The sequence below is a fragment of the Aquarana catesbeiana genome, linkage group LG05 (assembly GCF_042186555.1).
Source record: "Aquarana catesbeiana isolate 2022-GZ linkage group LG05, ASM4218655v1, whole genome shotgun sequence".
In the NCBI taxonomy this organism is placed as follows: Eukaryota; Metazoa; Chordata; class Amphibia; order Anura; family Ranidae; genus Aquarana; species Aquarana catesbeiana.
The window spans coordinates 473,336,764-473,832,456 of NC_133328.1; the positions used below are offsets into that span (position 1 = coordinate 473,336,764).

Consider the following 495,693-nt stretch of genomic DNA (forward strand, 5'->3'; position numbering starts at 1 on the left):
CTAGGGAATTGGGATAGCCAAGTACTGTCCCTGCTCCTAACATGTTCAGAGTGAACTAAGCAATCACCTAGATTTCTGGCCCTCTTAGCCACCATTTTTGGGGCAGGACCCACTATTTGAGCCATGCCTGGGGTATTCGTGAGGATATCCCAGTGTTTAGTCAGTATGGATCTGACCGTGTCCCACTGGGTCCCAAACTCGGTGATAATTCTCACCGGGTCCGGAGCGGTGGGAGGAGGAGGAGCATATTGAGAACTTTTAGTTGTTTTTTTACCATCTAGAAGGGAGGGACGATCACGTCCTGCTGCCTTCCGCTTTGCTCTCCTTAATTGTTTATGGGAGTATCCGCATTCCCTGAAGCGTTGATATAAATCGTCGCTTTCGCGTCTATAGTCTTCTCTGCTGGAACAATTCCGCCTAATTCGGAGGAATTAGCCAACAGGGATGCTGTCCTTAAGCCATTTTGGGTGATAACTGTCTGCCCTCAACAATGTATTTGCGGAGGTCTCCTTCCGGAAAGTATGGGTCACCAGAGAGAAGTCCCCTCTGCCAATTGATAGGTCCAGAAAGGAAATTCTCTCTCGGTCCCATATGTAAGTCAGTTTAATGTTTCGATCGTTGAGGTTCAGATAGTCTATAAATAGCGCCAGTGAATCCTGATCCCCCTTCCAGACAACAAACACATCATGTACATACGTGGCTCAGGTACATCAGCGAGGTGTAGACCACGTCCTCCTCCCACAGCCCTAAGTGAAGGCAGGCGTATGCCGGAGCCCAGGGTGCCCCCATGGATGTACCGTTAATTTGCTGGTAATTAGTTGACAGAAATTGAAAGAAGTTATTTTTTAGGGCAAAAGTCAACAGGTCCACTAGGAATTCATTCTGTGGTCCGTAGTTAGGAAAATATCTTTCTAAAAAGATTTCAACCGCTCTAATCCCCCAGTCGTGTGGGATCGACGTGTACAAGGATTCCACGTCGATCCCCACTAGGAGGAGCTCTCCCTGTATGTCAATCTTAGAGATTTGTCTCAGGACATCACCCGTGTCCTTCACATAAGATTTCAGGTCTGTAACCATCTCTTTTAGTAAATTGTCTAAGTATTTCCCAACTCTCTCCAGGGGACCCTTTATCGCTGAAACGATAGGTCTCCCCGGGGGATTTTCCAATGACTTGTGTACTTTGGGGATGATATAGAATACAGGTACATTGTATTCATTGACTACAAGGTAATTTAATTCCCGTTTACTTAGTAGTCCTGCCTCCCCGGCTAGTTTAAGTTTACTGTTCAGGTTGGCGACGAGGTTAGGGAAGGGGTTATTGAGTAATTTTTTATAGGTTGTGGTATCGCCTAACAGGCGAAACACCTCCTTCTCATAATCTTTTTCATTAAGAAGCACTACATTCCCACCTTTGTCACTCCTCTTTACCACTAGCTGTGGGGCTTCTGACAGTTCACGAATAGCTTTACGTTCTTCTGGGGAGAGGTTATCCTCACTCTTTAAGTTCCAGTCTACTTTGGATAGGTCAGTCTGTACCATATCCAAAAATAGGCTCAACCATCTATTTTTATTGAGTGGGGGCATCTTGGTAGATCTAATGTTAAGTTTCGACTGCCTTTTATGGGGGCCATACTCCATTTCCTCTCTCCTCTTTGTTTGTCTGTATATGTTCAATGTTCCCTCTGTCTGTGTTATTGTATTGGTCGGTTTAATATCACCGATCAATTTTATCAGGGCCTATTGATTATCGGTCTACGCTCTTCTGTCCTCATGTAATATAGGTCACTGTACCCCAATAAACATTAGTTTGGATATAACTAACTGGTTCGCCTTTCCTTTGAGCCCCACTTTTCTTTGGTTCCCCCTCTGTTTGGGACATTTTGTATTATAGAGAGCTAGTCACCTGACTCCTGACATGCGAATTGTATGTGGACAAACCCACATTCCATTCGCAAAAAGTAGAAGAAAAGCCTTTGAAAGGCGATTGTTATTTTGGATTTCTTCCATTTGCGAATAATCGCTCCAACAGTTGTCTCCTCACTCAGCTTCTTGCTGAAGTTCTTGTAGCCTATTCCAGCTTTGTGCAGGTCTACAATCTTGTCCCTGACGTCCTTTGACCTTGTCCACGATTGTGGTTTGAATGGAAGAAAGATTCTGTGGACAGATGTCTTTTATACACATAACAGGTTGTCATTAGGAGCACCTTCTTAAATTGACTAATCTGTGTACCACATGAGCACATACTGTAGCCAGTCTGTGGGAGCCAGAATTTATTGTTGGTTGGTAGGGGATCAAATACTTATTTTTACTCACTGAACTGCAACTCCATTTGTATCATGTGTTTTTTCTGGATTTTGTGTTGATATTCGGTCTCTATAATTTAAAATACACATATGACAAAAATTATAGACCCTTAATTTCTTTGTAAGTGGTCCAACTTACGAAATCAGCAGGGGATCAAATTATTAATTTTCGCCACTGTACATCCTTAATGATTGTGGGAAAGGATTTGAATGCAAGGCTTTTCTTCTACTTTAGGCTGAGTTCACACTATTGCGAATTGAATGCGGGTTTGTCCATATCCAATTCGCATGTCAGGAGATTGTGACCGGCTCTCTATGGAGCCGGTTCACACATCTACAGAGTGCAATGCATGGGAGTCCTGTGCGTCTTCTGGTCCCTTTCAGCCAGACAAAAATTGGACCTGAACGGTGAACAAGGACGCACACCGGACCCCTGTTGTGAGCCACTCCATACGGCAGTGTGAACCCAGCCTTAATAAAGGATGTCAAAAGCTGGTCCGTAGATGCTATTTACAACAAATGTCCTGCAGTCCAGCATTTTAACCTTACAAATATGAACTGACATGAGACATGCCAGAAATGAAACAGGAGGCTTCTAGCAAACTGTCACAACTGAATTTTAACACTACAGCAATCTTTTCCATACATTCTATAAAGTGAGTGATCAACTTCTATAGCACTTGGATCTCAAGAGATTTTTATCAGTCTAAAATAGACTGATAAAAGTAAGGTCAGAGAAGAATTGGATAGGCAGCACCACCAGTGAGAACACAGCTCAAGAAAAGGCTTCCAACCACTTATCAGTTTGGTCCTTAAAGAGGAACTGCAGTCTGCTCACATAATTTGTATTAAAAACATCTTTGCCATTCTGAAGCTTCCCACCAACCACTTTGTATATTTTATACACACTGCGATTCTGTACTTGCCAAATATGCTGCAGAAATCTCCCTCCACCAAGTCTGGGTGCAACCATTTTAACTGTGGGCAGCCGAAGCTGCTGCCTGTTCACTTCCTGGATTTACAGACACACACCTCCAGCTCTGCAGCTCTCATTGGCCCTCTTATGACTTATCCCCCTCCCTTGCTGGCAAACTCTCAACAGAGTGAGAGAGCTATGCATGAGTTCATAAACCTAGGCTTTTTACCAGACAAGAAACGGGAAGTGGGCTGTATAAGGTATTTACTGGCACAAAAAAAAAATGTTTTACTATCAAAGTTAAAACAAGGGCAGAAGATTTACCAGATGGAAAGTTGAAAAAAAATGATTGAAAGTCCGCTTTAAATGCAAGTGCATGCCAGAATAGTAAGCACCCTTTGGACATAGGACACTGCATGAACGAACAAACAAAAAAAAAAAAAAAAAAAAAAAAAAAAAAAAAACCACACAACAAACACACACACCCCGACAACCTGCTAGCCAAAAGGTCATTTTTTTTTTTTAACACAGCAAAGTTGTAGAAAGGCATCCATCCTCCTAGCACTTTAGAAAAAAGACTGGTGCATGTTTGTATTGGGAGGGGTTATCCTGAGCTGTTTACATTTTTTTTCTTTGCAAGTGTTCGATCCTCCTGTAGGGGGCAGCATAATTCAAAGGTAAGATTTCCTGTGTCCCTCAATGGACAAGAAAGAAATTTTGTTTTATGTGTGAACTTTATATCCAATGACAAAGTAGCTAGTGACTACTGAACATTTTCAACTGTTATGTATTTAATTTCTGTTTAGCCAAAACATTCTGTATTTATAATGGTATGTAATGAGAGCCATGTTGCAGAGGAGGCCTGAATCTGATTCTTATTTGTGAACTTCACTTATTCACTAGATTCTTATTCACTAGAACAGGCAGAAAGTTATTCAAATAAAAAAAGGTAATTGGAGACAGGGGATTGATCATATTTTTATTCTGAAGTCACTGAGATGCCAGCAACAACCTGGACCAGAAAGTCAGCTGAGGCTGGACACAGATGCGAAGATGCGAGTGTGGCCACGTTGTCAGTCATGGGAAGCAGCACTGTTACAATGAGGCAACACATATCCTTTTCTCCTTCCTGGCAGTACTGTCAGATAGGGCAAGGATGGCAAGTACTGTGGTATAAACCATGCAACGGTAACAATGGATGAGTTGTAGGTGTGCAATAAATATTTTTTGGCCTCGGTTCCAGAGATTGACAGTAAAAAAAAAAAAAATTATATTGTTTTAGCACCACTGTGCAGTGGCAGGCCATTTGGCATAGTCAGATTCAAATTTAAAAAATTTTAAGACCTGGTAAGAAAATATTTTAACTTGACACAATTTACTCAGTAGAAATGATGTGGATTCTCAAGCTCTGCAGGACATGGTGAATTGAACTATACAATTCACATCTTTGTCTACAACAAAAAGTTCAGGGGCAGGAGATTCTAACTGTGGAACATTTATTTCACACCTAAAAAAAAAAAAAAATATAATAATAATGACTAAAACAGCAAAATGTCATTATTGTTCAGTGTCTTCAGAAGCTGCGATTCGTCGGGGTCCATAAAGTAGAACATAAGCTATATGCCAATCTCCACCTCCAGACAGCCTTAGTATATCTTCAGGAGAGACAATGCTCACTTTGTCATCATCAAACTTAATCCATTCATCTAAAAAGAGAGAAGCAAATACAGTGTGTAAGAGAAGCAACACAGCCTCTTCAAAATACGCAACACATAAATGACATTTCCGCAGGGTACACACACATTTCATTGAACTACTATCACAGCTCAGAAAGGTATTTTCTTTAACACTACAGACAAAGGCATCAATATACAGTGGAAGGAGCCTTGCATGTATTGTCATCTGAGGCTTGGTGCATACATTATCACTAAACAGGCTTTGTATAGCGCCAACAGTTTGCACAGCGCTTTACAACATGATGGCAGACAGTACAGTTAGAATACAGGAGGAATCAGAGGGACCTGCTCGTTAGAGCTTACAATCTAGGAGGAAGGGTCAAGAAATACAAAAAAAAAAAAAAGGTAATAACTGAGGGATGAGATGGAGAAAAATCAAAGTACAGTTGTTAGGTGGGGGCAGGATAGGCTTCTCTGATGAAGAATCAGGAATGGTCTAAAGCAGTGGTCATCAACCCTGTCCTCAGAGCCCACTAACAGGCCAGGTTTGCAAGATAACTGAAATACATCACAGGTGATATCATTTGCTGCTCAGTGATTGCAGTATTCTAGTCTGCATCTCCCCAAGGTAACACATAAAACCTGGCCTGTTAGTGGGCCCAGAGGACAGGGTTGCTGACCACTGATCTAAAAGAAAACAGAGTTGGAGATAAAATTGGACAGATTGGGGTAGGGAGTTCCATAGGATGGGAGAGGCTCTGGAAAAGTCCTGGAGGCGAGCATGGGAGGAGGTGACGAGGGAGCTAGAGAACAGGAGGTCTTGGGAGGAACGAAGAAAATTATTGGGTTGGCATTTTGAGACCAGGTTAGTGATGTAGCTGGGGGCCAAACTATGGATGGCTTTGTAAGTTATTAGTATTTTTAACTTAATTCGTTGGGTTAGTGGAAGCCAGTTGAGGGATTGACAGAAGGGTTGCAGACACGGAGTGGTTAGTAAGGTGGATGAGCCTGGCAGCAGCATTTATGATGGACTGAAGGGGGAAAAGACTATGTAGAGGTAAGGCAATGAGAAGAGAGTTGAAGTAGTTGAGGCAAGAAATGATCAGGAAGTAAACTAGGAGCTTTGTTGTGTCAATGGTTAGAAAGGGGCATATTTTGGAACTGTTGCGGAGGTTGAGGTGGCAAGATTTGGACAGTGATTGGATGTGGGGGCCTAAAGAATAGATCAGAGTCCAGGATAACATCTAGTGTGAAGGAATGTGATGTACATAATAATCTGAAAATGTCTATTTTCTTATGTGCATACATATTTTTCTCCTTACTCATTATATAAGTATTACAGGTTTGCTCTGTTCCTATATTTTCTCAAGATGGCGGGTACACCCTACATCCCACACATCAGAAGAACGCGGAACTGAAGATAAAACCAAGGACAGCCAAACCTCGACATGAAGATTCTCCATTTTCTTATCTATCATAACCAATGAGATGTACCTATTAGACTAACATAGCAATGACGTATTTTTGTGTATAAAACATTAGCACCGCCTTGAATAAATTAGAAGTGTAAGAAGTAATCCTGCTGTGAGCGTGTCTCAGTTTTACTTTTGTATGCATGGATATCCACACTTTCCAATTAGAGACAGGAGCAGATAAGGTTAAGAGCTTCAATCGAGCTCAAGGTTAACAGCTGGTGCCAAAACCTGGGAGCTTCAGGCTACAGTCGAAGCCAGACTGCGATAAGGATTCGAGCGGCTAAACTGATAAGATAGGAGAGGGGGTTTGCGCAGCCCTAACAGTACGGTAAGTTTTTAATATTCTTTTAATATTCTTACCACTGTACGACTTTGTCTCTTGGTTGACCGCTGGATTCTGACGATACGCTGAGACTGTCTTAGGAGGCAGGAATTATTACCTCACCTGGGGCTGTTTTATTGAACCTGCCGATGGGTTTCTGCTGACTGTATTATCTGTTCACTGTCTGCCGTTCTTTGGGCTACAAAACTCAGCAGTCTAAAAGTGCTGCATGTGTGTTCTCCTCTCCAGACAAGCTGTCGGTCTCTGGGATGAGATGTCTTCTTGCAGCAGACGGTTATAGACGGGTTACTCGAGGTTTGTAGGACCTCTGAAGGTTCTCAGCTGCTGGAGCTTCGCAGTCTGAAAGTGTTACAGATGTCTCACCCCCAGACGAGCTGTTGGCCTCTGGGGGGGGGGGGAGGTGTAACAAACGTCTATAAACTGTTTTTTTTTTTTTTTTTTTTTTTTTTTTTTTTTAGGGGAGTTGCCTGCCTCTGTGGTTTATCGTAGCCTGCTGAAACTTTGCGGTTCAAAGAGTAGCATGTGTAATGTCCTGTCCTGAGTGTATTTGTGGTTTACTGTTTGCTATACACGAGAGGGGTTGGGGACTGGTGAAAGTCAGAGAAGGAGGCTAACCGAAGGATCTGTTGGGTCACAAGCCGTTGCTCCCCACTACCCCTGACGTGCTTGTACTGAGATTAACCATACATTACAGGGTTATAGCAGACAGCAGCAGCGAGGAACAGCGTTATGTGCCCCCACCCAAGGAATTTGTTGATAAGGAGCAGTGAGAAAGAATATTAACCCATTAGTTGTACGTATTCTCCTCTCAAGCCGTTAGCCGAGAAACAGAAGAGAGAGAGAGAGAAAGGAATGTGAAGAATGTGATACTGTGAAGAGAAGAGAAGATGTTGAAATAGTTAACAAAGTTGAACGAAGTGGCGAAAAATCAAGTTAGACTTACCGGTAACTTGTTTTCCAGGAGTCTTTCAGGACAGCACCTTGAGAGCGTGGCTCCACCCACTTGACAGGAAACACACCTCCACCAAACTTTAAAAGGAGGCTCCTTCCCACTTATCATCAGTAGTAGTAGAGAACCTCCGGCCTAAGCTGGAACACATAATCAGAATATGGTTAGTCACAGCATAGTAATTTAATACAATAAGGGCGGGTTGCTGCTGTCCTGAAAGACTCCTGTAAAACAAGTTACCGGTAAGTCTAACTTGATTTTTCCCCTAACGTCTTTCAGGACAGCACCTTGAGAGGATAACAGAGACTTACCCACTTAGGGAGGGACCACAGCCTGCAAGACCTTTCTGCCAAAAGCCTGTTCACTGGCTGACAGAAGATCCAGCCTGTAATGACGGACAAACGTAAGGTAACTTGACCACGTAGCCGCCCTACAAATCTGATCTGGGGTGGCACCAGCCATTTCTGCCCATGTAGTGGCCTGAGCCCTGGTAGAATGCGCTTTAATTCCCAGCGGGGGAGAGAGCCCCGACTGAGAGTATGCTGCTAGAATAGCTGATTTTAAGCCATCTAGCTATAGACCCCTTAGAAGCTTGTTGGCCCTTCTTTTTACCCGAAAAAAGTATAAATAGAGAATCCGAGGATCTAAAGTTACTTGTTACCTCCAGATACTGTAATAAAGTCCTTCTTACATCCAAATTGTGGAATTTGCCTTCTTTTTCCCCCGAAGGGTTAGAGCAAAAGGTTGGCAGGATGATCTCCTGCGACCTATTGTGTGCTGACGCTACCTTTGGCAAAAAAACCCGGATCGGTTTTAAGTACAATCCTATCTGTGTAGATAGTTAAAAAGGGTCTCTTAACAGATAGGGCGTGCAGCTCACCAATTCTCCTTGCTGACGTTATTGCAACTAAGAACAAGGTCTTAAGCGTAAGATTCCTTAGAGAGATTCTTTGTAGTGGTTCAAAAGGTTCCTTTGTAAAGGCTTGCAGGACCACTGATAGATCCCAATTGGGAAAGTGCTTAGCCGGAGCTGGTCTAGATCTGGTAAGTGCCTTGAAAAATCTTATAACTAAGGGCTCAGAAGAGATTGGTCTTTCTAGAAATACTCCCAAAGCAGCTACTTGAACTTTAAGGGTGCTGACTGACAATCCCTTGTCTGCCCCCTCTTGAAGAAATTCCAAAATTGACACTAAATTTTTTACTTTTCTCTTAGTCAAATGACAAAAAGAGTTGAAGACCTTCCAATATTTAGCATAGATTTTTCTGGTCACTATTTTCCTACTGGAAAGTAAGGTAGTTACCAAGGGTTGTGACAGACCTTTGTTTCTTAACAACTGCTCCTCAGAAACCAGGCCGTGAGGCTTAGACTGGCCACTCCCGGATGCTGTATTGGACCCTGTAGGAGCAGGTCCTGCCGGAGAGGCAGCCGCCAAAATGGTTTGACTGCCATCTGTAGAATGGTGGAAAACCATGCCCTCTTTGGCCAAAATGGAGTAATTAGGATTACTGCCACCTTCTCCCTCTGTATCTTCCTTAACACCAACGGGATAAGTTGGAAAGGAGGAAATGCGTAACCCAAATGGAAGTTCCAGGGCTGGATTAACGCATCTGTCCCCTGGGCCTTGTCGTTTCTGTGAATAGAGAAAAATACTGGGAGCTGTGTATTTTCCTGTGACGCAAATAGGTCTATTTGCGGTTGACCCCAGGCCCTGGTAATCATTGCAAAGATATCCGGATTCAGGCTCCATTCTGACTCCTGAATCCGCCTTCTGCTTAGATAATCTGCCACTACATTTAGGGTGCCTTTGAGGTGGACTGCTGATAAGGACCGAACATGCTTTTCTGCCCAAACCAAGATCTTTGAAGCTAGAAACCGAAGTGTTTTGCTTCTTGTACCCCCCTGTTTGTTTAGGTAGGCTATGGTAGTGGCATTGTCTGAGAGGACCCGGACAGGAGAACCTTGAAGGATAAGAGAGAAGGCATCTAAAGCTAAGGCGACTGCCTTTAGTTCCCTCCAATTTGAGGACCTCTTTGCCTCTGTCCGAGACCACATTCCTTGTGCGAAGTCTTGGTCTAAGTGAGCTCCCCAACCCCATACACTGGCATCTGTCGTTACCACTTTTTCTATTGGAAATGACCAGAGCAGGCCTTCTGACAGATTCTCCTGTCTTCTCCACCACCAAAGTGATCTCTTGACTTTGGTGGGTATCTTTACCTTTGCTTCCAGAGATTCTGACCTGTGATTCCATATTCTCAGGAGAAAGCTCTGGAGAGGCCTGAAATGTAACCTTGCCCATTGAATGGCTGGTATGGTTGCGGTTAGGGTTCCTAGGGATGACAACACTTGTCGGACTGATAATTGCTGGCTTGCCTGCAAGGACGCTACCACCTTCAGGACTTTCCCCTTCTTCTCTTCCGGGAGAAAAATCTTTTGTTCCCTTGAACAGAGCTGATACCCCAGGAATAGTATTTTCTGGGATGGAACGAAATTTGACTTCTGCATATTTATGATCCAACCCAGGGTTTCTCGATGACCTCGGGTCTTTCCGAGGTTGTCTAGCAGTCTTTCCCTGGAGGGGGCAAAAAGGAGTAGGTCGTCCAAGTACGGAATTACCGCAATCCCCTGCATGCGAAGAGGTGCAAGCGCTTCTGCCATTATTTTTGTGAATATTCGTGGGGCAGAAGACAGGCCAAAGGGGAGGGCCCTGAATTGCAAGTTCAGAACCTCTTTTCCCAAATTTATCGCCAATCTTAGGAATCTTTGGGACTGCGGGGCTATAGGGATATGCAGATAGGCATCTCGAAGGTCTATTGATGCCATAAAGCATTCCCTCGTCAATAGATTCTTGACCGTGAAGATGGAGTCCATACGAAACCTTTTGTATTGGACTGATCTGTTCAGCGGTTTCAGGTTTAGGATTAACCGAAAATCTCCGGATGGTTTCTTTATCAGGAATATACGGGAATAAAACCCCCGATAAAGCTCCCCCTGTGGGACATAAGTCATAACCCCCTGATCTATCAGATCCTTTAATAGGCTCTTCATTGCCAGGGATTTTGTTACATCTCTTGGAAGGTTTGTCACCAAGTACCTTTCTAGGGGGAGATCTGAAAATTCTATATTGTAACCCTGGGCTAGCATATTCAGAATGTACTGGTTTTCTGTTATGCTTGCCCAATAGGGGAGAAAGTCTTGTAGTCTTCCCCCTACCTGTAACCGACTGTCATTGCGTCTTGCTGGCTGACGCAGGATGGAAAAGGACATTTCCTCTGTCCTTACCCCTCTGCCCTGACCAGCTTTTCTTTTTCTCGAGACTTGTTCTGTTCCCGAGCCCTTTGACGACGAAAAAACCGTTTGACTGGTTGTTTCTTCTTTTTGACAGGAAAAGATTTCTTTTTATCTGCAGTCCTGTCCAGAACTGAATCCAAATCAGGGCCGAACAGTAAGTCTCCTAGAAAAGGGACCCCGCATAATTTGTTTTTAGATGCTGTGTCCCCTTGCCAAGTCTTTAGCCATAAAGCCCGTCTAACCGAATTAGCAAGGGCTGCCGCCTTAGCTGTCATCCTGATAGACTCGGCTGAGGCATCAGAGACATAGGCTACGGCTGCTGAGAGGGTAGAAAAGGAGTCAAGGATTTCTTGCTTAGGGGAATTTGCTATTATATGAGCTTTAAGCTGATTTACCCAATACTCCAAGTTCCTGGAGAAGCAAGTAGTTGCCATTGCTGGCTTAAGGTTGCCCATAATGGATTGCCAAGTCCGCTTGAGCTGTTGATCCATTTTTTTATTCATGGGGTCTTTTAAGATCCCCGTGTCCTCAAATGCTAGATCAGTAGATCTTGACACTTGAGAAAAGGCTGCATCAAGTTTTGGAACCTTATTCCAAAGAGCTGCTGGGTCTTCATCAAAAGGGAACCTTCTCCTATGAGCCCTAGAGAAAAATGGTTTCCTGATTGTTTCAGAAATCACTGCATGGACTGGAAAAGTACGGGACTTAGACTCACTAAGCCCTGCATACATCTTGTCATGTAAAGACATCTCCTTATGCTCTTCCTCAAGGCCTAGAGTAGCATAAATAGCCTTTAAAAGGCCATCCACCTGATCCAAAGACAATTTATACTTGGAAGACATATTTTCCAGCTCATCACTATCCTCATTCGATTCATTAGAATGGGATGGGGAAAGCCCTTCCCGGTTCAGAGGACCCATTTCCGCCTCTACTGCCGGGACTAACAGTGAGCCTTGAGAGGACTGTGAGGTAGTGGGCTGACTTGCAGATGGATAGGTGAGTGAGGATCTGAAGGATTGAATGGTAGCATCCAATTCCTTTTTGGCAGATGCGATTAGATCACTGCATGCGGAAGTGGTTTCTTCCCTCACCAAGGAGTCAATACATGCTTGACATAAAGCCTTTTTCCAGCCTTCATTTAACTTAATTTTGCATGAAGGACATTTCTTTCTAATCCCAGGGTCAGAGCTCTTGGCCTGCCATGATAAGGGAAAAAAGAGAGAGAAAAAAGACAAACCATCTTTTAGAGTCAGCCTGATTACTCAAGGTTGCTCACCACAGGTGCACAGTGAGAAAAGCTATCAGACTCATGTGCCCTGACAGGCCCCTCCGCCACCAGGGGGAAAAAATACCCTCAAACTTCACTAACATTTAGAGAGAAGAGGGCTAGAGAGAGACCCCACAGTAAAGCTGAGCAGAAACTACAGTCTGCTCCTTACCTGGGCCTTGCTGGTGCCTGTGCCTGTTCCACTCGCTGCGGTTCCTGAATCCATGCTGAGGCAGCAGCGTGATGCCTGTGGCGAAAACGCCGGTTCCGGACTCCAATAGCACCTGTGCGCCGGACCGGAACCAGCAATAAATAGGCACCAGACCTATTCCTCCCTCCTCCCCCTGCGCTTCCGGCGGAAATGACGCCTGGCGCCTGCTCCATGGATGCCGCCCCACTTCCGGATACCTCACATCCGACGGATGCAGTCCTCTGACTGCCCTTCCCAAGATGGCGGCGGCGTCAGGGAAAAAACATGTGCAGGCAAGAAAAAAACAAACAGAAATGCCTGACATGCCTGACGCCTCTGCCTGGGAGCAGCAATACCCGGAGCAGTCCTGGCTCTCCCCGAGCACTGACGAGGGAGAAGGAGCCCATCCACCCGGCACCCGTAAGCCTGTGGAAAATGGGAGGAATCGGCTCTCCTGAGGTAGGTAAAAATAGTGGAGTAGGGAGCCTGTTCTCTCAGGACAGAACCTTGAGAGCTCCAAACTCCCACATGTGTTCCTGCCGGAGGAAACACATAAACTGATGATAAGTGGGAAGGAGCCTCCTTTTAAAGTTTGGTGGAGGTGTGTTTCCTGTCAAGTGGGTGGAGCCACGCTCTCAAGGTGCTGTCCTGAAAGACGTTAGGGGAAAGTTATGTTGCTAAAGAAACAGGGAGAAAATTCCTGTGTGATAAAGAAAATTGGATAAAGGAAGTTTAGAAAGATGGCGATTGTACTATAGTATGTATCACAGAGTTGATGATATGTGAACCACCGTGCTATGTTGGAACTTGAAACAAAAGGAGGGGAGGGACAGCACCGCCCTCCGCCTCACAACCACTCCCTTCTCACCACCCCGGCCCAAGCACAACCCACTGTGTCAACTCCGCCCGGCGGCCCTTAGTACACTCATGCCTTCACTTTCTACCCAGCCCAGTGCACTTCCTGCCGGCAGCCATCTTGGTACACCCAGTAGGCTCAAACACAGCCTATGCCCAGTCCTCTCTTTTTTAAACCAGGATGGTTCATACCACACACACCTGTCTTCCCCAATACAGGGGCATTACATTCACAGGCCGGATATGTTGATGAAGAAGCGTCTGAGTGGGAAGACCAACAACAGGCAGCAAGGCCACCCGCTGATTTAACCCCCAATCCGGCTCCGGACTCACAGTTCCAAAAGGATCTCAAAACACATGCTGGCAACCGTAAGGAACAGTGCCCCTTCCCAGCCCCCCGCCCCAACAACAGTCTCGATTACCAGAAGGGGCACCAGTGATGTATGTCGCTTTTACCCCATCACAAGCAGTGACCTTAGTGAAAAGTCTGCCTGACCCAGAGAAGCAGCAAATTCCCTTCTACCACAGGATAGTGCAGATACAAGAAACTTACTCAGCTGCCTGCAGAGACTTGATCAGCCTATGCCAAATCAAAGCAGGACATGTCTTTTGGAAAGTCATGCAGACGGCCTTCAATGATGCCTGCCTGACAGGTGCCACTTCCTACACCTCAGGCGTGGAGTTCTGTGCACAACTCCACAACTGGGCAAAGGAGAAATTGACGGATCAGACCATCACAGTCCAGGATATTACCCAAGATAAAGGGGAGTCTGTGAAGAAGTATCATGCTAGATTTATAAAGGCGCACACATACGTTATCAACTGCTTTTGTTTCAGGGCTCAGAGAGGATATCACAAAAGGCCTGATGGTGGCCCGCCCTGAATACCGTTCAATGTAAATGTCTGATTTATTGTTGGTGACCAGAGGTATAGAAAATCAAAACGGTAAAAAACCAACGTCCCTCATGGTAACCCATGACTCCGTCAGTGATGGGAATGGTCAGATCTGACACCAGAGGATGCAGGATTTGCACAGTGAAGATACATGTGATGAGTTCCCAGCTTACGGCTTCACTTCAGATATACTGTTTGACCGACCACCGCAGACGAGATCTAAGGCAGCTGCCCATCAGATATTCATCCAGGCGTGTCTGACCCCCTGTAATTAAGGGGTCCATCCTTTCGGTAAGCGTACCCATACGATTTTGTATATGACATCTGAGACGCAGGAAAAGGGGACCAGTCTTTTTGTGCTAAGAAGAATTTAATATATGTCTTACTAGAGGGACTTTTTATTTAATGCTTTTAACAGTTTGCGCTGCACTTTCATTTGTTTAGTTATCTCTTCCAATATGTTGATGACCTTTTCCTTTGTGCAGCTGACTTACCCCCTGTTGAAGTCACCTCAGAAAGCCTTTTGCGCTATCTTGCCAACCAGGGGTGCAAAGCCTCAAAATCCAAATTGCAGTGGTGCTCAACATCTGTCATTTTCCTTGGACACTGTTTGTCCCATGGGACAAGACACCTCACTGAAGACAGGGTGAAAGTAATCTCTGACATCCCACTGTCACAAGGCCAGAAGTCCCTTCATGCCTTCCTTGGACTAATTTCCTAGTGCGGAGCATGGATTCCAGAAGCCTTCCTACTGATGCTCTGCAATCAGACCCCTTCCAGATGTCTCCTGAAGAAATATCTAATTTTGAGGCCCTCAAGTGCGCCATCCCCCCGGCGCTAGGGCCCCCAGTTTATGAAAAAACGGTCAAGCTCTTTGTATCCGAATGTCTGGGACATGCTGCAGGTGTACTCACCCAATCACATGGTATTAGCCTACGCCCCATAGGATATTATTCCTGTCGGCTGGATGCGGTAGCAAGAGGAGTCCTATTATGTCTGTGAGCTGGCTTTGCTGCACAAGCCTTGCTTGACAAAACTTTGAACTTGGTCCTCGGACACTGCCTCGTTCTGCTTGCTCCCCATGACGTTGTTGCCATATTCAACCAAGATCCAGCCAAAACACTTGTCCACTACCAGACACTTGAGACTCCTGTGTTCCCTCCTACTGGACAGCATTACTCTATTAAGTTGTCAAAATACTGAACCCTACCACCCTTCTTCCACTTCTTGAGGGGGGAAAGGAGGAGGAATAGAGTCTTGACTTGTCACCCCATGACTGCATCGAACTAATGTGGCTGGAAACCACGCATCTCCCCCCTGTAAGTGAAATACCTCTGCAGAATTCAGACCTAACAATTTTTGTTTGCTGATGAACGTCGCAAATACCACACAGGACACGCAGTCACCACTGAAAACACAGTTCTACAAGCTAAAGCCTTACCACCGGTGATGTCTGCACAGGAGGCAGAGCTGCAAGCGTTTACTACAGCATGTAAATGCGCAGAGGGAAAAAGAGCCAACATTCATATGGACTCAAGATATGCTTTCAGCGTTGCCCATGATTATGGTGTTATCTAGAAGGACAGAGGATTCCTGACGGCTGCAGGAACACCTGTGAAAACTTGATGGATGCCTTGCTTCTCTGAACCCAAGTGACTATTCTGAGTAAAAGCACACGACAAACTGAACTCAAAGGAAGCTCGAGGCAATCATCTAGCCAATTCAGCTGCCAGACAGCTAGTGGTCCACGGGAAGTGGACAGCAGGGTGGTAGAAGACGACCACCCCATCCTTACAGACTCTCCCAGTGGACAGAGATTATCTAAAAGAATTACAGGAAACAGCAAGTCCGGATGAGAAGGAAAGCTGGAAACGGAGAGGAGCAACTCTCAGAGATAGACTATTCGAGTGCAACAAGAAGCCTTGTCTACCCAGGAGTATATACCCAGCCGTGGTGCAATGGGCACATGGAGCTGCCCACTTGACAAAGACTTTTATGAACTCTCTTATCAACAAGTGTTGCATCAAGAGTTACTCCACTGGCCAACAACCTCTGCAGATCATGCATTAACAGCACCAAATGAAACCCAGGTCGAACAGAAGAAGCACAGAAGAAGCACCTGGTAAAAGCTCTTTACCCCTTTCCAGAGGATACAAACTGATCATTCTCAAGTGCCAAGAAGTGGCAGATTCGAATACGCCCTAGTGGAAGTGGTCATGACTGCCAGGACCACAGCTAAGAAACTACTGAGTGAGATAGTATGTAGATTTGGGGTCCCAGAGGTGATATTGAGAGATCAGGGCCCAGCCTTAACAGCAACCCTTACAAAAAGAGATTTGGGCAGCACTGGGGGTTCAGTCGGCACTACACACCCCATACCACTCTCAAAGTAGCGGGAAGGTAGAAAGGAGGAATGGGACACTAAAAAACAGGATGTTAAAGATGGCCCAAGAGACTAACATGAGTTGGCCAGACAGTTTGCCCATTGCCCTGTTCAGTGTCAGACACACCCCCGGGGGAAACATGCCCTATCCCCTTATGAAATTTTGTTTGGTTCAGCTCCCAGACTTGATTGTTACTTTCCACAACAGTTACAGTTGCAGTCTGATGTGTTGACCAATTATGTAACCACATTATCACGAGAATTAACCTGAATGCATGTCCAGGTGTTTTCTTCCATTCCAGATCCTGAATTAGATACAGGGACACACCAACTACTGTCTTGAGATCCTTGAGACAAGATATGATGGCCCATTCCAAGTTTTGCTGACCACAGCCACCTCAGTCAAGTTGGCTGGGAAGAACACCTGAATGCATGCTTACCATTGCAGGAGAGCGTGTTTACGGGTGCTGCATATCCTTTTTCTGTTTGATCTAGGGGGGAGGGGCCCAGGAGGTGGACATCACAAAAACGATAACATAATTACATTTTGGTATAACTCTTCAGGTACACATGTGACCACCTTTACCTTAGATTACTGTGAGATAGTACCTTGTCCGTTTGACCCTTCATGGCAATGCCATTGGTACAGCGACATCACCGACGGTAAAGATATATATGTATGCCACACAGACAGTTACTGGGGACAGAGTTGTGGGGGGGGGACCAGACTGGGCGACCACAGAGTGCATTAGACAAGAAAGATGAAAATAGAAAGCCCCTGATAAGCAGAATGACTTTGTGGAAGACAGGTATTAAACCGGGTCCAGTCCCTTGGTAATGTGTATTGGATCTGGGGGAATTTGAAAATCAGAACCAGATTAGAGGGAATCTGGACGAGTGAATGTGTCCTTGCAAAGGTCATTATGCCCCCCCATATCCTAACCGAAGATACCCCTGATACATACACTGACCCAGCACACAGAGGAGGAAGCGAGCAGTTCTCTCCGGAAGCTTTGACCCTCATGTATACATAGATGTCATAGGGGTTCCAAGGGGGGTCCCTGATGAATTTAAAGCCAGGGACCAGGTAAAAGCTGGTTTTGAGTCTTTGATCCCCATAATAACTGTCAACAAGAATGTAGCTTGGATTAACTACATACAGTATACTATAACCAACAGAGATTCGTAAATTACACTAAAGATGCCCTCCAGGGAATTGCTGACCAGTTAGCCCCCACTTCCTACATGAAGTTCCACAACTGGATGGCCTTAGACATGGTGTTAGCTGAGAAAGGAGGCGTTTGTAAAATGATAGAAAAAACGGGAACCTGCTGCACCTACATTCCTGATAATACTGGCCCAAATGGTAAGGTTACTCTAGCTATAAAGAAATTAGAAGATCTGTCACTGGAGTTGAAGAAGAACTCGGGTATCACAGATCCGTGGGATCAATACTTTAGCTGGATGAGTTGGTGGCAGAAGGTGCTCGCCCAGATAGGGGTAACGGTATTAATAATCCTGGTTCTTTTAGCCCTGATTGTATGCTGTATTCTACCTTTCGTAAAAAGTTAATGAGCAAGGCTGTAGACAATAGCACACCTACATTTCTCCACCAAGAAGAAGAGGACCCCCTTATGATGGAAGATGACAAACCCTTCACTCCTCTACAGTCACTCCCTGTACAAAATTTCACAATCCTATAGGGTTATAGGGATAGATAGCGCCTGACTGCACCTCTCCAGCTGTATCGAGGAGGGAAGTGAACAGTTGCTGCCCAATTCTATATACAGCCTAAAAGAGTTGCTGAGGACAGGACAGAGTTGCTGAGGGCCAGGCGAAGTAGGACCTTTAGTATTAGGGACAGAAAAGAGAAAATAGCCATTTTAGGGGGGGCTGTCAAGAAATGTGATGTAGATAATAATCTGAAAATGTCTATTTTCTTATGTGCATACATATTTTTCTCCTTACTCATTATATAAGTATTACAGGTTTGCTCTATTCCTATATTTTCTCAAGATGGCGGGTACACCCTACATCCCACACATCAGAAGAACGCGGAACTGAAGATAAAACCAAGGACAGCCAAACCTCGACATGAAGATTCTCCATTTTCTTATCTATCATAACCAATGAGATGTACCTATTAGACTAACATAGCAATGACGTATTTTTGTGTATAAAACATTAGCACCGCCTTAAATAAATTAGAAGTGTAAGAAGTAATCCTGCTGTGAGCGTGTCTCAGAGAGTTTTACTTTGTGGATATGCATGCATACAACTTTCCAATTAGAGACAGCAGCAGATAAGGTTAAGAGCTTCAATCGAGCTCAAGGTTAACACTAGCATCTTGGCATATGTAGATGGGCTGATAGTTGTGCCATTGATTTTGACAGAAAGATCAAGGGAAGGGGCACGTGGGGGGAGGAAAGAATACAAGCTCAGTTTTGGATAGATTGAGTTTGAAGAAGTGGTGTGACATACAGACTGATATGTCCGTTCGTAAATTAGTGGTAAGTGAGGAGACTGAAGAAGTAAGCTGAGGGGTAGAGAGATCAATTTTTGTGTCGTCAGCAAAGAGATGGTCTTGGAAGCCATGGGAGGTGTAGATTTAAAATAGGAGAGGCTCAAGAACAGAACCTTGGGGGGGCCCAAACAAAGAAGAGGAGAGGAGGTAGTAGAATTGAAAGGAATGCTAAAGATGCAGTTGGAGAAGTAGGAAGAGAACCAGCAAAGAGTACAGTCACGGAGACCAAAGGCGTGGAGTTTATTGAGGAGGAGGGGTTGGTCAACCATATCAAAGGCAGCAGAAAGGTCCAGGAGTAGGCGTACAGAATAGTGTCCGTTAGTTTTGGCTGTTAGTAGATCGTTTGTTAGTTTGAGGTGGTCAGTTTCTGTGGAGTGTAGAGGGCAAAATCCAGACTGAAGGGGGATCAAGAAGGTTATTCTGGGTGATGTGGTCGCTCAGTCAGTTGTAGACCAGACGTTCAAGGAGTTTGGATAAAAAGGAGAGCAGGGAGGGGCATAAATTGTTAAAAAGCCCTCACTGGACCCCACCAATTTTAAGTATGGGGGTGACTAAAGCATGTTTTAGAGAATTGTGGAAGATTGAAGATGCAAGATAGAGAGTGTAGACTAGAGCCAGAGGGTGACCGTAGCATTTGAGAGGGAACAGGTGGTTAGCTGGATGCTAGAAATCTCATCTATAGTGGTGGGGTTGAATGAGGGAAGTAATGATTGTACCTGTGGGCATGGAGTGTTAAGTGGAGAAGGCATCTGTACAGAGGAGAACTCCTCACAAACGGTATCAATCTTATGTTTGACGCGATTAGCTATCTCCTGGGCAGTGAGTGAGTTAGTAGGTGGAGGCAGAGGAGGACAGAGTAGAGAGTTGAAGGTACATACATGTGCTCAAAGTGCTGGTCAGTGTGCTGTAAAAATGAATACAGACTGCAGTAAAAGTGGGAGATGCTGCTGTGATCCACATTCATTTGTATAGATTTCTTGAGACGTAAGAACAGATGGCAGACAGATTGCAAGGGTGCTACAAGTGCTCTTACATCCAGTATACAAAGCCCTTTAAAAGCTGCAATTAAGCCTTACCTTCAGTCTTGCACAGGCTCCTCTCCTGTACTGAAATGGCTTAGTCTGATTTCACTGAAAGCTTTTCAGAGTGTGCATTAGAAGCTGCAGAAAATCAGACAGCACCCACCTAATTTCCTGGTTGGAGGATGCCCTTTCCTCCCTAGCTGAATGGTCCATGACCCGCCTCTTTCATTCACTGGATGAAACGTAAATTGATTGAAAGAATTTCAATCATGGATCAGCATCACATGAGGGATTTACCTTGGGCAGTTTTGCATGCAAATGCAGTCTGCTCAGGAACTGAGCGATCATTGGTTTGATTGCTCAGTTCACAGGGTAGAGCCGGCGAGGGACAGCTGCAGCCAAGATCGGTGCTGCAGCCATCTAGGCGAGTATGTTTTTTTCTTTTGCTATTCCTGAACCTCTCTTTTAAATTCCATCCTTTAAGACATTGATATTTGCAGATGTGCCAGCCCACTGCGTGTAACAGGGCTGAGAAGTACTGAGGCAGGTGTTTTCAGGAACCCATGTACAGCACCCTGCTAGTGCCTTCCACCAGCCACAAGCTGCCTGCATTATATAGAGAAGCACAGAGATCAGACAAATAAGTCTAGGAAGCAAAATTTAAGCAGATTAAACATCATATTTAGGCCAGATCAACATAGTTTTTCATTGAGACAGCATGCTGCTACCAAAAACATACCTGATAAAGACACTGTATTTTTAGTGTGGATTACAATTATAAATGTGTGAAGATAACATGGCGACCAAACATAACATGAGTATGTACCCTAAAAAGAAGAGAGATTAGGCAGCTGCAGGAAAAGTTACCTTGTTTCCTTTTAACCCATGAAACATAGTGCCCTGATGAACTTGATCTTCCCTGGTGTGTAAGAACTGCCTGCAGTTCATAGTAACCACAATTATTAGACCCAACATCTACAAAACAGAAAGAAAGAAATATTTGATTTGTTACATTTATGCCCATTGTCCAAGAACATAAGTCACCAAGAACATTACAAATAGTGTAGCTGCTGACTTTTAATAAACATGCACTGGCCAGTTCAGGCATCCAGTGCTGCCCTCACCCAGGCCAGTGCTTCATGGATCTTGGGGTCCCTGGCACCATCATCGGATGTGGGAATTCAGCTGTGGCTTCTTGGTGCTTCCCCACCAGCTTCCTACTGTGAGTGTCACTGAGCTCCCTCAATTAACCTGCAGGAGATTGCGGGGGGGGGGGGGGTTGCTTCCCTTTTTAGGTGAAGTTCTGACTTAAGAACACAGAGCAGATTGTTTGCACCCCTTTTGTTAATGAACAGGATCTGCTTCTCAGTGTAGAAGAGTGGTGCAGATTTTATGCTTGCTCCACTGTTCTAAACCCCATTGAGTCTGAGCGGCCATCCCCAACTCGGAGAACCCCACAAGTATTCTTATATACAGCAGCTTATCTCCCAATGTTGCTACACTAATATTGCTTAGATTTAGCGTCTCTGACCTTTCCAAATCATACCTTGCTCATCAGTTGTTCCATTCGATGTATTTTGTAACTATACATTTTTTTCTTGGTAATGTAAGTCTCTGAATGCATTTTTTGCTAAAAGTTGCCATTATAAAAATGTTTGTCACGTCTAGCACCTCTGAAATATTAAAAAAAAGCCACTTTTCATCTAGTTTTGTTCTTGTAATGTTACCAAATTCTATTTGTAATAAGTTCTTACCTTCAGGAAAGGCAAACGGTTCATATTTAACTTCTTTTTGTGTCCCTTGATTAACCTACAATACACAAAGGACATTAAACAAAAAATATTGTCTAAATACAAGAAGCATGTGCACTCCTTTATTCTTGGTGCGCTTTGTAAATTTCTTCTACATCTGTACAGGACTTCTGTAATAAAGAGGTCACTGTTGTTCTCATTTTGCAGACACACTGGTCTTGTATGTTACTTTTCAGCAGGCAGTCTGTAGTGGGTGAACCTGCTGGGTCTGCAATCTACACAGGCTATGTGCATCTCATTGATTAGGTCACTACTTTTACAATGTGATATTTCAGTTCCCAATACAACGTGGTGCACACAAAAGCAGATTAATAGCTTTGTGGCTATTGCGGAATATATTTAAATATTGTGCCAGTAGTTCAGCTTTAATTTATATTAAAAGGATAACACCCTCCAAAATACTGGTATTTCAAGGTGGAGTGGTTAAATCCAATTTGAATCATACTCTAGCTAAACGTACACTAGACAATGTATAACAGACTTCTTCCACAAAACTGCCACAGCCATTACAAAGCTAAAAATGATTTACCACAGTCCTGAGGAATCATCTAATTTCAGCTTGAAGTGCCAGTTCACACTGCTGCGGCTTGTCATGCGACTTGAGTTCAAAGTCGCACCCCATTAACGGCAATGGAACCGGTCTAATCGGTGCGACTCAGAAAAAAGTTCCTGCACTACTTTTAAGCAACTTGCACTGCCTTCTGTTAATGAAGTCGCGCAGGAGGTTGGCTGTCAAAGCCAAGTAGATGTGGACCAACACTAGGAGCGAATGAAGACAACTACTGCAGTGAGATTCTGTTATTACAGTCTGTGAGCAATACTCAAACCAAACTTCGTACAACTAATCTTACGAAAATAGTTGATGACTAGACAAATGTTGTTCGAAAATACTTCAAAATTTTATTTGCTTTTAACATCCAATTTTGTAATGAATGGACTTTTCTGAAAAAAAAACACATTCAAATGTTGGAAATGAATTTGGTCAAGAAAAAATTTCCATTCAGCTTCCTCAAATTGCCTCATCACTGGTTGAAAATGAACATCGATTTGACCCCACTTACAATTAGAAAAAAATCAAACGTTTTTACAAATGAAACATTTCAAAACAAACCTACTAGCATATAGCCAGCTTAAAAAAGAACTTGAATAGTGAATAAACCTGTACAATAGCCCTCTATAATTAGTTAAGGAGGAGGCATCCCAGAAACCGTAACATCACTTCCCTTTAGCGTTTGTCACTACTTACTAAGACTACAAATCCCATCATTCCCTGGGATTTAGAGTTTAAATGTGTAGCAATGTTGGCAGGATTGTAGACCTGTGTGGGACAATTTAAACTCCTGGGTCCGATCACTGAAGCAAGAGGTGGTGGAATCACGTCATTGCTCGGTTTACCAAGAACTGCAATGGGGAATGTACAAGACCAATTGCCAAGGGAATAGAGGGCACAGCAATCTAATGAACACTATATAAGGGGATCAGAGGGTTTTCCACAGAACAAAGAAGGGTGGATTACTGACTGCTAAGGGGACTGTGCTCTGTAACACCAAGGAATTTGTTAAAAGGCATGGAAGCACCTGTATACATTATAGTATAACATTTCTGCCCGGAGTTCAGCTTTAAGACTGAAATATAGCATCATGCTACATTACTAGAAAGCACTAATGCCTGCATACAACTCTGGACACACAGCTTATCTCAAAATTATTCATACTTTATAAAAATTAAGACACTGAACACATTACTTGAATATGTATAAAAAGGGCAATGAATAAATGTACTTACTTTGGGTACCGGCCCAGGTACTTTGTCTTCCAATTCTTTAAATTTGGAGCGGAATGGGGCCATCTTTTCCTGAAGCTCTGGTGTGCACAGCTCGTATATATCCAACATTAGAGGAAATTTAACATCCTGCAAATTAGAAATGTACTTGTTTTTTAGGGTAGAGTGTCATTTGCACTAAAGACTCATTTTACATGGTCAAAAATTAACTGGTGAACCAACTGGCATCTTGCTGTGTAAAGCTCCAGGAGTTTATGTCTTTCTAATTGGTTGTACAATTCCAGGACAACCATATGTAAGGAGGATGACCATCTTAAGCAAAATATTGTCAGAAGCCAGACTTGATACCCAACAAATTAAATTATATAATTTATTATTATAATTTCATTCTCACTTCAGTTTAATTGCATCAAAAGCAAAAAGCTATTTTATTGGTGAATTTCAGATTTATAAATTGTATATCTAATATAAGTAGCCAGAACACTGCAATATGATAGATCAAATGGGAAGTAAATTACACTTACAGTAACCAATGGGATTAACAGCAAGACCGTAGAAGCTAACTCAACTAGAATGTTAAAGAGGAAGTAAACATCCTCTGCTAACATTTACCTATAGGTAGTGTAAATATCTCCTAATCATGTATTGTTTAGGAGAGATTTACATTACATGCAGCCAGCGACATCACTGGCGCACGCGCTCTGAAGGAATGGCCACCGGTGTCATTCCTTTCCAAGTCCAGCGGTATACAACCGCTTTAATGAATAGCAGGCATGCACATTTAAAAAGTGTACACCAATTTCCTATTATCGACAAATCTGCATAAATAAATGGCAGTAATGAAAACACAAACCTTAAGAACTTTGGCATTGACAGACTCCTTCTCTTTATAAAAGAATCGGACCATCTGGATAGTCATATAGGCAGGTAAACGGCTTATTCTGGACTACAATGGAAAAAGCACAAATGATTATCAGGTTCTGTTTACCATACAGCATCCAAAGCTTATTGGTTCAAGCTTGCACTGCAGTCACACAGCCTGCTATACAACAGCACATGAGAAAGCCACCTTAAGGCCCCTTTCACACTTATACGACTTGTCCCACGATTTTGTACTGCAAAATCGCATGACAAGTCATTCTCCATGATTTTCAATGACTACCATTCATATTGGCACGACTTTAAGTCGTGCCGACTTCAAAGTAGTCCCTGCACTACTTTGGTCCAACTTCCATGCGAGTTGATGTCCATAGACCTCAATGTTAAACCCTCAAGTAGCATGCAAATCGTACCTGAATAATATAAACACGATTTCAGTACGACTTTGTAAGCACAAGCTGAGAATGGTTAATGCCAAAGTTGTGGCAAAGTCGTACAAAGTAGTATTGCTCCCAAATCGCTGAAAAATCGCGCAAAATCGTGCTACTTTGAAGTCGCACAAGTGTGAAAGGGGCCTAAATTTCCCACTGTTATGAAAAAAAAAAAATTAAAAAAAAAAAAAAATTAAGGAACCATATCTTTTGTTATTAAGGCTAATGTAAAGCACTCATGTTTTTGTGCTAAATCGGCCCTGGATTTAAGATTTCGTAGAGGAATATAATTTATATTCCTCTTTGCAGGCAGTTTCCATAGTGGTTGTGGGCATGTGAAGCCCACAAGCACCATCTTCTGGGCTCTGGTGCAGCTGAGAGACCAGCATGCGCCGCCTGTTCTCACGCAAGTATGTATGGCGCAGTTCTGTACACTTCTGACGTTGCCATCAAAACAGGCGTCGTCGTCGGAAGTGTCCGCCCCCGTTGGGATGGCAACAAAGCCCTTGGCGCTGCTCAGTGACTCCTGGGAAATGATGACAAGCATCTCCCAGGAGCACTAGTGAGCACGGGCGCCAAGGGGAAATGACGTCAGGCGCCTTGGAGAGGAAGAGGCAGATTACTAGCAACAGACCCAAAAAGATGAGTAAAAAAAAAAAATGCTGCTGAATACTGAATTCGCAATTATAAAATCAAAATCCTTGTGATGGAATGCAAAGTTATTAATTCCACCTAAACCCTCCATGAAAGAAATTAGTGCTATTACTAATTTAGCAACCCAGATCCACTAACTCAAATTTCTTGTCAACTGGTTTTAGGAGTTGCTGTACATTGGTAAACAAGCCAACGTATTAAATTAAAAACAAATTTTACATGAAGAAAGCATGTTTTAATATGTTGGCTATATAAGACCAATATTCTAACTTGAATCAGCCTGTTCAGCTTTTAAAGTTTCGGTTCAATGCCATTGTGAGTGGCACCCTAATGCACTATACAGTAGCCGGCAAAGCAACTGCATTGCATCACACAGCATATGCCATATGTTGTGATGCACTTAGTTGAAAACAAGGTTATGTGCTTTTTAGGTGTGTTGGCAGCCCAATCACAACCAGTAGGCTGCTTAAACAGAACCCACATTAACATAAAAAAAAGATCTAGTGTTAAAAAGCATCTAAAAGCATACTACTATTGTCAAGACACTACCTTGGAGATTGTGTTCAATTTTGCATAGTCTAATAATCTTCCAAAACATAAAACACATTTTAAAGTAGGGTAATCTAATATTTGCACTCACAGTTTTGATATATAAAGCATTTCTTTGCAGTGATGGTGAATGTTTGGTGATTTCTTCTTGAAGGCGCTAGAAAAAGAAACATAATGCAGGTCAATGTCTGAACAGTTCTGCCATCTCCAAATTACTATTTGCTTAGTTCATTTGTCAAAAAAACCTGAGCAGGCAGACTCTATTGCAGAAGGGACATGCAATAAAATAAACCTACCTAGCATGCGGAAAGACATAATACGGTTTTGGAGCTTTTGATGGCTTGGTAATATTTTGTAGGGCATTCTAGATAGAAACGGTCACCATTTTGGAGCAATTGTGGCCCTTTCATCACCCGTTTTGGATGCTATCTGTAGATCGTTATATTTGCCATTGTATCCATAGTTTGTTTTTGTTTATCTGCAAAGACTGGTATCTCATACTTTTGCTCTGTTTAAGTGTATGCTGTATAACAAATAGTAAATTATTATAATCATGTCTTGTAGAATTCTCAATGAATGCCCTGTGAAATGTTCTTTGCTTGTTAACTTTGAATTTTTTTTTTTTTTAAATTGTTACTTATCAAAAATAAACCTACTTGCAGCCTTCATTAGCATATACACCAAGATGTGCATGTACAGCTCAGTTTACATTCTGGCCCAAATCCTGTCTGCCAGGATGACAAAGCATAATCCTGAACCAGTCAATGAAGACCTCCACATCCCACACATCAGCAAGGGATATTAAAGAAGGAGAGGCAAGTATTGTGGACTTTAGTCCCACTTTAAGTTAAAGTGTAGCTAAATGCAGTCTATATTCTGAATACTCTACTAGAGCAGTGTTTCTCAATGCCAGTCCTCAAGGCGCCCCAACAGGTCAGGTTTTCAGGATTTCTTTCAGATGAAAACGGCTGTGGTAATTACTAAGGCAGTGCCACTGATCAAATCCCCTGGGCAAAATAGGGGAAAGCCTGAAAACATGACCTGTTGGGGCACCTTGACGACTGGAGTTGACACATTGTACTAGAGTACGTGTGCAAAAGTATGTGCTGTCACACCGCTCCATTGAAAATATGCATTTTTTTATGCTTTTCCAGCATTTTCTTTTTTTTCCAAATACTTTTTAGAGCGTTTAAAAATTTTCTTACACATCTACAAACAAAAAGCAACTGTAACTCATAAAATGCACGCATTTGAAGCATTTTCCCATTTATTTCAATGGGGAGCTGCATTTTTAAAAAGCACACCAAAGATGCAGGACTTTTGCACTCCAAAATGCATTCCACCCGCATAGTCCCATAGGATTTAAAGGGAAATTTTTATTGTGTTTTTAGCAATGCAAAAACAGCAAAAACGCATGAGTGTGAAAGCAGCCTTACTCTCCTGCCTGGTCCCAAGCTGAGCTGTCAACGGCAGCCTAAGTGTGTGGGAGTGTGCAGGAGAGGTAGCATACAACGGAAGCCCCATAGTAACTCTGTTCTCTCCCACACACAGCATCCTCTGCTGGAAACTGGACTGGATTGGCTTCAGAAAAAGGTATGTATAGCGATTTTTTTAGTGAAAAAAAAAAACTGAACAAATTGCCCCCATCCACACATTTGAGGTGGATGGGGAAATCCTTCATGTTGCGCAATTGCATCCCAACATTGGGACTCATGTTACATAGTTGGTGAGGTTGAAAAAAGTCCATCAAGTCCAACCTATGTGCGTGATTATATGTCAGGATTACCTTGACCAGAATACACTGATCAGTGCTCCAGCTGACAGGCTGCATGAGCTGATTGGAAAAAAAATTGCCAATAGTCCTATTTGGGAGGAATTGCTCATCAGATCATCTCGAACAGGAACAGCCAACGATGGATCGAAATGTGTCCGGTCCCTGCTGAACTTGCCGAATGTTCGATCCATCTATGGCCAGCTTTAGTCTGCTGTGTGGTTTACATCCTAAAGACATTTGCTTGGAAAACATTCCCATAAAAGTCTATGAAGGCCCAGTGCTCAAAGTGCATATAAGCCAAATCATGGAGTTGGGAGGTAAAGATGGTACAGTAAATCACTATTTTTACATGGTTAGTGCTGGTAAACAGAGCATACATGCAACTTATGTTTTAATTACAATTTCATAGTAAAAAAAAAAAAAAAAAAATTATTTATATAATAATAATACAGGGATGAAATTGTTCTCACCAGCTTGAGTCCAGTAAAGAGATATTTTACTTCTTGGTTAATGAAACAGCTAAGCTGTAACTGGGTTTCTTTACTTTTTGTTACTTCTTCCTCTTCAGATTCAGTGCATTTCATGCTTTTGAAACCATTAAAGAAAACATTATTCACAAAAAAGGGTGATTAAACTAAAGAGGCTTGTGTAAACTCATTTGCTGTTATTTTACAAGGAGGAGGCAGCTGTTCATCTGTTTAAGGCCACATTTAGAGATGCGGTAGGAGGACGGCAAAAATGCTTGGCCGAGCTGTGTTTTTGCCACCCGCCTTATGCTGCAATAGGCAGTGGACGAGGGTTTTTTCGTGCCACGGCTGTGATGCTTCGCGCCTGCAGCACAGCGGCTCACTGAGAGGCTGAGCTGGGTGCCAGTCCAGGCATTTGGGTGGATCCTGACTTCATTGTCGCGATCTTGCCCGAGCCTGGACCAGCTTTGTGACGCCAGCCGACAGTGGACTTCAGCCTGCTGTCTGCTGAAAATGGGTCCCAGGAGTGCAGAACGAATTGCACTCCTGTGATCCACTGGAGAAGTACAGCCAAACGAGCCTTGGCTGTACTCCATTAAGTGGAGAGCCAGTTAACAGCCCTGCAAATCTGAGAAACAGTTGCCTAATGCTAAAAGCAGGGGTAGATATTGGCACACTAGAGAAGCATTAAAGTCAAATGAGGCTATCCTTAAAAGCATACTGAAACAGATCAAAAGTCCATAAAGGCATGTATAAAAATTTCTCTGGGTAGAAAATCCAAAGGGTGTCAACACTTTGAAGCAGCCAGTTCAAAACAAGCTAGAAGAGACTATAGGCAACAAGAGGAAAAGGGAACAGCACTTCCAAGTGTACCGGGATTAGACACTTTAATGGTTAAAAACTAGGCAAGTCACAAAAGGTAGGAGAAATCACGCTTTGTATAATCATGCAAGTTCTGTTGTGTTACGCAGTCCTGGGTGATCCCACTGGGCGTCTGTGTTCCAAGAGGTAGGCTGGCCGCTGTGCTGGTGAACTCCAGCGCTTCCTGTAGTGCTAGTGGAGGTCGAGAATGCTGGAGGTGTGTGTGTGTGTGTGTGGTGTCACTTCCAGGTTGTTGCCTAATGCTAAAAGTCCTGCAGATCTAGTAACCTGTGGTTTGACAGGCAAGGGTGGAACCTGATCCTTAAAACCATAAGCTTGGATGATAGGTGTGCCTGAGCCACCTAGAGATGGTGGAACAAGAAGCTGGTGTGCCATTATGGGGACCATCCAGGATGACAAAAAAATAAATAAAATAAAATCAGTCTTTCTGAACAAAGTAGTGACAGAGAGATAGACTTGGGAAGAGACGTCTGGATGGATGTGGTGAAAATCTCAGGAGCAGAGGAAAATGGGCTTCAGTCAATGGCCACATCAGTGGGCATGCTGCAAACAGCACCAAAGCTGTAAGTAGAGGGTGAGCTGGAGACTTGGTACAGTGGGTCTTCCCCACGTGTAGGGTAAGAAAACGTAAGACTCAGGGTATTGAGGCCTCATTTACTAAAAAAACCTAGATAGCTGTGGCAAGTAAGAGTCACAGGACAACAGGTGACCAAAGTCTCCGTAGGCGAGAAGCAGAAACAGATCAAAGATCAGTGTTTATTGTTGCTTTTTGCAAAGCAGCAGCAGGGAGATGCTTCTTTAATGCTATATGGTGGGAAATTGTCCTTTGTATCCCCCACTGTGAAAAATTGCTGGAAATAGGGAATTGTAAAAGGTAACCAGCAACTTATTGTAACCAAACTACAAAAGCACCTGTTGCTTGGCATGACAGGCCCATTCACAGGGACAGGGCAAGCGTTGAGGCAATGTCAGTAGCTCTAGAAAGTGATCAGCAGCTAAATTTATTTTATCCTAGCTGGGTCTGAAAAGCTTCCCAAGTTAAACTCAGTGCCCGAAGGTCACTTACAGGTTATCCCTGCAATGTCTATTCCAGCGGGGTCCTGATGCAGCACTCTAAAAGCCAGGCTGTCCCCAATAGCTGCGATTGGAGAGACCAGCTCTAGCAGGGATGTAGAGAAGCGTCTTGACTAAAGAAAAAAAAAAAAAAAATAGAAAAATATGTTGAACAGCAAGAACAAAATGGTGCTAGTAAAAACCAGTCAACCTTTTACACAGCAGAGCTGGAAAAAAAACCCCACTCCCCTAGGTCACTAGCAGAAAAACTGAGACATTCTGATAGTAGGAGGGGTTACCCTGGGCTAGCCTTTTTTTTGTTTGTTTACTAGTGTCCAACTTGTAGACATCAGTATAATCCAACGCTGAAAGACTTCCAGTGTCTCTGTACTTCACTGTAGATATATTTCAGCATACCTGTGATTAGGCAACACCCTTAGCCAATATACAGTTAGGTTCATATGTTTGGACACAGGCACAATTTTAGTTTTTTTTCAGTTATATCCCAAAATATATTATAGTTATAAAATGAATGTGAGCTGAAAGTGCTCAGTCTCAGGTTTAATTTGAGGGTATGTACATCCAAATCAGAGGAAGGGTTTAGGAATTGCAGCTCTTAAGAACAGCCATCCCCCCTTTTTCAAGGGACCAAAAGTAATTGGACAGTTGAATCAAAAGCGGTTTCATGGACAGGTGTGGGCTACTCCTTTGTTATTTCTTCAATTAAGCAGGTAAAAGGTTTGGAGATTATTCCAAGTGTAGTATTTGCATTTGGAACCTATTGCTGTGAACCTACATTCACGCGTTCAAAAGGAGATGTTCATGCAAGTGAAACAGGCCATTGTAAGGCTTCAAAAACTAAACAAATCCTTCAGAAAGCTAGCAGCAACATTAGGAGTGACCAAATCAACAGTTTGGTACATTCTGGAGAAAAGAACGCACTGGTGAGCTCAGCAACATAAAAAGGCCTGGACGTCCAGGGAAGACAACAGTGGTGAAGGATTGCAGGATCCTCTCTATGGTAAAGAAAAACCCATTCAGAACATCCAGACAAGTGAAGGACACTCTCCAGCAGGTAGGCGTAGCATTGTCAAAGTCTACAATCAAGAAAAGACTTCAAGAGAGCAAATACAGAGGGTTCACCACAAGGCGCAAACCATTCATAAGCCTGAAGAATAGAAAAGCCAGATTAGACTTTGCCAAAAAAACATCTAAAAAAGCCAGACCAGTTCTGGAAAAGCATACTTTGGACGGATAAAACTAAGATTTTGTACCAGAATGACGGGAGGAAAAAAAAAAAAGTGTGGAGAAGGCTTGGAACAGCTCATGATACAAAGCACACAACGTCATCTGTAAAACATGGTGGAGGCAGTGTGATGGCATGGGCTTGCGTAGCTTCCAGTGGCACTGGGTCATTGGTGTTTATTGATGTGACAGAAGCAGCCGGATGAATTCTGCAGTGTTAGAGATATACTGTCAGCCCAGATTCAACCAAATGCAGCAGAGTTGATTGGATGGTGCTTCACAATACAGATGGACAATGATCCAAAACACACTGCAAAAGCAACCCAGGAGCTTTTGAAGGTAAAGAAGTGCCATATTCTGCAATGGCTGAGTCAATCACCTGATCTCAACCCAATTAAGCATGCATTTCACTTTCGGAATGCAAAACTAAAGGCAGAAAGACCCACAAAGAACTGAAGACAGCTGCAGTTAGAGCCTGGCAAAGCATCAGAAAGGAGGAAACCCAGTGATTGGTAATGTCCATAGGTTCCAGATTTCAGACAGTCATTGCCAGTAAATGATTCTCAACAAAAATATTAAAAATGAACATTGTATTTATGATCATATACATTTTTCCAATTAGATTTGAGCCCCTGAAAATGGAGGGACTGCGTATAAAAATGGTTGCAGTTCCTAAAATTTGTACTTGTATTAAAGCTTAAAGTCTGCACTTGAGATTCATTTGGATTGTTTCCTTTTAAATTTTATTCTGGTGGCATACAGAGCCAAAAGTATGAAAAGTGTGCCTGTGTCCAAACATACATGGACCCAACTATTACCAAACTGCAGAAAACATAAAGGACAGTGCTGGAGATGCCTGACATTTTTGTCTCAAGCTCTTTGTGGAAAAAGCAGGAAGCCAGTAACACAAAAGCAGCAAATTAGAGCTGTGTATTCTCTTCCCAGTGTATAGAATGCCATTAGTCCATGCCTGAAAGTTGCACTTTCTACTAGTTTAAAAATGTCGAAATTGAAATAAAGTCTTTAATTAAATTACAAAAAGCTTGTATGGCAAATATATAGATCAATTATTTAGCAAAACTGGGGCTTTCCTCCATTAAAGTCATACTAACCTCAAATGTACTATGCTGACTTGAATATGGTCAATGAAGTAAGTTTGGATATCAATATTTGCACTGTCATTCTGTGCTCTTCTTTTTACAGACCAAAGCCCTCTAAGCCACACCCACAGTAATGTCTACCTATAATTATATTTAAAAAAATTGTGCTGTGTGATAAATCACATGCAACTCTCCTCTGTAGTCGCCGTTCAAAAGGTGTAAAACACCTATATAAAACATTTATATCATACCACAGCGCATACATGGTGTGTCCTACACCCGTCAAATAACACTAAAATTCAAAAAATATACCAGGTGAAAGATCAATCAGCCCCCCCCCCCCCCCAAAAAAAAAAAAAAAAAATCAATCAAAGCTGAGCACTTTATCCATGAATTATTGAGCACTTTTACAAAGAACGTTTACTATGGAATGAATTTTTTTTTGGGGGGACTGATTGCTTTTCACCTGCATTTTTTTAAATTTAGTTTTAATTTGATGGGTATTGGACACACCCTGTATGCGCTGTGGCATAAGAATCTAAATGCCTACGTATACTTACCTACACACCTTTGCATAGATCAGCGAATCAAACAATGTTTTCTATTTAACCCTTGAATCTACATAATAAAAAGGATACGTTGACTCGAATTCTATGCCAAAAAACTGGTCAATAAAGCTTTTCTTCTTTGGTGCAGCAGCTCCTGAGTTGGTCTAAGAGATAAAATTGGTTATCTAGTGCTAGTGCTTTCACTCATTGCTTTATTCATCACAAACCATAATTTACCAATAACCATAGGGTTAATTTACTAAAGTCAAACTGACCGTGCGCTTTGCAAGTGCAGTTGCACTAATTTTCCCCAGAGCTTAGTAAAATGTGGCAAAGCGGATTTCCATCATCCAATCATTTGAAAGCAAACGTGTTTTTTTTTTTTTTTCCTTGCACCTGACTGGGTATTCTTTACAAAGTAAAGCTTTACTATAATATATTTACTAAGTCTATTTTCCTTTAGTAAGTCAACCCCTATAGGTTTTATTAAAAGGTGCATATACACAGAGTACTGCAAAAATGACTAAACATACAATTTGGCAAGTTGTAACACACTGATTATTTGCCATAACTATTACTATTATCAGAAGTGAGAACATTTGTTTTGATAAATGTATTACAAATGATAGTTAAAGCTTGGTTAGCTGAGCTTTTAAAATACAATATTTTAGTTAACAGTTATGAAGCATTTTCTTCCTTGAGTATCATCTTAAAATTCCATTTCAGTTTTACTAGATAATAAAAGCATATGAGGAACTACCAAACATTTTGACAAAGCTACTTTAGTAGTTTAAATGTATTAGCATATTTAGATACAGTGCAAAATTGAAGCCAAAAAACTCTAGCTCACACTTTATAACCAGTTACAGCAAATCATTTTTTTCCCCCTTTTGGGATAAAGGGTTCTCATATGAATAAATAAAAAGATCATTTTAAAAATCACTCTTGCGAGTGTTAACGGGTTTGTGTTATCCATGTAAACCGATACATTCTACTGGAGAGCTTGTGCATATGACAAAAAACAAACTTGCTGAAAGCCTAAAAAAGGAAACGAATGCGGCCATCACATCTAAGAATGGGTAAGCTGCAATATAATAAAAGGTTTGCTTTTGGGTTTAATACTGCCTTAACATTTATTCAAATCAAAATGCTCAATTTGACTCCAATATTCTTTACCTGTTTCATAATAAAGTCTTTAACACCCCCCCCCCAAAAAAAAAAAAACAAAACAGTGTGCTTGTGCTGTGTAATCTGCACCCCCCCCCCCCATAAACTGTCAAAAACCTCCCCGAACCTGCCACTTCCTGTATCCCCCTCTCTGCATTGACCACAAAAATCAGGGCTGCTGATCCGTGGTCAGCGTACGTTCCTTCGTAAAATAAAAAATTCTAAATGATCCCTGCCAACCCCTCTATTATAGCCCGATATAGCACACTGTAGTAGTCTTATAAAAAGGGAGCCTTGTAAATACCGATTTAGTGTGATCTTCAGGCCTGTCACGTGACTCTCGACAGGTTTCCAGGGCTACAGCAGAGGGGCCGAGTGGCCATGTGATCTCCCCAGCTGATGTCAGAGGGAGATCTCTACAGAAGCCATATAGAGGTATACAGCGATCGCGAGTCATATGACCGGCCGGAAGATCGTTCTAAATAGGTATTTACAAGCTTAGTTTTTATTAAAGACTAATGCAGTGTACTATGCCAGGCTCTAATAGAGGGTCCGACAAGGTTTGTTATATATGGGTTAACAAACACTTTAACACCTGTTTAGATTGTCCTCTAAAAACAACCAGTGCACAAAAACAAAAGTGTAAACACAGGCATAGTCAAACTACTGTAAATTCTTCCAAGGATAAACTGTGCAGATCTCAATAGATCACAACTAGGGTGCCAAAGATTTCATTACAAGACTTCTGTCTGCTATTTAAGCAGAGACAAGGCAGAACTGTGTACAGTTTACATAATTTTCTGGTGGTAAAGATACCTTCTACTAATCTGGTGTATTACCATTTGCTTTCTTAGAATGACATATAGGGGTTAAAGAGATTGTAACGGTAAATATAAAAAAAAAAAAAACAAAAAAACACCCCCCCCCCCCCCCCCAAAACAAACATGTCTATACTTACATTAGAATCGCACAGATCAGGCAGGAACCTCCTCTTTTCGGGTCCCCAACCAGCGCTCCTGGCGCCTCCTCTCTGGCCAGTGCCCCCATGGGAAGCCGCTTCCCATGGGGGCACTCGTGCACGCTCGCACTTGAGTCCCTCTTCTGCGTCCATTGACATAGACAGCGGGACTCAGCCCCACCCCCCCGCCTTCCTCGTCACTGGCTTTGATTGACAGCACTGGGATCCAATGGCTCCTGGTGCCCCAGCAAAGCCAGCGAGACCCGGAAATGAAGGGAGAAAAGATCTGCAGAAGTACACTGGATCGAAGTATAGGGGGGCTGAGGGGTCAATGATTACACCTAAACGTTTTTTTACCTTTTTTTAAAAGGTAAAAAAACGTTTGGACTTTACAACCCCTTACAGTGACTGCAAATTGACAAGGATACAGGTAGTGGTCTACCTTTCAAGCTATCCCTTAGGCAACTGACAAATAAGAACTTCTCGTCAGTAATCATCATTAGAAGCTTGGGGTGTGTTTCCAGTACTTACCTCCATGTCAGTGTCGTCTTCTATGGGTTCTAACTTCTGTTGTAGCACCCTCATTACTTGTACCCAGCATTCATTGGCATCCTGAAAATTAAGATAAAAGAATGAAAACAATAAAGGAATTGTCACGTTTTTCACTCAGGTTGAGTTAAACTAGATAATTAATCCACTTAGCAAGAGAAATACACTTGCATGAGTTTAAAAACAATATAGTCATGAAAGCAAGATGATGAATCAACCTGTGTAGTGATTACATCACGTCCTCACCCTTCATCATTAATGTGCATACAATGATATGCTCAAAAAATCATAAAAGAATGGTGCATATAAACCAATTAAGTGAACATGTCTGTGCACATACAAATATAATGTGAAAATTATAACTAAGTGAGAGTCAATGTAAATTAACTTGCAAAGAATTGTATCTATAAAGTGTGTCCACAAACAATCCAAAAGTAAAATAGTCCAAAACAAAATCCGTGACGTGTTGTGGTGCAAATCTTCTACTTAAATGAATCTTCCACCGCAATCATATCCCCTGTGAGTGTGGGATAAAAGCTTGCTGGCCCTGACACGAGAGTGTGGGCGAAAAGAGCTGGTGAGTGTATTCGCCTAAGGGGAGTGGATTCACAGCCACAGAGGTGCGGTGGAAGATTCATTTAAGTAGAAGATTTGCACCACAACACGTCACGGATTTTGTTTTGGACTATTTTACTTTTGGATTGTTTGTGGACACACTTTATAGATACAATTCTTTGCGAGTTAATTTACATTGACTCTCACTTAGTTATAATTTTCACATTATATTTGTATGTGCACAGACATGTTATTCACTTAATTGGTTTATATGCACCATTCTTTTATGATTTTTTGAGCATATCATTGTATGCACATTAATGATGAAGGGTGAGGATGTGATGTAATCACTACACAGGTTGATTCATCAGCATATCACTCTTCACTACATTTCACTTTTTGATTAGGGATTGCTTTTAGCGCTGCTATTTTGAGTTCACTGGGAGCGAGTTTGTGGTGAATCAATTTTTCATTGTATACTTATTATTTAAGCAGCAGCTCAGATTTAGGTCTTTACCATCAGCGCAGCGTTTTTGGGTGTATGAGTGGGCGGATTTTTATACATCTGATTTTTTACATGAAAGCAAGATGACCTGAGCAGCATAGCCATGAATGTCACACATGAAACCCTTCCTCATGTCTGCCAAGGAAACATTTACCAGCTTGCTAGGCCACAACACTTCCAGCTCAATGGCTAAAATGTACTAAGAGTAGAGAAATGTTTGCTTCACATTCCATCATGGCAAAATAAAAGCTGTCAATGGTTTTGCTGGATTTAATCTCTATTAGGCAGCCCACAAGATAAAAGTGCTGGCTGTGTTGGCGTTTGCCACAAATAAAAAAGCCTTATGGCTGTATAAAATTCCTACTGAGGACTTTAGGAATACCACACACACCAGTCTAATGATTACCTGCTGCAGGTACTGCCCCTGGTCACCTTTCTCTGCAAACTGTGGGAAGGCCATGTGCAAGAACTGGAGGAGGATGATAGGAGGGATACTGGAAGAGGTCTTCTCCATAGATTCAAACAGATCTCTGAGGGCTGCAAAAACATGATGTACTTTAAAGTAACATGCAAGACTAGCAATTCAAACTTTACAGCCCTGGTACTGAAACATGAAGACTACAGAACAAAAGCCCACCACCACTAAAGAATGACATACAAGAGAATCAAAGCAAATTGGTTAATAAAAAATGCCTTTATATTTCAGGACAATCTTAAGCATGGTATACATGGACTGGAAATCATCCGTTTAAGCACAAACAGGGGAGTCTGCGCTTTCTGAATACAATAGCACGGTGATGGAGGGTTTTTTTTCGTTCAACCCATTGTTTGAATGAAAAAAAATAAAAATAAAAAAAATAAAAAAAAATAAAAGGGAGGGAGGGGAAAGGAAGGGAAAGGGAAGGGAAGGGAGGAAGGAAGGAGAGACAGTTTAAAAGCAAACAATTACTGCTGTGCTCTCTTGACAATGCTCTGTGATCCCAGTATCATGGGTGCATCCAGTATTAAATGCTCATTTTTAAAAATATTTTATATAAATAAAAGAATGCAAAGTGTTTTTTGACTGGACGAAGTGGGAAGGCGTGACAGCAACATCTCACACTCCACCTCGTCCAGAGAACACTTTGGAATCTTTCACAAAATATTCCCCGAATGGTGGCCGCACCAAGGAGTCAACTTCCTGAGTTCAAAATGCAGCAGGGAAGCCGTTCAGTACAGGATCTGAAAGCAAGTGGAGATCACTGGAGTAGCGGTGTCTGTCATTGATTTCCAACATCCAGGAGGATCAGCCATGCTTTCTATATGCATAGTTATATTGGTCAAAGTTGTATAAAATATTCATACCTGTAATCTATATCTCTAAAGAAAAGAAAAAAAAAAAAAAAAAAAAAAAAAAAAAAAAAAAAAAAAACCACACACAAATGGAAGAAGTTTACCGAAATCAACTGTAATTTCCCTTTAAATTATAAATGCACAAACCTGCAGTAATGTACTGAGCAGACGCCATTTCACCAGAAGCTCTCAAGGCACCTGCATAGCTGGGGGGAGAGAAAAAAAAAAAAAAAAAAAAAACACCCACACCATGTAAATATTATTGTAAATAAAACAAAAATGACCCAATAGAAGAATATTTTACCATCTACACCAAGTTTAGTAAAAAGCCAAAAGGATACCTCTGCTATATAATATAGCCTCGCAGCAAATAAATATCAGGCAACTAATTCAAACTCAGCAACCAAGAAGACTACCTAAGGCCCCTAGTGCGCTGGCAGGGCGGTGAAAAAACGCCCCTCTCCATTGAAATGAATGGAAAGCTCTTCAAAAGTGCTCAGTGTTTTACTGGCAGTTTAGAAGCGCCTCAGTGTGAAAGGGGCCTTATGGATGTTTCTCTGGTCACCCAAAATAAAAAAAAAAAAAATAAAAAAAAAAAAGACAAAAAAGGAGTGACTTACTAAAGGCAAAATCGACCGTGTACTCTGCAACATTATGCATTTTTTGAATTTCACACAAAAAAAAAAAAAAAAAAAAACAAACAAACAAACAAACAAACACACACACACACACACACACACACACACACACACACACACACTCTATGGTGGTACTTGCACAATTTTAGGTCACATGACCGTTTATCAAGCCCAAAATGTTAAAGTTACATTTATGGGCACTCAAATGCAATATACTACCCAAGTTTTTGGTAACATAAAAAAAAAAAACGACGAGGTTGTGCTGAGTAAATAGATAACATGTCAAGCCTTAAAGTAGAACTATAGGCAACACTTTTTTTCCCCCGTTTTTGGATAGAGTAAGGCAGTTTATTCTTTGCCATTTGGGTCCCATTGGGGAGATTTCCCTTCACTTCCTGTCCAATAGCCAAAACAGGAAGTAAGGAAATCCCTGCAAATTAAAACATTACCAAAAAACAAAGAAACACAAAACACACGCATGTTATACAACACAATGCTTGTGCTGTGTAATTGGGCCCCCTGTATCACCTGAAAATGCCTGGCTGATCCTGCTGGATTCTGCCCTCTACCCTGTAAACGGACCATGGTTTATCATGGCTGCTGAACCCCAACACTGTGATCATTTTAAGTGCCTTCGTCATCCACGGCTCTTCTGCCCCCTCCCTTCCTGCCTGTCAGCTCGTGACAGTGCCCGCCCCCATCTCCTGTTGCTGAAATAACTTTTAAAGGTTTCATACAGCGGGGGAAATTTGATCCCCATAAGATTTTGTAAGTTTGCCCACTTACAAAGAAATGAAGGGTCTATAATTTTTATCATAGGCGTTTTTTAAATGATAGACACAGAATATCAACCAAAAATCCAGAAAAAAAAAAAAAAAAAAAACACACAAAACAAATGCTATAAATGATGTTGCAGATAAATAAGTATTTGATCCCCAAGCAAAACATGACTTAGTACTTGGTGGAGAAACCCTTGTTGGCAAGCACAGAGGCGAGACATTTCTTGTAGTTGAAGGATTTTGGTCCACTCTTCTGTACAGATCTTCTCTAAATCCTTAAAGTTTCAGCTCCCTCCATAAATTTTCTATAGGATTAGGTCTGGAGACTGGCTAGGCCACTCCATCACCTTAAAGTGGTTGTAAACCCTTTACAATCACTTTTGCCTACAGGTAAGCCTATAATAAGGCTTACCTGTAGGTACTATGAATTTCTTCTTAACTTGCACAGTTTAGGAGATATTCACTGTATAGGCAAGTGAGTATGTCCGACCTCATCGGCACATGCACACTGAAGAAACGGCTCGTATGTGCCGTTTCTTCAGCTGCTGTGCAGTTACCGGAGGCTCCTGCACATATGTGCGAGAGTGAAGTCATCGCGGCTCTGGCCAATCACAGCGCCGGAGCCCGTGAACCGGGAATGAACATTCCGGAGACATGACGCCTGTCACAGTGGGGTACGGGGACCGCTGCAACAGCTTTGTTCTAAAGTAAGGATTCATAATGAGCCAGTATGCGATGCAACATGTACAGTCATGCCAATGAACATCTAAATGTTTCAGAGAAGGATTAGGAGAAAGTGCTGTGGTCAGATGAGACCAAAATTGAGCTCTTTGCATTAACTCAACTCGCCGTGTTTGGATTAACAAAAATGCTGACTATGACCCCAAGAACAGCATCCCTACAGTCAAGCACAGAGGTGGAAACATTATGCTTTGGGGCCGTTTCTCTGCTAAAGATACAGGCAGACTTTGCCGCATTAAGGGGTCATGTATTGTAAAATCTTCCTCCGACAGCCAGAACACTGAAGATGGGTCCTGGATGGGTCTTCCAGCATGACAATGACCCAAAACATACCGCCAAGGCAACAAAGGAGTGGCTCAAGAAGCAGCCCATTAAGGTCATGGAGTGGCCTAGTCAGCCTCCAGACCTTAATCCTATAGAAAATTTATGGAGGTAGCTGAAACTTTGAGCTGCCACGTGACAGTCAAAAAACCTTAAGGATTTAGAAAAGATCTGTAAAGAAGAGTGGATCAAAATCCCTCCTGAAAAGGTGTGCAAACCTGGTCACCAACTACAAGAAATGTCTTACTTTTGTGCTTGCCAAGAAGGGTTTCTCTACCAAGTCATGTTTTGTTTGGGGATCAAATACTTAATTTTACTCACTCAACTGCAACTCACTATCAAGTGTCTTTTTTCTGGATTTTTGGTTGATATTCTGCATCTATCATTTAACCACTAGCGACCAGCTCACGCAGATATCATGCGACAGGTCAGCTCTCCTGCACGAATCACTGTACCTGTACGCCGGCGCGCTCTCGCTCCACACTGTGGGAGCATGCCCGCGGGTCGGGTGGGCTCGATGTCCGCTGGCGACCCACGATCGCCTAGTAGAGAGGCAGATTGGGGATCTGCCAGTGTAAACAAGGCAGATACCTGTTCTGACAGGGGACATGTCAGAGATCTACTGTTCCCAGTGATCGGGAACAGTGATCTGTCATGTCCCCGTAAGTCCACCCCCCTACAGTAAGAACACACCTAGTGAACACACTTAACCCCTTGATTTCCCCCCTGGTGTTAACCCCTGCCAGTGTCATTTTTACATTGATCAGTGCTATAAAAATGCACTGATCAATTTAATAATGTCACTGGTCCCCAAAAAGTGTCATTTGGGGGTCAGATTTGTCCGCCGCAATCCCAAAAATAAATAGAATTTCGCAGATCGCCCCCCATTAGCAGTAAAAAAATAAATAAAATACAAGTCCCTAAATCTATCCCATAGTTTGTAGACGCGATAACTTCTGCGCAAACCAATCAATAAACGCCTATGGCGAACTTTTTACCAAAAATATGTAGAAGAATACATATCGGCCTAAACTGATGAATAAACTAGAGAGAGAGATAGAGCTCTATCTCTATAGATATAGATATCTATATATCTGCAACGAACGATTATTTTCATAATCGATTAGTTGGATGATTGTTTCGATTAATCACCTTTAAAAAAGTGTGGTGTATAATTTAGTTAATATGTTAAGTTTAAAAAAGAGGCAATGTATTCTTAAATATCTCTATACAGTGGTAAATACGGTATAAATAACCAACTATATGGTTAGAGAGCAAAATCTCTAATCCACTCTAAGAATAACAGACAGAAGAGATATACTAGAGGATGAATCTGGTAAATATCATCAGACTCAGAAGAAAAAAAAAAAAGACTGTTTTGCAGATTTTCAAACAGAACTGTAATATACTATATGCTGGCCATACAAAAACAATGTCTTCCTTCAAAAAAAATAAAATTTAATTTTAAAAATGTTAGTTCGATTTTTGAATCGTTAGTGGGGTCAAATCAAAGTTCGTTTTCAACCACAGTGACAGGAAAATTTAGAAATAATAGAAAACTGCTTGGTCAAAGAAATTTTCTGACAGTGTATGTGGTTTTCGTTCAGAAATTACATTCATTTTAAAAAAGAATGTTAAAAGCAAGTGAAAATTTCAAACAACATTCTTTCATTCAGCGAATGTATAAAGATTTTCCATTTGAATATTCTCATCTGAAAATGTATCCCTGTGGCCAGCATAAGGCTCGGTACACACCTATGCAGTTTGCTTTTGATCTATTTCTACATTGCTTTTTGCTGTGCATTAAGTACAGTATAGAGCGCCCCAATAGCAAGGTAAAGAAAACTTCTGCCTTTAGAACTACTCACTTCCTGCCCAGGACTACATGTCCCATGAGGCATTGCTCCTCAGACATTCACAAGTTCTCAGGCACTTACTGACATGTATGGATGGTGTACAGAGCTGTATGTATGCTGCACTGTATTTCCTGATATGTAAACAAATAATGCATTCTGTATGCAGGCCAACTAATCGGCTGGCCGATTAATCGATTATGAAAGTAGTAATCGATTCATTTCATAATCGATTAGTTGTCGATCGATTAGTTGTTTCAGCCCTATATATTTTGGATATGTATAGCACAAAATATAAAACCCGCAAAAGGTGATCAAATACCACCAAAAGAAAGCTCTATTTGTGGGGGGAAAAAAAAAAAAAAAAAAAAAAAAAAAAAAAAGGGACAATTTTGTTTGGGTACAGCGTCACGCGACCACACAATTGTCAGTTAAAGCAACGTAGTGCCGTAACGCAAAAAATGGCCTGGTCATGAAGGAGGCAAATCCTTCCGGGGCTGAAGTGGTTAAAATAAACCTATGATAAAAATTATAGACCCTTCATTCCTTTGGAAGTGGGCAAACTTACAATATCTGCATGGGATCAAATTGTTGTTATTTTCCCCACTGTATAATCCTCCGTTTCCTAATCCTGCGTGCCCCTGTCTATCTATATATAAAGAAAACAAAACAAAAACACAAAAAAACAAAACAAAAAACACACACCACACACACACACACACACACACACAGTCTATACCGCATTTCAGAGAGCTCACGACCGCCATCAGCGGGGTGATTTTTGGCGCCTCCCGTGCTGTCAAATGTGAAGAGGGGAGAAGCAGCCGGTCACGTGAGCACCGAGAGGCACTCTGAAAACAGGTATAAAAACCACACACACACACACACACACACACACACACACACACACACACACACACAGAGGATTATATGAAGATATGACAGTGGCTTAACAACCACTTTAAGGAAATCCCTTGGGGACCCCCAGGTCACCAGAACTGGTGTCCCATTTGGAAGATTTACCCTGTTACTTTTATGGGGACAGCCAAAAATTTGGGGTTTTATACAATTTTATAAGGGGTTATACCGCGCTAGATCGTGCAATAACCATATAAAAGCAGCAACAGGATATCTCCACAGTGCAAAAAAACGTATATAAATAAGCTGCGCTCATAAACATCGTGAGTGATCACAAAAAATGATTAAGTAAATGAAATAAAGTGCAAGTGCAACACAAATATAAGTCTAAAAGTAAAGACTCTGCATAAAAAAACAAAAAAAACAAACACACACACACACAATCATCATATTGAGTCCACACAAAAGATTCCACAGTGTGAGAGGGGGCGATGAACTCCAGGTCACTTCCCCCGTCACGAAGGAGATGGGGGTATCCTGAATAGAAAAAACCCACTCGATAAGTGGGGACTCTTACCGGAACTGGTGGACCCCCTAAAGAGCAAGGTCATTTACGCCACCAGACTTAGCCCTCTGCAGGGTCTATAGGTCCTCCTCGTCACTGGAGCTCTGACAGTGGCTGGAAGTCCTCCTCAACATTGGATGTTACAATTGTCGATGATAATAAGTGATAGTAATGCAAGATTAGCTGCTTTGTGATGTGGGGCAGAAGATTTCACGCTTAGAAAATACTATAGCGAGCTTTCATACATTGACAGATTGCTTGATCCACAATACTTAAGATATAATAACTGCCACATGGTAAAAACGTGCCCGCCCCCCCCCCCCCCCTCTTTTTGGACGTGATTTCCCATTTTCAAGTTGGATATTGAGGAGGACTTCCAGACACTGTCAGAGAGCTCCAGTGACCTATAAACCCTGCAGAGGGCCAAATCTGCTGGCATATATGACCTTGCTCTTTAGGGGGTCCACCAGTTCCGGTTAGAGTCCCCACGTATCGAGTGGGTTTTTTTTATTCAAGATACCCCCATCTCCTTGGTGACGGTGGAAGTGACCTGGAGTTCACCACCTCATTGGAATCACCCCCCTCTCACACTGTGGAATCCTTTGTGTGGGCTCAATATGTTTTTTCATTTCCTTTTATGCAGTGTTTACTTATAGACTTATATTTGTGTTGCACTTGATTTCATAATTTTTTGTGATCACTCACGCTGTATATAGGACAAATAGAGAGGGTGGAATCTCCCTAACTGGGGCACAGACGGCAATAAAAACTGACAGGGGTTGTAATGCCTCACCATTCTATCTAAAAAAAAAAAAAAAAAAAAAAGTTTTGTCTTTAGTTGTACTTTAAAACTACACATACCCGTGAAACAATGATAAACTTCAGTACCCTAAATTTTCCATAGATGTTTAAAAGCCACTACATTGCATCAGTTTAGAGTTGTGAAAAAAGGCCCTAGAAATATTATTCCGACTCCAGCGTCCACAGCCATAGATGACATGTGTACGCGCAATCAGTTTTGGCTAGGCATTCCCCACACCTGTGTTCATGTCTGAATGTACATGGGGTTTAAGGGGGGGGGGGAAATCGAATTTTATTTATTTATTTATTTATTTTTACACCCCCCTCTTTTTAACTTAACTTTATTCTATCAAATAGTGAACCAAATGTTCCCTATGTGATAGTATTACAGGTTCTCTTTATTGAGGCATCAGGCATCTATTAGACCTCTGTCTCACCAGCCTTCCACTGTAGTGAATCAAGCACAGATCACAAATTACCAGAGGACCATGGAAGCAATACGGTGGCTGTACAGTCGACAGATCTTTTCTACCTGAGAGCCGACTCAAATTAACACGTAAATCCTCCCCCTGCTGCAAATGTAGGATATAAATCAGTGGCAGCAAAAGGGTTAAATCGTCAAAGGATGCTCATCCTTCATTTCATTCATGTAAACTATAAATAAGCATACCGTTTAAGAGAGTCTTTAAGCTCTGGCACTGAGCGGATACACTGAACAGTGGCATTCATATAACAGGTGTTTCCCAAATTTGTTAAGCCACAGGGCAGTTCCATCTGCAAGACAGACAATATATAGATAAAATAGAATTTTTTTTTTTTTTTTCAGCAGTGTGCACAAGTAAATTAAAGCAAGATATAAAAGGAATACATTTATTTAAATTAAACAAAAGGTGAAAAGATGCTCAGTTTTGCAAAAGTAGCATATAACTATATCTGTGGAACTTTTCACAAAGCAAAGTATTATCTTAAAAGTATACACCATTTTAAAAACACTACAGTGGAAACTGAATCTAATGGGAGTGATTTCATGATCAATCAGCTGCCGCATTTGCAGGGCTCCAATGAGGAAAGTGGCAGGGCCTGCATCCCTTTAGACGTTATTTTTCTTTGGGAGTATCTCACCAAAAATTACATTTTTGTTGCAGGGGGTGCCCAAAATCTGACTTGTATCTTAGTGCAGACTTCTGAAAAATCAGTAAGCATACAAGCAGAAAATGACACAGTAGCTCACAAAAGTGAGTACACCCCTCACATTTTTGTAAATAGTTTATCTTTTCATGTGACACCACAAAAAAAAAAAAATATATGACTTTGCTACAACGTAAAGTAGTGAGTGTACAGCTTGTATAAAAGTTTAAATTTGCTGTCCCCTCAAAATAACTCAACACACAGCCATTAATGTCTAAACCACTGGCAACAAAAGTGAGTACACCTCTAAGTAAAAATGTCCACATTGGACCCAATTAGCCATTTTCCCTCCTCGGTGTCATGTGACAGTGTTACAAGGTCTCAGGTGCGAATAGGGAGCAGGTGTGTAAAATTTGGTGTTATCGCTCTCACTCTCTCATACTGGTCACTGGAGGGTTCAATATGGCACCTCATGGCAAAGAACTGAGGATCTAAAAAAAAAAAAAAAAAGAATTGTTGCTCTACATAAAGATGGCCTAGGCTATAAGGAGATTGCCAAGACCCCGAAACTGAGCTGCAGCACGGTGGCCAAGACCATACAGTGGTTGAACAGGACAGGTTCCACTCAGAACAGGCCTCGCCATGGTCAACCAAAGAAGTTGAGTGCACGTGCTCAGCGTCAAATCCAGAGGTTGTCTTTGGAAAATAGACGTATGAGTGCTGCCAGCATGGCTGCAGAGGTTGAAGGGGTGGGTAGGGGGTGAGCCTGTCAGTGCACAGACCATAGGTCGCACACTGTATCAAATTGGTCTGCATGGCTGTCATCCCAGAAGGAAGCCTCTTCTAAAGATGATGCACAAGAAAGCCCGCAAACAGTTTGCTGAAGACAAGCAGACTAAGGGCATGGATTACTGGAACCATGTCCTGTGGTCTGATGAGACCAAGATAAATTTACTTGGTTCAGATGGTGTCAAGCATATGTGGTGGTAACCAGGTGAGAAGTACAAATACAAGAGTGTCTTGCCTACAGTCAAGCATGGTGGTGGGATTGTCATGGTCTGGGGGTGCATGAGTGCTGCTGGCACTGGGGAGCTACAGTTCATTGGGGGAACTGTGACATACTGAAGCAGAGCATGATGCCCTCACTTAGGAGACTGGGCCACAGGGCAGTATTCCAACATGATAAAAACGCAAACACACCTCCAAGACGACCACTGCCTTGCTAAAGAAGCTGAGGGTAAAGGTGATAGACTGGCCAAGCATGTCTCCAGGCCTAAACCCTATTGAAGGTCTGTGGGGCACCCTCAAAACGGAAGTTGGAGGAGCGCAAGGTCTCTAACATCCACCAGCTTTGTGATATCGTCATGGAGTGGAAGAGGACTCCAGTGGCAACCTGTGACGCTCTGGTGAACTCCATGCCCAAGAGGGTTAAGGCAGTGCTGGAAAAATAATGGAGGGTACACAAAATATTGACACTTTGGGCCCAATTTGGACATTTTCACTCAGGGGTGTACTCCCTTTTGTTGCCAGTGGTTTAGACATTAGTGGCTGTGTGTTGAGTTCTTTTGAGAGGACAGCAAATTTACACTGTTATACAAGTTGTGCACTTACTACTTTACATTGTAACAAAGTGTCATTACATGAAAAGATAATAAATTTACAAAAATGTGAGGGGTGTACTCACTTTTGTGAGATACTGTATATGGGGGCCACCAGGTTGCCATATTGCATTTTACAGAAAATTGCAGCGCTGCCGATTGAAAAGGAAAGGTAGTTTTTATTAACATTCAAATTACAGCATGCCTTTTGTAGCATATGTATACGCTATATGTTTTTCATTTGCTATTTTTAGCCACAAAAGTGGAGTTAGCCTTTAAGCGAGAACCATAGGGTACTTTCTTTTTAAGCAACCACCAAATTATCCAATCACCTGATCTATAAGCCCCAGTAAAAACATTTAAAAAAGGTATAGGTAAACATGACAGCTAGACCCAAGAGCAAGAGGAGCTTTCTTAGCCCTCCACAAGCATTTCCCTTAAAAAAAAAAAAAAAAAAAAAAAACTAAAAAAACTAGAAAAGCACTTCAGGGCACTCTGGCAGGGGGGGGGGGTAGCCACTTTCCCAATTTACATACTCTCGCTGATATAACTGTTATGGCAGGGGTGTCCAATTTCATCCCGGGCTGCATCAGCATTATGGTTGCTCTTATAGGGCTGGTTGTATCTGTAGGACTATGTAAATTTATCCAGGGCTTTTTTTCCCCCCAGAGGATAGGTGCAGGAACTCAACCACGATGCCAGCCCCCCTTAACCGAACCGTGGGTATAGCCAAATGGCGATAAATACCAGGGGTGCGTTGTGTGTGGAGTTTCTCCAGCGGGGCTAATGTGCTACACGCAGAGTGCACAGTTTGGGGGTGCAATAACATACTGAGTGCAGGGTTCAGAATTGCGTGGTGTGCAGTGGGTGCAAATCATATGCGATGTCTGAGATTGCACTAGTCTGAACCTAGGCTAAATGTTAGCTTCAGAGAGAAACTCAGCATTCACATTTTTTTTTCATGTCTGGGGAGCAATTGGTTACCCCCACAAGTCTGATGCCTGAGTTCATCATGCAGAACATATGGTACTGCAGGCTGATTTTTTTTGTCTAATATCTGGCCAGGGCTCAGTAGTAGGTAGGGCACGGTACAGAGGTCAGTAGTAGGCAGTATACAGAGGCTTAGAGGGCCTTGTGATTGACACGTGTGTTATAGTAAAAGTAGAGGTGTGTAGTGTTTGTAGTGTAAACCACTATAGCTCTCTGTTTAACAGATAAGGAAAAAAAAAAAAAAAGAGTGCATTGTTTGCAATCAGTCTGCCAAAACAGACCATCACTCAAAGAAGGAGCAGTAAAGCACAGTTATTGTATAACACTAACACAGGAAGCATGGCTGGCTTATGTAATGAGCAAATATAGTGGGTATAGAAAAGAATACATTTTAAAATAATCACATTTTGTGATCACGCCACTCCTCAAGAAAGGCCACATGCAGTCTCGACTGAGCTTTGCGAAAACGCACCTTAAAGATCTGAGGCCACATGGAAAAAGGAGTTATAGTCAGATGAGACTAAAATTGAATTATTTGGCCTCAACACCAAATGAGATGTCTGGCGGAAATCCAATACAGCTCACCATCCCAATAACACACCATTACTACAGTAAAGCATGGAGGTGGTAATATCCTGTTATGGGGGTGTTTCTCTGCAGCAAGGACTGGAGCATTTGTCAGGATAGAGGGAAAAATGGATGGGGCAAAATACCGTCATGTTCTTGAGGACAATCTGCTGCCCTTTGCCAGAAAGTAGTCAATGGGAAGAAGGATTACCTTCCAACTGACAATGGCCCAAAGCACACAGCAAAAAATTACCACAGAGTAGTTGAAGGAGAACCCTGCATGGTTTAGTCAGAGCCCAGACTTAATCTGTGAAATGACTTGAAGACTGCAGTCCACATCAAAATTTAACTGAACTGTGAAGAAGAGTGTGCAAATATAGCAAAGTTTAGATGTGCAAAGTTAGTAGAGACATATCCCAACAGACTAAAGGCTGTAATTAAAGCAAAGGGTGGTTCAACAAAAAACTGCCAAGCGGGCGATTCCCTTTCCAACTCAGTGATGTTTATTTATTTATTTTTATTAAAAAAAATAAAGGAAATTCTCGCAGGTTGCGTTATATCTCTTTCACTTGGATGTTATAAGTTGCATTGAGTAAATACAGTGGATATAAAAAGTCTACACACCCCTGTTAAAATGTCAGGTTTCTGTGATGTAAAAAAATGAGACAAAGAAATCATTTCAGAACTTTTTCCACCTTTAAATGTGACCTATAAACTGTACAACTCAGTTGAACCACAAACTGAAATCTTTTTAGGTGAAAGGAAGTAAAAATAAAAAACTAAAATAATATGGTTGCATAAGTGTGCACACCCTGAAAGTAATACTTTGTTGAAGCACCTTTTGATTTTATTACAGCACTCAGTCTTTTTGGGTGTCAGTCTGTCAGCATGGCACATCTTGACTTGGCAATATTTGCCCACTCTTTGCAAAAACATTACAACTCTGTCAGATTGTGAGAACATCTGTGCATAGCCCACTTGAAATCACTCCACAGATTTTCAATCAGATTCAGGTCTGGGCTCTGGCTGGGCGCATCCAAAACTTTAATCTTCTTCTGTTGAAGCCATTCCTTTGTGGATTTGGATGTATGCTTTGGGTCATTGTCATGCTGAAAGATGAAGTTCCTCTTCATGTTGAGCTTTCTAGCAGAAGCCTGAAGGTTTTGTGCCAATATTGACTGGTATTTCAAACTGTTCATAATTCCCTCTACCTTCACTAAGGTCCCTGTTTCCAGCTGAAGAAAACAGCCCAAAAGCATGATGCTGCCAACTCCATGCTTCACGGTGGCTATGGTTTTCTTTTGGGGATGTGCAGTGTTTTTGCGCCAAACATATCTTTTGAAATTATGGCCAAAAAGTTCAACCTTGGTTTCATCAGACCATAACACATTTTCCTACATGCTTTTGGGAGACTTCAGATGCGTTTTTTGCAAAATTTAGCCGGGCTTGGATTTTTTTTTTTTTTTTTTAAACTAAGAAAAAAAAGGCTTCCATCTTGCCACTCTACCCCATAGCCCAGACATATGAATAATACAGGAGATTGTTGTCTGATGTACCACACAGCTACTACTTGCCAGATAGTCCTGCGGCTCCTTTAATGTTGCTGTAGGCCTCTTGGCAGCCTCCCTGACCAGTTTTCTTCTGGTCTTTTCATCAATTTTGGGGGGACGTCCAGTTCTTGGTAATGTCACTGTTGTGCCATATTTTCTCCACTTGATGACAACTGTCTTCACTGTGTTCCATGGTATATCTAATGCCTTGGAAATTCTTTTGTACCCTTCTCCTGACTGATACCTTTTAACAATGAGATCCCTCTGATGCTTTGGAAGCTCTCTGCGGACCATGGCTTTTGCTGAAGAATGCGACTAAGAAAATGTCAGAAAAGACCTACTAGAACAGCTGAACTTTATTTGGGGTTAATCGGGCACTTTAAAATGATGGCAGGTGTGTACTGACTCCTATTTAACATAAGTTTCAATGTGATTAATTCTGAATACAGCTACAGCCCCAATTATAAGAGGGTGTGCACACTTATGCAACCATATTAATTTTTTTATTTTTATTCCAACTAAAAGATTTCAGTTTGTTTTTCAATTGAGTTGTACAGTTTATAGGTCACATTAAAAAGGTGGAAAAAGTTCAGAAATGATTTATCTTTGTCTCTTTTTTACATCACAGAAACCTGACATTTTAACAAGGGTGTGTGTAGACTTTTTATATCCATTGTACGGCTGGATAAAACAAAAACTGTGCATCTTTATTTCAGGCTGCAAAGCAACAAAAAGTGATTTAAAAAAAGGGGGGGGCGATTCCTTTTTATACCCAGTGTATGCCTCCCCCCAATGTCGATATGTACTATACACAGTCTGCAGCCCTTCAGTCACGGCTGCTTCTACTACAGTCTAATGGTATAGATACACTATAAGTTAAAAAATGTTTTCGGACACCTAACCATCTCACCGATGAGCTTTTTGAAAAACAGATTCCCAAACCATGGGTTTGGGAAAACAAGAGGGGAAGAAGAGTTGCATTTGCCCACACCTGACAGCCTTCGCTCAATTGGGAAGGCTTTTCATAAGATTTTGCATTAAGTATGGTTGAGGTTAGGGCTCTGGGGCGCTGGGTGGAGTTCCTCCACACTGAATTAATCAAACCAAGTCTTTACAGACCTGTCTTTGTGCAAAGGGGTAGTCATGCTGGAAAAGAAAAGGGCCTTCCAAAACTATTGCCCCCAGGTTGAAGCTGAACAAATGTCTATAATGTCTCTGAATGTTGTAACATTATCAGGACCCCTCGCTGGAATCAACCTTTACAGTAGGCACTATTAAGTCCAGAAGGTAGGGTCCTCCAGACATACGCCAACCCAGATTCACCCAACTAAACTCAATGGTTCAATGCATTGAAGCCTGCTACTACCCAATTACTTTTACCACCCCCAGTTATAAAGCTTCAATGAACCCAAAAATAATAAATAAAAAAACTATTTGGGGAACAGTCTGGACCGCAAGTGATCCCTCTGGGTCGACAGTATCTCACAAAAGTTAGTACACCCCTCACATTTTTTGTAAATATTTTATTTTTTCATGTGACAACACTGAAGAAATGACACTTTGCTGCAATGTAAAGTAATGAGTAGGCTATAAAGAGGGTTGCCAAGACCCTGAATACTGATCTGCAGCACAGTGGCCAAGACTATACAGCGGTTGAACAGGACAGGTTCCACTCAGAACAGGCCTCGCTATGGTCGACCAAAGGAGTTGAGTGCACGTGCTCAGCGCCATATCCAGGTTTTTTTTTTTGGGGGGGGAAATAGACGTATGAGTGCTGCCAGAATTGCTGCAGAGGTTGATGGGGTGGGGGGGTCAGCCTGTCAGTGCTCAGACCATACGCAGCACACTCCATATAATTGCTCTGGCGAGACCAAGTTAAACTTAGCTGGTTCAGATGGTGTCTAGCGTGTGTGGCGGCAACCAGGTGAGGCGTACAAAGACAAGTGTGTCTTGCCTACAGTCAAGCATGGTGTTGGAAGTGTCATAGTTCGGGGCTGCATGAGTGCTGCTGGGGAACTACAGTTCGTTGAGGGAACCACGAATGCCAACATGTACTGCGACATACTGAAGCAGAGCATGATACTCTCCCTTCAGAGACTGGGCCGCAAGGCAGTATTCCAACATGATAACGACCCCTAACACACCTCCAAAATGACCACTGCCTTGCTAAAGAAGTTGAGGGTAAGGGTGATGGACTGGCTAAGCATGTCTCCAGACTTAAACCCTATTGAGCATCTGTGGGGCATCCTCAAAACGGAATGTGGAGGAGCGCAAGGTCTCTAACATCCACCAGCTCTGTGATGTCGTCATGAAGGAGTGGAAGAGGACTCCAGTGGCAACCTGTGAAGCTCTGGTGAACTCCATGCCCAAGAGGGTTAAGGCAGTGCTGGAAAATAATGGTGGCCACACACAATATTGACACTTTGGGCCCAATTTGGACATTTTCACTTAGGGGTGTACTCACTTTTGTTGCCAGCAGTTTAGACATGAATGGCTATGTTGAGTTATTTTAAGGGGACAGAAAATTTATACTGTTATACAAACTGTACACTCACTATTTTACATTGTAGCAACATGTCATTTCTTCAGTGTTGTCACACGAAATAAAAATATCTATCTAGATATAGAGAGAGAAAAATCAATCTCACTCACACACAATGTATTATAAAGAAAGGTAATACATAAGAAACAAAAACTTACAGCTGAGGCCAGTTGCTCCTCCGTCATGTCCTCTACAAAGACAGGTCTTACTGCTGGCTCTTCAGGAAGAGCCTCGGCTGATCCAACCATTAACAAGCTCATTCCCTGGAAACAAAATTAATAAAAGATAAGACTACTGCAAAACATATCTACCATTGCTCAAGATGAAAACAGAATGATCTGAACAAAACTTATAGCTCCTTTATGTGTGGGTGATCCCACAAGAAAAAAAAGATTGAACCATTTATGTCCTACAAAAAAAAAACTGAAGCACAATATATATTAACATACAGATGCATAAGCAAATACATTTACCCTTAAAGCCTAACTCCATGTTTTAGGGAACTTTAAATGGTTTGTTTGGGCCAAGCTGGGGCAAATGAATGATATCCTCCAAGAACACATGAAGCGGCTGTCAGTGCTATATAAAGCATCAGCTAAATACAGTGTTCTGGAAACAGGATGGGGACTCCCCATCCCCCTGCCTGAATAAAACTGAATTGGGCTGAGCGCTGCTCAGCCATTCATAGGAAGCTTATTTTCTTAATTAATTACAAGGCTTCCTCTGATGAGCATATGACATCATAATCTCAGCTTCAGCTAAATAGAGGAAGCCTTGTACTCATTCATAAAATACAAAGCATCCTGTGAATGGCTGAGCAGCGCTCAGCTTGATGCGAGGAATTCCCCGACCTGCTGCCGGAACACAGTGCTGTATACCATGTGTAGCCGATGCTACATACAGTTCATACAGAGCCGACAGCCACCACATGTGTTGCTGAAGGAAATTGTTTGGGCCAGCCTATGACACTACCTCAATCATGCAGATTAGAGTAGCTGCATAATTTGGCTGTGCTTGTTTTTGCTGATAGGTGCATCTCGAGCGTCAATATGATCCTTTTAAAACAAAGGAACTAAACTTCACTTGTTAAGGGACAGCAATCATGTTTGCTTGCCTCTGAGCTAAAGACTTTCAGCCATTTTATATGAAAACGTCAGAGAAACAATAGATTTTACTGGTGGTTAGAACAATGAATACATATCAACAAGTTTGTGGATACACTCTGGATGGCACATGCCTGTTTGTAATAAGATATGCACAGGCCAGCTATTCATAGAATAAAATGTGCCTTTTTGACATCTTCACACTATAGATAGGACTGGAAATTAATTAACAATTTTTAAACACAAAAAGGAACTGCAGTCTGCTCACATAGAGATTGTAATAAAAACAACTTTGCCATTCTGAAGCTTCCCTCCAACCACTTGACATATTATTTTATATATACACTCCGATTCTGTACTTGCCAAATCTGCTGCAGAAATCTCTCTGCAACCATTTTAACTGTGGGCAGCTGAAGCTGCTACCTATTCACTTCCTGGATTTACACACAGAGGCACACCTCCAGCTCTGATTGGCCCTCTTATGATTCCCCCCCCCCCTTCCTGGCACTCACGAGAGTGAGAGAGCTGTGCATGACGTCATAAGCCTAAGCTAATGAACAGACAAAAAACAGGAAGTTGGCTGTATAAAGTATTCACTGGCAGAAAAAAAAAAAAATATGTTTTACTATTCAAAGTTATAAACAACAAGGGCAGAAGATTTAGATTGAAAGTTGGGGAAAAAAAAAAAAAAGACTGAAGGTCTGCTTTAAGGAACAAGCCTATTTCTGACACTTTCGTTTTTTTAATTTTTTTGCTAGAAAATTACTTAGAACCCCCAGATGTACTTAAAATATTTTATTTCAACCACAAAAGGCAGGTTCAGGGTCACACAACAACCACATGTACCCATAAACCTTACAGATATAATAAGATGGTAGACAGTTATCTGGCTATTAAGTTAGGTCACACAACATACACAATGTACATTTGGTGAGTACTTTATACCCATATTGTAAACTACCAAGGAATAAACCTCAGCAATCACATCCTGAGTCACCTTTACCATTTTCTAAATTGTAGGAAATAAAGAAGAGGTAACATTAACTAGAACTTAAGCTGGCCATACACTATACAATTTTCCTGTTCAACTTTCCTTTAGATTTACCAAAACCATATAATATGAGGTCAAACCTAAACCCTTTCAATTTGTATGCAATCAGACAGGCCCTTGCACTACATAGTTGAAGGTAAATCTAAAGGAAATTGAATCAGAAAATTGTATAGTGTATGGCCAGCCTAAGTATAGAGATAAGAAAAGAGAAAGGGGGTAAGTCCTGGATAGACAATAAGTAAACAGCTAATTTCCCGTTATTAATTAATTGTAATTTTTATGCTCATCTATCAGATTTAAGTAGAGTCAGACCTTCTTCAGAGAAGATAAATATGTTCCAGTGTCCCCATAGGTCGGAATATACTTTGTGTTTAGTTTTGTGCAGACAACGTGAGATCTTCCATTTTTTTGATCTCTTCCACTTTATGGAGCCAATTACCAACAGTGGGGAGGGGGGGGGGGGTTGCGTGATGTGGTGTTTTTCCATTTCAGAGGGATGCACATTTTAGCGGCGTTCACCAGATGCCGCCATATGGATTTCTTATAACTGTCTAGCCGGAATAGTTGTAATATGGAGTAGAAAAAAGGCTGGATCTTCGGGTATGTTGTGGTCAGTGAATTTCAGCATAATGCTCGATTTGATTGTAGCCGTATTAGTGCAATTGTGACAGAGAAAATTGAGTACTGTCCGTGATGCTTTTTTTTATTTGCACTAACATACAATTTTTCAGGACAAGCTTTCGGGGTATGTCCCCTTCTTCAAGGTCCAAGCAGTACTGATTCACAAATTTTTAAGCAGAATGTTAAAGAAGAAGAAGAAAAAAAAAAAAAAAACCTCCAAAAGCTACACCAAGAGCAGACCTTTTGGATACAACCTAAACAACACAAAACAAAACACAACTTCTATAACTCCTGCTATCAGCAACTTGGAAGCCAATCCAGAATCCCAAGGTATCCCTTGTGTAAATGCGGACTTTACAGAAAATGTGGATATAAACAGAGGAACTCGAAATCATAAATTTGTCAAATCATCAACTTACTACACCAGAAACAACAGTCCTCTCCAAAGGCCTCACATTCTGCCCAACCACCAAATTGGATAAATTACAGGTATGGTCAGATATGGAGGAATTCTTTAGGAGACTAAGGCTCAAAGAATACTTTGACAGTAAGGAAAGGAATCCTAGGACAATAGGAGATTACAAAAGGAAAAAGAACAGCAACTTCACACCTCCACAAGGACGCAACCCCAAACTGGATACCTATATTGACAGCTTCAGGCTGCGAGTTACATCCCTGATATCCACCCAGCAAAAGAAAATATTATACAACCTTTCACCACTGGAGCGAAGAGCTGTACATGATCTGCGCAATAATCAGGCCATAACCATCAAACCAGCAGATAAAGGGGGAGCAGTCGTTGTGATGGATACAAATATATACAAGAGGGCCAGAGGCAGCTGGCAAATACTACTTACTACAAAAAACTGGATTATAATCCGACCCAGGATTTTACTCAGCAATTAAAAGGTCTCATTGCGACAATACCAAGCCACCAACATTCAGAACTTATCAATGCGATTCCGGATAATCCAGAAATTAGAGACTTCTACATGCTGCCCAAGATCCACAAGCCAGGAAATCCAGGCAGACCCATTATAACAGGTATGAATACACTTACCGAACATATCTCAGGCCTTGTAGAAAACATGTTAAAACCTTTAGTCATGAACACTGCAAGTTTCCTGCAAGACACCACTGATTTTCTGAACAAACTTAACAATATACAATTACCACCTAATACACTTCTAGTCACTATGGATGTAGAATCTCTGTACAGTAACATCCCTCACAAGGATGGGTTGGCGGCATGTCACAGATTCTTATCATCCTCACCAGACCACAAATACACTGCTGAGGATGTGACACGGCTCATTGAATTCATTCTTACACACAACTACTTCACTTTCAATAATGACATCTATCTCCAGTGTATGGGTACTGCTATGGGAAGCAAAATGGCACCCCAATATGCAAATTTATTTATGGCTGACCTGGAGGACAAATTTTTGAACAGCATACAACAAAAGCCATACAGATATTATCGCTATATTGATGATATATTCATGATATGGACTGAAGGTGAAGAAAATCTAAACCAGTTCTTCTCATTGATCAACACTTTTCACCCATCTATCAAACTAAAAATGGACTATTCGAACACACATGTCAACTTCCTGGACACTACAGTATACATCAGGGATGACAAGCTACACACGTCGATATACAGAAAACCGACTGACCGATGCAGCTATCTTCATAGTTCCAGTTTTCACCCCCAACACACCAAACGGGCCATCATACACAGCCAGGCCATCAGATACCACCGAATTTGTTCAGACCCAGAAGACAGAGATAAACATCTCAGAACACTGGCAGACTCCTTCTATAAGAAGGGTTACAAAGACAAAACCATCAACAACAGCATAAACACAGTCTTGAAAACCCGAAGAGAAAATCTCCTACAATACACAGAGAAAAAAAACAAATAACCGAGTACCTCTAGTCACCACATACAACCCAACACTTGAAGGGATCAAAAAGATAATCAAAGATTTACAACCCATTAAAACAGAGGATGAAACTCTGAAAGGAATATTCCAACAACCCCCATTATTGGCTTTCAGACAACCACCCAACCTCAGACACAAACTAATCAGCAGGAAACTTCACTCTGATTATGAAGTCACAAATAATGATGGCAAACCCTGCAATAAAAAACGCTGCAAACTATGCAACCAGATAAATCTATCCAAAAGTGTTACACACACAAATGGGACCTTCAATATCATGGGATCTTACAGCTGTACCTCCAGTAATGTGGTGTACCTCATCCAATGCAAAAGGTGCAACAAAGGATCTTATGTTGGTGAAACAGGACAGAAGTTGCAAGCGAGGATGAATTTGCACAGACATACCATCAAAGAACATAAAGAAGACAGTTTATGCACACCTGTGGGACATCATTTCTCACAATCGGACCACACTATAGAAGACCTCAATGTCTTAGTTCTTAAAGGGAATTTCAGAACTATCCAGGAAAGGAAAACGTTTGAACTAAGAATGATACTTCTTTTTGACATGAAGAATAATGGCCTGAATTTAGATATTGGTTTCCTTACACATTATGCTAAAGTTTTACGACCGCTCTGTGACTAGCATCCCCCCCTGCATTCCCCCCTAGCTCTCCCTCTGCCTTATCTCACTAACTCTGCTGCTATCTTTATTACCATTGATTTGTATGTGTTTGGTTTTCTCTTTTTTTTTTTTTTTTCTTCTTCTTTAACATTCTGCTTAAAAATTTGTGAATCAGTACTGCTTGGACCTTGAAGAAGGGGACATACCCCGAAAGCTTGTCCTGAAAAATTGTATGTTAGTGCAAATAAAAAAAGTATCATGGACAGTACTCAATTTTCTCTAGCATAATGCTCCATACTTCCCGCCAACATGGTATTTTTGGACAAGACCAGAAAATGTGTAGTATTGTACCCCTTTCCTCCTGGCATCTCCAACAGCGGTCTGGCATGTCAGGATAAAATTTATGTAGCATCTGCGGGGTATGGTACCATCGTGTCAGCATCTTATAATTAGTCTCTTGAATCTTAGTGCATATAGAGGACTTCAGCGAGAATCTAATCATATTTTGTTTTTGGCCCTCTGTGAACTTACAGTTCATCTCCCTCTCTCACTTCTCCATCCAAGGAAAGTGTGGTATCTCAGGGGGGCACTTAATAGACTATAAATCTTTGGAGAGAACTTGTGGTAATGTCCCGACTCCTAAGCAGTACTCTTCAAATGTGGACAGTTGTCTGCTGTACCTTTCTGGGGGCTGTAGAGAGTAAAGAAAGTGATGTAGTTGTAGGACACTCCAGAACGGCAGATGGCAAGGGCCCGTGTTCGCTACTAATACCGAAATAGACGGCCAGTAGCCTAGTAATAAGAAATCCAAAGCTTGAAAACGGTTGGTTTGTCTCAGGTCGGAAAAGTGACTCAGGCCTGGTAGGAATCCTGGGTTCCCCAGTATAGGCGTTAGGGGAGAATCTATTGATGAGAGAGGGGTTTTGTCAAACACCTGTGCTCAAATACCCACTGTAGGGCCTATCATTGGGTGTTTTTTTTTTTTTTTTTTTTTTTAGGTGGGATGGAAGACTACTTTCACCCAGAGTTTGCCGGATGAATGGCGGCACCAATCTATAAGTCTCTCTAGGTGTGTAGCCTGGTAGTATTTAAAGACGTCTGGGAGTGCGATACCTCCACTGTGTTTGGGTAGGGAGAGCTGGGATAGGGGAGTGTGTGGTCTTTTGTTCGCCTATATAAATTTTATGAATAAGGAGGGAACTTGTTTAAAGTACTGGGACGGTATCTTGATTGGTAAAGTTTGAAAGAGATAGAGATATTTAGGCAGGATACACATCTTTATAAGACTACATCTGCCAAACCACAAGTGCAATCCCCGATTATAAGTCTCCAAGTAGATAAGTGTTCTGGTTAGCAGGGGGGGGGAAGTTGAGTTTGAAGACTTGAGATAAATTAGAAGGGATATATGTGCCCAGGTACCACAGGGCCTTATCTGTCCACTTAAACCTGACGTTAGAGTGTAAGGTTCGAAGCATTTCAGTAGAAACCCCCACAGCTTCCGATTTACTGAAGTTGATTCATATGTTAGACAATCTGCCGTAGTGTTCAAATTTGCGTATTAGGTTGGGGAGTGATACTGCCGGGTTAGTGAGGGAGAAGAGCAAGTCGTCTGCATATGCAGAAATTTTATGTTGCTCATCTCCTATTATTCCAGAAGTGTCTGGGTTCAAGCAAATCGTACAGAGAAAGGGTTCTAGGGATAGGGCAAACAGCAATGGGGGCAATGGGCAGCCCTGTCTCGTCCCATTCGTAATAGGAAAGGGATCCGACAGAACTCCGTTGGCCTTTACTTGGGCCATCAGGGGGTGAGTGAATCTTAAAAGATCCAATGCAGCATCTGTTCTATTAGGCCTATGTGGCGTAAAACCGCAAACAAAGCTCCAGTTTACCCAATCAAATGCCCTTTTCGGCGCCTGTACCTATAAAAACGCGCGGGGTACACTTTTCCTGAGTGGAATGGATACGATTTAGTACTTTAAATTGTATTATCGCGAGCTTCTCTAGATGGAATGAAGCCCACTTGATCAAGATGGATCAGTTTTAAGTGTTGCGCAATTCGGGTGGTGATAATCTTAGTGAAAAAGTTAACATTGCAGTTCAGAACCAAAATAGGCCTATAGCTGCCACAGGAGGCGGGACCTTTCCCCTCTTTAGGGATAACCGTAACATGTGCAGCTAAGGTGTCTATGGGGAAGAGTGTTTCAGCACCTACTTTGTTAAATAGTTATACCATATGTGGGCCTAGGAGTGGGATGAATTTCTTATAATATTGCAGCGAGAAGCCATCGAGGCCTGGAGCTTTGTCTAATTTAGAGGCATTGAGGGCGTCTTGTAGTTTGCTGTGGGAGAGCAGAGGAGGCAAATGTAGTCTTCCATTTGAGTCTGGGATGTGGACTGATCTCGTAAGTTGTATAAGGAAGAATAAAAAAAAGTCTCTGAATCCCTGCGCAATTTGATTAGGGAGTGCTACTTTTTGGCCTTGAGGTGCAGTGATTTGGGGGATGTAGGAAGCTAATTTTTGTTTTTTAATTGATCGTGCTAACATCTTTCCGCATTTGTCTCCGGATTCGTAGCTAACTTTTTTGCATCTTTGTATGGCCGCTTTAGCTTAATAACTCATCAAATCTGTGACCTGTTTACGGAGGGAGAAGAGAGTTCGAGCGCGGAGCTCAGGGCGTGCTGGTGCCGAGCTTCTTTTTGGTGAATGTCGTGGAGGAGGGATGTGAGTTTCTCTGTTCGCTTTCGTTTCAAACGTGCACCATGTTTGATGAGAACCCCTCTTACAACTGCCTTGTGGGCCTAGAACCCCCAAATTTATACAGTATCTCACAAAAGTCAGTAAACCCCTCACATTTTTGTAAATATTTTCTTACATCTTTTCATGTGACAACACTGAAGAAACGACACTTTGCTACAATGTAAAGTAGCGAGTGTACAGCTTGTATAACAGTGTAAATTTGATGTCCCCTCAAAATAACTCAACACACAGCCATTAATGTCTAAACCGCTGGCAACAAAAGTGAGCACTCCCCTAAGTGAAGATGTCCAAATTGGGCACAAAGTGTCAATATTTTTTGTGGCCACCATTATTTTCCAGCACTGCCTTAACCCTCATGGGCATGGAGTTCACCAGAGCTTCACAGGTTGCCACTGGAGTCCTCTTCCGCTCCTCCATGACGACATCCAAGAGCTGGTGGATGTTAGAGACCTTGCGCTCTTCCACATTCCCCTTGAGGATGCCCCACAGATGCTCAATAGAGTTTAGGTCTAGAGACATGCTTGGCCAATCCATCACCTTTAATCCCAGCTTCTTTAGCAAGGCAGTGGTCGTATTGGAGGTGTGTTTGGGGTCGTTATGTTGGAATACTTCCCTGCGGCCCAGTCACTGAAGGGAGGGGATCATGCTCTGCTTCAGTATGTACATGTTGGCATTTATGGTTCCCTCAATGAACTGTAGCTCCCCAGTGCCTGCAGCACTCATGCAGCCCCAGACCATGACACCCCCACCACCATGCTTGACTGTAGGCAAGACACACTTGTCTTTGTACTCTTCACCTGGTTGCCGCCACACACGCGTGACACCATTTGAACCAAATAAGTTTATCTTAGTCTCATGAGACCACAGAACATGGTTCCAGTAATCCATGTCCTTTGTCTGCAGCAAACTGTTTGCGCCCTTTCTTGTGCATCATCTTTAGAAGAGGCTTCCTTCTGGGACGACAGCCATGCAGACCAGTTTGATGCAGTGTGCCGCATATGGTCTGAGCAGACAGGTTGACCCCCCCACCCCTTCAACCTCTGCAGCAATGCTGGCAGCACTCATACGTCTATTTCCCAAAGACAACCTCTGGATATGACGCTGAGCACGTGCACTTAACTTCTTTGGTCGACGATGGCGAGGCCTGTTCCGAGTGGAACCTGTCCTGTTAAACCGCTGTATGGTCTTGACCACCATGCTGCAGCTCAGTTTCAGATTCCTAGCAATCTTCTTATAGCCTAGACCTTCTTTATATAGAGCAACAATTCTTTTTTTCAGATCCTCAGAGTTCTTTGCCATGAGGTGCCATGTTGAACCTCCAGTGACCAGAGAGAGATGATAGAGAGATGATAGAGAGATGATAGAGAGATGATAGAGAGATGATAGAGAGATGATAGAGAGATGATAGAGAGATGATAGAGAGATGATAGAGAGATGATAGAGAGATGATAGAGAGATGATAGAGAGATGATAGAGAGATGATAGAGAGATGATAGAGAGAGGAGAGAGAGAGAGGAGAGAGAGAGGAGAGAGAGAGGAGAGAGAGAGAGGAGAGAGAGAGGAGAGAGAGAGGAGAGAGAGAGAGGAGAGAGAGAGGAGAGAGAGAGGAGAGAGAGAGAGGAGAGAGAGAGGAGAGAGAGAGGAGAGAGAGAGGAGAGAGAGAGGAGAGAGAGAGGAGAGAGAGAGGAGAGAGAGAGCGCCATAACACCAAATTGAACACACCTGCTCCCCATTGACACCTGAGACCTTGTAACATTAACAAGTCACATGACTCTGGTTAAGGAAAATGGCTAATTGTACCCAATTTGGACATTTTCACATAGGGGTGTACTCACTTTTGTTGCCAGCGGTTTAGACATTAATGGCTGTGTGTTGAGTTATTTTGAGGGAACAGCAAATTTACACTGTTATACAAGCTGTACACTCACTACTTTATATTGAAGCAAAGTGTCATTTCTTCAGTGTTGATGAAAAGGTATAATTAAATATTTACAAAAATGTGAGACACTGTGTGTGTAATATATATATATATATATATATATATATATATATATATATATATATATATATATATATATACATATACATATACATATACATACACACACACACACACACATATACATATATACATGCACACACTTTTTTTTTTTTTTTTTTTTTTTTTTTTTAGGAGAGACCCTAGAGAATAAAATGGAGATCATTGCACTACACAGCGATCTTACAAATGCAATTTTTTTGGAAAAAATACACTTTCAATTAAAAAAAAAAAAAAAAAAAAAAAAAAGAAAAAAAAAAAAACTGTAAAGTTAACCCAATTTTTTTTTTTTTTCTATAAATGTGAAAGACAATGTTACGCTAGGTAATTGATACACAACAAGTCATGCTTTAAAATTGCGCATGCAGAGAAGGTCTTGGGCTAGGTAATTGATACACAACATGTCATGCTTTAAAATTGCGCATGCAGAGAAGGTCTTGGGCTAGGTAATTGATACACAACATGTCATGCTTTAAAATTGCGCATGCAGAGAAGTTCTTGGGCTAGGTAATTGATACACAACATGTCATGCTTTAAAATTGCGCATGCAGAGAAGGTCTTGGGCTAGAATTATTGCTCCAACGATCGCAGCGATACCTCACATGTGTGGCTTGAACATGGTTTACATATGTGAGCGTGACTTGCATATGCGTTCGATTCTGCACGCGGGCTTGGAGGGACGAGGTGCTTAAAAAAAAAACAAAAGGGAAGATCACTTGATAATTTTTGTTCCTATTACAAGGAATGTACACATCCCTTGTAATAAGAATAAGCAGGAAAGGGCCTCTTTAATATGAGATCTGGGGTCAAAAAGACCTCAGATCTCACATTTACACTTAAAGCGGATGTAAACCCTCACATACTGTATACCCAGGGAAGTAAACAGCCTCAGGTGATACACAGGTATGAAACAAAATCTCCCTATATAATTTTTACATGTATATCTGCGGTCTTCAGCTTTATATACGGTTTAGAAAGTGCAAATTGTGTTAGGAGATTTTCTCTTCCTGGTTAGCACTGCATAGAAGCCTGGGCATACAGCCAAGAAAGCCGATTGGAGGAAAGGCACACACCCCCTCTCCACATAGGTAGACTTTCAGCTCTGTTTGTTGAATAGTTCAGGGCTCTGCTAATTTATAGCAGCCTCCACAACACAAAACTCAGGCTGCTTTTATCATATGTGATGGAGAACTTGTCAGGCTGATAACAGAAGAACGGAGCGGGAGACAGCTATGGGACATAGTGCTTTAAAGAGAGATAACACAAAACTCTGCAAATATGTGCCCAGCTCAAATTTCATGAATCGGGTTTACATCCACTTTAAAAAGCAATAAAAAGGCCCTTTAAGGCCGGAGGGCAGAAGTGACGTTTGACATTGCAGCGGCCCTCCAAGGGCATTGAGTCGAGTGGGGGCTATCTCGACTTCCTGCCTACCAGGCATTCGGATCAGATAGTTTCCACCACTACGACGGCTACGGTAAGCAGCGGAAATGACCAGGAAGCTGCAGAAGGGTAGGGGGCACCTCTCAGCCACCCAGAAAAGTGATCCTGTGGCAAATGCGCTGCTGGGACCACTTTTATGCTAAAGTGGACCGGCTACCATTTAAAAAAAAATATACCGCCCACCGTGTATATACGTTGCTGCTTTACAGATAGCTGCCATAACCCTGGTATTTAACGTTAAAATTGGCCACCTATATATGCAGTAGGCGGTCCGTAAGTGGTTTTGACCAAAATCTTCCTTTCTTGTTATTTGTTAGGAATCATGTTTGAACCTAGACCATGACACCTGTTTACACTTGTCAAATGATTTTGACAGTTATACAGAAATCCGATTATAGTCAGTACAGACCTTGGCACCAGATGTGTGCCTGCTGATGGTTTATGCTGAGCATAGGATATTACTGAACAGAATAAAAGGATTAAGTACTTACATTTTTTATTTTAAGGTTCCCCCAGTCATCGTCCTATAGAACAAAAAAAAAAAAAAAAAAAATTAAAAAAATTACACATTTCATAATTAATCACCCGCCAGGTCAGTAATGGGTACCATACGTTTTCACGTTCAGAACGTTGAAACCTACACATGATCCTCGTAAACCTTACCCCCACACCCCCTAAACTTCTTAATACATTTGACAGCAAGCAGACTTGGGAAATACTGCCCACTCAGGCTCCAGATATTTAATTGTGGGAGAAAGTAGGCTTCCCCCCCCCATAAAAAACTACCCCATAAAGATTTAAAAGGAAACTAAGTGCTGGAATAAGAAGGGCAGGGGCAGAGTTTGCACTTTTTAAAGCTGAAATCCAACCAAAAGAAACAGACTGACTGTGAAAGATGTGCCCTGCTCTTTTCTGCAGAAATGAACTGGGTGCCCAGCAATCTCTGCAGACCCCAGAAGTGACTGGCAACTGTACCAGTTACAAAGCATGATTAATACAAAATTAAACTTACTTTTAAAGTTCCTCCTTTAACCATGACTTTTTGCCTGTCCGGCTGCACACCAGTCAAGGCAAACAGTTGGGCCTTAAAAACCATTGGTGGCTCATCGGTGTTCAACTCCACATTATCAAACTTCTCCTTTCCCCACTTCACGTTCACTAGGAGAAAAAGAAAAATCACTTCTATTAGGTTTATATAAAATCAGTAAATAAACATACAAGGTTGATGACAAGAAGGATTATCAAATGAAATTAATCTCAAGCACTAATGACTGAGAAGGTCCCATATTGGTTATAAATGTGTTTTAGGCCGCATTTGACACATAAAAATCCATGTAGTGGTCTAGCAAAAATATGAATTTGAAAAATGCTGGGATCCCCATGACATTGTGCAAATTCCATGTTGGATCCTCAACACCTCCGTCACAGCAAAAAAACAAAACTTGTCCAAATAAGTCTCCACCGAGATGTACATGGACAATAACATGGTCCCTCCTTTGATACTTCAAGTGGTTCTAAAGGCGGATGTTTTTTTTTTTTTTTTATCTTAATGCATTCTATGCATTATGTAAAAAAAAAAAAAACCCTTTGTGTGGCAGCCCCCCTAATACTTACTGGAGCCCCATCTCGATCCAGTGAAGTTGCACGCGAGACTCGGCTGTCCAGGACTCTCCATCCAGATTGGCCGAGACACAGCAGCAGGCGCCATTGGCTCCTGCTGCGGTCAAAGTCAGTGAGCCAAAGAGGAGAGAAGGGGCGGGGCCGCTGCTCTGTGTGTCCATTCAGATGCCCCCATAGCAAGCTGCTTGCTGTGGGGGCAAGAGGAAGGGACTAGGAGTGCCGGCGAGGGACCCGAGAAGAGGAAGATTTTGGCTGCTCTGTGAAAAACCACTGCACAGAGCAGGTAAGTATAACATGTTTTTTTTTTGTTTTTTTGTTTTAACACTAAACACACAAGACTTTAGTATCAATTTAAGGCTGGGTGCACACTTGTGCGAATTGGATGCGGTTTCTCTGCATCCAATTTGCATGACAGGAGAGTGTGCATGGCTCACAATGGAGCTGGTTCACACAGCTCTGGGGCGGCTGCAGTCCGCATTTGGAAAGGGTCCTGTGCATCTTTGGTTCCAATTCAGGCAAAAAAAGTACTAGTTACTTACCGGTAACTGTCTTTCTGGGAAATCTTCCAGGACGGCACACCTGAGAGATGAGAGGCTCCTCCCCACAGGAAACACAATCAATCAACAGCTGTTTTAAGTCCACACCCTTCCCCCTGATCCTCAGTTTGTAGAGAAGTAACTCCTGAACCTGGTTCACAAGGGAAATCATTCCTCATAGGCACTCACCTTCTAGTGTTCTAAAATTTTCCCTCCTCCAACGGGTGGGAAGTAGGCCTGCCGTCCTGGAAGATTTCCCAGAAAGACAGTTACCGGTAAGTAACTAGTACTTTTCTCAAGTCATCTTCCAGGACGGCACACCTGAGAGAATAATCAAGTACCTCAGGCCTACCTTAGGGTGGGACCACTGCAAGACTCTTGGCGAACCTCGGTTCTGCAGTAAGCTTTACCTTTACTCCATATGCTTGATGAAGGTATCTTAGCTGGATCATGCGGCTGATCTGCCGGTCTACTCCACCGGTGTCCCTGCCTTCTCTGTTGTTTCGGATGCAGGATCTAGGTGGAGTGGGCTCTTAAAGATGGAATCAGAAAACATGTTAAACTTGTAGGTTATCAATGTTGCCTGTCACACATCTACCAACAATGGCCTATTCTGCCTATAGGTGCTGTTTAGAACCACTAAAAAGATTAATCGGAGACCTGTGTTGTAAGACAAGGACACTACATCGATCCATAAGGGGGCCTGTCTTAACACAACCCTGTCCAGGGAAATAAAACTGCCAAAAAAGGGGGGCCCCTGACAGACAACCCCTTTTTGTTCATTTTTAGCTTTACGTCAAAGACTGAAGGGAAACCTACTTAAAGGGGTTGTAAAGGTAAAAATTTTTTCACCTTAATGCATTCTATGCATTAAGGTGAAAAAACTTTTGACAGTACCCGCCGCCCCCAGGCCCCCCGTTTTACTTACCTGACGCCTCGAATCTTCGCTGCTCGTGCTCGTCATCTTCATTGCAGCTCAGCCTGGTCGCTGATTGGCTGCAGTGGATGGATTGAAAGCAGCGCAGCCATTGGCTCGCGCTGCTGTCAATCACATCCGATGACGCGGCGCGCCGGGGGGCGGGGCCGAGTGATACAGCGAGCGGCTATAGCCGCCGGCTGTAACACGGGAGCGTGCCCGCAAGCACTCACCACCGTGCGAGGGAGCTCGCATGAAGGTGGTATATGCTTGCGGGGAGGAGCTGAAACAGCCGCCGAGGGACCCCAGAAGACCAGGTTCGGGGCCACTCTGTGCAGAACGAGCTGCACAGTGAAGGTAAGTATAACATGTTTGTTATTTGGAAAAAAAAAAAAATAACTTTACAACCCCTTTAAGGGAAATAGATTAACAAAAACTTAATCCCTGGGTTTAAGGCATGCCCAATCTATAGTTTTACTTACGCCTGAGAGCCTACTCAGGAGATTAACATCTATAGCAGGAGAAGAACACTCATATTGCTACATCTAGTCTTGCTAGAAGGGCAAAATGAAGGCCATGCACCGAGCTGTAACCTATTTAGTCGGGTATACATGTTTATACTTCATCTTCAGGCCATAAAACTCCTCTGAACCGAACTTCCTAAGTTCTTATTAAACGGGGCGATTCATTATCGCCTTCCTCCAGTGACCCATAACTCTACTGGGCTTCAACCCTAGGAAATGGCTCTGGCATCCCTGAAAGTAAGGGGTCGAGGCTTTCTGACATGTGACATCTGCACCAGAACTCCTGGCCCTTTCACGGAAGAGAAGGCTGAAATACAAAAAGGTGATACATGTATTATTAATATCACAAATAAAAAAAATCATAGATTGTGGACATAGCACAATAGATTTAGACAGAAAGGACACAAGCATAGACATCAATGTTGTGTATCTGAGTGTGACTAGCTAAACCAAAATATCAAATATGGGAAGAGACCCAAATCTGAACCTCACAGTCTGGTTTTCTGATGTGCGGCCAATATGTAAGCATTAAGACACAAACACACCTTAAATGCTGCACATTTCTGAAGTGCAGCTAGCTAGGTCATAACTGGTAAATACAGAAAGGACGGGAACCCCCTTTTACAGTGGCATTTTACTGATGTACAGCAAAACAAGGCTATAAAGAGAAGACAGAAAGACCCAAACTTCTATGTTGCGTATTTATGACGAACCACCAAGTACAGTTATAAGACAATCCTTCCTGTTATGCAGTTCTGTAGTGCAGTTACATAGAACCAACAGAGAAAGAACACAAGCAACCTACAGCATTGTGTTTTTCTGAAGTGCCATAAGGTAAGGCAATATGAAACAGAAAGCACCAACAAGCTTCAATGTTGAGTACTTCTGCTGTGCAGCAACATAAAAACAAACAACAGACAGCCTTTACAGCTGCGATCTTTCTGGTCTACTGCAAAATAAGGCAATAACTCCACAATGAGTATTCCTGCAGCATTGCAAAACCTGAACCAGAAGGGACAGATAAGCTTAGGGTTCCCACACCCGTGCGACCCAACCTGCCACTTGGGACTGCAAGACGCATGAGAAGTCATACTATGGCTTCCAAAGGGTATCATTCGTGACTGTGCGACTCCAGGTCGCAGCGTATCCAGCAGTCCCTGCTTACGGAACCACAGACCTCAAGATTACACAGGTCGCAGGAAAAGCAGTTTTCAGGTCGAACAAACAAGGGGTCCCCATGCTGTGGCTCCCTGGAGGAGTGCAGCCAACAACCCCCTACTGTGTATACCTAAGAAACAGCAAGGAAGATCAATGAGAAACACCACTTACTGCTGTGCCTTTCTGATATACGGACGATAAGTCAGTAAATATAGGACATACAGGACACAAACAATGTTCAATCTTTGTGTATGTCTGATGTGTAGCATATACCAATACTGAGCAGAGATGTCATTACCCTCAATGTGTCTCCCTGCTGAGCAGCAAAAACAAATCAGAAAAAGACAAACAACCTTCACTGTTGTGTCCTTTCTGATATGCAGCCAATAAGGCAGTAAACCTTCAATTTTGTATGTGTCTGATGTGCAACAACAATCTTGAATAGAGATAGCACATCCATATTCAAGCGATTTGGCATGTGACTCAACATGTCAAATCGCATGCCTAAAATTGGCAGCCATTGCCATTAATAGCGCTGTCTGAATCAGCACGTCACTTTGTGGTGCTGCACCGATTACCAATGGCAGTATGTGTACTACCCATGGCACAGGTTCAATTTGTATTTTCCAACAAAATCAGGACCATCCATCTTCACTGCTACCTTTCTGATAAGCAACCAATGAGGCAGTAATACAGGACCCACAGACAAACTTCTATCGTGTATATCTCTAATGTGCAACAATCTAACAATTCTGAATAGAGATAGCACATCCATATTGAAGCGATTTGGCATGCAACTCACATGTCAAATCGCATGCCTAAAATCGGCAGCTATTGCCGTTAATAGCACTGTCTGAATCAGCACGACGCCACCTTGTGGTGCTGTACCGATTACCAAAGGCAGTATATGTACTACCCCTGCCATCAATCTTTCCTGCTGCCTTTCTGATAAGCAACCAATAAGGCAGTAATACAGGACACAAAAACCCCACAAAACAGACCCCAAACTTGTGTAGGTCTGATGTGCAGCAATATAACAATTATGAGCAGAAATGTCATCACCAGACTCAATGATGTGCGTTTCTGGCGTGCGGCACAAAACCAGAAAGTACAGACCACCTTCCCTGTTGTATTTTCTGATCTGTAGCCAAACAAAGCAGTACCTTTAGGATATAAAGGACACCCAACAAGCTTCAGCAGAGAGGTCACAAATCTCAATGTGTACTTTAGTTGTGCCACCAAACACAAACCTTCACTACTGAGGTCTACTGGTGAGCAGCCAAGAAGGAGTCATGGTGTATCCCTTTATGAAATAACCAAACAGGAGCAAATTATTTCATAGGCATAGCCTGGGCTGTAGATACTAATCCTTCACCACCAGTGAAGGAACCAATCCTAAAATGGTTGGACACCTTACTATAGTAGCTGTTGTCCTACCTTACCTCCGTAGATTGAGCAAACGCTAGCCAGCTCATACACGGGTGGGGCTGATCAGTAAGTCTCAATGAGCCCAGCCCTAGAGACCAATATAAGACCTCTAAAAAGGGTGGTTACCAATTTAGCCTGGAGGTAAATAGCCACCTGCAGCCCTTAAAGAAGCAATCATATAGCCATCTAGCTCTTGCATATGTTTGCACAGAAAATCCTTAATCAAAGGATATAGGAAAAACGATTTATGGTAAATCGCTTTTAGATCTGTCACTGAGTGGACTGTAGCCCAAACCAACAAAAAGGTTTTTCTTACCCCCTGCATTAAAATATAACCACAATGTAAGAGTGGAGTGGGAGGTTGGAGCTTATGAAAAGTTACCCATAGCAAGCAACCCCCAAAAGGAGGATCTGTCACAAGGGAACCCCTACTGTGCCACACAGAAGCTTGGTCCCTGCCACATTGTTGAAAGTTAGGTCAGCTTTTAAGCATCTTGGAGCAACTTTAAGCAGATTCCTGGCAGCTGGGCTAATAGGGCCAGATAACCTAGTGCACCTGCTGAGCAAGGGAGCTTACTCCTGAATCCTTCAACCATTGCACCATTAATAACTTGTTCAGTGGTATACCTGGCCAGTAAGGAACTCTTTGTTCTACCAGGTCACCCTCTTTGCTGTATTCACCCCTACTAATGTACCACAACTGGGTATGTAGGGAGAGGCTGGCAACCTACTGTTGTGATAACCACAGTGTCTCTGCTATAAGAGGAAGCTGTGGCTGGCGGTTTTCAGCAGTAGCTTCTGGGCTATTTTGTTATGCAGACCCCAGGTCCTGCACTGCACCACTCAGTAAATACAGGTGGAAGGGGAAAAAATGCCTTACCTACCTCTTTCCCATCTGAGGTGGTTTAGGCACACTCGCTCCTCTGCACCACTTGTCCACCATACAGCATCTCTGATGTAGGAGGGAGCTGTGGCTGGTGTATTTTTTTTTTAAATCAGATCTTTTTTTTATTAAAAATAAGATTCCATTGAATACAGTAAATCAAATTGTTACATTTCAGCACATAGTTTAAATTCAATGTCATAGTACATGGGAACAACCAATATTAATGTTACAAGACCAAATACATCATGACATTCCACATAAGGCACTTATCAATCGTTATCTCTGAGTTAGATACATTTGTGCGATGCATTTGTTATAATTATGATTTTTGCAGATCATTATTTATTCTATATAACTTCTATTAGTCATTTTCCAATTACTTTTTGTTTTGTTCCCTTTCCTTCTTTTACTTTCCGCTGGACCCAACGGGGTCAACAATACCTATTATTAGATTAGGCAAACTATGTACATATTGGCCTCTGCATTACCCATCTGCCACCCTACATTTGTTTCAGTTACAGACATCACATATACAATATAAGATTTTCCATCTCTAGATCAATATCATTGTATCCTGTTTCATATTATTATCTATGTTGGTGTTCCTACTGTATGGACTCTGCCACCCAAAATTCTATTATGGACCAAGCTCAATGGTGCTAGTCCAGGTGTGTCTAGCCAGGGATCCCATATATTTTCAAATTTGTTTGGACAGCCTCTATGCTTATATGTGAGTTGTTCTCTGATTAGAGCATCATTTACTGCCACAGTCCATTCCGTTACAGTAGGGCTCATTGTGGATAGCCATTTTCTGGCAATAAGCTTCCTAGCTATGAATAGTGTCCTCAAAATGGCAGTGTACGTATGAGGAGTGTACTGTTCTTCATCTAACCATCCTAGTAAACAAAGTTTAGGGTCATTTATAAGTTTGATATTCCATATACTGTTAATAGTGTTTATCACTGAGGCCCAATACCTCTGTAACTTCGGACATTTCCACAGCATATGAATAAGTGTACCGTTGTCAATAAGACAGCGAGGACATAGTGGATCATCTCTCCTGTGCCATTTATGTAGTTTTTCAGGTGTGTGATATGTACGGTGAATAATAAATAATTGAGTGAGCTTTTGAGAGGGGCACAGGGACACTTTAAGTACATTCTCTAGAATGTTACTCCATTCCTCATCTGAGATTTCCCCTATATCCTCTCTCCAGCCCCCTCTACAGCCCAAAGTCAGTGCCCTAGATACATGGTCAATAAGGGAACCATATATAGCGGAGATTTGTCCCTTCCGGGATGATGACGTAACTAGTTGTGTAAGCACCCCAGTTTTAACCAGTTCCCATTTGGATGTTTTGCTTTGTGCTGTTATGGCATGTCTAAGTTGTAAATACTGATAAAATGAGGTGTTTGGCAAATTAAATTCTGAGCGTATTGATTGGAAATCTCGTAAAACCCCCCTATAATACAATTGTGGAATGTATTGAACTCCCTTTTTCCCCCAGTTAGAGAAATTCTCCAACTTGCCAAGTTCCGGGTAATTACGATTATTCCATATTCGTGACCAGTTTGTATATCCGTCATATTGGAGATGTTGCTTTGTTTTGTTCCAAACTTTGTCAATGAGCATTAGCGTGGGGAGCTGTATCATCGCTCCCAATTCACCTGCCTCAATGCACTCCACAAGACCATCACAAGATAGTTGTGTACTCACAATGTTCCGAATAGGATCAGAAGACTCAGGGTGGAGCCAGCCCGTTAAATGTTGCAATTGAGCCGCTATAAAATAATAAAATGGGTTTGGGACCGCCAATCGTGGCTGGTGTATTTAGCAAAAGCTTCTGGGCTATTTGAATCCAGACCCCAGGGGAGATTATCTCAAATGCCCAGAAACCATCTGGCTGGGATTGGGGATTTTTGACTCACCGTTGTCGTCTTCCCCTTTTTCCACAGCCACCGGGCTTGCTTTTCCATCCTTATGGTCCACACGCAAGGAGGATAGCCGCCAAAGTGCCCCCCCCTCCAACTACTGTCCCTTTAGGGAGCTGCAAGGTTAGGCTGTGTCCTGCACTGTCCAGTCAGTATATACACATGGGGGGGGGGGGGCAATGCCGTACGTTCCTCATTCCCATGAGGTGGTTTAGGCAGACATTCACCATAGTAAACTGGTGCCTCCTCGAAAGGAGGATGTGGGCGCCTGCTCCTGCTGACTCTCAGCCTTCCCTTCTGGGTAAGAACGCGGGTCGTTCAGGCGGTGCCCTCTCCAGCAGCCCACGCCAGCTACCAGGGACCCAGGAGTCAGGGGATACGATCCCCCTGGAAAGAACCGACGGCCAGCACCCCCGTCTGAAAGGACTTCCGGACAGGTAAGGGGGGGAGACAGGATAAAGGCCCCTGAAGTTCTGGGGACACCACTGTACCCAGGGGCCTTCAGCTCTCAGGGGGGCTCTTCCAGTTTCTGCTGCCCCCCCTGAGGAAAGGATAGGGGAACCCCCCGGGAAGAATAAATATATCCCGCCAGACCCAGAGGCTTCCCAGGCATTTGGTCCGGCTCCCAGGGGGAGACCACCAGCCCCAGGCTTCGGTCATTTGGAAAAAAACAAACAGTTTCGCCGTGTAGGGAGAAACACAATCAAAAACTGAGGATCAGGGGGAAGGGTGTGGACTTAAAACAGCTGTTGATTGATTGTGTTTCCTGTGGGGAGGAGCCTCTCATCTCTCAGGTGTGCCGTCCTGGAAGATGACTTGAGAAAAATTCAGACCCGATTTGCACCTAAATCGGTGAACAAGGACGCACCAGATCCCCTGCTGTGAGCTGTGGCCGCAGCATGTGTGAACCCAACCTTAATAAAACTATAGACACATCGATAAGCAAAGATCACAATGTTAAGAAGTCATTTACTATACTCAATATACCATCTACAATGCAAAAATATACAGTGCATCCGGAAAGTATTCACAGTGCTTAACTTTTTCCACATTCTGTTATGTTACAGCCCTATTCCAAAATAGATTTAATTCATTATTTTTCTCAAAATTGTTCTAACAATACCCCATAATGACAACGTGAAAGAAGTTTGTTTCAAATCTTTGCAAAAGTATTAAAAATAATGAAAAAAAAAAAAATTATCACATGTATATAATAAGTATTCACACCCCAAAGCACCTTGTCCCCATGTTGATGAGGACAAAAGCCTCTTCCCGACAACCCTGGCCATTAGTTGTCGGGGTCTGCGGGCAGGGGGCTTATTGGAATCCGGGAGCCCCCTTTAATAAGGGGGGGCCACCCTATGTGGATGAGTATGGGGTACATCGTAACCCTACCCATTCACCTAGGAAAAAAAAGTGTCACCACAAAAAAACAAAACAAACACACTAGACGGGTTTTTAAAGTAATTTATTAGGCAGCTCCGGGGGTCTTCTTCCGACTTCGGGGGCCTCTTCCTTCGGCATTACAGTGGGAGAGGGGGTCGTGTCAACATCGGGGGAAGAAGATGGTGGAGAAGACCGGGCCAACCCTAGCAAAAGAGCAGAAGATAACGGAGGAGCCTGGCAGAAGGCACCGGAGAGCGGGAGGAGAACCGGAGAGCGCGTAGAAGAAGGAAGAGACCGCAGAGAAGAAGGAAAAGACCACCAAAGTCGGAAGGAGACCACCGGAGCTGCCTAATAAATTACTTTAAAAACCTGTCTAGTGTGTTTTTTTTTTTTAATTGACACTTTTTCCTAGGTGAATGGGTAGGGGTACGATGTACCCCATACTCATTCACATAGGGTGGGGGGCCGGGATCTGGGGGCCCCCTTATTAAAGGGGGCTCCCGGATTCCGATAAGCCCCCCCGCCTGCAGACCCCGACAACCATTGGCCAGGGTTGTCGGGAAGAGGGCCTTGTCCTCAACATGGGGACAAGGTGCTTTGGGGTGGGGGGGGCCGCTGCCCCAAAGCACCCACCCCCCATGTGAGGGCATGCGACCTGGTACGGTTCAGGGGGGGGGGGGGGGGGCGCTCGTTCATCCCCACCCCTTTTCCTGACCGGCCGGGCTGCGTGCTCGGATAAGGGTCTGCTATGAATTTGGGGGTGACCCCCACGCCAAATTTTTCGGCGTAGGGGGTTTCCCTTAAAATCCATACCAGACCCAAGGGCCTGGTATGCTCTTGGAGGAGGAACCCACGCCTTTTTTTATTTAAAATTTGGCTCGGAGTTCCCCCTTAAGATCAACTGAGCACAAGTCGCATGCCAAAGTCGAATCATGCAAGACGGCGATCCGACTTCAATGATAGTCAATGGGCTGAAGTAGGATCAAAGTCAGGCTGAAGTAGGATCAAAGTCGTACCAAAGTAGTACAGGGAGCATTTTCAAAGTCAGACCGACTTGTGTCGGACCTGTTAAGACGGCTCCCATAGGGAAACATTGATTTTCACACGTCATGCGATATGAGCTCCCAATATCGGAGCGTTTGTCGCACTAGTGTGAATCCGGCCTTATTCAGTTGATCGGACATGATTTGGAAAGGCACACGCCTGTCTATATAAGGTCCCACAGTTAAAGCGGTGTTCCAGCTGGAAAAAAAAAAACGAAAAAAAAAAATCTTTTTTAAAATCAGCAGCTACAAACACTGTAGCTGCTGACTTTTAATAAGGACACTTACCTGTCCCGGGAGCCCCTGATGTCGCGCCCCCCCCCCCCCAGGCCGATCTGTCCACCGCCATTCCAACTAAGGGAAACTGGCAGTGGAGCCTTGCGGCTTCACTGCCGGTTTCCAACTGCGCATGCACAAGTCCCGCGGCGCTTCATGAATGGCCAGCTTGTCTTCTGGGACCTGTGTGTGTCCCAGAAGACAACGGGGGTGCTAGTCGACGAAGAGGATGCGACGTCCTGGGCCGCAGCCGAATCAGAAGTACACTTGTACTTGCAAAATAGTACTATTGGAAAAAAAATAAAAATAAAGTCAATATCCAAAAACGAGGGGTGGAGAGGCGGACTTTCGTTTAAGACCACCTCTCAAAAGTGAGTGGAACTCCACTTTAACAGTGCATGTCAGAGCACAAACCAAGAAATGAAGTCCAAGGAATTATCTGTAGACCTCCAAGACAGGATTGTATGGAGGCACAGATCTGGGGAAGGGTACAGAAAAAATGCAAAAAAAGGTCACTGCCCCCACCTATAACAACTGGTCTTAACACTGGTCTTGCTGTGAGGACCAGTTATAGGTGGGGGCAGTGACTTTTTGTATTGTTGACATATTGGTCAGGCAACGCACTGACACCTTTGCTGCCATTGTGCAATGTGCTGGGTGCTCAGTGTGCTCCTGCGCCTTTAAGGAGGGTTGGGCTCCCTCCAGTCATCTGCCCCTCATCTATCCATTAGAATACATGTGCTCCCACTGTGAAGACTCTTTAAAGTTAGAGTTAGGGTCTGCAGGATACAGGGTGCCTTGCCGTGGCCTGCAGCTTATGCATGTATTTGCAAATGTGTGCAACTAAACCCGTTTTTAACGCATACTGTTAGGTAGGTAATTTGGTTGGTCGCAGGCTGGTTGGCAAGTTTAGCTTGGAAATTCTTTGGTTTTATTTTAGAAGGGTACAGAAACAGCTCTGTCCCATAGTGCACAGTGGTCTCTTAGAGCTGCACGATTCTGGCTAAAATGAGAATCACGATTATTTTGCTTAGAAGATAGATCACGATTCTCTCACGATTCTCGCGGCGTAACATCTTTCACATTAAAACAAAAAAAATTGGGTAACTTTACTGTTTAGTTTTTTTTTTTTTTTTTTTTTAATTCATTGAAGTGTATTTTTTCCCCAAAAAAATGCGTTTGAAAGACCGCTGGGCAAATACAGTGTGACATAAAATATTGCAGCAATTGACATTTTATTACCTAGGGTCTCTGCTAAAATATATATAATGTTTGGGAGTTTTCTAGCAAAAAATATTGATTTTAACTAAGTGGTTAAACTTCCTGCATTTACAGGCTGTTAAAAACTTGGCAGACTGCCTGTATTTTTTTTTCACACAGAAGTTTATCCCTTTGATCTAAGAAGGAAGAGTTAGTTACAATGTTTCATGTTAAAAGCTTGACAGACTGCCCTGAATCTGCAATAGAGATAGTCAGGGGTGTTGAATCGAGATCACAATTTTTTAACGAATAATTGTGTAGCTCTAGTCCCTATCATTCGTAAATGGAAGAAGTTTGGAACCACCAGGACTTTTCCTAGAGCGGGCCGCCTGGCCAAATGAGCGATTGAGAGAGAAGGGTCTTAGTCAGAGAGGTGACCAAGAACCCGATGGTCACTCTTACAGAGCTCCAGCGTTTCTCAGTGGTGAGAAGAGAACCTTCCAGAAGAACCACCATCTCTGCAGCACTCCACTAATCAGGTCTGTATGGTAGAGTGGCCAGACGGAAGCCACTCTTCAGTAAAAGGCACATGACAGCCCACCTGGAGTTTGCCAAAAGGCACCTGAAGCACTCTGACCACGAGAAACAAAATTCTCTGGTCTGATGAAACAAATATTGAACTCTTTGGCCTGAATGGTGAGCATCGTGTCTGGAGGAAACCAGGAACCGCTCATCACCTGGCCAATACCATTCATACAGTGAAGCATGGTGGTGGCAGCATCATGCTGTGGGGATGTTCATCAGTGGCAGGAACTGGGAGACTAGTCAGGATCGAGGGAAAGCTGAATGCAGCAAATGTACAGAGACATACTAAAGATATGAAAGAAAAAAAAAAAAAATTGCAAATACTCACTTTCCCCTAGCGCTCATAAATTCTAATTATTAGTGCACAGAAAGATCAAATGCACTGGAAGCAGCTGCTATTGAAATTGCACAATATAAAATGATATGCCTAAACTTCCCAACAGAGACAAAAGCATTAGCAGCGCTAATCAGGTGACACGCAGCTGGCATCGACTGGAGGGGTGAGGCCAAATCCTGGAAGAGTTGGTTGTCAGGCTATGCTAGGACAAGAGCCAAGTGGTACTGAATACCACTGATGAGAGGAGGATCATTACACTCAGCGAAGTCTGTTGGAAGAAGGCATTTGTGCTTAAAAGAAAGGTAGAGAGAAGTAGAGAGCGCTAGTCGGGATAACAAATGGAGTGCAGTTGGTATCACGCCACATGGGACAGAAGCCAGCACTATAGAAGAGGAATCGGATTATTCGGCTCTTCCTCCAATCCCTCTGCATTGCACTCTGATGCTATGGGATGGCAAGTTAGCAAGCTCAGGCCACAATCTACCAGTTACCCATCTGCGATCTACTGGTTGATAACCCCCAATCTAAAGTGAGGGGATCCCTGGTAGTCAGCAGAACGAGTGGCCTCATTGGAAGATATCCCCACTATTTCTGTTCTGGGGACAACCCAAAATTTGGGATTTTTATTTAATTCCACTTTTGAGGAGAATGGTAAACAGGACAAATAGAGAGAGGATGACTTTCCCTAACGGGGACACGGACAGCAATAAAAACCTGACGGATGTTAGAATCCCCCCCCCCCCCCCCCCCCCAAAAAAGTTGAAATACCCACCCAAAGAGCCCTTTCACACTGAGCCACGGGCAGCGTTAGCAGTAAAGCGCCACTAGTTTTACACCGATCCTCCACCACGCAAAAGATGCTGCTTGCAGGACTTTTTCTAACGTTCTGCAAGCGAACTGCCCCAGTGTGAAAGCACTCGGCTTTTACATTGGGGTGGCAGGGGAGGTGTTTTTCAGGTGCAATTTTTAGCCCTTTAGCACCTGAAAAACTCAGTGTGAAAGGGGTCAAAAAGTGTTTGAGCTCTCCCACATATCATGCACACTGCCCTAAGGTCAATAATTGTAGGGCCCTTATTCACAGTTCACTCTAAACTGATGACCAGCAGAGGCTTTGAAAGTGTCACCTATAGGGCACACAATTTTAACGTGTGACATGTTGGGTATCTATTTACTCGGTGCTAGAGCCGAATATTGGCATAAATCAATCAAAATAGTTAACTATTTTCAGAATCGATTAGTTGCTCAGCTGGTTAGTTGGCCTGCAAAACAGAATGCATTATTTGTTTACATGTCAGAAACTACAGTACAGCGCACACACACACAGCTCAGTACATCATCCATACATATCAGTATACACAGTGCAGCACACATACAGCTCAGTACATTGTTCATACATGTCAGTAAGTGCCTGAGAACTTGTGAATGTGTGAGGAGCAATGCCTCATGGGACATGTAGTCCTGGACAGGAGAAGGAAGTGAATGATTCTACAGGAAGACATTTTTTTTTACTTTGCTAAAGGGGCACTCAGTACTATATTTTTAATAGAATCTAACTATAGCTCACCTAAAAATATTCATATGCGACAGTGCTGCAATATATATATATATTCCAATGTAAGATATTGAATTGGTTAAGTCTAAAATTACATAAGAAAAAGTCCATTTAAGGTGCTCTTATGTGGATGAAAAGTGATTCACAAAACATCAGCGCTTCATATGGTGATCTCTTCCACACAAAAAGCTGTACCCCTCTTACCAGAAAGGCTGGATCCCAAACTAGAAGGATCTACGTGAATGTGAGTTACGGACATTAGATTGTAAGCTCCTTGAGGGTAGGGACCGATGTGAATGTACAATATATATGTAAAGCGCTGTGGAAATTGACAGCGCTATACAAGTACCCTAAATAATAATAATAATCGAACTCGCTCATGTCAATGTTGGCCAGCTGGGGTATTCCACTCCCAAGGCTCCTGTGAGAAAACTCCTTGGTAAGGTGTGTCAGCTTCACTCTGATACTATATAACTCTCAAATATGCCCGGCTCCACGAATCATCCTACTGCAGAGATTCTCCAGCATAGGGGGTTTAAGAAGGAAGAAACTTCACAGTGCAGTATGTAAAATTATCATTTAAAAGTAACCATTGCACTTACATGAAAACAAACGTTAGAAGGCAAAAAATAAAACACAGCCATGGACCTTGTCTGCATTCTGGTACGTGGTGACATCACATCAATCTGGCTCCACCCGACACGTTTCCCCATAAGAGGACTCTGCTCCCAGTCGATGCCTCTTACGGGGGGACATGCATCAGGTGCAGCCGAATTCTGTGACGTCACCATGTACCAGCCTGCAGACAAGGTCCATGGCTGCGTTTTATTTTCTGCTTTCCAACGTTTGTTTTCACGTAACTGCAATGGTTACTTTTAAATAAATGGTAATTTTACATACTGCACCATGAAGTTTCTTCCTTCTTAAACCACCTATGCTGGAGAATATCGGCAGTAGGATGATCCGTGGAGCCGGGGATATTTGAGAGATATATCGTGTCAGAGTAGAGCTGCACGATTAATCGTTAAGAATCGAGATCACGATTCTTCCCCCCTCGCGATCCTAACAAAGCATTTTCCCAATTATTTGCAGAATTCTCTGCTCAAAACGACAGCTGTCAAAAAAAAAAAAAAAAAACACACACGCACACCAGGCAGTCTGCCAAGTTTCTCAACATTACTCAGCTGCTAACTATAAACATTGTAACGCTTTGTTCTTCAAAGGAATGAACTTTGGTCTGAAATGAGGGAAGTTTAACTACTTTAAGACTAAACCTTTTTCTGACACCTGTTGAAAAAATACTTAGAAGCCCCAAATATATATATATATATATATATATATCTCTATCTCTTTTTCTCAAATAGGTGCTGGAACTCAACCACGACTCCCCAAAACCCCTCCCCCCACACACACCCTCCAAATCACATCAAATAGTGGGTATGGTCATATTTCACAAACAGTAGAAGGGTCTTAAAGGGGCATTAATCAGGATTGCATTACATACAGAGTGCAGAGTTAATGGGGGTTACACACAGAGTGCAGAGCTGTCACTTGTAAACACAGAAACCAGACTTCTGTGTTTACAAGTGATTGTGGTGAGCAGGCACCAAAGGGTCTGAGTCAGAGGTGGTAGAACTGAGTTCCACCAAGTTCCCCCTGAAAAAAAAAGAAAGAAAATATAAATATTATCTATCTATCTATATATATATCTATCTCTTTTTTTTTTTAAGCAGAGACCCTAGAGTGTTAAATGGCGGTTGTTGCAATATTTTATGTGACACTGTATTTGCGAAGCGGTCTTTCAAATACACTTAGATTTAAGAAAAAAATACAAACACTAAAAACAGTAAGTTACCCCAATTTTTTTGGTATAATGTGAAAGATGTTACGCCACAAGAATCGTGATCTTTATTCTAAGCAAAAACATTTGGATTCTCATTTTTCCCAGAATCGTGCAGCTCTATAACTGAGTGAAGCTGACCCCTTACCAAGAAGTGTTCTCACAGGAGCCTTGGGAGTGGAATACCTCAGGTGGTCGACATTGACACGAGCGAGTTAGATCCTTCTAATCTGGGATCCAGCTGTTCTGGTAAGAGGCGTACAGCTTTTTGTGTGGAAGAGATCACCATAGGTAACGCTGATGTTTTATGAATCACTTTTCATCCACATAAGAGCACCTTAAATGGACTTATTCTTATGATATCTTTTTGGACTTAACAATTTGTTGAATATCTTACATTGAAATATATTTAATGAAATTTTGTGGTTCATAAACTGTTGCGCTATTATTATGTGACTTAAAAATTGGAACTACCACTATTTTATTGTACAGGGCCTCTGCTTTCAGAAAATATATATATATATATACTACACGCACTACACGCAGAATTAGGCCCCGACTGCTACAACCCTGGCAAACAGATGACACCAGAAGTCTCAGAAAACGTAGCCGCGCTCTTGAGCGCCTGTGGCATAAGACTAAGACCCAGGAAGACTTCACACAATATAAATCTGCCCTCCTAAAATACTACTCCTGCCTTCACACTGCCAAACAGACCTACTTTATCACACTCATCAACACCTTCTCATCCAGTCCACGTCAACTCTTCTCTACCTTCAACACTCTACTCTGTCCTCCACTGCCTCCACCCACCAACTCACTCACTGCCCAGGAGATTGCCAATCACTTCAAAACTAAGATTGATACAATTCATGAGGAGATCGCCAATGCGCAAAAACCTCCCCCATGCAACACTCCATGTCCACAGATACAATCATTACTTCCCTCATTCAACCCTGCTACTACTACTGAGGTTGCTAAACTTTTATCTAGCACTCATCTAACCACTTGCCCCCTGGATCCTGTTCCCTCGCAAATGCTACGCTCACCCTCTGACTCGATTCTACGCTCTCTAACTCACATTTTCAACCTCTCCCTCTCTTGTGGCATCTTCCCAAACTCTCTAAAACATGCGCTAGTCACCCCCATACTAAAAAAGCCCTCACTGGATCCCACCAATCTCAACAACTTACGTCCCATCTCCTTACTCTCCTTCTCCTCCAAACTTCTTGAAAGACTGGTCTACAACCGATTAAGCGACCATCTGACCATGAATAAACTTCTTGATCCCCTTCAGTCCGGTTTTCGACCTCAACACTCCACGGAAACTGCTCTCCTTAAACTCTCAAATGACCTACTAATGGCTAAAGCCAATGGACACTATTCTGTACTACTTCTCCTGGACCTCTCTGCTGCCTTTGACACAGTGGACCACCCCCTCCTCCTCAAAAAACTCCACTCCTTTGGTCTCCGTGACTGTACTCTTCGCTGGTTCTCATCCTACCTATCCCACCGCTCCTTCAGTGTCACTTACAACTCTACTTCCTCTTCTCCTCTTCCTTTTTCCGTCGGGGTCCCCCAAGGTTCTGTTCTCGGACCTCTCCTTTTCTCAATCTACACCACCTCCCTGGGTCAATTGATTGCCTCCCACGGCTTTAAATATCATCTCTACGCTGATGACACCCAAATCTATCTCTCCACCCCCCAGCTCTCTCCATCTGTCTCCTCACGCATTACCAACTTATTAGCAGACATATCAGCCTGGATGTCACATCACTTTCTCAAACTCAACCTATCCAAAACCGAGCTCATGATATTTCCTCCCTCAGGTGCCACTTCCCCTGATCTCCCTGTCAAGATCAACGGCTCAACTATCAACCCATCTCCCCACGCCAAGGTCCTAGGTGTAATCCTGGACTCTGAACTAACCTTTCGACCCCACATTCTATCACTATCCAAAGCTTGCCGCCTCTGTCTTCGCAACATCTCCAAGATACGCCCCTTCCTAACCAATGACACCACAAAGCTTCTAATCCACTCCCTGGTCATCTCCCGCCTTGACTACTGCAACTCCCTCCTCATTGGTTTACCTCTAAATAGGCTATCCCCACTTCAGTCCATCATGAACGCTGCGGCCAGGCTCATCCACCACACAAACCGCTCAGCGTCTGCTACACCCCTCTGCCAATCCCTCCATTGGCTGCCACTCAGTCACCGAATTAAATTCAAGATACTAACTATAACTTACAAAGCCATCCACAACCTGGCCCCTAGCTACATCTCTAACCTAGTCACAAAATACCAACCTAATCGTTCTCTTCGCTCCTCCCAAGACCTCCTGCTCTCAAACTCCCTTGTCACCTCATCCCATGCTCGCCTTCAGGACTTCTCCAGAGCCTCCCCCATCCTCTGGAATGCTCTTCCCCAATCCGTCCGATTTTCTCCTACCTTATCCACTTTCAGACGATCCCTGAAAACTCATCTCTTCAGAGAAGCCTATCTGGCCCCCACCTAACAACTGTACATTTATCTTCTCAATCAGCACATCACCCACAGCTATTACCTCTTGTATCTCTTAACCTTCCCTCTTAGATTGTAAGCTCTAAGTGAGCAGGGCCCTCTGATTCCTACTGTATCAAATTGTATTGTATTTGTACTGTCTACCCTCAAGTTGTAAAGCGCTACGTAAACTGTTGGCGCTATATAAATATTGTATAATAATAATAATAATATATATACACTGTCTGGGGGGTTACGTAATTTTCAGACCTAGAATGATTTTTTTTAATGTGTGCAAAAAGAGGCTCTGATAGCTAGCTGGTGTTGGGTGGGTGGGGGGGGGGGGGGGGGGGGTGGGGTGGGGGGGGGGGAAATCACGCTCCACCTGTCCCGGGCCAGGGGGGTTACCTAGGAGACAGAGGTTGTTAGATGAGGGGGCGCATCTTCATAGAGCTGACATATACCACAGCCAGCAGGGATATGCAATTAGCGGACCTCCAGCTGTTGCAAAACTACAAGTCCCATCATGCCTCTGCCTCTGGGTGCCATGCTTGTGGCTGTCAGAGTCTTGCTATGCCTCATGGGACTTGTAGTTCTGCAACAGCTGGAGATCCGCTAATTGCATATCCCTGCGCATAGCGCTTCACCAGAATTCTGTCCATTTTATAACTAAAGACAAATTACACTTTGAAATGGAAACTTAGCCACAGGCACTCCTTTATACATTTTGCTTTACTTCTGTCATAACTATGAACTTTCCTGAGGCAGAACTCCCTCTGAAATAGACCTAGCGCTGTATGGAGGCTTTACAGCCCTCTGGTATAGGATAGCGCTACAGAGAAGGTACTAGTCGGTCTCCCCTGTGCCACCCAGCCCCCTCAGACCTGAGCAGCCCGTCCCCAGCCACGTGCCCCGGGGTCTCCGGTACCTGTATACAGGGGCATGATGGGTATTCGGGGCGTAGGATCGGCTCACGGGGCGCTCTCTCTCTCCCAGGTTCATTCAAACAGGGCCCCGCACAGCAGTGACGCTGCGAAATCACACGCTGCTCCGAGACATCAGCCAATCATACCGCACCGCCTGGTCACCTGAGCAATCACAGGTCCTTGCTGCCACACCCCGGCCAATCAGAAGCAGGCAAATTTGACTGCCGGTGTTTCGTCAGATTAACAGCTGTCCAATCACAGTATTGTCGCCTTTCCGGTGACCCGGAAGTAATTGTGTCGTCATTTCCCTGCGTCACATGGGTGTTAGGAGTCCGGGTGAAGAGGAAGCCGAGTCTGACAGACGCCCGGGAGATTCAAATGAGGTCGTCCTTTTCGTAATTAGACCTCAGCGGACAGAGGCCCTGTATAGTTTTGTTCCATAATTGGAGGGGGTTCTGGTTCTCTGAAGAAGTGCTATGGAACATGCGAAAAATCTGTGAGAATAGCACAATGTACTTGTGATGTCGTTAGTCCTTTATGGCACATTGGCACCTCACATGCCTAGTTGCCAACATTGTAAAAACATTTTAAGGGACACTTTTTTGGCTGTAGGCGGGGTCTTGTTATAATTAGGGGGCGGGACATGCATTTATGGGCGTGGCATAGGAAAAGTAAAAATGCTTTGCGGTTTACGAGAAATAGTGGGCATGTCTTAAATGGGCGTGGCTCAAAGGGGGTGTGATTAGTGTCTGAGATGAAAGAGGGATGGAGGGACAGCAGCCCTAGATCCTACACAACAATAGAAATATGTGTATTCTAGAAAGTTTAACAATCAGCAGATAAAGATACTCCAAATACCTGGTGTTAGCACTTCAATCATCCCGGCACCATGGTTGTTATGGTGTCAGGATTATTGAATTGCATTATTTCTATTATTACATTGAAATATAAAATGAAATCATTCAACTCACTATAATGCTGAATCAGTGGTATCCCTGAGCGTGTCACCTGACACGTCGCTTGCCCCCAGCAGAGTCCGTTCTTGCATCAGGTGCCCCCAGCAGAGTCCGTTCTTGCATCAGGTGCCCCCAGCAGAGTCCGTTCTTGCATCAGGTGCCCCCAGCAGAGTCCGTCCTTGCATCAGGAGCCCCCTTTACATCAGGTGACCTAAGCGGAGCTCCCCCTTACATCAGGTGTCCCGAGCAGAGCCCCCCTTACATCAGGTGTCCCCATTGGAGCCCCCCCCTTACATCACATGTCCCCAACGGAGCCCCCCTTACATCACATGTCCCCAACGGAGCCCCCCTCACATCAAGAGTCCCCAGCAGAGCCCCCCCTCACACCAGGAGTCCTCAGTAGAGCCCCCCTCACATCAGGAGTCCCCAGCGGAGCCCCCCTCACATCAGGAGTCCCCAGCGGAGCCCCCCCTCACACCAGGAGTCCTCAGCGGAGCCCCCCTAACACCAGGAGTCCCCAGCAGAGCCCCCCTCACACCAGGAGTCCCCAACAGAGCCCCCCTCACACCAGGAGTCCCCAGCGGAGGCCCCTCACACCAGGAGTCTCCAGCGGACCCCCCCCCCCACACCAGGAGTCCCCAGCGGAGCCCCCCTCACATCAGGAGTCCCCAGCGGAGCCCCCCCCTCACATCAGGAGTCCCCAGCGGAGCCCCCCTCACACCAGGAGTCCCCAGCGGAGCCCCCCTCACACCAGGAGTCCCCAGCGGAGCCCCCCCTCACACCAGGAGTCCCCAGCGGAGCCCCCCTCACATCAGGACTGTCTGCGCACCTCAAGTTTTGACCTATACATATATGTACAGTAGGTCAAACAGTGCTTGTTTCTTAAATATAAGACTGCTCCTCCTGTCTGAAGAGAACAGGATGTGGTTGCATAACATGGAGAGAACTTGTAGGAGTGGGGAATTAGGTAAGTTAAAGTCCTTTTTACTGGTACCCTAGGCATAAATAAGCATTTAACACTTGCAAGATGGGGGAGCCCCAATGAATCTGAGGATTTTTCTTTTCCCTGGATTTCAGCTTTAAGGCAGTCATATTCATTTAAATGGGCTGGTAATGCAACTTAACGTAATAAAAATCAGAAATGACTCAGATTTGACTTTTTTTATTGCAGTACACTACAAAACATAGCATGTGCTTTGTTGTGTGCTGAATTTGAGGTATATGCTTGCCATTATAACAGTGTAGTAAGGTGCCAAGCAAAAATCATGACTTTGCAGCAACATACTGTAAAGCATACATCGTAACTTGTGGTACTGTAACATAGCAATGTGAATGAGCCCTAAAATAATACCTGCAGAAGAAAAAGTATTGACTTCCCTTCACCCTTGATTTATGTAAGACACAAATGAATCGATAAGAAATTGCTTTCCTGACTGTATCCTAGGGATACTTGCAAAATGCTAATACTGGATAAACGTGCACTCTTGACTATTCAGGGAAAACAATTGAATTACCTATTTGGGTAATGTAGCGCCCTGCTCCTGTTGATCAGGTGCTTATATGTAAATTTAGTGGGATATCTGTTCTGTACATAGTTCAGATTTAATCTATGGCTAAATTAGCCTCTGTTCCAGCATTGGCTGTGTTGTGTGCAGTTTCACACTGTCGCCTGTAGGGGTCGTTGTCACCACAGGCTAGTGTTGAAAAGCAACAAGCTGAAATGTATTGAGTGCTCTTCTTTCTCAGAGGTAACACAGCAGAGGTGGTCCACTGCTATGCAATCTGGGAGAGAGTACTTAAAGGGGCAGACGCCATTTTTGGTTCTTTTTTCACCTGCTGGCCCTCCTGGCCTAAAGGTATGTGATGGCTTCCTTTCAGCCTCCGGACCATGCTGGCCCGAGGCTTCCTTACTATAAGTGGGCCCAGAGGTCTTCTGGGGCCGCTGGTTTAGAGGTGGTCCTGTGCTGTCTGTCCTGTGGGAAGAAGCCAAGCAATTGAGAAGATCCAGGGGAGGACTCATCTTGGAGAGGACCGTGCGGAAGCCTGGCGTCTCAAAAGGGGCCTGGTGACTCAATTGGAGGATGAATCCTAACCTAACGTACAGCACAGTACTGCTGGGTCGGCTTAAAGGTTCTGGTACTGTGTTGCTGTTCATCTAAAACCATTACGTCCTGTGGCAGAGGATCGTATAGCTATTTTGTTCCTTTAAAGTCTGTGGCAGAAACTTTTTGTTCGTGCTCCATTCCAGCTGCTAGGTTAGTGAGAGAGACCTATCCGGGTGGGCAAAGATCTTTGGACTGAAGGTATGTTCATCTCTAAGATCTTCAGTTCCTCAGTGATCTGAAAAAGGTATTTGAACCTCCCTTTCTACCTCTTCACTGCTACTTCTTTCAAGTTTTTCATTAAAGCATTGGAAAAATACTAAAGTGACTGGTGCATAGATTGTTGGATACAAAGCTCAACATGGACTCTAGGTTCCTGATGTGGTGAAATTACAGGTAAAGGGGGTGACGGTAACAACCCAATTTACTTCAGCAGCTCCTTCGGGGGTTAGTGCTACAGTAATATACATTTATATTACCCAAATAGGTAATTCAATAGTTTCCCAAACTTTAGGGTGTAGGAAAATAGATCTGAAAATAAAATGTAAAAAAAAAATTAAGTTCTGGTAACCTAAACGTCAAACTACATTGATGCTAGACACCGTTACTAATACAGCCTTGTTGTATGTTCAACTATCTAATTTATGGGAAACATTAGTGGGGTTTTTTTAATGAATAATGGTTATCTTCGTAATAATAACACTGACAGGTACACAGGGACAGGCACACATCCCCCAACGTGCGGGCTCTGCAATGTACTCACCCGGCAGCACACCCAATGTACAAAAATTTCATCTGACACACGGGGCGGCGGCAGATGATCACATCCTTGTGTTCAGTGGAGAGCGGGGAGGGGCCGCCAATCCCTGCAGCCAATAGGCTTCAGTGTACAATAGAATTTTCTATTTGTACACTGAAGAGAGAAGCCGATTGGCTGCCCCTCTCCTCTGCACTGAACACAAGGAAAAATAACACTCGTGGTGGCTGTGGCGGCCATGTTTGTGTAGCCGCTGCCGTTTTTTAGCAAAAACATTCCCGATTTTCTCGGGACAAACTCAAAACCCCAGGAAAATTATCAGGACAAGCTTAAATCAGGACGAGGGTCCCAAATTCGGTATTGTCCCCGGAAAATCGGGACTGTTGGCAACTATGCACATGTGGCCGGCAGATGCGGGTTATTGCGTGCTACAAACCACATGAAATTCAATGTCCAGAAAGCTGTGGAAGCTTCTTTGGCATGTTTGCCACACACATACTCACCGGCCACTTTATTAGGTACACCTGTTCAAGTTCATCTGAGCTTTTGCTGTGGCTTCCTTTTGCCTGGTTTCCACCATTGCTATGGCAAGGGAACTCTCCTGTGGCTCATTTACAGAGTAGAGTGAAGAGGGTAAGTGATAAAATGTTTTTTCTTTTTTTTTTACAGTAACAGGCAGACATTCAGGGTGAATCTTGCCCATCTATGTCCCAGGTCCCTATATATGGTCCTGGCTTCACTAGTCACGGTGGGTAGTACTCAGGAGTCTGGGTTTCATAGGGATGGACCATGACCCTGGACCCATATAGCACCCTGAGACTAAGTACATGCATTACACAAAGTGCAGCAGTTACTGCCCATTCAGGATCCAATGGCCAAAGCAACATGACGATGCATCCCCACTGCGTGGTACGGTTCCCAAGGTTAAACTTCCTGCATCATATGATGTCCACCCAGGATGGGAGAGCTCCTGCCTGGCTGTCATTTGTCTATAGGCCGGACAGGAGCTCTCCCATCTTGGGTGGACATCATATGACATCCTCCCAAGATTGGGCAGTGCGATCGTTCACACAGCAGATTACAGATCAGTGTATCAGGCCGCTGCCGATACAATGTGACCAACCACAGCAGATCACATGAAAATTGTACACAATGGATGGCTTCCATTCATACCTGTGTTCTGAATAGACAAGCTCCGTTCTGAGCTCTCCCTCACAACACAAATTTATCTTGCGTGTCAGAAAAACTTCTCAGAAGTGACTCATGCTTGATAGCAGAGCAACAAAGCACCAGAGAGGACTGACACTTAGAGCTTTGGAGAGAGATAAGTATTGCAGATGTATGTGCTAACACTGCAGATGTATGTTCTTTGCTCAGATTCCATGACTAGGTTTACAACCACTTTAATGATATTTTTGTGTAAATTGTACCACTTCAGGCAAAATCACATACCTGTACGTCATTTGCTTGAAGTGCCTATACCGTTTTTCAGAGCTGGCGGTCAGCTATCTCATGATAACAACCGATGCGGCTAATGAGCCGCTCGGCCGTTATCATAAGGATCAGGAGGGGAACCCCCCCGCAGTTCTGCCTCGATCTCCTGTCTGTTCCGGCTGTTTGGAGTCCCGAACGAAGCCGGAAACGGTTTTGATCGGGTCTCGTATGTAAAAACACGGAAGCAACTTCACTTCCGGTTTACTCGGCTGCCAACGGCGCCGATTTAGAAAAAAAAATTACAGTATTCTAAAATGCAGGTTTTGGCGTTTTGAATACTTTGAAGTACAAAGGAGGGATTTGGGGTATTTTAGACCCCCGATCCCTCCATAATGAGTACTTTTCACCGCCTATTACTGTCACAAGGGATGTTTACATTCCTTGTGACAGCAATAAAAGTGATCAGATTTTTTTTTTTTTTTTTTTTAAAGGGACAGTGTTCAATTAAAAAAAAAAAAAAATAGGAAAAAAATTTTTTTTATTTAAAGCGCAAGCTCACGCACCAAAGAAAATGCATAGGTAAGTCGCGCCCACAAATGTAAACAGTGTTCAAATCACACATGTGAAGTATCGCCGCGATCATTAGAGCAAGAGAAATAATTCTAGCAAAAGAGCTCTGTAACGCTAAACAGGTAACCGTTAACAATTTTTAAACGTCGCCTATGGAGATTTTTAAGTTCCATAGTTTGTCGCCATTCCACCAGTGGGTGCAATTTTTGCATGTTAGGTATCTATTTACTTGGCGTAACATCTTTCACTATATGCAAAAATATTTGGCTGTTTTCTTATTTTTTCCATTCAAAAAAGTGTATTTTTGAAGGACCTTGGCAAGCAGGAGTGTAAAGCTTATACGCAGTGCGTACAGAGCGAGGGGTTGTGAGCTTTTCTTAGTGTTGACTGCACACTTTACCAGGGCGGTGGCAGCTTCATGGGTGGCCTGTTCAAATGTGTTAATGGAGACCACCATCTGTAGGCATGACGGTCTTCCCAGAGTACCTTCCTAAGGCATTATAGAGTGGACCCTGGTGCATTGTCGTCCGTAGACTTTGGTAGAAGATCTATCCAATCTTCTGTCATGTTATAAATAAATTTCAAGCAGTACCCACCCTGTCAGCTAGTCTTTTATCACTAGCATGCTGCCATGTTGGCGTCAGGAAAACAGAAAATGTTATCAAATACTTACTGTAGTTTTCCTTTCCTGATGCCAAACCATGGCAGCATACAAGCCCACCCTGTATGTTTCGTTATGTGGCTTGTTACAAAGAATGGGGGGGGGGGGTAACTAACGACTCCCTTTTTTATGCTATTCACTGGTCCTGAGGGAGTGGTCAAGAGGCGGAGATCTATCACTAGAATGCTGCCATAGTTTGGCATCAGAAAGGAAAATTACAGTAAGTATTTGATACAATTTTCCATTTTATGATTATGGACAACATGTGGCATGCAAAGCCTCTTTTGCTCGCACTCGACTCCCTCCCCATCAGCAGAGCAGCACAGGGAAGTGTCAGTGAGACACTAATGCATTCCAATTTCAGAATTCCCCACACCTGCACTGAAGGGGAGCCACTGTGCCTCCACACATTGTAAAAGATGGGAAACATTGTTTGGTTCTCTAACTTTGCTGTAGCTGTGATCGCCAGCTTTTGTGATGGGGAAGAGATTGGGTGCAGTTCTGCTAAGGGGGGGGGGGGGTCCCTGTTTCCAGGTGGAGGAGGACTGTCTTGGCCACTGCTAAAGCCAATCACAGTCCTGCTAGCCCCTTCCACCATCTGGAGGAAGATGACTCACTTGGTTGCCACTACCAATCTCAGAAAGAAGGGATTTCACTGTGATTGAGAAAACCACAATCAGGTGACAGTTTGTGGAATTACTGTTGAGCTTCTGAGAACTTTGTTGAAATTATGCCTGAACCTTTGTGTCACTTACTACTGAACCCTTGCACTCTGTGTCCCTTTAAGCCACAGCCACTATTCAGCACAATGTAAATCACACCCAACTACTTTTTCTCAGCTGCGGGGGCCCAACTTATGATCCTGCACACAGGCTCACTGCTTTCAGAAAATGCCCCTGACCTGAGGTTATCATTGCGCATCCAATCCATATGCTTGTAGGTGACATCACCTACAAGCACGTGGGCTGGATGCGAGAGGTGGATCAGCAGGATGAGTGTGCCAGGACAGGTAGATGTGTCTCATCTCGGCTTCCTTTCACCACTCTGCATATCACGCATATCATTGGTGAGAAGAGGGTACAGTGGTGGAGCAGATGAGCAGCAGGGTACAGCGGTGGGGAAAATGAGCAGGAGGTGTTCAGAGGTGGAACAGAAGAGCAGGAGGGTACAGCGATGGGGCAGATGTGCAGGAAGTTACAGTGGTGGAAGAGATGAGAAGAGGGGTTCAGCAGTGGGACAGAAGAGCAGGGGGGGTACAGTGATGGGCCAGATGAGCAGGGGGTTCAGTGTTGAGCCAGATGAGAAGAGGGGGTTCAATGTTGGGGCAGAAAAGCAGGGGGGTAGAGCAGTGGGGCATATGTGAAAGAAGGTGTATTGGTGGGGCAGATGAGCAGGGGGTTACAGTGGTGGGGCAGAAGAGCAGGGGGTACAGAGGTGAGACAGATGTGCAGGGGGAACATTGGTGGGGCAGATGAGAAAGCAGGTTACAGTAGTGCAGCAGATGGGTTCAGTGTTAGGACAGATGAGAAGGTGATTCAGTAGTGAGACAAGAGCATGGGGATACGGTGGTGGAGCAGATGTGCAGGAAGGTACAGTGATGGGGAAGATGAGAAAAGGGGTACAGTGGTGGGGCAGATGAGCAGGAGGGTTACAGTGGTGGGACAGAAGAGCAAGGGGGTAGAGTGGTGGGACAGATGAGCAGGGAGGGTTCGGTGTTGGGCCAGATGAGAAGGGGGTTACAATGGTGGGAAAGATGAGCAGGGAGTTACAGCGGTGGGGCAGATTAGCAGGGGGTACAGAGGTGGGGCAGAGGAGAAAGGAGGTACATCAGTGCAACACATGAGCAGGGGGTTACAGTGGTGGGGCAGAAAAGCAGGGGGAACAGATGTGCAGGAGGTACAGTTGTGGGGAGGATGAAAAATGTTGTTACAGTGGTGGGGCAGATGACCAGATAAGTTCAGTTTTAGGACAGATGAGAAGGTGGAGCAGATGTGCATGAAGGTACAGTGGTAGGGCAGATGAGAAAGTGGGTTACAGTGGTGCAGCAGATGGGTTCAGTGTTAGGACAGATGAGAAGGTGATTCAGTAGTGAGACAGAAGAGCAGAGGGGTACAGTGGTGGGGGAGATGTGCAGGGTAGTACAGTGGTGGGGCAGATGTGCAGGGGGTTACAGTGGTGGGGCAGATGTGCAGGGGGGACAGTGATCTGAGGTGTGAAGGGGCATGAACTGGGGCTCATCTGAGGTGTGGAGTTGCAGGAATTGGGGCTCATCTGAGACGTGGAGTTGCAGGAATTGGGGCTCATCTGAGGCGTGAGAGTGTAGAATGTTAATTTCTCACTACTAAAGTAGTTTACAGCATTTACTTTATAAAAAATCCTTTTCGTGATTGAGAGTGTGAAGTTGACTTATTTTGTTATAAAGTCGGCACTCTTAACCACTTAAAGACCAGCCTCGTTTTGGATTTTAGGTGTTTACATGTTTAAAACAGGTTTTTTTGCTAGAAAATTACTTAGAACCCCCAAACATTATATATTGTTTTTTTTCTAACACCCTAGAGAATAAAATGGCGGTCATTGCAATACTTTTTTTTGCACCGTATTTGCGCAGCGGTCTTATAAGCGCACTTTTTTTGGAAAAAATTCACTTTTTTGAATAAAAAAATAAGACAACAGTAAAGTTAGCCCAATTTTTTTTTTATATTGTGAAAGATAATGTTACACCAAGTAAATTGATACCCAACATTTCACGCTTCAAAATTGCGCCCGCTCGTGGAATAGCGTCAAACTTTTACCCATAAAAATCTCCATAGGCGACATTTAAAAAAATTCTACAGGTTGCATGTTTTGTGTTACAGAGGAGGTCTAGGGCTAGAATTATTGCTCTCGCTCTACCGGTCGTGGCGATACCTCACATGTGTGGTTTGACCACCGTTTTCATATGCGGGCGCTACTCGCGTATGCGTTTGCTTCTGCGCGCGAGCTCGTCGGGACAGGGCGCTTTAAATTTTTTTTTTTTTTTTTTTATTTATTTTACTTTATTTTATTTATTTTTTCACTGTTTTAAAAAAAAAAAAAAATTGGATCTCTTTTATTCCTATTACAAGGAATGTAAACATCCCTTGTAATAGAAAAAAGCATGACAGGTCCTCTTAAATATGAGATCTGGGGTCAAAAAGTCCTCAGATCTCATATTTAGACTAAAATGCAAAAAAAAAAAAAAAAAAAAAGTCGTTTAAAAAAATGACACAAAAAAAATTGTGCCTTTAAGAGAAGTAGGCGGAGCCGACGTAATGACGTTGCTCCGGCCGTCACATGGTATAGAGACGGGTGGGGGCCATCTTGGCCTCACTCGTCTCAGTACCTAAGCGGTGACAGGTCCCGATCTCCTCCGCCGCTACCGACGGCTCCGGTAAGCGGCGGAGAGCACGGGAGAGCGGCGGAGGGGGGGGTGGCACCTCTCCCGCCGCCGATAACGGTGATCTCGCTGCGAACCCGCCGCAGAGACCACCATTATCGTGTACAGAAACGCCGGCCCTAAAGATGGATACCTCGGTTGTGGCAGCAGCTGCTGCCGTTACCGAGATTTCCATCTTTAAAAAAATGACGTATATATACAGTGGCCGGTCTTTCTTTGAGAACATTTTTTCAGCACACTGTGCTCAAAAGGTTGCCTGCCCCTGACATACACTCTATTCAAGTAACTCTTCTATATTTGCAAATAATTCAGAAACAACAAATGTTCATTTACTCTCCTAACTGGTCATTATTCTTAAAGCTGGGAAGAGCAGATAAAAAAAGTTTAACCACCTCAATGCAGGGCACTTTCACCCCCTTCCTGCCCAGGCCATTTTTCAGCTTTCAGCGCTGTCACACTTTGAATGATAATTGTGTAATCATGCTACACTGTAACCATGTGAATTTTTTTTATTATTTATCATCTTCACACAAATAGAGCTTTCTTTTGGTGGTATATAATCACTTCTGGGTTTTAAAAAGACTGAAAATTTTGAAGAAAATTTTTTTTTTTTTAGTTTCTGTTAGTAAATTTTTCTCCTTCACTAATGGGCGGTGATGAGGTGGCACTTATGGTCACTGATTAGGTGGCACTGATGAGGAGGCACAAATATGCTGCACTGATGGGTGCTACTGATGGGCACTGTATTGTAATCAGGGCACTGATGATTAGTGCCCTGATTACATCCCTACATGTCCTCTGTGAGGAGATGCCGCTGATTGGCTTTCCTCTCCTCACACTTTGTCAGTGTGAGGCGAGGAGCACTGATTACCGGCATCTCCTTTACATATCTTCTCCCCAGATGCAGTTGTGTGAAACAACTTAACGCGTAGGGATTGGCCGGATAGAGCCGCGACCGGAAGTGACGTGAGAAGGCGAGGAAAAACGCCTAATTTGTTCCCTGTATTTTTAAACTTTTCTTTGTGTAAGAGTATAAGCTTTTTAATAAATTGTTTTCTTAGTTCACCAAACATACTGCACTATCAGAGGTCCCTTCTTTTCTCTGTCCCCTCTCCATTGAGGTACTGCCCCACATTATATGAGTACAGATTACATTAATCGGAAAAGAAACAGAGCTGTAACATAATACACAGAGGAGGCACGATCATAACACAGCAAAACCAAAGGATCCTTCCAGTGGAGGCGGAGGGTACTGCATCTTACAACCAGCACTGAGGGAACAGAGCAGCATCATATACAAAGGAGGAATGACCACAATGCAGGAGAATTAAGAATCCACCCAGCGGTGACTGCGGGTACTGCATAGTATAGCCAGCGTTGAGGTAAGAGTCCCGTGAGACCTCACTACTAAAGGAACCACACTAAGAATATTGGGAACAACAAACGCACTCAACTTAATACGTATAGAACGTTTAATCTTCCATTTAACATAATTTCTTGGACCTTATATATTATTATTTCTCCATTTTTATTCACTATTTAAAGTTAATCTGTATCGAGTACAGCCACAAAAGCTCTCTTTTCCATTTATAGTCAACCTCGGTGCTGAGAGTTTGATGCCCTGCCATTGTGCCATTGATCCATCTGACACCGAGGCCCCCAATATCTCAACGTAGCGATATTATCTGGTTCCTTGATGGTGGTCCGGAGTAACCATTTTTAACAGCCTACCCAGACCCTCTGTAGCGGGGGGTCATGGGTCTCTGGTAAGCGGCCAGCATTTTCATTGGTGATGGTGGATCAGACACTTTATTTCTAATCAAGATTTTTCCACATCTTTATTAACACTTGGGTGACCATCTTATCAACTTCATGGACTTTTTAATACCCTATAATTTTGCACTGTTGCACATGAAAATGCACTTTTGTGTGTTCATTTAATGTATACGTCTAGTAATGTGTACTATATACTGTATATGTTTCATATACCTCTTACGAGGTTTTTTTCCTTTTTTTGATGATTAATTGTCATCTGCACAGTTTGTTTCATTAGCGCAGTTCCATTTTTTAAATTTTTAACTCCTTTACATATGACCAGCTGTGATTGGAGTGGTGGGCGTGGCTCTTTACAGAGATCATGGGCTCAATGTGTCCTAGCAACACGGCGCGGCCGCGATCTGCGTGCCCTGCGGGTGTGCAAGAGTGCCTGTTCTGGGACGCCGTATGGCCATACGGCGTCCCAGAACAAGAGCCACCCCGCTGTCATTTGATGGTGGGCTGGCGGCAAGTGGTTAAAGAAAAAACTTTCTGAAGCTGGTTTAATCCAGAGAGGGAGAAATAAGAGTCAGTTTGATTTGAAAGTGGAAGTTCAGCCAAAACCTAGCTAGTGCTAAACCTTATCTATGTAACCCTGTAAAGAAGAAATGGCAGCATTTTTATTGGACAGCTGGGGCTAATGGTACTTTACCATTGGTCCAAGACTCCAAGCTGTTCATTGAGCTCAGTAAATTTTTTTGAGCGCAGCCTTTAAGTCTGCTGCAAACAGAGTGTGCCAGCTTGTATTTAAACTGGCTGCTTTGTATGTAGCTTCTGACAGGCTGCGCAAGGAGTCCGTATCTCCGGAACCATAGGTCATAGGGAACCATAGGGTAGGACTTAGACTACCTACCCCCCAAATTTGGGGTCTCTGTGACCTCAGGTCGCAGAGCTACAACCCTCGCTCGATTTTATTTTATTTTTTTATGTTCATGGCTCTGCCTCCCCTGAATGCAGGTCCCTGCTTGAAAGTCTACATAGGATAAGTGGTATGTTGAGCAGAGAAATGTCTGGCAGCACAGACTTCAGGCCCACATGAGGAGCTTTCTTGAATCTGCCTTATGTTACTCAGAAGGTAAACTATGTGAAATGCGTGATATTAGCGTAGTTGCAGCATTTCCTGGGATGTACACAATGCATTAGAATTGCTCTTTACCGTAAAATGATTTTTGATTCAATAAACAGAGTTATAATGCATGTTATTTTCAGATCTTAATAGTGAGCAGAATAATCACTATAGCTTAGAGCAGTGTTTCTCAACTTCAGTCCTCAAGGCGCCCCAACAGGTCGTGCTTTCAGGATTTCCCTCAGATGAAACTGCTGTAGTAATTACTAAGGCAGTGAAACTGATCCAATCACCTGTGCAAAATAACGGAAGGCCTGAAAACATGACCTGTTGGGGCGCCTTGAGGACTGGAGTTGAGAAACACTGGCTTAGAGAACTGAGAATAATTTGTGTTTAACAAAAACATTTAGCCATTTATGTTGAATGGGCATCCACCTTTATTACATACGCAGGCTGTTTCTTGGTTTGTTGTTCTGCACAGCAAATGTGCATTCCTGTTGCTCAGTCTCATCGCAAGTTTATCGGTTGATCTTAGCTCATTATTTGCTCAGGCTTTTCTTTTGTAGCACTACACAGTTATTGTTATTAAGGCCCCATTCACCCCCTGTGTATTTTAGGTGAGGTACACAAAAAATAAATCCTGCTTGCTGCATCTTCGATGCGATTTCATGAAAACGCACCAAACAGATGTGAAGCGGCCCTTACTGTTGCCCACACTCTATGCAAGTCTCCCAGTCCTGCTTGAATACATTTCTCTGTCTAGGTATGATAGGTTCTATGCTAACTGTTATCTGCAAGTGTGATCATTGCATTCATATTACACACTTACAACCACTAGAGGGGAATCTACAATCTGTTCACATCATTTCTATATAACATACAATGATACAAATATTGTATTTGGTATTGTAGGTTTATAAGCGTAAAAGTCATATCAAAACTACTTTCAAGTATGTTTTCTAACAAACTAGAATGTGTTATGCCCCGTACACACGGTCGGATCTTCCGATGGAAAATGTCCGATCGGAGCCTGTTGTCGGAAATTCCGACCGTGTGTGGGCTCCATCGGATTTTCCGACACACAAAGTTTGAGAGCAGGCTATCAAATTTTCCGACAACAAAATCCGATCGCGTCAATTCCAACCGTGTGTGGCCTGTTCCGACGCACAAAGTGCCACGCATGCTCAGAAGAAATTCTGACATGGAACAGCTCGGTCTAGTAAACTTAGCGTTCGCAATGGATACAGCACTTTCGTCACGTTGCAATGTTAAAAATGGTTTAATACAGCGCACTCTCTTCTTCTTTATAATGTGAGAAGAATGAAGTAGTTTTGCTGCTCATATTCACACACACTTCTCACAAACTTCTTTCTTTATTATTTAGCGGGATTCCCTTAATATATTTTGATTTGTCACATCTGACAAAAATTATTTATTTTTATTTTTTTAAAGCCAGTTTTTTATGGATTTAATGTTTGTATTTTTTCAAAGGCTGATCTTTGTTTAATTTTATTTTTAGTTTTACTCCATAATATTTTTGTGTGTGTTTTGTGTGTCAAGTTACCACAACACCATTGATATCTTTTATTATTTAATCTCAAGGAGATTGCTTGGTGTTGGTGTCCCTTGTTAATTTCACATTGTATTTTTGAAATGTACCTGAATCCTCACAAACAAACTGTCCTTTTTGAAGGAAAACACACATAGGCAAGTATAATTCAAACCAAAATTCCTTTATTAAGGGCTCAGAACCAAACAAAGAGGGAGGCAACGCTGGAGAAACAGGAGAAATTAGCGAAGACTTGGACCCCCAGGGCAGTCATCAATTCTTGAACATCAAAATTGGTGGCCTGAGGAGTCCATATGTAAGGAAGTGCAGTCTGGTCCAGAAGTCCCAGAGATCCGGAAAGCAGCAGATGACATCTGTGTCCCCAGGCTGTGGTACCACAAGAGGCTGCATCTTTTGCCAGACCAGACTGAATCCAGGGTCCTCACTTTCTGGTCTTCCTTCCACGCTTCCTTCCTGGCTGTGGCTCTGCTGTTGGAGATGTGGCAGGAGGAGGAGGAGGACTAGTAGGACCTGGAGGAGGAGGAGGACCATGTGTGAGGTCACAAAGGTGGGTATCAGATGTTAGTTGGGCCCTCAACCCCTTATTGAGAGCCTCCAACATTAATGACTCACACATGAGTTGTTGCCCCTCCTCCATCCGCTGCATTTTACAGGCAATGATGGCAGCAAAGTCCTCCTTTCACAGTGTGTGGTGCTCCCAGGGCCTCTGTAGCCTTCCAAAAGAGGCCTATGGCAGCCTCCTCTAGGGCACTCCTCCTCCTGCCACTTTCTCTTTGCGGGTGTAGGGGAGGGCCCGGCATATCAGCCAGCCTGCTCGGCCCGGCCACCTCCTGGCTGAGACTTCCCTGTGTATGAAAAAGGGACATGGTTTAATGTTTTGCATCATCAATCACAATCATAAATTAGTACTCCAAACTAACATCTAGTTAACATCATTGATTGGACAACCTGAACTATTTAGAGGAATGCTATACCTGGCTCAGTCTGGGCTCCTCCACATGTTGCTGCCTGGAAGGCCCAGGTTGGGTGTCAGAAGCCTCAGCTGGAGGGGAAGGAAGCGTGGAAGGAAGACTGGAGAGTGATGACCCAGGTTCAGTCTGACCTGCCAGAAAATACAGCCTGTCATAGTACCACATCCTGGGGACATAGATGTCAACTGCTGCTCCGGATCTCTGCGAATCCTGGACTTTCTTGCGCTCCCTTATATATGTGCTACTCAGGCCACCAATTAGGATCTTCAAATATGTGACGTCTGCCGTGGGGATCACCTGCTTCACAATTTCCAACAATTGATCCAGCACTGCCTTCCTCTGTTTGGTTCCTATAATGTGGGTGGTTGATCTCCCACAGACAAGGTAGCTCCCTGAACATGTCAATGAATATTGCCATGAAGTCTGTATCATTCAAGATATCCATTTTCACTGCAAGACACAACACAAGACAAACCCTAATGTCAGCCAAAACTCTCCTAATCTTGTTACAATATAGGCCTCAATCTAGAAGCAGTATAGGCCCAAGTTTGTCTCTTACCTTCGTTATTATGATCGGTGCCTCCAATGCTCCTTCCTCCGCTCACAGATCGTACGTAATACGCACGCGTGTTACGTTTTATACACACTGCGCATGCGTGTAACTCTGCCCGCCCCTGACGTTCTTTCTAGTCTATTCCCCACCCCTTTTCGTTCGGCGCAGTGGGTGAAGAGCACATGGCGGAGTCAGAGCAGGTGCGTGCTAATTATAGCAACGAGGAGGAGGAAAGCCCGGATCCGGAAACGTCCCAATCCAGAAGGAGAAGATTTAAGGCCACAAATATGTCCTTTGGGTAGATGTTGGAGATGGTCGATATCCTGAAGAAGGCCGACTATGACGGAAAGTATGGGCCTTACCCCAAACCCAATATCAGAAAGGCCAAGATCATTGCGAAAGTGGTCAAGAGTCTGCACCGGAATTTCGGGGTATGTCAATCGAAAGATCAGCTCAGGAAGCGGTGGTCGGACCTGAAATTAAGAGAGCCCGAGCAGTACCGAAAGATCCGGAGAGTGCTGCAAAAAAGTAAGTAGTTGTGCTGTGTTCCTATTCTTTTTGTCTTTATTACGTTCGTGCTGCTCCATATGCTTTTCTTAAGTGTTGTACAGTTTAAAATGGCAACTTTAATATTCATGGGCCCATTATTCGTTCGTATCAAACATTTTTCTTTCGGCCTCTAAAACACCATTGTTTAGGCCATATGCATTTTCCAACATTTTTTAGGGCCTACTTGTATGAAAAATATTTGGTTGTGTAGATGGGTTTGTTACTAGAATAAAATGCAAACTAGATTCTGTGTAAGGAGAGGACACTCAGCAGCTGTTTTCACATCTGGACGCTGGAGCACTAGTGTGGGACACAAGAACACCCTTTTTATTAGGGGGCCCACACAGGTGCTCCAGTGTATACTATAGGGGTGTCTCCATCTGTGAAGCTTGTACAAGACAGGTAAAGTATTGAAGCTTGACAAAGGACAATGAAAATGCTACATCTTGGAACTCCCACTTCCAAGCAATGTTTCATCTTTATATTTCGGCCATCAAATATCTGTGTGCTAATTATACCATTTTTGTTTTACATAGGGGAGAAAAGACTTGGAGGACACTCCTCATCCGAGGAGACCAGAGACCCCCCACCTCTGGAAGAAGGGGAAATACCCCCAACCCAAGCTGAGCAGAAGGAGGAAGAAGATGTGGTGGAAATTGGCACCACAACAGGTGAGCGTCTGCGACCACAGACTCAGGTAAGAGATGGATGCCGGCAGATTTTTGATACCTGTTTTTGTTTGGTTTCTCTCTTTTTAGGTGATCGTGATGTTGTGGATTGAGATCCTTTCACATCAGAAAGTGCCCAGATCCTGATCGGGGAGATCATGGGGTGTAATTTAGAATTGGAAAACCTCAAGAAAAAAAATCAATGATGTTATTCAAAAAAATAATAACATCATTGATGTTTTGGGGCGAATTTAATACCCCACAAAATCACTTTGTTTTTTTGTGTGCTACAATCTTAAAAAATTTTTAGCGATGTTTTGAAAAGCCAAATTTGGAGGATGCACACAGTGTGCCAACATGTGCTATTTGCCATCACGGGAGATCAATGGACGCGTTTTGGGGGTGCAACCCCTTCCTCAATAATAAAGTAGCTGTGATGAAGGGGTTGCTCCCCCAAAACACGTCCCTTGATCCCCCGTGATGGCAGCTAGCACATGTTGACATTCGTAAATTGGTGTGCATCTTCCAAATTTGGCTTTTCAAGGGGTGACTTCACCCCATCTGAACGCAATATCAAACACAGTTCCTAAATACTCATGTCTGATATTGCCTTCAAGTTTTACCATATGTGAGCTTTGTAAGTTCAAGATTTTTGTCTTTCTTGTTGGTTTTACACATGCCTGTTTTACCTTAAATGGACATTTCTATTTTTGATAATGCTACCCAAAAAATTGTTATACAACAAACATGTTGGTTTGTTTTAAAAACCTTTTCTAAATGCACATGTGATTGTGCAGGTATTAAAAAGTTTGTTAATCAAGAATGTGTGGATTATTGTCTCAACACTACAACACTTTTGTGGTGATGTAATTGCTGTTTTCTGTGAAAATGGGGGTTATTTTCTAAGGGCAAATCCTCTTTGCACTACAAGTGCAGTTTCAAGTGCACTTGTAGTGCAAAGTGTCTACGCCTTTAGTAAATAACACCCAACAGTGCTTTGTATAAAAGGTTACACAATCACGCCATTTTCAGGACTCCCCACATTGCTGTTAGGGTCAGCTAAAACAAACACGAGCAGTAAATGTCACCAAAGATTAGCTTTTCTTTTTTAATTTGATAAAGGCTTCACAAATTGTCTGGCATATTGATGGCCCCCCTACCCGCAAAGAACTCAAGGTATCTTAACCGGACATCACGGGCACTCAGGGAGGGCAAGCCAGGACAGCCACTTTCAAGCGCCGTCGGGGTTGTATCATGTAGAATTCCGGCCTCAGGCCCAACTGAGCCAACATAGTTGGCAGAATGTTGGCGTAAAAAGTTATGTAGAACACAGCATGCCAGGATTATATAATTAAGTTTATACTCCGCCATATGGATGGGTGTCAGAAATAGGCGGAACCGGCTGGCCATGATTCCAAATGTGTTCTCCACCACTCTTCTGGCTCTGGCCAGCCGGTAATTAAAAACCCTCTGTTCCGGGGTGAGGGTCCTCATCGGGAATGGCCGCATAAGATGCAAACAAGATATTTGGGGGGCACACTCTAAAAGATGCATTAAAGATGGTGCAGCCATAAGACCATACAGTAGAAGAAAATATTACAGCGCACACATGCAAAAAAGACTTACCTCAAGCAAGGCTAGTTTAAAACACCTAAGCATTTTCAAAAAACATTATCAAAAAATATGGGGATTTGGTCACACCATATTGCTATATGGTGCTAAGCCCACTTACTGCGACAAAGTACCCCATAATCAGTGGGTCCTAAACTATCCATGGAGTGGGAGATCCTGCATCTCTGAACCATGAGAGCATTACACTCTTCTAAATGGGAGAATCATAAGGTCTCCACCCATGACACAAGTGGACACTAATGAGAGGTACTTATATGAAGGAGTGAGGGATTTGGTCAGAATCCATACAATATACAAACAAGATATTTGGGGGGCACACTCTAAAAGATGCATTAAAGATGGTGCAGCCATAAGACCATACAGTAGAAGAAAGATGGTCCCCCAGCGCAAATGCTTCATCCGCAATGAAGACGAATGGGAGTCCTTCCACATTGTCCTCTGGAGGTGGCAAGTCCAAGCTGCCATTCTGGAGACGCCTGTAGAACTCCGTCTGGGCGATGACTCCACCATCGGACATCCAGCCATTCTTCCCCACGTCCACATACAAGAAGTCGTAATTAGCCGACACCACCGCCAACATCACAATACTATTGAACCCCTTATAGTTGAAATAGTACGACCCCGAGTTGGGTGGTGGGATGATGTGGACATGTTTCCCATCAATTGCCCCTCCGCAGTTAGGAAAGTCCCACCGCTGGGCAAAGTGGGAGGCCACAGTCTGCCATTCCTGTGGCGTGGAAGGAAACTGTTGAGGAAAACAAAAAAAATTAGTATTTTTGCACATAAACATGGCAAGCAGATTAGACACAAACATTCTTGGCCAACCTCCAGATAGCATTTATTAAGGGTAATTTAACAACACCAAAGTATAAGGTACACCTATCATATCCCCCCCCCTCTCATGGGCCATTTCTAACATTATGGGGGGGGGGTCTTGGACAGGTAACCCTCTCCACTTCATTGAGAGATGAGTGCCTAAATACAGGGTATTACTTGGAACAGCCCCTCAGTTACACTATTGGCAGCCCACTGGACAGGTAAGAAGTGTCATAATACAAAGATATAAATACACACTGTACACATTTGAGGACATTTGGACATTCTGCTATTACCTGTCAAGATAATAATAGGATACAAAAACTTGAAACAGTACCATTTGAAAGTATACAGGCAGGCCCTTGCACTACATGCTTTGAGGAATTCATCCATAAATCTGACCACTAAAGAGATGGGTATAGTGTGTATGGGTTTGGCAAAGTCAGCAGTTAGATGATTGAGGATAGATAGAGAATTGGGATCAGCTGACTTAGCAGTTGGGGGGAGGGAGGGTTAATAAAAATGATTTGGGGGCACCACAAAAAAAATGCCTCTGGCACTCTGCCTGAATTTAAAGCACAAATCACATTTAAAAACATTTTAGGGGGTGTTTGGGGTAAAGCACTACTATGGAGCTGATAAAATACATTGTTAAGTGACTACATGAGGTGAATATAGGGCAGGAGAGCATGCTGGGGAGGTTATTGAAGGCAAATATGTATGAAGGACTAAAAAAATAATTACAGACAAATCCAGCATGCATGAGAACAAAGGGGACATTCACAGCATATTACAATCATGGTAATTAGGGAATGAGGAAAGAAATACAATATATTATCAAACATTAAATACAATAAAATGTGATATTAAAGGATAAAAATCTTACCTTCATATACTCCTTCTGCAGGACCTGGATGATGGCAGAACAGGACTCTGGGATAATGATTCCCAGAGCCTGGGGGGAGATGCCTGTCGAGAACTTGAGGTCCTGCAGGCTTCTCCCTGTCGCCAAGCGACGAGCCTCTGCTCAGGAGTGATGGTTTGCCTCATGCAGGTATCCTGCCTGCTGATATAGGGGGTCAGCAAAGCCAGCAGATGGTGAAATACGGGGTCCGTCATCCTGAGAAAGTTCCTGAAATCATCAGGATTATTCTCACGGATCTCACGGAGCAAAGGCATATGAGAGAACTGGTCACGCTGGAGCAACCAATTCTTGGTCCATGAACTCCTCCCCACCCTGTTCATGGACTGAACTTGTGTCAAGGTCAGGACCCCAACACCAAGCCCCCACACAGCACAAACTCTACGAGGAGTGCGTATACGCAACATGGCTAGAAAACGGTCGGCTGCTCAGAACGAAGTAACAGAACGCACTGAAGAACAGCAAGGTCTGTGAAGAGCGACCTGAAAAACAGTAACGAGCGGACAAGAACACAATGACTATAAGTCACGCGGAACTTGCTTGCACGCACTGAAGAGCAGATACAAACCCACAAGCACAAACTGAACCGCAGAAAACGATCTGAAAGCCACGAGTCTGAAAAAGCGCAAATCTCACCAAACTTTTACTAACACGAGATTAGCAAAAGGAGCCCAAAGGGTGCCGCGCTTGGTTCTGAACTGGCCTTTTCTAGTCTCGTCGTACGTGGTTGACGTCACCGCATTGTTGGCGATCGTAAATTCCGACAACTTTGTGCGACCGTGTGTACGCAAAACAAGTTTGAGCCAACATCCGTCGAAAAAAATCCTAGGATTTTGTTGTCGGAATGTCCGAACAAAGTCCGACCGTGTGTACAGGGCATTACAAGTTTCCTTATCAACATGTATGTTTGGGAATGTATTAAATAACCCTTTCACTGCCAGACCCTTCTTTGTTTGTTAAAAAAAAATAACTTTAGGCCTAAAGATTACCGGACCGCTCCCACCATACATATACTGCGGTCTGGCTGCGCAAAATCATGTACTTGTACGTGATCTTGTGCGTCGGAGCGCCGCTACCGCTGTGATTGGACACAGTGGGGGACAATCAGTGGGCCTGGCGGGCAAGATGGCTGCCGTGACCTGCCGATCGTTATGTGGAGAGACAGAGCAGCGGTGTGCCTATGTAAACAAGGCACACCGCTGATCTGTCAGGGAAAAGGGAGAGATCTTATGTTTCAGGTCCTTCAGGCAGAATCATGATCTCTCCTTTCCTTCTGTGCATCTGTCCCCCACACAGTTAGAAAGCACCACCCAGGGAACACATTTAACCCTTTGATCGCCTCTGGTGTTAACCCCTTCCCTGCCAGTGTAATTTATACAGTAATTGGTACATTTTTTTAGCACTGATCACTGATTTTGTCTCACTGGCCCACAAAAAGGTGTCACTTAGTGCCTAATTTATCTACCGCAGTCCCGCTAAATCCCTGATTGCCGTCATTACTAGGAAAAACAATAATAAATTAATAAAAAGTCTCTAAGTATATGCCATAGTTTGTAGATGCTATAACTTTTGCACAAACCAATCTATATACGCTTATTGTTTTTGTTTTTTTTTTTTACCAAAAATATGTAGCAGAATACATATTGGCCAACATTGATGAAGAAATTAGATTTAATGGGAATTTTTTATAGAAGAAAGTAAAAAATATTGTTTTTTATTAAAAATCGTCTGTCCTTTTTTGTTTATAGCGCAAATAGAAACCGCAGAGGTGATCCAATACCACCAAAAGAAAGCTCTATTTGTGGGAAAAAAAAGGATATCAATTTTATTTGGGTACAGCATGCACAGCCGCACAATTGTCAGTTAAAGCAATGCAGTGCAGTATTGCAAAAAATGGCTTGGTCAGGAAGTGGGTAAATCCTTCCAGGGCTGAAGTGGTTAAAAAATTATAGGCAATTTCATTTAATTTCATTTTGGATAGAGCAAGGGAGGGTAATAGCCCGTCAGATTTTTTTTCGCTATCTGTATCCCATTTCCTTCACTTCCTGTCCCAGAGGCGTAACTGGATCCTTCAGGGCCCCGATGCAAGAAACCATGAAGGACCCCCCTAACTCCCCCCCTTCCATCCAAGCCCTGGGCTTCCAGTTCTGGGAGGGCATCTATGGACATCCTCCCAGAACCCTGCCTCCAGTGTGCCTGATCACAGATCCCGGTAAAAGGCTGACCACAGCAGCCCTTAACCATGTGATCAGCTGATCACTTGTAAACAGACTTGCGGGTTATCGGCAGTTCTTTTCTTCTCACCATGTGTCTGTGTGAGGAATGGAGAGCCATTAACCAGCAAGACTGTCAGTACATTGTCTACACTGATAATCAGGGCTCTGATCATCAGTGCTGCCTCATCAGTGGCACTTATCAGTGCCCATCAGTGCTGTCTATCTGTGCCCATTAATGTCGTCTATCAGTGCTCAGCAATGCTGCCTATGCCCATCAGTGCTGCCTATCTGTGCTGCCTATCAGTGCTCATCAATGCCACTTATTTTTGCTTATCAATGCTGCCTATCAGTAACACATATCAGTGCTTATCAATGCCACCTACCAATACCCATCAGTGCTGCCTATCAGTGATGCCTCATAAGTGCCACCTATCAGTGCTCATCAATGCCGCCTATTATTGCTCATCAATGCTGCCTGTCAGTGCCACATATCAGTACTTATAAATGCCCCCTATCAGTGCCACTTATCATTCCTTATCAATGCCACCTATCAGTGCCCATCAGCAGGACTCTGAGCTGAGAGCATCTCTCTCAATATAATGAATATTCGCTATTGTCACACTTATCTTCCTGGCCAATCAGGAAGCAGATCCTGAGACCCGTTTCTCGATTGTCCGAAAAGAAGAAGCGAGCCCATTGGCCTAGGAGGAGGGTGGGGACGGTATTGCGATGGCCTCCTGCTGCTCTGTCCTTGGAGGATGTGTACAGCATGGCCAAGAGCCTGGGCTCGAAGCTGCAGAACCTCACTGAGCAGTACGGACTGGAGTGGTCCCGCAAGTGGTTCGGGTGCTGGAGAGTTTTGTGGCCACTGGGAGACAGCGGAGCTGTAGGGAGGAGGAGCTGCTGATCAGAGCTGTGCAGAGTATGGGCAGAGAGGAGCGACACGGTGTGTATACTGAGTCTGACCTGTACGAGCCTGACTACAAGTCCCAGGGACCACATCGTGCATCCGCAGGCACTGCAAGACCTCTCTAGATATGGCGCTGCAGTAGGCAGGCGTGCAGTACAATTTGCGGTGTTGACTGACCGACCCGGGGGAGGGGGGACCGGGGGGGGGGCTGTGGGTGCATTGTTTGCCACGCCCCCCCCACCCAAAAAAAAATAGGATTATTATAACAGCTTACCTGTAAAATCCTTTTCTTGGAGTACATCATGGGACACAGAGCCATAATAGTTACTATGTGGGTTATAGGCCACCTTCAGGTGATGGACACTGGCACACCCTAAGACAAGAAGTCCACTCCCTATATAACCCCTCCCACTACTGGGAGTACCCTAGTTTTTGTAGCAAAGCAATATACGTGTATTAGAAGAGGGGAGGGACCTCTGTGTCCCATGATGTACTCCAAGAAAAGGATTTTACAGGTAAGCTGTTATAAAAATCCTATTTTCTTAATCATACATCACGGGACACAGAGCCATAGTAGTTACTATGTGGGATGTCCCAGAGCAATGCCAACTGAGGGGAGGGAGACACAACAAAAGTAGGGGACCATGAGACCAGAGGACTTATACTGCTGCCTGCAGTGCACCAAATTACGGCCTTGCAGATTTGAGCCATGGAGGCTTGGTGATACACTGCCCACGAAGCACTAACAGCCATAGTGGAGTGCGCTTTGATTTGAGCGGGTGGAATCATTCTCTTCAAACCATAAGCTTGAACAATTACTTGCCGAATCCATTTAGAAATAGTAGATTTCGATGCTGCCTGTTCTCTTTTAGAACCTTCAGGCAACACAAACAAAACATCCGTTTTCCGAATCTGAGCAGACGCCTTCAAGTAGACTTTGACTGCTCTTACCACATCCAGAGAATGTAGTGATTTTTCTTCCGTAGAACAGGGTTCTGGAAAAAATGAAGGCAGAATAATATCCTGGTTTAAATGAAAACCTGACACTACCTTCGGTAGAAAATTAGGATGAGGATGTATTAATACTAGCTTATCCTTGTGAATAATTAAATATGGCTCCTTACAAGAAAGAGCAGCTAACTCTGCAGAAGATATGGCTACCAGAAAAGAATTAGTTTCCCTGTCAAAAGGACCAAGGGAATATGCCGAATTGGCTCAAAATGCTGTTTCTGCAATGCCGACAGAACTAAATTCAAGTCCCAAGGGTTCAGGGGTGACCTAACCGGAGGATTAAGCCGTGTTACCCCCTGAATAAAACTGCAAACCAAAGAATGCGAAGCAAGAGGTCGTTGAAACAATACCGATAAGGCCGAGACCTGGCCTTTAATAGTACTCAAGGCCAGCTTCATCTCTAACCCCATCTGCAGAAAGTCAAGGATTCTACCTATGACATACTTCCTGGGGTGCCAACCCCTGGATTCACACCAGGAGACATACAGTGGGGCAAAAAAGTATTTCGTCAGCCACCAATTGTGCAAGTTCTCCCACTTAAAAAGATGAGAGAGGCCTGTAATTGTCATCATAGGTATACCTCAACTATGAGAGACAAAATGTGGAAACAAATCCAGACAATCACATTGTCTGATTTTTGAAAGATTTTATTTGCAAATTATGGTGGAAAATAAGTATTTGGTCACCTACAAACAAGCAAGATTTCTGGCTCTCACAGACCTGTATCTTCTTTTTTAAGAGTCTCCTCTGTCCTCCACTCATTACCTGTATTAATGGCACCTGTTTGAACTTGTTATCAGTATAAAAGACACCTGTCCACAACCTCAAACAGTCACTCCAAACTCCACTATGGTGAAGACCAAAGAGCTGTCAAAGGACACCAGAAACAAAATTGTAGACCTGCACCAGGCTGGGAATCTGCAATAGGCAAGCAGCTTGGTGTGAAGAAATCAACTGTGGGAGCAATAATTAGAAAATGGAAGACATACAAGACCACTGATAATCTCCCTCGATCTGGGGTTCCACGCAAGATCTCACCCCGTGGGGTCAAAATGATCACAAGAACGGTGAGCAAAAATACCAGAACCACATGGGGGACCTAGTGAATGACCTGCAGAGAGCTGGGACCAACGTAACAAAGGCTACTATCAGTAACATCAAAAGGAAAAAGCTGCGCAACGTGAGATTTGAACAAGGAAAATAATTTTAAAAATCCTCATATAACTGTATAGATGGAAACTGGTTGCTCTCAATATAATGCTTAACATAAATCTATGAGAATAGAATCTTTGTGGGAAGAGGGGTGACATCTGGCTGGAGTATACAAAGACCCTGGCAGGGGTATCTGCCACAAGCGGATACGATCTCCTTAAAAAAGAGATCTAAGCAGCTGGTAAGCGGCAGCTATTTTCCAGGTGGAGGAATCCTTTTCTATCCCTGATCACTCCTTCTGAGGTGTTTTTCAGTTTGAAGTCACTAATAACCAGCAAATTGAAGACATCACACATCTGGGATTAATCATATTGCTCTTTATGAGGACTTTCTGTTAACCAGAACTACACTAAGGACATTTCAGAATTATATTGTGCAGCTTAATTTATAGCACATTTGTTCTGATCACATGACGCATATGGTTATCTCATAGATTTATGTTAAGCATTATATTGAGAGCAACCACACTTTCCATCTATACAGTTATATGAGGATTTTTTAAATTATTTTCCTTGTTTAAATCTCACGTTGCGCAGCTTTTTCCTTTTGATATTATTGCACTGTGTGTATCTCACATTCAAGCTGCAGCAGGATTTAACGTTTATGCTATTACTTTGAGCAGATTTGTTTATGAGACAGCGCTGTGTTTCCACCTTTTACTATCAGTAACATACTACGCCGTCAGGGACTTAGATCTTGCAGTGCCAGACGTGTCTCCCTGCTTAAGTCAGTACATGTCCGGGCCCATCTGAGGTTTGCTAGAGAGCATTTGGATGATCCAGAAGAGGATTGGGAGAATGTCATATAGTCAGATGAAACCAAAGTAGAACCGTTTGGTAGAAACACAACTCGTCGTGTTTGGAGGAGAGAGAATGCAACCAAAGAACACCATACCTACTGTGAAGCATGGGGGTGGCAACATCATGCTTTGGGACTGTTTCTCTGCAAAGGGAACAGGATGACTGATCCGTGTACATGAAAGAATGAATGGGGCCATGTATTGTGAGATTTTGAGTGCAAACCTCCTCCCATCAGCAAGGGCATTGAAGATGAAACGTGGCTGGGTCTGTCAGCATGACAATAATCCCAAACACACTGCCCGGGCAACGAAGGAGTAGCTTCGTAAGAAGCATTTCAAGGTCCTGGAGTGGCCTAGCCAGTCTCCAGATCTCAACCCCTTAGAAAACCTTTGGAGGGGGTTGAAAGTCTGTGTTGCCCAGCGACAGCCCCAAAACATCACTGCTCTAGAGGAGATCTGCATGGAGGAATGGGCCAACATACCAGCAACAGTGTGTGACAACCTTGTGAAGACTTACAGAAAACGTTTGACCTCTGACATGGCCAACAAAGGATATATAACAAAGTATTGAGATGAACTTTTGATATTGACCAAATACTTATTTTCCACCATAATTTGCACATAAATTCTTTCAAAAATCAGACAATGTGATTGTCTGGATTTCTTTCCACATTTTGACTCTCATAGTTGAGGTATACCTATGATGACAATTACAGGCCTCTCTCATCTATTTAAGTGGGAGAACTTGCACAATTGGTGGCTGACTAAATACTTTTTTGCCCCACTGTATGCCTTCCAGACTCTATAATATATGATTCTGGAGGCCGGTTTCCTTGCATTAATCAAGGTAGATACCGCAGAACCTGATAGCCCACGCTTCTTCAGAATGTGGGTCTCAATAGCCAAACCGTTAGATTTAGCGTTTGTAAGGTAGGATGGAATACCGGACCTTGCGAGAGAAGGTCTGGACATGGTGGTAGGGTCCATGGTTTCCTTACCACCATTGTTATGATCTCTGCATATCAGGATCACTGGGCCATGCTGGGGCCGCAAGAATCACCGACTTCCCTTCCTGCTTGACCCTGCGAAGAAATTGGGGAAGCAGCAGAATAGGAGGGAATGCATAAATCAGTGAGAACTGATTCCACGGGAACACCAAGGCATCTGTTCTGCATGCTAGCAGATCCCTTGTTCTTGACACAAAGTTGTCGATCTTTTTGTTGAACCTGGAAGCAAACAGATCTACGTCCGGGATCCCCCACCTCCGGCATATTGCCAGGAAGATATCAGGGTGAAGGTCCCATTCTCCCGGGAACAACTGCTGGTGACTCAAGTAGTCCACCTGCCAATTTTCTATTCCTGGAATGAAGACTGCCGATAGGCAAGCTATATTGTTTTCTGCCCAAGTTAAGATATGATTTACCTCTCTCTGGGCCGCACGACTTCTCGTGCCCCCTTGGTGATTGATATAGGCCACTGCTGTGGCATTGTCGGATTGGATCCTGACAGGACAATTCTGTAACCTGAGCATCCAGGCCCTCAGGGCCAAGCGTGCTGCCCGAATCTCTAGAATGTTGATGGGCAAGGTCATTTCCAATCTGGACCATTTCCCTTGAAGTCACCTCTTCCAGGACTGCTCCCCAACCTGAAAGGCTGGCATCTGTTGTTACCACCTTCCAGGTAACTGGTAGGAATGATTTTCCCTTCTGCAAATTCTTGGTCATTAACCACCAACTGAGGCTCCGGCGTGCCCTTGGAGGCAGACGCATTGGGAAATCTAGCGCTTGGACCTTCTTGTTCTCAGCCGATAGGATACTGTTTTGCAGCAGCCTTGAATGAAACTGAGCATAAGGAATGGCCTCAAACGAAGCCACCACCTTTCCCAACAGCCTCATACAGAGTCAAATGGAAGGATTCCTCTTTGCCTTGACCACCTGAATCAGTTCCTTTATGGCACTGATCTTTGCCTGGGGGCAAGAATACCTTTTTTGTGCTGTATCTATAATCAGACCCAAGGATTCTAATCTCCTTGATGGTTTCAAGGAGGATTTCTCTAGGTTGAGAATCCAACCTAGGTATTCCAGGTAGTTGACTGTGGTGATCATACTTTGGTCTTAGCGGGCTACCGACTAGTCTATCAAGAGTAGATTGTCTAGGAACGCTATAATCGTTATACCTTGGGCCCTTAATCTGGCTAGAAGAGGGGCCAGGACCTTTGTAAACACTCGAGGTGCAGTAGTTAGACGGAAAGGCAGAAACTGAAAATGGAGATTTTCTACCTCGAAGCGTAGATATCTCTGGTGAGCAGGGAAAATCACACATGGAGGTACGCATCCTTGAGCTTGTTTAAATGAAACATGTTTACTCCTCTTCCTAACTGGCAAAAGAGTACTCTTTCCACCAGAAATTCTTTGGATGTATTTATCCAAATCATCCCCAAACAGCCGTTCACAGTGAAAGGGAAAACTAGCCAGGAGCTTTTTGCATGGCGCCTCAGCTGACCAATTTTTCAACCCTAAGATTCTACGCATATGCACCAGCCCATGCGTAAGGCGCAAGGCCTCAAGAATAGAATCTCTCATAGCGTCTATTGCTGATCAGGAATAACCTTGAGCACCTGTTTAAACTGGTCTCTCAAGGATTGACATACACCAATTGCTGCAAGCGCACCCTGAGTCACTGAACCTGACAGAGAAAAAGTGTTTTTTTATAGGAATTCCAACTTTTTGTCCGTTGGATCCCTAAGCATTTGAGCATTGTCTAACAGACAAGTCAACCTTTATTTACAGAGGACATAGCAGCGTCAACTGCTGGTATTGCCATTTTTTTGTGAATTTCTCCTCCATTGGATAAAGTGTTGAAAACTTTTTAGGGGGAAAAAAATGCTTATCTGGGTGATCCCACTCAGAATACATAAGTTTTTCCAGCAATGAATGGACAGGAAAGGCATGCACAGCTTGGTGAGGCTTTAGCGAACCCAAACAAGAAGTGGGCTTATCAACTGATCCTGTTAAGGGTAGCAAAAATGTGGAACGGACCATCTCAGTAAGAGATTGCACCAACAATCTATCAGATTGTGAAGCTGATCCTTACGCATTTGACCCCTCAGAAGAGGAGTCATCAGCCTCTTCATGGTCCCCTGAGGGAAATTCATCTTCCCCCGCCCTGAGATCCTGAGTTTGAGGGTCCTGGGTAATGGTAGGGGACCTGTCGCATTTGTCCCACACTGGGATGCGATTAAAGCCGCTAACCTATCTTCCAAACCTATCATGATGCAGAAAAAACCTCTTCAGTAGTATAGACAGGGGCTGCAGTATTGGAAACAGTTGCAACATTTGACGGCCCTGATGGCTCACTCTGACCAGCCACCTCAGATCTCTCGGGAGGATGCCATTGCAGAGATGAGTTTAGGCTTTTTAGAGCTTCAAGTAATCCCTCTTGAGCCCTTTTTTGGGGTGTTTCTACCTCCCCTTCTGACCATAGCCCGATGCACAAATACAGAGGTACTACCAGAAGAAATTGCCCACACTGCTTGAGCAAATAGTCCAGCAACTGCCGCTATTAGTGCTCAGCCTGGTGCTTTAGTAAATGTGCCAAGGGAATACCTGTGTCACCCCCTTTTTGCTCTTGTGTCCCTCCGACAGTTTGCAAACAGCAAAATGGAGCTTTTTAACAGTACCCCTGCGCTGGACGTTGCTGCACGCCAATGCCACGCCCCCTCCGTATTCCCACCGCTCCCCTATCTCTTTTTTTTTTTAAAAAGAGCATTTCCCGCGTGAGTGCCTCTGATCCGGCGGGAATAGCTCGTGTGTGTGTGTGGGGGGGGGGGGGGGGGCAGGGGCGGCGAGGAGGCTGTGACAAACTGCCGTGCAGGCGGTGGAAAAATGGAGCGGCATCCGCCAATCATTTCCAACTTCCCCCTCTGTCCAGAGAGAGGGGGAGAGCTTCTGTCCAGGTGGGGGGTGTTTTAGGAAAAAAAATCCCCCCCCCAACACCTTACTGGAGACCTGGGACTACTCGCCGGAGGGAATTTCCTCAGATCAGAGTGATCTGAGGAAAGCATGAAAGGTACACGCTCTATACACCTCCCAGTGGTGACTTTCAGGCATGACAACATTTACTTTTTAAAGGAGACAATTCATAAGAGAATTTAAAATTCCTTGGAAATCTCCACTTACCTTTCCTGCCGCAGGGATTCTGTGGTAAAACCAACAGACCCAATCTTCACCCCTCACGGTGGGCTCCGTTAACAAACCTTCAGGAACCGGGCCCCTTTTTATCGGGGGATCCACACTCCTGGACCCGTAAAACACCCCGCCAGGAAAACTTTATGGGTGAAAAAACCAAAGTACTGGATCCCGGGGTCCAGCTCTCTAAAAGGAGAAGTGTTACGTGCTAAACCTAGTTTCTTCCGCCATGAGGCCCAGGTACCATTCAATTCGGCCTGAAAAGACGCTATGAATGGATTCGGTTGCATAGCCTGCCCCAGCAAGGAATATTCCAGTGGAGCTCAGCACATCACATCTTTACTCGTGACCAACACCTAAGACACTGGCGAAAAAACTGAGGTACTCCCAGTAGTGTGAGGGGTTATATAGGGAGTGGACTTCTTGTCTTAGGGTGTGCCAGTGTCCATCACCTGAAGGTGGCTTATAACCCACATAGTAACTACTATGGCTCTGTGTCCCGTGATGTACGATTAAGAAAATATACCACCAGCCGCCACTGGTGATATATACCTGGTTGATCCGGACTCACTGTGTAGAGAGCATACATCAGCAAAGTGGGGCAGCACAGTGGTGTAGTGGTTAGCACTTTTGCCTAGCAGCAAATAGGTTGCTGGTTCAAATCCCAACCACAACACTACCTTGCTTGTAGTTTGCATATTCTCCCTTTGCCTGTGTGGGTGTACTCTGGTTTCCTCCCACACTCTAAAGACATGCTGGTAGGTTAATTGGTTCCTCTCTAAATTGACCCTAGTATGTGAACTGTATATATGAATGTGAATTAGGGACCTTAGATTGTAAGCTCCTTGAGGGCAGGGACTGATGTGAATGTACAATATATATGTAAAGCGCTGTGTAAATTGACAATGCTATAGAAGTACCTGAAATAATAATAATAAAGTAATAGAACGCCTCTCTCAAGGATCTTTCCCTGCAGATGCCAAACAACAGGGAAATATCATATGACCACATAACAGTGCTGCAGGAAAGGGGTACTTGGGCTCCATTCACACTTGTGCAACTTTGGATGTGACCCACTGTTGCATGTAAAACATTCAGGTACGACTTTTGAGGGTTAACATTGAAGTCTATGGTCCTCAAGTTGTATGAAAGTCGGATCAAAGTAGTGCATGAACTATTTTAAGTTGCACATACTCTATATGAATGGTTATGATTGGAAAACATGGGGTGCGACTTTGATGTCCAAAGTCGTATGACAAGTTGCACAAGAGTAAATGGGGTGTAATAGGTTTAAAAAAAAAATCAGTGGCATATGATTTATGTGAATGGATTATGGCATTTACCACTTGTTTGGTATCACTTTAGCTTCCTTGAATTCTGTGACACATATTCACCTCGTTCTGTGAGTAGGCACTGTCACATAGCCTGCTTTCTGAACTGCAGAGGTACTGAGACAAGTCTCTGGAGGAAGAATCAGTACAGGAATCACATCTTGCAAGGCACTTTTATGGTGTCACACCCCAGTCATTTTTTCTTGTAATAGTTAGTGCTTTCTTCCCTTTAAATATATTACATTTCAAACACTCCTGTTAGAACACTCTCAGTGGCTGGGTAAAGAATTTAAGATATTTGAAATTTTAGAGCAGTGGTTTGGTCCCATGGGTGTAGTTCATCTGCAGGTACTGGAAGGCTGCCAAATTCCTAAGCAAAGAATTTCATGCAGATGGACTGACATTTCGATTACTTTTTTGGCCTAAAAATTAGTAGAAATATTTCAGCATCATTTGCTAGGTTGAAGAGTACATTACTTAATTTTATGCAAGAGAAACAACTTTGAAAAAATGAAAATAAACCTTCAAACATTATGATAGCCTCTTATATTATGCAGGAACTCCTTTGTGGTATGATGGTTTTTGTCATCCTATTGATACGCATATCAGATATTATCCTTGTTATAGTGACACAATTTTCCTGACCCCCGACAATTACGGGGTCAAAAACCTTCTTCTGAAGAATATCTGTCTAACAAACGTGTCTTGAATTTAAAGTATAACTAAAGGCAAATGTTTGTTTTCTAATTTTGGACAAAGTGGAGAGGCATTAGAACTTTTATCAGGTTTTTGATGCTGTCTGTGGGCCACCATTAGGGAGATTAACCCTCTCTGTCCTGTTTACTGTTATCATCGAAAGTGAAAGAAAATCCCAAATTTTGGGTTGACACCAGAATGGGAATAGAGAGGAAATCTTTCAAAGGGGGCACTAGTTCCAGTGATACTTCCGTTGATAGTTTTACTTGAAACAAATTAATTTTTAATATGAATAATACATTTGCACTTGTCCATACAGCTTATTAAAAAAACAAACAAAAAAAAATGTGCCTGGTTTGCAGATTACATATTGTTGATACTCTTCTCTCTGATCACATCCATCCCCAACTTTTATACCAATCTGCAATTCTTCTCCTCTATATTGGCATTCAGGGTTAACCATAACAAATCACAAGCCATGAATATTTCATTGGGACACCATACTCTCCAGCCCCACCAAAACACATTTCAATTTAAATGGAGAGCTGTTACCCTTCCTGTATTTCCAAGATTTATTGTATTCTGACCTCTACAGAGGAAAAGCTTCCCTACATTGAAAGATGGAGGACGACATTGCTGATATTTTTGATCTGGCAGAACGGCACCGGCTGGCACAAAATGCTGCCAAATCGATAATCAACACTACCTTAATAGAAGCCAATTACAAAGTGCTTTTAAGGTGGTATATGGTTCTGGCCAGGATGACCTTGTGGGTCCTTCCCCCTACTGTTTTGGAGGTTGCATTAAGGAGGGAACAGCATTTTACATTTGGTGGACGTGTCAGGAAGTCAGCAGAAGATTTTGGATCCGTATAATTTCACTCTCTCAGGGGCATCAACCTTATCAAATTACCACAACAGGCATTACTTTGCTGCCCAGTGGAGGGAGCTCCGAGCCCCACACAACAACTTTTAGCATTCGTTTTGTGGCTGGAGAATTACTATAGCCAGATGATAGACATCCCCTATGGTCCAATTTGACTTGTTAAAAGCTAAAATGTCTTAGATCATGATTAATGAACGTCTCTCTGCAATACTGCAGTATATAAGATGCCCCTTGTTGAAAAAAAATGTGGGACCCTTGGATTAAATACTTGATGGGTTTCACCAGTTAAACATAATCAGAAGCCTGCCGGGGTGGGCGGCGGTGCTCCCTGATACTTTCTTCCTCCCCCTATTATTTTTGTTTTTTACTCGACCTCCAAAATATCTGGGAGATTTCTACAGCCACCTTGTGTTTTACATCCTGTTTTGATAATTCTTGGGAACTATGTTAGATATTGGATAGTGTCACCATGGCGTAGGCAGACCTCCCATGGGTGACACCCTTTGCTTTCATGACTCTCAATTGCGTTACCCTATGCAGAACTCAGGGATTGTTACTACTGTTGTACTTCTCTTTGTTATGCAGTATCTGTTTGAATATGCCAAGTTTTGCATTTCTGTACTACTGACCGCATCGTGAAGTCACGTCTTGTGCTTGTGGCAGGCAGCAGCTTCTATCGGCGTCTTTTCCAGTGGTGGGGTTCTATTGGACGCCAGGTACCCTGCCCCATACAACATTATCTCCCTGGGTCACTATATGGCTGCACTGAGTGGTAAGCTTCTCTGGTATCATATACCGTTTGTATCCTTATATGCTTCAACAGTCTTGATAAGGTGTGATGTACTGATATATGTATGCTTTGTCCCCCATTCTAGGCCTTGGAGGTCTGGTGGGACATATGTAGTGTATCTTTCCTAATTCAACTTTACATGCATTGATCTTCTGCTTGAAGCTGTCCAACTGATACAAAGTTATCACTATCTGGCTGCTGCTTGATTTTTTGCATCCAGTATCTGTTGGTGATCATATACCTTCTTCTATGCAGCAATGTTTTTATTTTTTTTCTCACTGCAATCGATGCGTTCCCTGCAAATGTATATCCTTTTAATATCAAGTCACCTCTCTTAATATTATAGGCTTATTGTTTTATAAAATATTGCATAGCCAATTAACACAAAATTAATTTTCTGTATATAGGCATGCACTATATATCTATATGCCAGTTATCGCCCATTTGGGCCACCCATATATACCTTTAACATATACGTTATCTAGAAATAGGTTTTAAACATATGGCCCACAACACTGTTATGCATTAGTGTTCATTGGAGGTGACTCTATTTTACGATGGATTATGGTCACCCTTTTTTATTCTTTAGTTCTCTGATCGTATCAGACAACATGCAGCATACATTGCTCGGCCATTCCTGTTGCTCCGGTGCCTGCCCCAGAAGACTCTGTATGCATACGTATTCATATTCAGGCAAGGTGAATATAGATGCAATTGGACACACTATGTATGAAATATTTCCAATGTGTATATATATATTTTAATGTAACAATAGATATAATGTAATAGGATTTATTTTCTCAACTACACAGTGAGGCTTGTTTTTTTTGCTATACTTACCCCTTTGTGTGTCCTGAGGAAGCAGACCAGCGAAATGCGTACACGCACAGGAGCTTACCCAAGATCATGTAACATGAAGTATCCAGCCGTTGCTGGCCGATTGTGCACATATATTGAAAACGTTTTTAAATGAAATTTTGGTTTCTTTGTATACGTAAACTCTTTTTAGATTTATATTTTTAAATTTCCTATGTACAAATAAAATATGATTTTTTTTTTTTACATAAATATTGTGGTCCAATCTGCCTCTAAAGGCCGACCTATTGGTTTTCTTTTTGTTTTGGATTACTGTACCATTCTCACGCTGTCCAAACTTCAATAAAAATAATTGGAAACGAAAAACAAAAGCCTGCATGACAGGTTACTTGTCAAATAAATCCTGACGGGGCCATATGTCTATTTCCTTGGGCTGTTTCTAGGCAACACACATTTAAATTTCGATCAGTTATGGGCTCCCCCACTTGACAGAAGTTGATTGTTTAATGTGGAAGTGACTTTTTGGAAACTTTTTCATCGACCAGCGACTGCAGCCAACAAGCAGCAAGTGCCGCTGTCAGAATACAATGTACTGATGAAGGGAAGCATGGATTCCTCCATTTACATCATTAAAGTACGGCCAGCTTTAACGTGCATCTTGTTCACAGCAAAACGGGTTATACTCCCAGAATGCTGCTGAGACAGGGCCTATTCTTCAGTAACAGTGATACAACACATTAGCATTATTTTTAGTACAAATGTATAAATTTGCAGTCAAAAATGTAGTTATACTTTAAAGCGGTTGTAAACCCCAATCATGACATTTGAACTAAGCACATACAGTAGCTGTAGTGTTTGTCTATCTCCAAAGCTCCAAGTGTCGTTTTTCTCTGGTGCTTCGTTCCTCTGTTATCAGCATGAGTCACTTTTGAGACGTTTTCCTGACACATGAGATAAAATTTGTGACGATAAGAACACAGCTTGTCTTTTCAGAATGAAGCTCTGCATGTTCCTTTTTTCCTCTGCCTATGTAGAGGGATGTATGTTCCTTTCATCCAATCAGCTCTTACACAACTGCAATTCTCCATCCCATCCTCTGTACTCGTCACAGATGCATAAAGATTTGATCATAAATTTGCATTTTTGAAGGGTAGTGGACAAAAGAATACTGCAGATGAACAAGTAAAACTTCTGAAGGAGGATTTGTTTAATCTCTGTATATCATCTGAGGCTACTTGTTTCACTGGGTATATGTGAGGGTTTACAACCACTTTAATACTGCTAGAACTGTGTTAAATCAAACCCTGCTGCTAAAGAGCGATGTCAGGCAACAAATTAACCTCATTAGAAAGCTTCTAATGCACCCTAATTTAACTCTAGTCACCCACTCAAAAAAATTCATCACACTCTGTAATCCACTGCTGCAGAGTACCTCACGAGGTCAATAGTCAGTAAAAGTATTTACCAATGCCTCAGCTGTAAAAAAAAATTTAAAAAAAATCTCTCTGTGCTTCCCTCATCACCACTCACATTTTTACTGGGTAGATATGAATCTAATTAGTGGTTAGCATTAGCTTTTTTTTTTTTATCATCAAGCTTTCTGTATATGAGGGTAGCATGATATTGATGCCTCAGTTAATCTGCTATGTACATAATTCACCATATTGGATCCCACAAAAATATTTTCATAAATTCAGTAAGATTTTCCAAACGTTCATATGTGGAGTAAGATGCTGCTCAAAACCAACCCAGTGCTTCAGATGTGAATATGGTCGTTTATGGTTTCAGCCACGCCCTCTGACATGTTTAACCCCACCTACCGGAGCTTGGTCACACACCTCTGTGACCAAGCCCCCAGTAGGCAGGAGAAACATGTCAGGGGGCATGGCACGGAGCAGTGCTGGCTGAAGGTCATACACAGCCATATTCACATCTGAAGCACTGGGTTGGTTTTGAGCAGCGTCTTACCCCGCATGCAGTATGTCCACACTTCTGAATTAGTGCCTGACACCTGCTCTCACTTTCTGAATACCAGTAGGGACACCTGTTATCCTCCAGCTTAGAGCAGCACTCCAAGTCTACATGTGATCCAGCATCTCTCAGGTTGGGAAAGTGGTGGCTTAAACACATCATCTTATAATATACTTCTTTATTTCATAATGGTAATCCTTTGTTGGATTCTACTATTCCACCTTTCCACCAATTTCTCTATCCCACACTATATTTGTTATATAAGGGATGGCAATCCACTAAAAGAATACTGGATATCTCAGGGCATACTAGATTTTCACCATTATGGTTGAACAGGGCATTCCCCAAAATTTCACAACTGAAAGGATTCTCCCGATTGGAAGGTGCAGGGATTACTACTCTTATACAATTGTACACTGGTGGGGTCTTGAAAACGTACCAACAACTTTGTATTTACTACAACTTAGAGCAAAAATATTTTTTCAATATATACAATTAGGGCTTGCTTTGAAGACTCAAGGTGTGGCCCCCAACTTATTTTTTCTCTTCTGTCCCTTATCCTGGATAATATAGTTCAAGCAAATACTACTAAGGGCCTCATTACTAGGGTACATACATGACTTATCTGAAGTGCTTTCTAATTTTACTACTCCATGCAGATGAAGTTGGGAGACGGATGTTGATGTGTTCCTAGAGGACATATGGGATCAAATATTACAGAATGTAAAACTGGTCTCAAAATCTCCTACTCATAGGGTGACCCAACTTTTATTTTGTATAGGGCTTATTATACTCCGGTGCTGCTGCATAAGGTGAACAGGTGAGAAAATTCTAAATGTGTAAGATGTGCTCAATCGCCTAGCTCCTTTATGCATCTGACCAGGAGGTGCCCAAAATGATTTCAGTGTTGGCAGGAAGTGTTAGCTATGTTAAACTCTGTATATGATACAGTGTTGATTCCAGATCCCGTTCTATGCCTCTTGAGGTATGTGAATTCTAACAACCTGGATCACAACCAGGTAATGACCATTGTGAGATCACTTTTTATAGTTTTGAAATTTGATAGCTTCCAGCTGGGTTTCACCCAACCCATGTACCCTTGGGAACTGGATCCGGGAAATGAATAAACACATTGTTTGAAAAATATTCTTATGCTTAATACAGCGCCTCTCAGAAGTTTGAAAAAGTGTGTAAAAAATGTATAGATGCATCACGCTCCAAGTTCAACTTTAAAGCAACAATAAAGTGCAAAAATGCACAAAAACCCCTCATGGACTATAAGGCAGACTTGTTAAAAAAGAAATTTCAGTATGAAAATAGACACGAATACAATGTTGAGCAATTGTCAGTAAATTACATACAAATACTATACATACAAACCGTTTAAAACCAGAGGGCTACCCATATCCATTTCAGGTCAGCTCTCTTGAATACTTGTGGTAAAACCCAACGTGTTTCTGACATTTTTTCTGTCCTTCCTCAGGTGTGGGAGATTGGGTATTTTTCTTCTACAATGTGAATATATAATAGAACATTAGTAATCATGAATGCAATTACAGATAGAGCTATATGTTCGCATGCGATAGGTAATAAGTAGGGATGCACCGAAACATAATCGGCCGAAAATGGCCTTTTCGGCAATTGGCCGGAAGAGAAAAACGACCGATAATAGAGCCGGAAATGGGGCGGGGCTCCGCCCCCCACCCCTGGTGCCGCCCATTACGGGGGTGTCCTATAGCGCTGAAGAGAGGAGAGCCGCCCCCTGGTTGATTAGAGTGCCGGGAACATAACAGCTTTCATTTCAATAGCTGTGTGTTCCCCGCCACGTGCTGTCACATACAGCCCCCAGGATTGGACGGGTGATTTGTCTATCAAAGTGCCCGGACAAAGAGAAAGGGCTGTATGTGACGGCGCGCGGCGGGGAACACACAGCTATTAAAATAAAAGCAGTTATGTTCCTGGCGCTCTAATCATCCAGGCGGCGGCTCTCCTCTCTCTTCCCCTGCACAGGCTGGTTAGCTGGCTACACTGGGGACACAGGCTGGCTGGTTGGCTGGCTGCACTGAGGACACAGGCTAGCTGGCTGGCTGCACTGGGGACACAGGCTGGCTGCATCTGACGGGCACTGGTGAGGCTGCATTGATCTCCTGCGCCATATCCCCAGTCTCTAACCATCTCCTGCACCATGTCCCCAGTCTCTGACCAAATAAGTTTCGGCTGCACTGGGGACACAGGCAGGCTGCATCTGACAGGCACTGGTGAGGCTGCATTGATCTCCTGCACCATGTCCCCAGTCTCTGACCAAATAAGTTTTAGCTGCACTGGGGACACAGGCAGGCTGCATCTGACGGGCACTGGTGAGGCTGCATTGATCTCTTGTATCATGTCTGCAGTCTCTGACCATCTCCTGCACCATGTCCCCAGTCTCGGACCATCTCCTGCACCATGTCCCCAGTCTCGGACCATCTCCTGCACCATGTCCCCAGTCTCGGACCATCTCCTGCACCATGTCCCCAGTCTCGGACCATCTCCTGTATAAAAATATTTTTAAAAAAATAAGTTTCGGTATCGATCATTTTCGGTATTGGTTTTCGGCCTAGTGTATTTTTTCATTTTCAGTTTCGGCACCAAAAAACCCATTCAGTGCACCCCTAGATAAGCATATAAAGTCTGTTGAGGAGATGTGTGCCTAAGTCAGCATGGAGCCTCATAACAGCACGAGGGGTAACATGACAGTCACCCAGGCTTCACATACAGGTATAAAAGTATCTCACAACGTTGATATTCACAATCCATCATCCACTCCACACTCTCACCTTTATTCACAGAGCATTTTTTTTTTTGGACAAAATGCGAGGCAACTTACAAACACATCAGCAAAGTATACAAACATATGCTCAGCAAACACAAAAATCTCACCCACACAAACTTCGTTAAATATTAATCTTTCTACTCACAACCTATCACAAGATGACAAACTGCTGGCCAAAGTCCACATGTTCTGTCCTGTATCACATCTTGATAAATTTTAGGTGATCAAAGATGTGCATCTATTTATATGTAATTTACCATTAAAAAGTGTTCATGCTAAAAAACAGACCAATACTGAACATAGACATGCTCAAAAGGAATTGGAAGCAATAGATCATCTGATTGCGCTGTTAGAAGACAGCGATCCAGATGATCTCAGATTCTGTGGACACAGAAACATCACTGGCAGAAGTCGACAGCCTAACTTCTCCCTCTGCCATCACAATGCTACCCAATTCTCCCAAAAATAAATCCACAGCATACCCCCCACCTAGTTCTAATCCAAATGCAGCAGCCTTTTTAAAACTTGTTTCCAAAGATATTCAAAACCTAAAAAACTACTACTCTCACAATAACCTCAGTAGAAAGGAAACAGAGGCACTAAAATCCATGGCACATAACCATTCTAGTAGAATTAAAAAGAGGGTTTGGGACTTTAACCCTTTCATGACTAAGCCTATTTTTGACATTTGGTATTTACAAGTTAAAATCCGTATTTTTTGGTAGAAAATTACTTAAAGCCCCCAAACATTATATATATATATTTTTTAGCAGAGAATCTAGAGAATAAAATGGCGATTGTTGCAATATTTTTTATCACACGGTATTTGTGCAGCGGTGTTTTAAACGCAACTTTTTGGGAAAAAGGACACTTTCATGAATTTTCAAAAAATCAAACAGTAATATTTGCCCAATTTTTTTGTATAATGTGAAAGATGTTACGCCGAGTAAATCGATACCAAACATGTCATGCTTTATAATTGCACGCATTCGTGGAATGGCGACAAACTACGGTACCTAAAAATCTCCATAGGCGACGCTTTAAATTTTTTTACAGTTACCAGGTTAGTGTTACAGAGGAGGTCTAGTGCTAGAATTATTGCTCTCGCTCTGACGATCGCAGCGATACCTCACATGTGTGATTTGAACACCGTCTACATATGCAGGTGCGACTTCCGTATGTGTTTTCTTTGCTGCGCGAGCTTGCGGGGAAGGGGGGGGGCGCTTTAAAAAAAATTTTTTTTTCTTATTTTTTTTTTTTATATTTAGAAAATGTGTTTTAAAAAAAAAAAATTTGGATCGCTTTTATTGCTGTCACAAGGAATGTAAACATCCCTTGTGACAGTAATAGGTGGTGACAGGTACTCTTTATGGAGTGATCGGGGGGACCCCCAATCCCTCCTTTGCGCTTCACAGTATTCAGATCGCTGAAAACGGCGATTCTGAATACTGTGTATATTTTTTAAAACCGGCGCCATTGGCAGCCGAGTAAACGTGAAGTGACGTCATGACGTTGCTTCCGCATTTACAATTAGAAGGCTGGAACAAAGCCGCTCACGGCTTCGTTCCAGACTGTCAGCAGCCGCCAGAGGCGGCGGATTGGTGATCGGGCGGCCTGGTAAGAGTGGCGGGAGGAGGGGGGGGTCCCCTCCCGCTCCTCCGGTATAACAGCCGAGCGGCTTTTAGCCGCATCGGTTGTTCTACATGATAGCCGATCGCCCACTCTACAAAATGTATAACCCCCGAAAGCCGAGTACGCAAATCTGCATACGCTCGGCGGGAAGGGGTTAAATGAGGTAGATCTGAGTGCATGGCTACAATATGAATTAATGTAACAAGACATGTTTTATTCATTAAAAAACATGACATGGCAATATGAGTACATACATAGTAAATAAGCATAACAATCACATATTATTGACCAGATATTCATAAAAACAATCATAGCAACTTGGAGATGACATATCGAGGTATCGGATAATTGTCCATAGTAAAGAATCGCTTGAAACGAGTATATTCTAAAACTGTCCTAAAAAAAAAAGGCATATAAAACAGGCATCCATCACCATGGATGTCTTCTATTGACAGATGGGATATTTATACACAAACAAAACACAACACCCCAGTCAGTCCTCAGTCGCTGCTTGATGCATGCGGACCGTGGACACACGGTCCTTGTTGACCCGGAGGTATTTTTATGACTTTTGAATCATTAATATCGATACCTTCTTGTTTATATAGGTGGTGTTGTATATCTACCTGCCTCCTTTTACTATGTATAAAATCTTCTCAGACTTTTGTTTGTTGGAGGTAAACCTTTATATGCTTTTTACCCATCTCTACTATTTACTTTTATATCTATACCTGGGCTGTTTGGCACAGTCGGGGGGCTACATTGCCCCTATGGGGGTCCTTGTGTATGTGTGCCTAAATTGGCAGGTATCTCCCGACCTACTAACCGCAGGGCTCATTCGCATGAATACCACATCCAGCAGGAATTTATATGCTTTTATATACTATATGCAAATGTTTGTGCTTAACCTTTAAGTATTTACAACAGCTGATGTGAACGTATAGCTCTATCTAATAATTCATTTGTAATTTTTAACGGTCTATTATACATTCACATTATAGAAGAAAGACCCAATCTACAAACCCTGAGGAAGGACAAAAAAGTCTAAAACATGTTGGGTTTTACCATTCAAGAGCGCTGACCTGAAATGCATATGGGTAGGCCTCTGGATATAACCTTTTGTGTGTAGGGTATTTGTATGTAAATGTACTAAGAATTGCTCAACATTGTATTTACAGTCATGGCCGAAATTGTTGGCACCCCAGAAAATTTTCAAGAAAATCAAGCATTTCTCACAGAAAAGTACTGCAGTAACACATGTTTTGCTATACACATGTTTATGCCCTTTGTGTGTATTGGAACAAAACAAAAAAAAAAGGGAGGAAAAAAAGCAAATTGGACATAATGTCACACAAAATTCCAAAAATAGGCTGGTCAAAATTCTTGGCACCCTTTCAAAACTGTGGATAAATAAGATTGTTTCAAGCATGTGATGCTCCTTTAAAGCCCCAAACAAGTTCCAAAGAAATTCAAGCTTTCCTGCAGGCTCAGGGAGCATCAGTGTCAGCGCAAACTATCCGTTGACATTTAAATGAAACACTATGGCAGGAGACCCAGGAGGACCCCACTGCTGACACAGACATAAAAAGCAAGACTACAGTTTGCCAAAATGTACTTGAGTAAGCCAAAATCCTTCTGGGAAAACGTCTTGTGGACAGATGAGACCAAGATAGAGTTTTTTGGTAAAGCACATCATTCTACTGTTTACCGAAAACGGAATGAGGCCTACAAAGAAAAGAACACAGTACCTACAGTGAAATATGGTGGAGGCTCAATAATGTTTTGGGGTTGTTTTGCACTGGGTGCCTTGAATGTGTGCAAGGCATCATGAAATCTGAGGATTACCAAAGGATTTTGGGTCGCACTGTGGAGCCCAGTGTCAGAAAGCTGGGTTTGCATCCGAGATCTTGGGTCTTCCAGCAGGACAATGACCCCAAACATACATCAAAAAGCACCCAGAAATGGATGGCAACAAAGCGCTGGAGAATTCTAAAATGGCCAGCAATGAGTCCAGATCTAAATCCCATTGAACAGCTGTGGAGAGATCTTAAAATTGCTGTTGGGAAAAGGCGCCCTTCCAATAAGAGAGACCTGGAGCAGTTTGCAAAGGAAGAGTGGTCCAAAATTCCGGGTGAGAGGTGTAAGAAGTTTATTGATGGTTATAGGAAGCGACTTATTTCAGTTATTTTTTCCAAAGGGTGTGCAACCAAATATTAAGTTAAGGGTGCCAAGAATTTTGACCAGCCCATTTTTGGAGTTTTGTGTGACATTATGTCCAATTTGATTTTTTTCCTCCCTTTTTTTTGTTCCAATACACACAAAAGGAATAAACATATGTATAGCAAAACATGTGTTACTGCAATACTTTTCTGTGAGAAATTCTTGATTTTCTGGAAAAACGAGTCTGCCTTATAGTCCATCAGGGGTTTTTGTGCATATATGCACTTCGTTGCTTCAAAATTATTTAGGATCCTGGCAGACCAGTTTTATTGCACACCTCCACCTCATTTTAATTTAAATTCTTATCCAAGTTCAACTTAAATTCCAGGTTATATTAAAGATCGGGTATGTTCTTCGCTGTTAGTGGAGTAGGATGGCCTGTCACGGAAAAGTCTTTTTTATATTATCTGCTCTGGAATATGAATATTTTTTTAATATTTCTAAATATTTTAGAATATCTTTGAATCTGGATAACTAGATTAATAGGAACTAAATGTATGAATGCCAGTGGTTTCTTGTCTGAATGTTTTAGTTTTTCTTTTTGGTTCATCTGTTATTAAAACTTCAAAAAACAAAATCTGAAAAAAAAAATTAAAAAAAGGCTTACATGTAGATGTTTCAAAACAAACAATCTTTTGGAAACAGGATTTCTATAAATAGGTTTTATTTATTTTTTTCAAATGATCACACGGTCATTAGCATATTAATAACAGATATGTTTATTATGACATATCCATCAGTGCGGATTTCAATACCACTTGAAACATGCAAATTGCCTTCAGAAGAACCAGTTTTCCAGTGCTTTTTTTTCTATTTTTAATACATATAACTGCAAAGCCATTATAAATTACTGAAGAGGTATTTGGTAAAAAACAAAAAAACAAAAACAAAAATAAACCATTATTGCCCATACCTTAAATTTGTTTCTGCTATTAAGCAGAGACATTTATATTAGAATCCCTATATTATCAAGAATTTTTAAAAATGTGAACTTTTTTTTTTTTCCTTTTTACATTTTAATGCTTTAAACTGCACATATGCTCAGCATAATTTAAAACACAAACCTTAACAGGTAGTTTAGATCAGTGATTGTACAGAAATCACATGATACGTCTTAAAAACTTTTATTGGGGGAAAAAAATTGAAAAAAAAAAAGCAAAAAGTCTACAGAAGATCTCTTCCAAACAGTGGTTACATAACTAGTTAGAAATGGGCATTAGCATGTAACCAACAGAAGAAAAGAAAAGCCACCTGCCGTTGTCAGGCCTGATCAAGATCTACCTTCAGAGCTCTTTTGCCAGACAGATGTTAGAGCTAACTAGGGAACTTACAAAGCGCCAAAAGCCATATAAGTTTCTTGGATGACAAACCACCACCTGATGACTAAAACGCTAATGTGCTCCAATATGGAGCATATCAGCTGTTTAAAACCCTGGAACTTTTAGGGACACAAGGAATGTAAAACGGGCATCTGGAATATAGTTATTTCTTATGCATTTACAGTCACATGGGATGTTTGCCCACCGTGGCTAGTAAAGCCACTCTTAACTTCATGCAGAGAATACCTACAGTATCTTTTAGATAAAAAATTGGTGATTTTAATGTACTCCACAACACACCAAGCCAACCTCTAATAATTTATTTAGGCCAAGTGACCTGCAAGATTATGTTACAGTTGGAACATCTCTAGCTTGGATTTTTCTGTGCTGTCTCTGAATAGATCTATGCAGCCCTTATGCAAACCAGCAGATTGCAATATAGAAATTTCTTACAACCCACTGGTGATCACATGGATTGTACAAGCATGTATGTAATTCTCAGTGTTAGGGTTACTTTTTCCCTTTTTCTGGTTCTCCTTAAAATTGGTCTCCCAATCTCCCTCTTCTATAGTGGAAATGTAACGTGGAGGCAGCTAAAACCTGCATATAATAATGGTTTCACTTTCAGGAAACTACATTTTGTGCCCAGACCCTTTAAACATGGCAGTAAAACGACTGAAATAAGGCACTAAAAAGAACAAAGCCATATCCAATAAAAAAAAAGTGTTCTAACAATAATTTACAAGTTCACACAGTGCATACATATTTTATATGTCCGTTAACTTAACGTTCTTTAAAAACTGTAAGGCAATACAATACAAAATAAACACAAATGTAAAACTTGGTTTTGTACGGTTAGTTTCTAATGCCTCTATGTACTAACACAATTCAATATGGCTTGGCAAAACAAGATGAAATTAAAAAAAAATTAAAATAAAATGCATAGTTAAAACAAATATCTTGACCTTTCACCTTGAGGAATAACTAATATATTCTGCAAAGCATAGAACAGGATCTCTTTGCCCGTATCTGCTGTAAGGCTGCCACGAGCTGTAAAGTGAAGGCACTAGAGTTCAAGTGGTCACTTAGCTTCTCACAAGCTGGAACTGCAGTCTTCAGGAAGATGGAGATACTATCTACAGACATCTGTTCTCATTTTGAGACATATTCCTTTGCTTGTCCATTTTATACAAGGTGTAGTTGCTCCAATCCTCATATGTGCATAAGCTGCATTCCGTCATACCGACAGGCTTTCACAGATATCCAAAGAATATCTTTATATTGATTTGAATATAAATATATATATATATGAAAATAAACATTGCTAAGCTTTGTTTTACTTGCATTACATAGTAATAATTTGTCTAATCTTTCAGCAAACCCGCAATAGGAGACCCTTACAGCATGCTTTCTGCCTAAGCAGGGGGAAAACAGAAGCACACAAGAACCCTGACGCCTGCAACACTGGTATTGATGGAAATAGCAGCTCTCTGCACCAGACTATTCTAGGGAAGGCCAACTTCATGAACTCACACAGTGGCTCACAGTGATTAGCTGGAAGAGAAGAAGCAAGAGAAAAAGGGTTAGCACCGGCGTAAAGGTATACTACAGAGAAAATCCAACAACAACTGATTGGAAAATAGAATATCAAACTCATTGTAGTGTGCAACAAAGCTTGGTGGGTAAAAAAAAAAAAAAACACAACAACAACACACTTTAAAACACACTTTTTTTTAAACACAATTTAAAGTGAACCTGTCATCAAAGCAAGCATAGTAATATGTCTGTTTTCTTACATAAGTCACTTAAAGTGACTGTAAACCCATCATTTTTTAAATATAACAAACATGGTATACTTGGTATACAGCCCTGCTCCTCCTCTTCTCGGGTCCTGGCTCCTCCCCTTTCCAAGTGCCCACCATTGCAAGCTGCTTGCTATGGTAGCACTTATGTGGGCTCGCTCTGTCCTGAGCCACGCGCTGTGTCTCCACTAACACACAGAATGCTGCTTGGCCTCGCTCCTTCCTCACTGGCTGTGATTGACAGCAGCAGGATCCAATGGCTTCCCCTGCTGTGTCTGAGCCTATGAAGAGGGAGAGAGTTGAGACAACCATGTCTCTTTTGCACAGTGGTGGATCGAGATCAGGCATGTATTGGGGGGTAGGAATCTGCAGTTTTTTTTTTTCTTAACCTTAGAGCAGAGAACACATTAAGGTTAAAAAAAACCTTCAGACCTTAAAACAACGTTATTGGTCGTGCACATACATTAAAGCCCAGGTTCAGTTTGAGGAAGAGAGTTTAAAGAATCCTATGCAGTGCTTAAACATAAAAAAGTAGTTCTATTCACCAAACCTGGAGTTGGGCTTTTTTCGTTTATTAAAAAAAAAAAAAAAAAAATCCTCTTTCACCATTTTGATCCCACTAACTGCATTGAAAACTATACAGTAAGGTGGCATTAAAGTGCAGTAAAGTGGCATTTTCCAAATTTTAATGACACCCAAGCTTTCCTGGCCAACTCAAAAGGTAAAGTGGACTGTGCTGTCATTCAGACAATGCTGAACAGACACTCAAAGTGGAATTCCAGTTAAAATTAAAAATCTACCATTTATAACTTTTATTTTAAGCACCATTTGGATTGCTATATGTATCATTAGAAACAACGGTCTAATCTACACATTCAGCAACCCTCCTGTCTTTCTCAATGATTGCCCGGTGCAGCTGAACGTGGCTGCTCACAGGCACTTCCTGGTACCATTGTCGGATCCTTTTCAAACAGACACATCCAAATCCAGCCCCCCACGTCCAGACATCACAGGTTCTCGTATGAGTGGGTTTATAAAAAAAAAAAAAAAAAAAAAATTTTTTTTAACACACAGATGTTTAACTACTGAAATAACATTCTAAACAAAAAAAACAGACCAGTACCCGGTATTCAAGTTTGGCTACAGCTGAATGAGGCCCCTAAGAGTTTTTTAGGCATGTTCATAGTTTTAGCTAGGGAGCAGCACAGAGGGAGTCGGGGAAGCTGAACTTAAATACAGGGCAGAACCGGTCACCATGTCGGCTAAAATAATATGCTGTCAGGTTTCCTGCTCATTAAAGTATCTATTTGCAGTCTCATTCACTATAATGTTATCAGTAACAAACTAGGTTGCATCCAGAAGAAAATCATCCAATGATAAAATGCAAGAGCTTCTGTGTTTGTGCCTAGGTGTGAGATTATCTATGTGTGTTAGGAGCCCCAGTATGGGTCTGTATGCCAGTAGCTCTAGTGTCTATTCATGTGTGCCAGCAGAACTAGCATGTACCTTGTATCTTGCAAATATGGATCAGTGAGGTGCATAGCTAATAAATGTATGCAACTAAGGTCCTTGCATGGGTGAATGTCTGAGCACAAGACAATTGTTACTATGTGTTACATGTGTGAGCATGCAGTTGACACTAGGCATCAGTTACATGGGTGTGCGCACAAATGGGACACTATGGGGGAGATTTACTAACTGGTGCACTCAGAATTTGGTGCAGCTGTGTATAGTGGCCAGCTTCTAACGTCAACTGGTTCAATTGAACTTTGACAATAAAACCTGGTTTCATGTTTGTGTCCAAAGGGGACACTGCATCAGTTTCTGTGTGTATGCACAAAGGGGGCATTCAGTTACATATGTGTACATGCAGGGGACACTATGCTACAGTAACAGGGGTGTGCATGCAGGGGAAACTATGCTTCAATTACATGTGCACGCATGCAGGGGTCAATATGCTTCAGTTATTAAAGTGCGCATGCAGGGGTCACTATACTTCAGTTACATGGGAACGCATGCAGGGGTCACTATGCTACACTTAAATGGGTGTGCTTGCAGTGGTCACTATGCTTCACTTACATGGGTGCACATGCAGGGGTCAATATGCACCAGTTACACGCGTTTGTTACAAAAACACTATGCATCCGTTATGTCAGTGGCATATCATCCATGTATGCAATGTGGTACACATGGGTGGGTAGGGCCCATTTTGCTCTAACACATGTTACACACAGAGGAGCTGCTGCCATTCCACCTGTGCTCCAAAATGCCTCCTCCCTTTAAACACACTATGCAGGAAATATATATATATATATATATATATATATATATGAGAGAGTTTTTACAGTTGTTCGCTTACCTGGCTTTCCCTGACCCAGACTTAGGGGGCTTTCTGAAGGACTGGTTTGTTGACCTAGTAGACATTGTTCTTGGGGAAACACGGACGAAGTTTGTTGGTGGGTTTTTAGGTATCTTTTTTACTAAATGTGTCACCCATTTTTTCTGCTCATCCTGAGAGCATGCCAATAAAAGTAAATCCCTCGCAGATGTCACATCATAACTCACTGTCAAAAAAATAAATAAAAAACACAAAATTAGCAAGAGATCACCAACACTATTTTTTTGATTCAACATTATTTTCACTTTTTGCAATAAGCACAAAAGAATTATCTATACAAAAAACAGTTCAATAAAGACATAAAGACATGTTCAGCCTCCCCCCAGTTTCATTTAGGATCAATACATTTTCAAATGTGAACTTTCTAGAAATTCATAGTCTCAGACGTCAATCCTGAGGTTTCCATCAATGCTTAGCTTTTCAAATCTACTTTTACCTCCCCTTCTTCTATAGGCCAGTTTTTCTCTTATTATTGTGTTATTAACCATTCTCAGCCAATCAGTTATAGTTGGTGGTCCAATATCCAACCATTTCCAAGTGATCGTCTTTCTAGCTTGATATAAACATCTCAATATTTCTACTGGCTTGTCCCCACATTTCACACTCTGCTCCATATATCCCAATACGCACATAATCAGACTCAAGCATAAGTTTGTTCCGAAGACTAGGTTTATCTTCTCCAATACCTCCTTCCAATATCTATATAATTTGGAACACCTCCAGAGCATATGAATCATGTCTCCAACTGCACCCCGACATCTCGGAAAAGATGCATCTAGACATCCCCCAAATAATGACAGACAATCTTTTTGGTGTATAATATGCTTTATGAGCAATGTAGAAATGCGTGAGCTTCTGGGCTGAGGAAAGGGATCATTGGTCTATCAAGGTCACTATGCCTTTCCATTGCACATCTGTTAACTTCCCCACATCTACCTCCCATTTTACTCTACTTGACAACCGAGCATCCTTTTCCAATAAATTTAAGTGTATGTTTTGGTATACTTTCAAAATTAACCCCTTTAGGGAGATGGTCTCTACTAAAGTTTTCAGTAAAGGGAAAATATTCCCTTAAACTTATTCCCTTAAACTGTGTTGTCAATGCATGCCTTAACTGTAGGTACTGACAGAAGCTCTTGTTTGAAAATCCACATTCCTCCTTCAACTCCTGTAAAGTCCTCAGCACCCCTACAGTAAGTATATAGTTGTGATAATCTTAATACCGCTTTCAGTTTCCAATTACCAAAATTCTCCAATCTCTCAAGTTCAGGAAACTTTCCATTATCCCAAATGGGTGTATACTCAGTATATCCTGAGTACTTTAATACTAGTCGTGCCTTACGCCATACCTTCAACAGCAACTTCGCAGTTGGACATTGGTCCCTTATATTTATATCTATTTAAAACTCTCTACCACCTGTAGATGTCTAGCATTTTCTGGTAGTCCCTGTACTACTCCATCCACTGGGAGAAGAACCGATTTCTCCTAATTAATGGAGAGCCCGGAGAACAAACCAAACCTTTTTATAATCTCCATGGTCATTATCAGTGTATGTTCCATATCTCCCAAAAACAGGAGTTTGTCATCCGCGTATAGCAATATTTTTCCCTCCGCTCTCCCCCTTCTAAAGCTCTTTATATCTCCCGCTGTTCTTATTGCTATGGCTAATGGCTCCACCACCAGGGCAAAAAGCAGGGGCGATAATGGACACCCCTGCCCCATCCCCCGAGCTAATGGGAAATATTCGGAAATCCCCTCATTAATCCTCATTTTTGCCTTTGGGCCTGTATACAACTTAACCCATTGTATAAATACGGGGCCGAACTTAAATGCAGACATGGCTTTCTGCTTTGACAGCGTTGAGGGACAGCACAGCTCTTGCCCCCGTCTTCTGATGGAATTTGTAGGTTTAAAAATAATTGCCTCTTGTTTAATGATGTCGATCTACCGGGGATGAAGCCACATTGATCAGCGTGAATTACGGTATGGATTATTTTACTTAATCTATTGACCAATATTTTTGGCAATAATTTGACATCTGCACAAAGCAGAGAGATTGGTCTATATAATGCAGGTAGAGTTAGATCTTTCCCCTCTTTTGGAATTATTATAATTGTAGCCTCTGTCATAAATACTGGTAAGTCTCCCTTTTCCAGTGCCCCATTTAACACCTCTAAATCTGGCAAGATTATCTCCCCATAGATCTCATTTGGTAAACTGTTTGGTCCTGGTGTTTTATAATTAGCCGATTCCTGTATCGCTTTTTGTAGTTCAATAGGGATTGGTGCATCTAACGATACCCTATCTTCGGCATAGGGTATCGATGTAGATGTGCTTGTCCAAATCCAAAAGGTCAAAGCGTTTCGCACAGAGCATAGCTTCATCAGGACCGTGGGATATGAAGAAACCCGTATATACAATCAGTATGGCTGTACAGCAGGTGCTGTGCAATACATGTCTGTCCAATACATGGGGTGGGGGGAGACACAGGGGCCTCAAGGACTGGCCATCCCCAGGAAGGCCCACACACACACACACACATATATATATATATATATCTCTCCAAGAACTACAAATGCTCAATCTCTACTCAAAGAATTTCCACAAGCTGGATATAATGCATAATATATTGGGCCACTTAATTGGAAACCAGCCTGAACATGGAGACACAGAGTAAGAGTCCCCACAAAAAAAATTATACCACTTGGCAGAGGCTTGGTTGCTCTATAGTGAAGGAAGGTGGCATTTAGGTTTCACTCTCTATCTTAATTCCCATCTCTATAGAAGTTTGAGTGGAAGACAGCGCTGGACTGGGGCTGCCTAGCGGCAAGTTACTGTGTGGCAGGTGTAGAGGGAATTGCTTCCAATGGGTTGTAACCCAATTGTAGGTGGTAAATGATAGACTCAGTTGGGGTCTAGCACTGCTACCTCACTGATAATGACAATGGAGGCATTACCACGGCGCCCTATATCCAAAAAGAGAAAGGTCCCACTTTATGAACTGTATAGTTACTTATTGGAGATAAAAGTAAATGAGTAGAGGCAACGCGTTTCAGGGAATTGCACCTTGATGTCTCTGCTCCACAAGGCCAGCCTACTGCGGAGCTGCTGATTGAATTTACGCGTTGGCTCTACTCGTTTACTTTTATCTCCAATAAATAACTATAAAATTCATCAAGTGAGACCTTTCTCTTTTTTGACATCGGGCGCTCCTCTCCAATCACCCAAAGTGAACGCTATAGAAGATCCTGCTACACTTACCTCCTGCTCTCCTTTTGTTGATGGTATTATTTGGTGGGGACACTATATGATATTAATACTCTCAATCTCTGACCCATTACAAACATGCAGATAAAAACTTCTGACTCTTTGATGGGTGACAAAGTTAGAAAATATGTAAGCCAGTTGTGTAGCACAGCACCCAGGAAGCTAGCATTTTCAGACGCTAGTGTCAACAGAAGCAGCCCCCAATAATTCTCTCATGCTGTGATAGGCTATACTCTTATCTTTGAGCATTCTTTGAAATTTACTGGCCATATTAGGAACTTACCCAAATACATAGGTAGGTTTTAAAATACATAAATTCAGCTTACACATCCTAGTCTCCCTATACTAACCTTTACAAGGGGCTATAACTTCCTCCTTTTTATCCAAGTGGTCTTTATGGCACTTGACATGGCATCTCCGGCATTCCAATGCGGGCGGTGGCTTAAAAACATGCCACAAAGGCTTAGAACAAGCCTCACAATTTGCGGGGAAGTGGTAGAGTGTTGGGATGAACTCGTGTCCTTTATGGCTGAGGAAATTGGTCTTCTCAGCTTGTTGCACTGGTTCCAATTCCTGGTCTTTCCTGCATTCCCCTTCATTAGCATAGAGTATCTGCAGAAGAGGAAATGGCATTTACACCAACCAAAATATCTAGCAAGCAAACTTGTGTCTACCTTTTGCAACATTACTTTGTGACATTCATTAATGCTTACCTGAAATATCTTGGGGATCTCATCAGTATTTGCTCTGTAAACATCTCCTTGTGTAACAGGGCGGACATGAAAAAGCTTACTGAAAACATAAATAATGAAACATTTAGTTGGGAGTTTTTTTTTGTTTTTATTTTAAACTGAACTGAAAAACAAGGCAAAGACCTAAATACACAGTTGGTATGCATATAGCAGCTTTACCTGCAAAAGGATTTTCAATTCTAACTAGCCATTCTTCTGATACTTCACTGCCAGTCATGAGGTTTACATTGCTACTTTCTATTATGCTTTATGGCATCCAGGGCCAGCCTCTGCTAACTGGAGAGAGCTGATAATGTGAATGTATTCCCCAATAATAACTGCTGTCTAAGGTAGCTCTCCCCTCATTTTGGGAGATTTCCCTTAACTTCCTTTTACATCTCTGAAAAGAAATTTTCTGAGAATGCAAAAAAAAAAAAAAAAAAAAAAAAAAAAAAAAAAAAAACTGAAGAAAACATTTTAGCTATACATAATCTAATCAATCATTTTAGGATTTTAAAATGTATAGTTTTTTTAACAGAATAAAATTTATAGTTTAGCTGACAAGCTCTAAATACTCGATAATCTCGATAAGCAGACTTTAAAGCCAAGACATTTTTTACCTTTATGCATTCCCTGCATTAAGGTAACAAACGTCCCACTACTTGTATCGCCCCACACCTCCCTAAACAATTAGTCCTATCTTGATTCAGCGCTGTGGCCATCTGCAGGTGCAACGGTCTGTGTTCCTCAGAAATCACAGACGCAAGAGTGAAAGCCATTGGCTCCTGCTGCTGTCAATCAGATCCCGTGAGATGGAGCAGGGGGTGGGGCCAAGACACGCTGTGTGTATCTATGGATGCATTCAGCCCGGCTCTTAAGCGAGCCTGCATCTCTTGCCTCATAGCAAGCGGTTTGCTATGGAACGCAGACACCAAAGAGGAGCTGATGAGCGTGCCGGTGGGGGACCAATACCTTGCATGTAGAAAGTATGTTGTGTTTATTATTTAAATGAAAAAAAATGATTAAACTTTTACAACTGCTTAAAGCTTTATTACACATCTAAGTGAAATGAAAAAGAACAAAAAAACATAAGAAACTTACTCTATGTCTAGTACCATTGATGGGTTGGACTGTTCTTTATTCTGCTCATCTTCGTAAAACAGAACCTTTTTACTGCTAACCACCACATACTATAAAAAGAGAAATCCATTTTAAAATATGAAAGTAAACACAGGTAGGATATTAGGAAGCTGCACACGACAATCTACAACAGTTCTGGTTCCATGCTGCGATACTTATCCTTACTTCATGTACCCGGGTCGCCCAACAAGGACGTACTCTGAGAAATATCTGCGCTACACACACATTTCACTTTGATGATTTACCAAAGTAGTAAATCAATGATGACTCAGACCTGCAAACACAAGTCAGCAGTCACAACATCTATTTTTTTATCCTTATAAAAGGTCCCTTTTAAGCCTCAGTACTTAGTCAAGTTAAATGCTTCTGTTCAGGGTCATGTTTGCAAATGCAGGTGACTCAGCCAGATAAGTCAAATGACATACACACACATATATACACACCAATGCAGGGCAATCCAAAGGTTTTCTATAACCTCTCTGCAGGGGGGGGGGGGGGGGGGGGGGGGGGAATGTTTTGCAGTTATGAAAGTTCAGCAACTTTTCTATCAAAGCTCTCACTCCCAGAAAACTGCAGTGACACTGCTGCTTCCACATAGATAGCAGATAGCTATAGATAGATATAGATAGCAGTGGTCTCTCTTTGCACCCTGCTGTCCGTGCCCTGGATTTTAAGCTGGTGTAGGGAGTGCTTTAAGCCTGGTACATAATCTGTTTTCTTTTTCGTTTAACCCAGCAGGCTGAATGAAAAAAAAAACAAACTGAGGAGCTTGGGAGGTTGTCGCTGTACTAACTAGGTGATGTCAGTACAGCAATATCCCCTTCAGAACTATTGTGTTCTGATAAAGGAACTGCCCCCCACCAGCACACAACGTTCAGCACTTGGATGCCAATCGCATGCTGGTTTTCCATCATGCCCTTTGGGCCGAATGTTGGCCAGATTCTGTTGAACCAGCCACTATTCGGCCCGGGTGTACCAGGCTTTACAGCAAATCTCATAGTAAGACATTTACACACACCTTTTTCCCCCTCATCACCCACAATGTATCTATACAGCTTTAAATTAAACTGCAACTGGGCTTTAAAAAAGTATTCATTCAAAACAGTTATCAGCTTCGGGAGAACTTGTAATTTAAAGAATATGGAAATGGACATGTTGCTTCACATTTTTTTTTAGTATAGGCATTACCTTGACTATTTACGGATAATTAAAATTAATAGAGCAACCAATAAAATGGATACTTCCCTAAAGTGCCTAAAGCAAACAGAAAGCTTATTGGTTGCAACGAGTAACTGCACCTGGGCACTGCAATTCCTTAATAAATAGGCCTGTAAGGAAAACCTTCTGAAATACTTCACTGTTCACATACCTGTTTCTTCCATCCATGCCTTTTAATGTTCCCTCTGTTGGGTATAGAGAGCCAGCCTTCAATTCTTGATTCGGATTCTAAAAACAGATGATGGTTCTGTTTAGTGATTTGTACAAGCCACCATGCAGCCAGAGCTTTGTGCGGGATACTGGAACATGCAGATATGCAGCTTGGGAAGGCATGGCAGGAAAGATAGCAGAGATGTACACTGGGCTCTCAAACACTTCATGCCCACAAACAGATAAAGAACTTGCAGATAGTGGTTCAAGTTGAACATGGAGTGTTTAAAAAACCAAGACAATATATCAAAAGGCAAAAGTAAACAAAATACGAGCACAACTGAATCAAAGACCAGAAATCAAATCTGGAAGCAGAAAGTGCATTAAGCTGTCCGAAAAGCCAAGCCACTGGTAAAAGGCAGTTCCATTTACTCACAGAAGACAAGAATAGGAGAGAAAGAAATAAGGAATGCAGGTAGACGCGACTAAACGGAGAATAAGAGACAAACAGTTTATTTAGTGGGAAAAAGAGGTCCACTTCATATAAAATGTGTTCTATGTCAGAGCTAAGCATACTAGTTGTCTATCAGTTAACAACATGCCTAGTTCTGATAGTAACTGGGTCCCAGCTATATAAGGTAACTGTAACATCCCCTCACCCTACCCAAATAAGCACTGCAATGACACACACACACACACACACACACACCTACGAAATGATGGTCCAGCAACACCACTGAATGCTAACAAAATGAAAGAGAAGATACTAAAACATTTAGATGCGTTTTCAACACACAGATTTGTTTCCATTACTGATAAAATAAGCATTTATTATGGTTCATATATCATATTTAAAAGTTACTTTGTTCTAACAGTTAATGAAAAGGATGATTGTTAGTACATAAGATCTAAACCTCCAATGGTGTTGCTTTAAAACATTAGCAGTGACTGAATATATATTAAAACAAAACTACTCATTGGAAGATAATAGTGCCGACTGGTCGTTATGCCTGATGAACACAGACATATGGCAGTTGCAGTGTGCTGAAGGGTGAGATCCCCGACACTTTCCTGCACCCAGGTAGGCTCATGTGCTGCATACAACCCTTAAAATAAGTCAATGGCTCTAAACGCCCATGCTCAACTAAAGCCAATTGTCTCTGCATCCAAATTTACATGCGCAAGTGTTTATGGCATTTATCCCCAATTGTGAAAGTACCACCTTTGGGGAGACATGCAGCATGTGCAGGTAAATGCCCAAACAGGAGCAATCGGCATTCACCGGAGCATGACTGCGTACAGCCATTCATTAGTACTAGCAGCTGTATGTGGCACGTGTGGCTTTCTTAGAACATGAAAAAGCCAGGAGTTTACACTTCAGCAAACATGGAGCTGCTAAACGTCTATCTGCATTAAAGCATTTGTTAACCCAAAAAAAAAACAAACCCTGTTCCTTTAAAGCATGTTATAAAGCACAGTGCTTGTGCTGTGTATTTTGGCCCCCTGAAATACCTGGCTGATTCTGCCAGTTTCTACCCTCCCCTCTGTACGCCGACTCCGATAATATCAGGGCTGCCGAGCCCTGACACCGTTGTCCGCGTACATGCCTCAGTCATACGCTGCTATCGGCAGCTCTTCAGTCTCCCTCTGTCCTTCTCCTCCCCTCCCTCCCAGCCATCTCTCACTATTGCATATCTGCTCCTCTCCCACTGCTTCAAAACTAACTGATCTGTATATCACCCTCTCTGTCACATAAAAAGCTGCGTCCTAGTGCCTGTGCTTTATAAAAAATAAAAAACACACGATTTCTACCTGTTTTAACAGCGTCTTCCAGCGATCACATGACTCCAAGCTCTCTGCTCCTCTACTCCCTAGCTGACGTCAGCAGTAGAATGTCGGCCCCGCCCACTGGAGATATCATATGGGGAGAGCCTTATTGAGAGAGTCATCTTATCGCTGGAAGATGCTGTTAAAACAGGTAGAAATCTTTTTTTTTTTTTAATATAAAGCATAGGCACTAGGATGCAATTTTAACTGACAGAGGGGATGATATACAGATGAGATAGTGGCTTAACAACCACTTTAAGCTGCAGACAGGTGGAATCAATACTTAGCTAAGACACCTATTCCACCTCAGCAAAAGTGCTCTTTAAAGAAACCATATCACTTGTCAATCCACAGCAAAGTGGCAGCATCCATGTAAAGCCTTTTAGCTCACAAACTGATATATTCAAATATTAAAGAGGAAAGGATCGCCAATACTTCTGACCAGCCCAGGAGATTAAAAGATAAAGTATGGCCTCAGCCTACATGTCTCCACTAAACCATGTTCTCCCTGTGCTTGCGTGGGTCTCCCCTGGGTACTCTGGGTTAGTCAAGCTCACAGATTAACTGGCTTGAGTCAAAAAAATTGCCCTGTTATGTGTATGTATGAATGGGAGTTAAGGACTTTGAATTGTAAGCTCTTTGAGGGCAAGAACTGAGGCGACAATGAACAAAACTTCCATATAACTGCATTGGTATTTCAGTCTGGAAATGTTGACTCTTAAGCCATAATATACAGACATAATATATATTTCACCTGAAAAGGAAATCTGAGTCACTAATTAGTAACACTATTTCCACAAATATTGCACAATTTGGGTGTTACTTAAACCAGTCTCATCTAGGTCTTTTTAAACGACTGAAAAATCAAGAAATTAGTTATGAACATATGATAAATAAACCAAGCTTTAAAAATTATATTTCATGAAGGTAGCTGCTAACATTTTTAAGTTTGAACTCCAGCCAAAACTGGTCTCTGGCACAGGGAGTGAAGATAATGCAGACATCACATACCTGACAGAGGTGACAACATGTCAATATATACAGTGCCTTGAAAAAAATGCAAGTTAGACTTACCGGTAACTTGTTTTCTAATAGGCTTTCAGGACAGCACCCGAGAGATCATGGCTCCTCCTCCCACAGGAAACACCTCATCAATTAAAGTCTTTAATAGAAGGCCTCCACATTGCTTCCATCAGTTGTTTGTAGAGAACCTCCGGCCTCAGCTGCAATACATAAGCGACAGTTATATCATAGTATTACAGCAAAATAAAAAGGGCAGGTTACTGCTGTCCTGAAAGCCTATTGGAAAACAAGTTACCGGTAAGTCTAACTTGCATTTTTCCAAAACGTCTTTCAGGACAGCACCTGAGAGGATTATCGAGACTTACTCCATTTAGGGTGGGACAACAGCCTGTAAGACTTTCCTTCCGAAAGCCTGGACCCTAGCCGTCATGAAGTCTAACCTATAATGACGGGCAAAGGTAATCAGACTTGTCCAAGTAGCTGCCTTACAGATTTGTTCGGGGGTGGCACCAGCTTTTTCTGCCCAACTCACCGCCAAAGCTCTTGTAAAATGAGCCCGGATACTCACTGGACTCTCTTGGCCTGTAAGAGAATAGGCTTCTGAGATGGCCACTCTCAATCATCTTGCAATGGTTCCTCTGGAAGTTTGTCTTCCTTTTTTAACACCAGCAAATAAAATGAATAGTGCGTCTGAATGTCTAAAGTCTTTTGTGACTTCCAAGTAACTTAAGACTGCTCTTTTAACAGCCAGGATATGGAATTCTTCTTCCTTCTTACGATGGTTTATTACAAAATGTAGGAAGTATCTCCTGGGTTCGATTCTGGATCGAAGCGACCTTTGGTAAAAAATTAGGATCCGTCCTTAGAACAATTCGATCTGAAAAAATGGCTCCCTGATTGATAAGGCTTGTAGCTCACTGACTCTTCGAGGTCCCATACTGGTCAACTTTTAATCAACACGGGTCTAGACCGGGTGAGTGCTTTAAAGAATCTGATCACTAAGGGTTCTGATGAAATAGATTTTTCCAAAAATACCCCCAGTGCAGCAACTTGAACTTTGAGGGTACTGACTGCTGGGCCCTTGTCCGCTCCATCTTGCAGGGATTCCAGAATAGAAGAAATCTGTTTTAATGATTTGCCAGACGGATGCTGTACACCAGGAGTTGAAGACTTTCCAGACTTTGGAATATATTGCTCTGGTAAATTTCTTTCTGCTAGATAGGAGGGTAGCAACCAATCTATCCGAGAAACCTTTTCTCCTCAAGAGCTGCTCCTCAGAAGCCAAGCTGTGAGTTTTAGCTTTGCTACTTCCTGGTGAAGCAGGGAAACTTGTAACAGCAGGTCTTGTCTTAACGGAAGGTGCCAATACGGTTTTAGTTGCATCTGTAGAAGGGATAAAAACCAAGGCCCTTTGGGCCAGAAAGGAGTGATGAGGATTACGGTCGTATCCTCTTTCCGGATTTTTGTTATGACCTGAGGGATAACCTGAAACGGGGGGAATGTGTAACAGAGGTGAAATTTCCAACTCTGCTTCTGGTTCCCCCGTCTGTTTATGTAAGCCACTGCCGTGGCATTGTCTGACAGGATCTGAGTATGCTGTACCTGCATTTCTTCTGCAAAGGTCAGTAAGGCCATTTCTATCGCCTTTAGTTCCCTCCAGTTTGAGGACCTCAGTGCTTCTCTTGTGGACCACAAGCCCTGAGCCCACCAACCACTCATGTGAGCTCCCCAAACCCAGGAGCTGGCATCGGTTGTTAGCCTTACTCGGGCTGGGAAGGACCATAACAGGCATTCTGAATATCTTGTCTGGTTCTTCCACCACCAGAGACTCCTTTTTACACTGTTGGGGATCTTCACTAGTGAATCCGGTGAATCTTGCAGGTGATCCCAGGTTTTTAACAGAAAACTTTGCTGAGGTTTGAAATGGAGCTTTGCCCACTGAACTGCAGGTATGGAAGAGGTCAGGGTTCCCAAAGCTGACATGATCTTCCTGATGGACAGAAGCTGACTGGACTGTAACAGTAATACTGCTTCTACCAACCTTTTCTGTTTTTCTTCTGGAGGAAATATTTTTTGCTCCCAAGAGTTGATAAGGAAACCCAGGAATAACACTTCCTGTGAGGGAATCAGATTTGACTTTTGGAGGTTTAAGATCCACCCTATGAATTCAAGGTGAACATGGGCTCTGACCAACTTTTCCTGAAGATCTTCTCTGGTTTGAGCAAAAAACAGCAGGTCGTCCAGATAAGGAATCACTGAGATTCCTTCTAGGAGCAGAGGCGCCAATGCTTCGGCCATTATTTTTGTGAACACCCCTGGGGATGATGACAGACCGAATGGGAGTGCTCTGAATTGCAGATGTACTACCTTCTTCCCTTCTTTCAGTGCTAACCTCAGATATTTCTGGGACCTGGCGGCAGTAGGAAAGTGGAGGTAGGCATCTTATAAATCTATTGATGCCATGTAGCAACCTTGATTCAGGAGGTTTTTTTACTGAGAAAATGGAATCCATCTGAAATATTCTGTACTCTACTGATTTGTTCAGCATTTTGAGATTTAGGATGAGGCAGAACTTTCCTGAAGGTTTCTGAACAAGGAATACATGTGAGTAGAAACCCTGGAAGAACTCCCCTGTCGGGACCGGAACAATGACTCTCTGGGATTTCAGTTCCTGAATTAGGGACTTCATGGCGAAAGCCTTGACCGGATCTCTCAGAACGTTTGTCACCAAGAATCTTTTTGGAGGTTCTTCCGTGAATTCTATCACGTATCCCTGGGAGAGCATATTCACAATAAACTGGTTTGAAGTAATGGCTCTCCACTGAGGAAGAAACTCCTGGAGTCTTCCTCCGACCTTGAGGGGGAGTCACTGCTGTTTTCCTGTTTTTTCTTGACCGGAAATACCTTCTTTTTATCAGCCGTACGGTCAAGAATCGACTCTAGCTCCGAACCGAAAAGCAAATCTCCTGCAAAGGGAACGCTACACAATCTGTTTTTAGATGCAGCATCCCCTGGCCAAGTTTTCAGCCACAAAGCCCTCCTAGCAGAATTCGTTAAAGCTGCTGACCTGGCTGACATGCGAATCGATTCTGCTGAAGCGTCCGCAATGTATGATATTGCTGCAGACAAAGTTGTAAAGGAGTCCAGAATCTCCTGATTTGGGGAATCAGCCGTAACATGGGCCTTCAGCTGGTTTACCCAATGTTCTAATTTCCTTGCAACACAAGTTGTTGCCATTGCCAGTTTTAGATGGTTCATCACCGATTGCCAGGTTCTTTTAAGAAGCAGGTCCATCCTTTTATCCATGGGTTCCTTCAGAGTGCCCATATCCTCAAAGGCGAGGTCCGTAAACTTCGAGACCTGGGAAAAGGCAGAACCCAATTTTGGAACTTTGTTCCAGATAGAGTCAGGATTTTCCTCAAATGGAAATCTTGTCCTGTGAGCCCGGGAAAGAATGGCTTCTTCTCAGGTTCCAGACACTTTTTTTTAATCATATCTGTGATTATTGAATGTACTGGAAAAAAAACAGCCTCTTGAATCTCCTAGACCAGCGTACATGTGGTCATGCAGGGAGAGCTCCTTCTTTTCCTCTTTTATCCCCAAACTAGCATGGATTACTTTCAGGAGTCCTCCAACCTCTTCTAGCAACATTTTTTATTTAGAAGCGGCATCCGCTTCATTTTCCTCCTCCTCAGAATCTGTTTCATCTGGAGCGAGGGAAGCTGGTTCTTTGGGATATCGGACCCCCTAATCCTATTAGTATTTGAGAGCCTTGGGTTCTGAAAATGGCTGCAGAACCCCGGGATCCCCTGAAGGATCTGGTTCCTCTCTTAGGTTTGGCCTAAAAGCTTGAAAGGTGGCACGGAGCTCATCTTTAATGGTTGTAACTAAATCGCCACAAATGGATGGAGACTCCTCCCTGACTAGATTTGCAATGCAATCTGCACAAAGCGTTTTGGTCCAAACTTCGCTTAATTTCTATTTGCAGACAGGGCACCTTCTCTTGACTGGTTGAGCAGAACTTTTGGCCTGGACAAACAGAAAAAAGAGACAAGGAACCACGCTTAAAAGGCTGCTACACAGCACAAATAAGACACCCAGGTGCACTAGGAAAGACAACATCTTACTTCCGTGTGCCCAGCAAGCCACCACCACCAACTAAGGTCCCCTGTTGCTAGGCAGATATGCTAACACTAGCCACTGCAAAAAACATTCCCAGGGAGATGGGGGGTGGGGGGAGGGTGAGTAACCCTCCCACAGGAGAAAATGGCCCAGAGTAACAGAGGACACAGTCCCTTACCTTAGCCTTGCTGGTGCCTTGGCTTGCCCCCTTATCCGCTGCATCGCTATCCATAGCTGTCTGCGGACGCGTGGTGAAGAGAAAACGCCGGTTCCAGATTCAAAAACGCCGCTGCGCTGACCTGGAACCGGAACTTAAAGACACCGGGTGACACTGCCCTCTCCCCCTGTGCGGCTGGAAAGGATGCCAAACGCCAACCTGGATGTGCTGCCTCTTCCTATGCGGGACGTGGCCAAGGCACTCCTCGGCCACCAGAACCATGGCGGCCGCTCCTTCCCATCGCTTATCCCGCTATGCAGGCATCCAGCGGGTAACAGAGAACAACCGCCTGTCTGGAGAGTAAAAGAGAAGCAGCACTCCCGGGCGTACAGGCTCTCCCTGAGCACGGGAGAGGGAGCCCACGGGACCATCCAACAGGAGGTAAGTGGGAGGATCAAACTCCCAGCAAAAAAAAACAAAAACAAAAAAAAACTTAACAGTTGAGAACCTGTGTCTCCCAGGAATTCATGGCTCCCACCAGAGGTGTTCCTCCAGCTGGAGAAAACACAAAAAACTGATGGAAGCAACGTTGAGGCCTCCTATTTAAGACTTATTGATGGTGTTTCCTGTGGGAGGAGGAGCCATGATCTCTCAGGTGGTGTCCTGAAAGATGTTTTGAAAAGTATTCATACCCCTTGAAATTTTCCACATTTTGTCATGTTACAACCACAAAGATAAAAGTATTTTATGTGATAGACCAACACAAAGTGGCACATAATTGTGAAGTGGAAGGAAAATGATAAATGGTTTTCAAATTTTTTTACAAATAAATATCTGAAAAGTGTGGCGTGCATTTGTATTCAGCCCCCTTTACTCTGATACCCCTAACTAAAATTTAGTTAAACCAATTGCCTTCAGAAGTCACCTAATTAGTGTAGCACGGTTCCCTTGAGGACTGCTTAGATTTACCTGCTCATCTGCCCCGCCATGACCCTATGAACCTTCCAACCCACCTGACACTCTGGGTTCAGACATCTTTCACAAGCACCTTTAAATGACATGTCACACAAGTCAATATATTTGTATTATCTCAGATTTTACTGGAATAAGCAAAGTAGTATTACTTTACAAAAGGGAAGGGCAATAGATCAACCGAGTTCTGGATAACAGCCCAGACTCGGTAGAGGAATTCCCCCAAAAACAGCTTAAGAACAGTTTAACAGTGAGAGCATACAATACACACGTATGTACAATGAGATACCACCTAAAACATGACCTGTAAGACAATAAAGGTTTAAATGTTGAATGCAGTTAGTTACATTCTAAAGGGGAACCCCGGGCCGGCTTATTCAACCTTTGAATCCTAATGATAGATCAGACAGAATAAGGATAGTGTAGGGCCCTTTAAAATAGCAACAGAAATGTTCAAGGTGCAGGCCTGATAGTCTTCACCAGCATCTGGAGCTCATTAGATTATATCCAATAAGGCACAGTGTCGTTTAACAGACTGACTGGCTTAAACAGGCTAAGGGTACTCCTAGAAATGGTTGTAGGTAAAGGTGTCTATGTACAGAGTTCAAATAGAATTAGCAGTAAAGTGTTCCCAAGGTAAAAGGTGTCCTTTTCAACCCTTCTGCTCGCTGTTGACCAAAATTGAGAAATTTCTGGAATATTGGCAGATGGATATTCCATCTTTGGATAAGGAGGACTGAAGAACTGTCTAAAACAGGGTCCCAAACTGGTAATATCTTTCAAAGATAAGCTGATAAAAGCTGAATTCCTACATTGGGTCTATTATACCCCTGTTAGGTTGCAAAGAATCTTTCCCTATAAGAGATCCTGTTTGCGCCCGGGGTAAACTATGTCCTGGTTTCTATCTTCATATGTTCTGGGAATGCTCCTATGTTGCAAGATTCTGGGCTGAGGCCTTTGAGGTGTTAAACAGCAGGTTACAGCTGACTCTCCTGATCACTCCATCATTAGCACTGTTGGGTACCTCAGATGATGAACAGCGATCTCACAACACTAAGTTATTGATAGCATATCTCCTACTATTTGAAAAAAGAAATTTTGATGAAGTGGTCGTCCTCGTCCCCCCCAGGGTATTCTCCTGGGAGGCTATGGTAGATGCTGCCCTTCCTATGTACAAACTAACATATCAACTGGGGATATGTCCCTGGAAGTTTGATAACGTTTGCACCTCCCGTTAACTGGCCCGTGCGCAGAAGTGGGGTAGATGGCCTGGGTGTGGGGTTTGGGTTACATGTCATGTATGCTGAAAAAAGAAGATGTACCAAGCTGGTAGAGACATACTCAAAAAGACTTGCAGCTGTAATTTCAGCAAAAGGTGGTTCTACAAAGTACTGACTCAGGGAGGCCGAATACAAATGCATGCCACACTTTTCAGATATTTGTAAAAAAAAATTGAAAACCATTTATCATTTTCCTTCCACATCACAATTATGTTTCACTTTGTGTTGGTCTATCACATAAAATCCTAATAAAATACATTTACGGTTTTGGTTTTAACATGACAAAATTTGGAAAATTTCATGGGGTATGAATACTTTTTCAAGGCACTGTATCAAGACAATCTTTAGAAATCTTCACAAGTCTCACACTCTGAAGATCTAATCTCCATCCCCAACCCCAGACCAAGCTTCTAGTGCCTCACACTTAAATGAGGCCTCCATATTCAAGATGCAGTACAAGGAAAGGGTAATCATCCCCACCAATGCACTGATGGAGATAGGCAGCATGCGTTTAAAAGCTAACACTGAAGCTAAAAGATAAATCTGGCCTCCAATACATGACAAGTAATAGAGGGATATAGTCTAGTTCGGGTCTTGTGAAGCAGTAGAGACCAAGTATATTTAATTCCACCTAAAATATGCTCGATTTACAGTTCCCAATTTTGACACAATATTGGCCTTTACTTTTAGTCATGTGACAAAAAAGTTTAAATCTACTATTTGTCAGGTAGAGATAACTTTCTTTTTAAACATACACATATAACATACCATACTCGTACATATCAGAGAGATTGTTAGAAAAGCGTATTTCCAGCACTTACCCCCTATCATGCCATCTGCTTCATCTGGCTGCAAACTGGCAACACTTGTAGAGTCCATACGAAGCTGTAACTCTGCCAGTCTAGCACGTAGCTGTTCAATGTCACTTTCTTTGCTGTCTAGCTGCATCTGAAGCTCATTCTTGTAGTTGCTTTCCTCAGTAAGTTGCTACAAAATAGAAATCAATACTTAGGAAATGCTAATGTCCAAGTTAAAAGCTGTATAAAATTTACTTAAAGTTTTGGCTCTAGGCTACAATAAAGTGCAAGTAAATATTAAAACAAAAACAAAAAACAAACACACACACTTCTATTGCGATTACACAAAGGATTTCAACCACTAGGTAAATTCATCTTTAGGAAAATTAAAAAGATCCAGATTTCTTGGCCAAAATATGATTGGCACCTTTAAAACAGGTGGATTTTAGCAGGGTATGGATGAGAGGTGTCCTCACACCCTTCCTGTATTCCTCATATGGGACACTGGTGTCAAAATGACTGCTTTTGTATAACAGAGTATTTCATTTTCTTTTGCATCCTTTATTTATGAGTAGCGTTAATATTTACCATTCAGATCAAATAGGGGTCACATGTAACAATACAAGATAACAAGGTCGACAAATGTCTTATGACATAAGAGTATTCTATTTGCATACATAATGACATAACAAAAATCTGACGAGCAGGTACCCACATTGCATGGTTTGCTACATTTCTTACTATTTGGGTAGGGAAAAATATAGGGGAGAGAAAGGCATCGGAAAGTATTCTCTTAGGCCCCTTTCACACTGTGGCGGGATCGGTGGTAAAGCGCTGCTATTTTTAGCGGCACTTTACGTCACATTTGCGGGGGTATTCGGCCGCTAGCGGAGTGCTTTTAACCCCCGCTAGCGGCCGAAAAAGGGTTAAAACCACTTGCAAAGTGCTGCTGCAGCGCTATGCCGGCGGTATAGCCGCGCTGCCCATTGATTTCAATGGGCAGAAGCGGTATACAGACCGCTCCTTCACCGCTCCAAAGATGCTGCAGTGTGAAAGCCCTCTGGGCTTTCACACTGAAGAGACAGGAGCGGCTCTTTCAGGGCGCTTTGCAGGCGCTATTTTTAGCGCTGTATCGTCTGCAAAGCGCCCCAGTGTGAAAGGGGTCTTAGGGAAACCTCTTGAGAGCATCAATGTGGAGCAAACATGTATAGTTGAATTGATATGGAATGGGAAATTGGGAAGGGAAACATGGCAAGATTTAACCAAGCAGGGAGGGCTAGGCTCCCCACTATTATAGTAAGGGGCTTTTTATTTTTTTTAACTGGAAGATAAATTATGTAGAAGAAGAGAACAGTATCTAAAACCATGAATGGGAAAGAAGCACTAACTTGCACTGGTATATATAACATTGGCAATGGCATCTTTTGAGAAAGTCTACAAAAAAGACTGACTATACTACAAAAATAGGATCAGTGTCAAGAAAATGATACTTACAAGGCTGAGCGAATTTTGTCTGGTTCCTGAAAAACAGCCATAAGTGCTTTGTGGGTAGCACTGTTGGAGACATCCTTAAACTGAATATCAAAGGAGCTGGGCAGAATATTGTCGGCAAAACAGTAGCTGCCTCCAATTAGATACAGCCGGCGACTGGGTATTCTGATAGCTACTGGCTGTCCAAACACAATAATTGGCATTGCTGTTTTTTTTTTTTTGCTCATCCTGCAGTATATGGCCAGCTTAACCACTTCCATACCAGGCCTATTCTGACACTCCTCTCCTACATATAAAAAAATTGTATTTTTTTGCTAGAAAATTACTCAGAACCTCAAAACATATTTTTTTTAGCAGAAATGCTAGGGAATAAAATGGCGGTCGTTGCAACTTTTTACGTCACATGGTATTTGCACAGCAATTTTTCAAACGCATTTTTTTTTTTTTTTTTTTTTTGGAAATAAAAAAAAAAAAGGTTTAATGAATTAAAAAAACAAAACAAAACAGTAAATTTAGCCCAATTTTGGGGGAAAGTGTGAAAGATGATGTTACGCTGAGTAAATAGATACCCAACATGCCACACTTTAAAACTGCGCACACTTGTGAAATGGCGCCAAACTTTGGTACCTAAAAATCTCCATAGGTGATGCTTTACCATTTTTTACAGGTTACCTGTTTAGAGTTACAGAGGCAGTCTTGGGCTAGAATTGTTGCTCTAACGTATGCAGCGATAGCTCACATGTGCGATTTAAATGCTGTTTATATATGTGGGCGCGACTTACGAATGCGTTCGCTTCTGTGTGCAAGCACGCGGGGATGCTTTAAAAAAAAATACTTTTTATTGTTTCTTTTTCTTCATTTTTACATTTTCTCTTCAGATGTATTTATTTTTTATCACTTTTATTTCTATAACAGAGAATGTAAACATCCCTTGCAATAGAAATAGTGCGTGACAGGTACTCTTTATGAGAAATCTGAGGTCTATAAGACCCCTTGATCTCTCCTTCAGGCTGGAAAGACCGCGATAAAAAAATAAACAGTCTTGGCCTTTTTTAGCCACGTCCCCAGCTTTGTTTACTTCCAGCGGCCTGGACGTGACGTCATAAGGGTGTGACGTCATAACGTAGTGCCCGGGCCTCCGAGGGTCATAGAGATGACTGGGGACCATTTGGCAGCGGCCGATTCATTCTACGGGCAAGCCGGTAGAGGCACCGGAGGATGGCAGGAGGGGGTGTGTCCCCTCCCGCTACCTGTAAGAACAATCAAGCGGCTGAACCGGTGCTATGATTGTGCTTATGGTGCAGGGAATCGCTGGCAGAAAAAGACGATATCTGAATGATGCCTGTAGCTGCAGGCATCATTCAGATATCCCCAGTCAGTCAATGACGTCATATGACATCCTTGGGCTGGAAGTGGTTAAAGTACAACTAAAGGCAAAATGTTTTGCGTGGTTTTTTAGGCTTTGGATAGAGTGGAGAGGGATTAGAACACGTCAGGTTTTTATTGCTTGTCTGTGTCCTCATTATGGAGATTCACCCTATTTGTCCTGTTTACCATGATCACTGACAGTAAAAGTAAACAAAAACCCCAAATTTTGGGTTGTCCTCAGAAAATAGAGGAGAATCTTCCCATGGGGACACTAGTTATGGTGATCTGTGGGCCCCCTGGAGTTGGGAGGGATTTCCTTTCACTTACTGCTTTGGCTATGGGACAGGAAGTGAAGGGACTGTTCCCCAATGGGACACAAATGGCTAAAAATAAACTGACAGGGGTTATGAGTGTCCCCTACTCTATCCAAAATGAAAAAAAAGTTTTGCTTTAGTTCTACTGTAAGGTACATTTCTATATCAAAAGGCAACCTCAATATATTTACATTTTAAGATCCAATTATATCCCAATTCATCGTGACCATAGACTGTATTAATAAAAACTGCTAAATCTCAAGATCATCAACCCAATAAGATTATTTAACGATCTGACCTCAGCAGAGTTAATTGTGATTGGCTATGTTTAATTTGCGCACTCTTTCCAATAAGGAAGTATCTCTCTTAGGGCTTGTTCACACTTGACTAAATTACTGCTCCTATAGCGTTTGTATGGTATTAGTAAGGGGGTCAGACAGGCGTCAATGAGCTTTAAAATGGGGCGTTTTACCAGCATTAAACGCTCCCTAAACGCCCTATGCACGGTTTCATAGAGTTTGATGAGCATTAGAACTGCTCCACAATGGAAAGCGACTAATTTTAACACCCTGCAACCGCACCAATACCGCGCCAAAATTGCCTGCAAGATCGTTTTTGCGGAGCGTTACCATAGACTTGAATGGGAGGCGTTCAAAAGCTTCAAACGCTCCTGACTCGACATGAGGCTTCAATTTTGAAGCGACGGAATACTAACGTTTATTGTGAACAGCACAATGTGCTGTCTATTACATCCTGTGCATAAGCGTTTGAGGGGCGGTTTTAATGCCTTTCAAATGCCTGCTCTTAATGCCAGTGTGAACTACCTTCAGATAACAGCTCATAACATCCGGAAACGAAACAAAAAGGGATTACCATTAACGTCTCTTCTATCTCTTTTTGGAACTTTATAGCCATTTGACTGTACTTCTCCTTCTCCTGGTTAAGATCTAACTGCAGCTTCCGGTTTTCTTTCTCCTTCTTTCTCAAATCTTGCGTGTTCGCTTTCTTTCTATCCAGTTTGAAGTCTTTCCTATTCATAATTTCAGCCAGTTTATTTACAGCCTGAAAAATAATTAATATAGTCAAATGTCATTTGTAATTGATGCTAGTATTGTATACAAACATTTTGTGAACACTTAGTATACGAAAGAGATGTCTTATAAAGCAGTACAAGGCCTGTGCCAACAGGAGACAAAAGAGTTGCCATAGAAAAATCAGAAGAATGCTGTTCCATAGTGGCAAGAAAAGGAGCTGCAACAGGAGATCCAAGTAAAATAAGAGGTAGAATGCAAGATCAAAGGACAAGACGTGATAAGTGGTATAAAAAGGCAGGTAGGTTTCTGTAATGCAATATGAAGAAAGCTCAGGCAATGTACAGTATCTCACAAAAGTGAGTACACTCCTCACATTTTTGTAAATATTTTATTATATCTTTTCATGTGACAACACTGAAGAAATGACACTGCTACAATGTAAAGTAGTGAGTGGTCCCCTCCTTTCGGAGACTTGGCCGCAGGGCAGTATTCCAACGTAACGACCCCAAACACACCTCCAAGAGGACCAACTGCCTTGCTAAAGAAGCTGGGGGGAAAGGTGATGGACTAGCCAAGCATGTCTCCAGACCTAAACCCTACTGAGCATCTGTGGGGCATCCTAAATAGGAAGGTGAAGGAGCGCAAGGTCTCCAAGTATCCACCAACTCCATGATATGGTCATGGAGGAGTGGAAGAGGACTGCAGTTGTAACCAGTGGAGCTCTGGTCAACTCCATGCCCAAGAGGGTTAAGGCAGTGCTGGAAAATAATGGTGGCCACAAAAAATAGACATTTTGGGCCCAATTTGGACATTTTCACTTAGGGGTGTACTCACTTTTGTTGTCAGCGGTTGAGACATTAATGGCTATTTTGAGTTATTTTGAGGGGACAGCAAATATACACTGTTCTACAAGCTTTACACTCACTACTTTACATTGTAGCAAAGTGTAATTTCTTCAGTGTTGTCACATGAAAAGGTATAATAAAATATTTACAAAAATGTGAGGGGTGTACTCACTTCACGGTCCAGACTGTTCCCCAAATAGTTGCAATGTAACATAAGGCAAGTATATAGGCTGCAGGAACATGTAGTGAGGAAATCTGACACAGGCAACAAGTAGTAGTCCACAAAAGAAGAGCAGGCAGGGTTCAGCGCTCAAGGTGTACACCTTACAGGCCGAAGCCAGTCTTGGGAATGAACAGGGGTATTTAAGAACAGCGCTTTACTGCCCTTCCACCACACTCAGTCTAGCAGATTAAGCCGTAGAGTATTACCTTATCTCAACAGCACTGCTTAATATCAGTGAAGGCAGCCCGCTGTTTCTGCAGCTCCATCAAAAAAAATCAGGGAAAACAGATACCGTTATATTTTCATGGTGGATAGTATCTTTTTGGGTGCCTTGTGAAGAATCAAATCCTGGTCTTTACAGCTCAGAATACTGGCCAGCAGTGGCCTATAGGTGGTAGACCTGGTTTTGCAGGAACCCCGTGAGCCCTTTCCACTGCAAACGCCATGGCCCAGTGACAAAAAAATGTGTCAGGGAAAGTAGATTTCAGCAATCTTTTAACAAAGTTCCTCAGGTTCTGTCCCTCTGCTCTTTCAGGGAGGCCCACAAATCTTAGGTTGTTCCTTCACAAGTGGTTTTCTAATTCATCCACTTTCAGGTACCAGGAGATTATTTGTTCTGCCGAAATCTTGCTGGGGACTGAGGCAAATGCATCTTCAGAGAGGATATCTTGTTCTTAGATTCTGACACCCAAACTCAAATATTCTGCACATCCTGCCTCAATAGACCTAAAGTAAATCCACCTTAAAGCAGTATTAACCAAAAGCAAACCTATTGCAGCTTACAAATTCTTAGGTGTGATGGCTGCATTAGTTTTTTTTTTTTTTTTAGGCTTGCTTTCTTCTATTATCTTTTGGTGATCTGGCTAGCAAGTTTGTTGTTTTTCAGAGTACAAATTCTCCAGCAGAATGCATCAGTTTACATAGATGAGACAAACTTCTTAAAACTGACAGGGGTGTTTAACCACTTAAAGACCAGCCGCCGCAGGTGTACTGTGGCAGGTTGGCTCTCCTGGGCGAATCGGCGTCATTGTATGTCAGCCGCTTTAAGACCACTAGAGGGCTTTACGCTGGAGCAGAGCGCGTGTCCAGGATTGCTCCTGAGAGAGACAGAACAGGGATCTGTCAATGTAAACAGACAAATCCCCGTTCTGTCAGGGGAGAGGGAGAGGGAGAGGGAGAGAGAGAGAGGGACTGACTGTTCCTAGTGATTAGGAACAGTGAACCGTCTTCTCCTCCAGTCACTACACTCTCCCCCCAGTTAGAAACACCTCCCTAGGGAACACTTAACCCCTTGATTGCCCCTTGGTGTTAACCCCCTTCCCTGCCAGTGACATTTATACAGTAATCAGTGGCGATTTTTAGCTTTGATCGCTGTATAAAATGTCAATGGTACCAAAAAAGTGCCAAACGTGTCCGATCTGTCCATCACAATCCCACAAAAAAACAAAACAAAAAAAAACGCTGATCACCGCCATTACTAGTAAAAAAATAAATAATAAATATGCCACAAATCTATCCCCTATTTTGTAGACGCTATAACTTTTGTGCAAATAAACGCTTGTTGCGATTTTTTTTTACCAAAAATATGAAGAAGAATACATATCGGCCTAAACTGATGAAGAAATTTGTCTTTTTTACAATTTTTTGGGGGATATTTATTATAGCAAAAAGTTAAAAATATTGGGATTTTTTTCAAAATTGTCGATTTTTTGTTTATAGAGCAAAAAAAAAAACAAAACAAAACAAATAACTTACAGAGGTGACCAAATACCACCAAAAGAAAGCTCTATTTGAGGGGGAAAAAATACATTAATTTGGTTTGGGTACTGCATCGCACGACCGCGCAATTGTCAGTTAAAGCGACGCAGTTCCGTATCGCAAAAAATGGCCTGGTCATTAAGGGGGCAAATCCTTCCGGTTCTTACGTGGTTAAAATGGTCAGCTTTTAGTTATTCATGCAAAACCTTTAACCCAAAAGGAAAAAACAGTTTTCTGTAACGGATTTTAAAGTGTGAGCTGGAGTTTGGCTTTAATTTGTTAGTGCTTTTTAAATCTGCTAATACATTTAACACTACCCTTTCCCGCAGACTGACAATGCTGCTGTCTGCTGTGCCGCCTCTGCTCATTCCTCCAGAGTTGTCTCTTACCTAACACAGGAGGTGTGTTACTGGCCAGATCACCACCAATGATTGGAAAGCTTCACTATAATATAATTTTGGTTTTGGGTTTAATACCGCTTTAATTTCCTCCATCTTGCCTGTTAACATAGTGTTATATCAGTTGTGGCTGATAGCAAATCGGAAAATTTACCTGCTCCAGAATGAGTTTCTGCTGCCTACCTCCACCCTGCCTATTCTTAAAAAGAAACTTTTCTTAAAAATGAAGCTCTGCCCACAAGCAGAAGGCAAAGGAGTACTTTTGCCTGTGGTCTCCCTGCAAAAAGCAGCACAGAACTATCAGCACATCTCAATCTGGATCTCCAAAAGACCAGCAGCAGTGCCTTGACTCTCACACTAAAGCTATGAAGCTGTAAGCTCAGGAATGCCTAAGCACCCTACAAGCCAGGAAAGTGCATTGCTATTTAGAGGAGGAATTCTAGAATTGATGTCCATGCACAGAAAAAAAAAAAGCTGCTTCTCTATTCTCTTTTTTCTTGCTCTTTTTTGTTTTGTCTGTAGAAGCAGCTCACGGTTATCCTACGTGTCCGTGCACTATAGGACGTTTAGAGGCATATTTTAAGCTCAGCGTTTTTTGGCAGAAAAAATGGTGAATGCTTTGAAGCTCTCCTAAAAGCCTATACAAAATGCGCTATAAGAGCGTTTGTTTTTTTTCTGCCAAGAGAAGTGGGGTTTTTTCAAGCCCAGTGTGCATGGACTCCAATAGTAGATTTTTCAAGATTTTGCTTAATCACAATATATACACACACACATTAATATATATATATATATATATATATATATATATATATATATATATATATATATATATATATATATATATATATATACACTAGAGCACAAATTTCCTTTATAAGTTCAGGTCCACTTTACTAACTTTAATCCTTTTCATTGCCAGGTCCATATGCTGCACTGTCCAGACAGAGGGGGTTTTACACACACACGTCCGATGGCTGCAACAATCAGGAGTGTGTTCACCTGACAAGCCTACTTCTGGCTACCAGATGAAAGTAGTAGGAGTACTTCCACAAATCCCTGGTAAGGCCCCCCACCACCCACCCACCTTGTATCCCAGGCTCTGCTTGCCCATCTGGGGGCAAGGAACAGGCATGGCTGGTGGAGCCAGGTAGAGATGTACAAGCATCTGCTCCCTTCCCTGTTTTGTTGCTGTCCCGGAAACGACACGTATGTTGTCATTTCAGGGTTCCCCTGTCAGTTTTCCTGGCCAACAAAGAAAACAGAAAGTAGTGCATCCCAGTGTAAATGAGTGCATGCAGACACATCCTAACTTTTCTATTCTGTACATCAATTGTCTGTTATAGCTCTGTGCCTCCAAAACAATCACCTAAGGCTGCAGCCATAACATAGAAGTCAGATTTACCTGGGTCTTAAGTGTTCTTTCAGTGTTTAAATTCTTCTCATACATAATCTTCATGCTGACAATTTCCTCTTGTTTCTGCTTAAGCTCTAAAATACAAGAAATACATGTATTACAAGGGAGTTCTGACAAAAATCTAACGTATACAATAGTCCATTACAGTGGTTTCTGTGTTTTCTAAACATTAAAATACAATAGCATTCAAATTGCTTTGCAATGAGCACTCTGTACCAAGGTAAACAAACATCCTATTGGTTTGATAAACAGCTCAAATGTGATGTAATGAGCAGAATACGGTTATTAGAAAACTCTACGAAGACACCACATTATGAAGAGAATATAAAATACCTAAATGTAAAGTCCAAAATAAAAAATATGAACAAATTTACAATGCTTTCAGGACCCTTGCCTAACTGTCCATCAGTTTAACTAGTTCTGTTCAGCAAGCTCCCAACCCACTCATTCTTGACACAAGTGGGTGGACATAATTACCTATTCCCATTTTTATTGTAAATGGCAGATTGATCCTTCAGATGTACATAGGAGTAGTAAATACCACTACAGATCCACCACCATCAATAGCAACAGGTAACAATTTTAATGTCTGCTACGCATGTTAGAAATAATGGAAGATAATTAACTATGAATATGAAATGGTACTACATACTCAAAGGTAATTAGGTCTGCTCATATACATTCAGGGGGTTTTCTTGGTCCAGTCCCTCATGGCCTGGGAGGAAGCATTAGATCAGGTGTCTCTAAACTTTTCAAAGGGCCAGTTTACCATCCTTTAGGGGGCCCAGATTGTGGCTAGTAAGGGTAGAAAATGTCCAGGGCCCAGCATTAGTGAGAATAAATATTGCCTTAGGGTTAGTCAGTAGGAAAAGGAATAGTGCCCCCGGCATTGGTATTAGTGCCCCATTGTTGGCGTCAGTGGGAGGAATAGTGCCTTATATCACTGGAAGGGATAGTGCCCCAAGGGCTGGATAAAATCTAGCAAAGGGCCACATCCGGCCCTCGTACTGCAGTTTGAAGACCACTGCATTAGATGAAAAAAATGTGCATCAGTACTTGAATATGATTCAGGTAGAATGACACAGCATAGCTATTGATCCTATTAATTGCAGATAAAGGTAAATTCAGAAGATTTTCTCACATTCTAAAGCCTACGCCATGCTGAAATGGTACACTTCACATACAAAATAATTTTGCTAGTAAATCAAGTGGTTTATTTTGGAAGTGGTAAAAGACCAAAGATGACTACTGCAAAGTAACTCATAACTATCTATATATTACCTACCTTCTTCCAGTGCTTTAACCTTCTCTATCAGATCAGCATTTTCTTTTGTTAATGTCTGGACATCTTTGGTTAATGTGTTGTTTGTTTCTTCCAACTGTAAAGACAAGCTAAATTTGACATCTCTCATACATGTTCAAAAAATATTGCTATAAAATTTAGAATCCCCAAACAATATATAGGTTCTGAAAGTAGGGGGACTGAAAAAACAAATGGTGGTTGTTGTAATTTTTTTTACATTGCATATTTGTGCAGCCGATTATCAAACGCAAATTTTCAGGAAAAAAATAAACTTCATTGAATTTGAGTGCACACAAACAAAATAATACCTAACTGGTAAAATATACAAGATGATGCTGCTTCAAGTAAATGGATATCAAACATGTCGAGGTTTAAAACTGCGCACACTTGTGAAATGGCAACAAACTACAGTACCTAAAATTGTCCACAGGCAATTAAAAGTCTTTACAGGTACAGTTCCGGGTTTACTTTTACAGAAACAGTGAATAACCACAAAAAAAAAAAAAAAAAAAAAATTCAGTACCAGGATCACAGCTTCGGCCATGGATTCTGGTATAACCACTTGCTATCTAGGATGTATATAAATGTACGCTAGACAGCAAGTGTTAAAGGGACCTGTAAAAGTATCTGACCTTACACAAGGTTCTAGCCATCTGATTTTCAAAACTTTTTACTAGCTCCATGCAGGCAAATCACTATGTCCAAAGCTGCACAGCAGGAATGTGGGATGTTTGGATCCTAGCACAAACCTGCTTGAGCTATACTTTCTCATTATTAATCAGCTGATGCACTTAGTGTTCCAACAGGGGGAAGCTGTGATATCTGCATCCCTTTAGAAGTCATTAATCTTTTGGGAATCTCACACCAAAATTACATTTCTATTGCAGAAAATGCCCAAAATCTGACTTGTTTGTTTCCTAGTGCAGACATCTGGGTAATTCAGTGAGCCAATCACATAAACAGAAAATGGCATTTCTAGGGAAGTGCTTTACATAAACTGTGTGCAGAAGACATACAGGTTGTTATATTGCATTTAATTTAACAGAAAATTACAGCTGCTGCAAATTGAAAAGGATATTTTTAATAACGTTAAATTACAAATCAGGCTTGTGTAGCAAACATATACCCTATATTAATTTTTCTTTGCTATTCTGCTATTCTGATGATCACCACCCATGAATAGTATAAAAAAATTCCAGTATATATCCCATAGTTTGTAGACGCTATAACTTTTGCACAAACACGCGTATTGGGATTTTTTTTTGCCAAAAATATGCAGTAGAATACATATTGGCCTAAATTTATTAAGATAATACATTTTTTTTCAATTTTTTTTTAATTGGATATGTTTTATACCAGAAAGTAAAACATATTGTTTTTTTTTTTCAAAATTGTCTTTTTTTTGTTTATAGCGCAAAATATAAAAAACACAGTGGTTATCAAATAGTGCGGATAAAAAGGACATTTGGGTACAGCATTGCATGACGCGCAATTGCCAGTTAAAGTAATGCAGTGCCGTGTCGCAACAAATGGCCTGGTCATTTTTATACAGGATTCATATAGTGCCAACAGTTTGCGCAGCGTTTTACAACATTAATGGTCATGAAGGGGAGGTAAATCCTCTGGGGGTCAAGTGGTTATAGACATAGTACAAGTAAAAACTATTAAAAGATAACAGGGTTACCTTGCGGATAGTATGGTCCTTCTCTATGACATCTTGCCTGACTCTTGAAGAGAGCTTCTTATTCTCTTGAGACAGCTCAAAACATTGCTCTTCTAGAAGCCCCCGAGCAAGTTGCTCCGATTCTGCTTTGGTAACTGCCAGGTCCAGCTGTGCGGCAAGAGTTTCTCTGCAGAAGCAAGAGCAATGCTTACTTATTGTACAAAGGCTGTTGCTTTCAAATACTAGGCATCAAATACTAGGCATCCTGGACTACAAAACACAAAAAGGAAAATGGAAGTGTAGGTGTAAAAGTCAAGACAACCTTTTAAAGAACAAAAGTCCTCCTAGAGAGATAAAAGTCAACAGCAGGAGCTTTAACTCACTAGCAAGAATAGAATGTCAAAATAAAAAACGGACTTCACATGGAAAGAAAGATGTGATCATCATAAAAGGAGCAATCATGTGTCAAAACGTGCATTGTTCTGATAAACCAAAGACAAATGTTTAGGACAAAATAACTAAAAAAGACAAGCTACATGAAATCCATGTACTGGAGAAACACAAACTATATAAAACCTTTCCTACATCAATCTACTGTTTTAAGTGTTTCCTGTTTTTTGTAGCACCCAATTAAGAGCAAAAAGTTTTGATCGACCAATTATCTGCTAATTGTGCCACATCCTAAATTCAAATTTGAAGTAAAGGAGATTCCCCTAGTGGACTTTAAAGGCACTTTCAAGAAAACGTTTAGAAAAATATATGAAGTAGATAACAGTTTATTTATTACAAAAAATCATCGAGTGAATATCACACAATCACATAATTAAAAACAAGGAATGCAGTTCCATAGATACAAAACTAGTGATACCAATACATTAGTACCCGACGCGTTTCGGAGTTACTTATGCCTCCTTCTTCAGGGGTGATTGTAGGGTTTGCAATAGAATTATAATGGTATCTATAGGTATTGGTTTATGGATTCCAGAAAGGGTTTAAAAGAACGTAAATGTACTGACACATACTGCCCGTCAGACGCATTCCCTGGTCATAGTGTGTAGAGCTTTAGTAGAGTATAGCAAAAATATTCATATAGCCACTGTCGAGGTGGAAATGGATAGGTATGAATATACGAAGTAATTTATTCTTCCTTCCAATGGAAAGAGAGGCCCATTAGTCGAGGGTGTATAACAGTTTAGATCTGAGATCACACTGGGGCCGAATGTGTGTCCTGGTCCGCCTATAGTATGGAGGACAGTAGCTGATGGTGGGTGTGGATCAGGTAAGGCCCAGATCACGTATATCACAGCAGCTCACACCAATAGCGTCCTGTCATCTGCTGCAGACAGGACGCTATTGGTGTGAGCTGCTGTGATATACGTGATCTGGGCCTTACCTGATCCACACCCACCATCAGCTACTGTCCTCCATACTATAGGCGGACCAGGACACACATTCGGCCCCAGTGTGATCTCAGATCTAAACTGTTATACGCCCTCGACTAATGGGCCTCTCTTTCCATTGGAAGGAAGAATAAATTACTTCGTATATTCATACCTATCCATTTCCACCTCGACAGTGGCTATATGAATATTTTTGCTATACTCTACTAAAGCTCTACACACTATGACCAGGGAATGCGTCTGACGGGCAGTATGTGTCAGTACATTTACGTTCTTTTAAACCCTTTCTGGAATGCATAAACCAATACCTATAGATACCATTATAATTCTATTGCAAACCCTACAATCACCCCTGAAGAAGGAGGCATAAGTAACTCCGAAACGCGTCGGGTACTAATGTATTGGTATCACTAGTTTTGTATCTATGGAACTGCATTCCTTGTTTTTAATTATGTGATTGTGTGATATTCACTCGATGATTTTTTGTAATAAATAAACTGTTATCTACTTCATATATTTTTCTAAACGTTTTCTTGAAAGTGCCTTTAAAGTCCACTAGGGGAATCTCCTTTACTTCAAATTTGTAGCACCCAATGACCAAAACCATGGTGTCAGCCCTGAACCAGCATAACACAAGTACAAAGACACGTTTGATCACTTTGCACCCCAGGTTTAATCACTCTTGACAGAAACAACTGAAAAGTGGGAGACTGCTGTGGACAGTTTGGTTCTAAGCAATTCTTTTTCATGGACACAATGGCTGATGGAAAACTTCAACAATTAGCACAAAGTTGCCAAACGTATATCCAGCACACAAGCAGTGCCAGTACGAAACAGACCCCATTTTTCATGGGGCTGTGATTATGGTCCCCATGAGGATACTGTCAGTACCAACTTCTTGAATGAAGTATGCAGAAGCTCACATTGCAAGTGTTACCCTGCTTTGTTATCGGATTCATGGCTCTTTTAAACGTGTCATCACTCACATCCAGGTTCTCTTTTTTTTTCCCCCCTCTTAATCCATATAAGGGATTCAATTGTGCTTTTTGGCAATTTAAAGATATTAACTTTCAAATTTTTAAACTAGTAAATCAAACTAGGATTAAAAAAAAAAAAAAAAAAAAAATGAGATATGCATCTGGTATGTCGTCATTCTTCCTGTATTTCTACAGGATGAATTTTAGTAAATAATCTCAGTTAGAATTGCGCTGAATTTACCAAGGTAGCAGGAATTACTCTAAAAGCACAAAGGATATCAGGAATATTTAAGAAAACCTACTTCTCATTATAATATTCTAACACTTTCTTCTCTGAATCCTGACTTAGCTTTGTCTTTTCTTCAACCTCCTCCTTCAGTTCTTTCACCTGAGTTTTGTACAACGTCTGTAAGAAAACAAGTGGAGATGTCAAGTTAGATTTGTTTTCCTTGGTTAGACCTGCTACTAAAGTTGTACGTGAACTGACCCATTAACAAATCATGGCAGTAATAATTTTGCATGTTGAACCAGGAGAATATAAACGTAAGAGCAGGACGACACATATCAAATCCAGAGACAGAAAAACTGAACTATATTAGAGGACTAAAAGAAAAACTATACAATTGCACAGAATATAATTATACACAATATAGTACATTCTTTTGCAGCTTAAAGTAGAATTCCTAACAGCATAATTGATTATAAGCGATAATGAAAATAACTGTCAGCTATTTTTATTATCCATTTGGTCAGCCAATTAGTTTGGCTGCATACAGAATGCATTATTTGTCTATATGCCAGTACACAGTGCAGCACACAGAGCTCAAGACACCGTTTATACATTTCAGTATACACAGTGCAGCACACATCTAGCTCAGTTCACCACCCATACATGTCAGTAAGCCTTGTGAATGTGTGAGGAGCAATGCCTGGTAGGACATGTAGTCCTGTGCAGGAGAAGGAAGCGATTTTAAGTAAATGCAAAGGCAGAAGGGTTTTTACCTTAATGCATTCTATGCATTAAGGTATAAAAAAAAAATCTTCTGAAACCAGCTTCCCCAGTATACCTACCTAAACTAGCGCTGTGCCAAAGGACAGCAGCGCTGCGCTCTCTCTCTAAATTTCCTCAGCAGGGGAAGCCCTTGGCTTCAGCTATTGTGAATCACAGCTTGTAAGGAAGGAGCCACACTAAGTTTCAACAGAAGCAGAGTGCGGCTTGGGAGCAAGCATGCACAATTGCAAGCCGCTTGCTATGGGGGAACTCAGCAGGGGGGGAGGAACAAGAGGTGTGAGCAGGGGACCCGAGAAGAGGAGGAATGGAGCTATTCTGTGCAAAACACGACTTTAACCGCTTCCCGACTAGCCATCGTCATTATACTGCGGCAGGTCGGCCTTTAAGCAGGAATAGCAGTCGCGGGCACACCTGCTGCACTGCGGGGGAACAGATGCGCGTGGCCATCGGTCGCATTGATCGCGGGCAGGAGAGCCAGAACAGACAGATTGTGTGTTTCTACTAGCTAGAAACAACGATCTGTCTTCTCCTCTAGTCAGTTCCTTCCCCCTACAGTTAGAACACACTGAGGGAACACAGTTAACCCCTTGATCGCCCCCTAGTGTTAACCCCTTCACTGCCAGTGACATTTACACAGTAATCAGTGCATTTTTATAGCACCAATTGTTGTATAAATGTCAGTGGTCCCAAAAATGTGTCAAATGTGTCCGATCTGTCCCCCACAATGTTGCAGTCCTGATAAAAATCACAGATCACCGCCATTACTAGTTAACCACTTAAGGACCAGCCTCGTTTTGGATTTTAGGCGTTTACATGTTTAAAACAGGTTTTTCTGCTAGAAAATTACTTAGAACCCCCAAATATTATATATGGTTTTTCTTCTAACACCCTAGAGAATAAAATGGCGGTCATTGCAATACTTTTTTTTTGCACCGTATTTGCGCAGCGGTCTTAAAAAGCGCACTTTTTTTGGAAAAAATTCACTTTTTTGAATAAAAAAAATAAGAACAGTAAAGTTAGCCCAATTTTTTTTTATATTGTGAAATATAATGTTACGCCAAGTAAATTGATACCCAACATGTCACGCTTGAAAATTGCGCCCGCTCGTGGAATGGCGTCAAACTTTTACCCTCAAAAATCTCCATAGGCGACGTTTAAAAAATTCTACAGGTTGCATATTTTGCGGTACAGAGGTGGTCTAGGGCTAGAATTATTGCTCTCGCTCTACCGGTCGCAGCGATACCTCACATGTGTGGTTTGACCACCGTTTTCATATGCGGGCGCTACTCGCGTATGCGTTCGCTTCTGCGCGCGAGCTCGTCGGGACAGGGGGGTTTTAAAAATTTTTTTTAATTATTTTTATTATTTATTTTGCAATATTTTATTTATTTTTACACTGTTTAAAAAAAAAAAAAAAAATGGTGTCACTTTTATTCCTATTACAAGGAATGTAAAAATCCCTTGTAATAGAAAAAAGCATGACAGGACCTCTTAAATATGAGATCTGGGGTCAAAAAGACCTCAGATCTCATATTTACACTAAAATGCAATAAAAAAAAAAAAAAAAGTCATTTAGAAAAATGACATTTGAAAAAAATGTGCCTTTAAGAGGCGTGGACGGAAGTGACGTATTGACGTCGCTTCCGCCCAGCAGTGTATTGGAGACTAGTGAGCGCCATCTTGGCCTCACTTGTCTCCAGACACACCACAGGATAGGACGCGATCGCCTCCACCGCTACCGACGGCTCCGGTAAGCGGCGGAGGGCACCGGATCGCGGCGGGCCCTCTCCCGCCACCAATAAAAGTGATCTCGCGGCGAATCCGCCGCAGGGACCACTTTTATCTGAAAGCCGGCCGCCGCACGAAAACGGGGATACCGGGGTTATGGCAGCTAGCTGCTGCCGTAGCAACGATATCCCCGTTCAAACTTAGGACGTACATCGTCGTGCGGCGGTCTTGAAGTGGTTAAAAAAAAAAAAAATTATTATTAATATTAATAATAATACAAATGCCATAAATCTTTCCCATAGTTTGTAGACGCTATAACTTTTGCTCAAACCAATCAATATACACTTATTGCAATTTTTATTACCAAAAATATGTAGAATATATATTGACCAAAACTGATGAAGAAATTTGATTTTTAAAAACATTTTTGATGATATTTATTATAGCAAAAAGTACAAAATACTGTTGTTTTTTTTCAAAATTAACGCTATTTTTTGTTTATAGCGCAAAAAATAAAAACCAGAGGTGATCAAATACCACCAAAAGAAAGCTCTATTTGTGGGAAAAAAGGAAGTCAAACTGTGTTTGGGTATACCGTCGCACGACCGCACACTTGTCAGTTGCAGCGACACAGTGCTGTATCGCAAAAAAATGGCCTGGTCACGAAGGGGTTAAATTCTTCTGGAGCTCAAGTGGTTAAATTATATTGTAAAGTTGATCAAGTAAAAAGTTGACCAGTATTGTGCATTACATTTAAAGGATATGTAAAGTTTTGTTTTAAAAAAAACAAAAAAAAACAAAAATGTCATACTTAGCTCCTCTGTGCAGTTGGTTTTGCATAGAGTGGCCCTGATCCTCCTCTTCTGGGGTCCCTCAGCATTATGCATTAAGGTGAAAAGCCTTGAGGGTTTACAACCCCTTTAAAAATACTCCATGCAACAAATTCTCAGACTTTAGCGCTTCTTTATTATAAAATCAGCAGCTGTTGTAGAGAAGCGGAGGGATCCCTGACAACAGCTGGAAAATGGGAGCCTATGGGTGACGTCACAGCTCCCGGAATTCTCAGCCATTGTCAAGTGCCCTCTCTACTCCCTTTCAGCTGCAACTCACTGACAGAGGGTAAAATACAATCAGACCAAAACAGGCTTAAAAAACTAAGTATAAATTTGTTGCTCAAAACTGTAGTCTTATCGACATTTAAATTAACTATGTATGCTGCAATCCCAGGTTTTGGCTTGAGATAGATATATACACACACATGGGAATTCATAGTCTTGCTAATGAATTAGCAAGTATACAGCTACATCTTCTTTATTTTTTGTTTACTATTTTGGGCAAAGTTTGCTTTAATGAAACAAAATAAGGAGACATTCATTAACATTTACAAACAAAATGGTGGCACAATTTGTTGTAATAACAAGGTATATTTTATCTGGCAACACTGAGAAGTCACAAAAAAGCAAACACTTACTGAAAAATATTGCTCAGCTTCCAATTGATCCTGCAGTTCCCTCATTTGACCTTCATTTCCTCTATATTGCCTGGCAAAAAAAAAAAAAAAAATGATCTTACCATTTTGCAGCATTTTAATAAACTAAACAAATAGTTTTTCCAAAGAACAACATCAGATCATTTCAACACATCACCCAGTCATAGGATTTAACGGATCCAACCAAGCTATAAAACAATACATACATTTTCGACGTTACATATGCAGCATAGGTATTTTTCATACAGTTGGCAGGCAACTGACGTTTTAATCCATCCAGTTTGCAGATATTTATTTTCCATTTAATAGGAAAGAAAAAGAAAGAACTGCCCAGGCAAGCAGACCTCATTACAAAAACACAGGATCTTAGTCTTAATTATGCAATGTCCCAAAGCATCCCCAATTGAAGGGTGTGCAACAAACCCTGACAAGACAACGCAACAATGGGTCAATAATGGGTTGGACAGATCTCAGGGAGCAGCTTGAAGCACCATGCATCCGAAACTAGCATCAGAAGAGGCCTGAATTTCCACCTGGTAAAACTTAATGTGGTTGTAAACCCTTAACCTTACCCCGTAAAGTGACTGGCCTCAGGCAATGCACAGAGATTAAAAAAAAATTTAAAAAATACTCCTACATAAGTTGTACCTGTTTATCTGCAGTCTTCTCTCCACTACATCTGTTCAATGGCCAGAATCTACAGAGCTTGTCTGAACGTTCAAAAAAGGGGGCGTAGAGCTGAAGTTACATTCTGCAGATGAGTGCTCTCAGTGAGATCTCAGAGCTGATTGGAAGGAAGGAACACACCCCCCTTCACACAGCACACAGGGACAGAGCTTAGGTGGTCAATCAGCTGGAGACCCCTCCCCCTGTCACTTTTTTTTTCTCTTGGCATCAGGAAAACTTCTCAGAAGTGACTCATCCTGATAGCGAAACAAGGCAGCAGACAGAAATGAGACTTGGTGCTCTGGATTGAGACAAGTACACACTATAGAGGTCTATATGTTTGAACACTGTTTACATAGGCAGGCACGATTTACGTGTGTAATGTTATGAGGCGCTTTTTTTTTTTAATCATCACTTTTATTCCTATTACAAGGAATGTAACATCCATTGAAATAGAAATAAGCATGACCAGTCCTCTTTATTGAGAGATCTGGGATCAAAAAGACCGCCGATCTCTCATTTACCTTCAAAAGCAAGGAAGAAAAAAAAAAAAAGTAGTTTTGACTTTAAGAAAATAAGAATTCTGTAAATTTGCATGAGGACTAGAAGTCACTCCGGTCCTCCAGGGGGAATAAAGCCGAGTGGGGCTATCTTGCCCTCACTACGCTTCCTGCCTAACCATCAGCCACATCTGATCGGTTCCGAGTTTGCCAACGACTCCGTTAAGTTCGGAAGTGACCAGAAAGCGGCAGGGGGGCACCTCTCCAGCCGCCTATAAAAGTGATCTCACGGCGAATCTGGCAGGGAATCGGAGACCATTTATACCACTCAATTAATGGTAAACTTACTATCATTGGCCGGCACATAGGCCTTCACCATACATTGGACCCTCGGGCTGTTAAATTTCTAGTCCTGGAGGTGGTGCCCCCGGATGCCAGAGGGGGTGACCGTGACAGAGTACTCTTGCAGCGGGAAACCCTCTGGATTGGGAGGCTTAATGCCACCATTCTACCTAGCTTAAATGAAGGCAACTCTTATAGATCATTCTTGTAAATAATTTATCTGTCCCCTAGACTCTCTCCCCTGGGCTCCCTCAGGTCTTGCCTTAACTCTGAATGTATATCTACTTCTCTATGCACTCCTGTTGACAGAGGCACAGACAGGCACACATGGATTTCTTCAGAATAACAAACGTGATGGATGTTACAGTTGTCGATAATAAGTGATAGTAATAAAAGTTTAGCTGCTATGTGATGTGGGGCAGGAGATTTCATGCTTAGAAAATACTATAGCGAGTGCCCCCCCCCCCCCCCCCCTTTTTTAAACGTGATTTCCCATTTTCAAGCTGGATATTGAGGCGGACTTCCAGCCACTGTCTGAGAGCTCCAGTGACAAGGAGGACCTATAGACCCTGTAGAGGGCCAAGTCTGCTGGCGTATATGACCTTGCTCTTTAGGGGGTCCACCAGTCCCCAAGTATCGAGTGGGTTTTTTCTATTCAAGATACCCCATCTCCTTGGTGACGGTGGAAGTGACTTGGAGTTCATCACCTCATTGGAATCACCCCCCTCTCACACTGTGGAATCCTTTATGGACTCAATATGTTTTTTTTATTTCTTTGTAAGCAGAGTCTTTACTTATAGACTTATATTTGTGTTGCACTTGATTTAATCATTTTTTGTGATCACTCACGCTGTATAAGAGCGCAACTTTTTTATATATATATATCATATATATTTTGCACTGTGGAGATATCTGCTTTTGTTGCTGTTGTATATGTTTATATGTGTATATGTCCCTTGCGATCCACACCGGCACATTGGCGTTCCAGTTGTGTGTCCCTTGCGGCGGCTCGGTAGGCTCCCTGGTGGTTGGACAGGCCCCTCCGACGGGACTGCCAACCCCCCACTTGCACACGTCTTGGCTCGGGCTCCGCCCATTGGCCATAGGGCTAGTGCAAAGGTTTGCACATTGCGGGACCCTGTGACACTGCACGCCGGCTGCGACTGGCGCTGGTGAAACGTCACAGGGTTGGGGACTACAAGTAGAAGGCAGCAGCCTGCTCGTCCACTAGGCTAGATCTTGGACCCAGGAGTTGTTATCCAACAAACTTTTAAGTCCCTTACTTCTGTGATTCACACCATAGGCGTATTGCGGCTATTGTGTAGCCCTCCCTATTCAGGGGATATGATAATGGGCTTACTTATTTACTTACGTTGGGTACTGTGTCTTCCTTCACAGGATATCTGGGCGGGAGTGCTGTGCTTCCGTGCGCTGTCACTCTTCACCCTTTCTTTACAGTACCCCAGTCCATCGGTATACATCGGTAACCCCCCCTCCCCTTAGTGGGACCCGTTCTCCTGGGACCTCCAATTTGTTGTAATTTGAGAACTAGGTATATACCATGTTTCCCTCCCTAGACGTTCATTTTGATTCACCTTCTCTGGTTTAGCTTTACTTTTCTCCTCTCTCTTTGTCTGTCCCCCCCCCCCCACTTTATTCCAAACTTCTCTTCTTTTTCCTCCCCTTCTCCCCCTCCACCCTTTCCGTTCCTCTCCCCCCCACCCTCCTTCAACCTCTCCCCCTCCAACCCCCCTCTTCCTCCGTCATTCCCCCTCCCCCCCTCCCCTATTTTTCTCTCCTCTTTCGGTCTCCCCTTTTTTCTTTTCAAATTGCTCAATTGCTTTTTCTTTTCTCCTCCCTCACTCTGTTCACCATCTTTCAATCCTAACTTCACCTCCTACACTGCCTCACATGTTTTCTCACGGGTTTCCACCAATAATTAGGCTTTGATCCAGTTTCTTTTTTCACAAGTTTATCCACTGCCCTTCATTCCTCACACCTCACTGTAATTCCATCATTTCACTTGGAACTACATGCAACTTCATTTTAATTTACGATTTACCCTTTTCATGTACTTTATTTTTTCAGACTCTAGCCCATTGAATTGTTAGTCTCCCCCAGTTGCCGCGGGAGATCCCTTTACTGGTGACGCCCTATGTTTTGTGATTGCCGGGATTTGGGTAAGCAGTCTTGCATCTGTCCCTATGCAACATCAGCACATTGATATATTGCTTTAAATATTGCTTTTTCCCCCTGTATGTGATTAATTACATCGTTATTGATCATGTGTCAATCAAATTACAGATATCTACCTGATGAAGTGGCTCAGTCCGCAAAACTAGATGAGATGCTATCCGTGATCAACTATCCCACTTTGATCTTCTCCGCTTGGGGAGTATTACTTTGGTGATACACATCGATTGTTACCCATGTTTTTAATTTGCAACTGATTTTTCTGTTATGTATTAATAAACTTTTGTACTATTTTATACAATTGTTCATATATGTGAATTTATCCTCACTGCCCTATACTGACATAGTCCATTTGTCCCCGTTTTCTTCTTGGTAATACTGGGGTTATGGCAGCTAGCTGCTGCCATAACAATGGTATTTAACGTCAAAGTAATGATGTGCATTCCCAATTTAGCGGTCGGCAAGTGGTTAATTTACCTTATCCCTTCTCTCTATGTATATGAATGATGCCACTGTTCTTCCATAAAAATAACCGAAGGATCTTTTTTCCATAATCCGTATAAAGCTTTCATGTGATCCAGCTCAATCCCAGCCCATCTGTAAGGAAGCATCAGCGAGAGGAGCTCCTAGTCCTCTGTTGCTGGTCACATGTATTAACCCCCCCAAAAACAAAACAAACAAAAAAAAAAAAAAAAATTCTTCGAAATGCAAAGCAAAAAAAAAAAAAAAAAATCAAATAAATGTTTTAAATTGTCACACATATGCATTTGAACTTGAATCTTTATTATTTTTGTCCAAAAAAATAAATAAAACAGCTTAGAGGGGAACTGAAACTGGAGCATGCTCAGTAGATGCAGCAATAACTGGTTTACACAAGGCTGCAGTGGGGACACAGACAAGGAGGGAGGGACAGTGAACAGCAGGATTAACCAGGTTTTTTTTCAGACTACAGAAAACGAATCAAATTGTGACTGAGTTAGTATGAAGAGCATGTAACACAGCATGTACTGACATTTTTAATGATGTGAGTTGGATGACACTTTAACAGAAGAGGCTGGTGGTTCCCATCTGCAGTCTTTAAGTACCTTACAATACAAAAGCTGCCAAATACCAAGCCATTGACTTAAAGCATCTGTGTAATGTGTAGGAAACACAGAAGACCTGTCTGGGGTACTTGCTGACTGAGACTGGGAACCACTGCTTTAGACCATAGACTTTAAAAACAATCTGTCTAACCTAGAAATGTTGGAGAGAAGCAGGAAGCCACCTACAGGCACCTATGGGAAAGGCAAAGAGGGAATCCAAAAGCCAAAACGAGGCAGCAACCAAGAAATAGGCTTTCAAAGCACGTACCACATCAAGACAATGTAGAGAAATTTCCTTGGGATGTTTCAAAGCAGTACAAAAAAGGAGAGAAGAACAATGTCCTGCTTAAGACAGAAGGAAGAAAACACCTTAGTGAGAAAGGGTGCCTTAGGCCTCAGCATAACCTAATGGTTGTGTTAAACTAAGAAAAGGAGGGTAATTTTACAGAAGGGCTTGACAAATTTGCTTCAAATCTTGAAGCCAGCTAAATAAGTTGGGAGCTAGTTTTTGTTTAACTAACAAATCTTTATTTTCATGTCAAAACCCTTCTTTTATGTAGCCGAACAGCAATGGCTGAGTGTGCTGACCGCTATGTTCTGGGGCTGTCATACTGCAGTCCTGCCCCTCCAACTCCAGGGAGCTGGTCAAGCGCTGATAATATGATCCATGCCATGGCAAAGAGAAGGAGCGGAGAGATCTCAGAAGGTGCAGGTGGAGCCTTGGCACAGAACATCAGGCAGAAAAGGTGCCAGCACATGCTAATCACCTCCTCACCCCCCCAGATGGTATGAACTGGCACTCCTCTCCACTCCCCCCAATCAGATCTTTCCTGAGAGATGAGCTCCTTCTCCCCCTTCCTTCACATCAGCCTCCGCATTGACACTGCAGATGGAAAATTTTTCAGCATCACAATCTAACTCCTAATTGTCTCCAGACATTAGAGCTGAGGTGCCTCTCCTCTCTGCAGCTCTCTGCTCCTCAATGAGCAAACCTTTATAGAGGAGAGATGACAGTTGCATCCATGAGCTCTCCCCCTCCCTGGCTCCGATTATTCGGTGGCATGGTTGGTGGCGCCGCTCTTTTAGTAATGCATGACTTCTGGAATATTATCTTTTTTTCTGGACTAATTTTTCATTTGCTACTGACTACATTGAGAAACAAGCACCTTGCACTAGCACTTTAGAAACTTATCTTAGTTCTCCTTGGCACTGTTTTTTAAGTTTTAGGATACGGTTAACCATTTTGTAGGTTATACCTTTTTGATGTCATATGTTAAGTTATTAACACTGTTTGTGGTAGGGTAATAAAGGGAGCGGCGCTGCAGTGTTTTGTATAAATATATATATGAAAACTGTTAAATCCTAATGTACTGTTAGATTGCTGGGGAATGGACGGGAAGGGTAATTGAGCTAGCGTGGCCTCACAGGGTAAATTGCTTCCATTGGTGGATTTGGTTTGAATACTGGGAGAAGTACCAATGGCTATATAGAAATACCATCAACTGACAGACTTGTTCAATAAGTGGAAGCACCAGATAAGGCCAGCGAACCTGCTTACTACTTTTGAGGAATGGTGCGTTAACTTATCAGTGCCAGGTCATATGTTGTCTCAAATGTATAGGCTGGTTCTGAGCGCCCAAAATATGACAACTCTCGATTTCTTTTTAGAATGGGAAAGAGAACTGGGTTATAATTTTACATCAGAGCAAATTAAAAGGCTGATGGGAGCGACACACCATACTTCAATACGTTTCCATATACAGGAGATGTCTTATAAGTTCCTGACAAGATTAGCTCAGATATATCTGCGGCTTAACTGCTGGAGGGGATGTAACCAAAGGGGTTCATTTCTGCATTTATGGTGGCATTGCCCAAAGATTAGTGTGCTAAAGTGCTAGGTTTTATAAGAGAAGCGTTTCTCCCCAATTTGCTAAATGCAGCCAAAATATTGATACCTAGATTTTGGAAAAACAGTCCGGATGTCCCACTATAATAGATTGGAAAAGGGAGGTAGAAAAAAAATAAGAGCAGAGAGATAGCTACATATGGTTAAAGACCAACAGAATACATTTAAAGATACATGGGCAGGATGGCTGTATTACTCCTCAGATATAGGGGTGAATTTAATCCTTTTGGGGGCAATGCTGCGTTATGGATCAGATAGTCTGCGAGTGGTGTGGTGGTGGTGGTGGGAGGTTAGTGTGGTGTATGTTAATGGAAAGATTTATATAGATGTATTGTGCAGTGTGTTTTTCTATGTTGTATGTTGGAATTTGTCTTAATAATGAAAAAGTGATTATTAAAAAAAAAAAAAAAAAAAAAAATCCTAATGTACTGACTGCCTCTCTCTTAAGGGCCTATATCTTGAGGCCCTTAAAATGCCAGGACATTATGAATATGCCCTAAATCCTTAACTTTTTAGAAAGTAGACAGTCTGAGGTATTTAGTAAGAGGCATGATGTGTTTTTTGACATTGTAATTTTTTTGTCACAATTTTTGGGAAAAAGAAATAAAAAAAATGTTCACAATATTTTTTTTTCACTGTCACCAGCACAATACAGCATCACCATATGACTGGTGTGGCGGTGATTAGAGACACTGACTGGTGCAAATATGTTAAAAAAAAAAAAAAAAAAAAATGTAAAAAATGGGATGATCACAGATTTTAATTTTTTTTTAAGATTATTGTACCAGTAATGCTTTGAACTGTCATGAATGAGTTTCATTCATGACAGCTGTGATTACTAGTGATCTGTGATTAGTCCAGGTACCATGTGATAGCTGTACATTATACAAATTGATTGTATGAAGAACTTGAATAATGGACCATAATTTGAAAGAAAAAAGGTTTAGATATCCTCTTGCACTTAAAATAATAAAATGCAACTTAATTGTGCAATTTCCCTTTAGATTTAGTAAAAATACGAGGGACTACCTAAATAATTGCCTAAAGGAAGTCCCGCTAGATTATATGTTTGTTGGTAGATCTAAAGGAGATTATGCAATCAGACTGTAAAATGTGCAGTCATCCTAAAGACTGTACAATCATAGTCACAAGGTGTAATATGCATGGTTGGCTTAAAATTGAGAATGGCTGAAATTTTGCTTTTTAGCTCAATAACCGTAGCGGCAGTTAAAAGAACAGGGCACCTTAGGTGATATAACAGCACCCGAGGTTTCCATTTGTTCATTTAGTTTTAGTTACGAGTTTTAGTTGTGTAACCAATTACTTTAAAGGGTAGAGCATTGCAACACCGTCAGTACATAAGAGGATGAAGTGACTACACTTATTATAAGAACTACCTTTAACAAAAACACCTATAACTGATTCAACATTTCTGCTGTCTGTAAGAACATACTATGATATTATCCAAAACAATTAACAGGGATTACTCAACCTGTAGTTGGCGCCGCTTTTATTAAAGTGAGACTTGACTTAATTGGACAAAAGGAACAGATGGGATTAAAAAGAATGAAAAGTGAAAAAAAAAAAGGAAAAGGAAAAGCTGGCATATTTAATCTTTTGCCAAGAATGTCCATGTCTACTGAGGCAACGTCCAGGCATACATACTGCAATGTATGCCAAGAATGCAAGTCATTAACTGACTTGTACTGCTCTCCACTAGACTTCATGTCCCCAGCTATCAAAACACAGCACTGAAAAAGCCTCTAATTGTCAGCTAAATCTGCCAAGACCACATGATAGGTGGACAAGCCTTTCCTTCACCCATAAACCCTTTCATTTCTCAGCTTACACTTCCCAAAGAGCTCTATAGAAATTGCTACAGTATTCCATGGTCATGTAAAAAAGGCTAAATATATTTATAATATAGGAGTACAGTGTAATTACAAGAAAATATATAGATATAAAATATACATACTTGGTTAACTGAACAAGTTCAAATTCCAGCAACCGCTTCGCTTCCAACAATGTATTTATTTCCTGCTTCAACTGTTTCTCTGATCCCTTCAAATTATCAGCTTCAAACGCATGCACCTTCAGTTCATTCTGTGTCGTTAGCCTCCTCTTTGTCTCTTGCTCAAGTTGCAGTGTCAACTGCTTCACCTACAAAGAACAAACTCAAAGGGTAAGTTTTACCATACAATAAACAACATACATCCGCATAAGGAACAATTGTCCTTTTTCTGAAGCTGAACTATGGGCAAACCACTAATGCAAATTAAATACATATACTGTATTTTGCCAGCTGTTTTCCCGACCAAATAATTTTCAATTCTGGTTCTGGCATGCCAGTTTTGGAATTCAGAGAACCCTGGCAAACAGCTCTTCAGTATTTCAATGGCCGGAATAAATTACAGTTCTGGCCATTAAAAATAAATGCCCAAATGTGGCTGAACGCGTTTAAAAAAGCGGCTTAGGGGTGTTTTTAAACGCAGATTTTTTTCCTGTCAGGAGAAACAGCATTTAAACTAAACCAGCGTGCGTGAGGCCTAAGATTGACGTATTGCAAGGCTTGGGCATGAACATATAGCAACATGCCCCACTGGTTAGAGAGAACGGGATTTTTAGTTACGCACCGTAAAATCACTTCTCTAAGTTTGACAGAGGTAGCCCTTCTCATTCTTGACCATGGGGTTTTATAGCACCGCCAATAGGAGTAGTTTCTGGGCTGGTCAGGTTCTCCTCAGCTGCACCTTGCCGATGGCAGCGTTCACCGTCCAGCTAGGGAGTTGCGATGTACAAAAGGGTGGTCTTTTGATCTGCTGCTGTCCCCTTCTGTACTCCAGAGGGGCGGAGCCACCTATACATCAGCGCCATGTTTTCCACACCCACCAGCTGACTCCCACCTGGCGTCATCACGCCTGGGCTGTGTGGGTCATCTCGGGTGGTTGGGGTTCACTGTGCATCCCCATTGGCAGCAAGCTTTCCCCGCGCATGCGTGCCTCACCACTCGTACATGACGTTGGGGGCGGAGTATCTGGGCGCTTCCCATGGGTATAAGCTGGAGGCTTGACGTGGCTGGGATCTTTCATTCACAGCTCTTCTTCCTACAAAGCACCCTTATTTCCTTAAGGGGGAGCTCACATCCATTGGTTTTTCATCTCACTTAGGTAACAATTGTATATTTTTTTCTAGACTCCTATGCATACTCCAGAATGTTTTTTTTTTTCACATGTCTTTATTTACACAGCCCAGGTCCTTTCACTCCCATTGCACTTCATATATAACTTTTATAACTTTTTATATTGTTCATATTCCCTCCACTGTCCCTTAGTCACCCAGTCCATACCAGCTTTTGTACCATCCGGGTTCATGTACATTTATACACATACCCTTTATTGCATTAAGCTTATTCTGCTATTGCAGTGTCTTCTGACACATACTTACTCATATACATTTATAGTTTTTAGCTGTCATCTATAGTGGACAAGTTGAGACCTTGAGGGACACACTCACCCAAGATATGTTTGCCTTCCGGGTGTCCCCGTTGGGGCCACCTTTTGCTGCGCCTCCTCAGCTCACAAGCTGGATGTCTGTTGCTGCCGCCACATGATGACCCAGCGTTGGGTTACTTTTTCCAGCTCACTGGTGAGTATGAGGTCTTTTGTTTAGACCCTTCTGACCATTTACCCCAATGCCATTACTGTGTAATGCAATATATATCCACTTGGTTTATTATTTGTGTTGCAAATACATCACACATGCACCTACCCCTGAAGAAGCGATCGTGGTCTCGCAAAATGCGTAGGGTATAATTGGAGCTTGTATACTGCTCCTTATACTTTTATATACAACTGTATGTGGATTGTCATTTTTATACTGCATGCATACCTCATCGGTTCAGCAATTATTGTTGTTGCTTTCAAGCGCATGACATTTTGCAATAAATTTGTGATTCAACTTACTCTTGGCATGTTTATTAGCTAACCTTACTCACCTCATTTAAAGTCCCAGGGCGATTACTATGTTTTTATGTACTGTATTGGGATGGAGGTTAAGTAGGGGTGACACCAGACCTTTTATTATTTTCCCACCTACAGGAGTAGGACACTAGGCAGAAAAGAACATAGCACCACCTTTGGGCAGTTCTAACTGGTAGAACCCTCCTCTCTGCAAGCCTGGTAGCCCCAAAACCATACCAGAAAAAAAACAGAAGAATCAGAGGGGTGGGTGCTGTGCCAGTCAGAGAAAGGAATTTTACTGTAACAAAAAAAATTTGTTTTTCTTTTCCGTTCATTGACAGACACAGCTCTTCTTTTTCTTGACCATAGGGATGTCTCAAAGCAGTGCCTCAATAAGGGCTGGGCAAACAAAACAGAAGCAAACAGGCAAACATGCCAACCACCCAAACATGCTGCCCAAGGACAAGTAACCTCAAACCACAGCCTGCAAAACCTCGCGGCCAAAACAGGCATCTAAAGATGCAAACACATCAACTTCGTAAAATTTGGTAAAAGTGTGCAGAGGCGACCAGGTAACCACTTGCCAACGAACAGAGAATCTGACCTCCAGAAGGAAGCTGTAGTAGCCAGGTATACATGAAATGCCCTTACCATATCCAAGGAAGGAATGCTCCGTCAGGTGCAAAGGACAATCAGGGAAGGCAGGACAAAGTCTTCGTTCGGGTGAAAATGTGGAACCACCTTGGGAAGGAAAGAAGGAGGTACAGACCGAAAAACTACCTTATCCCTGTGAAAGACCAAATAGGGAGACTTCAAGGATAAGGCCACCAGCTCCGAAACACGCTATGCAAAAGTGATGACAACCAATAGGGCAACTTTCTGAGATAGAGCAAGTAGGGAAATATACCCAATACTCTCAAAGGGAGGCTCCTGGAGGACCGAAGGAACAAAGTTCAGGTCCTATGACAGAAATGGGGAATGCACAGTGGGTACCACATGGCAAACCTGGGTGAAGAAACCAATCAAGAATTGCTTGGCCAAGGGATGTTTTAAGAAGATCAACAGGGCAAAAACTTGCCCATTAATGATACTTAAAGCACGCTTTTGATCAACTCCCCATTGGAGAAAAGGCCAAAACCTGACCTGACCCACTGAGTAGCGTTGGACAGACACCCAGAGCCTTGCACCAGACTATCTTAGCCTTCCGAGAGGTAGACTTGCGGTGCCTGCCACATTGTAGGGATCATCGAACCAGACAAAATCCTGTCTTCTCAGAACCTGGCTTTCAATAACTATGCCATCAAAGCCAGAGATGGTACAGCAAGGAGTCGGCGAGGCCAGTCCCTTAGCTACCAAAATTACAGGAATCCCTTTCAGATAAAACTGACCCCACAACGCCAACAGCACGTCTGTTGAATCCACCAGGGGATCCCTCGCTCTTGATACAAACCTCAATGCTTTCCTGATGGGCCGGGACACCAGAAGATTCACATCCAGGGTGTCCCAGCATGGGCAAATCTGACAGAACACATCCAGATGTAGGGACCACTCTCCCTGATTCAGCGTCTGATGAGGTAGTCCAACAGGCAGTTCACAACAACTGGAATGTACATGGCAAAGAGGCAGCACGTGAAGCTCTACCAACTAAAAAATGCGTGAGGCCTTCAGTGCCACTGCCGCTCTCCCTGTGCCACCCTGGCTATTGACATAAGCCACCGCAGTAACTGACTGGGCACCCTTGGAGAAGGTCCATCCACTGCTCCAGACACAGCCTGATCACTCATAGCTCAAGGACACTGGTTGCAGGGAAAGGGGATACCAGAGGAACAGATTGGTGTCCTCTGACTGCAAGGTGATGTTAAAGACTATCCAGTAGCCTCAGATTAGGAAAGTAAGGAAGGCATGCATAGGAATATGGATGCCCTTTCCCAAGTAAATTACCATTGTGTGCGTTGTGTCCAGACCCCTGGCCTGAAAATGGGGGAGAGGAATATGTGGAGAGTCAGCCTGTGGCAGGTTTAAGAGGTGGTTAATAGTAGAGGGCAGATACTTCCTCTTTAGGCCTGCTTATTAAACATCTGCTCAGAGGCTGATTGATGGCAGTTTTGCTGTCTGTAGTGAGGAGACCCGGATGCTGCCTGGAAGTCTCCATAATCTGACTTTGACCTGCTGGGTAAGCTTGCCTTTAATAGAGACTTTGGAATACTGCATATACTGTCACTGGGACACTGAAAGCTATGCATGCAAGAGACTGTTGTATAGATGGGAAGATTTACCTGTTGTGTTTAAACTGAATCTGAAGACAAAGTCTGTTACTTTTCTGTTTAATGATAAATGAACCAGATTTAAAATGTATTGAACTGTCTGCAAAGAGCCTGTTTGCCCCTTGGATTCTGACAGTTGTAGCATGTTCCAAAACATGAACCTATTCTTTGAATTAGACCTGGAACATAAGTGGAGTTCTTAGTCATGACAACCAAATTCTATGATTGCTTGCTATGACCAGCAGCACCACTTTTACCCCTTTTTCATAAATCTGCTATGCTGTGTACAAATAAAAAGCCATATTCACCTCTTCCTCCAGCCTCTCCTTTTGCTGAACGAGGTGCTCTATTTTTTGACGTGCTTGTTTCAAATCAAAATCCAGCATTGAACACTGTTTCTCTATCTCCACTCTTCGGTTCTCCGCTTTCTCCTTCGCTGCCCTTTCTGCTTTCACTTTCATTTCCATCTCTAAAATGAGTCAAGAAAACATAAGTATTACTAAATGTGAAGATTGCTTTAGAGTAGTTCATTAAATAAAATAAAAAATTATCTCTACAATTCTTAATGGCTGCTTGCAATCTGTCAATGCCAAACACTAGAAAAAAAGAATCCACAAAGCAGAATTAAACTGATGGTTATGTTCAGCACCATGGCAACTGCAGATCCAAACAGAGGCTAAAGCTGGCCATATATTAGAAAATGTTCTTATTCAATTTCTTTTAGATTGACCTTAAAATAGGTAGTGAAAGGGTGTGCCTGACTGCATACAAGTTGAACGTGTTTAGGTTTGACCTATTATATGGTTCTGGTAAATCTAAAGGAAAATTGTACAATGAATTTGTATAATGTATGGCCAGCCAAAGATGGCACAGTCCTCAGCTATTAAGGACAGGACAACAGGTGTATAGGTACTGCAACCTCCCCTCATAACAGCTCCACCCAGTGCTCAGACCTCAAGGCTGCCCACACCTCCAATGTACCAGAATAAGGAAAGAGATGGTTGGCACTCAGGATGACATCCAAAAAATAGTATTCCTTTGAGAAGACCTGTTCAACGCTGTAAAAACGTCCTGCGCGTTTCGGACGTTAATCCTTAGCCATGACTAAGAACCGATGTCCAAAATGCGTAGGCTGTTTTTACAGTGTTGAACAGGTCTTCTCAATAAAGGAATACTATTTTTTGAAGGTCATCCTGAGTGCCAACCATCTCTTTCTATATTAAGGACTGGACAGTTTGGTTCCAAATTAAGCATACATTTAATTATATACAAGGTCTGCATTAGACCAGATTAAAAAAATTAGGTAAAAAAAAAAAAAAAAAAAAAAAAAAAGATGGTCAAGAAATTAAGAAAAAGCGGGTTCATTTCTGTATGCAATGCATGGTTATCGAGCAGAATTAAGAAGTCCTATCGTCTAGAAAATTTGAAATTGGAATACTAGATAGATTTGCTCTGGACCATCTTTAGTGTTACTTTAAAAAAACAGCCATGCCATACAGATGTACTCTTAATAAACCCAAGGAATGATGCTAAGAGCTAGTCAAGATTTTTTTCCAGAGTCATTGAGGATCCATATTACAGCTGGCCTAAAGCATATAGCTGAGCAATTTATGGGTTAACCACAGGGCCATCTTTAATATTGATTGGACCATGGACAAACATTTTCTTGTGCCTCTCCTCCATACAATTTCGCCCTCTACCTGCTCTGAGACATACATACAATAAGTAGCAGCTAGACTCAAAATCTGTTTACTGAATCAGATCAGGCAGCGATTGAGATTGGTTGTCAAAGTTTACAGTGTATCATTACCACTCACTGACTGGCTGCTAGAGGTTACAGCACACATTATGGCTCATTGAATATTTTATAGGTTACAGCACGACTTCTGCTTGTTAATTGGTTGCTAGATTACTGTACATCAATACTGCTCACTGATTGGTTGCTAGAGGTTACTGGACATCCTTACCACTTACTAATTGGTTAGAAGAGGTTAGTGCACATCATTGCTGCTCACTGATTGGTTTCTAAAAGTTATAGCACATTATCAGCTTACTGCCTACACCCCATGGACTGGTGATGATGCAGGACACATTAATAGAATAGACAGATCAGTGGCAATGCTGGGGGAGGGGGTGATCAGTGGCAATGCTGGGGGGTTGATGAGATCAGTGGCAGTGGTGAGGGGGGATGGGAATAGTTAGAAGGCAGTACACTGTGGCAAATTCTGAATCATGTAGAGCAAAGCTGGAAATCTTTGGCAAGTATATAGTGAGGGATTTACACTGACCACCAAAATGGGGGGGGATTTACACTGACCACCATGTACCAGGGGATTGTACACCACCCACAAATATAGAGGAATTTCTACACAGACACCAATGTAATAAGAGCATTTACACCAACAACCAGTGTAAGGAGGAACATACAATGACCTCCATATGTAAGGTGACTCTTCTACAATGATCGCAAATGTAAAGGGGGATTTACACTAACCACCAGTGTAAGGGCAATTCTGCACCTACCAGAAATATGAAGGGAAATGCACACTGATCACCAATTTTACAAACTAATAACCATGTAATGGGGGAATTTACATCAACAACCAATAAAGGGGGATTTCTATACTGGCCACCAATGTAAGGGGTGATTTACACACACCACCAACTTAAAGGGGGCTTCTACATGAACCACCAATGTAAGGGAGGCTTTGAAACTGACCACAAATGCAAGTTTGGATTTTTTTTTTACCGATTAGCAATATAAAGAGGAGTTTCTACACTGGCCACCAGTGTAATTGGGATGTACACTGACCACTAATGTAATAGGATCATTCACAGTAAGCACCAATGTAAGGAGATATTTACACTGACCAATGTAACTGAGATATTTAGCCTGCGTTCACATTTGTGTGTGTCGGGAACGCATGCAAAATCACTTTCCTGACACCACAGAAATGTGCTGCCCTTTAGCAGATACACAGCAGTGCCATTAATTGTTAATGACACTGTCACACATCTGCTGAGATGTTTGTATTCACATGCACCAAAATTCCCGATGCTGTGGCACCATGTTATTTTGAAAAAGGGTTCCACCTCCAATTTGCTTATCTTTGCAGATCAGGTTGATGTTAGGCTTAATAACCACAGGTCTAGGCAGGACTTTCAAGCGTGCCCCTTTACCTCCCCAGTGGGCAACATTCCGCAGAAGCGATGGTGGATATGACCTCAGGGGGGTATCTAGATATTAATGCTGCCTCTATTTACATATCAATGCAGCCGGTCCACGGCTATTTACATGTAAATACAGGGTCAGGTTAGTCATCTGTACATGACAATAGGGCAGCATTGGTAAACAGAACTTCACACTGAGATATCAGGACACAGAACTACAACTTTAAGGGGCAAGGGAATTTAAACTGGGATAGTTGGCAAATATGAAGAAGCTGCTTTGGGCCCCACAACAACGATGGGGCCCAGGGCAGCTGCCCCTTTTGCCCTGCCTTAAATACGGCCCTGGTTAACCGGCAAGAAAAGCTTATAACTCTAACAGAATTTAATCATTGGCATTTCGCCATAGAAAACTAGTGCACCACATCCAAATGTCTGCTAAATTCAGCGTAAAAAAGTATGAAAGTGTAGCAAAATGTAGTCACAAGCAATCCCCAAAGAGGGTCAAGCAGAACACTCAGATCAAGTCACTGTCGGCAAAATAAATCTACGGACATCCATAAGTCATAATTTAGACTTAAAGAGGAGAAGCAGCCTCTACAAAAAATAAATCAATAAATGTCAGCAGCTACAAATACCGTCTTTTAATATAAGGACACTTACTTGTCCAGGGATGCTGCGATGTCGCCACCCCAACCCTATATGTCCATCGGCTGTGGGTGCAGGCGCCGGTATCTTTATTAAGGGATTGCGGTTTTTGACAGGTATCCACTTTTATATTTGGGGCAGTTTTAAATAACTAAACATGGTGCACAATACTTCTTTTGGTGTGTGTTTCCAATGCTTTTAACCCTTTCACTGCCAGGTCTGTACGTCGTACGGACCTCATTTCTCCCTCTCCTATAAGTCATGGTCACTTCAATGACCATAAACTTAAAGCAGAATTGTTCAGCAGACTCTGCTGAACAATTCTATAACTCTGATCAGCGGATTACAACCCACTGATCAGAGTTATTAACCTCAAATGTGACCGCCCATCCATGCCGCTGCTTCCCTGCCCTCTGCTTCTCCGCCTCCCGCCGTTCCCTTCCCCCTAAAACGACTCCCCCCAGTCTCCTCTCCCCTTCACCCACCCCCCCCCCCAAACTGGATCTCCATAGCTACCATCATTAGCCAGCATCCCTCCTCTTCCACTCTCGCCGGCTTCAGGTGCGGCATGAGGCTTGGGAAGATCCAGATGTGTCCCCTCTGCTAGTCAGATCGCCCCCCAAACTGCCCCCGTACCCCCAATCTATCCCTGCTCCGAGTGGCATCCCTCCTTCCGCTTCTGCCTGCACTGAGCCATTGTGGTTTGTCGAGCTGAAGATTGCGGGGGGGCTGAAGTTGGGGCTTGGCAAACAAGCTGCCCCCTGTAGTACAGTGGACATAGGTAGCGATTGCTCCTATATCCACTGACAGCTGTCATTTTATGAATGAATGAGGAATCTTTATACAGATTACATATTCATTCAATTGCTGCAGAGTCCCCCTTTCTCTCTCTCAAAAAAAGAGGGGGGTCTGTTTAAACCTCTGATATTTTACCAAAGAAAATGGCTTGAAAAAAAAAAAAAAAAAAAAAAAAAAAAACTTATACAAACGTATGAGTTTGGCACCCTGCAGGGGGGAGTGGTGGGCAAGACCCCTTTCACATGGAGTGGACTCTGTCAAGCAGATCCGCCTGCTCAGCAGGGGATCTGTCTGCTGATCCCCGCTGAGCATGCAGATGACATCCAGCCACCTCATAGTGTGTCCACTCCGCTGATGCAGAGCAGACACAGCCCGCTGTTGGCTATGGGGCCTGTCCCTTTTCATCGGATACCATCCGATCTGCTAGGTGGATGGGGAATGAAACTCCCATCTCCCGTTTTTAGCAGACTGGATCGGATCCAGGCAGGTGTAAAACAGACACATGTCCATTTACATCAGCCTCTCCATAGAGAACAATGGGTGGTCCAATGGCTTTGTTCACACAGGGCATACACAGCATACCTTTACAGGGATGCACAGGTGTTCAATGCATCTCTGTGCAGGCAGTCCCATTGATGTCATTTGGGATGTAGCAACTGCATGAACAGAGCCGTTGCTCCCAAATTTACATTCATATAGGTCCGCATGCATGTCCCTGAGCTCACACTGTCAGGGTCATGTACCCACACAGATGGCAGATTGGGAACAGCAGCTATGCCTGTCAGCCATTGCATCCTGACATAAATGGGGCTGCCCGTATGGGGATGCACAGAAAACCTGTGCATCCCTGTGCAGGTACACCTGGCCCTCCATGGGCATATACTTTAGTATGCCACATGTAAACTATGCTTTAGTAGCAATTTAGCAGGAATTTTGTAAGTTATGTTTATGCGCACTATTAACCGCTTCAATACCGGGCCAATTCTGACACTTTGCTCCTACATGTAAAAATCATCATTTTTTTGCTAGAAAATAACATAGAACCCCCAAACATTATATATGTTTTTTTAGCAAAGACCCTAGAGAATACAATGGCGGTTGTTGCAACTTTTTATCTCACACAGTATTTGCGCAGGAATTTTTCGAACGCGTTTTTTTGGGGAAAAAAACTGTTTTGTGTTTAAAAAAAAAAACAAAACAGTAAAGTTAGCCCAATGTTTTTGCATTTTGTGAAAGATGAAGTTACGACAAGTAAATAGATACCTAACATGTCACGCTTCAAAATTGCACACGCTCGTGGAATGGCGCCAATGTTCGGTACTTAAAAATCCCCATAGGCGACGCATGAAATTTTTTTTACTGGTTACATGTTTTGAGTTACAGAGGAGGTCTAGGGCCAAAATTATTGCTCTCGCTCCAACGTTCGCAGCGATACCTCACATGTATGGTTTGAACACCGTTTTCATATGTGGGCGGGACTTACGTATGCGTTCGCTTCTGCGTGCGAGCACACGGGGACAGCGGCGCTTTAAAAAAATTTTTTTTTTTTTTATTGTTAATTATATTTTTTTTTTTTATTTTGACACTTTTTTGAAAAAAAAAAAAAAAAATTGATCACTTTTAATCCTATTACAAGGAATGTAAACATCCCTTGTAATAGCAATATAACATGACAGGTGCTCTCAATAGTGAGATATGGGGTCAATAAGACCCCATATCTCACCACTAGGCTGGGAAGCCTGAAATAAAAAAAAAAAATAAAACGATCGCCGCTTCCAAGCTGAAGCGGCGCCGTTTTTTTGAATGGAGAGGCCGGGCGTGACGTCATAACATCGCGCCCGGCCTCCGACGATCATAGAGACTCCGGGGACCATCTGGTCCGCCGGAAATCTCTATGATCTACATCCGGCGCCGGCGGATCCACTCTCCGCCTCACCGATCGTAACGGTGAGTCGGAGCAGGCACCGGAGGGCGGCGGGAGGGGGAGACGACGTCCCCTCTCGCCTCCCATAGGAATGATCAAGCGGCGGAACGGCCGCTACGATCGTTCCTATGGTGTAGAGATTCGCCGGCTGAAACCGGCAATATCTGAATGATGTTTGTAGCTACAGGCATCATTCAGATATACCTGCTCAAAGCCAAGGATGTCATATGACGTCCTTGGTATTGAAGTGGTTAATGATTTTAGTGTATTTTTTGTGAAAATAGAGATATGAACATTTGCGCAATTATTGCGGGGCCCAAAAAAATCAGTAGTACTTATTTTTATTCTACAGGTCATGTGCTTTCAGAAAATGTCTAGTTTGAGGGGGTCTTTTCAAATTCTGAAAGATGCAAGTTAAAAATGAGTAAGTTGTTTTTATTTACAGTTTTCACCATTTCACAAAAACATTTTAAAAATATTTGTTATTTAATAACTCAATACAGTTTTAGGCTCGGTTCACACATGGGCGGCACGACTTGCAGGTCGCCTCAGCGAGGCGACCTGCAAACGACTGCCGGGGCGACTTGCGAGACGACTTCTGCATAGAAGTCTATGCAAGTCGCCCCAAGTCGCCCCCAAAGTAATACAGGAACCTTTTTCTAAGTCGGAGCGACTTGCGTCGCTCCGATTAGAACGGTTCCATAGCACAGAACGGGAGGCGACTTGTCAGGCGACTAGGTCGCCTGACAAGTCGCCCCAGTGTGAACCGAGCCTTAACTTTTATATTTACATATACATACAGGTTAAGCTTTTATATTTTAGTAGGAGTTTAGTAAAATGTACTTGTGTTTTTATCTGCTTATAATGATTTTTAGGGGTGCACTGAATGGAAATTTTGGTGCTGAAGCCGAAAATTAAAGATGCACCGATACCGAAAATGACAATTTATATTTTTATCTACAATTGTATTATATTCGACTTAATTAATATCATCAATTTAAATTGATATGAATTTATTGTTGGCCATCATTGGCACCTTCAGTGCAAGAAAAGTTCAAGAAAAATGCAGTCGGCAGTCCCTAACGATTTATTGTATCATGTCTGCACACTGCTAATAGTATTAACAAAAATTTCCATTTGGTGCACCTCTAACAGACATGATACAGGAGATGGTCAGACTGCAGACATGATACAAGAGATCAATGCAGCCTTACCAGTGCCCATCATATTGCAGCAGGCAATATTTTCCTTTTTCAGTAGTTCTGGTCATGTGCTTTCAGAAAATATATGGTTTTGGTGGTCTTCAACAAACTCTGAAAACTGTAAAGGGAAAAATGAGTAAGCATGCTTTAAAAGGGCACTCCAGAGCACCTGTTGGGTGTACAAGGTGGTGAAGAATTGCCATTTAAAGCAGAACTTCATTATAAAAGGGAAGTTGTGCTTAAACACCTCCTTCCCCCCTCCTCTCCCACTGAGTTTTTATTTCTTTTATTTTGGAGGGGGTGGATGAGGTACCTAGTTTTAGCAGGTACCCGCTCCCACACCGAACGCCTATGCGATTGGAGCAAAAGTGCTCTCCACTCCCCTCCAGAACACATCAAAGAAGGCTGCGGGTCTATTCGCACATGCACAGTGGGAAGCCGGCTGGGTTGCCGCATCCCTTAGTAAACTTTCCGGTGCCAGGGACCCAGAGACCAGCAAAAGATCGGCTTGGGTGAGGATGGCGCTAGATCCTTGAAAACATAAGGTTTTTTTTTTAAATCAGCAGCTACAGTATTTGTAGCTGCTGACTTATTTTTTTTGTTAAGACTGAAGAACCGCTTTGTCACTTGGCAACAATAGGTGGGCAACTTCTGTCCATGGAGTGTTTTTGCACTTATTTATTGAATTGTATTTTCATTCCATTAGGTTTTGTTCTACTATAAGTTATCACTATTTTAGGTCACGATTTGGATTCCCCATTTTACTTTTATTACAGCATTTTGCACTTCATTAACTTCGGCATTTTTTAAATTGTGAATGTATTGAATACAACACACTAGCATATTTGTGTATATAGTGTATTTACATAAAGTTTGTATTTTGTATTATACCTCATTAGGTACTGCGGCTTTTTTTTTTTTTTACACCTACTAACATTCATGTTCATTCACGTTCAAGAGCTGCAGCTGGGACACACATATATGAATGTATGTATACAAGAACAAGCGTCCTCTATAAGGGGAGGGTGGGTTTTTTTATGAAAGAAGTGGAACTGCGACGGAAAGAAGTGGTACTGCGACAGAAAGAAGTGGAACTGCGACAGAAAGAAGTGGAACTGCGACAGAAAGAAGTGGAACTGCGACAGAAAGAAGTGGAACTGCGACAGAAAGAAGTGGAACTGCGACAGAAAGAAGTGGAACTGCGACAGAAAGAAGTGGAACTGCGACAGAAAGAAGTGGAACTGCGACAGAAAGAAGTGGAACTGCGACAGAAAGAAGTGGAACTGCGACAGAAAGAAGTGGAACTGCGACAGAAAGAAGTGGAACTGCGACAGAAAGAAGGGGAACTGCGGCAGAAAGAAGGGGAACTGCGGCAGAAAGAAGGGGAACTGCGGCAGAAAGAAGGGGAACTGCGGCAGAAAGAAGGGGAACTGCGACAGAAAGAAGGGGAACTGCGACAGAAAGAAGGGGAACTGCGACAGAAAGAAGGGGAACTGCGACAGAAAGAAGGGGAAATGCGACAGAAAGAAGGGGAACTGCGACAGAAAGAAGGGGAACTGCGACAGAAAGAAGGGGAACTGCGACAGAAAGAAGGGGAACTGCGACAGAAAGAAGGGGAACTGCGACAGAAAGAAGGGGAACTGCGACAGAAAGAAGGGGAACTGCGACAGAAAGAAGGGGAACTGCGACAGAAAGAAGGGGAACTGCGACAGAAAGAAGTGGAACTGCGACAGAAAGAAGTGGAACTGCGACAGAAAGCTCCGCCCCCATTTATTTTTGGGCATATACATTAAAACAAGTTTAACTTACTGCAATGTAATGAATATCACTGGGAGAGAAAGTGATGGAAAATGTTCCCAGCAGTGATAGAGAAAGCAGTGCAAAACTGAAGGGTGATTTCATTTTCTCATCCCCAAAGCCACAAAGGTTTTTCTGAAGTTCTACCTTAAAGTGTTACTAAGCCCAGTAATATGAAAATAGATCATCCACTCCACCCCTGCAGTGCCCACAGCTTAAAAATCATCTTTTTACATTAAAATACTGCCACTATATACCTTTTTCGGTGATCTGTATACCACGGTCATGTGCTTAACGGCAGGGTTTCACAGGGTGCTGAGTGTTTAGGTAGGAGGCGATTTCCACTATAGCCTGTGTCCTCATGCTGTTATGGGAGGCGAATCATCAATAAATCAAGATGTGACATGATTCCCACTGTGTTCTTTATTAGTTACTGAGCATGGAGGAGGGAGGGACTGGGCTGTTATTTAGGATCTGTATACACACCCAAATGCGTGATCTCAACATGTGACCTGAAAAGCTCAGCAAGGAACTGTTCTCTCCAAGCAATATAGAGACCAAACTGAGCATGTGTAGCTTTACTACCCTCACTGTGTCTTATCTGGCCTTGCCAAGAGAGACCCTGCAGGAGGGGGAGGATCTGTCCATACAGGATCAAATATCCTTTTTACACAATACAGAGGATTAACCCCCAAGTTCCACAGTGAGTATAACAAGCATGCTATCCTGCATATACAGATTTTACTGTTGTGGGTTTAGTAACACTAGGATTCGCTGTAGACTACAAAATTGTAGAACAATTAATGTATAGAAAACACAGTCATGGGCGAATTATTGTGGTCAACTAGCAGCCATAAAGACTCACCACACATAGCAACGGACTTCTCTTCAAATGACTGGTGCCTGTCACTCAGTCGAGCTTTTGTCACCTTATGTTCATTCACCTCCTGATCCAACTGTTGCTGCAAAGTTTTCAGTTGGTAATTCAATTCAATTTCTAAATTATTTTTTTCCTGTAGAAAAAGCAGACATATACAAGGTTACTTCTCACTTAGAAATTACCGAAATCCTGACCTTGAAGCAAAGAACTGGTCAGTTGAACAGTCTTCCTTGCTGCCATTTACAGCATGTACTGATAATGCAATGGGGAATAATATATTGCCTGCTGACATTGCATTCAAGATGGTGGTGCTAAGCAGAAGACTCAGTGCTTTTGGACGTCTACACAAGGAAGACTTTTATGCTGCGTACACACAAGCAGACTTGGTCCGGCGGACCAGACTCCGTCAGACAATTTCGATCGTGTGTGGGCTCCAGCGGACCTTTTTTTTCCCCCAAAAGTCTGACGGACCTAGAAATAAAACATGTTTCAAATCTTCAAGTCCAGTCAAAAAATCCGCTCGTCTGTATGCTAGTCCGACGGACTAAAACCGACACTAGGGCAGCTATTGGCTACTGGCTATCAACTTGCTTATTTTAGTCCAGTCTTATGTCATCACGTACGAATCCGTCGGACTTTGGTGTGATCATGTGTAGGCAAGTCCGTTCATTAGGAAAGTCCGTTGGAAGTCCACCGATAGTCCGTCGAACCAGTCCGGTCGAAAAGTCCACTTGTGTGTACGCAGGATTACAGGTAAACAACATGCCTAAAATATGTTAAATACAATTATAATTTTATATTACCATGATCTTTATAGTCAATCGTTTTATTGGTAATCTCTGATCTGTGTACCCCTTTATCTTTAGAAATCCTTTTATTATGTTTACATCAACAAAACTAACACAACTACAAAAAAAACACAATACAAGTTGAGCAGAATATTAATGCATCACTGAAACCCTCACGTGATGACATTTTCAATCTCCTAATATATAAATCAGCGGTCAGGATAAAAGGATAAAGATAATGACTAAGGGTCATAATGAGTCCTTTCGGTCACAGCAATGACCACCAACTCATATAGAGCAAACCCCCCGCCCCCCAAAAAAGGCAACTATAGCAGCTCGTATCAGCAACCATTCATGTAGTCTGTATAACAGTAGAAGTAACAGTATCAAAAGTTGGTGTGGGTATCCGAGGTTATAGGGCTCGGCCAGCCACTTAGCCCAGATTTTATCATACTTGCAGGGACAACCCCTGTTCACGTAGGTATTTCTATGTAATGGTAAGCTGTTATTGACCAGTTGTTTCCAATATAAAAGTGTGGACAGGGAAGGTTTTTTCCAATACAGGGCAACAGCTTTTCTGGCATAAAACAATGTAATATTGGCAAATGTATGCTCCGCCTCTGTAGGAAGAATATCCTCAACCAAACCCAACTGGAATACAGACATAGAAACCGGCAAAGGGGAAGATATAATGGAATTTAACAAAGCCACCACCTCCAGCCAAAAACCTACTATATGTGGAGAGGTCCAGAAGATGTGTGAGAAGTCCCCCGGAGCCACACCACATGGCCAACAATCGCAAGAGCACGTAGGATTCATCTTATGAAGTCGGTATGGCATAAAGTAGTATCAATTTAACCATCTCAATGAGACCAAGGATCAAAAGAGAAAGTCCCACACATCATCCCAGTCGCCATTGTTTAAATCGGGAATATCCCGCAACCATCTAGGCCTAAGGCCCTCTAACACCGGGAGAGAAACTGTGATAAAATGAGAATACAATATGGAAGTAGGTTTCTCCGAACAATCAGACCGAAGTACCATTTCCAAAATAGATTGTTTAATCATTAGATTAGCTTGTGAGAACTGGACATGAAGGCATGGGAAAGCTGGTAATATCTAAACAAATGGGAGCTGGGTAAATTAAAGGTTGAGGTAAGTAAAGAAAAAGAGGATAACTTCCGATTAGTGACAATCTGAGTTGCCCCAACTTAACATTCTATTTAGATAGACCCCTTTATCTTACCTGTTTGCAATGGAGGCGAGACGTTCACAAATTCACCCCTGCAGCCTGCATGGTGTCTCTCACTTACAGAAAGCATAACATATCAAATACTAATGCTAAAAATATTTGAAGAGCTACTGCTCAAATCAGCCATAACATGCTACGTATTTAGGGACATAAATAGACATACCTCACAAAGCAAGCAGTTTCAACTACCAGTGTTATGAGCTCTCTGGAATCTTATTTGGGTGGATTACATAGAACTCATATTCAGGCAGTTTGAGAGGACTTTAAGCAAAGCGGGTGTGCTTCTAGGACAACATGACAGACTGCATTTGTTGTATGTTGCTCAAAACAGTTTAACCACTTTGAGACCAGGCTTTTTTTCTGACACTTGCTTACATGTCAAAATCAGTATTTTTGCTAGAAAATTACTTTAAACCCACATATATCTCTCTCTCCCTGAATATATATCTATAGATATAGATATATATATGCACACACATCTATCCTAGTCATACACACACACATACAGTTGTGCTCATAAGTTTACATACCCTGGCAGAATTTATGATTTCTTGCCCATTTTTCAGAGAATATGAACGATAACACAAAAACTTTTCTTTCACTCATGGTTAGTGTTTGGCTGAAGCCATTATCAACTGTGTTTTTCTTTTTAAATCATAATTACAACAGAAATGACCCTGATAAAAAGTTTACATACCCCAGTTCTTAAAACCGTGTATTGCCCCATTTAACATCTATGACAGCTTGAAGTCTTTTGTGGTATTTGTGGATGAGGCTCTTTATCTTCTCAGATGGTAAAGCTGCCGATTCCTCTTGGTAAAAAGCCTCCAGTTCCTGTAAATTCTTGGGCTGTCTTGCACGAACTGCACGTTTGAGATCTCCCCAGAGTGGCTCAATGATACTGAGGTCAGGAGACTGAGATGGCCACTCCAGAACCTTTACTTTATTCTGCTGTAGCCAATGATGGGTCGACTTGGCCTTGTGTTTTGGATCATTGTCATGTTGGAATGTCCAAGTACGTCCCATGTGCAGCTTCTTAGCTGATGAATGCAAATGTTCCACCAGTATTTTTTTGATAACATACTGCATTGATCTTGCCAACAATTTTGACCAAATTTCCTGTGCCTTTGTAGCTCACACATCCCCAAAACATCAGCGATTCACTTCTGTACTTTTCATCATAGGCCTTGTTGACTTCTCTCCAAATGTAGCGTTTATGGTTGTGGCCAAAAAGCTCAATTTTGGTCTCATCACTCCAAATGACTTTGTGCCAGAAGGTTTGAGGCTTGTCTCGGGGCTGTTTGGCGTATAAAGGGAATACTTTGTGGCATTTGCGTAGTAATGTCTTTCTTCTGGCGACTCGACCATGTAGCCCATCTTTCTTCAAGTGCCTCCTTATTGTGCATCTTGAAACAGCCACACCACGTTTCAGAGAGTCCTGTATTTCACCTGAAGTTATCTGTGGGATTTTCTTTGTATCCTGAACAAATTTTCCTGACAGTTGTGCCTTAAATTTTAGTTGGTCTACCTGACCGTGGTTTGGTTTTAACAGAACCCTTCATTTTCCACTTCTTGATTAGAGTTTGAACACTGTTGATAGGCAATCTCAATTCCTAGGATATCTTTTTATATCCCTTTCCTGTTTTATACATTTCAATTACCTTTTCTGGCAGATCCATTGACAATTCTTAGACTTTCCCCAGGAGTCAGAATCCAGAAATGTCAGTGCAGCACTGGATTAAAGATTCAAGGGTCTGTCAAGAGTCCAGAAACGCATTGACCTTTTATACACACACACACACACACTAATTACAAACAACCAGATCACAGGTGAGAATGGTTACCTTTAGGCCTCATGCACACTGGACGTTTTTACAGCAGCTGTTTTTGGCTTCAGATGTTTTTTTCTAAAGTCAACAAATTCCCCATCATGTTATCCTATGTGTCCATGCACACATAGGCTTTTATCTGCAGTTTTTGGCTGGGGCGCTTTTTTAAAAAAAAAACAAAACTAGTGGGTTCTGAGAGGAGTTTTTCAGGTGCTTAACACCTAAAAACGCTAACGCAGATAAACTTTCAAAATGCAGCTCACCATTGTTTGACATTTTTGATCCATTGAAAAAGAGATTTTATATATATATATATATATAAATATAAATGCCAACGCAGAAAAACGCAAAAAAAATTTAAACGTGGATAAGCGCTAATAAACACGAATAAAAGCTAATAAACGTTATTACAAAAACGTTAAAAAAATTGAAAAAACTCACTGCAAAGCAACTGGTGTTTTTATATCGTTATTTTAACGTCCAGTGTGCATAAGGCCTTAATAGCCATTCAAACCCCTTTGTGTTAACTTGTGTGCATGTTATCAGGCCAAAATCACCAGGGTATGTAAACTTCTGATAAGGGTCATTTGGGTAGTTTCTGTTGCCATTATGATTTAAAAACAGTAGACTGATAATAAATGGCTTCAGCCAAACACTAACCATGAGTGAAAAAAAATGTTTTTGTGTTATCATTCATATCCTCTGAAAAATGGCCAAGAAATCAAATTCTGCCAGGGTATGTAAACTTATGAGTACCAACTGTGTGATAGATTTTTTTTTATATATATATATATATATATATATATATATATATATATATATATATATATATATATATATATATATATATATATATATATATATTTTTTTTTTTTTTTTTACAGCAGAGGCCCTAGGGAATAGAATGGTGGGTGTTGCAATTTTTTCTGGTTGCTCTTAGCTCATTGGTTGATGTTTTCATATTTTGTTATTTACAGATACCCCACTGCATCTGCCCCTGAAGAAGTGTTAATCACAGAAACGCGTCGGGCAATACGGATGCAGCTACTCTTGTTTTAATAGGATCTCATCCAGATCAATGTTTTTAGGAACCTATATATTTATACGTACCCTTTACATCATGCTGGCATGTACCTCCCAGTTCTGTATATATACTCCCTCTATGAAATCTGTTAATCTTGATTTGTTGCTCAGATGTCATGTTATTTTCTGTTTAAGCACATATTCATGCAGGTTTTGTTAGCGTGTATGCGCATACAACCCTCTATGTCCATACTGTGTGATGTATTTTTGGATGCCTATGCAATAAATTGACCTTTTTGATTTCAACTCCATCCTGTCAACTGCCTCATTTAAAGTCCCAATGTCTTCCCTGTTTATTTTCTGAACCCGGGATGGAGGTACTATCCTGTCCTCATTCAAAGTCCCACATTCCCTTTTTTCGCAATTTTTTATGTTACACGGTATTTGCGCAGCACTTTCTTAAATGCAATTTTTTTGGGGGAAAAAACACACTTTAATAAATTTAAAGCACATAAGCACAATACCGAATTGTTTGGTAAAATATAAAAGATGTTGCGCCTAATAAAGAGATACCAAACATGTCACTCTTTAAAATTGCACATGCCTGTGGAACAGCCACAAGCTACGTACATTATAGTATCCATAGGCAATGTTTTATGAGCCTTAACAGATTACCACTTTAGATTTACACATGAAGTCTAGTGCTAGAACGATTGCTCTCGATCTGCCATTCGCAGTGATAACTCCTGCGTATCGTGCGATTGCGGCTTATGCGTGCATCCGCCTTTGCTAGCCTTTCACTTTTTTCTATTTTTATACTGTACCTGTAAAACCAGTTATGGTTTGTTTTGTGGAAGGCAGCAGGGGGACCCCTCCCTTTCTTTGCAAAAAGCTATCCAGTGACTATTTACCCGCTAGGATTGCTTTTAGAAAAAATGCTTCACCAGCTCTAAAAAAAACTACAGGATGAGGCTAGCAGCTGCAGGCATCTTCAGGTTATAACATCTAAAAGTCCCGCGATGTACCAGTACATTGCTACATGGGAACTGGTTAACCACTTAAGCTCCGGGCCAAAGACCAGAGCACTTTTTGCGATTCGGCACTGCGTTGCTTTAACTGACAATTGTGCAGTCGTGCGATGTGGCTCCCAAACAAAACTGACATCCTTTTTTCCCCACAAATAGAGCTTTCTTTTGGTGGTACTTGATCACCTCTGCGGTTTTTATTTTTTGCGCTATAAACAAAAAAGGCGACAATTTTGAAAAAAAAAAACGCATTATTTTTTGCTATAATAAATATCCCCAAAAAATATATAAAAAAACATTTTTTTTCCCTCAGTTTAGGCCGATATGTATTCTTCTACGTATTTTTGGTTACAAAAAAAAAAAAAAACGCACTAAGCGTTTATTGATTGGTTTGCGCAAAAGTTATAGCGTCTACAAAATAGGGGATAGTTTTATGGCATTTTTATTAATTTTTTTTTTTTTTTTACTAGTAATGGCGGCGATCAGCGATTTTTAATCGTGGCTGCGACATTATAGCGGACAGATCGGACACTTTTGGCGCTATTTTGGGACCATTCACATCTATACAGCGATCAGTGCGATTAAAAATGCATTGATTACTGTGTAAATGTGACTGGCAGTGAAGGGGTTAACCAGGAGGGTGCGCTGCAGGGGTTAAGTGCGTCCTAGGGAGTGATTCTAACTGTAGGGGGGATGGGCTACACGTGACATGACACTGATCACGATCACAGGGAGTGGTGATCAGTGTCAGTGTCATTAGGCAGGACGGGGAAATGCTTGTTTACATCAGCATTTCCCCATTCTTCCTCTCCGTGAGAAGATCGCAGGTATCCCCGCGGACATAGAGTCCGTGGAACCCGTGATCACACTCACGGAGATTGCGGTGGCAAATTTAAAGGGAGGTACCTGTATGCCCATTTGCCTGTCCGTTACATTCTGCCGATGTAATTATCAACACACACACACACCTCACAGGAACAGAGGTGAGGCTGTCAATCTGCTGGAGGTGTCCCCCCTGTCACTTTTTTTCTCTTGGTGTCACGAAAACTTGTCAGAAGTGACTCATGCTGATAGCGTAACAAAGCAGCAGACAGTAATTACACTTCGTGCTATGGATAGAGACAAGTACACACAATAGAGGGATATGCACATCTTTTTAAACAGCTTACTTTTTCAGAACGGTTTAAGAGATCTAATGCCTCTTTCCTGTCCAATTCTGCCCTTTCAAGATTGTGTTTGAGATGTTTCAGTTCTTCTTGTAGCGATGTCATCCGAGCTGTTTCACAAGATGAAAATTGTTAAGTTACATAAAAGCGTCTTTTCAAACAACATTAAAAGCATACTTGTAAAAATTACTGTAATATTCCCTCATTATGGTCAGTATAGTAAACATTACTATATTATGATCACATGCCATTTAAAAAACCTGCCAGCACTGAAAATTAACATGAAAGAGCAAAGTTGTCAATCATTTAAACAATTTTCAGTTGCTTGTTTATGAGTTAAATGCTTTGACGTCTACCAACATGGAATTACAAAACTGTTTGTATATTTTGGTTCTCATGGCAACATATCAGAAAATCTGCACCAGTACACAATTTTACAAATTTCTCAGAGCTTACTAATGCTTCAGTTATTAGCCCACATACACTAATTAAACACCCCAGAATACCCTGTTTACTATGAAAAATAAGGCTTCACTTTTTTTTTCCCTTAACCACTTCAATACCAGACACTTTCGCCTTTTTCTGCCCAGGCCAATTTTCAGGTTTCAGTGCTGTTGCACTTTGAATAGCTGTTTCATGGTCATGCTACACTGTACCCAAACAAATTTTATCTCATTTTATTCTCACAAATAGAGCTTTCGTTTAGTGGTATCTGATCACTACTGGGGTTTTTATTTTTTGCTTAACAAATAAAAAAAAAAAAAAACGAAAATTTTGAAGAAAAATAAAAAAAAAGTTTTCCTTTGTTTCTGTTATAAAATTTTGTAAATAAGTAAGTTTTCTCCTTCACTGATGGGCACTGATGAGGCACTAATATGCAGCACTGATGGGCATTGATAAAAAAAACGCAGAGGTGATCAAATACCACCAAAAGAAAGCTCTATTTGTGGGGAAAAAAAGGGCATCAATTTTATTTGGGTACAGTGTCGCACACCTGCACAATTGTCGGTTAAAGTAACACAGGGCCGTATTGCCAAAAAATGGCCTGTCATTAAGGGGGTAAATCCTCCAAGGGCTGAAGTGGTTAAACCCTGTTAATCACATTTTTTAGCCTGAAATGAAGACAGTTTTTGTTTTATTCAATTTAACACCATCACAAAAAAAATAAAAACAAATCACTGAGCTGGAAAAAGGATTACCCCCTTGTGTCAGTATTTTGTTGAACCACCTTTTGCTTTAATTACAGCTTTTAGTATGTTGGGATAGGTCTCTACTAACTTTGTACATCTGTACTTTGCAATACTTGCCTACTCTTCTTTGCAGAACTGCTCAAGTTCAAATAAATTTGATAGTTACCGTTTGTGGACTGCAGTTTACAACTCATTCCACAGGTTTTCAATGGGGTTCAAGTCTGGGCTCTGACTAGGCAAGGACATTTACCCTTTTTTCCTTCAACCACTGTGGGGTAATTTTTGCTGTGTGCTTTGGGTTATTGCCATGCTGGAAGGTAAACCTTCCCATTGACATTTTTCTGGCAGAGGGCAGCAGATTTTCCTCAAGAATTTGATGGTATTTTGCTCCATCAATTTATCCTTCTACCCTGACAAGTGCTCCTGTCCCTCCTAAAAAACACCCCCATAACAGGATATTACCACCTGCATGCTATACTGTAAGAATTGTGTTATTTGGGTGGCGAGCTGTATTGGATTTCTGTCAGACATATCGTTTGGTGTTGAGGCCAAATCATTAAATTTTAGTCTCATCTGTATACAACAACTTTTCCATGTGGCCTCAGAATCTTCAAGGTGCGTTTTGCAATGCTTAGTCGCGACCTCATGTGACATTTAAGTGGTGGCTTTTTTCTTGCAACTCTCTCATAGAAGGAGAATTTGTGATATTGTTGTCACATGCACACAATGACTGCTCTTTGTCATAAATTTCTGCAACTGCTTTAGGGTTGCTGTAGGCCTCTTGGTAGCACCTGTGACCTGTTTCCTCCTGTCATTTTCATCCAGTTTGGAGCGGCGTCCTGATCCGGGGAGGGTCTGTGTTGTACCAAATAACATCCACCAATGATCGACTTCACTGTGCTTCTAGGCATTGATAAAGCCTTTGACTTTTTTTTTTATCCATCTACTGACTCTTTTCATGCTGAGCTAAACAAAACGATCACAGCTGATCACAGGAAAAGTCAAATGGCTTTGTGTGCCATTGAGAAGGTGATTAGCTACACCCGATTGAGTTTACAAGTCATTTTATGAGGGGGTGATCCTTTTTCCAACTCAGTGACATTGTTTTTATTGTTTTGGAAATGTACATTTTATTCCAACATGTTGGTGTTATAGGTTTCACTTGAATGTTAGACGTTGCACTGAGTAAATACAGATGGATAAAACAAAAACTGTGTCTTCATTTCAGGCTGAAAAGCAACAGAATGCGATTTGGGGGGGGGTGGTTATTTTCTATACACAATTTATACAGACAGACGTAAGCAGCGATGACACGGGTGGACATACTTGTTGTGTGAACTCTCTAGAACGTGTGGCGGCGCACTCTGTGACCACCAGACACAGCAAATCACGATTGTTGTACTGGGCCGCAATTAGTGGCCCTGGTACTATGATCGATGTGTTCAATCACAGCGATCAGTGTTACAGTAATAGACAAGACTGTCATTCATGATGCCTTGTTTAGTACTGTGTGATCTCGGCAATTGGTCACAGGGATTACACAGTACCAGGGCCAATCACAGTGGCTCTGTACCTTGTGTTAGCTGTGACCACTCACAAGATCACTGTAATAAACAAAGGTTTCATGAATAAAACCTTTGAACAGCCTTACAGATTGCTTGTACAGTGATCACCACTGTAATAAGCAGTAAGTGGGTAAAAAAACCCTGATCACTCAGAGTAGTAGTGTCACTATGGTGACATTAAACTGCTCTGGTGATAGCATGTCAAATGAAAAAAAACAAAAACACACCTCCCTGCCCCTGATCACTGCCACACCTGTCCCAATGTCACTGATCACTGCCACACCAGTCCCAGAGTCCATGATCACCACCTCCACCACAATTACCTTGTCTTTGATCAAAGCCACAGCAGTCTGTCACCATAAGGACTTGGGCAAAACGCTATTAAGAGCTGTCTGTGTTCGGACCATTCTTCAGAGAGCATTTAACAGGCAGTGAGGAGCATTGTATCACCTCCTCACCACCTGCTTTAGGCCCTTGGACCCTTGAATAGGTCACGATTTGTGGGCGTAGATGGAGTATAATTTCTGTCACAACTACAAAGCATCGTAGGCATGGCATGTGTACACCCTCGTCCTACTCCTTCCACAGTGAGGGGGGTAGAGATTGAGGGGCTGTCAATCCTTCTACGTTAACCAATTTCCACAGTGGAACTGTGCTCTTCAGCTCCAATAATGAGGAAGCTTCTGGTGCTCAGCCTGCACACCCTACTCACAAAGTGAGCTTTCATAGACAGGATTACATCTGGGGCTCTGCCATGGCTTTGTACCCAGAGAGGGCTTGCAGCTAACCAACACAGTACACTCCAATCTGGAAAAAGCAAACAATGCAGAGCCCGATACCCAAAAAGTCACGTTCCAGGGTAGCCCAATGTATCCAGTTCAGCGGGGTACAACACTCAAGGGTTAATGAAAGGCCAATCCTGATAGCAGTGTACAGAGCAGCTCAGAAGTAGCAGGAATCTTAAAAGTGTAAAATTAGATGCAAGAACTTTATTAGAAAACATTATATCCATTCAGCTCAGATGGATGATGTAAAGTCTCTTCTGTTTCCATGGCCAGCAGAAAGGCATAGAACATCAGAAACTGAATAAATAGGGACCCGTGACAATGTTCAAACTTTTAGCTGGAGGCAGCCCTTTGCTTCTTAAAAAAAAAGTTTTAAGCAGAAAGTGCTGCCTCAAGCTTAACGTTTTTAACCCTGTTTGAGGGATATAATGTAGACTATGATAGCTTTAATCCATGTAATGAATTCTACGAATGTGTTTTTTGGTGGGTTGAGATTATCGGTGTGATGTCCAGAAGGCTCCACGCATACTACAGTGCATGATGGAAGACTATCTGTGAGCAGGCCCCTGTTCATTCAGCCTCTGGTGTTCTAATGCTTGCAACTGGCTACAGAACACTGACTTTACACCACTTACTTCCAGAGTATTAATGCAAATTTCACTGAGCTGGCCCAAGCTTTCCAATCCTCCTGTAGGCAGCAGCACAACCCAACAGTATTAGAATTCCTGTGTCCCTCAAGGACGAGAAAGAAAGGTCTTTGAGGCAACAAAACTTAAATAAGTCCAAGACCAGAGTAATGATTTGGCAAATTAGATTTTTACACCACTATATGATCTAAATAATCTTGTTATTTATTTTTTTTACCTTGCAAGTCTCCAATCATTTCTGACCCCTGGTTTCTGTCTCTCCGCTCAGAGTCTAAGGCTGCCTGTAACTGAAAGAAATCTTTTTCCACTTGTAGCTTGGCACTTTCTAATAGTCGACATCTATCCTGCAGTTCCCGGTTTAGTGCTTCTAGTTGTGCAATAGTCTTGGTCATCTCATTTTGACCTTTTCTCAGCCTAGCTGCTGTGTCCGACTCCGCTCTTAGGAAGTCATTGGCTTCATCCAACTGAAAAATGAAAAATAAATATCAAAGCGATGCAAGAACAAAATATTACACTATAAGGTCTTACACATAACGTATTCAGAATACTGAAGAAATATAAGTGAAATACAGAAATATGCGAGTACAGATTTTTAGGCATCAAAGTAACATTAAAGCTTCATTTTATTATTAAAACAACAAATGTTATACAGTATGATATCATTTGCTTAGGCCTGGAACCCAGGGAAGTAACTGAATGTAAAAAAAAGAAAAAAAAAAAAAAAAACACAGCCAAAGATGATTGAGAGTGTGAATTTCTGCTTTAACAAACTGATAAGCACTTTACTAAACAAATCTGCTAAATGATCTGCTCAAGGAAAAAAAAAAATGGGACAAAGCACAGGGAAAAAAATGAACACATACCTGCTTTTGCAATTGTATTATTTTTTCATTTGTTATTTGAGAGTTCTGACTAACTTTCTTGAGATCCTCCAATTGGTCTTTTAAAGTAGACACTGTATGAAAAAATATAGTTAAAATTATCAGGCTATTGTCAGACTACATTACACTCCATCTTCCAGTAAGAACCACAAGAAGAATCCTAAAATGTACATTTAAATGCAGCAAGTTAGAAATATGGTGCCTACGGTTATGCCTTAAGTACCAACAAGCCTGCATAAAACTTTCCACGGCTATATCTTCAATCTACAATTCATTTGTGCATTAGAAGCTATTCGGACTGCCTCTTTCAAGGAACTGGTTAGTTCTGGGTTATAATAGAAACTCTGCATTACAAAAATTACATTACAAAAATGAGTGTAGGGGCTTTCTACATTTTTTCTTTAGTATGGTAAGGGATTGATAAGGTGCTATGAAAACAAATCCTTTTCTGTAGTCAGGTAAATATGAATATTGCACTTTATATTGACTTCCAATTAGCAGGCTCATAGCTCTAATCTCCTGTTAACTTGCCAGTGAATGATCGCCTATGGATTGCGCAATGCTGCCATTCAGTCGCAGAGCAGAAAAGATAGAGAAGGTGTGCCTCTGCTTCAGGTGGGTCTGCCGCTTCAAACCTTTACACCTCTGATATGTTCTGGTGTCAGGTCAGCTTCTCTAGCTATGCATAATAGAAAGTGGATGGCATCCGGACAGTAGAACTCTGACTCGTGAGTCAGCAAAAATGCATCAACTTTTTCTCTGCCTCCACTGTGTTCTTTTGCTGTATTTTTAAGTTTTCAATAAGGATGAAGGAGTTTTTTTTTTTTTCGGGGTGCAGATGTCTGGATTCCTTCCACTTTCTATTGTGCAGAAAAGGTTAGAAATTAATCTTCTCTTTTCTTTGGGAGTAGGATATTAATCGCTTAAAAATGTCTCAATTAGGAGAATTGCAAGTCATTTTTCCCCATTAAAGTAAAAACAATTATGGCTATTCCTCTTTGAGAAATTAGGTGGTTTATTGGTAGATAAAAATGGACTTGGAGGTGCATGGTTTCTCTGGGATTTTTTGTTATAGTTAGAACTCATTCTACTATTTTGGATGATAGTTTTCACTGTGGTTTAGGTTTCTCAACTTTTCTTATCCACCCTGGTCTCTGTGTATGCCATAGGTATGTGCTAAGAGAGTGACTGGCAGAATTACAGAATGCTCCCACCCTATTTCCAATTAGTATGGGTGATATTATTAAAGTCTTAGACCCCATTCACATCTGGCGATTTAGGATCCCAGGCAGATTCCAAATCACACTGCAATAGTGACAAAACGCATCACGCGTGTTTTGGCGACATTCATTTCAAATGGCACCTTATAAGCAGTGCGGCAAACAGCATCACACAAAGCTTGTCGCCAAAAAAGAAGCAGACGCGATAGTGAAAACTCATCCATCTTTATTGAAAATGTAAAAACCCCATAATACCGCAAAAAACACACTGGGGGGGGCAGAGAAAAAGTCAACACATTTCACACTAGATTAGCGCTGACTCGTTAGTCTGCACTAATCTAACGGGAAACATGTAAACTGTTTCTTTGCCCGCAATGTGTTGCGAAACACATAAATGGTTTCTTTGCCCGCAGTGTGTTTTTCTGCTTTATTACGGGGTTTTTACCTTTTCAATAAAGATGGATGAGATTTTTTGTACTGCAGGTTGCCGCACAAAAATCATAGGACAAACAGAACTGTGTTTGAGGTGTAACCACATTGCGCCCATGTTATAGCCAAAAGATGGCTACAGCGTCAGGTTAAAATGTCATGAGGGCAAACATGGACTTCCTCCTGTTCTCGGGGTGCACGCGTAGGGAGTGCTCTGTGACCGCCGAGTCTTTGGGACTTGGCTGATCGCAGAGCAGGGTAAAGGGCAAATCACAGCAGGCGCTTTACCACGTAATCACCTGTCAGCCAATGACAGCTGATGATGGAAGTAATCAGAAGCTGGTTTCCGGCTTTCTATCTTCATGCTAACAGAAGAAAGCCATAAACCGTCTTCTGTTAGAGGAACATCGGTCCCCTTAGTGATCACCAGTGCCACCAAATCAGTGCCCATGAGTGAAGGAGAAAAATTACCTGTTTGCAAAATTTAATAACAAAATATGAAAAACGTTTTGTTTTTTCTAAATTTTCGGTCTTTTTTTGCAAGATAAAGAAAAAAACAATGGTGATTGAATAGCAACAAAAGAAAGCTCTCTGTGTAAAAAAAAAATGATTATTTCATTTGGGTACAGTGTTGAATGACCGCGCAATTGTCATTCAAAGTGCGACAGCGCTGAAAATTGGCCTGGGCAGGAAGGGGGTATAAGTATCCAGTAAGCAAGTGGTTAAAAACGAATGGCACTTTAAAAAATGCACGGCGTGCTTTGCCACTATTGCAGTGCAATTTGGAAATGTGGGCAGAATCTAGGCGATTCTGCCCATGATCCCAAATCGCCTCACGTTAACAGGGCCTGAATCCTATTAGGTCTCTAACTTAAAGAGGAACTGCAGTCTGCTCACATAATTTGTAACAAAAACATCTTTGCCATTCTGAAGCTTCCCTCCAACCACTTTGCATATTATTTTATATATACTGTGATTCTGTACTTGCCAAATATGCTGCAAAAATCTCCCTTCACTGAGTCTGGCTGCAACCATTTTCACTGTGGGCAGCTGAAGCTGCTGCCTGTTCACTTCCTGGATTTACACAAACACACAGGAGGCACACCTCCAGCTCTGCAGCTCTCAGTGGCCCACTTATGACTCATTCCCCCTCCCTTCCAAGGAAACTCGAAGAGTGAGACAGCTGTGCATGATGTCATAAGCCTAGGCTTTTTACCAGACAAGAAACAGGAACTGGGCTGTATAGGGTATTTACTGGCAGAAAAAAAATGTTTTACTATCCAAAGTTTAAACAAGAAGAGCAGATTTAATAGACAGACAATTGAAAAAATGACAAGTTCCACTTTAAGCGGTCAACAATTTAAAGGTTCATAAACAAATATGAAACATTTATAGGTGAAACAGAAAACATTCTCTGCATTACATGCATTTACAAGTAGGTGATCAAAGTGGGTTGGCAGTTTTGACTGGCGGCTACAAACCAAGAATGTAATCCATCAACAGAACACATGTACAGTATTTCCACAAGCAAAGTTTATGCGTTCTTCATTTTATTTCCTTTCCTGACAGCTATAGGTTAATCATGCAAAATAAATCACAATACTGACAGACAGAGATTGTGTAATATTATCCAATTATACATGCAAGAACCATAAAAAGTAACATGAACTAAAATCAAACATCATTCAAGCCAACACGACTGTTTGAACCATGACGTTCTAACTAGTAATCAAGGCCACATGGTAACAAAGACAGCACATCACTTACATCAGGGGTAGGCAACCTCGGCCCTCCAGCTGTTTTGAAACTACAAGTCCCATGAGACATTGCAAGACCCTATCAATCACAGGCATGACCACTAGAGGCAGAGGTGTGATGGGATTTGTAGTTTCATCACTGCTGGAGGGCTGAGGTTGCCTACCCCTGAGTTACAGTAACAGAACTTGAATTACTAAAATGTTCAAGGTCTCCAGTAATTGGATCACTGCATGACACATTCCTGCAATGAGATCTAATTGGTAACTTGCCTTCATTTTCCACATTCCTCCTCTTCTCACTCTCCTGTTCTGCCTTTCTTTGGTATTCATTCAATCGATGTTGAAGCATCATTTTTTCCTTTTCAGTCTGAGACACGACTGATTCCAAGTTTTTTCTTTGATTGCCCTAAGGGTACAAATCATGAATGATTAGATCTTACACAAACTATTTTTAGCTGGCATTAGCATTTTTTCTAACAATCAGGTACATGGCTATTATAAACAGCTTAATCAGCCAAAACCAGGAAAAGAAAGTAATTATAGAACACAGGAAAGATCCATCCAAGCAAGGTGCCCTCCATTTTGACCCCTTGAACCCAACAGGAATTTATTGGCAGAATAAAGCACCACAAGAACCACAAATTAAGCCAATGAAATGTTTAAATATCACTCTCGCTTGCACAGTTTCTTAACCACTTGCCTACCGGGTCAATTCTGACATTTTTTTATACATGTAAAAATCTGTTTTTTGCTAGAAACTTACTTAGAACCCCCAAACATTATATATTTTTAGCAGTGGCCTTAGAAAATAAAATAGCTGTTGTTACAATTTTTTATGTCACACAATTCTTATGCAGCGATTTTTCAAGCGCAATTTTTCGGGAAAAAAAATCACTTTAATGAATTACAAAAAACATAAAAAAAAACACACACAAAATATAACCCAATTTCTTTGTAAAATATAAAAAAGGTTATGTTGAGTATGTAGATAGCCAACATGTCATGCTTTAAAATTGCGCATGTTCCTGGAATGGCACCAAACCACGGAACTCAAAAATCTCCATAGGAAATTTTTTTTTAACAAGTTACCAGTTTATAGTAACAGGAGGAGGTATAGTGCTAGAATTATTGCTCTGATGTTTGCCGCAATACCTCACATGTGTGGTATGAACACCGTTTACATATGTGGGCGTGACCTACGTGTGCATTCACCACTGCGCACGAGCACAGGGGTGCTTTAATTTTTTTTTTTTTTTACATTGTCCCTTTAAAATGTTTTTTTTTTATCACTTATTGCTTTAGCAATACAGAATGACAGGTCCTCTTTATGGAGAGATCTGGGGTCTTTAGGACCCCAGATCTCTCCTCTACCTTTAAAAGCAAAATACTTTTTTTTTTTAAAGCAAAAGATCAAAAACAAGCCTTGTTTACATGCTGAAGGAACCGGAAGTAAAGTCATGACGTCGTTCCGGTCCTCCAAGGCCATAGAGATGAGCGGAGGCCATCCTACTTTCACTCATATCTAATGCCATCGCCGGATGGTGAGGTAAGCCCAACAACCATTGAGGGCACCCTTCCCGCCACTTTTAAAAGTGATTCAGTGGCAAATTCGCCACTCGGACCACCTTTTATCTCGTGGAGAATCGCCTACCGAAAAAAACAATACCGGGGTTATGGCATATTGCTGCAGCCATAACCCAGTATTCCACTTGCCGACCAGGACGGCAATTGCCTATGGCCCAGTTGGCAAGTGGGTAAACTAAAACACTAGCCTTTTTTTTAGATTAAGGAGGGGTTAAAACATCTGTCAGGGTTTTATTGTCATTTGAGGATGATGTAAAGGGGACACTGGTAATATATAAAAACCTGGCTAAAAAAAAGCTCTGCCTGTAGTAGTAAAGTCACTTCTCAAATCTAGGCACCAAGCCCTGTATGGCTCTTACCAATTCACCTGCATCTGTAGTCAATGTTCCTTAACTAAACTCAGTTTATATGACTGGATATTACTACAGGTGTCTATTGAAGCAGTTTTAAGACAGGGACTCTTTGTAATAACATCTTTTCAATTAAACTAAATGCACTTCGTTCAGACTGCATTGCAGGCAGCAATGTTTTGAAAAAAAAATTTGGAGGGGAAAGGCCATAAGGGGCAGGTCAAATTTGGCACATAGACTGGTCAACCCCTAAAAATAAATATAAAGCGTGTGAATTAAAACATAACAGTGACTTCTCTCAGAAGTTTCACTAGTAAAAGTCATGCAAAATTAAGTAACATAGAAAAAAAACAAGATTAAACGAAATATAGAGTGGATCAAAACAGGTCACTAAAACACTAACCTCCTCATCCAGTTCCTTCATTATCTTGTCAAGTTTAATGTTCGACATCCTATGAGGGAAAATAAATGCTGAGAATGGGAGGAATGCTCATGGAGGATTTATGGGTCATATAGACTTTGTTACACAATTGCAAAAGGAAGCAAGCTAAACAAATTCAAAATACGAATCCTATTCTGGCAAGTCAAATGATTGCATGATGTTGCCTAATTAGTTTGATTTATTTAGCTTTGCTAGCAAATGCAAACCTTCACATTTAAGACTAAAACAAATGTTAACGACCAAGCATTTTGTGCAACTTTGACATGTGTTAGTAAAATTGTACATATCGTCACAACTACTTTGTGTACCCAGCTGGATTATACCTTGTTTTTTTTCAGGACAAAATTGGGCTTTCATTTGGTGGTAAATGGTGATAGATACTTGCCCAAAATAATAAAAAAAAAAAAAAAAAAAAAAAAAAGTTTATTTCATTTGGCTGTATATTTCTTGCTATTGCCATAATTATTTTTTTAGGGCTGCGGAAATTAACGATTAATTCCTCGATTAATCGTTAAGTTATTTGAGTGATCAAAATTCTTTTGATCGGTTCTCACCTCTCCGCCGGCTTCCGGGTCTTGGGGAGTTCCAGTGTTGTCACGGACATCGACGTCACCTTACTCCTCCCCCTTCCCCAAGTGCCTCCTTCTGCTAACGAAGGAAAGGGGGAGCTTTGTGAATGGAGTTGCGTGTGGAAATGGTGCCATAGAAAGTCAGCGCTAGCTGTGGAGAGATGCATGAGGAGGAGGAAAAGCAGCAATCTGTGTTTGGGGATGGAAGGGAGGGAGATGCTGTGGAAAGTTTTTGAGAGTGTTCTGGGGGCTGGGATGTGCCTGCTCCTCCTTCCTCTTCTCCTCCACACGCCATAGAGCTCAGAGCCGTACAGAGAGGAGCACCGGCGAGTACAGAGTCCAGGAGTACAGAGAGGAGCGCTGAGAAGGCGGGAGGGAACCCATCCCCTGGTAAGACCAACACAGGAGGAGGGCGGCTGGGATGTGCATCTGGGGACATGACACGGCTCTTTGTAAGACAACAATGTACGACTGAGCAGTCCTTATCAGTGGAAATAGAGGACATTCCTGAGTCCCACAGAGATGTATCCACCTTCACCTCTCCCTCACATAGCACAGAACATTGCTCTCCTCGTCTGTGTATGGGAGGCCGGTATGATGAGGGGAGAGCCGAGTCTTCTCCTATACAAGTCATGGAGCCAGGAATGCCTTCCCAGCAGAGGACCTGCTCAGGTCTCCCTCTGTGTGGTATCTGTGAGGGCTTCACAACCTGTGCTTATAGTATACAGTATATAATATACAGAAAAATGTGTCCCTTGTTATATCAATTTATTGTGTTATGGAGACTGTGCACTTTATGTGGTCAGTCGGTGTGCAATTCGATCAAATCTGCAATCACATAGCCATAACTTCCTACTATCTTGGTCCATTTAGACTTGGTTAAAGCTGGCCATAGATGCATCAGTTATATGTAGTGGGTTTTTTTTTTTGATCAGTCGAACTGATATATATAGTAGTTAGATCTGTATGTGCGTTATAATTAATCAAAATTAGTCGATTAATCGATTTAAAAAAAATAATCGATTACTCAAACACGAAAGTATCAGTAACAGCCCTATTTTTTTTTACAATTCTACCCAAAATATGCTGACCATGACCTTTGAGCCCAACACTAACACTGATCCTCGCAAAGTTTCATCTTATTATTTTCTTCTTTATTTTAAATTATTTAACCTTTTTTTTTTCTAATTTCCAGCTTCATCTCCTGCATGTAGAGGAAGATACAACATATCTTCCCCTCCATTCAGAAGAGGAAGTAAACACAGGGGTGGACTCACAATGACTGATCACTGAGATAACCAATCAGGTGACCTAGAACCGGGATCCTAAACCTTAGTACAAAAGATACCCATATATGAGGCCTCACGGAAAAAACACCCACTTCCGTGAGTCCAAGAATGAATGTGCAACACCTCAAAAAAGTTAGATTTGTAGATACAGTGCCTTGAAAAAGTATTCCTACTCCTTGAAATTGTCAACATTTTGTCATGTTACAACCAAAAACAAATGTATTTTATTGGGATTTTATTTGATAGACCAACACAAAGAGGCACATAATTGTGAAAATTATACATAGTTTTCAAAATCTTTTACAAATCAATATCTGAAAAGTGTGGCATGCATTTGTATTCAGCCCCCTTGACTCTGATACTCCCAACTAAAAGCTAGTGGAACCAATTGCCTTAAGAGGTCACCTAATTAGTAAAGAGTCCACCTGTCTGTAAAATAATCTCAGTATAAATACAGATGTTTCGTGAAGCCCTCAAAGGTTTGTTAGAGAACCTTAGTGAACAAACAGCAACATGAAGGCCAAGGAACACACCAGACAGGTCAGGGATAATGTTTTGGAGAAGTTTAAAGCAGGGTTAGGTTATAAAAAAATATCCCAAGCTTTGAAGATCTCACAGAGCATTGTTTAATCCATCATCTAAAAACGTATTAGCTGTGGATCCCACCTGATCCACAGCTCAGGTGGGAGAATCTGTCCACAGGACAACTATTAGTCGTGCACTCCACAAACCTGGCCTTTACAGAAGAGTAGCAAGAAGAAGAAAGTCATAAGAAGTCCTGTTTACAGTTTGAGAGAAGCCATGTAGGGGACACCGCAAACATATGAAAGAAGGTGCTCTGGTCAGATGAGACCAAAATGTTAGCGTTTTGCTTTTAGGCCAAAAAGTATGTATGGCAGAATACTAACACTGCACATCACCCTGAACACACCATCCCCACCGTGAAACATGGTGGTGGCAGCATCAGGTTGTAATGATGCTTTTCTTCAGCAGGGACAGGGAAGCTGGTCAGATTAGATGGGAAGATGGATGGAGCCAAATACAGGGCAAACTTAGAAAAAACCTGTTAGAGTCTGCAAGACTTGAGACCGGGGCGGAGGTTCACCTTACAGCAAAACAATGATCCTAAAAATACAACCAGAGCTACGATTGTATGGTTTAGATCAAAGCATATTCAGGTGTTAGAATGGCCCAGTCAAAGTCCAGACCTAAATCCAATTGAGAACTGTGGCAGGACTTGAAAATTGCTGCTTACAGACGCTATCCAATCTGCCAGAGCTTGAGCTATTTTGCAAAAAAAAAAAATGTGCAAAAATGTCACTCTAGATTTGAAAAGCTGGTAGACCCATACCCAAAAAGACATGCAGCTGTAATTGCAGCAAAAGGTGGTTCTACGAAGCATTGACTCAGAGGGACTGAATACAAATGCTCGCTACACTTTTCAGATATTTGTAAAAAATGTTGAAAACCATTTATCATTTTCCTTCCATTTCACAAACCACTGTTGGTCTATGACATAAAATCCCAATAATATACATTTACGTTTTTGGTTTTAACATGACAAAAAATTTTAAAAAATGGGATCACACAGGAACATCGAACATTTTCCACATCACGTTCTGGGGTGAACTTGCTCTCAAAGTTATCAGATGTAGTTAAAACACATATTTTGTGGGTTGCCCATCACAGACAGAGGTATACATACATTTACCCTGTCACTAAAAGCACATCAGCATGCAGTTCCACATGTTGATATGAAGTCATCCTATAGTCATTAAACATTTTTTGCTTTTACTTACTATGACTGTTTTTCCACTTTCTGGTTCAGTGAGGCACTGGTGATGTTACCAAGGCCTTACAAGAGCATCTTGGTAAGGTTATATCATCAGTATCTCCCCCTTAAATGATATGAACTGTCACATAATGCCAGAGGTAGACCCAAAATTCCAAAGAATTATTTATTTATTACAGGTACTTATACAACACCGACAATTTACACAGCGCTTTACAAGTAAAAAGAGATTTTCATCTGCCCTTAGTGAAATTAGCCCCTATGAGAAGAAAAGGGAGGAAAAAAAGATAAAGTATGCCAAGGATAAAAAGACTGCAAATATGTATAAGTATCTGTTCAGGATGTCTCAACTAAACATTTTTACCCACTTGCCGCCCACCCATCAAATGACGGAGGGACGGTGCGGCTCTCGTTGCGGGTGGATGTCATATGACGGCGCATCAGAACAGCCGCGCACACAGGGGCACGCAGTGCGTCGATCGTGGCAGTCCCCTTATTCTACCTGTAAAATGGCAGATCTGTACCATGTCTAGAATCTGCTGAATCAATAATTTCATTTATAAAACAAAAAAAAAAATAGAAAAAAAAAAATACATTTTCCCTGCAAGCTGCCTTTATTTTGCTCAGCAACAGCTGGGAAGCCAGTGTGTATGATGAGGCCACAATGTAGTGCACTGGGAACAAGATTAGAGATTTTTTGGATAAATTCTGGTGTCACTTTGGATAGAAGTAACGGGTGCGTAAAAATTACTCTTTGGGTGCGGGTGATACCTTCCCACCGTAACCCTATAGCGGTACTCTAGATGAAAGAAAGAACTGGCCTTGCTGTAAAAAATTGGTCTTTGGTTGTTAATTGTGTACATGAAACCTATACCAAAAACATTCTTCCAGATGAAATGATTGAACACCCTCAAAGCTAGGCAGCCTCGAAGTCCGGCAGAGATTTCACATCGGAAAAAGACTTAATCAGCGATATCGGCATCAGGGGGTTCATAGCTGGTAATCCAGGACTGATTCATTTTTATAAAAGTCCACAGAGTCTGTGGACAGACACGTTCTATGATCAGTAACGAAACATCCTGCAGCACTGAATGCCCGTTCTGAAAGCACACTGGATGCAGGGCAGCCCAACTCCTCAATAGCATACTGGGCAAGTTCTGGCCAGTGGTCTATTCTCATGACCCAGTAAGTCAGTGGATCATCAGCTGGAAAGCTCTCCATCTCTGTTTTGGCCCCGAGGTAATCGTCCACCATGTGATGCAGATGCTGCCGATGGGGTGTGGAAGCTGACAGGCCTGGGTGGCGAGGACTAAAAAAAATCTGAAATGCCTCACTTCTCCAACGCTCCTCTCTTGACCTCAGAAGACTCAAAACAACGTTTTTCACAACACTGTAACCTACTGGAGCCAGGAAAAAGTTCAATAAAATCTTCTAACTTGTCCTCAAGAGATTTTATCTTCTGCAAACTATGTGGGGATGGGACGTTCTGAGACCTTCCCCTTATAACGGTGGTCAAGAAGTGTTGCCAACCAGTAATCATCCTTCTCCTTTAAGCCACGGATTCTTGGGTCCTTTCGCAGGCTTTGAAGCATGCCCATGTGCCTCAAATTTGCCGAACCTTGAGAAGCAGACTCCTCAGGGTCACTAGGATGACAGCATCTGGAACTTCCTCCACCCAGCCACGTACTACTACCAAGGGTCCTGGGGTTGGAAAGCCATCGCTTACTGATTGACGCATGTCTTCCTCTTTTTCAAAGCCTATGAAAGTGCCAGAATGCTCCTCCCCTCTCTCCTCCTGTGTGTTCTGTGACATAGGAATGATGGTGGATAAAGTGGGCCTTGATAGGAAAGGATGTCCTCTTCTTACTCCTGCTGCTCTGCCTCCAGTGCCTTGTCCATAATGCCATGCAGAGTCTGCTGCAGCAGGAACACAAAAGGGATTGTGGCACTGATGCATGCACTGTCACTGCTCACCATCCTTGTGGCCTCCTCAAATGGCGACAATACAGTGCATGCATCCTTAATGATCAGCCATTGGTGTGGGGTAAAAAAGCAGAGGTGGCCTGAGCCTGTCGTCATGCTGTACTGGCACAAATACTCGTTGATGGCCATCTGCTGCATACATAGCCGCTGCAGCATTCCCAAAGTTGAGTTCCAGCTGGTGGGCATGTCACAAATCAAGCGGTTTACAGGCAGGTGGAATTCCCGCTGAATTTCAGCCAACCGAGCACTGGCTGTGTATGACCGCCGAAAATGGTTACAGACTCATCTGGCCTGTTTTAGTACATCTTGCAACCCTGGGTACGCACTTAGGAAACGCTGCACCACCAAACTGAGCACATGTGCCAAGCATGGCACATGTGTCAACTTTCCATAAGGGTGGACAGGAGGTCTGAGCCATTATCGGACACCACAAATCCTGGCTCCAGCTGGCGTGGTGTGAACCACCTCTCGGCCTGTCCCTGCAGAGCTGCAAGAATCTCTGCTCCGATGTGGTTCCTGTCCCCTAAACACCAGCTGAAGCACTGCATGGCACCTTTTAGCCTGGCTCTGGGAACAGCCCTTTAAACACTTAGGGGGTACCTGATGTTCATAGGACAATTCTGCAGAGGAGGGCATGGAGGTGGCGGAGGAGGTAGAGCTCACAGGGCATCACCACCACCAGCTTTATGGAGACGTGGGGGAACAAGCAGCTGCAGCACCGAGCCCTGTCCTGCATCCTTTTGAGTTGCCAGCAGCGTTACCCAGTGTGCTGTGAACTAAATATATCATCCCTGCTCATGCTTGCTGGACCACGTGTCAGCAGTAAGGTGGATTTTACGGCTGACTGCCTTGCCCAAGGATGCCAGAACATTACCTTCCACGTGATGGTAGAGAGATGGAACGGCCTAACGTGAAAAGTAGTAGCGACTGGGAACCTGCCATTGTGGTACAGCACATTATGTTAATTCACGGAAGGGGGCAGAAACCACCAGGCTGAAAAGTTAGAAGTTCAAGAGCCAACAACTTTGACAAGCTTGCATTCAGACACTGGGCATGTGGGTGGCAGGGACTGCATTTTTTTTCCCGCTGCAGCAGATGGGGCAGAGAAATTTGCCGGCTAGAATCTACAGCTGGTGGTGTGCTGCTGGCAGATGTGCTGCTAGGACCTGGGACACCCTGTGCTATACTATCATCCCTGTCAGTGGAGGCTGCTGAAAGGTCATGACTCGGTATTGCAGGGGCAGATTTAAGTGGGTAAGGAGGAGGAGGAAGAGGAGGGACTGATTTGTGCCCCTTGTGTGGCTTTTAGTTGCTCTTGCTAACGGGCTGAGTGGTTGGACGTTAAATGCCTTGTTAGGCATGTGGTACCCAAATGGTTGGTGTTTTTGCCACGTTTGATGTGCCTGAGACACCGTCTGCAGATAGCAATAGTGCGATCTGCTGCAGATGTGCTGAAAAAAGGCCCAGACAGCTGAGCTTTGGAGGGGGGGGGGGGGGGGGGGGGGGGGGGGGGGGAGAGATAACAGCTGCAGAATGTGATGGAATAGGGTGGCTGCTCTCTACTCTCTCTTGATGTCAGCCTCCTTGGGGTTGTGCCACCTCACCTTCATTTTCCGCCTCTGCTCTATCTGGCACCGAAGTCGCATCGGTGACCTTCATCATCATCATCATCTCCTCCATCTTCATCATTACCACTGGAGACAACTTGGCAATATGCTGCGGCTTGGGGAATATAAATGCCAATTTGTCTACCAGTGTTCCTCCCTCTCTAGGCTTATGTTCCTGTCATACTCAACCTCAGAACCAACATCTGAATCCAGTAATGGCTGGGCATCATCAAGGAGCAAGTGGTTGATGCTGTGGTCAAATAACTCAGCTGACTCCTCAATGGCCGATGTTGGGGCTATGGCAGGAATAGATGTGGACAAGGAGGCAAGTTTATCCACTCTGGCAACTGCAGGGGACTGCACACTTGTATCTACTTGCGTGACAGAGAATGAGGAAGGTTTAGTAAGCCAGTCCACCACCTCCTCTGCATGTTGTGGCTAGATAGCATGGGCAAACTCACTAAACAGAGGAAATGATGCCCTGCCTGAGGACTGACCACCACGTCCACCTTTGCCTGTGGACACATTTGTTGCTGGACCCCTTACAGTGCCAAAGGAACGTCTGCCTCTCCTGGTTGTCCTCTCAGACATTATTGGGAGGGAGGGGGCTGTGCTTATAAGCAAATGTAAAGAAGAAGTTGAAATCTGTATGTAGATGCACTTTAATCAATGTAAAGATGTGTTTGGTGCACTTCAATTTGAGTACTCACACTACACAGACACTCCACAGATACACTATTGTATACTGCAGTAATATACGTCAAACGTACAGAACTATATGGCGTTAAACTGCCAGTAACACACGCAAAACTTTATGGCGTTAAACTGGCAGTAACACAATCAAATAGACGGTGTTCAGCGTAGTCACTTATTTGACCTGTCCCTACTCTAGCTATACACCAATGTCAAGATTACTGACACGGTCTCACTACACTGACACTATATGAGCTGTCCCTACTCTAGCTGCACACTATGCAAAGCTGAATGTTGGTCCTCCTCACTACACTCACACTATCCCTAGAATGACACTAAACTAATATACTACACGGACAATTGAAGCAAAATAGCGCAGTATAGCACACCAACTGATAGCACTGAACAGAGCCCTATTCTATCTCTCTTCACACCAAAATCACACTGAAAATGGCTGCCTTTGAAAGAACACTTTTATACTGTGGGACGGGAACGAGCCATGATTGGATAAAGTCATGATGATAGTGTCCAATCATGACTGACAGTGCTTTGTGCCCTGACTGGCTGAAGCTTTCACTGCTTCAGCCAATCAGGGCTTGCAATGCACTGTTCAGTGCCGCAATGCATTGTGGTCGGTTTGGGGGCCGAACAAACGGTCGAACGACCCGTTTGTTCGGCTATTCGCCGAAGAAAGTTCGTCCATCCCTAGAGATAAAGTAAAGCTGTAAAGAGTAAAGCTCCTTAGTCACTTCCACATTAAAGCCCATCACCTGCTCTACAAATTTGAGCAGCAGCCAGAAGCGTGTTCAAAATCCCTGTCTCCTGGCCAATGTTTGTAAATGCTGTTGATAGACAAGTGCTTAACTGTATAAGATATCTGTAGGTTTTTATATTGTCTCATATGTGGACTGTGGGCAGCTTGTCCCATCTGCTACTGGTTCATATAATTATGCACACCTAGCTCCACCAAAGCAGCATGCATCCACACAGTTTGTGTTCTTTATAAAAAACACAAAGGAGAAAAGCGAGCGCACATACACACACACGTCAGTAAGTCTGCCCATTTCTCATCAGTAAGTTAGCATACATTATTTTTGTTTGCGCTGAGGGAGGTATGGGGCATTCAATGCACGACAGCGATTACATTCTGTATGTGGTGTTAAAGTATTTAAATAAAAACGACACCCAAGTAAAATAAGTAGATGTTTAAAAATAAGCATTCCACCACACAGTAATTAGTCTGTCAATAAGTCCATATTCTTTCCCCAGTAACTTGAAAGCAGAAATAAAATCCATGCTGCAACTATTAAATTCCTCTGGACATCTTCAGCTTGGGCTTCTTACAGGTGCCCACCATAAAAGGTTGGTTGGGGTGGTGACGTGACTCATGCGCACGGTCATCTATTCTGTCACACAAACACCATGCCGAGAATGTATGCCAAGCTGCGCATGAGCAACTCAGTGCTCAATCAGTAGGAGATGTGACAAAACAGGTCTCTTTTTTTAACTGTCGCTTTAGTTCCTCTTTAAAATGGATGTCTTTGGTAAGCCACTGAAGGAATATTTCAGTATTGCCTGTAGTAAAAGATTTATGGCTGCATTTTGTTTCATCTAAAGCTGAACTCCAGGAATTTACCCTATTTTGTAAAATATGCTGGCATACTAAGAATTAAGTCGAACGATGTGCATGCCACCTGGTGAACTTAGGCCAGGTTCACACTGGTAGGCTACGGGTGTATGTGCGATTTCACTGCATTTTATCTGCAGTCCCACTGACTTCTATCAGATCTTGCATTTTTGCTGCATTTTCTGAAAGCGTAGCACAAGTCCTGCATGCAGCAGCTTTGGCGCGCTTTCTGACAGCAAGATGTAAAAAAGTGACAGTGGAGGGAGCTTCAGCAATCAGTACTGTGATTGACAGCCTCAGCTATGTTCCTGTGTGCTATATGAAGGGGGGGGATGTCCCTCCCCACCAATCAGCTCCCCTCACTGAGCTCTGCAGAGTGCAACTTCAACTCCCCACCCACGTATTTCTGAAAACTCAGTTAGGCTGCATAAATTCTGAACTTTGAATAGCTGTAGAGAATTGAGCGCTGCAGATAAACAGGCGCAACTTACGTAGGAGGATCTGGTTCATTACCGGAGGCCAGTTGGGTATATGTAAGGGTTTATAATCGCTACATAATATGGCACACTCTAATATGGGTCATTAACACAGTGTTACACAAATGGAAAGGTACGCAAAAGCAACACAGTGCCTATGTTTTGGGTTTGTCAAAAAGGTTGTCAGGTTATGCGGACGTTGGTGACCCAACAAAAGTAACCTCCACAGCAAAATCAATAACCAGCATGAAACTGGCTGAATGTCCCCAAACTTCAGCTTGTAATCCTCATTCAAACATAATAGCTATAAACCACATAATGCATAAAAACACAGGTATCAACAATTTTGTTAATACTGTCAAATGTATTTCTGAAACTATACATACAGCCTCAACCTTCTCTTAGCTCCATGAATTAACCACTTCCATACTGGGCCATTGTCCTATGACGTCTGCAGAAACACTCTGTCCTACCGGGCGTCATATGACGTCCTTGGCTTCCCGCCGGCATGGGGGGGGGGGCGTGCCCGCCGTGTAACCAAGGAGCCGATGCGCATGCCCGGCGGCCTCAATCTCCACTGGGCACACGTGATTGCTCTTGACAGAGCAGGAACGTGGATCTATGTGTGTAAACACACAGATCCACATCCTGTCAGTGGAGATGAGACAGATCTTGCATTCCTAGTATATAGGAACCGCGATCAGTCTCCTCCCCCCCAGTTAGGGAACACATTTAACCCCTTGACGGCCCCCTAGTGTTAATCCCTTCCCTGCCAGTGACATTTATGCAGTAATCAATGGCTAGTTATAGCATTGATCGTTGTATAAATGTCAGTGGTTTCAAAAAAGTGTCCGATCTGTCCGCCACAGTGTCGCAGTCACAATAAAAATATCAGATCACCGCCATTACTAGTAAAAAAAATAAAATTTAAAAAATGCCATAAATCAATAACCTATTTTGTAGACGCTATAACTTTTGCGTAAACCAATCAATATACGCTTATTGTAAAAAAAATGTTACCAAAAACATGAAGAATACATATCGGCCTAAACAGAGGGAAAAAAATTTTTTTAAAATAAATTTGGGATATTTATTATAGCAAAAGGAAAAAAAAATAGTGTTTTTTCAAAACTGTCGCTATCTTTGCTTATTAGGGTAAAAAATAAAAAAGCACAGAGGTGATCAAATACCACCAAAAGAAAGCTTTGTGTGGAAAAAAAGAAAAAATTTTATTTGGGAGTGTTGCATGACTGCGCAATTGTCATTCAAAATGCGACATCGCTGAAAGCTGAAAAATGGCCTGGGCAGGAAGGGGCTTAAAGTGCCTTGTATTGAAGTGGTTAAAGAACTGCAAAAAAAGGCATGGCGTCAGGGCTGGTGCAAGGATTTTTGACACCCTAGGCGAAACCTCATTTTGCCACCCCCCCTTCCTTGGCTACAACCCGACTCCATTAAAAAGGTGGTGTATACATGGGCAGGGCAAAGTGGATGAAGTGCCCATCAAATGCAGCCCACCAGCACTCTTCAAGGCAGCCTACCAGCGCCCATCAATGAATGTTTGCTTCCATTCTTTCATGAGCCAGTACACAGACAGTCCTCTGCGCCTCTGACATTATGTGCGAACGGACCGGCGGCTGCCTGCTGATGTTGAGTTGCTTGCTGCAGAGAGAATAGAGTAGGAACACCAGTGGCCAGGTGCCCTAGGCGGATGCCTAGTGGTAGCACCGGCCCTGCATGGAGTACAAGCTGGGAGCCGCACTAAAGGTACCTGAAAGCTACATGTGGCTCTCAAGTCAGTTTAATGATTGACAACGACGTAAGAAAAAAGCTGTGACCTTAAATGCACCTGTATAACACATAATTACTCTTTATGATTTTAACAGAGAAATAAGTCACGTTTCTGACCTGCACTTTTGCTCCATTTCATCTTTCAGTTGCATCTCATTATGCAGCTGTTCTTCCAGTTGGTAAATACTCTTTTGCAAGTTCTCGACCTAAAGAGAGAAAAAAATAAAATAAAACTATGTATTTTATAACGTATACAAAAATTTTTCAATTTTCAAATATACATACTTGAATAGAAAAGGTTTATAAATGCAGAGTAATACAATATTCAGAAGCTCGACTATTAATGCAAAATTGAACCAAGCACTCTGTAATATGCTGTACATATTTATCTTTCATGGAGTTACAATACATTTGGACTTATTGAAGAGTACGTATTGAGTTGCAGATGTCCATTTACTTTGTTAGAGTGACTGTACAGGATTTGTTAGGGTGACTGCACATCCTGCACCTGACAGCTCAGGAGGATCTCTACATAATCTGGGGTAGTAGCACCTTTTTCTTCTATTGACTTTCTGTAATATCACTGCTCATATCAATCACATTTGGTTTCACTTGATCAAATTCTCAAAGGAGAGAGACAAAGAACACAACTGAGTGGTAGGAGTACAGCTTTAATGTTCCCAAGTGACAAACCTATTACACCTCACATACCAAATTTTTATCTACTTTGGAGCTTGATCTGTTGTCATCAGGATTTTCCGCAGGATCAGCTAAATACCTGCAAAACAATAATGGAATAACGAAGCAGTCAGTACACAGTGACCATAGATTTACCTTATGAATCATTGGTACAGCTCTAGTCATCTTGTGGACTACAGCATATAACTTACTGTCTGTTGCTGTAGTACGTGAATCCTACAAAAGGAAGCTGATTGCCCACAAATGCTTTGGGCATCGGGAATGTTTCTTCGTCACCTTTGTCTTCCTCCAAATCATCAAAATTACTGGTATCAACATCACTGGTTAAATCTGGGACAACTGGAGCCACAGCTAAAATAAAAATGTCCCTGTATTTAGTATAGTTGTATCCAACACAGATATTCCTCATTCATCACACTAATCCACTCTGAAGACATTTCATGACCACTAATCGTTTAGAAATGACGTGAAGGCATTACATGACATCTGTACTACATTTTAAATAATCTCTTAATAAAACAATTTTTTTTCCCCAAAAAAAGCTGCAAGCAATGAGGCGTTTAAAGCCACGCTCCAATTGTCTATGAAAACAATGGCAGTGGATAATCAAATCTGTGAGCAGATTCTAGTCAAGTATTCATCTATTTCTTTGGTTGTATCTGTATAGACTTCCTTCCTGGCCTCAAAAATAAAATCCAACAATGTCACTTGCCTGTAATATTTACGCTCGCTGAAAAATAACTTACCATCTCGAAGAGTCTCCCACGCCCACTGATCATTCTTAAAGAAAAGATGCCTTTTAATTTCCTCCACACCATTCCGTCCCAATCGGGTTTCCCTGTTAAAAAGGGGGGAAGAAAAACAACCTTTTAAATATAGTTCTAGAAAATGTAATATTAAATTCAATATTAAAACGAAACCCATGGCAATTCAAATTGATTACATGATGAAAGATAATGGTTACTTTGAATAAACCACATGTCAAGAGGATCAGCAAACCCAATAAAACATAAACTGCTACATTTAAGTGCTGGTACACACTTGTGCAATGCGGGAAATCCTGCGAATCCACTACGGGTTCCCGCATCGCACCCGACTCACACGGCAGTTCACACTGCCATATGCAAACTACCGTGAGCGTCAATACATTGTTAATGACACCCCCATTTCAGCTTGCATATTGCACTGCGAACTGAGTGTTCAGACATGAACCGGAATGCATGGGTGTAAAACACCCATGCGATCAGATTCTGGTGCGGACCAAAAAAAGGGTCCTGTGTGAGTTTGGTCTGAATGTGATGCTATATCTGCTATATGGCTGAAATTGCATCGCAGGGACATCGCATGTGATTTGCATTGCAGTTCGGTGCAAAATACATGTGATCTCGCAGATCGCGCTGGTGTGAACCAGCACTAAAGATGTTGACTTTTCCTGTAGAGTAAAGATTGGCAAAAGCCACTTTTTCCAAATCTCTCTAGTGGTACTTATAGGAGTATGATTTTTGCTCTCTCCTAACCAAAGGAAAAGCTGGAAGAGGGATAGAGGAGCCATGTTTTACAGAAAAGTCCACATTTGCAGATAATTGCCTATATTTCTGAAACTAAAAAAAGACATTTGACCTACATTTATAACTGATGGCAAGCTCTAGTTATACAGGTTTTAATAGAAGTTCACTTTAAAAAAAGAAAAATAAATGCAGATTTTTTTTGCCAGTAACAAAATGTGCATTTATTATTTTTTGTTGCAGGAGCCTGTAAAGCACTGCACTAACCAACAGCAGATTGCTGATGCCATGCAGGTCTCCTGCAGATCTCTCAGTGTATAGGCTTGCTTGTACCTCGTATGAGGGGGCCAGTGCATTCATACCAAGATACACCCATATTCAGGGTGTAACATGTGATATAAAAGGTAAAGTTATCCTTTACATTGTTACATTTTTAAAATGTTCACAATTTGACAGGTTTACTTTATCCTTACTACAAAACAATTAACTGTTGCATTTTGTATTTTTTTTCTATACAGTAAACCTGTGATTACTACATTTGTATATTACTACCCTAGGGTGCCTGCTTCTGCAGTCGGGAGCTTGGTATCTATTTTAACAGTCATCAAAGGGCTTTCAGACGAAAGTGATCTGGTTGACTTAATCACTTTTATGGGGCTCTGGAGGTGAGGGCAACAATTCTAGGGTTATAATTCACGGTTAACTCTAAATGGATAGCCTGTAAGGACTTTAAAGTGTTGCCTATAAACAATTTTGGATACCATAACTTTTTGTGTTTTGGCAGACATGCGTAATTTTAGGCTCGACATGTCTGATATCCATTTACTCGTTGCAGCGCCATATTTTTTATAAAAATATGCGTTTGATAAATGGCTTTGCTAATATCGTTCAACATAAAAAAATGCAAGTAACATTTTACTCTTCAGGGTCTCTACTTTCAGAAAATATTTACTATTTTCCAAAACTATAGATTTTAGCATGTGTGCTAAATATTAAAATATTACGCCAGTAGACACGTGGTTAAAGCATAGACCACTGAACTTGTGCACAGTACAGAATCCCTAGAACCCCAGCAGGAAGACATCTTGTACTCACCAACAATGCTTAAAGACAAACACAGACAACACAACTAAAGGACTATGAAATAAGGAGCAGACGCTCCAATATCTGAATCTGCGAGTCTCCTGGAAGCCACAAGACAGCTGGACTTTGTATTAACCCTTCAAGGCGTTTTTATCAAGTATTTGATAATAACAAATAATTGCGGATTGAAATTGGTTGGGCGCATTAGGCACTCCCTGTCCACCAGCACAAAACCCAGATAACCTCAGGTATATTGCATAAATACACAGTTAAAGGATGCTATAAATGGCCAAAATGTGTTCTAAGCTGTATTTTGACTGATGGGGCTTGCCTGTACTTCTACCCATATATCCAGGACATCCTTACCTACAGAAGCACCCCCTGACCAACCCTGGAAGAACTAAGCAAGACGGACATCCCTTACTGTTGGAAAGTCTACTTTAGCATACTTTAACGGAAAGGGAATAAGATGGCTGTCTTAAGAGATCAGAGTGATCTATTATATTTCCTCAAACTACTGGACCAAAGGTGGCCCCGCCAGACTACATAAATCAGCAGAGTATATATTGGTCCCACGGCTTCCTTCAACACACCAGCTCTAAATCGATCCTCGAGGAGAAAGTGATCTCCTTCTTACTTCGCCATCTATCAAATGTCTTATCTGTGAAAGTGACAGGATAAGCATCCCAGATGACATTCTGTATTACTGCCTGGATGTCAGCAAAAACACACACATATATCTTTTTTTTCCGCTCTGTTACACAGACTATTACTTCAAACCACACTAAGAGGTCGGCTTGTGACTTCAGGCTCCCATGAGGTATGCTCATCTCCCTGTCCTTACCTTGTGTATTGCCTTTTGACTCCTTGTCGATATGGATCAGTACAAAACGCCAATTCTGAAACATTAGACCATGTAACACTTCTACTGCACCTTGGTAAATGGTACATGGAACAACTTTTTCATCATGGATCCCAATTATACAGCAAATAACTTCAAAGGTCAGGAATGGGGAGACTGACCTAATTACCATAACCACTACCCCAACAGAGTTTACTCCACGTATGGGAGCACTATCCATTATGGATTCTCCTAGTTAAGGTGGGGCGGGGGGTGGGAGTGGGGGGGCTCGTTGCCGTTTCTGCCAAGAACACATAGCCATTGGAAACTATTGTATTCTTCATTATTCATAAGATAATAGCCACACTTCAATCTTGGCTATTCTTGCTTGCTTTGTCAGCAAAGTGACTGCAAACAACCCGTCTCCACCTGAAACCACCCTTCCTTGACACGTTTAATCACTCCTGGCTTGCTCACAAGGATAAAGGAAGTCCCCTATCCTTGAAAAGGTGTTTAGCAGGTTCCCCAACTTCAAACTTACATTTATCAATCAAAATGTATCTAAATATGAAATATAATATTATTGCAGCTTATTCTGCAACATTTTTTTAAAAAGACTTTTCAGCTATTTTCCATCAGTTTATACATGCTCAACATGTCCTTTATTTAGAACTAGATAGTGATTTCATTCATACTGCTCTTAAACCTGGTTATATAGATGATTTTATCTGACTGTACAAGTGTCTGTATGCTGCCTTATAAGGCTCTCCCTTTCAGAGCAAGGAGTACAAGAGTTCTATGTCAGCTCATATCCTACAATGTGCAGTGTCATGGTCTTGGTAGCAGTAAGTGTTTATACCAATTAGCCAAATTCTATGTACAACAATGGCTATCTTTCACAAAAAAGACACACAAAAAATATTTTAAAGGACCATTCACACTTAAAGTGATACTAGATGATATCCTTATTTTCCAAAAATTATTCATACACATCCACTAAAGTGAAACTTAGTCAGAAAATGAAGCAATGATAGACCACTTCAGGCTGGCATGAGAAAAGATGGTCTGCAACTCATTGCTCTTTAAATATTTTCAGAATGTATTTATTCTCCATAAAAGACACAGTGTTAGACAGCAGATGTGTTCTGCACATGCTCATTTGCTCTCTATTCTCGACATTGTGCCTAAAATCAGAGCCACTAGAGGCAAATAAGCTGAAAGCTTTAAGACCTATTGTTGCTAAAGGAGGGATAAAGCAACAGTAATGATACAGACTGTGCAGAGGGAGCACAGATTAGAGAGGTAGAAAAGGAGATTTGACAGGACAAAATTTGCTGCTAGGGAGACAAAAAATAAAGTGTTACATTTACAAGGATAGTGTCTTACAGTATCTACCTGTAGTCAAGGCTCAACATGTACATATTTTATTATTATTAAGTGACAGTTCTAGAGACCAAGGAGAGGGAGAGCTTCCAATAAAGAAATTGACTGCTCTGGGCTTCAACAAAATGGCAGCCTTCAGTAAGAAGAATCAGGAGCAATACTGGAGGCAATTTACAGCACACACTAAATTTTGGTATCAGAATTATTAAACTGGAATGTATGTTCATTTGTTAAACAATTGTTATCAAACAGTTATGGATAAAGTTTTACTTTAATTACCTTTGTCTATTTTTCATAAAATGGCTTCCTTCTGTGTTTTTGTGTCTTCTTTTATTATCCTCCATAAGCTCCCTTTCCCTCTCCTTTCCCCCTTTACTTCAGTTTGTTTTGAAAAAGCAGTATATGTCATTTGAGGTTATGCACACTTCCCTATACAAACTACAAATCCCATAGTCTCTAGTCCATCTTGGGAGTGAACAGGAGAGGGTGGCTAAGTCCTACATACAGCATGGAACGAATATATCCATCCTCTAACAGCAAAACAAATAACAGCATTGAAAAAAGGTAATTTGGCGATTTGGAGGAGGCTGGAAGCAATAGAGGGTATTTTTTTTTTTTTTTTTTTTTTTTTTAAGTTAAGCACACTTAAAAACAATTTTTGTTTTATTTAAACGAAAGTTGTGTCACTTTAACCACCTTCCAGCTTGCCTGACCAGACAGGAAATGCACTAGTGCGGGTGGACGTACCCATATGTCCTCCTACATCAGAGGCTTGTGCAAGGCTCCTCCAGCTTGTATCCATGATTGGTGTGTCACCTGGACACAGTTGATCACATGACATGGCAGAGGACCAATGAAATTGATTCTGTACCATGTGATAGTTGTGTCCAATCACAGCTTCTCGAAAATGTTAACAAAAGCCACATCATGCGGCTTCCAGCACCCTCTCCTTCCACAGAGATCATCTGTGAGAGAGAAGAGAGCCGTTAGACCAGTACAGCGAGTACCCACAGCTGTCGCACAGTTTTTAACACAGAACACACTGCCAGCCAGCTCAGAGTCCCGGATCACTACCAAACAGTGTACACTGCAGCAGTCCACCTGTCCCAGCATCCCCAGTGCTGCCAGGAACAATGTCCTTGATTGCAGTGACACCAGACCACTATACACCAGCACCCTGATCACAGCCACACTAGTGTCACCGATTGCAGTGACACCAGACCGCTATATGCTAGCACCGGTGCCCAGGTAAAATCGCCACACTAGTGTCAACAGAGCCAGTGTCCCTGATTGCAGTCAGGCCAGACAGCTATACATCAGCACCAATAACCTAATCATCGCCACACTAGTGTCAACAGTACAGTTTCACCAGAACCTGATCATATCCAAAACATCTACATCAGCGAGGAGGCATTCCAGATCCTGAGCATGAGAGACCAACGTAGATTCTGAATATGAACCCGTGGACAGCAGTGGTTCAGTAACCGATTTAGAGGAGGAAAGGGTCACAACAAAAAGAATGAGGTGTTCCCAATGAGCAGCAGGCAACCACCTGCAGCGGAATAGATCCCTGTAAAGTGGGGAGCACCAGCAGTGCAACACACCCAGATGAAAGGCCAAGTACACGTAGTGAGGCTTCGCATCCGTCACCAAGGATTAGAGCCCATACTTGCGATTCCAAGGCACTTTTAAATCCTGTATGGCTACTTTCAAATTCAGCAGCACCTATAACACCTAATTTAAAGCAGAGCGAGATTGAGGCAGAAAAGCAAAAATTTTACACATTTTTTTTTTATTTTTTTTCACAGAAGCTTTTTTTTATAAAATTTTGGACAAATCTTTATGCTCAGCAGTATATCACTAAAAATCCCAGCTCCATTTATGCCCATCCATTTGAGTGGAAACCCATGACAGATAATTTAAACTGTTTCTTGGCTCACACTAAATATGGGACTCACAAAAAGAAAAAAAAATGACTGCAAGTAAATTGGTCCACATAAACTATTCACCATATGCAACTCTATTCCACCATTATGTCCAGGACCAGCTATAAAATAATTAAACAATTTCTACAACAGAATGACAATTCCCAAAGCCCTGCCTGAAATCACCCCGAATACAAGCTTTAAAAATTAGGCCACTGATCAATTATTTTACCCCAACATTTTCTGAAATGTATACTCCTGACAAAGATATTTACATTGATGAGTCCCTCATCCATTTTACCAGCAGAACTGGCATTAAATATATCCCAAGTAAACAAGCCACATAAGGGGTAAAGTTATATAAACTTTGTGAGAGGACTCCAGGGTGCATATATAACTTCTGGGTTTATGAAGGAAAGAATTCCCAACCTATGTGGAGCAGTGGGAAATTAGTGTGGGAGCTTGCATTACCCCTATTTAATCGGGGGTACCACTCTACGTAGACAACTTTTACACCAGCCTTCCACTACTTTACCACAGGCTAAAGTTTTCTGGAGGTAACAGTGTGGCCAAACCACAAAGGCTTCCCACAAAGATTGGTTGCCATAAAGCCGAAAACGAAAACTGTGAAATGAAGAAATTTCGGCCCTTAAATGGAGGGATGAGTGGGATGTGTATGTCCTTTTATCCATCCACTAAGACATCTCAGTGGAAAATTTAAGGAAGGCACGGTCCAGTCCAAAAACCTGATAGTATACATGACTACAATCAATTCACAAAAGGCTTGGGTTAGAATGACCAAATGTGACAGCCCTACTTAGCCACCAGAAGATTAATCTATTAGTATAAAAAAAAGTGGCCATATACTTTAATTGGCAGTGTACAACTCCTACATCATCTATCAAAAGCCTACAGAAAGAAAAACTTTCCTATACTATTGTGATTGTAACTGACCTTGTATATCAAGGCAGCACTGCACCTGAACACCTTTGTTGTGATGAAGTGAATAGACTGCATTAATGGCACTTCCCCGATTTTATACCTACCACCCAAACAGGCCGCCCCCCCCCGCCCCAGGGTGCAAAACTATTGCACAGGGCAGGTAAGTAAGCAATGTTTGTTATTTTAATGAAAAACACTATACTTTTACAATCACGTTCAGTTTTGTTCATCGAAGGCCCGTTCACACCTGAGCAATGCTGCCGTTACACTTTTAGAACTTTTTTTGCTTGTTTTTATAGTTCATTTTTGGAGCTGCACCATTTATTTGAATGGGCATCCCTCTGAGCCAAAAAGGCACTAAAGAAGCTCATGTACCAAATTTTAGCATTGAACTAAGCGCATTTTGCGATGTACGTTTGTGATTTGTCTCATTGAAAAAACGCACAAAATATGCAACTGTTACCTCCGTTTGGAGGCCATTAAAAAATGGCAATGCAAGCTCGCTGCGCAATGTAGCACGTTTTTCACACATTAACAGAAACGCTTGTTTTTGCCCGTGTTTCTGCTATGCCCAAATGTGAATGGGGCCTAAATACATTACATTTAGTTAATTTTCTTTAGAACGCAGAGATTGTCGATTGTCTGCAAGCAGCAGCTGAGTGGCAAGGTGCTCTCGATGTGGAAGCAGTGGTCCCTCTGCAGATGTCCAACACAGCCACTGCTGTGACAGACCTATAGCTCTGCAATCAGCAAAATTTAAGCACCCTGCATATAAAAGAGCGCTCTGGCTCTGACTCAACAGCTATGTTTTTCTAAAAACTTGGTCTTTAAATACATTTTATTTTATGTACCTGGAATTTATGCAGGAGATTTTCCTGGAAGTTAAACTGAGCTTTAAAAAAATAAAATACACACATTCTGCCACTCTTTTTTTCACCTTGCCCCAGCACAGCCCCCAGTTAAAGTCCCCTAAAAACCAACAGGAATACAGATGACAAACCTCTTAAAACGTTAGTTAACACCCCCCCCCCCCCAAAAAAAATTGTTCTTTTAAATTATTTTATACAGCACAGTGCTTTTGCTGTGTCATTTGGCCCCCTGTAACACCTGTATGACCCTGCTTGGCTATACTACCTACCCCCCCCCTCGGTACGCTGACTCCGATATATCAGATCTGCTGAGCCCTGACACCGGAGTCATCCGTACGTGTCTCCATCATCCACAGCCTGCTATCTTTCTCCTCTGGGCTCTCTGCCCCTCCCTTCTCTGCCTGCCAGCTTGGCAGCTTGTGACAGTGCCTGCCCCCTCAACTCCTGCTGCTCAAATAACTTTCACATCTTCATACCATCCCCTCTGTGTTCTAATCCTGTGTGACCCTGTGTGAGTGATTTATATTTAAAAAATGTCTGCTATACCTCATTTCACAGCAACTCTCAGCGATCACACGATCGGCTGGCTCTCTCTCCTACCGAGTGATGTCATTGGGGGAATCTCAGCCCCGCATGCTACAGCTATCAGACGATGAGAGAAGAAATCCAGCCGATCATGTGATCGCTGAGAAGAGCTCTGAAATTAGGTATAGCAGGCTTTTTTTTTATAAATCACCCACATAGGATTAGAACACAGAGGGGATGGTATGAAGATGTGAAAGTGGCTTAACAACCACTTTAAGCTTGTACTAGTAAAGAACCAAGAAAAATAGGCCAGTGTACATTACAATCCTAGGCCTCTTTAAGGACACGCTAACACTGTAGCCCTACTAATAGCACTGAAGTAGTTCTGGCATCATAACAGGAGCCTCTGGATACACAAGCTGGCACTAAAAGCTTTTGGAAGGTCATTACCAATTTAGCGTTAAGGCAGTTACTATCATATCAATTTAAATCAATATTAAAATAAATGTATCATTTTGCCTCAAAGCAAGACCCTAGAGGTACCTGTATATACCTTACCTATGTGACCACAATATCTTCCACTAACCCCTGGGACCTTTATCTTCATTATAACTTGTAAACAGATTACCCAGCTTTGATATGATGATGACATCCTCTACACTTTCAGACATCACTCCAGCATGTGGTGGCGGGACCATTTCTACCATCTATACAAGTAGCTCATTAGGTGGCATAGCAGTATCAGCTTGATCCAGCTCAAAAGTCCAAGCTTTCATAATGCACAAACCTGAGTCATGGGTGCTGGTGAACATATACTGTAAAGCAAGAATGCTTGGGGGAAAAAGGCATAATTATAACCAATTTACAAAAAAAACACAGTACTTTCTTAAACCACCCTTTCCCTTAAAAGCAGCAGCAATTCTGAAGTACAAATGTATGCACATTCTGAAGGTATTTGCAAGGTAAATTGCTCCTATGCACTTGAGCATGCCACAGTTACAATGCAGGCTTTGTTTGTCTTCGTGTTCATTCACGCTGGGAGCAGATGCTGCATTGGGCATCCCTGGTGTGAATGGGCCCTTGCTTGATTCTATTTTTTATGATCTTTGTCACACTACATGATGAAACAAGGACTAATTGGACGACAATGCAGGATGGTCAACTTGTGTCTTATATGTTGTAAAGCGCTGTGCAAACTGTTGGCGCTATATAAAACCTGTACAATATTCATCACTCTGCTAACTTTTTGCTGTGGTTCCAAATATGCCACATCTATCCTGATAGTATTGCATTATGGATAAGCATCTGCCTGTATTCCACAGTAGTAAGGTGGCCATCAATTTAATCAAATCACCAATTCTGCTGCAGTGAAGGTGACTTGCAGTGTTCTTCACTGTTGGCTACATTTATCCTTATGCCAATCTTCTGTCTTACTATCAGAACCAAAATGTTAGATTTTACCTCATTAGTTCAAAGTACCTGTCGCCCATTCTCTCTGCCTAGTCCTTGTGTTTTTATGCTTGGCTTAATTTCCACCTTGGATGGATGAGGTTTTTAGTCAATTCTTCAATGAAAATGACTTCTGATGAGGTTTTTATGGACTATATATATGGGTGTATCAGTAACCCAATGCTTTCTGCCAGTTCAGAGCTTATAGCAGTGATGGACATTTTTCTCCTTCCTACCACTTTGAGGCCATCCATACCAACAACAACTAACTTTAATCTTGCATACCTGTGCTTCTGCAGATGAAATCAGACAGTACAAATGGAAACACACCGTGGTGTTACGGCTTGAGTAGAGTCCTTGATACAGGATTGCCACCTTGTATCCTATCGCTTATCTCAATTTTGCCATAGGGCACGATTTGTTACATCTTCGGCAGCTTCACCACTTTAGTATGATTTGTCCCCTGACTGGTTTTATTTCCTCTACATGGCCATTTCTGTTCATTTAATCACTTTACTTCCCCCTACACATTAAGTCATTGACCATTAGCATAGGTTGCTATATTTGCTTATGGTTGATTACCATATAATTATTATTATTATACAGGATTTATATAGCGCCAACAGTTTGCGCAAAACACTTATTGACACACTAATCCAGAAGTCATTAAAACACCATCTGAGACAAATATTTTTGTAATTTATTGTGCTCAAGGCTTTTGTACACAGAACCAAGTTTTCCTGAAAATAGCTAAATAAGTCTGGTCACAAAAGCCAAACCATTTGTATTAGTAAAATTAACGATACATCAAGTTACAATAGCAGGACTAACCATAAACGGAATACATTTTATTACCTGTCAGTAAGGAATGCACATATCAAGTTCTTTGCCTCTTTTGAAATTTCACTGTCTTCTGGAAATGTAAGCGAGTTCTTATGGTTCATAATCTTACTATACGTTCCAACCAGAGAATCTGCATAAAAGGGAGTATCCCCTACAAAAATCAGAAGAAAAATCACATCAGTTAGGTACAAATATAATAATTAGGCACTAAAGCTTTAGTAGTGTATAGCCAACAGAAGCACACTCACGGAGAATAAAGTGAGAGTGTGTGTGTGTGTGTGTGTGTGTGTGTGTGTGTGTGTGTGTGTGTGTGTGTGTGTGTGTGTGTGTGGGGGGGGGGGGGGGGGGGGGGATTATCAATAGGCTTTTTTTTTTTTAAAGCGTTAACCAAAAAAAAAAAAAAAATGGATCCTGCACCTTTAAAGCATGTTATATGACACAGGGCTTGTCCTGTGTCATTTGGCCCCCTGCAACACCTAAAAAAAACCTGGCTGATCCTGCCAGTTTCTCCCCAATCCTCTGAACTGACCATGGTGTATCATGGCTGCTGAGACCAGACACTGTGGTAAGTTTATGTGCCTCTCATCAGCAGCCTGCTATCTCTCTGCTCCTGTGTCCCCCCCCCTCCCCTCTGTCTGTGTGTGAGCCACCCCTCCTGCTGCTCTCATAACACTAACCTGTATACACCATCACCACTGCCTCCTATTGCAGTGTCCCCCTCTGTGAATGATTTATAAATATACAGTACATACAAATATACACAGCACCCCATATTGGCAGAAAAATACAGAATTGTTGACATTTTTGCAGATTTATTAAAAAAGAAAAACTGAAATATCACATGGTCCCAAGTATTCAGACCCTTTGCTGTGACACTCATATATTTAACTCGGGTGCTGTCCATTTCATCTGATCATCCTTGAGATGGTTCTACGCCTTCATTTGAGTCCAGCTGTGTTTGATTAAACTGATTGGACTTGATTAGGAAAGCCACACACCTGTCTATATAAGACCTTACAACTCACAGTGCATGTCAGAGCAAATGAGAATCATGAGGTCAAAAGGAACTACCTGAAGAGCTCAGAGACAGAATTGTGACAAGGCACAGATCCGGCCAAGGTTACAAAAAAATTTCTGCTGCACTTAAGGTTCCTAAGAGCACAGTGGCCTCTATATTCCTTAAATGGAAGACGTTTGGGATGACCAGAACCCTTCCTAGCCGTCCGGCCATACTGTTCTATCGGGGGAGAAGAGCCTTGGTGAGAGAGGTAAAGAACCCAAAGATCACTGTGGCTGAGCTCCAGAGATGCAGTTGGGAGATGGGAGAAAATTGTAGGAAGTCAACCATCACTGCAGCCCCCCACCAGTCAGGGCTTTATGGCAGAGTGGCCCGACGGAAGCCTCTCCTCAGTGCAAGACACATGAAAGCCTGCATGGAGTTTGCTAAAAAAAAAACCTGAAGGACTTCAAGATGGTGAGAGATAAGATTCTTTGGTCTGATGAGACCAAGATAGAACTTTTTGGCCTTAATTCTAAGGGGGAGGTGTGGAGAAAACCAGGCACTGCTCGTCACCTGTCTAATACAGTCCCAACAGTTTCAGCTGCAGGGACAGGACGACTGGTTGCAATCGAGGGAAAGATGAATGCGGCAAAGTACAGGGATATCCTGGACGAAAACCTTCTCCAGAGTGCCCAGGACCTCAGACTGGGCCGAAGGTTTACCTTCCAACAAGACAATGACCCTAAGCACACAGCTAAAACAACAAAAGAGTGGCTTCACAACAACTCCGTGACTGTTCTTGAATGGCCCAGCCAGAGCCCTGACTTAAACCCCAATGAGCATCTCTGGAGAGACCTAAAAATGGCCGTCCACCAACGTTTACCATCCAACCTGACAGAACTGGAGAGGATCTACAAGGAGGAATGGCAGAGGATCCCCAAATTCAGGTGTGAAAAACTTGTTGCATCTTTCCCAAAAAGACTCATGGCTGTATTAGACCAAAAGGGTGCTTCTACTAAATACTGAGCAAAGGGTCTGAATACTTAGGACCATGTGATATTTCAGCTTTTCTTTTTTAATAAATCTGCAAAAATTTCAACAATTCTGTGTTTTTCTGTCAATATGGGGTGCTGTGTGTACATTAATGAGGAAAAAAATGAACTTAAATGATTTTAGTAAATGGCTGCAATATAAGAGTGAAAAATGTAAGGGGGTCTGAATACTTTCCATCCCCACTGTAAATGCTGTAAATATCTAATTTAAGAGCCGAGATTGCGATCACATGACAAGCCAGCTCTCTCCTCCTCCCCTACAGACTGACATCAGCAGAGGAATCTCAGCCCCTCCCGCTGCATCTCTCAGAGGAGAAAAGGAGAAAGCTGGCCAGTCATTGCTGGGGGAGCACATTGCAGGGGCTTCTATCCTGAAGGCTTCTTTCTCTAAGTGATTCTTTCTACAAGTGCACTTGTAGATATGCACTTGAATCTCTGCTTCAAGTTCTGCCTCACCTGAACATTCCTTCTCTGTCTCTCTACAGGTATGTGTCAGCTCAACCACATCTTCTACCTTTAAATGAAATTGGGATCTGCTTGCTGTTTCTGTGTATGTGTCTTTAGTATGTGGCCTTCTCTATCTGTTGCCCTGTGTGCATAACCATGATGTTTGTTTTTTGTTGCTCTGGACTATCTTACCTAAGTTTTATGTGTTGATCTTATCTTGGCCTCTGGCCTCTTACTATTCTGACTTTGATTGTTAGGCATTCTTATATTCACTCATGACTAATTAACAAACTTCCACCCCACCCTTATAACAGTAAAATTTGAGCATCCTTAAGGGGTGAGCACATTGCTGGGGGAGCACATTGCAGGGGCTTCTATCCTTAAGGCTTCTTTCTCTAAGTGATTCTTTCTACAAGTGATATGAACTTCAATCTCTGCACTTCAGCGATTGCACGAAGCAAACATATATAGCAAATTGCACTGGAAAACACCTAACAGACTGCACGTGACCCGGTCTCTATATTAAGCTCTCCTTCCATTCTGTAACATGCGCTCTCTACCACTCCTTCTGACACTTGTGTCCTCTCTCCTCAAACTCTCTTACCTTCACCCCTCTTCTCCACCCCCTTGCTTATACATATCACCCTGCCTTCTGTCCTCTCCCTACTATTGCTCCCACCAACTCTTCCTCATTCTACATCCACATACTGATAAAACCTCCAGTACTCTGAGACATGCCCCTTCATATAAATCACATTCCCACATTACCTCCCTCACCCTCCTGCTTCTCCTAACCTCTGGTGACACATCCCCAAACCCTGGGCCGCCATCATCTGTCTTTGCCCAATGCTCCCACCCCCTACACCCTCTGGCAGCAGCCACAACCTACAGAACTTGGTCTCTATTCCTCTTCTTTCCAAAACCAGCCCCCCCTTTTCCTGTGCCCTTTGGAACGAACGCTCTGTCTGTAACAAACTCACAGCCCTCCACGACCTCTTCATCACAAATTCCTTTAACCTACTTGCCATTACTGAAACCTGGCTTCATGAATCAGATACTACTTCTCCATCTTCCCTCTCTCATGGTGGCCTTCTCTGGACTCACTCCCCCAGACCAAGTGGACGCAAGGGAGGTGGAGTGGGAATCCTTCTAGCCCCATACAGCACCTATCAGGTACTTCACCCACCTCCCTGACACTCTCCTCTTTTGAGGCACATTGCATTCGTTTATTCTCTCCCATTTCTTCAAGAATTGCTGTCGTCTACCAGCCCCCTGGACCAGTATCAGCCTTCCTTGATGACTTCTCTGCCTGGCTACCCTAATTTCTCTCTTCTGAAATCCCCACAATTATTCTCGGTGACTTCAACATCCCTGTTAACATTAACACTACTATTACTTCTAAACTTCTCAGTCTCGCCTCATCGATTGACCTTAAGCAATGGATACAGGCTCCTACTCACTCCAACGGCGACACCCTTGACCTCGTCTTCTATCTGTGCACTCCGTGCAACCTTTCCAACAATCCTCTCCCACTCTCTGATCACCACCTTATTAGTTTTGCTCTCTCCGTCTTTCACCTCCTCTCCCTCTAACCGCCTAACAGTTACACGTAGAAACATTCGCCACCTCAACCCTTCTCTTCTCCACTCTGCTACTGATCACCTCTATGACAAAATCTCAACCCTGTCCTGCCCCAACCTAGCCACTTTCATCTACAACAGCTCACTGTCTTCCTCCCTAGACAAGCTTGCCCCCCTCACTACATGCAGAATTGGGCCCCAACTGCTACAACCCTGGCAAACAGACAGCAGAAGTTTCAGGAAACATAGCCGCGCTCTTGAGCGTCTGTGGCATAAGACTAAGTTCCAGGAAGACTGCACACGATATAAATCTGCCCTCCTAAAATACTATTCCTGCCTTCACACTGCCAAACAGAACTAATTTATCACACCCATTAACATCTTCTCATCCAGTCCATGTCAACTCTTATCTACCTTCAACACTCTACTCTGTCCTCCACTGCCTCCACCCACCAACTCACTCACTGCCCAGGAGATCGCCAATCATTTCAAAACTAAGATTGATGCAATTCATGAGGAGATCTCCAAAGAGCAAAAACCTCCCCCATGCAACACCTCATGTCCACAGATACTTCCCTCATTCAACCCTGCTACTATTAATGAGGTTGCTAAACTTCTATCCAACACTCATCTAACCACCTGCCCCCTGGATCCTGCTCCCTCACAAATGTTACGCTCACCCTCTGACTCAATTCTACACTCTCTAACTCACATTTTCAACCTCTCCCTCTCTTGTGGCATCTTCCCAAACTTTCTAAAACATGCGCTAGTCACCCCCATACTTAAAAAGCCCTCACTGGACCCCACCAATCTTAACAACCTACGTCCCATCTCCTTACTCGCCTTCTCCTCCAAACTTCTTGAAAGACTGGTCTACAACCGACTAAGCAACCATCTGACCATGAATAAATTTCTTGATCCCAATCAGTCCGGATTTTGCCCTCAACACTCCACAGAAACTGCTCTCCTTTCTCTCAAATTACCTACCAACGGTTAAAACCAGTGGACACTATTCTGTACTACTTCTCCTGGATCTCTCTGCTGCCTTTGACACAGTGGACCACCCCCTCCCCAAACACCACTCCTTTGGTGTCCGTGACTATACTCGTCGCTGGTTCTCATCCTACCTATCCCACCGCTCCTTCAGTGTCACAACTCTACTTCCTCCTCTCCCTTTCTCCTTTGGGGTCTCACAAGGTTCTGTTCTTGGACCTCTCCTTTTCTCAATCTACACCGCCTCCCTGGGTCAGTTGGTTGCCTCCCACGGCTTTAAATATCATCTCTACGCTGAGGACACCCAAATCTATCTCTCCACCATTCAGCTCTCTCTGTCTCCTCACGCATTACCAACTTACTGGCAGACATATCAGCCTGGATGTCACATCACTGCCTCAAACTCAACCTATCCAAAACCAAGCTCATGATATTTCCCTCCCTCAGGTGCCGCTTCCCCTGATTTCTCTGTCAATATCAACGGATCAACTATCAACTTGTTTCCCCACGCCAAGGTCCTAGGTGTAATCCTGGACTCTGAACTAACCTTTCGGCCCCACATCCTATTGGCATCCAAAATTTGCCGCCTCAACCTCTGCAACCTCTCCAAGATACGCCCCTTCCTAACCAATGTCACCACAAAGCTTCTAATCCACTCCCTGGTCATCTCCCACCTCGACTACTGCAACTGCAAGAAAAAGTCTGGATGCCAAATACCATTCACATAGAGATGGTCATGCAATAAATATCGCTTGATGGATATGAAGAAAACAGTAACAGCAACTAGCACTTGAAGACAGCATTGGTAACTTCCATTTTTCCCCTAAGGAAATGTTTGATCTAATAGGAACATGTAGCACAACATAATGGAGGATGCCATTGCTGACAACTTTCTTAAAAGGGAATTTTGATTTACCTTTAAATTCCATATCTTTGAGTACAGTACAAAAAACAGGCAAAGTGTTCATACGCTATGGGTTGTAATCATGTACCTTAAGGTAATTGGACACTTTAAAGGAGCAGGGCATAAGGATGGTAGGACAATGTCCACAATAAAATGGATAACTAAAACTAGAGGTCGACCAATTGGGTTTTTCTCTGGCCGATACCGATATTTAGAAATTAGGGCGGCCGATGGCCAATATATGATGCCGATTTTTGTGGCCTATATTTTAGGCCTATAAAAAAAAAAAAAAAAAAAAAAAAAAAAAACAAACACACCTCACCCACTCCTCCCTGCTTGCTTCTGTCACTCTACCACACACTTGATGTCCTCAGTACAGATGGCACTGGGTGGCTGTGGCAGGTGGCACTGGGTGGCTGTGGCAGGTGGCACTGGTTGGCGGCACTGGTTTGGAACAGGCAGGTGCCACTGGTTGGCACTGGCAGGTGCCACTGGTTGGCACTGGCAGGTGCCACTGGTTGGCACTGGCAGGTGCCACTGGTTGGTGGCACTGGTTTGCAACTGACAGATGGCACTGGTTGGCACTGGCAGGTGGCGCTGGCACATGGCACTGATTGGCAGGTAGCACTGACAGATGACACTGGCAGGTGGCACCGATTGGCAGTGGCACTGATAAACAGTGGCACTGGTTGGAGGCACTGTTTGGCGGTGGCACTGGCAGGCACTAGGTGGCACTGATTGGCAGTGGCACTGGTTTGGAACTGGCAGGTGGCACTATTGGCACTGGCAGGTGGCACTGATTGGAGGTGGCACTGGTTGGCGTGGCACTAGTTGGCACTGGCAGGTGGCACTGACAGGTTTCACACTGAGCCGAGTGTAAACTGTGTGAAACTAACAGAGAGGAGCTGTCAGAATTGAGCTTAATGTCGGGGTGGGCGGGACCCAGCAGCTATTAAACAGCAGCCAATGATTGGGCTGCTTAGGAAAAGGGGCGGGCCACATACACATAGCGGCCCGCCCAGATCCCATCCTATTGGGTGTGTTTGATAGCTGCTGGGTCCCGCCCACCCCCGACATCAACCTCAATTCTGACAGATCCCCTCTCTCTCCTCTGCATTACCTGTCAGTTTCACACACTCAGCGCGGCGCATGATGCTTGCTAGAGCCGCTGAGCATGGAGAGGGGAGGAGGAACGGCGGCCAGTGTTAAATATCGGCCTAATTTAGATAATAATTGGCCCATGCCGATTTATCAAAAATGGCCAAATATCAGCCAATATATCGGTCGACCTCTAACTAAAACCACCACCAGAAGATAGAATGACCTTGGCCGCAAGACAACCTTGTCATTGTATGAGGAAAGGCTCTATACAAGAAAGGGGCGTTTATTCAGAAACAAGTCTAACCAACATGGAGTTAAAAAAGGCTACTTTGCAAGAGAGATCCTCTATGGGAATATTCTTGATGAGTTCAAAGGGTGGTTTCTGCAGGGCAGAGAGAACCCAAATAAGATCCCTAGGAAACACAGGGTGCTGCAGGGGAGGGTTAATATGAGATACACTTTAAAGAAAAATTCTACAAGGGTGAGTGAGCCAGAAAATAGATAAGGCTGACGTCTGAGCTTTAAGTTTTTAAAGTGGTTCTAAAGTCAGGAAAAACTTCTGTCTGCAGCAGCCCCCCTCTTACCTGAGCACCATCTGGATCCAGCGAAGTTGCACAAGAGTCTCGGCTGTCTGGGACTCCCTTCCTCATTGGCTGAGACAGCAGAGGGGATCCACTGACTCCAGCTGCTGTCAAAGTCAGTGAGCCAATGATGAGAGAGGGTGCAGGGCCAAGCAGCAGCTCCGTGTCTGAATCAAGCTGCTTGCTGTGGGGACACACAGAAAGCGGGAGGGGCCAGGAGCGTCAGCGAGGGACCCGATAAGAGAATCTGGGCTGCTCTGTGCAAAACCACCGCACAGAGCAGGCAAGTATAACTTTTTTTTTTGTTTAAAAATAACAGACTTTATGATCACTTTAAGGCCAGGTTCTGGTCAAGACCTGTTTGCAGGAAGGTCAGAATGCAAGGCACAGAGTCATCTCAGAGTGAAGTGACTGATCAAATCAGGCCAAAAAAAGGGATTCCTGGGTAATATATCTTCCAAGAAGGGGTTTTTCTTGCTTTTAGCTCTTCGGAGCCAGTTTGGTGCAATTAGAATCAACGTTTTCCTCTCTTGCTCCATTTTCTTCACGATGAGACAGAATTCACACTGGAGGGAAGGCCTTTTTAGTCTGAACAGACCAGGGGGGTTAGCAAGGCTTTTGTGGCTAGAGATCGAGGATCTCTGGTTCTGGCATCAAACCGAGGTAGTTGTGCTAGACACCACCAATATCCGGAATCCTCCCTTACTGGTATTACCGATTGGAAACATCTGGATGATTGGCCCATTTTCCTTGATCCAGGCGATGGTGGCTGAGGCAGTCTGCTTTCCAGTTGTCGACTCCTGGGATTGGTGGACAGTGAGTTTCTGTCCAAGAGATTATATGGTTTGCTTCCTTCCAGGCAGCCAGACTCCTGGTGCCTCCTTGTTGATGTAGGGTGTTCCTTTAGAGGGGAGATCCAGTGCTGCAGTGTCAACCAAACTGCTCTTAGCTTCAAGATGTTGATGGGGAGAATGGTTTCTCCCAGTGACCATGTTCCTTGTACTGTTAGGGATTGGAACACTCCTCACCAGCCTGTTAGACTTGTGTCTATTGTGATAACTTTCCAGTGATAGGGAAGGAAGGATTTGCCAACTGTTAGGGAAATCTTTGCTTGGCTGGACAGAAGCATGGGTGAATAGAGAGCAGGACCCTGCTTTTTTCCAGGCTGTTTAGCTGGAGAGTTCTCAAATGGAATTGCACAAATGGTAGTGCCTCGTAAAAGGCTACCATTAGGCCTAGAACTCTCATACAGAATCTCATTGTGCTATGTCTCTTGGATCTCAATTCTTGAACATACGCTTAGAGAAGAAATTTTATGGAAAAAAAGAGAAAAAAAATAAGTTTTGCTTGGTATGTGTCCAATACCAGCAGACCTACAGGGTCATATTGGTTGCTCACTGGCCTAGTCCAGCTAGCTGTAGTTACTTTGACATATTGAAATAGCAGGGAGAGCTGGTCGCAGAGCTGGGCCTGCATGAGCATCTCAAACTTCCTATCTGTAGAATCTTTAAAGGAGCATCTTCAATAGGTACAGTGAGATGTCTGTTTAGGACTGACACTGTGGGATCAACCACAGGAGTGGTGCACTTCTATTGCAAACGCTCTTGAGTTCAGCAAAGATCGGGGTGGAGATTGGGTGGATGTGAAAATCCTTTTGAGACTAGCTGAACAGGGAATGTTTTGCAGGATTTTGCAGGTCTCTTTGTACCCAAGGGGCATGGCGAGACAAAAGAGGGTCAGGCACAATGCCATGGCTTTTCCAACATAGACAATGAGCTTTAAAACGTTAGCTAGCATGTTTGAATGAAGCTCCCTCTTCAATAAAGCAGTAGTCTGAGGGAAAGAAAATCTTCCGCAGCTTCCCTAAATACTGCCTTAATATCGTTTTTAATCCCACCTGTGTCTTCTAGGACCGGCATATCGGGGTCTGACTCAGGTGGAGAAATGGGACTACGAGATGAGGTGTGGGGTTTATGAGCCCTGGATGAAGATGGCTGTACCAAGTCTATAATCTGTATGAGAAAATGCCTTAGTCAGATAGGCCACTTTTTAAGTGCCTGAAATAGAGCAGGAATCAGATGCTGGGACCAATGTTAGAGCCAGCTCTTGCTCCAATGCGGGACTCGCCATCCCTTTTAAGTTCTTTGTTGTGCAAATTTTCGCCTGCGATTTTGCATCAACTCCATTTAGCCTGGTTCTCAGTATTCGCTACAAGTAAAGGTATTAACCTGTGGGGTATTCACAGAATAGTGTGCAGGGTAAGCGTGCCCATAAGCAGTATGTGGTAACCCAGGTGTAGACCATCCTCAGACTAAGCTCTGAGTGGTTAAGTTTTACAGCCGAGGTGAATACATTTAAACATAGTGTTTTTACAGTAACAGTAAGATACAGGGCTTCATTTGTCCATGATGCTAAACTACATAAAGTCAAAGCATCACCCATTATGGTGGGCATAGCATCAAAGGGGTCTTCAGTGATTGGGTTACATAGAAATGGACTACAGCCCTGGATCTGTATAGCACCCTGTGGCTAATTCAACACACTGCACCAAGTGCCAAGCTGAGCACCTATGCAAGATTCAGTGCAGGAAGCAACAGTAAAGACCAGATACAGTTCCCATGGTTTTACCAATCCGGATACATTGCCTCTATTTAGGCATCAGAAGACAGTGAGAAGTTGATTAAAGATAATTAAAAAAAAAAAACTAGTTAGGCGAAGGGTGATTTTCTCTGAAGGAGAAAAAGTTCACCAACTTCAGACACCAGCACAAAACTAGTATATATAAAAGTAGATATAATAGTTCCTTGAAAATCATCCTTAACCAAAGGTTTCAGCAGTTTCTACAGGTGGCCATGCATGCATAGTTAGCATTTTTTTCATTCATCCAGTGAGGTAGATGGAGTAAATCCCTGAAACCCCCCTCCCTCCCCCGTGACACTGTATTCTGACAGCGGCACTGGCCGCTGTCAGAATACACGCATTATTGGCTGCAGCCTGTGATCAACCGGAAATTTTCCATGTCCCTTCAACAAAAGTTGATTCAACAATAAACTTTTGTTAAGCAGAAAAGACCACACACTGATCGAAATTTGGCTTGTCTATGCTGGACCGGCTGAATTTCAATCAGTGTATTGCCATCTTAAGTCATTTATTCTAAAGGAGAAAGCAGACCAGAAGAAGTTATGATTACTAGCGACCCAATGGATACATAGCCTGCAGGCTACTACACATCCAGGCTTAAACGATTTAAGTTTTAGACCATTTCTCTAAAATAGTCGTATACTCAATCTATATACAATCAGGCTTGTTCTCCACATATTTTGTCCTCTCATTTGTTTATACTGTGCTGGTTTTTACCTTACAATGACATATATGCCTTTTGTTTTTCATTTCATATACAGTGCCTATCTAAGTACCAAATAAGGGACTCCAGAAATGGATTTATGAAATATCACATGACACACAGTAAAGTATTTTTACTTTGAGTCTTCTATATGGTTCTATTTGATGCCAATGATGGCAATTCTACCTTCAAACAATGGAATATAACCCATGAAAAAAATTATATCTATATACAACTGTGATACAAGTGTTCATATGTACATTTTATCAACCTATGCTTTCTCTCCACGAGATTCACTGGTTACAGTATGACGCCCATCACTTGGATATCTTCTATGTGCCTCTTTCATGTTGTCTTGCACAAGCATGTTTTATATTTTCTGCGTACTAAGTATTTATGCAGCATTCACTTCTAATATAAGGTTCTTCTTCTGTCCTATCTGCTTATATAGAACTGTGTTTGAAACAGTGCTCCATCTGTCATTCTGCCTACAATCCCCATAATTCAGTTTGTCTGATACCTGGGTGGCACACGCGCAGACTGGACGGAGGCCCGCCCTACGAGATTTATATCTTCCTGTATCTTAGTAACTACAGCCCGATCTGATTAAGTGCGGTTTTCTTTTAGTTCTAGTTACGCTGCACGGTGTTCCTGCATTTGTGCAGATCGAATGGAGGTCTGCTCTGCGCTGCCTACAACTCCCATAATCCAACTCATCCCTGACGGCCGAATGTGACTGCGTCATGTGACGCCGACCCGTCTGAGTAGTGTGACGCGATAAGGCACTATAAATAGCCTGTTTGTTCCCTGGGAGGCCGTGTACAGCACCCGGCTGTCTCCCAGGGAACACACCGATCCATTGCCACACCGATCCATTGCCAAGTTAAAGTAAGTACTTGTCCACATATTTCTAGAAGTATTATTTACCTTACAGAGCTTACTAACGGTACTCCTCTCCTATACTTTACATACATAGGTAGTATATGCCTGTTCTACTACATGTCACTGTTGCTATCTCTGAATATTATCAAGGTCTCTCCCTTGTTGGATTTTGGACCCTTTTATAGCCATCTATTTATCTGGTTATCTCTATTTCTGGATATTTGACGTACATCTGCCCCTGCTATACCTATTTATATAAAATGAAACAGTAGGTATCTTACCTTTCATGCTCCATCTGTGTTTCATTGCTATATACATGCGACTTAAAACCAACATGACGCTTTTTTTCCCTCACAGTTTGTTATTTCACACTTTTGGAAACCCCCCGGCTGCTATGAATTTGTACATGAGGCTCACTCTTGAAGGTATCTTGCTTTATTTAATTTCTGATGTCTTTCTGTCCCAGTGCTCTCTTGACCAGTTTAGCATGGTTTTTAATATATAATATGTCTATGTAATTTGTTCAACTTGTTTGATATTAATTGGAATATATCTCAGTTGCAGATAGTGAGATACGCTTTTGTCTCTTCTTTGTTACAATTTTGAACCTTGTTTGTGTCCTGAAGAAGCCTCACGGCGAAACGCGTAGACGCATGACGCATAAGGGCTCAATGTACAAATTGTATCATTGGGTTCATGTTTTTATCCCCTTTTTTCTTTGAACACTATCTATGAATTGATGTACTTTTTGATTCAATATTAGTTGTGTTACTTTCCCCATTGGTTTCCATACCTATAAAGTCAGATTTTTTTGGTTACTATTTAGTACCCCTTTTGCGCTAAGTTATGATTGCACTTGGACCTTCCTGATCTGAAGTTTGATCAGGACAGGGAATAAAACAATTGAAGGCATTAAACCAATATTTTCAGGAAAAAGTCAACAGTAGCCTCTATTTTTCCAGGAAAGGTTCACCTAACCAAAATACTAATCTCTGGAGAGACGAAAGAACAAGTTCTTGCAGTCTTTACGCTTTCCCAAATTTACTGCTGAAAATTGGCTTAGTAAAAATACAAAGCGGTAAATCCCTTACCTACAAGCATTTCATACAAGAAGACTCCTACAGACCACCAGTCACACTCTCGTCCATAGTAACCATCCCCACCTTGGGACTTTAACACTTCCGGGGAAATGTAATCAGGAGTTCCTACAGCTGTGTCACATCGTACCATTCCTTCCTGTGTTGCAAAATGACAATTAATGGGTTATTACAACATGTAACAGAACAAAGAATAATCCAAACAGTAAAACATGCAAATTATTTCAGCCTAATATACTTAATTACCAGCTATGCTTGAAAAACTGGTTTTGTGCCTACTGACTACCAATAAAAAAGGGCTTTTTTGGCTCCCACTTACACCAATGGTGGGGTTTATTTTGTTCACTTACACATATGCTTAGGGTTAATATGGATGTACAGTTGTGGTCATAAGTTTACATACCCTGGCAGAATTTATGATTTCTTGGTCATTTTTCAGAGAATACAAATGATACACACAAAAATATTTCTCTCACTTATGGTAGTGTTTGGCTGAAGCCATTTATTATCAACTGTGTTTACTCTTTTCAAATCATAATGACAACAGAAACTACCCAAATTACCCTGATCAAAAGTTTACACACCCTGGTGATTTCGGCAAGATAACATGCACACAAGTTGACACAAAGGGGTTTGAATAGCTATTAAAAGGTAACTATTCTACCCGTGTGATCTGTTTGCTTGTCATTAGTGTGTATAAAAGGTCAATGAGTTTCTGGATTCCTGACAGACCCTTGCATCTTTCATCCAGTGTTGCACTGATGTTTCTGGATTCTGAGTCATGGGAAAAGCAAAAGAATTGTCAAAGGATCTGCAGGAAAAGGTAGTTGAACTGCATAAAACAGGAAAGGGATATAAAAAAAGATATCCAAGGAATTGAGAATGCCAATCAGCAGTGTTCAAACTCTAATCAAGATGTGGAAAATGAGGGGGGTTCTGTTGAAACCAAACCACGGTCAGGTAGACCGACTAAAATTTCAGCCACAACTGCCAGGAAAATTGTTGGGGATGCAAAGAAAAACCCACAAATAACTTCAGGTGAATAACAGGACTCTCTGAAAACATGTGGTGAGGCCGTTTCAAGATGAACAAGAGACAACAGCACAGAGACAAGCCTCAAACCTTCTGGCACAAAGTAATTTGGAGTGATGAGACCAAAATTTAGCTTTTTGGTCACAAGCATCAACACTACATTTGGAGAGGATTCAACAAGGCTTATGATGAAAGGTACACCATTCCTACCTCCACCAACATGGAGGTGGATCGCTGATGTTTTGGGGATGTGTGAGCTACAAAACGTACAGCAAATTTGGTCAAAATTGATGGCAAGATGAATGCAGTATGTTATCAAAAAACATTTTTAAAACATTTTTAAACATTCAACATTTCCATTCATCAGCCAGAAGCTGTGCATGGGACATACTTGGACATTCCAACATGACAATGATCCAAAACACAAGGCCAAGTCGACCTGTCATTGGCTACAGCAGAATAAAGTGAAGGTTCTTGAGTGGCCATCTCAGTCTCCTGACCTCAATATCATTGAGCCACTCTGGGGAGTTCTCAAAACGTGCAGTTCATGCAAGACAGCCCAAGAATTTACAGGAACTGGAGGCCTTTTGCCAAGAGGAATCATCAGCTTTACCATCTGAGAAGATAAAGAGCCTCATCCACAAATACCACAAAAGACTTCAAGCTGTCATAGATGTTAAATGGGGCAATACACGGTTTTAAGAACTGGAATATGTAAACTTTTGATCAGGGTCATTTCTGTTGTAATTATGATTTAAAAAGAGTAAACACAGTTGATAATAAATGGCTTCAGCCAAACACTAACCATGAGTGAAAGAAAAGTTTTTGTGTTATCATTCATATTCTCTGAAAAATGGGCAAGAAATCATAAATTCTGCCAGGGTATGTAAACTTATGAGCACAACTGTATGTATGTGTGTGTATGAATAGGATAGATAGATGTGTGTGCGTGTATATATAGATGTACCATCTGAGAAGATAAAGAGCCTTATCCACAAATACCACAAACAACTTTAAGCTGTCACTGATAAAGGGGGCAATGCACGGTATTAGAAACTGGGGTATGTAAACTTTTGATCAGGGTCATTTGGGTAGTTTCTGTTGTAATTAAAAGTTAAAAAGAGTAAATACAGTTGATTGATAATGAATGGCTTCAGCCAAACACTAACCATGAGTGAAAGAAAAGTTTTTTGTTATTCATAGTCTCTGAAAAATGGCCAAAAAAATCAAATTCTGCCAGGGTATGTAAACTTATGAGCACAGCTGTAGATTACAAAAAATGCTGGAGGTTACTATCACTGCCACTGAAACCAATAGGGCTCAGTTTACACACTACAAGCCATACACCATGATTGAAACCCACTTTTTTTCACCACACCTCAAGGTGCTTGATGGGCAACATGGTATGCGAGTCACTTTTTCTTCTTGAGCCCTTCAAGGTGCCCCACTATTTTCAAAATGTTAGCAACTGTGCAAAAAGACATGGTCTCTGAGCTCCTGCATTTTAGGCAGATTGATATGCTAAGGTCACTCAGTCTGCATAATGTTGCAGCCATACTTACTTTCTGGTCCACCTTCCACCAGCTAATTCCGGTCCCACCTTCAATGTGCATGACGTTTTATTTTACAATTATTACAAAATTAATTTTAATATGTTAAGATCCCCCCAGGTGTTAGATATGCTAGGTGTGCCACTATTACAGGTGCTGTAGATAATGAGGTAAGTCAGGGCACTGCAGATGCTCAAGGTTTTCAACAGAACTGACTGAGAAGCACAGAATAAACTCCAGTTCAACCCCATAAGCAAATATTGCAGATATGAGGACGTGCACGATTCTCTCATTACAATTACAGAAAGACTTTGTAATGAAATCAGTCTAGTAAACAAAATATAACAGGGCATTACTGCAAGGGCACCTTCAGCTTGCATCCTATGCCATTCTTTTGATGCTATAACTGCAATTCAACAGTAGTTATTTTATTAAAATAAACTTTATACAGCGAATTAATTACTGCAGAAGCCCATACTATCTGTAAAGAGGAACTGCAGTCTGCTCACATAGTTTGTAATAAAAACATCTTTGCCATTCTGAAGCTTCCCTCCAACGACTTTGCATATTATTTTATATACTACGATTCTGGACGTGCCAAATATGCTGCAGAAATCTTCTTCCACCAAGTCTGGCTGCAACTATTTTAACTGTGGGCAGCTGAAGCTGCTGCCTGTTCACTTCCTGGATTTACACAGACACACAACTCCAGCTCTGCAGCTCTCATTGGCCCTCTCATGACTCACCCCCACCTTCCTTCCTGGCAAACACTCACGAGAGGGAGAGAGCGAGCTGTGCATGTCGCCATAAGCCTAGGCAATTTACCAGACAAGAAATAGGAAGTGGGCTGTATAAGGCATTGACTGGCAGTAAAAATATGTTTTACTATCCAAAGTTAAAAGAACAAGGGCAGAAGATTTAATAGAGGAGTTGAAAAAATGACTGAAGTTCCACTTTAAAGTAGTATTAACACCTTCCAGCCACCTCCCGCCCTTTAAGAGCTTGTAAATGCCAGAAGGAGGAAGTGAGCATGCAGGCCATGTGATCACTGATTTGCTGTCACATGATTGGAAAGCTCCCGATCGCAAGGATACATCAGGAGCTTTCTGGTCTCTGCTGGTGAGTGTATTGGGAGTGCATGCTCTCAACACAGAAAACGATGCCGCCTTTTGGTGATAAAGCCCACCTGCCAAGAAGCTGCATACATGTGCCACGTCGGCTGGAAGTGCTTTAACCCAAAAACAATTATGAAACATCACAGCTTACCTATGACTAGATATGGTGGATGCATTCGTTTTCTTTTTTAGGCATATTCCCACTGTTTTCACCTGGAGATCCAGCGAGTAACACACCTTCTGTATTAGAGTGTGGATTAAGGCCCCTTCCACATGGAGCGGGCTCCGTTGGCGTCTGCCTGCTCAGCGGGGAATCTCTCCTCTGATCCCTGCTGAGCAGGCAAATGGCTTTTCTGTGTCCAGCCTGCTTATGGAGAGCAGACAGACAAAGTCTCCTCTATGGCAGCTGGATGTAAACTGACCGCCTTTTCGTTAGCACTCGACTGCCATTCGATCCGCTAGACAGATGTTTTTAGCAGATAGGATCAGATGTAAGTGAGTGTCAATGGACTCATGGCTGTTGACACCTACTGCTCCATAAAGGACATTGGAGGGTACGATCGGGTCCACCTAAAAAACTGACGGGTGGATGCGATAGGCCCCCTTTACACAGGCAGACCTAAGGAGCAACAGACACACCTTTGGACGGTAGCATTGTCAATCTGGGGGGAAGGTGGTGTTGGATGTGCGAGCAGATTTAGATACACTAACAAACTGAAGCCCAGCTGCAGCTAACACTTTTTAGGCAGTTACAGTAAACAGTTTCATTCCTTTTTAGATAAAAGTTTTACGTAAATAAAAATTGATCATTGTAAGCACCCTGTGAGTGCTAAATGTTTTTTTCCCAACACTTTAACTGCTGCATCTGCAGGACAGCTTCTTTTGGTAAAAAGCATACTTACTGGCAGGGTCACAAGGTAAAAATAAAAGAAAGCCAAAAAAAGAAAACGGATGCAGCCACTGCATGCAAGACTTGTTGATTTTGGGTTTAATACTGCTTTAAACTTTACCATATCACATCATAAGCCATTACTACAGCGAACCTTATTCATCTTCATACATGTACCAAAATCTGCAAGTTTTAAATGACCAGACTTGTCCAGCAGCATGTTGTCAGGCTTTACATCCCTGAAAAAAATAATAAATTTAGATCAAAGTTCATATGAATTATTTCATTACACTTGTTCCACATTACAGTTGATGTCATCTGTCATGTTATGCAATCACTTATAATCAGAATTTCCAAGAAAAAAAAAAAATCAAATTAGGCTCAGTCCGTGAACACAGTAATGCAAAATACATCATGTACTCTATGTTAAAGTGCAAGTAAAGGCTCCTATATGAATACTTAAACCAGCACCATTTCTGGTTACTATGTGACGAACAAGCCTCAAAAGGAAACAAAAACGCTTTACCTTTGCCAAGTCCAATCCTCCTATGGTTTTTGTCCAATGTGGTCCCCACCAAGCATTGTTGCCACCACTTCACAATTCAGGAAGCTGCATTAGCTGGACTTTATTGGCATGCTTAACAGGTTTTTGTACAACTGTGCAGGGAGGGGGGTGGCGCAAGAGAAAACTGGAAATGTGGATGTACTTATATTGAAATGCTGCACTTTTACTTCCAGACAGCCCACTGCATATATACACGTCATTACTTTGAAGTTATATACCAGTGATGGCGAACCTTGGCACCCCAGATGTTTTGGAACTACATTTCCCATGATGCTCATGCACTCTGCAGTGTAGTTGAGCATTGTGGGAAATGTAGTTCCAAAACAATGGGGGGTGCCAAGGTTCATCATCACTGTTATATACAGTTGTTAAGGCAGCAGCTGGCTGCCATAATCCCGGTATTTTTTTATACAGTGGGTGATCCTCTTCCACATAAAAGTGGCCCCATATTCGCCACAGGATAACTTTTACAGGCAGCAGGAGAGGTGCCTCACACGACACAGCCTATAGTGTCAACAGTTTGTGCAGGGCTTTACAAAATGGAGGGACACAGTACAGTTACAAAACAATTCAACACAAGCAGGATCAGAAAGGACCCTGCCCATTGGAGCTTACAGTCTAAAATGTATTTATACTGGCCCTTTGTCACCATTAAGATTGAGTTCTCATCTATGCAGTTTAAAACAAAATACACAGAGTGAAAAGGAAAGATAAATAGGTCATTTTGCTGCCTACCTGTGAATGAAACCCATTGAGTGAATGGCATCTAATGATAAAACCACTTCAGCTGTGTAAAACCGTGCCCATTTCTCTGGAACATCATAGTTGCTCATTAAATTTACAAGATCTCCCCCAGGCATGTACTCCATCACCATATACAGATAACGATCATCTTGAAAGGCATAGAACAGCTGCATAGAGAAAAAAAAAAAGAAATAAACTTGTCTCAATTAGAAGTCAATTGATTGATTGTCCGGATAGTAAGTTAGCATACCTCTTTAAAACTAGATAAGCTACAGAAAAAGAAATGGAAAAGACTGGAACCACCATCAAAATAAAATTGATGCCAATAAATTAATCTGTATTTGTGATCCCCAATTCACATAGAGAATTAGCTTTAGCCAGGCTAACAGGATTAATGAGTAGCAAAACAATATTAAACTATGTCATTAAACAGCAATCTACAGCCATTTTGACATTGCTTGCAAAATGTACCTGGCACCATAACGCAACGAAATAAAGCCCAGTTCACACTAGGCCTAAAAATAGCTGGGATACATTAAGCCAAAAGTTAACATATGCAGCAAAGGTTAACACAGTCCCTTAAAGTCATAATGTTTAACAAATATTAGCATTAAATGCTGCTGAAGTAAAGGGCTTGCATACATAAAGGAGTACAGGTTGATCAAATTTTAACCCTACAGTAAATTCTACTAACCAAGGTAACGCAATCAAAAGAAACTAAGCCACCCCATTTATTTCAGAGGGAGAATGTAGATGTATGCACCATACAACAGTCCACATGTAAACATGTCCTTCTGAAATCTTATTAAACATGGGGTCTGCATTGCTGACTACTCGTTACTCCCCAGAAAATGCTAGTAGTCGGTTGTGTCGACTCTCGCACTTCTCGTCTGCTTGTACGGAAGGTTTTTATTAGAACATTATGGAGACTTTCCCACGTGCAGGTAATGCAAATGTACACGGGAGTTGATTCATCCTGGCATCCTGCAGATCCTGGCATTTTCCACTGAGCTGCACATGGCTGGCTCAGTGTATATGTATAAAAAAAAAAAAAAAACATTGCTGGCAGGCAGGTAAGCCTTTTTTTTTTTGGAGACGAAACAGTGTTTCCACTGCAAGTAAAAACCTGCCTGCCAGCAATGTTTTTAAAAACTTCAGTTTAGGCCAACTTTTAATTGGTTTATTTTTGGCCTGCAGATTTAAAAGACTATCACCTGAACAAGATAAACAAAGCCACTGACAGGTAATACAGTTCAAGGCTAAGTTTATTTAAAAAAAATAACCCCCACCCCCAAAAGAAAGAAATAAGCATAAGCGACATTACTTATGATTGATGCCATGTGTCCTTTGTGCTTCTGTCTCTCCCTTTAGTAGGAACCCTCCTCCTCTGATTTTACCCACAATGCCATAATCTTTCAGTGCAGCTGTGGTAATGCACCAGACAACGAAAATGTAAATAACACTGCACTAACCCAATGAAAAAAACAGCTACATAAAATATGACCAATATTATAAACAGAAATGGAAGTAAAATGCAGTGCTAATGATGATAGCAGATGGTGAAAAACACATCAGTAATGGTGACCATTACAAATATACACATAACTGGAACACATGAAACATAATACGAAATGTTGAGTGTTGGGTGAGATATAATAATGTCCCAATGTATAGCTATAAATCAAACACAAGAAAGTCCCAAACATAGACTGAGTATAAATGTTGAACTGGTGTGAAAATCTTCTCCTGTATATCATGGGTTATACGGTCATGGAATGTGAATAGATGGAATACGCTTACCAACAGGAGTGGATTCGGAAACCAGTGACACAGAATCAAGCAGGCTCTGAGATCCTTAATGGACGATGTTTGGTCCTGGAAACCCCGGATCTCAAGGGGGATCTATCTTCTATGGTCCACGTCACGACTGTCGGTTCGAAAGCCCAAGGGGGGAGTCTCCGCCACACCAAAGTCTCCAGAACATGGATGGTTCCCAAAAAGATAGCTAGAACGCCAATAGTGCAGATCAAATGACGTATTTTATTGGATATATCCAAAAATCAAACGATATAAAAAGCGTGATCACGAATAAAACAGTAAAATCTAGTGTAGGGAAGAGTAAGGCTCGCCCGACGCGTTTCGTCCACAAGAACTTCCCCTGTAAGTCCTTGTGGACGAAACGTGTAGGATGAGCCTTACTCTTGCCTACATTAGATTTTACAGTTTTATACGTGATCACGCTTTTTATATCGTTTGTTGATTATTGGTTATATCCAATAAAATAAGTCATTTGATCTGCACTACTGGCGTTATATCTATCTTTTTGGGAACCATCCATGTTTTGGAGACTTTCGTGTGGCGGAGACTCCCCCCTTGGGCTTTCGAACCGACAGTCGTGACGTGGACCATAGAAGATAGATCCCCCTTGAGATCCGGGGTTTCCAGGACCAACCATCATCCATTAGGGATCTCAGAGCCTGCTTGATTCGGTGTCACTGGCATCCGAATCCACTCCTGTTGGTAAGCGTATTCCATCTATTCACATTCCATGACCGTATAACCCATGATATACAGGAGAAGATTTTCACACCAGTTCAACATTTATACTCAGTCTATGTTTGGGACTTTCTTGTGTTTGATTTATAGCTATACATTGGGACATCATATCTCACCCAACACTCAACATTTTGTATTATGTTTCATGTGTTCCAGTTATGTGTATATTTGTAATGGTCACCATTACTGATGTGTTTTTCACCATCTGCTATCATCATTAGCGCTGCATTTTACTTCCAATGCACCAGACAAAGCTGTAACAGGCACTCATCAAGAGTGCCCGACACTGCCTCTCTTACTGCCCGACTCCTCTATTCATAGAAGCCATACCAAAGCTTCTATGAATGAAACATGAGCTTTGAATATAGGACGGGGGGGGGGGGGCAGACCATTCAATCATCCACCATTCATAGATCACATCTCAAGCATAGAAGCTGAAGTACGGCCTCTTTGAATGGAGGGGGCTGGGATGGAGGGGTGGGCAGAGTCAAGCAGTCTTGATGAGTAGCTGTCACAGCTCTGTTGTCTCCATTAACCCCCGCCACACTGGAAGATTACAGCAGTGGGGGTGAAGGGGGGAATCAAAAGAGCAGGATTTCTACTAAAAGAAGGGACAGCAGCACAAGGGACACATGGTATGGTAATGTCCCTTGTGCTGATTTTATTTACATTTTTTTTCCAACCACAGGAGATCAAATTCAGCAGCTTTCAGTGGCCCCACTCTGCTGGATGCAAAACTCCACCCCCCCCCAGGTGCCACCCCACTACAGCCTTATAGATTCATCTGCACTGCTCTGGCTCTCTCCAGCAGTTAGGATAAGCTTACAAGAGTAAGTGCTTTCTCCCTATGGAGGACCATGTTGCAAGCATACAGAGGAGCTTTTTGAACTTTTTCAGAGTTCAAATGTTTTTGAGAAAGTATGCATAAATAATAGATTTATTGTACCTTAAGCCTGGAGTTGCTGTAATGTCCAGCACCGTTTGCAAAAACAGTTATACAAACAGCTTGATTTAATTTAAAAAAAGCCATTATTCAGCGTAGCCACAAAGGCTTACCACTCCAACATACCTGCACAACCCAGGGGCTGTTGGCAAATGCCATAATGTCTCGCTCTTCCCAGAAGAACGCAGAGTCCGATCGCTTTATCATTTCCAGCTTGCTTAGGAGCTTCATTGCATACACCTTTCTTGACGATTTATGCCTTACCTTGTTAAATAAAAACAGGAGGTCACACACAAAATAAAAACAAACAGTTAAAACTGAGGAACTCCTAAAGATCAACTTGCAAAATATGCAACCCATAAGAAGTGAATTCTTGGAAAACTCAATTTCGCAGAAGCCCTCTAAATCCCTATTTTACCCTCTGGAAATTCCCTGGATGACTCAGACCAAAAGTCAGGGAATCCCTCTGACTGCTTCACCCTTACTGAGGTAAATAAAAGGAACATCATTCAGTTTCTCACAGAACAAGCACAATTTAAGGGCTCGTTCACATGTGTTGATTAAGAACGAAGTAATGCTCATTAATGTACCTATAACATGATGTATTTATGACATGTTTTTGTGTTTATGAAGCGTTTAAAAAGCTTCAAGAATATTCGATAAAAGCCCATGAAAGTATTGCTTTTCTAGCAGGAAGTGCTTAAGAGTCCATTACAGCAGAAATACATATTTTGCGGCTCCAGGTGAACCATTATTCAATCCTCACTGAGTCTTTCACGAGGATGCCACACAGCCAGTCTGACAGGACACAAAAGGGAAAAAGTCCAGAATTTGTTGCACTCCTCTGTATCTTTATTTCAGCATAACAACAGTATCACAGGAATGACAGGAATAGATGGTAACGCGTTTCATGCTAAAAACAGCGCTTACTTAAACCTCACCTCATACACCAGGTGGTCTGACTATGCGCTGTTTTTAACGTGAAATGCGTGACCAACTATTGTTCCTGTCATGCCCGTGACACTGTTATGATGCTAAAATAGAAATACCGGGGAGTGCAGCAAGTTCCTGACTTTTTCCTTTTAACATGTGGATGTAAACCCTCACATAAACCCAGTGAAGTGAAGAGCCACAGATGATTCACAGAGAGAGAAAAAATCTCCCTACATAATTTTTACATGTATATCTGCTGTCTTCAGCTTTCTATACTCTTTAGAAGGTGATCATAATGTTATAATTTCTTCTTCCTGTTCAAGCAGTGGGAGTGGTGTCTTGCCATACACTGTGTGACAGCTAATTGGAGGAAAGGCACCCCCCCCCCCCCCCACCAACATAGGGAGAGGAATGAAGATACATGCAGAGCTGTGCTGTGAATAGACAAGCACTCTGCTAATCTATTTATAGCACCCTCCCCGACACAAATTTTCAGCTGCTTTTATCTCCCATGTCAGAGAACTTCTCAAAAGTTAACAGGCTTGTAACAGAAGACTAAAGCAGCAGAAAGACACAGGACTTTGGAGAGAGATAAGTAGACACTACAGATATATGTGCCTAGGTCAAATTTCATGAATCAGGTTTTAAGGGTCCATGCACATTGAGCTTATAAAATGCAAAATTTTCTGTCATGCATTCTAAAAGTGGTGAAGAGTATGCCAAACGCATATACCCATCTCGAACTTGTACTTGAATTTGGCTCACGCTGCGCCACTTTCAGAATGCAAGAGAGACACTTTAGCAAAGTCTGTCACGTTTTAGAACTATCTGAATTTTGTGCACGTGTTGCTATCAGAACCAAGAGTTGCAAATCTTCATAAATTTTGCGCAATACATAAACTTGCACCTTTATTAAAATTAAAGAGTGGCTCTAATGTCTAGGTGATTTTTACTTTAATGCATTCCCTACATGAAGGCAAAGAAACGCCACACTCCCCCCCCTTAAACACTTAACTAGCTCCTCTCACGATCCTGCGCTGTCCCCATCTGCTGCACCACTCTTCCACTTTCTGGTCTAACAGGCAGCAGCGGAAGACATTGGCTATTGCTGCTGTCAGTCAAATAAGTCAGAGAATGCATTGAGGTAAAACATTCTCTGCCTTTCGAACTACACTAAAACACATTAGTACTCCAAAAAATAAAAGTTATGTATTAGTTTGATGGAAAGCTACACTTGCCAACTTAAAAAAAAATAAAAAATACTACAGCACTTTAGGAATATAACAATAGAAATATACTAAAATAGATTTTTCTGTAAATTACCACACTTTAATGTATTTTCTCTGGTATATAGAACAGCAGTGTGATATGCCTTTATTGCATGTATCAGAAGTTATCTCAATGAACAAATCCTGACACAAATGTATGGACAAATTATGAAACGTGGAACTTAGGGTTTTTAAATTATGGCAATGGAGAGAAGGGGTAATATTTATTATCTTCAGTTATTTAGCCACTCCAAACCAGATAGAGTGCCCCTTTAACACCTGATTGGTGTTATAACTCACAATCAAGCAGAAATACATACCAACTGAACTTCACCAAAAGCTCCTCTGCCAATGACTTTTACTACTTCATAGTCTTCCGCTTTCATACGTAGATCTCTGATTTTACTTATCGTATCTTTATCTAGATTTGAAAACAAAGAAAGACAATCAATGCAATCTCTATTTTTACTTTTTAGTTACCAGAAAGACTATAAAACACTGGGAAAGAAAGATGCAAAACTGGCAAAAGACTGCTTGTTTTATACTGGAATACTAGATTTTAATTTAAACCATGCACTGGGAATAACAATTATTTGTATAAAACTGTCACTCCATAAACTAGAATAAATTTACAGAGTCCCAGTGGGCAGATATTTCAGCTCCAAATTTGGTCATGGATGAAAAAAGGCTATTTTAATCCACCAGGGTCAACATTGGCATGAGATTGTATGGAAAAAGCTCCAAATGCTAGTGTTCTACAAACATTGAACTATTACATTGAAACACCAAGGCTTAATAAAATGTGAATAGCAGTATTTTCATAGATTTTTGACTTAGAAAATTATCTTTTTTTAGGACTCGCACGGATACCTCAGCCTGGCAACAACAATGAATAGTTTTAAAAATGTAAGTAACTACTTGAATGCAAATTAGTCGAGCAGCTGTAAAATGCTTTTAAAAATCCTTAAAAGATTCAAATTTCTTAAAATTAGTGAAGCATAAATTATTCCAAACAGAACAGATGCCTTTTAACCTATTTTTAGGCAACAAAACTGTACTTTTTTTTTCCCACCTGGTAATCTGGCCAATTACTCCCTTCCTGTCCTAGTGTGACAAGCATATTGAGCATCATTTCCACCCTAGGACAAGAAATGTGTAAGGACTACACAACACCTCCATCTCTTCTTCATAACAAGGGGTGGTTTTGTAGTGCACAGAAAGAGCAGGACACAATGCTAACTGATAACAGTCCAGGATGGACAGAGTACAGGAAGTTTTCAGCTCAAGATTTATGGATAAACAGCTGTTTCTTTGCATCTGTCAAATAGATAAAATAAAACTCTTTGAACGGTAAAAACCAACGGTCGGACCATGTTTTTCCTGCCTCACAACATTCCCTTCCCTAAGCAGCTTCACGACTAAATTGAAACAGCTATAAATAGTTCTTTGAATAGGGTGGTGCCCATAATTCCAGCATGCTGGTGCAGGCCTTTGGAACTTAAAATAGATGGTGGGGACGCAACATTGTCTCTGTCAAAAGATCCCTTAAAGCGTTTCTTAATCTAAAAATATAAATTCAAAAGATAAAGATCCTGTTCCTTACAAGCATGTTATACAGCACAGTGCTTGTGCTGTGTAATGTGGCCCCCTGTATCACCCGAAATACCTGGCTGATCCTGACAGTTTCTGCCCTCCCCTCTGTATGCTGACCACAGTGTAACATGGCTGCTGAGCCCTGACACTGGTCAGATTACATGCCTCCGTCATCCGCTGTGTCCTCCCTGCCTGTCAGCACTATGTCTGCGCCTGCCCCCTCCACTCCAGCTGCTCTAATTACTATTAATTTCTCACACTATCCTCTCTGGTTACGTAATGTCCCCCTGCGATTGAGCGTCAAAAATAATGCAGTATACACCTTGTTTAGAGAACGCTGATCTGACCCGCAGCCTCGCTCCTCTCTCGCCCAACAGCTGCAGCGGGCGGGGGCCACCTCTCTCCTCCCCTCCTGACTGACGTCAGCAGGGGATCCTCGGCCCTGCCCACTGCATCTGCCAGGCCGAGAGAGGCGGCGGGTCAGAGCACTGGTCAGCACTCTGTAAACAATGTATATACAGTGGTACCTTGGATTATGAGCATAATGCGTTCCAGAAGAATGCTTGTAATACAAAGCACTCGTATATCAAAGTGAGTTTCCCTGTAGGAGTCAATGGAAACTCAGATAATTAATTCCACAGTGACTGCTATTGTATGCAGTACTGCAAGTGGCCAGAGGTGGGGGGGGTGCCATAGACACTTGGAAACACTTGGATGCCCACTCATCGGAGACACACAGGAACAGAGTGTTACCTAGCAGCTCTGAGTGTCATCGATCGCCTGACAGAACTGTTATATATTATTATGTATGACAGACTCCCTTGTCAAAGGTAAGTAGGTGGCTTGATAAAAGCTACCTGCGCCTACTGTCACTTATGCTGGCCATACAAAATCAATGTCATCCTTTAAAAAAAAAATACATTTTGAGAACGTTGGTTGATTTTCTAATTGTTAGTGGGGTCAAATCGACGGTATAATTCGAAGGAGCAGAATAGAAAACTTCTTGGTCAAAGGAATTTTCAGACAGTGTATGTGGTTTTCGTTCAGAAATTACATTCATTTTAAAACAATGTTAAAAGCAAGTGAAATTTTCAAACAACATTCTTTCATTCAGCGAATGTACAAAGATTTTTCGTAATAAAGATTTTTGTCTGAAAATCAATAGGCATATGGACAGCATAAGGCTCGATTCACACCTGGGCAATTTGCTTTTGTTGCGTTTCTGCAGTGCTTTTTGGTTTGCGTTTTTGAACACGCGATTTTGCTGCAACAACGCACTACATGCTTTTCTGCAGTTTCTACATTGAAGTCTATTGAACCAAAAAAGCAAAAAAAAAAAAGCACCGTTCTGTTGAAAAAAAGTAATTGACCCTTTCCAAATACGCAACAGCTGAAAAAAAGTATAGATGTGAACATGTCCCATAGGGAACCATGTTAAATGAACTGTAGTGCGTTTCTGCAAAAAGCACCAAAAACGCATGGGTGTGAACCAGGCCTAAGACGTTTAGTAGCAGCAGCATACTTTTTTTTGTATCACCTGTCATAAAGGGGAAAAAAAAAAAAAAAAAACTAAAATAACCCTTTATAGTACAAAAAGAGCAGATAATCGCTACTATAAGGGGTTTATACTGTGACAGTAAAATTACTTACATCATATAAATAATAATAATAATAATAATAATAATAATAAATACACCCAGAAGTAGGATATATGAGTCAGACATGAAGCTATATGAAGGGAGATACTACTTTATTATAAGATATATACTTTTTTTTTTTTTTTTCCATGGATATGATCATTTAAAATATAATGCACAATACTGGTAAAAGTTTACTTTAAACGTTAAATTATAATGCCTTCTATTACCTCCAGTCTATCAGCATCCACCTTAAGGGTAATGATTAAGCACAAGATGTATGTGTGAAACACGTCTACGTGACCATTTGTTGGTAAATTTGGTGTTATCCTTGTGATCAATAAAAGGCAATCGGGAGTTCTGGATGTGCAGCCATTTCTTTCTTCTTTCCAAGCATTCACCTTCACTGGGTTCAGATGCTGATCTTCCCTGCACAGTCTTCAAAGCGATTTTGTTTTTTGAACAATAAACATGTTATAACTTACCTGCTCTGTGTAATGGTTTTGCACAGAACAGCCCTGAGATTCTCCTCTTCTGGGGTCCCCCACGGACGCTTCTGGCTCCTCCTGCCTTCAGAGTGCCCCAATAGTAAGATACAAAGTATAGTATAGAGCACCTCTATAGCAAGGTGAAAAAACTTCAGCATTTAGAACCACTCACTTCCTGCTCAGGACTACATGTCCCATGAGGCATTGCTCCCCACACATTCACAAGTTCTCAGGCACTTACTGATGTGTATTGACGGTGTACTGTGCTGTATTTGTACTTCACTGTATTTCCTGATATTTAAACAAATAATGCATTCTGTATGCAGGCCAACTAATCGGCTGGCCGATTAATCCATTATGAAAATAGTTGACAACCATTTTCATAAATCGATTAGTTGACGATTAATCAATTCGTTTTTTCGGCCCTAGATTTAATGATGAAACACTACATCTTGATTCACACTGATTAGATTTCAGATGTGAATCAGATAGCACTGAATTGAAAGCACTGAAATGAGAAATTAAAAAACACTGAAAATCAGATCAAAAACACACCATCAGTGTGAATCTAAAAACAACAGATTTTTTATTTATTTTTTTTTAATTCTGCTAGCAGCATCTTCGGAGCGGTGAAGGAGCGGTCTATACACCGCTCCTGCCCACTGAAATCGATGGGATACCGCGGCAATACCGCCGGCAAAGTGCCTCTACAGAGGCGCTTGGTGGTGGTTTTTAACCCTTTCTCAGCCGCTAGCGGGGGGTAAAACCATCCCGCTAGCGGCCGAATACCGACGGTAAAGCGCCGCTAACAGTAGTGGCGTTTTACCGCCGACGCCACCCCGCCTAAGTGTGAAAGGGGCCTAAGAGAGAACAGAAATGCAGGGACACGTCCCCACCGCGCTGTCTGCTGGGAACACACAGCTTCCAGCAGAGAGCGGGGACCACTTGGGACGCGCAGCGCGACTCGCGCCTGCGCAGTAGGGAACCGGGAAGTGAAGCCGCAACGCTTCACTTCCTGATTCCCTCACCTAGGATGGCGGCGGCAGCTGCCGAGAACCGAGCGGGTTCTCGGTGTCCCCTGCCGACATCGCTGGACCCCGGGACAGGTAAGTGGCCATGTATTAAAAGTCAGCAGCTGCAGTATTTGTAGCTGCTGGCTTTTAATATTTTTTTTTTTTTTGGCGGTGTGGGTGAACCCCCGCTTTAACTTATTTGCTCACTTTAGGTCTGTTTTGTTATACATGTTGAAAAGATGCACAAAAATGCTTATTAATACTACCAGAAATCTTATAAACTGATAACCAACTATGCTCCCTGCTTCAAACCACCACTCTAGGTTATAGAGATGGGGGGATGATGTTCTGTAGTCCTTTCCTAGTGTAACACTACTATATCTCCATAGATGCAGCACAGCAGGGTGGACAAAAATCAATGATGAAAAAAAAAATAAAAATCAGATTTTTTTTATTCTCATCAAATTTAATTTTAATAAAATGCTTTTGGAGTAAAAATCTATCTAAAGATAGTTTTCTATTTAACCACTTCAGCCCCGTAGAGCGTTTTTTTGCGATTCGGCACTGCATCACTTTAACTGACAATTACGCGGCCGCGCGACGTTGCTCCCAAACAAAATTTACGTCCTTTTTTCCCCACAAATAGAGATTTCTATTGGTGGTAGTTGATTACCTCTGTGGTTTTTATTTTTTGCGCAACAAAACAAAAGTGACAATTTTGAAAAAACGCAATATTTTTTCATTTTTGCTATAATAAATAGCCCCCAAAATATATAAACAACTTTTTTTTTCCCTCAGTTTAGGCCGATACATATTTTCCTACATATTTTTGTTAAAAAAAACAAAAACAAAAAGCAATAAGCGCTTAATTGGTTTGCGTAAAAGTTATAGCGTCTACAAATAGGGGATAGTTTTATGGCATTTTTATTAATATTTTTTTTTTACTAGTAATGGTGGCGATCTGCGATTTTTATCATGACTGCGATATTATGGTGGACAGATCGGACACTTAGTCGCTATTTTGGGACCATTCACATTTATACAGCGATCAGTGCGATTAAAAATGCACGGATTACTGTGTAAATGTGACTGGCAGTGAAGGGGTTAACCAGTAGGGGGCGCTGCAGGGGTTAAGTGTGTCCTAAGGATGTGTTTTAACTGTAGAGGGGGTGGGCTACATGTGACACGACAATGATCACCACTCCTGATCACAGGGAACTGTGATCAGTGTCCTGTCTCTAGGAAGAAGGGGGAAATGCTTGTTCACATCAGTATTTCCCCATTCCTCCTCTCCGTGAGACAATCGCAGGTATCCCAGCGGACATAGAGTCCGCGGAACTCCCGATCACACTCACGGAGCTCGCGGCGTGCACACGGCCACAATGCCGCGTCTTACAGGGCAACGTGCATGTACGTTAATATGCCTGTATGTGCCCTTCTGCCGAAGTATATCTGCGTGAGCCGGTCGGCAAAGGGGTTAAGACACATTATTAATTTAGTTTATTCAGCATGAAATGAAGCTTAGCTATGTAGCATGAGGCTGTATATTCTGCAATATTTACATTTTTGGTAAACTAATACAATGAATCCAAGCTCTGCAAGTTGAGATAACATGAACTGCATTGATGCATTCACACAATTTCACAGAAACCAAGAGATGAAACAAAGTTCAGCAATATTCCTTTATCCCATTTGTAGTGCTGCAACTAACGATTATTTTCATAATCGATTAGTTGGCGGATTATTGTTTCGATTAATCGGTTAATAACCTTAAAAAAAGTGTGGTGTATAATTTAGTTAATATGTAATGTTTAAAAAAAGGCAATTTATTCTTAAATATCTCTATGCAGTGGTAAATATAAATAATATGAATAACAGACAGAAGATACTGTATAAACTATTAGAGGAGAGATATACTGTATATACTGCATATACTATTAGAGGAGGTATACTGTAGAAACTATTAGAGGAGATATACTGCATATACGGTAATATTAGAGGAGAGATATACTGTACATACTATTAAAGGGTGAATCTGGTAAATATCATCAGACTCAGAAATCAAATTTTTTTATTTAAAAAAAAAAGAAAAAAAAACAATGTCTTCCTTAAAAAAAAATGTAATTTTAAGAATGTTTGTTCGATTTTCTAATCGTTAGTGGGGTCAAATCGACGTTCATTTTCAACCACAGTGACGGGAAAATTTGGAAATAATAGAAAACTTCTTAGGCAAAGAAATTTTCAGACAGTGGATGTGGTTTTCGTTCAGAAATTACATTCATTTTAAAAGCAAAATGTTAAAAACAAGTGACAATCTCAAACATTCTTTCATTCAGCAAATATACAAAGATTTTTCATATGAATATTCTCATCTGAAAATTGATCCCTGTGGCCAGCATAAGGCTCAATACACACCTATGCAGTTTGCTTTTGATCTGGGCGTTTTGATTTTTGCACACGTGATTTTGCTGCGATTTGTGTTTTTGCATTTTTTTTTTTTGGCCAATTTGTTTTTGGGGAGATTAAAAAACACAAATTGCTGCAAAAACGCATTTCATGCTTTTCTGCAGCTTCTCCGTTGAAGTATATTGAACCAGAAAAGCACTGTTTTGTGTTAAACACAAAAAAAAAAAGTCCCTGACCCTTTCCAAATACGCAGCGGCTTAAAAAAGCATAGATGTGAACGTGTCCCATAGGAAACCATATAAAGGAACTGTAGTGCGTGTCTGCAAAAAGCACCAAAAAACACATAGTGAACCAAATCTAAAACATTTAGTAACATAATGGGGTTAAAAAAAACTAAAATGATCCCTTTATAGTACAAAAAAAAAAAAAAAAAACAACAGATTATCACTACTGTAAGGGGTTATTTTTTTACTGTAGAACTGTGAAAGTAATATTTACAGTAGCGATTTTCTCTTTTTGTACTATAAAGGGCTAATTTTATTTTGGGTTTTATGTTTTAACCCCATTATGTTACTGGTCGATTAATCATTTATGAAAATAGTAATCGATTCATTTCATAATTGATTAGTTGCCGATTAATCGATTAGTTGTTTCAGCCCTACCCATATGCAAACCAAATGTATGGATCAATGAGTGGCTGCCAACATGAATAAGTGTTCCCACACAGTGACAATGTATATATCAATAAATTATGTGGCGCTTGCTCAATAAAGTGAAACAGTTTCCAAAGTGATAATGCAATAATGTGCAATTCAAAGTGCAAATAACATTCAATAGAAGATGAGATCCAAAACAAAAATCAAGAACAAAAAAAAAAAAATAAAAAAATGATGTCAGAAACGTTCATAAAGTGCTTGTGCAAAAAATAGTTCATAAAGTGATGTACTTTCACCATCCGTAGGGCAAAAAATTCAGTTCTTAAGGCCGAGTTCACACTGGTACGACACGACAGTTGTACGACTGTGGATCCGACTTTGCCCTGCAACTTGAAGTCCAACCTCTGTCCGACTTCAATGAACGGGTATTCAATTTTAATCCCCACAATGCAGATACTTTGTGTCTGGTATGAATCTTTAGGAGGAACCCCACGCAAAAAAAGGAAAAAAAATAGAAATAAAAAAAACACAGCTTGGGTCCCCCCCACAATCCATACCAGACCCCTATCTGAGCACACAGCCCGGCAGGCCAGGAAAGGGGGTGGGGACGAATGAAGGCGCCAACCCCCCCCGGACCGTACCAGGCCGCATGCCCTTAACATGGGGGGTGGGGTAGTTTAGGGTGGGGGGGGGGCTTCCACCAGAAGCTGTGCCATGGCTCTGGACCTGAACAGCGCTCTACTGCCATCACAGTACACAGGTCTAGAAAGTGCGACAATGCAGCCCTAGTGCTCTGAGGAAGAGGCATTCATCTCCTAACACACTAGCAAGAAGATGAGGCATGACAGTTGGACTTACCTAGGTGGATGCAGCATCAGTCCAATGTGGCATCTGTCCCCCAGCGCCTCTGCACTGAAAACCAAGCGATCGAACACCGCCCATCACTCTGTTTTTAGTGCTCCATGAGCAGAGAGCTGTAAGACTGTCAGTCACAGCCATCTTCTCATCTCCCACTGTGCTTATTGGAGCGCTGAGCTATGGAGGGGCGGAGCAGGCCGTCTCAGGCTCTCAGTGGCTCACTGAGAAGGGTATGAGTCCAGGACTTCTCCTTTAACATTTTTGTTTCTTTACCAGTGTCTATACCTCCTGAAGGTGACGGTACAACACAACCCTTCATTCTCCTGTCCTCAGTGGATGATAGAAACTGAAAAAAAAAAAAAAAAAAAAAACACAACTTGTTGATCCTGACAGAAATGCATTCTGTTACCGATATCCTCTTGTGGGCTGCATAGCTGCTCAGACCTGTATGGGATTTCTGGCAGGATCAACATGTGAAAACGTGCATATATAAGAAGGGATGTACTGAAGGTTTAGGCTTTTATGTAACCCAAAAAAAGCGGTCTTTATTATGTATGACCAGTAAACTCTAGAGAGTTCACAATATGGTTCTGAGGGCTCGTTCACACTGGAGTATGTAAGCAAACATCCATGCGAATAGCTGTCTTTGCCTGTGTGGGATGCACAAATGTTGTCCACGCATCAGCCTGCAGGCTGTCCCATTCTTGTCTTTTGGGAGGCAGCGGCTGCCGTGTACACTGTCTGCATTCTGGGACATGCAGCTGTCAATTTGGAACCTACGGCTGTGTCTGTGCAGCCACTGCACCTAAATAGATATGAATGGGACTGCCTGGACATGGATGTGTGGGCAAAGACAGTCCTTCGCACAGATGTATGCCTGTGTAAGTCCTCATGCACACGGACGTTTTTACAGCTGCTTTTTTGAGCTTTTTTTGCAGCTTAAAAAGGCCTGTCTATGTTAGTCTATGGCTTCATGCCCACCTAGGCGTTTTTGAGCTGCAAGTGGCATAGGCGTTTTTAAGCTGTAAAAAAAAACCCAGGACCAGTGGGTTCTGAAAGACGTTTTTCAGCTGTAAAAATGCTCTAACGCTGAAAAACGCTGAAAAACGCTCAAAAACGTCATTCACCAACGTTTTTCAGCGTTTTTTTTTTTTTTTTTTTGTTTTTTTTTTTCAATGGATCAAAATTTGAAAAAAAAAAAACGCTCAAAAACGCTAACGCGGAAAAACGCTCAAAAACGCTATTGCAAAAACGCTGAAAAAAGCTGAAAAAAGTTTAAAAAAATCACTGCAAAGATACTGGCGTTTTCATAACGTTTTTTTAACAGCCTGTGTGCATGAGGGCTAAAAGAGACCTAACATACACATACTCTATATTACTATCTACAGCTCATGAAAACATGTATAAAGCATCTAAAAATGTTCTGCAGAAATGTATTGCTGCTCCTTTTCTAACTTATTAGAAGCAAATTTGTGTGTGTTTACAATTATGTGTATATATGAAGAAAGATAGTTGTAGAATAGAAATTTTCATATATAATAAGTAATTAAACATGGATATATTTACACTTCCCCCTTAGAAAATAGGACAAAAAGCAGAAAACCGATGTTGTAGTTTATGCAATTATTTAGGGTTTGTATAAAACGGTACCTATTTACAGCCAAACGTAATTTATACACTGGGGTGTCAGGATCCAAGGAGTTAATATAAAAACAGCTTTCTCAAATCTGTTTGTCTTTATTATATTTACACAATTACTGAGCTGAATACTAATAACCGCTCCTTAGACAACCAATATCTAAGATATGATGTATAAAAGAACTGTTGTTTCACAATCAGCCTCTGACACCAGAACATGTAATGGGGTTTATAATTTACCGGTAGGATAAATTCAATCTACTCTTTAACGTCCTAATTAAAATGGAACTCATTAGCTTTACGGTACATAATAACCCTTATAAATGCCTTCAATCTTCCAGCACAAGTAAATAACCGGCTCAAACAGGACAGCTATCTCTAGTGATTCGTAATTTTGGAATTAAAGCTGAAGTCCAGGTTTCCCGTCACTATAAAAACTTTGTTTGGCCCAAACTATCATTTTCCATTACCAAGTGATTTAGCAGCTGTGTTCACCATATCTTAGGCTGGCCATACTTTATACAATATTCTTCTACAACTTTCCTTTAGATTTACCAAAACCTTATAATATGAGGTCACACCTAAACACTTTCCATTTGTATGCAATCAGGCCGGCCCTTGTACTACATAGTCGAAGGTAAATCTAATGGAAATTGAACAAGAAAATTATATAATGTATGGCCAGCTTTATAATATTAGAAGCATCAGCTACATACAGTATGATGGTGCTGTGTGGCTTCCCAGCCATTTAGGAGAAGCCTTATAATGTCATCAACAAATACAATGCTTCAAGTAATTGTAAACCTTTTTTTTTTTTTTTCTAAATGAGAAACGTGTTATACTTGCCTGCTCTGTGAAATTATTTTGCACAGAGCAGCCCTGACCATCCTCTTCTTGGGTCCCCGCTGGCACTCCTGGCTCTCCTTTCCACTGCTGAGTGCCCACCATATCAAGCCACTTTCTATACTCGTGCAAGCTGCTCCCAAGCCACATGTGGTCTCTCATTGACACACAAAACATGGCTTGGCCCCACCCCATCCTCACTGGCTGTGATTGACAGCAGCGAGAGCCAATGGTGTTGGCAGGGGTTGCACTGAGGTTTTTTTTACCTTAACTGCTTAACCACTTCCCTACCCACGTATAGACATATGACGTCCACAGATGGGATCTCCCATCCTGGGTGGACGTCATATGACGGCCTCGGGTTCCCGGCCGTCTAGGGGGGGCGCGCACCTGCCGCGTTGCTCGGGACCTGGTGCGTGTGCCCGGCGGCCGCGATGTCCGCCGGGCACCCGCGATTCCCCGTTAACCGGGCCGGACCGTGGATCTGTGTGTGTAAACACACAGATCCACATCCTGTCAGGTGAGAGGAGAGCGATCTGTGTTCCCAGTACAGCGGAACACTGATCGGTCTCCTCCCCTTGTACGTTCCCACCCCCCTACAGTTAGAATCATCCCCTAGGAAACACATTTAACCCCGTGTGTCCCCCTAGTGGTTAACCCCTTCACTGCCTGTCACATTTACACAGTAATCAATGCAATTTTATAGCATTGATCGCTGTATAAATGTGAATGGTCCCAAAAATGTGTCAAAAGTGTCCGATGTGTCCGCCATAATGTCGCAGTCACCAAAAAAAAAAATCGCGATCGCCGCTATTACTAGTAAAAAAAAAAAATATATATACTTTTTTTTTTAAAATGCCATAAATCTATCCCGTATTTTGTAGAGGCTATAACTTTTGTGCAAACCAATCAATATACGCTTATTGCGATTTTTTTAACCAAAAATATGTAGAAGAATATGTATCGGCCGAAACTGAGGAAAAAATTAGTTTTTTTTAAAATTGTTGCTCTTCTTTTGTTTATAGCGCAAAAAATAAAAACCGCAGAGGTGATCAAATACCACCAAAAGAAAGCTCTATTTGTGGGGAAAAAAAGGACATCAATTTTGTTTGGGTACAACGTCGCACGACCGCACAATTGTCGTTTAAAATGCGACAGCGCTGAAAACTAAAAATTGGTCTGGGAAGGAAGGGGGTGAAAATGCCCAGTATTGAACTGGTTAAGGACCAGCCGCCACAGTTGTACTGCCGCGGGCTGGCTCCCCTGGGTGAATCGCACACTGGAAGCGATGCGCATAGCTGGCGGCCGCAAGGTCCGCTGGCCACTAGCGATCACTCCACAAAGACAGAACAGGGATCTGCCAGTGTAAACAAAGCAGATCCCCATTCTGACAGGGGAATAGAGAGATCTGCTGTTCCTAGTGATTAGGAACAGCGGTTTCTCTCAACTCCCAGGCAGCCCATCCCCCATACAGTTATAAACACCTCCCAGGGAACACAATTAACTCCTTCCCTGCTAATGACATTTATACAGTAATCAGTGGCTATTTTTAGCTCTGATCGCTTTATAGATGTCAATGGTCCCAAAGAAAGTGTCAAAAGTGTCCAATCTGTCCGCTGCAATGTCGCAGTCCCGCTAAAAATCGCTGATCGCCACCAGCGAAATAAAAATTAATAAAAATGCCATAAATCTATCCCCTATTTTGTAGACACTATAACTTTAGCGCAAACCAATCAATATACACTTATTGCAATTTTTTTACCAAAAAATACATAGAAGAATGCATATTGGCCTAAACTGATGAAAAAATTTGTTTAAAATTTTATTTTGGATATGTATTATAGCAAAAAGTTTAAAAACATTTTTTTTTTTTTTTTTTTAAACTTTTCACTCTTTTTTTTTTTTATAGCGCAAACAATAAAAACCGCAGAGGTGATCAAATACCAACAAAAGAAAGCTCTATTAGACTACTTTCACATTGGGGCGGCGTGTTAGCGGTAAAGGGAGCTTTACCGCTGTTATAGAGGCGATTTTAACCCTGCTAGTGGCCGAATAAAGGGTTAAAAGCACCCGCAAAGCGCCGCTGCCGAAGCACTTTGCAGGCGCTTCAGCAGCGGTAGCCATTGATTTCAATGGTGTGGGCGGTGGAGGAGTGGTGTAAGCACCGCTCCCGCACCGCCCCAAAAGATGTTGCTTGCAGGACTTTTTCCAACGTCCTGCAATCACACTGCTCCAGTGTGAAAGCACTCGGGCTTTCACACTGGGGCTACAGGTGAGGTGTTTTTCATGCACTATTTTTAGCCCTTTAGCACCTGAAAAACACCTCAATGTGAAAGCAGAGTTAGGCCCCTTTCACACTTATACGACTTCAAAGTCGCACGATTTTACCGCGATTTCGCCGCGATTTTACCGCGATTTGGGAGCAGTACTACTTTGCCACGTTTTTGGCATTAACAAATGAAAACATGCAGTAGTTGGTATGAATCATAAGGGGGAACTCCATGCCAAGTTTTAAATGAAAAAAACGGCGTGGGTTCCCCCCCGGGGGCATACCAGGCCCTTAGGTCTGGTATGGATTGTAAGGGGAACCCCCTACGCCAAAAAATCGGCGTGGGGGTCCCCCCAAAATCCATACCAGACCCTTATCCGAGCACGCAGCCCAGCCGGTCAGGAATGGGGGTGGGGACGAGCTAGCGCCCCCCCCCCCTCCTGGACCGTACCAGGCCGCATGCCCTCAACATGGGGGGTGGGTGCTTTGGGGCATGGGGGGGCGCAGTGCGGCCCCCCCACCCCAAAGCACCTTGTCCCCATGTTGATGAGGACAAGGGCCTCTTCCCGACAACCCTGGCCGTTGGTTGTCGGGGTCTGCGGGCGGGGGGCTTATCGGAATCTGGGAGCCCCCTTTAATAAGGGGGCCCCCAGATCCCGGCCCCCCACCCTATGTGAATGAGTATGGGGTACATGGTACCCCTACCCATTCACCTAGGGAAAAAAGCGTCAATAAAAAACACAGTACACAGGTTTTTAAAATAATTTATTAGGCAGCTCCGGGATCTTCTTCCGACTTCGGGGGTCTCTCCGCCGTCTCCTCCCGGTGTCCGCATCTTCTGCAGCTCAATTGCTAGCGGTGGTCCGGACTTCTGCCTTCTTCTTTTCTTCCAGAGACGTTGACACAACGCTCTCTCCAGCCAGAATGGTCTCTGTGCGCTCCGCAAGGGACTAATATAGGCGGTGGCACCGCCCCCTTATGAGGTCACTGTCCCGGGGCATGCTGGGACTGTGCCGTCCTAAGGGGGCGTGGTCATCACCCGGTGACCACGCCTCCTAAAACGTCACAGACCCAGCATGCCCAGGGACTGTGACGGCATAAGGGGGCGGGGTCACCGCCTATATAAGTCCCTTGCGGAGCGCACAGAGACCATTCTGGCTGGAGAGAGCGTCGTGTCAACATCTCTGGAAGAAAAGAAGAAGGCAGAAGTCCGGACCACTGCTAGCAATTGAGCTGCAGAAGATAGCGGAGGAGCCGGCAGAAGATGCGGACACCGGGAGGAGACGGCGGAGAGACCCCCGAAGTCGGAAGAAGATCCCGGAGCTGCCTAATAAATTATTTTAAAAACCTGTGTACTGTGTTTTTTATTGACGCTTTTTTCCCTAGGTGAATGGGTAGGGGTACCATGTACCCCATACTCATTCACATAGGGTGGGGGGCCGGGATCTGGGGGCCCCCTTATTAAAGGGGGCTCCCAGATTCCGATAAGCCCCCCCGCCCGCAGACCCCGACAACCAACGGCCAGGGTTGTCAGGAAGAGGCCCTTGTCCTCATCAACATTAGGACAAGGTGCTTTGGGGTGCGCACTGCGCCCCCCATGCCCCAAAGCACCCACCCCCCATGTTGAGGGCATGCGGCCTGGTACGGTCCAGGAGGGGGGGGGGGGGGGCGCTAGCTCGTCCCCACCCCCATTCCTGACCGGCCGGGCTGCGTGCTCGGATAAGGGTCTGGTATGGATTTTGGGGGGACCCCCACGCCGATTTTTCGGCGTAGGGGGTTCCCCTTACAATCCATACCAGACCTAAGGGCCTGGTATGCCCCGGGGGGGGGGGGGAACCCACGCCGTTTTTTTCATTTAAAACTTGGCGCGGCGTTCCCCCTCTGGATTAATACCAGACAGCTGTCAGCACTGCCTGTCGCTCATCGGGAAAGGAAAGAAAAGTTTTCCTTTCCCGAATAGCGAGGCCAGGCTTGTGCTTACAAAGTCGTACTGAAGTCGTGTCTATATTATTCAGGCACGACTTGCATGCTACTTCAGGATTTAACATTGAGGTCTATGGAGTACAACTCGCATAGAAGTTGGACCAAAGTAGTGCAGGGACTACTTTCAAGTCGGCACGACTTAAAGTCGTGCCAATATGAATGGTAGTCATTGAAAATCATGGAGAATGACTTGTCATACGATTTTGCAGTACAAAATCGTGGGACAAGTCGTATAAGTGTGAAAGGGGCCTTAGTGGGGGAAAAAAGGACGTCAATTTTGTTTGGATACAGCGTCGCATGACCACACAACTGTCAGTTAAAGCGACACAGTGCCGTATCACAAAAAATGGCCTGATCATTAGGGGGCAAATCCTTCCGGTCCTTCAGTGGTTAAAGTGGATGTAAACCGATTCCTGAATTTCGACCTAGGCACATCTGTAGTGTTTTCTTCTCACTCTTCAAAGCCCTAAGTCCCGTGGCTTTCTCCTGCTCCGTTCTTATGTTATCTGCATGATAACGTCAGACAAGTTCTGTCAACTGTGATAAAACTAGCCTGAAATTTGTGTTAGGGTGGGTGCTATAAATAGATTAGCAGACAGCTTGTCAATTCGCAGCACAGCTCGGCTTTGTTTCTTCCTTTTTCTGCCTATGTGGAGAGGGTCTGCGTGCGCTAGGGTTGTCCCGATACCACTTTTTTAGGACCGAGTACAAGTACCGATACTTTTTTTCAAGTACTCGCCGATACCGATTACCGATACTTTTTTTTTAATGTCACGTGACAGTTTTTTTTTTTTTTGCTATTTTTTGGGGGGGGGGGGGGGGGTTGAATGTTGTATGTGTTGGTTTTTTTTTTTTCTTTTTTTACAATTTTTATTTTTTACAATAATTTTTTTTATTCTTTATTGTTTTTTTTTTTTTAATCAGCCCTTTTGGGGGGCTTTGGTGAGATATCAGGGGTCTTAACAGACCTCTGATATCTCCCCCTTGAGACAGAGAAAGAGACAGAGGATAGAGATTCCACAGTCCCTTTCTCTGCAGCCTCAGCTGCACTGAGAATGAATGGAGAGAAGACAGCGGCTCCTCTCCATTCATAAACTGAGACATCATAATCACAGGAGATTACAATGTTTCAGTAATGTGAATGGACAGAGTCAGCTGACTCTATCCATACACAAAGGAAGGAGGAGGGGGATGGAGGAACTGAGGGGGAGAACGGAGGGGACAGATAAGGAGAGAGGACAGATAAGGAGAGAGGAACGGAGGGGGAGAACAGAGGGGACAGATAAGGAGAGAGGAATGCAGGGGACAGCGGAGAGGCACAGAGGAACGGAGGGAGCATGGAGGATGATGCAGTGACAGTCAGCGGTGAGCGATCACCGCTGTATGTCACTAAAGCTGCTGAAAGCCGGCGGGGGGAGAATCTTGTAACTCCCCCACACGCCGATCACAGCTGTCCTCTAGGTATCGGGGGAAGCATCGGGAGCATTTGCCCGAGTACAAGTACTTGGGCAAATGCTCGGTATCGATACCGATACTAGTATCGGTATCGGGACAACCCTAGTGTGCGCCTTTCCTCCAATTAGCTGTCTCCCAGTGTATGGCAAGAATCCACACCCACAAGTGAATCAGGAAGAGAAAATCCTAACAGGAGGTCCACTTTCTAAACAGTATATAAAGCTGAAAACTGCAGATATGCAAGTAAAACGTAGAAAGAGGGAGATTGTTCACTTCACTTAGTATACAGTATCTCACAAATGTGAGAACCCCCCCTCACATTTTTGTAAATATTTTATTATACCTTTTCATGTGACAACACTGAATAAATGACACTTTGCTACAATGTAAAGTAGTGAGTGTACAGCTTTTATAGATACAGTATAAATTTACCGTCCCCTCAAAATAACTCATACAGCCATTAATGTCTAAACCACTGGCAACAAAAGTGAATGCACCCCTAAGTGAAAATGTCCAAATTGGGCCCAAAGTGTCAATATTTTGTGTGGCCACAATTATTTTCCAGCACTGCCTTAACTCTCTTGGGCATGGAGTTCACCAGAGCTTCACAGGTTGCCACTGGAGTCATTTTCCATTCCTCCATGACGACATAACGGAGCTGGTGGATGTTAGAGACCTTGCGATCCTCCACTTTCCGTTTGATGCCCCTCTGATGCTCAATAGGGTTTAGGTCTGGAGACATGCTTGGCCAGCCCATCACCTTTACCCTCAGCTTCTTTTGCAAGGCAGTGGTCGTCTTGGAGGTGTGTTTGGGGTTATGTTGGAATACTGCCCTGTGGCCCAGTCTCCGAAGGGATGGGATCATGCTCTGCTTATTATTGTCACAGTACATGTTGGCATACATGGTTCCCTCAATAAACAGTAGCTCCACAGTGCTCCACAGAAGCACTCATGCAGCCGCAGACCATGAAACTCACACCACCATGCTTAACTGTAGACACACTTGTCTTTTGTACTCCTCACCTAGTTGCCGCCACACACGTTTGAATCAAGTTTATCTTGGTCTCATCAGACCACAGGACATGGTTCCAGTAATCCATGTCCTTAGTCTGCTTGTCCTCAGCAAATTGTTGCGGGCTTTCTTGTGCATCATCTTTAGAAGAGGCTTCCTTCTGGGACGACAGCCATTCAGACCAATTTGATGCAGTGTGTGGCATATGGTCTGAGCACCAACAGGCTGACCTTCCACCCCTTCAAACTCTGCAGCAATGCTGGCAGCACTCATATGTCTATTTCCCAAAGACAACCTCTGGATATGACGCTGAGCGCGTACACATAACCTCTTTGGTCGACCAATGGCGAGGTCTGTTCTGAGTGGAACCTGTCCTGTTAAAGCGCTGTATGGTCTTGGCCACAGTGCTGCAGCTCAGTTTCAGGGTCTTGGCAATCTTATGGCCTAGGCCATCTTTATGTAGAGCAAAAAATAATTTTCTTCAGATCTTCAGAGAGTTCTTTGCCATGAGCTGCCATGTTGAACTTCCAGTGACCAGTATGAGAGAGTGAGAACACCAAATTTAACACACCTGCTCCCCATTCACACCTGAGACCTTGTAACACTAACGAGTCGCATGACACTGGGGAGGGAAAATGGCTAATTGGGCCCAATTTGGACATTTTCAAATAGGGGTGTACTCCCTCTTGTTGCCAGCAGTTTAGACATTAATGGCTGTGTGTTGAGTTATTTTGAGGGGACAGCAAATTTACACTGTTATACAAGCTGTACACTCACTACTTTACATTGAAGCAAAGTGTAATTTCTTCAGTTTTGTCACACGAAAAGATACAATGTTAGGATTTGTTTCTACAGCTTACCTGTAAAATCCTTTTCTTGGAGTACATCACGGGACACAGAGCAGCCATAATAACTAACTGGGTTATACACCACCTATAGGTGGAATGGACACTGGCAAACCAAAAAGACAGGAAGTCCTCCCCTATATAACCCCTACTACACGGGAAGTACTTCAGTTTTGTAGCAAGCAATACACTTCCCAGACAAGAAGGGAGGGATCTCTGTGTCCCGTGATGTACTCAAAGAAAAGGGATTTTACAGGTAAGCTATAGAAAAAAATCCTAATTTCTTTATCGTACATCATGGGACACATAGTAGCCATAATAACTAACTGGGATGTCCCCAAGCAATTCTTTTGAGGGGAGGGAACCCATTATGACCAAAGAAATACCATTAAAACAACAGGATCTATATTGCTGCCTGCAGTACACTGTGTCCAAATGCAACATCCTCATGAGTCCTAACATTCACTTGATAAAACCTTGTGAAGGTATGCACCGAAGACCAAGTAGCAGCCTTGCAAATCTGAGCCATCAATGCTTGATGATGAACTGCCCATGAAGCACTCACTCTTTTGGTAGAGTGTGCCCTACTGGAAAAGACAGGTCTTACCCCTTAATCCATGCACCTGAACAAATCACTTGGCGGATCCATTGGGAAATAGTCGACTTAGATGCTGACTGTCCTATTTTGTGACCTTCTGGCAAAACAAACAGAACATCCGCATCTGAGCTGACATTCTCAGATAGACCCCGATAGCCCATACTACATCAATAAATAAAATAGATTTCTCCTCTGCAGACTGTGGATTCGGAAAAAAGGAAGGTAGAATGATATTCTGATTTAGATGAAAACTGGACACTACCATGGGCAGAAATTCTGGTTGTGGCCGCAAAACCACCCTATCCTGGTGCAAGATCAAATAAGGTTCTTTACAGGACTGAGCCGCCAACTCTGATACCCTCCTGGCCAACGTCACTGACACCAAGAAACCTAATTTTCTTGTCAAGAGGACCAGAGTAATCTGCCAGATAGGCTCAAAAGGCTGCTTCTGTAAAACTCCCAGGACTAAATTTAAATTCCAAGGGCACAGAGGCAGCCTGACTGGTGGAAGCACACGAATCATCCCCTGTACAAATGTCCGAACTAAGGAGTGAGAAGCAATAGGCCTCGGAAAAAAATATTGCCAAGGCCGAGATCTGACCCTTAACTGTACTTAAGGCCAAATTCATATCCACTCCTTTTTGCAGAAAAGCCAGAACTCTCCCAATGACATATCTACGGGGGTGCCACCTTCTGACCTCACACCGGGAAATATAGGATTTCCAGACTCTATAGTAGATACTCCTAGAGACTGGCTTCCTAGCATTCAACATGGTAAACAATTCTGACCCAGCCATTTAAGATCCTGGTTTCAAAAGCCAAACCGTTAAATTTAGAGATGGTAAAGCAGGGTGGAATATTGGACCCTGCAAGAGTAGATCTGGACAGAGTGGAAGAACACATAGGTTTCCCACCGCCAGTCTTACAATCTGTTCCAGGACCATTCTCTTAGTTAGATCATGCAGAGCTCCTCCAACCATGACCATCATCACCTTAGAAGACAAAAAGATGAAAAAAATTGGAGGTACTTCCTGTGTAGGAGGGGTTATATAGGGGAGGACTTCCTGTCTTTTTGGTTTGCCAGTGTCCATTCACCTATAGGTGGTGTATAATCCAGTTAGTTATTATGGTTGTTCTGTGTCCCGTGATGTATGATAAAGAAAAAATATTTACAAAAATCTGAAGGGTATACTCACTTTTGTGAGATACTGTATGTGAGGGTTTACATCCACTTTAAAGAGGTTAGAAAGCTTATTTTTGTATAAAAATAACAAACATGGTATGCTTACCTCCTCCATGCAATTGTGTTGCAGAGCAGCTCTGATCCTTTTCTGGGGTCCCCTGCAGGCGCTCCAGGCCCCTTCTCTTCATCGGGTGCCCCCTGGGAAAAACTATTTTCCTGGGGGCACCCATGCATGCTCGCTCCCACTGCTACATCCATTGGCACAGACAGCAGGACTTGGCACTGCCCCTGTGTCACTGTATTCGATTGACAGCAGTGGGAGACAATCGTTCCCGCTGCTATCAATCTTTCCAATGAAGGGAGAAACAATGGTGGGAGCCGTTGCACTCGTGTACATCGATGGATCAGCTCAGGTAAGGAAAAGGGAAGGTCTGGGGGGCAAGCACAGCACAGGCTTTTCACCTTAATGCATTCCTTTTCTGACACTTGTTGCTTACAAGTTAAAATCTGCTTTCTTTGGTAGAAAATTAGTTAGAACCCCCAAACTAATACAGATATATATATATATATATATATATTTTTATTAGCAGATACCCTAGAGCAGTGGGGGGGGTGGGTGGGTGTATGCGGCTTTTCGCGGGCAATGGCTGGTGTTGGCGCTTCAATCATCCCAGCACCATCATTGATATGATGTCAGGATGATTGAAGCACATTATTTCTATTATTACATTGTAATATATAATGAAATAGTTCAACTCACCATAATGCAGAATGTGCCAGAGTGTCACTTTCCACGTCGCCTGCCTTCAGATGCAGCTTGCCACGTTGCCTGCCACCAGATGCTTTTTTGTCCCTTGCCATGTCACCTGCCACCAGGTGTGGATTGGGTAATTGGGGGAGTGGGGGGGGGGGGGGGGGGCGCGGGTAGTGAGAGATGATCTCATCTCCCTGCCTCACCTTCAGCAGTGTATCGGTGTTCTGCCGCGCTGTGTCAGCGGAGGAGCAGTGATGCGGGCAGGCAGTGAGAGGTGATCTCAGCTCTCTGCTTCCCCACCTCACCTCCAACATTATAGCAGCCCCGCTGTAAGCGTGTAAGAGCGGCGATGCAGGCGGGCGGCGAGAGATGATCTCATTTCTCTGCTCACTCGCCTCAGTATAGCAGCCCCACTGTGAGCACAGAACAGCGGTGATGCGGGTAAGCGGTGAGAGATGTCATTTCTCTGCTCACTCCGCCGCCGCTCGTCAGACAGTGCAGCCTTCGCGGCCCGGCTGCAAACAGGCCACGGCCCGGCAATGGTCTGTTTGCAGTTTCTAGCCTGTCCTAGAAAATGAAATGGCGGCCGTTGCAATATTTTAGGTCACACTGTATTTGCTCAGTGGTCTTTCAAAACGCAATTATCGCCGCGAGAATCGTTAGAGAACCACAATCTTTATTCTAAGCAAAAAAATTGCGATCATTTTATTAAGAACCACTTTAATCTGATTGAGGTGGATAGGCTGGCAGATTGCTTCACGATCTCCAGCTCTAGCCAATCAGAGGAAGCCTTCCATTAATTGATCAAAATAAAAAAGGCTTCTGCTGAATAGCTGGGAAGCATCTAGGCCAACTCGTTTTACTTCAGATTGGGTCCCCTGCTGTGGGCTGTAGTCACATCCTCTGATCCCTACATCACTGCTGAGTCCTGGAGTGTGGTATGGGGTTGATGGAATCACAGTACACCCAGAAGTGTTGAATGTCAAACGCTGCCCTCAAGAGAGGAGTATACAGTGTCTTCTTTACAAAGACCTCTAAACCTCGATTTCTGTTAGCTGACAGGGTCAATTTAAGATTTAAACGCAGTCTCAAAAGCACTAAGTCAATCAGGCTGCTTTGGTATGACATTATTTTATAAAGGTTTATGCATATGGATAGGGAAAGTTGCAATAACAAATGGCATTTAAAATTGTGTATAATGCACCCTTTTTCCCTTTACAGTTTCCGTACTGAGAGAAATATGTAAACCGCCATTGTTAATCTCTTTCCTGATGTGCGAACTGCTCGATTATCACCACCTTCTAAGTCACTAACTTGGGACAACTAAGCAGCCAGTGAAATTCAAAGTGAACTTGGGACTACTTAGGCTTTTTCCAGGACAGGGATTCAGAAAGTACAGAAGCCACTGGATAAGCATAAATGTTACTTTAAAGTCAATTAAAGGTATCCCGTTAAAAGATAAATAAAGCAGTCATCATATCCAATTTTCATCTGTAAAGGTTAGATGCCTTGCTTTCAAGCTGGTCATTTAACTCGCTATCTCAAACAAGTATGCATCCACTGAAGTCAGAACTTCAAATCTGCATATCTGAACTCAGTGATTCAAAAAGCAATTGATCCAAAAAAAAAAAAAAAAAAAAGCAATTACAGTGCCTTGAATAAGTATTCATACACCTTAAAACTGTCCACATTTTGGAAAGTGATAGAAAATGAATAATGGTTTTCAATTTTTTTTTTTACAAATAAATTATAATAAAGTGTGGCGTGCATTTGTAATTAAGCCCCCTTTACTCTGATACCCCTAACTAAAGTCTAGTGGAACCAATTGCCTTCAGAAGTCACCTAATTAGTAAATAGAGTCCACCTGTGTGTAATTTAATCTCAGCATAAATACAGCGGTTATGTGAAGCCCTCAGAGGTTTGTTAGAGAACCTTAGTGAACAAACAGAATCATGAAGGCCAAGGAACACATCAGACACTTCAGGGATGAAGTTGGAGGAGTTTAACGCAGGGTAAGGTTATAAAAAAAAATATCCCAAGCTTTGAACATCTCACGGAGCACTATCCATCATCCGAAAATAGAAAGAGTATGGCCCAACTGCAAACCTACCAAGACATGGCCGTCCACCTAAAGTGACAGGCTGGGCATGGGGAGCACTAATCAGAGAAGCAGCCAAGAGGCCCATGGTAACTCTGGAGGAGCTGCAGAGATCCACAGCTTAGGTAGGAGAATATAACGAGCCCAGAGCCCAGTAATTCTGCCCATGATCTGACATTCGCAGTGATGCACCAGACCTCCTCTATAAATCTAAAGTTTTTATGTAAAAAGGAGGTGGCACTGAGAGGCACTGATTTGGTGGCGCTCACTGATGGGTACTCATAGGCAAGGCTCATGAGGCTGCACTGATGGGATAGCACGGATAGGCGGCATTGATAGACAGCACTCCCCATCCACTCAGCGGCGGTAAGAAAAGAGCAACTGATCAAGCCCAGCTGTCAACCTGGGAAGATTATGTTGGAGGTGGGCGGGCAGTGAGACCAAGCCGCACTCATCACAGCACCGTACAATAGAGAGCGCTGGTTCACAGATAGGAGCATGTATCCCCCTCCAGCAGGCCACAGCCTCAATTATCAGGCTAGTCCACGCACCCACGGGTGGGCCACATGGAAGGATCCTGACCACTGCTGCGGTGTAACCCAGGCGCCAGCACGCAATTTCCAGTCACCATTGCGACCTCGTGTTTGGGGTTTATCAAACCCGGTTGTATATTTCACCAAAAAATTGGGTTATGCATGATCGTTTTTTTTGCATTAAAAAAAAAAAAGTGTATTTTTTTTTATGTTGCAAATACGAATAAATGCGAATAAAAATGGCAAAACCCACCATTTTATTCTCTAGGGCCTCTGCTTTAAAAACAAATCATGTTTGGGGGTTCTAAGAAATTTTCTAGCAAAAAAAAAAAAAAAAAACAAAAACTAATTTTTACATGTAAACAAATAAGTAACAGAAAAAAGGCCTGGTCTTTAAGTGGTTAATGCATCTGATTTGACAACCAAATAAAAACAAAAAGCCAAATCATAAAGCTGAAAATCTACACTATTCAAGACAGCAAGGGAACAGGAAACATCCCTAGCGGCGCTAAACATGTTCTAGGAAAGTGTTAAAGAGGAAGTAAAACCCGATGGGCTCTCTCGTTCTTCCCCTGAACAGTAAAAGCATGATGGGCTAGTATGCATCGCATATTAGCCCATTATGTTGCACTTACCTGCAAACTAAGCCCGCATCCATCTTCACCACTCTTCCTCCCAGGGCCGTGGACTCTAGCTCTGTGATTGGACAAAGTCGTGGGAGCCAGCGGTCACGGCACGGGCCCTTGAGAAACGGCACGATCAGGCCCTTTCTTCAGTGCGCATGCGCCGATGACATCCAGGCAAGTTTATATGGTAAATATCTCCTTGCGGGTTTAGGAGATATTTCCCGTGCCTACAGGTAAGCCATATTATAGGGCTTACCTGTAGGTAAAAGTGGTGTAACTAGGTTTCCAACCCACTTTAAGGATGTATACGTTTCAAGAGAAAATCTTGCTAAAAACATAAAATTATGCAAAATACTAAAATCATTGGAGAATGTAAGTTAAAAATTATTTCCATTCAGGGTTAGCAATATATAATAAAATGTGCCCGAGGGCAATAATTTACCATACTAAAATCACTGTAAATTTTATTATAGAACAAAGGATGCTCTTTAGTTCACATCCATTGTCTTAGAACAGAACAAAGTATAAACACTCACATCTATTTAGGAAGTTGTCAATGTTCTTGTTTTTCCGCATAGCTGGGAAGTCCAAATCATATACCATAGCATCCAGTCCATCCTGCAATAAAACAGACAGACAATGGTAAAACGTTTTGAAAATCTATCACAAGGAAAGATACAATAAAACAAGGAATAAGTCAAGCAGTTTAATTCTATGTTATTGGTATGAAATTATAACTTGCCATCATACATGCAGGGTTTATTCTGAGAATATCTAAGACCATGTCAGCACCTTGTATGCCTGACTGCCACACTAAAACTAAAAAGGAGAGCATCCATCTGAACTATTCAATTTGTTTACAGTGAGGGGTAGACTGTAAACTGCACTAATTTTTGCAGTGTTACAATGTAAATAAAACACTGTGAGGATCCACTTCTACAAATACATCCGTTTACCACTTAAAGTGGGAGTAAACGCCCACGAATGATTTTTACCTATAGGTATAGAAAATCTCCTAAACATGCTTGGTTTAAAGGCGAGTTTTACATAATCTTAGCACTTTATGCGATTGCCTTGCAGGTTTAAAAAAAGACAAAAAAAAAATTTAAAAAACACACACAACAGCTGTCGCTTTACTACCGCTCTAAGCTAGAGACAGATATCTGAAGGGCTCCCATCACAGAACAGAATTACCACTGGCCTATAATGACTGACTTATTTCATCATAATGACCCACCTTTCATCCTCTGGTGTGTAAGTTGCTTGGAAAAGTTATATAGACAATGAAGAACCCCTGGTCTTCATACATAAGAGACGTTTGGGAATTAAAAAAATAAACATACATACTCACCTAGGTGGATGGAGCATCAGTTGGTGGCTGTTAGTCATGGGCTCTCTGCTCTGCCCCTTCAATGCTCACTGGAGCGATGGGCTGTACAGGGAACTGGAGCGGCTCACGGAGAGGTTGTGCCAGCTTCTGGCCAGGAATCTAGGTGGATCCCAACATTAAAGTTGGGATCTCTCTAGAGTCTGGACCGGCTCTGTGAAATCAGCCAAATGCAGACTTTAGCCTGTTGTTAGCCGAATAGGGATCACAGGAGAACAGAACAGAATTACTACTTCTCTTTTAAAATAAAAATAAGCCCTGGTTAAAATAATAATGATCATTCTATACAGGTATGTAATCTTGACTCAAAAAACAACTTTCTATTGCTCCCAGCCTCATCCACATTACTTTGTTTAGCCGCTATGGTCAGCCTTCCCGTTGGAGAGTAGCTATGTTCATTCCTCATGGTCCCACTGTGACAGTCTTGAGAAACAGGGTTACATCTGGAACTGTACCACAGCTCTGGACCCAGAAAACACTCCGGAGATACAGTGCACTCAGGCGTGAAAAGAACCACAATGGAGAGCCCAGTGCCTGAAGCTCACATTTCAGGCTAGCCTTGCAATTATCCAGTCCAGCGGAGTTCAGGCGCAGCCTCCAAAAGCTAGCACAGAGACCAGCACAACCAGCCTTTAGAGCAGGGGTCAGCAACCGTTTTCCACTTAAGGGCCGGATTCAATGTATGTGAATGCATGGAGGGCTGCATTCACCTGCTAATAAATTAAGGTAACATTACAAAGCCTCTGGACCCCTTTACATTAAACAGCCCCCAGCCCTCCAGCTATGTAAGAATGGTGGGATGGGGCGCTTTACATTTTTTTTTTTAAAGCTCAATGAGTATTAGGGGGGAGCAGTACATTAGATTGCCTGAAGGTAAACATTCAGCCTTTACAACCACTTTAAACTTTTGATAATAGATGCACTTTAAAGGGGCTCTGGGCAGTGCAAATAGGACAACATACATACCGGCCAATCAGATCATCTCTTTAATTGCTATTGGCTTGCAGATTATGTAGGAGTCTGAGCTTAAGGTATAGAAATGCATACATGGGAATTTTTGAATGGATGGTGTTTGTTGCAACTGAGCAGACTTAGTTCTTTGAATTATACGGATTGCAGAAGACATAGTTACTATGGAACTATGTCTTCTGTAATCAGTATAATTCAAAGAACTAAGTCTGCTCAGCTCAGTTGCAACAAACACCATCCATTCAAAAATTCCCATGTATGCATTTCTATACCTTAAAGTGGATGTAAACCCGAAATTTTTTTTTTTTTATATCATACTGTAGAGTATAAGATTTCCTATCATTTGAGCCCAGTCTTGCCACACAGAGTTAATCCATCTCTGAGCAATCCCCTTTTATTGTTCAGTGAGAGAAATCTTGACAAACTGAAAAAAACGTTGTCAGATACTCCCCCTTGCTGTGAGTGACAGCCTAAGACACAGGCATGATTTTTTAATTCCCTCCCCCACTCCTTTCTTCAGCAGCTCTGCAAGGATTGGCTGTTCCACACCTCATCATGATTTGGCATGCTAAAGTCATGTGGTTACTTTCCTGTCTTTTTACTGGATGTTAGAGATCATAGCAGAAGTTCAGTGTAAGAAATACACAGGAGAAAATGCATATTGACAAGGGGAGTGTAGAGGTGGGCGGGGAGTCTACTGACATCACAACTCCACCCACCGAGCTCCAGACAACAGACCCACCCACAGAATCTGCAGTTTTTCAGCTCTCATAACAGACAGAGGGGAGACATTTGACAGGTAAAGATACATGCAGGAGGCATGTATATCCTTATAGATAACCCCTATGGCAGTAGTTTAGAAAGGATGACATTGGGTTTACATCCATTTTAAGCTCAGACTCCTAGTCGCTCTTGAGAGCTGGTAAAAAAACAAACATACTTCACTTGTTTTGAGTAAAAACAAAACAAACAAAAAAAACACTTGTATGACAGCACCTACTTAAAAAAGTAAAAAAAAAAAAGTAAAAAAAAGAATAATAATTCAGATTTGTACAGTGAAATTAGATAAAACATTTTTAGGACTGGAATCCTAGTACAGATGTGTGTAATATAGATTTAAGCGTATCTATGGCCAAAATGTAGAACAAAGTATATCCACATTGTAATTAAAAAACTGTTCTAGCCTACTCCAATTATTCAGAATGATACGGTTTGTAAACATACTTTATGAAGATCCCTACACATTAACTGTCTATAACTCTGACTCGTATTCACTATGTCCTGAGAGTAGGTACTGCTGTGACACACATTCACAGAGCCTGTCTCCTATACTACAGAGGTGCTGAGAGGAGGAGTCAGTATAGGAATCACTGGTTACAGGCAGCAAGGTACCATGGGAAAGGTAGAAAGATTTATGTATTAGAGGTACGTATAACGCACTGTCAATGTAAGCAGTGCTTACAATATCAGGTAAATAGATATATGGTCAGAACATAAAGTCAACCTCAAATTTTAAGCTACTTTAGCTTCAATCAACCCCCCTTGTACTCAAGAACATACAACATGTATGTATATATTAAACAATTTATATTATTTTTTTGGTGTGTTGAGGGAATAAAACCCCTGTATATTTATGGTATGTCACATTGGCAAAATTTCCCTTCACTTCTGGTCCCAACAATGCAACTTGAAGGGAGGAAGAAAATCTTAGAAAGCAAGGGGAATTTCCGTGTTGTACAACTGTCAAACGTGTCCCCACCTCTTTTGGTTATAGTTACACTTTAACATCGAAAAGTTTTACCTCGTTCATGACGGGACATTTTTTGCTATTGGGAACTGCTTTACTTTAACTGGCAATTGCACGGTCATGCAATATTGTACACAAATTATGATTATATAATTTTTTTTCACACAAATAGTTCTTTCTTTTGGTGCCATTTTATTTTTTATTATATATGCTTTGTTATAAAACATATCCAATAAAATCAAATAACTTCATAGATTTTGGCCAAAATGTTTAACGCAACATTTCTTTGGTAAAAAAAAAAAATAAATAAAATACTTCCCTATAGGAGAAGTCTAGGTAAAAAGGCTTTGGCTATGCTTCTCCCTTAAAGTGGCTGTAAAGTCACTGAGGACAATTACTGGAATACCCTATGTTATAACAAGCTATACAGTACAGCGTGTGCTTTTTTTTTTTTAAATATTAAGCTGAATACCCTATTTCACAGCACCACTGTGTGGTCACCTGACCTCCCACTGATCTTCTTCCCTGATCTGAGGACTACAGCGGGAGGAGCTGAGATTCCCCACAAACGTTAGCCACACGGAATAGCGGCAGGAGGGAAGGGGAGGAGATTGAACCGACAGGCAGGGAGTGAGGGGGGGAGAGACTCTGAAAACAGCGAGATGATGGAGGCACATAAACTGACCACAGTTGTAATGGATCAGCAAGCCATAATTACCGTGGTCAGCACACCTAAGGGGACACAGGAACAGGCAGGATCAACCAGCTTTTTTACAGCATAGAATGGGACAAATGACACTGCAAAAGCACTATGATGTTTATCATGCTTTAAAGCAGGGGTCGGCAAACTACGGCCCACCGCCGCTAAATGTCTGACCCATTAGTGCACGTGATGAACCCATCGCCCCGAATTCATGCCTGGTATCATCTCGGTACCATTTTTTAGAGTGGGCGGTTGGATTTCTTAGGATTTTTTGGGATAACAACCGATGCGGCCAAGAAGCCGCTCAACTATTATCCCAAGCAGTCCGTACCCACCACTCCCCCCCGCGGCTCACCAGTCCCACCAGGAGGCCCAAGCGACCAGCTGGAATGGCTGGCTGGAGACCCGAACGAAGCTGGAATCAGTAACCGAAGGCATAAAAGGCGCCAAATTTAAAAAAAAAAAAAAAAAAAAAAAAAAAAAAGACGACAGTATTCAAAATTGGGCTGCAACTAACGATTATATTCATAACCGATTAGTTGGCCGATTGTATAGATAATCTTTAAAAAAAATGCGTGGTGTATAAGTTAATATGCCAAGTTTAAAGAAAAGGCAATTTATTCTTTAATATCTCTATGCAGTGGTAAATATAACCAACTATATGGTTAGGGAGCAAAATCTCTAATTCACTCTGGGAATAACAGACAGAAGACATATACTGTAAATACTATTAGTGGTTGAATCTGATAAATATCAGACTCCAATCAAATTTTTTATTTAAAGGAAAAAAAAAAAAATGAAGACTTGTGGATTTTTCAGACAGAACTGTAATATATTATGTATGACAGACTCCCTTGTCATAGGCAGCTGGTTTGATAAAAGCTACCTGCGCCTGCTGTCATTTAAGCTGGCCATACAAAAACAATGCCTTCTGTCAAAAAAAAAAAGAAAGAAAGAAATTAATAACCTTTGTTCGATTTTCTAACCTTTAGTGGGGTCAAATCGATGTTAGTTTTTGACCACAATGACGGGAAAATTCGAAGGAGCAGAATAGAAAACTTCTTGGTCAAAGGAATTTTCAGGCAGTGTATATGGTTTTCGTTCAGAAAAAACATTTTAAAACTGAATGCTAAAAGTGAAACTTTCAAATGACATTCCTTAAATTCATCGAATGTACAAAGATTTTTCAAATGAATATTCTCGTCAGAAAATCGGTATATGTATAGCCAGCATAAGGCTCGGTTCACACCCATGTAGTTTGCTTTTGATGCGTTTTGACTGTGCTTTTTGCTTTGCTCATTTGCACACATGATTTTGCTGTAATTTGCATGTTCTTATGTTTTTTTTTTGGTCAATTTGATAATCGATACTGTAAGGGGCTTATTTATACTGTGAAACAGTGACACTAATGATATATGTTATTTATATCATATATATAATAAATGCACCCAGAAGTAGGCTATATGGGCATTTCACCTAGGAGTCAGATATGAAGCTATATAAAAAGGGTGGAAGGGAGATATCTTTTATATTAAAAGTAGTACTAAAAGCGGAGCCTTTTATACATAATGCACAATAATGGTAAAAGTTAACTTTAAATGTAATTGTAATGTCTTCTATTACCTCCAGTCTATCCTCCTTCACCTTCTCTGGATTCAGAAGCTGATCCTCCCTGCACAGAGGTTTTAAAGTGTTTTAAAGTGGTGTTTTTTTTTTAAACAAACATGTTATACTCACCTGCTTTTTGTAATGGTTTTGCACAGCGCAGTCCTGACTCTCCGCTTCTGGGGTCCCCCACCGTCACTTCTGGCTCCTCCTGCCTTCAGAGTGACCCAATTGCAGGCTGCAAAGTATAGTATAGAGCTCCCCTATAGCAAGGTATAAAAAACTTCTGCCTTTAGAACCACTCACTTCCTGCCCAGGACTACATGTCCCATGAGGCATTGCTCCCCACGCATTCTGTATGCAGGCCAACAACTCGGCTGACCAATTCATTTTGAAAATAGTTGACAGGTATTTTCATAATCGAATAATCGATTAGTTGTTTCGGCCTTAATTCAAATAGGCAAAACTTAACCCCAGATCCCTCCATAAAGAGTACCTGTCAGTGCCTATTACTGTCACAAGGGATGTTTACATTCCTTCTGACAGCAATAAAAGTGGTCACAATTTTTTTTTTCCAAGGGACAGTGTAAAAATAAAAATTATATAAATAAATATGGGGAAAATGTTTTTTTTTTTTTTTTCAAAGCGCCACATCCCTCCATGCTTACACAGCTTGGGGGGGGCTGTGTAATGTAAAAGGGGGGCAGAGGTGCAGGGGTCATGTAAGGTTTTCTTTTTTTTTTTTTTTTTTTTGGGTTACAACCACTTTAAAGGTTTTTTTTTGTGTGTCTGGATAACAAAAGAACAGTGCCACAAAGCAACTTTAACCAATATATACAGGGAAAAGAGCCTTTATACCCCCTATAGAGAGAGAACTGTCAAAATTTCATTTGTGTCACCTAATTGCCAAGAAAGACGTGTGAGGAATTATCCAAGAGGAAAAGACTTCATTTTCAGTAATAGATGGAGGTGGGTTATTATTATACACAATCTATTTACCACCAACAGCTTGTGCAGGGCTTTAGGGACAGCACAATTACAATACAGTTCAATACAGAAAGCACAGGAGGGCCCTGCTTGTGGTGATTACATTCTAAAAAAAAAGGGGGGGGGGGTGTTATGGTACAAAAGGTAACAGCTGAGGGAGATGATTTGATGGGGGTGGCTCGGGTACAGGTGGGTGTGGGATAGGCTTCCCTGAACAGATACGTTTTCAGGGATCTCCTAAAGGTGGACAGGGTAGGGGCTGATTGGACATACCGGGGCAGGGAGTTCCAGAGGATGGGAGAGGCTCCAGTGAAGTCCTGTAGGCAAGTATGGGAGGAGACAACAAGCGAGCTAGAGAGCAGGAGGTCCTGGGAAGAGCGGATGGGATAATTTGGGTATATCTGCAGATGAGGTTGGTGAAGTAGCTGGGGGCGATGTTGTGGTTAGTATTTTGAATTTTATAAGGTGGGGTAGGGGAAGCCAGTGAAGGGATTGGCAGAGAGGGGCAGGAGTCACGGATCGGTTAGTGAGGAGTTTGAGTCTAGCAGCAGCATTTATAATAGACTGAAGGGGGGATAGCCTGTGTAAGGGCAGGCCATTAACTGCTTGCTGACCAGTGCATGCCGATGTACGTTGGCAGAATGGCGTACAGGTACACCCCCTTTAAAAAGCGGTGTCGTGGGTGTCCGCCGGGTGCCCGCGATCGTGTCATGAAGAGGGAGAACGTGGAAACAAAGCATTGTAAACAAAGCATTTACCAGTTCTGCCTAGTGACAGGACAGTGATCACAGCTCTTTCTAGAGAGCTGTGATCACTGTCCTGTGTGTTGAAGTCCAGCCCCAAACAGTTAGAATCACTCCCTAGGACACACTTAACCCCTTCACTGCTATAAATTTTGCGCAAACCAATCAATATACGCTTATTGCAATTTTTTTTACCAAAAATATGTATAAGAATACATATCGGCCTAAACTGAGGGAAAATTTTTTTATATATATTTTTTGGGGATATTTATTATAGCAAAAAGTAAAAAATATTGTTTTGTTTTTTTTTTCAAAATTGTAGCTCTTTTTTTGTTTATAGTGCAAAAAATAATAAATTGCAGAGGCAATCAAATACCACCAAAAGAAAGCTCGATTTGTGGGGAAAAAAAAGGGCATCAACTTTGTTTGGGTACAGCGTCGCATGACCACACAATTGTCAGTTAAAGTGACACAGTCCCGAATCGCAAAAAGTGCTCTGGTCAGGAAGGGGGTAAAATCCTCCGGGGGTGAAGTGGTTAAGGAGAGAATTGCAGTAGTCGAGGCGGGTAATAACCAAGGAGTGAATAAGCTGCTTTGTGGCGTTAGTCATGAAGGAGAAAATTCTGGAGATGTTGGGAGGTTAAGGCGGCATGATTTAGCCAGTGATTGGATGTGGGGGCTGAAGGAGAGGTCAGAGTCAAGGATTACAGCTGGCAGGTGTGGTGGTACCAATGGTTGTGCTATTGATCCTAATGATAGTCATAGGGAGGGACCAGGAAGGAGGAAATATAACAATCTCAGTTTCAGAAAGATTTACAGTCAGTGTCAGGTTTTAGGCCTCTTACACACAAAATGCCATGTCTATAGGCATTCAGGCACTTTTCTTTTACTGATCTAAATGCAGCCCATTTTAATGGGCCTGTACACACAAATGTGTAAACTTGTGCTGCAAAAAAAAAAAAAAAAGTGTTGCTGGTCGATATATTTACAGGCAAACGCACACTCCCTTTATAAAAATAATATACAGCCCATTTTTGCCAGGAATGTACGATGTTCATACATCAGTACAGTGTGCAAAAACCCTTATGGTGAAGGGATTTTTCTTCTGTGTGACCAAGGAAAGTAGATGGACCTAACAAATGAAAAAAAAAAAAAAAAAAAAAAAAAAAAAAAAAACACAATTTAACTTTTTAGTTAATTAGATCAATAAATTTCAGGTGCATCAAAACCAGTGTGCAAAGTCTTAAAATGGCTTTTCTTTGAATAGCAGCCACAACCAAGTCGAAAATTATGTCCTTGAGAGCATACTTCAGAAAGACCATCTCTCTCTGCATGGAAGCAGTGATCTCTCTACAGAGGTCTGACACAACCCCTGTAAGTCAGAGCTAGAGCACTCCAATCAGCAGGGGCATTCTAGAATTCTGCTTTAAAATGTTTACTCCCATTCCGTGTGCACATTACAGCAATGAAGCTGGCTTTTAGAGTCAGCTAAATTAAAAAGAGAACAGACTTAAAATTTTTACATTAAAAAGAAAACGCCTATATTATTTCTAATCTCAACACCACAAATTTTGGATGGATAAAGCAGCTCAGAGTATATAAAAATAAACAGTACTATACTTGTGAACGGCATTTTATTCTGCAGTCCCAGAAAAGTTTCCAGGCTTCCAAAGATAACAAAATTCCTGGAGTGACTGATGGCAGCAAAGTGCTGAATGGTGCTACACCACAGAACATTATGCTCTTTTTCTTTGAAATCGCTTATGGGAAATAAAAAACGATATCCTAAACAGCCAGCAGACAAAATATTTGCCTGGTTGTGAAGAAACCTGATTAAGATTTTTTTTTTTCACATATATTTACAAAGGAGCATACATCAATAGTTCAGCTACTGGCCCCAGGGTCCTGGAGGAAAGTCTGAGCTGGCCACCCAAACCTTCCAACATCATCCTCTTGGCCTACTGTAAAAGGTAACAGCAAGCAGAGGAAAAGAGGAAAACGTGTGTAATGGGCACAGAGAAGAGAAATAAAACAGCTATGGCTATTTGTCTATAAAACCCAGCTTATATCAGTGCAGAATATAAAACCAGTGAATGTAAAAGAACACCTAAAACACCTTCACAAGACTTTAAGACCTCAGTGTGATATGAACTTGGCAGGAAAAAGAGCTTGCATAGTACAGAGGGAGGCAACCAAGGGGGATAAAAGACAGCACAATTGTCTTTAACTGACCAGTACAAGAGGGGCTGCAATAGAGCTGCTTTACAGCAGGCCCTGTAAACTCTTCTTGTTAAACGCTGCTTTAGCTATTTGACTTTACCCATTTTCCCGGTAAAGTTTTCATACTGCACTGACCCCTAACCCTCTGTCTGGACAGTGCTGATAGGCCCTGTGCTGATCACATGAACTCTCCCAAGGGGAAAAAAAAAGCTCTAACAATATGCACCAAATTGTGCATGTGCAGCCTGACTCCAAAGGCTGTCTTATCTTGAGTCGGTGAAAGAGGGAGGATCTGTGCATACAGGATCAAACAGCCTTTTTACACAACCCCATTAGGTTCCACATTGAGTATAACAAGCATGCTTTACTGCATATACAGACTGATTTTACTGTTGTGGGTTTAGTAACACTTTATTAGAGGGAACCTGCCAAAGTCAGGAACACACCTTATTCATGCTCCCCTAGAAACGAGCTAACATTTTCTAACATTTTTTTGTGCAGTGTGTTGAGGGTGATGGGGGTTGGTGCCACTGCAAGGGAAGATTTTGTCTAACTCCCGAAGTTCAGTTTTAAACGTAATCTGGCATGGTTCCATACGTAAATTGATTATAAAGAATCTTTCCTGTAGATAAAGATCATTTCCCTTTATGGAAAGCTCTTTCATATGAAAAATCTCTCAAGACTGTCAAGCTCAGTCTTATATCTATGAATAGCTTAAAAATAGGAACATTTAGAGAGACAAAACAGACCATCTCAGAAGTTTAATTTGATAACATTAATGCTGAACATGATTAAAGCCAAACATCAACGCAGCTTTTTTTATAGAAGCATATCAAGTACTAGAATTTGACCTGGTATCAGCTTCTTGCAGATTCTGTACAGCAGAGCACCTACTGGGAGACAGACAAGCAGTATGGAACCAGTTAGCTGTGCTGCAGCGTTCTGGTGCAACCAAGAACTAGTCAGCAGTGCTGCAGCTTTCTGGTGCAACTAAGAACCACGTGGATAGTAAATCTGCATAAATCTTAGATATGCGCAAACACACAAATCCTTTCACTAAAAGTAAAAACTTTGACTTGACGTCCTAAAGACGCCCGTATGACGAAATGTGTAGGGTGGAGCATCATCACGTCACTTCCGGTTTCGGAGATGCCCATCTGTGGAATGCAAGGCGTCCCAGACCTAATGCTGTTTATCTGTACTGACCCCGCAGCACTATTGGAAGTGCAGTTTTTAAACTTTTATCTTAATAAACCTGCTTTTGTGGATTCACACTAGGAGATGTACTTTTTTCATCCACCCCTATGTGAACGTACCCTATGATCAGATCCATCGTGGAAGAGGAGGCAACATTGGATAGGGATCAGGGACGATCCTATTTTGATGTGCTTTACCCCTGCAGGGTACAGAGTGCGGAGCTGAGAGGGGAGCACATGTGGCATTTCATCCACCTTTCACCAAGAGAAATTTTTATTCAGGCACAAGTCACTATGGAATGAGATCATGTATGTGAACTTATGAACTTTTTTGGTTTGCACCTTTGGATTTTTTTGCGTTTTCTTTTAATTATGGAGTGATCTCCAGTTTTCTTATATGGATATTTTTTGCACATTAAGCGCGCTGAGCACTTTATTACAATTTTGTATGATATAATATGTATTTTATGGTTTGATGCAACTTCTACTAGCCATTTATAGTTGCAAATGTAACAACTTATATTGTGCACTTTATAGGATTTGGTACTAGGAATTTTTCATGTTTTCAATTTAAAGTGACAATACATGTCATAAGGCAGCCTTATTTATATTCAAGTTTTTAACACAACCATACATTAGATCTAGGCAGCACCATATTACCTTCCCTTTTTTCATACCTTTTCCACAAACCCTTTGTCAGTTAATGTGCTTATATGTAGGTTTATTTAATGTTTCTCCTAGCAGTTAGCGTATTTCACTGGACTTTTGGTGGATATACTGCGATGGTGCCTGCAGCATGTGAGGTATTGCTGCGAACATCAGATCATGGGAAGCAATTCTAGCACTAGACCTTCTCTGTAAATCTAAAGTGGTAACCCGTAAAGGCTTCTAAAGTGTTGCAAATGGATAATAAAAGTTACGTCATTCGTTGCAGTTGCACAGGTGTGCACATTTTTGAAGTCTGACATGTTTGGTATCTATTTACTTATATAAAAGATGTTACATGTTTACACTTTACAAAAAAATGGGTTATGCAATTGGTTTTTTGCATTAAAATTCATTTAAGTGCATTTTTTCATACATAAATTGCAACACCCACCATTTTATTCTCTAGGGCCTCCGCTTTAAAAAATACATAATGTTTGGGGGGTTGCAACTAATTTTCGAGCAAAAAAAAAATACAGATTTTTACTTGTAAATAAAAGTTTTGAAAAAAGGCCTGCAGCTGAAATGGTTAAAGCAATAGTAAAACACACACAAAAAAAAAAATTCCATCTGCTGGTATGCATCGCATATGATCACATTATGATATACTTGCCTTAAAATGAAGCCCTTCAGCGGCATGCTGTCACTGCTGCTGGGTCTTCGATCATCACTCAGTCTTCCTTCCGGGTTCGCGAGCTTCGACAGTTTGAATGGCCGAGCTGCGCTGACACCCCTCCCAAGCATGCCCACTGGAGTCATGAATTCGTCACGGAGCTCTGAATGGATGGAACTCCATTCAGAGCACAGTGCATATGCACCTATGATGTCACCAGCTACTACTAAAGTATCTGCTAAACGGTGCACGTTTAGGAGATTTAAAAAAAAATGACTTTACTACTGCTTTCAAAGACTGCCAATTTGCTTATTTTATGCAATAAAAAATTATATTTTATAGGCCTATAAAACCCAGTTGTGGTGCCTACATTTTCTGCATTGCCTTACCATACACACAAGCTGTCCCATCAATCTCTGTCCCTGTGGAGCTTACAGTCGAAAGCACCTTGCGCAGTCATGATATATTTTCTAGGTCCAAATCACTTAAATCCAACCACAACATCTGCCTCATACTAACTTTCAAATGTGCACTTCAGCGGAAAATTCAATCATACAGGGAGAACACAGCATACCTGTTCCTGTACTTCAGCTTTTCATTCAGACATTGATGTACTAGCCTAATGCATACCCTTTTGTTGGAGATCAAGTAATCTGAGAACCCCAGCATGTAATGAAGGAGAACTGTTCTCAAACACACCTAGACCTTACTCTTTCCACAAAGGAAGCCTCATTTATAATTTAGGACACACAGTATGTCATCTGCAAGATTGCACCCACTTGCATAGCCTGCTCATACTGTCTGTCAAGAGTCATATTCCATCACAGTTCTGTGCAAGTGGCCAGACTTACAAGCCATAAACAAGGGGGTACCTATTGAAATGTCTTGTCATTTTTTATTTTGTGAATAAAAGGACTAAACTAAAAATTTTTAAAAATAGGACCTTTCATATGTTAGGTGCTCCTACACTTAATGTTTGTTACCCCAACATTTCATGTTCCTGATAGGTGTGTCCGCTGTACCATGTACTTGTATGAGAAAGTATTCTGTTCTCTTTGTATTGCTTCCGTTGTGTGAAATCCTGGTGTTCCTGCCAGTCCCTCTGCTTTCCTATCAAAAACTGACCAGACTAAGCAGAACACCACACACTGGTCAGTTCTCTAGCTCTGCTGGGAACTTAGCCTGCTCTCATCCAATGATCAGACTTGTCTTGACAGTTTTGGGCCTCTTGCACACTACAGCTTGAAAATCTCAGTACAGCTTATTTTTTTACTGAGCTAAAATACGGCCCATTAATTGTAATGTGCCTATGCACACAAGTGCATAAACACTTGTTTGCGCATCTGTGTGCATAGGCACATTACAATTAATGTGCTGTATTTTAGCCCAGTAAAAAAAAAAAAAAAAAAAAAAGCTGTACTGGGCTCTTTCAAGCTGCAGTGTGCAAGAGGCCTTGAATGAAGTAGAGAGGGATTAGCACACTTGTCAAATTTTTATTGCTGACTGTGCCCGTTAGGGAGATCCTCTCTCTCCATTTGTCCTGTTTACAATTATTCATTGTAAGAAAACTCCCACATTTTGGGTTGTCCCCAGAAGAGTAAGAGGGGAAATTTTCCAATAGGGACACTAGTTCTGGTGACCTTTGGGGTTCCCAAGGAATTCACTTAATTTTCAGGGATTTCTCTCATTGCCAAACAGGAAGTGAGACAGGAAGGGAAGGGAAATCTCCAAAATGGGACAGATAGTGGAAAAAAAAACTGACAGGGCTTATAACCCTCCTTTACTCTATCCACAAATGAAAAAAAAAAATATGTCTATAGTTCTACTTTAATGAACTTTCTGACATTAGGAAACTGCAGTGTTTGCTTGATTGTCACAGGAGCTCATTCATTGCTTTCACTTGTTGCCTAGAACTGCTCTTTAATATCTAGGACATTTTTAGTTCCCTCTAAATTCTATAGTTACCATGCTTTTGCAGAGTAAAACAAAAATAAGGCAGTTCAAGGCAGTTTCTAATACAACTACAAGCAGCAAATGATTGTTTGGCATTTGAGATTTTCTATTGATGTTCACCAGAAATTCTAAGCAACCTATTTATAGAAAAGTAATCAAGAACAGCCAGTGAAAATGTCACTCTCAGGAAATAGGACTGTGTACGAGGATCACCAGGCAACTTTACAAGCCACACATGACTGCACTGTTCTGTTGTACATCCATTCCATTGAACAGTACAGCGAGAGCATGCTTACATTTCATTCTTTGCCTGCTGCTGTAATAATGAGCTGTGTGTAAACAACTCTGCATCTTTTATTTATGGAAGATAAGACAATGGGCATCTGTCAGCCTTACCAGGAATAATAGTTGTATCAAGGATACACACAACTCAAAACTACAGCAACAGATAGGCTTTGCAGAAGAGACTATGTATTTTCTGCCATGAAAGCTTCTCCTCCATCTGTGTGTACACTGAGCCATGCATCAAGATGGCAGAAGACACCGAACCCAGCAGAAGACCAGGGAATGATGTGAGCAGTGGCAAATCACAGACATTGCATCACAAGGGGGCGTGGGGGCACTTTGGGAGGTAACTGTCATAATGTGTTAGAATGCTACGCTAGTTAAACTTACAAGAGCACCAGATTTCCAAATCACTATTGCCAGGTACATGAAAAATTTGGTTTCTGTAAAGTGTAAAGAAGGTTCTCTGGGCCACTCCATGAGTAAAGTAGTCAATACAGGGCACAAAGATTTTCCAGCATGGCAGATCTAATTCCATGGCCAGTAAACTACGTAAAAAAACAATTGTCACAAGTCATGTTCAAACTTGCTTCCATTGCCGGGGAAGTTATTTAGAATATGACCCTGCCTTTAAAGAACAAGTGCACATTCAGAAGGAGGGTTGATTTTCTAAAGACAAATAGACTGTGCACCTTTCCCCAGAGCTTAGTAAATGTGGTGGAGCTCTGCTCATTTCCATCATACAATCATGTGCAAGCAAAAATGCATTTTTTTTTTCTCCTTGCACCTGATTGAGTATTCTTTACAAAGTTAAGCTTCGCCACATTAACCAAGGTCTGGGTGAAATTGGTGCAACTGCATTTGCAAGGTGTATTTGCCTTTAGTAAATTGACTCCATAGCGTATTTATTCTTTTTTCCCCTGTGCTGGACCTAAACAATCCCCGCCCTACACACACTCATTCTTGAAGAGCTTTACTCAAACATGGATGTATTCTGTACAGTTCCCCCAGACCTTGGATTATTTAGCACATGTTCTAGAGGTCCCCATTTAATGGCCCTAGGATGTAGATTGTTAAATTGCCACTACCACTCCACCCCCCCCCCCCCCCCCAATTACCTATCTACTCAGCTACCCATCTTTTTTTCTTCTTTTCCTTTCAATAACCAATCTATATTTGGGTTGCACATTTTCATTGTTAGGAGTCTTTATAATAAATGCAAATTAGAACATAATTTCTGGTTAAAAAAATTGAAATGTATATCAAGCACATTTACTGCATCTAACAGTAGCGCAGCACGATTTTGGAAACGGGCCCTGTGCTACTTTGGTGGGATTCCAGAACAATTCTGGCCTCCCAGAATAAGCAAACCACATCCAAGTAGCATGAAAGCCATTTCTTATACTGTGAATAGCGGCTCCCATGAGCAAGCATAGGAGTGACGTTGTCGCTGCCCAGCCAATAAGATGGCCAGAGGACACAAACCCGAAAAGGAAGACCAGGTAAAGATGGAAGCTTTGTCGGCAGTGACAGCATGTCGCTGGAGGGCTTCATTTTAAAGCAAGTGTTACATAATGTACTAGCACATTATAGCTTTACCTCGCAGGTTTAAATAATAAATAAAGCATGGCGGTTTACTACCCCTTTAATGTATTCAACAGGTTTTTTTACCTTAGGATACCACCTCCTGTATAAAAGTGTCAAGGCTGCAAGCTGTCCAAGCATCCACAAAGGTTAACCAATGACCCACCACCACCACCCTCCCCTCACTCTGGAAAGTGATGCACACCTCTATGCTCAGGAAGCCTTGTCTGAGGATTTGGCAGTATTAGACCTTGAAAGCAGGCTGGGAACCAGGCTTGGAAGGTCTTAAAGCAGTTGTAAACCACAGCTGTGTGGCATGTATAATAAAAAAATAAATAAAAACACCTGCAAGGCAATTGCATAATGTACTAGCACATTATGAAAAACCCACCTTTGAATGAAGCCCCCCAGCAATGTACTGTCACCACTGAGAGGGCTGACAAGTCCTGATGACGTAACTCCTGCGTCATTACCAAGCATGTCCGCGGGGGCCCTCAGTGCCAGCACGTAGCTCTGAAGGTCCGGCAATGTATGCCGGACCTTCAGAGTGCATGCACTGGTGACATACCTGGCTGCATGCAGGGTGAACTGTGCACGTTTAGGAGGTATTCATTTTACCTACAGGTAAGCCCTATTATAGGCTTACCTGTATGTAAACATGAGCAGACCGGCTTTACTATCGTTTGAACAATGAACTTGACACTGGAGAAACTTAAAGTTCATTTCTTAACAGGCAGAGGGTAAAGACTGGAGTTTGCCCCTTAGGCTTCTTCCTCTGAGGAAGATGGCAGCTCTTGCCACCAGCAGTGTCCTTGGTAATAGTGTAAAGTCAGTCTGAAGAGATTCTATCCCTCAAAGGCCATGTTCTACTCCCCCAAATGGCTTCAAGACCAATAAGCATATGGGGAGAGCAAACAGCTTATCAGTGTTTATCCATCCTACCTACAGAAAAAAAAACGCTGGAAAAGCAGGTGCAAGGGCAAAGCCTTTGCACCCTTTGGACTTTTAAAGGACCCAGGACTGGAAACAGCATAGATAGAAACAGGCGGATCCTCTATATTTCTAGTGATGTGCACTGCATCAGTAAGAGTCGAAAGTCTACTTAAATTTGGGATAGCAAATAACTTACTCCTTGGGGCAAGTGCATGCAGCAGTCAGACTGCAGCAATTCAGAAAGTCTCTGCGACTCATGGCTCGAAAGCTGATAAAGCCAGAGGCAAATCAGATTCTGAGGGGAAAGGACAGAGGATCCAGCCACACCCGATGGAGCTAAATAGGAATTCCAATGACAGGACAGGTTCTAGGAGCAAAGGGCAACATGACTCTTGATGTTGGCACTGTCAGCAGCCATGGAGACAGTTGGGGGCACCCAGTACAGCTTACACCCCCTCCCCCCCCTCAACATATTGCAAATTTGTGGCAGTAAGGCAGTGTATGCTTAGGTAAATGGTTTGTTTGCCAATCCTTCTGTGCTGTAAGCAGCAGTATAACCTGAAAATGATTTAAGACTTCCTATGTCTCTCAACCCCCTTGCTGCCTTCTCCCGGCATTCCTTTGAGTGGGTTTGAATGCTGGAAGGTGTAGGTGGCTCCCCTATCACTGTAACTGGCTGTCATGTCATAACAGTCACATTATCAGGAGCTCATTCTTCTGACTTCTGGTCATTTACATTGCAATCTCCACAAAAACCTTAGAAAAATGGACATACAGAGGCTGGGTGTTCAGGCCAACCTGTCCTACTGCTGTATATATGCATTAGTTAGGAAGAGGTTAATAAACAAAGATGTTGTTATTATTATTATTATTATACAGGATTTATATAGCGCCGACAGTTTACGCAGCGCTTTACAACATTAGGGTCTGACAGTACAAGTACAATACAATTCGATACAGGAGGAATCAGAGGGCCCTGCTCATTAGAGCTTACAATCTAGAGATGTTGTTCTGCCATTTCAGATTTGGATTCTCAAATAGCAATTTTGGGTAAAAAGTGAAAGCATTCAGTGAACTACTGGTCCCATCTAGTAAACGCAGGAAGTCATCCACTTCAGAATAATAATAGCTTCCTATATCAGTAATGTATGTTATTTCCTGTCCTGTATGATCAAATCACATTCAAGCTTCTAAAGCAGGTTTAAATCTGGTTGGCAGCTTAAATTTTAGTCCTGGAGCCTTTATTTTTTTTTTACATCCACCATCTATCTCCCGTTTAGAAGTTTAATGACCTATCATTTTAATTGCACATATGATAATCAGCAACCATGCCCATTGCAGTACTTCTTGGGGACTTCTTGCAATGGACTTCCTTGACATATGTTAAAAAAGGCATCAAAAAGGTATCAAACAAACCATTCTGAAAAGAGAAACCAATGTAGCAGCACGAGAGCTCCAAGATAATCCTATAACTTTGGTGATTTTTCGATCATATTCCTGGTATTTCTAGTATAAAATTCCAAAACAGGCATGCACACGTAAAAAGATATTTGAGCTATGTAGCCTAATGTGAACAAGACAACAATGAACTATGGAAGTCTGCTAGAAACATTATGTAACCTGAGAGGGCATGCATGTACTGAATAATCACAATATCTTTAATATTGCATTAACACCTTTGTGGCAATGAAGTCACCTGGGCTAATGTCTGCTGTAATTTACGTGCAAGCACATAGTCTGCACTCATTCTCACAGTTAAGAATAATGATCATATAAGTAAATGCACCCAGAACTACCTGAGGCACAGTAGGCAACTCTAGTAAGCACATAACAGGTCAAGAGGTCTGGTTTACAAAACAGTAGAAAAACAATCTGCAAAAATCAACCACAAATTTACCACAAAAACCAATGCGAGGCTGTGCTGCAGTTTAACCACTTAAAACCGTGGCCAATTCTCACATGTAATAAAAAATCTGCATTTTTTGCTAGAAAATTACTTGGAACCCCCCAAACATTATATATATCCTGAAAGCAAAGGCCCCGGAAAATAAAATAATGGCTGTTGCCATCTTGTATAAACACTTCAAAGCGGAGTTCCACTAGAGCTGGGCGATTTTCTCAAAAAAAAATTAAAAAAAAAAAATTAAAAAAAACACTCGATTCAGATCGAGTTTTTTTTTTTTTTTTGGACACTGCGCCGGTCCTGAGGAGCTGCGGGCAAGAATTTTTAGGCGAGGCCACGGCTTCTGCCTAGTCCGCGGCATCTGGCCTCGCGGACTAGGCCAAAGCTGCGGCCTCGCCTAAAATCTCCTGCCCGCAGCTCCTCATGACCGGCGCTTTATCAGCGCCGGTCCTGGTGAAAAAAAAAAAAAAAAAAAAAAATCTAAAAATCGATTTGCTTAAACTTTGAATCGATTTGACCTCTCAAATCGATTCAAGATTCAAATCGTTTTTTTCCCCAGCCCTAAGTTCCACCCATTTAAAAGTCAGCAGCTACAAAAAGTGTAGCTGCTGACTTAATAATCAGATACTCAAGTGTCCCACGGTCCAGCAATGCTGGCGCACGAAGACTCGCTACTCTCCACAGCGCTGGCATGCTAACTATGGGGGCCCGGCTGTGTCTTCACAGCTGGGTGCGAGCCACGTCGTTGTGTACTGTGAATGGCCGGGCAATCTTCTGGGACGTGCGACAAGTCCCAGAAGATTGCAGGGAGGGAGGTGGGAGAAGTGACCTTCCTTCCAGCCCCGCAGCACCAGGGGAGGAAGTGGGAGCTGGGTGCCTGTAAGTACAGGGTACCTGCTAACCCCCCCCCCCCCCCGCCCCCCCCAAAAATGACACACCAAAATGTGGCATGTCAGGGGGGACACCGGCACTTAAAGCGGAAATTTCATTTTTGGGTGAAACTCTGCTTTAATGAATTTTAGCGCACAAACAATATTCAGTTTTTGGTAAAATATAAAAGATGAGGTTACGTCCAGCAGATAACCAACATGTCTCGCTTTAAAATTGTGCACGTCTGTGGAATGGAAACAAAATAAAGAACATAAAATTATCCATACCATTGGCAACATTATAAAAGATTTTACAGGCTACCAGTTTAGAGTTACACAGGGGGTCTGATGCTAGAATTATTGCTCTCATTCTAAAGTCCACGGCAATACCTCACACGTGTGGTGAGATCATCCTTTACAAATGTGTGTGGGACCTATGTATGGGTTTTAATATGCATGTAAGCATGGAAGACAGGGGCTCTTCACATTTATTTTTTTGGATCAACTTTATTGCTATCACAAGCGACCAACTCAATCTGTGTTTTCATTGGAAGACTTCCCCCTTCTAATTCTGTTCTTGTGACAACTCAAAATTTGGATTGTACCTCACTTCCAGTCTCAGGGACAATGGTCACCAAGACAAAAAGAAGAGGCAAATCACAGACCACAATAAAATGCTGAAAGGACTAACTATTCCCCACTCAATCCAAAGCTACAATATAGTTTTTTTTTTCTTTTTTTAAATAAAGAAGCTCTTGCTTTAAATACACGAAGTGTGTACATACTGCAAAAAAGGAGTGGGAAAGGTTGGCTGTGAACTTTGGCAGGGCAAAACAGGAACACTAATCTACTTGATTATTATGGTCATTGAATTGCCGTTTGGGAACTTTCACACTGAAGAGGTGCACTCGCGGGACGTTAAAAAAAGTCCTGTAAGCAGCATCTTTGGAGCGCTTTAGGACACCGCTCCTAATGCACCCCTGCCCATTGAAAACAATGCTTCGGCAGTGGCGCTATTAACCCCTTGATCGTGCAGGCTCCCAACTCTCCCCAAAGATGCTGCTTACAGGATTTTCATACATCCTGCAAGTGCACCACCGCAGTGTAAAAAGACACACTGCAATAAATGGGAGGCGCTTTTCAGAGGCTATTTCTAGCACTAAAGCGCCTGAAAATCGCCTTAGTGTGAATGGGGTCTAAGAGCTGGCTCTTATATCATGCATGAGCCCCTCACTAAACCACTGCCTCCTGGGATGTGTGACATGGCCATCGTTGGAGGCAGGAGGGGGGGGCAAACCCTAGGTAATCCCGGCAAGAAATCAGGAAATGGAGGGCAGAACCACTACAAAAAAATACATATATAAAAATCTGTTTAAGAGGGAGGGGGAGGAAGCAGAGGACAACCTATAATCGGTGAAAGTCCGCTATAGTGTAACTAAATGCAAAACGTATATTCTACTTTTCCTTTTCATTGTTTTTTTTATTGTCGCTTGTGTCTCTAGCGCAGGGGTCTCCAAACTATGGCCCTCCAGTTGTTCAGGAATAACAATTCCCATCATGCCTAGTCATGTCTGTGAATGTCAGAATTTTACAATGCCTCATGGGACGTGTAGTCCCGCTACAGCTGGAGGGCCGTAGTTTGGAGATCCCCGCTCTAGAGGGTGAACATTCCCCCATATTTGTTATTATTACCAATGGCACTTGGAAAAAGGGGGGCAAATCCAAAATTCGGAATGGCCACCAGAACAAGAATAGAGGGGAAATCTCCCAATAGGAATAAAAGTTCCCATGAAAAATAATGTATATAAAAGAGACGATTTCCCTCACATCAGAAATATATCTGCAAACTTCCTGTTCAGTTTACAGGACAGAAAGTAATAGAAAATCTTCCTTATGAGACACAGATGGCAAAAAATTAAGGTACAAACAGCAGTTTTAACCTTTCCCCCTACTCTAGCCTAAACAGGAAAATAAATAAATGATGTGGCTTAAGACACCTTTCACACTGCCGCGACTGTCACGAAATTTTGGCATGATTTCAGGGAACGCCTGCGTAAACTTGAGGTCTATGGACCTCAGCTCGCATCAAAGTCAGACAGATATGGAATGGTTATCATTGGGAATCATGGGGTGCGACTTGTTGCGAATCTGATGTCAAAAAGTCGCAGGAAAAGTTGCACAAGTGTGAAAGGGGGCCTTAAGGATAAGTTCAACTTTTGTAGCATGTTACACCCATATTACGGGTGTAACATGTAACAAATGCACTGGCCCCCACCATCTTCTCCCCCTGCTAGCTGTCAGAAAACAACAAATATGTGGCCATGTGGGGCTCCGCCAACGTCATTAATTCACAGTATTCTGTAAATAGGAAAACTACAAGTCCCAACAGCCTTTGTGGCTGTCGCGTTGTAGTTTTCAATAAACTACCAGAGCGCTGTTTAACTCTCTTGGTAGTTCAATGAGGTTCCTATCAGAGTAACTGCCTGTCCATATTGGAGAGAAGGGCAGACAGGTAGAGTCTGCAGGCCCGTGGCATTACACCCACTATCTGCTGATCGCAGATGCAACAATTCACTGATCTCTAAAAAAAATAAATAAATAAAACAAAATACTTTACCTGCAAAAAATATGCATTTATTATTTTTGTAAAAGTGAACATATCCTTTAAGATATATTTTAAGCTACATTAAAAGTTACTCTATGGGCTCTGCCTTGCCTCTGTTTTTGCCCTAAAAGCCATTTTGCCTAGCTGGCCAGTCTGTTAGTAAGCATCTTCTGAATGGTCTGGAAACTCAGCCAGCAAAAACATTAGTCAGAAAGTTCAAGGTTTCGCCATTCTCTGATCCCACTATAGCTTTCCATACACACTGCATAATAAAAGGACCGTTTCGCATGAAATCCAGCGAGAGCAAGTTTTAGCTCCACCTAGAAGCCATGTATAAAGCTTGATTAATATGAGTGGAATGTAAAACATGGTCAAGAAGGTGAACTGAAGATGTGCAAAGTTTATGGCTTTTTTAACTGATGATTTTACTTTTTGCTCAGAGCAACTTTTTACTTTCATGTAGTTTTAATTCACCTCCCCCTTGTTTTAAATTCACCTGTACAAAAAGGACAACTTATGGTATTTGCTGGGCATATTTGTGCTTAAGTTTGAATACGGTTATTGTTATGACAGTGCAATGTCAAACTGGATATAATATCAAATAAGAGTCACATAGCCAAATTAGTAGATGCATCAAAACTAGCCACCAAAATTTCAAAAAAGCTTTAACAAATTATTTCAAAATGTATTTAATCGTTTAAAATATGCAGCTTTCATTAAAATACTACCCCAGTAATCCTGCCATAAAGGATCATTCTCAGTTCATTCCTGTTTTAGAGTTCCAAACCTCTAACAATTGCAAGCCTGTGTTCTCGCTCTATCCGGCATGTTGTCTCTAGGGCTGAAATAACTAATCAATTAATCGACAACTAATCAACCAAAATAGTTTTCGGCCAGCCGATTAATCAGCCTGCATACAGAATGCATTATTTGTTTACATATCAAGAAATACAGTGCAGCACACATACAGCTCAGTACACCATCCATACATTGCAGTAATTGCCTGAGAACGTGTGAATGTATGGGGAGCAATGCCTCATGGGACGTGTAGTCCTGGGCAGGAAGCGAGTGGTTCTAAAAGGCAGAAGTTTTTTCCCTTGCTATAGGGGCACTGTATATTTCACATTGCAGCTTGCTATCGGTGCACTCTGAAGGCAGGAGGAGCCAGAAGTGTCAGTGGGGACCCCAGAAGAGGAGAATAAGGGCTGTTCTGTGCAAAACCATTACATAGAGCAGGTGAGTATAACATGTTTGTTGTTTAAAAATAAAATCACTTTAAAGACTCTGTGCAGGGAAGATCAGAATCTGAACCCAGAGAAGGAGGAGTCTGATAGACTGGAGGTAATAGAAGGCATTACAAATACATTTAAAGTGAACTTTTACTAGTATTGTGCATTATATTTTAAAATGATCATATCCATAAAAATAAAGTCTCAGCTTTTAGTACTACTTTAATATAAAAGATTAATAACTCCCTTCTACCTTTCATATATCTTCATGTCTGACTCCTAGTTAAAATGTACATATATCCTACTTCTAGGTGTGCGTGGTTGGGGGGGGGGGGGGGGGTTTATTTCATAATTTATATATATATATATATATATATATATATATATATATATATATATATATATATATATATATATATATATATATATATATATATATATATATATACATATACACACACACACACACACACACACACTACCGTTCAAAAGTTTGGGGTCACATTGAAATGTCCTTATTTTTGAAGGAAAAGCACTGTACTTTTAAATGAAGCTAACTTTAAACTAGTCCTAACTTTAAACAAATATACTCTATACATTGCTAATGTGGTAAATGACTATTCTAACTGCAAATGTCTAGTTTTTGGTGCAATATCTACATAGGTGTATAGAGGCCCATTTCCAGCAACTATCACTCCAGTGTTCTAATGGTACAATGTGTTTGCTCATTGGCTCAGAAGGCTAATTGATGATTAGCAAACCCTTGTGCAATCATGTTCACACATCTAAAAACAGTCTAGCTCCTTCCAGAAGCTACAAAACTGACCTTCCTGTGAGCAGATTGAGTTTCTGGAGCATCACATTTGTGGGGTCAATTAAACGCTCAAAATGGCCAGAAGAAGAGAAGAGAACTTTCATCTGAAACTCGACAGTCTATTCTTGTTCTTAGAAATGAAGGCTATTCCATGCGAGAAATTGCAAAGAAATTGAAGATTTCCTACAACGGTGTGTACTACTCCCTTCAGAGGACAGCACAAACAGGCTCTAACCAGAGTAGAAAAAGAAGTGGGAGGCCGCGTTGCACAACTAAGCAAGAAGATAAGCACATTAGAGTCTCTAGTTTGAGAAACAGACGCCTCACAGGTCCCCAACTGGCATCTTCATTAAATAGTACCCGCAAAACACCAGTGTCAACATCTACAGTGAAGAGGCAGCTGCGGGATTTTGGGCTTCAGGGCAGAGTGGCAAAGAAAAAGCCATATCTGAGACTGGCCAATAAAAGAAAAAGATTAAGATGGGCAAAAGAACACAGACATTGGACAGAGGAAGACTGGAAAAAAGTGTTGTGGACGGATGCCAAAGGTGTGCAATGCTGTAATTGCTGCAAAAGGAGGATTCTTTGATGAAAGCAAAGTTTGATGTAAAAACAATGTTATTTCAAATACAAATTATTATTTCTAACCTTGTCAATGTCTTGACTCTATTTTCTATTCATTTCACAACGTATGGTGGTGAATAAGTGTGACTTTTCATGGAAAACACAAAATTGTTTGGGTGACCCCAAACTTTTGAACGGTAGTGTGTGTGTGTGTATGTATATATATATATATATATATATATATATATATATATATATATATATATATATATATATATATATATATATATATATATATATATATATACATATACACATATACACACATATATACATATACACACATATATACATATACACACATATATACATATACACACATATATACATATACACACACACTGTTTCACAGCATAAATAAACTCCTTATAGCAGTGATTATCTGCTCTTTTTGTACTATAAAGGGACAATTTCGTTTTTTTTAACCTCGTTTTGACAGGCGATACAAAAAAAAAAAAAAAAAAAAAACCATGCTGCTTCTACGTCTTACGACTTTTTTCAAACGCAAAAGGGTACTTTTTTTTTTGGTTCAATAGAATTTTAATTTTTAATCTGCCCAACAACAAATTGGCCAAAAAAAAGCATAAAAAATACACGTGTGCAAAAAAATGCACAGCAAAAAGCACTGCAGAAATGGATCAAAAGCAAACTGTATAGGTGTGAACAGAGCCTTATGCTGGATATACACTTATCAATTTTCAAATCAGAATATTCATACGAAAAATCTTTGTACATTTGCTGAACGAAAGAATGTCATTTGAAAATTTCACTTGCTTTTAACATTGTTTTAAAATGAATGTATATTTCTGAACGAAAACCAGCATATAATATATTAGTTCTGTCTGCAAATGGACACTGATCATTCTGCAACGATGGACAAGGCTACAGATGAACACTGATGATGCATTGATGGGCATTTAAATGTAAGTTTTTTTTCCTTAAAATGCCCTCCTAAACTTGGGGTGCGTGTTATTCGCCGATAAATACGGTAGTTGGTTATTTATATTTACCACTGCATAGAGATATTTAGGGGAAAAAATGCCTTTTTTTAACTTTACATATTAACTAAATTATACACCGCACTTTTTTTTTTTTAAGGTTATTATCCAATTAATGTAAACAATAATCGGCCAACTAAGTGATTCTGAAAATCGTTAGTTGCAGCCCTAGTTGTCTCGCGCACACACCCCCCTGATGAAGATTACAAGTGGCTACACACTGTGCAGGCAACCAGGAAGCCAGCCCTAAAGCTGCCATACACTAGAAGAATTTTGTAGGAAAACATTAGTTTTCAATGCTTAGTGGGATCAAATAATCCTCATTTTCATCCACCGTGACGAAAAAAAACAAAAACGAAATTCTAAGGCCCCTTTCACACATGCGGACAGTATGTCCGTATTTCATCCATCCGTTTTCGGATGAAATACGGACATACATGCATCCCTATGGGATAGCGGGTGTCAGCGGATGTACATCCGCTAACACCCGATGTTGTCCGGCTCCGCTCTCGTCCGATTCTGCGGACGGAAGAAAATCCTATTTTTCTATCCGTCTGCAGAGCGGATCGGATGAACACGGACAGACGGTCCGTGTTCCTCCGATCCCCCATAGGGGAAAGCGGAGATCTGACAGGGCGGTCCCTGCACAGTGTGCGCGTCCCGCCCTGTCATCTGCCTGCTCAGCTGAGGAAAACGGAGCGATCCCCGCTGAGCAGCGGATAAACACGGGGCGGATCAACACGGATCCGTCCCGTGTGAAAGGGGTGTAACTCTGAACTGTGCTTTCATTCAAGAACAGCTGTACGAAAAATCACACATTTTGTAATGACACCTGTTCAATATATCTAGGATTGCTTTCAAGTAGCAGACTTGGACACAATTGTAAGGGCTTTTGAACACAATCAGTTGAGTCACTGATGGCAAGAATGAATGGAGGAAAAAAAAAAAATAAACATTTGTTTTTCCAATTGTAAAAAATTAGAGTTAGGCTGGGTTGACACTGCTGCGATGGCAGACATCGCATGTGATTCACAGTGCACTGCTGTTCACATCACATGTGATGTCTGTGAGGTGCGATATCAGCCATACAGATAGTATGGCTGATATCGCACCGCATGCGGTCCAAACACGCACAGGACCCTTTTTTTGTTGGGATCAGATCGCATTAGGGCTGAAACTACTAATCGATTAATCGACAACTAATCGATTATGAAATTAATCTATTACTATTTTCATAATCAATTAATCGGCCAGTAACATAATGGGGTTAAAAAAGCTAAAATTAGCCCTACATAGTACAAAAAGAGCAAATAATCTCTACTGTAAATATTACTTTCTCTGTTGCACAGTAAAAAAAGCGAAGGGCTCATTTTTAATTTTTTTTTAACTCCATTATGTTACTGGTTCCCACCCATGTGTTTTTTGGTGCTTTTTGCAGAAATGCACTACAGTTCATGTAACGTTCACATCTATGCTTTTTTTCAGCTGCTGTGTATTTGAAAAGGGTCAAGGACCTTTTTCAATGCAAAACGGTGCTTTTTTGGTTCAATATACTTCAATAGAGAAGCTGCAGAAAATCATGTAATATTACAGTTCTGTTTGAAAATCTGCAAAAGTCTAGAATTTTTTTTTCCTTAAATAAAAAAAATTTGATCTGAGTCTGAAGATATTTACCAGATTCAACCTCTAATAGTATATAGAGTATAACTCTTCTGTCTGTTATTCTCAGAGAGGATTAAAGATTTTACTCCCTAACCATATAGTTGGTTATTCATATTTACCCCTGCATATAAAGATATTTAGGAATAAATAGCCTTTTTTTTAAACTTTACATATTAACTAAATTATACACCACACTTCTTTTTAAAGTTATTAACCAATTAATCAAAACAATAAATCGGACAACTAATCGATTATGAAAATAATCGTTAGTTGCAGCCCTAGATTGCATGGGTGTTCACACCTATGCAATCCGATTCATGTCCGAACTGTCAGTTCGCAGTGCGACATGCGAGCTGAACTAGGGGTGTCGTTAACATTGCATGACACTCTTCAGGACTCCGCATATGGCAGTGTGAACTGCTGTGCGAGTTGGTGCGATGCGGGAACCCGCAGTAGACCCGCAGCGTTCCCGCACCGCATCGGTGTGAACCCAGCCTTATACCCATGCACATAAAATCCCACTCCAATTTTTTTTTTTTTTAGAAAAAATGCAAAAACAGCTCTGGCATCAAAAGAGCTAAGTAAGGGATATGTGCAGCCCACACTGGTGTGGGTGAATGCAGACAGGAAGTAGCGGCTAAGAGGCTGGAAAAGATCAGTAGCATTGAGATGCAAACAAGGCTGGAGGGGAAAAAAAAAAAATACATAAAAAAAAAGCAGTATTTTTTTTTTTTAAAAAGGGAAATATTTATGAGACCAAATGTTATTGAGTTCAGATCTACTTTATGGAGAACTTATGTCTGATGGGCATATACACATACAATTAAAAAGAGGGGCTGGCCACTGCCAGGAAAAAAAAAAAAACACACGCACACAAACCAGCAAAAAACAGGATACGACAGAGTCAGTCAATAGATTGCAGGTTTTGCACAGTCCTAGATCACAGTAAAATTACATAGGTGTGTCAACGTTGGTTTTGATATGTAAAAGGAGGTTACTTCCAGGTCTAAAAGGATATTGCTACGTAAACCAAACATACACTGTAGAATTTTCCAATAAAGCATAACTGCTCCATCAGTGTGCTTTACAGTTTTTGCATTAGTTGACATGAACTTCCAGATAATCTAAAAGGACAGAAGTCCTACAGTGGCAATAAAGAAAGCAGAATCAGTTGCCTACTTTCTATGGTCCCTGATACTAGAGTTTAGCTATCCTACACATATATTACTTTGCTTTAATTAAATCCACATATTTTATTGTTTAAGAACTTTGTAACATTAGTAGCATTCCACTTCCATGACCTGGTAAAAATGGTTGACTCGTTTATAGTACTGAATACTGGGAAAACTTCCAAAGCAATATAGGCAATTCTTGACATTCCAGTGTGGAAAATACTGTGTGACAGTCTAAAAAGAAAGTTTTGTTAAAATTTACAAGCGATTGTAAAGGAAACTTTAAAAAAATAATAAACATCTCTATACTTACCTGCTCTGTGCAAAGGAACTCCTCTTCTCGGGTGCTGGGGCACCTCTCTGTCCGGTGCCTCCCCGGGAAGCCACTTTTCATGGGGGCACTTGTGCGTGTGTGCGCGCTCGCTCCCTAGCCCTGCTTCTGTGTCCATTGACAGTGGGACTCAACATGCCCTCAGCTTCCTCGTCACTGGCTTTGATTGCCAATGGCTCCTGGTGCCCCAGCAAAGCTAGTGAAACCCGGAAGTGAGGAGAGAAAAGAGCTGAAGATGAGCACAGCGCTGGATCAAATGGAGGGCTCATGTAAGTAGGTAGGGGGTGAGGGGCAAAAAAAAATGGATGCCTAAACATTTTTCACCTTAAAGCAGAGCTCCTCCCAAAAAGGGAAGCTCGCTTGTCTGCCTCCTCCCCACATTCACTGCCACATTTGGCACCTTTTGAAATAAACCAGAATTTTCGCCCCCCCATCCCTCGTAGCTGGCTCATTCATAGAGCGCAGCATGATCTGCGCATGCGGAGTATGATACCAGCTGTGAAGCCACAAGGCTTCACTGCCGGCATCCCTTAGCCATGAATTGGCTGGTGTGAGGACACCGCTGGATGCTTGGACAGGTAAGTGTCCCAATAGTAAAAGTCAGCAGCTACAGTATTTGTAAGCTGCTGACTTTAAATTTCTGGAGGGGGGAGATACTCCTCTTTAATGCAAGGAATGCAATAAGGTAAAAAATGTTTAGGCTTTAGAACCAGTAACTAGACAAAAATCACAAAATTAAATACTCTAATACATATACACACACACACACACACGTAACACACAATGCAAAAATCCAAAAAAGCAAATAGTGTGACAACTCAACACTTAAAGCAGCACTCCCGTCAAAAAACACAAAAATGTGAACAAGTCCCATTTGCTACTGACACTTCAAAACTTTCACAGTACATCAGAAGGGTAAAAATGTATTTTTCATTGTTGAAACATACACATCCTCATCATCACACTGCTGCATCACAGCCATTTTGGTACACGCTTACTTCAAAAGACTAAAATGATGTTAATTGCTTACTAGCAGCATTTAAAATTATACTAAAATGCACATATCCTTAAACTGTCAGACTTCTCTCATGAACAGACTTGCAGTGAAGAATATCTACTACATGGGTGAACAATTACATTTTCCCAAGTGGCACTTGAGAAACTGGAACTGTTATGTAGGGCCAAACTTAAAGCCAAACTTTATCCATAACAACCTGAAAAAAATAATGTTCTTTAGCAAGGAACATACATTCCACACTAATAATTATGCTAACAAAATTACTGTGTGCTGTAAATCGCCTCCAGCAATGCTCCGGTTTCTTCTTGCTGGAGGCTGCCATTTTGCTGAAGCTCGGAGCACATGAGCAACAGTAAATACTCAGGCTGTCAGTAGATTGACCTCCAGTGGCTCTGAGTTTTGGCACAATGCCAAAATTGGAGAGCAACTGAGCATGTGCAGAACAGGGTGAGAGTGTTTTACTGAATATTAAACAGTATAGACACTTAGACAAACATTAATGTTTTACATAATTATAGCTGCAAAAGGGGCCAGCCTAGAGCGATTTAGCAGGACTTAATTTTGCCTTTAAAATTCTATATCTTTTTTCCCCAAAATAAAAATAAATGCACACATTTTTGCAGCATACATATGGAGAACAGTGTGATTCATCACTACCAGTATTAGTTCCAGCGGTGTAGTGATATATTGCTACTCAGTGATTTGGGCTACATGGTTGAGCTAATAAAATTGATCTTCTGCGCTTATATACTGACTGAGAGAATGCAAGGCCATCCCTCTAAGCAAAAATGTAAAATGGTCAGATGCCCGCTGTCGGGTCAAAAGGAGTGCATAATAAACTGCCCTCCGATGATCCATAGGAAAAGTATAGCCAAAAAAGCTTTTGCTGTACTCCTCCTCTAAGCTAAATTTTTCTCACCAAATAAATATTCTGACATTGAGGTCCTTAGCTGTGATCCTCTATGTGAAAGCACTGCACTACCTTGTTGATACCAATTCAAATTCAATTGGCCCAGAGAATGACTGATGTGTCTAGGCTGAGGCATTGTAAAGAGACGCTGGAATAAGCGACATGTAAGTTAGGCAACGCTGTAGCCTTTATTTTTCCCAACGATACACCCAAAGTACATATTCAACTGACTTTCTGAAAGTTACTGAAAAGTTGGCCATGCTGCTCCTACAACCCACCAACAATATCCCTCCATCCCCCCACCCCCACTCTATTCCCTGGACCCCCAATGATAGCTTTTAAAGCAGAACTCAACCATCCTATACTTTACAACCAAGGAAGCTGCCATCTTAGCCTCTGATAAGCTAGGACAAAAGCAACTGGATGGTTTGCCAGTTCATTTGAGACTGGGACAACATAGAACCAAATTCCAAACACAGGAATGAAGTGGATATGTGCATTACTAAAGTTGACATTTGGTCATGTTCCCTCCCATCTAGATATCCTATTGGTCCGTATGTATGATAAGCCACCAATTGCACGGATTGAACTGAGAATGGCGGTAATATTGACGCAAGGAATTGCAAAACGTAAAGCTGGCCAAGGATGCATCGAAATTGTGCTGGTTCAGCAGGTACTGGACAAATTTTGATCCTTATGTAGCCGCTCCCATTCAAAAAAAAAAAGTAAATCTAACAATATCTGTTGAACAGACTTGCTGGAAATGGTTTCTTGATCAGTGGCTGCAGCTGATCAGTTTATTCTGAAAGCAGACAATCCCTGTTGTCCTAATACAGTGTCCCACAGCAGGGAGGATTCCTCTATTCACCTTACTTGTGTAGATGGAGGAATCCACTTTATCAGCCTGCTGTGGTTGACAACAAAAAAAAAGCCATCAGGGAAAAACCAAGTTAGACTTACCGGTAACTTGTTTTCCAGAAGTCTTTCAGGACAGCACCTGAGAGATAGCGACTCCACCCACCGGAAACAGGAAACGCCTTCTTCCTCCAAACTTTAAAGGGAGGCGCCTCCCTACCATACCTCAGTTGTAGTAGAGAAGACCTCCGGCCCCGGCTGGAACACATAAACACACACGTTAGTCACAGCATAGTATATACAATACAATAGGGCGGGATGTTGCTGTCCTGAAAGACTTCTGGAAAACAAGTTACCGGTAAGTCTAACTTGGTTTTTCCCAAGGCGTCTTTCAGGACAGCACCTGAGAGGATAACAGAGACTTACCCCCTTAGGGCGGGACAAAAGCTTGCAGGACCTTTCTGCCAAACGCCTGATCATTAGCAGATGTGAGGTCCAGCCTGTAATGTTTCACGAATGTGTGAAAACTCGACCATGTTGCCGCCTTGCAGATTTGTTCAGGGGTGGCACCAGCTCTCTCTGCCCAAGTGGCCGCTAATGCTCTTGTTGAGTGTGCAGAAATTCCTGCTGGAGGAGACACACCTGCATGCGAATAAGCCTCTGAAATGGCTAGCTTCAGCCACCTCGCTAAAGAGATTTTAGAAGCCTGGCAACCTTTCCTGTTGCCCGAAAATAGCACAAACAGGGAATCTGAATGTCTAAAGAGCTTTGTCCTTTCCAAGTAACACAACAAAACTCTTCTAACATCCAACATGTGAAAACAAGTCTCCTTCTCCCCTACTGGGTTGGGGCAGAAGGTCGGAAGTACAATGTCCTGAACACGATTTTGTACTGAAGCTACCTTTGGTAAGAATTTCTGATCTGTTCTAAGTATACCCTATCTGGGAAGATAAATAGGGTTCCTTAACTGATAAAGCATTAAGCTCACTGATCCTGCGTGCAGAGACCATGGCAATCAGAAACACAGACTTAAAAGTGAGATATCTGAGTGGCGCTTCTTCCAAAAGTTCAAAGGGACTCCTTGTTAGAGACTGGAGGACTATCGACAGATCCCATTTGGGAAACAACTTAAGTGGTGCTGGTCTGGATCTCGTAAGGGATCTGAAAAATCTGGTTACCAATGGATCTGAGGCCACCGATCTTTCTAGGAACACTGCTAGCGCAGCCACCTGTACCTTCAAGGTACTAACTGCTAGTCCCTTGTCAGCACCAACCTGTAAAAATTCCAGAATGGTAACAAGACTCCCTGGGTCCTGGTCAGATGAATTACACCATGTATTGTAAACCTTCCAGACCTTGGAATAGATATTTCTAGTCACCCTTTTCCTACTGGATAATAGCGTTGAGATTAACCGGTTGGAAAAACCTTTGCTCCTTAAGAGCTGCTCTTCAGATACCAGGCTGTGAGCGCCAAAGTGGCTACCTCTGAGTGATTTACTGGCCCCTGAAATAGTAAATCGTGCCTGAGGGGCAGATGCCAATAAGGCCTGACTGCCATTTTCAGAACGGTTGAAAACCAAGCCCTTCTTGGCCAAAAAGGCGTGATTAGGATAACCGGTACCGTTTCCCTTTGAATTTTTCTTAATACTAAGGGAATTAACTGGAATGGGGGGAAAGCGTAGCAGAGATGGAATCTCCATGGATACGCCAAGGCATCTGTTCCTAGTGACCCGTCGTGATTGCTTAGGGAAAAAAATAGCGGAACCAAGGCATTCTCCTTTGAGGTGAACAGGTCCACCTCTGGCAGCCCCCACTTCTCGACAATCATGGCGAAAACCTCTGGGTTCAGCGACCATTCTGCTTCCCGAATGGGGTTTCTGCTCAGGAAATCCGCCACCCCGTTCAGGGATCCCTTTAGATGGACTGCTGATAAAGACAGCAAGTGTCCTTCTGCCCAACGGAGAATGCTCATGGCTAGTACTTGCAGCGATTTGCTCCTTGTACCTCCCTGCCTGTTTATATAAGCCACGGCCGTGGCATTGTCTGTTAGTATTTGAACATGCTGGGCCCGAAGCCCCTGAGCAAATGACTTCAGAGCCAAGTCGATCGCCTTGAGCTCTCTCCAGTTTGAGGACTTGGTCGCCTCTTTCCTGGACCAGTTTCCCTAAGTGAAACCCTTTTCTAGGTGGGCTCCCCAACCCCAGGAACTGGCATCGGTTGTCAGCCTTTTTTCAATTGGAAAGGCCCAGACTAACCCCTCCGATAGGATATCCTGCCTTTTCCACCACCATAGTGACCTCTTCACTTGGGTTGGAACTCTTACCTCCGAGTCTAGGGATTCCAAATTGTGATCCCAAGATCTCAGAAGAAAAGCCTGCAGATGTCTGAAGTGTAGTCTTGCCCACTGAACAGCTGGCATTGACGAAGTCAGAACACCCAGGGCTGACATGACCAATCTTACCGTCAGCTGCTGGTTGGTCTGCAAGAAAGACACTGTATCCTGGAATTTTCCTTTCTTTGAAGGAAGAAAAATTTTTTGGCTTACCGAATTTATTATATACCCTAGAAACCGAATCTCCTGAGATGGTTCCAGGGAAGATTTTTGGAGATTTAGGATCCAACCTAGAGACTCCAGATGGCTGCATGCTCTGCTTAAATTGCTCCTCAATTCCTCTCTTGAGGGGGCGAAAAATAGCAGATCGTCTAAGTAAGGAATTACTGCGATTCCCTGAAGACGCAGCGGAGCTAGGGCCTCTGCCATTACTTTGGTGAAAATTCGGGGTGCGGATGATAGCCCGAAGGGTAGGGCTCTGAATTGCAGATGCTGAATTCTGCCTTCCAACCTTACCGCCAACCTGAGAAACCTCTGGGACTGGGATGAGATTGGAATATGCAGGTATGCATCCTTTAGATCCACTGACGCCATGAAACAACCTGGAGTCAGAAGATTTCTGGCGGTGAAAATTGAGTCCATCTTGAACCTTCTGTATTTGATGGCTCTGTTTAGTGGCTTTAAATTGAGAATTAAAGGAAATCTTCCTGTTGGTTTTTTTTTACCAGGAAGACATGTGAATAGAAGCCCTCGTGCCATTCTTCTGGTGGCACTGGAATTACTACACCCTGTTGCATCAGTTCCTCCAGAGAGGATTTCATGGCCAGGGCCCTTATTGGATCTCGAGGAGCATTTGTTACCAGAAACCTTCTTGGGGGGCTTCTGGAAAACTCGAGAGTATAACCCTGCGAGAGAGTGGTCAGAATAAACGGATTTGAAGTTATCCCTGACCACTGCGGAAGAAACTCTCGTAATCTTCCGCCGACCCGCAGAGATGAGTCATTGTGAGTTTTCGGCCTGTGAAGGAGGACGGAAGAGAATTCCGCCTTTGCCCTTCGCCTTTTGCGCGGACCAATTTTTTCTCCTGCCCTGAAACTTATTTTCCTGCTGTTGCTGTTGAGTTTTTTGAGGTCGAAAAAGACGTTTTGGGGTCTGCTTTTTCTTTTTGACCGGGAAGGACTTCTTCTCATTGGCAGTTCTGTCTAGGATATTATCTAGATCAGGGCCAAAAAGAAGGTCACCTGAAAAGGGAATACCACAAAGTTTACTCTTTGAAGCTGCATCACCTGGCCAGGTTTTTAGCCATAAAGCTCTTCTCGCAGCATTTGCTAAAGCTGCAGACCTAGCTGACATTTTGATAGCTTCAGCCGAAGCATCTGCAATATAAGCAACCGCAGAAATCAGGGTAGGAAAGGAATCTAAGATCTCCTGCTTGGGGGAATCTGCCACTATGAGATCTAAGTTGGTTCACCCAGTATTCCAGATTCCTGGCTACACAGGTTGTGGCCATTGCTGGTTTTAAATTGCTCATGACTGATTGCCATGATCTCTTGAGCAAAAGATCCATGCGTTTGTCCATTGGATTCCTTAGAACACCCATGTCTTCAAAAGACAGGTCTGTGGATCTTGAGACCTGTGAAAAGGCCGCATCCAACCTGGGCACCTTATTCCACACCGCAGAAGGGTCCTCCTCAAAAGGGAAGCGCCTTTTGTGGGCTCTGGAAAAAAAGGGCTTTTTCTCTGGATCTTGCCATTCTTTAGTAATGGCGTCAGAAATGACCGAATGAACCGGAAATGTTCGCCCCTTAGGCTTATTTAACCCTGCATACATGCGGTCATGAAGAGATAACTCCTTCTTTTCCTCACTTAAGCCAAGTGTAACATGGATAGCCTTAAGGAGTCCGTCTACCTCCTCTAGGGAAAGCTTAAATTTGGAAGGAGCCACCTCCGCTTCCTCACCCTCCTCCTCCGAATCTTTAACGGAAGGCGTAGGGGACTGCTCTTCCCTGATAGAGGGGCCCTCAGGTAAAGCTTCTACCATGGGGAAAGAAATAGAACCCTGGGAAGCCTCAGAAGTGGATGGCTGACTAGCAGCTGGATTAACTAAAGAGTCACGAAAAGTCTGAATCGTGGCGTATAGTTCCTTCTTTACAGAGGCAACCAGATCATCACAATCCGAAGCGGATTCCTCCTTAACTAAAGAAGTGATGCATGTACTGCATAAGACTTTTTTCCAATTTTCTCCCATTTTGGCCCTGCAAGAAGGACATCTCTTTTTTGGGTCAGAGCTTTTAGCCTGTGAGAGAAAAAACAAAAAAGGGAAAAAAACCAGGGGACCTTTTAGTGAGACCTGGTCTCAGCTACACAAGAATCACCCACAGGTGCACTAAGAAGAAACCAGTCAGCCTCTAGTGCCCAGACAGGCCCCTTGCCACTAGGGGGTAAGAAAAAAGAAAATAGACCAAACCCAGGAAAAGGAACAAAGGCAGACTTAAACTGCTGCTCCTACCTGAGCTTTACTGGCGCCTGTGCCTGTCCCCACCGCTGCAGACGCTGAGTCCTCCATCTCTGGTGTGCAGCTCCTCACTTGTGGCTTCATATGCCGCTTCCGGACTCCCATAGTGCATCTGCACCGGACCGGAAGCGGAAGTAGGCGCCAGTTCCTGTCCTCCCTCCTCCCCCCTTGCATCCACGCCGGAAATGACGCTTCTGCTGACCCAGTGACCCGCCTTGTCACTTCCGCCGCGCCTGCCGGCCAAAAAACATGGCGGCGGCGCACGCGCACCGCCACTCCTACGACCGCGCGGATCACCGGGTCTACGGCTCTCACCGAGCACCAGGAGGGGAAGAGGAGCCCGATTGCTACCGCTGCAAAGGCTTGGGTAGGCCGGGAGGACAGCGGGTCTCCTAAAGGAGGAAAAAAAGAAAGGAAGCCCCGTCTCCCAGGAGCATCTGAGTGACCCTGACTCCCCTTCAAAAAGATGTTCCCTCCGGGTCGGAGGAAACACAAAAACTGAGGTATGGTAGGGAGGCGCCTCCCTTTAAAGTTTGGAGGAAGAAGGTGTTTCCTGTTTCCGGTGGGTGGAGTCGCTATCTCTCAGGTGCTGTCCTGAAAGACGCCTTGGGAAATAGTATTTTTTTTCCTTATTACAGCTTAGTACAGTTTAGTCTACATATTTAGGGTTCATTTACACCAGGTTCAGCACACATTTACCTCTTTGTTGAACACAACATGCAACCCACCAAAAGCATAATGAGCACTTCAGCTTATTACAGCACAAACAATATTCACTGAGGTCCACATGCTAACACGTGTCTGACCCTAAGGCATTAAAAACAGGTCTGAACAACTATTTTAAGAAGTTAGGAGCCAGGGATAAAATGTGGAAACCAGCAATATTTGTGATGCAAACACTGGCTGTGGCGGCTTCAGCACCACATTACTCCAAACCAGTGTCCCCTCAACATGACATCAATAAAAAAAAAACCCTCTGCCATTTACACTCAGGGTGAAGCCTCTCTGGGGGGGGGAATGGCACTTCAGCAGTTCTGTATCATTTATCTATATCAAGTTCTATATCTTTTATCCATAAAAAAGTTGACTTTCCAAGTCAATCACCTACAGCCTGTGCAAAATTAAAGCAGGCCATACAAGGATTGAAATTCAGCCTGTTAAGTAGGGTTCATCCACGGATCAACTTGGGTACAAGCGTGTCAGATTTTAGCTATAGCCACTAGTAAAATCAATTAATTCTGCAGGCTAAGAAGGGTCCCCACCGGCAGAACACAATAGCACTGTGGGAGGCATTCCCCCCATCAAAAATGACTGTGTTGATGGGGAAATCAAGGTGCGATTTTCTCTCAATCCACCCGTGGCGGAGGAAAGGAAAAAAGAACCATCACTGGTCTGCCTTTGTTTTTGGTCATTCAGACAGTGGGCTGACTGAGACAGGTCCCTCCAACCTCACAACGTAGATGGAGAACTCCCCCCCAATGAGACATTGTATTCTGACAGCGAAATCGGCTGCTATCAGAAACCACTGATCAGTGGCTACCGCCACTGATGTTTTCTAGCATGTCCCTTCCTTCTAGGTTCACACTGATAGCAGGAATGAACTCGCACGATTTCATTCCTGCATGTCAGTGCCGACTTCGGGGGCAATTTCAGAGACATCTGTGCGGGTTTCTGCACAGGTGTCTTGAAATCACACCCCGAAGTCGCCAAAAGTAGTACAGAAACTACTTTTGGCGATCGCGTCACACTGATTCGGATGGTGCCATTGCCGGCAATAGCAGCCAATTTGGCATGCGATTTGACATGTCAAAACGATGCAATGTGAACCAAAGATCAACAGAAGTCAAAATGACAAACTGCTGCTAAGCAGGGAAAAAAAAAAAAACCCATACACCAAACAAATATGCAATTCATTGTTTCAATATTAAAAGCAGTAGTAACCTCTGCTTTGCAACTTTTAGCTACAGGTAAGAGTATAATAAAGCTCACCTAAGGGTAAAATTAATATCTCCTAAACGTTCACCGTTTAGGAGATCCTGGCATGCTTTACAGCTGGTGACTTAACCGAAGCATGCGCACTGCAGTCTTAAAGCGGAGGTCTGCCCACCGCTGCAAAAATTAAAAGCCAGCAGCTGGGCATACTGCAGGTGCTTTTAATAAATCGGACACTTAACTGTCCTGGAGTCCAGCGATGTCGGCACCGCAGCTGATGTTTCCAATTGTCATCCCATGTTTCCATCAGCTTTCGGGTACATGCCACCTCAATTGCGAGTAAGGGAACCCTGGAGCGAAGCCTTATGGCTTCACACCGGGAACCCTACTGCACATGCACAAGGCTCCGCTTCTCTCTCCTACTGGCCCGGCGGCCGGGGAAGGAGGAGGGAGCCCGGGCGGCGACGTCAACACCTGTGGCTGAGGCTCCCGGAAGTGGGAACAGGATACCGGTGAAAGACAGGTATCCTGTGTTGCCCCTCCCCCCCCGCCAAAGGTGCCAAATGTGGCACTGAAGGGGGGAAGGAGTACAGTGAGTGGAAGTTTCACTTTTGGGTAGAACTGCGCTTTAAGGGACAGCAGCATACGGAGTATGTGTGTGTAATATATGTGTAATATATATATCTTTTTTTTTTTTTTTTTTTTTTTTTTTTTTTATTAGTGGGGTTCAGCTTCAAGTGGTGAGTTCACAGAGAGGTAAGAAAACACAATCCCAAAGCAAGAGCCAGCAAATGTAAGCCTCCTGTTTAATAAACAGACTATACTGCAGTACTGTTGACACACAGTCCAATTGTTTCCTCTCTCAGCACCAACCTAATTATCCCAGGGAAGACCAATTACACCCCAGGTGGGGAGCAAGGTGTGGCCAGTGCTTAACCCCTTGCTGCCTACAGACCTCTCACTGCCACTCATTTACCTTAATAACCACAAGATTCTATGTGGCAGATAGCCCTGTCAGTTATGGGAGTTTGTTTCTGTACATATATCAGAGCTGCACGATTAATCATTAGTAAGGATGAGCTCTGGCGTGTTCGCACAGCCCACGCGCTGAGCCTGCCAGGAAGTCGCCATTGCGCAGCGCTAATCACAGGCATTGAGACTTTGTCCCGATGCGCGGCTGCAGAGATCGGGAAATGTCTCACTGCCAGTGATTAGCGCAGCGGCGACTTCCTGGCGGGCTCTGCACGTGGGCTGTGCGAACACGCCGGAGCTCATCCTTAATAATTAGGAATCAAGATTGTAATTTTTCCCTCCTCGCAATCTTAAAGCATTTTCACGATTCTATGCAGAGTTCTCTGCTCAAGCCGACAGCTGTCAAAAAAAGAAAAAAGAAGAAAAAAAAAAAAAAAAACAGAAAGAAAAAACAGGCAGTGTGCCAAGTTTCACAACATTACTCAGTGCTGAGCTAACTACAAATACTGTAGCGTTTTGTTCTTTAGATCAAAGGAATTAACTTTGGTCTGTAAATGAGGGCAGTTTAACCACTTAAAGACTAAACCTTTTTCTGACACTTGTTGGTTTCAAGGTAAAATCATTGTTTTTGCTAGAAAATTTCTTAGAACCGCAAACATTATATATTTTTCTTTAGCAGAGACCCTACACTAGAGAGTAAAATGGTGGCTGTTGCAATATTTTATGTCGCACTGTATTTGTGCAGCGATCTTTTCAAAAGGAATTTTTTGGGGGAAAAATACACTTAAATTAATACAAAAAAAAATAACTAAACAGTAGTTAGCCCAATTTTGTATAATATGAAAGATGTTACGCCACAAGAATCATGATATTTATTCTAAGAAAAAAAATTGTGATCATTTTGGCAAGAATCGTGCCATAATATATGTATATATAGTAAAAATATGTGTAAGCATAAAAACAGTGCTAAAATATCTCCCTCTCTCTAGATAAAGACACAGTTGTGCTCAAAAGTTTGCATATTTACATATTAGTTTGCATATTATATTGTGAAATGTTGGCATTAATATTGAAAATATGAGTGATCATGCCAAAAAACTTTATTTTATTTAAGGATAGCAATCACATGAAGCCATTTTATTATCACGTAGTTTTTTGTATCCTTTTTAAATGATCACCCAATCAAAAGTTTACATACCCTGGAATGTTTGGCCTTGGTACAGACACAGAAGGTGGCACACACAGGTTAAAATGGCCCACATTTGTGGCTTTTTAAATCCCAATTAGTGTCTGTGTATAGTTAATGAGTTTGTCAGCTCTCACATGGATGCACTAAGCAGGCTAGACACTGAGCCATGAGGAGGTAGAAAAGAACAGTCAAAAGAACTGTGTAACAAGGTAATGAAACTTTACAAAGATGGAAAAGGTTATAAAAAAGATATTGAAAGCCTTGAATATGCCAGTCAGTACTGTTCAATCACTTAAGTGGAACATTTTTGGATCTCTTGATACCAAGCCAAGGTCAGGTAGATCAAGAAAGATCTCAGCCACAACTGCCACAGGAACTGTTCGGGATACAAAGAAAAACCCACGGGTAACCTCAGGAGAAATACAGGCTGCTCTGGAAAAAGATGGTGTGGTTGTTTTTAAGGAGCACAATTCGATAATACTTGAACAAACAAGAGCTGCATGTTCAAGTTGCCAGAAAGGAAGCACAGAAAACAGCTTTTTCTGTGCTTTTTTTTCACGTGTTATCCAAAGTTGGCTTCACTCTTGAGAAGAGCTGCCCTTAGTGCTTGTTATTTAATAGACTTTGCCATCTTCATCAAGCTTTCAAGATCCATTACCTCCCATAATTGAATGGGCTATTTAACCTTATCCATGGACTTTTTATAATTGTTTTCACAATAGATTTTATATCCCCTTCCAGTCCTGTTTTTATTCAGTTACTTTTACTGAGTCTAATTGACTGTAAGCCATTATGCCAGTTTTCTGAGCGATGGCATTTGCCGTTTCTATTCAAGTTGCCAGAAAGAAGCCTTTACTGTACAAGTTCCACAAAAAAGCCTGGTTACAATATGTCTAACACCACCTTGACATGCTTGTTTGTGGCATTGGCGCAGTAAAGGCTTCCTTCTCGCAGCTTAACCATGCAGCTTTTTGTTCAAGTAACGTTGAATTGTGCTCCTTAACCATTTCCAGACCGCTGCACGCCGATATACGTCCTGACTTTGAAGGAGGATATCGCTGTTATGGCAGCAGCTAGCGGCCATTCCCCCGGTATCCTTGTGTTCGGCCGGTGGTCCGCTTCAAGATAGAAGTTGTCTCTGTGGCGGATTCGTTGCAAGATCATTTTTATCGGTGGCAGGAGAGGGCCCCCCTCCTGCCACAGCTCCGATGCCCTTCGCCGCTTACCAAAGCAGTCTGCAGTGAGGGGAAGATGGTCCCCACCCGTCTCCATGACATTGCAGGGCAGAAGCGTCATCAAAACATCACTTTCGCCTATAGCTCTTAAAGGGCCATTTTTTTTTTAATTCTTTTTTTAAATGACAATTTTTTTTTTTTTTTTTTATTGCATTTTAGTGTAAATATGAGATCTGAGGTCTTTTTGACCCCAGATCTCATATTTAAGAGGTCCTGTCATGCTTTTTTTTCTATTACAAGGGATGTTTACATTCCTTGTAATAGGAATAAAAGCGACAGTTATTTTTTTTTTTTTTTTTTTAAAAACAGTGTATAAATAAAAAATAAAAAGGTAAAATAAATAAGAAAAAAAAATGTAAACGCGCCCCATCACGCCGAGTTTGCGTGCAGAAGCCAAAGCATACGTGAGTAGGACCCGCATATGAAAACGGTATTCAAACCACACATGTGCGGTATCGCCGCGATCAGTAGAGCGAGAGCTATAATTCTAGCACTAGACCTCCTTTGTAACTCAATACATGCAAGATGTAGAATTTTTTAAACGTCACCTATGGAGATTTTGAGGGGTCAAAGTTTGTCGCCATTCCACGAGTGGGTGCAATTTTGAAGCGTGACATGTTGGGTATCATTTTACTCGGCATAACATTATCTTTGACAATATTTAAAAAATTAATTAATGGGGCTTGGACCTTAAGTGGTTAAAAACCACACCATCTTTTTGGAGAGCAGCCTGTATTTCTCCTGAGGTTAACTGTGAACTTTTCTTTGTATCCTGGGCAATTATTCTGCCAGTTGTGGCTGCAATCTTTCTTGGTCTACCATGAAGACCTTGGCTTGGTATCAAAAAGACCCCCGAATTTTCCACTTCTTAATAAGTAATCAAACAGTACTGACTGGCATATTCAAGGCTTTGGGTATCTTTTTATATCCTTTTCCAGCTTTGTAAAATTTCATTACCTTCTTACGCAGGTCTTTTGACTGTTCTTTTCTACCTCCTCATGGCTCAGTGTCTAGCATGCTTAGTGCATCCATTTTCAGAGCTAACAAACTCATTGACTATTATACACAGACACTAATAGTGATTTTAAAAGCCACAAATGTGAGAAATTAACCTGTGTGTGCCACCTTCTGTGTCCTTACCAAGGCCAAACATTCCAGGGTATGTAAACCTTTGATCAGGGCCATCTGGGTGATTTCTGTTATTGCAATTTTAAAAGGATCCAAAAAACTATGTGATAATTAATGGCTTCAAGTGATTGCTATCCTTAACCATTTCAGCCCCGGAAGATTTGGCTACTCAATGACCAGAGCACTTTTTGCGATACGGCACTGCGTCACTTTGACAACTGTGCGGTCGTGCGACACTGTACTCAAACAAAATTGACGTCCTTTTTTTCCCACAAATAGAGCTTTCTTTTAGTGGTATTTGATCATCTCTGCAGTTTTTATTTGTTGCACTATAAACAAAAAAAGAGCAACAATTTTGAAAAAAAAAAAAAAAAAAAAAAAAAAAAAAACAAAAAACACAATTTTGTACTTTTTGCCATAATAAATATCCCCAATGTTTTTTTTTAAAAAAAAAAAAGCTAATTTTTTGCTCAGTTTAGGCCGATATGTAGTACATATTTTTGGTAATAAAAAAAACCCAAAAACCGCAATAAGCGTATATTGACCAGTTTTGCGCAAAAGTTATAGCGTCTACAAAATAGGGGATAGATTTATGGCATTTTTATTATTTTTTTTTTTTCCCAAGTAATGATGACGATCTGCGATTTTTATTGTGACTGCGACATTATGGCAGACACATGGGACACTTTTGGGACTATTGACGATTATATAGCGATCAGCGCTATAAAAATGCACTAATTACTGTATAAATGTCATTGGCAGGGAAGGGGTTAACTGTGTTCCCTGACTGTGTTCTAATTGAGTAGACGGATTATACAAACATCCCTGTTCTGCCTCGTGCCCGCGATCGCTCGTGGCCGGTGGTCATCGCGACCGCCGGTCATGAGCATCGGCACTATATATATATATATATATATATATATATATATATATATATATATATATATATATATATATATATATATATATATATATATATATATACATACATACATATATACATACATACACACACACATATATATATCCTAACTTTAATCTCCTCAGCCTCACTTTAAAGTGTTACTAAGCCCTGGACCCTGCATTAACCCCATCTGGTCTCCCACAGTACATGGAAATAGTTTTAGTAAACAGATAATACCTTTTCTCATCAGCAGGATTTAACAGTCTTGTGACTTGTATCACTGTCTGGTTAAAGCTTGTAGGAAGAGTTTTCATTCTCCCCCAATTGTCCTATGAGGCTGCAAGACCCCTGACCCTCTTTCTGGCCAGTGCCCATTACATGCACCCTCCCAAGAAAAAAAAAAACTCTAGCAATACACACCAAACTGAGCATGTGCAGCTTGCACCCAAGGCTCTGTCTTATCAGGAGATAGATTGGGGCGTTGAAGGGGAGGATCAGAGAAAATGGTGTTTTAACACAATGCAGAGGATTTACCCCTTAGGTTCCAGTGAGTATAACAAGCATGCTTTAGTGCAAACAGGAGGGATTTTAGTACTGTGGGTTTAATAACACTTTAACCACAAATGCAATAAAGAATACTTATACCACGATGTTATTATTTCTGACTGCATAATTGACCCCGCACAAAACACAAAGCTCAGATCAGTAAAACTGTATGAAAACAGAAAAGCTGACATCACCAGTGGACTTAACCAGCATTTTATTTAATATTTTTTAACCAAATCTCACTAGAATACTTCAGTAACATCCAGCCACAAAAGTGTTCTGACACACTGGCTGGGAATCACAAAATGAGCACTACCATCTGTAAAAATGTGTGCGCTTTTATCTCATCAAGCTCACTGTAGCAGATGTTGTACCCACATCCTGTGACATCTACTTTTGTTAGCAAATAACAGGTTTCTACATATTCCGCTCCAACGTCACAAAAGGATGTTTCTTCAACAAAGCAAGTCAAGAGACATCAACCAGTTGTCTGAATCTTTTCACTAATCTGCTCAGTAAATAACAATCATCAGGATGCGTGTACACTGATAGGCGGGTAAGGAGGACTCTGTAAAAGGTACTGTAGCTCTAAAGTTCAAAAGATTTTATCGATAAATAAAACATTGTTAAAGTGATATTAAACCCAAAAGCAAACATTACATGGCAGCTTTTTTTTTTTTTTTTTTTTTTTAGATGTAATAGCTGCATTCATTTTTTAGACTCTTTCTTCCATTTTCATCTGGTGATCCAACCAGTACGTCTGTCTGTTAAAAGACCAAGCTCTCCAGCAGAATGCATCAGTTACAGAGATAAGACAAACCATTTAACACTATCAGGGGTGCTTCCAATGATCAGCTTTTATGCACAACTTTTATCCCAAAAGCAAAAAAAAAAAAAAAAAATGGTTTGCTGTAACTGAATATAAAGTATTAGCTAGAGTTTGGCTTCAATTTGTAAGTGTATTTAAAACTGCTAATACATCGAACTCTGATAATATTGCCGTACATAAGGTTCTCCCTGCACTTATTTATCCAGAGTGGGGTCACGCTAATACAGGAGGTGTATTACTGGCCAGATCACCAAGTGGAAACAGGGGGGGGGGGCAACTAAGAAAAGAAGGGAAAAAAAAAAAAGAAGACAGCCACCACCATTCAATAATTGGTAAGCTGCAATAGAATATATATTTGGTTTTGGGTTTAACATGGCTTTAAAATGACAAGATCAATTCAATTCACAGTTGCAGAGATTTAATACAAACTTGAGATGGTATAACAGAAAAACACAACGCCTGGAGTACTTCATGTTTTGTGTCCAGCTCATATGTTAAGCAAAAAGGGGCAGGCATTAGGAAGGATGGCAATCATGGTATGCAAAAAAGTCATCCTGAAGCAGTCTATATTTACAAACTACATGCATGGTTGGGAAGCTTCCCCTCAAGTCTAGTACATTATATTTTTACCTTCTGAAAAAAGGCATGGTTGGGGAAAGGGGGGGCGTTTCAATCACATTTTGGCACACACACCTTTGTCACCAATAACTTATCACACATAAAAAGTATATCACTGCACAAGCGGATTATCCGTTTTGCTTTAATATCATACTTCTGTACACCTGCCCAAGAAACCAATTTTAAACTTCTCACGGGGTGGTACTGTATACCCTCAATACTTCATAAATATTCTCCTTCAACCCTGACAGTTGCTGGAGAGGTCAGGAAGAAAAAGACTTTACTATGTATTTTTGGTCCTGTCCAAAATTGGAAGGCTTCTAGAAGGAGGTACATCACATTTCTCAAAAATTCACAGATTACATTGTTCCAGAAGGCCCTGCTTGCTTTCTCCTACATGTCACAAATATTCCTGAGAAAACCTACAAGTCAGTTCTATGCCACCTCCACTTAAAGGACCAAGCCTATTTTTGACACTTCTTGTTTACAAGTTAGAATAACTTTTTTTTTTTTGCTAGAAAATTACTTAGAACCCCCAAACATTATATATTTTTTAGCAGAGACCCTAGAGAATAAAATGGAGATCTTTGCTATACTTTATGTCACACCATATTTGCGCAGCGGTCTTACAAACACATTTTTTTTTGGGGGGGGGGCTTTTTTTTAATTAAAAAATAAGAAAACAGTAAAGTTTGCCAAATGTTTTTCTGTAATTTGAAAGATAATGTTACGCTGAATAAATTCATACCCAACATGTCATGCTTTAAAATTGCAACCGCTCGTGGAACGGCGACAAACTCTGGTACTTAAAAATCTCCATAGGCGACGTTAACATATTTCTACAGGTTACCAGTTTAGAGTTACAGAAGATATCAAGTGATAGAATTATTGCTCTCGCTCCAACGATCGCAGCGATACCTCACATGCGTAGCTTACATATGTGGGTGCGTCTTGCGTATGCGTTCGCTTCTAAACGAGAGCTCGGAGGGATGGGGTACTTTAACCATTTTCTCCCTTTTTTACTTAATATTTTTTTATTTTTACTGTCCCTTTAACCACTTCAGCCTCGGAAGGATTTACCCACCTCCTGACCAGGCTATTTTTTGTGATACAGCACTGCGTCGCTGTAACTGACAATTGTGCAGTCGTGTGATGCTGTACCCAAACAAAATTGATGGGTTTTTCCCCCACAAATAGAGCTTTCTTTTAGTGGAAATTGATTACCTATGCGTTTTGTATTCTGCTACATATTTTTGGTAAAAAAAAAATCCCAATAAGCATATATTGATTGGTTTGTGCAAAAGGTAGTGCATTTACAAAATAGGGGATAGATGTATGGCATTTTTATTTTTTACTAGTAATGGTGGCAATCAGTGATTTTTTTGCAGGACTGCGGCGAACAGAATGGACACCTGACATTTTTTACACTTTTTTGGGAACCAGTGACGTTACAGTGATCAGTGCTAAAAATATGCACTGTTATTGTACTAATGACACTGGCAAAGAAAGTGTTAACATCAGGGGCGATCAAGGGGTTAAATGTGTTCCCAGCAGGTGTTTTCTAACTGTATAGGGGACTGTGTGACTGGGGAAACGCACAGATCCTTCTTCCTGCACAGCAGAAAGACAGGATCTATGTGATCTCCCCTGTCAGAATGAAGATCTGCCTTGTTTACACAGGCAGATCCCCATTCTGTCACTGCAGGGAACGATTGCGGGTGGCCGGCGGACAGAGTCTGCCAGACCCACTGATTAACTTCCCCGCTGGTCAATGGGAGCGTGCGCGGACTCACAAAAGTGAGTTCCCAGAGTCAACATACACCTACGGCATTTGCGGGATCTTGCCACAGTATAAAGACGGCTGCTGGTCAGCAAGTGATAAAAAAAAAAAAAAAAAAAAAAAAAAAACATTTTTGGATCACTTTTATTCCTATTACATGGACAGGGCCTCTTTAATGTGAGATCTGGGGGTCAAAAAGACTTCAGATCTCACATTTACACTTAAAAACAATAAAAAAATTAAATTAAATTTTAAAAAAAGTCATGAGCCTTATTCCAAAATTGGGATCCATTGGAACATATTCACATTCTCGGAAGAAGGGAAGGCCCTATTCGCATCCTAAGTGTACTAAGACCATGTATCCCAATGTCCCGCCTTTGGGGTCTTTCAACCCTCTGCCGCCAACTACACCAGTCTTACTGCCCCACTCTCTCCACCCCTCCTCCCCTTAAAAAAGCTTTATCCTGTGCATTCATGGTAGCAGCAACAACTTGATCCAAGAGAGGCGACGCCTCCTACCCCACTTTAAACTCTGTTGATTTTGTTATTGCCAGGTGTTTCGGAAAGGTCACCCATGCACGCACTTCATGCCAGCTATAACTGAAGTTAGTTCAGGACCTCTCTGGGGTCACTTCATGCATGTATCGGTCTAATGTGATTTACTACTCTGTGTATGGTGGACACTTTAAATAAAGAATTGCCAAGAGTGCTGGCAGGGAACCTAAGAAAAAGAGGATTGGAGCTGCTCTGTACAAAACCATTGCATAGAGGAGGTATGACATTGTAGTCATTTGAAAACCATTCATTCTTAAAGAAGAGGTCCAGGCTCCTTCAGAAAAAAATATAATACAAATACTGTAGCTGCTGACTTATAAATATTAGGACACTTACCTGTCCACGAATCCAGCGGTGTCTTCACCGAGTCGATTTTCAAAAATCAGCTCTCAGGTGCTGCCGCTGCCATCTCGGCTAAGGGAATCCAACCGGTTCCCTGCTGCGTTTTGTGAACAGCCCGGGGGAAGGAGGAGGGGGGCCGAACTGCTGGATGAGTTTTCGCATGGCAAAGTCAGGCGGAAGTGGGACTGGGTACCTGTACTAACCAGGAACCCCCCCCCCCTCCCCGAAAGGTCAAAATGTGGCAGTGGGGAGGAGGGGGGGAGGGGAGAATAGGCAAATAAGCAGACCTTTCCCTTTTGGGTGGAGCTCCAATTTAATAACTCCCCCACGTAAAGCTGTAATAGTGTGAACCTAGGCTAACGTGGGTCACAGGAGAAAAACATTTGGCTACACTTCTCTTTTAGCCTCCAATCACATTTGTGCGATTTGTCATGCGACTTTCGACATCAAAGTCACATGACAAGACCCACCCTATTCCTTTTAATGGCACCCGTTCAAATTGGTGAGACTTAAAGTCACAGGGACTTTTATAAGGTGCTTGCACTACTTTGGTGCGACTTTTGATGAGATTTTGATCCACAGATTGTAAAGTCAGATTAATATCACACCAAAAGTCACATTTCAAAGCCATACTGGAAATCGTGCGACTTTGGAGACACGCTAATGTGAATGGAGCCTTAATGTGTATGGCTAGCCTTACATATAGTCTAAAATGTATTCGTGAAAAATTAAATTAAAAAAAAATTTTAAAAAATACCGGTACTTACAACTTCACTATGGATTTTACCATCAGAGACTGTAAATAAAATAGTGGACAAACAAAAGGGTGAACTCCAGGGAAAGTAGTTGAAAGCTCACATACTACACCCAGCAAATCAAAGCTAAAAACCTGTTGAAGCTTATCCACATACCACTTAAGTTTCTGCTTATTTTCCTATATTTACAGCCGCGCACACAGAAGTCTCTAATTAACACACCTGCAAGATGTTCGATTTCATAGAAATGTAATGACTGCACCAAAACAATCCTTCTACAGCTATGTGGCAGAAAACTGAAAGAAAATTCTTCGCTAACTTGTGTACTTCCCATTATGCTAATAATAAACCTTGATGTCTCCAGGGACAGCTAGCTTACTGGCAACATATCATAACAAACCTTGTCTTTGACCATGAAAACATGCAAGGGTTTTAAAAGTAGATGTAAACCCAAATGCCAAGTTCTCATTTAAGCCTTAACATATTAATGTAATTTCAAACTTTTGGAAATATTAAAAAAAACTTGCATATATCTTGGGGGATCCTACTACGAAGGTCCTTGTTCAAGCACTTCCTGTTATGGGGTGACAATCCACTCCCGACTGTGCTCCTGCCTTGTCACTCTTTTATATGTGTAACTGCTGGAAACAGCATGCGGTCAGGAGGCGGATTCAGAGCAATGATGTACAGCTGATGCTGGAGCAAGTGTCTGTAGATAGGAAGTGGCTAAAGAAAACTAGAGGAGATCAGCAGCACTGAGATTAAAAGAAAAGTGAATCTAATCATTTTTAATCATTGCAATGGTTTACGATACACGGTGCAGAAGTGTAGAAGTGATTGAGGAGGCTGTAATGCTAGTTGATCACTTCTACATGCTGCAGAAGATGGCACCAATAACTCCAAGCACCCTTTCCTTCATGTGTCCCAGGCTCAGCTGTCTCTCCTGGGGGCCGAGGACCATCATGAAAGGTGCCAGCAGGGAAAGTGGGGGGAGCCAAGCAAACTCCCATTGGCTGATATCTCCCTTTTTTCTTTTTTAAAGAGTACAAAAGGTGACGAGACGGATCCGTTCAGCGGAGTCTGCCAGCTCAGCAGGAGATCGCTCCGTTGATCTCCGCTGAGCCGGCGGATGACAGGTCAATCTCTGTTCACTGAGCGGGGAGGGGCCTGTCAGAGCGCCGCCGATTCCTACAGAGAAGATCGGCCGAAAAACGGACAGCATGTCCGTTTTCGTCAAATCTCAGCCTATCCGATTGGCCAAGACGGATGACGAACGTATCGCCATATGTCTGATTTTAGCAGATCAGATGGCAGACAGGTGACAGCAGTCACATCTCCGGTGACACCCATCTCCCCATAGGAGTCAATAGATGGCCCGCTCGGATCCGCTTGAAAAAAAAAGGACAGGCAGATCTGAGCAGGCTTGCCGTGTTTAAGGGGCCTAAGGGGTCCTTTCACACAACCTTTACGATCAGATCCGATAACTATAGACTAGTATTATGTACTAGCAGTCCTGAAACCCGCAAGGTTCTAACAATCACAATGATGAGCAGTTATTGATCACAGAATGGCCACGCTAACCAATGGAAACGCAATAAATTTCCCAATTGTGAGAAGCAACGGTTGCACTGAGTAAATAGATAGCCAACATGACGAACCTTAAATTTACATGCTAGAGAGAGAGAGAGAGAGAGAGAGAGAGAGAGAGAATAAATATATATATATTCATACATATCCCAGGCGTCGTGATAGTTATTGTGCATTTCAACAAAAAATGTGAGGGTTTTTAACCTTTTGCTACCAAAGCCTTTAAAGCGCTACTAAACCCAGGACTCTGCATTCACTCTATCTGGTCTCTTACAGTACACAGAACATGGAAATGTAATTATTTTAGTAAACAAATTGCTAAATATCTTTTCTCATCAGCAGTATATAGCAGTTCTTGTGACTTTGATCAGTGCCTGGTTAAAGCTTGTAGGAGGAGTTTTCATTCTGCTCTGATTGTCTTGTGAGGCTGCATGACCCCTGACCCTCTCTTTCTGGACAGTGCTGATTGCCCTGTTCTGATCACATGCACCCTCCCAAAAAAACCTCTCTAACCATATACATCAAACTGAGCATGTGCAAAGTGCCTCCAAGGCTCTTTTATCAGGCGATGGATTGGGGACTGTGGAAGGGGAGAATCAGAGGAGACAGGATCAAACAGCCTTTTTAACACAATGTGCAGGATTAACCTCTTAGGTTCCACAGTGAGTATAACAAGCATGTTTTACTGCATATACAGACATAGAAACACTAAGTACAGAGAAATGCCTGTTTCAGAAATTAGCTCCACTCCAGAGCCCTGTTGTGGACTGACAACACACAGCTGTTTGTTTTTTAATGGACTGAGTGGTGTCAGCCCTGTTCAGTTTTCTACTGCCAAACTACTCAGATCCACCCACTCTCCTATCGCCACAACATAAACGCTCACCATTCTGTAGTCACAACATAAGGACTGAGAAGGCTAGTAATACATTTTTTAGCACTCAAACAGATATAACAAAATGTTTTCAAAGTTATATTTAACAAAAAGGGAACAAACCAGAGAGGTCGATTGTTAGGGTTTTCATACACTTTAACAGAAAAGCAGTAATCAGCTTCCACAGCCTCCATTGGAGATTATGTGTAATAGGAGTAAAGGAAGGTACCAGGGTTTCCTATAGTTACCAGTTAGCCTAGGATCACACTATTGCTGCTGCAGAAATATGAATTTTTCAGTGCAATTTTGTAGTGTATTTTTAACACACAAAAACCTTGGGTAAAATAAAACCATACCAAAAATACATGTACACGCATCTTTTATGCACTTTTCATGTACTCCCTTTGCAGTCTATAGAGCCAGAAAAGCACTATGCTGTACCAAAAAGCACCTGCACTATGTTGCATTGATGTGAACGGGCACCGTAGAGAATAGGGATACATTCACACCAGCAATTTAAGCCAGTGCAAATTGTAGTGGCAGAAAGCTACAGGTTTTTATTGTGCACCATTTCTGGCTTTTATTCACAGGCTTCCCAACAACCAATGACATCGCCGATTGATGAGGAGGACATCAGGTACCTGCACAGCATCCTTGTTTGCCCCCCTCTGTCAGCACTGGGGTCACATTAGTTGAGCAAGGAAGAGAAACATTGGAATGCTAGTCAGTACCTGGATGAAAAGGTGTGCTTTGCTCTGGAAAAATGAATCACCTCTAAAGTTGTGTGTCCTACTGTACACGTGTGGATGTTGCTGCGATATGTAAAACTATTAGTTTAGTTTTTCACATTTTAGAATGGGGTGCCTTGACATTGTGTAAAATTTTTAAGGGCGCTTTGACTGGAAAAAAAAAGGTTGGGAAACACTGTTCTAGACTGCAATAATAATGATACATTTACTTTATAGCTGCTATAAAGCAATAAGTTACAGAATATTTGCCACAATGTGGCAGATAAAGGGCCTTCGGATGAAGCATCTGGAGGAGAAATGTCTAGGTTACAATTCTAACAACCATTAAGCATCAATTTGAAATGGAATGGATTACCAGGCGAGGAAATCAGCCAATTCTTCATTTAGACATGTAAATATGAAGACTATTAAAAAAGAAAACATCGGTGGTATCAACAGCAGCCTTATCACTTTACGGTAAATATGTAATGTGAGGCACAAGTGAAATGGCTAAGACAGCGTTAAACCGATAGGAAAAAAAATGCAATATGGGATGATAGCCACATAGCTCTCTCTGGACTGGAATGAAGAGAAGCTATTTTGAGCAAAGACACTTTGTTGTCATAGCAACAAGCAGCTTATAAAGTTCAAAACCTGCCTTCTCCAACTTTACTTTATACACTATAAAAGTTCACTGCACAATATCTCAGAAATGTCCACCATCCGTAATCATACCCATTCAGTACATGCACCACTAATGTTATATTTCATTACAGCGGTTTTGAACCCAAAAACAAAGATCATATTGCAACTTGCCAATTCTTATATGGTGGCTGCATTAGTTTTGTTTTTTTAAGGCTTTCATCACCTGGTGATTCAGCCAGTAAGTCTGTTATTTTGCAAGTTTCTTTAAAGTGGAACTGGCCCCTTTTGCAGGTATAAGCTCCTATAATGTTTAACCACTTCAGCCCCGGAAGGTTTTACCCCCTTAATGACCAGAGCATTTTTTGCGATACGGCACTGCGTCGCTTTAACTGACAATTGCGCAGTTGTACGATGCTGTACCCAAACAAAATGGATGTCCTTTTTTCCCACAAATAAAGTTTTCTTTTGGTGGTATTTGATCACCTCTGCAGTTTTTATTTTTTGCGCTATAAAAAAAAAAAAAAAAAGTCAATTTTGAAAAATATCCCACATTAAGTTTTTTAAAAACAATTTTTTTTCATCAGTTTAGGCCAATATGTATTCTAATACATATTGTTGGTAAAAAAATAAATAAATAAAAAAATTAAAAAATGCAAAAGCGTATATTGATTGGTTTGCGCAAAAATTATAGCGTCTACAAAATAAATAGATTTATGGCATTTTTACTTGTAATGGCGGTGATCTGCGATTTTTAATCAGGCCTGCCTGCACGAGTCGCCGAACACCTGTGGCAATTCGCGCAGGAGAGCCATTGTGCCGCCGTTAGACGGCGGCCGGTCCTAAGGCGGTTAAGATCCAGTAATCTCACCCTGTTCTGCACATGCTCAGTTTGCTCTCTATTGTTCAACATTGGGCTGAAAATGTTGGGGCCGAACTGCTGACAACCTAAAGATTTACTGCTGCTCAGAGCCTTGAGCAAGAAGAAATGGAAACAAATGTTGGAGGCAATTTACAGCACACACTAATTTTCATAGTATATTTATGTGGAAGGTATGTTCTTTGCTAAAGCAAATTTGTTATCAAGTTATTATGGGTAAAGTTCCACTTTAAGACAGACCAAGCTGTCGTGCAAAAGTGGCAACTATGGGTTCAAACAAATCATTTACCACTGACAGGGGTGCATACAATGGTCAGATTTCATTCATGTAAAACCTTTATCCCAAAAGGAAAAAAAAAAAAAAAAAAAGTTGCTCTAACTGCTTAAAAAGTGTTAGCTAGAGTTCAGTATTAACTCTTTAGTCAAGTCCATCTAAATCTGCTAATGCATTCATCTACACTTCCCTCTCCCCAGACAAAGCTGCTGTCCAAAGATCTCTGCTGCTCCTCCATCCAGAGCGCCAATACCCTAAAACGAGCGATATACTGACCAAAACTCAGCAGGCTCAACAAGGACCAGTCACATTTTAATCAGTGTGTAGGCTCAATAGATTAGGTAGATTAGGTTAGAGGGCTAGGGTAGATGGTCCAACGATTTTTTTTTTTTTAATTAAAATTGAACCTAAGGACAGAGCAGAAAGGAAACTTTTAGATCTTGTTCATTTTGAGTTAGCCTTTTTTTTTTTTTTTTTTTTTTTAAATAAACTGCAAGAAACTCTAATTAAGAATAACAAATCGGTTCCCAGCACATAAGCAGAGACAAGCAATGAGGGCTTGATCAAATTACACTGAGTTCACACCAGAAGGCGGTGTCCCATACTGTGGTAAAAACGCACTGCAGTTGCGATCTGCAGAATGTGTCATGTTAACGGCACCCCAAGCGTAGGTCACAAAGTGCGTTTTTTAAAGTAGTGCATGTACTTTATCTGTTGCGGTCCAATGTGATTAAAGTGGTTCTAAAGTCAGAAGTTTTTTTAACCTAATGCATTAAGATAAAAAACCTTGCGTGCGCAGCAGCCCACCTCAGCCCCCTAATACTTACCTGAGCCCCATCCCATATCATATCAGCGATGATGCACGACAGCTTCGGCTGTCCACGGCTATCACTCCTGATTGGCTGAGACACAGCAGACAGCGCCATTGGTTTCCGCTGCTGTCAAAGTCAGTGAACCAATGAGGAGAGAAAAGGGGGTGGGGCCAAGCAGCAGCTCCATGTCTAAATTGACTCACAGCTGCTTGCTGTGAGGGCAGGAGGGAGGGGCCACAAGCCCAGCAAGGCACCCGATAAGAGAAAGATCTTGCCTGCTCGGAGCAAAACCAATGCACAGGGCAAGTAGAATATGTTTGTTATCTTTAAACCAAACAAAAAAATAAAATATATATTATATACACACACACACACACACACACAGTGGGGCAAAAGAGTATTTAGTCAGCCACCAATTGTGTAAGTTCTCCCACTTAAAAAGATAAAAAGATGAGAGGCCTGTAATTGTCATCATAGGTATACCTCAGCTATGAGAGACAAAAATGTGGAAACAAATCCAGACAATCACATTGGCTGATTTTTGAAAGAATTTATTTGCAAATTATGGTGGAAAATAAGTATTTAGTCACCTACAAACAAGCAAGATTTCTGGCTCTCACAGACCTGTATCTTCTTCTTTAAGAGGCTCCTCTGTCCTCCACTCATTACCTGTATTAATGGCACCTGTTTGAACTTGTTATCAGTATAAAAGACACCTGTCCACAACCTCAAACAGTCACACTCCAAACTCCACTATGGTGAAGACCAAAGAGCTGTCGAAGGACACCAGAAGCAAAATTGTAGACCTGCACCACGCTGGGAATACTGAATCTGCAATAGGCAAGCAGCTTGGTGTGAAGAAATCAACTGTGGGAGCAATAATTAGAAAATGGAAGACATACAAGACCACTGATAATCTCCCTCGATCTGGGGCTCCACGCAAGATCTCACCCCGTGGGGTCAAAATGATCACAAGAACGGTGAGCAAAAATACCAGAACCACATGGGGGACCTAGTGAATGACCTGCAGAGAGCTGGGACCAACGTAACAAAGGCTACCATCAGTAACACACTACGCCACCAGGGACTCAGATCCTGCAGTGCCAGACGTGTCCCCCTGCTTAAGCCAGTACATGTCCGGGCCCTCTGAGGTTTGCTGGAGAGCATTTGGATGATCCAGAAGAGGATTGGGAGAATGTCATATAGTCAGATGAAACCAAAGTAGAACGGATTGGTAGAAACACAACTCGTCATGTTTGGAAGAGAGAGAATGCTGAGTTGCAACCAAAGAACACCATATCTACTGTGAAGCATGGGGGTGGCAACATCATGCTTTGGGGCTGTTTCTCTGCAAAGGGAACAGGATGACTGATCCGTGTACATGAAAGAATGAACAGGGCCATGTATCGTAAGATTTTGAGTGCAAACCTCCTCCCATCAGCAAGGGCACTAAAGATGAAACGTGGCTGGGTCTTTCAGCATGACAATGATCCCAAACACACCGCCCGGGCAATGAAGGAGTGGCTTTATAAGAAGCATTTCAAGGTCCTGGAGTGGCCTAGCCAGTCTCCAGATCTCAACCCCATAGAAAACCTTTGGAGGGAGTTGAGAGTTGCCCAGGGACAGTCCCAAAACATCACTGCTCTAGAGGAAATCTGCATGGAGGAATGGGCCAACATACCAGCAACAGTGTGTGACAACCTTGTGAAGACTTACAGAAAACGTTTGACCTCTGTCATTGCCAACACAGAATATATAACAAAGTATTGAGATGAACTTTTGATATTGACAAAATACTTATTTTCCACCATAATTTGCAAATACATTCTTTCCAAATCAGACAATGTGACTGTCTGGATTTGTTTCCACATTTTGTCTCTCATAGTTGAGGTATACCTATGATGACAATTACAGGCCTCTCTCATCTTTTTAAGTGGGAGAACTTACACAATTGGTGGCTGACGAAATACTTTTTTTGTATATATATATATATATATATATATATATATATATATATATATATATATATATACACACATACACACACACACACACATATATATATATATAAAAAAGCTTTAGGATCACTTTAAGCCTATTCAAAATTAATAGACTCAAAACGCACAACATGTGGTGCAAATTTGCCCCTATGGAGATTGTTATTTTTAAATCCTGGGAGAAAGGTGGCAAACGTCCTCTCCTGGTTCAAACCACAGAAAATCCTCAAAGGGAGACAGCAGGGAGGTTACTGGAGCCACAGTACTATTGCAGTTGAATCGATCCCAGATCTGTAGCATGGCGAAGGCAATAAAGGTCCAGCTATAGATAACCCTTGTTGTGTGCTTGGAATCCATGGTGCTCCTGCTAGATTTCGGCCAGCTATCATGTTTTCAAACGTCACCCTAAATGTATCTGTTGCATTGTGATTCCAGTTCAAAATAAGTGCTAAGGCCATCACTTTATAGTAGAGGTTAACATCACGAAATCCCAGGCCTCCATTCACTTTGTGCAAAAGGATATAAGCTATCCTAGGTTTTTGGTCTCGCCCAACAAATGCAGTAAGCAATCTCTGTAAATAGCTGCGGGAGCCCCATCGGGACACTGTACAAAAGGCAATTGATCCTGGGAAGGATTTTCATTTTAATTATGTTTATCTTGCCCAGCCATGCCAGCAAGGGCTTTCCTACAACCACAGGGTTTTTTTTTTTCTTTATCTAGGAGTAAACAGGTTGTGAATCCAGGGATAAGAGAATACACAGGAAAAAAAAAAAAAAAAAAGAAGAGAACCTTCCTTCCATGTAAATAGGAAGGCCTGCTTTAAAGTAGAGGTGCAGTCAGGAGAGATTTTTTTCCTCCGGTATGGCATAGTTCATTGGAAGTTAGAGAGGTGGCCGAATCACCTTAGTTCAGCAAGAGTGATGTTTGGATAGGAAATTTAAACAAGATATCAATGGCATATGCTGATAGTTTATACTCCCTTGAGCCAATCTGGATTCCCCTGATGTTCGAATTTTTCCAAATTTTCCTAAGAAGGGGTTCTAAAACTAAAGCCAACAATGGTAGAGATAAAGGGCACCCCCTTGCCTGGTGCCCTTGCAAATGGGAAAGGAATGCGACAAGACCGCACTGACTTTATTCTTGCCTCTGGATTGTGGTATAGGAATAGTATTCAGCCCAACATTCTGTCCCCCAGACTCTTTACAGTTTCCTCCAGAAATAGCCCAGTTGTCAGTCAAACTAGCTCAGCACTGAAAGCTGAAAAATATCCGGGTAATTAAGTGATATAACAGGCTGATACTCAAGTGGTTAAAGTAAATATTGGACTGAAGAGTAGCCTAAAAATTCATCAGTAGCACTGGAACCTGATCTATCTGGCTTCCATGGTAAGGGAAAAGGATGCATCTTCTGCTCCACTCTGCAATACAATACTCAAAGCCTGAATGACTTATAACCAAGCAGGAGCACTTTTGAGTAGAGTTGTTGGGTGCCCTAAGCCTACTCAGAGAATTACGGAATTTGCACAGAATCTGCCTAAAGCTCCACATACACATATAGTAAAAAAAATGTCACCCTTACACTTGGACCTCATGCAAACATAGCTGTTCAGAGAAGTTTAGATGCAAAAGTCAGAACACACTAAAAACGAATTCAGGAGAGGAACTTTTGGGCAGAAAAATGCCTGAGCATTTTTCATTTCAATGGCCAAAATAAAACATGAAATAAACATCAAAGTGTTGGATGCACCTAAGTGCAAAAATGCAGCTGAGGAGCGTTTTGAATCGGATTTTCTCCTGCTAAGAGATAAAGTATTTAGAAAAGCCACAGTGTGTGTAAAGCCTTATTTAAAGCCCTACCCCAAACAATTTGATTTCGAAATTTTAGAGTGGGGAAGACATAAAATTTCCAACTATGCCCCCTTTTCCCATCTCTTAGACACCAGTAAAAAGAAATGGGAGGAATGGTTGTCAAGGTACAGGAAGGCACAAACAATAGCATTATTATAAGTTCTAACCCTACCCCACTCTACTAAAAATGTGTATCCTTCCCCATTTAAGAGATTTGTGAGCACTTCCTATTCCAGCCACATTGGAGAAGACATTTCCAGGACAGGGACAGCAATTAAGGCTGGGTTCACACAATGTGCAGAGCAACTCACAGCAGGGGGACCTGAAACAGAGCCAAAGATGCACAAGACCCTTCAGCTGTGCGCTCCACGGGTGCCCCACAAATGTGTGAACCGGCACTATTGAGAGCTGGTCACATTCTCCTGTCATGCAAACTGGATGTGGGGAAATGCATAACTGTGAACCCAGCCTAAAAAGACTTGAAGACCTCTTCACACGGTTGTATACAGCCAAGAAAAAGCCCCAGACACAGTTTGCATCCAGGGCCACTTATCTGTTTCCAAGCACATAAAACCGCTTAATGTGCACTTGCATGTTAACCATCACACTACGCCTTGGTTACCTGTCATCCTATTGCTAAAATTGTGCAGACTTGGAAACTGCAGCTGTCCGCATCAACCTGTGCAATCTGACACAAATACACTCATTATTGGTGGCGTATAGCTCTACATGGCAGTGTGAATGAGGCCTAAAGCTGGACATACATTATAAAATGTTGTGATTCAGTTTCCTATAAATGTGTTTCTATGTCGTGCAAGGGCCTGCCTGATTGCATACAAATTGAAAGTGTTTAGGTTTGAACTCATATTATATGGTTTTGGCAAGTCTAAGGGAAAACAGTATAATGCATGGCCAGCCTAACTCTTCCACACTTTATCCAAAACAAAATAAGTATGGGCTAGAATTGGACCTTAAAATATGTTTTTATTACATTCTTTCTTTATAAGTGGAGCAGACTGGGCTAGGTAGCAGGGATCCTAACACATGCTACTTCTAAATTAAGAGATTTGCTGGAATAGAATTTGAGACATACTTTAAAAAAAGGTTAAGACTTTACATGGATCTACCCAAAGTAAGAATTTTATTTCTTGGAAAAAAAAAAATATATATAACGCACAAAACAAACATAACTCCCTACTTTCTCCCTCGCTGACCCAGCATGTGGTTTAACCATTGAGAGACAACACTAGAAAAAGAAAACGAGCCCATCCTATCCTAAACTATAATACAGCTCAAAAATAAATGACTATTACTCTTAGCAGAGACAAAATTAGGAGGTGACCGAATCATGTTCTAACTGAACTTTAACAAGCCATTTTGAGGACTTCCAAAATATTTCTTTAGTAACTTAGCAATCTCTCACACACCCCATATGGTGAATCTTAAGCACTCGTTTGTTTCTATAATAATAACCATGGGAATGCGACTCTTCCACAATGTCTCATTTGAAGTGATAGTGTCCATGCATAAAAACAAGTTTTTCAGATTACTGAGAGTGGTGTAAATCAAACTTCAACATTTTCCCTTTCACACTAATCTACTTCCTATTTCAGTGGAGACAGATGCCTCATTGTTGTATGTCTTGAAGATATTTTACTCTGCATGTTAATGTACCTTAAAGACAATAAACAAAGCATTATGAAGAACACTTCAAGGCAGGGCTTGTGGGATTTATATTAACATATCACAACCATGCAAAGAGATTTTGTGTGTAATGGCAATAAGGCCCATGTTTGACAACATAACTGGAGCCTTATGGCAATTCCTAGAGTCTGCTCTTGGATACAAGAATTACATTTCAAAGTCTTCTCAATGTAACAAAGGCAGAAACATAAAAGCAAGTGCAAGTGTCCAGGTTGCATTTAGACAACATGATAAAAAAAGGGTAATGATACGGAATGCAGCTTATTCTCTTATAATAAAAAAGCATCTAATATTTCTTCATAAATTTAGACCATTCACATGAGGTGGATCCGCTCAGCGGAGTCCGCCAGCTCAGCAGGAGATCTCTCCGTTGATCTCCGTTAAGCAGGCAGATGACAGGTCCGTCTCTGCTCAGTGAGCGGGGAGGGGCCTGTCAGAGCGCTGCTGGTTCCTATGGAGGGATCGGACGAAAAAAGGCAGCATGTCAGTTTTCATTAGATCCCATCCGATCCGCCAGGACGGATGCGAATATTTAGCGGATCGGATGTCAGCGGACATGGTCACCGCTGACATCCGTCACTCCATAGACCTGCATGGAGCATCCGTTCAGGTCCGCCCAAAAACCTGACAGGCGGACCTGAACGGTCCATCGTGTGAAAGGGGCTTTACAAGGGAGGGAGGGTGTGGTTTTCTATATGCTTTGTTCACACCATACAAGTGCCTTGGTGTGCGCTGTAGAAAAATGCAGCATGTCTGCACACAAGACGCTGTTGTGTAAAGAGTTAAAAGAAGTGTGTCTAACTTTAAATAAAGTTTATAAAAAAAAAAAAAAAAAAAAAACACACACAAACAGTCAACACTGCCAAACATTGTAAGGCATTGCAGCAAGCATTCACAACACGCACCATCATGAACGTGTTGTCATAACATGCACCAGCTGGTGTGAATGGGGCCCTTACATGACAAAACTGACACCACTTAACAGCTCAAATGCAGGAGATCCCTGTCAAAAGACAAAGAAACCCCAGTTGGAAGTGAACAGGGCAAATAGACAGCTGGTAACCACATCCCTCTACCTTGAAGCTTAGCCTTTTCCTCAGCCACAACTTGCTCTCCTCTGAATGTTTTGATCTGATTAGCACCACTGTGAGAAGAACAAGTGCGCATCCGTGATCCCTCTAAATGGCCATCAAATTGACCACAGAGCCACTCTGACTGGTGTGGTATTAGTTAGAAAGCGGTTGTTAAGTATCTATACCAGACGCTATAACATTTACGCAAACCAAATACACACTTCTTGGGAATTTTTTTTTTTTTTTACTAAAGATAAATAAAATACATTGTGGCCCAAATGCATAAAGAAATTAGATTTTTTTACATTTTTATTAGATGTAATATGGCAGAAGAAAACATTTTTATTAAGATACTAGTACATCTCTGTCCCTTCCCTTGGGTTTTAATCGGATGCGCTAATTTATCTATTGTAGAAGCTTGGTGTATTCGGGCGTTTGGAAATGTTGCCAGCAAGCCCATGTCTTCCTATATGTGGTGGAGGAGTCATGGGCTTGGTGTACAAGGTCTTCCATTGCAGCTATTTTATTCACTCTCTTAATCCAATCTGCTATTGTAGGCAGGTGGGGGAATTTCCAATGAACTGGGATACACAATTTCACGGCATTAAGGAGATGTAGGGCTATAGACCGATGGTATGTTTTCATAGGTAATGTGGAGTGGTGGAGAAGTACTTGGGCTGGTCTGAAGTCTATTTGGAGCATTGTAATTTGGGTCGTAAGGCGGTGGATATCTGTACAGAATTTTAAGATCGAGAGATATTCCCACCAGGTGTGAAGAAGCGAACTTTCCTTGGTATGGCATCTCCAACAAGTGGGTGGAATTGCAGGGTTCAGTTTGTGTAGTGTGTGTGTAGTGTGTGTGTAGTGTGTGTGTGTGGGGGGGGTACCATCTGGGAGAATAGTTTAAAACCAACCAGGAAGCAAAAAATGTTTGTGGCAATTTTACAGGGACCGTTTGTAGCAGGTAAAGTAATCTTGGTAGAATGGTCATTCTAATAATGGAAGTTCTACCGAACCATGAAAATAATCCTGTCGACCAAGCTTTAAGATCTTTCTGAATATTTTGGAGGATTGGGATATCGTTCTTGCTATATGTCAGATAAAAGGGCCGGTATGTGGATTCCAAGCTACTTAATTGAATTTGGTTGCCATTTGAATAGGAAATTTGTTTGAAATTGCATTTGGATCTCTTTTGTCAAAGATATATTTAGTGCTTCTGATTTAGCAAAGTTGATTTTGTAGGTTGGCCAAGGTGTTCAATATTGTTAGGTCTTTGAGAAGATTGGGTAACGTAATGTGTGGGTCTTTTAGACTCGGTTCACACAGGGGCAACTTGTCAGGTGACTTTGCCGCCTAACAAGTCGCATTCCGTACTATGGAACCGTTCTAATGGGAACGACTCAAGTCGCTCCGACTTATAAAAAGGTTCCTGTTCTACTTCGGGGCGACTTCAGGGCGACTTGCATTGACTTCTTTATAGAAGTCATTTTGCAAGCTGCTGCTGAAGTCATGTGCAGGTCGCCTAAGGCAGTCGTGCTGCAAGTTGTGCTGCCCCTGTGTGAACCAGCTCTTAGGAATAAGAGGATGTCATCCGATAGTTTCAAGAAACTATTAGATAAGCACCTGGACGACCGCAACATACAGGGATATACAATGTAATACTGACATATAATCACACACATAGGTTGGACTTGTGTCTTTTTTCAACCTCACCTACTATGCAACTATGTAACTATTTTTCTTCAAAATTTTCAATCTTTTTTCATTTATATCGCAAAAAATAAAACCCAGTGGCGATCAAACACCACCAAAAGATTAAAAAAATGACATTTAATTTGCGTACAGTGTTGCATGAGTGTGCTATTGCTAATTAAAATAGCACAGCGATGAACAGCAAACAAATGCTCTGGTCATGAAGAGGGTAAAATCCTCCAGTGGACAAGTGGTTAAGCACATAAGTGACATCACGGAACACAATGTAATATTTGAACTGTACTCTACTGAATACTAGAATACCACAATGACCCTCATGCAATCACTTTAATGTTTCCTGGGGTCAAACATGCCTTCCTCCAGTCTTCATAAGTCTTACCACACCATTCCGCCTCTTTCACATGTGTATTCCAATAACCCATAGCACATACATTGCCTTGAAAAAGTATTCAAACCCCTAGGAATTTTCTACATTTTGTCATGTTACAACCAAAAAACGTAAACGTATTTTTTGGGGGATTTTATGTGATAGACCAACAAAGTGGCAAATAATTATGAAGTCAAAGAAAAATGATAAATGGTTTTCAATTTTTTTTTACAAATAAATATCTTTAAAGTGTGCCGTGCATTTGTATTCAGCCCCCTTTACTCTGATACCCCTAACTAAAATCTAGCGGAACCTATTGCCTTCAGAAATCACCTAATTAGTAAATAGAGCCCCCCTGTGTGTCATTTAATCTCAGTATAAATACAGCTGTTCTGTGAAGCCTTCAGAGGTTTGTTGTTAGAGAACCTTAGAGAACGAACAGCATCATGAAGGCCAAGGAACACGCCAGACAGGTCAGAGATAAAGTTGTGAAGTTTAAAGCTGGGTTAGGTTATAAAAAAAAAAAATATATATATATATATATATATATATATATATATATATATATATATATATATATATATATATATATATATATATATATATATATATATATATATATATATATATCTCTCAAGCTTTGAACATCTCACGGAGCACTGTTCAATCATCCGAAAATGGAAAGAGCAGGGCACAACTGCAAACCTACCAAGACATGGCCGTCCACCTTAACTGAGAGGCCGGGCAAGGAGAGCATTAAGCAGCCAAGAGGCCCATAGTGACTCTGGAGGAGCTGCAAAGATCAGGTGGGAGAATCTGTCCACAGGACAACTATTAGTCGTGAACTCCACAAATCAGGTCTTTATGGAAGAGTGGCAAAAAGAAAGCCATTGTTCAAAGAAAACTATAAGAAGTCCCGTTTGCGGTTTGCAAAAAGCCATGTGGGGAACACAGCAAACATGTGGAAGAAGGTGCTCTGGTCAGATGAGACCAAAATTAAACTTTTTGGCTTGAAAGCAAGGGGCTATGTGTGGCAAAATACTAACACCGCACACCACCCTGAACACACCATACCCACCGTGAAACATGGTGGTGGCACCATCATGTTGTGGGGATGGTTTTCTTTAGCAGGGACAGGGAAGCTGGTCAGAGTTCATGGGAAGATGGATGGCGCAAAATACAGGGGAATCTATTGTTAGATTCTGTAAAAGACATGACTGGTGCAGAGGTTAACCTTTGAGCAGGACAACGACCCTAAACATACAGCCAGAGCTACAATGGAATGGTTTAGATCAAAACATATTTATGTTTTAGAATGGCACAGGCAAAGTTCAGACGTAAATCCAATTGAGAACCTGTGGTAAGACTTGAAAATTACTGTTAAAGCGTTTGTATGCAAAAGAAAAAAAGAAAAAAAAAAACCCACACTGTAAGGCCCCTTTCACACGGGCGGACAGTTTAGGTCCGCCTGTCTGTTTTTTTTAAGGCGGACCTGAACAACGCTCCATGCAGGTCTATGGAGCGACGGATGTCAGCGGTGACATGTCTGCTGACATCTGATCTGCTAAATTCAGAAGATGGAAACCCTATTTTCCATCCATCTGGCGGATCGGATGAAAATGGACAGGCAGTCCGTTTTCATCCAATCCCCCATAGAGGAGAGCGGAGCTCTGACACGTCCATCTCTGCACAGTGTGCAGAGACGAGCCTGTCATCCGCCGGCTCAGCGGGATCAATGGAGCGATCTCTGCTGAGCAAAGCGGAGTCTGTACACGGACACACCCATGTGAAAGGGGCCTAGGGCAAAGACATAATGAGCATCGCATACTAGCTTGTTATGAAATACTTACCTTAGAACAAAAGTGCCGGTATTGCCTCCCGGTCACCAATGAGGGAGCCGACATGTGCCCTCTGCGTTTCTCTTCCGGCACGGAGTTCTGGTTTTACGGCAGCATCCGCCGGACCTTCAGAGCACATGCACCACTGACATCAGTGGCTGCATGCAAGGGGAATATCCCCTAAACCCTACAGATTTAGGAGATATTCATTTTACCTACAGGTAAGCCTTATTATAGGCTTACCTGTAGGTAAAAATGTGAAAGCGGGGTAACAACTGCTTTAACAGGTGCTTTCCATCCAATCTGAGTGAGCTTGAGCTATTTTGCAAAGAAGAATGGGCAAAATTTTAACTCTCTAGATTTGCAAAGCTGGTAGAGACATCCCCAAAAATACTTGCAGCTGTAATTGCAGCGAAAGGTGGTTCTGCTAAGTATTGACTCAGGGGGGCTGAATACAAAATGTACGCCACACTTTTCAGATATTTGTAAAAAAAAAAAAAAAAATTGAAAACCACTTATTTTCCTTCCAGTTCACAATTATGTACCACTTTTTGTTGGTCTATCACATAAAATCCCAATAAAAGACATTTATGTTTTTGGTTGTAACATGACAAAATGTGAAAAATTTCAAGGGGTATGAATTATTTTTCAAGGTACTGTATGTACGCTTTGGAGAGTACAATGTAACGCAGCATGCAAAAGGCCAAGGATGAAGAAATACAAAAACATTTACTAAGTAATTGAGGCATCGGTACAAACCTGCATTTTGAAAAGCTCAGCAAATTTCTAACCACCTTCTCCTTCAATGGAGAAGTATGACTTACCCATGAGTTAAGAAGGCCCGACAGCTGACTCTTCCTGTTTCAGAATCAGACATCGAGTAACACATGAACACAAATGAACTGTACAGCCCCAGAGAAGATACAGTGCAGATCATTCAATGTCAAGCAGGCACAGATACACACTGCAGGAAGAACTTCAAAGGGCTCAGAGACCATTTTACTAACAATGCTCGCTCTTACAAAAAGAACACAAAACATTGTGAATAAACGCCACTGATGCATTTATCAGAAGGTAGGGCTTTTCATTATTCTCACTGTACTGGTACTTATGTGTAAACAGTGCTTTTCCTGACGAGTAGCTTCTAGGAGTGCCAGCAATTATATAGAGGGAAGACCAATGAAACTTAGGTCATCCACTGGCTGTGTAGACTACCTTGAAGTGTATCTAAACCCAAAAAACATAACACTCTATATTACCAAAACTATTGTGACACCTGCCTTTAAATGCACCTGAATTTTAATGGCATCCCAGTCTTAGTCCGTAGGGTTCAATATTGAGTTGACCCACCCTTTGCCGCTATAACAGCTTCAACTCTTCTGGGAAGGTTGTCAACAAGGTTTAGGAGTGTGTCTATGGGAATGTTTGACCATTCTTCCAGAAGCGCATTTTTGAGGTCAGGCACTGATGTTGGATGACAAGGCCTGGCTCGCAGTCTCTGCTCTATTTCATCCCAAAGGTGTTCTATTGGGTTGAGGTCAGGACTCTGTGCAGGCCAGTCAAGTTCCTCTACCCCAAACTCCCTCATCCATGTCTTTATGGACCTAGCTAAGACTGGGATGCCATTAACTGTTTAAATACTGGGCACTTCCCTCCCTTCCTGCCCAGGCCAATTTTCAGCGCTGTCACAATTTGAATGACAATTGTGCAGTCGTGCAACACTGTACCAAAGTTAAATTTTTTTTGCACACAAATAGTGATTTCTTTTGGCGGTATTCAATCACTGCTGGGTTTTTGATTTTTTTGCTAAACAAAAAAAAAAAAAAATAATACCAAAAATTTTGAAAAAATAAAGAAGTTTGTTAATTTGTCAGAACATTTTGTAAATAAGTAATTTTTTTCTCCTTCACTGATGTACGCTGATGAGGCGGCACTGATGGGCACAGCTTGGCATTACTGCTGGGCATTGTTGGGGCTGAACTGATAATCAGGGCAGTGATGAACAAAGCCCCGATTATCTGCACAGGTCTCTCCTGTGAGGGAATGCTGCTGATCGGCTCTCCTCGCCTCACACTCCGTCAGTGTGAGGCGAGGAGAGCCGACAACCGGCATTTCCTTGTTTACATGTAGTCAGCTGTGATTGGACACAGCTGATCACATGGGTAAAGAGCCACATCGTAGGCTCTTTACCGAGATCGGGGGTGTGCAGCATAGCGGGCATGCAGTGTCACTGGGACACTGCACACCTGCTGTGCTGCACACCCCCACAGGCGTGCAAGTGCCGAGACGACGTCATCCGTGAACAACGGAGGATCTCGCCCGCCATTTGTCTATACAGCAGTCAGGTGTCCCAATACTTTTGGTAATATAGAGTATAACTCCTTTGTGGTGGTTGCATTAGCTTTTTTTTTTTTTTTTTTTTTCAGTCTAAGTTACAACTGCAACTACAGAAAAAAGTCCTGTTGCTCCTGCCAGAAATTCGGTATCCAAACTGTGTACTGAACTGATATATCAAACAATGTTATCAATGCCCCCATGTCATTTTATTGGCATTCCACCTTAGGCAGGCCAAACAGTATGAATCTCGGCCATTTCAGCAGGAACCGTGAATGGGCAAAGCCGAATGTACCAAGTTGATAGACCAACTTGGATACAACCAGCATGCTGGGTTTAACCTGTGATCATCAATAACAACAATCATGGTCTTATACCAGCAGGAACGGCTTTACCCCCCCCCCACTGGGAGAAGCCAATAGCCCGGCAGGAGGGATTCCCACATAAACAATGTCTGTGTTGATGAGGGGAAAAAATAAAAAAAATAAAATCAAATAAAATTCGTTCCATGTATGGCTGGCCTTAATGGAAAGGTAATGTTTGACCTGCAAGTCTGCCCTCCCCAACTCAACCTAAAGCTGCCCATACACCCCTAGATACTTCTATTCATACGGCGGCATTCTGAAGAATTTAAAATATTTCTCCACCCATGCTAAACAGCACAGATGGATGAATTTCCCACTGCAGTTATTTTATTCTATCAGCCGGCACCAGTGGCAGTCAGTATACTTAAACAGTGGCAGCATCTGATTGCATGAAGGCACTGTTAGACCAACAATTTTCCTCCCTGCTCCAGTGCCAATAGGTCGAAATCTGCCTGGTTCATTACAAACCATCCAAAATTCACTCAAACGGTCAGCTTTACCTAGAGCTATCCCCCCATCCCACCCCACAACAATTGATGTTTGGTTCAACAAACTTATGCTCGGAGAAATATGGAAACTGTCTGCTAACACCCTCCAGAAAATGCTACTTACCTGGTTGTCTCTGGCATCAGTATTTTGAAAACCCTTTCTGTCTCCAATAAATTAGTCAGACACCCAAACAACAACTTTTCAGGAGGTCAGAAATGACAGTCTCCAAATATTGCTCAGTACAAGCTTCATTTAACCCTTTGCTGGCAGATGCACATAGTATGTATACATGATCTTTCCAAACAACACAAGGATAAAGCTGGTTATCCATTGTGCATACGGATACATAGTTTCCATGTTACCTAAGTGTCAGAATTGTTGCAAATAGTCAACTGCCCTCTCTGCCAGTTCTAAACCTGTTCAGGCAATCCTACTTAGAAATAACAATGATCTTCACAGGCTTATAGTGAAATACTTCCCTATTTTTCTCTAAGAGGACAATATTTAATCTCCAAGTAATTGGCAGGAATACCATTGAATTGTTATACTGTGAAAAACCGCCAATGTGTAAATAGCAACATGTCAAGCTAGCAGCATTGTTCCCAGCACAAACCCCATGCCAAGTCAAGTGGCTGCCTCCATTATAGCTTACTTATCACTAAGTACATGTCAAACTCCCATCCGATGTCACTGCTGTCACCTTCTGGCTTATCACTGCCCTGTCATTGCCAGTGGCCCCATAACTACAAACATACACAGGATAGATAAGATTGAAGCAGCAATGCAAAACAAACCAGGTAGGAAAAAAAAAAAAAAAAAGTCAAGGATATAAATGACTACAGGTTCACTTACAAATCAGAACACTCCTTATTTTCATAAAAGTGACAGTTATTTTCAACTGAATACAATGAGATTTGTAAATAAGGGACCACTTTAGAAGGCATATTCGGGTAACTGCATGTGGTTAACACCTGTAAAAAAAGTATTTAGTATATGAATTTATTTTTATTTTAAAGGCCATATTTACATGCAAACCAACCTGTCTAGCAAAAGTGACAGTTCAATGGTTAGGACAAGCCATCTAACACTGGTCAGCTTTTAATCGTATGGTTACAACCCTTTATCCAAAAGAAAAAGAAAAAAAACTTTCTAGAACTTTTAAATAGGCGTTTTCTACAACAAGTCTATTTTGTTTGTCACTTAGACACCTTTCAAACTGGGGTGTTTTTCAGGCGCTTTTGTGCTAAAAATAGCGCCTACCTGCAGCCCCAGTGTGAGAGCCAGAGTGCTTTCATACTGGGGTGGTGAGCTTGCAGGACTTTAGAAAAAGTCCTGCAAGCAGCATCTTTCGGGCGGTGCGGGAGCAGTGTGTACATTGCTCCACCACCGCCCCTGCCATATAAATCAACCCCCCCTCTTAGCAAGCTTACCAGAAAGCGGTCATTGTATTGGACCAAATAACATGCCCCTTGTACACATGAGGCTGCAGAGCAGGGAACACCTGGGCCACAGATGACTGGCCCAGTCAAGTGACAGCTTCCTGGCCCGATTGGACTAAGATCTGTACACACCTGAGCTCATCCATGGTGCTGAGTTAACTAGTATCTCTCTATATGGACCATACATCACACTACAACAAGGTCCCAATCACACCCGAGCAACGCGAGATGCTTTCCCAGGAACGCGCAAGCACTCGACACCAGATTTCCAATTCTATGGGTCCTATTCACATCTGGATGATGAGCTTCACTTGTCATGCCAAAAAGTACCAGAGCTTCATTGGGGAAGGCAAGTTTTTGGCTCCATAGAGCTTAATAGAGGCACACAAAAAATGTTGCACCTAACAGCTGTAAAGCTGTCTTCTAGTAACCTGCTTTTATTTAGCCTAAACAAAAATGCTTATGCCTCATAAATGCATCAAAAATGGGTGTACAAACATATGTAAAAAAAAATAACTGAAAACAAACAAAGAAGCTGATGGTCAAGTGTGAACCTGGCCCAAATGCTATAATTTAGAATTAGTACATCAGAACAATATGAGCCCAGAATACATAGACATGGACTCATCCATGTGTCGGGACCCACTCAGCAGGAGGCCATTCTTATTCTTTAAGCATAGCTGCAGGGAAAACGTATTTGTAGTCCTGATGTCATTATGGCCCAGGCCAAACAGCTGGAGGCCGTGAACCAGGAAGGAAGAGCGGGTGAAAATGGAAGCGCCGGGGGAGCCCCGTTTGCAGGTAAGTGTCATGCAGTGCATACTAGAACATTATGTCAAAAACCTGCAGAGGACCAATTTCTTTATTTTTTTTTTTTTTGGTGGTTTCCTACCACTTTAAAGATCATCATACAACCTGATTGCACAATATCCTTAAAGCTGACCATGCAATCTCCAAAAGCCATACACTACAACCACTGATGGCGAACCTTGGCACCCCAGATGTTTTAAAATTACATTTTCCATGATGTTCATGCACTCTGCAGTGTGGTTCAGTATCATGAGAAATGTCATTCCAAAACATCTGGGGTGCCAAGGTTTGCCAAAACTGCACTATACAATCTGACTGTGCAGTCTACTTTAGATTTTTCCAAAACTGTAGGATGACAAACCTAATCAACCTAGTTTATTATACCAAGGCAGGCCTTTGCACTACATAGTTGATGGCAGATGTAGTATGATGTATGGCTAACTTTAGGGTTCATAAAGACTGGGCTAAGAAAGGCCACTTTTACAGGTGTTTGCCATTTTTTTCAGCCTGCATAACACCTCTACACTAGCCTATGTGTTTAGGCACATTAGAAAAGGCTGAAGAAAAAAAAAAAAACACATTCAAAGCGCAGAGGTGCGAAAAAACATCCAACACACCTAAACGCATGTAAACGGAGTGAGTGTTAATACATACCATTGACTAGAAGAGATTAATAATGTGGCCGATAAAATCCATTAACATTCAAACGTTTGACACAACTAAATGCATGTGCAATACTCAGCTTTAGGCGCATTTTTTAAGCCGCTTTTCTCCTCCCTGGTGAAAAGTATCCAGAGGGGCTAAACAGACATCCTGTGTGTATGAGGCCTTAGGCCCCGTTCACATTTGCCTATTTGCTTCTAGATGGCACCACAAACATGGTGTGATTTTGTCACAACTGTCACCCTGCAATTGTGACTAACTCCTTGGCCCTGGTGTTGTGTCAAATTAGCCAACTCATCAGAAACTCCAACCACGTCACTTCCGGTTTCCTTAAACCATCAGTAAGTGGAGATTTTGACAAATTGCTGTTTGGACACAACACTGGCAACTGAATACAGTCCAGTGCACGATATTATGAGCGGAGAATGTTACTCCGCTCTGATACTAGCCAACAAAATGGCCGCCTCCGAGGCAGCGACAATGTTATCCTCATTAGCCACTGTGCTGTCAAAACAGCTAAATCTTCCTGTACTGTTACCTGTACTGTTACTGTTGACCGTAATCGGTTGCTGGTGTTGTGTCCAAACAGCAAATTCATCAAAATCTCCAATTACTGATGATTTAAAGAAACCAGAAGTGACGTGGTTGGAGTTTCTGACAAGTTGGCTAATGTGACACTACACGGCCACACGCTAATATACAACCTCTCGACGGCCGGGCCTTGGCGCCAAGCTGCCGCATATCTGCGTGCATTAGTGCAAATAGCTTTGTGCCATTAACGTGTGCCCCCGGCTGGTAACGGGAAATTTTCCGATCATGTGACCGCTGTGACAGCTAATCATGGTGGTCCCATGACCTTAAGCCCCTCCCAGCCCCACCTCCCAGCAAGTAAAACCCCTTAAAGGGGCTGGCAGGGGGTTAAAAATTGCGTGAAGCTTGTCACCCAAAAAGGAGCAGGAGCTCTGAGCAAACAACGCTCATAGGGCAGCCCATTAAAGTGAATGGACTGCCCTATGCATGACACGAGGAATTGCATGAAAATCGCCCACACAAAAATCACAAGCAGGAATGCCAGTTCCCGCTACGCAAATGTGCCTTAAAGAGATCGTACAATCAGAACGTGTAGTTAGCCAGAGTACCGCTTCACACCAGAATGCGTTGCGGGAAACCCTGTTCCGAACCACATTCCAAATGCACTGGGTTTGCGATCTGCTACGGGTATCAATAGATCCCCCGACACCCCAAACGCAGTGCATTTACCTGCATGCGATCCAGTTGCAGTGCATTTATAAAAGTAGTGCATGCGCTATGTGGGTGCGATCCAGTGCAATGTCATATGATTCAAATGAAGGAGCTGAAAAATCACATAACACTGAATGACACTCTGATCGAGAACTGAGGGGGATTGTATGGTGTATTGTCAGCCTTGTGATGTGCAGGGTGATGGTGCTGACAGGACACTCACCAGCAGGCAGTCGGTGTTGACCTCAGACTTGGGGTCCCGTAACAAGACGTCGATCTTGGTGTAGCGGGAGTCGAAGCTCTCCCCGGTAGACATGATGATGAGTGTTGGTGACCCCGGATACTAGAAGCGGCTCCTCCCGTCCCCCTTCCTCCTCCTCCTAGCGGACGGCTCAGGTGTGCGGCGGAGTTCCGTCTCCCCTCACCGCCTGTACAGCACTGGATTGGGCCCCGGCATCCTCCCCATGGGCCCCCGGACACATAGACACACACAGGCCCGTCCCTCCACTCCCAGCCCCCGGGGTGATGATGGCGGCGCTCCGGAAGACAGGTCCTTCTCCACCTCACAGATAAGCGCCGGACCGCCCCGTCATGTCTTTTCCACACACACAGCTCTGTCCTCCCTTCCTCCTCCCGGGCTCACACACGGCGGCGAAGACGGACAGACAGCTCAAGCTCCTCCTGCCTCCTCACCAATCCTCAACAAACATGTCCGCCTTCCTGTTCAAACACTGTGCGGGACGGTACGGAGGGGAGACAGTGCGCCTGCGCTGGGGAAGGCGGGAGGGGGCAGGCAGAGTGAAGAGGACCTGTACGCAACACTGAGGAGCGAAGGAGGGGGCGGGGTCAGGCCGGGCGAAGAGGACCTGTGCACAACACTGAGGAGGGAGGGGGTAGAGCAGACCGGGTGAAGAAAACCCGTTCACAAGACTAATGAAGGAAGGAGGGGGCGGAGCAGGCCGGGTGAAGAGGACCTGTGCACAGCACTGAGGGAGGGGGCGGGGTCAGGCTGGGTGAAGAGGACTGGAGTGAGGGGGCGGGGTCAGGCCAGGTGAAGAAGACCTGTGCACAACACTAAGAAGGGGGCGGAGCAGGCCAGGTGAAGAGGACCTGTGCACAACACTGAGGAGGGAGGGGGCGGAGCAGGCGGGTGAAGAAAACCTGTGCACAACACTGAGGAGGGAGGGGGCAGGGGCAGGCCAGGTGAAGAGGACCAGAGGGAGGGGGCAGGCCGGGTAATGAGGACCTGTGCACAACACTGAGGGTGGGGGCGGGGTCAGGCCGGGCGAAGAGGACCTGTGCACAACACTGAGGAGGGAGGGAGGGGGCAGAGAAGGCCAGGTGAAGAGGACCAGAGGGAGGGGGCAGAGAAGGCCGGGTGAAGAGGACCTGTGCACAACACTGAGGAGGGAGGGGGTAGAGAAGGCTGGGTGAAGAGGACCTGTGCACAACACTGAGGAGGGAGGGGGTAGAGAAGGCTGGGTGAAGAGGACCTGTGCACAACACTGAGGAGGGGGCAGGGTCAGGCCGGGTGAAGAGGACCAAAGGGAAGGGGCGGGGTCAGGTCGGGTGAAGAGGACCGAAGGGAAGGGGCGGGGTCAGGTCAGGTGAAGAGGACCTGTGCACAACACTAAGGAGGGGGAGAGCAAACCAGGTGAAGAGGACCTGTGCACAACACTGAGGAGGGAGGGGGTGGAGAAGGCCAGGTGAAGAGGACCTGTGCACAGCACTGAGGAGGGAGGGAGGGAGGGGGCGGAGAAGGCCGGGTGAAGAGGACCTGTGCATAACACTGGGGAGGGAGGGAGGGGGTGGAGCAGGCCGGGTGAAGAGGACCTGTGCACAACACTGAGGAGGGAGGGGGCGGAGAAGGCCGGGTGAAGAGGACCTGTGCACAACACTGAGGAGGGAGGGAGGGGGCGGAGAAGGCCAGGCGAAGAGGACCTGTGCACAACACTGAGGAGGGAGGGAGGGGGCGGAGAAGGCCGGGTGAAGAGGACCTGTGCATAACACTGAGGAGGGAGGGGGTGGAGCAGGCTGGGTGAAGAGGACCTGTGCACAACACTGAGGAGGGTGGGAGGGGTTGGAGCAGGCTGGGTGAAGAGGACCTGTGCACAACACTGAGGAGGGTGGGAGGGGGTGGAGCAGGCCGGGTGAAGAGGACCTGTGCACAACACTGAGGAGGGAGGGAGCGGAGAACGCCGGGTGAAGAGGGCCTGTGCACAATACTGAGGAGGGTGGGAGGGGGTGGAGCAGGCCGGGTGAAGAGGGCCTGTGCACAACACTGAGGAGGGAGGGGGGGGGGCGGAGAAGGCCGGGTGAAGAGGACCTGTGCATAACACCGAGGAGGGAGGGAGGGGGTGGAGCAGGCTGGGTGAAGAGGACCTGTGCACAACACTGAGGAGGGTGGGAGGGGTTGGAGCAGGCTGGGTGAAGAGGACCTGTGCACAACACTGAGGAGGGTGGGAGGGGGTGGAGCAGGCCGGGTGAAGAGGACCTGTGCACAACACTGAGGAGGGAGGGAGCGGAGAACGCCGGGTGAAGAGGGCCTGTGCACAATACTGAGGAGGGTGGGAGGGGGTGGAGCAGGCCGGGTGAAGAGGGCCTGTGCACAACACTGAGGAGGGAGGGGGGGGGGCGGAGAAGGCCGGGTGAAGAGGACCTGTGCATAACACCGAGGAGGGAGGGAGGGGGTGGAGCAGGCTGGGTGAAGAGGACCTGTGCACAACACTGAGGAGGGTGGGAGGGGTTGGAGCAGGCTGGGTGAAGAGGACCTGTGCACAACACTGAGGAGGGTGGGAGGGGGTGGAGCAGGCCGGGTGAAGAGGACCTGTGCACAACACTGAGGAGGGAGGGAGCGGAGAACGCCGGGTGAAGAGGACCTGTGCATAACACTGAGGAGGGTGGGAGGGGTTGGAGCAGGCTGGGTGAAGAGGACCTGTGCACAACACTGAGGAGGGTGGGAGGGGTTGGAGCAGGCTGGGTGAAGAGGACCTGTGCACAACACTGAGGAGGGTGGGAGGGGTTGGAGCAGGCTGGGTGAAGAGGACCTGTGCACAACACTGAGGAGGGTGGGAGGGGGTGGAGCAGGCCGGGTGAAGAGGACCTGTGCACAACACTGAGGAGGGAGGGAGCGGAGAACGCCGGGTGAAGAGGGCCTGTGCACAATACTGAGGAGGGTGGGAGGGGGTGGAGCAGGCCGGGTGAAGAGGACCTGTGCACAACACTGAGGAGGGAGGGGGGGGTTGAGCAGGCCGGGTGAAGAGGACCTGTGCACAACACTGAGGAGGGAGGGAGGGGGTGGAGCAGGCCGGGTGAAGAGGACCTGTGCATAACACTGAGGAGGGAGGGAGGGGGTGGAGCAGGCCGGGTGAAGAGGACCTGTGCACAACACTGAGGAGGGAGGGAGGGGGTGGAGCAGGCCGGGTGAAGAGGACCTGTGCACAACACTGAGGAGGGAGGGAGGGGGTGGAGCAGGCCGGGTGAAGAGGACCTGTGCACAACACTGAGGAGGGAGGGAGGGGGCGGAGAAGGCCGGGTGAAGAGGACCTGTGCACAACACTGAGGAGGGGGTGGAGAAGGCCGGGTGAAGAGGACCTGTGCACAACACTGAGGAGGGAGGGGGTGGAGCAGGCTGGATGTAGAGGACCTGTGCACAACACCGAGGAGGGAGGGCGGGGGCGGAGCAGGCTGGTTGAAGATTAGAGTGGAAGACAGGGTTTGATAATAAAGTTGGCAGTACCTCCACCATAACATTAACTATATATATATAGATGCACACCAGGCAGGAGATAATACAAGTTTTATATGAGAAAATATCAATAATAGAACATATATCCAATGTACAGACAGGTATTATCAGCAAAGGGGCAGATAAGAGTGGAACTGTGCACATATACAAGGATATATGTTTATTAACCACTTGCCTAAAAGGCACTTACACCCCCTTCCTGCCCAGGCCATTTTTCAGCTTTCAGCGCTGTCGTACTTTGAATGACAATGACAAAAGTTCTACACTGTACCCAAAATGAAACTTTTATCATTTTCTTTACACAAATATAGCTTTCTTTTGGTGGTATTTAATCACTGCTGGGTCTTTTATTTTTTACTAAAAAAAAAAAAAAGACCAAAAAATTTGAAAAATACATTTTTTTTACTTATGCCGCGTACACACGAGCGGACTTTACGGCAGACTTTGCCCGGCGGACTGGATTTCGTCAGACAATTCGATCGTGTGTGGGCTCCAGCGGACTCTGTTTTCTCAAAAGTTGGACGGACTTAAATTTGAAACATGTTTTAAATCAATCTGTCGAAATCGAGTCCGATCGAAAAGTCCGCTCGTCTGTATGCTAGTTCGACGGACAGCTATTGGCTACTGGCTATGAACTTCCTTGTTTTAGTCCGGTCGTACGTCATCACATACGAATTCGACGGACTTTGGTGGATTGTGTGTAGGCAAGTCCGTCCATTCAGAAAGTCCGTCGTAAAGTCCGTGGAAAAGTCCGCCGGGCAAAGTTGGCCGTAAAGTCCGCTCGTGTGTACGCGGCATTAGTTTCTGTCAGTAAATTTTTTATTTAAGTAATTTTTCTCCTTCACTGATGTACGCTAATGAGGCGGCACTGATTTGGTGGCACTGATGAGGAGGCACTAATATGCCGCACTTATGGCCACTGATATGTGGCATAGATGTGCACTGATGGGCACTAATAGATGGCACTGATAGGCGGCACGGATAGGCGGTACTGATGGGCGGCACTGACGGGCATTGATGGACAGCAGTGATAGGCTTTGATGGGCAGCACTGATAGGCGGGACTGATAGCCAGCACTGACTGGCATCACTAATGGGCACTCAGTGTTTGAGAGCTCACTCCTGTGATGGTGAACAGTAACAGCTAGGCATCTCTTAGCAATGTCCTTAGCAGAGTCCTGGAGTATTCCAGTCTGGCTTTATGAGGTACGTAGTAATAACCTCCTATGCTTAGGTGTGGTGCTGAGGATATGTAACACTTTTCTGTTTGTCTGGCTAGTAAATATGATGCAGAAGGTCTTGCTGACCTCACATAACTGGGCGTCCTCGTATGTACTACAAACAACAACAAAAAGGGCACACTGACCTAGTGCATTATAAAAATAACAATTTATTAGGAATATAAAAGAAAAGTATTCTACTCACAAACACATGACATGCATTGTCATATAAAACGATGCAGACAAGAATGCCTCCAGGTCCACGGTACTCAGCCAGTGGTGTGGAAAGTCTTCATAGGGTTCTCAAGGTAATCTTCATTGGCTTTTTTTTTTAACTCACCTCTGAATGGCTGTTGCTAGGGGGTCCCTCGTAGTCTGCCTCCTTTAGTGCCTGGGCTGGTGACATCACTTCCCCTCGGCGCAGGAAAGGTTCAGCTCTGCCCCCTCCCTCTTGTCAATCATGTGGGACACATTACAGGTCCCAGATGACTGAGCGGCCAATCATTTTAGCTCGCGCGTGCGCAGTGGGTGCCAGCTGTGAAACCACAGCCGGGCGCCCACAGTTGCAATGCCGGCGCCGCCGAACAGAGGGGGAGACGAGCGGGGCTTCTATCCCCCGCATCGCTGGACCCTGGGACAGGTAAGTGTCCAATTATTAAAAGTAAGCAGCTGCAGTATTTGTAGCTGCTGACTTTTAATTTTTTTTAAAAAATGGGAACTCCTCTTTAAGTATAAATATTGTAACAATTTGTCAATGGAATAGACTTTTGTGTAAGTGAGGAAAGTTTAACCACTTAAACACTAAACCTTTTTCTGACATTTGTTGGTTTCAAGTTAAAATTATTTTTTTTTGCTAGAAAATTACTTAGAACCCCCAAACATTATATATATTTTTTTAGTAGACACCCTAGAGAATAAAATGGTGGTTGTTACAATATTTTATGTCACACTGTATTTGCGCAGCAGTCTTTCAAATGCAATTTTTTTGGAAAAAATTACTTTAATGAATTAAAAAAAAAAACACTAACCAGTAAAGTTACTGCAAATTTTTTTGTATAATGTGAAAGATTTTACGTCGCGAGAATCGTGAGAGAATCGTGATCTTTTTTTTCTAAGCAAAAAAATCGTGATTCTCATTTTGGCCAGAATCGTGCAACTCTACTGTGCAGGTTAGGTGCACTTTACTGCATGGATCATGTATTATCTTCCACAGTCCAGTTCCTTGGTAAGGTTGCCCAAGACCGAAATATGCCCTGCCTTTCCCTGCCTGAGTAAGCTAGCTATCACTTCTATGCATAGTAGGCATCCATAGCATTTCTGCCTCTGTACTGCAGTACTGTATAGGGTTGTTGCAAAGCAATTTAGGTGATCACTAACTGCTCTGTTATTGTGGTGACACCTGCTGGGCATACCTTGAAAAAGCTTTCTACTCAGAGTAATTGTAGAAGAGTTTTGTACCGAGTTAACCATTGATCAATGCAGAAAGTTTGTCGTTTACGTGATACCTTTTATTGGCTAACTAAAGTTGGTAAAAATGTAAAACTCCTCAGGACCTTTTTTAATATATACACTGTATATCTGTATATTGAATCCAGAGATTTATAGGAGGCAAGTAGATCTATAATATCAAATCCAGATTACTGTTAGTAAATCATATACAGCCATTATGTTTTCTTAACATGCTTTTTACACCAACTTCTATGCCCTTTGAAACCTTAAAAAAATTTCTAAGGGTAGCACCCTGGTCCTAAACAGGGCTGCTAACAAATCTAGTTGTGCTAGGTGGTAACTAGCTTGGCTAATTGGTAGGTTGATCCACTGATTCCTGTCCTATGTCTGGAGTTTGGGGTAGTCTCTCTCTTCTGTCAATAGGTGGCACTGTTGCTTTTGGCATTAGAATGATGGATTACCATAAATTCAGGTAATGGGTAACTAGGTTGTCTCAGCCAATCAGCAGGAGTTTCTTTAACCGCTGTGTATGCTGGGATAGGCTATTTATTTGGGAGGAGTCATGTGATCGGGTTTCTTCTGGTGGGTCAGGTGATCGGGGTGCTGCGGCCTGCGTGGGTGTGTGTAGAGAAGCTCCTGGTTGCTAGGCCTGAAGCCTGAGGCCTATCCAGGAGGCATGCTGGTTGCTAGTTCCACTTAAGGCCTATCCAGCAGTTCAGGGTTCCGCAAAGAAGGAGCAGCCAAGGTTAAGCCTGAAAGCTGGGGCGGAATCGTCATGTGTTAGAGGCTCGGCCTTAGGGGAGCCTGATCGTTGTCTGAGGTAAAGGAGAAGCAGTTGCCACAAAGGGACGATCACTCCTGTTACCGGAGGCAAGTTCAGATAGGATGCAGTTCTGAAGGAGTACCAGAGAAGACGCTTCACTAGCCAGGGACAGTAAAGTGGTGGAAAAGCTTCAGTAGAGACTCATCCAGGAAAGTAGCTGTGAGTCAAGCTTGAAGGTGTTATACAAGAAAGCTACACAATTTAAGGCAAAAATAAAAGAAGGTGAGCACTGTACCGAGTGCCTAATGAGTGAATGAATACATGAATGAGAACTCTAGGGAGAAGAAGACAATAATGAGGTTAATGGGGCATAAGAACGAGGTAGATACCCCTGAAAAACGTATTTTATGTTCCTTAACCGCTTGCCGATCACGTAAGGCTTATATGCAGTAGCAAGAAAGGCTTTAACACCCAGTCGCCACACATTTGCATCCATGGGGGCTGACAGCCTTCTCCCAGCACATTGACTGAGCTGTCACTAACAGCTTTAGGTCAAGGCTACTGATCAGGATCCTGTGGAATAGGCTCCTGATAATGTGACCACTGTGAGAGCCAATCACTGAAGTCCCATGATACAGAAGCCACACTGCTTCGCAGGCATTGAGGCCCAATTAAAGAGCCTCTAGAAGGTAGTGTGAAAATGGTAATCCAGGCTATTGCTAACCCAGGACAAAGTTGTAATGACGAAATGCGTCGGAAAGTGGCTGTATGGCAACAGGAAGTCACGTTTACGTATCACCAAAAGTAACGTTCCGTGTGTACTGACTTGTTGGTCGGGTGAGATACGATGCCCATTCTTATGTCCACCGTGACTAGGATATGCTTGGCGTCTGTTTATCATACCAATGTGCTTTTTATTTTGCCTTAGTGTATTACCATTAGGCCTCTGTGTTTTTAATAAATTATGTTTTCTTGACGTTATTGCAGTATTTGGGGTTCTTTTTCCTTTACATATTATGGATTCCTATTGGTCTTTGGATGCTTGGATCGATTGACGTGATATCCGCAACCCTGAGTGGTGCCATGCTCTTTTTGCCGAACATGAGAGTGTGAGGCAAATAGTGTCGGTGAGTGTACATCCAATTGGGGAAGTGGAGACAAGTTTTCTATCACGTGGTGTGATGTCACGTCACTTAATCAACTGACCTTTATCAAGGATTATTTATCTATTATTGGACATCATTTATTATAGACTATTTATTTTCATGTTCATTTTCCACGCACTACTATTCACTGGGTGTGTAATATATATGTGTAGTGTCCCCAATATTGTGTGTTCAGCGCCAATATTTACTGGAGGTTATTTTTGGTAGATTTTGTTTATTGCTAACTAAGCTTAAACCTGCTCCCACACTCCCTTCTAAACCCTATTTTATCTAGCCTGTGAAAGGAAGATGTGTATAATTACATATTCTGAGAGCGATGCAGTCACAAGATCCCCCCCAGCAGCTGGCTTCAGTGAAGAAGAGAGATCACCAACAACAGGTGCAGAGCCTGGGCACTGACGTCACCCATAGAATTACTATGGGGCATCCGTTGTTAGCTGTCCCGTCTCTGTACAGAAGTCGCTGCTGACAGCTAAGCATGTGACCCGACCGGATCTCTCTCAGAATAGGTAAGTATACACATTTTTCTTTCACGGGGTAGACAGAATAAGGTTAAGAAGGTGGGTGGTAGTAGATTTAAACTTAGTTAGGAATAGGCTGGACTTACACTACAAGGGGTCTCTTACCTCTTCTTGTGGAGTCCCCTGTCAGCGAGCGCTCTCTGCTCCTCCTTTCCTCCAGCTGTGTGCTAAAAGGGCAGGCACGCTCAGGAGCTGGGCTTTGTGCATCCATAGACACACACAGTGCAGCTAGGCCCCTGCCTCACAGAATTTAACTGACAGCAGCAGGAACCAATGGATCCTGCTGCTGTCAGAGTCTTCTGTGAGACCAGGAAAAGGGAGCAGCACTGCTGCAGAGAGGGCAGCGCTGGATCGTTAGAGGAGTCAGTTAAGCATTTAGGGGGGCAGAGGCGGTTAGAATAAGCAGTAGAACATGTGTTACCTTTAAACAAGGAATGACTTAAAGTGGATGTAAAGGCACAAGGTTTTTTACCTTCATGCATTCTATGCATGAAGATAAAAAAACACCTGTGTGCAGCAGATCCCCCAGCCCCCCTAATACTTACCTGAGCCCCCTCTTAATCTAGTGATGTCCACAAGCACCTTGCCTCTCCGGGGACTCACACTGCTAAATGGCTTTGCTGTCAATCAGGAGACGGAGAGGGCAGGGGTGAACGGCGGCTCTGTGTGTGAATAGGCACACAGAGCCGTGGGTCGGGAGCATGCCTGCTTGGGTGCCCCTAGAGCAAGCTGCTTGCTGCAGGGGCACCCGGCAAGAGGGAGGAGCCAGGAGCACCATGGGGGACCCGAGAAGAGGAGGACCTGGGCTACTCTGTGCAAAACCACCGCACAGAGCAAGTAAGTATAACATGTTTGTTTAAAAAAAAAAAAAAAAACGCTTTATTCCACGTACACACGGGCAGACTTTACAGCAGACTTGGTCCGGTGGACCGAACTCCGTTGGACAATTCGATCGTGTGTGGGCTCCAGCTGACTTTTTTTCCCCAAAAGTTTGACGGACCTAGAAATGAAACATGTTTCAAATCTTTCCGACGGACTCGAGTTCGGCCGAAAAGCCCGCTCGTCTCTATGCTAGTCCGACGGACAAAAAACGACGCTAGGGCAGCTATTGGCTACTGGCTGTGAACTTCCTTATTTTAGTCCGGTCGTATGTCATCACGTACGAATCCGTCGGACTTTGTTGATCATGTGTAGGCAAGTCCGTTCATTCGAAAGTCCCACCGTACCTAGTCCATCGAAAAGTCCGCCCGTGTGTACGTGGCATTAGTGTCACTTTAAGGTTAAAAAAAATGTTCTGATTTTAGAACCACTTTAACTATGGCATGTCTGTTTCGAAAGTAGAAAACAAAACTGTTCTAGGTTGTGATAAAATAATAATGAATGGGTCAAAATGCTGATTTAAAAGAAATAAAGATTTTTTTATTGGATTGTATAATTTTTTGGACAAAATAGTTATTCCATAATTACGCAATAATTTGGAGTGGTTTGAAGAGAAAACTATCATGAGATAAAAAAACAAAAGTAGTTAAAATAAGTCATGCAGCTCAGTGAACTGACCTTCATATTCCTTAAGACATAACATGTGGCTTTGGTATTAATTTTAATCTCGGTATTCTGTTTCCACAAAGATTACTTTGTTTTGTCGTAGTGGAGTGTATCTCCTGAATGGTTGTGACTAAACATATGGCTGTATGCTGTGGTTGAGATTGCAGAAGTCACATTTCCTGTGATTCAGTTTATGTGGTTTAGAAAATGCTTTGCCTAACAATTGCTGCTAAAGTAGTACAGAATAAAATGTATATATATATATCACTATGTAGAAAAAAAAAGTCCTCCCTAAATAGAAAAGCGAAGTGTGCTGGAAAGACTGATTTTCCTAGATCAAATATTTAATCAACTCATAATTAGTCAATTTTTGTACAACCAACCAACAAAACAAATTACCTGAATTTATTGATTTTTATATAACATTTCTTTCAATGTTTTCTAACAGAGACAGTGGCATTGATTTACTAAAGGGGTAGATAATGTTCATTTAGCAAAGTAAATATTTGTTTACCGTCGTAAAAAAAATATTAATCTATGTACCAAACATGTGCTAGGCAAAAACCTTTTTTGCAATCCCCCTACATTTAAAGTATAAGGCCCCTTTCACACGGGACGGATCCGTGTTGATCTTCCCTGTGTTTATCCGCTGCTCAGCGGGGATCGCTCCGCTTTCCCCAGCTGAGCAGGCAGATGACAGGGCGGGACCCGCACACTGTGCAGGGACTGCCCTGTCAGATCTCCGCTCTCCCCTATGGGGGATCGGAGGAACACGGACCGTCTGTCCGTGTTCCTCCGATCCGCTCTGCAGACGGATAGAAAAATAGGATTTTCTTCCGTCCGCAGAATCGGACGAGAGCGGAGCCGGACAACATCGGGTGTTAGCGGATGTACATCCGCTGACACCCGCTATCCCATAGGGATGCATGTATGTCCGTATTTCATCCGAAAACGGATGGATGAAATACGGACATACTGTCCGCATGTGTGAAAGGGGCCTAAGTAATCTCAAAACTTTTTTTGTTTTGTTTTGGATAGAGTCGATAGGGATTAGAACATCTGTAAGTTTTTATTGCTGTCTGTGACCCCATTAAGGAGATTCACCCTTTCTATTTGTCCTATTTACCATTATCATTGAAAGTGAAAGTAAAAGAAAATCCAAAATTTTGTGTTGTCTCCAGAAAAGTAATAAAGGGGAAATCTTCCAATGGGGACACTAGTTCTGGGAACCCGGGGGGCCCCAAGGAATTCCCTTAATTTGCAGGGATTTCCTCTCGCTTCCAGTTTGGTGATGGGACAGGAAGTGAAGGGAAATCTCCGCAATGGGGCACAGATGGTAAAAAAAATCCCTCCCTTACTCTAGCCAAAAAAAAAAAGTTTTGTCTATATTAAACCCCAATGTGTAACAGCTATTTCATGTATAAATGACCATTGACCATGTACAGTATGTTTAAATCCCATCTCCAACCAAGTAAGGTCTAATTTTTTACCCCAAAGCACTGAGCTAATCTTTAAAAAAATGATTCTACGCTATGATTACCTAATTCCCTCTACGGTGCCCCTTTCGGTGGTAGGAACCTGTGATTTCTTGCTGCGTTCTGCTTGTCTCCACTGTTCTCCTGACCAGTCTGGTTATATTCCCTGGTAATGTCTTGATACCAGTCCTAAAGAAGCCTCTGTTGACCCAGATGATGGACAACTTTAGCAACAAATAAGCAGTGCCCATGTCAGAGGACAGAAGAACCCTTCCATGCTGCAGGAAATAAATTAAAAATTTGGAATTAACCTGTCATATGATCAAGTATTTGGGGTCTTTCTTTTAGTCCAACTCCGTTTTTTTTTCTTTCTCGAATACGTACTTTATTTCCAGGTGTCTGCTCCATTGTCACATGATGCATGAGGTCCTCTTCTCCTGATCTTCCCTCTGGTGGTGGGCATTCCTTAGTCCTGTACTAAACAGCACTCATGTAATGACGTGTAAGTGCTGTTCAATACAGGAGTACTGTGGGCCCAGGGCAGCATAAAAAAATGTCCCTAGGGGCTAGACACATGATGCCCCAGGCTAATGAAACAATGCTTTAAGGTACAGAGAGGGTGTATTTACATTATAAAGCAATGCAAATGTTGCCATTGTTTATGTCTGTTCAAAAAAAATAAAAATAAATGAATGACTTGCAAAGCTGAAATTAACTTACCACAAAGAACGCTGACATCCACAACTTTTTTGGCTGCCGCATGCATCCCCTTTAATCTGGGGTCCTGGGCAGCCATAGGTTCTGCAATTGCTTCAAGGTGTTGGTGATCTCCTTTTTATTTCTTTTTTTCTCTCTAAAAGTAAATTAAATAACTAAAATATCATATAAACGTTAACATGATAATGTAATTTCAATATGTACAAACATGTTGGTGCACTCCAGAGCTGGGCTCTGTGCAACCATAGACACACACAGTATGGCTTGGCCCCACCCTGTTCCCTCCTCACAAGATTTGACTGGCAGCAGCAAAAGCCAATGGCCCCCACTGCTCTCAGTGTAGTGCAGTGAGAGCAGAGAGAGAGGAAGGAAAACTGGCAGCCAGGCACAGCGCTGTATCAATGTAGGGCTCAGGTAAGTATTTTAGGGGGGCACAGCAAGATGTTTTTTTACCTTAATGCAGGAAATATAATAAAATAAAATAAATGTTTTAGCTTTAGAACCACTTTAATTTCCAGTATCAACCATTAGCCAAGGTATGCTGGGTGACTCGGGCTGTGGGTTTTGGGTGGTGGTGGGTTATTGTAGCAAATTAGACCTGGAAAATGTGATTTGCTTTGCACTAGTAATTTAGTGACTGTTACATGTTTCAATTTGTTGTAATATGTTGTCATTTCTTACTAAGTGCCTGTCCTTACTAGGACCTTAACTACTGCATGACTAGGCAGCAACTGAGTTGAAATGCTTTTATGCTTTTTTTTTAAAGTAGAAGGAAAGACTAAATAATAAAACAACACATAAATGTTCCCTCCCCTTTCTCCCCATGGCCCTGCTTAGATTTTATAAAAAAAAAAACACAATGTAAATACAATTTTTTTTAACAAATCAACTGAATCAAATACAAGCCCTAGAAGTGCTTCCAGTCAGTTGCAATGGAGTCATCTAGGAAGTAAGAAGCCTAAAGCCTCGTACACACGATCGGATTTTCCGCCGACAAAACATGAGACTTTTGTCCGTAGGGCGTTGGCTGGGAACTTGTCAGCACACAATTGTCGGCCAACAAACACGAACGTAGTGACATACTATATGGCTTTCCAGCTCTTTAGCGCCACCCTTTTGGCACCTTTTGCTAATGTTGTGTTTGGTGAGCATTGATTCCGAGCATGCGTGTTAGTACTTTGGACTTTTGTCTGACAGACTTGTGTACACACGATGGGAAAATCTGACAACAGACCGTTGTCCACGGAAAATTTCTCAGCCTGCCATCCAACATTTGTCTGCGGAAAATCCATCCACAATTGTCCGCCGGGAATCCAGCAATTCCCGGCGTAAAATCCGATTTTGTGTACGTGGCATAAGAGTGGAATTAATCAGTATTTCCGGCTTGAGTGGTATAATGCAGGTCGATTTCACTTTGCAGAATTTACAAGGCAAATAAGGTAACAATGCTTAACTACCAATGTAAAAAAAAATAAAATGTGCAAAACACGTGTAATGTTTTCCTACTGTCTTCACCCACATACGCACTCTATCTATCTATCTATCTATCTATCTATCTATCTATCTATCTATCTATCTATCTATCTATCTATCTATCTATCTATCTATCTATCTATCTATCTATCTATCTATCTTTGCAGCCATTTGCTAAAATCATTTAAGTTCATTTTTTTCCTCATTAAAGTGGATGTAAACCCAATTTTTTTTTTTTTTTTTGTCATATTGTAGAGTATAAGATTTCCTATCATTTGAGCCCAGTCTTGCCACACAGAGTTAATCCATTTCTGAGCTATCCTCTTTTATTGTTCAGTGAGAAAATTCTTGACAAACAGAGAAAAACTTTGTCAAATACTCCCCCTTGCTGTGAGTGACAGCTGATTTACATATCTCATGCACCAGCCTAAGTAAGACACAGGCAGTATTATTTAATTACCTCCCACTCCTTTCTTCTGTTGCTCTGCCATGATTGGCTGTTCCACATAATCTCAGCCCTGGCTGCAGACATTCCACTGGTTTAATGGGGGGGGGGGGGTTGTGGCTGCTGGACACAGCTATATTACATATATATATATATATATATATATATATATATATATATATATATATACTGTATAAAGCTGTGTCCAGCAGCACTCCACCCCCCATAAATGACATGTACATTTCCGTCCTTTCCTCCGCTCTCCATCCTGACAGAGCCCGCTGGAATGGAGGGGAGTCGGCTGCGGGGGATGGGGGGGGGGAGGAAGACACAGCGGGCGGATAAGGACAGGAGGGGGGCCAGAGAAGAAGGGGAGGTGTTGGTGGTGGAGAGAACAGGTCAGGCTCTGGAGGAGGAGGACACAAGGGACAGTCGGGGATGATCGGTGCAGCGGAGGGACAGCCATGAGCACCGATCTCCCTGCATGGTGTTTGATCAGCTGCTTCTCCTTCTCTGCCTCCTCAGGGGGATCCGTGCTCACAGCTGTCCCCGCCGCACCGATCATCCCCGACTGTCACTGGACAGTGACAGGAGCCATGCGCGCGCTCCTCTTCCCCTGTGCGCGCACTTTTCACTCCGGCCAGGCGCGAGTGTAGAGGTGGGCGGGGAGTCTGGTGATGTCATGACTCCGAGCGCCGTACAACAGACCCACCCACTGAATCCGGCGTTTTTGGGGGCTGCAAACAGACAGAGGGGAGACATTTGAAAGGTAAGGATACATGCAGGAGGCATGTATATCCTTATAGATCACCCCTATGGCAGTAGTTTAAAAAAAGATGGGAGTGGGTTTACATCCACTTTAATGTACACACAGCACCCCATATTGACAGAAAAACACAGAGTTGTTGACATTTTTGCAGATTTATTAAAAAAGAAAAACTGAAATATCACATGGTCCTAAGTATTCAGACCCTTTGCTGTGACACTCATATATGTAACTCGGGTGCTGTCCATTTCTTCTGATCATCCTTGAGGCTGGGTTCACACTGGTGCGACACGACAGCCGTCCTACTTTGGATCCGACTTTGCCCTGCGACATGAAGCCGGCATGTGTCCGACTTTCAATGAACGGGGATCCGACTTGGATCCCCGCCAATGCCGGCACTGTGTTTGGTATGAATCTTTAGGGGGGAACTCCGCGCCAAATTTTAAATAAAAAACCGGCATGGGTTCCCCCTCCAGAAGCATACCAGGCCCTTGGGTCTGGTATGGACCTTGAGGGGAACCCCCTACGCCGAAAAAATGGCGTGGGGGGTCGCCCCCAATCCATACCAGACCCTTATCCGAGCACGCAGCCCGGCCGGACAGGAATGGGGGTGGGGACGAGCGAGCGCCCCCCCCCCCTCCTGAACCGTACCAGGCCGCATGCCCTCAACATGGGGGGTGGTGCCTTGGGGGAGGGGGCGCGCTGCGGCCCCCCCACCCCAAAGCACCTTGTCCCCATGTTGATGAGGACAAGGGCCTCTTCCCGACAACCCTGGCCGTTGGTTGTCGGGGTCTGCGGGCGGGGGGCTTATCGGAATCCGGGAGCCCCCTTTAATAAGGGAGCCCCCAGATCCCGGCCCCCCACCCTATGTGAATGAGTATGGGGTACAGCGTACCCCTACCCATTCACCTAGGAAAAAAGTGTCAATTTAAAAAAAAACACTACACAGATTTTTAAAGCATTTTATTAGACAGCTCCGGGGGTCTTCTTCCGACTTCGGGGGTCTCTCCGGTTCTTCTCCACGCTCTCCGGATCTTCTGCCGGGCTCCTCCGCTCTCTTCTGCTCTTTTGCCGCTCTTTTGCTAAAGCGGAGGAGCCTGGTCTTCAATCTTCTGCCTTCTGCCTTCTGCCTTCTGCCCTCTTCTCCTGATGTTGACACGACGCTCTCCCCGGCTGGAATGCTCTCTGTGCGCTCTGCTCTGACTTATATAGGCGGTGACCCCGCCCCCTTATGCCGTCACAGTCCCTGGGCATGCTGGGACTGTGACGTTTTAGGGGGCGTGGTCATCACCCGATGACCACGCCCCCTTATGCCGTCACAGTCCCAGCATGCCCAGGGACTGTGACGGCATAAGGGGGCGGGGTCACCGCCTATATAAGTCAGAGCAGAGCGCACAGAGAGCATTCCAGCCGGGGAGAGCGTCGTGTCAACATCAGGAGAAGAGGGCAGAAGGCAGAAGGCAGAAGATTGAAGACCAGGCTCCTCCGCTTTAGCAAAAGAGCGGCAAAAGAGCAGAAGAGAGCGGAGGAGCCCGGCAGAAGATCCGGAGAGCGTGGAGAAGAACCGGAGAGACCCCCGAAGTCGGAAGAAGACCCCCGGAGCTGTCTAATAAAATGCTTTAAAAATCTGTGTAGTGTTTTTTTTTAAATTGACACTTTTTTCCTAGGTGAATGGGTAGGGGTACGCTGTACCCCATACTCATTCACATAGGGTGGGGGGCCGGGATCTGGGGGCTCCCTTATTAAAGGGGGCTCCCGGATTCCGATAAGCCCCCCGCCCGCAGACCCCGACAACCAACGGCCAGGGTTGTCGGGAAGAGGCCCTTGTCCTCATCAACATGGGGACAAGGTGCTTTGGGGTGGGGGGGCCGCAGCGCGCCCCCCTCCCCCAAGGCAACAACCCCCCATGTTGAGGGCATGCGGCCTGGTACGGTTCAGGAGGGGGGGGGGGCGCTCGCTCGTCCCCACCCCCATTCCTGTCCGGCCGGGCTGCGTGCTCGGATAAGGGTCTGGTATGGATTGGGGGGACCCCCCACGCCGCTTTTTCGGCGTAGGGGGTTCCCCTCAAGTTCCATACCAGACCCAAGGGCCTGGTATGCCCTTGGAGGGGGAACCCATGCCGGATTTTTATCTAAAATTTGGCGCGGAGTTCCCCCTCAAGATGATCTGAGCACAAGTCGCGTGCCGAAGTCGGATCATGCGAGACGGCAATCCGACTTTGATCCGACTTCAATGATAGTCAATAGGCTGAAGTAGGATCAAAGTCGGACCAAAGTAGTACAGGGAGCATTTCTAAAGTCGGAACGACTTGTGTCGGACCAGTTAGGACGGCTCCCATAGGGAAACATTAAATTTCACACGTCATGCGACATGAGCTCCCAATGTCGGAGCGTTTGTCGGACCAGTGTGAACCCAGCCTGAGATGGTTCTACACCTTCATTTGAGTCCAGCTGTGTTTGATTATAATGATTGGACTTGATTAGGAAAGCCACACACCTGTCTATTTAAGACCTTACAGCTCACAGTGCATGTCAGAGCAAATGAGAATCATGAGGTCAAAGGAACTGCCTGAAGAGCTCAGAGACAGAATTGTGGCAAGGCACAAATCTAGCCAAGGTTACAAAAAAATTTCTGCTGCATTTAAGGTTCCTAAGAGCACAGTGGCCTCCATAATCCTTAAATGGAAGACGTTTGGGACGACCAAAACCCTTCCTAGAGAGCTGGCCGTCCGGCCAAACTGAACTATTGGGGGGAGAAGAGCCTTGGTGAGAGAGGTAAAGAAGAACCCAAAGATCACTGTGGCTGAGCTCCAGAGATGCAGTCAGGAGATGGGAGAAAGTTGTAGAAAGTCAACCATCACTGCAGCCCTTCACCAGTCGGGGCTTTATGGCAGAGTGGCCCGACGGAAGCCTCTACTCAGTGCAAGACACATGAAAGCCCGCATGGAGTTTGCTAAAAAAACACCTGAAGGACTCCAAGATGGTGAGAAATAAGATTCTTTGGTCTGATGAGAACAAGATAGAACTTTTTGGCCTTAATTCTAAGCGGTATGTGTGGAGAAAACCAGGCACTGCTCATCCCCTGTCCAATACAGTCCCAACAGTGAAGCATGGTGGTGGCAGCATCATGCTGTGGGGGTGTTTTTCAGCTGCAGGGACAGGACGACTGGTTGCAATCAAGGGAAAGATGAATGCAGCCAAGTACAGGGATATCCTGGACGAAAACCTTCTCCAGAGCGCTCAAGACCTCAGACTGGGCCGAAGGTTTACCTTCCAACAAGACAATGACCCTAAGCACACAGCTAAAATAACGAAGGAGTGGCTTCACAACAACTCTGTGACTGTTCTTGAATGGCCCAGCCAGAGCCCTGACCTAAAGCCAATTGAGCATCTCTGGAGAGACCTAAAAATGGCTGTCCACCAACGTTTACCATCCAACCTGACAGAACTGGAGAGGATCTGCAAGGAGAAATGTCAGAGGATCCCCAAATCCAGGTGTGAAAAACTTGTTGCATCTTTCTCAAAAAGACTCATGGCTGTATTAGATCAAAAGGGTGCTTCTACTAAATACTGAGCAAAAGGTCTGAATACTTAGGACCATGTGATATTTCGGTTTTTCTTTTTTAATAAATCTGCAAAAATGTCAACAATTCTGTGTTTTTCTTTCAATATGGGGTGCTGTGTGTACATTAATGAGGAAAAAAATGAACCTAAATGATTTTAGCAAATGGCTGCAATATAACAATGTAAATGAAAAATGTAAGGGGTTCTGAATACTTTTCGTCCCCACTGTATATATATTTTTAGGGTTACAAATTCTTTAAAGTGTTACTAAACCCAGGACCCTGCATTCACTATATCTAGTCTCCCACAGTACACAGAACATGGAAATGCAATTATTTTAGTAAATATAAACCGCTAAAGACCTTTTCTCATCAGAAGTTATACATAGCTCCCAACTGTCCCTGATTTCGAGGGACTGTCCCTGATTTGGAACAAAGTCCCTCTGTTCCTCTTTCCTCCTCATTTGTCCCCATTTTGGTCAGATCTATAAAATTGTATATAAAATGCACTTTTTTTCTTTCAAAAAGTGTTTTCCAGTGCTAAACCTTTCATCCAATTTCTAAGCTGCATTTGTAAATTTCAAAAGCCAGTATAAAGGAATGGTAGTGGTAAAAAAAAAGAACTTGTATATTTTTCCTAATCATTTTTTTTTTTTTTTGTATAATTCCCCTTTAACCATTTAAAAACCACCCCACATACATTTACTATGATATGGCGGCCCTAAGGTGCAAAATCACATACCTGTACGTGATTCTCATGCACGGCTCTGGGGCGTGCATGCGTGCTGCCGGAGCCGCGCTCCCTCTGGGTTTGAACACAACGGGAGCCAATCAGCAGGTCCCACGATCGCTCGCTGGAGAAAAAGAAGGACAGTCTGCCTAAGTAAACAAGGCAGATCATCCTTCTGTCAGGCAGCAAGAGAGACATCTGTGATTCCTGCTAATCAGCAACATAGATGTCTCTCTTCCTCGAGTGCACCCGTCCCCCACACAGTAGGAAAACACTCATAGGGAATACAGTTAACCCTTTGATTGCCCCTGATGTTAACCCCTTCCCTGCCAGTGTCATTTATACAGTGTCTGTGCATTATTTTAGCACTGATCACTGTATTGGTGTCACTGGTCCCCAAAAAGTGTCACTTAGGGTCAGATTTGTCCACTGCAATGTCGCATTCCCGCTAAAAATCACTGACCGCCGCCATTACTAGTAAAAACATTTAAAAAAAAAAAAAGTCCCTATATCTGTCCAATAGTTTGTAAATACTATAACTTTTGTGCAAACCAATAAATATATGCTTTTTTGGATTTTTTTTACCAAAAATATGTAGCACAATACAAATTGGCCTAAATTGATAAAGAAATTAAATTTTTTTTAAATTTTTTATTGAGAATGTTTTAAAGCAGAAAGTAAAAAACATTGTTATTTTTTCAAAAAAGTCAGTCTTTTTTTGTTTATAGTGGACAAAATAAAAACCGCAGAGGTGATCAAATACCACCAAAAGAAAGCTCTATTTGTGGGGAAAAAAAGGACATCAATTTTATTTGGGTACAGAGTTGCATGACCGCGCAATTGTCAGTTAAAGCAATGCAGTGCCGTATTATGAAAATGGCCTATTCAGGAAGTGTACTTCCTTCCGGAGCTGAAGTGGTTAAGGGGGCTTGGCAGGGTGTGTGTCCTATGCCTACATACTTTTGCTACACACCAAACTGAACATGTGCAGAGTGTCTCCTAGGGCTGTGTACTATCGGGAGATGGATTGGGACAGTGGAAGAAGGGGAGGATCAGAGAGGACAGGATCAAACAGCCTTTTTACACAATGATGGGATTAACCCCTTAGGTTCCACAGTGAGTATAACAAGCATGCTTTACTGCACATACAGAATGATTTTACTGTTGTGGGTTTAGTAACACTTTAAATGCAGCCTGCTGACTACTTGTAATAAAAATGCAGCATGCAAAAATCTTCAACATGTCTGCATTTTTCCATCCCGCACTGCAGCTCCTTTCTGTCTGCTCAGCTGCAATGCATAAAAATGAATGAAATGTCACACTCTGACATTTCAATAAAGGGAAAAAAAAAAAGGGAAACAGTGCTCTGCACTTTAAAAGCACAAGGTCCTGCCGTCCAGGGCCAACACTTCTTGCATGGTAAAAGCAGTGTTACACAAAAAGTGTAAATAAGCCCAAAATTATACATTAAGAATGTAAACAAACAGATGATCATTTCCTGTGTTGGTCACATTGTGATCTCTCATAAATTAAAACTTCGACTTAGTCCCATAGCCGATCAGAGAAGAAGCTAATGGAGAGAACTCCTTAAAGTGACATTAAAGCCTCGTTTTTTTTATATATATATTAAAATAACAAACATGTTATACTTACTGTACCTGCTCTGTGCAATGGTTTTGCACAAAGCAGCCCCAATCCTCTTCTGGGGTCCCCCGTCGGCACTCCAGGCCCCTCCTGTTTGGCGGGTGCCCACGCGGAAAGCAGCTTTCCATGGGGGGCATCTGTGCGTGTTCGCTCCCGAGCCCCGACTCGACCTTGGTCCCCGCTCCTGGGTCACAGCATTTGATTGACAGGAGCCAACAACACCCGCTGCTATCAATCTGCCCAATGAGGAGGGAAATAGAGTCTGGAGCTGCTGCTCTTGTGCATGTCGCTGGATTGAATTGGGCTTAGGTAAGAAAAAGGGGGGGGGTCTGGGGGGAGCTGCAGCACCTTAATGCATAGAATGCATTATAGTGGATGTAAACCCAGTTCATGAAATTTGAGCTGAGCACATATATCTGCAGTGTTTTCTTATCTCTGTTCAAAGCCCTAAGTCCCGTGGCTTTCTCCTGCTCCGTTATTCTGTTATCAGCATGGTAACTTCTGACAAGTTCTCAGACAACTGTGGTAAAACCAGGCTGAATTATGTGTCAGGGTGGGTGCTATTAATAGATTAGCAGAGAGCTGGTCTATTCACAGCATAGCTCTGAAAGTAACAAAATTAAATCTGAGTCTGTTCACTTCACTGGGTATATGTGAGGATTTAAATCCACTTTAAGGTGAAAAACCATGAGGTTTTAGAACCACTTTAAATAGCAGCATTCTAGAAGAGGTTTATCCAAAATGAAGGTATATTATTATTTCAGGTACTTATATAGTGCCGTCAATTTACGCAGTGCTTTACATATACATTGTACATTCACATCAGTCCCTACCCTCAAGGAGCTTACAATCTAAGGTCCCTAACTCACATTTAGACAGTATCCAATTAACCTACCAGCATGTCTTTGGAGTGTGGGAGGAAACCGGAGTACCCGGAGGAAACCAACACAGACACAGGGAGAACATACAAACTCCAGGAAGGTAGTGTCGTGGTTGGGATTCGAACCAGCGACCCTTCTTACTACTAGGCGAGAGTGCTACCACCACACCACTGTGCCGCCCATGGTATAGTTATTTTACTATTTTCTTTTTTATTCAATTCTTTATTTAGGTCTAGCATGCAGAAATACAGAAACCATCACAATGGTGTGCATGAAAATAAATAATCCCAAAACCTAACCAATGGTACATACACCACAGTGTAGGAAAAGATGATCAAATATCTGAAGGGAAGAACACTGAACTTCAAGGGACTAGGAAGTCTCTGTACCCCGCACGGTCAGTCTTAACGGCAATTGCCTTTTTTATAATTAGGAGTAGGGATGAGCCGAACACCCCCCGGTTCGGTTCGCACCAGAACCCGCGAACGGACCGAAAGTTCGCACGAACGTTAGAACCCCATTGACGTCTATGGGACTCGAACGTTCGAAATCAAAAGTGCTCATTTTAAAGGCTAATTTGCATGGTATTGTCCTAAAAAGGGTTTGGGGACCCGGGTCCTACCCCAGGGGACATGTATCAATGCAAAAAAAACTTTTAAAAACGGCCGTTTTTTCGGGAGCAGTGATTTTAATGATGCTTAAAGTAAAAAAAAAAAAAGTGAAATATTCCTTTAAATATCGTACCTGGGGGGTGTCTATAGTATGCCTGTAAAGTGACGCGTGTTTCCCATGTTTAGAACAGTCCCTGCACCAAATGTCATTTTTAAAGGAAAAAATCTCATTTAAAACTGCTTGCGGGTTTAATGTCATGTCGGGTCATGGCAATATGGATGAAAATCAGTGAGACAAACGGCATGGGTACCCCCCAGTCCATTACCAGGCCCTTTGGGTCTTGTATGGATATTAAGGGGAACCCCGCACCCAAATTAAAATAAGGAAAGGTGTGGGGCCACCAGGCCCTATATACTCTGAACAGCAGTATACAGGCGGTGCAAACAAGACAGGGACTGTAGGTTTGTTGTTAAGTAGAATCTGTTTGTAATTTTGAACATTTTTAACGTGTTTAGCTCCAGCCAAAAAATCTTTTCTAAGCTTTTTGGAAAACATAGGGAAGGGTTATCACCCCTGTGACATTTGTTTTGCTGTCTTTCCTCCTCTTCAGAAGATTTCACCTCACTTTTTTGTCCCAATGAAAAATGTTTTTTGAAAATTTGGGTTTTTTTGTGGAACAAGGATTGGAAAGCATCAGTGGAAAGGAGAAATTGTTTTCCCATATTAACTCTTACAGGAAAGAATTTCCCTTCCTAGGGGTAGATTTCATCTCACTTCCTGTTGTCTCCTTCCGTTTGCAAGTAGGAGTCGTTTGTAAGTTAGATGTTTGAAAGTAGGGTCCTGCCCTATATACTCAGCAGAAATTTGGGCCTTAGGTGTTGCTGTGGCCACAACACTGTAAGCCCTCACAGGGCCCTGCTGTGAAATATTAGATCAAGAATTGTAATTACATGCCCCTGTTGAACAGGAGCTGAAAAATTAGGCCTTAGGCACTGGTGCTGGTGCCACAACACTGCAACCCCTCACAGACACTCTAGTTGGAACGCAGGAACGAGCCCTGCTGCAAAGTATTGCTTCAAAAATTGTAATTACACGCCCCTGTTAGACAGGGGCAGAAAAATTGGGCCTTAGGCACTGGTGCTGGTGCCACAACACTGCAACCCCTCACAGACACTCTAGTTGGAACGCAGGAACGAGCCCTGCTGCAAAGTATTGCATCAAAAATTGTAATTACACGCCCCTGTTAGACAGGGGCAGAAAAATTGGGCCTTAGGCACTGGTGCTGGTGCCACAACACTGCAACCCCTCACAGACACTCTAGTTGGAACGCAGGAACGAGCCCTGCTGCAAAGTATTGCATCAAAAATTGTAATTACACGCCCCTGTTAGACAGGGGCAGAAAAATTGGGCCTTAGGCACTGGTGCTGGTGCCACAACACTGCAACCCCTCACAGACACTCTAGTTGGAACGCAGGAACGAGCCCTGCTGCAAAGTATTGCATCAAAAATTGTAATTACACGCCCCTGTTAGACAGGGGCAGAAAAATTGGGCCTTAGGCACTGGTGCTGGTGCCACAACACTGCAACCCCTCACAGACACTCTAGTTGGAACGCAGGAACGAGCCCTGCTGCAAAGTATTGCATCAAAAATTGTAATTACACGCCCCTGTTAGACAGGGGCAGAAAAATTGGGCCTTAGGCACTGGTGCTGGTGCCACAACACTGCAACCCCTCACAGACACTCTAGTTGGAATGCAGGAACGAGCCCTGCTGCAAAGTATTACATCAAAAATTGTAATTACACGCCCCTGTTAAACAGGGGCTGAAAAATTGTGCCTTAGGCACTGGTGGTGGCGCCCAGAACCAAAAATGTTCTTACAAGCTATCAGCGTGATGATTGAGGAGGAAGAGGATAATTACTCAGGGATAGTCACTCAGCATCAGCATAGGCAGTCTTTGAAGGGATCTGAGATTTCAAAAAAAATTATTCGGTTACATCAGCATCAGGTGCTTGGTAGCTGGTGGTGATCCAAGACTCATTCATTTTTATGAAGGTCAGCCGATCGACCGAGTCGGTGGACAGACGCACCCTGTGATCGGTTACCACGCCTCCAGCAGCACTGAATGTGCGTTCCGAAAGAACGCTGGATGCAGGACAGGCCAGTAGCTCAATTGCATACTGTGCAAGCTCTGGCCAGTGATCCATCCTCAAGACCCAGTAACCCAGAGGATTTTCAGTGGGAAAGGTGTCCAAGTCTGATCTTGCCCCTAGGTATTCCTGCACCATGTAAAACAGACGCTGGCGATGGTTGCTGGAACCGATCATACCTTGGGGCTGCGGACCAAAAAATTGTCTGAACGCATCGGTCAGACGGCCACCTTCTCCACCGCTCCTTCTTTGACTGACCGAAGCCTCAGCAACACGTTGTCCAGAAACAGGAGTTTGTAACCTCCCAGTCTCTGGGAACGCGTTGCACAGACCTTTCTGCAAGGCCTCCCGAAGATGTTTCATCCTCTGCTCCCTCTGCGATGGCAAGATAAGGTCCGCAACCTTACCCTTGTAACGTGGATCAAGGAGGGTTGCCAGCCAGTATTGGTCCTTCTCCTTGATACCACGAATACGAGGATCCTTACGCAGGCTTTGCAGGATCAGGGAGGCCATGCAGCGTAGGTTTGCTGAGGCATTCGGTCCGGAGTCCTCTGGGTCACTAAGAACGACATGGTCCGCAGCCACCTCCTCCCAGCCACGTACAAGTCCATGTGTTTCTTGGGACTGATCCCTTAAAGACTGCTGCTGATGCTGAGTGCCAGGCTCCACCTCCATACTGACACAATCTTCCTCCTCCTCCTCTTCCTCCTCGTCCTCTTCCTGTGTGATCGGCGGGCACGCAGGAACACTGTCTGGATAAAGGGGGCCTTGAGAGCTAAGGAAGTCCTCCTCTTCCTGCCTCTGTTCTGCCTCAAGTGCCCTGTCCATTATTCCACGCAGCGTGTGCTCCAACAGGTGGACAAGGGGGACAGTGTCACTGATGCATGCACTGTCACTGCTCACCATCCTCGTGGCCTCCTCGAATGGTGACAGGACAGTGCATGCATCCCTGATCATGGCCCACTGGCGTGGGGAAAAAAAACCAAGCTCCCCTGACCCTGTCCTGGTGCCATAGTCGCACAGGTACTCATTGATGGCCCTCTGCTGCGTGTGCAGCCGCTGCAGCATGGCCAACGTTGAGTTCCACCTGGTGGGCATGTCACAGATTAGGCGGTTCTTGGGCAGGTTAAACTCCTTTTGGAGGTCCGTCAGCCGAGCACTGGCATTATATGACCGGCGGAAATGCACACAGACTTTCCTGGCCTGCCTCAGGACATCCTGTAAGCCCGGGTACCTGCCCAAGAACCGCTGCACCACCAAGTTAAGGACGTGAGCCAAACAGGGCACATGGGTCATTTGTCCCTGTCGGAGGGCAGAGAGGAGGTTGGTGCCATTGTCGCAAACCACCATTCCTGCCTTAAGTTGGCGTGGCGTCAACCACCTCTGAACCTGCCCCTGCAGAGCTGACAAAACCTCTGCCCCAGTGTGGCTCCTGTCCCCCAAGCACACCAGCTCAAGCACCGCATGGCATCTTTTGGCCTGCGTACTTGCGTAGCCCCTTGAACGCCTACGGAGCACCGCTGGTTCCGAGGAAGAGGCCATGGAGGAAGAAGAAGAGGAGGGGGTGGAGGAGAGAGGTGTGTCACAATCAGCATTTTGGAGGCGTGGTGGCGGAACAACCTCCAACACTACTGCACCTTGTCCTGCATCCTTCCCAGCTGCCAGCAGAGTCACCCAATGCGCCGTGAAACTTAGGTAACGTCCCTGTCCATGCCTGCTGGACCATGAGTCAGCGGTAATATGCACCTTACCGCTGACCGCCCTGTCCAGCGAGGCATGGACATTGCCTTCCACATGCCGGTAGAGAGCCGGAATCGCCTTCCGTGAGAAAAAGTGGCGTTTGGGTACCTGCCACTGAGGAACCGCACATTCCACAAACTCACGGAAGGGGGCAGAGTCTACCAACTGAAAAGGCAGCAGTTGAAGTGCTAGCAATTTTGCCAAGCTAGCATTCAACCGCTGGGCATGTGGATGGCTGGGAGCAAACTTCTTTCGGCGGTGCAGCAGCTGGGGCAGGGAAATTTGCCTGGTACAATCTGACGTCGGTGTACCAAAAGCAGATTGCCCACAAGTACTTGGCTGTGACACACCTAATTCTACACCTTCATTCCTCTCACTGCAGGTCTCAGAGAGGACTGAAGGTCTAGTGGGGTTGGAAATCTCAGCTGATGAGGAGCAAGGAGAGATCCTCTTTGTTCTTTGGTGTGGGTCTTTTAGATACGCTTGCCAACGAACTGCATGGCAGGTCAACATATGTCTGGTCAAGCATGTGGTACCCAAGCGGGAGATGTTTTGGCCACGCGAGATACGCTTGAGACATATGTTGCAAATAGCAGCGGTGCGATCTGATGCACTCGTCTCAAAAAAGGCCCACACCAAAGAACTTTTTGAATAACGCGCAGAGACTGCAGCGCCCTGCACATGTGGAGCTTTGGGGTGTGATGCAGTCAATGTGCTGCCCTTAGGCTGGCCCCTGGAGGGCATCCTGCCTCGTTGGTGATGTGCCGCCGCCTCCTCCTCCTCCTCCTCCTCCTCCTCCTCCTCCTCTCTCCTATCAGGCACCCACGTTGAGTCAGTGACCTCATCATCCCCTCCCTCCTCATCACTGGAGCAAACCTGGCAGTATGCTGCAGCAGGGGGAGCATGACTGCCAGATTGCTGTCCTTCTTGGGCACCCCCTCTGTCCGTGCTCATGTTACTGCCTTCATCGAGCTCAGTATCGTCATCAGAACCTTCCAAACGCTGGGCATCCTCCTGGAGCATGTACCCAACACTGTGGTCAAACAGTTCGAGGGAATCCTCATGAGGACATGGTGGAGCTAGGGAAGGAGTCACTGATGACATTGAGCTGAGGGAAGAGGCCGCTGCTTTGCCAGACAAAGCACCCTGGGCATGGGTGAGAGAGGATGAGGAGGATGAGGACGGCTTGGTCATCCACTCGACCAAGTCTTCCGCATGTTGCGGCTCAACACGGCCAGCTGCCGAAAAAAAGGCCAAGCGTGTCCCATGGCCACGTGCTGATGAGGATGCACCGTCTCCACGACCAGCACTAGACACAGAGCCTGCTTGCCCTCTCTTATTGGCTTGTGACTGTCTGCCTCTCCTTCTTGGCCTTCCAGACATACTAATGGCCTGTAGCTGCACTAAGCTGGGATAGAACACCTGTAATTTTCTTCAAGTAGCTTTATATACTGTAACCAGACAAGCCTGCCTGTCAGTAGGAAGATAACAGGAACGGATCTAGCTGAACACTGTGAGCAGGACGCACTGTACTAAATGTAAATAGTCTAGCTGCCTGACCGTGGTACTAATAGGATCAAATAGAACACCTGTAATTTTCTTCAGGTAGCTTTATATACTGTAACCAGACAAGCCTGCCTGTCAGTAGGAAGATAACAGGAACGGATCTAGCTGAACACTGTGAGCAGGACGCACTGTACTAAATGTAAATAGTCTAGCTGCCTGACCGTGGTACTAATAGGATCAAATAGAACACCTGTAATTTTCTTCAGGTAGCTTTATATACAGTAACCAGACAAGCCTGCCTGTCAGTAGGAAGATAACAGGAACGGATCTAGCTGTACACTGTGAGCAGGACGCACTGTACTAAATGTAAATAGTCTAGCTGCCTGACCGTGGTACTAATAGGATCAAATAGAACACCTGTAATTTTCTTCAGGTAGCTTTATATACTGTAACCAGACAAGCCTGCCTGTCAGTAGGAAGATAACAGGAACGGATCTAGCTGAACACTGTGAGCAGGACGCACTGTACTAAATGTAAATAGTCTAGCTGCCTGACCGTGGTACTAATAGGATCAAATAGAACACCTGTAATTTTCTTCAGGTAGCTTTATATACAGTAACCAGACAAGCCTGCCTGTCAGTAGGAAGATAACAGGAACGGATCTAGCTGTACACTGTGAGCAGGACGCACTGTACTAAATGTAAATAGTCTAGCTGCCTGACCGTGGTACTAATAGGATCAAATAGAACACCTGTAATTTTCTTCAGGTAGCTTTATATACTGTAACCAGACAAGCCTGCCTGTCAGTAGGAAGATAACAGGAACGGATCTAGCTGAACACTGTGAGCAGGACGCACTGTACTAAATGTAAATAGTCTAGCTGCCTGACCGTGGTACTAATAGGATCAAATAGAACACCTGTAATTTTCTTCAGGTAGCTTTATATACTGTAACCAGACAAGCCTGCCTGTCAGTAGGAAGATAACAGGAACGGATCTAGCTGAACACTGTGAGCAGGACGCACTGTACTAAATGTAAATAGTCTAGCTGCCTGACCGTGGTACTAATAGGATCAAATAGAACACCTGTAATTTTCTTCAGGTAGCTTTATATACTGTAACCAGACAAGCCTGCCTGTCAGTAGGAAGATAACAGGAACGGATCTAGCTGAACACTGTGAGCAGGACGCACTGTACTAAATGTAAATAGTCTAGCTGCCTGACCGTGGTACTAATAGGATCAAATAGAACACCTGTAATTTTCTTCAGGTAGCTTTATATACTGTAACCAGACAAGCCTGCCTGTCAGTAGGAATTTAACAGGAACGGATCTAGCTGAACACTGTGAGCAGGATGCACTGCACTAAATGTAAATAGTCTAGAAGATAACAGGAACGGATCTAGCTGAACACTGTGAGCAGGATGCACTGCACTAAATGTAAATAGTCTAGAAGATAACAGGAACGGATCTAGCTGAACACTGTGAGCAGGACGCACTGCATTAAATGTAAATAGTCTAGATAGAAGATAACAGGAACGGATCTAGCTAAACTGAATACAGTGTATATATATATATGCAACACCTGGGATGCATATATATACACAATACACTGTAAGTGCAGCTAACTGACTGACTGTTCTGCCTAATCTATCTAACTCAAATCAAATGACACTGTCTCTCTCTCTCTCTATCTCTCAGCACACCGGAACACACACTACACAGGGCCGCCGTGCAGGCGGCCTTATATAGTGTGGGGTGTGTACTAAATCCCCTGAGCCATAATTGGCCAAAGCCACCCTGGCTTTGGCCAATTACAGCTCTCTCTACTGACGGCGCTGTGATTGGCCAAGCATGCAGGTCATAGTGCATGCTTGGCCAATCATCAGCCAGCAATGCACTGCGATGCCGCAGTGAATTATGGGCCGTGACGCGCCACACGAATTTAGCGCGAACGGCCCATAACGTTCGCAATTCGGCGAACGATCGAACAGCCGATGTTCGAGTCGAACATGGGTTCGACTCGAACACGAAGCTCATCCCTAATTAGGAGTAAAGAAAGAGCCCAACTGACCCGTAGGACTTAGCAACCAGAGAAAAGCAGTAGGGGAGTAGCAAAAGAAAGAGGATGGGTGAGAAGATAGAGAGGGGGAGAAAGATTAAAAGAAAAAGGGGGGGGGCAGATTTGATACCGGGTAGCCTCCAGATTAGTCACACCTCCGGGGAGCTAAACCACCAGCTCCACAAATTCCTCAGAGTAGACAAATTCATGCCAGTAAAACCATTCTTTGAGAAATTTCTCACGTAGGCCTTTCTCCGTGGCCACCAAGTCCTCCATATCGTTAATTTCCGCTACTTTCTTCAACCAGGTGGCGACTGACGGCTGCTGTGTCTGCTTCCAGAATAGGGGGATGCAGCTTTTCGCAGCTGAGAGGCAAAATGGATCTCCTATTGATCTTACTAGGAATCCCGTGATGATGTAGAAGGACGAATTCGGGGGTCCAAGGTAACTCCTGATCAGTGAACTTTTAAACTCTGTCCAAAAGGACGGATGCGGCAAGGCCAGAAGATGTGAAGAAGCGATCCAGGTGCCTCCCCACATCTCCAGTTTACTATTATCTTAATGATATTACCCTAATAAAAATACAAATATCCATTTTTATGCATCTTGCCTTGGATTTATATGCATTATGTGTGTTGCAATGTAAATGAGGCACATAGAAAGCCATTGTTTTCTTTGGGCCCATGCAGTGACCTGCATTTATCCAGCATAGAAAAATGCAGGTCACTGGACATTGTGTAAATGAGCCCTTATGGGTGCCTTTACATTGGACCTTCACTCTTTTGTTTTGACTTTCACCAGCAGTTGTACGCTCACAGGATCCTAAAAGTCAGCAAACCAGAAATGCCCATTTTCTGTTCACATACAGCCTTCGATGTTAGTGCAGGAGAGAACATGAAGATCTGAGATATTCACACCTGCTTCCCTCTGCTGATTCTGGACTGTACATAAGGACACCCAAAGGATTGGTCTCTTGAAACAGAAAACAGGGAATGAAAACTGTTATTCAGTGTAGTTGTGACTAGTAACCACTAGAGTGTGCTAAATGACTGATCTACATTGTACCTCTATCACAAATATACAGTATCTGAGTGCAGTAGTCCCCTATAGTCCCATTATCCAGTTAGGACACTGTTTTTTTTTCTTTTAAATGCCCACTGGAGCTCATTCAAGTCAAACAATCTATACTCCCTGTGCTATCTGCCACTGGAAGCTGGTGATAGAGTAAATATACTCAGCCACAAGAAAGCCTTGCAGAGCAATCCTGAGCCCTCCATTATTCTTTCTACACTGACTGTGAATGTTACCAGTAACGTTTGTCAGACATTTTGGGAAATACTAATAATAAAAAGGTGCTATTTTGGTACAATGTGCTCTGATTAACAGCAAAATGATTTAGGAACTCAATCTGGCATGTATAGTATAGTATGTGACAACACTGAAGAAATGACACTTTGCTACAATGTAAAGTAGTGAATGTAAAGCTTGTATAACAGTGTAAATTTGCTGTCCCCTCAAAATAACTCAACACACAGCCAATAATGTTTAAACTGCTGGCAATAAAAGTGAGTACACCACTAAGTGAAAATGTCCAAATTAGGCCCAAAGTGTCAATATTTTGTATGGCCACCATTATTTTCCAGCACTGCCTTAACCCTCTTGGGCATGGAGTTCACCAGAGCTTCACAGGTTGCCACTGGAGTCCTCTTCCACTCCTCCATGATGATATCACAGAGCTGGTGGATGTTAGAGACCTTGCGCTCCTCCACCTTCCGTTTAAGGATGCCCCACAGATGCTCAATAGGGTTTAGGTCTGGAGACATGCTTGGCCAGTCCATCACTTTTTCCCTCAGCTTCTTTAGCAAGACAGTGGTTGTCTTGGAGGTGTGTTTGGGGTTGTTATCATGTTGGAATAATGCCCTGCGGCCCAGTCTCCAAAGGGAGGGGATCATGCTCTGCTTCAGTATGTCACAGTACATGTTGGCGTTCATGGCTCCCTCAATAAACTGTAGCTCCCCAGTGACGGCAGCACTCGTGCAGCCCCAGACCATGACACTCCCATCAGCATGTTTGACTGTAGGCAAGACACACTTGTCTTTGTACTCCTCACCTGGTTGCTGCGACACGCGCTTGACATGATCTGAACCAAATAAGTCTATCTTGGTCTCATCAGGCCACAGGACATGGTTCCAGTAATCCTTGCCCTTAGTCTGCTTGTCTTCAGCAAACTGTTTGCTGGCTTACTTGTGCATCATCTTTAGAAGAGGCTTCCTTCTGGGACGACAGCCATACAGACCAATTTAATGCAGTGTGCGGCGTATGGTCTGAGCACTGACAGGCTGACCCCCCACCCCTTCAACCTCTGCAGCAATGCTGGCAGCACTCATATGTCTATTTCCCAAAGACAACCTCTGGATATGACGCTTAGCAGGTGCACTTAACTTCTTTTTTCAACCATGGCGAGGCCTGTTCTGGAACCTGTCCTGTTAAACCGCTGTATGGTCTTGGCCCACCATGCTGCAGCTCAGTTTCAGGGTCTTGGCAACCCTCTTATAGCCTAGGCCATCTTTATGTAGAGCAACAATTCTTTTGTTCAGATCCTCAGAGAGTTTTTTGCCATGAGATGCCATGTTGAACTTCCAGTGACCAGTATGAGAAAGTGAGAGCTATAACACATTTGGACATTTTGACTTAGGGGTGTACTCACTTTTGTTGCCAGCGGTTTAGACATTAATGGCTGTGTGTTAAGTTATTTTGAGGGGACAGCAAATTTGCTAAAAATTTGTGCGAACACGCGAACCCCATTAAAGTCTATGGGACATTAATGGCTGTGTGTTAAGTTATTTTGAGGGGACAGCAAATTAGCAAAAAATTTGTGCGAACACGCAAACCCCATTAATGTCTATGGGACTCAAATGTGAAAAATCAAAAGTGCTAATTTTAAAGGCTAATATTCAAGTTATTGTCATAAAAAGTGTTTGGGGACCCAGGTCCTGCCCCAGGGGACATGTATCAATGCAAAAAAAAGTTTTAAAAACATCAGTTTTTTCAGGAGCAGTCATTTTAATAATGCTTAAAGTGAAACAATAAAAATGAAATATTCCTTTAAATATCGTGCCTGGGGGGTGTCTATAAAGTGGGTGTCTATAAAGTGTCTATAAAGTGGGTGCCTGTAAAGTGGCGCAGTTTTCCAATGTTTAGAACAATACCACAGCAAAATTACATTTCTAAAGGAAAAAAAAGTCATTTAAAACTGCTTGCGGCTGTAATGTAATGTTGACCCCCCCCCAGACCATTACCGGGCCCTTTTGGTCTGGTATGGATATTAGGGGAACCCCGCACCCAAATAAAAAAAAAGGCGTGGGGCCCCCAGGCCCTATATACTCTGAACAGCAGTATATAGGCGGTCCCCAGGTTACAACAAGGGACTGTAGGTTTGTTGTTAAGTTGAATCTGTTTGTAATTTGGAACAGGTACATTTTTTAAGTGTAGCTCCAGCCCAAAAATCTATTTTTAAGCTTTTTGGATAATATAGGGCAGGAATATCACCCCTTGTACCATTTTTTTTTTTTTTTTGCTGTCTGTGCCGATGTTCAGAAGATTTCACCTCACTTTCTGTCCCAATGACAATTGGATTTGGGTTATTAGGTAAACAAGGATTGGTAATAAAGCATTAATGGAGACACCTTTTTCCAAATATTAACTCTTACTGGAGAGAATTTCCCTTCCTAGGCATAGATTTCCTCTCACTTCCTGTTGTCTCCCTCCATTTGTAAGTAGGAGTCGTTTGTAAGTCGGATGTTTGAAAATAGGGGACCGCCTGTATATACTATACGGCCTGCCCTATACACTCTGTGGAAAATTGGGCCTTAGGTGTTGGTGGTACCAGAACACTGTAAGCCCTCACAGTTACTCTTGGTGGGTGCTGGAACAGGCCATGCTGTGAAACATTATATCAAGAATTGCAATGACATGCCCCTTGTACAGGGGCATAAAAATTGGGCCTTAGGCAGTGGTGGTAGTGGCATAACACTGTAAAGCCTCACAGATACTTTTGTTGAGCACAGGAACAGGTCCTGATATAAAATATTAGATCAAAAATTGTAACTACGCGACCCTGTTAAACAGGGGCAGAAAAATCGGGCCTTAGGTAGTGGTGGTGGTGCCACAACACTGCAACCCCTCACAGATACTCTTGTTGAGCACAGGAATGAGCCCTGCTGTTAAATATTTGATCAAAAATTGTAATTACCCACCCCTGTTGAACAGGGGCAGAAAAATTGGGCCTAAGGCAGTGGTGGTGGTGCCACAACACTGCAAACCCTCACAGATACTCTTGCTGAGCGCAGGAACGAGCCCTGCTGTTAAATATTTGATCAAAAATTGTAATTACGCGCCCCTGTTAATCACGGGCAGAAAAATTGGGCCTTAGGTAGTGGTGGTGGTGCCCTGAACCGAAAATATTCTTAGAAGCTATCATCATGAAAATTGAGGAGGAATAGGATAGTCACTCAGCATAAAAGGATAGTCACTCAGCATATGCAGTCTTCAAGGGATCCCACATCCATAGAAAAATCAATCGGTTACATCAGCATCAGGTGCTTGGTAGCTGGTGATCCAAGACTGATTCATTTTTATGAATGTGAGCCGATCAACAGAGTCTGTGAAAAGGCGCACTCTGTGATCGGTTTCAAAGCCTCCAGCAGCACTGAATGTGCGTTCAGAAAGAATGCTGGATGCAGAACAGGCCAGTAGCTCGATTGCATATTGAGCAAGCACTGGCCAGTGGTCCATCCTCAAAACCCAGTAACCCAGTGGATGTTCTGGTGGAAAGGTCTCCAAGTCTGATCTTGCCCCTAGATATTCTTGCACCATGTAATTCAGATGCCGGCGATCGATGGAACCGATCAGACCTGGGCGCTGAGGACTGAAGAATTGCCTGAAGGCTTTGGTCAGCCGGCCACCTTCTCCACCACTCTTTCTGTGACTGAACGAAGCCTCAGCAACACGTTGTCCAGCACCAGGAAATTGTAACCTCCCAGGCTCTGGAAATGCATTGCACAAACCTTTCTGCAAGGCCTCCCAAAGATGTTTCATCCTCTGCTCCCTCTGCGAAGGCTGAATAAGTTCTGCAACCTTACCCTTGTAACGTGGATCAAGAAGGGTTGCCAGCTAGTAATGATCCCTCTCCTTGATACCATGAATCCTAGGGTCCTTTTGCAGGCTTTGCAGGATCAGGGAGGCCATGCAGCGTAGGTTTGCAAAGGCATTCGATCCTGAGTCCTCTGGGTCACTAAGGATCACATGATCCTCAACCACCTCCTCCCCGCCTGGTACAACTCCATGGGTTTCTGGGGACTGAAAACGATCCCTGATCCCTGAAGACTGCTGCTGATGCTGAGTGTTATCTTCCACCTCTATGCTGACACAATCCTCCTCCTCCTATTCTTCTTCCTGTGTGATAGGCGGGCCTGCAGGAATACTAGTATCTGGATAAAGGGGGCCTTGAGAGGTAAGGAAGTCCTCCTCTTCCTCCCGCTGTTCTGCCTTAAGTGCCCTGTCCATTATTCCACGAAGCGTGTACTCCAACAAGAAGGCAAGAGGGACAGTATCACTGATGCATGCACTGTCACTGCTCACCATCCTCGTGGCCTCCTCAAATGGTGACAGGACAGTGCATGCATCCTTGATCAGTAGCCACTGGCGTGGCGAACAAAAGCCAAGCTCCCCTGACCCTGTCCTGGTGCCATACTCACACAGGTACTCATTGATGGCCCTCTGCTGCATGTGCAGCCGCTGCAGCATTGCCAATGTTGAGTTCCACCTGGTGGGCATGTCACAAATTAGGCGGTTCTTGGGCAGGTTTTTGAATGTCAGCCAGCCGAGCACTGGCATTATATGACCAGTGGAAATGACCACAGACTTTCCTGGCCTGCCTCAAGAGATCCTGTACCTGCTCAAGAACCGCTGCACCACCAAATTCAGGATGTGAGACAAACAGGGAACATGGGTCAAGTGTCCCTGTCTAAGGACGGAGAGGAGGTTGGTGCCATTGTCGCATACAACCATTCCTGGCTGAAGCTGGCATGACGTCAACCACCTCTGAGCCTGCCCCTGCAGAGCTGACAGAATTTCTGCCCCAGTGTGGCTCCTGTCCCCTAAGCAGACCAACTCAAGCACCGCATGGCATCTTTTGGCTTGAGTGTTTGCATAGCAACTTGAATGCCTATGGAGCACTGCTGGTTCAGAGGAGAAATCTGCAGAGAAAGAGGCCATAGAGGAAGAAGAAGAGGAGGGGGTGGAGGAAAGAGCTGTGGCAGAATCACCACTAGCATTTTGGAGGCGTGGTGGCGGAACAAACTCCAACAATACTGAACCCTGTCATGCATCCTACTCAGCTGCCATCAGAGTTACCCATTGCGCCGTGAAAGAAAGGTAACATCCCTGTCCATGCCTGCTGGACCATGAGTCAGCAGTAATATGCACCTTACTGCTGATTGCCCTGTCCAACAAGGCCAAGACATTGCCATCCACATGCTGGTAGATAGCCGGAATGGCCTTCCGTGAAAAGAAATGGCGTTTGGGAACCTGCCAATGAGGTACTGCACATTCCACAAATTCACTAAAGGGGGCAGAGTCTACCAGCTGAAAAGGCAGCAGTTGCAGTACTAGCAATTTGGCCAAGCTAGCATTCAGACGCTGAGCATGTGGATGGCTAGGACCGAATTTCTCTCGACGGTTTAGCAACTGGGGTAGGGAAATTTGCCTGCTAAAATCAGATGGAGGTGTACTGATAGCAGATTGGCTGCAAGTACTTGGGACACCTATTGCTATACCTTCATTCCTCTCAGTGCAGGTTTCTGAGAGGACTGGAGGTATAGTGGGGTTGTAGAACCCAGCTGATGAGAAGCAAGAACTTTTCAAAATATGTGGGGAGTCAGCAGTGCCCTGCACCTGCTTAGCTTTACGGTGTGATACAATAGGGTGGCTGCCCTTAGGCTGCCCCTGGAAGGCATCCTACCTTGTTGGAGATGTGCCTCCTCCTCCTCCTTTCTTCTATCAGGCACCCAAGTTGAGTCAGTGATCTCATCATCCCCTCCCTCCTTGTCACTGGAGCAAACTTGGCAGTATGCTGCAGCTGGGGGAACATGACTGCCAGTTTCTTGACCCTCTTGGGCACCCCCCCTCTAGGCTGCCGTTTCTCCCTTCCTCAACCTGGGTACCATCATTGGAGCCTTCATCATCCTCCTGCAGCATGTACAGTGTTGATGGAAAGTATTCAGAACCCCTTACATTTTTCACTCTTTGTTATATTGCAGCCATTTGCTAAAATCATTTAAGTTCATTTTTTTTCCTCATTAATGTACACACAGCACCCCATATTGACAGAAAAACACAGAATTGTTGACATTTTTGCAGATTTATTAAAAAAGAAAAACTGAAATATCACATGGTCCTAAGTATTTAGACCCTTTGCTCAGTATTTAGTAGAAGCACCCTTTTGATCTAATACAGCCATGAGTCTTTTTTGGGAATGATGCAACAAGTTTTTCACACCTGGATTTGGGGATCCTCTGCCATTCCTCCTTGCAGATTCTCAACAGTTTTGTCAGGTTGGATGGTAAGCGTTGGTGGACAGCCATTTTTAGATCTCTCCAGAGATGCTCAATTGGGTTTAAGTCAGGACTCTGGCTGGGCCATTCAAGAACAGTCACGGAGTTGTTGTGAAGCCACTCCTTCGTTATTTTAGCTGTGTGCTTAGGGTCATTGTCTTGTTAGAAGGTAAAACTTCGGCCCAGTCTGAGGTCCTGAGCACTCTGGAGAAGGTTTTCGTCCAGGATATCCCTGTACTTGGCCGCATTCATCTTTCCCTTGATTGCAACTAGGGTTGTCCCGATACCGATACTAGTATCGGTATCAGCACCGATACCGAGCATTTGCCCAAGTACTTGTACTCAGGCAAATGCTCCCGATACTTCCGCCGATACCTATACAGTCAGCAGTGATCGGTGCGTGGGGGAGTTACAAGCTTCTCCCCCAGCGGCTTTCAGATGCTTAGTGACATACAGCGGTGATCGGTGCTTGTAACTCCCCCACATGCGATCACCGCTGACTGTCACTGCATCCTCCATGCCCCCTCCGTTCCGCTGTCCACCTCCACTGTCCCTCTTCATTCCGTTGTCCCCCTCCGCTGTCCCCCTCCGTTCCTCTGTCCCTCTCTCTTCCTCTGTCTCTCTTCGTTCCGCTGTCCCCCTCTGCTGTCCCCCTCCGTTCCTCTGTCCCTCTTCGTTCCGCTGTCCCCCTCCGTTCCTCTGTCCCTCTTCGTTCCGCTGTCCCCCTCCGTTCCTCTGTCCCCCTCCGTTCCGCTGTCCCCCTCTCTTCCTCTGTCCCCCTCCGTTCTGCTGTTCCCCTCCGTTGTGCTCTCTCTCCATGTACTCCTTTGTGAATGGACAGAGTCAGCTGACTCTGTCCATTCACATAACTGAAACATTGTAATCTCCTGTGATTACGATGTCTCAGTTTATGAAAGGAGAGGAGCTGCTGTCTTCTCTCCATTCATTCTCAGTGCAGTTGAGGCTGCAGAGAAAGGGACTGGGCAATCTCTATCCTCGGTCTCTTTCTCTATCTCAAGGGGGAGATATCAGGGGTCTGTTAAGACCCCTGATATCTCACCAAAGCCCCCCAACAGGGCTGATTAAAAAAAAAACACATATTGCAATAAATAATAAAAAAATATATTATTGTAAAAAAATAATAAAAATGTAAATAAAAAAAAAACACACACAAACACCGTTCACCCCCTCTCCCCACCCCCCTAAAAAAAAATAAAAAAAAGAAAGCATGGTTAAAAAAAAAAAAATAAAAAAAAAAAACACTGTCACGTGACATTAAAAAAAAGTATCGGTATCGGCGAGTATTTGAAAAAAAGTATCGGTACTGGTACTCGGTCCCAAAAAAGTGGTATCGGGACAACCCTAATTGCAACCAGTCGTCCTGTCCCTGCACCTGAAGAACACCCCCACAGCATGATGCTGCCACCACCATGCTTCACTGTTGGGACTGTATTGGACAGGTAATGAGCAGTGCCTGGTTTTCTCCACAAATACCGCTTAGAATTAAGGCCAAAAAGTTCTGTCTTGGTCTCATCAGACCAGAGAATCTTATTTCTCACCATCTTGGAGTCCTTCAGGTGTTTTTTAGCAAACTCCATGCAGGCTTTCATGTGTCTTGCACTGAGGAGAGGCTTCCGTCTGGCCACTCTGCCATAAAGCCCCGACTGGTGAAGGGCTGCAGTGATGGTTGACTTTCTGCAACTTTCTCCCATCTCCTGAATGCATCTCTGGAGCTCAGCCACAGTGATCTTTGGGTTCTTCTTTACCTCTCTCACCAAGACTCTTCTCCCCCAATAGCTCAGTTTGGCCGGACGGCCAGCTCTAGGAAGGGTTCTGGTCATCCCAAACGTCTTCCATTTAAGGATTATGGAGGACACTGTGCTCTTAGGAACCTTAAGTGCAGCAAAATTTTTTTTGTAACCATGGCCAGATCTGTGCCTTGCCACAATTCTGTCTCTGAGCTCTTCAGGCAGTTCCTTTGACCTCATGATTCTTATATAGACAGGTGTGTGGCTTTCCTAATCAAGTCCAATCAGTATAATCAAACACAGCTGGACTCAAATGAAGGTGTAGAACAGGGATATGCAATTAGCGGACCTCCAGCTGTTCCAAAACTACAAGTCCCATCGTGCCTCTGCCTCTGGGTGTCATGCTTGTGGCTGTCAGAGTCTTGCTAAGCTTCATGGGACTTGTAGTTCTGCAACACCTCGAGGTCTGCTAATTGCATACACCTGGTGTAGAACCATCTCAAGGATGATCAGAAGAAATGGACAGCACCTGAGTTAAATATATGAGTGTCACAGCAAAGGGTCTGAATACTTAGGACCATGTGATATTTCAGTTTTTCTTTTTTAATAAATCTGCAAAAAATGTCAACAATTCTGTGTTTTTCTGTCAATATGGGGTGCTGTGTGTACATTAATGAGGAAAAAAAATGAACCCAAATGATTTTAGCAAATGGCTGCAATATAACAAAGAGTGAAAAATTTAAGCGGGTCTGAATACTTTCCATCCCCACTGTATATATACGAGACTGTCTGTATATATATATATATATATATATATATATTTATATATATATTTATATTAAATACACTGCAGCTAACTGAATAATCTGCCTGCCTGCTCAATCTAGATGACACTCTCTCTCCGTCCACACCAATGACACACTACACGAGGCCGACGTGTAGGTGGCCTTATATAGTGTGGGGCGTGGACTTAGTCCCCCTGAGCCATGATTGGCTAAAGGCACCCTGCCTTTGGCCAATTATGGCTCTCTTAGCTGAGGGCGCTGTGATTGGCCAAAGCATGCAGGTCATGGTGCATGCTCTGGCCAATCATCATACAGGAATGCACTGCGCTCCCACAGTGCATTATGGGCCGTTATGTGCCGCTCAAATTTGGCGTGAACGGCCCGTAATGTTCGGCTTTTGACGAACGGGCGAACAGCCAATGTTCGAGTCAAACTCATGTTCGACCCGAACAGAAAGCTCATCCCTAATACACACTACATAAACATACATACACATTACATACATATGCAATAAAAACACTTACTTATAGTTGGTATAGCCAGGTGCTGAGCTACAACATAGAGAAGAAGACATTGCCTGTTATTTTCCTCTCTCCCTCTACTGTGCTATTAATGTTATGCTGCACAGCCAGCAGGGGAAGAGATGAAGCCAAGCAAGCCCATAGACCTCTATGCAGAGCGCTGAGAAAGCTGGGAGTTGTACTCTGAAACGGTAGCCATGTAATGGCTACACTATAATGGTTACACTACAGATCCCAGTGTGCACTGTGCAGTAGAAGGAGGGGAGAGAGGATTTGTGTTAAACTGCCTGGTAGAGTTCCTTCTTCTTAGAGTTAGAGAGAAAGCATCTCTATCCAGATATTCGCCTGTCAGCAGGAGACCGAACCAGCAGAGATCCGAGCCTAAGACTGGAGTGTCCACTAACCCTCCACTTCTCACTGATGATCATTGGAGGCTTTTGAAGAGAAACTGAGGGGACCCCCTTTCACAGTGAGAGGTCACAGCAGCATCCCGGGGACTGGTGAGAGGGATATTCGCCCATTGCTGATACTGCTAGCAGGGATTGAGCCACTGAGAGCAGGACACCAAGTGTACCCAATCCATACCATACCCATACTTCACTCTGTACTGCACTTATTCCAAACCTAGACTGCTCCGGTACCGCGTTATTTTTAACCTTTACCGCATCTGAACCACATCTACCTTGCACCTGTGCAGAGACTATACCGTACCTATACTGCATGCAGGCAAACTGGGACTGTCTTTAAGTGCAAGGATGCTCTTAAGGGGCCCCAATGATAGCCGGCAGAAGAACATTTCAAGGGACTGCCACTCCCATAATAATTATTCTGCAAGTTGCCTTTGTTCCCTTGCCCCCTTTGCTACTAACCTCCTTTTTTGTTGGATAGCGCATACTCAGTCAGACTAGGACTAGCATTGCCCCCATAAATGTGCTCTGGCAGTATAGTTCCAGCACTTGGTAGATTAAGCATTACTACTGCTCACTGCTGCATTGGCCTTACTACTGTTTATGCTGATCTGGATGCCAAATGTCATCTTATGCCTAATCCTTACTGTTAATCACTTTGTATGCTAAATTGTGTTATTACCATTGTTAATCCATTTTATGCTTGCTTAGTGTCAGGTCACCTGAGACCAAGTGACAGATACACTCCGTGGGAGTCAGGAGTGCACCGCTAAGGTAGTGGACCCTAGGACTGACTGCTGCGGATTGAACCCTGGGAGGTTCAGGAAGCAGGTCTACTGGATCACTAACACAGATCCCACTGGGAGCTAGAACATAGATTCCCCCGGGCGTGGAGTCTAAGAGCCAGCAGGTGTTCACCAGAGCCTCTAGTGGTGAGGATGGACTGCGCTGCAGTCTGGCTCCAGGTCGCGGCCCCAGGGTCTCACAGCTCACGCTCATGGTAGACTACAGGAGAAGAGGAAGGAGGCAGCAGGCTGGAACAACAAGGATAGTAAAGGGATAAGCCAAATGTCAGGGCGACTAGCAAACAAGGATATAACACGCCAAAGGTCAGGGTCACAAGCAGACAGGGATAGTCGAGAACAGGCCAAGGTCAGTAACTGGAAAAAGACATAGGAAACACAGCAAGTACACACGAAAGCTAACACACAATGGTTGATCAACAAGGTTGGCTTGCAATACCCAGGTTAATATAGTGTTCCTAATTAGAGGCCGGGGTGGAGCTATGCTGAGGGAAGATTATTTAAACCAGTGGTTCTCAACTCCTGTCCTCGGGACCCACTAACAGGCCAGGTTTGCAGGCTAACTGAAATACATCACAGGTGATATAATTTGCTGCTCAGTGATTGCAGTATTATAGTCTGCATCTCCCCAAGGTAATACTTAAATTCTGGCCTGTTAGTGGGTCCTGAGGACCGGAGTTGAGAACCACTGATTTAAACAGTCAGGTGAGGGTGGCTGGCCTCTAAAGGTGAACACAGGAGGAAAGGTGAGCTGACAGACACACATTACTGCATAACCATGACAGAGCCCTCCCTCTTACGAGGCCTCCCCCTCCCCCGCCTGGGCCCAGGCTTAAAGGGAAACTCCGAATGGAACCTCCTCAACAGACGAAGAGCAAAGACCTCAGATGCAATGATCCAAGACCTCTCCTCAAGACCAAACCCTTTCCAATGTACGAGGTACTGAAGAATGCCTTTACGGAGCCAGGAATCCAAAACTTGACTAACCTCATACTTTAGATTATCCTCAGAGACCGGAACCAAGATAGGGAGAGGACGAGAGGATTTATTGAGGGCTAAAGGCCTTTTAGGAATGGGTAAGGGCATGAGAAGACCATCAGGAGTCTGAGCAGGGTCCCCCAGACCCTTAAAGATGAGGTGGACATCCAGCACAGGACCATCAGACTGGGCAGAGGTCAGTGGATCCCTGAGATCAGGTTGGTTAGAAGGTGACGCGTCACAAGTCAAGCTGAATAGCTGAAACAAAAGCAGAATGCCGAGAGCCCAGAAAGAAAGGTTGAAAACCCCACCTGGCCGAATGAGGCAGTTTATCCAAAGGATGGATCGAGCCTCTTAGACAAGTTTGAATGGACGTAGTAGTAGTAGGGTGAGGCCAGGTTACAGAAGGTCCTGAATAAGAAGAAGCAGGAAGCTCACTGGGCATAGGCTGGACTGGCATAACTGATGCAGAGGCCAACTGAATAGCATCGCCAGGTGCAGCGACTACCACAATCGCATCGCAGGGCGTAGCAACTGTGGAACTGGTGGACGAATTAACCTGGCTGTGCATCCACGGGAGTCCAGGGACAGGCATAGGTAAATGGCCATGCAAACTGGAGTGAATGATCGGCTCAGGTTCACAGGTGGGCTCCTCTTCCAGAGTGCCACACGACCCAGAGAGTGCCTCAGCCCGACTATTGCAGGAGACATCCCAGAAATCGCTATATGCAGCGGGAAGAGCAGAAGATACTGGGATGGTGGCAACAGGAAGTTTCTCTTTTGGGGTAACCTTGAGTAGGCAGGAGGAGGAACCCCAAGTCAAGATCTGTCCAGCAGTCCAGTCAACGTGTGGAGAATGGAGCCATAACCAAGGAAGACCTAATATGATAGGAGATGAAGCCTTAGGTAAGACAAGGAAGGATATCCACTCCTGGTGGAGTGTCCCTACCAACATCTTAACAGGGAGGGTCTGGAAGCGGATAGGGCCCCCTAGGAGAACAGTGCCATCAATCGCCAAGACCACCAATGGCGTTGTGAGGGGCAAAAGGGTAAGTCTCATGGAAGATGCAGTTCCCCAGTCCATGAAATTGCCAGTGGCTCCGGAATCCAAATATGCCGAGACTGAACGAGAGGAAGCGCCGATATGAAGGAACACAGAAATGAGAAGACGAGAAGGTGAAGGTGATATTTCAGTGTCCAATACTCCACCTTCCAGATGTATTAGCCCCGAGCGTTTTTTTCCAGACGAAGAGAACAAGTATAACAAAAATGACCTTTGACCCCACAGTAGAGGCACAGGCCCAGAGTTCTGCACCTAGTGCGTGCTTCGGGAGATAGCTTGGTTCGGCCCAGCTCCATAGGTTCCTCAGCAGGCAGGAGGTGCTCCTCGGAACAAAGAGAAGGGACAGGGAGCTCAGGCTGCCTAAAGGAGGGGGAGTGCTGGTGTCTTTTTTCCAAGGCCCCCTCCTGAAAGTGAATATCGTTACACAAGGTGATGACACCGTCCAGATCAGCAGGGAGGGATCTTCCTGCTAATTCATCCTTCACTCTATCAGAGAGGCCATGTAAAAAGGTTGCAACTAGGGCCTCATTATTCCAGCTGAGCTCAGCAGTCAAAATACGAAAATGAAGAGCGTACTGTCCCACAGAAGCAGACTCTTGACGGAGACGTAAAAGAGCGCTGGCAGCTGAGGAGACACGACCTGGTTCCTTGAAGATATTCCGAAAAATATGGGCCGGAGCTGGCAGTTGTAATGAATGTGTGGCTGCGACTGGTGCGATAGGTGCAGCAGCAGATAGCGGTTGAGGTTGTTGAACCGGGGGTCCTAATGAGGCCTGAACCTGTTCAAAACAGGATGCCAAATCCTGAAGTAATCGCATCACCTGGATCTGATGCGATTTCTGGGTCTCAAGTCTGCAAACTAAGCCCTGCAACGCATCATCTGTGGGTAGCGGCACATCAGCCGGGTCCATGGCTGATCAAACTGTCAGGTCACCTGAGACCAGGTGACAGATGCACTCCGTGGGAGGCAGGAGTGCACCGCTAAGGTAGTGGACCCTAGGACTGACTGCTACGGATTGAACCCTGGGAGGTTCAGAAAGCAGGTCTACTGGATCACTAACACAGATCCCACTGGGAGCTAGAGCATAGATTCCCCAGGGCGCTGAGTCTAAGAGCCAGCAGGTGTTCACCAGAGCCTCTAGTGGTGAGAATGGACTGCGCTGCAATCTGGCTCCAGGTCGCGGCCCCCAGGGTCTCACAGCTCACGCTCACAGTAGACTACAGGAGAAGAGGAAGGGGCAGCAGGCTGGAACAACAAGGCTAGTAAAGGGATAAGCCAAATGTCAGGGCAACTAGCAGACAAGGATAACCATAACACGCCAAAGGTCAGGGTCACAAGCAGACAAGGATAGTCCAGAATAGGCCATGGTCGGTAACTAGAATCAGACGTAGGAAACACAGCGAGTACACACGAAAGCTAACACACAATGGTTGATCAGGAAGGTTGGCTTGCAATGCCCAGGTTAATATAGTGTTCCTAATTAGAGGCCGGGGTGGAGCTATGCTGAGGGAAGATTATTTAAACAGTCAGGTGAGGGTGGCTGGCCTCTAAAGGTGAACACAGGAGGAAAGGTGAGCTGACAGACACACATTACTGCATAACCATGACACTTGGTTACCAACCATATTGGGTGATAATATATTACGTTTGCTTTTACTACTTGGTTTGGTGCCTGTTTTCTTAGATATAACACTACTATTGGGTCCTAAGTAATACTTTCAGTGGTTTCCTCTGATATTGTATGTTGATACACTCAACCTGGCGTGTCAGAGGGGCTGAGGTTCTTGAGAAGGTTGAGACAAAGAACAGAGGACCCATCCTATACCACGGCTCCTATGGGGGTAACGCTACACTGACTTTTCCTTTAGCCTCTTAAATTCCCCATGCCCCCACTCCCTTCCTGCAGTAAATTCTAGGACATCAATGATGTACATGCTTACTGCTATGCTGGGGGCAGATCAGTAGTACCATTTTACGCTGTACAGCTCCTCCACTTCGCCCTTCACTCTCAACAGTTAGTCAGTGCAGTGTGTGTTACTCTGAGAAATTACGTCACTTACGATGTTCCACATTGATCAGATAATCTTGAAGTCCTTCTAACAGAGCTCTTAAAAAAAGGTGCTATTCTACCCACAATAGATGATATATTATTGATAAAGCTTATCTAAACCCAAGAACGAACTGATGTAGTGGGTGCATTAGTTTTCTTTTTTTCTGGCCTTTTCCATTATTTTCACCCGGTAATCCTGTCGTTAACACACTTTCAGTCCTATGGTGACAACATTCATCCAGAGTACTATGATTATGGAGAAGCAGGGTTGTCACCATAGGATATCACTTACCTTCCTCACTCCTGTACTGCCAGACTTCTTTGGGCGCTCTGTCAGTGGTGCTTTTTAGTTCCATCTGAGGCTTTGCAGTCTACGATGTCATCAGCTGCTAAACCTCAACCAAGCGGGAAAGGGATAAGAAAGGATTTCCGCGCTCACGGACCTAGGTGTGCAGCCTCCCCTTAAACAACCCTCTTAGAGGGTGGCTATTAGTATAAGGAATTATTGGAATAGGGGTAAGTGGCGCTACCTCTAATGGGGTATCTGTTGTGGTAAATATGTGCAACTGAGAGCGAACGCTCAACACGAAAATATTTGTGCATAAAAGTGAAAAGAAAGGGGGGTCTAATCTGTATAAAGACCCCTCTACAATTAAACAGTGACTCAAATATTATTCCCTACCTCGAGAGTAAGGGCTCATATACCAAAAAACATGTGTTTAATACCCTCCAACCATCCCAAAAATTTGTGGTGATGGGAGGTGTATCAGTACTCCATATATTATGGGTGATTGGTGAAGAAAATAATAATGACAATATAAAACTCTAAAGGTTGTGAAAATCTAAAATGCACATGTGAAAAAATAAATTATATATATTTATGTCCAGCACAAAAAAATCCAGTTCCAGCAAAAATATATATATTCCAACAAAAAAAAAAGAAAAAAGTTGTGTATATATAGTGTTCCAACAATGTTCCAGCAGTGTCCTTTATAATGGGTGACTTTCGTGCAGACAACCAGCTACTATCCAGTGACTTGCGGTGCTCCCCCTCAAAGATCCCCACTCACCAGCTCCCTGCACCCCTGCAGGGGTAGTAGGCATGTAGTATTAAAACTTGGTGTGGTGTCCTAGATTCCAATGGGGTTGTTCCTGGGTACTCCTGCTCCAGACTCGAAATCCATCCTTAGTATGGTCATCCACATATGAAAGGAAACAGGGCTCCCGTAGTGTATTACGTTTTTTAAAATACTTTATTAAAACTTATATGCCCAACAACTCGGGCTAAATAAAATAAATTTAAATTTAAAATCAAAACAAAGCAAAACAGTCACACTACGTATAGTGGTAGCGCAGAGAGAGCTCGTGGATCGCAACACCATCAGCTGAGCGGCGTGCGCCTCAGCTGCGTTCCACACTCTCTTCCACTTCCGCGTGTGACGTAATCGCGTAGCTCCGCCTATTACGCGGAGCTACGCGATTACATCACACGCGGAAGTTTTAATACTACATGCCTACTACCCCTGCAGGGGTGCAGGGAGCTGGACATATATATATATAATTTATTTTTTCACATGTGCATTTTAGATTTTCACAACCTTTAGAGTTTTATATTGTCATTATTATTTTCTTCACCAATCACCCATAATATATGGAGTACTGATACACCTCCCATCACCACAAATTTTTGGGATGGTTGGAGGGTATTAAACACATGTTTTTTGGTATATGAGCCCTTACTCTCGAGGTAGGGAATAATAATTGAGTCACTGTTTAATTGTAGAGGGGTCTTTATACAGATTAGACCCCCCTTTCTTTTCACTTTTATGCACAAATATTTTCGTGTTGAGCGTTCGCTCTCAGTTGCACATATTTACCACAACAGATACCCCATTAGAGGTAGCGCCACTTCCCCTATTCCAATAATTCCTTAAGCGGGAAAGGGAGCCTAGCAGCTTAGGCGCGAGAAAGGTAAGTGACATAGGAAAGGACTACAAACACCTTTACCTCTCCTCTTCTCAATGACAAACAGGGGAAAGGTTCTTTAGGCTGGGTTCACAGATAAATCGGAAGTGGGTCGCAGCAGGGGTCCTGTGCGTCCCTGTTCTCCGTTTCAGGGACTTTTTGCCTGAATTCGGCCTGAAAGATGCACAGTGTTCCTGTGCAAGCCGCAGCCACAATGGAGATATGTGAACCGGCTTCATAGAGAGCCAGTCACAATCTCCTCTCATGCAAATTCGATGCGGGGAAACCACGGAGGAGTGGAAGAGGACTCCAGTGGCAACCTGTGAAGCTCTGCTGAACTCCATGCCCAAGAGGGTTAAGGCAGTGCTGGAAAATAATGGTGGCCACAAAAAATATTGACACTTTGGGCCCAATGTGGACATTTTCACTTAGGGGTGTACTCACTTTTGTTGCCAGCGGTTTAGACATTAATGGCTGTGTGTTGAGTTATTTTGAGGGGACAGCAAATTTACACTGTTATACAAGCTGTACACTCACTACTTTACATTGTAGCAGAGTGTCATTTCTTCAGTGTTGTCACATGAAAAAAATAGAATTAAAGATAGAAAATTAAAAAGATAGAATAAAATATTTACAAAAATGTTAGGGGTGTACTCACTTTTGTGAGATACTGCATATCCAATACTTACTTTGTAATGTAAAGCATAAACTCACAGCTAAAAGCAACACAAACAGAATGCAGGGCGGCTGCTGGAGGGTCAGGTAATCCCATCATCAAAGTAGAAAAATCTATAGTAGATAATATTAAATAAGTCAAAGAATCAAAATAATTTTATCTAGATATACCACAGTTCCAGAAAAACTCACCCATTATTAAAGACAGGCACTTGCTGGGGAGTATGTAGCCAGCAATAAGTGAAACAAGTGGCAAAAAAGGGTAAATACAAGGTTATCCCTTTTTAATAGTATTTGACACAAGTTCATAAAGGACCAATGATATAGCCCCCCCCCCCCCCCAAAAAAAAATGAGGAAGCTGCCAAGGGTGATACCAGATAATCTATAAAAAAATAGAAAGAAAGTTTTTTAAAAAGATTTAATTAAAGATTTATAGAGGTAAATCCAACTTTGCTAGGGTACAGAAAGATATAGTGCCTTACCCAGGGAATCCCTCAGGATCGCGAAGCCGCCGCTGCAGTGGCACACCAGATGCGTGTGGCCAAATAAAACACCGACCTAGCGTACATGAAGTATGCATGTCCCGCCTGTAATCAACCAATCGGCAGAATGCCGAGGTGACGTCATCCAGACCGGCCGTAACCGTCATTGCGCACGCACCCTACCCATGCAATGTGCCTGCGCAGTCAATGGCAACACAGGCGAGGGCGCGAGTGGTCGGCAGGCAGTGACATAGCGAGGGCCAGGAGTCATAGGTGTGTGCAGCTTATTGCATTAGGGTGTGCACCCTTAAGCTCAAACACACATGCATGTGTATGTGTCTACATATATATGAACCCGGCACATTGATCTCCCTGCCGGCACAGTGAAAGAGAAGAGCATAAACACTTTTCTTAAGGCAGAGCAGGTAAGAGGGAGATCGTTTCCATGTTCCTGCTGCTACACAGAGCGATAACACTAATGCACATGGGGTGATTAGGGTGTGCCTGGGCACACCGGGCACACCCTGTGCGCATTGCCTATGCCAGGAGTGAAAACAACACTCCCCAACTGGTTCTTCTATGCGCCACACGCTATGCACAAATTCTACAGGATGCGGCGCTGGGATAGCTCTAGTATTTGCCAATGAAGATTACCGAGGAGCAACCACCAGGATGATGAGAGAAATGGAAGACCGATTCAAATATATAAAAAATCACACATTTGATTAATAATAACAATGATAGCTACAAATAAACATAGCAAAGAAAAAAGTACAAAACATGAGTGAGAGTCTAATGTCTACTTTCTTGTAGTTAGTGACAAGGTTTGGACACATCTCAGGAGGGATTTTGGTCCGCTCTTCTTTACAGATCTTCTCTAAATCCTTTAGGTATCTTGGCTCTCGCTTGGCAACTCGAAGTTTGAGCACCCTCCATAAATTTTCTATAGGATTAAGGTCTGGAGGCTGGCTAGGCCACTCCATGACCTTAATGTACTTCTTATTGAGTCACACCTTTGTTGCCTTGGCGGTATGTTTTGGGTCATTGTCGTGCTGGAAGACCCATCCATGACCCATCTTCAGTGTTCTGCCTGAGGGAAGAAGGTTCTGTACTTTTAGCAGAAAAACAGCCCCAAAGCATGTTTCCAACTCCATGCTTGACTGTAGGGATGGTGTTCTTAGGGTCATAGTCAGCATTTTTCCACTCCACTTCCACTGTACACACAAATTTGATGGCAAAAGTACCCACAACAACAATTTTACTTTTGTTTAATTTTCCACTGGCTTTTGTGCTTTGTGACACAAGAGTATAGGGTATTTTGTTTGCAGCTTATAGGGATTTAGTTTGCAGCTTCTACATGTAAGTATATCCTGGAAAGTGTAACAAAAAGGCAGCCAAACTCCAGGAAGATAAAAAAAAACAGCAAACAGTAAAGTTGTGAATTAATTTAAACATCTGTAAGTGCCTATTCACACCTTTGTGTGCATTAACACCAGTGTTAATTTAGTCGACTAAAATGACTAAAACATTTTAGTCGACTAAATGAATATTATTTTAGTCGACTAAAATACGACTAAAACTAAAACAACTGAGATGACCAAAATACGACTAAAACTAAAATGGCATTTTAGTCAAAAGACTAAAATGGGACTAAAATTAAAATGCCATTTTAGTCAAAAGACTTATGCCCTGTACACACGATCGGACATTAATCGGACATTCCGACAACAAAATCCATTGGATTTTTTCCGACAGATTTTGGGCCAAACTTGTCTTGCTTACACACGGTCGCACATAGTTGTCGGAAAATCCCATCGTTCTGAACGCAGTGACGTAAAACACGTATGTCGGGACTATAAACGGAGCAGTAGCCAATAGCTTTCGTCTCTTAATTTATTCTGAGCATGCGTGGCACTTTGTGCGTCGGTATTGTGTACACACAAACGTAATTTAAACGATCGGATTTTGTTGTCGGAAAATTTTATATCCTGCTCTCAAACTTTGTGTGTCGGAAGTTCCGACGGAAAAAGTCCGATGGAGCCCACACACGATCGGAATTTCCGACAATACAATCCGATCGCACTTTTTCCATCGGAAAATCCGACTGTATGTACAGGGCATAAGACTAAAACTAAATTGAAATTTGACTTCAAGATTAACACTGGTCTGTAGGGCATGTTCATACCTCAATACCATAATAAAAATTATTTTCGATTTTTCACTCCAGCAGTATATAATGAGTTTGGAAATTGTAGAGAAATGTTAACTCATACATTACAATTTAATTACACCCATTAGGTTTTAGACGACTAAAATTAGTTTTATATAAGAAAAAACTCAAGCGCTGACGTGGTTATAATTTAAATACTGATAGGATCAAAAAATGGTTAATATGAGATGACCAAATAATAGAGCTGCAACTATAATCAATAATAGGATCAATAAATAGTAAAAGTGGTCAGTTGCGCTAATATTGACCTCATATTCCCATATAAGTAAAGGGTAAAAATATATATACTTCTGATACTCTCATTAAATTTCCAAAGAAACGGTAGAAGTAAAAAATAAAATAGGATACACTTCTAATAATACTTACTGCATAATTAAATAATAAATTAGACTAATCCCACCATTGTGCATAAATGTGCTCATAAAAGAACGCACAGTGATAAACTTTCCTCAAATGTGCATATGTTTAAACCAGCTAAAAACTCCTTATAATAAATATATTAAGTATGGTCTAATTGAATATAACGAAAACTAATTACATATATCGTGCTTTCATAAAGTTTCTACAAAAATAAATAAAAATGTGCAAATTTATATATATATGAGAATCCTTCCTTAATCCTAAGAATCCTTCCTGTGAGGTTTAAACAGTTTCATCAAGTGTTGTGTAATCACACAGATCAGTGTCAATTAGCTCATGACAAAGTTGAAACAAAAAATAAAAAAAGTGTCAAAAAAAAGAGATGTTACTTTTTACTGCTTACACTTCTTCTTCAGCGTTATTCACTGCTCCACTCATATTCCGGACATGTGGAGAAAGATAAAAATATCCATTGCGCAGAGGTTTAAAAATTCATTATATACTATAATGCAAATAAGGTTGCTGCACTCACAGACTCCTTCTCACTGGGATCGCTTTGTATGTTGATCAGGCTGCAGACAAGAGTTCAGCAGTACGGCGCTACCTACACCGCCGTCAATTCACACACTTCAGATGCTAGACGTCACAGGCTCCTCCTACATGTTACGTCACTGCCACGTGACTTTTTCAAGAAAGACTTGAAAAAGTCACGTGGCAGTGACGTATCAGAAGTATCAGAAGTATATATATATTTTTACCCTTTACTTATATGGGAATATGAGGTTAATATTAGCGCAACTGACCACTTTTACTAAAATTAGTTTTAGTCAACTAAAATATACTGGAGATTTAGTAGACTAAATAGGACTAAAACTAAAACAATTGCAGAAGACTAAAATGGGACTAAAACTAAAATGCCATTTTAGTCCTAAGACTAATGCCCCGTACACACGGTCGGATTTTCCGATGGAAAATGTCCGATCGGAGCGTGTTGTCGGAAATTCCGACCGTGTGTGGGCTCCATCGGACATTTTCCATCGGATTTTCCGACACACAAAGTTTGAGAGCAGGCTATAAAATTTTCCGACAACAAAATCCGATGGCGTCAATTCCGACCGTGTGTGGCCTGTTCCGACGCACAAAGTGCCACGCATGCTCAGAAGAAATTCCGACACGGAACACCTCAGTCTGGTAAACTTTGCGTTCGCAATGGATACAGCACTTTCGTCACGGTGCAATGTTAAAAATGGTTTAAAAAATGGTTTAATACATCGCACTCTCTTCTTCTTTATAATGTGAGAAGAATGAAGTCGTTTTGCTGCTTATATTCACACACACTTCTCACAAACTTCTTTCTTTATTATTTAGCGGGATTCCCTTAATATATTTTGATTTGTCACATCTGACAACATTATTTTGGTTTTGTTTTTTTTGTTTTTTTTTGGTTTTAAGGCAGATTAGTTATTTTTGGTTTGTATTTTTTTCAAGGCTGATCTTTGTTTTATTGGATTTTTATTTTGACTCCAGAATATTTTTGTGTGTGTTTTGTGTGTCAAGTTACCACAACACCATTGATATCTTATATTATTTAATCTGTCGGAGATTGTTTTGTGTTGTTGTCTCTTGTTAATTTCACATTGTACTTTAGAAATGTACCTGAATCCTCACCAACAAACTGTACTTTTTGAATGAAAACACACATAGGAGAGTATAATTTTCCTTAAAAAATCATTTATTAAGGGCTCACAACTAAACAAAGAGGGAGGCAATGCTGGAGAAACAGAAGAAATGGGTGAAGCCTTGGACCCCCAGGGCAGACATCAACTATTTTCAAGCAAAATTGGTGGCCTGAGGAGTCCTTATCTAAGGGAGTGCAGTCTAGTCCAGAAGTCCCAGAGATCCGGAAAGCAGCAGATGACATCTGTGTCCCCAGGCTGTGGTCATACAAGAGACTGCATCTTTTGTCAGACCAGACTGAACCCAGGGCCATCACTCTCTGGTCTTCTTTCCACGCCTCCTTCCACGCTGTGGCTCTGGTGGTGGTGGAGTTGTGGCAGCAGGAGGAGGAGGGGGATGGTCCAACTCAATCACATCGGTCTTGGGTGTTAGTTCCCCACTCACCCCCTTACTTAGGACTTTATAAAGCAGTTTTGTGGCAGCCATGCAGGCAAAGGCCTCTTCAGGAGTGGGTAAGGCTCGGAGGGACGCAGAAGCCTCCTGAATGAGCCTGAGCACAGAATCCTGCATGTGAGTCGCCTTCCTCGCCCTTTTGTATGGAAGGCGGAGGGGAGGAACCTGCGATTCAGTCAGGCTGTGACTTGTCCCAGGCTTCTCTTGGCTGACACTTAGCCCCGCCTCCTCCTGGCTGCCACTAATCCCCGCCTCCTCCTGGCTGCCACATTCCACAACCTCCTCCTGGCTGAGGTCTTCCTGTGTATGAAAAAGGGACATAGTTTTAGTATTTTTTTCATCAATCACACACAATTTTCACCTCCTGACTGTTGCAAATTGAATGTTAACAAATATAACAGACTATCCTTCTGAGCCCAGCATTTTTCATTCTTGTCCCAATTTTGGGTGCCCACTACTATCTATTGATATGTAAAACACTTTTTTCAATCATCAATTAGTGATCAATAATAACATCTAGTAAACATCATTCATTTATTGACCAGAAATCTGTAGAACAATGCTATACCTGACTCAGAGGCGTAACTAGAAACCTCAGGGCCCTGGTGCAAGAAATCATGAAGGCCCCTCCCCCGAAAAGCATGATTTTATTACTATATTTTTTCCACTGTACAACAAAGTAAAACATTTCTGTTTCTGATTTCAACTTACCGTAACTGTCAAGAGGAAGCTTCAGGATAGGACATGGTCACATAACAGGTCAGAATGATGAGAATGTACCTGCAAAATATCATGAAGAACAACCATAAATCAAGGCGATATATACATCCATTAGACAAAGTTATAGTCAAAGATCCACATTTTAATTATATATTTAAATCCATAAAATATAACATTTTGAATGAGATTAATTTGGAAAATATAAAAACACTGTACATGTATAGACACACAAACTTACTAAAAATGTTCACAAAGGTAGAAGAAAATCTTCAAAAAAGGGTCCAAAACAGGGCCAACAATAACTTCTTCAAAAAAGGGTCCACAACAGGGCCAACAATAACTTCCAACTTTTTTAGAACTTAAAACTTTAACATTTAACTTTGTTTCTGTGAAGAAAGACCTGTAAAATAGAAATGTGTATATATATATATATATATATATATATATATATATATATATATATATATATATATATTTATTAGCATGGTTTATTGAAACTAGCATGCATTCAACTCAACTGGTTAGTGTAACTTGGAACCAAGCATGCAAGGTTCAACCATAAAAATAGGTTAGTGTAACTGGTAACAAAACTGAAAAAGCCATTCTCAACAAAGGTTCAGAGGAACCCTAGAGTTCTTACAGAGGTTGTTAGGGGTTCCATGAGCTGCAGCTGATTGACCTATCTGATGGCATCTGCTTTGATCCAGGGAAATTTGATCTATTTAGCCATCTGAAAGGTGGCATTCTGACCACCACTGTAAGAAAGACAGACATTCTTCCCACTGACCACCAATGTAGGCTTAATTCTTCCCATTGACCCATAATGGATAGGTTTTAGTAAAAGTTCCCCAAGACCTGAAAATTTATTAAAGGATTCCTCTGGGGTAAAAAGGTTGAGAAAGGCTGGTTTAGTGTAACTTGTAACAGAACAGATATAACTGCAAACTTACTACGCTCATTAAAAATGACGACGCCCTGCTTTTGCTTCAGCAAAGTCATCTATAATGTTTTCAATGTTGAGTCTTCTAGCTCTCTCATTTTCTATGCTTAACAAAGCAAGTCCAGTGAGTCTTTGCTGAGACATGGTGTTTCTCAAATAACTTTTAATTAGTTTTAATTTTGAAAAAGACCTTTCTGCAGTTGCTACGGTTACTGGAAGTGTGAGGAACAAAAGTAATGCTATGCAGACATCTGGGACAGTAGAAGACAGTGCACTGTTTTCAACAAGTAGTAGGTGAGCAAGATCCTTTACAGTGGAACAACTGCGAACCTCTTCTTGAAGTGCTGAACGGAATGAAAGAAGCTGCCCAGGAAAATCTGGTGATAGATCCTCTCTGTAAAATTCATGCAGTTTTGATGCTGCTGCAATCAGATTATCATCAGATTGAGAAGCAAGAATGGCAGGCTGAACTATCTCAAATCTATGAAGGACTGCATTCATTCCTGTAAATCGGTCTGACAACTGGTTTATAATAATATCCAAACATCTATAAAATACAGTTGTTTTAAAGCGTTCCTCTGGATCAGATAATCTTTCATCCATACACAGCTCATCAAAGTGGCGCTTTACTTTTTTAAATCTTTTATTTGAAAACTCTGCTTCAATTCCCCACTTTTCTGCAAGTGTCACTGCAGTTTCTTTGGCTTCCTCAAAATTATCCCTGTAGCTGGAAAGGGCTGTAACAGCATTCTGAATGAGCTGCACTGCTCCAGACAGTTCCATGTCTTTTGATTGCAAGGCTTTTGAAATTGCATTCACATGGTTCAAGATTTTAGTTTGCAGGGCGACAAGAAGCACAAACTCAAAAGATTCTATTTTCTTTTTTAGATTTGCAGCGTCATCTCTTTCTATTGGTTTTGATGAAAGAAGGATTATTTTTGACAAAGCTTGCATGATGTCTAGAAAACGGAAACGAAGTGCAAGCAGGGAATCATGTCTAGAAGACCACCGTGTAGGGCAAAGCCGTTTCAGTGTGACAGAGGATTCAGATGTGAATGATGAGAGAAAGGCCCATCTGCGTATGCTTTCCCCAAAGAAGGTGTATAAATTATGCACCACATCAAAAAATCTAGAAACTTCCGGTATGTCAGAAACAGCATCCTGAATGACAAGATTTAGATTGTGTGCTGCACAATGAACATAGAGGGCATTCTTTTCCATCTTTGCTATCCGAGCCTGCACACCAGAATAGACACCACTCATTGTTGCTGCACCATCATATCCCTGACCACGACACTTTGATATTTCAAGGCCCTTGCTCTCTATGCAGGCAACAATATTGCTAGTAATCTGTGCTGCACTCTGATCTTCAATGGCATGGAACCCTAAGAAAGCCTCATTTATTGTTATACTGCAGGCTCGTTGATTCGTATCTCTTTCCACAGACACATATCGAAATATCTGACTCATCTGATCTACTTTGGATATGTCCTGGGTTGTGTCCATTATTATAGAATAAAATTGTGTTTTTTTATTTCAGAAACAATTTCACTTTGCACTTTTTTGGACAGAATTTCTATTAGCTCATTTTGTATTTTGGGGCTCAAATATTTAAATGTGCCTTGGGGTAACTGGAGAAGTTCCTTTAAAATTGGGTCATATTCTGCAAGTAGCTCTATGATGGAGAGAAATTTTCCATTGTTAACCTCTCCCAGGCGCTCCCTGTGACCACGAAAGGCTAGATTAGCCATTGCCATTGTTAATGTTACATTAACAATTCTTTGTAGGACCTGCCTCCAAAAGTTTTTTTCTCGTCGAATTTGTTTTTCATTTTCCTCATCAATTGTTTTATTACGCCTCCACTGATCATAAACTACACATGCTTCCATGTGAGTTTGCGAAGACTCATGGATCTGAATTTTAGCAGACAGCCTCTGCCACTTCTGGATCCCTTTTGCCCATGCAGGTTCAAATCCTACTTTTTTACGGTCTGCAAACAACCAGCATGGTTCACAGTACGCTGCATTAAGCTTTGGAGAGTAACAAAGCCACATTAAAGGTAGTTTAAGCCCTGTCTTGGTGACTCTCTCATAATAACTTTCAGAAAAGCATCTTTTCTTAGTATCATTATCTCGGGGGGGAAAGGTCCTGGAGGTCTGCATGGGCCATGAGCTAATATAAACCTTTTAATGTTTGGATCTGTTATTGTGACTGGGTAATGTCCCCTATCAGTCACATATTGCTCACCAACAATACTACTTTCAATATCACCACCTGAAGATGCTCTACTGCTCACAAGATCTAAATCTTCATCTTCATCAGTATTTGGGGTGGTACCAAGAGGTTGGTCTTGTATTGTGCTACAGCCTTCAAGTGGATTACTGCTGTCATCTTCTAGTGAAAATTCAATAGAGCAAGTTTCTTCACTGACTGTCGCCTGACTGATCCGTGAGATATTTACACTTTCCTGAATACTTTTTTCAGTTTCCTCACTGCTATCTCTAGAACTTTCAGCCACAGTTTTAGGGGTGGAAAAGAAGTGACTTATTTTAGGCAGTTTTTGAATTTTTATCTGCTCTTCCTTAGCCTTTTTACGTTTCTGAGCACCACTCCTGGACTGCGTGGATGACATTATGATGGAAAAGTGTTTATTTTTTATTTTCTGTAAATAAAAGTATATTAGAGTCATAGTATGCAAGCTCTTCAGGAAAGGCACTCCATATATAATACCTAGGATTACATGTGAGATGAACAGATACACATTTTACAGTCTAGCATTGTTCAATATTCACAATGAACAGGGCAACTAGGGTATTATTAACCAAAATGCTGTAAAATATTTTAAACTATTATTAACTTTTGTATATCGTCATAGTTCAGCCCCAGTGCATCTATATTTCTGGGGCAGCACACAAATTTTGAAAAATTCAATGTATTGATCAATTAAACCACACTTTCATAGAAGTGACCCAGGATTAGCCAGGGTCATTCTAAATAAAAACTAGCCGATTTAGATGAAGCTTTATAGTAAATGGACTCTCAGCATGGTGCGGCCTAGTAATTGACTGCTGGGAACCACCTGGCTAAGGTGACCCAAAGTGAAGGATTAGAAGGATAAGAAGTGTAGGTGGGGCATATTCAGTCCTAAGCCCAAGTTAAAGGGGTTGTAAACCCTCGTTTTTTTTAATATTTTTTAAATAACAAACATATCATACTTACCTCCACTGTGCAACTCATTTTGCACAGAGTGGCCCTGATCGTCCTCTTCTGGGGTCCCCTCCGGTGGCTCCTCCCCGCAATCAGATAAACCCCTAAGAGAAGCACTTTCCCGGGGGGGGTTACCTTGCCCGAGTCCAGCATTTGCATCCATATACACGAAGCCCGCTGGATTTGATTGACATCAGCGGGAGCCAATTGCTGCGCTGCTTTCAATCTATCCAATTAAGAGCCAGGACCCCGTGGAAAGAGGGAGAGCGGATCTCCACCGAGGGAAATACACTAGTATAGTAAATAAACTCTCTAGTTAGTTTCTTTTATGCAAAGTAAAACCTAAGCTGTGAGCATTAAAAACACACAAACACCAAAGAAAAATAATACTGCACTTCAGTATTCAATGACATATTGTTTTTCCTACAATACAATGCTAGATAACCATTGTCACTATTTTGGACTATTTTTTCCCATAAAGCATGGCTGGCTGAGCATCATGGGGAATACAGACAGTCCACAACTGCCATCGTTTAGCCATTAGTTAAAGCGGAGTTCCGACATTTTTTTAAGTCAGCAGGTACAAATGCTGCAGCTGCTGACTTTTAAAATAAGGACACTCACCTGTCTAGGGCGCCCGCGATGCTGGCACCCGAAGCCGATCTGTCCCTCGGCTCTCGGGTGCTGCTGCCGCCGCCATCTTTGCTAAGGGAATCAGGAGGTGAATTCATGCGTGACTCGCGCTGCGCGTTTCCACTGGTCCCTGCCTTCTCCTGGGGGGGGGGGGGGGGGGGAGTGGCGTAGATACCCATGGGTGTCGTGGGTATCTATGCCCGGAAGTGGGAGCAAAATACCTGTATTAGACAAGTATCTGCTCCCCCCATGAAAGGTGCCAAATGTGACACCGGAGAGGGGGGAGGATTCCGAAAAGCAGAAGTTCCATTTTTATGTGGAACTCCGCTTTAAGTTAACAAAAATATATATTCTGTATATATATATATATATATATATATATATATATATATATATATATATATATATATTTAATATTTAGGCCCCAAAAAAAAAAAAAAAAAATCAGGAGATATCCATTATCCTTCACTACTTAAAGAAAGCCCAATTCATCCTGAAAAAAAAAAAAGGTATAATCCACCTGGATACACAAAGTAGTTGTGATGATATGTACAGTTTTACTAACACATGTCAAAGGTGCAGAATTAGGCATTGACATTTTTTACCCTCACTCATTAAGGGGTTAAACATATTTATCAACTCTTTGTGTTTCAATTTAATAAAAAACTTCTATGCAAAATTTTTATTTCCTATGTGGCCATAATGCAGTATTTTCCTGAAATACCATGTTATGACCCCTAGATGGAGCTGATGATCATTGAGGATTAATCAGATCTTTTATTAACACGGTTGTAAATCCTGTTTGTTATTTTTTACCTACCGGTAAGCCTATAAGGCTTATAATAAGACTTACCTATACGTAAAATCAATATCGCCTAAATGTGCACAGTTTAGGAGATTTTCACCCTGCATGCAGCCAGTGACATCACTGGTGCATGCGCTCTGAAGGTCCGGCATACCTTGCCGGAACTTCAGAGCTTCGTACCAGAACTGAGGTCTCCTGCACATATGCACAGGGGTGACGTCATTTTGGCACCGGCCAATCAGATACCCGGAGCACACAGATGCGGAAAAAAGACTTGGGGAACATGTCAGCCCTCTCAGCGGTGACATTACAGCGCCGGAGGGCTTAGTTCCAAGGTGAGTATTTCATAATGTGCTAGTATGGGATGAATACTAGCACATTATGCCATTTCCTTGTAGTGTGTGGATAACATAGCCCACTCTGCTATATGTGCAGTTAGATGTACATGGACCACCTGTCTGTTTATTTTTTTTTTAACACTTTTTAATGTGATTTTGCACAGAACAGTAAGGCCCCTTTCACGCTGGGGCGGTTTGCAGGTGTTATTGCGCTAAAAATACTGCCTGCAAACCGCCCCTAAACAGCCTCCGCTGTTTGTTCAGTGTGAAAGCCCGAGGGCTTTCACACTGAAGCGGTGCGCTAGCAGGAGAAGAAAAAAATCTCCTGCAAGCCGCATCTTTGGAGCGGTGAAGGAGCGGTGTATTCACCGCTCCTTCACCGCTCCTGCCCATTGAAATCAATGGGACAGTGCGGCTATACCGCGGCAATACCGCGGCTATAGCCGCGCTGTACGAGTGATTTTAACCCTTTTTCGGCCGCCAGCGGGGGGTTAAAACCGCACCGCTAGCGGCCGAATACCGCGGTAAAACAGCGCTAAAAATAGCACTGTTTTACCGCCGATGCCCCCTACCGCCCCAGTGTGAAAGCAGCCTAATACAAGGTAATTGCAACAAGCTACAAAAAAAAAAATATATATATATATATATATATATATATATATATATATAACACACACACACACACACACATATATACATCCTGTGGTACCTAGGACAAATACTGATACAAGTGTGGAAAAAAATTGAGGAGGGAGAATGTTCCTTCCAGGATCACATGTAAATAAAGAAGGAAAGTTGGGACTTTAAATGAGGCTAATGACATTGTGGAGGTAAATTAATAGAAATACATATTTATTGAACATAGAAGAGTGTAAAAATGCGTAACAGTAATAAAAAGCACATAAAAAAATATATCATTTCATCTTTATTCACACACACACACACACACACACACATATATGTGCGCATGTAGCATGAACATCCAGGATACATAATTATATATCACAAATTGGCACCACATGGTGATCTGGAATAATTGATTGGTCATTTAATAAATTCATATATGTACATATATCATCAAAGCAGCACTTTGCAGAGGAAATAGAAACATGTAAAAGCACAACCACCTGTCTGTTTACACCCAACTGCCCTCCAATCCAGTCCACCCAAGCAGAGGGGAACGGATCCCCTTCTGTTTGTTTTTTGGTGGATCGTATTGGAGGTAGGTGGCTGTAAACGGTCACAAGTCCATTTACACCCACAACTTAATAGAGGAGAATGGAGGGTCCAATGGGGTCTAAATGAAACCCGACAGGCGGACCCAATCAGACCGCTCATGTGAAAGGGCTCTTATTAGCTGAGAGATGGCATCATATTTAATGCATATATCAGGAACCACAGTTATGCCTGGTACACATGATGAGATTGTCGGACAAATGATCTTCTGGTTTTTTTTTGCATGCTAATCTCATATCAAAAATGAAGAGTTTACTAAAGTTACGAAAATTCTCATTTGACAGAATAAGACTTCAGAAGTGATGTCATGTATTGTAATGTATTTGTATTGCATGTCTGAACGACAACTCTACCGATTTAGAAGTTGTAAAGTGGATTTTTTCTTACAATTTTCTAATCGTGTTTACGGGGCTTTAGCCTTAGGCAGGCCATAGACCGTTTAAATCCTGGCCGGTTCAGCAGGGACTGGACAAGATTCGAATGGGCAGCCTGAATGTACCAAGTTGATCGATTGATCAACTTGGGTACAACCAGCCTGCTGAATTCTCTCCTAATTATCGCTAACGGCTGCTATAGCCTTTAGCAAAAATCACTGTCTTCTCCTGCCTGCCCCTAGTTCCCCCCCCCCCCCCCCCCCCAGCTGAGAGAAGACAATTGCTTGGCAGGACAAATTCCCCTGTCAGCACTGTGTGTTGATGGAGGAATCAATGGGAGTCTATGACATCGACATATGAATCTGGTACAGATATTGGCTCATCATACCTGCAAAGCTGCCCGTTGCAAGTCTTCGAGCGGCTTGTGAGGGTCCACCTTAACCTCCCACGTTGTTTGGAAGACCACCAGAAAGGCGAAGTTCTAGCTGACCTTCCAGGAATTCTAGACAGAAATTTTGCAGTTGGTTACTTGAGTATATGTAAACGATCACCTTGTAAAACTACCCATTCAGTTTAAAATGGAAATTAAATGCAAAACATTTGTATACACAGGGCTCAAAATTTCAAATCCTGAGCTACTAGCCAGGCCTCAAGGGTTACTTGCCATCTGTTGCCCCACCCAACCCCTACCATGCCCCGCCCCTAATTCCACCCCCAAACACGCCCTCATAACTTATCTCATGAAATTACACTTAAATGTTTTATGCAGAATTAAGTTATGAAAATAAATATTAACAACAACTTTATTCTTGCCCAAAAATGTAGCCTGCCCGTGTCCACCAGTACAGCCAGTGTCCCCAGTGCAGCCAGTGTCCCCAGTGCAGCCAGTGTCCCCAGTGCAGCCTGCCCGTGTCCACCTGTGTCCCCAGTGCAGCCGGTGTCCCCAGTGCAGCCAGTGTCCCCAGTGCAGCCAGTGTCCCCAATGCAGCCTGCCCGTGTCCACCTGTGTCCCCAGTGCAGCCAGTGTCCCCAGTGGAGCCAGTGTCCCCAGTGCAGCCAGAGTCCCCAGTGCAGCCAGTGTCCCCAGTGCAGCCAGTGTCCCCAGTGCAGCCAGTGTCACCAATGCAGCCTGCCCGTGTCCACCTGTGTCCCCAGTGCAGCCTGTGTACCCAGTACAGCCAGTGTCCCCAGTGTAGCCAGTGTCCCCAGTGCAGCCAGTGTCCCCAGTGCAGCCAGTGTCTCCAGTGCAGCCTGCCCGTGTCCACCTGTGTCCCCAGTGCAGCCAGTGTCCCCAGTGCAGCCACTGTCCCCAGTGCAGCCAGTGTCACCAATGCAGCCTGCCCGTGTCCACCTGTGTCCCCAGTGCAGCCAGTGTCCCCAGTGCAGCCATTGTCCCCAGTGCAGCCAGTGTCCCCAGTGCAGCCAGTGTCCCCAGTGCAGCCTGCCCGTGTCCACCTGTGTCCCCAGTGCAGCCAGTGTCCCCAGTGCAGCCAGTGTCCCCAGCGCAGCCAGTGTCCCCAGCGCAGCCAGTGTCCCCAGTGCAGCCAGTGTCACCTATGCAGCCAGTGTCACCTATGCAGCCTGCCCGTGTCCCCAGTGCAGCCAGTGTCCCCAGTGCAGCCAGTGTCACCTATGCAGCCAGTGTCACCTATGCAGCCTGCCCGTGTCCACCTGTGTCCCCAGTGCAGCCGGTGTCCCCAGTGCAGCCAGTGTCCCCAGTGCAGCCAGTGTCCCCAGTGCAGCCAGTGTCCCCAGTGCAGCCAGTGTCTCCAGTGCAGCCTGCCCGTGTCCACCTGTGTCCCCAGTGCAGCCGGTGTCCCCAGTGCAGCCAGTGTCACCTATGCAGCCAGTGTCACCTATGCAGCCAGTGTCACCTATGCAGCCTGCCCGTGTTCTCAGTGCAGCCAGTGTCCCCAGTGCAGCCAGTGTCCCCAGTGCAGCCAGTGTCTCCAGTGCAGCCTGCCCGTGTCCACCTGTGTCCCCAGTGCAGCCGGTGTCCCCAGTGCAGCCAGTGTCACCTATGCAGCCAGTGTCACCTATGCAGCCTGCCCGTGTCCCCAGTGCAGCCAGTGTCCCCAGTGCAGCCAGTGTCCCCAGTGCAGCTGGTGTCCCCAATGCAGCCAGTGTCACCAATGCAGCCTGCCCGTGTCCACCGGTGTCCCCAGTGCAGCCGGTGTCCCCAGTGCAGCCGGTGTCCCCAGTGCAGCCAGTGTCACCTATGCAGCTAGTGTTCCCAATGCAGCCTGCCCGTGTCCCCAGTGCAGCCAGTGTCCCCAGTGCAGCCAGTGTCACCTATGCAGCCAGTGTCCCCAATGCAGCCTGCCCGTGTCCACCTGTGTCCCCAGTGCAGCCGGTGTCCCCAGTGCAGCCGGTGTCCCCAGTGCAGCCAGTGTTCCCAATGCAGCCTGCCCGTGTCCCCAGTGCAGCCAGTGTCACCTATGCAGCCAGTGTCCCCAATGCAGCCTGCCCGTGTCCACCTGTGTCCCCAGTGCAGCCGGTGTCCCCAGTGCAGCCGGTGTCCCCAGTGCAGCCAGTGTCTCCAGTGCAGCCTGCCCGTGTCCACCTGTGTCCCCAGTGCAGCCGGTGTCCCCAGTGCAGCCAGTGTCACCTATGCAGCCAGTGTCACCTATGCAGCCTGCCCGTGTTCCCAGTGCAGCCAGTGTCCCCAGTGCAGCCAGTGTCTCCAGTGCAGCCTGCCCGTGTCCACCTGTGTCCCCAGTGCAGCCGGTGTCCCCAGTGCAGCCAGTGTCACCTATGCAGCCTGCCCGTGTCCCCAGTGCAGCCAGTGTCCCCAGTGCAGCCGGTGTCCCCAATGCAGCCAGTGTCACCAATGCAGCCTGCCCGTGTCCACCTGTGTCCACAGTGCAGCCGGTGTCCCCAGTGCAGCCGGTGTCCCCAGTGCAGCCGGTGTCCCCAGTGCAGCCAGTGTCACCTATGCAGCCAGTGTTCCCAATGCAGCCTGCCCGTGTCCACCTATGCAGCCAGTGCAGCCAGTTTCCCCAGTGCAGCCAGTGTCACCTATGCAGCCTGCCCATGTCTCCAGTGCAGCCAGTGTCCCCAGTGCAGCCAGTGTCACCTATGCAGCCTGCCCGTGTCCCCAGTGCAGCCAGTGTCCCCAGTGCGGCCGGTGTCCCCAGTGCAGCCGGTGTCCCAAGTGCAGCCAGTGTCCCCAGTGCAGCCAGTGTCCCCAGTGCAGCCAGTGTCACCTATGCAGCCTGCCCGTGTCCCCAGTGCAGCCGGTGTCCCAAGTGCAGCCGGTGTCCCCAGTGCAGCCGGTGTCCCCAGTGCTGCAGCCGGTGTCACCAATGCAGCCTGCCCGTGTCCACCTGTGTCCACAGTGCAGCCGGTGTCCCCAGTGCAGCCGGTGTCCCAAGTGCAGCCGGTGTCCCCAGTGCAGCCTGTGTCCCCAGTGCAGCCGGTGTCCCCAGTGCTGCAGCCGGTGTCACCAATGCAGCCTGCCCGTGTCCACCTGTGTCCACAGTGCAGCCGGTGTCCCCAATGCAGCCAGTGTCACCAATGCAGCCTGCCCGTGTCCACCTGTGTCCCCAGTGCAGCCAGTGTCCCCAGTGCAGCCAGTGTCACCTATGCAGCCTGCCCGTGTCCCCAGTGCAGCCAGTGTCCCCAGTGCGGCCGGTGTCCCCAGTGCAGCCAGTGTCACCTATGCAGCCTGCCCGTGTCCCCAGTGCAGCCAGTGTCCCCAGTGCGGCCGGTGTCCCCAGTGCAGCCAGTGTCACCTATGCAGCCTGCCCGTGTCCCCAGTGCAGCCAGTGTCCCCAGTGCAGCCAGTGTCCCCAGTGCAGCCAGTGTCACCTATGCAGCCAGTGTCACCTATGCAGCCTGCCCGTGTCCCCAGTGCGGCCGGTGTCCCCAGTGCAGCCGGTGTCCCCAGTGCAGCCGGTGTCCCCAGTGCAGCCGGTGTCCCTAATGCAGCCGGTGTCCCCAATGCAGCCTGTCCGTGTCCACCAGTGCCACCTATGTCCCCAGTGCAGCCAGTGTCACCGGTGCAGCCTGGAGGGGGGTGGTGGTGGTACTGGAGGGGGTGGTGGTGGTACTGGAGGGGGGTGGTGGTGGTACTGGAGGGGGGGGTGGTGGTACTGGAGGGGAGGGTGGTGGTACTGGAGGGGGGGGTGGTGGCACTGGAGGGGGATGGTGGTGGCACTGGAGGGGGGTGGTGGGGGTACTGGAGAGGGACCTCTTACTGATCCCATCCCCCCACCACCACCACTGATCTCATCCCTATCCCCCCACCCCCCATCTCCTCTGTTGTAGAGGTGATGGGGGGTGGGGTGGATAGGGATGAGATCAGTGGTGGTCGTGGGGGGATGGGATCAGTAAGAGGCAGAGCCGCAGAGGTGGTGGAGGTTGGGATCGATCGATTGGAGTGCAAAATGGGGACTTACCGCCAATCAATCGATCGATTCCCCCTCCTCAGAACGAAGTCAGAATTAACAATCCTTTGGAATCGGCATTCCTCCTCCAGCCCAGGATGCTGTGCTTGCCTCAGGACAGGTCACACGCCACCGTAGGTACTGCACACTGCGCAGAAGCAGAGGGCAGAGCTCCTTCCCCGCCTTCAGTGAATTGGTGTGCTCCATTGTCCGCCCCGCCTCCCTTCCAGTCTCTCTTTCTGGATAGGCGGGGGCGGAGCACACACAGTCCCTCAGGCCTCAGCTCAGCGTGCAGGCGTAGCGGGTGAAAGCCCCCCTCCCTCCCGGCTCCCGACACAGTGAAACATGTCATGATGGATGGACACAGTCACACACACACCTCTGGACAGTCAGGTGGGCCCCTCACACGGCGGGCGGGCGGGTGGGCGGGCCCCTCACTCGGCGGGCGGGCGGCTGATGGGCCCCCTGACATGGCGGAGAACTACAGGGCCCAGTCGCACTTGCGACTGTTGAGACCCCTATAATTCCGCCACTGACCTGACTCCAGCTGGGCTCCTCCATTTCTTCCTGGCTGGAAGGCCCAGGTTGGACATCGAAAACCTCAGCTGGGGTGGAAGGAAGAGTGGAAGGAAGAGTGGAGAGGGATTCCCTGACTTCAGTCTGGTCTGACAGAAATCGCAGTCTCTCATAGTACCACAGCCTGGGGACATAAATGTCATCTGCTGCAGCTCCGGATCTCTGGGAATCCGTGACCTTCTTGTGCTCCTCAGGGCACCAATTTTGGTTTTTAAATAGGGGATGGTTGCTGTGGGGACCACCGACTTCACCAACTCCAGCAGTTTCTCCAGCGCTGCCTGCCTCTTTTGTTTATTGTTATAATGGGGATGTCTCACCTGCCACAGACAGGGCAGCTCCCTGTACTTGTCTATGAACAGGGGGAGGAAGTTGTGGTCATTGAAGCCATCCATTTTCTCTGCAAGACACAACACGAGACAAACCCTAAGGTCAGGGCAAACTCTCCTAATCTTGTTACAATATAGGCTTCAATTTCGAAGCAGTATAGGCCCAAGTTTAGATCTTACCTTCGCTATCACGATCGGCGCCTCCGATGCTCCTTCCTCCGCTCACAGATCGTACGTAATACGCACGCGTGTTACGCTTTATACACACTGCGCATGCGTCTAACTCCGCCCACCCCTGACGTTCTTTCTAGTCTATTCCCCGCCCCTTTTCGTTCGGCGCAGTGGGGGAGAGCACATGGCGGATACACAGCAGGTGCGTGCTAATTACAGCAACGAGGAGGAGGGGGAGGAAATGCCGGAGCCTGAAATGTCTGGATCCAGAAGGAGACGATTTAAGGCCTCAAATATGTCCTTTGGGGAGATGTTGGAGATGGTCGACATCCTGAAGAAGGCCGACTATGACGGGATGTATGGACCTTACCCCAACCCCAATGTCAGAAAGGCCAAGATCATGGCAAAAGTGGTCAAGAGTCTGCACCGGAATTTCGGGGTACGACGATCAAAAGATCAGCTCAGGAAGCGGTGGTCGGACCTGAAATTACTAGAACACGAGCAGTACAGAAAGATCCGGAGAGTGCTGCAAAAAAGTAAGTAGTTGTCCTGTGTTCCTATTCTTTATGTTTATTACGTTCGTGCTGCTCCATGTGCTTTTCTTAAAAGTGTACATTTTAAAATGGCAACTTTCATGTTCATGGGCACATTATTCGTTCGTATCAAACACTTTTCTTTCTTTTCTTTTGTAGTATGAAACTAATTTGGTGGTGTAGATGGCTTTGTTACTAGAATGAAATCCAAACTAGATTCTGTGTAAGGAGAGGACACTCAGCAGCTGTTTTCACATCTGGACACTGGAGCACTAGTGTGGGACACAAGAACCCCATTTTTCTTAGGGGACCCACACAGGTGCTCCAGTGTATACTATAGAGGGGTCTCCATCTGTGAAGCTTGTACAAAACAGGTAAAGTATTGCAGCTTGACAAAGGACACTGAAAATGCTACATCTTGGAACTCTGCTAAAATTGACAATTGTACCCCACTTCCAAGCAATGTTTCATCTTTATAGTTCTGCCATCAAATATCTGTGTGCTAAGTATACCATTTTTGTTTTACATAGGGGAGAAAAGACTCGGAGGACACCCCTCATCCGAGGAGACCACAGACCCCCCACCTCTGGAAGAAGGGGAAATCCCCCCAACCCAAGAAGTGCAGGAGGAGGAAGACGTGGTGGAAATTGTCACCACAACAGGTGAGTGTCTGCAACCACAGGCTCAGGTAAGAGATGGATGCCGGCATATTTTTCATACCTGTTTTGTTTTGCTCTCTTTTTAGGTGATCGTGATGTTGTGGATCCTGATCCTTTCACAATCAGAAAGTGCACAGATCCTGATCGGGGAGATCATGGGGTGTAATTTAGAATTGGAAAACCTCAAGAAAAACATCAATGATGTTATCCAAAAAAATAAGAACAAGAACATCATTGATGTTATCCAAAAAAATAAGAACAAGAACATCATTGATGTTTTGGGGCGAGTTTAAAACCCCCCAAAATCACTTTCTTCTTTTGTGTTCGACAAATTTTACAATGTTTGAGCGATTTTTCTAAAAGCTAAATTTGGAGGATGCACACAGTGTGCCAACATGTGCTATCTGCCATCACAGGAGATCAATGTAGGCGTTTTGGGGGTGCAACCCCTTCCTCAATAATAAAGTAGCTGAGAGGAAGGGGTTTCTCCCTCAAAACACGTCCCTTGATTCCCCGTGATGGCAGCTAGCACATGTTGACATTGGAAAATTTGTGTGCATCTTCCAAATGTGGCTTTTCCTGGGATGACTTCACCCCATCTGAACGCAATATCAAACACAGTTCCTAAATACTCATGTCTGATATTGCCTTCAAGTTCTACCAAATGTGAACTTTGTAAGTTCAAAGATTTGTGTCTTTCTTGTTGGTTTTATACATGCCAGTTTTATCTTAAATGGACATTTCTATTTGTGATAATGCCACCCCAAAAATTGTTAAACAACAAACATGTTGGTTTGTTTTAAAAACCTTTTCTAAATGCACCTGTGATTGTGCAGGTATTAAAATGATTGTTAACAAAGAATGTGTGGATTATTGTGTCAATGCTACAACACTTTGGTGGTGATGTAATTGGTGTTTTCTGTGAAAATGGGGGTTATTTCCTAAGGGAAAATCCTCTGCACTACAAGTGCAGTTTCAGTGCAGTTGCAAGTGCACTTGCAGTGTAAAGTGTATTTGCCTTTAGTAAATAACACCCAACAGTGCTTTGTCTAAGGTTACACAATCACGCCATTTTCAGGACTCCCCACATTTCTGTCAGGGTCAGGTAAAACAAACACAAGCAGGAAATGTCACCAAAGATTTATTTATTTTTTTATTTGATAAAGGCTTCACAAATTGTCTGGCATATTGATGGTCCCCCTACCCGCAAAGAACTCAAGGTATCTTAACCAGACATCACGGGCACTCAGGGAGGGCAAGCCAGGACGGCCACTTTCAAGCGCCGTCAGGGTTGGTTCATTGATCATTCCGGCCTCAGGCCCAACTGAGCCAGCATAGTTGGCAGAATGTTTGCGTAAAAAGTTATGGAGAACACAGTACGCCAGGATTAGATGATTAAGTTTATACTCCGCCATATGGATGGGAGTCAGAAATAGGCGGAACCGGCTGGCCATGATTCCAAATGTGTTCTCCACCACTCTTCTGGCTCTGGCCAGCCGGTAATTAAAAACCCTCTGTTCCGGGGTGAGGGTCCTCATCGGGAATGGCCGCATAAGATGGTCCCCCAGCGCAAATGCTTCATCCGCAACGAAGACGAATGGGAGTCCTTCCACATTGTCCTCTGGAGGTGGCAAGTCCAAGCTGCCATTCTGGAGACGCCTGTAGAACTCCATCTGGGCGATGACTCCACCATCGGACATCTGGCCATTCTTCGCCACGTCCACAAACAAGAAGTTGTAATTAGTCGACACCACCGCCAACATCACAATACTATTGAACCCCTTATAGTTGAAATAGTATGATCCCGAGTTGGGTGGTGGGACAATGTGGACATGTTTCCCATCAATTGCCCCTCCGCAGTTAGGAAAGTCCCACCGCTGGGCAAAGTGGGAGGCCTCAGTCTGCCATTCCTGTGGCGTGGAAGGAAACTGTTGAGGAAAACAAAAAAAAATTTGTATTTTTGCACATAAACATGGCAAGCAGATTAGACACAAACATTCTTGGCCAACCTCCAGATAGCATTTATTAAGGGGAATTTAACAACACCCAAGTATAAGGTACACCTATCATATTCCCTCTCCCCCCTCTCATGGGCCATTTCTAACATTATGGGGGGGGGATCTTGGACAGGTAACCCTCTCCACTTCATTTAGAGATGAATGCCTAAATACAGGGTATTACTTAGAACAGCCCCTCCTTAGTTACACTATTGGCAGCCCACTGGACAGGTAAGAAGTGTCATAATACAAAGATATAAATACACACTGTACACATTTGAGGACATTTGGACATTCTGCTATTACCTTTCAAGATAATAATAGGATACAAAAACTTGAAACAGTACCATTTGAAAGTATACAGGCAGGCCCTTGCACTACATGCTTTGGAGAATTCATCCATAAATCTGACCAGTAAAGAGATGGGTATAGTGTGTATGGGTTTGGCAAAGTCAGCAGATAGATGATTGAGGATAGATAGAGAATTGGGATCAGCTGATTTAGCAGTTGGGGGGAGGGAGGGTTAATAAAAATGATTTGGGGACACCACAAAAAATGCCTCTGGCACTCTGCCTGAATTTAAAGCACAAATCACATTTAAAAACATTTTAGGGGGTGTTTGCGGTAAAGCACTACTATGGAGCTGATAAAATACATTGTTAAGTGACTACATGAGGTGAATATAGGGCAGGAGAGCATGCTGGGGAGGTTATTGAAGGCAAATATGTATGAAGGACAAAAAAAATAATTACAGACAAATCCAGCATGCATGAGGACAAAGGGAACATTCACAGCATATTCCAATCATGGTAATTAGGGAATGAGGAAAGAAATACAATACATTATCAAACATTCATGACAATAAAATGTGATATTAAAGGATAAAAATATTACCTTCATATACTCCTTCTGCAGGACCTGGATGATGGCAGAACAGGTCTCTGGGATAATTATACCCAGAGCCTGGGGGGAGATGCCTGTCGAGAACTTGAGGTCCTGCAGGCTTCTCCCTGTCGCCAAGTACCGCAGGGTAGCGACGAGCCTCTGCTCCGGAATGATGGCTTGCCTCATGCAGGTATCCTGCCTGCTGATATAGGGGGTCAGCAAAGCCAACAGACGGTGAAATATGGGGTCCGTCATCCTGAGAAAGTTCCTGAAATCATCAGGATTATTCTCACAGATCTCACGGAGCAAAGGCATATGAGAGAACTGGTCACGCTGAAGCAACCAATTCTTGGTCCATGAACTCCTCCCCACCCTGTTCATGGACTGGATTTGTGTCAAGGTCAGGACCCCAAAACCAAGCCCCCGCACAGCATGAAGTCTACGAGGAGTACGTATACGCAACATGGCTAGAAAACGGTCGGCTGCTCAGAATGAAGTAACAGAACGCACTGAAAACAGTAACAAACGAACAAGAACACAATGACTATAAGTCACGCGGAACTTGCTTGCACGCACTGAAGAGCAGATACAAACCCACAAGCACAAACTGAACTGCAGAAAACGATCTGAAAGCCACAAGTCTGAAAAAGCGCGAATCGTCTCTCACCAAACTTTTACTAACACGAGATTAGCAAAAGGAGCCCAAAGGGTGCCACGCTTGGTTCTGAACTGGCCTTTTCTAGTCTCGTCGTACGTGGTTGACGTCACCGCGTTGTTGGCGATCGGAAATTCCAACAACTTTGTGCGACCGTGTGTACGCAAAACAAGTTTGAGCCAACATCCGTCGGAAAAAATCCTAGGATTTTGTTGTCAGAATGTCCAAACAAAGTCCAACCGTGTGTACGGGGCATAAGACTAAAACTGATATGAAATTTGCTGCCAAAATTAACACTGATTAACACACATAGGGCACTTGTCTTATTGCTCTGCCCTTGCCCTCTCCAACCCATGGATATGCCCCAATACTTACCAGAGATTAGACAGCAACCTTCCGCATCGGACAGCTCCAGTCTTCTTTAACGAGCCAGTGGGTGGTGGTGAATTGCACATATATACGTATACATGTCATATGTTTGATTCTCCATAAGACCTAAAGAATAAGCTATCTGCTTGAAAGCCTGCAAATATACAGCTTCTCCATTAGGTGCTATGGTGAAAAGGCTGTGCACAGTAAAGCCTAGTACACACAATCAGTATATTGTACGAAAAATACTGCTTTCGAAGCGATTGTACAGTAATCTGATGATTAGTACACAGCTTTCGTCCAAAATTATCCGAGAGGACAAACATGAAAAATTTTCTGGTACGATACCAGATCTTACAATTTTTGTCACTTCTGAATTTTTATTGTCATACAATAATTTTCGTAACTTAAGTAACCTCTTCATTTTCGATGAGACTAGCATGCAAAAAACAAAAAAGAAAAACGGATGATCATTTGTCTGATAATCTCATTGTGTGTACTAGGCTTTAAGCTGACTGGGAGATCCCACTGCAGGAGGTCACTGGCTCATCTGAGATGAAGAAAGGGACCTGCCACCCCAATGAAGAGCTGCCACCCCAGTGAATGGGACCTGCCACCCCAGTGAAGAGCTACTCCAGCTGGCCCAGGCTACTGCAGAAGTAATAGATCTGGTTTAAAAAGTAGTAAAGCCAAAGAGCCACCAAAAAAAGTCAGGCACCTAACATTTTCATTAGAAGGTCAGCAGGGGCCTTATTTCTCCCAGGAGGTTTACTTTAAACCAGTGGCAGGTCAATGCAAGCTCTTTCTGGGTTTTTTTTCTGAATGCTCTAGCAGGTGAATGTCCTTTGCAACCCAAAAAGTATTGTATCAAGCTGCATCAAATACATTTTTTGGGAAAAGCTAAATACATTGTTGAAAAACATACAGGTAAACTTATGTACTAGGCATAGAGGAGTCAATTTACTAAATTAAATTGGTTGGTCACTCAAGGAATATAGAAACATAAAAAAGTGATGGCTGTTTTTTTTGTGTGTGTGTGTGTTTTTTGTTTTTTTACAAAGTACATTTTTACCACATTCAAGCTAATGGAAAAATATCTTGTAAAGTGAACATTCTCCAACAAAGCAAACAGCCTATTTGCCCAATCAACCTTCTGATTTGTAATTCTCTACAGTCAGTGGGATTCACTCAAAATGTGTTGATTTAGCTTTGCAGACTCCTATGTCGTTCATCCACTTCTGTTCTCACTGGACAATATATTTGTATCATCACCTTTGTACAATGATCAAGACTAGGGATGAGCTTCGAGTTGGAGTCTAACCCATGTTCGACTCGAACATCGCATGTTCGACCGTTCGTCGAATTTCAAACTTTATGGGCCGTTCGCGCCAAATTCGAGTGGCACGTCACGGTCCATAATTCACTGCAGCATCGCAGTGCATTGCTGGCTGATGATTGGCCAAGCATGCATTATGACCCGCATGCTTAGCCAATCACAACGCCATCTGTACAGAGAGCTGTAATTGGCCAAAGCCAGGGTGGCTTTGGCCAATTATGGCTCAGGGGGTTTAGTACACGCCCCACACTATATAAGGCCCCCTGCGTGGCGGCCTTGTGTAGTGTGTTGCGGCGGAGAGATAGATAGAGAAACAGTGTCATTTGATTTAAGTTAGATAGAGTAGGCAGGTGAGTCAGTTAGCTGCACTTACAGTGTATTGTGTATTTATATGCATCCTAGGTGTTATGTGTATATATATATATACACTGTATTCAGTTTAGCTAGATCCGTTCCTGTTATTCTCTTCCTACTGACAGGCAGGTAGGTGTTTTTACAGTATTTACAGCTACCTGAAGAAAATTGCTGTTGTTCTTCTGATCCTATTAGTTCTATTAGCTACAGTATTTACAGTTAGTGTAGTGCATCCTCTGCAGCGTGCAACTAAAGCTATCTGAAGAAAATTGGTGGTGTTCTTCTTATCCTATTAGTACCACAGGCAGGCAGCTGCAGTATTTACAGTTAGTGTACTGTGTCCTCAGCACAGTGTGCACCTAAAGTTACCTGAAGACAATTGCTGTTGTTCTGATCCTATTAATACCACAGGCAGGCAGCTGCAGTATTTACAGTTAGTGTACTGTGTCCTCTGCACAGTGTGCACCTAAAGCTACCTGAAGACAATTGCTGGTGTTCTCATACTAATAATACTACATGCAGGCAGTTGATTCTGCTAGCTGCAGTATCAGTACATCCCAGCTTTGTGCAGTTACATCTCACTGCAGGCCATTAGTATGTCTGGAAGGCCAACAAGGAGAGGCAGACAGTCACAAGCCAATAAAAGAGGGAAAGCAGGCTCTGTGTCTAGATGCAACAGTTCTGGTCATGTGATCCTATTAATACCACAGTCAGCTGCAGTATTTACAGTTAGTGTAGTGCGTCCTCTGCACAGTGTGCACCTAAAGCTACCTGAAGAAAATTGGTGGTGTTCTTCTGATCCTATTAGTACCGCAGGCAGCTGCAGTATTTACAGTTAGTGTAGTGTGTTCTCTGCACAGTGTGCACCTAAAGCTACCTGAAGAAAATTGGTGGTGTTCTTCTGATCCTATTTGTACCGAAGGCAGCTGCAGTATTTACAGTTAGTGTTGTGCGTCCTCTGCACAGTGTGCACCTAAAGCTACCTGAAGAAAATTGGTGGAGTTCTTCTGATCCTATTAGTACCGCAGGCAGCTGCAGTATTTACAGTTAGTGTACTGCATCCTCTGCACAGTGTGCACCCAAAGCTACCTGAAGAAAATTGGTGGTGTTCTTCTGATCCTATTAGTACCGCAGGCAGCTGCAGTATTTACAGTTAGTGTAGTGTGTTCTCTGCACAGTGTGCACCTAAAGCTACCTGAAGAAAATTGGTGGTGTTCTTCTGATCCTATTTGTACCGAAGGCAGCTGCAGTATTTACAGTTAGTGTAGTGCATCCTCTGCACAGTGTGCACCTAAAGCTACCTGAGTGGAGTTCTTCTGATCCTATTAGTACCGCAGGCAGCTGCAGTATTTACAGTTAGTGTACTGCATCCTCTACAGTGTGCACCTAAAGCTACCTGAAGACAATTGCTGTTGTTCTGATCCTATTAATACCACAGGCAGGCAGCTGCAGTATTTACAGTTAGTGAACTGCATCCTCTGCACCTAAAGCTACCTGAAGACAATTGCTGTTGTTCTGATCCTATTAATACCACAGGCAGCTGCAGTATTTACAGTTAGTGTAGTGCGTCCTCTGCACAGTGTGCACCTAAAGCTACCTGAAGTCAATTGGTGGTGTTCTTCTGATCCTATTAGTACTGCAGGCAGCTGCAGTATTTACAGCTAGTGTAGTGCGTCCTCTGCACAGTGTGCACCTAAAGCTACCTGAAGACAATTGCTGTTGTTCTGATCCTATTAATACCACAGGCAGCTGCAGTATTTACAGTTAGTGTAGTGTGTCCTCTGCACAGTGTGCACCTAAAGCTACCTGAAGACAATTGCTGTTGTTCTGATCCTATTAGTACCACAGGCAAGCAGCTGCAGTATTTACAGTTAGTGTAGTGCGTCCTCTGCACAGTGTGCACCTAAAGCTACCTGAAGACAATTTCTGTTGTTCTGATCCTATTAATACCACAGGCAGGCAGCTGCAGTATTTGCAGTTAGTGTAGTGCGTCCTCTGCACTGTGTGCATCTAAAGCTACCTGAAGACAATTTCTGTTGTTCTGATCCTATTAATACCACAGGCAAGCAGCTGCAGTATTTACAGTTAGTGTAATGCCTCCCCTGCACTGTGTGCACCTAAAGCTACCTGAAGACAATTGCTGTTGTTCTGATCCTATTAATACCACAGGCAGGCAGCTGCAGTATTTACCGTTAGTGTACTGTGTCCTCTGCACAGCGTGCACCTAAAGCCACCTGAAGAGAATTGCTGTTGTTCTGATCCTATTAATACCACAGGCAGGCAGCTGCAGTATTTACAGTTAGTGTAGTGCGTCCTCTGCACAGCGTGCACCTAAAGCTACCTGAAGAAAATTGGTGGTGTTCTTCTGATCCTATTAATACCACAGACAGCTGCAGTATTTACAGTTAGTGTAGTGCGTTCTCTGCACAGTGTGCACCTAAAGCTACCTGAAGACAATTGCTGTTGTTCTGATCCTATTAGTACCACAAGCAAGCAGCTGCAGTATTTACAGTTAGTGTAGTGCGTCCTCTGCACAGTGTGCACCTAAAGCTACCTGAAGTCAATTGGTGGTGTTCTTCTGATCCTAATAGTACCGCAGGCAGCTGCAGTATTTACAGCTAGTGTAGTGCATCCTCTGCACAGTGTGCACCTAAAGCTACCTGAAGACAATTGCTGTTGTTCTGATCCTATTAATACCACAGGCAGCTGCAGTATTTACAGTTAGTGTAGTGCGTCCTCTGCACAGTGTGCACCTAAAGCTACCTGAAGACAATTGCTGTTGTTCTGATCCTATTAGTACCACAGGCAAGCAGCTGCAGTATTTACAGTTAGTGTAGTGCCTCCTCTGCACAGTGTGCACCTAAAGCTACCTGAAGACAATTTCTGTTGTTCTGATCCTATTAATACCACAGGCAGGCAGCTGCAGTATTTACAGTTAGTGTAGTGCGTCCTCTGCACTGTGTGCACCTAAAGCTACCTGAAGACAATTGCTGTTGTTCTGATCCTATTAATACCACAGGCAGGCAGCTGCAGTATTTACAGTTAGTGTACTGTGTCCTCTGCACAGTGTGCACCTAAAGCTACCTGAAGACAATTGCTGTTGTTCTGATCCTATTAATACCACAGGCAGGCAGATGCAGTATTTACAGTTAGTGTAGTGCGTCCTCTGCACAGCGTGCACCTAAAGCTACCTAAAGAAAATTGGTGGTGTTCTTCTGATCCTATTAGTACCGCAGACAGCTGCAGTATTTACAGTTAGTGTAGTGCGTACTCTGCACTGTGTGCACCTAAAGCTACCTGAAGACAATTGCTGTTGTTCTGATCTTATTAGTACCACAGGCAAGCAGCTGCAGTGTTTACAGTTAGTGTAGTGCGTCCTCTGCACAGTGTGCACCTAAAGCTACCTGAAGACAATTTCTGTTGTTCTGATCCTATTAATACCACAGGCAGGCAGCTGCAGTATTTACAGTTAGTGTAGTGCGTCCTCTGCACAGTGTGCACCTAAAGCTACCTGAAGAAAATTGGTGGTGTTCTTCTGATCCTATTAGTACCGCAGGCAGCTGCAGTATTTACAGTTAGTGTAGTGCATCCTCTGCACAGTGTGCACCTAAAGCTACCTGAAGACAATTGCTGTTGTTCTGATCCTATTAATACCACAGGCAGCTGCAGTATTTACAGTTAGTGTAGTGCGTCCTCTGCACAGTGTGCACCTAAAGCTACCTGAAGACAATTGCTGTTGTTCTGATCCTATTAGTACCACAGGCAAGCAGCTGCAGTATTTACAGTTAGTGTAGTGCGTCCTCTGCACAGTGTGCACCTAAAGCTACCTGAAGACAATTACTGTTGTTCTGATCCTATTAACACCACAGGCAGGCAGCTGCAGTATTTACAGTTAGTGTAGTGCGTCCTCTGCACAGTGTGCACCTAAAGCTACCTGAAGAGAATTGCTGTTGTTCTGCTCCTATTAGTACCACAGGCAAGCAGCTGCAGTATTTACAGTTAGTGTAGTGCGTCCTCTGCACTGTGTGCATCTAAAGCTACCTCAAGACAATTGCTGTTGTTCTGATCCTATTAATGCCACAAGCAGGCAGCTGCAGTATTTACAGTTAGTGTACTGTGTCCTCTGCACAGTGTGCACCTAAAGCTACCTGAAGACAATTGCTGTTGTTCTGATCCTATTAATACCACAGGCAGGCATCTGCAGTATTTACAGTTAGTGTACTGTGTCCTCTGCACAGTGTGCACCTAAAGTTACCTGAAGACAATTGCTGTTGTTCTGATCCTATTAATACCACAGGCAGGCAGCTGCAGTATTTACAGTTAGTGTACTGTGTCCTCTGCACAGTGTGCACCTAAAGCTACCTGAAGACAATTGCTGGTGTTCTCATACTAATAATACTACATGCAGGCAGTTGATTCTGCTAGCTGCAGTATCAGTACATCCCAGCTTTGTGCAGCTACATCTCACTGCAGGCCATTAGCATGTCTGGAAGGCCAACAAGGAGAGGCAGACAGTCACAAGCCAATAAAAGAGGGAAAGCAGGCTCTGTGTCTAGAGGCAACAGTTCTGGTCATGGAGATGGTGCATCCTCATCAGCACGTGGCCGTGGGACACACTTGTCCTTTTTTTCGGCAGCTGGCCGTGTTGAGCCGCAACATCTGTAAGACTTGGTAGAGTGGATGACCAAGCTGTCCTCATCCTCCTCATCCTCTCTCACCCAGGCTCAGGGTACTTTGTCAGGCAAAGCAGCTGCCAACGCTGCCTCTTCCCTCGGCTCAATGGCATCATCGATGATGGTACCCAGCTAGAGGAAGGCATTAACGTGAGCCAAGAGAGAGGGGGTGCCCAAGAAGGACATCAATCTGGCAGTAATGTTCCCCCAGCTGCAGCATACTGCCAGCTTTGCTCCAGTGATGAGGAGGGAGGGGATGATGAGGTCACTGACTCCACGTGGGTGCCTGATAGGAGAGAGGAGGAGGCACATCTCCAACGAGGCAGGATGCCCTCCAGGGGCCAGCTTAAGGCCAGCACACCGACTGCACCGCAGAGCTCCGCATGTGCAGGGCGCTGCTGTCTCTGTGCGTTATTCCAAAACTTCTTTGGTGTGGGCCTTTTTTGAGACAAGTGCATCAGATCCCTACCGCTGCTATTTGCAACATATGTCTCAAGCGTATCTCGCGTGGCCAAAACATCACCCACTTGGGCACCACATGCTTGACCAGACATATGTCGACCTGCCATGCAGTTCGTTGGCAAGCATACCTAAAAGACCGACACCAAAGAACAAAGAGACCTCTCCTTGCTCCTCATCAGCTGGGATCTCCAACCCCACTATACCTTCAGTCCTCTCTGAAACCTGCACTGAGAGGAATGAAGGTGTAGAATTAGGTGTGTCACAGCCACAGCCAAGTACTTGCAGGCAATCTGCTATCGGTACACCGACGTCAGATTGTACCAGGCAAATTTCCCTGCCCCAGCTGCTGCACCACCGAAAGAAGTTCGCTCCCAGCCATCCACAGGCCCAGCAGTTGAATGCTAGCTTGGCTAAATTGCTAACACTTCAACTGCTGCCTTTTCAGTTGGTAGACTCTGCCCCCTTCCGTGAGTATGTGGAATGTGCGGTTCCTCTACCGGCATGTGGAAGGCAATGTCTTGGCCTCGCTGGACAGGGCAGTCAGCGGTAAGGTGCATATTACCGCTGACTCATGGTCCAGCAGGCATGGACAGGGACGTTACCTATCTTTCACCGCGCACTGGGTGACTCTTCTGGCAGCTGGGAAGGATCCAGTACAGGGTGCAGTAGTGTTGGAGGTTGTTCCGCCACCACGCCTCCAAAATTCTACTAGTGGTGATTCTGCCACACCTCTCTCCTCCACCCCCTCCTCTTCTTCTTCCTCCATGGCCTCTTCCTGTGCTCCGTAGGTGTTCAAGGGGCTACGCAAGCACACAGGCAAAAAGATGCCATGCGGTGCTTGAGCTGGTGTGCATGGGGGACAGGAGCCACACTGGGACAGAGATTCTGTCAGCTCTGCAGGGACAGGTTCAGAGGTGGTTGACGCCACGCCAGCTTAAGCCAGGTATGGCACCAACCTCCTCTCCGCCCTCCGACAGGGACAACTGACCCATGTGCCCTGTTTGGTTCACGTCCGCAGGTCATATAATGCCAGTGCTCGGCTGGCTGACCTCCAAAAGGAATTTAACCTGCCCAAGAACCGCCTAATCTGTGACATGCCCACCAGGGGGAACTCAACGTTGGCCATACTGCAGCAGCTGCACACGCAGCAGAGGGCCATCAATGAGTACCTATGTGACTATGGCACCAGGACAGGGTCAGCGGACCTTGTTTTTTTTCCCCACGCTAGTGGGCTATGATCAAGGATGCATGCACTGTCCTGTCACCATTTGAGGAGGCCAGGAGGATGGTGAGCAGTGACAGTGCACGCATCAGTGACACTGTCCCTCTTTTCCACCTGTTGGAGCACACGCTGTGTGGAATAATGGACAGGGCACTTGAGGTAGAATAGAGGGAGGAAGGGGAGGACTTCCTTACCTCTCAAGGCCCCCTTTATCCAGACAGTGTTCCTGCGTGCCTGCCGATCACACAGGAAGAGGAGGAGGAGGAGGATTGTGTCAGAATGGAGGTGGAGCCTGGCACGTAGCATCAGCAGCAGTCTTCAAGCGATCATTTACAGTCCGAAGAAACCCACTGACTTGAACGTGGCTGGGAGGTGGCTGCGGATCATGTCATCCTTATTGACCCAGAGGACTCTGGACTGAATGCCTTAGCAGACCTACGCTGCATGGCCTCCCTGATCCTGCAAAGCCTGCGGAAGGATCCTTGTATTCGTGGTATCAAGGGGAGGGATGATTACTGGCTGGCAACCCTCCTTGATCCACGTTACAAGGGTAAGGTTGCGGACCTTATCTTGCCATCGCAGAGAAAGCAGAGGATGAAACATCTTTGGGAGGCCTTGCAGAAAGGTTTGTGCAACACGTTTCCAGAGCCTTGGAGGTTACAATTTCCTGGTCCTCCTGGACAACGTGTTGCTGAGGCTTTAGTCAGTCACAGAAGGAGCGGTGGAGAAGGTGGCCGTCTGACCGATGCGTTCAGACAATTTTTTAGTTTGCAGCCCCAAGGTCTGATCGGTTCCAGCAACCATCGCCAGCGTCTGATTCACATGGTACAGGATTACCTAGAGGCAAGATCAGACTTGGACACCTTTCCCACCGAAAATCCTCTGGGTTACTGGGTCTTGAGGATGGATCACTGGCCAGAGCTTGCACAGTATGTAATTGAGCTACTGGCCTGTCCTGCATATAGCGTTCTTTCAGAACGCATATTCAATGCTGCTGGAGGCTTTGTAACCAATCACAGGGTGCGACTGTCCACCGAACTGGTCGATCGGCTGACCTTCATAAAAATGAATCAGTCTTGGATCACCAGCTACCAAGCACCTGATGCTGATGTAAATTTTTTTTTTAATGTGAGATCCCTTCAAAACTGCCTATGCTGATGCTGAGTGACTATCCTGTTATGCTGAGCCACAATCCTCTTCCTCCTCAATTTTCAGGCTGATAGCTTGTAAGAACATTTTTGGTTCTGGGCACAGACACCAGTGGCCAAGGCCCAATTTTTCTGCCCTTGTTTAACAGGGGCGTGTAATTAAAATTTTTGATGCAATACTTTGCAGCAGGGCTCATTTCTGCGCTCCAACTAGAGTATCTGTGAGGGGTTGCAGTATTGTGGCAATTTTTCTTCCCCGTTTAACAGGGGTGTGTAATTACAGTTTTTGATGCAATACTTTGCCACAGGGCTCATTCCTGCACTCCAACTAGAGTATCTGTGAGGGGTCGCAGTGTTGTGGCACCAGCACCAGTGCCCAAGGCCCAATTTTTCAGCCCCTGTTTAACAGGGCCATGTAATTACAATTTTTGATGCAATACTTTTCAGCAGGGCTCATTTCTGCGCTCCAACTAGAGTATCTGTGAGGGGTTGCAGTGTTGTGGCACCAGTGCCCAAGGCCCAAATTTTCAGCCCCTGTTTAACAGGGGCGTATAATTACAATTTTTTGATGCAATACTTTGCAGCAGTGCTCATTCCTGCACTCCAACTATAGCATCTGTGAGGGGTTGCAGTGTTGTGGTACCAGTGCCTAAGGCCCAATTTTTTTGCCCCTGTTCAACAGGGACATGTAATTACAATTCTTGATCTATTATTTCACAGCAGGGCCCATTCCTGTGCCCACCAAGAGTTATGCCCCGTACACACGGTCGGATTTTCCGATGGACAATGTCCGATCGGAGCGTGTTGTCGGAAATTCCGACCGTGTGTGGGCGCCATCGGACATTTTCCATCGGATTTTCCGACACACAAAGTTGGACAAAGTTTTTTTGGACTTTAATGTAGATTCTTTTTTTGTGTTTCTCTTTTTTATTTTTTATTTTTTTGGTGATTTTGATTTGTATTCCCGAAAATGTTTGTGTGTGTTTTTGGTGACAAGTTCCCACAACACCATTGATATTTTGTTCTATTTAATCTGTAGGAGATTGTTTGGTGTTGTTGTCCCTTGTTAATTTCACATTGTACTTTAGAAATGTACCTGAATCGTCACCAACAAACTGTCCTTTTTGGATGAAAACACACACAGGAGAGTAGAATTTACCCAAAAAAATTTTATTAAGGGCTCACAACTAAACAAAGAGGGAGGCAACGCTGGAGAAACTGCAGAAGTGGGTGAAGCCTTGGACCCCTGGGGCAGACATCAACTATTTAAAAGCAAAATTGGTGGCCTGAGGAGTCCATATCATAAGGGAGGGCAGTCTGGTCCAGAAGTCCCAGAGATCCGGAAAGCAGCAGATGACATCTGTGTCCCCAGGCTGTGGTCATACCAGAGACTGCATCTTCTGTCAGACCAGACTGAACCCAGGGTCATCACTCTCAGGTCTTCCTTCCACGCTTCCTTACAGGCTTTGGCTGTGGTGGTGGAGTTGTGGCAGCAGGAGGAGGAGGAGGAGGAGGATCGTCCCTCTCAATGACATCCGTCTTGTGTGTCAGTTCCCCACTCTCCCCCTTACGTAGGACTTTATAAATCAGGTCCTCAGAGATCTTGCGTTGGCCCTCCTGCATGCCCAGCAATTTTGTGGCAGCCATGCAGGCAAAGGCCTCTTCAGGACTGGGGAAGGCTCGGAGGGACGCCGAAGCCTCCTGGATCAGCCTGTACGCTGAATCCTGCACGGGACTCGGAGTGGCCTTCCTGGCTCGTTTATATGGCAGGCGGAGGGGAGGGACCTGAGACTCAGTCAGGCTGCGACTTGTCCCAGGCTTCTCTTGGCTGCCACTTAGCCCCGCCTCCTCCTGGCTGCCACTAATCCCCGCCTCCTCCTGACTGCCACATTCCACAGCCTCCTCCTGGCTGAGGTCTTCCTGTGTATGAAAAAGGGACATAGTTTTAGTTTTTTATTCATCAATCACACACAATTTTCACCTCCTGACTGCTGCAAATTGAATGTTAACAAATATAACAGACTATCCTTCTGAGCCCAGCAGTTTTCATTCTTGTCCCAATTTTGGGTGCCCACTACTGTATATTGATATGTAAAGCACTTTTTTTAATCAGCAATTAGTGATCAATAATAACATCTAATAAACATCATTTATTTATTGACCAGAAATCTGTAGAAGAATGCTATACCTGACTCCAGCTGGGCTCCTCCATTTCTTCCTGGCTGGAAGGCCCAGGTTGGACATCGGAAGCCTCAGCTGGCGTGGAAGGAAGCGTGGAAGGAAGAGTAGAGAGGGATTCCCTGACTTCAGTGTGGTCTGACAGAAATCGCAGTCTCTCATAGTACCACAGCCTGGGGACATAAACGTCATCTGCTGCAGCTCCGGACCTCTGGGAATCTGTGACCTTCTTGCGCTCCCTAAGATAAATGCTCCTCAGGCCACCAATTTTAGCTTTCAAATAAGGGATGGTTGCGGTGGGGACCACCGGCTTCACCAACTCCAGCAGTTTCTCCAGCGCTGCCTGCCTCTTCTGTTTGTGATTATAGTGGGGGTGTCTCACTTGCCACAGACAGGACAGCTCCCTGTACTTGTCTATGAACAGGGGCAGGAAATTGTGGTCGTTGAACCCATCCATTTTCTCTGTAAGACACAACACAAGACAAAGCCTAATGTCAGGCCAAACTCCCCTAATCTTGTTACAATATAGGCTTCAATTTCGAAGCAGTATAGGCCCAAGTTTAGATCCTACCTTCGTTAGCACGATCGGCGTCTCCGATGCTCTTTCCTCCGCTCACAGATCGTACGTAAGACGCGCGCGTTACGATTTATACACACTGCGCATGCGTAAAACTCCGCCCGCCCCTGATGTTCTTTCTAGTCTATTCCCCGCCCCTTTTCGTTCGGCGCAGTGGGGGAAGAGCACATGGTGGATAGACAGCAGGATCGTGCTAATTGTAGCAACGAGGAGGAGGAGGAGGAAAGGCTGGAGCCTGAAACGTCCCGATCCAGAAGGAGATTAAAGGACTCAAATATGTCCTTTGGGGAGATGTTGGAGATGGTGAACATCCTGAAGAAGGCCGACTATGATGGAAAGTATGGGCCTTACCCCAACCCCAATGTCCGAAAGGCCAAGATCATGGCGAAAGTGGTCAGGAGTCTGCACCGGAAATTCGGGGTACGACGATCGAAAGATCAGCTCAGGAAGCGGTGGTCGGACCTGAAATTACGAGAACATGAGCAGTACAGAAAGATCCGGAAAGTAAGTAGTTGTGCTGTGTTCCTATTCTTTATGTTTATTACATTCGTGCTGCTCCATGTGCTTTTAGGAACTGTTGTACAGTTTAAAATGGCAACTTTCATGTTCATGGGCACATTAGTCGTTCGGATCACACATTGTTATTTCGGACGATAAAATACCATTGTTTAGGCCATATGCATTTGGCCAACATTTTGATGCCCTATACTTGTCTTCAAAGAATTGGGTTGTGTAGATGGCTTTGTTACTAGAATGAAATGCAAACTAGATTGTGTGTAAGGAGAGGACACTCAGCAGCTGTTTTCACATCTGGACACTGGAGCACTAGTGTGGGACACAAGAACACCATTTTTAGGGGGGCCACACAGGTGCTCCAGTGTATACTATAGGGGGGCTACATCTGTGAAGCTTTTACCAAACAGGTAAAGAATTGCAGCTTGACAAAGGGCACTAAAAAAGCTACATCTTGGAACTCGGCTAAAATAGACAATTGTACCCCACTTCCAAGCAATGTTTCATCTTTATAGTTCTGCCATCAAATATCTGTGTGCTAATTATACCATTTTTGTTTTACATAGGGGAGAAAAGACTCGGAGGACACCCCTCATCCGAGGAGACCAGAGCCCCCCCCCCCCCCTCTGGAAGAAGGGGAAATCCCCCCAACACAAGATGAGCAGGAGGATGAAGACGTGGTGGAAGTAGTTACCACAACAGGTGAGTGTCTGCGACCACAGGCTCAGATAAGAGATGGATTGCGGCATTTTTTTGAAACCTAATTTATTTTGGGTTTCCTCTCTTTTTAGGTGATCGTGAGGTTGTGGATCCAGATCTTTTCACATCCGAAAGTGCCCAGATCCTGATCGGGGAGATCATGGGGTGTAATTTACAATTGGAAAACATCAAGCAAAGCATCAATGATGTTATTCCAAAATATAAAAACATCATTGATGAGGAGAAAGGAGGGTGGGACTTTATATGAAGAATGCATCCCTGGAGAAATCACGATGCATATGAAAAATGGGCTGTACTAGATATATTATAACTATGGGCATTGATGACAACATTGCAAAGCAACAAATAGCAGTCAATGGTTTATTTGTAAAAAATAGTAACAATAGTAGTAATGATACCATAATAAGATAGTGACATAATGAGTTCACAATGTTAAATATTATATAAAAACAAAGTACATTAGGTGGATAGATATAACAATAATAATGACAACAACAATAATAGCATAATGAGTTCATATCATGCACATCATAGAAAGCCATTTTCATAGAAGCGTGTCTCCCTGATAGAGAACTGTGTCTAGAGTTGTTGGTACGATCCAATTGGTAAGTATGGTAAGTATTGATAAAGTACAGTATAAGCGAAAAGGGCATCTATTGGCTCTACGCGTTTCGTGGCGACTGCCACTCTTCAGGAGCAAGTATGAGGTAGATGTCTGTATGTATTGAAACACATAGTTAATTTATAGGGTGAACTAAAATAATCATTGTTTTGGATAGGAAAAGGAGAGGGGGAATGACCCCAATTTACCACAACTACTTACAGAGATGTCAATGGGACTAGGTAAAGGCATGGAGGGCCGGAAGGCCGACCGGATGTGGACATCAGTCCCGGGAGCTGAGGTGGACAAACCCGGGCGTAGATGGATCGCCAAAAGGAGAAAATGTTCCCCAGGGAGGGGCCCTCATGGGTGAAGAAAAGGTAGTATAGCACGGGAGTGTGGCTGTCTGTGAAAAAGGAAATATGAGGTGAGATAAAAGAGGGGTATGACAATGGATGTGTTGCAAAAAGAGACCAGTAATGAAAAAGATATTAATGGAACCAGTTGTAAGACAGAAACCATCCAGTGATAATAGTGTCATGAGAGATACCTATGGTGCAGAGTATGGGGGTAAATAGGTGACAAGAGTGAATGGGAAAGAGTAAAATGCTAATAGAACCCCAAAAAACTGGGGTATTGGTACCCAAGATGGAGACAAATTAAAACAAAAAAACGTGGTAGTACAAATTAAGAAATAAACAGGGGGGACAAAAAAGATACCTGGTGTGTAGTGAAATTAATTGAATCCAAAATGCATCATAACCATGGGGGTAACAAACCCTCAAAGGGAGCAAATATCTACTGAGAGGAGTATATATACACTCCAATGAAGGGGGGGAGTGTCCACCAACGTCACGCTCGGCCAAGAGAGAGGGGAGAAGGCGCCAAAACGACGAGCGGCAAACGCCACCCCCGTCATTGATGTTTTGGGGCGAGTTTAAAACCCCTCCAAATCACTTTCTTCTTTTGTGTGCTACAATGTGCGAAAATGTTTTTGTGATTTTTCCCAAAGCCAAATTTGGAGGATGCACACAGTGTGTCAACATGTGCTATCTGCCATCACGGGAGATTAATGGACGTGTTTTGGGGGTGCAACCCCTTCCTCAATTATAAAGTAGCGGTGAGGAAGGGCTTTCTCCCCCAAAACACATCCCTTGATCCCCCGTGATGGCAGCTAGCACATGTTGACATAGGGAAATTTGTGTGCATCTTCCAAATTTGGCTTTTCCAGGGGTGATTTCCCCCCATCTGAATGCTATATCAAACACAGTTCCTAAATACTCATGTCTGATATAGCCTTCCAGTTCTACCAAATGTGAACTTTGTAAGATCAAGATTTGTGTCTTTCTTGTTGGTTTTACACAGGCCTGTTTTCTATAAAATGGACATTTTGATTTTGGATAATGACACCACAAAAATTGGTATACAACAAACATGTTGGTTTGTCAGAAAAACCTTTGGTAAATGCACATGTGATTGTGCAGGTATTAAAAAGATTGTTCATCAAGAATGTGTGGATTATTGTCTCACGCTACAACACTTTTGGGGTGATGTAATTGTTGTTTTATGAGAAAATGGGGGTTATTTCCTAAGGGGAAATCCACTTTGCACTACAAGTGCAGTTTCAGTGCAGTTGCAAGTGCACTTGTAGTGAAAAGTGTCTTTGCATTTAGTAAATAACAGCCAACAGTGCTTTGTATAAGGTTACACAATCACGACATTTTCTGCACTCCACACATTTCTGTCAGGGTCAGCTCAAACAAACACAAGCAGTAAATGTCAACAAAGAAGAGCCTGGGGGGAGATGCCTGTCGAGAACTTGAGGTCCTGCAGGCTTCTCCCTGTGGCCAAATACCGCAAGGTAGCGACCAACCTCTGCTCCGGAGTGATGGCTTGCCTCATGCAGGTATCCTGCCTGCTAATATAAGGGGTCAGCAAAGCCAACAAACGGTGAAACACGGGGTCCGTCATCCTGAGAAAGTTCCTGAAATCATCAGGATTATTCTCACGGATCTCACGGAGCAAAGGCATATGAGAGAACTGGTGACGCTGAAGCAACCAATTCTTGGTCCATGAACTCCTCCCCACCCTGTTCATGGACTGGACTTGTGTCAAGGTCAGGACCCCAACACCAAGCCCCCGCACAGCACGAACTGTACGAGGAGTACGCATACGAAACATGGCTAGAAAACGGTCGGCTGCTCAGAACGAAGTAACAGAACGCACTGAAGAACAGCAAGGCCTGTGAAGAGCGACCTGAAAAACAGCAACGAGCAGGCAAGATCACACAGAAAACTCTGATACGAACTGACTGCACGCACTGAAGAGCAGATACAAACCCACAAGCACAAACTGAACAGCAGAAAATGATCTGAAAGCCACGAGTCTGAAAAAGCGTGAATCGTCTCTCACCAAACTTTTACTAACACGAGATTAGCAAAAGGAGCCCAAAGGGTGCCGCGCTTGGTTCTGAACCGGCCTTTTCTAGTCTCGTTGTACGTGGTGTACGTGACCGCGTGGTTGTCGATCGGAAATTCTGACAACTTTGTGCGACCGTGTGTAAGCAAAACAAGTTTGAGCTAACATCCGTCGGAAAAAATCTTAGGATTTTGTTGTCGGAATGTCCGAACAAAGTCCGACCGTGTGTACGGGGCATTACTGTGAGGGCTTACAGTGTTGTGGCAACACCACCACCACCACCAAAGGCCAAGTTTTTCTGCCCCTGTTCAACAGATGCATGTAATTACAATTCTTGATATAATATTTCACAGCAGGGCCCATTCCAGTGCCCACCAAGAGTAACTGTGAGGACTTACAGTGTTGTGGCACCAGCACCACCACCACCAAAGGCCCAATTTTTCTACCACTGTTCAACAATGGCATGTAATTACAATTCTTGATCTAATATTTCACAGCACGGCCCGTTCCTGCGCCCACCAAGAGTAACTGTGAGGGCTTACAGTGTTGTGGCAACACCAACACCTAAGGCCCCAATCTCTGCAGAGTGTATAGGGCAGGCCCCTACTTTTAAACATCCAACTTACAAACGACTCCTACTTGCAAACGGAAGGAGACAACAGGAAGTGAGATGAAATCTACCCCTAGGAAGGGAAATTCTCTCCTGTAAGAGTTAATATGGGAAAAACGTGTCTCCTCTTCACTGATGCTTTATCACCAATCCTTGTTTCACTAAAAACCCCACATTTTCAAAAAACATTTGTCATTGGGACAGAAAGTGAGGTGAAATCTTCTGAAGGTGCACAGACAGCAAAACAAATGTTACAGGGGTGATAACCCTTCCCTATGTTTTCCAAAAAGCTTAAAAATAGATTTTTTGGCTGGAGCTACACTTTAAAAATGTACCAGTTCAAAATTACAAATAGATTCTACTTAACAACAAACCTACAGTCCCTGTCTTGTTTGCACCGCCTGTATACTGCTGTTCAGAGTATATAGGGCCTGGGGGCCCCACACCTTTCCTTTTTTTAATTTGGGTGCGAGGTTCCCCTTAATATCCATACAAGACCCAAAGGGCCTGGTAATGGACTGGGGGGTGGGGGGTACCCATGCCGTATGTCTCACTGATTTTCATCCATATTGCCGGGACCCGACATTACATTAAAACCGCAAGCAGTTTTAAATGACTTGTATTCCTTTAAAAATGTCATTTTGTGCAGGGACTGTAAGCATGGGAAACACACGCCACTTTACAGGCATAGTATAGATACCCCCCAGGTACGATATTTAAAGGAATATTTCCCTTTTTTGTTTTCACTTTAAGCATCATTAAAATCACTGCTACCGAAAAAACGGCTGTTTTTTAAACTTTTTTTACATTGATACATGTCCCCTGGGGCAGGACCCAGGTCCCCAAACCCTTTTTAGGACAATAACTTGCATATTAGCCTTTAAAATTAGCACTTTTGATTTTGAACGTTCGAGTCCCATAGACTTTAATGGGGTTCTAAAGTTTGCGCAAACTTTCGGTCCGTTCGCAAGTTCTGGTGCGAACCGAACCGGGGGTGTTAGGCTCATCCCTAATCAAGACGATGACCCAGGAACTTGGAAATAGCGGCGTTTTATTGGTAGCCACGCAGTATTAGATGAAGTGTGAGTCAAAAAAGTGGCTGCACAGAATTGCAAATCCTTTGGTATGGAAAAGGATTTTTTTTTTTTTGGACGGTCTATTTACCGCTTTTTCCCAAAATTTCTCCTTAAAAAATGAGAGTAATACACAGTATTGTGGCAACTCTGTGCCATATATTTTATATATCATTATGCCATAATAAAAAACAAAATTAGGCTACTATCAAGAATTATTTGGCTAATTCAGAAAAGACCCTGATTCTGGAATAACAAGTATTCTGCTTTATGAAGACTGAGTGTTTGCCTGAATTTTAGTTAGCTTAGTGTGACCTTGGGAAGGAGCTCTTACATCATCAACATTCTAAGCAAAGCAGCCTTGCCTATAAATACTAAACATTGTAGTGTGAAACACTAAGAGGAAATGCTTTGTTCTAAATATAAGGCTCCACCAGTGAACGATTTGTAAGAGTGCACAGAAAGAACCGTGGTCTGCCTATAAGTAAAGTGGACAAATAAAATGCAGTCTTTCCAAAGTGGAATCTTTAGAATTAAAAAAAGTAACATGGCAACAAAGAAATCCCTTTGTGTTGTCAGATTATATTGAGTTTTTTCTTTGCATCTGCTTTAATGGTGGTAATTGCCCTTGACCCAACTTTATGCCCATGTTTCTCACTAGCGACCTTGGGTCAGTAAACAATTAGTAAGATGCTTTATCCATAAACAACACTCTTTGTATCACTGTTCTCCAGTGCGGTTAACATCACTGGTCCTTTCTGGCAATATGGTTTTCTTTTGTTTTTCTTTTTAGCATTCAGAACATAAAAAAATAATACAGCAAACAATGTGCACTTATTCTTTTGGCCCTCTACAATAATGATCAAGTTGGGTTGAGGAGAGCAAAAATTAGCACGACAGGTTTGCTATCACAAAAAATTTGAATGACATTCTGTTCAATTTCATAAGCATTTTGATGCTTACACAGTGAATATAAATATCATTAAGATCATCCAATAACATTGTTGGAACATGGGGATTAATCTGGAGAGAGAACGAAGCTGGACAGAGCTGAGACAGATACAGTATGTCCCTGTGCCAAGATACTGAGCGCTGGTATCAGGCAACAGCAGGGGTGTCCAGGTCTGAGTGTTGCATTTAAAAAGGAGCTCCGGTCGTTTTTGTGTTTATTAAAAGTCAACAGCTGCAAAAACTGTAGCTGCTAACTTTTAATAAACACACACTGATCTGTCGCAGGATCCAGTGATGTGCTCGCGCGAGCCGTCCCTTCTCCCCCTCTTTTCTCCCTGGCGTCGGCATCTCAACTGTGGGCACCCGGCTTTAAAGCCGCAGGCTGGCCCACTGCACCTGTGCGAGTCGCTCTGCGCCTCCTGAATGATCTGGCAGTCTTCTGGGACCTGTGACGTGTCCCAGAAGACTTCAGGGAGGAAGGGGGAGAGCAGAACTTCCACTCAGATCGCCTAGGCAAGTGAGAGCGGGTACCTCTCAAAACTAGGTACCTGCTTTCCCCCAAAAAAATTGCATGTAAAATGTAGCAGGAGAGGAGGGGAGAGGTACTTAAAGCAGAACGTCCCCTTTTGGGTGGAGCTCCACTTTAAGGAAGCTGGGACCAGATTGTGTATGATTAAAGTAGGATTATTAATGAAGCAAAAACCCATCCGATATCACCAAACAGTATACAAGGCAAAAGTTTGATAAAAGCGTAAGGTGATGGGGTTGTTGTCACATCCTCCATGTTTCCCCCCTCATTGGACGGCAAGCGAGGGTCACATGAGAGGTCTATCCCGGGGTGGGTTCTTCTGGGCTACACTAGCCACCTTGTACAGGATCACTGTCTTACACATAGGGTATCTTTACTTGGACAGAGGACTGAACTCTAATAAATTCTCTTGATGCAATATACACCACCACAGTAACGAATGCATTTAGGAGGGACGCACAGAGCCCTTGCCCTCTCTACCTGTCCAGCGTATTACCCCCATCTCACTCCCAGTAACTGTATGGAGCCCTGCTGTGCACCTAAGGCATAGTTGCCAACATTACCAAAATATTTTTAGGGACACTTTTTTGCAGAAAGCCAGTGTAGATGGAGCAGTATGTTAATTAGGGGTGTGGTCAATGTAAACAAATTGCCACTCAAAGTGAAATGGGCGTGGTTTAAATTACGCTAAAATTTTGGATGTGGCTTAAAAGGGGTGTGGTTAAATAGAGTCTGTTTACATCCACCTGTCCATAGGAATGCATGGACTTTCTGGGCTGTGCTGGGTATCCAGTGTGCCCCTGTGCCTTTAAGGAGGACTGGGCTACCTCCAGGCTCACCTGCCCTCTATCCATTAGAATGCATGTGCTTCCAATGTGGAGACTCTCATAAATTTACAAAAGTTAATACTGTAGATATATTGTGATGCCTTGGAGCGGCTCTACAGCTTACGCATGTATTTGCAAATGTGTGCTAACTAAACCCATGTTTTTAACCCAAACTGTTAGACAGGATAATTCAGTTGGTAGCAGGCTGGCTGGCGAGTTGAGTTTGGAAATTTCCTTGGTTTTGTTTTGCATGCATGGACCTTCCCATCAAGTTCGCCTGAAAAACTGACAGGCAGACCTGATCGGACCTGCTGTATAAAGGGGCATTAGTGATGGTGTCAGCAAGGAGTGACTGTGAGCAACTGGGTTTAAAACTGCACTGCCCAATTTCTCACAGTCAGGACAGTGATACATGTCTTTGTCAACTAAAAGCATGTTTTTTACTTCTATCTAAAAGTCTAAATGATAGAAGTAAAAGAGTGCTATTAGTTGACAAGTAGCACTGTCCTGATGGTGAGAAATTGGGCAGTGCAGTTTTAAACCCAACTTCTCACAGTCCAGTGACTGCTGGAAAAAAAACCTTTACCTTCAAAGTCCCCCTGTAACATTGGAGCCCTTCTTTACCATCAGAGCCCCCCTTTACCATCAGAGCCCTCCTTTGCCATCATTGCAGTCTCATCAGTGACGCCTCATCAGTGCAGTGCAGTCTCGTCAGTGCCCATCAGTGCAGCCTATCAGTGCAACCTCATCAGTGCCCATCAGTGCAGTCTCATCAATGCAGCCTGTCAGGAAGTGCCCTGTGGAAGAAACAATGCTGCCGGCCGAGCTGGTGCACGTTTGTGTTCACCAGTGCGCGTGCACACTCGCGCGTGATTCTCTGCACCAAACGGCCTATTTAAACAGGATGCGCAGACAGGACCAGTGCTGTCTAATCTGCAGCTTCCTGTGACCCCTGCTCCTTGTTAATCTGCTTCTTTGATCAACTTCCTGAACTACCCAGCCTGCCTTTGGACTCTCCTTGCTTTCTGCCTGCCCCAGACCCCGGCTCGTCTCTGACCCTAATTCTGCCTACCACGCTGCCCGCAAGTTACTGGCCCGGCCTGTGACCCGACCTGCTTGTCTACTGCACCTGCTCCAGCATCTCCTGTCTGGTGAAGATCCTATCTGCCTGCATCTGTTTGTCATCCATATCCCTCTGGGCTGATCCACTGCCTGTCAGCCCCTGCATCTGGGTGTGTGTGTCCGGATATCGGGTGGTCCAGTTTCCAGCCTGTCTGCTGTTCTGATACTTCTCATTGCTGGCCCTCATCCCTGCAGCATCGGGAACCTCGGAGCGGCCACTCTGACAGCTTCCCCGCCACTCACTCATACCATTCTGCACTCCTGTCTGCTCTATCAGGGGCAGAGAGTCAGATACGTAAAGAAGGCCTTCCTCTGCACTATCCGTCTCATCCGTCAGGTATGTAGGAACTTGACAGTATCAGACAGCCATGTCTGAACCCGAGCAAGGAACCTCCTCATGGAAGAACTGTGCCGACACCTGGCAGGTTTGACGCAAGCTGTTAAGAAATTTCAAGAGGGGTACACCCAGCTGGAAGAACGGATCCAAGTCTTGTCATCTCCCACCAATCCTCAAGGCGCTACTTCAGCCGGTACTTCATCTGCACCTGCGGTAGTGATGCTACCACCAGAGCCAAGGGTACCCACACCCGAAAGGTTTGCGGGTGAACACAGAAATATAGAGCATTTCGCAATGCCTGTGAACTCTATTTCGCTTTACAATCACGTACCTTCTCTCTGGAAGCAACCAAGAAGGGCTTCGTCATTTCACTGTTGGTAGGTGAGCCTCAAGCTTGGGCACACTGCCTCTTGGAACAGAAAGCTGAATCCTTAACAAACCTCATCACGTTCTTTGAGGCTATGTCTCAGCTCTATGAGGACCCCCAGCAAACTGCCACTGCTGAGGCAGCATTACATTCCCTCCAGCAAGGCCGCAGAGCGGCAGAGGACTATGTGGCCAAATTTAGGCATTGGAGTTCCAAGACTAATTGGAACAATGCGGCCCTCCGTTACCAATTTTGGATCCTCGAACTGTCACGGGTAGGAATACCCCAATCCTTGGATACCCTTATCAACTTATCGATACAGATCGACCAACGCCTAATAGAACGTCGATCTGAGAGATCCTCAGGACAATATTGTCCTTAGGGAGGATCTTCCCTTTAACTGAACTTGAACTGGGCACGCTGAAAGAATACATCGATGACAATCTGAAAAAGGGTTTATTCGCCCATCCACCTCTTTGGCAGGTGCAGGCATTTTCTTTGTTGAAAAGAAGGATCACTCTCTACGCCCCTGCGTGAATTACAGAGAATTAAACAAAATTACTATTAAATATCGCTGCCCACTTTCCCGTGTGCCTGAACTGTTTCAAAGGCTGGGAGCTGCGGTCATCTTCACTAAGCTGGAACTCCAGGGAGCCTACAAATTGATTAGCATCCGAGAAGGAAATGTATGAAAAACAGCTTTTCGTACCTGATTTGGGCATTTCGAGTACCTGGTCAAGCCTTTTGGTTTATGCAACGCCCTGGCCACTTTTCAGCACTTTGTCGCCAACATCTTTCGAGATTATCTAGACCTGACGTCATTGTATACCTGGATGACATTCTGATTTTGTCCTCCTCCAAGGATGACCATCGCAGGCATGTCAGAAATGTTTTAACCTGGCTCCAGCAACATGGCCTCTATGCCAAACCGGAGAAATGTGAATTCGAACTACAGAGCATTCAGTTTTTGGGATTGATCATCTCAATTGAGGGCATTAAGATGGACCTCCAGAAAGTCACCGCCATCTTAGACTGGCCATCACCTGCAGACAAGAAAGGAGTCCAACGTTTCATCGGGTTTGCCAAGTTCTATTGGAAATTTATTAGGGGGTTTTCTGCCATTATCGCTCCCATTACAGAACTAACCAGGCAGGGAATCTGATTTCTCTGGTCTTCCAAAGCACAGACTGCCTTTGAAACTCTTAAGAAGTTGTTCACTTCAGCATCCATCTTGAAGCACCCTGACCCTGCCCTACCATTTGTTCTTGAAGTTGATGCTTCTGAGATAGCAGTTGGAGCAGTGCTTTCTCAACGACAAAGGGTCCAAGGCACTACTCTATCCAGTTGCATTCTTTTCTCGCAAACTATCGACAGCAGAAAGGAACTATGATGTGGGAGATCGTGGGCTCCTGGCTATCAAGACTTCATTGGAAGAGTGACGATACTTACTGGAAGGTGCGGCACATCCAATTCTGGTCTATATGGACCATAAAAATTTGGAATATCTGTGAAGAGATTAAAGCCACGGCAGGCAAGGTGGGTACTATTTTTCTCTAGATTTTCATTCCACATAACTTACAGGCCAGGGTCGAAGAATACAAAGCCTGATGCATTATCCCGCATGTTCAATGACTCTGAAAGAATCACACCTCCAGACACTATCTTGCCCTCAGGAAACTTCCTTGTGCTACAGGAAAACCTACTATCACCTGAAACCAATCCTACTTTCCCTGAAACCAACTTACAGGCACAGGATGGCCTACTATGGCACAAAGGTAAAATCTTTGTACCTAGAGACTTAAGGATTGCAGTATTGGAGCTCTGCCACGATCACAAGCTGGCCAGACATTTCAGTGCCCTGAAGACAACCAAACTTGTGCAATGTACGTTCTGGTGGCCCCTAGGTAGTAGGCGACTTTAAAAAGTATGTGGAGTCCTGCACCATCTTTAACCGAAGTAAAAATAATAAGGTCAAGGCTTGGGGTTTGCTGAAGCCATTGCCCGTTGCAGAGAGACCCTGGAGAATGATCTCAATGGATTTCATCGTGCAACTTCCCCCGGCATAGGGCTTTTCTACCATCTTCGTGGTGGTAGACAGACTGTCAATAATGGCCCATTTTCTGCCAATGAAAGAGACACCCTCGGCTGTGGAAACAGCACAAATCTTCATTAAAGAAATAGTAAGGCTCCATGGAGTTCCAGCCAACAACGCGTCCGACTGGGGAGTACAGTTCACTTCCAGGTTCTGGAAAGCCTTGTGCAGATCTCTAGAGATTGAACTGTCCTTTTCCTCCGCATACCATCCCCAGACGAATGGGCAAACGGAGAGAACTAACCACACCCTGGAACAGTACTTGCGCTGCTTCTCATCCTTCTCGCAGGATGACTGGGTCTCTTTGCTTCCTATAGCTGAGTTTGCCTATAACAACTCTTCTCTTTCTTCCATCAAACAAAAATTTGTGGGACCCTTTCCTGTGAAAAGGAGAATCAATGATGTAGCCTACAAGCTGGACTTACCTGACTTGTTTAAAGTCCACCCTGTCTTCCATGTGACCTTGTTGAAACCTGCTATCCCAGATTCTTTCCCTGAGCAAGTACTGGTCCACCGGAGCCTGTAATAATCAATGGTGAGGAGGAATTTGAAGTAGAAACAAGTCTGGACTGCAGAAAAAGGTATAATCAAATATTATGTGCTCAATATTTGATTAAATGGAAGGGTTATGGGCCGGAAGAAAACTTTTGGGAGCCTGAAAGCAATATTCATGCCAAGAAATTGATGCAATCCTTTAAGAAATCCCATGCTGTGAAGTTAGCCCAGTTGGGCATCCGGAGGCTGCTCTTAACGAAGGGGCAATGTCAGGAAGTGCCCTGTGGAAGAAACAGTGCTGCTGGCCGAGCTGGTGCACGTCTGTGTGTGCCAGTCCACGTGCACACGATTCTCATTGCCAAACGGCCTATTTAAACAGGATGTGCAGACAGGACCAGTGCTGTCTGATCTGCAGCTTCCTGTGACCCCCTGCTCCTTGTTAATCTGCTTCTGTGATCAACTTCCTGAACTACCCAGGCCTGCCTTTGGACTCTCTTTGCTTTCTGTCTGCACCTGACCCTGGCTCGTCTCTGACCTTGATTATGCCTGCTCCTTTAAGTGCCACACTGCCTGCCAGTTACTGACCAGGCCTGTGACCCGACCTGCTTGTCTACTTCACCTGATCCAGCATATCCTGTCTGGTGAAGATCCTGTCTGCCTGCACCTGCTTGTGATCCATATCCCCCTGGACTGATCCACTCCGCGGGCTCATCCGTCAGGTACGTAGGAATTAGACACAGCCTCATCAGTGCCTATCAGTGCAGTCTCATCAATGCAGTCCCATCAGTGCAGCCTCATCAGTGCAGCCTCATCAGTGCAGCCTCATCAGTGCAGCCTCATCAGTGCAGCCTCATCAATGCAGGCTCATCAGTGCAGTCTCATCAGTGTCGTCTCATCAGTGCCCATCAGTGCAGTTTCATTAGTGCCCATCAATGCAGTCTCATCGGTGCAGTCTCATTAGTGCAGCCTCATTAGTTCAGAGTTTCTCTATTACCTTGAAAGTTGAGAAGGACCTACCTGGTCCTGGCCAGTCGAGCTCCGCTCACCATCCATGGGCTCACCAGTGCTGCTGGCTCTCATTTCAACATCAGCTCCTACCCGATTCCCGATGTACAGGCGGAATGGCATGGGGTGGCTCCCATTTTGTGGGCAGTGCGGGCTCAAGGGGTCCTGAATATACACCGATGTGCACTGGACAGGGACCCAGCTGTGGCAGCAATAAAATCCCCTGATGTCTGGGGAGAGGTGGTGGCCGGTGTCCGTGAGCGGGTTTGATTTCTGGAACTCTGGTCGGGACCAGTAGTGTATTTAGGTTTTGTGCTGCCCTAGGCCTGACTAAACTTGTGTACCCCTAATTTAAATATGACCCACCCCTTCCTGTCAAGGCCACACCCCTTGCTGTTTAAGACCTGCCCTGAAATTTTCGAATGGGGACACTACTTTTGAGGGCCTGGGGGGGGCATTGGATTGCCATAATTTGCATAGATTTCTACTCACTTCCTGTTTGGCTATGGGGCAGGAAGTGAAGAGAAATCTCTGCAATGGGACAGGGATGGTGAAAAATAAACTGACAGGGGCTATAACCCTGCCTTACTCTATCCAAAATTTAAAAAAAAAAGTTTTTCCTATAGTTCTACTTTAAAGTGGAGGGCTACCCAAAAAAAAAAAAATTGCACCAAAACTTTTAACAAAAATTAAAAAAAAAACGTGAAAAAAAAAAAATTACTTACCTGAAACCCTTGTTGCTAGGCAGTCTTCCTAATCTGCCTCTTCCTATTGCACGGCGTGTAATGCTCCTCGGTGAGCGGCCCAGTTGCCTTCTGGGAACCGTGTGTGTTCCCAGAAAACCACGGGGCCATTCACAGAGCACCGCGCTGCTCGCGCGTGCGCAGTAGGAAACTGGCGGTTGCCGGGACCCGAGAGCCGGGGGACGGGACGGCCTCGGGCGGCCAACATCGCGGGCACCCAGGACAGGTAAGTCTACTTATTTAAAGTCAGCAGCTACAGTGTTTGTAGCTGCTGACTTTAAAAAAAAAAATTTCGCTGGCCGGAATCCCACTTTAAGCACAAATTTCTGATAATTTTATGGAGAGGACTAAGAAGATATAACCATGCCAATGGTGAAGCAGAAAACATAGCATAGTGAGGAAGGTTTGTGGTCCAGGATGATAAGACAGTCAAAATTAGAAGTGGCGCCCTTCCCACAGTTGCAGAATGCCAGCCGCCCGCATACCGGAAGTAGTGCAGCCGCTTTTTTGGGGGCGCTAGACTAATTTGCCTCTCAGCCCAGTATGTCCCATAGGACTGGCGCTACACTAACAGTGTAGCGCAAGCCAGCGGGGACTCTTTCCGTGCTGCCCCCCCGCAAAGTGCTGCCCTAGGCCTGGGCCTTGTCGGCCTAGGCCAGGATACAGCATTGGCCGGGACAAGGACATGCCTGTACATTTGACTAAAATCCATGAGTGTCCCGGCTAATCCATGCTGTTGGCAACTATGCTAACGCTGATTCCATGTGTGCACTTCACTTAACTCTTCTTCTTCCGTACCTGTGTACAGGTTGGAGACCTCTGCGGTACTGATCTGCTCTCATTTCTATGGGAAACAGACCTGCTCATGGAGAGTGTGCCGACAACAACTCTTCCTGTTAGAAGCTATCCTACCTGCCACATGTAAATGCTTATGGCAGGCTGCTGGAGAAACCTTTGTTACCCTTAGTAACCACTTGCTTGAACTTTACACTGTGTTACCTCTCACACTGACTGACCCGCACTGTAGACTGTGTGCTGGTTACTTGCATTACGCCCCTTTAGTAACTTCAGACCAGGCAAAGAAATAGTTTCAAAGCTTTACTGAAGAATTTAACACAACAGTTTGACATAAAGTGCAGTCTTTTCCTGACATCCCTAGTCCCTAACTTCAGGTCATGGACCGTATCTTAAGGGAGGACTGCAAGTCCCAGAAATCTCCCTTAATAGCGGGAACTCAGAAATCGGCATGGTACTGGAGATCCAGACTCCGGCAACAGCAATGAGCAATTCTCACACATTTCTCTCTCTGGGTCCTGGCCCTTGTCCCTTTTTATAGCACACAGGACCAGAAGGTCAGACCCAAGAAAACCCGCCAGGAAAAAACGGGAACATAATTAACACTAGCCTTCCCAGTTGGGGAAGCATTACACTTCACCTGCCTTCAAGTTGAAATATAGGTGAACAGTGAACCAAGTGGCAGAATAAATAACAAGCAACATAATTATACTACAATATATACAAACAAAGGGGGAACATGGAAAAACAAGGAAAGACAAAAGATGTGACGGACAAACAGGGAGATGTATTTTTAGCAAGGCGACCAGAACTGAGATCAGGAGCAAGGGAAGCAGATATGGGGTAGCAGGGCACAGGATGCAGGTACTGGAAATGGAATAGGAAGAGGATTATGGTTGGAATCAAAATCAAAGTCAAGAGCAGGATTGGGATCAGAGCATCAATAACCAGGTACATGGCACACAGGCAAACCTCTGAAGCACTAAATAACCTATAGGAAGGGTTATATACAGAAGCTAGAGGAGGGTTACATATATGATGTGGAAGCATGGTAGTCTGCTACAGGCACTCCATTGCGCAGCACTGTATATAAAGATCCCAAACCTACGATGTGATCTTTTCAGTTCCTGGGCTTAGCACTGGAACCACTTAGACCAGAATGTAATAATAAAGTTCTTCCTTAAAGTGATTGTAAAGTCTCATTTTTTTCTATCAAAATAACAAACTTGCAGTGCCTTGAAAAAGTATTCATACCCCTTGACATTTTTCACATTTTGTCATGTTACAACCAAAATTGTAAATGTATTTAATTGGGATTTTATGTGCATATACTTGTGAAGTGGAAGGAAAATGATAAATGGTTTTCAATTTTTTTTACAAATAAATATTTGAAAAGTGTAGCATGCATTTGTATTTAGCCCCTTTTGCTCTGATACCCCTAACTAAAATCTAGTGGAACCAATTGCTTTCAGAAGTCATCTAGCTAGTCCACCTGTGTGTAATTTAATCCTACTATAAATACAGCTGTTCTGCAAAGCCCTTGGAGGTTTGTTAGAGAGCCTTAGTGAACAAACAGCATCATGAAGGCCAAGGGACACACACCAGACAGGTCAGGGATAACGTTGTGAAGAAGTTTAAAGCAGGGTTAGGTTATAACAAAATATCCCAAACTTTTAACATCTCACAGAACACTGTTCAATCCATCATCCAAAAATGGAAAGAGTATGGCACAACTGCAAACCTACCTAGACATGGCCATCCACCTAAAGACATGGCCATCCACCTAAACTGACAGGCAAGGAGAGCATTAATCAGAGAAGCAGCCAAGAGGTCCATGGTAACTCTGGAGGAGCAGCTGAGATCTACAGCTCAGGTAGGAAAATCTGACCACAGGACAACTATTAGTCGTGCACTCCACAAATCTGGACTTTATGAGTGGCAACAAGAAATCCATGCTGAAAGGAAAACCATAAAATGTCCCTTTCTTAGAAGAAAACCTGTTAGAGTCTGCAAAAGACTTGAGACTGGGGCAGAGGTTCCCCTTCCAGCAGGACACGACCCTAAAAATGCAGCCAGAGCTGCTATGGAATAGTTTAGAGCAAAGCATATTCATGTGTTAGAATGGCCCAGTCATAGTCCAGACCTAAATCCAACTGAGAATCTGTGGCAAGATTTGAAAATTGCTGTTCACAGACACTCTCCATTCAATCTGACAGAGCTTGAGCTATTTTGCACATAAGAATGGGGAAAAATGTCACTCCCTAGATGTGCAAAGCTGGTAGAGACATCCCTAAAAAGACCTGCAGAATTTGCAGCTATAATTGCAGCGAAAGGTGGTTCTACAAAGTATTGACTCAGGGGGGCTGAATACAAATGCACGCCACATTTTTCACATATTTATTTGTAAAAAAATTGGAAAGCCATTTATCATTTTCCTTCCACTTCACAATTATGTGCCACTTTGTGTTAGTCTATCACATAAAATCCCAATAAAATACATTTACATTTTTGGTTGAAACATGACAAAATGTGGAAAATATCAAGGGGTATGAATACTTTTTCAAGGCACTGTACCTGCTCTGTGCAGGGGTTTTGCACAGGGCAGCCCCGATCCTCCTCTTCTCGGGTCCCTGGCTGCAGCTCCTGGCCCCTACCTCCTGTCGAGTGCCCCTCCCTCCTGTCGAGTGCCCCACAGCTATGCAGCTTCATCTATCCAAGCAGATATTTGTTTGTTTCGGTCCCCTCTCTCTCCTATTGGCTAAATGAGTTGATCGACAGCAGTGGGAGCCAATGGCGCCGCTGCTGGGTCTTAGCCAATCAGGAGGGAGAATTCTGGGCAGCCAATTCACTCGTGCACATCACTGGATAGAGGTGGGTCTCAGGTAAGTATTGGGGGGGGGGGGGCGCGGCTGCTACACACAGAAGGATTTTTATCTTAATGCATATGCATTAAGATAAAAAAAAATCTGACTTTACAATTACTTTAAGGTAGGCTCAGACAAAGTGTTAGCTCTCTTTAGCTGTATATTTTTAGTGTGCACAAAAGTATACGTAATTGATGTGTTTTATGATTTTTTTAATGATTGTGCTTAGGTTTATATTTGTCTGTGAGACTCTTGCTTATAGCACAGCAATCAAAGCATATTTTTTTAGGTACAAGGAAGCTTGAGTATAACTGATCCATATACCCCTAAAACCAGTGCGCTGCCAGATGAAAATGAATAATGACGTCTCAGGCGTGGACCCCTCCTAAACATGTTCTGCATCTGAGTGCATCGTCAGGGAACAGGAGCATGACACCCAGGACGCCAAACTGTAAATTTAAATTGAACCATACCTCTTAAGCCCCTCCCACTGATAACAGTATGGACACACCCACTGTTTGCCACCCTGTGGTGCATGCACTGCATCACTATTATCCCTGCGTGGGGGTCAAAGGCATACTTTGTTCTTTACAATCCCGCATGCCCCAGGCACTGAGGAAGATTGTCCCTTCCTGCCCACCATAATTTAACCACACCCAATGTTTTCTGCGGCATACTATGCACTGCAGGTCACTATCTACTGAAGAGTCCCTCATTCCCAAGTTATAAAGTTAAGAGGTATTTGCAACCTGTGGTGGCCATCTGCCAAATATTAGCTGTCTAGATAAAGTGCATGACAAGAGACTCTAGCTCCATCTCAACGGATCACTCAGTTCACCACCACCTAAAGCTTTTACCTGTGGCCTTATGCTATTGCGTGAACTACTTGGTGGATACATGTAAGCAGGACCAACCATGACAGTGTCACTCACTCCACTGTGGAGCATGGAACATGACTGACTACGGCCTGACACACTGGCCCCTCATAGCCAACAGCTCATGTAGAACTCCATTTCTGCAACACATGTGCACACATGGTGGGTCCTAGATACATCACTCACCATACTCCTGGTCACTTATAACAATAACCCTCCACAGCTGGGGACACTTCTAGCATCAGGCCACGTGGTTGCAGAATAGAGATCAGACCGTCTACAGAACACATGAGGCCTATGCGACATGGGGGCCAAGGTCACTTACCGCATGCTACATAGAGAGGTTCAACTCCTCACCACAACCTTCCTATGTCTACCACTTACCTGTCCTAGCCCAGCTAGGTTTGCACTAGAGTTGTTTCTCTGGGATCCTAAAAGCCCACTGTTTGTTACTCTATGAGGTGCATCAGTCACTGTAGTCTAACGATGTGCTACCCCAACTCACATCCCCAATAGTAACAGACATTTACTTCAGTCACTTCAAAATAGCCAGAGACTCAATACAACTCCATTTTATTGTAGTGAGTCAACAGAAACAGTCCATAACAAATTCATTCTCTTTCCTTTAGCAATAAGTCAGTGTACCTCTCAGGACCTGGTATCAAGGGTGCCCATCCTAGGGGTTAGCAGAATAAGTCCTTAGTCCATCTCTACAAACAGGCTCCTCTAATCCCATCAGCCTCTCAACACTGGCTGAGCTCCACACAGAGTTTTTATATGATCCTGCCAGAAAGAATGTGAGCTCACCTCACTCCCTGGGAGGACTTTAAGAAGAACGTCTATCTTAAAGGGGCAGCAGATTAACCCCTGCTTACATACACTACAGATCTCCAGGGTGAACCTCCCCCTTGTCCATATACGAAGGATACTTTGAGACTAATGCTGGCCAGCGGACCTACCGTAACTTGCAAGAAACTCCTCAATCAGCTGCCCCCTGTGGGAGAATGCCTGTTTGGTCCCTATGTGGATAAGTACATCAAGGAGATCATGAAGCTTAAGAGTTCTCTCCTCCACCAGGAAAAGAAGGCTTGGGTTTCTGCAGGTAGACCAGTTACTTCTCATATCAGGCCCTTTGAGGCTTCTAGTTCAATTTCTAAGTCACACTTTCATTGGAAGATGTGGACCTCCAAGCCAGCCAAGTCTGACTCTAAGCACTCTTCTCAGTGATGGGGCACAATTTATATTTGAATAAAGTGTTTTAGTTTGAGCACACACTGCACTATGAGGTTCGGTTCTTTCTTGTGTTTCTTTACCATATGAGCTGGAAACAACCCCTCCTTTGGCATAATTAGGATAAATCCCACAATCGCTTATGGCCACTCACTAAGTAGGAGGGCCATGGATGTCTGGTAAGCACTGTGTGTTTATTGCTTTCTGTCTTCACTGGATGCTTTGGGAAACGTGGGAAAGCACAACAATATTATCGAATAAGGTATCCGTTTATGAAGCAGTGAAAAAATGTCACTGCTTCATTCTCTGGTATTCTCAGAGGAGATCATTCTCCTCTGTGTGCCAGTTTATGAAGCTTTGTAGATTGCTTCTCCTTTAGAGGAGTGAAGTGATCTACAAACGCTTCAAACAGTGGAGAATGGCCCCTGATACTGGAATTTCGTGAGACTTAATGAGATTACAGTACCAGAAATTCACTAAAACACTGAGATGTCAGTTTATTAACCACTTCAATACCGGCCTATAGTCATATGACGTCTGCAGATGGGATCTCTGAGTACCTGAGTACCTGTCACAGTCCATCTGAGTACCCAATTACCTGTCACAGTATATCTGAGTACCTGAGTGCCTGTCACGTTCATCTGAGTAGCCGAGTACCTGAACACCCATCACAATACATCTGAGTACCCGAATACCTGTCACAGCCTGAGTACCCGAGTACCTGAGTACCTGTCACAGTTCATCTGAGTACCCAAGTACCTGAGTACCTGTCACAGTCCATCTGAGTACCCGAGTACCTGTCACAGCCCATCTGAGTACCCGAGTACCTGTCACAGTCCATCTGTGTACCCGATTACCTGTCACAGTCCATCTGAGTACCCGAGTACTTGTCACAGTTCATCTGAGTACCCGATTACCTATCACAGTATATCTGAGTACCTGAGTACCTGTCACGTTCATCTGAGTAGCCGAGTACCTGAGCACCCATCACAATACATCTGAGTACCCGAGTACCTGTCGCAGCCTATCTGAGTACCCGAGTACCTGAGTACCTGTCACAGTTCATCTGAGTACCCAAGTACCTGAGTACCTGTCACAGTCCGTCTGAGTACCCGAGTACCTGTCACAGCCCATCTGAGTACCCGAGTACCTGTCACAGTCCATCTGTGTACCTGACTACCTGTCACAGTCCATCTGAGTACCAGAGTACTTGTCACAGTTCATCTGAGTTCCTGAGTACCTGTCACAGTACATCTGAGTACCTGAGTACCTGTCACAGTTCATCTGAGTACCCGAGTACCTGAGTACCTGTCACAGTCCATCTGAGTACCCGAGTATCTGTCACAATTCATCTGAGTACCTCTCACAGCCCATCTGAGTACCCGAGTACCTGTCACAGCCCATCTGAGTACCTGAGTACCTGTCACAGCCCATCTGAGTACCTGTCACTGCCCATCTAAGTACCTGTCACCACCCATCAGAGTACCCGAGTACCAGTCAACAGCCCATCAGAGTACCCGAGTACCTATCTGTAGCCCATCAGAGTACCCGAGTACCTGTCACCAGCCCATCAGAGTAACCGAGTGCCTGTCACCAGCCCATCAGAGTAACCAAGTACCTGTCTCGTGCCCATCAGAGTACCCAAGTACCTATCTGCAGCCCATGCCTCATAGAATATACGTTGGGGTGTTTGCTTTCCAAAATAGGGTCATTTTGTGGGTAATTCCATTGTCCTGGTGCTCAAGGACCTTCAAAAGTGTGATAAGTAAGAATGAAATGAGATGTGTAACTTATGTTCCTAGAAGGCCTGAAGATACTACTTCAATGTTGGGCCTCTGTATGTGGCCAGGCTGTGTAAAAGTCTCACACATGTGGTATCGACATGACACTCTCAGGAGGAGCAGCAGAATGTGTTTTGGGGTGTAATTTTTGCTACATACATGCTATGTGTTAGAAATATCTTATAAATTGACAACTTTACTTTGTGTAAAAAAAAAAAAAGATTTTCATTTTCTTTCCACGTTTTCTGAAGACTTGTGTAAAAAATTAACCATTCAAAAGACTTAGCCCTCATGCACACAGGCTGTTAAAAAAACGTTATGAAAACGCCAGTATCTTTGCAGTGATTTTTTTAAACTTTTTTCAGCATTTTTCATGGTTTTTGCAATAGCGTTTTTGAGCGTTTTTGAGCGTTTTTCGCGTTAGCGTTTTTGAGCTTTTTTTTTTTTTTCAAATTTTTTTTTTTTTTTTTTTTTTTTCAATGGATCAAAAACGCTAAAAAACGTTGGTGAATGACGTTTTTGAGCGTTTTGGGGCGTTTTTGAGCGTTAGAGCGTTTTTACAGCTGAAAAACATCTCTCAGAACCCACTGGTCCTGGGTTTTTTTTACAGCTTAAAAACGCCTATGCCACTTGCAGCTCAAAAATGCCTAGGTGGGCATGAAGCCATAGACTAACATAGACAGGCCTTTTTAAGCTGCAAAAAAAAGCTCAAAAAAGCAGCTGTAAAAACGTCCGTGTGCATGAGGACTTATAATGCCTCATAGAATATACATTGGGGTGTTTGTTTTCCAAAATTGTGTCATTTTGTGGGTAATTCCATTGTCCTGGTGCTTCAGGGCCTTCAAAAGTGTAATAGGTCGTTAGGAAATTAGAGGTGTAATTTATGCTCCAAGAACGCCTGACGGTGCTCCCTGCATGTTGGGCCTCTGTATGTGGCCAGGCTGTGTAAAAGTTTCATACATGTGGTATCGTCATACTCAGGAGGAGTAACAGAATGTGTTTTGGGGTGTAATTTTTGCTATATACATGCTTTGAGTTGGAAATATCTATAACTGACCACTTTGTGTAAAAAAAATATGGTTTAATTTTCTTTCCACGTTTTCCGAAGACTTGTGGAAAAAAATAAACCATTCAAAAGACTCATTATGCCTCATAGAATAGACGTTGGGGTGTTTCCTTTCCAAAATGGGGTCATTTTGTGGGTAATTCTATTGTCCTGGTGCTCCAGGGCCTTCACAAATGTAATAGGTTGTTAGGAAATTAGATGTGTAATTTATGCTCCTAGAACCCCTGATGGTGCTCCCTGCATGTTGGACCTCTCTGTGTGGCCAGGCTGTGTAAAAGTCACACACATGTGGTATCGCCATACTGGGGAAGAGTAGCAGAATGTATTTTGGGGTGTAATTGGAAGTATGCATCTGCTGTGTGTGAGAAATAACTTGTTGTTATGACAATTTTGTGAAAAAAAATCTTAATTTTCCCAAGAATTGTGGGAAAAAATTACAACTTCAAAAACTCACCATGCCTCTTACTAGATACCTTTGACTATCTACTTTTCACAAAGGGGTCATTTGGGGGGTATTTGTACTTTCCTTACATTTCAGGGCCTCAAGAAATTATTCAGTATTTCAGTTGTTATCAATTTTCAAAGATTTGCACCATAGCTTGTAGACTCTATAACTTTCACAGAGACCAAATAATATCCACTAATTTGAGTTATTTTTTACCAAAGAGATGTAGCAGTATAGATTTTGGCCCAAATTTATGAACAAAAATGACTTAATTACAAAATGTTATTATAGAAACTAAAAAAAAAGTGTTTTTTTCCCCAAATTTTCGCTCTTTTTTCACTTATATCACAAAAAATAAAAAACCTAGTGGTGATTAAATACCACCAAAAGAAAGCTCTATTTGTATGAAAAAATGATAAAAATTTTGTTTGGGTACAGTGTTGAATGACTGAGTAATTGGCATTCAAAGTGTGAGAGCGCTGAAAGCTAAAAATTGGTCTGGGCAGGAAGGGTGTATAAATGTCCTGTATTGAAGTGGTTAAGCAGTGATAAATTATCACTACTCAGTACACAGACAGACGGTGTGGTTAATGCTAATAAAATAGAGAGTCCCCCTACATAATATATATATATATATATATATATATATATATATATATATATATATACACATAACCATGCCCCCTTGTCCCCCTGTCATATTTATGTGTGTATATATATATATATATACATATATATATATTACACACATTATATATATATATATATATATATATATATATATATATATATATACACACACATAAATATGACAGGGGGACAAGGGGGCATGGTTACTGTCTTGGGGGTCTGATCGAGGTAGTAGGAAGATTATAATCGTCCTCTTTCCTCCTCATATCCCCCAGAATTCTCTCTTCACTCCCCGATTCTCCACCTCTGAGCTGGTGAATCTGGGAGTGTGAATTCTGACTCAGATTGCCAGTGAAGCGCTGAGATCGCAGCTTCATAAACTGTCCGTTTTTGTGTCAGTCAATGAGGATTCTCAGTGTGCGGAGATCATCGATGGGAGAACATGTTCAAACTTGTTCTGCTCGATCATTGCTGTTTCATAAACTGTTTACGGACTGTGATCAGTGGTGATCTTCTGCATCACCGCTGTTCACTGCTTCATAAACGGACATACTAACGGATTTTTAGTATTTGTGTTCACCAAAAAATACACGTTTGCTGGACTTTATTCACTTGGAGATCTACCTCAAATTATATTGTTTATAGATGATCACTGTGATATATTTATAATAAGGTTTTAAACTATATGATGTATATTTGATGTATAGCATATTAAATAGCACTGCACTTACTGGGTTGGAATTTTGTACATATTTTGGTATCTAAAACTTTGTGCTAGCTGCTTTTTTTTATGATCACATAATCTGAGCGTGGATCTTTCTTTTTATGTTTTATATCATTTCCGGGGCTACCAACTGGAATTTCAGACGTTGCCTCTTTCCTGCAAAGACGGGAAGATCTTGCTGTTTAGCAGCTTCTCTTGCAGGGGGCCTTTGCCCCAGTCCTGAATGAGGAACACTTTTAGGATTTCTGCTTGAACCTATCCCCAAATCGAGGAATTCTTCTTCTAACAGTTTGCGGGTTTTCTTTTATGTTTCTTTTATGCACAGTTTCTCTGACCTTTTTGGACAACAGTCCAGCTACAAATTCTTCTTTCTGCCACCCACCCTCATCACCTCAGCCTGACCACCCTACTAAACCCTTTTTGCAACAACGTGTCTCTGCTGCTATGTTTTACATTTTCAGTGCATTCTCTGGTTCTCTGTTTTCTGCTGAAACAGTGGGCCCTGTTGTCCCTTAATGTTGCTGCTTTGCCATACACCACTGCAAAGGTTACCATTTTGGTTACATGGTTTCAAGGGAATCCTGGTATTCTGCTAGGAGATGCAGGATTAAAGTGGTTGTTAAGCCACTCTAACCTGTATACACCATCATCACTGCCTCCTATTGTACTATCCCCCTCTGTGTGTGATTTATAAATAATAAATCCTGCAAATACCTCATTTCACTGCCGAGATTGTGATCACATGACTGGCCAGCTTTCTCCTTTTCTCCTCAGAGATGCAGCGGGCGGGGCAAAGATTACTCTGCTGATGTCACTCTGGAGGGGAGGAGGAGAGGAGGAAAGAGCTGGCTGGTCATGTGATTGCAATCTCGGGCTCTTAAATGAGGTATTTACAGCATTTATATTTATAAATCATTCACAGAGGGGGACACTGCAATAGGAAGCAGTGCTGATGGTGTATACAGGTTAGTGTTATGAGAGCAGCAGGAGGGGCGGCTCACACACAGACAGAGAGGGGAGGGGGGAGAAGGACCCAGGAGCAGAGAGGAGAGCAGATAGCAGGCTGCTGATGACAGAGGCATGTAAACTGACCACGGTGTCTGGTCTCAGCAGCCATGATACGCCGTGGTCAGTTTACAGAGGGGTGGGGAGAAACTGGCAGGATCAGCCAGGTTTTTTAGGTGTTACAAGGGTCCAAATGACACAGGACAAACACTGAGTCATATAACACGCTTTAAAGGAGCAGGATCCATTTTTTTTTTTTGGATTAACAAATGCTTTAACCTTCCTGCTTCCCCCTCTAGGACATTAATGGCCAGTACTGCTTACTGAATAGGTGGGATCCTATATGATTGAATCAGGCTTCCAATATCTCAACCCAATCACCCAAGTCCTGACCTAGCCCAGTGTACTAAAGTGCGCCACTGTTGTGCCACTGCTATCGTCATTGTCTACATGATCCTGTTTGGAAACGTAGGTAATCAGCTGAAAAATCAGACAGGGAGTAACTGTAATTTGGAGTATAATAAAAAGGTGCACAGTTAGAAGCAAAACTGGTTCAGGATGGCAAAAACATACACTGTTGAATAATAGAAGCTACACAAACATATGAAAGCTGCACAAACCTAGGCCCCTACCCACAGGGCAGTCATTAGAAATCTTTGGGACCTTTACACAGCCTTAGGACTGGACCCCCCCCCCCCCCCCCCCGAGCTGAACCACCAACATTCCCCAGGGCTTGCCCACTGGCCATCCCACCAAATTCACACACCGGCCACCTCACCTGCACGCACTCAGACCCCCTTAATCCTGTATATATGCCAGCCCCCCTTCATACCTGTATATATGTCAGCCCCACCCCATCCCACCTGTATATATATATGTCAGCCCCACACATACACAAATCTATAAACACACAAGCCTCTGGCCCCTCCCTTTAGACAAACAGCCCCCCTCCCTTTTCTTCACAGCCCCTACTTGTAAAGGAAATCTCCCTACCTAGTCTGAGCTCGCTTTCACAAAGCTGACATGTTGCTGACACAGAGGAGCACAGTGCAGGCAGCTCACAGGAGGGGTGCACATGCACATAGTAGCCAGAGGTGGCAGTAAAGAGCTTGATGTCTGAACTCAATGACAAAGAGAGCAGCATAAGCTGTGAGATTCTTTCTATAGTGCACAACATGGCTCCCCTTCACCCGTCCTGCCTTCTTCTGACCCAGTCGGGCCCCTGGGGCCCCTTACAGTTGTATCGGCTGTACCCCCCTGATGGCGGCCCTGGCTACCCACAAGACGGGCTCCGTTGCAGTCCGCCTGCTCAGCTGGGAATTTGTTCACTGATACCCACTGAGCAGGCAGATGGCTGGTCTATGTCTGCTCTACTTATGCAGAGTAAACACAGACAAAGCCTGCTCTCTGTCAGATGTAAAGGGACCACATATCCATTTACACCCGACTGCCAGCCGATACGATTCACCAGACGGATTGGGAACAGATTCCCGTCTGTCTGTTTTTTGCAGACAGAATCAGATTGGATATCAGCGGGTGTCAACGGACACATGCCTGTTGACACCCCCACCTGAAAAACTAAGAGGCGGACCCGATCGGTCCCCCCTTGTGAAAGGGACCTTAGACTTCACAGCAATGGCTATGTAATTTAGTTATAGTCATGTGGCCATGTGGTCAATGATGTAATGAGCAATCCTGCCCCCCTGTGTATGTGCAGCCACAGGGCAAGAAAATGGCCCGACTAAAGCTGTTTGGGCTGGCTCTGCCAGCTTCCTTCCAGGTTCAGCCGAACATGACTTATCATACACAAACTGAATGTAAGCCAGAGTTTAAATCTACTTTAAATTGTAAGATGTATAGAGGTATTACAGCCTACATGCCCATAGTCCAGTTATTCTCCCAGGTACTGATGCACCAATCCATCTGTGTATCTTTTGTCTCTGATGTGATCTAAGAAGCACACTCCTGGTGACCCAGATAAATAAATAGGTAAATTGAGTAAACTAATTTTAACATAATTGTTGTGTTTGCTGTCTTTCGTAGCGCATCGATGGCTTAATTTGTTGCTTGAAATAGCTCTTTAAAAGGTTATATTTTATATAATAGCAAGTATGAAACCTCTTTATAGTGTTCTCTTTCCTGATTGCTGACTGCAAGCCACAAAGTAGCTGATGAACTATTGACCTCCATCTCACATGAAACTCTCAAAGTATGCATTTTTTTTTTTTAAAAAGAGTTTTTTTTTAACAATATTTAAGTCATTTTGTAAAATGCAAATTTACATAAAAGTTTCATATATCACAATGGTGATGTTTTACTAAAGTAAAGCATGTTAATTTGGGAAACTTCATTTTCACCTAGTTTGGTAAATGAGTTGTAGCTGTACTGACTTCAATCATCCAATCATGTGAAAGCAAAAATCTATTTTTTTCTTTAACTTTGCTTGCTTCTGTTTGGTTATTATTTGCAAAGTGAATTTTTACTACTTTCACTACAATAAGTGAAAATTCCCTTGCAAAGAGAAAATTTACTTTGCAAAGTGAACTTGCACTACCCCTTGCCAGTTCAAACCATAGAAACACCATCCAAATGCGTTCCAGATGCTTTTCTGCTTGCACGTTTTTGATGCATTTTTGGTGCGTTCCAGTGCATTTTAATGTGTTTTTTTGCACGTTTTTGATGCAGTCCAGTGCATTCCCCCTCTCCTGTTTTTTCTTAAAGAGGAGTTCCACCCAAAAGTTGAACTTCTGCTTATCTGCTTCCTTCCCCCACCCTCCGGTGCCACATTTGGCACCTTTCTGGGGGGAGGGGGGGAACGGGTACCTGTTTTTGACAGGTACCCTTTCCCACTTCTGGGAGACAGCGCAGCGACGCCATCTCTCAGAAGTTTAGCCCCCCTCCACCCCCCCCAGGCGAGATTCCCGCATGCGCAGTAGAGATCCAGCTGTGAAGCCGAAAGGCTTCTCTGCTGGTTTCCCTTACCAGGAATGGCGGCGGCAGCACCCAGGTGTCGATCCAAAAATCGACTGGGTTGCCGACATCGTGGGCTCCCTGGACAGGTAAGTGTCCATATATTAACAGTCAGCAGCTACAGTCATAGGCGTGCGCACAGGGTGTGCCAGATGTGCCTGGGCACACCCTAATCACCCTGTGTGGTGCAGATTCTCCCTGTTTAGACCCCTAAACACCAAATCTGATGGGGCTCCTAAGCAAATTGTAATTAAAAAAATTAAATAGTAAAAAATAATAAAAATAAAAACTACTGACACTGGCCACTGCCTTACTGACACCAGTCTCTTCCCTTGTGACACTGTCCATTGCTCTACTGACACTGTCAATATGTATACACATGCACACACACACAAGCATGTGTGTTTGAGCTTTGGGGTGCACACCCTAATGCAATAGGCTTGGCACACCTATGGCTACAGTATTTGTAGCTGCTGACTTTTAATTATTTTTTTTCCCCAGGCGGAACTCCTCTTTAACCACTTGACGACCGCCTCACGCCGATGTACGTCGGCAAAGTGGCACGGACAGGCAAAATCACGTACAGGGTACGTGATTTGCCTTCCGCGGGTGGGGGGTCCGATCGGACCCCCCCCGGTGCCCGAGGCGGTCGTCTTTTGTCCAGCGGCGATCGGTGATGAGGGGGAGACCATCCGTTCGTGGCCCCCCCCTCGCGATCGCCGCCGGCCAATGAGAATCTTCCTTTGCTGCTGTATGCTAAACAGCAGCAAAGGAAATGATGTCATCTCTCCTCGGCTCGGTAATTTCCGTTCCGGCCCGAGGAGAGAAGACATCAATGTGAGTGCACAACACACACACACACAGTAGAACATGCCAGGCACACAAAACACCCCGATACCCCCCCCGATCGCCCCCCGATCCCCCCCCAATCACCCCCCCCCCTGTCACAAACTGACACCAGCAGTTTTTTTTGTTTTTTGTTTTTTTTTTTTTCTGATTACTGCATAGTGTCAGTTTGTGACAGTTACAGTGTTGGGACAGTTACTGTTACCCCCCTGTAGGTCTAGGGTACCCCCCTAACCCCCCCTAATAAAGTTTTAACCCCTTGATCACCCCCTGTCACCAGTGTCACTAAGCGATCATTTTTCTGATCGCTGTATTAGTGTCGCTGGTGACGCTAGTTAGTGAGGTAAATATTTAGGTTCGCCGTCAGCGTTTTATAGCGTCAGGGACCCCCATATACTATCTAATAAATGTTTTAACCCCTTGATTGCCCCCTAGTTAACCCTTTCACCACTGATCACCGTATAACCGTTACGGTTGACGCTGGTTAGTTTGGTTATTTTTTATAGTGTCAGGGCACCCGCCGTTTATTACCGAATAAAGGTTTAGCCCCCCGATCACCCGGCGGTGATATGCGTCGCCCCAGGCAGCGTCAGATTAGCGCCAGTACCGCTAACACCCACGCACGCAGCATGCGCCTCCCTTAGTGGTATAGTATCTGATCGGATCAATATCTGATCCGATCAGATCTATACTAGCGTCCCCAGCAGTTTAGGGTTCCCAAAAACGCAGTGTTAGCGGGATCAGCCCAGATACCTGCTAGCACCTGCGTTTTGTGCCTCCGCCCAGCCCACCCAAGTGCAGTATCGATCGATCACTGTCACTTACAAAACACTAAACGCATAACTGCAGCGTTCGCAGAGTCAGGCCTGATCCCTGCGATCGCTAACAGTTTTTTTGGTAGCATTTTGGTGAACTGGCAAGCACCAGCCCCAGGCGTCAGGTTAGCGCCAGTACCGCTAACACCCACGCACGCAGCATACGCCTCCCTTAGTGGTATAGTATCTGAACGGATCAATATCTGATCCGATCAGATCTATACTAGCGTCCCCAGCAGTTTAGGGTTCCCAAAAACGCAGTGTTGGCGGAATCAGCCCAGATACCTGCTAGCACCTGCGTTTTGCGCCTCCGCCCGGCCCAGCCCACCCAAGTGCAGTATCGATCGATCACTGACACTTACAAAACACTAAACGCATAACTGCAGCGTTCGCAGAGTCAGGCCTGATCCCTGCGATCGCTAACAGTTTTTTTGGTAGTATTTTGGTGAACTGGCAAGCACCAGCCCCAGGCAGCGTCAGATTAGCGCCAGTACCGCTAACACCCACGCACGCACCGTACACCTCCCTTAGTGGTATAGTATCTGATCGCATCAATATCTGATCCGATCAGATCTATACTAGCGTCACCAGCAGTTTAGGGTTCCCAAAAACGCAGTGTTAGCGGGATCAGCCCAGATACCTGCTAGCACCTGCGTTTTGCCCCTCCGCCCGGCCCGGCCCAGCCCACCCAAGTGCAGTATCGATCGATCACTGTCACTTACAAAACACTAAACGCATAACTGCAGCGTTCGCAGAGTCAGGCCTGATCCCTGCGATCGCTAACAGTTTTTTGGTAGCGTTTTGGTGAACTGGCAAGCGCCAGCGGCCTAGTACACCCCGGTCGTAGTCAAACCAGCACTGCAGTAACACGTGGTGACGTGGCGAGTCCCATAAGTGCAGTTGAAGCTGGTGAGGTGGCAAGCACAAGTAGTGTCCCGCTGCCACCAAAAAGACAAACACAGGCCCGTCGTGCCCATAGTGCCCTTCCTGCTGCATTCGCCAATCCTAATTGGGAACCCACCGCTTCTGCAGCGCCCGTACTTCCCCCATTCACATCCCCAACCAAATGCAGTCGGCTGCATGAGAGGCATTTTTATGTCCTCCCGAGTACCTCTACCCAACGAACCCCCCAAAAAAGATGTCGTGTCTGCAGCAAGCGTGGATATAGGCGTGACGCCCACTATTATTGTCCCTCCTGTCCTGACAATCCTGGTCTTTGCATTGGTGAATGTTTTGAACGCTACCATTCACTAGTTGAGTATTAGCGTAGGGTACAGCATTGCACAGACTAGGCACACTTTCACAGGGTCTCCCAAAATGCCATCGCATTTTGAGAGACCCGAACCTGGAACCGGTTACAGTTATAAAAGTTAGTTACAAAAAAAGTGTAAAAAAAAAAAAAAAAATGAAATAAAAAAAAATAGTTGTTGTTTTATTGTTCTCTCTCTCTCTATTCTCTCTCTCTATTGTTCTGCTCTTTTTTACTGTATTCTATTCTGCAAGGTTTTATTGTTATTGTTATTATGTTTTATCATGTTTGTTTTTCAGGTGTGTAATTATTTACACTTTACTGTGCTTTATTGTTAACCATTGTTAACCATTTTTTTGTCTTCAGGTACGCCATTCACGACTTTGAGTGGTTATACCAGAATGATGCCTGCAGGTTTAGGTATCATCTTGGTATCATTCTTTTCAGCCAGCGGTCGGCTTTCATGTAAAAGCAATCCTAGCGGCTAATTAGCCTCTAGACTGCTTTTACAAGCCGTGGGAGGGAATGCCCCCCCCCCCCCACCGTCTTCCGTGTTTTTCTCTGGCTCTCCTGTCTCAACAGGGAACCTGAGAATGCAGCCGGTGATTCAGCCAGCTGACCATAGAGCTGATCAGAGACCAGAGTGGCTCCAAACATCTCTATGGCCTAAGAAACCGGAAGCTACGAGTATTTCATGACTTAGATTTCGCCGGATGTAAATAGCGCCATTGGGAAATTGGGGAAGCATTTTATCACACCGATCTTGGTGTGGTCAGATGCTTTGAGGGCAGAGGAGAGATCTAGGGTCTAATAGACCACAATTTTTTCAAAAAAGAGTACCTGTCACTACCTATTGCTATCATAGGGGATATTTACATTCCCCGAGATAACAATAAAAATGATTAAAAAAAAAAATATGAAAGGAACAGTTTAAAAGTAAGATTAAACAAGCAAAAAAATAATAAAGAAAAAAAAAAAACAAAAAAAAAACACCCCTGTCGCCCCCTGCTCTCGCGCTAAGGCGAACGCAAGCGGCGGTCTGTCGTCAAACGTAAACAGCAATTGCACCATGCATGTGAGGTATCACCGCGAAGGCCAGATCGAGTGCAGTAATTTTTCCAGTAGACCTCCTCTGTAAATCTAAAGTGGTAACCTGTAAAGGCTTTTGAAGGCTTTTAAACATGTATTTATTTTGTTGCCACTGCACGTTTGTGCGCAATTTTAAAGCATGTCATGTTTGGTATCCATGTACTCGGCCTAAGATCATCTTTTTTATTTCATCAAACATTTGGGCAATATAGCGTGTTTTAGTGCATTAAAATTAAAAAAAGTGTGTTTTTTCCCCAAAAAATGCGTTTGAAAAATCGCTGCGCAATTACTGTGTGAAAAAAAAAAATGAAACACCCACCATTTTAATCTGTAGGGCATTTGCTTTAAAAAAATATATAATGTTTGGGGGTTCAAAGTAATTTTTTTGCAAAAAAAAAAAACTTTTTCATGTAAACAATAAGTGTCAGAAAGGGCTTTGTCTTCAAGTGGTTAGAAGAGTGGGTGATGTGTGACATAAGCTTCTAAATGTTGTGCATAAAATGCCAGGACAGTTCAAAACCCCCCCAAATGACCCCATTTTGGAAAGTAGACACCCCAAGCTATTTGCTGAGAGGCATGTCGAGTCCATGGAATATTTTATATTGCGACACAAGTTGCGGGAAAGAGACAAATTTTTTTTTTTTATTTTTTTTTTTGCACAAAGTTGTCACTAAATGATATATTGCTCAAACATGCCATGGAAATATGTGAAATTACACCCCAAAATACATTCTGCTGCTTCTCCTGAGTACGGGGATACCACATGCGTGAGACTTTTTGGGAGCCTAGCCGCGTACGGGACCCCGAAAACCAAGCACCGCCTTCAGGCTTTCTAAGGGCGTGAATTTTTGATTTCACTCTTCACTGCCTATCACAGTTTCGGAGGCCATGGAATGCCCAGGTGGCACAAAACCCCCCCAAATGACCCCATTTTGGAAAGTAGACACCCCAAGCTATTTGCTGAGAGGTATAGTGAGTATTTTGCAGACCTCACTTTTTGTCACAAAGTTTTGAAAATTGAAAAAAGAAAAAAAAAAATGTTTTTTCTTGTCTTTCTTCATTTTCAAAAACAAATGAGAGCTGCGAAATACTCACCATGCCTTTCAGCAAATAGCTTGGGGTGTCTACTTTCCAAAATGGGGTCATTTGGGGGGGTTTTGTGCCACCTGGGCATTCCATGGCCTCCGAAACTGTGATAGGCAGTAAAGAGTGAAATCAAAAATTTTCACCCTTAGAAATCCTGAAGGCAGTGATTGGTTTTCGGGGTCCAGTACGCGGCTAGGCTCCCAAAAAGTCCCACACATGTGGTATCCCCATACTCAGGAGAAGCAGCTAAATGTATTTTGGGGTGCAATTCCACATATGCCCATGGCCTGTGTGAGCAATATATCATTTAGTGACAACTTTATGAAAAAAAAAAAAAAAAAAAAAAAGTGTCACTTTCCCGCAACTTGTGTCAAAATATAAAATATTCCATGGACTCAATATGCCTCTCAGCAAATAGCTTGGGGTGTCTACTTTCCAAAATGGGGTCATTTTGGGGGGTTTTGTGCCATCTTGGCATTCCATGGCCTCCGAAACTGTGATAGGCAGTGAAGAGTGAAAGCAAAAATTTACACCCTTAGAAATCCTGAAGGCGGTGATTGGTTTTCGGGGCCCCGTACGCGGCTAGGCTCCCAAAAAGTCCCACACATGTGGTATCCCCATACTCAGGAGAAGCAGCTAAATGTATTTTGGGGTGCAATTCCACATAGGCCCATGGCCTGTGTGAGCAATATATCATTTAGTGACCACTTTTTGTAAATATTTTTTTTTTTTTTTGTCATTTTTCAATCACTTGGGACAAAAAAAATAAATATTCAATGGGTTCAACATGCCTCTCAGCAATTTCCTTGGGGTGTCTACTTTCCAAAATGGGGTCATTTGGGGGGGTTTGTACTGCCCTGCCATTTTAGCACCTCAAGAAATGACATAGGCAGTCATAAACTAAAAGCTGTGTAAATTCCAGAAAATGTACCCTAGTTTGTAGACGCTATAACTTGTGCGCAAACCAATAAATATACGCTTATTGACATTTTTTTTACCAAAGACATGTGGCCGAATACATTTTGGCCTAAATGTATGACTAAAATTTAGTTTATTGGATTTTTTTTATAACAAAAAGTAGAAAATATCATTTTTTTTCAAAATTTTCGGTCTTTTTCCGTTTATAGCGCAAAAAATAAAAACCGCAGAGGTGATCAAATACCATCAAAAGAAAGCTCTATTTGTGGGAAGAAAAGGACGCAAATTTCATTTGGGTACAGCATTGCATGACCGCGCAATTAGCAGTTAAAGCGACGCAGTGCCAAATTGGAAAAAGACCTCTGGTCCTTAGGCAGCATAATGGTCCGGGGCTCAAGTGGTTAACCTAAAATAAGGACATGTGTGTTCCGGGTCGTTTTTGGTGCGTTTAGGTGCGTTCCAGTGCGTTTTTGATGCGGTTTACCACGTTCCAGTACAGTCCAGTGCAGAAAAAAATGCAGCATGTTCTACTTTGTTTTCTGGAACTGGGATGCACTGGAATTGACCTCACTGGTGTCAACTATGCTATTGAAAACCTTATAACCTACTATCTATGCGTTTTTGATGCAGAAAAAAATGTACTGGACTGCATGTGGTGTGAACTGGCTCTTAGTAAATCGTCCACATAGTAATTTAAGGAGACACACATTTGTATCAGTTAAATGTGGTGGTTGAACTTTTTTTGTCAGTCTAACTTGAAACTATGTAACATTTGGCGGTGCTCCTAGTCTTAGGAAATAACTATTGGCTTGGATGGCTTTTCTAGATATTTGTCAGCTGCGCATTTCTCCTAAACTCTTTTGGTGCCTATATACCTGTACATCCTTATTGTTGGTCATGGTCTACTGGTATAGGAAGGATGGATTCACAATCATCTAAAGTTTCTATGCATTATTACACAACATAATATTAAAGCCTTGATGACACAGTAGAAGACTTGTGTTAGAAGGCTTGTGTCCCTTTCAGATACATACAGTATATGTATCTGGAAGGGATTCACATGCTTTATCTGTTTATGTTGGCAAATAATGCCTTGAAATGTGTGTGAGTTCTGGGAAAACAGAGCTTCTGGTTTGTCAGGTGTGGATTGCTACAGATAAGAAAACACATTCCAGGGCTGACAAAGCTTGTGATCAAAACATTGCCGTAGATGACCCTTTTGTCCTGGTATACGAGCGCAGAGTTCAAGGGTGAAAGCTGCATTGTAAGTGTTCTTAGGATTAGGGGTCATACACTCTACTCGCCCTGAGTTTACATTTTACAGCATCAGCCCTATTTCATTCTTCTCACTTTCTTTTCATTACAAATGGGTTCCCACAATTCCAACCGTGGTATATATTTACGATTCTGTGTGGTGTTATGCTGACCAGTTAGGTTTGCTTGGCTATTTATTTCAATACACTGTGCATGAACTTTAGAATTTTAAGGTTTTGATTCCTACTTACATATGGAAATCTGTTACATAAAAAAAACTAAAATCTCAGCATAGATATAGGTCCAAATGTATTAAAAAAAATCAAGCTCAGTGCTCCAGGGTCTTGCAATACTGTTTTTTTAAATAGTTATTTTGACCCTGAATTTCTTTCTATAAAACTATACACAGTCTTATCTGTATATTTACTACTGAAAAAAGCAACTTAGTATTTTCCAATACAACATTCAAAATTAGAACTATTTGGAAAACCTTCCAGAATGTATGTACAGTAAGAAGGATCCAAGACTTTTTGAAGTGATTCATCTTAGATTACAGTTGACACTTTCACCTTCCCTGGAGTTGGCACTTCTAGGGATTCATGAGGATGAGCAGCGGCCTTATCATACTAAATTGCTAACCTCCTATATTACGCAACAAAAGAAATCCTCCTTAAGTGGACCTCCTCCATTCCCCCTGCGTTGTCCTCCTGGGAAGCGATGGTGGATGCTGCTTTTCCTATGTATAGATTTACATATATCAGTCGGGGTTGTTCCTGGAAGTATGCAAAAGTTTGGTCCTCTTGGACCTCAAATTGAAATGCTTTTGACCATTTCCGTCTCACTTCTTGTTGCTAGATAGTTGGACAGATGGTTTACCAGCTATTGTTCTGTGCCCTATGTAAGAGTGTCGGATCTCATTTTTTATGCTGCATTGTTGCTTCTGTCATTGTAAGTGATATATGCATTATGTATCAAAAAATATGTTAAAAAAACAGTCTTTTAAACATTATCAGCGCTTAAAGTGGTGTTCCACCGAAAAAAAAAAGCATGAATGTTCCTAAAAAAAAAAAAAAAAAAATTGGAAATTTTTTTTTTTTTACTCACCTCTAAATGGCTGTTGCTAGGGGGTCCCTCGTAGTCTGCCTCCTTCAGTGCCTGGGCTGGTGACATCACTTCCCCTCGGCGCAGGAAGGGCTCAGCTCTGTCCCCTCCCTCTTGTCAATCATCTGGGACACATTACAGGTCCCAGATGACTGAGCGGCCAATCATGGCGCACCCACAGTTGCAACGCCGGAGCCGCCGAACAGAGGGGGAGATGAGCGGAGCTTCTATCCCCTGCATCTCTGGACCGTGGGACAGGTAAGTGTCCGGTTATTAAAAGTCAGCAGCTGTAGTATTTGTAGCTGCTGACTTTTAATTTTTTAAAAAAAATGGGAACTCCTCTTTAAGAAGTTCATATGTAAAATAAGATACAAATAAAGATGAAAAGTTCCACTTGTGTCTTAATTGTGTACAGCAGGGTGTGGGGTGGTAGCTGATCCGTTTATAAAGAATGTTGAACACCAACTCTCTGCTGATCAAAATCCCAGATAAATCCTTCACCACATTGCTTTTATGGGAATCTTCTATAGGTAATTCACTTACTAGAAGGTGATGGGTTAACAGCGTGCCTTTCACTGGTTTAATATCGACGGACTTAGTTCTAGAGTCTTAGTTCACTCAAATAGGACTGGATCCATGAATGGATATTTGGATAGCTGTCAGCGCACTCTGCATACTTCCATCTAAATTAAGCTCATAACGAGCGAAAAAATAGAAGTGCCCATAGTGTAATCCAGTAAATTAAAATACTTTTATTTAAAAAACAAAATGATCCCATATAGATGTACATTTACAATGTATCAAAATAATATAAACATGTATCATAGATCGTTGAGTCCCGATATACCTTATTACAGCTGAGAGCAGTATTCCCGGGTAAGGTATCACAGAAGATCAATGGCGTGGGTAGCTGTATGGTACATTGTAAGTGAACATCTATATGGGATCACTTTGTTTTTTAAATAAAAGTATTTTCATTTACTGGATTACGCTATGGGCACTTCTATTTCTTTGCTCGTTATGAGCTTAATTTAGATGGAAGTATGCAGAGTGCGCTGACAGCTATCCAAATATCCATTCATGGATCCAGTCCTATGTGGTTATTTTTAAGGAGCACAATTCAACGATACTTGAACAAAAAAGAGCTGCATGGTTGAGCTGCCAGAAGGAAGCCTTTACTGCGCCAGTGCCACAAAAAAGCTAATGAGGCATGTCAAGGTGTTGTTGGGGATACTGTAACCAGGCTTTTTTGTGGAACTTGTTACAGTAAAGGCTTCTTTCTGGCAACTTGACCATGCAGCTCTTTTTTTTTATGCCGTGTACACACGATCGGACATTCCGACAACAAAATTCTGGATTTATTTCCGACAGGTGTTGGCTCAAACTTGTCTTGCATAAACACGGTCACACAAATGTTGTCGGAAATTCCGAACGTCAAGAACGCGGTGACATACAACACATACGACGAGCCGAGAAAAATGAAGTTCAATAGCCAGTGCGGCTCTTCTGCTTGATTCCGAGCATGCATGGAATTTTGTGTGTCGGAATTCTGTACACATGATCGTAATTTACGACAATGGATTTTGTTGTCGGAAAATTTGAGAACCAGCTCTCAAATTTTTGTTGTCGGAAATTCTGACAACAAATGTCCGATGGAGCCTACACACGGTCAAAATTTCTGACAACAAGCTCACATCGGACATTTTTTAAAAAAAATTCCGACCGTGTGTACAACCACACCATCTTTTTCCTATATTTCTCCTGAGGTTACCTGTGGGTTTTTGTTTGTATCCCAAACAGTTCATGTGGCAGTTGTGGCTGAAATCTTTCTTGATCTACCTGACCTTGGCTTGGTATCAAGAGATCCCCAAATTTTCCACTTCTTATTAAGTGATTGAACAGTACTAATTAGCATATTCAAGGCTTTGGATATCTTTTTTTATCCTTTTCCATCTTTGTAAAGTTTCATTACCTTGTTACACAGGTCTTTTGACTGTTCCTTTCTACCTCCTCATGGCTCAGTGTCTAGCCTGCTTAGTGCATCCATGTGAGAGCTAACAAACTCATTGACTATTTATACACAGACACTAATTGTGATTTAAAAAGCCACAAATGTGGGAAATTAACCTTTAATTGTCATTTTAACCTGTGTGTGCCACCTTCTGTGTCTGTACCAAGGCCAAACATTCCAGGGTATGTAAACTTTTAATCAGGGCCATTTGGGTAAGTTCTGTTGTCATTATGATTTAAAAAGTGTAAAACACAGTTGATTAATAATAAATGACAGCCAAACACTAACCATGAGTGAAAGTGTTTTTGTGTTATCTTTCATATTCTCTGAAAAATGGCGAAGATATCATAAACGTATAAGCATAACTGTGTGTATATATATATATATATATATATATATATATATATATATATATATATATATATATATATGATATATGATATAAATGCACCAAAAAACTGTCAACAATTGACTGCCAGCCATTTGATATACTAGTGCCTGGGTTCCACCACCTCATGCTTCTATCTACTGATGCATCCTGTCTTATTCTGACACCACTGTTCCATATACTTACTGCAATAAATAGCTATTAGATACATTTACATTACAGTGAAATACATCCATGGTATAGCCAATCTTAAGGGCCAGATTTAAAAACTTACCTCACATTATCATGAATAAGAGTTAAAGACAGATGGTATACACAAGGTTAGTTCTAGAGCTTCTAGATCAGTGGTGTCCAAACTATGGCCCTCCAGTTGTTAAGGAACTACAACTCCCATCATGCCTAGTCATGTCCGTGAATGTCAGAGTTTTACAATGCCTCATGGGAAGTGTAGTTCCGCAACAGCTGGAGGGCCGTAGTTTGGACACCCCTGTTCTAGATAGTTTGGAGGCTAAGGCCCCTTTCACACTGGGGCGGTTTGAAGGCGTTATTGCGCTAAAAATACCGCCTGCAAACCGCCCCTAAACAGCCTCCGCTGTTTGTTTAGTGTGAAAGCCCGAAAGCTTTCACACTGAAGCGGTGCGCTGGCAGGACGGTAAAAAAAGTCCTGCGAGCCGCATCTTTGGAGCGGTGAAGGAGCGGTGTGTTCACCGCTCCTAAACCACTCCCTCCCATTGAAATCAATGGGACAGCGCGGCTATACCGCGGCTATAGCCGCGCTGTACGAGCGGGTTTAACCCTTTTTCGGCCGCCAGCGGGGGTTAAAACCGCACCGCTAGCGGCCAAATACAGCCGCAAAAACGACGGTAAAACAGCGCTAAAAATAGCGCTGTTTTACCGCCGACGCCCCCACCGCCCCAGTGTGAAAGGGGCCTAAGTTTCGCTTATATATGGCTCCAGCTTGCATCACATGCCACATCTGTTGTGAGATTTATTTCCACTTACAAATGGTAAAATAATTATAAAATCCATTTCACTACAACCATTAGTCACAGCCAGACGTGCACCAAACCTGAGGGGCCTATTATGTCATAGTGTCATAGTCCGGATCTGAACTTGTAAGTGGTGTCTGGCTCTAGCTTATCCCACTGTGCCACTTGAGATGCTCCACAGCTCCTTGCATGACTACTTGGACAACCTTGCCTTGTATCTTGTTTTTAGTGCACCTTAAACTATTTTCTCCTCCCTTGAACTTACTGATTTAAGCCATGTCTCTGCACTTCTTGTTTGCCAGATTACTATGCTCTTTCCAGCTGATACCTTGCTCCTTGCATTGCATACCTCCTTCTGTCCTTAACTTCGCTATTACTCATTATCTCCTTTGAGCTCCTGACCCCCACTTGTTATTTCCCCTCTGGGCAATCCAGAGGGCAGAGACCTAGCACGCAGCGAAACCTATCTTCACCATGGGGAGCTCTGGTGCAGACTGACTAGTGCCTGCACCCCAGGTGAGCCCACATCAAACGTTAGGGGATCTGCTTGTAAATTTTCAGATGATTACTTGTGAATCCCTTTACTGCTACAGCAACTGGCCCACGAGCCTGACTTCAGACCGTGACATGTAGCCATTTTGGTATTCCACAGGTTACTGAGGGAAGTTATTAGTGTGGGTCTTGCTTGATATGTACATTTATGAAGAAAACAAAGAGCAATTTTGATAGCCATGGAATACATGTGTTCCATAGTCATAAGCTTATTATTTGTCATGCTCAGTGAGTAGTTTTTGCCATTACTTGTCCCTCTTAGGAAATCCAAGAATGAACTGAGATTTCAAATGCAGAAACATTTATCTATCATGTCGCTGTGATGCAAACATTTTTTTGCAAAACAGGCAGGTCTATGTCAACCTTACAAGTATGTCGTCTGGAGCATGTAAGGATAAATATTATGAGTGGATATATTTTTTTATATGCTACTAAAGAAAGATAGATTTTTATCTTAGATACGATAAAACATACTAGTATAATTAGAAACTCTTTTTCACTGTGTTTTTGGGGTAAAATTTCTTTTCAATTTTATATTTGTTTAGATAATTCATAAGTAGCCATGGGATTAGTATGGGTAGATGCCATGTTACACTATAAGAATTCGGGTTTTCTACACATCACTTAGCTCACTGGTATTGGAGGACTGCACCTCACTATTTAGCTCAGTATTTGCTAATTGTCCTTTTTTTATTCTTCCAGTTGTGGGATATAATAATTGTTCTAAGCTCTTGGAGTTGCCATCACATTCTGTACCTTCTCACCTCTTTCAGCATGATCTGCTGTACTGTATATCTACTTACCTTTATCCAACTAGAGTTGCAGCTGTAAATAAATGTAGGTGGTATTCTATCATTTACATTACATTAAACATTGGGAGTTTTTTTTTTTTTAATGTAACATGTTTTTTTAAATAGTTTGTAATAGCATGGTTTTTGAGTAGAACAACACTTCAGCAGATGCAAGACACCACAAACAATCTTAGAAGTACTTGATTGCCAGTTCATTCAGTTCAGTGTCTGAATACACTGAATATATTTGCAGCCCTCTTCAGATTGGAGTAATCTTTAATCATTAACGACATAACAACAAGAAGGTTACATCAGCCTCGAACATTAACTCAAACACTATTTAGGCCTCATGCAGACTGCAAGTGTCAAACTCCTGTTTTACAGGTGTTTGATGTTTATATTTTCTGCCCTTAAATGCCCCTCTATGTTAGCCTGTGTTTCAATGCACACATAGGCATTTACAGGCATTTGGAAGCAGGGGTGTTTAGTAGCAGAAACTGAACCCACATTGTGTTTAGGAGAGGCGTTTGCGGGCATAAAAAAATACCCGCTGCATCTAAACATGTGTAAAGGTGTCTAAAAGTGTCTAAACACGCCTAAACACGTTTCAGTTTTCATTCATTACAATGGCCAGAATAAATTACTATTCTGCCCATTGAAATGAATGAACATCCAAACACTTGATGTGCCTAAAAGTGTTTGAAAACTCTTTTCAGGAGAAAAGCGTTTAGAAAATCATAGACACATACATAAGGCCTTATTGATAAAATGTGTGTAGAAATAGTCACAAAGACCAAAAGCCTGGATATCAGTTGTAGACAAATTTGGCAGCACTGCAAGACAAATGCAAGAGCTAATGCGTTTGGAGGCATATGCCCTCTTCCTCAAAAGCTAGAGGAAGAGGTTATATCCCTTGAAACATATTAGCGATTGCACTTGCCATGCAGTGTTGCCAAGGTTGTCTAAATCTGATATCCAGGCTATGGAGTTGAGAAGGTTATGTGTTTCTAGAATACATAAAGTGTTTGTAGTTTATGGCCTACCTCTGAGTCCATCCATGCCTGGAAAAAGAATAAAATAAGAAATGGACTGCATCAATTTCCTTTTTTCCCAGACCTAAACATGATGGATCGGACGACACAAGTCTGCTTACTTTCAGCCGCCCATAGACTCATAATAGGTCCACCCCTGTCTGTTGGGTAGATGCAGACACAAATGAATGGGCACAGATGTCAATAAACTGACATCCATCCTGTCCAGCTCCAATTTAGCATGGGATCCAAACCATATGAAATTGCCCTCTCAGCAGGTCCCTTCCCAGCCCAGTGCTCAAGTGATTGCTAGAGAGGCAGAGCAGAGAGCGGTGACAGACAGTCACTGCTCTCAGCTCAAGCAGACCTGAGAATTAAATGATCAGCGAGTGATCCCTCAGTTCTCAGGCTTAGGGCCACTGGGGGACAGATGCAGCAGATAAATAAGTATGTATGTTTATTTTTTTAGTATTCCTACACTTCTTTGATGAACTTTAATGATCACATACATTATTGTGCAAAAATTTTAGGCAGGTGTGAAGAAAGGTAGTTATATTGCATCAGCAAGATCTTTTCCAGGCAGATTTTAAAGCAGACTGGGGTTTCAAGATGTGCTGTTCAAGCTCTTTCAAAGAAGCACAAAGAAACAGGCAACACTGAGGACCATAAACCCAGTGGTCAGCCAAGGAAACTTAATGCAGCAATGAAAGTTACATCATGCTTACTTCTCCTCGACCATGGAAGATGTCCGGCAGTGCCATCAGCACAAAACTAGAGGAAACCAGGGGGACCCAGCAGGTACACCCGTTTACTGTCTGGTGAGGTCTGGCCAGTCCTCTTCATGCAAGATTTCTGGCCAAAAAGCCATACCTCCGATGTGGAAACAAAGCTAAGCAACTCAACTATGCGTGAAAACATAGGAACTGGGGTGCAGAAAAATGGCAGCATGTGCTCTGGATTGAAGAGTCAAATTTTTAAACATTTGTCTATAGCAGGAGACAGTTTTTTTCACTGAAGAGCTGGAGAGCGGTACAATAATGAGTGTCTTCAGGCAGCAGTGAAGCATAGTAGAGGTTCCTTGCTTGCTGCATTTCATAGTTACAAAGTAGGTAAGGTTGAAAAAAGACAATAGTCCATCCAGTTCAACCTGCAAATGGATTTGGAGATTTGGTCAGGATCAATGGTGTGTATGTAATTACATAAAGGATTTCAGGCAGCCTACATCAACAAAAGATCTGTGGTTAGTTCTCCAAGATGTTTGGAACAACCTACCTGCCGAATTCCTTCAAAAACTGTGCAAGTGTACCTAGAAGAATTGATGATGTTTTGAGGAGAAAGGGTGGCTACACCAAATATTGATTTGATTTGGATTTCTCTTCTGTTCATTTACTTTCCATTTTGTTAAATGAAAAAAATAAACTATTAACACTTCTATTTCTGAAACCATTCTTAAATTTATAGCATTTTTTCCACACCTTCCTAAAACCTCTTTACTGTACTGTAGCTGAATTTATTTGTGTATTTTATATGTGCCCAGAATTCAGCTTTACATCTAACCACATTGCTAAAAGTTTTCTCAAAATTTTTAATGATGTAACTGTGAAAAGTGAGAATTTCACATTAAAGTAGAACTAACTGAGCTAAAGCTGCTCCCACCCTCTTTAAACACATATACTAAATAACCCGTAGAATGAGATGCTTACAGTATACTTACCTATTCTCAGGACACTCCAGTTCAGTCATGTGATCAGCTGCCAGCGACCAGCTTCAGGGGAGAGGATGGACAACTGACAACGGATGCCTAGTATTAAAACAGAAGTATGTTTTTTTTTTTTTTTTCTAGATTCATACTTACCTAGGTGGACGCAGCAACAGATTGATGCTGCATCTGTCCCCCGCCGCCTCTGCACTGAGAACCAAACCACTGAACATCGCAGATGGCTTGGTTTTCACGGCTCCCCGAGAGGAGAGCTGCTGACTGTCAGTCAGCAGCTCTCCTGCTCTGCTCCTCCACGCTCATTGGAGCGATGAGCTGTGGAGGGGCGGGGAGCGTCCATCTCTCTGCCATCAGTCCAGGCAGCTGGCGGATCCAAACTTCCCAAGTCGTGATGACGCACTGCCTCGACTGATCCTGGTGACGTCAGCGGACAGGCATTTCATCCAGTGTCAGCAGTCTCTCATCTCCCCTGAAGCCGGCCGCTGGAAGATCACATGACAGGACTGGGGCTCTCTAACATTAGGTGAGTATATGCATCTTCCCTCTGCAGGGTAATTAGTACAAAACTTAGAAGGTGGAGGGGAACCGTTTTAAGCTTAGTTAGTTCTAGCCCAGACTTCTACTTTTAAGCACTTTTTAATTTTATCAGTTTTATTTTATTTTTTAATTTATGTATTGGTTAAAGAAATAAAAATTGTAAATGCTATTGTGCCATTTTTCTTCAGCCTGTCAGATCTCCCATAAACGTAAATATATTTTCGGATTGCCTTCCACTGCCCTATACTTGTGAATAATAATTACTGTAAGTGTCATGTACCTGGTAGGTGAGCCGGGTATGCAGAGGAAGACCTCTTTTACGCCTCTAACTCGAGGCCCCTGATAGAGAAAACAGGAGGCACGGGAGTATAGCGTAGCACGAGTGCCTGGCAGGATTGCTAGCAGAGATGCCGGTCCAAAGTTCCTGATGACACCGTGATGGGTTGCCAGCAAGACAGGAAGCCCGGGACAGCAGGAAGGCTTGGAGACTGGAGCAGGCTAGTATCTGGATGCCACACACAGGAATGCAGGGAATAGCTAGCAGAAAGGATGTTCCGAGGAGACTGGGACACAGGCAGGCCAGGTCAAACACAGACAGGAGATACTGGAACAGATGCGGAGAAAGAGGCAGAGTCGGGGTGCAAGCCAGGTTGGTAACAGGCGGCATTGGCGGTGCGCCCCCTCTCTCCAGTCACCCCCTCTATGACCAATAGATAGATTCATGCATAGCATGGCCGCTGCTGCCACCCCCTATTCAGGCGTCCGGCCCCTTTTCGGGCACGGAGCACCTGAATTAAAGCGGCGGGGGATGTTTTCAAAGCACCTGATTAGAGCCTTAGGCTCTAATAGGCGTCACAAAAGGTGACCTGCAAGCGCCATGCTCTCGCATTTCACCCAGGTGTGTTAGAAAAGCAAATGAATATTCACTTTCCTAACACTGAACTACCTCTCCGCCATTCAGGTGCTTGGGTCTGTTACCCGTCCCCTGATTGGCAGAAACAAAAGGAGCTGTGATTGGGCGCCTATCAGGAGGAGAGGACGGGAGGAGAGGACAGGAGGGGACGCATTTAGGACACTGCTTGGCGCCACCACCCACTGCCCCACCGAGACAGGGTAAGTGCCGGGCAGATGGTGAGCTGGCGTGGGGGGGGTCACAGTGGTGGCATTCAGTGGCACAGTGGCAGCATTCGATGGGCACAGTGGCAGCATTCGATGGGCACAGTGGCATTTGATGGGGCACAATGGCAGCATTTGATGGGCACAATGGCAGCATTTGATGGGGCACAGTGGCAGCATTTGATGGCACAGTGGCAGTATTTGATGGGCACAGTGGCAGTGTTTGATGGGCACAGTGGCAGTGTTTAATGGGCACAGTGGCAGTGTTTGATGGGCACAGTGGCTGCATTTGACTGGCACAGTGGCAGCATTTTATGGCACAGTGGCAGCATTTGATGGGCACAGTGGCTGCAGTTGATGGGCACAGTGGCTGCATTAGATGGCACAGTGGCAGCATTTGAGGGCACAGTGGCAGTGTTTGATGGGGCACAGTGGCAGCATTTGATGGGCACAGTGGCAGCATTTGATGGGCACAGTGGCTGCATTTGATGGGCACAGTGGCAGCATTTGATGGGCACAGTGGCAGTGTTTGATGGGCACAGTGGCTGCATTTGACTGGCACAGTGGCAGCATTTGACTGGCACAGTGGCAGCGTTTGATGGGCACAGTGGCTGCAGTTGATGGGCATAGTAGCTGCGTTTGATGGCACAGTGGCTGTGTTTGATGGGCACAGTGGCTGCATTTGATGGAACAGTGGCTGCAATTGATGGGCACAGTGGCTGCGTTTGATGGCACAGTGACTGCATTTGATGGTACAGTGGCTGCGTTTGATGGGCACAGTGGCTGTGTTTGATGGGCACAGTGGCTGCGTTTGATGGGCACAGTGGCTGCATTTGATGGCACAGTGGCTGCATTTGATGGCACAGTGAGGCTGCATTTGATGTTTTTTTTTTTCAGAATTTTTCAGTTTGTTTGCACCCCCCCAAAAATTTTGAGCACCAGCCATTACTGACAGGCGGGCAGTGTGGTAACCTGAGGAGAAGGCAGGTGCAAGGTCAGAGACAAGCCAGGGTCGGAGGCAGGCAGATGGCAGGGGTATTAAGAGACAAGCTGAGTGGCGAATGCATGACCTGCTGATCTTCTGGGTAGGTTTCAGATGGAAATATTCTTAGATCCCACCAGATAAGAGAGACAGGGACTATGTAGTTATGGACTAGTGGGATACTACATTATTGGTTAGATGCTTTTATTTAATGCTGTAATGAATATGATACCTCATGTTGATTGCTGAATGTTCAATACTGCTGATTTGTTAATTAACTATCTTTTCTATGTTATAAAAAGATATACAGGGAGCACGAAAAAAAGGACTTGTGGGATGTTACATTCCTGAATAGATGCTTTACTATAATGCTGTAACGAATGAGACACTTTATGTCGTATGCTGACTGTTTTGTAATGCTGATTTGTTAAAATAAAAACCCTTTTCTGTAAAAAAAAAAAAAAAAAAAAAAAAGAGACAAGCTGAGTCAATCACAGGAACAGATGCAGAATCACAGGTAACAGAGATCACAGGAAATGCTGTAGATCAGACAGCATTGGTTCTGTTTACTGGCCTGATTTTAATAGTCTGTTTGGTGCCGGGAACCATGCATGCACATTGGCACCCGCAAACGTGCACCAGCCTGTACAGCTTTCCTTATAGGACTCCTTCTGAGGCCATCTTCCTGACAGTAAGCTTGATATATATATATATATATATTTTTCAAGAGAAAAATACATTTTAAAAAGAAAGTTTTATTAAAATCATTGTACAATACCATCCTAGCACTCACCATAAGCATCTCTGGTAAATCAGAGCTTTGCTCTCTTGCAGAGGTACAGCTGCTAGACTATCCAGCATCTGACACTTCCCGGTGTAATAATTGCTGGTGTCTCTCTGCTGCCAGTACCCCCCCGAGCCAAGATTGCCTCTTTGAACTTGTATGTATGTGTGGTTTACTTGTTACACATGCAGGTTGTGCTTCTTGCTTACTAATATTAAACAATAATTACAATAATTATGCTTACTGTCGTCTGAAGTGTTCTCATTTATCTGGTCACGATATAGCTAGTGGGTAAAGCCTCTACACTCGTCACACACTTTCCATAATATTATTCCTCCCATTTCACACAAATATATATATATATATATATATATATATATATATATATATATATATATATATATAGTATCTCACAAAAGTGAGTACACCCTTCACATTTTTGTAAATATTTTATTATATCTTTTCATGTGACCGCTGGCAACAAAAGTGAGTAAACCCCAACTGAAAATGTCCAAATTAGCCATTTTCCCTCTCTGGTGTCATGTGACTTGTGTCAGGGCTGGGCTCAGCCCTTCCTGTCAAAGCTGGCCACTCAGCTTTTGGCTAATTGCCAGCTCCATTCTCTCCACAGTGACTCACCTGTTGATGATATCCTGCTCGTCAGTCCTGCCTACTTAAGCTGTCCAGACCAGATGATCTCTGCCTTCGCCTTGGTTACATCTCTAGAGACGCTCTCCTGTGTTCCTGTTAAAGACTTGCTTGGCTGACATTCCTTCTGGCTCCATATCCTGCTTGCTGATCTACTACGCTCCACTCTAGTTCCCTGACATTTTGCCTTTTCTGACTATCCGTTCCAGTTCCTGAACTCTGGCTATGTTTTGATTATGTTTACTCTGTTTACATTTTTATTATTATTATTAAACAAGTGTGATTTAACTGTACTTCTGTCTCAGCCTTATTCATGGTTTCTGACAACTTGTTAGTGTTACAAGATCTCAGGTGTGAATAGGGAGCAGGTGTATTCAATTTGGTGTTATTGCTCTCACTCTCTCATACTGGTCACTGAAAGTTCAACATGGCACCTCATGGCAAAGAACTCTCTGAGAATCTGAAAAAAAGAATTGTTGCTCTACATAAAGATGGCATAGGCTATAAGAAGATTGCCAAGACCCTGAAACTGAGCTGCAGCACGGTGGCCAAGACCATACAGCAGTTTAATAGGACAGGTTCCACTCAGAACAGATCTCGCCATGGTCGACCAAAGAAGTTGGGTGCACTTGCTCAGCGTCATATCCAGAGGTTATCTTTGGAAAATAGACTTATGAGTGCTGCTAGCATTGCTGCAGAGGTTGAAGGGGTGGGGGGTCAGCCTGTCAGTGTTCAGACCATATGCCGCACACTGCATCAAATTGGTCTGCGTGGCTGTCATCCCAGAAGGAAGCCTCTTCTAAAGATGATGCACAAGAAAGCCCACAAACAGTTTGCTGAAGACAAACAGACTAAGGACATGGATTACTGGAACCATGTCCTGTGGTCTGATGATAAACTTATTTGGTTCAGATGGTGTCAAGTGTGTGTGGCAGTAACCAGGTGAAGAGTACAAAAACAAGTGTGTCTTGCCTACAATCAAGCATGGTGGTGGGAGTTTCATGGTCTGTGGCTGCATGAGTGCTGCCAGCACTGGGGAGCTACAGTTCACTGAGGGAACCATGAATGCCAACATGTACTGTGACATACTGAAGCAGAGCATGATCCCCTCCCTTCGGACACTGGGTCACAGGGCAGTATTCCACCATAACGACCCCAAACACACCTCCAAGACGACCACAACCTTGCTAAAGAAGCTGAGGGTAAAGGTGATGGACTGGCCAAGCGTGTCTCCAGACCTAAACCCTATTGAGCATCTGTGGGGCATCCTAAACGGAAGGTGGAGGAGTGCAGGGTCTCTAACTTCCACCAGCTCTGTGATGTCATCATGGAAGAATGGAAGAATGGAAGAGACGCCAGTGGCAACCTGTGAAGCTCTGGTGAACTCCATACCCAAGAGGGTTAAGGCAGTGCTGGAAAATAATGGTGGCCACACAAAATATTGACACTTTGGGCCCAATTTGGACATTTTCACTTAGGGGTGTACTCACTTTTGTTGCCAGCGGTTTAGGCATTGATGGCTGTGTGTTGAGTTATTTTGAGGGGACAGTAAATTTACACTGTTATACAAGCTGTACACTCACTATTTTACATTGTAGCAAAGTGTAATTTCTTTAGTGTTGTCACATGAAAAGATAGAATACAAAATGTACGAAAATGTGAGGGGTGTACCGGTACTCACTATTGTGACATACTGTATATACACTATACAAATAGGGGGGAGGCTATCATGGACTTTAATGGTACTCTAGAATAACTGCAAAGGACAGTCACAAATTAGATTGTATACATTTTAATACAAAAATACATATAGATAGAATACAAAATATTATTCCTTTTGTATTGTATCAATAAATGTATTTTTGTATTAAATTTTATAAAACTTAATTTGTGACTTTCCTTTGCAGTTATCCTTTGTTCTTCTTCATATTGCTGAGGCGAAGATACCATAATATTTAACACTATATTGTCAGAAATATTAGGACGCCTGCCTTTACACGCACATGAACTTTAACGCCACCTGGCTCGCAGTTTCCGTTCTAATTCATCCCAAAGTAGTTCTATCGGGTTGAGGTGCAGGCCAGTCAAGTTCCTCCACCCCAAACTCGCTCATCCATGTCTTTATGGACCTTGCTTTTTGCACTGGTCCAAATCATTTGGTGGAGGGGGGATTATTGTGTGGGGTTGTATTTCAGGGGTTGGGCTTGGCCCCTTAGTGCCAGTATAGGGAACTCTTAAGGCGTCAGCATACCAAGACATTTTGGACATCATGATCCCAACTTTGTGGGAATAGTTTGGGGATGCCCCTTCCTGTTCCTACTTGACTTGCACAAAGCAAGGTCCATATGGACATGGATGAGCAAGTCCTTACCTCAACCCAATAGAACACCTTTGGGATGAATTAGAGAGGAGTCTGCGAGCCAGGCCTTCTCGTCCAACATCAGCGCCTGACCTCACAAATACGCTTCTGGAAGAATGGTCAAACATACCCATAGACACACTCCTAAACCTTGTGGACAGCCTTCCCAGAAGAGTTGAAGCTGTCATAGCTGCAAAGGGTGGGCCAACTCAATATTGAATCCTACAGACATATGCCCTGTACACACGATCGCACATTCCGACAACAAAATCCATCGTATTTTTTCCAACGGATGTTGGCTCAAACTTGTCCTGCATACACAAAGTTGGTCAGAAATTCCGAACATCAAGAACGCAGTGACATACAACACATACGCCGAGAAATATTAAGTTCTATAGCCAATGCTGCTCTTCTGCTTGATTCTGAGCATGCGTGGCACTTTGTGTGTCGGAATTGTCTACACACGATCGGAATTTATACGAACGGATTTTGTTGTCGAAAAATTTTAGAGCCAGCTCTCAAACTTTGTGTGTCGGAAATTCCGATGGAAAATCTGACCGTGTGTACAGGGCATAAGACTGGGATGCCATTAAAGTTCATGTGCGTGTAAGATCATATATATATATATATCTATATCTATAGTGTCTTAAAAAAGTATTCATACCCCTTGAAATTTTCCACATTTTGTCATGTTACAACCAAAAACGTAAATGTATTTTATTGGGATTTTATGTGATAGACCAACACAAAGTGGCACATAATTGTGAAGTGAAAGGAAAATGATAAATGATTTCAACATTTTTTACAAATAAATATGTGAAAAATGTGGCGTGCATTAGTATTCAGCCCCCTTTACTCTGATACCCCTAACTAAAATCTAGTGGAACCAATTGCTTTCATAAGTCACCTAATTAGTAAATAGAGTACACCTGTGTGTAATTTCATCTCAGTATAAATACAGCTGTTCTGTGAAGTCCTCAGAGGTTTATTAGAGAACCTTAGTGAACAAAAAGCATCATGAAGGCCAAGGAACACACCAGACAGGTCAGGGATAAAGTTGTGGAGAAGTTTAAAGCAGGGTTAGGTTATAAAAAAAAAAATATCCCAAGCTTTGAACATCTCATGGAGCACTGTTCAATCCATCATCTGAAAATAGAAAGAGTATGGCACAACTGCAAACCTACCAGGACATGGCCGTCCACCTAAACTGACAGGCCAGGCAAGAGAAGCATTCATCAGAGAAGCAGCCAAAAGGCCCATGGTAAATCTGGAGGAACTGAAGAGATCCACAGCTCAGGTGGGATGTTATGTCCACAGGACAACTATTAGTCATACACTTCACAAATCTGACCTTTATGGAAGAGTAGCAAGAAGAAAGCCATTGTTGAAAGAAAGCCATAAGAAGTTCCGTTTGCAGTTTGTGAGAAGTCATGTGGGGGGCACAGCAAACATGTGTAAGAAGGTGCTCTGGTCAGATCAAAGTTGAAATTTTTGGCCTAAAAGCAAAACGTTATGTGTGGCGGAAAACTAACACTGCACATCACCCTGAACACATCACCCCCACAGTAAAACATGGTGGTGGCAGCATCATGTTGTGGGGATGCTTTTCTTCAGCAGGGACAGGGAAGCTGGTCAGAGTTGATGGGAAGATGGATGGAGCCAAATACAGGGCAATCTTAGAAGAAAACCTGTT

At 43.1% G+C, this 495,693-nt stretch overlaps 2 protein-coding genes and 1 long non-coding RNA gene across 4 annotated transcripts; all 3 read right to left on the reverse strand.

Annotated features, from left to right (window-relative positions):
* Window positions 1-4,184: 4,184 nt before the first annotated feature.
* On the reverse strand, window positions 4,185-85,692 carry USP14 (ubiquitin specific peptidase 14). The gene is made up of 16 exons (XM_073631443.1): window positions 85,495-85,692; window positions 65,862-66,007; window positions 65,341-65,373; window positions 53,417-53,521; window positions 45,554-45,657; window positions 38,475-38,533; window positions 37,402-37,532; window positions 35,918-35,998; window positions 33,352-33,425; window positions 28,437-28,551; window positions 26,284-26,349; window positions 24,533-24,625; window positions 23,683-23,808; window positions 21,841-21,895; window positions 20,954-21,061; window positions 4,185-4,925 (listed from the first exon to the last, which is right to left on the reverse strand). The coding sequence occupies exons 1-16, from the start codon at window positions 85,508-85,510 to the stop codon at window positions 4,777-4,779; spliced, it is 1,461 nt and encodes a 486-aa protein (XP_073487544.1). The 5' UTR covers window positions 85,511-85,692; the 3' UTR covers window positions 4,185-4,776.
* A 44,392-nt stretch (window positions 85,693-130,084) lies between these two features.
* Window positions 130,085-358,970, reverse strand: ROCK1 (Rho associated coiled-coil containing protein kinase 1). 2 transcript variants are annotated; one of them, XM_073631444.1, is made up of 33 exons: window positions 358,429-358,970; window positions 284,811-284,892; window positions 260,107-260,207; window positions 257,712-257,849; window positions 254,078-254,253; window positions 252,932-253,016; window positions 248,186-248,330; window positions 235,224-235,362; window positions 224,593-224,684; window positions 224,038-224,197; window positions 223,859-223,925; window positions 223,265-223,353; window positions 211,285-211,333; window positions 209,218-209,353; window positions 205,524-205,615; window positions 204,878-205,124; window positions 200,477-200,583; window positions 193,376-193,523; window positions 183,282-183,442; window positions 178,726-178,910; window positions 170,041-170,110; window positions 166,132-166,235; window positions 163,474-163,639; window positions 161,772-161,865; window positions 160,475-160,560; window positions 155,688-155,876; window positions 151,666-151,831; window positions 141,465-141,541; window positions 140,057-140,145; window positions 138,938-139,016; window positions 138,575-138,836; window positions 134,918-135,122; window positions 130,085-132,310 (listed from the first exon to the last, which is right to left on the reverse strand). In XM_073631444.1, the coding sequence occupies exons 1-33, from the start codon at window positions 358,519-358,521 to the stop codon at window positions 132,307-132,309; spliced, it is 4,083 nt and encodes a 1,360-aa protein (XP_073487545.1). In that variant the 5' UTR covers window positions 358,522-358,970; the 3' UTR covers window positions 130,085-132,306. The 2 variants fall into 2 exon arrangements, with proteins under 2 accessions (XP_073487545.1, XP_073487546.1); XM_073631445.1 differs by lacking the exons at window positions 130,085-132,310; window positions 134,918-135,122; window positions 138,575-138,836; ... (1 more) ...; window positions 140,057-140,145; window positions 141,465-141,541 and adding an exon at window positions 141,881-141,948 and having other exon boundaries at window positions 358,429-358,969.
* A 52,498-nt stretch (window positions 358,971-411,468) lies between these two features.
* LOC141145101 (uncharacterized) lies at window positions 411,469-420,961 on the reverse strand. Its single transcript, XR_012244511.1, has 4 exons — window positions 420,829-420,961; window positions 413,146-413,307; window positions 412,899-412,967; window positions 411,469-412,487 (listed from the first exon to the last, which is right to left on the reverse strand). It is a non-coding gene; the product is annotated as an uncharacterized lncRNA (long non-coding RNA).
* Window positions 420,962-495,693: the final 74,732 nt, after the last annotated feature.

Excerpts from the sequence above, each read along its gene's own strand:
- USP14 (XM_073631443.1), bottom strand. Across the intron at positions 24,626-26,283 it reads ATGCTTTATATATCAAAACT|TCCAGAATAAGCCGTTTACC; the intron begins GTGAGTGCAAAT and ends TTTCCATTGTAG. Across the intron at positions 23,809-24,532 it reads TCAATGCCAAAGTTCTTAAG|GATGTTAAATTTCCTCTAAT; the intron begins GTTTGTGTTTTC and ends TCTAATTTGCAG.
- ROCK1 (XM_073631444.1), bottom strand. The coding sequence starts at position 358,521 with ATGTCTACCGGGGAGAGCTTCGACTCCCGCTACACCAAGATCGACGTC. Across the intron at positions 205,125-205,523 it reads TAATACAATTGCAAAAGCAG|TTGGATGAAGCCAATGACTT; the intron begins GTATGTGTTCAT and ends TTCATTTTTCAG. Across the intron at positions 183,443-193,375 it reads GAAGTCCGTTGCTATGTGTG|AGATGGAAATGAAAGTGAAA; the intron begins GTGAGTCTTTAT and ends GACTCATTTTAG.